General features: G+C 39.9%; 61 protein-coding genes, 2 long non-coding RNA genes, 5 other non-coding genes and 1 pseudogene across 138 annotated transcripts; 30 read left to right on the top strand and 39 right to left on the bottom strand.

Moving 5' to 3' along the window:
* Positions 1–512: 512 nt before the first annotated feature.
* Positions 513–5,836, bottom strand: LOC135653178 (hsp70-Hsp90 organizing protein-like). The gene is made up of 7 exons (XM_065174805.1): positions 4,635–5,836; positions 2,783–3,071; positions 1,748–1,833; positions 1,262–1,485; positions 1,096–1,162; positions 963–1,022; positions 513–890 (listed from the first exon to the last, which is right to left on the bottom strand). The coding sequence occupies exons 1-7, from the start codon at positions 5,523–5,525 to the stop codon at positions 777–779; spliced, it is 1,731 nt and encodes a 576-aa protein (XP_065030877.1). The 5' UTR covers positions 5,526–5,836; the 3' UTR covers positions 513–776.
* A 2,399-nt stretch (positions 5,837–8,235) lies between these two features.
* On the bottom strand, positions 8,236–10,023 carry LOC135653179 (protein GRAVITROPIC IN THE LIGHT 1-like). Its single transcript, XM_065174806.1, has one exon. The coding sequence runs from the start codon at positions 9,759–9,761 to the stop codon at positions 8,388–8,390; it is 1,374 nt and encodes a 457-aa protein (XP_065030878.1). The 5' UTR covers positions 9,762–10,023; the 3' UTR covers positions 8,236–8,387.
* A 349-nt stretch (positions 10,024–10,372) lies between these two features.
* On the bottom strand, positions 10,373–13,816 carry LOC135653181 (beta-fructofuranosidase 1-like). The gene is made up of 7 exons (XM_065174807.1): positions 13,412–13,816; positions 13,272–13,280; positions 12,316–13,187; positions 11,442–11,603; positions 11,131–11,366; positions 10,963–11,050; positions 10,373–10,871 (listed from the first exon to the last, which is right to left on the bottom strand). Exons 1-7 carry the CDS (start codon positions 13,764–13,766, stop codon positions 10,656–10,658), a joined length of 1,938 nt encoding a protein of 645 aa, XP_065030879.1. The 5' UTR covers positions 13,767–13,816; the 3' UTR covers positions 10,373–10,655.
* A 5,681-nt stretch (positions 13,817–19,497) lies between these two features.
* On the top strand, positions 19,498–23,314 carry LOC135653094 (beta-ureidopropionase-like). 2 transcript variants are annotated; one of them, XM_065174580.1, is made up of 7 exons: positions 19,498–19,707; positions 20,001–20,108; positions 21,304–21,492; positions 21,872–22,099; positions 22,202–22,426; positions 22,510–22,889; positions 23,020–23,314. In XM_065174580.1, exons 1-6 carry the CDS (start codon positions 19,570–19,572, stop codon positions 22,870–22,872), a joined length of 1,251 nt encoding a protein of 416 aa, XP_065030652.1. In that variant the 5' UTR covers positions 19,498–19,569; the 3' UTR covers positions 22,873–22,889; positions 23,020–23,314. The 2 variants fall into 2 exon arrangements, with proteins under 2 accessions (XP_065030652.1, XP_065030651.1); XM_065174579.1 differs by having other exon boundaries at positions 19,499–19,707; positions 22,975–23,314.
* An 861-nt stretch (positions 23,315–24,175) lies between these two features.
* Positions 24,176–43,209, bottom strand: LOC135653093 (uncharacterized). Its single transcript, XM_065174578.1, has 8 exons — positions 42,912–43,209; positions 41,448–41,639; positions 41,190–41,312; positions 38,711–38,748; positions 38,460–38,625; positions 33,985–37,554; positions 25,522–25,661; positions 24,176–24,632 (listed from the first exon to the last, which is right to left on the bottom strand). The coding sequence occupies exons 1-8, from the start codon at positions 42,990–42,992 to the stop codon at positions 24,419–24,421; spliced, it is 4,524 nt and encodes a 1,507-aa protein (XP_065030650.1). The 5' UTR covers positions 42,993–43,209; the 3' UTR covers positions 24,176–24,418.
* A 1,921-nt stretch (positions 43,210–45,130) lies between these two features.
* On the bottom strand, positions 45,131–49,171 carry LOC135652802 (probable pectate lyase 8). The gene is made up of 7 exons (XM_065174045.1): positions 48,968–49,171; positions 48,598–48,690; positions 47,935–48,000; positions 46,258–46,900; positions 46,078–46,181; positions 45,828–45,966; positions 45,131–45,744 (listed from the first exon to the last, which is right to left on the bottom strand). Exons 1-7 carry the CDS (start codon positions 49,072–49,074, stop codon positions 45,523–45,525), a joined length of 1,374 nt encoding a protein of 457 aa, XP_065030117.1. The 5' UTR covers positions 49,075–49,171; the 3' UTR covers positions 45,131–45,522.
* Positions 49,172–53,751: 4,580 nt separating this feature from the next.
* Positions 53,752–55,233, bottom strand: LOC135652586 (zinc finger protein ZAT5-like). Its single transcript, XM_065173620.1, has one exon. It carries the CDS (start codon positions 54,748–54,750, stop codon positions 53,887–53,889), a length of 864 nt encoding a protein of 287 aa, XP_065029692.1. The 5' UTR covers positions 54,751–55,233; the 3' UTR covers positions 53,752–53,886.
* Positions 55,234–60,686: 5,453 nt separating this feature from the next.
* On the top strand, positions 60,687–61,292 carry LOC135653015 (glycine-rich cell wall structural protein 2-like). Its single transcript, XM_065174423.1, has one exon. It carries the CDS (start codon positions 60,687–60,689, stop codon positions 61,290–61,292), a length of 606 nt encoding a protein of 201 aa, XP_065030495.1.
* Positions 61,293–66,272: 4,980 nt separating this feature from the next.
* LOC135652412 (expansin-A4-like) lies at positions 66,273–67,463 on the top strand. Its single transcript, XM_065173305.1, has 3 exons — positions 66,273–66,675; positions 66,760–67,078; positions 67,154–67,463. The coding sequence occupies exons 1-3, from the start codon at positions 66,336–66,338 to the stop codon at positions 67,461–67,463; spliced, it is 969 nt and encodes a 322-aa protein (XP_065029377.1). The 5' UTR covers positions 66,273–66,335.
* Positions 67,298–72,078, bottom strand: LOC135652411 (uncharacterized). Of its 4 annotated transcripts, none has more exons than XR_010502125.1 (3): positions 71,739–72,078; positions 69,004–70,981; positions 67,298–67,435 (listed from the first exon to the last, which is right to left on the bottom strand). XR_010502125.1 is itself a non-coding variant. In XM_065173303.1 (2 exons), exon 2 carries the CDS (start codon positions 70,812–70,814, stop codon positions 69,072–69,074), a length of 1,743 nt encoding a protein of 580 aa, XP_065029375.1. In that variant the 5' UTR covers positions 70,815–70,981; positions 71,739–72,078; the 3' UTR covers positions 68,821–69,071. The 4 variants fall into 4 exon arrangements, 2 of the variants coding, with proteins under 2 accessions (XP_065029375.1, XP_065029376.1); XR_010502124.1 differs by having other exon boundaries at positions 67,389–67,542; XM_065173303.1 differs by lacking the exon at positions 67,298–67,435 and having other exon boundaries at positions 68,821–70,981.
* A 1,368-nt stretch (positions 72,079–73,446) lies between these two features.
* LOC135652413 (ATG8-interacting protein 1-like) lies at positions 73,447–75,744 on the bottom strand. Of its 10 annotated transcripts, XM_065173315.1 has the most exons (6): positions 75,588–75,736; positions 75,420–75,453; positions 75,204–75,312; positions 74,714–75,087; positions 74,319–74,590; positions 73,447–73,757 (listed from the first exon to the last, which is right to left on the bottom strand). In XM_065173315.1, the coding sequence occupies exons 4-6, from the start codon at positions 75,066–75,068 to the stop codon at positions 73,674–73,676; spliced, it is 711 nt and encodes a 236-aa protein (XP_065029387.1). In that variant the 5' UTR covers positions 75,069–75,087; positions 75,204–75,312; positions 75,420–75,453; positions 75,588–75,736; the 3' UTR covers positions 73,447–73,673. The 10 variants fall into 10 exon arrangements, with proteins under 10 accessions (XP_065029387.1, XP_065029383.1, XP_065029378.1 ...); XM_065173311.1 differs by having other exon boundaries at positions 74,319–75,077; XM_065173306.1 differs by having other exon boundaries at positions 74,319–75,087.
* A 336-nt stretch (positions 75,745–76,080) lies between these two features.
* Positions 76,081–79,726, top strand: LOC135652474 (uncharacterized). The gene is made up of 9 exons (XM_065173422.1): positions 76,081–76,246; positions 76,338–76,418; positions 76,856–76,945; positions 77,063–77,229; positions 78,416–78,485; positions 78,806–78,885; positions 79,031–79,093; positions 79,315–79,391; positions 79,476–79,726. The coding sequence occupies exons 1-9, from the start codon at positions 76,166–76,168 to the stop codon at positions 79,574–79,576; spliced, it is 810 nt and encodes a 269-aa protein (XP_065029494.1). The 5' UTR covers positions 76,081–76,165; the 3' UTR covers positions 79,577–79,726.
* A 4,463-nt stretch (positions 79,727–84,189) lies between these two features.
* On the top strand, positions 84,190–87,097 carry LOC135652163 (uncharacterized). 2 transcript variants are annotated; one of them, XM_065172914.1, is made up of 8 exons: positions 84,191–84,434; positions 84,735–84,901; positions 85,247–85,458; positions 85,889–86,039; positions 86,238–86,371; positions 86,485–86,547; positions 86,649–86,717; positions 86,801–87,097. In XM_065172914.1, the coding sequence occupies exons 3-8, from the start codon at positions 85,261–85,263 to the stop codon at positions 86,909–86,911; spliced, it is 726 nt and encodes a 241-aa protein (XP_065028986.1). In that variant the 5' UTR covers positions 84,191–84,434; positions 84,735–84,901; positions 85,247–85,260; the 3' UTR covers positions 86,912–87,097. The 2 variants fall into 2 exon arrangements, with proteins under 2 accessions (XP_065028987.1, XP_065028986.1); XM_065172915.1 differs by lacking the exon at positions 84,735–84,901 and having other exon boundaries at positions 84,190–84,434.
* Positions 87,098–87,523: 426 nt separating this feature from the next.
* LOC135652164 (uncharacterized) lies at positions 87,524–90,914 on the bottom strand. Its single transcript, XR_010502080.1, has 4 exons — positions 89,605–90,914; positions 88,710–88,853; positions 88,040–88,243; positions 87,524–87,922 (listed from the first exon to the last, which is right to left on the bottom strand). It is a non-coding gene; the product is annotated as an uncharacterized LOC135652164 (long non-coding RNA).
* Positions 90,915–92,202: 1,288 nt separating this feature from the next.
* LOC103972622 (uncharacterized) lies at positions 92,203–94,054 on the top strand. The gene is made up of 3 exons (XM_009386970.3): positions 92,203–92,537; positions 93,032–93,156; positions 93,292–94,054. The coding sequence occupies exons 1-3, from the start codon at positions 92,319–92,321 to the stop codon at positions 93,926–93,928; spliced, it is 981 nt and encodes a 326-aa protein (XP_009385245.2). The 5' UTR covers positions 92,203–92,318; the 3' UTR covers positions 93,929–94,054.
* A 1,595-nt stretch (positions 94,055–95,649) lies between these two features.
* Positions 95,650–98,626, bottom strand: LOC135652257 (probable protein phosphatase 2C 68). Its single transcript, XM_065173082.1, has 4 exons — positions 97,995–98,626; positions 97,574–97,915; positions 97,227–97,332; positions 95,650–96,232 (listed from the first exon to the last, which is right to left on the bottom strand). Exons 1-4 carry the CDS (start codon positions 98,481–98,483, stop codon positions 95,892–95,894), a joined length of 1,278 nt encoding a protein of 425 aa, XP_065029154.1. The 5' UTR covers positions 98,484–98,626; the 3' UTR covers positions 95,650–95,891.
* Positions 98,627–104,920: 6,294 nt separating this feature from the next.
* TRNAG-GCC (transfer RNA glycine (anticodon GCC)) lies at positions 104,921–104,991 on the top strand. The gene has a single exon. It is a non-coding gene; the product is annotated as a tRNA-Gly (tRNA).
* Positions 104,992–106,459: 1,468 nt separating this feature from the next.
* LOC103972090 (AT-hook motif nuclear-localized protein 20) lies at positions 106,460–108,121 on the bottom strand. Of its 2 annotated transcripts, none has more exons than XM_009386291.3 (2): positions 107,699–108,121; positions 106,460–107,603 (listed from the first exon to the last, which is right to left on the bottom strand). In XM_009386291.3, exon 2 carries the CDS (start codon positions 107,463–107,465, stop codon positions 106,752–106,754), a length of 714 nt encoding a protein of 237 aa, XP_009384566.2. In that variant the 5' UTR covers positions 107,466–107,603; positions 107,699–108,121; the 3' UTR covers positions 106,460–106,751. The 2 variants fall into 2 exon arrangements, with proteins under 2 accessions (XP_009384566.2, XP_009384565.2); XM_009386290.3 differs by having other exon boundaries at positions 106,460–107,606.
* Positions 108,122–112,069: 3,948 nt separating this feature from the next.
* Positions 112,070–119,584, bottom strand: LOC135653145 (DNA repair protein RAD5B-like). 3 transcript variants are annotated; one of them, XM_065174704.1, is made up of 17 exons: positions 118,727–119,584; positions 118,490–118,615; positions 118,301–118,354; positions 117,927–118,079; positions 117,605–117,756; positions 117,429–117,513; positions 116,170–116,379; positions 115,816–115,959; positions 115,558–115,713; positions 115,034–115,101; positions 114,089–114,211; positions 113,881–113,980; positions 113,567–113,679; positions 112,895–113,450; positions 112,743–112,814; positions 112,569–112,667; positions 112,070–112,472 (listed from the first exon to the last, which is right to left on the bottom strand). In XM_065174704.1, exons 1-17 carry the CDS (start codon positions 119,279–119,281, stop codon positions 112,350–112,352), a joined length of 2,889 nt encoding a protein of 962 aa, XP_065030776.1. In that variant the 5' UTR covers positions 119,282–119,584; the 3' UTR covers positions 112,070–112,349. The 3 variants fall into 3 exon arrangements, with proteins under 3 accessions (XP_065030776.1, XP_065030777.1, XP_065030778.1); XM_065174705.1 differs by having other exon boundaries at positions 118,732–119,002; XM_065174706.1 differs by having other exon boundaries at positions 118,490–118,611; positions 118,727–118,865.
* Positions 119,585–119,714: 130 nt separating this feature from the next.
* LOC135653146 (uncharacterized) lies at positions 119,715–125,237 on the bottom strand. Its single transcript, XM_065174707.1, has 5 exons — positions 124,960–125,237; positions 120,761–120,875; positions 120,591–120,680; positions 120,151–120,249; positions 119,715–120,047 (listed from the first exon to the last, which is right to left on the bottom strand). The coding sequence occupies exons 1-5, from the start codon at positions 125,217–125,219 to the stop codon at positions 119,946–119,948; spliced, it is 666 nt and encodes a 221-aa protein (XP_065030779.1). The 5' UTR covers positions 125,220–125,237; the 3' UTR covers positions 119,715–119,945.
* A 4,209-nt stretch (positions 125,238–129,446) lies between these two features.
* On the top strand, positions 129,447–130,462 carry LOC103972093 (ethylene-response factor C3). The gene has a single exon (XM_009386295.3). It carries the CDS (start codon positions 129,531–129,533, stop codon positions 130,233–130,235), a length of 705 nt encoding a protein of 234 aa, XP_009384570.2. The 5' UTR covers positions 129,447–129,530; the 3' UTR covers positions 130,236–130,462.
* Positions 130,463–137,680: 7,218 nt separating this feature from the next.
* On the bottom strand, positions 137,681–139,340 carry LOC135652177 (lysM domain receptor-like kinase 3). Its single transcript, XM_065172941.1, has one exon. The coding sequence runs from the start codon at positions 139,310–139,312 to the stop codon at positions 137,939–137,941; it is 1,374 nt and encodes a 457-aa protein (XP_065029013.1). The 5' UTR covers positions 139,313–139,340; the 3' UTR covers positions 137,681–137,938.
* Positions 139,341–140,167: 827 nt separating this feature from the next.
* Positions 140,168–144,181, bottom strand: LOC135652175 (uncharacterized). Of its 5 annotated transcripts, none has more exons than XM_065172936.1 (10): positions 143,913–144,181; positions 143,789–143,839; positions 143,226–143,345; positions 142,629–143,078; positions 141,648–142,075; positions 141,271–141,370; positions 141,121–141,180; positions 140,941–141,024; positions 140,748–140,867; positions 140,168–140,593 (listed from the first exon to the last, which is right to left on the bottom strand). In XM_065172936.1, the coding sequence occupies exons 1-10, from the start codon at positions 143,958–143,960 to the stop codon at positions 140,285–140,287; spliced, it is 1,770 nt and encodes a 589-aa protein (XP_065029008.1). In that variant the 5' UTR covers positions 143,961–144,181; the 3' UTR covers positions 140,168–140,284. The 5 variants fall into 5 exon arrangements, with proteins under 5 accessions (XP_065029008.1, XP_065029010.1, XP_065029009.1 ...); XM_065172938.1 differs by having other exon boundaries at positions 141,271–141,355; positions 143,910–144,179; XM_065172937.1 differs by having other exon boundaries at positions 141,136–141,180; positions 143,910–144,179.
* A 146-nt stretch (positions 144,182–144,327) lies between these two features.
* On the top strand, positions 144,328–148,649 carry LOC135652176 (ruBisCO large subunit-binding protein subunit alpha). Its single transcript, XM_065172940.1, has 8 exons — positions 144,328–144,487; positions 144,610–144,784; positions 145,228–145,349; positions 145,470–145,677; positions 145,866–146,011; positions 146,124–146,430; positions 147,512–147,963; positions 148,088–148,649. Exons 1-8 carry the CDS (start codon positions 144,428–144,430, stop codon positions 148,376–148,378), a joined length of 1,761 nt encoding a protein of 586 aa, XP_065029012.1. The 5' UTR covers positions 144,328–144,427; the 3' UTR covers positions 148,379–148,649.
* Positions 148,650–152,892: 4,243 nt separating this feature from the next.
* Positions 152,893–158,950, top strand: LOC135653299 (putative alpha-L-fucosidase 1). 4 transcript variants are annotated; one of them, XR_010502388.1, is made up of 4 exons: positions 152,893–153,541; positions 154,238–154,471; positions 156,456–158,559; positions 158,652–158,950. XR_010502388.1 is itself a non-coding variant. In XM_065175133.1 (3 exons), exons 1-3 carry the CDS (start codon positions 152,973–152,975, stop codon positions 157,216–157,218), a joined length of 1,566 nt encoding a protein of 521 aa, XP_065031205.1. In that variant the 5' UTR covers positions 152,893–152,972; the 3' UTR covers positions 157,219–158,950. The 4 variants fall into 4 exon arrangements, 1 of the variants encoding a protein (XP_065031205.1); XR_010502389.1 differs by having other exon boundaries at positions 156,456–158,150; positions 158,416–158,950; XR_010502390.1 differs by having other exon boundaries at positions 156,456–158,150.
* A 2,478-nt stretch (positions 158,951–161,428) lies between these two features.
* LOC135652121 (very-long-chain aldehyde decarbonylase GL1-10-like) lies at positions 161,429–165,799 on the top strand. The gene is made up of 5 exons (XM_065172838.1): positions 161,429–161,937; positions 162,303–162,625; positions 164,969–165,116; positions 165,203–165,235; positions 165,433–165,799. The coding sequence occupies exons 1-5, from the start codon at positions 161,608–161,610 to the stop codon at positions 165,508–165,510; spliced, it is 912 nt and encodes a 303-aa protein (XP_065028910.1). The 5' UTR covers positions 161,429–161,607; the 3' UTR covers positions 165,511–165,799.
* A 2,534-nt stretch (positions 165,800–168,333) lies between these two features.
* LOC135653285 (wings apart-like protein 2) lies at positions 168,334–180,382 on the bottom strand. 3 transcript variants are annotated; one of them, XR_010502384.1, is made up of 14 exons: positions 179,728–180,381; positions 179,429–179,528; positions 178,217–178,553; positions 177,531–177,643; positions 176,594–176,716; positions 176,410–176,503; positions 176,192–176,284; positions 174,833–175,485; positions 172,713–172,990; positions 171,341–171,491; positions 170,476–170,573; positions 170,316–170,397; positions 169,245–169,413; positions 168,334–168,710 (listed from the first exon to the last, which is right to left on the bottom strand). XR_010502384.1 is itself a non-coding variant. In XM_065175097.1 (13 exons), exons 1-13 carry the CDS (start codon positions 180,270–180,272, stop codon positions 169,330–169,332), a joined length of 2,751 nt encoding a protein of 916 aa, XP_065031169.1. In that variant the 5' UTR covers positions 180,273–180,381; the 3' UTR covers positions 169,041–169,329. The 3 variants fall into 3 exon arrangements, 2 of the variants coding, with proteins under 2 accessions (XP_065031169.1, XP_065031170.1); XM_065175097.1 differs by lacking the exon at positions 168,334–168,710 and having other exon boundaries at positions 169,041–169,413; XM_065175098.1 differs by lacking the exons at positions 168,334–168,710; positions 169,245–169,413; positions 170,316–170,397 and having other exon boundaries at positions 171,301–171,491; positions 179,728–180,382.
* An 812-nt stretch (positions 180,383–181,194) lies between these two features.
* Positions 181,195–188,668, top strand: LOC135653151 (RNA polymerase II C-terminal domain phosphatase-like 1). 9 transcript variants are annotated; one of them, XR_010502339.1, is made up of 6 exons: positions 181,195–181,577; positions 181,666–181,706; positions 182,208–182,701; positions 183,172–183,375; positions 187,404–187,874; positions 188,000–188,668. XR_010502339.1 is itself a non-coding variant. In XM_065174725.1 (5 exons), the coding sequence occupies exons 3-5, from the start codon at positions 182,497–182,499 to the stop codon at positions 187,415–187,417; spliced, it is 423 nt and encodes a 140-aa protein (XP_065030797.1). In that variant the 5' UTR covers positions 181,195–181,577; positions 181,666–181,706; positions 182,208–182,496; the 3' UTR covers positions 187,418–188,668. The 9 variants fall into 9 exon arrangements, 6 of the variants coding, with proteins under 6 accessions (XP_065030797.1, XP_065030802.1, XP_065030799.1 ...); XR_010502338.1 differs by having other exon boundaries at positions 187,404–187,817; positions 187,907–188,668; XR_010502340.1 differs by having other exon boundaries at positions 187,404–187,817.
* On the bottom strand, positions 187,350–194,559 carry LOC103972623 (uncharacterized). Of its 2 annotated transcripts, XM_009386972.3 has the most exons (7): positions 193,161–194,559; positions 191,418–191,508; positions 191,169–191,326; positions 191,024–191,075; positions 190,841–190,923; positions 190,180–190,273; positions 187,350–189,641 (listed from the first exon to the last, which is right to left on the bottom strand). In XM_009386972.3, the coding sequence occupies exons 1-7, from the start codon at positions 194,523–194,525 to the stop codon at positions 189,085–189,087; spliced, it is 2,400 nt and encodes a 799-aa protein (XP_009385247.2). In that variant the 5' UTR covers positions 194,526–194,559; the 3' UTR covers positions 187,350–189,084. The 2 variants fall into 2 exon arrangements, with proteins under 2 accessions (XP_009385247.2, XP_065030796.1); XM_065174724.1 differs by lacking the exon at positions 190,180–190,273 and having other exon boundaries at positions 189,266–189,641.
* Positions 194,560–201,573: 7,014 nt separating this feature from the next.
* Positions 201,574–210,218, top strand: LOC103972101 (vacuolar-sorting protein BRO1). The gene is made up of 8 exons (XM_009386303.3): positions 201,574–202,372; positions 203,051–204,001; positions 204,394–204,483; positions 205,334–205,402; positions 206,361–206,501; positions 208,613–208,661; positions 209,348–209,451; positions 209,566–210,218. Exons 1-8 carry the CDS (start codon positions 201,701–201,703, stop codon positions 210,016–210,018), a joined length of 2,529 nt encoding a protein of 842 aa, XP_009384578.2. The 5' UTR covers positions 201,574–201,700; the 3' UTR covers positions 210,019–210,218.
* Positions 210,219–210,683: 465 nt separating this feature from the next.
* LOC135653256 (probable metal-nicotianamine transporter YSL12) lies at positions 210,684–213,621 on the bottom strand (annotated as a pseudogene).
* Positions 213,622–213,684: 63 nt separating this feature from the next.
* Positions 213,685–218,989, top strand: LOC103972625 (uncharacterized). Its single transcript, XM_009386973.3, has 7 exons — positions 213,685–214,727; positions 214,804–215,054; positions 215,235–215,871; positions 215,951–216,302; positions 216,943–217,037; positions 217,976–218,170; positions 218,236–218,989. Exons 1-7 carry the CDS (start codon positions 214,536–214,538, stop codon positions 218,899–218,901), a joined length of 2,388 nt encoding a protein of 795 aa, XP_009385248.2. The 5' UTR covers positions 213,685–214,535; the 3' UTR covers positions 218,902–218,989.
* A 60-nt stretch (positions 218,990–219,049) lies between these two features.
* On the bottom strand, positions 219,050–219,891 carry LOC103972102 (uncharacterized). Its single transcript, XM_009386304.3, has one exon. The coding sequence runs from the start codon at positions 219,852–219,854 to the stop codon at positions 219,189–219,191; it is 666 nt and encodes a 221-aa protein (XP_009384579.2). The 5' UTR covers positions 219,855–219,891; the 3' UTR covers positions 219,050–219,188.
* A 6,045-nt stretch (positions 219,892–225,936) lies between these two features.
* Positions 225,937–229,056, top strand: LOC103972103 (probable metal-nicotianamine transporter YSL12). Its single transcript, XM_065175045.1, has 6 exons — positions 225,937–226,729; positions 226,897–227,063; positions 227,139–227,236; positions 227,317–227,451; positions 227,536–227,725; positions 227,816–229,056. The coding sequence occupies exons 1-6, from the start codon at positions 226,375–226,377 to the stop codon at positions 228,872–228,874; spliced, it is 2,004 nt and encodes a 667-aa protein (XP_065031117.1). The 5' UTR covers positions 225,937–226,374; the 3' UTR covers positions 228,875–229,056.
* An 877-nt stretch (positions 229,057–229,933) lies between these two features.
* On the top strand, positions 229,934–233,369 carry LOC135653257 (probable metal-nicotianamine transporter YSL12). Its single transcript, XM_065175044.1, has 6 exons — positions 229,934–230,802; positions 231,054–231,217; positions 231,300–231,397; positions 231,474–231,608; positions 231,693–231,882; positions 231,953–233,369. The coding sequence occupies exons 1-6, from the start codon at positions 230,412–230,414 to the stop codon at positions 233,063–233,065; spliced, it is 2,091 nt and encodes a 696-aa protein (XP_065031116.1). The 5' UTR covers positions 229,934–230,411; the 3' UTR covers positions 233,066–233,369.
* A 590-nt stretch (positions 233,370–233,959) lies between these two features.
* Positions 233,960–236,754, bottom strand: LOC135653258 (large ribosomal RNA subunit accumulation protein YCED homolog 2, chloroplastic-like). Of its 4 annotated transcripts, XM_065175047.1 has the most exons (8): positions 236,535–236,754; positions 236,255–236,452; positions 235,534–235,623; positions 234,942–235,028; positions 234,754–234,834; positions 234,635–234,680; positions 234,404–234,501; positions 233,960–234,283 (listed from the first exon to the last, which is right to left on the bottom strand). In XM_065175047.1, the coding sequence occupies exons 1-7, from the start codon at positions 236,748–236,750 to the stop codon at positions 234,434–234,436; spliced, it is 786 nt and encodes a 261-aa protein (XP_065031119.1). In that variant the 5' UTR covers positions 236,751–236,754; the 3' UTR covers positions 233,960–234,283; positions 234,404–234,433. The 4 variants fall into 4 exon arrangements, 3 of the variants coding, with proteins under 3 accessions (XP_065031119.1, XP_065031118.1, XP_065031120.1); XM_065175046.1 differs by having other exon boundaries at positions 233,960–234,501; positions 236,535–236,753; XM_065175048.1 differs by having other exon boundaries at positions 233,960–234,501; positions 236,255–236,449; positions 236,535–236,751.
* A 2,260-nt stretch (positions 236,755–239,014) lies between these two features.
* LOC135652706 (anamorsin homolog) lies at positions 239,015–241,777 on the bottom strand. The gene is made up of 8 exons (XM_065173878.1): positions 241,619–241,777; positions 241,271–241,427; positions 240,830–240,990; positions 240,636–240,740; positions 239,738–239,897; positions 239,515–239,651; positions 239,346–239,420; positions 239,015–239,246 (listed from the first exon to the last, which is right to left on the bottom strand). Exons 2-8 carry the CDS (start codon positions 241,422–241,424, stop codon positions 239,208–239,210), a joined length of 831 nt encoding a protein of 276 aa, XP_065029950.1. The 5' UTR covers positions 241,425–241,427; positions 241,619–241,777; the 3' UTR covers positions 239,015–239,207.
* A 462-nt stretch (positions 241,778–242,239) lies between these two features.
* Positions 242,240–244,102, bottom strand: LOC135652431 (protein STRICTOSIDINE SYNTHASE-LIKE 13-like). Its single transcript, XM_065173358.1, has 4 exons — positions 243,487–244,102; positions 243,125–243,409; positions 242,886–243,053; positions 242,240–242,814 (listed from the first exon to the last, which is right to left on the bottom strand). The coding sequence occupies exons 1-4, from the start codon at positions 243,834–243,836 to the stop codon at positions 242,415–242,417; spliced, it is 1,203 nt and encodes a 400-aa protein (XP_065029430.1). The 5' UTR covers positions 243,837–244,102; the 3' UTR covers positions 242,240–242,414.
* Positions 244,103–244,250: 148 nt separating this feature from the next.
* Positions 244,251–249,508, bottom strand: LOC135652430 (rhodanese-like domain-containing protein 8, chloroplastic). 2 transcript variants are annotated; one of them, XM_065173355.1, is made up of 8 exons: positions 249,135–249,507; positions 248,787–248,840; positions 248,222–248,371; positions 247,262–247,436; positions 246,513–246,604; positions 245,167–245,270; positions 244,762–245,040; positions 244,251–244,624 (listed from the first exon to the last, which is right to left on the bottom strand). In XM_065173355.1, exons 1-8 carry the CDS (start codon positions 249,435–249,437, stop codon positions 244,492–244,494), a joined length of 1,290 nt encoding a protein of 429 aa, XP_065029427.1. In that variant the 5' UTR covers positions 249,438–249,507; the 3' UTR covers positions 244,251–244,491. The 2 variants fall into 2 exon arrangements, with proteins under 2 accessions (XP_065029427.1, XP_065029429.1); XM_065173357.1 differs by lacking the exon at positions 248,787–248,840 and having other exon boundaries at positions 249,135–249,508.
* Positions 249,509–252,047: 2,539 nt separating this feature from the next.
* On the top strand, positions 252,048–259,816 carry LOC135652893 (uncharacterized). 2 transcript variants are annotated; one of them, XM_065174212.1, is made up of 9 exons: positions 252,048–252,939; positions 253,172–253,779; positions 254,539–254,638; positions 255,941–256,006; positions 256,392–256,509; positions 257,067–257,155; positions 258,348–258,409; positions 258,523–258,619; positions 259,341–259,816. In XM_065174212.1, exons 2-9 carry the CDS (start codon positions 253,451–253,453, stop codon positions 259,389–259,391), a joined length of 912 nt encoding a protein of 303 aa, XP_065030284.1. In that variant the 5' UTR covers positions 252,048–252,939; positions 253,172–253,450; the 3' UTR covers positions 259,392–259,816. The 2 variants fall into 2 exon arrangements, with proteins under 2 accessions (XP_065030284.1, XP_065030285.1); XM_065174213.1 differs by having other exon boundaries at positions 252,049–252,939; positions 255,938–256,006.
* A 116-nt stretch (positions 259,817–259,932) lies between these two features.
* On the bottom strand, positions 259,933–268,921 carry LOC135652892 (uncharacterized). 4 transcript variants are annotated; one of them, XR_010502246.1, is made up of 13 exons: positions 268,505–268,921; positions 267,179–267,266; positions 265,706–265,797; positions 265,416–265,534; positions 263,892–264,007; positions 263,682–263,809; positions 263,484–263,570; positions 262,636–262,696; positions 262,499–262,539; positions 262,290–262,410; positions 261,829–261,907; positions 261,160–261,365; positions 259,933–261,039 (listed from the first exon to the last, which is right to left on the bottom strand). XR_010502246.1 is itself a non-coding variant. In XM_065174210.1 (12 exons), exons 1-11 carry the CDS (start codon positions 268,846–268,848, stop codon positions 261,848–261,850), a joined length of 1,257 nt encoding a protein of 418 aa, XP_065030282.1. In that variant the 5' UTR covers positions 268,849–268,921; the 3' UTR covers positions 261,049–261,365; positions 261,829–261,847. The 4 variants fall into 4 exon arrangements, 3 of the variants coding, with proteins under 3 accessions (XP_065030282.1, XP_065030283.1, XP_065030281.1); XM_065174210.1 differs by lacking the exon at positions 259,933–261,039 and having other exon boundaries at positions 261,049–261,365; XM_065174211.1 differs by lacking the exons at positions 259,933–261,039; positions 261,160–261,365 and adding an exon at positions 261,618–261,751.
* Positions 268,922–269,464: 543 nt separating this feature from the next.
* LOC103972112 (uncharacterized) lies at positions 269,465–274,287 on the top strand. Its single transcript, XM_009386318.3, has 4 exons — positions 269,465–270,092; positions 270,954–271,178; positions 271,358–271,741; positions 273,589–274,287. Exons 1-4 carry the CDS (start codon positions 269,544–269,546, stop codon positions 274,060–274,062), a joined length of 1,632 nt encoding a protein of 543 aa, XP_009384593.2. The 5' UTR covers positions 269,465–269,543; the 3' UTR covers positions 274,063–274,287.
* A 1,320-nt stretch (positions 274,288–275,607) lies between these two features.
* Positions 275,608–279,419, bottom strand: LOC135652551 (protein SET DOMAIN GROUP 40-like). Its single transcript, XM_065173554.1, has 6 exons — positions 279,177–279,419; positions 278,927–279,077; positions 277,494–277,625; positions 277,249–277,389; positions 276,863–277,156; positions 275,608–276,335 (listed from the first exon to the last, which is right to left on the bottom strand). The coding sequence occupies exons 1-6, from the start codon at positions 279,383–279,385 to the stop codon at positions 275,706–275,708; spliced, it is 1,557 nt and encodes a 518-aa protein (XP_065029626.1). The 5' UTR covers positions 279,386–279,419; the 3' UTR covers positions 275,608–275,705.
* Positions 279,420–280,634: 1,215 nt separating this feature from the next.
* On the bottom strand, positions 280,635–283,747 carry LOC135584733 (probable protein phosphatase 2C 27). 5 transcript variants are annotated; one of them, XM_065173044.1, is made up of 5 exons: positions 283,590–283,747; positions 282,827–283,191; positions 282,551–282,745; positions 281,934–282,139; positions 280,635–281,401 (listed from the first exon to the last, which is right to left on the bottom strand). In XM_065173044.1, the coding sequence occupies exons 2-5, from the start codon at positions 283,016–283,018 to the stop codon at positions 280,843–280,845; spliced, it is 1,152 nt and encodes a 383-aa protein (XP_065029116.1). In that variant the 5' UTR covers positions 283,019–283,191; positions 283,590–283,747; the 3' UTR covers positions 280,635–280,842. The 5 variants fall into 5 exon arrangements, with proteins under 5 accessions (XP_065029116.1, XP_065029114.1, XP_065029113.1 ...); XM_065173042.1 differs by having other exon boundaries at positions 282,827–283,494; positions 283,590–283,740; XM_065173041.1 differs by having other exon boundaries at positions 282,827–283,511; positions 283,590–283,730.
* A 607-nt stretch (positions 283,748–284,354) lies between these two features.
* Positions 284,355–285,947, bottom strand: LOC135586228 (uncharacterized). The gene is made up of 4 exons (XM_065175220.1): positions 285,575–285,947; positions 285,403–285,489; positions 284,881–284,965; positions 284,355–284,555 (listed from the first exon to the last, which is right to left on the bottom strand). Exons 1-3 carry the CDS (start codon positions 285,881–285,883, stop codon positions 284,888–284,890), a joined length of 474 nt encoding a protein of 157 aa, XP_065031292.1. The 5' UTR covers positions 285,884–285,947; the 3' UTR covers positions 284,355–284,555; positions 284,881–284,887.
* Positions 285,948–286,090: 143 nt separating this feature from the next.
* LOC135653338 (glyceraldehyde-3-phosphate dehydrogenase B, chloroplastic-like) lies at positions 286,091–288,576 on the bottom strand. 2 transcript variants are annotated; one of them, XM_065175219.1, is made up of 9 exons: positions 288,401–288,576; positions 288,138–288,251; positions 287,724–287,885; positions 287,467–287,634; positions 287,230–287,390; positions 287,087–287,148; positions 286,941–286,990; positions 286,460–286,866; positions 286,091–286,374 (listed from the first exon to the last, which is right to left on the bottom strand). In XM_065175219.1, the coding sequence occupies exons 1-9, from the start codon at positions 288,482–288,484 to the stop codon at positions 286,239–286,241; spliced, it is 1,344 nt and encodes a 447-aa protein (XP_065031291.1). In that variant the 5' UTR covers positions 288,485–288,576; the 3' UTR covers positions 286,091–286,238. The 2 variants fall into 2 exon arrangements, with proteins under 2 accessions (XP_065031291.1, XP_065031290.1); XM_065175218.1 differs by having other exon boundaries at positions 287,724–287,891; positions 288,401–288,575.
* A 3,421-nt stretch (positions 288,577–291,997) lies between these two features.
* On the top strand, positions 291,998–299,043 carry LOC135652098 (protein S-acyltransferase 21-like). Of its 3 annotated transcripts, none has more exons than XM_065172788.1 (10): positions 291,998–292,332; positions 293,217–293,330; positions 293,439–293,541; positions 293,638–293,840; positions 296,212–296,280; positions 296,376–296,447; positions 296,652–296,705; positions 297,388–297,468; positions 297,546–297,740; positions 297,823–299,043. In XM_065172788.1, exons 1-10 carry the CDS (start codon positions 292,288–292,290, stop codon positions 298,708–298,710), a joined length of 1,824 nt encoding a protein of 607 aa, XP_065028860.1. In that variant the 5' UTR covers positions 291,998–292,287; the 3' UTR covers positions 298,711–299,043. The 3 variants fall into 3 exon arrangements, with proteins under 3 accessions (XP_065028860.1, XP_065028859.1, XP_065028861.1); XM_065172787.1 differs by having other exon boundaries at positions 291,999–292,332; positions 296,577–296,705; XM_065172789.1 differs by lacking the exon at positions 291,998–292,332 and having other exon boundaries at positions 293,468–293,541; positions 296,577–296,705.
* Positions 299,044–300,290: 1,247 nt separating this feature from the next.
* LOC103972117 (MLO-like protein 9) lies at positions 300,291–310,549 on the top strand. 2 transcript variants are annotated; one of them, XM_009386328.3, is made up of 15 exons: positions 300,291–300,550; positions 302,230–302,287; positions 302,455–302,690; positions 303,627–303,743; positions 303,859–303,919; positions 305,540–305,628; positions 305,997–306,071; positions 306,145–306,233; positions 306,899–306,948; positions 307,024–307,064; positions 307,137–307,310; positions 308,224–308,259; positions 308,346–308,413; positions 309,361–309,421; positions 310,015–310,549. In XM_009386328.3, exons 1-15 carry the CDS (start codon positions 300,419–300,421, stop codon positions 310,414–310,416), a joined length of 1,689 nt encoding a protein of 562 aa, XP_009384603.3. In that variant the 5' UTR covers positions 300,291–300,418; the 3' UTR covers positions 310,417–310,549. The 2 variants fall into 2 exon arrangements, with proteins under 2 accessions (XP_009384603.3, XP_065030338.1); XM_065174266.1 differs by lacking the exon at positions 308,346–308,413 and having other exon boundaries at positions 310,015–310,171.
* Positions 310,550–313,715: 3,166 nt separating this feature from the next.
* Positions 313,716–314,609, top strand: LOC135652559 (probable E3 ubiquitin-protein ligase ATL44). The gene has a single exon (XM_065173572.1). The coding sequence runs from the start codon at positions 313,755–313,757 to the stop codon at positions 314,331–314,333; it is 579 nt and encodes a 192-aa protein (XP_065029644.1). The 5' UTR covers positions 313,716–313,754; the 3' UTR covers positions 314,334–314,609.
* A 6,814-nt stretch (positions 314,610–321,423) lies between these two features.
* On the top strand, positions 321,424–326,641 carry LOC135652732 (DNA polymerase delta small subunit-like). 3 transcript variants are annotated; one of them, XM_065173925.1, is made up of 15 exons: positions 321,424–321,576; positions 321,683–321,812; positions 322,943–323,049; positions 323,151–323,277; positions 323,401–323,508; positions 323,702–323,817; positions 323,892–323,975; positions 324,128–324,196; positions 324,390–324,461; positions 324,615–324,706; positions 324,783–324,910; positions 325,088–325,189; positions 325,263–325,330; positions 326,221–326,314; positions 326,414–326,641. In XM_065173925.1, exons 1-14 carry the CDS (start codon positions 321,502–321,504, stop codon positions 326,278–326,280), a joined length of 1,338 nt encoding a protein of 445 aa, XP_065029997.1. In that variant the 5' UTR covers positions 321,424–321,501; the 3' UTR covers positions 326,281–326,314; positions 326,414–326,641. The 3 variants fall into 3 exon arrangements, with proteins under 3 accessions (XP_065029997.1, XP_065029996.1, XP_065029998.1); XM_065173924.1 differs by having other exon boundaries at positions 326,221–326,521; XM_065173926.1 differs by having other exon boundaries at positions 323,705–323,817; positions 326,221–326,521.
* A 1,640-nt stretch (positions 326,642–328,281) lies between these two features.
* On the top strand, positions 328,282–329,277 carry LOC135652679 (uncharacterized). 2 transcript variants are annotated; one of them, XM_065173814.1, is made up of 3 exons: positions 328,282–328,518; positions 328,646–328,988; positions 329,139–329,277. In XM_065173814.1, the coding sequence occupies exons 2-3, from the start codon at positions 328,647–328,649 to the stop codon at positions 329,226–329,228; spliced, it is 432 nt and encodes a 143-aa protein (XP_065029886.1). In that variant the 5' UTR covers positions 328,282–328,518; position 328,646; the 3' UTR covers positions 329,229–329,277. The 2 variants fall into 2 exon arrangements, with proteins under 2 accessions (XP_065029886.1, XP_065029885.1); XM_065173813.1 differs by having other exon boundaries at positions 328,289–328,988.
* Positions 329,278–329,602: 325 nt separating this feature from the next.
* LOC135652678 (protein VACUOLELESS GAMETOPHYTES-like) lies at positions 329,603–333,786 on the top strand. Of its 2 annotated transcripts, none has more exons than XM_065173811.1 (5): positions 329,603–331,178; positions 331,274–331,400; positions 331,488–331,677; positions 332,736–332,919; positions 333,156–333,786. In XM_065173811.1, the coding sequence occupies exon 1, from the start codon at positions 329,604–329,606 to the stop codon at positions 330,294–330,296; it is 693 nt and encodes a 230-aa protein (XP_065029883.1). In that variant the 5' UTR covers position 329,603; the 3' UTR covers positions 330,297–331,178; positions 331,274–331,400; positions 331,488–331,677; positions 332,736–332,919; positions 333,156–333,786. The 2 variants fall into 2 exon arrangements, with proteins under 2 accessions (XP_065029883.1, XP_065029882.1); XM_065173810.1 differs by having other exon boundaries at positions 332,528–332,919; positions 333,156–333,785.
* On the top strand, positions 330,504–333,398 carry LOC135653016 (probable serine/threonine-protein kinase PBL21). Its single transcript, XM_065174424.1, has 6 exons — positions 330,504–330,508; positions 331,274–331,400; positions 331,488–331,677; positions 331,768–331,779; positions 332,672–332,919; positions 333,156–333,398. The coding sequence occupies exons 1-6, from the start codon at positions 330,504–330,506 to the stop codon at positions 333,396–333,398; spliced, it is 825 nt and encodes a 274-aa protein (XP_065030496.1).
* A 3,569-nt stretch (positions 333,787–337,355) lies between the features above and the next one.
* Positions 337,356–370,250, top strand: LOC103972124 (uncharacterized). 9 transcript variants are annotated; one of them, XM_065172795.1, is made up of 39 exons: positions 337,357–337,531; positions 339,980–340,026; positions 340,552–340,651; positions 340,750–340,857; positions 341,777–341,893; positions 342,150–342,303; positions 342,880–343,127; positions 345,295–345,477; positions 346,291–346,361; positions 346,457–346,574; positions 347,029–347,112; positions 348,949–349,044; positions 349,175–349,276; positions 350,785–350,853; positions 351,913–352,008; positions 352,075–352,182; positions 353,871–353,984; positions 354,091–354,174; positions 355,128–355,256; positions 356,486–356,684; positions 356,771–356,911; positions 357,040–357,083; positions 358,568–358,651; positions 360,915–360,983; positions 361,085–361,161; positions 361,257–361,326; positions 361,521–361,670; positions 362,731–362,796; positions 363,107–363,251; positions 363,345–363,409; positions 363,493–363,558; positions 364,680–364,773; positions 365,753–365,801; positions 365,898–365,955; positions 368,747–368,857; positions 369,116–369,183; positions 369,698–369,764; positions 369,852–369,920; positions 369,994–370,250. In XM_065172795.1, the coding sequence occupies exons 1-39, from the start codon at positions 337,481–337,483 to the stop codon at positions 370,048–370,050; spliced, it is 3,828 nt and encodes a 1,275-aa protein (XP_065028867.1). In that variant the 5' UTR covers positions 337,357–337,480; the 3' UTR covers positions 370,051–370,250. The 9 variants fall into 9 exon arrangements, 6 of the variants coding, with proteins under 6 accessions (XP_065028869.1, XP_065028868.1, XP_065028871.1 ...); XM_009386333.3 differs by having other exon boundaries at positions 365,765–365,801; XM_065172797.1 differs by lacking the exon at positions 355,128–355,256 and having other exon boundaries at positions 337,356–337,531.
* A 188-nt stretch (positions 370,251–370,438) lies between these two features.
* LOC135584758 (protein NLP1-like) lies at positions 370,439–376,718 on the bottom strand. The gene is made up of 6 exons (XM_065172801.1): positions 376,492–376,718; positions 376,043–376,402; positions 374,862–375,824; positions 374,357–374,404; positions 373,303–374,287; positions 370,439–372,057 (listed from the first exon to the last, which is right to left on the bottom strand). Exons 3-6 carry the CDS (start codon positions 375,768–375,770, stop codon positions 371,204–371,206), a joined length of 2,796 nt encoding a protein of 931 aa, XP_065028873.1. The 5' UTR covers positions 375,771–375,824; positions 376,043–376,402; positions 376,492–376,718; the 3' UTR covers positions 370,439–371,203.
* Positions 376,719–381,734: 5,016 nt separating this feature from the next.
* Positions 381,735–404,369, bottom strand: LOC103972126 (phosphoinositide phosphatase SAC6). Its single transcript, XM_065175159.1, has 21 exons — positions 404,075–404,369; positions 403,599–403,763; positions 401,935–402,018; positions 400,107–400,234; positions 399,937–400,028; positions 397,783–397,840; positions 395,151–395,207; positions 395,032–395,065; positions 394,858–394,938; positions 394,564–394,670; positions 393,843–393,929; positions 393,641–393,718; positions 392,343–392,413; positions 392,173–392,271; positions 390,649–390,748; positions 389,757–389,865; positions 389,588–389,660; positions 387,800–387,893; positions 385,597–385,689; positions 384,264–384,330; positions 381,735–382,078 (listed from the first exon to the last, which is right to left on the bottom strand). The coding sequence occupies exons 1-21, from the start codon at positions 404,283–404,285 to the stop codon at positions 381,948–381,950; spliced, it is 2,019 nt and encodes a 672-aa protein (XP_065031231.1). The 5' UTR covers positions 404,286–404,369; the 3' UTR covers positions 381,735–381,947.
* A 1,824-nt stretch (positions 404,370–406,193) lies between these two features.
* On the top strand, positions 406,194–409,318 carry LOC135652876 (G2/mitotic-specific cyclin-2-like). Of its 2 annotated transcripts, XM_065174178.1 has the most exons (12): positions 406,194–406,368; positions 406,458–406,522; positions 406,638–406,728; positions 406,814–406,870; positions 406,959–407,004; positions 407,076–407,243; positions 407,318–407,458; positions 407,732–407,821; positions 407,929–408,150; positions 408,451–408,549; positions 408,647–408,825; positions 408,921–409,318. In XM_065174178.1, the coding sequence occupies exons 2-12, from the start codon at positions 406,468–406,470 to the stop codon at positions 409,063–409,065; spliced, it is 1,293 nt and encodes a 430-aa protein (XP_065030250.1). In that variant the 5' UTR covers positions 406,194–406,368; positions 406,458–406,467; the 3' UTR covers positions 409,066–409,318. The 2 variants fall into 2 exon arrangements, with proteins under 2 accessions (XP_065030250.1, XP_065030251.1); XM_065174179.1 differs by lacking the exon at positions 406,458–406,522 and having other exon boundaries at positions 406,317–406,457; positions 408,921–409,244.
* A 1,530-nt stretch (positions 409,319–410,848) lies between these two features.
* LOC135653392 (serine/threonine-protein kinase BSK1-like) lies at positions 410,849–419,765 on the bottom strand. Its single transcript, XM_065175317.1, has 9 exons — positions 419,121–419,765; positions 418,899–419,034; positions 417,978–418,111; positions 417,065–417,170; positions 415,258–415,343; positions 414,130–414,318; positions 411,721–411,885; positions 411,495–411,608; positions 410,849–411,280 (listed from the first exon to the last, which is right to left on the bottom strand). Exons 1-9 carry the CDS (start codon positions 419,484–419,486, stop codon positions 411,026–411,028), a joined length of 1,551 nt encoding a protein of 516 aa, XP_065031389.1. The 5' UTR covers positions 419,487–419,765; the 3' UTR covers positions 410,849–411,025.
* Positions 419,766–423,524: 3,759 nt separating this feature from the next.
* On the bottom strand, positions 423,525–427,894 carry LOC135652776 (protein ALTERED PHOSPHATE STARVATION RESPONSE 1-like). The gene is made up of 4 exons (XM_065174012.1): positions 426,412–427,894; positions 426,158–426,306; positions 425,489–425,712; positions 423,525–424,786 (listed from the first exon to the last, which is right to left on the bottom strand). Exons 1-4 carry the CDS (start codon positions 427,631–427,633, stop codon positions 424,063–424,065), a joined length of 2,319 nt encoding a protein of 772 aa, XP_065030084.1. The 5' UTR covers positions 427,634–427,894; the 3' UTR covers positions 423,525–424,062.
* A 5,034-nt stretch (positions 427,895–432,928) lies between these two features.
* Positions 432,929–435,468, bottom strand: LOC103972131 (expansin-like A3). 2 transcript variants are annotated; one of them, XM_065174101.1, is made up of 5 exons: positions 434,311–435,468; positions 434,111–434,214; positions 433,836–434,014; positions 433,522–433,654; positions 432,929–433,406 (listed from the first exon to the last, which is right to left on the bottom strand). In XM_065174101.1, the coding sequence occupies exons 1-5, from the start codon at positions 434,474–434,476 to the stop codon at positions 433,173–433,175; spliced, it is 816 nt and encodes a 271-aa protein (XP_065030173.1). In that variant the 5' UTR covers positions 434,477–435,468; the 3' UTR covers positions 432,929–433,172. The 2 variants fall into 2 exon arrangements, with proteins under 2 accessions (XP_065030173.1, XP_009384618.2); XM_009386343.3 differs by having other exon boundaries at positions 434,111–434,220; positions 434,311–434,639.
* A 186-nt stretch (positions 435,469–435,654) lies between these two features.
* LOC135653017 (uncharacterized) lies at positions 435,655–441,348 on the bottom strand. Its single transcript, XM_065174425.1, has 2 exons — positions 440,638–441,348; positions 435,655–435,951 (listed from the first exon to the last, which is right to left on the bottom strand). The coding sequence occupies exons 1-2, from the start codon at positions 441,346–441,348 to the stop codon at positions 435,655–435,657; spliced, it is 1,008 nt and encodes a 335-aa protein (XP_065030497.1).
* A 649-nt stretch (positions 441,349–441,997) lies between these two features.
* LOC135653472 (U4 spliceosomal RNA) lies at positions 441,998–442,154 on the top strand. Its single transcript, XR_010502435.1, has one exon. It is a non-coding gene; the product is annotated as a U4 spliceosomal RNA (small nuclear RNA).
* On the top strand, positions 442,013–447,118 carry LOC103972630 (thiosulfate sulfurtransferase 16, chloroplastic-like). 5 transcript variants are annotated; one of them, XR_010502359.1, is made up of 10 exons: positions 442,013–442,146; positions 442,229–442,382; positions 442,467–442,803; positions 442,868–443,136; positions 443,236–443,343; positions 443,558–443,631; positions 445,268–445,321; positions 445,518–445,625; positions 445,925–445,974; positions 446,272–447,118. XR_010502359.1 is itself a non-coding variant. In XM_065174815.1 (9 exons), exons 5-8 carry the CDS (start codon positions 443,240–443,242, stop codon positions 445,601–445,603), a joined length of 318 nt encoding a protein of 105 aa, XP_065030887.1. In that variant the 5' UTR covers positions 442,013–442,146; positions 442,229–442,382; positions 442,467–442,803; positions 442,868–443,136; positions 443,236–443,239; the 3' UTR covers positions 445,604–445,625; positions 446,272–447,118. The 5 variants fall into 5 exon arrangements, 4 of the variants coding, with proteins under 4 accessions (XP_065030887.1, XP_065030888.1, XP_065030889.1 ...); XM_065174815.1 differs by lacking the exon at positions 445,925–445,974; XM_065174816.1 differs by having other exon boundaries at positions 442,868–442,969; positions 443,040–443,136; positions 445,518–447,118.
* Positions 447,119–447,956: 838 nt separating this feature from the next.
* On the bottom strand, positions 447,957–454,405 carry LOC103972132 (uncharacterized). Of its 2 annotated transcripts, XM_009386345.3 has the most exons (13): positions 453,800–454,106; positions 453,618–453,678; positions 452,336–452,442; positions 451,397–451,465; positions 451,234–451,288; positions 451,062–451,109; positions 450,772–450,929; positions 450,397–450,635; positions 450,053–450,143; positions 449,845–449,973; positions 449,563–449,716; positions 448,570–448,664; positions 447,957–448,470 (listed from the first exon to the last, which is right to left on the bottom strand). In XM_009386345.3, exons 1-13 carry the CDS (start codon positions 454,061–454,063, stop codon positions 448,288–448,290), a joined length of 1,653 nt encoding a protein of 550 aa, XP_009384620.2. In that variant the 5' UTR covers positions 454,064–454,106; the 3' UTR covers positions 447,957–448,287. The 2 variants fall into 2 exon arrangements, 1 of the variants encoding a protein (XP_009384620.2); XR_010502358.1 differs by lacking the exon at positions 447,957–448,470 and having other exon boundaries at positions 448,569–448,664; positions 449,563–449,646; positions 453,800–454,405.
* A 445-nt stretch (positions 454,406–454,850) lies between these two features.
* LOC103972133 (E3 ubiquitin-protein ligase ATL23-like) lies at positions 454,851–455,249 on the bottom strand. Its single transcript, XM_009386346.3, has one exon. It carries the CDS (start codon positions 455,247–455,249, stop codon positions 454,851–454,853), a length of 399 nt encoding a protein of 132 aa, XP_009384621.1.
* Positions 455,250–456,329: 1,080 nt separating this feature from the next.
* Positions 456,330–459,771, top strand: LOC135652365 (uncharacterized). Its single transcript, XR_010502110.1, has 2 exons — positions 456,330–456,557; positions 459,475–459,771. It is a non-coding gene; the product is annotated as an uncharacterized LOC135652365 (long non-coding RNA).
* A 1,316-nt stretch (positions 459,772–461,087) lies between these two features.
* On the bottom strand, positions 461,088–461,161 carry TRNAI-AAU (transfer RNA isoleucine (anticodon AAU)). The gene has a single exon. It is a non-coding gene; the product is annotated as a tRNA-Ile (tRNA).
* A 94-nt stretch (positions 461,162–461,255) lies between these two features.
* Positions 461,256–461,329, bottom strand: TRNAI-AAU (transfer RNA isoleucine (anticodon AAU)). Its single transcript has one exon. It is a non-coding gene; the product is annotated as a tRNA-Ile (tRNA).
* A 94-nt stretch (positions 461,330–461,423) lies between these two features.
* On the bottom strand, positions 461,424–461,497 carry TRNAI-AAU (transfer RNA isoleucine (anticodon AAU)). The gene has a single exon. It is a non-coding gene; the product is annotated as a tRNA-Ile (tRNA).
* Positions 461,498–467,388: the final 5,891 nt, after the last annotated feature.

Consider the following 467,388-nt stretch of genomic DNA (forward strand, 5'->3'; position numbering starts at 1 on the left):
TTCACTTTAATCCGAACCCTATAATTCTTTCCATCACATTCGTACCTTTGTGTAAGCTTCAACTTGCATGCTTGGATAGCATTGTAAGGTTGGAAATTACCATTGCTCATCTCGGAGCGGTGCTTATATGTTGTAAGATCATCTTTAGAACAATAATATTTCATTGTATTTGGGCTCAGCTGTATCGAGTTGCAGCTTCATGCACCCTTCTAAAATCCCCTATTCCGCCTCCCACTCCAACTACCATTTCTAGTAGAGTCATCCAATGAGAGTGACTAATAGACATGCAGATAGCAATACATGAGACGAGTGGAATAACAAAAATAATGAGCGTTTGCAGGCTTAGCAGACTAAAAAAAGATATATTCAGCATCATACAGTCCTGCTTATCTCAAGCTGCTGTTGTTAAGAAGAGAGATAAAAGAGGCCCTGAGATAAACAAGAATCACTCGTGAGATTTGAAGTTTGATGATGCCCTGCATACGAGAGATCTATTTCCGGTCCAACCAACATAAGAACACCAATATATCTTACATTTTTCAAGCTTGATTCATCTTATCATCGTTTTAAGGCAAAACATATGATTCTTAGTTCACCAAACAAACGCAAAAAGATTAAAGAAAAGAGTCAAGAAAGTACCACAGAAATGGATACTGAAACAATGAACTGAGGACATCATCATCATAGTACAGGTTTCATGTTCATATTTGGAACCAAACACAAATAGACCCTCAAAAAGGAGCACATCAAACAAATCCAAGCTTGGATTCCATCCTCTACCTCATCTGCACAATCCCTGCACCCACAAGTTTTTGTATCTTGTGCATAACCTGAGGGTTCTTGAGGTGCTCCTGTGCAGCCTTAGGGTTCTCTTGGAAATCGATCAACACCTGAAAAGGCACACACACGAGATCTGTAACCAAAGAGAAGACACAATATTGAAATGCCATTTAGATAATTACCTGTCGCATAACAGGATCTGTAAGGATATTTTGGATTTCAGGGTCGTGCATAGCCTTTGCCTGCAGAACAACAAAGTGAATAAACAATCCCAACATGACACTTAAGAGAGTACACATGAAGATGATTTGCTACCTGTCTCTCCTTCAATTCCTCTGGACTTATTTCCCCTCTGTTTGTCTTATTAATCTGTTCAACGCACCTGAAGTTGGAAAAATGAAATATATTTATCGTACCAAGCAACTCCAAGAGGCCAGAAATCAAACATAAGGTTTACGTGTTTGCAGAAAACCCAACTTACCTCTTGACACCATCCAACAACTCCTGATTGTTTGGATCGTGTTTCAAGCCCTCCTGATAAGTCTCTAAAGCTTTGTCATACTCTTTCATAAAGAACTGGATTGCACCTTTCCTTGTGTATCCTTTAGAAAAGGATGAATCCAACTCAATGCACTTCTCTGCATCTTTTAAACCTTCAGGCAAAGCACCCAGCTTTGTGTAGCATGCGGCTCTATTGCTGTAAACCTATGGAAGCAATTCGAGGGTCAACTGAAAGAACAAATACAAAGGATAAACAAGAACCATTTCAATTATAAGATGAATGAAACTTTCCAATTATCAAATAATTGATACAAACTACAAAAGTCTAGCTGCAGCTATTGCCACTGGATGTTAGAGATATGTAAAAGGTCTAAAAGTAAAATGCCATACAAGAAACCTAACCGCCGTACAATTTCAATGTACCCTATAAATCTTTAAGCAAGCAACATAAGCACGAGAAAATTACCTTTGGATCCTTTGGGTTCCTCCTTAGAGCTTCGGTATAGTGTTTAACTGCCTCCGGATACTTTTGCTGCTTGAAAAGCTCATTACCTGTACAGTCACATATTTAGCAATCCAACTGTTGTATTTTCCCAGAAAAAAAGGTTACATTTTGTTTTAATCAGCCATTGAACAATCATAAATACAATATAGTTAAAAACAAATTCAAGATATTTCTGCAACATTAATAATGCTAGACAGTTGCTAGCCAATCTCATCAGCACATAAGAAACTGTAACAATCATGGAGACAACTGAGGCTGAAGCACAGGTGGCGAATGATATGGAAGGACCATTGTGGATACAGAAATCTAAAGATGATAAAGGAATGGAAAGCAAAGAAAAAAAAAACAACAAAAGTATGGTTGGTCTGCATAGAAATGCACTTATGCAACGAGAGAAATGACTTAAATACTATCAACACTCCAACTTGAACTATTGTGATTTGCTTACACAAGCAGCTTTCTTGCTCGGTAAAGATAACTTGGGTCATTTTGTAACTCAGGTTTATAAAACAAGATGAGTAATACCATCTAGGAATTCCCCACTGGTCATTTTTTCAATTCAGATATGGCCAAGCAGACAAGACAATATTTCCAACAAATATAAGACAATTATGCAAGATGCTGGTCATTTTTCAATTTATAAATATCTAATATAAGTACAGTAATATTTACAACAAACATAGGGCAACTATGCAATGGGAAACCAACGGATCCATGGATGAGTGCCAAAGATAAAAATGTGTCAAAGATAACAGATGCACAAGAACTTTCGATAGATAAGTAATAAAGCCGGAAGAAATCTGCAGATGCAGAAATTACGCTAGTTTATTCTGTATTAACAAAATACTGTATCTAAATAATATAAGTACAAAGAAACCATGAGTGATGGAAGCTTCTGCATTCATGTCTTCACACTGACAACATAGCAAGGATGAACCAAAAGTTAACCCGAACACACATAAAGGGTTGATCATAAAGAAGAATGGTAAATGATACCTTTCTCACGTTCCTCATCAGCTATTTTTGGATCAAAGTATTCTTGTTGTTCTAATTCTTTCTTTGCCCTCTCAGCATCATTGAGCTTTTTCAAAGTGTCAGGGTTTCGGTGCTCAGTTAGCGCTTTCTGGAAAGTCTCAATAGCAATATCATAGTCCTTGGAGCTCTTGGAAAGCTTCACAAGAGCGGTCCCTTTCCTAGTCAATGCCTTTGCAATCATTTTAAAGTCAGAATGAAGCTCTCTGCCACGTTCAACAGCTTTATCACAATCCTTTATGCATTCTTCAAACTGCAAATCAGAGGTAAAATTCTCAAATGTTTCCCAATTGTCAAAATAACATGCAATTCAATCTACAAATTAAAAAATAAATTAAATAAGTGAAGACTTATATCATCTCCAATGATTAGAATAATCTCAGATGAATGGAGCATTGGGAAAAAAAAATACAAAAGTTGCAGGGGCTACCAATACCTCCTTAGACATGGGTATTATGCAAAAAAACACAATATTGAGATTATTCTTCAATTCAACTTATGGTAGAGAATAGGAAGAAATTTGATAAATTAATATTACAATTTGTTGCATGCTTTAATTGTAATCTCAAATAGTGAACGAGGTAGAGAAGGTAGAGAGAATAATAGGACACAGCAAGAATTATGACTAAAATATTATGCCTAGAACTTAAGCAGCAAGAAAATAAAGAGGGACTGCTAGTAATCCCAGTCAGCATCTAAAATATCTTTGGGGATTGGAATTCAGAGAAAAAAACAACAATTCATATATTTCAGGCTATATATTCAGTACTCTAGCAAAACTTAGATTGTTTGCTGCTGTTCATAAAGGTAAAAGGAGTGACTCCAAGAAAGCCAGAAACCAAAATTCAAGGCCAAAATTTTCCACTCCATATGATCCATCCAAATTGTTTAATCAAACCAAATATGAAGCCAGCCTTACAACAGCAACAATAGCACACCACCATATTCAGATCATTTAGAAAAGGATCCGCACCCTCAGCTAATTAATAATTTTTAATTAGTCAAAGAAAAAACAGAATTTTTAAAATCAAGCTCCCTAAATTTGTTGCATGAATCACAACATAACATTAAGCATATTGAGCAAAACCAGAAAGACACCAATGCTTGTGAATTAAAGAAGATCTCTTTTTTGATACAATTCCAATTAATTATTCCACAAAGAATGCAAACTACCTATAACTTTTTTCGTATCTTTTCTATTTGTTGATCAAACCTATTTTTCCTTCATGAAGGAAAGAGATGTATCGACTTCATCAGTAATTTAAAAAAATCAATAAATGATATACATGCAAATGTATATACATGGTTACATATGTACACAATCACACATGTGCACGTTTACATATGTATATATGTACAACCGGGCATGTATACAAATGCATATTTGTACATGTGGGCATGTGTACCAACATATGTATCATACACGTCTCATGAGCATGTGTAGATACTCATATACAGACGTGCACATCATGTGAACGATGTTGCTGCACTGTCTAGCTAGAGAGAACCTAAAACTCAATTGTTAATTGATATCAACCTATATCATGTCCTTTCAACTACAAAAATTCATAGATAACTCTAGCAATCTGACTTTAAAATGATTGCAAATTCATTGATAACTATAGAATGATCATGTAAAGCCAAATAGATAATCACTTAGACCACCAGCACATGACTGTAAAAAGAAAGAACAAAAAAGATGACGGCGTAAAGCCAAGGGAGAGACCACCATCTTTCGTATCACATTGACAGTACAAAAAATTAGAATGCCAAATAATCAACTGAACTAAGGAAATGAAAGGTCAAAAATTGTTACCTTTCCCATCTCCAAGAAAACAGCAGCTCGGTTGGTTATGTAGGAAATGTCCTGATCGTCAAGTTCCATTGCACGTGTGTAATGCTGAATCGCTGTCTCAAAATCCTTTTTCTTGTAAGCAGCATTCCCTGCTTCCTTCTTCTTTTGTGCCTCTGCTTTCTTTTCCTTAGACTCCTTTTGTTCTTCCGGCACCTCCATGGGCTCTGGCACTGGCTCCGGTTCCGATGCCTTCTTTACTGGCTCAGGCTGAGGCTTCACTTGCTCTGGCTCCATAAACTCCCTCTCCATCTCATCCGTGGGCGCCCTCATCTTCACATTGAGAAGAACCCCGATCACCTGCATCATCCTCGGATCCGAGAGGTACATATTGATATTGTTAGGGTTCTTCTGGATGTCCTGGATCATTTTTATGAAATCCGGCTGCTGGAGGTAGCCCCTGGTGGTAGTATCAGCCGTCAGCTTCGCCCAGAGCTCCGGCCCCTGGAACATCTTCCCGAATGGGGAGGCCCCCTGCGGCGGGATCGGGCCCCGGGACCGCGTGGCGGCAGCGCGAGCGTCGGCGAGGCCGGCCTGGAGCGCTTCGTTCGCCGGGTCGATCTCGAGGCCCTTCTCGTAGGCGGCGACGGCCTGGTTGGCGTCGCCGAGGCCGAGGTGGGCGGCGCCGAGGCGGCTGTAGCCCTTGGCCCAGCCGGGATTAAGTTCCACGGTCTTGCGAGCATCTGCGAGGGCGACGTCGTAGCGCTGGAGGGAGGCGTAGGCGGCGGAGCGGTTGGAGTAGAGGACGTGGTTAGCGGGGGCGAGGTCGATGGCCTCGGAGAAGTGGCGGATGGCGTCTTCGAAGCGGCCAGCAGCGAAGGCTGCGTTGCCCTTGGCTTTCGCGTCCTCTGACATGAAGGCGGGTGGGGCAAAGAGGGAATCGTTTTCTGATGTACGTATCGGATCGCTCGGCCTCCCGGAAGGAAGAAATGTTTATAGTCCCTGGAAGAGCGATCTCCATGCTTCGGGAATGTTCCAGAGCCGCAGGCCATAGGGCGAGCGCATGCGTCTTCGCTATTCACCCTTGGGCTAGGCCGTATCTGTGACCCCACAAGTCCCCCAACCCAAGCCCCGGGTGCCGGTTCACAAAAAAGGATGATGTCACGGTCCAGCCCATCTTATCCGGCCTGACTCCGGCCCATCGTTGCTTCCCTGCTGCCTTCGAATCAAAGGAACACAGAAAAACAAAACAAAAACATGAAAAATATGGGGACTAAAACATTACAAAACTATTCACCAATGCATTCTGAACTTGTCAAACATTGCAGGTTAAACCAGGGTCTAAGAAAAAGGCCCGTCACTTCAGTACAGCTTCCCAGTTTTCCTCATCTCATTTGAAGTTTCTTCGTCACAAAGATTCAAGATTCTCCTTTAGTACAAATAATGAGCAAAAAGGTGAACGGTTGATAGATGTCTTCAGATGATAAGCAAATTCGAACACTGAAAGAAAAGCCAAAAACAAGCCCAGAAAGCTCATGTTCTAGCATGAGCACAGATAGAAGTTAAGCATCGGGATGGCTTACCCATTGAAGATGATTCCTTTCGATTCAGGTGAATGGTTTGGAAAATAGAGAGCCAAAACTGCAGAAGGACAAGCAACAAAGCAAGTTATGTATGCTTCTTCACATTCCAGGAGATGCATCAGAAACTAAACAAAAGCGAGATTGCATTCTCGTCAAGAGTTAATGTAAAACAGAACCAAGCTCCATCTATTAATTTTCTATCTCTATCACGACTGATCTAATGCACGTCTCAGGATGGAAAGAATGACTAATGGCACACGAAGAAATGAACCTGTAATTTAATTTTGAACTGCTTGGACTTAAAACTAACATTGCCAATGAGCTTTTCATTTAAAGTCACCTACTGAAAATTCTGTGCATGGTTTTTGTCAATGTCAGACAATCATCATCTATAAATTTCTGCATAGACTCTCACTTGTAAGTATAAGATGAAACATGTGATCTAACTAAATAGCTAATTTGGAGCAGTAAATGCATGACTACTATAATTTAACCGACACAAGTTATTCAATGGATATTTTCATTAGGCCAATGTGATCTAGTACATAACAAAATGCAAATAATAAGACATGCCAGGTTCACATGGTAGGTTCCCTGAAAGACAAGGAACCCAGAATGGGCTTCAAAGAAGACAACAAAAAAGGGTTGAGATGTCTAGCCTAACTTTCCTGGAGAGCCTTAACTCCAAGCGCAATGGTTGTAAAAGAGAGATAGAGCTGTAAAGATACCTCCCACAGGTCAGAGTGAAGAGAAATCAAGAAAAAAGTATAAATGGCAAGCAACTGCTCCAAATTAATTCCCCTCATTATGAAATACTTCCATCAAATTCCCTAACAAGTTCATTCATCATCAGAGAAATTGTTAATGTTCTTGCAAGTAGTTGGTATGAGATAGATGTAAAGACAAATATCTAATTTCAAGCATAAAAGTCAAAAGGAAGCATCTCATGTTTTCGGCATTATACTACCAGCTTCAAGACTGGCATCTTACCAGAAATTATTTGGTAATGAATGTACCTGCTCCAGTGATATGCTGGCAGCAACATAATGAATGGTGGAAGGCTACCTTGACTCCAATCATGCCAAACTGTGTTGCACTACCTGCCCCAGATATGGACAACATAGCACATCAGAAAAGGTCAAAAACATCAGAGCCACATGGATGTGAGCTACACACACTTACAAAGTCCAACAATGAGTGATGATACTGCTTAGTCACTTCCCACAACTGCCAAGGGCTTAATCTTATCAATATCATATTCACCAACAAGTAAAATGCAAAAGACAACTTTCCAACAACTCTAATTTAGAAAATTTATACTAAGATTTACCATTTGTGTGATAAAACCAAAAACGTGGCAGATAAAAGAACTGACCACAAAAGCAGAAGCACATGTCAGTATTATGTTAATTCTTCCATATGAAACCACCAGAGTTTTAGCAATCAGGAATGCACGTGTAGCTGGATGAAAACATGAACATAGATTATCAAGGAGCTTTGGGATTAAACAGATCAAAACACCAAAGCTGTGTAAATATCATCAGCCATGAATATACCAATCTGCACAAACTTGTAGCAAATGCTTTTGGCAATTATTATCTTACTTGTTCCTTGAACATGCATAATCTACAAATGATCAAATAAGAATATTTTTCTGTGCAGTTAATAAAAAAATGTTATAAAATAGTATATTGAACCAAGCACAAGGTTTTTGCAAACCAATACCTTGCGTATCAACTCTGGGAATTTCTGGACCATAATATTTCAAGACCTTCAGTAATCAAACTTTACATTATTTCAAATATTTGCAATTAACAGCTTAATAATCCAATATAACTATGCTTGAGACTTGAGAGAAATAACTATTTCACCATATCATCTGTCTGCAAATATAATTTTTTTGTCACCGAAAAACAATTTGACTTTTGATTTAGATTGAACTCAAGGAATTTTTTACGAAGATTATGTTAGATATTATACAGAATGGCACACAAGTGATGTGCTCAATCATATAATATTTTTAGCTAAGAAAAGAACCAACATAATTCTGTCAAAAGAAAAATCAAAATGTATTTTCCAGCGGACTTTGTTGGTCCTTCAAGTTATCCATACAAACTTGTAAACGCTCTTTATGTTATCTCCTATACCCAAAGGATGTCTCTAAGTATCCCCATGTACACAAATGAATATATAGTTATAATGTCTGCTCTGAGTCATCTAGGTAAACTCTAGACTGGATAACTGTCTTGCCAACATGAAACCCTGGAACCACAGTAAACCCGACCTTTGGCCGTGAAGAACTCCCAGAGTCCATGTGCAACTTGTCGACCTTAGGAACAATGGTCTCCATGAAAACCATTGAGAATTCAGTCCCTGGGGCTACCTGAAAGATTTTCACCACGGGATTATATGCCCAGGCCAATTTGTGAAGCATCCATATGGAGCTGGCCATGCTCGCAAATGACTCATACAGGGGACTTGACGGTGTCAACGACCCCAACAAAGATTCTCTGGTGGAGGAATTCCTCAACAGAGAGGATTCGATGCCAGGGTGAATGAGCTTGGCATACTTCTTCTTGCAGAACTTCACAAAATCACTACTTGGAAAATCTCGCATAAGCTCCAATGGATCAAGAGCCGAGTGCTCGATGAATTGCTGCAAAGAATCGGTTCTCCGGATGGAAACATCAATCTCATCCATGTCAACTCCATCCCCATCGTCGTAGAAGTCGTACGAATCGAACCCTCCAAACATGCCCAAGCAAATGTACGAGAGGATGGCGTACCGGCAGTGTCCCGGCTTCGTGAAATTGACGTCCGGGTAAATGCAGTTCGCGGCCACACCCAAATTCCACCCGGACAAATTCATCAAGTCGATCAAGACCCTGGCGAACCGATGCGTCACCCGGCAGGTGTCCCTGAGCACCGAGTCGAAGACGCCGATCGTGAGCAGCGACTCCACCCTCTCCTCGGCCGGCATACAAGCACGCTCGAGCCGGTGGGCGAGCCGCACCCCGGCGCCGTCGAGGTCGGCGAGCGCCTTCTCGAGGGCGGCGGCCTCGGCATCCTTGCGGTCGATGTCGGACTGGAGGCGGTCGACGAGGGCCTCGAAGGTGCGGAGGAGGTCCTGATTATCCTGCACCTGCGCCTCCAGGAGGAAGGAGAGGGGGAGGGCGGAGGTGGGAGCAGGGCTAGGACCAGCAGGGCCGGCGCTAAGGTAGAGGCGCTTGACCTCGGAGAGGCGGCGAAGGTGGGAAACGGCGGCGCGGTCGGCGGAGAGGACGGCGTCAGAGAGGAAGGGCGAGTGGGCGGTTTGGAGGTGGAGGTATGCGGCCTGGAAGGATGAGAGCGCGGCAAGGGCGGCGGCGGTGAGGGTTTCGGGGTCAGGCCGGGGGGCGGGGTCGGGCCTCAGGACAACGACGCGCTGACCGGTGATGACTTCCTCCGGGGCAGGGCAAGCATCGGGATCATCGACGCCGACCGCCCGCTCCTCCTCCTCTTCTTCGTCCTCCTCGGCGAAGAACTCGATGGTCTTGGTCTTGACCGCTAACGCGAACTTCTGAAGCATCTTCCCGTCTTCCTCCGCAAAACCCGCTACGGTCTCAAACAAAAGCCATTGAAATGGAACGGAAATGGGAACAATTGCAGGTCTTCTTCCACTACTTCCTGCCGTGGGAATGAATTCTGGGCTTTGCCTCCTTTACAAGGCGTTCCCTCTGTCTCTCTTTCCCTCTCACCATGACTCGATCGAACCCCGCCGCACAAGCCATTAAAGAAGTGTTCCAATGATTGAGTCTTTATCCCAACCTCCGCCATTTGGAATGTGCTTACTTAACGTGATGAGAGACCAAATCTTGAAGCATAATCTCTGTTGTGAGATGCTTGTGGTGGGATTAATTAAGCTATGTGTATGTACCATCGATCGAGCATCCATGTGTTAAATACACGTCCGGACAATAATGTACTGCGGACAAGGAAGCATGACTCAGAATCAATGCATGTTTCTTCCTCGATGTAGATGTGTGACCAACTTTTAACCCCCTTATAAAACCTCATTATGTAGAACAAAATCTACTGCCTACATAATATTCACATCGATCCTCAGAAAAGGATAGCTGAAAGGCACTAAAGTTCAAATTAATTGGCACTGTAATCTTCCATTCGATTAAAAAGAATATATAAGAAAATGATGAGGTTGTTCCCATTAATCGAATGAATTTTGACTCGACACACACATTAATGCATGTATTTCTGAAGAAAATAATCAAAATGACATCCTCCCAAAAGAATTACATGGAAAGGCCTTCACACAAAAGCAAGTAGACAATCGAATCCATCTTGATAGACCTTTTCCGGTGAACTGATGAATGAATGCGATCGAAGCAGATTCCTTTTTCTACAGGAAGACGATGGAGTTTGACTCAACTTTGTCTGGTTGAAGTTTGGACGAAGCTGTTCGAGATCAGTGGAGTGAAACTGAGTCGTGCTCAGAGAACGGCCGAATGAACGCGGAACCCATCTGCCAGATCTTAAGCGACTTGGCCGTGACATCGACTCCGGTGGCGTTGTTGAAGAGGAAAAGCCGTCCCCCGCCGTAGGTTGCGCTGGTTGGGTATACACGTGATGTGATGCATGTCCTTCCTCCTTGTGCAAAGCTCTCTATGACAGAGTGATCCACCTGAAACCATTGTAGCAGTCATTCATAAGCTTAAGCTGATTCGTGAGACAGCATTTAATATATCTACGTGCCAACAAAGCAAATTACTTACTAGTATGCGTACTGATAAGGTTTCACCATCAAGCACCGGAACCAAGCTTCCATACACCCTCTTGACGATGTCAGCTGCCTCGGATGACCTGCGTTTCCGAGATTGCAAACTTAGCTTGTTGTTTGACTCAAGTGCGAGAGAACAAGAAGAGCAGGGTGGCGTGCATGCCTGAGCTCGTCATGGCAGAAGTGAGTGCTGATGCTGCCATCAGTGCTTCTCACGAAGTAGAAATAAACAGCAGTCTGCTCCGACAGATCGTCGTCGGCCAGCACGAGCAGGCCGAACGGGCCGAGCACGCCCCTTCCGGCGGCGCCGCCGCTCGTGCTACAGTTGTACCCCACCGCGGCGTCGACCGCGCCGGCCAAGGCCGACTTGTTGACCCCGAACTCGGCCACGATGTCCACCTGCATCATTCGTAAGATTACAATCATCCAATGGAAATAAGGAACCCGAAGCACGACCGATGGAGTTTAAGCTACCTGCGTGGCCGTGCCGACGTCCAAGGGAACGACGGAGCCGGCGGGGATGCTGATGTTGCTGAACTCTTGGCTGCCCGACCTCAGCGTCTCCACGTCGTCCACCGGCCACTGTAGGAGGTTGCTTTCTGTCTTCTGGTCGAAGAGAACCGTCCTCGGAATGGTCTGCAAACACATGTTGGGACCGTCATCACTACACGCTAAATGTGATTCGTGGACTGCGAATGGCCACGTTGCTTCCAGGAAGCACAAGAAGAAGCCACCAAAGATTAGAACAAGAAAGTTACTACGACGCGTTTGTCGACGAGGCTTCTGCTAGTCGGTGGCGGCAGCATTGACATATATTATAAATCATCGTATTATTCATGTGATTCAGAAAGTTGGAGGTCAGTCAGCGGGCTCATAATTACCTATTGTTGAGGAGTATCCAACCAATCAAGTCTGCGAGATCTCATACAGGATTCAGAATCTTAGCTACGTGTAACTTCCTTACTTCTATCTGATTTGGTTTAGCCACAATGGGCCTATATTCTCGCGCCACTTAAATCTCCTCCCTTTTCCCCCAACTTCTCTGCACAATTATTGGTGTACGTTAAGCTGTTATAGTTAGTCAAACTCATGTTGAATGGTCCAACATGTTGGCTCCACAGGCAGGCGTGGCAGAGCCACGAGATGACTTTACATGGGAAGGTCCGCCCACGTGAATAGGATTACGTATGAGAAGTCCATCTCACCATTCGAAACACTGATCCATGAATTGTTCTCCGTAGCTGTATCTTTCTGATGACTTCTCTTCCTTCCTTTTATTCCGAGTTAAAAATGAATTGTCTTTTCTTGTGGTAAATGGAAGATTAGGTGAGGTGACTCGATTGATTACCTGAAGGGAGGCCCAGCCCTTCCGGAGATCGGTGCGCTCGCTGTCGGTCTCCCCGATCCACCCCCACAGGACTCGGCGTTGCTTCACCGGGTCGTAGAACGTCTTGGACGCGTAGAACATGCCGTAGTCGTACCGCAGGCCGATCCCCACGTCCTTCTCGGGGTCGTCCGGCACCCACGCGTTGGTGGCCGCCTCGTAAGTGCCGATGGCGTAGTAGTCGTGCCTGTCGTCGTCCATGCTCGCCTTCAGCACGTGCTTCATCCCCGGCCCCGTCGCCGCCGACGTGTCCAGCCCCGTCGCTGACTCGGTCGACACCGGGTAGAAGTCCACGCACTCCCACATCCCGGTCCCGGCCACCGAGTGGAGCACGCCGGGGAGGAGCTCGTAGCTCAGGAAGTCGGACGTCCGGTACACCAGAGCGATCCCGGCGTGGCGCTGCGAGTCGTTCTTCGACCCGATGGCTATGCGCCAGGCCGACTCGGAGGGGACGTACCAGGCCGTGGTGGGGTCGCGGAAGTCCTTTGGGGCGATCCCCGGTGGGGGAACCAGCACCGGGTTTGACTCGGATTTGACCCACGTTAGCAGGAGCGGGTCATCCTGGTCGGCCGGGAAGGCGAGATTCTGCACCTGCACCAACTCGGCGGTCGACCCGGTGTAGAGCATGGCGAGGCGGCCGTCGGGGAGGATGGTGGCAGAGCCGGTCCAGACGCCGTTGGCGTCGTACCAATGGTCAGGAACCATGGCGATGGGAAGATAGAACCAGTGCACGAGATCGAGCGATACAGCGTGCCCCCACGTAATGTTGCCCCACACCGCCGAGGCCGGATTGTATTGGTAGAACAGGTGGTACCATCCCCTGTAGTACGTCGGCCCTGCCAGAGGAAGCCATGGTCAATCAACAGCAATCTCAAATGGATCAGAAAACACAAAGCTCTTATATGTCTCTGCTCACTCACCATTGGGATCTGTTGACAGTCACAACGAGTAGCCCATGAGAACCAATCCAGCAAGAAAGAGGCACAAGTCAGGAAAACATTCCGGGATAAAGAAGAAGATGATGACTATGCTGTATTAAGATGTAGGAGGAGATGTTGACCATTCATCCAATTCTTCTGAGGTTGGAAATGGAAGGCAGTGCGCTGCCAAAGGAGCATGGAGTTGGTCCAGGGGTAGGACGGCGAGGAGCCGAGGAGCCCCATGGAGGATTTCTCCGACACGCCCTCGGCGGGGCCTCTGGAGATTCGTCGGCTCGGTTCCGACGCTCCATTTCCAGGTAAATCGGTCCGGCGAGAGCCACTCGAGCTGTAGGACGCGAATGCGGCGACGCACAGAATCAGCGCCGCCGAGGCGGCAAACGCGAGCACCGGTAAGTATTTCTTCCTTGATGTCGGAGTCGCGGCGGGATGGTCAGGGTGGAGAAGAGGGGGATATGCGCAAGAATCGGCAGCCATGGCGGCGGCGGCGGCGGGGGGGAGGGGGAATAGAGGAAACGAAGCAGGGGAGATGAACGAGGGAAGAGACCGGGGGGTTGGTTGCGTATTTATAGCAAGAGATTGTTTCTATTCTTGTGCTGCATTTAATGTAAAGATATGCGAAAACTTGCGATTTGTATGTCGTAAGTGCACATGCTAAACACGTGGATAGGATTAGTGAAGCAAGGCTACTAACAGCACATTTTTCTTTAGGCGAATTATTTGAAAAAAAAAATTCTTTTTTGCTTTTTCAAAAAGTGTATTTTTTTTTTACAAATTCCTCGCATTTCAAATAATATAAAAAAAAAAACTAAAAATGGATATATTACAAATGTTTTTATCATTATAATAAAAATATTATAAAATTTATTTAAAAATATTATAAATGACATAAATTGACTCATTGTCTCAACCAAACCAATTTCAAGCGTAAGAATTTAATATTGTTAATGGTCTACTATAAAATAGACATATCATGCTGTTTATAGTATTTTCTTATAGTTTTATATTATTTTCAACATATCAATAAACACATTATAATGCTATTAAAAAAAAACCAAAATTAACCCAAGTGAAAGCACTATAATGATTCATCTATTTAGATCTAATGAAAATAATAAAAAAATAAGAATAATTATTAAAGAAGCTTTATTGAAGAAACCTTATTGAATAATTAAAAAGGTTTAAATACATTAACATGTCCCTCTCCTATTTATACAGATTAAGACGAAGGATTTTCCTCAACAGAATTGAGGATGGAGGATTTTCCTCAGAATAAAGATTTTCTCATATAATTGAGAAAATCTTATCTTCTATCAGGATCAACGTATCCATAAGGTATCTCCAAAACTAACAAAAAAATATATCATTAAGATTGATATAAGTATTTTCAGTATTATATGAAATAGGGGCATCACTCGAATAAAAACGAAATAAAAAATACCTTTTAGAAAAAAAAAATAAAAATAGACTTTTGTTCAGATAAATCACTCCATTTTTTTTAACTAGAAGTAAATAAAAAATAATAGAAAGTGATATCAGAAAATAAAAAAAATGCAATGAAGATAACAAAAGCATTTTGTCAACGTCTAATAAATTGTATAGCCTTGATTTAAACGATTTAAATATTAGGTTGTAAGAACGAAATGCTTAAAAGAAGAAGAAAAAGAGATTACGCCAACAACACACCAACCCAGGAAATGGAAGCTTCAAAGAAAGCTCTTGAAGTTTGACCAGTCATAAGAGCAGAGACCAAGTCAAGCAAATTAGTAACCTATAATAGAACATGGTTTCTTACTTGTTGAAATTTTCTTTAAATTATTTTGGTTTGAGTCAATCTATCTAAGATTGCTGTGTATGGAGATTCAAGACAATCCTACTCCAAAACCTTTTTATCTTATTAAATGATGAGACAAATATCCCTACATCTTATTATTATAATTTTCTTTAAGACTTGTTAGTACTTTCTTTGGCCAGTGTCTCATAAAGACAAAAAATCTTAGTATGAAAATGAACCCATATGAAAGAATAAAATTCTAAAAATATAAAAAAAAAATAGTTTGGATGATCTTAAGTTCTCTCTAGGATATCTAAAAAGACATTTTGTAGAATTTTTAGTGAAAGAAAATATATAAAAAGGAATCATACCTGAGAAAAATATATATTTTTTTCTATCACATTGATGACTTTTTAGTATAATTTATTATTATTAGTCTTTGAATAATATTATTGATTTAGAGTTTTTCTCCACATTCTCCCAATGCTAATTATATTTAAATTATATATATGTGTGTGTATATATATGTATTATATTCCTTCGCTGGAGTTATATGGCATCAAGCGGTGCTAAAAGCATCTTTGTCATTACCAACCTCACACCCACTTCGTGTTTCTGCTTTGTAGGACAGAATTATATCCGACATGAAACCCCTCCATGGACATTCCATGTGACAAGTCCTTGGCCTATCATCATGGTTCCTACCTGTGAAACTTGATACCGATGCATCGAGGCCATCCCATGCAATCATTAATTTACGATCCATTATTGCACAACACATGCATTTGGCATCCCTTCTGTTCATCAATCAGGGAGGAGAGAGCGGAGAGCGTGACTTGAGATGATTAAGGAATCAGAAAGAACTCTCTCTCTCTCTCTCTCTCTCTCTCTCTCTCTCTCTCTCTCTCTCTTTTTAGAGCAATGGCAGTAATAATCATCCTTGTATAATGCATGTCAGTATCTTAGCCTAGTCAGGGGTTACATAATGTATTAGGTGACAAAAGAAAAATCACATCATTAGCCTCTATTATTGTTGTTCCTGACGTGTCTATCTAATTCATTCAAATGAGAGACGAAAAGGATGTGGCAAACACAAGGCGTACGTATATGGATCGATGTTGTCAATGAGTTCTTCGGATGCACGCCAGTAATCACATACCACAAGCCAATGAGATGTTAGTAGCATCGAGTAGCACACCACATGTCACGTGCACTGACATACGAAGCCATAAACTATGGGCAATAATGCACCAATTTCCCAGACATCAAGGATGAAACACCAGGAAGAATGTTGGTGACTCACAACAATAGCATCAGTGGAGACCACGGTCGAGTATTCTGCATCTTTGAATTGAATCTGCTGAGAGAGAGAGAGAGAGAGAGAGAGAGAGAGAGAGGTGCACAGTTGAGGTGGAGGCCTGTCTCCCGTGGAGACATGAATCATTCAAGCAGCAGAGACGACAAGGGAGAGGGATAAGGTAAGGGAAGGGAGGCACCAAACACTCGTCTTGGCTTCCCACATGGCCACATGCACCAACCAGTCCTTGTGACAGTCGAAGAATCCATGCCACCATGCTATCCCTGCAAAGCTCCACCAATCTGACTCGCACCTCACATGCAACTGCAACAACATAGATATGACAACTCACACACACACACACGCTAGAAGCTCATTCAAATTTAACCTAATTTTTTTCGTAATCGATTAAGACGAATCTTACCAATAAAACCTCTCCGAAGCTTTAAGTCAATCCATAAGTCAGAATAAGTCGGACTTAAAATACTTAGTGTCTTGAGATATACTTGCATATCTTTTGTTAAAGCAAACAATTGGGACCATTATAATAATAAGATGATATAATCGTTCTCTACATGGCATGAGACTGTGTGACGATGCTGAGGTGACAATAGATGATCAACTAGATGGTTTTATTATATCAACTAGGTGGCTCCAATGTGTCAACCATGTCAAGTTGATATATTCCCCGTCTAGAGTCAATATGTCGATCGAGCAAAGCTTGTTGATTAATCACACGGAGCTGATGTGTCCTCCATATGGAGTAAACGTATCGACCAAATGGAATCGAGTTATCTTATTTTTCACACATATATATATATATATATATATATATATATATATATATATATGTCATATTTATATTTTAAAAAATAATAAAAAGGTTGAACATAAATTGATGTGAATGGCATTTGTGTGAAAACGACACAATATAGACATATTACCTAGCGAAAATACAACGCCAACGTAGGATGACCATTGATATCCTGTGGCCTCAGATTTCTTAACCTTACTCGTTTCGCCCACCTACATTTGCATGCCTAGTTGAGGACATGGCTTCCATCAAGTTGTACTTTTTTTTTCTTTCAAACAACTATGCATGATCAACCAAAATAAATTAGATTAAAATTCTCATTAATTAATTTTTACACCCCTTTGGTCACCGTAAGCAATCGGAACGAGTTTTTCAATTAAAGTGAGAATATCCAAAATATAATTGGTAAAACCCTCCTAAGTCATATATATATATATATATATATATATATATATATATATATATATATATATAATAAAGTTAAAATAATCAATCCTTCTGAGGAGATTTGGTCAGATTGGAAGATGGTCTGATAGTTAAAAGTTGATCATTATTATTTTTTAATGTTATCTCAATTTTGACTATTTATTTCTCTATTTCTCTCTCTCATTTTTATTCTACAATTGAAACTTTGTATCTTGTGAGGTGTCTGACTCGATAAAGGTCGCAATCGCTTTGGAAACATTATTGTCGCTAGTTTTTTATTCTTTTGAACTAAGTAGAAACAATGCCAAACACTATAACTACTCGGTCAAAGAGTTTTATCTTTCGCTTATGATAGCTACCATGCTTCTTCGCTAAACCATAAATGACATGGCTCATCGACCTTCCGATTTTAAGAAAATTATATATATTTTTTCTTGATCTCATACTAATTCTCATATTTTCTTAATTTGTAAACCAAGTTTTAACCTTCAATCAAATTGCTTTTTTTCGAAAAAACAAAAACAAACACACACACTAATCAATCGGATGTGACTGTGGTCGGGTCTCTTAAAGACATGCCAAACCATAGCAGTGTCTTCTGAACTGACCGAAGAAACCGAGTTGAGTTATAAGCTTAGTAGCCCCGACGGTATCTGACTGATTCGTATCTCCGCGTGTCAGCATAACATTGGAGCGAACTATGATTCCCATCTCAATAATGCAATACAATGATTGAAGCAACAATGACATCACAGTACTCTCGGCATGATGAAGATAAATCCAAACCGTCAATCCAAAGGGTGGCAACAAATCAAAATAATGTGAGCTCTCCGACAACCCTGCGACCAATCGGAAAAGCCGACGCAGGATAAGCCGACGGAACTGTGGAAGCGTGAACTCATCGATGATAATGAGGCTGCGACGCCGATGACGTGTAAAGGGTGGATGTGGCCCGTGGAGCCACCGATTACCTTGTGCGAGCGGGGAACACGTCTACGCTGGCGTGGATAAGCCTCGCTGGATTTCCTGTGGCCAGCTGAAGTGATCTGATCTCATGTGTCCTCCCTCCGATGGGACCCCCGTCGTTTCTCGAACCGACTCGTCGGCTTTTTTGTCCGCATCAATTATTGAGATTGCTGGGCCCCCCCGTGTTTCAAAGGAGTCTTGCTGCCGACGGACATTGAACGTCGCATACACTCGGTGATTCTGACGGTTCCATTTCGATTATTATTAGAATATGTAATCAGAATTGAAATATAATAAGAAGATTCGAATTCTTTGCACCAATAATTCGGTTTCTCAGAGTGACCAAATTCTTAGATCGCAACATGATGTGTCATTCAACGTGGTTACGGGTCGTTTCTCCACAGAACACATGTACTTGCATGTCAATTATTTGCATCAATAATTCGCATCAACCTCCATCAGTACAACAAATTATTGTGACAGGTCAATTGCTATGTACTGTTCCAATAGCCCACCATGTCTTCCAAACGCAATCTTTCTTCGGTTTTTCTCTGTTAAATATTGTAAACGCTATCCAATGAACTTATGAGCTTTCTCGTGAGGACGGGGACGATTGGGGGGTTCGTGCTGACTCGACCTTCTTGTCTTCTTGTGCTGACTCGACATTCGTTGCACTTACCTGATTGATTTCGTTGCGTGTCCGTCCATCAAAACCCAATTCGAGCTTGATCCAATTCACAGATCGAATACCCAATCCAAGCCCATGAAGGCCCATGAATCGACGTAATTACAGAATTGATTTGGGACATATTTATTATTCATTAGGAATTATTATTACTATGTATCTGATGGCACTTTTACCCGTGGCGGACTGTCACCCGCTCGTTTACCCTTGACGCAATTGAAGCCTTTGCGTCGAACGACGCGGGCCCCACCAGCAGACGGCTGTAGAAAACGTACCGAACTGCCGATCGCTTTCCCGACGGAGGACTTCCATCCGGCGATGGGAAGCCACCAGGAAAGAGAGGAGAACGGAGGGGCGGCGGCGGAGGGGCAAGAGATCTCGGCGGCAGGATCCATCCATGGCTTCGAGTCCCTCCATCGCCTCCTCGAGGCGAATCTGAAGCCCCCGATCTTCCAGGTTTCGCTCTTCCTCTCCTCCCTACTGATTAGTTGCCGATGATTCTTGGATGCGGCACCGATACGGGAAGGCACGTTATCTGTGGATCTGCCCTCGCCGTTCTTAAAGCGATTCGTGAAGTTATATGTTTGCGAAAAAGGAAAAAGAAAAAGGAGAACTCGATGCTTATGATTGCTGGGCTCTGCTTGTTTGTCTATCAAAAAGAGAATATGATCTTTACTTTTTCTTCGGTGAAGTCATGAGAGAATTGATCGGTTTTAACATGTGATGCACTTGTTGCAATTGCGTTACAGGAAGTGAGCCGCTTGCTGCTGGGACTGAACTGTGGGCGCCCTCTCCAGCGGATTTCTTTGCCCATGGCTGCGACCACTCTATCTGAAGCACATAATTTTGATTTGCAGGTACGATTGTTCTCCGTGGCCTTAGTTAATTTATCTTTTGCTTGGGTTTTTGTTACTAAAATCTGAACCTTTATTACTAATTTCTTGACTTTCATTAAATATTTAAATACATACCTTTTTTCTGGATATTTTCTGCAAAATCCGGTTAGTCCAAACTCATAAAGCAAGAAAGAACTACTGCACACATAGTCAACCTTTCTGCTTCGAGAAAGACTTGAAGTATGTAGGAGAGAATCTTTATTGCTAATTTCTTGACTTTCATTAAATATTTAAATTCATATCTTTTTTCTGGAAATTTTCTACAAAATCTGGTTAGTCCAAAATCATAAAACAAGAACCAACTGCTGCACATGTAGTCAATCTTTCTGGTTCGTGAAGTTGTATGGGAATGATACCGATGATGACTAGAACCTTCACCTGCAATAAAAAGTTAATTGTGATTTGGGATAAGCTTGTCAGCTTGACCATAGTTAATAAGAGTGCCATCCCAACACAGTTTCCTGTAACCCCTTTTTCTTCTTGTTGTTTCCCTTAGATATCTATGGCTTGTTGAATTCAGGACATGCAACATTGACTCGTTGGTTTTTTTAATTTTGACTACATGATATCTTCTTTTAGATTTTGTTTGAAGCCTCTGGATCTCCTTGGGTTGCATTAAGTTGTCAGATTGCAAGATAACTTGCAATTGCCAAATTTTGTATAGCATCTATTCTGCTATTCAACCAAGAGGGTAATATGCAAAGGGATGAACGAAGTTATAATGTACGAAGAAGCTTATTTCTGGCATTGACAGTAACCATGAAGTACACATTTTGTACTTATGAACTGATGCTACAGAGTGTTTTGTGGCACGTACAAGGGTCATATATTGAAAATATACCAAGTTTTCATTCTTACTCCACAGTCCACACTAGTGGTGCAATATATTATATTTCTAGTTATTACTTGGTCAAGAATGCACAGACAGTGGATTGGCATAGTCAAGAAAATTTAAGCAATGTTAACTATTCATTTGGTGTTATGCTGTCTGCTATAAGGTGTAATGGTCTGTTTGGTTCCCATTTTATTGGCTCTTAATTCTTTGAGTGCTTCAGGCAAGTACCCTGGACATTAGACTATCAAATTTGTCAATTGTATTGTATATCATCGTAAGCAGCCTCATGGTCTGATTCTTTTTGTGCATTGTTATTCGCAGGCTTTTTGCTTCCATGCTGATGCAGAGTATTTGAGGCAACCACAAATTGTACGTGTTGGCCTCATCCAGAATTCTATCGCTCTTCCAACTACTGCACACATTGCAGACCAAAAGAATGCTCTCATGCAAAAGGTGAAACCCATGATTGATGCAGCTGGAGCATCTGATGTCAATATATTATGCTTACAAGTAAGTTTTTTGTGCAGAAACTGATTGGATTAACTTTGGCATATTTAAGATAGAGGCTGTTTCATAAAATTAGACCACATATTGTTATGTACCTAGTTATTCTCATAACATCCTTTAGTAATGCTAACAATTTCTTTTAGTTAACCTCTAATCTAAAAAACAATCTATGGTCCTCCTCTTGTTTTGGATTCCATGTTTGGACGTTGTTTACACTAGGCTACTTATTTTTCTTGATCATGTTGTAATGTTATCCTTTCTTTAAGTTTGTGATTCATTTGACTAAATCTCTGACTTTTTTTCTGATTTTTCCTGTTGTTCATGCCAAATAATGTTTTTCTCTCGCTGCCATTCATTTTGAATGCTTGTCCTTTAAGTGCAGGAGGCTTGGATGATGCCATTTGCTTTCTGTACTAGGGAGAAGAAATGGTGTGAATTTGCAGAGCCTGTTAATGGAGAATCGACTCAGTTTCTCCAAAAACTTGCGAGGAAATATAATATGGTCATCGTGAATCCTATTCTTGAAAGGGATGTAAACCACGGGGAAACCATTTGGAACACTGCTATTGTAATTGGAAACCATGGCAATATCATTGGCATTCATAGAAAGGTTGGTTTCTTTGCTGCCATTAACATTGTTTATACTGTCAATTATATTCCTTTGTGCATTCTTATTATAGAAATATCACATATTTTTAATTTTTTTAATCAGAATCACATTCCTAGAGTTGGGGATTTTAACGAGAGCACGTATTATATGGAAGGAAACACTGGGCACCCTGTGTTTGAAACAGCTTATGGAAAGATTGCAATAAACATCTGTTACGGAAGGCACCATCCCTTAAATTGGTTAGCTTTTGGGCTTAATGGAGCTGAGATTGTCTTCAACCCTTCTGCAACTGTTGGGGAACTCAGTGAACCAATGTGGCCTATTGAGGTAGTTCCGAATATTTATTATTTTCTTGCTTTTTTGGTCTTGAATGTCTCTCATGATTCAACCACACTACAATTATGTTGCAGGCTCGGAATGCTGCCATCGCAAATAGTTATTTTGTTGGGTCAATTAATCGTGTTGGTACTGAAATATTTCCTAATGCATTCACTTCTGGTGATGGGAAGCCTGAACATTCGGATTTTGGTCATTTCTATGGTTCTAGCCATTTTTCAGCACCAGATGCTTCTTGCACCCCATCCCTTTCACGCTACAGAGATGGATTAATGGTTTCAGACATGGATCTGAACCTGTGCAGACAGTTAAAAGACAAATGGGGTTTCCGCATGACTGCACGATATGAACTATATGCTGAAATGCTTTCTAAGTACCTAAAGCCTGATTTCACTCCACAGGTCATCGTTGATCCCATGTTGCAGAAGAGAAAATAAATTTGACAAAAGAAATGGTAATCTGGCAGATTGTCTAAAATTTCATATATTGTCAATTTTACAGTTATTGCAACGAATTGATTTTTTTTTTCTTTTATGTAGATTTGGCTGCTTCAGAACAGTTATTCCTGCTGTTTCATTGATCAGGAAGGCTAAAGCAGATATCAAGTGGCACGGAAAATAAACATCGGCACTGAGGCTAGCGATCGGTGGCAAGGGCATTCATATTGTTCTTTGATGATGCCTAGTAAAGTGTAAACCGGAAACAATGTAAGTGGTTCATCTCCCAACCAAGGTGCTTGCAAGAGGACTTTGACTAACTTGAGTAATCACGAGTCATCTTACACATGCATGTGTTGTTCATCCAAATAAGTTATTCAAAGTATACGTTTAGAACTACATTATAATGAAAAAAATAAAATTGCATTGGCTTAGCAGTTCAGAGATTGGACAAGTGAGGTAGAAATTGAATGTTCAATCGCCTGATTGATATGCTTTGGAGCACCAAAGATTTGGGAATTTGACAGGAAATAGCCTTTCGAAACTGGGTGATACAGCTTGTGCTTGTGGCTTTAGCGGTTGCCTACGGGAGACCTGTTTCCTGAGACTATGACTTCCAAGGGCAAAGGCCTAGATCATTGAATAGATGTCAGTATCGCACTAATGTTTATGTCGAGAGTCCATATGAAGGAAGGACGAAAGTTGTTCCTATCGAGTAAAAGTGATATATATCAGAAGCAGGGCCTTCTCACTGGATCGTTCGTTGAGAGGATTGTCGGGTGGATATTCCTACGATATCATGCCCTCCTTCTAGCACTAAAATATTAAGGAAAATCATTGTTAATGTTAGAGTCATCTCGATTAGGTTCAAACGCGAAGGCATAAGAGTGTTCGAAGTAGCTCTGATGTGAGGGCATCGAGTTCCCGAGGCATAGCCACACTAAGATCGATGTCAAAAAAAGTGTCTCAACCCGACTTTTTATATCATACCGGACAACTTGTAACTACTTTAATATCCCCTTCTTGATATTTTATCCGCGTAAGCAACAAAGAGGGGACAACCTCGAACGATCTGTCATGAACTTTTGTGCACACTAACATGGGTGGGGTGATTTGAATCTCTTTCCTTTCACGATAGCTCTGTGTTAGTTCAATTTTCAGAAAAGTTCTTATCTCGTATATTTGTTGAGCAGATATACTCGTTACCATTAAGATTTTATTTAAAAAATGTGTGGGTGCAGAAGACCTTGATATCAATAATTGGTTCTCATTACTTACTAATAATTGCGCTATAACAAAACCATAAAGAAAACCAACTAAATATATATGACACTATTATTCACCGGATTATAACCAATTCTATATACATTTTAGATCTCGTAGGGCAGCAGGATGACTATTTATATATAATCTGCTAGAAATCAACAAAAGATTAGGTAAATTTTATGCCCGCAATGAATGACAATGAAGAACAAAAACTACAAGGAAAAAAGAATATGAACTAGTTCTAGGCAGGAGAAAGGACGTGGTTGGGGGAATTCCAGGTTCACGAGAACCACCTCTTTTCCTTCTTCACAGACTTAAGCTGCATTACCAGTTCTTCACGCTGAGCCTCCACTTCAGCATATTGAAGACTCATATGAAGGTACCGTTCTCTCATGTCTTTAAGCTCTGTCTCTAAAGATGAGATTTTATCTGCATTCTCCTTCAGAGTTTTCTTGAGGGCTTCAATGTTACCAGCTTGCTTCCGGGAGATGCCTCTGCATAAAGTTCATCATAGATAAGAAACAATTTGTTTCACAGAATTAAAAAGAAGAGGAAGAAGGGAGGCAGTTACGTCTTTCTTCGTCGGTCAGAACAGTTCACGGTACAAGTGATGACTTACAGATTAATGAAAAGAAGGATCTTACCTCTTGCTAAGATAAAACATAAATCTTTATTGGATAAATGACAAAAGCTATCGATATGTGGAGTCCAAATGATACAAACAATAAACAATCTAAGAAGCTAGTATTTGTAACAGGTGCACTTATGTGTCTCTATTGAGGCATCTGGATTGTTTAGTACATTGTTGCACAAGTGATAGTTCTTAGATTTGAGTCCATGTGTGAGCATCATGTACATTATTTGATGTCATATATATATATATATATATATATATATATATATATATATATATATATATATATATATATATATAAACGGTATACTTTTTGTCAGAATTATGATCCAACGTTTTAATGTTAAAAGAATAAGATGATATATAAAGTATCCATGGCATGTCTGCCTGTTATGGTGTCCATAGTTTATGCCGATGGTATGAGGCTTTTCAACGGTCAGTCCTTGGAAATTTCAATTACCTGAGCTGTATCTTAACATTTTCTGTTTTTTGGTCAAATTCTGTTATTAAGTGAGGATTGTCTTTATAAAAAATATGCAGTTGTTTTCTTAAGAAAAGCCCAACCACCACATTGAAGTGATTGCCTGCAGCAAATCAGGATCTTTGGAATCAAATTTGGCATTTATGTTAGCTAGTAAAGTAGAATGTCGATCATATTGTTTCTGGTATATAACTAATGAACTGCAACTTAAATCAAATAAAAGCGAGAACACAACAAGATACTCAGACAGAGTTCTGATATTGCTTACCTTTTAAGTTGTTCCTTGCGCATGTTATTTACCCCTCCAGCCTCAGTATGTTCTGTACCATGTAAAGGGATATCGGACTCATGATCAACTTCCTTACTGTCATCTGGAACCTCCGTATGGTCACATGAATTGCTATCATCCTAAAAAAAAGAAAAATCAATCATAGAAGCTACTATAATTTTAGTTAATTAGTTTTCTAACAATGAAAACTATATAATTTATCTACCCAGCAAGACTTCACCATCATTACTGGTGAAACACTGCAATAATTTTCTAACATTTTGTCCCCTGTCAGTTTTTAAAAGTTCTGTTTTGTACACTCCAATGGAAGGAAGATTAAGCAGAGATGTGCAATCACTGCACTTCTATGGGAACAAAGAACCTGTTGATAGCATAAGCTACAACAGAAAAGTAATTTGCAATATTAATAATATTACTGAATCAAAATTGATATCTAATCTTTGCTGGTCAACACTCTAGATTATGTACAACCTTTTGGAAATAAATAATTAAATGTCAAAACCAAGAATCATCACTGGTCTCTGATTGGAAATATGATACAATTAGAGACAGATTTTGCATATTTCTCTTGATTTACAGATACGTTCACATTAGATTAAATTTTTTAGCAAACTATTCAATCCAAACAAGAAAGAATTAGGTGAAAATTATTCGGAATAATACATTTACTGTCATCTTTTATGTATCTGACAATGCTTCTATATCTTGTTTGTGAAGGACTCATTGGAACACCATATTTATCTTGACTAGTTAAAATTTTATTTTTTCAACTTCCCCTCTCAATCAAATTAAACTACCATCTCACTTACCATGGTCTAGAAAAATGAGACTAAAGAATGATGTATTACATACCTAGTTAGGCTAGGGATTAAGTCTATGATTTTATGTCCAAGTTCAATTTTTTTTGTTAGCTTCATTATTTTTTTAGTATAATTTTAATAATGGTTATAGAATTCCATTGTGATTAAAATTAAAAAAATGAATTCCATCATAATTAGGGATGGGTTTGAGAGAATCACTAAAACATTGAGTTAGATTATGGAAGTCCTAGATGCCTTCCAGCTGTAATTTTGTGAAGACAATTTTAAGCAGACCTATCCTCCTAAACTATTTCTTTATGATCCTAATTTAGTAAGGATAGGCTTTTGAATGGGTTGGGTCGACCATGTTGGGTTGAGAAGGGATAATAATGGCACATAAGGCAAATCTTTATGGGTCAAGATTTCTCAATCCAGACCTGGGAAGGGGATGGGGTGAGGAGTGAGCTGAAACCATATCAACAAGGAAACTTATGCTTGACCCAGACCTGACAATAAAGCAGATAAAAATTTCTTAACCCAATGGTTCAACTTGAACATGAGTTCAAGTCAGGCTGATTGGAAGGGTTTGGAGTCTTTGGACTACTAAGTAAGGATTAAGGTGACGAGGTCTACAATAGGCCTCTTGGTTGAGGAAAATAGAGATTTATAATAGATTCTTGTGAGGCTCGAAGAGCTTCCCTTCGTTCGTTGTTAAGCCAAGGTCCCAGGTCTCCAAGTCAACCTGTGCTTTTCCAAAGAATCCTGCACCAATGTGTCACGAACGATCATCGCGCACCCGCAACAACTCCCTTCAACGAACCGTTCGTCGCTCTCGTCTACATGTACAGCTGCTTGGCAGCATGTTTTGGCTTGGTTTTAAGTCCTTTTGCTTGTAAAAATATAAGTTCGAACAAGTTGCAGTGCTACAGTGCGACCGCTCACCGAGCCGAGTAAAACAGCCCAAAACAGCTCCGTTTTTGCGTGCCACAGGCTGTTTTTTGTAGCCCGCTGCCGCACGCGAAATGTCAGCCATCTCAGCACCCTAGAACCACCCGGGTGGCACCATGGGGAATGGGGCTTCGATATAGTGTCAAGCATTGAACAACCTTTCGCAAGTTCGCACGTTACCTTGACGGGAACTTGTTGTCGCGCCCGGCACCCGGTGAGCAGATGTTTGTGGACTTGCAGCTGTTCGTTCAACCCTCTAAAGTCCTTGTTTTCCTCCTCTCCCTCTTTACTCTTGTGCACGCAAGGTGCTCGCTAAATTGCCTATAAAGCTTCCCCTTTTCGCGAGACGTCAGGACTTGTCTGTCGCTCGTTCTTCGAACTAATCAACTTTCTCTTTTACAGGTCCTTCGGGACCTGCGAGAGGTTGCAAGTGGGTTGATCTTTGCGAACGCAAATCGCAAAAGCGAAGTGCGACTTAGGCAACGCAAGCTAAGTTCGTGTCTTTGCCGCAAAGGTGCCTTGCGACTCAGGCAACGCAAGCTAAGTTCGCGTCTTTGCCGCAGGCCCGCAAGGGTGCCTCACGACTTAGACAATTCTAGCTAAGTCCGTGACATTGTGGTATCAGAGCGGGCAAGCACTTCGAGCGAGCAGCGAAGGAACTTCGTAACTTCGCCATGGCAAAGCATCGTGGCGAATCAAGCAAGACGGGGCAAGCCGGACCCTTGCCCCAAGCAGCCGCAGGTGGGCTGCAAGTGCACACTCGCTCTCATGCTATTGGAGCCGCTCAGGAGGAGCGCGGCAACGAACATGATGAGCGAGAAGTTGGCTGTTATCCGCGAGCGGAGGAGGCGCAATCTGGAGCGCCAACCGAGAAAAAGAGTCATAAGGAGAGACTCACAACGGTGGAAACCCGCTTGGATGTTCTTGAAGCGAGCTTGGAGGAATTCTACCGTGGCCAACGAAGGCTTGTTGGGGTAGAAAGCTCGCAAAAAGAAGCGGAGTCCAGGATCGACAAGGTTGAGGCCCTAGTCGACCGATTGTCAGATAACACCGAAGACTCTGTGCAACACCTACAGGAAGTTGTGGCGGAACTCACTTCAAGGGTCACCATGCTCATAAGAGCACTAAATGCGGGAGGAAGTAACACCCACATTACGCCGCCACAAAACTTGAGGGTACCCGAGCCTCATGGTTATGGAGGAGCCAGAGATGCCAAAAAGCTCGAGAATTTTCTATTCGACATGGAACAATACTTTCGAGCTACGAGGCCTGATTTCGAAGAAACCAAAGTTTCTATAGCAACAATGTATCTAAACGGAAATGCAAAACTTTAGTGGCGAACCCGTTGGGAGGAGATCCAACAAGGTCGATGTCGAGTTGACACATGGGAGAACCTGAAGCGGGAGTTGAGAACTTAGTTCCTACCGGAAAATACAGAGTTCGTCACAAGAAGGAAGTTGAGATAACTCCGCCAAAATACCTCCATTCAAGACTACGTGAAGCAATTTTCTGCGTTAATGTTGGACATACAGGACATATCCAAGAAGGATAAGCTGTTCAGCTTCCTCGATGGTTTGAAGCCATGGGCTCCATAAAAACTACATCGAAGGAATGTCGCCGATGTGATCGGGGCAATTGCTGTCGCAGAAAGGCTCAGCGACTTTGTTTCCTCCGAAGATCCAGGAAAAAGGAAACAATCTTCAAGCAATCACCCTCCAAAATATTCTCGAGGGAAGAAGCTCGGGGGCGAACAGAGGAAGAAGAGTTCCCACAAAGGGCCAAGCCCGAAAGGCAAGGCCCTGAAACCTGACGGATGCTTCTTGTGCGGAGGGTCGCACATGGTAAGGGGGTGCCCACAAAAACAAGCACTCAATGCTTTAACAGCTTCCATCCACCCCCCTAAATCGGACAAGGGCAAGGCTGTCGCTCTTAGTTCAAGTAGTTCTGAATCCAGCAATGACGGTGAGGAGTCGCAAGGACCCCGGATGGGAGCAATGCGTTTGTTGAACGCCATGCGGGGTCAAGTGGGGGAGAACACGAAGACAAGACTATAAAAAGCAGGAAGTGGCGAGCTGATATACGTAGACATTAAGCTCAATGGCCAAACGACCCGTGAAATGGTAAACACGGGTGCTACCCACAACTTTATCGCTGATCGAGAAGCAAAGCGACTTGGGTTGATCTTGGAGAAGAGCCTAAGTCGAATGAAGGCGGTGAACTCGGAGGCCAAGCAAATCTCCGGGTTGGCAAAGGGAGTCCCCATCAAAATCGGAACGTGGAGCGGGAGCATAAACATGATGGCGGTGCCACTGGATGACTTCCAAGTGATTCTTGGAATGGAATTTATGCACGCGGCCAAGTTGGTGCCAATATCGTTCCTTAACTCCCTATGTGTGATGGGAGGTGACGACCCCTGTGTGGTTCCCGTCTCTCGGAGAGGAGCAAGGGAACCCCAACATATATCGGCATTACAACTAAAGAAAGGGGTGCAAAAAGGTGAATTAACATTCGTGGCTGTTATGAAGCTATAGCCACTCGATGAGAAGGCAATTCATGAACCTGTTGTGGTGGTGAACATTCTGAAAGAGTTCACTGACGTTATGCCACCCGAGTTGCCGAAGACTCTTCCGTCATGCAGAGGCGTGGATCACAACATCGAGCTGGAGCCGGGAGTAAAGCCTCCAACGAGACCACCCTACTGCATGCCCCCACCAGAGTTGGCAGAACTTAGAAAGCAGTTAGGTGAACTACTAAGCGGTGGTCTCATCTGCAGCTCTAAAGCACCATTCGGAGCTCCAGTTCTCTTCCAGAAGAAATAAGATGGGAACCTCCGACTATGCATCAATTACCGAGCCATCAACAAAGTGACAGTAAAGAACAAGTATCCCATCCCGCTCATCGCGGACTTGTTCGACTAGTTGGGCAAAGCCAAGTATTTCTCAAAACTCGACCTTCGGTCGGGGTATTCGCAGGTGCGCATTGCTGAAGGCGACGAAGCGAAGACTACCTACGTGACCAGGTATGGAGCGTTTGAGTTCTTGGTGATGCCTTTCGGCTTAACCAACGCTCCGGCCACGTTCTGCACTCTCATGAACTAGCTATTTAATGAGTATTTGGATAAGTTCGTGGTCGTCTACTTAGACGATATCATCGTCTACAATCAAACACTCGAGGAGTATGTCAAGCATCTTCGGATAATCTTCAAGGTTCTCAGGGAGAACACTTTGTTCGTGAAAAGGGAGAAATGCTACTTTGCCCAAACGGAGATCTTATTCTTGGGGCATCGAATCGGTGATGGCTCCATTCGTATGGACAAATTGAAGTTGCAAGCGGTTGCGGAATGGCGAACTCCAAAGAAGGTGCCAGAGTTGAGATCCTTCCTTGGCTTTGTCAACTACCATCGATGCTTCATAGCAGGGTACTTGAAGTGTGCAACTCCATTGACGAAGTTGCTGAAGAAGGAGCAGCCTTGGAGGTGGTATGATAAATGTGAGATTGCATTCCAAGATCTAAAGGTTGCTGTATTAGAAGAACCGGTGCTTAAATTGTCGGACTATGGGGAGCCCTTTGAAGTCCATACAGATGCTTCAGACTTCGCTATTGGGGGAGTACTCATGCAGGAGGGTCATCCGATGGCCTACGAGAGCCGCAAACTCAATGAGACCGAGCGGAGGTATCCGGTGCACGAGAAAGAGATGACAGCGATGATCCATTGTCTACGAGTTTGGCGACACTACCTTCTTGGATCGCGATTTGTACTAAGGACGGACAACATCGCTTTGAGTTATTTCCAAACTCAGAAGAAACTCTCCCCAAAGCAGGCACGATGGCAGGACTTTCTAGCTGAGTTTGATATGGCAATGGAGTATAAGCTCGAAAAGGTGAATGTCGTGGCCGATGCATTGAGTCGGAAAGTGGAGTGTGTGAATGTCGTGCAATTGGAGGGCAGAGGCCAAGCAAGTCAGTTGCACTCCAACTTCCTTTCCAGGATCAGGGATGAACTGTACAGTGATCCCCAGGCAGAAGCCCTGATACAACTCATTAAAGAAGGCAAGACACGACAGTTTTGAGTCCAGGAGGGACTCGTTTACGCCAAAGGGAATAAGGTCTATATTCTTCGAGTGGACAATCTGAGACGTGAACTCTTAAGAGAGTGTCACGATTCCCTTTAGGTTGGATACTCAAGCATTCATAGAACCTTGGCTCTCGTGGAGAGAGCCTTCTATTGGCCGAAGATGAGGACTGATGTGGAGGAATATGTTCGAACGTGCGTCACTTGCCAACAAGACAAGGTGGAGCAACGAAAGCTGGTGGGACTTTTGGAGCCATTGCCCGTACCAGAAAGGCCATGGGAGAGCATTTCCTTGGACTTCATATCAAGCTTGCTCGTAGTAGGGAGACTCGGATCGATACTCGTGGTAGTCGATCGATTTTCTAAGTATGCAACTTTCATTGCTGCTCCCTTACACCGTTCAGCAGAGGAGGTGGCCAAGCTGATGATGAAGGATGTGGTAAAGTATTGGGGAGTCCCACACAATATCATCAATGATCAAGACGCTCGGTTCCTGGGACGATTCTGGACCGAGCTATTCAAATTGTTGGGGTCGAAGTTATACTTCTCCACAAGCCTCCACCCCCAGACGGATAGCCAGACTGAAAGGATAAACTTGCTCCTAGATCAATATCTTCGGCACTACGTGAGTGCCAACTAACGAGATTGGGTGAAGTTGTTGGATATTGCCCAATTCTCCTACAACTTGCAGCGGAGCTCTGCGTCCAACAAGAGCCCCTTCGAGATCATTACAAGGCAACAACCGTCAACTCCTCACACCATGGTAATTGGGTATATTGAGAGTAGTCCGTCAACCTACCACTTTGCAAGGGAGTGGCACTGGAATGCAGATATTGCGCGGGCTTGGAGAAGGCGGCAAAAAGAATGAAGAAGTGGGCAGACTTGGGAAGATGATCGCAAGAGTTCAAGATCGGCGATTTGGTGTTGGTCAAGCTCCAACCAGCATCACTCCAATTCTTTAGGAACAAAGTACATAAAGGATTAGTGCGCAAGTATGAAGGGTCATTCCCAATTATCAGTAGGGTGGGCAACGTCTCCTACAAGTTGCAGCTGCCGGCGTGGTTTAAAATTCACAATGTTCTTCATGCCAGCAACTTGAAAGCCTACCACTCGGATCCGCAATATGCTTCCCAAAGTGTTCCAACTCGGCTACCTCCCACCACAGCTTCCTACGAGAAGCGAGTTGAAACCATTTTAGCGGACCGCAAGATAAAGCTGCCTACTGAGCTGAGCAAACCGAGTACTTGGTGAAGTGGCAAAAGGTTCCCCGAGCTGAAGCCAGTTGGGAGCCTAAAGACGCCCTATGACATAAGAAGCAATCATCAACAACTATCAACAAGCGTCGACGAGGGCGTCGACAGTTTGAGTGGGGGAGAATGTCACGAACGGTCGTCGCACACCCGCAACAACTTCGTTCAACGAACCGTTCGTCGCTCTCGTCTACATGTACAGCTGCTTGGCAGCATGTTTTGACTTGGTTTTAAGTCCTTTTGCTTGTAAAAATGTAAGTTCGAATAAGTTGCAGCGCTACAGTGTGACCGCTCACTGAATCGAGCAAAACAACCCAAAAATAGCCCAAAACAGCTCCGTTTTCGCGTGCCACGGGCTGTTTTCTGCAACCCGCTGCCACACGTGAAACGTCAGCCATCTCAACACCCTGGAACCACCCGGGTGGCACCATTGGGGATGGGGCTTCGGTATAGTGTTGGGCGTTGAACAACCTTTCGCAAGTTCGCACGTTACCTTGACAGGAACTTGTTGTCGCGCCCGGCACCCGGTGAGCAACTATTTATGGACTTGTAGCTGTTCGTTCAACCCTCTAAAGTCCTTGTTTTCCTCCTCTCCCTCTTTTCTCTTGTGCACACAAGGTGCTCGCTGAATTGCTTATAAAGCTTCCCCTTTTTGCGAGACGTCGGGACTTGTCCATCGCTCGTTCTTCGAACTAATCAACTTTCTCTTTTATAGGTCCTTCGGGACCTGCGAGAGGTTGCAAGTGGGCTGATCTTTACGGACGCAAATCGCAAAGGCGAAGCGCGACTTAGGCAATGCAAGCTAAGTTCGCGTCTTTGCCGCAAGGGTGCCTCGTGACTTAGGCAACGCAAGCTAAGTTCGCGTCTTTGCCGCAAGGGTGCCTCGCGACTTAGGCAACGCAAGCTAAGTTCGTGTCTTTGCCGCAACGGTGCCTCACGACTTAGGCAATTCCAGCTAAGTTCGTGACAGGCATACCGCCTGGCAGGTCTTCCCTTTCCACCAGAAAGTACACGATGTATGGGAGACCTATTCTATGGTGCCCACCTTTTCTCAAACTTTTTGTTAGAGTGCCTGCTTGTTTTCTCATAGTGGTGCTGTTGTATATAATTTCTATTTTGCATTCTACAAAAGCTACAAAATCATATTAGAGCATAATTTTTGTTTACCAGCAACTTCATCTGCATCAAAGTGGGGCCATATGTGTGTATAAACTACTCTTTTTAGAAATATAAATTTGAAGGATAAATAATGCAGCTCCTTAAATTAACGAAAAGGGTTCTGTATGGTGTATATGTATTATATTGAAATGCTTTTATAATAAAAATGAAACATATACAAATATAATTTGACATTGGACTATTAAATGGTTACCTCACTGCTGATTTTCTCATCCTGGTGGGTTGTTTTCCTCAGCATGAGTTCCTCTTCCATGTTCTGCACTTTGTTCATTAACTCGACATTCTCCTGCTCAAGATTTTGAAACATTCTTTGGTACTCACTGTTTGTTCTTTTTATCCTACTAAGTTCATTCTTCAATTCTGCTTCATAGACATATGATGCTTCTTTTACTGAAAGGTCACTCTCCAGCCTCACAAGTTTTTCTTGCAAGGCGATTTTACTGCGCCTATCATCTTGACCATCACTTAAAGCTTTCTGCATAATGGAAACTTTCTCCATCAAGACTGTATTCTCTGCTTTCAATTCTTCACTCTCTTGTGTTACCGACTCCAACAACAACTCCAATTTTCGCTTTTCAAAGTCTGCCTCATCAAGAGAACCTTTAAGGTCCAAGACTGAATTTTGAAGATGAAAGAGTTTTTGCAATTGAACTTCCAATCCAGAAATCTCTTCCATTGCGTGCTGTTTTTCATAGTCAGAAGTTTTAAGCCTTAGTTCTAAATCGGTTGCCAATTTTCTGTATTTCTCTTCACTATATTTGACACCCTCCATTATTCGTTGCATATGCTCAATGTCAGCCATCAACATTTCCTCACTTTGTTTAGAAGCATTAAGCAAATCAACTAATCCTTGAATCTTATTCTTGGACTCTTGCTGGAGAGCTTGTAAATCAGTCTCATACAGCTCAACTTTTGAATTAACTTCCTGAAGACTACATTCAAATCTTGCTTTTTCTGAACGTAGGAGAGATGCTTCATGAATTGCATCTGATGCTACTTTTTCACGTTCGTCATAATTTAATGACATTTGTGCAGTAAGGTCAGCTATCTCTTTCTCAAGGTTCTCAACTTCAACTGTTATCTCTAATTCAATCCTATTTAACAAAATATGTACCTTCGCTATTTTATCTTCATGTTCCTTGTGATCTTGGAACATTTTCTCAAGTTGTGACAATAGTGACTTCTCCTTCGATCCAATGTCTTTTTGCAGCGAAGAAAGTTTCAGTTCTAAAAGATCAATTTGGTCACAGAAATCAAAATCCTTCTTTTTTGATTCATTCAAGTCAACTTCAAGACGTGTAATGCGTTCATGCAGTTCCAGTTTCTGCCTCTTCAAGTCTCCAGTTAGATTCTGGAGAGAGTTGCACTCTTCAATAAGATTTTCAATTGTAGCTTGCAGTTTCAAGTTTGATCTCCTTGAAATATCGGACTCCTCTAATGCTTCTGATAACCGCTTTTGTGTCTCTTGCAGTTTTTGTTTTAGTTCTGCTTTCTGCATCTCCATTTCATCTCTCTGTTGTTCAACTTCATCCTTCAATTCTTCAATAAGAGAAATGGTATCTTCGAGTTCCAATCGGTTGGACTCTTTCTCATTCGTTATGTATCTTAGTTGGGCTTCTAAACCAGATATGCGTTCTGATAATTTTACATTGTCTTGTTCAAGCTCAGATACATGCAACTCTAGTTCATTTTTGCAACTTTCAAGTTCCATTGACTTTCTTTCAAGAGCCTTATTAGAAGAAACATGATATTCAATTTGACCGGTAAGCACCATTAAATCATGCTCCACATGTTCCAAGTGTTTGGATGTGTCACTACTTTCTCTACGTAAAGAAGCAAAATCTTCCTCCAATTGACATTTCTCTTTCTGAAGATAGGAAATAAGATCTTCTAGCTCCTTGTTAGAATGTTTGAGTCTATCTATCTCTTGTTCCTTAAGCAATAAGTCAGACTGGAACTCATGCTCAAAAATTTCCTTGCTTCTGGTTTTATTTCCTGCATATTCAGGTTCTTGTTCCATAAAACCTTCATCTTTTAGCTGGTCTGGAGCTTCTGTATTATTTATTCTCTGGTTGATCCCAGAGCTTTCATGTTGAGACATAGAGTTGCATCTGAAAATGTTTTCTCTTAATAAAGTATTTAACTCATGCAAATTTTTAGTAATATCCTCTGCCAGATTTTTCTGCGAGATGGGATCTGTAGTTGGAAGTGTTGAATCAGTATCACTTCCACACACATTTTCAGCATCGATGCTATCATTAGCAAGCAAGTTTCTTGCTTGAGCTAAAGCAAGATGAGTTTGCTTATCCATTTCAAACAATACAGTTTGCATATTTGAGGAGCTGAATGACTCTTCATTTTCAAATCCTTTCATAGGAAAAGCATTTAAACCCTCCAAGTCAGTGTCAATGTTTAAGTTAAGTTTTTGCTGTAGATTGGATAACTCTATGTTCATTTCTTCGAATTCCTTATTGCTTTGGTGGAGCTTTGTCTCGAAAGAACTTGCTTCATCCTTATAATGTTGTAGTTCTTTCTCAAGATAAGCAGATGCTTTCTCAAGATCCTTGAGCTTAGCTGACAATGGTGGAGTCATGACTTCCTTCTTTACAAGCTCATCCTCAATTTCATAGATATGAGATGTAAGCAAACCATTTTCATACTCACAATTATTAGATAAATTATGATCATGATACTCTATAGACCTAGAACCATGTGATTGGCTTCCTTTATCAGTATCTTTGCTAAATTCCTTCAACTTAAATATGAGATCTAGGTTTTCTTCTGTAAGTTCAGCACAGTCCTGTTCTAGTTCATGCACTTTATTTTTAAGTACCTCAACTTCTTTTATCAGATCAGAATGATTTCCATCATATTCATATTGCCGCTCATTCTTGACAATGTTGGGTGACTCTAGCTTAACAGTTTCTTCTTCTTTCAGAGATACTTTTCTCTCCCATTCAGACTCATTTTCCAAAGACTTTTGACTCCTCTCTTGTTTTTCACGTTCATTTACACAGTTCTGCTGTGAAAGATTAGCTATTTCCAAACGCTGTTTCTCTGTAATTTCTTCTAATTCCTGAAGAATAGCAACAAGCTCAATGTTTGATTCTTGGGTTTTTCTCAGCTGTTGAGTTAAATTGGCATTGGAGTCGTTCTGAAACTTCAGCTCATCCTCCAGTTCCTTCTGAACATGAACCAAATCCTCATTTTTAAAATTGATAATATCTGTTTGTTTTGACGTTGATTCCTCTAATGCTGCTTTTAGCCGTTCAACTTCTAGCTTTAAAGAGTCACGTTCACTGGATGCAGCTGAAAGCTGCCTATCCAGATTTACCTGATGCTTGGATTTCTCAGAATTTTCCTTCTTTAAAAGCTCAAGATCCAGTTTCAACTGCTGAGAATGTCTCTCCCACATCTTAACTTCATCACGGAGTTCCTCTATCTCTTCAGCAGATTCAAGTAAATCCTTTGAAGAATCAGAGGGCCTTAACAATGGCACTGTTCCATGTTCTGAAGTCTGTGCGGCCATGTCTTGCCATTGATTGTTATGTACTGAAGAAACTGATGCCCTAGAGTTGAAAGATGATGGATTTGATCCTCCAGGACCTGTGCTATAAGTTGCACTTATGTGGGAACCAGATGAATCTTGTCTTCCAATGTATTGTCCCCCATTTAAGCTGTTTTTGGGTGAAAGTCCTGTCCTGCTTAAACTATCCCCTGAGTCAGAACTATGACGTGACCCTGATGCTGAGAAGCTTGTATCCTATCGAAAAGACATAAAAAAAATTGTTAATAAGCAAAAAAATATAAAGAAAAGACATTATCACTTCAACTTCAAATGTCTTGCATACGGTTTATTATTTTTTCTCTGATGATTTTTTTACAACTTGAGCTTGTAGAATCGGCTTTGCTACCTTTATTTATAATCTACCATCCAGGGTTCTAGACACTTGTGCTGATGTTGATGTTACAACCTTTGATTTCAGATGCTTTCTAACATCTCTCTTTTGAAGATTGGTTTGCATTGCTAGAGAGTATGAATTTTATAGCAATGCAGTCAAACAAAGTGGGTATTAGTTTCTTGCAAACATATAATAAAAGCAATTGATGGATGCTACTCTGATAAGAGGATCTAGACTCTTGATAGAATGAGAGGTGCGATGAGCGGCGCAATGTGTTAGGTCTAGAATCAAAAGAGTTGAGCATGAGAAAGTCATGGACATATCAAAGATCCTTATGCTTGCAAATGAAAAGGCCCAAACCGTATATGCAGGGTCTGACAAGGAAGATGGAAGGGTTTATAGCCAAGTAAAAGAAAAAGATCATGTTAGAAAATTAAGGTTTCTAGGTAGCACATAAATATTGGACTGATACCAGGCAATGCCAACATCTTGTAGCAATAGCAATTGCCACCAGTTATAAATTGGATTAAGTGATATATAAAACCTGATGTGATAACGTGCATATTTGCCTAAAACAGCTAAAGGATGTAACAGGAAAGTTGGATCATATTAACTAAATATCTCAAAATTTTGATTTATGATAGATATGCATACATGTACCTTCAACTAATGTTAATAAACCAAATGAAATAAATAAAGGAAAAGGAGAATGAAGCTAATTTTTCTAAGCAAATAACAGTGTTAATTTTGTGCATGAGAATCACACCCTATTTCCAGACTCATCTGGATAAGAATTATTGCCGAAATGATTACTTGAAGAAGATCCAACACTTTTATTAATTAAATTGTCAGATCCATCTGATTTGCTGTCCAGTTCATCATTATTAGTTTGATCATCGAGATGAGACGTTTCTTTCCAAGATTTTCCGACCCTGCAGCAAAATATACCATTAGCAACATCTATAGGTAACATCGGGATATAGAACACGATTTGTAACAACTTAAGATCCATCGAACCTGGATTTTGATATTGGGGTACAACACTGAATCTTGACCTGCACAGTAGTGGAAATGGAAAAAATTGTCATTTCAACACTTGAAAGACAGCCATTTTTCATGGCTCCAACTATTGATGCATGCAAAAGCCTGTGAGACAAATACAAGGGTTGTCTGCACAAAAGGGCTATAAGGCAACATGTGGTCTGGAAATAACATTAGCATGTAAACAGAAAGAAGAAGGAAATATATGAGGAATATTTAAGACAGCCCTAGGTTTAGACATCTACATTAATGTCATAAATCAACAAAATTTTTAATTCACCAACAACAGATCAACAATGGATATTCCAGAGGTAGTCCATCGTGTCTTCTCTTTCAAGCCATGATTTGTATGTCAAACCAGAAACATTTTCAGAGGAATGCTGTTTAATCTCCATGTTTGTGCAATTTCTCACAAAACCAAAAGACAATATGTTTAAGCAAAGGGTGCTCTTTCCAGCCTGTGTTTTCTCACAAATCTTCTGCAAATATGGACCTATATGTGGTATGCCATTCAGTTAATTTAATTCAACACAAGTGCCGATGAGTACAGGAGCTAAGTTAACTTCATTTACTAATCTATATCTAAATTATGTTTTTAAATAGTACTCTCCATCAAATTGGCAAGTAATGAAAATGTCAGCTAGCCTAGCTGGTAGAGAGTGACGAAGATGTCAGCCAACGAAGATGTCATTTAGATGAAACGAACAAAACTACCACCACCTTTCTTTTTTACTCACAAAAATCCATGGAATTTAGTGCTTGCCCGAGTAAGTCGAGGCTTCGATTAGGGAACAGCAAGGATATTTTAACTCTTTTGACTAATTTGACTCTTTTGCCTGACTTTTTTACTATTTTGACTCTTCGACGGATTGATTTCTGTTGTAACACATCTGGTTCAGTGAACCAGGTTCACCAGTTTCAAGGTGCCCCTTTTCTTGTTATTTTCGTTTCAGATTAGAAGAGAACTGATTGTTTAGATTTTGTCTAGCCTTCCAGTTTCAGATTCACCAAATGTTTAGAATCTTCCTTTTTTCTGATCTAGTTTTTAATCTTCAACTTGTTTGTTCCTTAATATATCTATTGCACAAAATCCTTGGTTCAAATCCCTCTCATTTTTCACATGTTTAATTCATTGGTTCTTTTGTCCTTGATTTACACAAGATGAATATTTTTAACACAATTGTCATGTTTTTATGTTCTTTTTACATCACTATAACTCAAAACTCCAGAGAAATATCAGTTTCTCAATTTTGACCTACGTGTCTTTTGATGTTCAACCTTCTCTGAAGTTAGTGCTTCACTATTGTTCGTAGTATCCATCTCAAGTCTGACGATTTTTAGTTTTCACTGAATCTTATGTACTTCACCTAATTCTTTTTTCAGGAAGTTCAACATACTTGTCTAGAGTTCATTTTTGCTTTTCATTGTCATAACTACTGGACCATTACTCTTTATTTTATCCATAATTTGCTTCCAACTCATATTTCTTTAATTAATTTCTACTTGAGAAACTAATATTTTGCTTTATCATTGGCAAATTTGTCATGTCAAAATGATTCTCTTTCCTCTGGAAAGCACTGGAGCTGAAGCAGCATCTACTATCTTTCAGGATTCTAGTTCCAACAATTTCGCATAGACCATCATGCTAGCCGTCCAACATATTTTTTGTTTCCTTTTTGTCTTTTTGATCCATTTAATTTCTTTTACAAGATTAGCCTAATAGAATAACAAACCAAAATTTCATAGTTCATCATCCACATATTCACCAAATTTTAAATCATTGTACAAATTGACTTCGGTGAATGAAGAAAGAGATGACAAACTGAGAAGTAATAAACCAATAAAAATTATGAGAACACTATTCTAAGCAAAGCATTGTTTACATAATATCAATCAATAGTAACAACTATAATATAAAAAATATCAATATTATTTAGGAGAATGCTTTGCATGATAACCGAACTATATATGCCAATTGAGGTACTAATGGGAACAGTAAAGTAAAGAAAATTGTCTTATATGATATGTGGCTACCAGATTGTACCTTATTGTAACAATTACATGGAACTCGACTGACACAATTATTGCTCATTTACACATCAAAAGAGAAGCAACATGATTCTGTGAAAATAATGCACTTAACATTTGTATCCTTCCACTGCATTAGATTCTGCCTTCAATAGAGCAGTCAAGAACCTGAAGCATTCAAATTTAGTAGCCCAACCTCATCTGATCACATTCAGGATGATAGAGTTTGTTATGTTTCTACTTTAGGAGAGAGTAACTACTGTCTAGGATTTTTGCCTTTGAACTCATTTGATGAAACAGAAGACTTGAATAAATTATCTTACGTGCTATGGGAGTGTAAAGAATCTTCACAACTTTAAGACATATAATAAAAACTATCGAAATCAAGTCAAACTAATTTTCTTTCGAGAGTCAGAGTAATTTTCACCTGTAAAGTTGTCCCAGAATCACACTTCTTTAATGGAAGAAGAAGAGGACCGATTTCTCCTGAACTCAGATAATCTGCTAGGTTCAAGGTAACCTCACCAATAACTACAGACCTAGAAGAAGCCTGCACAATAAATGGATTTGAGTAGATGTCTTCACTAACTTCTATCCAATGAAAACAGAGTGGAATGTGTTCATTATTAAGATGACAAGGACATTTAATTTAAGTAATACAAATAAACAAAGTTATGTGTCATACTGGGGAAACAACAATCTTAAATCGACATTCTTCAAGCTCTTTAGATGCATCATCTTGAGACACCCATATAGACTCTGTCTCAGTCCACTGACAATTTCCACTTCTCACTGTAGCTCTGCCGGTTCTTGCGATTGTTTTTCCAGACTCCACTGAGACAATAGAAAGAAGAAGTTTGTCCCATCCTCTAGGAACCTGTATGATCAAAGAAGAGAATGAAATGCGTGTTTTTCCGATTTGCTCATAATAAGCACATTCTAGATTTTATTTCAATTATCCTTGGAACAAAAAATTCCTACAAAGGTTACAAATACAAAAGGCAACAAAAAGAATAATCATGGATAAGCTATAAACCAGGCTTCAATACTAATACTGACATCCATCTGCAATTGTTTGATACCTCACATTTAAGGATCAACTAGGTTCATGTGATACATGCCTAGTTTTTCAGTGTCTTGGGTCAGTAAACTCAAGGTGTTAGTGGGTAAAATGTTATAGAGATTTATTCTTGCTATGAAGATCATAGAATGATGGAATATCATTATTTCAATTTGTAAATCTGACACTGTCGAAGAGCTTATTGATGTCTAAGTGAGAAATACTACTACAACTTCCCACAAAAAAAAGGAAAGGAACTATTGCAACAGGAAAAATGAAGACAATTGCGAAAAACAAATCCGAAAAGTTTAAGACAAAGTTCAGAAGCCTCGTGAAGAGCTCTAAAATAGAAGGTACCTCACTAATCTGCAGTTGCCACTCACAACCAGTTCGCCGTTTGTAATGTCTTCAACATCTCTAAATATTAAAAAAAAACTTACTGGCATTATTCTGTGTCACATGTGCTAGTAACAGGGTCAAAATTCTAGTTAAATTACCATTTTAATATGCACATGAAATAGGGGACCTCTTATCATTAGCTCAGCAAAAAAAGGCAGAAAATTTATTCTACAAACTGAGGTCATATTCAGGAATTGAAGTTGCCAAACCAATTTTTCTTCAAATCGATCCGTATGTCAATTCACGAATACTTTCAGCAACCACCCACTGCAACCTTTTCCCGCACAGTACTCTATTTTGTATCAAGAAATAGGATGTTAAAAGAGTAAGCTTCAAAGGCAGATTATTTTTATGCCTCATTGTAGTAAAAAGGCAATCGAATTATTCGTTCATCATCATATGCTTGAAATCTTGCGGTATTCCATTCTTTTTCTCCACCGTTCATAGAAAATGATTTCATCAAAGTCATAGTTCAAGCACATTTCTTTCTCGTAGACTCAACGTTGCCAACCATTGCATATAGAATCAAATTAGGGTCGGTAACATGCATTAGCGGAATCACACGATATATCGATGAAATCCTGAGAGCCAAAGCGTAAACCGAGGCACCTCCTGACCCCAGCGACGGCAAACAGATGGAACACCAGAATGACAATAATCAAACGAGATGAGATTGAGAGAAAAAGGCACCTTGACGGCCTGCAGATTGGAGAGCTTGAACTCGACCTTCTCCCCGAACCGGTCAGACCTGTACCGATGCAACTTGAACATCTCCTCCCCCTCTTTGATTCCCGACGCCTCTTCCTCCTCCTCTAGATCGAATACAAATGCCCTCTACTCGATCGAAAAGGAGAGGAATCTTCGCAAGAAAGCAAAAAAGAAGAGACGAATTCCCCTCGCCTCTCGTGGTGGGAGGTCGGAGATGAGAAAGAGAGGCGACCTCTTTTTTTTTTGTTTTTTTCCCTTCTCGTTTTATCCTCCTTTTTTACGCTCTGATGCGAATACTAAAATTATTCGTTGAGGCGGTCGCAAGGCGACGAATTTTTAATGCAGTTGGCAGCTTCAGGTGCGACGCGGTGGGCACACGACACTCCTGCCTTAGCTTTCCCTGCTGGGGATCCTCTCCAACAACTTAACGATACAACAACATAAACCGACCATCTCGAAAATGGACGGTCAGAACCAGCGGATGGTAGGGGAGCGGGAACGAGGTGGACGGTTAGCAGCGGAAGGACGATCGGGGAGGGGCCATGGCCTTGTATGCGATCCTCACCAACTCCCGTGCGACCCCATTTAACGAAAAGGTTTGCAACGATTCCGTTGACCGAGAAGCCCGGTGGTTTCGATCGGACGGCGGATGATTTGCAATCCGAAGATGACTCGTACAGCACGGGATAGCGACGTTGGTGTAGAGAGCGAGGTTTCTGCGCCATCGCTAGGATCTGCTCCACGAGATGCTCTAACCAAACTTCAAACGAAGCTATCAACGGCCATCGTAGCCCGATGGAAACCAGCAGGCGATCCACCAGGCAATCGATGCCCACGTGGCATTCTTCCAGAGGAGAGATCGTACCAGGCCCACTGGTTCATCGCTTAATATGATCTGCACTTAAAAAGTCCATTGCTGCCACGGAAATGCATGCCTTTCCATATCAATGTTCTATTTATTAATTTGGTAACCATAAGTGATTGATGTTTCATTAATACTCGATCTCTTATATTATTAGATGAGTCAAAATGTAGAAAACAGATTAGAGCATAATAAAGACGGAAATGTTACAGGGGAGCATGTAAGGTTTATTTAGTAAAGTTAACTATAAGATATTTGATTACGACTTAGATAATTTGAAGTTATTATAGATAAATCTACGTAATACAGTTAAAATTCATATATTGTCATCTGGTATGTGATATTACAGCCTATTCGTAATTTTTTTTTAAAAAGAAGGAGATGAGCTACACAAGGAAAATATTTATGAGGAGAAATGAAAAAGAAGATTAAAAGTAGTCCTACATTAGTTAAAAACTAAGTGCATCAGATTACAAATGATGCATGTCTTCTGATGCGACTTTTTTCTCCCTTGAGTGTTTCATCATGCGTCTTTTTTGTCTGATGCAATCCGGTTTTTACAATGCACGTGCACACAGCCCTTGCTCACAGGGCTTCCACCGGTGGTGTTCCTTAAAAACATTTGACTGTAAGTTTCCTGATGTATGTATGTTTCCTCTGGAAGTGCTAGAGCTAAGCAGATTGCTATAAAATAGCAATTATTTACTGGTCTTAGTTAAACAATGCCAATTATTTACTGGTCTCCTGTTGTGCATGAAATATGTGCATACGGACGTTAGTCTTAGGTTTTTTTCGTTGCTTGGCTAGTATAAAACCTGTGTACTGCTTTTGTCGTTGGTTACGCATATCATGTTTACCAAACATGTCGCTAGGAATATATAACTTCATACTAAGAATGGTTCAAAAGACGCTGCCCTGATTACATCGGTATTCATAATTAGACAATCAGGAAAATAAGCCATCGAGTTTTCTAATGGTTTCGTATATTGTAGTTTAGAATTTTCATATAGTCATGATTTTGTTTTAATTAATAAACATTTTTTTCAAGGTTCGGAAATCCCCGTGCATTAATGTTTGGATTCGCCACCATGAGGAGATCAGAAATCGCAGTTCCATCAGAAGGCATCGTCTTCTCGTGGTAGCTCGCTTACAGTTTTTGACTGGGAGAAATCGGCCGTGCTGCTGGACAACCGTGTAAGGATAACATCGCTAAACCAAGTTCCGAATAATAATTAATACTACCTGGACAACCCAAAGACGGAAGAGAGGGAAGAAGTTAAACAAGCAAATCTCAAGACGGAACAGCGAAGAAATTGGACGAGCAAATGTCAGTTGTTTCCTTCACTGCGAATGACCATGCATCTATTACGAACAAGCCACGACAACACACATCATGCAACCTTTGGAAATTGGAGAAGACTAATACATAAAGACCATAGTCTACTCAATCCCAAGGAATGGAGGAAGATTCGGATCTAAAGAAAGCCCTGTAGAGAAAACTGGCAATAAAAAAAAAATAAAGGAAAAGGAAAAATCAAAACACTCAGCAACGCTTCCGCCTACTCCACAGACCGAGTTACAGTGGAAGCAGGGGGAGGTTGAGAAAGGGTAAAGCGGCTTGAGTGACTGTGAGACAAAAGAAAAATGTGCAACACTGTCAAATGCGAGTTTCTTTCCCTTTTTCTTTGTCTTCTAAAAGAGAAGACTTGTTGCGGTGTTTGGTGAGATGCTTCAGCACTGCGAACGCTTGCGGCAGCCGAGGGCGCCCGCGTCGGAAGTGATGGATCCAACCATGGACGACGACTTGGCTCCGAGGCTGGAGGCCTTGGCATAACTCGCGGAGGCTCCGGCTCCGGAGGGGGTGAAGTAGGCACCGTTCAGCAGAAGGTCGCCCTCGGATCTCCAGTTCCAACTCTTCCACACGTTTGAGTCCGTTTCTACCCTTTTGGTCACCTGTTCAACGCAAGCGATCATATACAGGTCCAGTCAAGGAATGCGAGCGGTATCGACAGAGCGACTAGTAAGGATGTCATTACCTCCTTGGCAAATCGGTTGGTGGGAGCGAGGTATCTGTTACCCTGGCTATTGATGGTCGGGTCGGCACTTCCACCAATGGCGTACATCTCCCAGTGGGTGTAATCATTGTTCACCACGTGGAAATACCCATGCCTGCACCTGTATTTTACCGCAGTCGAAGACAATGGGTCAACTTGGAACTTCCAGAAGAACAGATCCGTCCTTCATTTGGGAGAAGCAGAAAGAGATATATGAGGTACATAAATATACCTGGGCATTCTCTGGATGAGACCTTCGCCAAAGTGGTTGAACGCAATGGTGACTTGCATGGCCTTGTCCCTGACATAGGAGTCGCTGTGGCCCAAGAGCATCACCTGCGTAAAGTAGACCCGGGTTTTACTGCGATGGAGACTGCGTGTACTAACTAGTACAGCAGATTGAGGAGTGTACCTCGTTGTGGTGGGTGAAGTAATTGTTGGAGATGGTGATGGCGGTGGATCCCATGACGGCATCGACGAGGCCATCGGCGCAGTTGGAGAGAGAATTGTGGTCGACCCAGATATGGCTGGCGCCGAAGATGGACACGCCGTCGCCGTCGGCCATCGTCCTCCAGCCGTAGTGGGAGGGGGAGCTGCGGACCATGGCGTTCCCGGTGGGTTTACAGTCGTGGATGTGGAGACCGTGGATGATGACGTTGGTGACGAACTGGATGGTGATGCAGGCGCCGTTTGCGATGTGGACGTTGGCGCCGCGGCCGTCGATGGTCTTGAAGCTGTTCATGATGAGTTCCTGCTTGAGGGTGATGACCATGTCGCGCTTGAACACGATCCAGAGGGGCTTGTCCTGGATGACCGCGTGGCGGAGGGTGCCCGACCGAGGGTTGACGGGGTCGTCGTCCCCCGGGTCACTCACCACGTAATAGCGGCCGTCGCGGCCGCCGATCGCGTTGCGCCCGAAGCCGATCCCGCAGTCCGCGAGCCGCTTGCGGTGGAGGTGCCATTCTGGGTCGCACCGCCAGCAGTCGTCGATGGGGTTCCCCGTCCCGCATGACAAGTAGCCGAGGGCCCGGCGAGCCGTGCTGTTGCTTATCGCCCTGTTTCAACATAATTACACACAACAAAAGGAAGCGGCAAAAAAAAAGATTAGCTTTGCTCGATGGTAATCTCAACGTTTAGCAGTTTCAAATGATTACTATAGGGCCCACTAGTCTTCACTTTATGGGGACTCAAAATGTGTGCCGACCGAAGTAAATACGAAAGAAGAGGTTGGCCGGGAAATATGTGAACAATGAATGATGGCATAACATCATATCAGGTCTTCAATTGCAGGAGAATGAGCGGAGCAGGCCATGTTACACCCATGCTGTTTAACGAGTACAAGATCTATCTGCGGTGCAAGTGGTCAATCAACGAGCAAAATAGGAAGAAGTACAAGAAGTGGAGGTCAGGAGGACAGTAGGTGTAGTAAATGGCATTAATATCTGGGATCGTGAATCGGGATGACGAGTCAATAAATGAAATGGTCTTCCGTTGGCACTGCTCTGATAGTCCCTTTTTTGTACTCGGCGCACAGCCAGTGGTCTCTTTACACAACAGTATGGCCGCCGGTCACATGAGCTCATGGAGGACAAGCGACAACGTAGTCAAAGACGGAGCAAATTTAAATTTTTTCTTTTCAGAAAGGTCGCATGCAAGCGGCATCCGAGGAGAAACCCAATTTAATAACTGGTATGGCAGATGGATCACATCAAAACAGACAACCCCATTGGAGGTGCAGTACCTCCGAACCTTTTTGTTTTTGGCACTGGAGCTTGATCAATGCATAATTTCTTAGAGAAAAAAAAATAGATCCCCCCAATAAAGACGTAGATTATTAGTTAACCATTACAAATTATGTACAAGTAAGTAAGAAGTCTAATCAGAACTATAAAGGCAATAAATGGGGATATAGCGGTAGAAATAATTGGATTGCAATTATTTTAACATGGACAAAAAGTCGCCTAATCTTGTAGGTTTTGGGGATCCGAAAAGAAGGTTTATGATACTAAATGACTTGCATACAGCTGAAACTATTAGATTTATGATAAGAAAATAAATCTGAAGGAAAGGTGCCATCAAAAGGACTTACATGTGAACCTCATTTGCAACCAGTTCCGGATCGTCGACCGCGCCCACTACCACTTCTCGCCCAAAGCTGCTCAAAAGAGGGCAAACGCCATCAGAGCCCAAATGACCAAATTGACCCTATGTGTACATATCGAACTATGAAAGAGGCCAGCCGATTCTTTGCATCTGGGAAGAGGTGATCGTCGCGGATCTCTGGGCAGAACCACACCGCTCGAGGCGGTCGGTCGGTGGGCTTCATTTGGAATAAATTTCGAGAAGAGAAAAAGAGGGGGTGAGGGAGATTGATGGAGAGAGAAGGCGCTTCTCCCGCGTCTTTTACCCGATTTGACAGGTGTTCTGCGGCGATGAGTCCTCCACCAACCAAATTTCTCAGAAAGGGGATTTGGTTTGATTACGCCTTTTTATTTTTCAGTGAATTAATCCTTCGCTTTTCTTCTTTTACTTTTCGTCAATGAAAGCGAAAGGAGTAAGAGCGCAAGGAACTAAAACGAGAGTAACGGCTTCAACGGCTTTGATTCGATGGAGATTGCGGTTAAGGCCCAAAGAGCCATCGGATCCATCGACATCGAGCGTCCAAACGTCGGATCTGATGGTTTATAGCTCTTCCCAGGCACATCGACGGCCCAGATCTATTAAACAAAAGAAGGGGTATTGCATCACCGACCTATCCGTCGTATACTCGTTGGCTGCCGCGGTTGCTCTCAAACTCCTCCTCGCCACGGCCGCCGACGCGGAAGCTGACGCCATTAATCCAACCCTAGAAGAGAAAACGATCCATCAAAATTGGCTCGAGCGGATCTTGAACGCTACTGAAAGAATTTGGAGGCCGCACTCGTTTCAGAGCAGAGGATCCAGGAAGAAGCCAAGATGACTCCCCTGCTCCAAGTACGTTGCCTCTAATCGACCCCAAAAAGACCAAGAAAACCCTCATCCTCCCAAAACACAGGCACATTTCATCGGATTCCTCCCACGGCCCATGTTCTTTAGAAAAAGAAGAGATACAATCCATAGAAGGAAAGGAAAACGTAATGTACCTCGAGGTGGAGATCGAGTCGCATCCCAACCACCCGAGGCCTCCGGCTACTAGCACCAAAAGTCCCAGGACCAGCAACCGCGACCACCTCATAGATTCCTCCACCATTGCCGCCGCTTCTCCTCTCTCTCAGTTCTCTTCTGCTCTCCCACACCCACTCGCTAAAAATCTCGGCGCCGAAGAGGGAGAAGTGTACAAAATAAAAAGTGGGAGAGAGACCCAAATGAGGCGGAAGGAACCGCCATTTATAGCGCGTTTGGCCGTCCGCGCTTTACCACTACCCCACGCCGAACTTAACCGCGGTTAAGTGTTTGTTATGATTCCATCACCGGCAACTCTAACCGCTACTAACGGCTTCGTTGACGGCGAAGAGCGGCACCGACGGGGACACGTGCGAGAGGTCTTCGTGATCACGTGTCAAGCACGCGCCTCCGTCTCCGTTGAGTCTCCCGCACCGACGTCTCCGATTAACTAACCTCAACGCATTATGAAGTTAGTCTATAGATAATGTTCGATAACAAGTCACGCCTCTCAAAGCATGACACGTCAGGAAGGGATTTGTTGAACTCAATTAGTTTATATAATTTTTATTATGTATATATATACATTAAAAAACACAGAAAAAATGGTATTAGGAAAAAAGGATCCACTAAAGTTGGGTGTAGTGCGAGTTCAAGTAAGGTGTTCGACAAAATGGGTAAGCTGCCGAATCGATTTGTCTTCTAAATCAACACATCTGACCCACTTGCGCAGCAGAGCCAAAGGCTCTTCATGGATCAACGACAAGAGGTCACAGGCACAGCACTTCCATCTCATAGACATTGTCGAGCAACGATTTTGTTTTGCACCTTTTATGGTGTGACCGAGGTGTCCACGGTCTATCCCAAGGGTGCAAGATCACCAGCACAATATTTTAGTTGGAGCGCATTAACCCTAGGTATGGTTGAGGGGGTGTAGGCTTTGTTCTCTCCGACGAAGACCGAAGATCTCTCCCTTAGTTCTCTGTTAGGTACCTGCACACAAGTCGAAATCGGGAGAGAGATCCCCGACTTGATCCCTCCGACGTTTAGGTTAGAAGGGTTTTACTATGTAGAGTTAGGGTGTGAGTATGTGTGTCCACCTCCCTAGCGTTATTCTTGAGGGTGGTTTTTATATATGTTTTCGTGTGTTTCCATACGATGTCTCCATACGTATGTGTTTAAAGGTCTCATCCTTATAGTTGTTTCTGAGGGTGACTTTTATACTCATTATCATGCATTGACGTACGTATGTGTTAATGATCGTCAGTGTTTCCGTAAGTAAATGTTTAAAGTCCCGACTCCCTGCACTATTTCGGGGGGGTGATTTCTATACCTATTATCGTTTGTTGATAAACGTATGTGATAATGATTGTCAGTGTCTCCTTACGTAAATATTTAAAAACTCAATTCCTAAGGATAGTTTCTGTACATGTTGTTATGTGTAGAGGTACGGATAGTAGATGACTGTTTTATTCAGAACCAGGATGTCAAAGTGGCTTGGTGCATAATGTTAGTTTTGGAACGACGTGCCAGATGGCATGACACCATGGGCCGGATGACAGAATATGTCATACCAGATTTGTTTGTGGCAACGTGAACCAAACATCGTGTACGTAGCAGCACGGAATGCCCGGTAGGTTTCTCTCATCCATGTCATGCAATGGATCGGATCTGAGGACGAGGAGAGCACTGTCTTCGTTCAGATGCAATCACTGGGCAAAAATTTGATGTGCCTCGCTGTATCTGCCGCCTGACCCTAATAAGACAGACTCCGATACCCTGTAATGTGTGCTTGCCACATCCTGAAACAGTGAAGACCCCGAGGTAGGCGAGTCTAATCCTTTGCGGGGAACACAAAAGCAAAGGGAAGCATGCCGGGGAAAAGGAAAAGGTGGTGGTGCTCATGTCGCTGTAATCATTGATTAGTGGAGAATTCTTCCCTTTGCTTGTTCAATCAGCATTCAGTGTTACTGTCGGGTGCTCGATCGCTTTAGCTCACACTGCTGCAGCGCACGTAGCATCTACGACATCTCATTTCACAGTGATGGTTCTTCTATTCCTAGCTAGTTTCAGTTACTGCTCCCAGTCCCGAGTTTAAAGGTTCTCAGCTGTAGCTACGACCAACTCTCGCCATGATTGGCGGGGCAAATAAATGCTTGATTACAGGCGAGTTTGGTGGAAGCTAAGTGATCTCGGAGCACTTTTCAGTGACGCGCGCACAGAAGGATTAGAATAATGCAAGCTCACATGGTTTGGTGGCGAGCATGAAGAACGGATTGACGCCCAGAACTGGCGACTTAATTCCTCTCCCCTTTCTCCTCCTCTCTTCATCCGATTTCTTCGTTGGATGCCTTTGGATTTTGTTTATCCGTCTCGGATGGACTTCGTTTAAAGAATCTGAAGGCCGCTGCCGAGTCTCTTTCTCTTGTTCTGCGCACCACATGGTACGGACCCCTTTTCGTTGCCATGCTACCTCAACCGAGCTGCCAACAACTTCACGCCATGCTTTTGATCCTTCTCTCTCTATCTCTCTCTCTCTCTCTTCCCATGTATGCTAGGATTGATTCCCTTGTTCGAGTTCTTTATCAGCCGACGGTTGTGTTCACTCTCTCACAAGCATCCACCTGTTTCGTTGTGGCTTGACATGCACATGGATCCATTTGCTCCGAAGAACACGGTTCATGTGGCTAACATCGGCATGCTCCTCCAGTGGGCTGTCTCAGCTTTAGATCTTCTCAATGCTGATTCCATCCGCATCTCTTATACTCTGATGAACTAGAACTGGCTAAAGCTTAACTTGCATCAGAAACTAGAAACCCATGTGATGAGCTTGACTTCATCTCCACGCGTAGCCTGTGCAATTGATCCAAAGGCACCTTGTGTGTCAGAGAAGATAAAGAATATGACATCTTGAGTAGTGATGTGCTTGGAAGAAAGAGCCGGTTCAGATTGTATCAATTCCTTCCATTAGGTTGTCTGACCCAGTTTGAGGCAGACAGCCACAAAATGACACTCCACTACCGGATCAAGATTACTTCTCCTTCACAGGCAAAGGATTTGGAGCAGAGTTAGGCATCGAAGGCAGCTGCTGATTCCTTCTTGGCATCATGCAGTGAATCAACCAAAAGCTTTGGTACCTCATGCTGTTTTATATGCCTGGTGACTGCAAGAGAGGCCTGCAAGTTGATACAGATGGAAAGGTATCTTCTAAGGCATCCAGGAGACTCTTGGCTCTGGAATGTGTTTGTCGAAAAGCTGCAAGTTGATAAAGGTGGCTGAGAGTGTCCTCCTTGGCTCACTGGGCTGTCATGTGCTTGGTCCAAGATCAATGTGGGAGGGATCTTGTCCCATATGATCTCTCTGTTTGTGTCAGTCTTTGATTTGCCACTTGAGAGGCTGTTGATATAGGAGTAATGAGATTAGAGTTACATCATACACACTCTCTTTCCCTTCTGCTTCCTCTGTCCTATTGTAGGCCAAGAAGAAGTGTAATGGCTTGTGTTAATGGAAGAAACAGCAGGTTTATAAGAAATGACAACGACCTATTACCAGCTTAATTACTTGATATATTGCATGCATGTTCATCATCGAACTTGGGCTCTTAAGAGAAGATGTTACGACCTAATATATATTGGTTTTTTTCTTAAATATTGGTAATGAAACACTTTGCCCAATTATCCTAAAACGTTTTTTTTTTAAATTTTTTTCTTTTCGGATGATGCCCCTTTTTCAATCGATATATTTTTTTCTCTAATGTCCTAATTGCCCATTAGTGGAGGTGACCAAGGTAGAGCAAAAGCAATATAGTCGAAGTGATGAGGCTTTATGGTGAGCGGAGCGAAAGCAATGAGACCTCGTGATAGGACAGAGGAGGCTATATGAGGACGGAAGCAATAAGATCTTCTGAGGCAAAAGTGATAGGGCCTCATAGTAGGGTGGAAGTGATAGAGTCTCACGGAGGAGAAGGAGATCATCATAATAGGATGGAAGCGATGGGACCTTATGGTGGCAATTAAACGACGACAAGAAACACTTAGGGTATTAAAGAAAAATGAGAGCACATGAGGAAAGGATTAAATTGAGAATCCGAGAAATACCCAAAAAAAGAGAACAATTTTTAGAAAATCGCCCGAACAATTTCACTTGATCTAATTTGCTCTACTAATTAATTTATCTTTCTCATTTACATCGATCGTCTACGTTTCTATTGGGTTTGGACATTTGAAGTATCGCTTTCTATTAGGCCCGACGAAAGAAAGATACCAACAGATGTTTCGGCCTGCGGCCTATCCACAAACACTTGTGCTATTTACTCGAAGACTTGTTGCATTTACTAATTGGATTGGAAATTCTTCTTCTTTTATCACTGTCGACACATATTACGATCGACAGATATGCTTTTAGGTTTATGATAATGTACGTTCATAAATATGCATGCAATGATCGGGTGGAACCCAATCTGTCAATTTAGCGAGAGAGAGAGAGAGAGAGAGGGGTAGATTGAGTGGGAAAAGTAGTACTGAGAGCATCTCCGGGCTACGAGCAATGAAGTAGTCACCGAGTGGTCTCATTGCCCTCTTTTTCGTCTTGCAAACGAAAGGTACTCATGGGAGGAGGAACCTAATGCACGGCCTGTTGCTGGTGGTGCAGAAATCGAACTCATCCAAAGAGAGCATCTGCCTTTACGTGAACGCAATGTCACTTCCCCTCCTCATATATATACAGACAACGAGGAATTCAAAGAATCATTTAATGGTTGATCAATGTTAAATTGCAATGAAATGGAATGAATTGCTCACATAAGCCACGGTGTATCACAAGTGGTAATGGATCGAAGGGAAGAGAAGCAGAGAAAGAATTGATGGACAGCTGATTGGCGTCCATTGGTTGAGAGGTGTTCTTAGTAATGGCAGTCGACCACCAAAGCCGACGCGGACGCGGACGCCGACACCGGGGCCGGGAAGATGAGCGACCGCTTGCTGGCTAACGTGAAGGAGGGCGAAGGCGGTCGGTGGAGCTCCTCGTCGGCCGGTGCGGGGAGGTTGAGATCTAGCGAGAGGAAGCTCTTATCCTTCTTGGCTTCTTGGGCATCCGCGGCGGCCAGCGGCCTGTGCCGCCTCATGTGGCCGCCGAGGGCCTGCCCGGAGCTGAATTCCGATCCGCATATGGAGCACTCGTGGATCTTGGGCTTCGTGTTGGACTGGCCGCTGCTCCCGATAGGCTTCGAGAACGAATTCATGCTTATCTGCAGCATATCGTCGTCGACCACGACCTTCTCCTCCGCGGCCGTCGTCGGCGGGGGGGCGAGCTTGGGCTTCTTGTGGCTGGTGCGGTGCCCGCCGAGGGCCTGGAACGACGGGAAGCACTTGTTGCACGTCTTGCACTCGTACACGTAGAACCCGGCCTTGCCGTTGGTGGTGGTGGCCGCCTCAGCGAACCTTCGGCTGGTGAACTTCTCGGCCCCACCGCCGCGGCCAGCGGCATCGTCCTTCCGCGCCTGAGCCGGCGGAGGCCTCGCGACCAGGGCGCGTCCCTGGGCCAGCAGGATGAGGCAGTTGGCCATGTCCTCCTCCTCCTCCGTGACAATCCCGGAGGCAGCCTCTGCCGAGGAGGCCGACGACGCGTCGGCGGCGACGACCACCGGCGGCGGTGGTTGGCTCCTCGGTCGCTTCGTGCGCTTACCCTTGACCAAAGCTTGAACCAATTCACCGTTGGAGATGCTGTCGCTGCTGTTGGAGCCCCGGGCTTCCTCCGGAGTCTCCATCCCCCTTGGGAAGAGAGCAAGAGGTGGAGAAAACAACAAGAGAGGGAGAGAGAGAGTGAGTGGAGGTGGTGTAAGACAAGAACAACGATACTCACACACAGGAGATGCAACACCGCTTGTCCCCACGTATATATTAATGAACCAAGAGAAGGGAGTCCATCAAATGCCGTGCTTTGCTATTATGAGAGGAGAGCTAAACCATGAATTAGCCTCCTCACTTGTATTTGGGGTGGGGTTGTGGGGGAATTAGGTGGAAATAGGAGAGGCGTGGAGTGAAGGGAGGAGTGGGAAGGATGAACAGCACAGGACAGAGGGGACGGACTCCACAACCCCAACCAAAATGCCTAATCCTGGACTCGCTGTCCACTCTTCTCACACTTATTGGCACAGAGACGAGTTGGCCACACAACCCGTCACAGGGTAGAGGGAGAGAGATGACGATGATGGTCCTGTGGTGACAATGCCAAGGAGATGCTTTCTGTGGCAAGCCTGGACACACGGAGACTGCACTCCTCCTCCTACCTTTTTATTTGCTTTGCTTGCTCACAGCTGCGTTTTAATTGGACTTGTTGGCTTCGCTAATAAATTCGGATTCATCGAGTCCCCAATTCTTCTTCTTCTTCTTCTTCTTCTTCTTCTTCTTCTTCTTTAACTTATCCATCAATCTGGACGAATGCTTCTTCTTTCGCTAAACTAGGAGGAAAAGATCTTACAACATGTGACTCGAATAATATGTTAGCTCTCCTTGATTCTCTGCATGTTGTTATTATAGACTGATCACAATAATGAGATGGACAAGGCCAAGTCAATGGCCGCCATGTCCATGTCGAGAAGTACGTGAGAGCCTGCGTTGGAGATCTGTGACATGACTCTCCAAGCACTTCAGTTAAGCTGTCGCACTCGTCGAGCACATGTACAAGAAATGAATGAGCCATGTCGTCTGGCCACAGGCACAAGATTCCGACAAGGTAAAAGAGGTGAATCCAAGCCTGGATGAGCATGCACAGATTGTGGTGTAAATGCTCCTACTATTTACGCATGCACAGATTACCACACCATCATGGCTTTTCTTATGGGCATGGAAAACTAGTCACTACTGATCATCTTAATATTGAATTTTAAGCCACTAGTTAATATTCTATGCACCCATGCATAGAATAAAGCAAAATTATGGTGCACAACATGCCGTCCACATGAAATACAACGCCTCCATGTTTGTCTCTCTTCCATCATTGAATGATTGGGTCGGAGGGTATGCATGATTTGGTGGCTTTGAATGAAGGGTTTGGCTTGCTATAATTTGTCGTTGTCGTTGCGTTCGAGACAATTAGACGGTTCGTTGGCAACGATGACACGGGTGTATTTTATGGTTGTTGTACATAGCTAGTCGATGTGCAATGCATGTTCTTGCCATGCAAGCAAGTTAATGGGAGGTGGTGATGAGCAAAGCAGAGGGAGTAGGCCGCATTGAATTCACTTATCGATTGTTTTCGGCTAAGCATGATAGTTTTATTACTACACACACGGATTAATACATTTCGAATATACGCGCGCACGCACGCGCACACACACACACACGCACACATGCACGAAAAAAATGTATTATTACACACATGATAAAAATCGAGATACATTTACATTTAGGGATTAATACATTTCGAATATGAATTAGTGTCTAATAATTTTTTAAAATCATTTTTTACAATTTAATATATATATATATATATATATATATATATATATATATATATATATATATATACTTTAAGATATTATCTAAAATTATAAAATTGTCAACATGATTTATGTATTCTATAAGGTGAAATTTCATTTGTTTTTAATTTTTTATATTATTTTACATTCATTTATATGATTATATATATATATATTTAATTAAATATATTTATTAAATTAAATTAAAAAAATATTTATTTATTTTTGAATAAATATTAAAAATTAGAAGAATAATTTTATCACATAATATTCAATGAATTTTTGAAATATAATTTTAGTAAACAACACTTACGTTAATGCATATTTAAAATATGATTTTCATATATTATATTCCAAACAATCAAAAGTATTTCATAACTATATATTCACTCAAACTTCTTTCTTCAAATACACATAAAAATAAATAAATATATTCTTTAAGACAGCTTTACTCTCTTAAAAATCTAAATCAGTAAGTATCGAACGTAAAAATATAAAAATAAAAACTAGGAAAAGATAATCTTTAAACTGAGTCAAAAGAGAGATGATGTTAGTAAAACATCCTCTAAATCATTGTTGATCCAAAGAACAATTTCCATTACTATTAAGGCTGCTCGAGTAATGACCCCCTCATTTTCATCATTTAGGTTATCCTTGTGGCTTTCGACAGTGAATGGGCACTTTCGCCCTTACTTATGTACATGCAAATATAGCCTCGTCGTTTGAAACCTTTAGTGATCGCTCCTTCTCTCTGTCGTCCTTTGGCCTTCCATGGGATGGATGCCTTTCGTCTTGGTTTGGTTTCCAAGTACTCGAAAGGCATGCAGTGGAGCCGAACACACAGACTGTTGGGACATCCGATTTGATCCTGTAAATTTTGGAGCACTGGATGATGGCCATTAATTTTGATTCATATAATTCGGATCACCACATGAACACATACATCTATGCAAAAGTACAGACATTGATATCAATATAATGTCCATTTCAGTGTTGAGCTTTGTTCTATGGACGTAGTGTTGAGCTTGCGTTTGCTACGACAATGTGCTCCAAGACGAAGCGACCGCCTACCCGACGCAGGCGATGACTCACTACCCGCAGCAACTCGTGTGGCAGACGCAATTTGATCCTAAATCGCCTTCATCACAAGCACGACAGGCGTTTGGATTAAGGTCGGGTGTGTCGAACTGGTGCCATAGATGAATGAAGAGTTAGTCTATCGACCTGCAAAACTAAGATGGAGAGGATTCGAAGACAATCGAAATCTTATTTTATATTTATTTTTTATTGGTGTCAGAAAATTATCAAAAAATTATTTGGAGTCTTGAATATTCTGAATTTGCAAAACTTTCATTAGAGGCATGACCGATAAGGTTTCTCTAACGTGTAAGTTAGTTCACAAAATGAGGTGTTATTATCGAGTCTTTTAGATCTAAATGCATAAGGAGTTTAAGAATGCTTTAGTGTGTTAAGAAACAACATACGAAGGACCTTTTATAGTGTGGCTTCAGGACCATTATATTCGATGATGCATATTGATGCAAAGGATGATTATGCGTTTCTCATTGTCTAAGTGGAATCGTGTCGCGTCGAACCTACTCTTATTCTTGATGACACCATATCAACCATATGATTTTGATAAACATGTGCCGATCATATATCGTGAGGATATCGACTAATGTATTCATAATAAAACATTGAGATATTAACTATAGTGTCAGAGTATCAATGACAAAGATACGCGATGGTCAGATCATTATTTTCCTATCCGACAATTATCTTATCGTCAATAGTTTCGACAAGACATCAAATATTATTATTGGAACGTTAAAAATGACCCTAACTATTAGAGGTTATCGTCGTCACGTCCTTTCAATACTGACTAACTCGACAATGTTCGGTGTCCACAAGCATTTCAACCTCGGAAGAAACGGCGTACAATTTCGACGTGCGATTTGGCCATTGGATTGTGGTGGGTGCGACAGTCCCCAAAAGTCAACGATGTGGATATATTAAAGAAACCGCAGTCGGCCAATCCATTGTGCTAAAAAAGATGGCACCCAAAGTCAAAGACGTGCATAAATAAAAGGAAAAAAAATGCCATGGAGAATCTTATCAGTAATTCTCTTTGGAATGGTTAAGCAAAAACTCATCATGATTAACTCAATAACACTTTTTATACTTTCTATTATTATTTCATGATGAGAATCTAATATACTTAACTTCTCTGTCTCTCTCTCTCTCTCCAAATCATGGTGCTCACACGGTTTCCTCGAGGGAGTCCCGTCTCAACTTATCTCTATTCATGGAGTAGACGTGGAAAGAGCTCGAAAAGGATTAATCAGTGCTTGATGCATCCATCAGCACGTTAACTCCAAAGTGACGATCGATCACCACTATGTAGTTTTGTTGAAGATTGCATTCCTGTACACAAATATTATTATCCCAAGTATTATAAGCCACTGACTTCATTGCGTAGCCACTCCAACCCACCACCAGTCTGCTTTGGTATTCCTGCGCACACACACACACATCATTATGGATCACGACCAGAATCAACATCGTGAGCATCGTAATGCACTGACGTTGTCGTATGGCCGCCACTCTAACGCCCACTACACTACTTTGTGGTGTAGTATTCATATTCCACAGCTATCCTTATCGTCGATGAGGAGAATCCATTGGCTTTACTCCAATTCTTTGAGTTGGTTGGTGGCCGCATGTGAAATGGATGCTAATAGGAAAGATAACGATGACGTTTGAATCAACTCGATTCGGTTTGAATTTATGTATAAGTCTAATAGATTGTCTATCGGATAGACGTAAATGTTCACTCGGGGAGTTGAAGGATGCTAAACACTTGTTTCATAGTTAGATTTGTACAAAAATTGAGATTGAATGAGTTTTTTTGATATGATTCTTTCGACGCCTATCGTAAGTAGCTTTCTATAGTGATTTAATCGAGGAGAATATTGTTAGAATTTTAATGATCATACATGTATAATTAAATATGTTAAGTCATTATTTTGATTAGTCAAAATTAAAATGATCTAATTAAAGTAAAGTTATTTGACGAAGGAATATAATTATTATGAAAATTAATTGTGTTGATACCATAAGTCATATTTCTAACTTAATGATGAGATAAGTTAGGAATATAAAACTTTGAGGCATAATTGTAGATTCATCAATCATGAATATAATTATAATTATAGATTCATTAGTTATGAATATAAATAGGGTTGTGGTCCTCGGTGTAGTATCTAATGAAGTTTCTTTTCGCCCATCAAAAGAGAAATCTAAAGTTCTTAAGGATAGGAAGGTCAAATAATCGATTAATTCAGAAAATACTTTAATGAATTCATTGTTAATATATTTCATAATTATTGTAGGATTTTATGTATATTATTGTGGATTTAATAAGTTTTATGGAAGCATTCTAAAATATTATTTTGGATCTATAAAGCATGTTTGAACCAAAATTTGATTTTGATTCTATAAAACAATTGTTTGATCAAATATGTTAAAATTCTAACGAATGAAATGTTTCATATCTTATCGTTCTTAGGGTATTCACCGAACATTTTTCGGATTATTATTATGGATTGATGTCCATGTAGTTTGATTATTGACACGCTCCGATAAGATTAACAGCTACAGTATAAGGAAATACTTCGATGCAGATGGTGGTTTAGTGATCTCTGCTAATTGCCTAACTCAATTCCCCCAAATGTGTGAACAGTGGAGCTTCTTAAGCCTTCGATTCGAATTAGGTTTGCACTCAGCCAATCATAACCCAAACGAGTGTTACAGTGACACGAAGAGCGCAAGCTTAAACTGTGTTCTGACACGCAAAATCTTATCTACCTACTGCGGAGAAAGTGACACCACGCTCGTCTGGAAGAAAGAAAAGGTTGGATGAGGTCGGCCATTAGCAGATGGGAAAGAATCCCACTAAGTGAACGTAAGGCTTCAGGAAGAAGGGAGAAAAAAGAAGCGAGCGACATGCCGAAACCTACTCGGTGTCAAAAGAAAGCCAGCCACCGGCTCCACTTTTCCTCCCGAGTCCTCGTTTCACACGCCGACTTTAATCTACGTGCATTATGGCCTCTGATTTGGACTGGTGGCCATGCAAAGAATGCCTATAAAAACCCTTGTGCTGCCACTCTTCGTGACCACACCTCATCCTCTCAGTTCTCTGCTTAGCTAGTAGTGTAGCTACGATGGCTGGCGTGACTCGAGTTAGGCTTTGGGCTCTTGCCTTCGTCGCTCTCCTTGGCCTCCAGGTAGCCTTGGCCACTAGATCCCTTCTTGGAACTAGCGGAGGAGGTGGCGGCGGTGGAGGAGGTGGTGGCGGAGGTGGTGGATCTGGTGCCGGTGGGTCTGGATATGGCTCCGGCTCCGGATCTGGATACGGAGAGGGTGTCGGCGGGGGGAGTGCTGGAGGGTACGGTAGAGGCGGTGGCGGAGGGGGTGGCGGTGGAGAGGGAGGCGGTGCAGGTGCTGGCTCTGGTTCCGGGCATGGCTACGGCTCCGGCTCCGGATACGGTGAGGGTGTTGGTGGCGGGAGTGCTGGAGGGTACGGTAAGGGAGGAGGCGGTGGCGGCGGTGGGGGAGAAGGAGGAGGGGCAGGAACTGGCTCTGGTGCCGGGCATGGCTATGGCTCCGGATACGGTGAGGGTGCTGGTGGTGGGAGTGCCGGAGGATACGGCCGTGGCGGCGGCGGCGGTGGCGGTGGCGGAGAAGGGGGTGGTGAAGGCGCCGGGGCTGCGCACGGGTATGGGTCTGGGTCTGGTTACGGCAGCGGAGGAGGAAATGGCCACTACTAGGTCAAGCAAGGTTCGGTGGCTTCAAGTAGTACGTGTAATAAGAGCTCTCATGCTGAACCTTTAAAGCCGCTGTAGGTTTAATTGGAGGTGGTGAAATCAGTGATGTTTGTGCGTGTGTGTAATGAATGCCAAATAAGTGAAAATGAAAGCTTATGTTCTCATGTTATAACGTAAGCGTACTCGTTGACACGAGGAATGCTTTTAAGTGAATGTGTGTTTCTGCTGTTGCTCTTCTTATCTTTGCATACAAATCCTCATGCGGTGTTGTTGCTAATCCAAAGATGGTGAGACCGAACAATTTCGTATGGAACTGCGAAATAATTAGAGAAATAAAAAAAGAGAGAGAGAGAATGAGTTCTTGTTAGAGGGTCGACGCTTCAGTTAACCGACATAGTCTAAACTCGAGAGCGTAGGAGTGTCCTAAGTGGTTTCAAAGGTGATTTTAAGATAACTCTGAGATGACTTCGAGGTAGAGGTATCGATCTCTCGGGGCACTACCTATATTAAGATTGATGTTGGAAGAATTTCTTTAACTCGATCCCTCCAACACTCCAATTAGTGAACGAGGTTTGTAGTGGGCAAGGATTTTTCTTGGGAATAGAACCTTCTGGTATAGCATAAGGGGTCAGCTTTTATACCTAGTCTCGGAGGGGATAATCTGTAACTACCCCCAAACGTATCCTTTTGATATTTTATTTATGTGGGCGATCAGAGGAAGACAGCCTCCTTGGACTGTTATCCACGGGGGTAGACAGGTAAAGGGTGACTTGGACCTTTTTTTCTACGACAACTTCCACGTGGCAATCAGATGACGAATGATGATTAGCCATTAATATATTTCCTATCATTTGTCTTCTATCCCTCTCCCACCCCTCCCTCCCCCCCCCCCCCTTTCTCTCCTATTAAAGGGGTCCAAAGTGTAACATTTAATTCATCTGACATACCTATTGCTAACCTATTCTTTTATAACATAAAGGAGACATACATTAGCATAGGCAGGTTTTCCCAACTCACGCGCCTCAAGCACATTTCACATTGTGACTCCTTATAGCAGATTTCTTTTCCCGCGAGTCAAGTTTTCCCGCCTCGTGCCTCGATCATAATGGATTCATCTTGGTGCGGGTCAGGTTTTCTTGGCTCACACGCCTTAGACACATTTCGCCCTACGTCTCCATTGTAACAGATTCCTTTTAGCGTGAGTTAAAAATTTCCAACTCACACACCTCGGGCATATTTCGCCTTACGCCTCTGCCATAGCGGATTCCACTTGGCGTAAGTCGGGTTTTCCCGACTCACACGCCTTTAGCACATTTTGCCTTGTGTCTTCATCGTAGAGGATTTTTCTTGGCATGGGTCGAGTTTTCTAAACTCATGCCTTGAGCACATTCCACCCTATGCCTTTGCTATAAAAGATTCATCTTGGCATAAGTTGGGTTTTTTCGACTCACATACTTCAGACGCATTTTGCCCTATTCTTTTATTGTAATGAATTTCTCTTAAAGCGGGTCGGGTTTTCCCTACTCACACGCTTGGGGCATATTCCGCCCGACACCTCTATCATAGCGGATTTCAAATCTTTTGTTTGTCATGGTGGTCCAAGTCCTCCCTCGGCCATGGTGGATTTTAGAGCATCTTCCTGTCGTGGCGAGCTTCAAAGTCCTTCCTCCACTATGACAAATTTCAAATTCTCTTACTATTGGTGTCTCGTAAGAATTGCTCTTGATCATGGGAGAAGAGAGATCGATATCCTTTTTATAAATCCTACCCCCCGTGGAGCAGGATTCATTCTTCCATTTGAGCCTCCAGAGTCTAGAGTCCCTAGAGCCTCGAGAGCTTTCAGCCTTACCCCCAGGGGCCTCCTTAGGAGCACCTCCCACCTTGCCCTAGTTCCTAATAAGGCAAGTCGATATTTGAGTCCCTCGCCCTAGCATTAGTTATGCTCTTTTGTCTTAGATCGGGATGTCTCTTCTTTCTTATACAAGTTCTTCCTGATCCTCTAGCTGCTAGTTGGTCGAGGTTTCTACTCCATCCTCAAATAGTTTAAGGGCGGAGGAGGATGAGTCCTCCTTTTCATCAGAGGAGGCATCTACCATAAACCAGAGGGTTCTTTAGGACTTGGAGTCCATGAGAAATTTGCATGACTATGGTTCAGTGATAAGCATACCTCTCTTAGATCGCCTGGGAACTAGATATTGTATAACAACCGAGTTCCATCTATAAGTTCCCAAACCTTATCAACACCCTTTTGATCTTGCTCTCAAGTCTTTCTACTTATCATGTGATGCATTTGAGGCAAGATTCCATTTTTCCCTCTACTTAGTGATAGTGTAATACCTCCAATGATGGGGGATATCACTTTCTCAAATAGTGCTCAACTCATTATGCTATCTAATAGTGTTCATCGAAGAATGTCGACGTGCTACTATACCCAGCACCCTCTTTGTCACTTATTTTCAATTGTGCAAGGGAAGAAGTAGCTACTACTTAGCTACTTGGGAGAGGGTTTCTAGGTCAGTGATGTACCTTCCAACAACAAAGTTAGAATGAGCGCTTCTTTCTCATGAGTTTAAGTCAAAAGACGAGGGATTCAACCTCGCATGATCAATACATTACATTAATAACACCCCTCCCTTCGTGTCTGATAAGGAGGTAGATTTAGAGTTTCGATTGAGGGATATACTTTCTTCCTTCGAGATAGTCCGAAAGATGGATAAGGACTAGTTGATCAATGCAGGTTTTAGCCCAACTCCTCAGGGTATGACCCAAACCTCCTATCACTTAACATTTTTTATTTTAACCTTCAGCTTTGTGATTTGCATAATCTATAGGCATAAAATCTGTACTACCTAAAAAGGAAGGTGCTTGGCTCCTCATTAACGTGACGGAGCCCTATTTGGCCCTAACAACCACTCATAAGCCATTAGTAAAGGTGTTGGATCCACCTCGACCTAGTCATCATGGCAACATTGACTAACTAAGAAAGAAACACAAGGTTATAGTGAGAAAGGCTTGATAATCTCAAAGGGACGACATACCCGAAGAGTCAACTTGGGAGATGGAGCCTCCCCTAGAGGTCGAAGTTATAGATCGTTCTTGAGGAAAAGGGGGAGCATGTCACAATCGATGATGGACCTATGCAAGGGAAGTCCCTACCCTTTACGGCCTTGCAGATGGTTGACCTATCAGACTCAACCCTAGATGCATCACTGCAGTTATAGTGGGAAGGTTTGAAAGAGATGCAAAAGGTGTGAGGTGAGAGCACGAGGGCTAGCCTCCCAAAAAGCTTAAGGAGGTTCGAGACTATAACTAGTACAATGGAGGATAAGTTGTTATAGCTAACTTGGGAGCTGGACGCGATGAATACACATAACTCAGAGCTCATCGAGGAAGTTATGATAGTTGTTGAGGAGACTCGCAAGCTAAAGGAAGTATTGGAGAGCGAGCAGAGCTAAATATTAGAGTATTAAGAGGAAGCAATTACTGACTATAATATGTTCATCAAGCTTCAAAGGGGGGGGTTTGGAGAGGATGATGTAGGTTTCACACCAATTCATGCACTAAGTCACTCTAACCCACTTCAAGGTGAGGTATCACAAGTTGAAGCTCGAGGAGGATCGGTTCATGGTTACCTTGAGGATCATAACATGTTGATGGTGATCAAGATACCCTTTGATGACAGCCCTAATTCATCGCCTAAACTACTATCTCTACTAGTCGTTCTCCCCTTTTTTGTATTTGGTTCATCTGGAATGTTTTAAGTGAATGAGGATTGACCTGAGATGGGATCAATTAGACTCTCCCCTCTAGAATCTTAGAACTCCCACTGCATCTTATCTAAGCGTCGGTCCATTTACTACAATTGGATCCTTAGGGAGTCATCTATCGAATCCGCTGATTAGGTCTCAAATTTGAGCAAAGCAAAGCGGTGGTGCTGTAGTGCGCTAAGTTCCACAATTGGGAAGCGGGGAGCTCCTTCGGCTAGTAGTTTTGCAGGCTTTGGGTGATCCTGAGATGTTGGCATTATGTTAGTTTGGGGGATCCTGACGGGTGCCGATGCCAATAGTGCTTGAGGTATCAATCGCGGTTGAGATAGTAGTATCGCTTATTAGGCTAGATGAGGCAAGAGCAATATGATAGCCTGCATCATGTCTGTTAACGTCTATACCTACTGAGTGAGGCCCAAGAACACATTGATAAAGACTAGTAAATGGCTCGAGTTCATCCCTAATGGTGAGAGACATGAGTCATTGAATAGATGCCAATACCACATTAGCGTTTGGGCTGAAGTTGGCACATCAACATGTAAGAAGGATGGAAATTGCCCCCTGAGTAAAAGTGCTATGGGTTGGAGGCAAAGCCTTCTCATTGGAGCATTCGTTGAGAGGATTGACGAGTGGATATTTTTGTGACATCAAGCTCTCCTTTTAACATGAAAATGTTAGGGGGATTTCATTGTTAAAATTTGACTTAACCCAACGTAATCCAAACCCGAGGGCACAATAGTATCCTAGATGGTTCCAAGGCGGCTTTGAGATGGCTCTGAGATGACTTTGAGATGGAGGTGTCGATCTCCTAGGGCACTACCTGCACTAAGATCAATGTCAGAAGAATTTTTTCAACTTGATCCCTCCGATGCTTAAGTTAGTAATCGAGGTTTATAGTAGATAAGAGTTTTTCTTGGGAAGAGAGCCCCATGATATAATATCAAGTATTAGCTTTTATACATGATCTTGGAGAGGAAAGCCTATAACTGTCCCAACGTTCTTTTTTGATATTTTGTTCATATGGACGTTTGGAAGGAGATAGCTCCAAATGGTCCACCTTGGATTGTTATCCTCAAAACAGATAAAGAGTGATTTGGATATTTTCTTTACATGCCAATTTCTATATGACAGTTAGATATTGATCGTTAATATAGGAGAACCTGAGGCCGTGAGAGAGAGAGAGAGAGAGAGGGAGGGGGGGGGGGGGGGGGGGAGAAGGTGTGTGGGGGTGGGGTTTGAGTGTGTGTTTTGGTGGGGAGAGAATGAGCGGCTCGGAGAGATGGACGCTGTGCACCTCTCCTGTATTCCCTGTGGACAACCTCTCCATATAAATGGCGTTTGCGACGGCAACAGAAGTCCCACAACTTTCTTCACGATTTGTGGCGCCATGTCTACTCTCTTGCGCGCCCTCGTAGCTGCAGCGCTGCTGCTCCTTGTGTTCCCCCGCGCCGGCGCCGGCGCCGACGCCAAGGCTGAGGATGACCACCATGGGAAAATTAGATACAAAAACCACGTCCACGGCAATCATCTGAAGGGCCACCACGGGACCTTCAAGTCCGGCAAGTGGGAATTCGCGCACGCCACCTTCTACGGAGGCAGCGATGGCTCCCAAACAAGAGGTCTGCCCTTCTCTCCCTTGCTTTCTACATGTTGCCTGTGTTTGCCTTCACGTACGTCACGCGCCGGAAACTCTACCCTTGCAGAGGGCGCATGCGGCTACGAGGACACGGTGACCGAAGGGTACGGGCTGCAGACGGCCGCCACGAGCACGGCTCTGTTCAACGACGGCCTCATCTGCGGCGCCTGCTTCGAGATCAAGTGCGTAAATGACAAGGAGTGGTGCAAGCCGGGCCACCCTTCCATCTTCGTCACCGGCACCAACCTTTGCCCACCCAACTACTACCAGTCCAGCGACAACGGAGGCTGGTGCAACCCTCCCCGTGTGCACTTCGATCTCACGCAGCCAGCCTACCTCCAGATCGCCCAGTACAAGGCCGGAATCGTGCCGGTGGCCTACCGCAGGTACTCGTCTTCTCGAACCCCCAACATCTTGTCAGAATCCTAACACCAGGACACGAATCACAATGCTGCATGCAGGGTCCCGTGCAAGAAGCGGGGAGGCATCAGGTTCACCACCTCCGGGAACCCCTACTTCCTCCTCGTCCTGGTGTGGAACGTGGCCGGCGCCGGGGACGTCCACAACATGCAGATCAAGGGGAACAAGGTGGGGTGGACTGCCATGTCCAGGAACTGGGGGCAGCGCTGGCAGACCAACGTAGACTTAACGGGGCAGTCGTTGTCGTTCCGGGTCACCGCCAGCGACGGCCGCCGCTCCACCTCTTGGCACATCACCCCCCGCAACTGGCAGATCGGGCAAACCTACGAAGGCAAGAACTTTAAGTTCTGAGCAACGCAGCAGAAGCTCCACCTAAACCCGTAGTTCGTCCTACGGATCATATCTCTGAGCTTGAGATTCATAGACTTCCCTGAAGACCGATCGAGCCGGGATGTAAGCATTTGTAATAGTATCTGAGACGGTGTTGCCTCCCACAGCAACACCATAAAGTATGTCAGTATGTATAATAGAAATTAAATTTACTACATCATTTGTCTTTAGTATTTTTTGCTATAACAATTACGTGGGATCGCTTATGTGACCTTTAACATCTAATTATAATATTAACAAACCATCCTAAATGAATCTTCTTTGTTTCATCGGATTGCATCTAACTGTTCACATATTTTTTTGGTAAATCCACAAATTTATCTCTGCCATTTCGACTACACAATATTATTTTTTGGCCGCTCTCATTGAGATTCCTAACGAATCATCATTCTACTATTCCATGGTAGAAATGGTACGAAAATGCTTTTATAATCTATTTAACCTTATTATGTGCTCAAATTTTGTATTACTAAAATGACATTTCATATATTCAATCTTAATTTTACTATCTATATTAGTTAACACTTTCTCTCCATAGCTCAATTTTAAATAATTCATCCTAACTCTCACTAAATATAATACTATTTTTTCCAACAAATCACATCCAATAAGTGCATCACATATCCGATTACTAATCAAAAAAATCAAAATCGATTCTTATTGTAACTATATAATTATAAGAACTCTCATAATTCTATTATTGGTCACAACACTGTGATGTAAACTCTTTTAATACTAATATAATTATTAGAAATGTTTTTCTTCTCCCAACTCTTACCGTGACAAGTCTCTAGATACTCTATTACAAAAAAATTTTAACTCAACTATAAAAAAATAAAAATCCTTTTCATGCTTATTGCATTTTAAGATAAAGATGCACGGAAAAATAAGAGAAAAAAAAGGAAAACCTAATGTTATAAAGGAAGACAAAAATGAGACAGAATATAGAATAACTAACAAGGATATATTAAATATTTAATTTTTCATAAATTTTAGCCCAAATTAGCTATTAATTGCCACAGTAATTAATGGTCGTCAGAGTTTTTTAGAATGCCAATGTGAATGACATGAGGAAGATCTTTTTTTTTTCGTTAACATGATGTACATGAGTACCATGAAAAAATTCACACCATGAAGACCAAATTTGACATCATAAGCCTTGAAAGAAATTTAACTCGATCATTGCAATGCTATTACTCTGGAAAAATCCACCTAGTCAGTGATGACAACCATAAGTTCAGCATTCACATAGTTTTTAGCACACTTGATCTTGTTTTGATGAGGGTTTAGTCCACCGAAAACTGTTTGCAGATACATATGACACTGATGATACACCATCGAAATTAGCCTATAAAATTAGTTTGTCTAAGCAATTGATTCCTAGTGAGAAAACTACTACAGGCAACTATGCAGAACGAACAAACCAAGAAACATTGAAAGGCATTCAAAAGCAATTTTAACTCCAAACAAGATAAAAATGTATGGCAAATTAAAGATTTACCTGATATGTTACATATGCCTCCAACAAAACTAATGGGATATACAGTTGGCCATCAAGATACCAACAGGTTATGTCTTCTGGATGATATCTGCTTTGCATGTTCTTTTGTAGTGTCCTGTTTGGCTGCACCGACTACAATGCACGGTATGTTTTTCACGATTGCTCACCTCCATGCAAAGCCGCTTCTTTTCAGGGCGTCCTGGAGGACGACGAAACTTCGGTGGACGAACCACTTGATTTTCATTGTGTGCCTGACCCTCGGTGGCTTTATTCCACTCGCTTCTGTCTGGAATTGGATACACTGGCTTAGAATATGTCTCCCGATACTTCGTGACAGTGAAGTACTTCTCTGTATATTCATAGATGTCTTTCTTACATGACAGGAGGGCTGCAACAGCGTGAGAACAGGGTATGCCATGCAACTGCCACTCACGACAAGAACAAGAGCGCATGCCAATATTTACAATACTGGAACAATCAGCTGACAGAACCTCAAATTCTACTTCATCAGAACGAAGCACTTGGTATCCAACAGCCCACTCAATGGCTTCCGAAATGTGTCTTTCAGCTGCAGGGGCAAGTCTAGACGTCCATTTTAAACCCTTTTCATGGCGTTCGCTAAATTCCTTCATCAATTTGCCATGGATGCTTTCGATAACTTGAATAACAGGTAGTTCACGAGCTTCAAGTATCCATCTATTGAACTCCTCAATGTTTGAAGAAAGATGTCCATAGCGTGGACCTTCAAGATAAACCACTGCCCAATGGTTAGCTGGAATTTGCTGAATCCTTTTGGCTGCTCCTGCACAGACTTCTTCAATTTCTGCCATCCTGTCCCTAAAGCCACTGGTGGTGACAGAATAAGCTGCCTTCCAAAGAAGATGAACAAGCCTTGAGTTCTTGAATTCTTTGTTCATGCTTTCTGTTAAGTGTCGCATGCATATTCCCTGGTATGCAGTAGCAAATTTTCTTCTCACAGCTTCAGTAACAACTGTCTGTCCATTGGATAGTACAATAAGCTGAGGTCTGGTTTCAGTGCTCGTATCTAGTAGTTTATGGAACTCTGACAAGAACCACATCCAACTCTCATCTGTCTCCATATCAACAATACCAAAAGCAACTGGAAACATTCCACCATTAGCATCAAATGATGTCACAGAAAGCAGCGTGCCAAGATACTTACTTCTGAGTTCAATTCCACCAAGGCTAATGATGGGCAAACAACCATTCAAAAAGCCATGAATTGATGCATTAAACGAAACAAAAATTTTCTGGAAACGATGGTCCGAACCTGTAGTAAATACTTGAGCAACACTTCCAGGGTTTCTTAGCTTTATCTGCTCACAGTATGCTGGAAGAAGACTGTAACCCTCTTCAGAGGATCCATATATGGCAGTCAGACCTCTTTCTTTCGCTCTCCAAGCTTGCTTGTATGGAATACTAATCCCATACTGTTTCTGAATGTCTTGAAGTATGTCCTTTGGCCTGTAATTAACATTGCTTCGTAGCCGCTCCTCTATGAGATTGACAATCCAGTCAACAGATGCCTGATTACGACTTAGCTGTGCATCTTTGCCACAAGTATGTGTCCCTTCAATGCTTCTTATGGTGAAAGTTGGTACATTTGGCAGCTTTACAGCACGAATTCGCCATGGACAACCTTCCTTGGCACACTTGGCAAAGTAGCGAATCAGATCACTCTTTATAATCTTAAGTTCAAAATGTTGTGCAATAGCAGCTTCTTTTATCGCCTTCCTAAAAGTTTTGACATCAGGGAATTGCCGCCCGACAGCAAAATTAAAATCTTCCATCCAGCATATGATGATGAACCAGTATGCAGGGATAAATTAGTTACTTCCTCTATGGTTACCCTTTATCATCTCTTTCTTCACGAACCATTTAACTTCCACAATAAGGCCAACAATCTCAAAAGTTCAATGATAATCACCTAGGAGGTGAGCGATATTACTCAAGTCTCCTGCACAAGAGTGACAACTCTAAACGAAGAGAATAATCTCTGTAAGATTAAACAATATGTGTACTGCATGCATGGTGATATTGATTTATTTCTCAACTTTGACACAACAAAACTCATTCTTTAATTTGGCAAGTCAACAAAAAAAAAACAACTTGCATTAATCTAACTCCAGCAAAAAGTGAATTCTACTAAAAGCACACAGTTAAAAAAAAGAAAAAAGATTATCATATTTTCTTTTGCACATAAACAAAAAGCAAAATCAATTTCCATTGTAATAGTTATATAAACTTCATCTGATTTGGCTTTTCTACTAGACAATAAATAAACAAAACATGCTATTAGTGGCAAAACATTCCAAGCAGCAGCAACATAACAAAATAATGCTTCACAGTCATTTTAACTCAGGTAAGTATCAAAGCTTCCATGTTGATCACACAAAAACCCAGTCCTTGCCGTCACACATGTTAAATGCTGACCGCCACATAAAGAGTCGCAGACAGGCGCACAATGCATTTGAAGAGATGTGTGCATCACATAATCTATTAATTTGTAATTTCGTCAATCATTCACAAGTTTTCCCCTTCGTAATTTGTGCCTCAAACAATCGCACCATAAACACGAAACGAAAATAATCTTATGTCATCGGCTTCCAAGAAAATTATTCTTCAAATTAATAGAAAAAGAAGCTCGAAGAGACCCAATTATAATGCAGTGAGAGTTCGGCGAGAAGGAGGCGGAACGGGCATGGCGGACTTACCCGAGGATTTCGAGAGGGCAGTGGACATCGTTCGCGACTGCGAAAGGAGCATCAACAGCACAAGACAGGCTTCGGCCGAAGCGATCGAAGGGAGGCCCCAGGCTTAGGAAGGGTTCGGGAGCGGATCACGGCAGCGGGGTGCGCAAGAGACTTAGATGAGACAGGAAGGCGTAGAGAGAAAACGCACGGCCGCGTAGGAGGTGAGATCGGGTGGTCCGGCTCCGAGAGGAGGAGGCGGTGGAGCCGTCGGCGAAGGGCAGATCGACGCCACTACGGTAGGGCTTCCTTGCGACTCTCCCTTGCAATTTTTCTTGATTTATGTTTTTTATGGCAACCGAGAAATCTTTGCTACGAATTCTATTTACGTATATTACCATTCAAAGTTCTGCCATATACATTTACATATTTATTTTTCTATATATATGTATTTGATAAATTCTTAAAAATCTTTATTTTTATTTGTCTAGATTAATATTTTTATTTTCTATATATATAAATTAAACAATGCTATTGTAAAGACTTTTTTATATTTATATGAATCAACGTATATTACCATTATATGAATTAAACAATGCTATGAATTCTATTTACGTATATTACCATTCAAAGTTGATTTATTTTTATTTATATATATATATATATATATATATATATATATATATATATATATAAAGTTTCCTCCAATATATGTAATATTTTCAATTATATTTTTAAAAATTTTACCAAAAAAATAAATAATATAAATTATGTTATTGATTTTTTTAAAAATAAATATCAACATTTTACAATGTGATGCATACGCCCTTTTCCTAAAATCATGTGGATAGTCTGTTTAATCATCATGATTGGACCAAAATGATTTGTCCTACTCTGGACCGGGTCTAGAACTCGGACCAATCAAAAGGTCACATTTATCCTTGTCTATTTTAACTCTACTTAGGTGGCAGAAAAGATCATGCATCCTTTCAACGGTTCACTTCCAGACTTGTTCCATACCACTTTATGAGTAATATAGCCTCAACACAGTCTAATCTTCATTGTCTTTATAGGAATGTATTCTATCTATACAGAACAAGACCATGCCAATAAACAAATACGATTATGTTCTTGACATTTATCAACGTGCTTTCGTGGGACATCTGATGCAATAGCATCCGAATTTATCAAGCCATTTGATGCATATATCATCTTAAGTCCTTTGTCAACAAAGGGCAACTTTAGACAATTGAATGAGTTTAAACCCTATTTCTCAGCTCTGTAATATCGCAAAAGCTTTCTACACTCGTGCAAGAGATCTTGTATGATAAAAAACAATAATAAATACCAAAAAATTAAAGATCTAAAATATCATCTGATATAAAATACTCGCTAAATTAGTTGGTAAAAACTTTGACTGATGTTATTTATTCCTTGTAAAAAATTAATAATAAATAATTCATAATATGTTCATCAAAGGCTTTAAAATCATCTAATTCAATTCATAAAACAGCCTTATTGCTAAAATCACATTCACCAATCATTCCCAAATATTTAAAGGTAGTAAAAACTTTGACAAATCATCATAATTTGATTTTCAAAACCTACCTTCGCCACTTATATTTTGTAAAAAAAAAAAAAATTGTACATTGAGACTCTCTTTTTCACTTGGGCAAATATCACACTTGAATCTATTACGTTGCAAATCAATATCAAAATGCTCTCATTCACATGAACCAATCATTTAGAACCTCATATATTTTAAACACGAAGTGTATGATATAAATAAAGAGACGAAGATTAACCAGAACACATTAGAACTTTTGAGTTTGCAAGTTTGCAAGACATACAGGCATCGAATCATGTTGCCAAACTTCGCGGTGATACATCTCACATGCATATGATTTTTATTCATCCGTGCCGCCATCAACAGCTCAAAAGCCGGGCTGACACACCGACTCAATGTATCAGTCGGTTAGGCTGGTGGCCGCCAACCATAACATCCTTAAATCGGCCGATTGGTCTCATCATCCTGCTCATCCTCTGTCAGAAGTAGAGTGTAGTTAGCTTATGAAACAAAAACCAAGTTCCAGGGCAGTGTGACCAACATATACTAAAGTAGCATGGTATGATCATCCATACCACGAAAAACATCTGGATCAGCTATGCTACCTCTAAAAGCATCATTAAATTGAAAAGCTATATTGCAAAACTGAGAAGATGTAGCTTTAAGATTTGAGTAACTGGAGCTATATCCAGGTCACACCAAGTTTCTCTCCATAGATCCAGTGTTGTCTCAACAAAAATGGGCAGCGAGCATTAAGATTTGACATTTTCCTTTACAAATAAGTCAATCAGGATGGTATCTGCTAAAACCTGCTGTCACTTAACTGTTGTTGCTAGTTATGAGTATGCATTAACTACTAAGTGAATCTAAATGGAGATGACAACTTCATTACCAAAGAGCAGTCTACCATCAGAGTTACAGATGAGCTGTAATTGAGAGAGAACTGGTACATCAGTACTGCAAAGCTACAGAAAATTTTCAACATTTGCTTGCTCAGTATAATAGCAATTTTCTTTTCATAACGGAAGCAAGCATACCTCATCGTTGATGCTAAATCTCCATTTGTCTTGATGCCATCTTTGCCTCACAATTATAATTCCCATGACGGCAGCAGCTACAACAACAGACCAAAAAGTACCGGCCTCCTTTGCCTGTTTATACAAAGATACTGCATGCCTCTTCCACCATGCTTGGCAAGGAAGGTTGGATCCATCAATCTCATCTCCACCTGGTTTTGCATGATCATGAGGAGATTCCATGTTCACATCAGAAGGTTCTTCAGCCTCAGATTTGGTGCTGCTTTTATGTGCTTCAGAGTGAATATCAACAGAACGAGGATCAGCAAATATATCCTGCTCAACTCCAACCAAGTTTAGCCTATGGGATCCCTTTCCCTCTTCAAATCCCATATCACGGAAGGAAATTCTATTACCTTCAGAAAACTCGATATCATACTGGAGATCATCAGATTCAGTCTGCAACTTTTCTCTATCAGAATCATCAATTCCATTATCACCACCAATCATTGTTGGCTCACCATGGATTTTGCTTGTGTCAGGTTCTATCGGGAGATTCTCATGCTCACTGGGTGGAAACACAAAATGACCGGACATGAATAATGCTGCAGAAGACTCACGTTCAGTCATGTTCTCCTTCTCTTTGCTCTCAGAGGTAGGGTCAAATTCCTGCGGACCAGGCTCTGAAGCATACGCGGATGCCGTGAGGGACACAACTTCCCAGTCAGCTCCCCGAGAAGAAACCTTTTCCTCTTTTCCATCGTCCGCCATATTGAAAACCTAATATTCACTAAAATTCGAAAAGATTAAAATTTTTTAGTGCGGACAATCCAAAAGGCGAGATTTTCTAATAAGATATAAATCAAACCAAGTTCTCAATTGCTACAGTTTCTCCTCCATTCTCACCACAGTTACTCTCTTGCTCTTAGCGATTCAATCCAGTTTCTTACAATCAAACTGATTGATCATGATTCAGCATGGAAAGAAGAAGAAATATGCCATAAGATCCAGTTCTCTGTGAAACATATCAAGTCCCATAGAAAGATTAATTCGTCCTCCAACCAACAGCAATTTACCACCATAAAACTACAAAGAGAAACAGAAACTGATACTACGTAATACCTCGTGGATAGAAACCGATGGTGAATCAATTTCTCTGAACCATCCCATCAAAGCCAAACATGAAAGAGATAGATCCACACAACAATAAATTGGCGCCCCGTAGTGGAGCAAAGTACGATACGATTGGCAGAGATCTCAAACATAACCTGAAAAGTTATCATGTTTTACCTGGAAGACCTTCGTGAAGGGGAAGAGGAGAAGACACCGGTGTCTGAGGAAGAGCCGGAGGCGAGAAAAAGGATTGAGGCGAATCAAATCCGACGAGATCTGGGACCGGTTTAGCCGGTGGTTCTCTTAAAGAACCGGACGTAGCCGGCGAGACGAAATAGAACACCGCCTCCAGAAACTAAAAGATCAGATCGACGGTTATCAACGTCCACGTGTCAATAGGTGCATTCAAAAAAAGAATCATGAGGATCGGACGGCTCAGCCGTCGACTCTTTTCAGCTCAACCGTAGAGACGGGTCAATTTGGCTCGACCCAATCGAGTTGACGCGATCCAATCTTTCTTTTCGAATGTTGGCGCTTAGTCCGAACCGGACAAGGCCGGAACTCACCTCAAATCGTACGTGCATCAAACGTGGCGTTATCCAATTGGATGGAGAACAACCGGGCGACGCAAAAGCAGTGGAAGAAACCGATAAAAGGAGCCCTCTCCCCAACCAACCGGAGAACCACCCAATCCTCGACTTCGCTTCCTCATCCTTCTCCTCCGTCGTCCGGCGGCGCGGCCGACAGATCGATCGATGGGAGGCGATCTCTACGCTCTGGACTTCGACGGCGTCCTCTGCGACAGCTGTGGCGAGAGTTCCCTCTCTGCCCTCAAGGCATCCAACTCGATTGCTTCTCACTTCTTCACGAACCCTACTCCGATCGCTTCTTACTCCTTTCTCTTCTGATCTTTGTGGTACGGTGTAGGCTGCTAAGATCAGATGGCCGTGGCTCTTCGGACAGGTGGACTCCGCCATGGAAACATGGATCATCGACCAAATGCACATCGTGAGTTTCCTGTCCTCCATTATGACCTTCCCCTGTCTTCTTCTTCTCCTCCTTCGATGCTGAAATTTATCTAGATTTGTTTGCTCATACGTACCACTATGAATGGGATTTGCTTGATGCGTATCATCCAAGGTTAAGAGTCTGAATCATCTTTCAACTTACATGCTTGTCATTACATAATTGATCTAATATTAGCTGCTCTTGTAGTTTAATTACGTCTGTTACTATATCTATATGCTGGTGTGTGTTAGGAGATAAAGATGTTCCTTAGAGGATCATTGTGAGGTTGCTTGTTACAATTGGCAATATTAGTTGGGTAAAGTTGTGTTTACTAATGACTAAATGGAAGGATGTTTTGTGGAATGAGAAAGGTGGGTGTTCAATATGAATGTGTCAAACCAAATTATCTGAGCTATTTTTCTATTTCATTGTGGCAGTTGCGTCCAGTGGTTGAAACAGGTTATGAGAATCTATTGCTTGTTAGGCTGTTAGTGGAGCTTCAGGTGCCCTCAGTGCGAAAATCATCGGTAATGCCTCTATTTGAAGATGGATTGGAAATTTTGAATTGTGATCAATGTTCACTATAGCAATTACGATAGTAATTGCAGTATTATGCTGATTTATGTTCTCATTTAATGTGGAAGGTTGCAGATGGGCTTACTGTTGAGGCAATATTGGAGAACTGGTCGCAGTTGAAACCTATAATTATGAAGGAGTGGGATGAAGAACGAGATGCTTTAATTGATCTTTTTGGAAGAGTAAGGGATGAATGGATAGATAATGATCTTTCAGGTTGGATTGGTGCCAACAGGTATGATATGTCCTGTATATTTCTTTCCTCTACATGCTAAAATTGATTTTACATACCAGGACTTCTGCATTGAACATAACAGTGTTACAGGCAGTTTAGTGTTTATGGGTTTCTACTTCCAAGTTCATGCAAATCTATGAATTATGTCTTTGTAGTGAAAATGAAGGTTGAATCTCATGGGATCTAGTCAAGATTTCTTGTAGAACAACAATCATCTCACTTGTTTCATGGCTCTGGCTTTTGCTCCTGCACTTGTGTCTCCTTCTTGGTGTATGTTTGACATCTTTTCCATGAAGTAAAATTCTTTGTTTAGAATTTTTGAGTAATTTTTTTTCCATGAAGTAAAGCTTCAATTTGCAAAAAAATTCTTTGTAATTATTTTGCTTTGGATTGATTCTCTCTCTTGCTTGAAAATGTTAAGTTCCACAGGATGTTCAAGTCCAGTATCTAGCGACTTGGAATTATCATATTCTATTAATAAATGCTAATTATAGAAAATAGCTTGGTATTACAGTAGATGAAACCACTGCTGCCACCTATTATTGAAATTTCTGATGAGATTTTGTGATCAATTTGCTTCATTTTTTGTGCACTTCGTATTACCCGCTACAAATTCTCCTGTGGTTTAGAAACATCTTTGACGATTGTTTGCCACATGAGTTGCCATGTGGTACTTGAGCATTGTCGCATTGATATCTTTCCAAAGCACACTAGGGTCCAACTCTCATGGATTCTGCATTTACTTTTCTTTGATAAGCAAATGAGAGCATTAACAGATAATCACTAATACCATCAGATTTAATTAAGCATCTATGCATGATAGTCTAAACCATGTTTTAATTGTATCTAAGCCAGTTTCACATTTTAATTATGGACCTTCTGTTAAATATGATACTGTACGGGTGTCATTTTTGTGTTTTTCCTAAGTTTATTTGCTGGCACTGAACTATTCATAAACTCTGTTAAAGTTGGAATTGGTGCAAATGCTTGCTCCAATAACTAAATGGTGTTTGCACCAAATGTGGTACAAATATGGAAAATATCAAGTGCTAAAATGAAGCTGTTTGTTATAAAATCTAGCTACTTAATCATGTTAATAGATCATATAGAACTGCTAAGCGAGCAATTTATTTTAGTCGCGAAGAGAATCTGGGAAATGTATACTAACCAGGAGATGACCCTGAAGATTTTACCCAGGTGTCGCAGATGCTCTGAGATTTGCAAGCTCTCAACTCTATATTGTCACCACAAAGCAGGTACCAGTAATTCCTTCTGAAAAAAAGATTTTTCTGCCTTCAAAATTTCTGAATATCCTGATGCATGGAAACGTTGGGAACTTGGACATTGTAGCATCCTTCAGCTCTCATTTGCAGTAATTTTGTCATACAGTTCCTGTTCCATTTGCATAGGACAATAACATTCTATGATGTCCAGATGCAGCTTCTGCGTTGATCAGCCTTCCATTAATTTGATATTCATTTAGTTACAGATTGACAAATGCTTTCATTACTTAAGTTTGATATTATTTTCTGCAAATATTTAGTCACAGCAACATTTTGCTATCTGTTAATTTTAGGCCAGATTTGCTGATGCATTATTGCGAGAACTCGCTGGAGTAACCATACCTGCTGAACGAATTTATGGTTTGGGGACTGGGTATGTATATTGAGCTGCTCTTGTAATTTCTCACCATCTATATATATATATATATATATATATATATATATATATATATATATATATATATATATATATATATATGTGCATAGCAGGTGATATGTGGTCTACTTTCTGATTCCAGGCCAAAAGTAAAAGTCCTAAAGCAGCTCCAAGAAATGCCAGAACATCAGGGTCTCTCTCTTCAGTAAGTTCTATTTCTATTATGGGAGATATGTAATTTGTGGAATAATACATCTGTCAGTTAATATGCTACTGGAGAAATCTTTTCAATTATTAGCAGGAAAATAAGAACGTCAATCCTAGTTGTTAATTGCATTGTTAGGATTTCTTGTAGTTTGTTTTTACCTAAGGTAATCATGACATCTGTAAACCAAAATCTTCATCACATTTCCTGTCTCTGGCCAGCTTTGTGGAAGACCGTCTTGCAACTTTGAAGAATGTTATCAAAGAGCCCGCATTAGCCGGATGGAATTTATACCTGGGTGACCTTCTTCCCCTAGTCAACTATATGATGGTTAGACTTTTTTTGTGGTGTTTGGTCTAACAGTACATTTTACTTTGAGCAGGTAGATGGGGTTATAATACTGAGAAAGAGAGGGCAGAAGCAGAAAGCATTCCGAGGATTCAGCTAATAGACCTATCGGACTTCAGCAAGAAACTTAAATAGATTTTCTTGGCTATTATTCTGAACATGTTGGTGAACACAACATTTTTTATAGTGATAACATACTTCAAGTGTTGATAATTTATTCAAGTTATATGTTCCCATGTTTAAACCAAATTTTAAATCTAATCTATCTCCTTCCTTTTTCTATTATGTTTGGGTGTTTTTGCCCATCTATAGTTCGTCCTGTCGATACAGTCATGTCAGGAGCATGCATCCTACTATGCATGTTGTTTCTTCTTGGACATGGACATTCATCTTACACTACGTGTTTAGGATTTCAGTCATGGAAATAGTTCTTTTAATATTAATCCTATGTTCGTAATAGTATTTGAAGTGATTTGCCTCTCATAGAGTCATAATTTTTGTGCTAGTTGCCGTGAGACTTGTTTGCTGCTGGTCTTTCTATCACCCATTGAAATAGTCCGAGCAACCACGAACATGTTTTGTTCGTTCAAGCATATTTTAGGTGGATGTGTCAGGTACTTGAAGTGAAATTCTCATTGAGGATTGTTTTAAGTCAAAATTTGATTATTTGCTCAAATGTTGATTCAGAATCAATCAAGATTTTATTATGTATTTATCTCTAAACAGTTTTAGGAAATATCGATCTCTCGAGGCATTGAGCCTTATAAAATTAGGGTATACTCGATAAAATCCCTTCGATCCCTATCTTAGTTTAGGGAATGAGGTGTTGGCTTAATGCCAAAGTTATTAGAGCCAAATGCACAAAAAGCTTTGGATTCTTCTCCCTTGAGACGACACATTGATGTTGAGAACAATTATGTGCATATCTTAAGGAAAGTCGTGCTATATCGGATTCCTAAGATATACAATAATTATTATATGACTGACAATGTTTGAACGATAATATCATGTTAATCGAATGTCATGTTAATCGTATATGATTAAAATATTTTGGATACAATGTTAATGTGTCGATCATGTGATTGATAACGTATCAATCATATTATTATTTTTCTATCAAGGATAAATATAGTTTCCATTATCAAACCCAAACAAGAAAGAAAGAAAGAAAATAAAAAAAAGTCAAGTAAGAGAAAGAGGAAGAACAAAATGGAAAGATATAAGAAGGAACAATATGAAAAGAAAAAAGGTGGTGGAGGACGATGAGTTTGGCGGTATATAGTGAGCAGTGACTGTGTTGTCGGCAATGGATGAGATGGGTGAAGGCCTTCTTGCATACGCTATTGTCAAGTAAGACTATTACAAAGCTAGAACATACTGAATTCGAGGAACAACCAGGCATGAAGATGGAAGAAACCAAATAGCTAAATCTCCTTCAATGAAAAAACTCAGTAGATCTGAGTTGCAATCAACTCGTTTGCTTTTAAGTATTCATGGACTGCCATCAGTCTCTGTGTTAAGTTAGTTTTTGACTGTGAAGGCTAATTTGGAGCCAACCAGGATATATCTTTTGTTTCTGTTCTAAAATTGACACCATTGATGATGTTCGAATCTAATCAGAGTCTAGTACTTACAAAATTATATTGGGGCACTCCCGATAATGTCCATTTGATACATAAATAAGGGTTCGAATGATTCGACTTATATTTTACAAAATGAAAAGATCTATGTTTAGAAATATAATGAGTTCTTTTATAATCGATTTTGAGTACTATTACTTCTGCAACATTGATTATAAAGAAGATGATGTATCTCTTCCAAAATTGACTATGATCATAATGCATTGAACATAGGATATGATAACATCTAGCTTACTTAGCTATTTATTAAGATGTCAATCATATGATGATGAGACGTTAATCACATGATACCAAAGTGTTGATCACATGACATTGATGTATTAACCACGTATATATTGAGGTGTTGATCATGTGGTGTCTTAAGTGTCGGTAATGTGACATTGAGATATCGATTGTACGATATTATCTACGTGATAGTGAAGTTTCGATCATACCATTATCATTATATTATCATTTGAGCAAATAATGTGAAGGATTAAAAAGGAAAATAAGCTTTATAATCTTTGCAAGCATGCAAATTGTTGGCTCCATTTCAAACTCTATCGATCTCCGATGGTGTAATCGGGAATCAGAGTTGTTGGAAATTAATTCACCAGTATAACTTCATTAAATTAGCAGTAAAATGCAATCATACAAATCAAAGTTCAGCCACTTGTTATGGAGACAATGCAACAGAGAACAACAAAGTGCTGTCTGTTGGTAAACAGCAATCTAGATTGCTCAACTGGCAGTATATGGAGACCTTATCAAAGCGATGTCCAATCAACAAGAAAATAGATAACATGAGGTCCATTGAAATCATTGGAAAGTAGGGAGCAAAAGGTCCTAATATTAATTATTCGACCCATGCATGATATAATAATCATGTTGACTTATTTATATCGAGCATATTCATCTTTAATGACTCGACACATATGACATTCATGTCAACGAAAAATAAAATTAAATCAAACTATCAAATATGTCAACGTCCAAATAGTTTTCACTGATCGTTAATCGTTTATGGTTATGAACGATCAATATAAAAGGTAGGCATGGGTACAATCAATGATATAATCATTCCTTTTTTTCTACTATTTAATTCAGAAGTCCGATGAATCTCATCGAAAACTCTCAATATGTATTATCCACCGGCGCTAAATTTTTACCGTTGATAATTGAACACAATAAATATGGATCAAACATGTTTTATAAATCCAAAATCAATTTTTAAAATATTTTTATAAAATTTATTAAATCCATAATAATATATATGAAATTCTATAATAATTACGAAACACATTAACACGAAAACATACATGATGAATCTATCGAAGTATTTTTCTGAATTAATGAGTATATTGATCTTCCAATTGCTGAATATCATTGAAAACCTTTTTTTTGAATGGGTGAAAAGAAAACTGAATTGATAGTGCAACCGGAGATCATAATCTTATTTATGTTTATAACTATATCTACAATTATACCTCATGATGTTTAATATTTCTAACTTATCTCGTCATCAAATTAGAAATATTACTGATCGTAATTAATTTTCATGAGAATTATATCCCTTAACCAAATAATTTTATATAATTATATCATTTTTAATTTTGATTAATTAAAATAATAACTTAACATGTTTAATTATACATGTGTTCCCCAAAATTCTAACATTCATCTCTATCTTTTTATTGATCTCAATATTGGTACCAAAATATGTCAAATAGAGTACTGTTCCAACAAAGATAGTGACCGGACGTGGCCCACATATGGATAAGGAGGACACCAAAACTCCATTAGGATGATAAAAATTGTAAGAATATCTATTTTTTTTAAGGTTTAAATTAAACTAATATTTATACTAATCTTTTCTTTTTGGATGTTTATGTATACCTATAGGGGCACATTTGCTCTCTCGATTTAAGATTGAATATTATAGTCATTCATCAACGTACAGTCGTTACAAATGGAATGAAAGAATTGGTTCTATGCGATTTCCTGCCGTCCTCCAAATCCAAACCCCTCAGCGGCCATCTTTAAAAGCGTGGGGGTGTACGGAGGATAAGTAGGCCTAAAGGTCGCAGTAAAGTAAATGCGACGCATGTGCCTCTCTCTCTCTCTCTCTCTCTCTCTCTCTCTCTCCCTCTTCCCCTTCTCCTCCTCTTGTCCTTCCACTTCGTTTAGGGTTTATTGTGGTTTGAAATCCAAGACCGGGAAATCTATCGGGGTCAATTTAGTGGCCGCCAACTGCCATCCGGACTCCAAATGCCCCCCAAAGTCCGGACTTGAAGACCGCCATAGAGAGAGAGAGAGCGCGAGTCCGGTGCTGTTGGTCCCATGCGAGCGCGCCTCACGGCGGAGTCGCGGAGCGGGCCCCCTCGTTGCAGCACGGGAGGGGGGCGTCGCGCATGGGGCCTACGCCGCGCAGGTCGTCTATCACGTAGCCTGGCGGGCCCGACCCCGACAGCTGGATGGCTACACGTGTCCTTGTCACTGTCCCCTCGGGCTCCGAGGAGCGTCCATCTTCGACTTGGCTTGGCTCGGCTCGGCTCGGCCTTTAGAGCCGGCGAAGAGGCTCCACCCGCGAGTCACGTGGCCTCTCTGCGTCCGTACGCCGAGCCCGCAAACTGTACGCGGTGGGGCCATCTATTTTGAATAAATATTTGATATAAAAATTGATGATTTTTTTTTATCAATTCCTTAATCCAGAAAAATATTCTATGATATATATATATAGAATTTTATATTAAACTAATATTTATGTGATTAAAAGGAGAAAAAATATTGGATGGATATTTTTTCTAGTATATATTTAATCAATCTAGCATATCAACAACATTCAATCAATCTTGTTTAGTTGGAGTGATTCTTCCATGTGATAGAGACAGTATTAGTAAGCTATGTGGAGGGAGATAGTAGGAGTCACGTGGGTTTCAGGAGAGCACGTGAGGTTTGTACCATCTGCGGTCCGTTACACTTCGTAACACCGATATGGTTTACGAGCCGAGCGCCGAAGCCGAGCCGAGGCCGCGAGACCGGCTTTGGACTGGAAGGTTCCTTGAGAGCCGGTGGGAAACGTTTTCTTGCTAATTTAGCAGTTGTAAGCCATTTACTCTTCTCTCTTCTTTTCTCCTTCTCTCTCCCCCCTCTCCTCTCTCTTGCTCTCCTCCTCCTCCCCCTCGCCTCCCCTCTTCCTCCCCCCAAGAATCCCCTCGCCGGTTCCAATTCTCGCAGATCCGCCGATTTCCCGGCCGATTAGGAGTCATTTTGCGTTCGTCGATTCAATAGAACCCTGGTTTCGTGTTCTTCGTCGCTAAACCCTCACATTTCGACGGCCGCGTCGGTCTCGGTTCTCTGCTCGCAGCATTGTGGTACGGCGTCTCGGATCGTAGAGCTTTGTCTTCGTTCCCTTTGGTTTCTTGCTGCTTCGTTCTGGTCTGTGATTGCATTTGTCTAACGACTGCAAAGAATTGAGATTATGGATTCTGAACTAAGTCATTAAATCGTATTGGAATTTTAATCGGTAGAAGAAACGTTCTTTCCTCGGTCGGATTCTCTTGTTTCTGATTCTGGATTCTGATTTGATGCATTTTCGCTTGCGATCAATCTAGCTTGCTCGCCTGTTCTACTCTGCCCCCCTTCCCTTTTTTTCTAAATTCGAAATCTTGCAGATATCAATATTATGATGTGGGTTAGCATAGAATGGAGTGATTTCTGATGCTAATACATATGCTACCTCCACCTGTTCTCGGATAAACTAGTCAGCGCGAGCTTACGCTTCTCCTTTCTTCTCTAATCTGAAATGGGGGAAGCATCCAGGAACATTCTGTAGAATCAGGTGAGTTTGTGGAATCTGTTGATCACCATGCACAGTTACATCGATCACAATGACTTGATCGGTAATTAGAAACGTTTGGCTTCGGAGACTAATTTTCTTGGATGTCGACCGGCATGTTGCCATAGTCACAAGCTTGCAGGATGCATTGATTTGTGTTGGTGCTGTCATGATCATACTAATTTCTAGCGTAAATTGAAACTGGCCAGCAAAAAAGGGGAGGCAGTTGGAATTGGGCGAATTCCCTGCTCCTCGTTTGATTCGATGCAGTATTTATTGGAGTTCCAAGGGTGAGTGGGTCTCTGTTCTACCAAAGAAATTTGATGGTTTCTTAACTGGTTGGATCAGGTGGCAAGAACTTGATGCGAATCATGGAGGCCGAGCTGTGTTCAGCCCGGACCCTATCTCCGTCGCGGGAGGAAAGTGGTGATGAAGAGCTCTCGGTGCTTCCCAGGCACACCAAGGTCATCGTAACTGGTAACAACAGAACAAAGTCTGTTCTAGTTGGGCTTCAAGGTGTTGTCAAGAAAGCTGTTGGTCTTGGTGGCTGGCACTGGCTGGTGAGTAATTGTTTCCTCTTGCCTAAGAACATTGTCCTTGGAATTCACACACTCTAGTTCTTTGCATCACAGGGTTCAAAATCATTGAATGTTACCAGAGAATGATTATTACCTATTCCTAGAATTCGAGTCTTTAGAAGAATTCTTGCAAGACAGACATCATTCTACTAAGCCAACCATTTCCAAAGTCACTTAAATCTCACTTATTTAGCCACCATCCACTCACTGGTTTCTGTACTTTCATCATCATTCCTCTGTGCATTTTGTCAATAGGTTTATAAATGAATGAAGGTGCAAGACACATTGTTTTGCTAGCTCACGGATCTGTCATTTCTAAAAGTTTTGACCGGATATGCTTGTCATTATCTGTATTTGAATGCCTTGGGAAAAAAAATTTATATGCTAAGACAATTTGCATACATGTGATCAGGTCCTAAAGAATGGGGTGGAGGTGAAACTTCAAAGAAACGCATTGAGCGTCTTAGAAGCTCCTACAGGAAATGAAGACGAGGACGATGAGATTGACTATGACAACTCGTTCTGCAGTAGTTCAGATGTGGGAGACAAAGACATCGATTACTGTAAGTTTTCACCGTTTACTAATTGTCAACTACTCTTTCTTTAACTCGCCACAAGTAAAGAGTACAACTTCTAGGTGGGGTATCCTTTTGTTTTGTGAGTGGTGTACAAGGTAGGGTAATATTTTTATTGTTTGGAAGTGAACTAAAACCAATAGTTACTTATTATTATTATTATTTCAAAATTACCTTGTTTGACAGCTTGCTTAGAGTTTCATAAGCCGACAAAGCCAAGGGTTAGGCACACCAGGCCATGGACATGTTCAGCAAAGTCAAATGGCCGAAGCAGCAACTATCGAGACACTACTCATTCTAATGGTCACAACTCTCAAACGGTGAGAAAATACATATTGCATTTGCATAGTTTGAATTCAGGAGTGGTCGAGAAAAATTAAGCATTTTTAGTGTGTTTGAGAACTTGTGCTTACACTTTGTAGACTATGAACAGAGGGTAAACTTGGCAAAGCTTGGAACACCAACCTTACTGAGATATTGGAGGCGCTTCAATCTTGTATGTTTCTTTTTTTTGCCCGAAAGAACTTGTGTGTTCATTAGATCTTCGGTTTGCTACCTGCGCAGCTTTCTAACATCAAATTCTCTACTGCTAAACAGGTGGGCATCAACCCCAAACCTACAAAGGAGCAGCTGCTCCACGTTGTGCAGAATCACTTCCTCTCGCAGGTACTTGTTCCACTCATTATTCTCCATGCATGCATGAAGAAACTAAAACGCCAGTCATCCACTTGCGCCCAAAAAAAAAAAAGCAAGTGGATGAGATGCAGGTCATCGTCGGCTTCATCCACGCCGCGAAGAGGTTGAAAACCCGCCATAGGAAAAAGAAGGAACAACAAGGTGGTGGGTTGAAGCAGGATTGATGTGAGTATTCACGATATGTAGAACTGGTGGTGGAGTCAGAGATCATGGTGCGAACGCCCAACCAGCTCAAGTGATGTGTCTGCTCACCTACTAATTGTAGTGTAATGATGCTAACCGTGGTGTGTGATGATTTTGTAGTCTTGTACTTAGGGACCTATGTATTAGTCTACTGGTGCCAATCTTCATCTCTGTGAGTCATGTGGGTTAGTTGCATCTTTTTCTTGGGGAAGGTGACGGTGGTGGGACAAGCTGCGTGCAGAGAGAGAGAAAGAGTTACGTACCCGTCTTGTTGTTGGCTGTTGGGCAGTGTGCAAGGCAGGCCGGGAGAATACAATATTCTCCGGGCCTCACGCTCCACTTGTCTTCTCCCACGACCACACCACTCACCATTGGATAAGGCCCGCCCTGCCTGCCTGCGCCACCACCAGCATCAGCAGAAGCAGATAAAAAGTGAGATCAAACTGGATTCTGCTTTTGTTTCGTCGCGCCATTGAATTGCTCAGTTGAGGACTTGATCTGATGTGATGTAGTGAGTGGTTCCATGGTCTATGTAAGCAGGAGGTACAACGGTAAATTGCAGGGACAAGCTTTTTACTTGTGAGCCTGTTGCAAAGTTGTCCTTCTCGTTGGAAACATAGGCAAAGAAATAAAAATCGTAAGCATCGGTTTGTACCTAAATCGAGATTCGGGCCATCCTTGGATGGTACCATATATTCTTTTAATCATACAATGGATGAATTCGTACCTGTCCGGTCATGAAACCGATAATTGAAATTGGATTCCTTGATTTGAGGTTCGAATTCTCGTGTTAAAATATAACTTCCATTGACTACCACTATGAGTCGTTACTCTTTCACCAAAGACATTAAATGTTTGCGTTTGCTACTGTACGACAAATAGGATAACTATTAAAAGCTTCGATACCTGCAGTTATCGCTGTCCCTGCATTCTCAAGTGAGGTGAAAAATTACTCCCCCTCGCGTGGTCTTCCCTCCTTGTATCGAGCGACACTGCAGCCACGAAGCAAAGATGTGCACCATTAAGACTCTTACCAAAAATTGCAGTTTCCCAGCACCAAGATTTTTACACCGATGGGCAGTAAAAAGATCTCATGAAAACTGACCGACCTTGGAACGCATGGCCGAGTCTACCAGAAGGCAGAATTCACCACCAAAATTTGAGTGCGCCACTCGATGCTTCATCTTTTCACCATGAGATGTATCGACAATTCTGATATGCTCCGTATCCCTCAGATGAAGTCTCACCAAGTTTCAAAGTAACCATTCTAATCTCTATCCCGAGGAAGATTATTTGAAGTCTCATGTGAGTGCCTTGAAGGAGCATCAAAATGCAAAAAAGTCATTCACATTTAAGGCGCAACGATCTAACATGAATGGCCTAATGTCCATCAAGAAAGAAAGAAGCTAAGTGGTAAGTGGTGTAACAATGACAAGAGATCAGGAAGCTTTGAGATATATTATTGCACAATAAGGCCATCAAGGGAATAAAATTACCTTGTGCAATAGAGTGAAGCTTCCTTCGTGACAAGTAGATTTTGCAAATTCTAGAACATAACATGTTGGTGTCACAATACCGTACAAAGGTGAGTATTTCGTGACAATCATTCATGAAACAACAAGCACAGGAACAAATAAACAACCAATATGCAAAATGATTAGTCGATTGCATGATCACAGGGATACTAACCCTTATGGAGTTATACATGGTGAATAGTAATTGTCGTGGATATTTACTTTGGCAGTAAAGTATGAGTTCATCTGAGATTTTCGAACTGACCTTGTTTTTGCAGCTTTAGGAGATGGGAGAAGGCAATCAACTCTGCTATTGCCAAAGTGGCCTATAACATCCATGCCTCTTTGAAAATATTCAAGAAAGAATCATAATAATCCTGGTTCCCGCCGACGAGATGCTGAGCCCGACCTGGATCATATGCATGCCACAAATTCAGGAGAAGTATATTATTTTTCCAAAAGGTTCTCTGGCCTGATTGATGATAAGTTTGATGAAAAACACAACCTGAGATCTGAAAGAAACAAAGAAAATATCCTCCAAAGGACGATAGAGAAGCACTACCATTTTTAACAAGATAATGGAAAAAAGAGCCAGAACAAGTCTAATATAAATAATTACTTAGATTGCTCAACAGGATTTTTGTTGTTGAGTTTGCGTAGAATAGCAACATCTATGCTACAACAAAAGGCAAGTGGCTATAGTATGCGACCGATGTCATGACAAAAATTAACCCTGAGCATTCATTTTAAAATGAATGATCTAACAAACATAGAACTTTGCAAGATTTACAGATCAGAAATCTCTTCATGTGTTGCAATGCAACTTCGAGTGGCAAAAGCTAGCGTAACATAAGCCAGTTACTACCTACTTCATGAACATGAAAACTGGCTACTGCACACATGGCTACCAAAAGAAGCTTCAAGAAAGCTTAGCTAACTTCTGAAGAAAAAAATGCAGCAACTGTAGTGGGATGAACCCAGAAAGCTTTGTTCAATGATATCATGCTCAACATTAAAGCAGAGATAACTGGAAAAAAATTAGCTCTAAATCAGTCCTGTAGCTCCTCATTCATGAATGCATTAAAATGTAACTTTCCATCTCCATTACGCAAATAATTCCCAACATGTATACAGTTATAGGGTTTGTAAATGTGACTTACAAACTGAGACAAATATGTGAACTGTGCTGCCAATCTCAATCCAACTAGAGCCTGGCATCTCGATGCCACAGATATACCTCATCCTCACCCTTTGCAAATCCTCCCAACAAGCTTCAGCTACATAGATTTTTGACAAGAGCATATAATTCACTGATTTGTTTTGCCTCCATACAGATATGATGCCTCCAAGAATATTTTCATCAGGCTGACACGGCATATTAGCTCTACCAAGTAGATCAGCTAGACAAAGCAGACTATTCTGATCTTGGATACATTTGATAATCCATTATCATCATAGAACTGAAATTGTGTGGTCATCTACAAGCCCAGCATGACTGCATGCAGCGAGGAAGCATGGATAATACAATTCTGTAGGGCTAACATGTTTGTTGTATGAATAGCTAATCCAATATAGGTGTAAGAATATCAGCGAAAACTAGTCCACCAAAACAGGTGTATATATCAAAGATATGCATGGGTGCATTGTGGATCCTCATAAGCAATAATAAAGAAATTTTCAATCCACACAGAAGCTTCAAACCTGCATTTTTACACCATAACCATGCACATCTATACCCTCACTGATTGCTGCCACAGCGGCACAGGAGCTGAGATAACTAGCAAGTGTTGATTCATCAAGTCTCATAACCTACATTATAACATTGTAACAGACAACGTCTCTAGCAACCATTCCATCGAAAACCTGGCGAGCATCATCTATCACAATGCATTCCAACTACATCAGTATCAAGAGCCAATTTCACAACCAGGCAATGAGGCTGCCTTCTAAATCCCAACAACACCAAGTCTTTCAAAATGATCCCATCAAAGTATCCTTTGAGGAAACGACATTTTGGATACATCGATAAGGGCAGCCAGACTTAACAGTCAGACAACCAATTGCTCCCCGAACAAGACAGGACATAATCCAAGAAAGCGTAGTGACGTTATGCAGTCAAGCTTTGACGAGACTAGTATTTCTCTGTTAGATAAGCACTGAAAAACCGAATCCATTCATAATGAATCACCAAAACCTAGTTTGCCAGAAGCTAGCAAACTGATTGGAGAACGACACAGCGTCGGAGACGTGAAATCGCCACACCAGTATATTCTAAAAGGAACAATGATTCTCTTGGACATACCATCGAACAAATGCCGTGCGGATGCAAGGAAACCAGAACCCACGCGCATGTCGCAGTCGCCGACGAGCAGCTCATGCGAAAACCCCACACGACGCTTAATTCTCAGCAGTGACAGCAACTCTTCTCTTATAAAAGCAAGAATCAACATTACCCCTTTTTTCATGTGGTAAGAAATGATCGGTATTTTGAATATTAGAAAACCTTAAAAATACGATGCTTTGCGACAAAACCTCATTTTCTTTTTCAGATTACGGTATAAAAAATAATAATAATGTGCAAATATTTAATTCTTATTCGAAAAAAAAACCATTTCATAAGAAAAACAAACGAATATCAAAGTGTAAATTATATCGAAAAATAATTTTGATAGCTTATTTTTGCAAAAAAAAAATCTTTTTTTTTTTCAATTTAACCACAAAGTATCCTAAAGCATAAATTAAGATTATATTTGCCCATTTGGTGGTTGGTAATTAGTTGCATACAGCATAGTTTATTTATGTTCTAATGTTTGTATAGAGAATATATATATATATATATATATATATATATATATATATATATATATATATATATATATATACACACATATGTACATGAAAGCAATAAATGTGATAAACAAAAATTTCCTCAAAAAATCTGCATTTGCAAATTACTTATTTACATATGTTTGGATCACCTCTGCCTAAACAAATAAATTATGTTAAATGATTTTTCTTACCTATAATTGTTATTTGACTGGTTAGTCATCGTCTTGATCAACTCTCGGACCGGTACGTATCATCCATTTCGGATTGTTTAGGAAAATACGATAATAATAATAAGTATTAGGTAGGTTAAAGGTGATATATATTAAATTCTTTCTTAATGTCTGAACTTTTTAGGATTTTTATCACCAAATCCAAACATTTATCATTCTATCTTATGTGGCCATGAGCTCTCACTTTGTCTCACCTGTTCGGTTGCAGGTGCCACCCAATCCAACTGAGGACACACACACGACTGATGGGCTGCTTTCCGGCCAACAATTACCGTCATACCATACGATGGGCCGACGAGCTCAGCACAAACCCATAAACTGGCGTCCTCGAGCCACCGCTACTAATGAACTCGCATATTGTACGGCATCCTACGATCCTATCTGGCATCGCGAGGAGGGAGGGAGGGCAATCTCGTAGTTTGAGACAAGTCCTGTGGGCATTCCGGTAAAGAAAACTTCCCTTCCATCATGCATTAGAAAATCTCTGCATCTGTCTGCACTTTACCCCACTTAGCCAGCACCCTAAAAAAGGATGACCTACGAATGGGTCCCGGTGCCGTAGTTCAATCAACAGACAGGTGTTTGCTTGGGTAAATATAGGGCAGGTGTCGGTCTAACAAATCATCGTTTGAGATGGAAAAGCCTAATAGATTAATAGTAAAAGAGAAGTATTCCAGGGATCGAGAGAGCGAGCGAGCGAGCGAGAGAGAGAGAGAGAGGGAAGGAAGCCATAACCACACCCGACTGCTTCCTGCCGCGCCGCCCAAATCCGTGCTCCCTCCTTCTGCAATCAGCTCGGCGGCTGTCGATCGGCCATGCGGATTCGGAAATGCGCCTCCCAGCTGTTGGGCACGCGGCGCGCCGGCTCTCCTTCTCGACTCACTGCCGGGCTCAACTCCTCGCCGCCGCCCCGGACGTTGTCGTGGGACTCCGAGGCGTCTTCTTCCTCCGCCGCCGCGGGCCTCCTCTGCGAGTTGAACCGGTCCCCATGGGATGATCCGATGTGCCTCGAGCTCATAGCTGCGTGTGATCCGGTAAGATCCACCCTTCCAACCTTCTTTGTCTCTTTCCTTTGGATTCAAAACCCCTTCCTTTCGGCTTCTGAATCAGCTTGGAAACCCTAAATTTCAATTATTTGCGGCCTATTGTCCTACTCCTCGCATTTTCTCGAGAAGGTGATGCTTCCTCCAACAGTTAGGGTTTTTTGTTCCTTCTTGCTCCCCGTCTCCACTAATGCTCGAAATAAATCCGGTTGCGAGTAGTGGAACAGTAGTCGATGTCGGGAGGCAATGCCAGTTGCCTTTCTGCATCTTCTGCTGGTATTTATTTGCGGAAGCTCCGCTTTCGATTCGAGAAAGAAGAGGACATTAATTCAGAGACATGGAAACCCTAGTTGCTCGATCGATCACAATAGAGCACTCCCAAGTCCTACGCAGTCGCTCCGATCAAGTTTTCGACTTTCTTTCTTTCTTTGTCTGCGGATTTTTGTTCCCGGTTCGACGGGGATTCGACCTGACACCGATGGCAGGAAGAAGAGGAGGACGACGGGGGCATTCTGGGAAATGGCGTGAAAGCTGAAGTGGGCGAGCCGAGGGGCAATCCTGGAAATCGAATCAAATATGATGCCGCTGCAGTATCCTGCGTTCTCAAGAGGTAAGCATCAAACCTAGCCCTTGTACTCTTCCTCCCCCTCGCCTTTCTCCTGTGCTCGGCTCCCCAAACCATTTGGAAAAGCGGCGCAGTGCAGCTGTAGATTCTCATGCCGGAAGCCGATGCTTCTTCTGGCAGGGAAGCAAGCATGAAGTGGTCGGGGGATAAGGTAGAAGAGAAAGCACGGAAGAAGGACGGGGCAAAGATGACGAAGAAGAAGAAGAAAGGCAATGTCCTCCAAACAAAAGGCGGAGTTGCGGCTACGGAGGCCTCTCTGAGCTGCAAGAAGAGCGACGGCAAAGGTTGGCACTGTAAGCGGCCGGCGCACCGCCCGCACTCGCTATGCAATTACCATCTCACCCAGCTCCGCTCCTACACCTGCAGCCCCGGTCATGGCAAGGCTGCGGAATCACCACCCAGCGAATGCCAAGGCGGCGTGAGCCGTAGACAGAAGAAGACCAACACGGCTGGAGCCGATTCCAACATGTACTATTACTATTCAGGCTTCGGCCCTTGGCGAGCAAAGACGAGAAGTCGTCAGGCTACCGATGATGATGATGATGAAGAAGAAGAAGAACAAGAAGACGGGAAGGAGATTTTGAAATCCGGCAACGGGTGCGATGCGGACGCCCCCGCAATGGCTGGCGAGAACGAGGAGAACAGTGACGAAGACAAGGGTGACAACAGCGGGAGGGATAGGGAGGGGAGCAAGAGGAGCCACAGGAAGAGAGGGAGGAAGAGGATGAAGGCTCGGTCTCTCAAGTCCTTACTTTGATATGTATCTTTTGGTTGCTGTTGTCGTAATGTGTTTGCTAAACACGGATATTGCATGGTTTGCACGTCTAAGAATTGCCATTTTGTTTGGTCGTGTTGCATGGGCCGGGCTTGGGTCTGGTTCGGCCCGTCATCACTTTTCGACGGATACCTGATGTGCTTCTTGATGACTGCGTCACACCCATCTTCTGTCGTGAAGGCATTCTTGACCCTCCTCGTCGTCAGCATCATCGTGGCTGCTGGTAGAAATTGGATTCTCTCTCGCATCTTCTTCTTCACTAGCCGCAACGGCGCCATTACAGCTGAGGAGAGGAGCTGGAGGAGGTGGTGGTGGCATGGCGAGTGCGGGTGGTGTGCCAACCTCTTTACAGAGCCAACCCTTACGGTCGCTCTTCTTGCATCGGTTGGACCTCTTCCTTCGCCTTCCTCGTCATCTTTTTTTGTCTGCTTTGCCTTCTCCTTCCCCTCGCTTATAAAATCGGATACGCTGCTGTAGAAACTTCTGCGGCAGAGTCGTGTTTTGAGCTTCCACGAGGTTGTTCCGGCGACAAGGGCTCGTCTTTGACCGAGATGCCACTTCCCGTGATGCCCTCCCTCACGCTCGTCGTCTTCCTCGACTTTGATGGCCTCTGCTGGGGTGCCGCATCTCCATCCTCCGCTTTCTGCAGCGGCAGGAACGTACAGAAGCCCCAGCCAGTAGCCAGTTCCCAGTAATGACGATTCGAGTCCCGAAAAAGAGAGTGTTAAGGTGCGAGGAGAGGAGGTAAAAAAGAATGGAACACGGAAGGACGGATATGACCCTTAAAACAAATGACAAGGTCGGATGGAGACCCCGATGGATCTAGGGTTTCCTCCCTCCATGATCCATGCTCCTCGGCCCTCGCCACAGCCCTAGAAACCATAACGATGCTCCATCACATCCCACTAATTAACAATAAAAATCATATCATAAATCCGTCAAATGGCCGGAAGGCGAAATCTGGAATCTACACGATTCAACATCTTCTGATTGATCGTGGATTCTTTCTAATCTTCAGATGACAAGAGGAACGAATGAAGTACAGAAACGGACGTGAAGAAAGGAGCAGCGGAATTAAGGAATCCCGCAGAGACGACGAGTAGATGTTTATTAGGTTGATACAGAGAAAAGCGGAGGCATTGTTCGAACCTGAGGAAGGTGGAGACCAGCCATCACATCCCACGGCGAGCAGTGGACCTGGCAGCCCACCACCCCGGCAGCCGCGGTGGGAGCCGACCCCTCCGTCTCCCACGTCTCCAGCGGCGGCGAACACCAATGCGGATACCAAGCAGCTACTGGAAGAGAAGGAAGTGGGGGTGGGGTTGACCTCTCGCCAATCCCAACAGCTTCGGAGCTAAAGGTCTTGTTCCTTCGTCTGATCAGAGTTGGGACCAATCTCTCTCTCTCTCTCTCCTGCCCTTCTTGAATTGTTTGTCCCATATCGAACCGATTAAACCAATGTGTGGCACAATTCAAGATCGGTTTTACAATAATAATAATAATAATAAATTTCAAGACAAATGCATAATACAAATATTATTATAATTAATAAGTTTTATATTTATTTTCTGTACAAAATCATACTAATAAATAAACACAAAATCCTACGTTAGAATGTAAAAATAAAATTATTTATCATTTTAAATAAATTTTGAAAGCGAATTTGATTTTGTATGACACCCCAATACCACACACACAAATCAGATAGAATAGATTTGCAAGATGTGGTTATATAAAAGCAAAATACAACACACTATCAAATTGGCAGAAACAAAGCATTGCTTGATGCCATTTGCCTTCGTACCCACATTGCCTGTACAACATCATATATCCCTACAACACATAGCTTAGCTTGTCGAGGGATCCCTTCAACACATCCCTTCCTTTCAGTCGTCACAACACTGTTCGTACAAACAAACAACAATGTCTGTAATCGGACTATCTTTCACTTCCTCCTCAAATCGATCACAATCACGCTTATGTTGTCCGCGCTTCTCCTCGCCAGTGCAAGCCTGGCTAACAGCACCGCCGCCAGAGAGCACCGCGCGTCGGATGCTTGTTCTTGCTCTCGTCCACCAGCAGTCGCGGCCCCGCCATCGACATCTTCGGCGCCACTTGATCGGTCTGCTTCTTCCAAGCACCGTCGAGCCACGTCACATGCTACGTCGTTGGGCAGCACGTCCCACAGCCCGTCGCTGGCCATGATTAGGCACTCGTCCTCGGCTGTTCTCTCCACCACGCATATCTCCGGTTCGGATATCACGAAGGGTTTCAAGTACTTGTCACCTGCGATGGTGCAGTCAAACAGCTATTGCTTCAATGGATACTACTCCTACAGAAATGTGCCTGGTGATCAATAGTACTGATCACAAATAGAACCTCAACACCTATAATTTACACTATATAACCCAAAAGGAGAGAAAAAAAGAAAGAAACTCTTGTTATAATTGATTAGAAGCTTTAGTGAAGCCAATCATTTCTTTCTCTGGAAATAGAAGGCCTAAAGATGCAACAAGTAACATGATTCAGTCAATAGTTGGCATTGTTGATTGCTCGTTCTTAACAGTAACATGTCGAGTGAAATGCATTATAAACCGTGAAAACTGCATGAAAAGCAAAAGGAATACAGATTATTGAGAGTAAATAATCTAAACACATATGGGGGTCACAGAAGGCTCAACCAGCACAAGCAACCTGAGAGAAAGTTAATATGAATTAATAGCAACTTTAATTTTTAATAGCCTGAATAAAAATTAAACATAAGACCTTCTGCTTGGATATTATTTTAAATTTTCGAATACCATTAATTCATCTAAAAACTTAGCCCAATAAAAGGGATATGATCTACAATTTAAAAAGTAACCTCACCATAGCTGACACCTGAAAGATGTCAGGAGAGAAGTTCACATAAATAGCATTTCCAATTTCTAGGGAATTCTCAAAAACGAAACTTTGATTAATTCTTCCAATCATGCATTAATTAGCAAACTCTCCCTCATGGCATGCGTTGCTGAAAACTTTAACACCAGCTACGACAAGCATATATGAAGATGACAAAGAAATCCAAATTGCAACAGCAATCTGCAATCCAGTAGTTCTTCCTTTTGTCGCATCAAGTTATACTCGCTAAAGTTGTTTGATTCATCAACGTTTGGAAGAGTTATAACAAGTTATCAGCAGATGGATCATGTCATACGAAAGCAATCAACCAAGATTTAGTGCAGACGTACTTAGTCTATTGGTTCAAGGTAAGAAGATGAGATCGCAGGAGAAATCAAACCTAACGCCCGTGACATGGCGAGCATGCCATGGACGCGAGCGCCATTCAAATATATCACCCGCCCGCCCGCCGCTTCTATTCTCGCCAGCTCATCAGGCCGGTCCGGCTGCCAAATAAATTAGTATTAGCCGTCTTTTAAGGTCGCCTAATACATCGTGTTAGCGTTGCAGTATCAAATTCTCGATTCGACACGCATACATCAAGACCACACGCGTCGCACCGAGAAGGGATCGGTTAGAGCACCGCTTCCCAATACCACCACCCTGATCACGTGCCACCGAGAATTGCACGGAAGGAAATGCCCCTTCGTAACCGTAAACAATTACAGGGGGTGCCACTAAACTGACCTTGTGGTCGGAGGAAAGCGGCACCGCTTGGCCGCCGCGGCTGAGCACCGCCCGCGAGTCCCCGCAGTTGGCCACAACGACCCGGTCCACACCGACAAGCGCCACCACCGCCGTCGAACCGACGATCTCCGACTCGATCCCCGACCGCTCGCAGCCGCAGGGCGGCAACCCTATCTTACCGCACGCGCAGGCCGCTAGCGCCAGCTCGTCCATCCGTGCGAAGCTCCGTCCCACCGCAGCCCTCGTCCGAGCCATGTCCTCCTCCTCCGTTGCTGCGGCCATCTCCCGGCCGAGCTCTTCCGCCAGCAGCACATGCATCCAGTCCTTACACAGTGCTGCGACCTGCGCCGCGAGAACGGTCAAGATCACCCGTAAATGACGATTAGAAGACGAAGAACCTATTTGGAGCTGCGAGATTTACGTGGTAGCCGCCGTGGCCGTCGAAGACGGCGAAGAAATGGAGCGGTCCGCTGCCTTGGGGCCGGAAAAAACCCGGCCAGACCGAGACGGCGTCCTCCATCTCCCTCGACCGTCCGGTCAGTGATATAATCCCGTACGCCACCGAGGGTTCCACAACCGCAGGCGCCGACCGAGAACTCGACGCGATCTCTGGAAGGCCAGGTTCTCCGCCGGATGCCGAGACTGTGGAAGGGGACGATGACGAGGTCGTGACCAAAGACGAGTTCGCCGGCGGGGTAGGAAGAGGGGCTTCGTTACCGGCGGTCTGTCCTTCGAGGGGCTCCGACTCCCGGAAGGCCTCCTGCCGCTTCCCCGTCCTCCTCGAACTAGGGGGGGAGGCGCCTTCGGCGGCAGACACGAATTGGCACATCTCGATCCGTCGGCGCCGCGCACCGCGGCATTTCTCGGGTGTGTCACCTTCGCCAGCCATCTCCAGGCAGGCGACGGCCATTAACCGCTGGGATCGGCGTGAGGGATGGAGGGCGGCGTCGAGATCTGAGCCCAGCCGTCGATCATCTCCCGTAGGTGGGTTGTCTCTGTTTGTAGGACTGGGAGGGGACGCACTTAGGCCAGAAGAAAGGAGGTCATCCTTAAATGCACGAGGTGATTAAATTCGCGAGAGAAAGCTGTTCGCTGTGCTTCTCGTCGCAGGAAGCTCGATGTGGCAGTCACCGATAGCGATGTACTGATACGTGTACCAGGTTAGGCGTAGTCGTCGTGACCTCTCAGAGGACCGTTCCGTTTACGACGTGTCCCACCAATATAACGCAATTCGTGTCGAGAACATTAACATCCCAAATTGTAGGAAAAACGTACGGCGTTATCCTAATTTATTTTAAGCTCACAAAACACCGTTACAGGATTCCATCAGGCTATCGTTTTAGTGACAGCATCAATTGGGTCGGACGCGGTGATCAGCGACGGATGGTTGTCGTAACGCGTGTCTCTGCCGTCGCCTTCTTCACACGATGCCGTTCCATGGCGCACGTAAGCGATAGAATAATACAGAGGAACGACATGCGTCGCGAGCATCTCAGAAGTCTCCGCAACTCGACAAAAGAAGCGGAGTTTCAACAAAACAAAAGAGGAAATAAAAGTTAAAAAGTAGTTCGTGCGGCCAACGGCGAGAGGACACTACGAGGGTCCGACTGCCGTCGGATGAGCGACGCGTGTGGTGCGAGCGCGGCGGTGTTCACACGAGGCGTCCAATGGCGGAGCTCCACGACGCGGGTCCGGCCGGCCCCGCGCCTCACTTTTCCAATCCCCCTCGCTTTCCTCCCGACCGCTTCCTTTAAAAGGTGTCGCGTTTCCCTGCGACCGGGACGGCCGGCCCCACGCAGGAGGACGTGGCGTATACGCGTCGAAAGAGATCGGGACGTACGTATTCTTGCTTTGTGTTTCCACCCTCTTTTAGTTTTCTGCTCTTTTAGCAAAAACACAGAAACAGTTGATGTCACACTCGAATACAGATGAGGATGCCAACGTGACGCTGACAGCAGTCACCCACGTAATCCCGATCTTATTAGCACACGCGTCCATGGCGCGTAATCACTCTAAAAGATCAATACTAATCCATTACATTACAGCATCGACTTCCGCTGGTCAAGCAAAAGAAAGGTTGGCCACTTACCTCGTTCTTTATGTTGAGGTGCCTATCGGCAGAACACGTGTACAACATCTGCTGATGGCAATGGCCACGGGATCTTTGAATCCAATGATTCGGTCCACATCAAAAAGGTTGAGTTGTCGGGTCGCCATCTGTCATGTCCACAATTGGGTAGCATCGAATTTGCCATCGCAAAGTCGTAAACGCCAAGTGTTGTTCAGATGTTGGGTGGCTTCGTGATCGCCACATCGTGGTGGCGCTCGAACTTATCACTCCTTTTTGTTACTTGATGATGAAGATTTAAAGAAGCCTCCGGTCAAAAGTGGATTTGTTTCCCTTAGAATATCTAATAAATTAATATTAATTTTGATCGAGAATACCGTCTAAATATCTTTTTCGAATCATGCATGCCAACAACCACGTCGAGGGTGGATGACGTGGCTTAAGCTGGCGGTTTCCGAGAACGGGCTTCGGTTTTATGGGCTCATTGAGTTCATTGTATCCGTGACATTGGACTCATTGGGTTTGATTTGCCATGGTTTTATTATAAATATATATATCTTTACACATCGTATAATTTTACGAATACAATACGTACATTCATAGTCTATAAATAATATTAATCGGAGAGTGGCTGACGTAACGCTGCCGGATCGTTTCTCCGGGCGTTACCGGTCGCTTCTTTCTTGATGTCAAAGCCATTGTTCCCTCCGTTACCATCGAAGACCTACCGTTCTTTCCTCCTCCTCATACTCGCCGTCAAGGGACAGCGCCGCCATTCGTTCGGGATTTGAGTTCTTCGAGGTTCGATTTTCCATCCCTACCTCGCCTTTTGAATCAATCAATATATAGTGTTATGGTGCTTTTCCACGTCGCAATCCTTGGGAATTTCCGGATGATGCTTCCTTGGACTCTTTCTCGGTCGTTTCTTGTATGATCGATCATCCATACGGGCGTCCACTATAGAGTCCATTTTCTTCATTGTGATCGTGCTTTTCGTTTCATTGAGTAACCCTAGCGACTGAAAAGTAAAAGGCGAACCAATAAGTGTAGCATCATCGACTTTATGCCTCTGGGAGAGTTAGCAACATAAAAGAGCGAAAAGGTGACCAGATAAGCACCGCAACTGCAGCTCCAAGGAGCAAAGAATCCCTAAATGCTTAGGGTTTGCCCAGTGCTGACCCATTCGCCTTTTGCAAGTATGTAAATTATTGTAGGAAATAATAGAAAATTTGTTAACCGAGGCCGTTATTGACTGTATTAATCATGGGATAGGGGGTAGCAATTTGGGCTATTCAGGTTCATTCGATGTGGAGTTCGAGGTTTATACTGGAGGTTATTGCCTTTTGTTAGAGGTGCAGACCATTCACAGGACTCAAATTCCCTATGTTTGATCGATCAATCCGATGTGTTTTAAGCTCAGGAAATGTTGTATACATATGTGTCCATTGTCTTGACCCCCTATCCTTCTGCAAATTGGCAAGTTATTGTAGGAAATAATAGAAAATCTGTTCCCTATACCTGTTCTTGACTTTAATCATGGGATAAAGAGTAGCATTTGGGCTATTAAGAGGTTCATTCGGTGTGGAGTTTTTAGGTTTATACAGCAGGGTATTTTCTTTTGTTAGAGGTGCAGATCATTCACAGGACTCAAATTCTCTGTTTGATCGTACAATTCAATGTGTTTTTGTCTTGTGAAGCTATGATTTTTTGTTCCATATTCTGTTGCTGACATCCTTAATTGGTTAGTGGACACGTCCCTATTTTCCTTCTTAAGCTAATCTAAAACAATACATTTTTGCATGAACGGTTGTAAGTTTATTAAGCTAATCTTTTTTGCTACCAAAACCTCCTTCTGTTGATTGAGGTCGCGGTTATGTCATGATACATAATGAGATATTTGGCACACTTGTGAGTATTGGGCACATCTCATGCTTGCCAGTATATAGAATCTTAACTGCAACAACACTTGCACATGACATGATTCAGCATATGACATGTAAATTATAGGTCTCTATGGCTAGGACCTTACTCCTTGTTTCTAATTAAACTTTTGGGGCTTAGGCATGTATTACTTTAATTCTAAGTAATGATCATTAGTTTGTAATTAGGGGCATTTGTTGGGAACTACAGTCATCATAGGAGGATTGTGATTTAAGAATTATGTTGTTTGTGTAGTAAACTCAACGCTATTGTATATATATATATATATATATATATATGTGTGTGTGTGTGTGTGTGTGTGTGTGTGTGTGTGTGTGTGTGTGTGTGTGTGTGTGTGTGTGTGTGTGTGTGTGTGTGTGTGTGTGTGTGTGTGTGTGTGTGTGTGTGTGTGTGTGTGTGTGTGTGTGTGTGTGTGTGTGTGTGTGTGTGTGTGTGTGTGTGTGTGTGTGTGTGTGTGTGTGTGTGTGTGTGTGTGTGTGTGTGTGCGCATTGTGTTTAAATTTTAGCATAATTTAGTCAGATTTGAAAAGCTCTAAGCCAGACTAGTTGATGTTGGATTCTTAGATGCCTTTGTGATGGCATCAAAGAACAAGCCTATATGATCTTGACCAAGTATAAATCTTCTAAACGCTTAACTTATTGGGAACTCAAGGTATCTTCTTTTATGCATTTCACTGTAGGATATTTTATGCTCTTTCAAACAATTCCCGTCAGCCATTTATTCCTATAGATCATGTTGCATAGACAGAGTTCTCTTATGGAGATGAAAATGTGCTAACGACAGACTGGTTTTGCCTGTTGATGTCTTGTCATTATGCTAGGTACTCTTAGTTGGCATTCGAACTGTGGAGTCAATGGTTCTAACACATGGAAAAATACAAAAGACAACTATCTCTAAAACAAATATAGCTAGTATGCTGATATGTGACCAGAATTATGTGGATGCAGTCCGGGAAATACTGTTCAGTTCTATCATTATCTTTTAGTTATAGTGATGTTCTCTTTTTCATCTTTTGTACCTTTGATGAGCCCATCACCTCTTCAAGTAGTGTTTTGTGAACAGAATCTAGCTATGAACTCATGTATCTTAATCCTATATTTCTTGTTTCAACTTTGGTTCTAGAGGTGCTTATATCTATTAGGATTCGCTGCTAGTGACTGAGGAGTTCCCGGTTTTTTATCATGAAAACATCTGTTTAGGAGGGGGGAGGATTATGCCAATTGATGGTCATCATCTTTAAAGATTAGTATTTTCTTAGATGTTCCTTCCGTTATTGCAACCCTACTGTATGCTTTTCCTTTTCAATGGCTTGATATCTAACAAATATGAGGTGATCAAAATGGGTTGTGTGGGCTTCCAGATGAAGGGCTCCACTAATTATTAGTTCTGGAGTTCCTTAGTCTGCTAGCTAACACCATATTACTCAAAGCTCTATAACTATTGAAAGAAAGGCATCAGCATTTGGCATCATCTAATAATTATCACAACATGAAAACTATTAAATTGAAACTACATCGAATATGCAAACTTTCAAATATTACATCATAAAATATTCACATTTTGAGTAATATAACTCGAGCATTTTTGCCAATGGTTAATTTCCTTGAATTGATTGATATCAGAAATATGTGATAATGTGAGTAAGTACATAAGATGAAATATTCTTCAATTAGGCTTTGTCATTTTCGGTCACTTTTTAGGTACATTCTATCCAGGTTTTTAGGCTAATGCTTAGTAGTTCAATTCACTTTAATTTTATACTATGTCTTTATGAAATTGTGAGCCTTGGTACAATGGTTACTCTTTTGTGACTTGAGAGACGAAGATTCAAGTCACGGAAATAATCTTTTTAAATATTTAAAAGTACAGTTACATACATTGATTCGTAGATCTGAAAACAATCTTTATTGACGGCAGCCTCGAGTATGCCCTTACATCCTTTTTGAAATGGCAAGTGCGTAAGATTTATTTCATGCAATATCTTTGATACTCATTTTCATGGCTAGTCGACAAAGAACAACTTATTAGTTTTGGAAATTTTTACCTTTGGTAGTTATGTGTAGTTGCTTGCCGAGATCCATGGTTCGACTTATTTGATGATATGATAAGGATAAAGCTCATTTCAGAATTAATGGAAGAGTCAAATAAACTATGTTTTATTTTATTATTCTGCTGTGTCGAGTAGGTCGATGCTTCTTGCACGTTTAAATTCACTAGTCAAAGGCAGGACTTTGAACCGTATGGTGATGGATCCAATTTATCTCTAGCACTAGCACTTCTCTTGATATAACTTTTGACTGACATTTTAAAAAGTTAATAAACATAGGTTCGATCGATTATTTCACCGAACTCTGAACTTAGAGAGGGGTCTTTTTTTTTCCTGATGGATATACTGGAGGTTGAAAGAGTACTGATGACTAAGCATTAATATATTTGCCTAAGAGGTGATTTTTCTGAAGGTATATTGATAAAGTGTGGCTTGTCATACATATATTTGCATAAGCTCACCCTTTTGAGTTGTCCATCATAAGTATGACATTCATCTTGGTGAACTTTTTCTTTCCATCATGCTGTAGTGTTGTCAAACAGATCCTTATTCAACTTTTGCTTGCCACACTGCAGATAATTTAGGATACTCCACATTCAGATAACTTTGGGTGCTTATAGATAAATTAAATTCCTGCTGATTTCTTTACCTTTTATATTGAGGATGAAATTTTATTCCTTGTGGTATTCATCTACAAACGTAAAGGTTGACCTTCCTCATTAATTCACTTACAGATGATGCATCGCATCTAATATTAACAGTGCATGCAGTGGGACGTCAACATTAATTTTCGGGTTCTATCTGAATCATGTCTAAGTTACAAGTAGTCATGGAATCAATGCTTTTTTTTTTTTTTTGTACTGACGAGGCCGTAGGCATTGTGGCACTGGTTGTGGTCACGTTTGCTTGCATTCTTTTCGCCGTACAAAGTGTAAATTTATTACTCTTAGAAAAGATGGTTGTTCGAGTGTGAAAGAGAACGGACATGACGACTAAACAACTCCCACCCACTCCTTTATTATAAGAATACTGGTGAATCATATCTTGTAGCATTCGATATTGATGAACGAACGGTTCAAAAAGACCGAAGCTAGCCCTCTTCTATGTAATTCTGAACACATTATGGATGGTTCTGAATACGATCACATCTCAATGATGATGTGATTGTCACATGTATATTCATCTAAATTCTAAGTCAAATATCTGCTTATGCTTAGAGCATAAGTGGTGGGTAGCTGATTTTTTTGATAAATAGATATTTAATTATTTGAGAGTGTGATGGTATATCGAGCACCAGTGGTCTAGTGGTAGAATAGTACCCTGCCACGGTACAGACCCGGGTTCGATTCCCGGCTGGTGCAATATGTGTTTTAAGATTTTGTTTTCAGATACTTTGTATATATATTACTATCGCAACATGTTTCAAGGATATCTTTCCAAGCTGTAGCAGATTCTGATGAGGGAAAGTGACACAAAGGTGTGGGGAATCATGTGTGTTACGGACGAAGAAGAGGTGTTTTTTTTGTTATCAGTGGATGCAATGATTCCACCAAGAGGGTGCATGGATTTGAAAATTCACCATTGGAATGTAATATCCAAGTTGCCTTTGATTAATGGCATATTGGATCGAATATAGTACTTCAATTGAATCCATGTGGGACAGCAATGATCATTCTATTGCATGTCTACAGTTCAATCGATGCATAAAGAAATATGAGGCAGCATCTTTCATGACATATTCTAGTGAATAAAGAACCAGTTTCATGAGGACCTGCTCATTTGTTTTTGTTGACTTGATGTAGGTGGGGCTTTCTGTGTGCATTGCAAATTCATGTGAGGGAAAAGAAAAGATGAAAAGATTAGCCTATCACTTGAGATGCATCACAACTTCGCCTACATTGAGAGACCATCATTTGCAGCATCATGAATTAAGAGGTTAGCCAATCTCTCTCTTACTTGTTCCTGATGTATGCTTCTGATTTTAATATGTCAGCTAATCTACCGGAACCATTCCAAATATAATAACGTACGTTAACAAGTACCATCAAAAGAAAGTGCTCGAGGCCTTTACAAGTCATGGAAAACACGTAGTTTCACCTAATGATGCACTGAAACTTTTGAGGCTGGTATACATTACCGGCTGATGTAATAAATTAGTCGAGCAGATAAATTTAGTCCACATCATTAGAATTAAAATCATTGTCATTAGCCTTCATTTGATTATCTTCATTTATATGGCATATAAATTTTTAGTGATCAAGAGAATTAGTTAATGAATCATCAATATGGATATATGTTTAGAGTATAGAAAAGGGAATAAGGTAGCTACTTAGCAATCAATCTTGATGGTCATTATGCAGAAATTTTTTTGCCCTCAACCTCTGGCTTTTCCTAATCTTCTTTTTCTGTGGCACTCTTCGTTTTGTTAAAGGATTTGATTTGCCTAAGGAATATAATTGTATCAATATCTTAGTTGGAGAAAGATCAGGTTTAAGACTTTTTTTTTATCAAAGAAAGCCTTTCCTTTGTTAGCATAACTATCTTATTATTACCAGTGAACAAACAAAATTTACTTCCACTGCAATGAATATCCACAGTTAATAATCAAAATTGTTTTCATGAAACTAAGAAGGAAAATTAGGTCTCCTTTTATATATCGTTGCATCCTTTTCAAGTGTATTCAACTTCATATACAATTGGGAGGAAGAGAAAAAAAAATATATAACTTGCAGTTTTCATGAGTCAGCCAAGTGGATATAAAAAAATATATGCAATGGGGGGGGTTAGGGTGACGCCACACTTTAATTGTCAGCCTAGCCATCATCTTCCTGGTAGCAACAACATAAGAAGAGAATTATAAGAATCAACAGAGTTTCATGTAGAACACTTCATGCAACACTCGCAGAAGCTTTGGAAGGTTCAGCTTTGCATATCTTGCTTGAGACAGCCTTGAAGCAGCTGCTTTCCCAAACTCAAAGTTTCTGATCTTTGATTATTGTGCAACATAATTGTATGCTATGTTAAGCTAAAAAAGGACACCGATAAGTGTTCACCAAAACCATGCATGGTAACACGGAGAAGGTTTTGCCTTCGTCCTCGTTTCGCATCGGTTTCTCTTTAACTAGTATGGCGGCCGGCGCGCATGCGCACGTGCGATCGCGTCGTGAGCAAGCTGCCCGCCGTCGGGTATTAGATTCGGCGGCAGGTTGTACATGCTCAGCAACGAGGGATCCAGTAATCCCCCGCCGCCTCCTGTTTCCTCCTCCTCGACCTCCTCTTCCCCCTCGAGTGGCAGCCTCTCGTAGGTGGCATTACCAAACGTCGTGGCGACTACCATGACGGGTCCCGTGGCGAGGAGCGACCCCACGACGCTGCCCCCCAACACCTGGCACTGTTCGCCGGCGAGGTAGACGGTCAGGCCGGTGGAACCCGGCAGGGCCGGACCGGGCAGGAACGTGCCAGTCAGCGACAGGATCTCGAAGCGGCCGTGCATGGTGACGACGGCGCCGGGTGCAGCTGGCTGTCGAAGGGTGACGTTGGCGACTGTACCGACGCCGCTGAGCACGCTGACGCCGCACTGCCGGCGGCGTGCGAACTGCGCGATGCACTCGGCTACGTCGGCGCCGCCCGCGACCTCCATCACGTGGCTCCGGAGCACGTTGGGGCTGTCGCGGGTGATGAAAATGGGGGGCTTTGGCTTGTTCTTCGATCCAGGGGGCCGCCCGCGAGGGCGACGGCTGCCGACCTCCACCGCTCCTTCTCTGGGGTCGTCGTCGTTGTGCCGGTCGTCTTCGTCGTCGGCTTGGGCGAAGACCTCGGGCGCCTTAGAGGGCATCCCATCACCAAGCTTCTTGGGGCCGGTGGATGCCGGTTCGGCTCCGGGAAGACCGAGGTTACCTGCCCACCAAGGGTTCGCCAGCTTCTCGGTCTAAAGCACTAGAGCTTCTGGCTTCAGGTCTCTCTCTTCCTTCTCCTACTGATGCCAGAAAAGAAACGAATAGGAAGAAGGTTCTCCTCTGGAGAAAATTGAGAGGAAAAGTCTAAGCTCGAGCAAGTCCTTTTACTTACCAAGCATATAGCATCGGAGACATATATGATTGAGGAAGCAGGAAACAAGTTTGACCTACATCGCGAAGAAGGAAGGATGCAAGAAGGACCTTAATGAACATCTACACGAAACAGAAGGAGCTCTCAGCTCCATCGCTCTTAAGCTGATCTATGCGCAGGAGAAGTCAGTAACGTGTGTCTGTACTTTTCCTCCTCTTTTGATTTACACGGAATGGGAGCAAGCAAATGTTGCCACTCACCAGGAGGAGAAAGAGAAGCCTGACCTGCTCTTGGAGGGACAGAGAGATGTGTGGCCGAGGAAAACATGGAGTAGTTTAATGTTGGTGGGGAGTTTCTTTAGATGTTTGTGTTGGTGCGAGCTGGGGTGGGTGGTATGTGCCTTGGCATGGGTTGCATCGAGAAGAGAAGAGAACATGGAAGAGGAGAGAGAGAGGGAGAGAGAGAGAGAGAGAGAGAGAGAGAAAAGAAGAAACGGCAGGAAAGGATGTGTTTTTTTTGTGCATATATGCTAGTGACTATATATCCACTTGATTGAAATAGCGACTTCGTCGGTCTCCAAAGCTGACTAATCTCTTATGAAACCATCTACGAATCCCTCACCGTAGATAGATCTTGCTGCAAGAACACTATTCTCTAGATTTGATAGCATCACTGGCCATATAGTCTGTAGTTGAATTAATGCTGGGAAAGATATGAGCAGCTCAAGCCCAAAGTGGAAGCAGGTTGATCCGAGTTAAGGTGTACGAAAGTTGAATTGCCGAAGTGGTATTGAAGTGTCGAAGTAGAACTCTCGATCTACCGAGGTGGAACTCTTGATGTAGTGCCTACGTAAGATTGATGTTGGATTCTTTCGTCTAGATCCCTTTGATACATAAGTGATATGATTTTATAGTACTAAAAAGAGTCCCGAAGAAAAAGAAATATATATTTATGGTCAAAACCTATCGGTCATAATTAATTAGTAAAATAATTAACAGAATAATACGTGGACAATTCGACATGTGCCACATCAGTATCTATATGAGTTACGGGAGTGAGTCGTTGACAGCCTAGTCAGTTTGATTTGGTTTGGCTTGGGGTTATCCAAAGTGCCTCTAAGCTCCCGAGATATCACCTATACAAAAATCTAGGTCAGAAAAGGTTTCCTAACCCGATCTCTCCGATGCATAAATTAATAGTTCGAGATATATGAGTGTGGATATGAGTGGTCAAAAAGGTGATCTCATTTTTATTGTGTTGAAAATAAGTTTTTATGTTTAGTGATAGTGAAATAAAATATTTCATAAAATAATATACGAGAAGGTAGTCTTTAATCGTCTCCAACAGCTTCCCTTTGGTCTCTTATCCATGTGAGCAACAAGGGGAGAGCAGACCATAATCGCCTATCTTATACTCATGCCCATGTGACTAGACGCATGGAGGGTGGCCTCCATCTTCTCCTTTTATCTTGAACACCACGTGGAGGCCACATGCTGGATGATAATTGGCTGATAGTTTTCTTTCTATCATTTGTCCCCCTCGCCCTTCAAGCATGCTTCAAGGGCTCTCATAAGAGGGATTATAAGTTTAAAGTCTAGTTCATTTGGCACGTTAAGCTTATGCTTATTTGATTGATCATCTAACTCCGCACATTAGGTAGATGCTGATAGGGTTAGCGGGCACTTGACTCATGTCTTGAATCGATGACCTTCGTCCATTAACAAGGTTGCTTCTTGCCAACAAGCCCTCTTCGATAACAGATCAATCCTTATCAACTTGAATCCGACCCTCCTTTGGGCATGGAGGTCAACAATGATGAGGTCGGTTTCTCAACCTCCATGGCTCGATAAAGACAACAAACGAGAGGTGCAAGCACTACTAGTGACAATCTATCACCGACTTACCCCTTCCATCACCAAAGGACCCACCTTAGGCAGAGGGGGCCCATTTCTTCCTGACCTCCATGTCTTGGGTGACGGTCTATTATTGACCTACCACTCTTTTTCTACTCACTGTCAAGATGAGCTATAAGTGGTGCGAGGTGGGTTCCTTTGCTCACTAGGGGGAAAGGGTTCTAGTTTCTCGACCTGGTGATGGTCCATCGCAAACCCGCCCCTCTTCTTCTGCTCATCGTCAAGGTAGGTTACGAGAGGAGTTGATGTGGGTCATAGGTGGTGTCGAGGTAGTCTCCTTCTCTGTTCGTCATGGAGTGAGTCAAGTTTCCTGACCTCCATACCTTGGGCTACGGGTGGTGTCAAGGTTGTCTCCTCCTCTATTCATCGCGAGGAGGGGGTCAGGTTTTCTAATTTCCATGCCTCAAGTGGAAGAGGGGGTTGTGTTTCCTGATCTAACGACAATCTATCATTGACCTGCCCCTCTTCTTTTGCTTGTCGTCAAGGTAGGCTGCATGAGGAGCTGAGATGGTTTCCTCCTCTATTCGTCACAGAGGAGGGGGTTAGGTTTCTTGATGCGGCGGTGGTCCATTATCGACCTGCCCTTCTTCTTCTACTCGTTATTGAGGCGGTCTCCTCCTCTGTTCATCGTAGAGGAGAATGTTGGATTTTCTGACCTCCACACCTCAGGTACATCTTGTCATATGCCTTTGACCGTAGTAAGTTTCTTATTACGTGGGTCAAGTTTTTTTGACTTACACTCATCGAGCACATTTTATTTTGTGCCTCCCGTTATAGTAGGTTTCTTCTTACAAGGGTCGGGTTTTCTAACTCGCATGCCTCAGACACATTTTATCTTATGCCTTCCACTATGACTCAGGATTTTTTTTTTATATCGGTCGGGTTTTCCTAACTCACACATCTCAATCACATTTTGTCATGCACCTCCCGTTGTAGTAGGTTTCTTCTTACACAGATCGAGTTTTCTAACTCACATGCCTCAGACATATTTTGTCTTGTGCGTCCCACTATGATGGGTTTTTTCTTACATCAATCGGGTTTTCTTGACTCATGCGCCTCAAACATATTTTATTTTGTGCTTCCCCTCCATGACAGATTTCTTATTACACAGCTTGAGTCTTTTTTACTCATATGCCTCGAGCATATTTTGTCTTATGTCTCTTGTTGTAATACGTTTCTTATTACATGGATCAATCACTCTCTCTCATTCTATAATCAAGACTAATGTCCTTTCAGAGGCAATTCCCAAAAAACATCGATAACAAAAGAATTTAAAATCTATCATGATGGAGGAATGTCTTCGAAATCCGCCATGATGGAAAGAGGACCCAAAATTTGCCATGATGGTTTAAGGACTCCGAAATCTGTCATAGTAGATGAAACATTTCAAAATCTACCATAAAGGAAAGAACTTCAAAATCTACCATAGTTGAGGAAGAACTTAAAAATCTACCATGATGAAAGATCCAAAATCTACTACGGTAAAGAGAAACCTCAAAGTCTGCCATGACGAAAGTGTAGAGCCAAATGTACTCGAGGCGTGTGAATTAGGAAATAAGACCCGCACCAAGATAAATCTACTTCGACATAGTAGGATCGAATGTGCCCAAGATGTGTGTCGAAAAACCTAACTTAAGCCAAGATAAAACTATTACAACCGGCTAAATATGCTCGAGACGCATGAGTTAAAAAAACTTGACTCACACTAAAATAAATTCATTACGACAAAGGCGTAGGGCCAAATATGCCCAAGGCATGTGATTCTAAAAACTCGACCCACAATAAGATAAATCTACTGCGATGGAGCCGAGCCAAATGTGCTCGAGTCATGAGTTAAAAAATCCAACCTGTAACAAGATAAATCCGCTACAGCAAAGCAGGTCCGAATGTGCTCGAGACGTGTGAATTGAGAAACCCATCCCGTGCCAAAATAAATCTACTATAGTAACATAGCAAGGTTAAATGTGCCCAAATTATGTGAGTTGGGAAACCTAACATACACCAAAATAAACCCACTACGATGAAAGCGTAGGGTGAAATATGTCCGAAGCATAAGAGTAAAAGAAAATCAACTTGCGCCTATAGATATCTCATTCATGCTATAGAGGAACAAGTTGACGATAACCCTATCATGAGCCCCTCTGACATGAGCCCCAAAGCTCGCCTTAGGCCAGGGAGAAAATAAATGATAAATAACATATTGATGACCAATCACCATAGATAATAACATAAGGATGGTGTGAAAAGAAAATATCACAATCACCCTCCACCTATCCACTACTATAGATAATAATATAAGAGAGTAGGTTTAAACCTATTTTACTCCCATGAACAAAACATCAAAAGGCGATGTCATGCATTACGTGCATACAAGAACCGTAATGGTACTTTGTCAGCCTAAATTCGGTAACAATGCAAGGCCAACTTTCCTATGAAACTAAAGAATTACTTCTCACTGAATGCAAAGACATTCTAGGCATAATAAACCACATTTAACTGCACATTTTAAATCCCCATTTCAAGATCCATATAAACACCCTTTCAACATAGTCCATCCAGACTTGTTACGGGCAGGAAAGACTTTACAAAAATGGCATTCTGAGTGCAACAATCTACAAAAGGAATGCCTCAAAACCTTGATGGAAACTCCCCTCGAAACGTGGAAATCAAAAAGAGGGTAGAAGCTATGGACTTCTTAGCTGCCTACTTTGTGAAACTGTGCGCTGCTTAGATATTGTTAGTGCAAATAGTGGCATTTCTTATCTAAATAACATCTTGAGCTCCTCAATCCGGGCACTTCTGACTTCCTCATCAGTTAGGGCACCAGCAATCATCCTCTGCTTCCTTGCCTGCACCTGCTGCATCCTCCCTTCCACAGAATCCTGCAGCAACAATCGTCATTAATCTCACTACTGCACCGTGAACCCACATCCTTCGAGTGGCAGATAGACGGCAGCAAGATTGTTCATCGCTCATACCTTGACGATGAACCTCCTCACTCGAACCTGCCGTTTCTGCCCGATTCGGTGAATTCTCATTATTGCTTGCTCTTCCACTGCAGGATTCCACCATGGATCCTATTTTGGACAAACAAAAGGAAATTGAACACACTTGCCACAAGTAGAATTCACCTTTAAGCGTGCAAGGATTACCATAAGGAAGACATTTGATGCTGCAGTCAGATTCAAGCCTACGCCTCCAGCCTTGAGTGACATAAGTAGTACCTTAGATCGTTGAACAGAAGAACATATTATCGAACAGTTGAAGCGTAATTATTCCCATCTAAGCATGGATGCTTCCTTACCATTTTGTCTCTGCTCTCACTGAACTCCTTCAGCACAATCTCCCTCTTCTTCCGGCTCAGCTTGCCATCGAGCCTCAGGAAGCCAATCCCTTTCCTCAAAGGTATCTCAAGCAAGTCCAAGAATGCAGTCCACTGGCTGAAGACAATGCTCTTCTCCCCTGACCTCTGAGCTCTCTTGAGGTATTTAATGAGCTTTGTCACCTTCGAGGACTCCTTCCAGTTCTTCTCCACATCGACCTGGAACCGGCTCTCGCTTGGGCATGTGATAAGGTCAGCTTTGCTGAGGGGGCTGCGGCAGATCGGGCATGGCCCGCCTGCTGGAGTTCGCCAGCTCGAGAGCAGGCACTCCCGGCACATCCGGTGGGCGCATGGAGTGAGCACCGGGTCATCGGAATCTGACTCCAGACAAATTGGGCACTCGGTCACCTCGCCTCTGCGGATGCCTTCGACGACCTCCTCGACGTAGGCTGGTGTGGGGAGAGGATTCAAATGCGAAGCTACAAGAAATCGGCGGGCAAGCTTATTGAGGTCTGCATACTCCTGGGTGTCTCCCCGGCTGACAGAATAGAAAATTCAAGTGTTGGTGAGAACTTTACATGCAAAGTTCGGCTACATCTCGAATTAAATTGCTTTTTGCCGTGGAAATAAAAAGAAGGGTAATATTAAGCTAACCTCATTACAAGAAAAGGATGGTTGCAGCACTGCCTTAATCGAAGCAGAAGCTCCAAAATGGAAGCATAATTGTGAAGAACTTTGCCTTGTGCAACAAATTGATCAAATCTAACCTGTTCAAGGTTTCATGGTTGCAAGCATATCAATCACAAATAACTAGAACAGGGTTTTATATGCCAAAATGGAGCCACCGCAATCAATTAAACATTAGATTGATTGCTCAATATTGGTAAATGCAATAACTTAAGGATACATATTAACAACCACATTAGGAAAGCTTGACACACAAAAAGTCAAACAGACACGGGACGAACCTTTGATCTCTCGAATAGAGCTTCATAGAAATCACGCTCAGCTTCAGATTGTTCACATTCTACAGTTCGGAAATTGGCAGGAGGAAGAACAAGAATAGGCCTGAATAATAAATAATTTATCAAGTAGTTCTAATTAAGCTAATGACAACATACCCCTCAGCAAAATTAGCTTTAATGGTATCTAGAAGAAATTATGCTGAAAACTCACTTTCCATTCCTATCTTTTGTGTCCTTTGTTCTCCTCAGCATTAACGGTCTTAGAATGGCCTTAACCAATTTTAATCCTCGTTCATCCCCATCCTCATAAGGTCTTTGAATCAACTTGTGCCACCTGAAATTTGAAGAATGAAGCATTAAACCAAGCCAAAAATTTTAGACAAAACAAGCATACCAGTTATCATATATGCTGGTAATGTACTTGATAGATGTACTAGGAAATGCAGCAACTCAAATGTTGTGCAAACAAGCCTACATTGGCTCAATTTGGTCTAGAATTTCACAAGAGTTCATTTGGAATGTTAGAGATTAAACAATCTGACTTGATTTCAGATTCAGGCTTCAAAGCCCATATAATCTGAACCTATATATATATATATATATATATATATATATATATATATATATATATATATATATATATGGCATTCCAATAGTCAAATACATTATATTGAAGAATAATATAATAGAAAAAACACAAAATACTTCATCCTCAAGAAGGTGGCATATTTTGATGCAAAATATAATATACAACATATTTTATAGTATGAATATGAAATACTCAAAATTCCAAATTTATTCATTTTATATATTTTGAATAAAACACAACATATTTTATATATTTCACAACTTATTCATATAGGCAAGGCTCAGTTAAATTCCAAATTTTGGAAACAACTGTTTTCCAGTTTCAATTTCCTAAAAAGAAAGATAAACTGAATGGTGTTACCATTAACATCGAAGTGTTGTTCTTGTTCAAGTAATTATCAGAAGGGTATCAAAACTATCATCTAACAGTTCACCTTAACCTCAAAGAGTTAGAATTTCTTAGGCAATTTTATTATCAGTATATCCTTTGATGAATCTTCAGTTTCTGTAATTTAGTTTGTTCATCATACACTATTCTCAATAAGTATTGAACAGTAATTTTTCATACCATGCCCAGTTGCACCACGGTTCAACATGTAAGAAGCAAAGAAGACTGTAGAGATCTTCCAAGCTATTCTGCAGTCGCAATAATATGAAACCATGTTAATAAGCCACACGTAACAACATTCACCATCTCAAAGTTGAGTTCTTTTTTTGTGCAAGCATAATGCTGAAGTTCTAATTGGAATTCGTTAAAATTCTATATGCAGCAATTAAAATTGTTAGACAGCCATAATGTGGGATGCTTGATAGTGTTCCTTCATTGGAATCGTGGGATGACTGAAATAACATTATCCACAACTGTTTTCTTTGAGGTTTTTGGCAATGGTATAACCTAGGCACACTCAAAAGACTGCTAATACCAAATTTAACACATGGAAAGAACAACTACTATAATTTGGTTGATTGATGCAGTTTGGCAGATCATGTTGCAAAGGATAATACATACTCTAAGCCTTCTGGACAATCAAACCTGAACCCTAAAAAAATAATCCGCAGAAGTCTAGGCAAGAAAATGAAATAATTACTGACCTGAAGAGGAGTACCCGTTAGGCACCACCTTGAGTATGCATTCAATGCGTAGGCTGATTGAGCAACTACTGTCTTTGACGATTTGATGCTGTGGGCTTCATCTAGCACCACTCTGTACCAATCTATTTCATGGAAGATGCTAATCTTTTCTGGGTCCTGGTTTGACAAAGGATATGGCCTTTCATTTATTGACATAAAAGAAAAGGACAAAGATTGTACGAAGAAAAGTTGGAAGAGAAGAACAATGATGATACATACAGATTTATAAGCTGATGCCAAGACTCCATATGTTGTTAAAACCACATCATGTTCTGATATCACTTTAAGGTCATTTATTCTGTCACCACCATAATAAACAAAGACAGACAATGACCCTGGCTTTGAATGGTTTTCCAGCTCATCCTGCAGTGGTTTTTGTTTATGAACGGTTGCTAGTTCCATTCAAGTAGGCATATTGAAGTAGGGACATATAATCTAGTGCATTTAAATATAATCTGATACCGGTGGTCTGTAGCCTAAAACATAATCACATATCAGGAAAAATAATTGAAATTTCTGAGTGGGCTAAAATTTCATAAACATTGATAGAAAGGGATGATGATGAGTTTTCACCTTCCATTGGCCCAACAATGCCATTGGACACACAATTAGGGTGCCACCTTTTACTTTGGAAAATTTTCTTTTGGCCTTTTGCACTTCCTTTGAGCCTTTACCACACTTCATAAAAGTGTCCTGGTCATCTGACCTTTCTCCACTGGGTCTTGCAAGTATTAAAGCAATTGTCATGACAGTCTTCCCTAGACCCATTGCATCTGCCAAGATCTACAAGGACTTCATCATTAGTTAACTATGCATTTTTCACCAGAAAGCAACTGCTACCATCAATATTTGTACATATTCCAAGAGCAACCTAGAATGTTAAAGTGGGCCAATTTTGGAAAAGAAATAAAACATTGACAACAAAAGCAGTTCCTGCATTCAGAGACCAATACATTAGGACAGATTAATCCTGGACCAATTCAAGAAAGTCATTTGATATGACGACCATCTAAACCAAAGAGTATGTTCAATGGGCCAGATATGTTGAATTACCTACAATTTTGTTGACTCCATTTTTGCTACTAGTCATGTAGTTCAAATAGGAACAACAGGGTGACAGACAGTCCAAATTAACATTGTTTTGATCTTTCACCAAACTAGGAGACTCTTCCTGATCAGAATGTTCTAAAGAAAACTTCATACAAATAAACAGTGATAGAAATGCTCAATCAGTAATAACTGTGTAGAAGTTCCACCATAAACTTTTCCATATATTCATTATTGGGATTTGCCTATAAAAACTGGGTTCTCCTTACTGAAATACAAACTGCCTCATTTATTACATATAATAATACTGGATCATTAAGTATGCTTGGTATTTTTCAAAGATGCAATTGAGTCAGCAATCTTTCAAGTAGAAAATTGCTAGCTTCTATGTAGGATATCAAATACCATCTTTTAATCTGCCTTTTTTTATGACATAAGCTATGGTTACTCCACAGGTCATATTATTCCCAAAATCTCAACCATCACACATACACAAGAGAATTATCTTCAGTATCAACTTATATTCAACAACAATCCAGGCTCTATTATTCTGATTTTAATCAAAATGGATATTTCAACAATTGAGATGGTGCACATCTCTGATACGATTGATACTGCTTTTCTCTTAGTTTGTTCCATTCTACAACTGAACATATATGCAATAGCCCAAAATAAAATAATATTTTGTTCATCAATGAAAATGATATGTTGTTTAAGGGTTTTGATGAGCTTCCATCCAAACCAAATCCCAAATTAAAATCCATTGAGCATGATAGCACACTTACTCCGCCTCTTGCCATCTGCATAGCACTTGGAAATTGAGTCGTAGCTTCGCCTGTGAAGACATTTACGTACACCGCAGATACTCTTCTGCCAAAATCATGCAGTAATAATGAATTAGCATTAACAATGGCAATAGATCTGGCATTGGTCCAACATAAGAATTCATAACTTTACATACTTGTCAAGAATGTTGTATGCGGACCAACATGGATGAAGAGTTTTGGATGCTTGCTCAACATCAATTCCTTTCTCCAATTCAGACATCCAGTAAAGAGCTTGTTTCTGGTACGGATGTAGATCAGAAACAAGGGTACATGGGGGCTCTGCTTCCTGTAGAATTTTGTCAAAGAAATGGCAAATTCATATTTCCACGTGATTACTTAAATTAAGGGCAATTGTCTTGTTATAATAAGATGCTGAATGTGCTTAAGCATGAGGAATCCAAATGCTACTTCTTCAGAAATGACCTCCGAATTTTTCTTTTATGTTGAAGAAAATACCTCTAAATCATAAATCTCAGCAGCCCCAACAAGTTTATTCAGAGATGATTCCGAGATTGCTTGCTCACCCTTGCTTCGTTCAGGATAAGTTTGGCCCCTTCTCTGTTGCTTTTTGAGGCCTGCTATTTGCATAGATTCATCTTCATCAGCACCCTAACACATGTTAAAATAGAATTCATGAGTTATACCATGATTAATACATGACATGAAACATTCTTGCACGATATTGAAATATGCAACAGCATCAGCCAGATAAAAGGAGGTTCACATATGTTTTAACATAGACCATTTCAAAAATAATGCAGTAACAAAGAAAAATTCATGCTCATGAATGAAACCGCACAAAGAAAATGCTACCAGGGTTAAATGTTTACTTCTAGGTTTAGAGATCTCTTTCGCTTCTTAAGTTCTTCAGGAGTAAAGTCAGCCTATTCATTAAGAGCAATTCAGACTGTCAGTTGTAATCTAGCAAACAATGTAAAGCTGAAAAAAAAAATAACAATAATAAAGAAGTTAATCAAACTTCTTAAAGGAAAACTGAGAAGCAAAGGTATGTTAGAAACCCTTTTAATCTCTTGCATTAAGCTAAGTTGCACGGTTGAGAATACGCATCGCCCACGAATCATCACTTTGGACGACCCCACAAGTGGAATGAGGCATTTACTCCACTCTGGTTTAAACCTCCCTATCTGACAGACATGGGATGATTTAGTACCAAGGTAAACATCCATGAAATCATTGCTGGAGTTCAATAATTGGAAGGGAAACATGAAAGGTGTGAGAGCAATGAGTCAACGAACCTCACCACCACGCTTGGTTGAGAAGCGCACGATCTGAGACACTGCCGCTTCCGTCTTTGAGCCCAGCCATCGCCTACCAATCGTATTGATCTTCTCGAAGGATGGAAAGGAGAAGTGTACAATCTCGTCGGCATCAAGCTGCTTCTTCCCTCTGCACGTTGACAGGCCGGCGACACAAGTCTTCGCCACAAGAAACCAAACAGGATCCACAGGAAGCTCTTCAAGCTCTGCTGTCTCCGGAGCAGAGAACGATTGAAGCCTCCGATAGGCGATATCAGGTCTTAAAGCTGAAATCGGGCGCGGATTGAGGTATGGGGTGAAATGGGCTCTTGCGGCGCCGGGGAAGCCATCATCACAGGATTCGAAAGGCAATGGATCGTCGGCAGCCAGCAGCATGGGGGTGTCGAAGAGAATGTTGATGGCGCGGTTTGTGTTCCATCCGGCAAGAGTCAGGGCTCGGAGGATGACGCGATCGGGGATTCCAGATCCCACAACGTATCGGATGTCCGCCATCTCAAATGCGAGGTCTCGAGGCTCATGTGAGTAGGTCGTCATTACATCCGCTACCAGCAGATCAACGAGTCCGGCGAGGGCGAGGAGGAAGCCGAAGAAGAGGCGAGGAGCAGTTGGGAGGAATCGAAGCGCGCAGGATTAAATAGATCGGGGACGCGTGTTCTTGGGTTCGCAGGCTTCCTTGATGCGACGCAAGATGGCGGGAGAAAGGGGCTGATATCTGCTTTCGAATCAGCTTCCTGGGGCGCGAAAGATGGGCATTGGTCAGCGTGGTAAAAAGTTGGCGGGTGATTTTAGCGGTAAAAGTAATTCTTTAATGTAAAAATTAACTTAATATATAAATAAATTAACTTCCTTGTTGAATTATTTGGCAAACAGCAATAACGACAGTGGCCAATCATGGCACATTTCCCGTTCCACCGAGATACCCTGCAAGGCAATGCTTATCATGCGATGAGCCATTCACAGTCACACGTAACACAAAGTTAAAATTCATAAGAACGACTGGCTTACAACTTCAATCCACAGGAGCTACTGCTATGGTTTTGTAAACCAAGACACAAGGACAAAATGATGGACCAAAAACACAATTCGTGATCGGCTGCCCTTTCCCCAAAAGAATGGAATGTTTGAACCATCGCTAGGTGAATAAACATGATAGCAAATTCTATAGCGTAGACGACCATATTGCACCTGGTATTCGACTTTAATTGGTCTTCGACTTGGAAGCCTTTTTCTTCGGCTGCCGCCTAAGGATTGAGTTCTTTATGCCGAGGAAAAAGAGTAGAGCGCCAAATAAAGCCAAGTTCTGCCATAGGAACATGCAAAGCAGTTAATTGTCTACTCCGACAAAGTTTCCAGATTATTTCAACAACATAAGTTTATGACATGTGGAAAGGAAAACACTTAACCTGAGCAAATTTGCTAAAAAGCTGAACAAATTCTGGCTTCTCTACATCGTAATTGTAGAAGTCGTACATAACGGGTGTTATTAAAGCAAGGTACAGAAGCTGCACAAGTATGGCACTTGATTACAAACTAAACAAACTTATCAGAGTATTCTTCAAGGAAACAACGCAGGTGACAAGGATGCATCTATTTTCGAGAAACGCCCTGTTGGTTCTACTATCTGTGTTTATAGTGTCAACTTAGGTGCATCTACTTTCAAGAACATTTAGTCGATGCTGTTTACGTGAATTATTTCGAGGTTCCTCTAGAAAGCAAAAAGGGCTACCTAAGTTAGTCAACGTGAGACTTGTCTGACTTAATCACATTATAATTGCAAAGGTACTCCGAGAGCAAAAAAGACAGTAAGCATCACAAACAAGAATAATTAAACAAAGGTATATACCAGAAGGTATGCACCAAAAGAACTGCTGAAGATGAACAAGATGCCACCAAAACCTTTCAGATATATGGTGCTTGCAACAACATGTTTCATCTGAAAAGCAACCAAAACAAAAAAAATATTTAGACTTATAAGGGAGAAGGGAGGAAAGAGGAGGGAAAGAGAGTTCTCACTTCAATATGTGGTACTACAATGCCAAGATGGGAAGAGACATGTTTCATGAAGACATTGTATTTTGGCCTGAGAGCCTCTGCTGCTGGTCCACCATCAACTCCAAATTCATTAAATCTGACAAAATCACAATATATCAGCTAAATGAATTTTAAATAAATTGACTAAATTTCTGATCACAAGGATGAAAATTATTCCTTAAGAGATTTAAGACAATTTATAAGCATGTTAGAGCACCAATGTCTCTCACCACAGCGGGAAAGTTAATTTCGAAGCTATATCATTTAAAAGCATGACATAACACAAACTCATCTTATTTGCCCCTTCATTAATAAAGAAATCAGGAAAGTCAAATGGTTTAACTCAGTACATACACCAAATATAATGGAAGATGATATCCCTTGCACCAAGTCAATTGCACACCAGACACTCTGAGACATTAAGATGTGGAGAAAATACATACAATAAAACAAAGAATAATAAAAAGACACTAGCTGAGAATTTTTATCATAGGAAAGTATATTACAAGCATTTACTGCAAACCAGAAGTCGTGGGAACTTCACAATATTTGCTCATGAATCAAAAACAGTGCAAATATCACTAGTAAACACAGTACAATCTAAAACTCCTCTGATATTATAGCCATTACTCTTAATACTCCATGTGCTGTCATTTAAGACATTATTTTGTAATCAACCAGTACTTGTGCATTAGCATAACAGTGCATTTCTTACAATAGATCATCAACGGTTAATTCCACATTCAAAACTGTGATTAAAAAATGAAGCCAGAGAAAATTGAAAAATAATTCAGGAGGAAGAGCACTACAAAATCTTATTCAACACAAAGAAAAAAAAAGTAAAACGCTACTAGATAGGAGCATGTTATAACTATCAAATCTTGTAAAAAGTCAAGAAAAGATATCAAAGGATCCTCCTAGGTGTCCTAGGTTGCTTAATAATAAGCTATCTCCCAAAATAGACGAATTCAAGAAGATTGAAGGCGTTACATTTTCTATTTCTTAATGATACCCCATAGACAAAGCCCGCCGCTCTGATGATTCATGATAACTCGATGGATCGCACGGCCCTCGTGCCGACGACACATCATTTAAATTTCTGCCCTATCAACTTTCGATGGTACGATAGGGGCCTACCATGGTGGTGACAGGTGACGGAGAATTAGGGTTCGATTCTGGAGAAGGAGTCTGAGAAACAGCTACCACATCCAAGTAAGGCAGCAGGCGTGCAAATTATCCAATCCTGACATGGGGAGGTAGTGACAATAAATAACAATACCAGGCTCTTCGAGTCTGGCAATTAGAATGAACACAATCTAAATCCCTTAACGAAAATCCATTGGAGGGCAAGTCTGGTGTCAACAGTCGCGGTAATTCCAACTCCAATAGCGTATATTTAAGTTATTACGATTAAAAAGCTCGTAGTTGGACTTTGGGATGGGTCGGCTGGTCCGCCTCGCGGTGTACACCGGCCGTCCCATCCCTTTTGTCGGCGATGCGTGCCTGACCTAAACTGGCCGGGTCATGCTTCCGACACTGTTGCTTTGAAGAAATTAGAGTGCTCAAAGCAAGCCCACGCTCTGGATCCAATAGCATGGGATAACACCATAGGATTTCGATCCTATTGTGTTGGCCTTCAGGATCGGAGTAATGATTAAGAGGGACAGTCGGGGCTTCCGTATTTCATGGTCAGAGGTGAAATTTCATCATACTCAATAAAATTCATGATGCAAGTCTAAAAGAACTTCCTCACTTTAGATAGACCAAAGGCACCTACAAATGTCTAACCGGAAAGGAAGTCACCAAAAAAAGTTTTCCACTCCATCTGTTTTTTAAAAACTATAAGTGTACTTATCAACAACTACATTGGAAATTGAACTCTGAAAGGTCAATATAGACTACTAACAAGGCATATTAGCACCTAATTAGATAGCTGCATAAGAAACTGAACAGCTTTGGTCTATGTTGCAGAAACAAATGAAACTAGATCAGTCTAAATCAAACTCAATTGTGCAACAGAAACCGACATTTTAAACCAAAATAGATTTTCTAACCAAAACTGATCTCTTGATGAGGAAACTGAAACTTAAATTCAAAATGTCAGACCTTTACTGACATCTTTCTGGGGTACAAAATTGCTTATTGTGCTGTTTAAACATATGAGAGAAATTATGCAAGCTACAGTAATTCTATTCACTGCATAGTCTGTAAGCTTTAGCTAGTTTCATTTAATCCTATTATATGTGACGATTGAACTTCAATCAAATAAACACATAAAAGAAGTTTAAAGCTTTCTTATTCCTCACCTACGGGTAAGTTACTCTCCTTCCATTGTAGACCTAAGATATTTCTAACAGTATTTATTTAAAATTTTTAATTATGATCAGCTTCTAGAATGGTCTACCCCTTTTTGCCCACTAAAGTGCAGCAAGCCAACTTCATTATTATAACCTTATGCAGCAAAGAACAAACAATTTACTACATAGTTTCATTTCCCAAGAAAGCTCAAACATCTCGGGTAGATATCTTGAAGTTAAAAGTTCACTAATTACAAGAAAATTCATGTCCAAACTAAACGATCCGTAATCCACTACTGATGTATCAATCTTTCAAGTTGAAGTTATTTTCATTCAAAAGGATGATACACCATCTTCAAGATTACTCAAGATAATGTCTTTCTTCACATGATAAAGATCTATAAAGTACAATTAATGACTTCAAACATATAACAGTACCATCAGAGTTGAGCAAACAGAAGAACCCACTAAACGTTCTACCAACACAAATAACAAATAACCATGATAGGCATATATTTTGTTGAACTTAGCTCTCAAATGGAAGTTCCCCGTTTCTGGTTTAACCAGAGTATACATATATGAAAGAGAAGGAAACTCTACAAAAAATTGCTTTTTTACGATTAAATATATAAACATATACCATGAACCACTTTAAGCACAATTGTGACAGAAATATCATGGTCAAATTTGCCAAAAATAGTTCAAAGCATGTCAAACAATGATCAGCAGCAAGCATCAGAAAACTAAATTCCAAGAAGAGATATTACAATTAGTGAGATGAGACATCTCATGATGCTCAAGAAATGTGCCCTGCTTGCTGCACCATAGTGATTCTGGGCCACAGACACTAGTGTTAATATTTTTAATCTAAATGACAGTATAAAAGGCAACACTAAGTAAAACAGCTTAAGTTGTCTAGAATTTATTCACAAACATCAAATTGCAATAACAATATCTAGGCTTTGTTGATTTAGCATTCTTTAAAAGATTGTAGGACTCATCACTGGGGCTGCCAATTTTAAAACAACATAAAGAAGACAGTTTCATATGCATCAGGAAGTAATAGAAACCAAGATATTGATGCTACATGCTTGGCAAAATAAAACACACAAAATTGAACTCTTTAAACTGTTCAAAGAATTGACCAAATCCAGACCATAAAACATTAATGGATGTTTTAACTGTTTATAACTAAATGCCCTTCAAGCTTTTAGTAAAAGAAGTTAATAGGACGAGTGTCACCATCGGAACTGTTCTCCTCATTTTTCACCAGTATCTGGTGATACCATAGATAATGCCAATCAAACAGTACCTTTTTACTTTTTTCTTTCTTTCCAGCACAACTGGTACAAAAGAAGCTAATGATAATTCCCCAGCACATTCTCAGACAACTATAATCATTAAAATTTGTCTCAACTCATCAACTCGATTTTACACTCTTGTTATGCCAACAAGAACACAGTTTCTACTATTACCTATATCTTTCAAAGAAGTAACAAGTTCAACATCTAGCTTTGTTCGGATCAGACTATTAAGGCTTAATTGACAAAACTTCGCCTAAGGTTTCAAAACAGTACAAGCAAAATAATCAAGAAACAGAAGAGCAATCGAAGAGCAACAAAAACACTGAACCCGTGGTCCAGCAGCGACACACGACCAAGGGACAAAGAATGACAGTTTTTGGGCACCGAATTATCGGGAAACGGAAGATCTAAAACCCTAGTCCACGTATCAAGAAGAACCTAAATCTGGAGACAGGAAAGAAAACGAAATGCTTGATTCATAAAAAGTAGATCGAATATAACAACAGATCTAGCAGGAACAAGCAATTAAGGAGAAAGGGGAACACTATAAGAGAGAGATAGAGAGTGGGAAGGTCACTACTCCTGGTAAGCGGAGAGAAGGAAAACAGAGGCGAAGAGCACTCTTCCGGCAAACGACACGAACCCCATCCCTCTCCGCGCGACAGAAGCGCCTCCGATCAGACGATTCTTGGTGCCTTGGTGGCTCAGGAGAGGATGGGACGAACCCTCCAAATCCCAAACCCAAAGAACCTCCTCCTCCCTCTGGTCTAATCTCAAAGCTCGCGCCGCGTAGAGAGAGAGGGAGATGAAGAGGTACGACCCCCCTCCGACCTGCTCCATATGGGAAACTGGTCCATGATGTCGATAAAACTTCAAGATTGCCACTCTTCCGGTTCGGCCTGCATTTCTCGCGAATCGAATCTGGGCCGGGTCAAAGTCAACAATTGTAAGCCTTTTGGTCAACAATTGATTTGGTTTGGATCTCTTAACAACAGCACAGTTGCTAATTGTGTAGATTGGTATATTATTTATGGTTTTAATTGCTGTCATTGTTATGATTGATTTGAATTTTCAGTCTTAGATGGGATGACATTTCACCATTAGATTATTATAATAAATATATAATTAATTAAATTTGAATAAGATAAATAAATTTATACATCTATGTAATGAGTTCTAATACAATAGCAATGATATCACAATCTCTCTTACCATAGTCAATATGAACAATATGAGCTATGAGAAATATCCTTTTGAAATCGGCTCCCGCACTAAATAAATTAGTTTTGTGACTCTATTTAATTTTTCAATTCCATATAATTAAATATAATTTATCGAATATATCAAAAGCATAAGAAGTATTTTGAAACATATCAAAGAATAAATATGAAACAAAATTTCAAACATATCGTATTTTGACATTGCATTCATTTCGTTCTTATCCAAAGTATACATAAAAACATATAATCAAAGCTTTGGATATCATACCAAACACATAAAATATGAAGTTGGATCACAATATAATATGGTCCATTTATTTCTGAATGACCACCAAACATAAGTCTTTCATGTCTGGGAGCTCCATCCACCCACGTTTGAGTAAAGTCATAGGTGACCGACAGAACATCGCGAGCTCTAAGTATAACTTCCTTTATCATTTCTAACAAAGTTTTACATTTATCCTATAAATACTATAGTACAAAAGGGTATTGTGAATAATGAAATCTTATGTTTGCACTGTTAAACAAAGACCTAAGGGTCATGTTCATTCTCTCCATCTCTTATTCAGTCCACTAAGAGCCCAAGTCCAGCTCTGATTCAGTCCATCAGTACATCTAATTTTATTTCATGATCCTGAAGAGAACTCAAGAGGGAGCAGATCTTCTACTCAACAAGAGGATGGAAGCCAATTAGTCTGAAAGGTGGCTTCACACTATCTGAACAATGCCCATGAAAGGGAGTTGCATCTAACACTCCTTTGGAAGTCACAGAGGTTGCCCACCAAAGCTTCATTCTTCACTGATCATAAACAACCTCTTTCACACATGAACCTGGTTGTGCAGAGCAGCAACCTCTTCTCATCCAGCTTCTTCCACTTCACCCTGCTAGACTCCAAACCACAAACAAGTTCAAAGAAAAAGTCTCTCAGATTCATGCACCTCCCCTGAGGAGGTGGACATGCAACCAAAGCACCCAAGTAGATCAATGGCCACTGTAGAAGTGCACGTTTCCTTCATCCATTTCCTCTTCCTCTGTCATATTTCTCACGTTCTTGCCCAACTCCCACTCGGTGGCTTTTCTGCAAAAATCGTTTAATAACACCAAGTTGTCTTATACTATGGAGGGTGACTCCTTATAGATCACACTCGGGAGTATTTTTGCATGCCACAGGGAGTGGGTGGATGCACTGAACCTGAATTATCCTGAGAAAAAGCTTGGTTGATGATGAGGGCTACTCTTCCTATTGCTTTCAGTTGGAAGATCAAGTCCAAAAGAGAATATTTGCTTTGGTCCAGTGAAGTATGTGCAAGTATTTATCTTGAAGGATTGCTAGACTACTGCAAGTATCTGTTCTAGAATGGGGATATAAGAGGAACAGGTCTTCACTGCATGATCGGTAGATGGTTTTGATTCTAGCAATTGTTAGAATGCCAGTTTACTTCTGTTAAGGCAATCAGTAAGCAAGGAAAAAGGATGTGTTTCATTTACTCACTTGTATTAACATAAGAGACCAAGATAAGTCCATCTACTTGGTTTTTTTGTGGAGGTTCTCTCAATAGATCAATCAATGATAGAATCCCCATACGCCACCACCAGTGGAGTTCAAGGGTTGTGTGGAGTATGTAGGTTGCAGTCCTCCTTTATTAAAGCTGGGCATTCTGATGGCTGCTGGTGTAATCCCCCATGACAAATTGAACCTGCAGCAGTTTTGATTGATAGCTCAGTGTTGCATAGCTCACTAAACAAAGTGCTTTAAACCCTAGCAGATGCAGTCTTGCAACTAAAGGAATTAAAGCTGGTCGGTCATTCATCAGCTACCCAAGACTGATGAACAACGAAGACCTGTTTGTTTCAGGTGGTAAATCTCACTTCAGAGTTTTTGAAGTGCTTGAATCATCTCTTTTTGCTAAGTGGTAAATCAAGTGAAGAGAATTTGCTTCTATGACTATGAATCCTGTGATAAGTCATATCTCCTCGTTATCAGCAGAATTTTATGAACTGATGATTCAACATACACAAAGAAGAGAGACAACAACTAAAAGATGATCTTTCTTTGATGGGGCACAAAAGGCTACAAGACAAAAGAAGCTATAAACCCAATCAGCTGCGTCCATGTATGACTGGCTGAATTCCCTCCTTGTTCCCACAAGTTTTGAGCTATGATTCCAGAAGGTCCAAGCGCCAACTTCACCTTCACCTTCGCCAATCACCATCATTAGGGGGGTGGGGAGGTCAGTGGGCCACAGATTGTGAGGTGGTGGCAATAAAGATGAGCATGGAAACATGTCCTTGTTCTCTGCATCTGGTACACATATAATAGTGAGGGGGATGTATGCTGCCTAACATTGAACCTTTGTGTTCAAAGAACCACCTGCTCCAAAAAGAGACATGCAAAGGACATCAGATCACTGGGACCACCTCATCTGCAGCCCCTCGTTGCCTTGTTATCATGCTCCTCAAGGAACCAACAGTTATGTGGCTTGGCTCAAACATGGTGGCAAGTCTAGCTACTCTCTTTTAAGCTAGAGGTGTACTAATAATGAGGCTACACCAACTGTAATCTGTACCATCTTTCTCTTATTAGACTGCGTACGAAGTTTGATTCAATGAACTGGGTTTATCTGCAGATAATGGGGTCATCATCTCAAGTATGATCTCAGATTATCCAACAGGGACATCATCATCAGACATGATTAGTTCGAAGACCTTCATTCTGTGCTAGATTCTCCCAGGCAGTAACTGGGGCTGCTTATATTTTAGCTACTCCAGATTAAATCATGGGTTATGCAGATGAAAACTAGATGATGCATCACCTTGATGGTCTAAAAGAGCAGTCCAAATTATCTTTCACCCTAAAGATAAATAAAGTAGACCTCTGTAATCTGATCCTGTCATTGTTGGCTTACAAGAACCACAGATAACATCAGTAGAAATTGCCAAGGGAGACTTTTTGACTGTGAAATTTCAGGAAAACCAAAGTAAAAGAGGTCAAGAATGTCAAAGGGCCGCTGGACCAGCTTTTCTGGGAATATTTTCGCTCTTCCTACCTCCTGAATTCAAGGGGATCTGTATGTGGACGACTTCTTCCAAAAGCATCTCATGTCCATTGCAAGAATTGACAGATCGGAACAAGTACTACTGGCATCCAAGGTTTGTTTCCATCCCACCAATCTAGAGATACTGACGCTGGACACTTGTCCCCAGCAGCAGTGAAAGATTTGGGTTATAGTTCACAAGAAGAAAGCTAAATCCACACTTCAGCTCTCCAGATTGCAGATCTCCTTCCCTCTGTGTTTTATTTCCTTCCTCCTCATGTGAACTTGAAGGAACAAGAATCTTCTTTCACTTTTATACACTGTAGTTTGTACATGTGGTCGATCCAGCAACTCCCAGCTTAGGTGTTCCTGATTCATCACTTTGTGAATGCAATGAGAGGGCCACCTGCCTGAGTTGTCACCCCACAGCCATGGAACACTGAACCGGGATACAAAGCTCTCTATTTGTCCTGCTCCCATAGAGAGAGAGAGTGAGAGAGAGAGAGAGAGAGCGCGACTGGTAGCTCCAAATCCAAGAAGATGGCATGCAAATCTGCCAACTTAAACTGTCATAACAGTGACGGCACCTACTCGAGATAAGGAGCCCTCCGACCCCTTTCCGGTGACGTCACCATGCCCATCTCACGGGTGCTGTGAAAGACCGCGCCGCCGTGCGTGACCGACACACGTGTCTCTTTTAGCCAATACCTCGGGCGGCCCCCACCACGAATCTTTTCCGCCAGCTCATACCTTGAACGTGGCCCCCAGTCAATCTATCCATCTAGTTCTAAGTATAAAAGGGTGCGGGTTGGAGGCGTCGAATTGGCAAAGCTCGAGAAGAACCAAGGAGGTGAGCGAAACCCTGCGCTCTGCCTCGGTCCTCCCTTTCCTCCCTATGGACTACTACCTCTTCGACTCCCTGAACCACGAACACTCGCCGGAATCCTCTACCGGTTCCCCCGAGCCCTTCCCATGGACCGGCGTTGGGCTGTTCTATCCGGACGTTCCTCTCCCTTTCAACATAGATGACTCCGAGGAGATGCTGCTGCTCGGAATGCTCGCGGAGGCCTCCGGAAAGGCGTCGTCCTCGTCGGAGGCCTGCGACCGGAGCGTGATCCGGGCCAAGGAAGAAGAGGTGGATTCGCGGAGCAAGGCGGCGGATGAGCCGAAGGAGAAGTCGTACCGGGGGGTGCGGAAGCGGCCGTGGGGGAAGTTCGCGGCGGAGATCAGGGACTCGACGCGGCACGGGATACGGGTGTGGCTGGGGACGTTCGACAGCGCGGAGGCCGCCGCCCTGGCGTACGACCAGGCCGCCTTCTCGATGAGGGGGTCGATGGCGGTGCTCAATTTCCCGGTGGAGCGGGTGCAGGAGTCGTTGAACGGCATCAAGTGCTGGAAGGAGGAGGAGAAGGTGTCGCCGGCGGTGGCGCTGAAGAGGAGGCACTCCATGAGGAGGAAGTGGATGAGCAAGAAAGCAAAGGAGAGTGAGACGAGCAGCAGCAGTAGCAGCAGCGTGGAGAGCGTGCTGGAGCTGGAGGACTTGGGAACAGAGTATTTGGAGGAGCTTCTGAGAACATCAGAAGTAGCCAACACTTGCTGACTTCTTCCAATCCTTCTCCACCGCCAGTCTTCCCTGTTCCTCCTTTTGTCCTGAGGGAAACCCCACACTTGTTCCTTGTATTCCTTTCTTGGTTTGTTCTTTCAGTTGTCCAAGTCAGGATGATCTTTTTTTACTTGGCTGTGCTTGGCATGGATGCCATACCAAGATATCTCGATATCTTATTTCCCTGCTGCAAATCAATATAGCTTTTGATCCTGTAAAACTGATATTTTTGTACAGGTCAAACACTAATCTTCAAGCAATAATTCTCTGCACTTACAAATCTGGCCCAACATGTCAATGACAACTACTATTACTTCTCCTACCCTTCTCTCCATTGAAATATGTATTTTGTTAAACAAAGAGACTGATACAACAACAAGAAAAAGACAGATCACCAGGCAATGGACTGACATCCAACACTTTGGATGCTGAATCAACTGAACTATGCACCAACTGTAAGAGGACATATTTATGTGCCATGACTGATGAGGTTTCGAAGCCTCGGGCAGGCGGGAATTCACTCTCTCCTCAGCAGCTGCCTCCCAGTTCTTCTCAAGAAGAATTCACCTGTAATACAAAAGAGTTCTATCATTGAAAGATCATGTCCCAAGTTGCAGAAATGCTTCACTATAAGCTAATCTGAATAACTTATTATAAATGCATGTCTCCTGCTCATAATGATATTTAGGCTTGCCTAACTTGGTGTATATGCATGGCTTAATGTGTCTTACATCTGCAGTTATATAATATATTGGTTCTTCATGAGATTATGTCTGAAGCAGAAACAGAACAAGATAAACACAGATGAATTCACAGAAGATCTCATGGATTATGGATTTTTAAGAGCTTTAATATCTAGTCGTCAAAGTTTTCTGTAAGACCTAAATGCCTGTGTTAAATACTACTCCACAGTGGATGAAGTTTGACTTAAGTAACACAATAATTCCGAAGTGCTATAGCATAGGAGTAGAATTCTAAGTTGCCATCATTCTATCCAAGACAATGTTGACTCCTCCAAGTAATACGGAGAAAATGATGCAATAGTTTTAGTTTTATCATGGTAACGTAACGTGATCTATTTATGCCATGTACTTGCCCTTATGTAAGAAGTTCTCACATTATGGTGATTGATAGGTACCTGGCAATGGCACCCATCACATTGATCATGTATCGTCAACAATAAGTGTTATTGGTCAAAGCTAGTTACAGTCATGATAAACTTTCTGCAAGCTTCATATAAGATCGCCTTTTTGGTCAAGGATTTCATGTATCATTTTGGTGTTCAAGTGAATCAAGCAAATTACATCACTGCCTAAAAACTCAGTACAAATACCAGGATGGTTTTTTTCCTTTTGAGGAAGCTAAATCATCATCTAGATAAATTTTTTACCATAAACAGAACATTTATCTGACCATGGAGAAAATTTTCACCTTTCGTCTTTACTTTTTAGCTTATTGCAACTGAAGTAGGAGACTGGTTGTCAAATTTGAAATGATCTCTTATGCAGTTCTTTCAAATGTGAGAATCCTAGTTTCCTACTCAAAAAGTTTGAGCAGCCATGGTGCAAGAACTAGTGTTGTCTTTTGTAATATCTTCAATGCCTCACATAGCATCTTGGAAACTTCTACAAGCAAAGATAAGCCTCATCATAAGATAGTACGCGGCAAGATATTCAATTTGACGTCTCTTCCTTGGTCATGCACAAAAACACAAGAACTTAGCATGGAATTTGGGAGATGATGCAAGAATCTTGGTGTCACTCGCAACAACAACCACAGGATTCAAATGCACCAAGAGTCAGATGAAAGCTCATGCTTATTTCTGACCATGCATAACCCAACATGCCATTAAGACACAACCACATTTTAAACATGCTGAAGGAAGATATCAATTCCCAAATTGTTGGAGAAACAGGACCATTATCTATAATTGTGTCATTTTCTGAGGGTGTTTCCTTCACACGAAGCTTCCTTTGGTCTTGGAAAGTTGATAACATGATTGTGCAGCAGAAAGCTTCTCTCAAAAGATTTTGGCCAGGATGACTATTCAGCAACATCATAGTCTCACTCAGACATTGACTCAAGACATTTTCTCTACCTTTGGTTTTTTTTTTCTAGCAAATAAGGGACATCTTTGATAACCATTATTCAATTAACGCATCTCCATCTCTCAGGATCTCTAAAGATTAATATAAGAGTATCTGTCCGTTGTCTTTTGACTATGCTTTTCAACCTTTAGGCCCCAACGTTTCAGCTTGAATGACACTTGTGGGGAAGCCCTACCATTTGAAGATCTAATTCTCATGAACTTTTGTTACTCAAGTTGACATTCTTGAATTTGCTTTTTCAAATACTAGCTTGTGTTAGTGTTTCACTCTAAGATGGAACATTCACGTACACATGTATTTTTCCATGGCATAATTTCAGCAGATCATTTAGCCCAGTTCATTTTGACATAAAAGTAAAAAGGTAATTATTATTTGAACAAATGCCTGATTGTTTCTACATCCTTAAGTCCGTGATTGAGTGGTCATCTAAGGTGCCTTATCAAAACTAATTGAACTCTTGGTGAATCAATTTTGGTTACTGAAATCAGCATTCTTGCATCTGTTTGTCCAAGCCAGTTGTGGATGTGCCTTGCTCGATGGTGGAAAACTTACCTTCTAATGTATTTATTCCATTCTATAATTTTAACAGATCGGTGTAATACCATTCATGTTGGACATAATAGTCCAAAAGTAACTAGTTCTAGACAAACTCATGACTGATTCTGCATCCCTGCATCCATCACTGAGTGGGTAGTTCGAAGTGTCTTGATCATGACCACATTGTTCGATATTTCAGTCCATTATTTTAAAATTTGTGCCTTTGCATTGGTGCTTCTTACATGAATTATCCTTTGGGCTTAACTATTATAGCATCGAGCACGAAGTGTAGGCAAAACTTCAAATAAGTTTTAATTTTCTCAAGGCCTTTCAAACACCCCTAATGTTATAACTCTTATTGAGAAACAAGAAAAATACCAAGTTGTCTTGCTGAACCAGAAAGCAGCATTTTATTTTCCAGGAGATCAAATAATTTTTTAGGAGATCTTCATTTCTTTCTTCTTCTTTCACAAAGGTAGTACGAATCAAGTGCAATGATTTTTTTTTCCTGCCTTGAAAAGCGACATATGAGTTCAATAACTTGGTATTGTAGTATCCATGAACCCTGTAACTAAGTATGATTTGTTCTCATTGTAGTACTGATTTTTTCTCTCTCTTTTCTTTTTCTTTGTTGTTCTCCAAGACATCACTTTTGGACTTAACTACAGTATTGTAATTCATATCAAAATTAGAAATAACAACTTAAAACTAAAACAAGTTGCATTGAAAGCCACCACATGTACCAAAAAGCTCTAGAATTCAGAATTCTATATGATTTTTGAAAAACGTTATGTAGATACATGGTGGTAAAAGGGGCTAATTCCAGATTACCCCTTGTATTTGGATCCTATTAATATCGCGGTCCTTGTACTTAAAATTTATAATGAGATCCTTATAGTTCTAAAAGTGAAACAAATGACCTCATTTTCCTTAACATCGTCGACTGCACTGACAGAAGATATTGCACGTGGCATCATGTGCTGGATTGACAAAAAATCAATAGGCAAAAAGGTAATTTCAATGTCTCTTTCATTTCCTTTTGTTTTGCCCAAATTAAAAGGTAATTTCAACATAACGACCAGTACTACCGGACCTTGCCATCTCTGTCTCCACCTACTCTGTTTTCTGTCCCAATAAGCAAAAAAGAGGCTCATTTCTCTTTATAGGATTCGGGCACAAGAGACAATTTTGTGTAATAACATGACTCAGAATGTTGTCTTCTCTTAAAAGCGATTATCCTAAAACCACATAAAGAATCTCCATATAAACCCAATATAATAACATGTCATGTAATCTATCACAACAAAGCATTTTCAAACCATCCTCATCAAGCAGATAAGTTGTGGCTACTGTTTGGACAGGAAAGGAGAGCATACTCTTGTTGGACATCGTAGTGGCAGCAATAGCGGTCACTGCATGGCAAATGAAGACACCGCGAGAGCTCACGAAAGTGACGGAACTGGAGGCGAGGACAAAGATGGAAAGAATCGTGAAGCATGGGAGAAGAGAAGGAGGGGACATGGAGGAGCGGAGGTAAGCTCCGGAAGGGGCTACGAGTGGACGGGGAGGCAAGCAGTGGAGGGTGACAGAGAGATGTTGAAATTACCTTTTTACCCATCGATTTCGCGCCAGTCCAATATGTGATGTCACGTGCTGTGTCTTTCGTTAGTGCAATCAACGACATTGGAGAAAATGAAATCATTTGTCTCACTTTCAGGACTATAGGGATCTTAATATAAATTTTTTAAGTACAGAGACCGTGATGCTAATTGGGTCCGAGTACAGAAAGTAGTATGCAATTAGCCCTAGTAAAAGATAACCTCTATACTAAAAGGTTCTTTGGATACATGCTCCATCAAGACCGGCATTGAGGATTCCCACCACCATGGTCTTATATCTTGGCTTAACTTAGAAAAGGGAGGAATGTTACGTAGCATACTCTCTCCACACAATAACTTAGCAGAAGAACCCATATCCGTAGTAGGCATATCCAGTGAAAGTTATATGTTGACCTTTAGAAAAGATGTCAATCTTAAGGATTTCACATGGTGACAAAGGCTTGTCAATACGATTGGTTCCTTTTTTTTAATATCGGGTGCCTTGATATCAAGAATCTAAACATGAGGTTTTAGTAGGACATCTACAATTAGACAATTAAATGAGGTTAGATACATAACAAAGACCCTATTTAGGATCCCTACTACAACAATAATTTGAGAAATTTACTATTATAGCTCAGCAAGCTTAAAGGTGATTTCCTAAATGTAGTAAGAAGTTTCCGACTGTTTCAAGGAATTATTACCAAGCTATTAAATACAATTAGGAACAGGACATCTCTAAATCCAGGAGATATTCAACTGATATTAGCATTACTTATAAAATTATTTTGTCCCCATGAAAGAGAACCAACAAAAATTAATATGTTTCGAATAAAACATACAAGCACCAGCTGATGATGAATAATGAGACCACGAATGTATACGGCAGCAATATTCAGATAGATAAAGTAACTCTGCAGTCTACAATACCTTTGAAAGGGTTAAAAATCAGCAGATCCATGGGCCATGCTGCTGTCTCATGTTTCTTGCAGGTTTCATTGCCTCAAAGAGCCATGATGCTGGACTCTTGGTTCTTGTAGTCCGAGATACTTGGTTAAATTTTAGTACATTCAATGCTGCAGAAAAAAGCTAAGTAATCAGACCATCGATGAATAATTTGGAAGACAACAACAATCCGCAGTTATGCTGATGAGGCAAAAGTATCAATCAAATAAAAGTATGCATTGTTGACGTTCATTTTGTGGAGACAGTATAAGCTATTGCAGACACAGTTTAATCATATATGCTCGAGGCCAAGAATGCAATCCAATTATGATGGTACACCAAAACACTCATGTACTGCAAAAACTGTATGAAGTTTCAATCATGAACAACAAGATCAGAACACGTACAATATCTAAATAACAAGATATCCAAAATGTACTGAAAGCATACCCAAATGTACAATTGAAATTCCAAGTGTATTAAACATATATTTATGTTTAAAGTTATCCAGCAATTACTTCTTTGATAAACCATTGTACAGAAAATTAGTAAACTCAAAACTTATCGCCTTACATAAAACTTTCAAGATATCTGATAAACACTAGTTATTTATGTACCTTGAACACTTAGAGAATTTCACCCTATGGATGCTTAGTATGCTTGTCCATTCAAGTAAAGTTACACACAACCATGCCTGTAAGTAGTCAAGTATTAGTGCGAAAGACAAATCAGTTCTAGTGCAGTAGTTTGATTCACAGCATGACTAAAATGGAGAAATAGAAAATTTTGGAACATTATTGAACAACAAAGATTTTGAAAAGACATATATCATGAGGCCCTGCCTTAATTTATTAGCGAAGAAAGGCGAAACCTTGATGGGAAAGGAGTGATGATCCTCGCAGAAACTCCAGGCTTTGAGCTACAGACTCTGCTGCCATCCTCTTAGAAAGGAGTGATTTATTCTACTTTCTCTACTTTATTTCTGAGTATTCTATTCATTGTGGTTCCGAGCCTCAATATCCTGACTTTTGCAAATTAGGCAATCTTCTATCCTATTTTCTAGTTTCAATGTGACTGGTTCCTGCTGATCCAATCTTGTTATTCTCAATTAAATTAGCCACCAGCCATATCTGCACTAACAATAGGTGTTCTCTTCATCAGCGATGGTGCCAAATATCCTGGCTAAGAAGGATTCTGGCTGAGTCTGCAAGTGGAAGCTTCACAGGTAAAGGACCTTAAACAGAAGCCTGATAATTGCATAAACTATCACAATAAAATGCAACAAGAGACTTTAGCTGGAAGCCAAAAGTATCATCGTTGGTGCAAATGCCATTAAGTGCGAACAATTTGGCAATTGATGATTCTAAAATGTCTCAGGAAGCCGACTATGCTGATGAAATAGAAGATGATGTCTGACCAAGCTGATGTGAAGATAGCTTTCAACAATTTAAGGAAGTCAGGAGAGACCGTTGCTATCTCAATTGTGGAAAGTGATACAATGCAGGAAGCATATGAGAATAGAAGAGAGCTTTGTGTTTCTGCAGATGACAATTTTGTTTGCTGAATTGTATAAAAACAAACAATCAATCATTATCCAGCCAGTGCTCATCTTCTTCGATGTGTAAGCTGTGAAAATGAAGGAAAAAGGAAACAAGAGCAAATTGCAGCATGTCAAGATAGCCCCATTTGTTTCTGTTTCGTAGTCCCTGCGAGGGGTTTGAAGTGATAGAAATAATAGAAGATAAGAACAATAATTGAAGAAGCTTTATTATAAAAATGAAATAGCTTTAGCTTGAATCTATTAACATGTTCCCTCTCCTATTTATACAAATTAGGAATATACAAATTAGGAAGGAGGATTTCCCTAACAGAATAGAGGATTTTCCTCAACAGAATAGAGAAATTTCCTCATATAGTTAGGAAAATCTTATCTTCTAGGATGAAGCTTCACTTTTCTCAGCGACGTTGGTCGCTGGCCGAAGGCAGATTACGACGGCTGCGACGTTAGAGAAGAAATCTACAGCAATGTTGCAGTGATGCTACTACAGCAAAGGAGGAAACTGCAACAGAGGAGAAAGCTGTAGCAGAAGAGGAAGCTGTAGCAGAAGAGGAAGCTGTAGCAGAAGAGGAAGGAAAATAGCTACAACGAGGAAGAAAGGTGGGGCAAGCGGCTCTAGGCAAGCGGGGAGGAAGAAAGGTGGGGCAAGCGGCTCTAGGCAAGCGGCTCTGATACCATGATAGAAATAATAGAAGATAAGAACAATAATTGAAGAAGCTTTATTGTAGAAATGAAATAGCTTTAGCTTGAATCTATTAACATGTTCCCTCTCCTATTTATACAAATTAGGAAGGAGGATTTCCCTAACAGAATAGAGGATTTTCCTCAACAGAATAGAGAAATTTCCTCATATAGTGAAAATCTTATCTTCTATCATGAAGCATAACCCAGCGAGTCACAGCGAGTCAGCCAGTTAAAGACCAGCGAACCGGCCGAGTTGACTCGCCCACTCGTTCATCTGGGGCCAACGGATGTCAGGTAGCGGGTGGGAGTTGTCTTCAGCCGGTCGTCCCACGCCTTGGCCTGGATTAGCAGCTTCGACAGCTTCCCCGCCACCCACACCATCTGCGGCCTCTCCGCCGCCTCCTCCGCCACGCACCTCAGCGCCACCCGCATCCCCTCCTCCGCACCATCCACCGGAAACGAGTCGCCCAACCTCCTGTCCACCCACCTCCTTATCCTTCCCCTCCTCCCCTCCTCCTCCTCCTCCTCCGCCTCGTCCTCTCCTTCCGGCCCCATCGCCGCCCTCGCCGTCTCGATCACCGACACCTTCTCGATGGCGTCTTTCTCTTGGCAGAACCGGTACCTCACCGGCTCCTCCCCTGAGAGAAGCTCCAGGAGCACCACCCCAAACGCGAACACGTCGGACCGACGCGACACCACACCGCCGGCGAGCACTTCCGGCGCCATGTATCCCCTCGTCCATTCGATCTTCTTCCCTCGGCTCCTCGACCTCGCCAGCTCCGCCGCCGCCGCGGCCGAGTCGTCCAATACCTTCCCATCAATGTCGTCATCGTTGGCAGGAACCTCGCCGGCCAGCTCTGCGGCGCCGAAGTGGCAAATCTTGGCGCGCAGGCCAGGCTCAGTGATGATGATGCCGGAGCTCTTCACCCAGTTGTGGACCGTCTCGGAGTGGTGGTGGATGTACTCGAGGCCCTGAGCGACGTCGGCGGCGACCTGAACGCGGGAGAACCAGGAAGCGAGCGGGGTGAAGCTGGGGTTTTGGGGGTTCCTGAGGCACCGGAAGAGGCTGGCGCCGGCGACGTAGCTATAGACGATGTAGATATAGTCATCTGCGAGGAAGGCGCCGAGGAGCTCCACGACGCTGCCATGATGGCTCCGGCAAAGGGCGGCGATGCGGGAGGGCAACACGGCGGTGTTGCCGAGGAAGGGGCGGCGGAACACAACGGCATCGCCGCCGCGTAGGCGGCAGCGCCATGAATCGGCAGAGGGGGACAGCGGCGGCGAGAGGAAGCGATCGGTGGCGGAGAGGATCTCGATGAAGGAGTAGTGGAAGGGGTGGCTTTCCTGGGAGAGGGAGAGCCGGAGGTTGGCAGCGACGGAGGCGGCGGAGGAGTCGAAGTCGGAGTCATAGAGGAGGCGGCGGGCGTGGCGGTCGCCGCCTGTACTGGCGGAGCTGGCAACGGGGGCGAAGTAGTAGGAGGGGCGGACTGCGTCGGAGGCGGCGGAAGCCGAGGGCGAGGATGTGGGCTTGGGTCGGGGACTGGCGGCGTCAACGTCCTTTCGGGTCTTGCACATATAGAGTTGGCTCCGAGGATCACGAGGCGAGTTTAGTCGGGACGAAGCCCGCCCTTGGCAGCCATTCATCTGCGTCCTCGATTGAGGTGCGGAGGTTTTCGTCCCTTCCGATGATATTAATATTAGGCGATCAGAGACAGTGCAGTCCAACTCAGGCTGACGCTGCCGTTGGATGGCGGGCATTGACATCGACGCAAGATTCCGGCAGGTTGCACATCGAGATTTAGTCAACGCCGTCTATTTGAGTGGTCAAAGTCAAAGCTCCCAAAGTGGTTGCACGCAAATTTTCTGCGGCCTTGTCTTGTTGGCCAATTTATGTGTTTTTATTTATGAGCGTCTTATTTATTTGGAACACCTCAATTTATAACAGCATGATTATGAGGTGACAAGCTATTTGCCCATCTGAGTTGAATCGGGAATAATGGCATTTGCCGAATAAATGTTGTGGTTGAAGGTTGACAACGATCCAATTTCTTGCAAGTTGCACTGTTGACTTGAGACGTGCGAATCAGGCTTTCTATTCTTTCAACTTTTTTTTGCGTTGACTTTGGCACTCATATGTTTCATGCAGATGCGGGCACTCTGTTGGTCAACTATGTCATGATCGATCAATAGGAACACAACATGACTGAGTCGTCGTTAAATCTCTTCAGCATATTTGAATTCTAACTTGTTACAGAGATCAGCTTAACATAACCATGATCAAGTGTCTCAAGAATCAAACCAGAGTGAAAACTGTGTTTCCGAGCCACAAATATCACGAAATTATTCCCTGTTAACATCAAATTATTAAGATGCCATTTCCGACTCCAAATTCCTTGCAAGTGCATGAGAAGTTTACCGGCAAATCTAGAGTAAGCAATAACCAGCCACTAATTGCAAAACCAAACTCAAGTTTTCGGTAGGAGAAGACAGAGATCACCATTGACAAAACCACCGATCGCAAAAATTTTCGACGTAAAAGGACACCATCAATACACAGATACACAATTTCGGTAAAACGTTTCAGATTTCACAAGAAAAAAAGAGAACATATGTAGTTCAGACGCGCAAAAGATATTGGAATTCAGAATCATTAGGAATGACATCCACCATATGAGATATCTTCCCATCTGTATGGCCTTTGAAGCACTCGAGCATGGATTTCCTTAGAGGCCAAAAAGTTGGAAGCTGTTTGATGATCCACTCAGCTAGAGAATCCAAGTCTGTGGCGAAGTCGTGCATCTTTGAGAACAGGAAATGTGGGATCATTACCCTTCTGTTAGCTGTGACTGCTATTGAAGCTTGCAGGTAGTCCAACTTTGATTTTTCCAGTTCACCTGTGACACCATCAGCTGTGTATATCCTGACCTAATCAAAGATTTAGGACAAATTTCATGTGAAGGCCATCAAGTACAATCATTTGTGCATTTGCCCATTAAGAAATTTGTTTGTTATGATTAAAAAAATGACATGATAACAATTTTCCAATGTTATAAGAACATCATTTAAAGGTTTTACTTACAGCAGGGGAAGATTTACACGCAGAGCATAATGCAAACACAATATTGGGGTCTGAGTGCTCCAATCCATAATTTCTCCTTATGACTTTCTTATAATCCTCTTGAACTTCTTTCCATTCAGTCTATTCAGTAATCAATGGAATACATATCAATATCTATATAGGTTCCATTTTTATTAGATTAAGCTTAACATACCTCATTATAGTTTAATGGTCGTCTTAGAATAAGGTGCTCTATAGCTCGAGCATTTAGTTTGCTACCTCCTACATCAAGCAGAACCTGCAAAGAAAGAAGAGAAACAGAACCTTGATGTCTTCAATCATCTCACAGATGACAAATGATCTATTAACACTATCATGCAAAGGATTTTTGTACCTTATCCTTGACTACCTGAACCATCTCTGGATTTGAGGGCATACCAAGTTCTAAAAAACCCTGTAAGTGGTATACACCGAATGTCAGGTAATTGTCTTTGAACAAAGATCAATAAGAATCTGAATGGAAGCGGACGTAATCATACTATACATGCATGATGCAAGTGTGGTAAACATTGATCCAAAAAGCTAATTTCTCTTGGTGCCTCAAAGATCTCAAGTCCACCTCATGAAGTCTGCTAATTAAGATCCTGTGACATTAGTTTGACCACTAAACAACATTACAATTTCCTAAAAAGAATAAAAAGGAAATTAAAGCATAACAAAAGATTATGGGTTAATGAGATAATAAAAACAGAAGTGTAATTCTAGGCAATAACTTCAGAAAAACATGATTATTTTAATAGGAATTATGCTTAGTATTTCCATCTACCGAGTATTTTTTTGATGCATTCATGTTTACAGAATCTACATGGCTAGATATACTAAACAAAGAAGCATCACAGACATTGATACTAAACAAATTACCTTAATTTCTTCAATAGAGGAAGAGAATAAGAAATGTCCTTATGGTCCAGTGAACTGGAGGTAAATTTGGCGAGGTTCTTGTAAGGGCCAATATCCCTTAAAATAGAGCCTTCAATTTCAAAAATTCCATAAGGATCATGGTGCCTTATCTCCCTTTGAGCTGGAATTCTTCCTTTCCTAATAGAACTGCCATCTATCTCAAAGCTTCCTGATCTTAGCAGTAAGTTGGCAGATTTTGACAGGTTGCTGGATTTTTCTAGATCCAATGCTCGCGATGTCCTTGATAATCTTAAGAAAATACAGATCAAGAAATTCAATATTTTCTCAGATAACTTGTTCGGATGGTACTTTCCAGCATTCTGGTCTGTTAAATTTATGGTTGAAGAAGGTTCTCTGAATAGCCTGAGTACATTTTCCACATCTGTGTTCTGGAGAAGGGAAAAAAAAAAACATAGTCATAAACTAAAATATTGACTCTATAAAATTGGAACACAGACATGTATTTCAAGCATTCCAGATTGCAATAGCAGAAAATTATTCAAAGAACAGTGAGAACCACTGTTACATGTAAGAATTTTCTTTTATCATGAATCTCTAAAAAAATACCATCAAGTAAACAAATTTTAAACTCTTTGTGACAGAATATTACAATTCTGTGATGATTTTTACGAAGGTAAGACTTGCCACCCACTTATTTAAATCAAGTTAACAGAAACTCTGACTGTTAGTGAGAATTATGGCTCAATTTCTGTTCTTATTTAGGAAATAGATAGAGCACGATAGTAAATATTGATCAACTAGCTTTATGTATATACAAGCATCCTTCTAAGTGTAAACCATAATTAAAACAATATAACATGTTCATGACAACAATCTTTTCCATATATTATGTTTCTCCTTTTTTGGTCATAAGATAGTAATATCATAGATCAAAAATTGAAACTAAAACAATACAGTGTAATGCAAAAAAACTAGACTTACTTGGTTTGTTGGATACTTTCCTGGCAACTTAATTGAGGATGCCTTCTCTGTCCTTCCATTTTTCCTTGAAGCCCTCTCTTTAATTTCCACCGTGCTTTGGTTTTCATTATGGTTGTCAGACCTATTTAAGCTTCCAACATTTCCTTTCTTGACGAAACCATTAACTAAATAGTCTCCTTTTATTGCCTGGTTTATAAAGAACAAAGGTTTGGTTTCTAGTGCTATCTTTCGTGATAATTTGTCATTAGGCACATCCAAATTGGTATCCGACATATTGCTTGGAGGTTCAATTACATTCCTGTTTGCATGCCTATATTCATAAACTTTAGGGGTCTCTTCTTCGTGAGCTTCTCGCATGTTTGATAGGCTTTCTTGAGCTTTACTTATTTCATGTTCAAGTCGAACTATCTCCTCTTCCACCATGACAACTTCTGCCAGAAGTTCCTTTGTCTGTGCAAAGTCAAATAAGGAGTTCTCAGCAGCCAAATAATTTGATATATTTATATTCCTCTTAAGTGGAAAAAGAATCAACAGCTTATAATTGCTATTTAAACAAGTTAACAGTAGTCAAATGTTGAGCTTGGAAGGAAGATGTACCCTTCTTGGAAGGAAACTTGGGATCTGAAGGGTTGATCGAGTTTTTGGTGGAAGCATAGCATGCTCCAAAACTTCGTGCATTTTCTCTTCATTTCGGAGCATCCTCTGCAGTTCAGCCACCTGGAAATCAAACCAGTCATCTTCAACACAATGAATCCCAAACTCTGAGCAAATCATTTTAATAGCACACTGTCTTACTGGTTGGACATATACTATAGTAGAGACAGCATCAGAGAAACTAAAGAAAAGAAGGGAAGAGCACACCAATTCCTTAGCCCCTTGGTTGGAACAGGGAGAAAATAAATATTTGATTTAAATTATCCCTCCTCTCTAATTTTTTCCAACTTAAGGGAGAAAGAAAAACATGATCTCAAGAAGAAAAAAAGACATTTTTTGTTTACTTTCCCACTCAATTCTTTGTCGTTTTATCCTCTGTTTCTTTTCTTTTTGCCCCAATGCTTGATATAGACAAAGTACAATAAGAACGGAGTCCTAAGTGTTGTTCTATTAGCTTCTACCCTAAAAGGACCTCTTTTTGTATGTGTGCGCTATTAGGAACTCACCTCCTTTTCAAGCTCTAACCTTCGATGTTGGATACTGTTGCTCTGCTTTCCCTGCATGTAGACGAAATGGACGAATCAAACAGTGCTTAGATTCGTGGCCACTGAACCACAGAACGCTTACCACGGCATGGGCAGCAAGGACTGCGACACGACCGTCGTCGCCGAACGCCATGAGGTGGTTGCAGCAGGGAGAGCCACAACTTGGGCCGAGTGCAGCATCCCGAACTGCCACTTAAAGAGGGCAGCGGGCGGTGGCGCTGTTGGTGGATGGTGTTCTGGTAGGAGGAGGCTTGTAGCTCAAGGAAGAAGAGTGGAGTCGGGCGTTCACTGGAAGATGGAAGGGAGCTTTCGAGGAGGTTGGCCTCCGAGGCTTCTTTGCTTCGCTTATAATGTCAGCTTTGCGGAGGTTTGGCTTCTCGTCACCATTCAGAGGCATGATTTTAATTGGGCTTTAATTGGGCTTTAGTTAGCGGATAAAAATCTTGGGTTCTCGAATGTTCTACGGACTCCGCCCCGTCTCTTCCCCCATGCCCTCAAAACCCCTCCCTATTAAACCTGAAACCCTCCTCTCTTCTCCCAACCTTATCCTAAGGGCTTCCTCTTTCTCAGCAAGCTTCGCTCTCCTATCTCCTCTTCGAAATGGCTTCCGCCAACGCTATCTCCACCGCCTCCATCCTCCGCTCCGCGTCCCCCCGCCAGGTTCCCAATCTTTCCCCTCGTCGTAGGGCGCAACGAACCCAGTCTCTTGGTGTTTCGGGGCTGATCTGGGGAGATGATTCTGTTCTTTTGACTGAGATTTATTTTGTTTTTTGGTGGAATAGGAGAGCCTGGGAAGGAGAGTAAGCCAGAGGCATGGGCATGGGTACGAAGGCCGCCGGAAGCTCGTCGTGCGGGCCATGGCTAAGGACATTGCCTTCGATCAGAATTCCAGGTCGTCGCTCCAGGCCGGCGTCGAGAAGCTCGCCAATGCTGTCGGTGTTACCCTCGGCCCTAGAGGTGCTCGGTGAACCTCCCTTTAATTCCTTTGCTATGGGTTCTTTGAGTTATTTGAGGTTTTGTGGTTATAATCCGTCGTGGTTTTTGCGTCTGACGCCCTGAGTGCTATGAGACTCGTCAGCTTGAGGAATTAAGTGTTATTGTTCGTTAATATATGTGTTTACCTGTATACGTTAGGGATTGGTCCTTTAAGGGAAAAAGGCTTCATTTTCTAGCTGTTACATGCATTTGCCATTATTTCTGACATGACTTTTAAAGCGCCATGTTTTCATAGTTCACTAGTTGTTTTACTGTGGCTTCTGATATCTGTTACTGAAATTTGTAGTAAAAAGAACAACTAAAAGTTTGAGGTTTTGTTTGTTGATTGCGTTTTTTTTTGCGGATACCTGTGTGGTTGGAGCTTTTCGGTTATATCTAAGTTTAACATCGGATAATGATTTCAGGGAGGAATGTCGTGTTGGATGAGTATGGGGCTCCAAAAGTGGTCAATGATGGGGTAACTATTGCTCGTGCCATTGAGCTCGCAGATCCAATGGAGAATGCTGGTGCAGCATTGATTCGTGAGGTATTCAAATTGTTATCTGGATGCATATCTTAGTATGTAAAATAGCTTCTTTGTGTACTTGAGATCCTTGTATAAAGACAGGGTATGGAATGTAAATTATGTTTTTCTTTTAAATGTAAGGTTGCTAGCAAGACAAATGACTCAGCTGGAGATGGCACCACAACTGCATCAGTTCTTGCACGTGAAATTATTAAGTTAGGTTTGTTGAGTGTTACTTCTGGTGCAAATCCTGTCTCCATCAAGAAAGGAATTGATAAGACTGTTAGTGGTCTGGTGGAAGAGCTTGAGAAGAAAGCCCGGCCTGTAAAAGGACGAAATGACATCAAAGGTCATATTTTTGCTTGTGTGCATCTTGTTTCTCAATGTTAATATTCTTTATTCTTTGCTTTTATCTACACCTTTGTGAAGCTGTTGCTCATATCAATTAGAAGGATTAAACACTGTTAAAGTTTTATAGATTCTCTCTTTTTTCTTTAGTATGATTGTTCATTGAAGATATATTATTTGCTGTTGTAGCCATTGCAACGATCTCTGCCGGTAACGATGAATTTATAGGAACCATGATTGCTGATGCTATTGATAAAGTCGGTCCAGATGGTGTTCTTTCTATTGAGTCGTCATCATCGTTTGAGACCACAGTTGATGTGGAAGAAGGGATGGAGGTTAGTTTAATTATTAAATATTGTGGACCTTCTTCTCTTCTTTTTGGTGTGTTGAGGCCTGAAGTTTTGTGCAAGATTTGAAGCCTTTAATTCCTGCTTTTGTTTTGTGCAGATTGACCGAGGCTACATCTCGCCGCAGTTTGTGACAAATCCTGAGAAGTTACTTGTTGAGTTTGAAGATGCAAAAGTTCTAGTGACTGATCAGAAGATTTCAACAATAAAGGAGATTATACCTTTGCTGGAGAAAACCACCCAACTGAGAACCCCTCTTCTCATTATTGCCGAAGATGTTACTGGTGAGGCTTTGGCAACTCTAGTTGTGAATAAGCTTCGAGGTATTCTGAATGTTGCTGCAATCAAAGCTCCTGGGTTTGGTGAAAGAAGGAAGGCTCTTCTTCAAGATATTGCCATTGTAACAGGTATTCTTTGAATTTGCTTACTTAATTGTGTGTTGATGTCCTGTACTTCGTTACTGTTACTACAATTGGGATTTAGCTGTCAACTTTGTTTAGCACCTGTCATATTCTCATTTATGAATTATTTAGAATCATTTGTTCTATAAAAAAAATTCTAAACCTAATGAGGGCCTGAGACAGTCTATGAATGGCATATGGTAACTTTAATGGATTTTCTTTTAGGGCACTTGGGTACTGAGCCAGCTATCACAGGGTCAGAAAATTTCTGTTGGATTTAAAGCTGATAATTTGTCTAAAACCAACTTTGTACACAAACTTTTATCCGTTGCCCATCTTATCTAGTTATTATATGCCATTAGCTTTGATTTGTTTACATTTCTATTTGTTGTTTGAAAACCCTCCTCTAGTATTGCCTTCAGGGCAAGCAAAATTATAATTGCATTCCTCAACTTGCATGTTACTTTTTCCCCCTCTTGAATTCATGGATTTGGATTATTGTGATTTCTGCATACTGGTCATATATGCCAAACTGATTTGGTATGCCTTACTTTGGTTTTGAGAGTATCTGGTTATTTAGGTAAATAAAATGACTTTCTAGTTGAGAGTTAATTAATTCATTTTTTTTTTAAATGATAGCTGTCTTGTATCCTTTGACTACTCAGTTCTTTATTTTTCTCCCAATAGAACTGAAAGTTTATATTCTCCTTTCATTGTCACCAAGAGACTGCTACATTTGATAATTTAATTGTTGTCTTTTTGAAGCATTCTTTTTTACATTTATCTCTGCTGTTCTATTTCTTATCCAAGTATCAAACTAGGACCATTTTCTAACCAGCATCTGAATATTACTTATTGCTTTTCCTGTTTGGTGTTTATTTTTCGATCATATGGCAAAAGGTAGTTGACAAGCTTAAACTGATACAACATTTGACAGACGATGCACTTAATACTTCTGTAATGATGATTTAACCATTAGTTGTACTATTTTCTTCTTTTGAGTTACCCGAAACTCAATGCTTTTGAAAATCGAAATGCTATTATTTTTTCTTATTTCTGGCCATCTATTGTGCTGTCTTTTGTTTAGGAGCTGAATTCCAAGCCAAAGATCTTGGCTTACTGATTGAAAACGTATCGGTTGAGCAACTGGGAACAGCAAGGAAGATCACAATTGCCCAGACTTCTACTACCATTATTGCTGATGCAGCATCCAAGGATGAGATTCAGGCCAGAATTGCCCAGTTGAAAAAGGAGCTTGCTGAGACAGACTCGGTGTATGATTCTGAGAAGCTAGCCGAGAGGATTGCTAAGCTCTCAGGTGGTGTGGCAGTTATAAAGGTCGGTGCTGCAACGGAGACAGAACTCGAAGACCGCAAGCTCAGAATTGAGGATGCCAAGAATGCCACTTTTGCTGCTATAGAGGAAGGCATAGTTCCTGGTGGAGGTGCTGCGCTGGTTCACCTCTCTACCACTGTACCTGCCATCAAAGACAAGATTGAAGATGCAGATGAGCGCATTGGAGCTGACATTGTGCAAAAAGTAAGTCATGGTATTATTACATTCAAGCTTCTTCTCCTACAGATTCATCAAACTCCAATCATCATCTGTGGACCAGACTTCAAGTATTTTCTTTCATAATTTAGACTAATTTGCGATTGTACAGGCACTGGTGGCACCTGCAGCTTTGATTGCAGACAATGCAGGTGTAGAAGGGGAAGTTGTGGTAGAGAAAATTAAGGACAGCGAATGGGAGATTGGTTACAATGCTATGACCGACAAGTACGAAAATCTAGTGGAAGCTGGAGTTATCGATCCAGCTAAAGTGACACGGTGTGCCCTGCAAAATGCTGCATCTGTTGCTGGAATGGTGTTGACGACACAGGCGATTGTCGTGGATAAGCCTAAGCCAAAGGCTCCTGTGGCTGGACCAGCTGAAGGAAGTCTCGCCATCTAATCATTCTTATGTGGCCTTGCAGAATTAGGTTACATGTTATATTTGGATGCCACTCTTGGAGCATTTTTTTCAAAGTTCGGTTATCGGTTCCATCATCGACATTTTTGTGCTGCCTTTTTACCTTTGATGTCATAACCTCTCGAGATTATGTTTGAAAAAGTAGGGAAAGGTCTATTGATGTTGTCTGGAAAAATATTTGATGTTTGTTATCTCAACAGCTGAAGCTTGAAATGTGAATGTGCAACGTCGTCTCATCGGCGAAGCTTACGGACACTACTCTATCAGATAGGAAGGTACCCATCTCCATATCAATAGGAAGGTACAATGAATAAGATCGTAAACATCAAAAAGTCAACTTCCTAGTAGTTATACCATGATACTCATGTCTTTAGAACTAACTATCATCATAGATACTGTTAGGCACATCAACACTTAACTCTTTTGTTGACAAGAGAAGAACCAATCAAATCTTGAAGAAGCCAACATGTATTGTCCGTTTCATCATACTGCAATGCATAATGGCAGTGTAGGCAAGTGTCTTGATCCAAAGTAATTAAGCTTTAAGCTAAGTCTTCTTTCATTTCCAATATGGACTTACCATAGATATTATAGTTTCTCTCACTTAAGGACCTGAATCAAATCTTAGCAACATATATATGAGACTTTGTCCAATGGTGACTGATGTATCTCTGACCTTATCTACCTGGTAACCTACTCTGCAAGGTATTGATTGCATTTGCTTGTATAAGAATTGTAACATATCCTATATATAATAGTTTCATGGTAATTAGCCTCTTTTGTTTTGTATGGCTAAGATAAGAGAGTTTACGTAACTATGATGGAGGTTATGTAATAGCAATCCCATAGTCACAAAAACTGTAAATTTGTGATGAAAATATTAGAACTATAATGATGGAGATGTGTCATATAGTAAAACTTAAGCTTTACATGCATTACTACTACCATGAACATGTAACAAATCTAAAAATTTTCACATAGTGAAGAATGCGTGTAATATGAATCACAAAATAAGTATAAGTTTGGTAATTTACTGTACAAATGATGGTGCATGTGGTGGTCAATCTATGTCAAGCCATTGTATATTTGTTAGAGCATTATAATCTTGATGTTAGTGGTGATAGAGAGCTTCTCAGAGTCTTGTCGTCGAGCTTCTCAGGGTCTTATCGTCGCTCTGATACCAATTGATAAGACCCTAAAGTCTTATCGTAAAATAAATAAAAAAAATGATAAGGCTCTGATACCAAATGATAATATCCTAAAGTCTTATCGTCGCTCCGATACCAATTGATAAGACCTTAAGGTCTTATCGTGGAAGAAAGAGGAGAAAATGATAATAATTATTTCGAGGGGGATCGACCTCCTTAATCACTTCGAGGGGATCGACTTTAGACACTTTTCAAGCAAGCAAGCATGCATGCATTTTGAAGAGTTCATCACATGTGATCTTCAAAAACTGAATTTATATCTTCAAAAACTTCAAGAAATAAGTGCGAAATTAATGGGTATTTGTCAGTGTGAACTAATGCATTTTAGTAAATCATCTGAGGAATCAGATGATGCAAATGTTCAGCAATTACTTCTGTGCAGAAGGACAGGAACTATTGCTGCACGCAAGAACAAGCAGTCGACTTGTTACTGTTTAGAAGTGCTAATTAGGATGTTTGCTCATTGTACATTTTAAGTCAGACTTGTTAAACCAAAAACCTATTGAATCAAGCAATGCTAAATACCAAGCCATTGTTGTCACATGTGTACTAACCTGTGTTATTGCAGATGTACCTGCAGGTCATGTGGGTTAGAGAGAGAGAGAGAGAGAGAGAGAGAGAGAGAGAAGGGTGCTTGAAGGCAATAAAGCATGAAGATTCAGCTTGTGCAAACCATTTATTGTACTTCAAATGGAGGAATGGAGTATATACCTTTGGAATATGTGTTGTGTAAATGTTAATCTACAAAATGGCTTGTGAGAGTCTGGTAGATTTCTAATAAGTGATCAGGAGTGATGTCAATTGCTGGACATCTCAGTAAATGATATCCCTGAGAGTTGTCCTCACTGAAGCTTACAACTTACCAGAGGAGGTTTGATATTAGATTCTGAAACTATGTTATCAGAGGAGGTTTGATGAAGCATCAAAATCAAAGGAAACAAGAACCATTCCAGAAAATATATTCTTCAGATCATATGGTAATTATCCTGCCATCTCCTCTGAATTATAAGGTTAATTAATGGCATTTTTCAGGGAACAATTAGTACCTGTGTTTGCATGCAATGTTGTGATCCGTTAGAACGGTAGATTGAGACGCAAACTGGAAAAGAGAAAGCAAATACAATGGCTGATTGCTTGTCATGGAGGCAAACATACTGTCCGCACTCCACGCAGCAGCCAGCCACAGCCTTTTCCTGGGATTAGTCGCTTATTGCCGATGCAGCATCATCAAGATTCTCATTTGGAATCATAGCTTGACGACGCAATTTATGTGAATCTTGAAGATGATGCACCCGCAAACATCGACTGCTCTCAACCATTAATGACCCTCAAACGCTCCAGAAAGCGAGGCGGACCCGAGAACGAAGACATTGTAGACAGAGAGGGAGAGAGGGGGTGTGAGGCGTGTGGATAGGACGGATTAATGGGTGAAAGCATCTCTGGATTTGGATCAAAACGATCCCATGAAAAACTAAGTACAGATCTTTGCACATGATTAAGACGTAGAGATCAATATTGGTTCTGGCCGCCACAAACATCTCGCTGGAGCAGATAAGAAGAAGAAAGAAGAGTGCAAAGATCAGATTGATCTTCCGGTTTGAAGTGGGTCTTACTGGTTAGAGAAAGACTGCGCATGTGAAAGGAACTATGTGCTGCCGGTCAACGCAGGAAGAAGACTAGAAGAACTTGATCGAGTAAACGCATTGCAGCCACAGAACCTGAAACCCGATCCCAGAGATGAGAGAGAGAGAGAGAGAGAGACTGGTTTATCTCTAGCTTTGGGGTGTGGCCTTCATTGCCATGGGAAGGAAAGATCTTAAGAATGAGGACTATGTTTCTACCAATTTTGTCCGACACCATCTAAGCTACCTGTCATATGATTGGAGAAAACTTCGGGACCCATCTTCGAATCCAATAACCATGCAGAAGGGAGATTCATGTAAATGATGTGAGTGATCTGATCGGAAGATTCACCCTTTGTCACCCCTGAAACATTGCAGGGTTGACGTCGCGTGATTCATATGCTTGTGTGAGGCGACGAACCCACGACAATTTTCGCTGATGATTCGATCAGCTAACTCAAAGTAACTGAAGAAGAAAAGAAGATGATGATGAAGATGGACGGCTGACCTCCCTAAATTGATCTCTCTCTCTCTCTCTCTCTCTCTCTCTCTCGAGTTTATATGAACTCCAGCGTGAGTAGGGTTTAAGGGAACAGCTGCACAGTGGCCATAGCTTTGGAAACATTAAACAGCATCAAGCCGAGCACCATCAATAACCCGTAAACTATCTCCATCTCTATCTTTCTTCAAGTGACGCACGATCTCCCTCGTCTTGCACTCATGAGCGAGGAAGAAGAAGATCCACCGGGCGTGTTGATGTTGGGTACTGAACATTCTGTGGCACTCTTTTCCATGTTGTAAGCAACACTAGTTCGCATCCGTGGCTCTCTCGTTAACTCCTTTGGACGTGGATTGGAGCTGGACCACGTAGAGTATAGTCTACCTTGGACCACGGACAATGCTCTACTGGCAGTGGTGCCAAACTGCGTTCTTGCCTGCAATTATCATTGTACTGAGTCGTAAGTCGCAAGTGAGATGCAGAGGAAGAGGAAGACCATCGGACTTGGCAGCTTTGACGTTTCTTGCACTCGCGTGTTCATCGATGACCTCGCAGAACACGCTCATACAGCGAACGAGCGAGAGAGAGAGAGAGAGAGAGAGAGAGAGAGAGAGAGAGAGATGGTGCCATTGCTGTGCAGCACGAAGCGTGTGCTCTGAGAGCACCATATATGATATCACGGGAATCACACCTCAGCTTACATATGTCCGTCATCAAGCATCCTATGACTCGAAATTTCGAACATTTCTTAAGAAGATACGGCAATCAATGGAGAAAACGTAGAATGTCGATCAACACAGGGAAAAGGATAGTTACTTTAATCGTCCAAAGACGGGCAGCTGCGGCTTGAGATGATTCGTATCAGCGCAGCGTACCGAAAGCCCAGCCTCGATCGTCGCAAGCCGGGCCGATGGGCCGAACACCATGAAATTTATCAGGGTGACGTTGCCCTCTCGCGTGGGGCCCATTCGTGAGATCGGGGATCGCTGACATCACCCCTTTGACGTGTCTCTTCTCTGATTTGCTTGTTAGAATTATCTTTTTTTAATATTAATTATATAATTCTTTCACAACTCTTTGGACATTATTAGAACTGTATCTTTTTTATTTTAATATATATTATTCTTTAATCGAAAAATCGGTGACTGATAGACTTGAGCTCTCTCCACAATAATAACCCCCAGCAGATCGCCTCTCCTATCTGTAAGTGCGAACTCTCTCTCTCTCTCTCTCTCTCTCCCTGAAAGATGACGCCGATCCATTCCCGCAATCCCTCGTTCCTCATCTCCCTCTCGTTCCTCAACTCCCTCCTCTGCCTTATCGATGTGTGTGTAAGTTTGGGTTCTTCCCATCCTACACCTCCCCCTCTTCCCATTGCGCCGCTGCCCTCCGCCGCGCAGCTCCGGTGGCAGCTGGGCGAGATGGCTCTCTTCCTCCACTTCGGCCCCAACACCTTCACCGACTCTGAGTGGGGCTCCGGCCACGCACCCCCCTCCGTCTTCCGCCCGGGCTCCCTCGACGCCCGCCAGTGGGCGCGGACCGCTGCCGCTGGCGGATTCGCCCGGGTGGTCCTCACCGCCAAGCACCACGATGGATTCTGTCTATGGCCCTCCGCCTATACTGACTACTCCGTCCGGTCGAGCCCCTGGCGCGCTGGCCGGGGCGACGTGGTGGCGGAGCTGGCGGCTGCCGCGAGGGAGTATGGGATCGGCATGGGCGTCTACCTCTCCCCGTGGGATCGGCACGATCCGTCCTATGGGAGCACGGTGAAGTACAATGAGTATTATCTGGGGCAGATGACCGAGTTGCTGACCAAGTATGGGAATTCCTGTTGCTTCTCTACCGTTTAATTGCTTCTCTTAACAAAGATCTTGGCTCAAGGTCGTAGCTTTCGCAAATTTGAGGTTCCTGATCAAAATTCATCTTTTTTCTGCGTTTCTTTTGTGTATTATGTCACTTTATGTCATATATACAAGATAATTTCCCTGCTTTCCTTCAAGGGAGTTTGGCACAAATTCTTGGCTTTTGGTAGCTTGAAACTCCTGTCTGGTATACATAAAAATTTTGAGATGTTCAAGTAGTACAATATGTCATTCAACTGACAAACGTTCTACAAGTAGAACTTCTATGATGAATACAAGATTACTAGATTAATCGAGACACCGTAGTTTTACTTTCTTCTACTTACTCGTTGTCAGAGACTTTCCTGAGTGTGCAGGACTCAATTGAAGTATCACGCCATGAGTACAGATTCAATCAATATCATTATCATGAGCCTTCTTGCTGTATACTTGTTTTGTCATCTTGTTTGTACATATCCAAAACTTTCTCTCTAATAAGTTAGTCTTCTTCACTCTGATATTGTTGAAGCAAAAAATCTGAAGAAAACCTAGTTTCAAAATGTAAATATATTTTCCATGAGTTCATAAATATCTTTTGGTTGTTTCCCTTTTTAATGAGTTTGGGATGAAGGATCTCATTCCTATTTGTGATGGTTAATTGTGTGGAACAGCTACGGTGATATTCGGGAGGTTTGGTTGGATGGTGCAAAGGGAGATGACAAGGAAATGGAGTACCACTTTGATTGCTGGTTTCAGCTTATCCATCAGCTCCAGCCAGGGGTTATGATATTCTCTGATGCTGGCCCGGACACTAGATGGATAGGAGATGAGTCTGGAGTTGCTGGTTCTACTTGCTGGTCTCTTTTCAACAGGAGTTCTGTCACAATTGGCCACATTGATGAACAGTGAGCACTTTTTTCTTTATTCCTTAGAAAAGCATCCGTTGTTTCTTGACCATTACAATTGTGTTATATGCACATTCCTTTTAGGTTATCTTTATAAATCTTCAGATAATGTGTCCTTGATGTCCTTATTTATAGTATTTCTTGATAATGTTGCCTTCTAGCCCCTTAGTGTATTGACTTCATCAACGTGCTACATTGACTAACTTGTTTGGGAATAAAAGCTATCACCTGTTATTTTTCATTCTCTTCCCATGACATTGTCTACTACTATATAATTTTTGTGAATTCTGTAACATACTCAACAGGGAGATCCTATTCCAAAACGAAATGTCCACAATTTTGTACATCATTCAACTTCTTTTACATGGTTTCAATTGTCTATAAAGTGCTTTCAATGAATTGATGCCCTTTGGTAGGAGAGATAATGTGGACACAAGTAAGGAGTTAGAAACATTGATCACATGTAAATATGTAAAAAAGTTGGTTCCCATTTCTGTCCCTATATTGTGCTAAATTGTTCTATGGATGTTTAGATATAGCTACAGGCTTTAGCTTTAATTGTGGTCATTTATCTAAGGGATCCAGGAGTTTGAGCTATATAATGCATTTGGGTGGCATTGATTGTTGATGTACATGCTTATACAGTTATCAGTCTGTTTAAAATATGAAATTAATGTTGATGCATTGTTTGTCATCTATGACCAGTTTTGTATTTCAGACGGCTGTCCAGTATTCTCTGCGAGGAATCAGATTGAATGAGAATATGTGGATGAAAGAAATAGGCACAGCTTGGATCCTAGGCTCTCAATGTTTCTAAGGTTTTAGGAATGGTAGTTCTATGGTTACAACCATATTTGGAACCTAGCGACCTCTAAATATTCTCACCTTTGCTTCCTTTGTCAAATGCCTTGTCTTTAGAGGATTCCCACCTTCAAATTTATTAAGGACAATTCGTCTGAGAGCATACCTTGCTCCTTGATTGTCAAAATTTTCATTCATCAGTTCCAGTTCCAGGTGGTATGAGATGTAGACAGTCTCATTCCTCTAACAAGAGAAGATGCATATGCATTCTTCATTTCAATGGACTTCTCAGTTGTTTAAAGATTAAAAATCACATAGGCAAAAACTGGTATCTTTCACAAAAATTTGGCCCTTTTTTTGGTATTTTGTTACACAAAGTCTAATGACCTAGTATTAAACTTCATTATCATTCTTTAGATCTTACATCAACAACATGTGATATTATATTTATTCAACTTCTCTGCACTAAGTTGCCATCATGACAGTATTAGGTTTTTGTCTAGTTGCAACTTTCTGCTATTAGATTTACAGCTATCTATCTGCAAACAGACAGATTAGAAGACCTTCATACCTATACTTACTGCAATGTGACATTGCTTAAAGATTGACTAGCATTGTGAATTATTGATGGATCACTAAATTGGTGCTTCTGTTTTGACTAATATATGGTGCAAACAACCTGATCTAGTAGTAGAAGAAGAGGGATTTCCCAAGGAAATGCTTGCTGAAAGAAAAAAAAAAAACTGCTAAAATTCTCTGAAAATAAAATGTGGCCAAGTATAAAAATGCATGGTTATTCTAGCCAACTCCATTAGCTGTTTATTGACTAACAATTGGTTAGCAAATGATCACTAAGAGCTGTGGGCCACCAGATTGTCCATGCTAGAGATCTGCCGAAGTAATCAATTCTTTCTGTAGGAATTCAGAACTACACCACATATGCTAACCAGAATCTAAATTCGTTCATAAAGGGAACATAAATCTGAAAGCTGACTAAAATTTGAAGTTTATAGCACAGATAATGCTTCTTATTACTCGTGTTAGCATTTGAATGCTTTTTTCAACTCTTGGATCAATGCATTAGTTCCTGTTTCAATTTGTGCATTTTGAACTCAAAATTAAAGCTTTGAGGAGTAGCTTGGAAGTTGGGTAGCCAATCATTGTCTCTTTTTTCACTTGCCAGAAGTTCTCGTCATGGAGATCCTCATGGAATTGATTGGGTTCCTGCTGAGTGTGATGTATCCATCAGGCCAGGATGGTTTTGGCACAGTTCAGAACATCCGAAGTCTGCAATGGAACTACTTGATATATATTACGAGTCTGTAGGCAGAAACTGTCTCTTGATCCTGAATGTTCCCCCTAATTCATCAGGCCTCATATCTGATGAAGACCTTCAGGTTCTTCAGGATTTTACTGCACTTCGGATCACCATATTCTCTCATAACTTAGCTTGGAATGCTACTGTCACTGCAAGCAGTGTGCGTGGAGGTGATAATGAAACTAGGTTTTCTCCCTCAAACGTACTCCAAAAAGGTATTAGTAGTTACTGGGCTCCCGATGAGAGTGAATCTGATTGGGCAATATTCCTTGATCTTGAGCAATTCATATCGTTCAATGTATTACAAATCCAGGAGCCAATCCAGATGGGTCAACGTATTATTGAGTTCCAAGTTGACATTCTGGCATCTGGAGAATGGAAGACCATAGCAAATGGCACAACTATTGGATACAAAAGGCTTCTCCGTTTTCCTATGGCAGAAACCCAGTTTTTGAGGTTTATCATCAACAAGTCCCGTGCCAGCCCATTGATATCTTACATTGGCATCCATGCTGACCCTTTCTCCATGGTTTATGATTCAGTCACTGCACGGTCTTCCTCTACCAAGAGATTTTCCTTCAAGCGAAGAAATAAAAGATTTGGCTATGCCCTCGAATCTGCGATCTAGGTTGAGAGTAACATTCCTCCTGATAAATGTGTTTGGGCAAGTTGCACTGAGAGAATTTGGTGTTTGGACAATTTCATCTCCAGCATAGTTCAATAAAAAGCTCAACGAGGGCAATAAAGGATGCCGCTTCCACCTGTGTTCAACTCCAGGGCCTTCCGCAGGTGTACATTTTTTTTCTCGTGTGTATATAAGACGAGCTTTGTTGAAGTCGCAATAAATATGCACATTCATATACTTGCCCTCTCTAAAGATGGCTAAAATAGTCATAGATATTGTTGCAAAGACAAGGGGTAAATTATTTGAGGTTTTCTGGAGGTAAATGGTTGGTAGATAATATGGTCAAGAAAATATTTGGATTAGACTAATTGCAGAAAAACTTTTGACTATTAGCTAAAGATGAGCTTGGATGAATCTATTAGATGGACTGACCACCAATCTCTTGCCAGTTCCGTTGTAGCAATAAGATAATAGAAGAAATATTTCTGGTGCAGCGGAGAAGACAATTGTTCTCGACTCTTGGTAGAAAAATTATTGCAAACAATAGCAGGTTGGTTTTCCATGAAGAGCATGTGCTACCAGCAAAAGTTGCTTGGAAACCTTTCTGAGATGGTTATCAATGCCTGACATGAAGTATGAGTTACAAAAGGAATCTCCTCCACAGATAAAAATAAAAAATAAAAAAATCATTTTTCCTGGGAATTTTCCAGTTGATGAAAATGTTAAGAGGCCAGCTGCAGAGCTCTGGTAAATATCAACTTCATCTTTCAGCAATAGTTAATTAACACCATTCATTGGCTGCCATTGACTACAGTGAACATGAGAAACAAATTTGGAGATCACACAGTGAATTAGTTCTTTCTTGCATCATAAAGCCATCGATGTCTCATATGCGAGTAAAATTCAGACAGCGGCCGATCCTGTAAAAGCACAAGGTATGGTATGTAGTTAAGCATATGAATCCTCATTATGGACTATTTTTAGATTTGCTTTAATGTTTGCTTCATCTTTTCTCCTTTTTTCTTTTCCTGTACATTTTTACTCCTGTGCTAGAAGATATGATTATTTTGTAAATGGTACGTGCACAGTGTTAAAGTGTCACCTTTAACAATCTGGATATTTCACAATCCAAAAGCATGTACATCACATACATCATCATGGAACATAGGACTAATTTGCAGCTTCTTTATGTCTCTCTAGACAATGCCCTGAGCCACAATTTCCATGAGAAAGCACTTCAACTACCATGAGATGGTAGTCAAAGGTCTCCTGCATGCACCTCACTTAACACCAGACGTATGTTTCACACAAATTTTGGTAGTCAAAGGTCTCCTGCAGATTTTGGTTTGTAGTTGCTTCCTTTTGTTGGTGATATAGAGCGAATAATATTTACAATTGCATATTATTATGGATTGATAGTTGCCCTTTTTTTGCAGACATGTGTTGAGCATGAAAGTTTTGGCTTTAGTTTTGCCCAAGTCAGTAGTCTTGTGCATCCCTAGTATGTAAACTTCCTTGTATCCAATTTACTTGTATGGCACTTCTTTTGGCATAATCTTGGAACCCAAAGCCCCCCCAACTCCTGCACTTGCATCACAAGGCTGTTTGGTATAGAGATCTGATAGAATAGTTCCATATGCAAATGTATGATATAAGATGAGAATTGATAGGACTTTTGAGGATTCCAGCATTGCAATTATGTAAGCTTTGTCATAAAGGTGACCAATGTTTTTTATTTTTCTGGCCTTGACTTAGAGGGAGAGCATACACCAAGCCAATTCTGCCATCCCCCTCAATAGCTGGCAATGTCCCCACTGTCAGAATAAGACACCAGCATACATGGTCTTAGCATAAAACAGACCATGTTTGAGGATCCAAGATGTTATTTATTACATGTGTAATAATAAATCAAAGTGAGTAGAGAAAAATAAAAGGAAAAAAACAACAGAGAAAATGACAAATGATTGATCATGAAGAAGATTGTATGCCACACAGTTTCTCCCTGCATACTGCCACCAGTGCTTCTTCCAAGTGAGGAAAAGAGGACAATCAGTACCTTATAAGATTCAGAGTTATCTCTATTCTCTTTTGGATTCATCCAAATTTATCTTAGCTTGATGAAACTATTGCTTGTTACTGTGTGACATGAGCTTCACCATCATCAACCTTTCTCATTCATCCACCAGTTGGAGAGCTTCATCGACCAGTTGGAGAGCTTCACCATCAACTTTTTCATTCATTGACCAGTCAGAGAGCTTTCCCATCAACTTTCTTTCCATGAAATATTTCTCATTCACCAATTGTTCAGAGAAGGTGGATCCATTGCCAGCAACCAAATAACCTGCATGGCACCTGCTAAAAATGTTTATCCGGCTTTCATCACTTATCATTTGCCAATGAATGTTTTATATATATAGCATCAATGCAATAAACCTAAGTTATCTACTACTCATAATTATCATTAAATTAAAGTTATTTAAAATTTTAAATGCCCAAAAAACCCTTTATGTATATATATATATATATATATATATATATATATATATATATATATATATATATATATAAAGTTGATGTGTGGATGTAAGAATGGTAATGATTTGTGAAAGACCATATGGTCTCATTGGCCATCATAGCTCTTCAGTAGCTTTTTGTAGGGATAATGAGAGTAGTCCGAAAAGAGCCACATTTTTCCAGATTATATCACATCTATCATTCAGTCAAATCTACAAAATATGGAGTGAAGATTACAGATTTTTAATTGAGCAATGAATTGCCAAATCATGAGCTTTAGATGTGAAATATCCACTCACTGCTGCATTGAGCCATTTATTGTGTGTGATCAGATATAAAACCAGAATTAGATCATATTAAAAACATATGAGACAACCTTAATGATCTATTTATCATAAAAAATAATTAAATTTTTTGTAGGATTTTTACTTCTTTTTTATAAAAATATACCATCGATTTAATAATAACTCAATTTATCCTTTAGATTGGAGACTGGAATTGGATCCAACTCAAACCATGTCATTTGATGCTAATGTTAGTTTTACAAGGACAAATATTTAAGTACTCACTAAAGTAGGATGTTACATTTCAATTTTCATTATTGTTATCGATAAGAGTATAACGAAAAAGAGATAATCTTAAAATTAAAATATACTAACAAACTATACAAAATGATAAGATTTTTTCTATACATAATATTTTTGACTCCTGTATATAATTATAACTTCCAACTAAAAGAAAAATACAAATATAACAAGTTCAAAGTCTATAACATTTTATATGTATAAATTTTGGATATATTATATTTATATTTTTTGTTAAAGGTTATAATTATGTATAAGAAAAATATTATAATCTCTTTTAATAAATTAGTATATTCTAATTTTAAGATGATCTAATTTTTGCTATACTTCTATTGATAACAGCAATGAAAATTGAAATGTGACATGTATAAATAAAATCAAAAATAGAGTGTGACATATATATATATATATATATATATATATATATATATATATATATATATATATATATATATATATATATATATATATATATATATATATATATATATATATATATTACTTGCTAGTTTAACTGTGTGTTGAGACTTTGTTAAACTCGTTTTATGGGACATAAACAAAAAATCAAAAGTGACCTTAACAATTATAATTAATCCAAGTGATTAGGAATATGTACAAGAGATCCTAATTTTTGGATTAATATATTCCACATGAGGCATCAATAAAATCTTAGAATTAAATATAATCTTCACCATTTAATATTGGTCGGAAATGTTGATTAGTTGTATCGTTGATGCAATCTCTTGAATCGTCTCCCACCTCACATAACACATATATACTATTTTCTTTAGTGCATCGAACTACATATCACTTGATTCTTTGATATGCTTATTAAAGTTCGTTGAATCGATCCAAAGAAGTTTATGGGTGATATGATCTTAGATAACATAAAAAAAACACCACGATATATTGTGAGATTGTCGATTAGGATTATTTGGATATTTTAGTGGTGCAAAAAATATCCAAATATATTTTGAACTAAACGCTTGGCCAGGTCACCCTGACATTTCCCCGGGTGACGCAGTCCTGTTTTATTGCTATTCGGGGTTTTTTTGGTATTTGAACTCGTATTCTTTGTCGTCGACGATTCCTTATAAACGGAAACCGATCACCGCATTCGACCTCCGCTTGCCTTCGCCACCACAAATACCGCCCGCTTCTATAGGTTTAGCAGGAGGAGGCTCCAAGGGCGAGAGGTTTCTGAGGGCCACAAAGATACTTCCGGGGAGCCCGGAGCTCCTTTAGCACATCTCCCTCTCGCCTCCTCTTCCTAACGTCCTTCGCTGCGCCGGAGATGCTGCCGTACGCGACATTGGAGGAGGCGGAGGCGGCGCTGGGGCGGAGCCTTACCGCTGCGGAGACCCTATGGTTCCGCTACTCCGCCCGGATGCCCGACTACCTCGTCTACTACCACAACATCATCTTCCTGTTCGTCATCTTCAGCCTCGCCCCCCTCCCGCTCGCATTGATCGAGCTCCGCCTCCCCGCCGCCGTCTCCCCCTTCAAGCTCCAGCCCAAGGTCCGCCACTCGGCGGCCTCCTTCTTCCGGTGTTATAAGGATGTCATGCGCGTCTTCATCTTCGTCGTCGGGCCGCTCCAACTCACCTCCTACCCCACCGTTAAGGTCCCGTTCTTGATGCTTCTCCTTCTCCTCTAGGGCTAGGGTTACATTGCATCTGATCTATTGTTGCGAAAGAAAATATGTCTTTTTTTGGGGTTTCCCCCTTTCCTAGTGCCAAAAAGAATCAACCTTTGTTAGTTCTTTCATCGTTCATTCTGTTCATTTGATGGTTTTGGCTCTTCAGAAATGCTATCTTTCTCATTGCATTGCTCGATCTAAAGACGTTTTCTTTTAATTTCTTTGGCTTTTTCCATCAATATGCTCCGTTTTCTTAAAAAAGGTTGTCTTTTTATTGCGTTGCTCAATTTTTAGCGTTGTTTTCCTCCATCAATATGTTCGATCTTTAGTAAAGTGCGACATTATGGCAGTTCGTGGGAATACGGACCGGGTTGCCCCTGCCTTCATTGTGGGAAGCAGCCGCGCAGCTGGCGGTGTACTTCTTGGTGGAGGACTACGGAAACTACTGGATCCACCGGCTGATGCACGGCAAGTGGGGGTACGAGAAGATCCACCACATCCACCACGAGTTCACAGCGCCCATAGGCTTCGCTGCCCCCTACGCTCACTGGGCAGAGGTGCTCCTCCTCGGGATCCCGTCCTTCGTTGGACCAGCTATCGCTCCCTGCCACATGATCATCTTCTGGCTCTGGATCGCCCTCCGCCAGCTTGAGGCCATCGAAACCCACAGCGGGTACGTTAATCACCCCGTCAGTCCCCTCTTCTAATTTGTTGACCGCTAGAAGTAGTCATTACCTGGCTTTGATCCGGTAGGACCGACAATGATTATTGCATGATTTCATAGTTTCTGAAAGATAGTTGGAGGGAGTTGATTTCTATGGATCTCTTGTTTAGATCTGAGTTTAATTTAAATTCCATTAATTCTTTGACTGTTCGTTGTTTAAGCATGTAGCAGTCATCTTCGATTTGGTATGATTATTAGTTAAATTCAAGTGATTCTAAAGTAGGTGACCTTATGAATTGGCATTTTTAATCTCTATTCTAAGTCACTAGTCAATTTTCCATTACTATTTTACATTTGCAGAAGAACCTTCTCCGGTACAAAAAATGACCTTGTCCTCAAGGTTAATGCCCCTGTTAAAAGCATGCTCATTTTGGAAATTTTTTTTCCTAAAGTGAGAAGAAGATATTCTCAATCTGTTTCATTTACAGATGACCACCACATTTTTAGTTGATCTAAGGATTCTGAATCTGTACACATCTCATTTCTCGATGGAACTGTATCTGCCAGCTTTCAACTTATTTTTTTGTTATGTCAAGGTTTTTGCTTGTCGAAGACTAATAACATAGTGATAGGTCAGGGCTTAGTTGCTAAGAAGTATTGGACACGGGGAATATCTAAGATGTATGTGAAAGAAATTAGAAATATGTAACAATAAAAATATAAGGTTACGAATGGATGGCAGGTGTTTAATCAATTTACTTAATGAGATCTTTGTGGAAGATTATGAGTTATACAACAAGCATGGGAACTTGTTTCTTATGTATCTAGTAGAATAATGAGATATTGCAGAATGGCTAAGTATATGATGGTTCTAAATTACTTTCTAGGCATTGGTCTCATGAAGAACAAGTTTAGAACCACCTTGTTCTAGACTAGAAAATAAAGTTTTGCCTCATGCAACAAATATGCAAATTGGGAAAATTATCTCAGGATTTGTGGAGAGGATGTCTTGGTGCAATAATGTGATTGCTCATCTGTGACTTGGATAAACAGGGTTTGAAATACCAACTTCCTGCTTGTAGGGTATGATAGTTTACATTGAGCCTTCATCAGACCTTGTATTGGTGGGAATTTTATGCAATGAGTCATCTTATTTTTTCTTTAACTAAGCATCTCTAGAGTTTGTTATGTCCTTGATTTCAATTTAAAATATTTTCATTCAGAGATTCTACTATAAGTGAGGTTGATATTTGTGACATGAGAGATCCAGATTCGAGTCATGGAAATAGCTTCTTTATATTTAGAGAGGCTGAGCCTCCTCGGATCCCACATTGGAGGGAGCCTTGCTCTGTTTTTATAGATTCTACTATAAGTGAAGTCTGTAAAATAAGAAGGTTTTAGTGACACATTTTCATAGGTTGTGTTTCTCACAAGGGATAGTATAAAATATAATTCTTGCATTAAAAGTTAACAGGCAAATTGGCTTTGTAGATATCTTGACTAAAAGGTTCTGTCAAAATAAGTGGATGTAGGGAGATTATAAACGGATGGTATTCACCCATGCCGAACAAATGTTTCTTAAAAGAACCTTGAATCAAAATTTACAAGTTCATAGATTCACTTGACATGCATTTAACTGCTCGAGAATTTTTTGGCGAAAGAAAACAGAGTAGGAGGTTAGAAATTAATAGCACTCACATATGATGGTCAATGTAAATTCATGTTATGTGAATCGGAGGAGAATACTGATTTGATTCCTCATGATAACCATGTGGGGTATATCGAGAGGGGTAACTTAGTAGCTAACAAAAAATCTTCAAATCATTCATTAGCATTAAGAGAACTTACATTGAAGTTAGTGGCACTCTTTTATTTGCCTGCATTTTTTTTTAATTATAGCTCTTCTCTTTTTTGTACCACTCTGGATGGGAATTTAAAGATCACAGGCGATAACTGACTCTTGATTCTTATTGAGTTTAAAGCATAAAAAGGAACATCCATTTCTTATAATGTGTGTTCTTTTTGGTTCAAGTGGTACTTGCAAGTTTCTTCCCGCTTTGCCTTTTTGGATGTAACATCATTCTGTACACGTGTTACTTCAAATACGTCAGTTTTAGGAAAAAGCAGTGACTGGTGTTTTTTCATTTAGTGATCAACCATTGCAGGTTTCAGCTTTTAGGCACATTTATTCAACATCATTGTCATGGTTTGTCTTATACTCCTAGGTTTGTTGATGGCAAGTCCATATTTAACCTCGTGTATATTGAATATTAATAGCAAGATATCTGACCTCCCATGAAAATGCATCGTACTTGCATATGCTTAGTTCATTTAGTTGTGCCTTCCGAACAGATTTGACTTCCCTTTTACTCCTACAAAATTCATTCCCTTCTACGGTGGAGCGGAGTACCATGATTATCATCACTATGTAGGAGGGCAGAGCCAAAGTAACTTTGCTTCTGTGTTTACCTACTGTGATTACTTATACGGAACTGATAAGGTCGGTGAAATCTTGGCTTCAAATTAATGAGATTATTTTGTTATCGAAAAACCTAGTGTTCATCCTGCAACTTGTTCTCATTTCAGGGGTACAGGTACCACAAGGCATGCTTAGCAAAGGTACTTTTCAGGCCTTTCTATTACAGTATCAGGATTATGCATGCCACAAGATTCAAGAATATTCTTGCTTCGTGCACCCAGTGCTTAGATGTCACTAGTTGCCTGTTATTTGACTATAGACATTACATGTTACAATATTAGTTGTAGCTAATAAATTGGGTTTCTTCGTCGACTGATCCTATTTTTATCCCCGACAGCTGAAGGAAGAGCAGTGGAGAAACGGTGACCGAAACGGGGAAGTTAATGGTTTCAGCTATAATAAGAAGTCGGAGTAGCCATTGATATCGTTCATCGTCCGTAATATCTAGGTGTTTATTAAGATAAATGGGGCTTTTCTAGTTCCTATTATTTCTGTCCACCTATCATCAGATTGAAAATCTTTTCATAAGAAATGGTTTTGAGACAGAGATGCTGTTTTTGAATGGGTAAACAATTTGCTAGGTCATGTTTGGTGCAGTGACCAGCTAAAATTGGATCTTGTTTGCATTTAGTGTTCCCTGAGCATACTTATGTCTTGTGAGAAACCTTCCTCTGCTATGGATAATAATAGTCTTCTTTCAAGTTTTTCTTGGCATTCTTGTGGCGTGAAATTGTTGGCTGATGTCGAACGATGACTAGCATATCGATCGTTTATTGCTGTGTTTAGTGGTTGGGCTTCGATTTCTTTGAAATCGTGTGTGATCTTATCAAGCTGAAGCTGATCATGACCATGGCAACGACGGCTGCGAATGTGAAACCCGACTCAAACCTGACCCGAAAACCTACGAACCGACCCGATCCATTAATGTTGTTGGGTCGGATGTGGATCATAGATCTAGAAGAGTATCGGGCTGCATCTGCATCGTCTATAGAGCTTCAGAGAAAGATGATGTTTTATTCGATCAACCTCAACATGTCGTCCATGATCTAATGTTATGTCATCATCAACATGACCAAACGATCAACCAGTTCTCGTCACATTGACCAAATGGTCAAGTAGATTAATATGACGCATGGTTGGAAGATCAAGTAATGCTCGTTGATCTTTGTGCCACTACCGCTTAAATTAAATGGTCATTTTCTATCGAACATTATAAAGAATAACTATAAAGCTCTCTCTCTCTCTCTCTCTCTCTCTCTCTCTCTCTCTCTCTCTTTCTTAAAAAAAGAAGAAGAAAAGCCTCTGAACCCCCATATCGATGGATGAATTTTATTGGATACATCTTCCATGTAGTTTTTCAATGACTTCAGATAGAGCTTCCGAGAAACAATAAGTAAGACCAGACATAGGGAACAGAAGCCAAGAACAAGACACATCCGAGTCGCGCTCACGGCGATACTTCTTCCTCCGAGAGTATAAGCTCGAGAAGGACTTGTTGGTCGTCTCATCGGGGTTGGTGAGGGCGGAGAAGAGGATCTGACGATACACACAGCCGAAGGCAAACAAATAAAAGACAAATAAAGAAAAATGTTAAGAGAGAACCAAATAGGAACGATTTGGTCGAACGAAGGGATCTTTTACGAGAAGCGGCAGTCGGATCCATGACCACATGAACACGCGTTCGCTCTCGTACTTGAAGAATCAAAATGTTAATAGCTTCGATCTTTATATCGTTACATTGATATTTTTTATAGTTATAAAAGTGAATTTATTTATCCCGACGACATCAGTTTTATCGATGAAAATATTAAAAAAAAAATAAAAAAGATAATTTTAATGTTCGGTGGTAAACGATGATGACATAGCTGGCGTCGGTGGTGGTGGATTATGACGTTGCTGGCATCGACATCGACGTAGTTGCCTAGCGCCTTCGATGACAATAAGGTCTACTCTCACTACGATGCCACTCGCCTCGAGCACAACGTCGATCTCATCGTCGCTTGCCCCCGCGCCACTCTATATCTACGTCAACAATGATATAGTTACCGAGCGGCAACTACGTTAGCTTCAATACATATGATGGTGGCCACCATAGTATCTATGGCGAAGATATGGCCGCCTTGCCATTGACCCGTCGGGCGGATCCTAGCCTCCCCCTTTGCATCTGCATCGACATCGACGCAGATGTCGAGTGGTCGTTGCAGTAGACGTCATGCTTGGAGATAGTGGAGGACGTGGCCAACGACCTCCTCTACCTTGACCAGAGCAACTTGTCAACCGTGCACACTAACCTTCAACCCTCCAATGTTATGCTTGGCCTAGACTTCAAGTCCTGCCTCGCTGACTATGCTCTCATCTCATCCCTCCTCCTCCTTCCCCCGGCCTCACCCCATGACCTCGTTGCCCTCTCCTCCTTCGTCGCATCCTCCGTCCTCTTTGACCATGCGCTCGAGCCCTACCTTCTCAAGCCCTCCTTCACCTCCCCTTCCGACATCTACAACTTTGGCGTCCTCCTCCTTGAGCTCCTCGCCGAGAAGACCCCCTTCCAGGACCTAGTGAAGGAGCACAGCATTAACATCCCTCGATGGATCCACTGTGCGGGAGGAGTGAAATGACTCCGACGAGGACCCTGGGTCGTCTGAGAATGAGGCATTCGAGAAGAAGCTGATGGCGCTATTGAACATTGCTGTGGCGTGTGTAGCGATCGAGGCGAAGAAGCGACCGTTGATGCGAGAGGTGCTACGAATGATTAGGAAGCCGCAAGCATAGGTGATGGTCTCATCTAATAGCAATGACCATTCGTCGAGGAGATGGTCGGACATGGAACAGAGCTTGCCGAGAGAGTATGGATCGAAGGGCGACGATTGCTCGACATCTGCGTCGATGCTGACGTAGATGCAAAAGAGGAGGGCAGCATGCTCCTCGTGGAGGAAAGTGACGTCACAATGAGAGCGAACCTCATCATTGTTGGAAGCGGCCAGGTAACTACGCCAGCATCGATGCTAGCTACGTCATCGTCTGTCATTGAACGTTAAAATTATATTTTTATCTTTTATTTTTATGTTTCTATCGATAAAACTAACATCGTTAAAATAAATGAAGTTAGATATTTCATTTTCATAACTATAGAAATGCTAATGTAATATTTTAAAGTATAGAGATCGAAACGCTAAAGAAATGCCAATATATAATTAACCCTACTTCGACAAAAACATGAGTCTATGATCACATACAAACATCATCACACAAATTTTAATATACATCATCACATAAATTTTAATATATAAATATACAGCACTTACATTTCTAATACCCATCATAATAATAGTTTTAACAGGCTCTTAAAGAGAACTAATATCAAATAAACGTGGTGTGTGCTTAGATTAATGATGAAACCAAGATCAATTGAAGTTAACAGCATAAACATACATGCTAAGTTTAGACTTGGGGCTAAGACAAATACACAAAGATCCAGTCCCTTGCATGCAAAGGCCATGGGTGAGGACAATATCGTCACTGCCGTGCCCTCTCATTCATCGCAGGTGTGTGACGAGAGAGAGACACCAATGGCAGACATGAAGCGAAGGAGAGGATATTTCACACAAGGAGAGGACTCTGCAAGAAATTTTTAAAAATTACGCTCTATGAGAATTTCTTACAAATATCTTTTAAAAAATGCACCATATATATATATATATATATATATATATATATATATAGAATAAACTCCTAAAATAACTTGAACCACAAAAAATGATAAGAAACGAAAAGCATCGTTAGAAAACCATTTCTTGTTACCACTTCATTTAATTAGTACATGTAGGCAAACTTAGTTGAGCCACATAACTCAAGGATCATGCACATACTACAACACTCGCAATGCATTCACCTCTTGGGATCAAATCTTTTGTACTCAGCTTATTTCCATCTTTTAATACTTGCATCGACAGGAACAGATATAACATTGCACCTTGTGATATTTATTATACAATCAGCAGGCACCTCGGGATATACGATACAGTGGTGATAGCATGAAAGGGGAGAAAAATCATATAAAACTCAAAAAAAAAAAAAAGCAAAGGAAAGGAAAGAAAATAGAAAGAAAAACTGGTAAAAAAAAATAAGGATACAAATGGCTGTTAGTCTTACGAGAGAGCCGAAAGCAGAGAGCAGCTTCCCCAAGACTCTTCCTCATCCTACTAGAGACCAATAGTTACTGTACAGTATCGTTCATCTATGGTCTTCTACAAGATTCGATTACTTTGACAACTGCTGAATGAGTGTCCGGTGATATCATGTTTAGCGACACATGAAATGCCTGGCAAACCAATTCAAACACACAATATTATGTGCTGACAGGAAGTAAGAAAATAAATATACCTTAGTTGAGGAATACTAATAATTGGAAGTGTTAACGTAAAATGCTGCACATCTGAAATCTATTTGTGTATATCATTGCAACATTAAAGTAGCATCAAGATCCTAAAAGAACAGAAATAACTTATTAAATGGTAGATTATACAGTGTGTAAAACAATGTCTACAGAAGGCAACCCAGATCACAAGTGCCAAGTGATTGTAGCATATCAAATTTAAGTGTGAGAAGTCACACAATAAAGCAGCTTATGCAACATGGAGTTACAGTGGTTGCGGATACACTCACAAACACATGAAGAGTTAAAATAAAATCCTATTAGAATGATTCTCATCCCCTCAAAATTAATGAAAGCTCCAAACTGAAAAACCGGTTCCATTGACCATGATTTATGACATATAAAACCTAAAAATAAAAATCGTATATACATTCTAAAATTTGCATCTAGTGAAGGAATAAGTAACAAATCAAGCAAAATTTTATACATTCATCTAACAATATTTAGATTAAAATTAATCATTCGATCATAAGTTAAAACAACTAAGATTTTAGAAGCAAACATGAATACTTTTATGCTGTCCCTTGCGTCTTGGTTTCGATGAACACAAAATATATACCAATCACTTAAACTTGGGTTCTATGTATTTTAAACGTTGTAATCATGTTTGTTGAAGACAATCTCCAATTTGGAGAATCCATGATTAATAATAAGGTGATAGATGAGGCCTCAAGTCCTCTCACAGCATTCTAGATCAACTTTATTTTGTATTGCAACATGAGAAGAACCACTTCCCCATGTAGGAAGATAGAGGTAAATAGGAAAAAAAGAACATTTTGTTGACTTACCACAAATCTTTCTAGAACAGGAACTAGAGCATGCAAGTTCCGATTTGGAAGGCAGTTGGCAATAGCTTGGCGAAGTTTAGAACTGATGGCAGAAAATTACCATTAGCATGAGTAAATTAAGTTATGATAAAAAATAAAAATACAGAAAGGTTATGCAGACCTTTCTGTTGACAGAAACCCGAGCAAAAGAGCTGCATAAGCTTCAATGATCATCATTTCAGCCTCCCGTGCTCCTTCCAACAATGACTCTTCATCATCCTGTTAACTCATTATAAAAACCAAAATCAGTAGGCTCATTGGCTAATGTGCATTCTTAACGAGGCATATAACATCATAGAGCGACATCACTGACTCAACAGTCTGTACATTTTAAGGGCTATTATAATGTAAAGAATATCAATGATCATGATCTTTCAAACTTCATAATCGGTTGAGTGGTGACTTTACAACAGTTAGATGCATCATTAAGAAATTCAAGGTGACAATTAAATTAGATTTGTTATTTGTGATAATATACTTGAACAAACAACAACGATGCAACCGCAAGTTTGTAACTTACTGTGTACTGTGCAAAATCATAATGCAAATAAAAATAACAAATCCTACAAAATGTTACAACTGCAAGTTTGTAACAATTACAAACTGCAAGTTTGTAATACTGTCAATGCCAATCCCAAGCCCGGATGAAAAAGGTGGAGGGTTGCATTAGATCACTGACAACGTAAAACTACGTTAGATCCCATAAACATGAATCTTAATCTTAACCGATTTTTGTTGAGACTTTGTGGTATTGTTGTTGCATAAAGTGTGCTTCGCATCACTTTTTTTAATGTTTTGCCATTGAACATAATAGAATTCAGAAAAGGAATCAAATACACATTTTGGTATTATAACAGAAACAAGCATAACTCTTGATGCAAGCATTATCTTGCTATATTAATCATTTCAGAAGTATCTTCAAGATAAATTTGTCATGTCAATATACCTAATCTAATAAATACCCATTATATGAAGCGTTAGCTTACACATAGAGAAGGTTTTTCGTCTTTAGCCTCCCCATTTCCTTGATTTTCCATAAATATGGAGCACAACAATGGAATTGCATCCCTTTGTGGCTCCACGTTTACTGATTTTCCTGGTCGACTTACTGAAACACGAGCTGCTGCAAGACGTGATCTGCAGAGTAGATATAATTAATGTAATAAATAATAAAAAAATTAGCCTAGCATATGTAAACTAATGCTCTAATATGAATCAAAGAAAATTAAAAATTATAAAAAACAGAAAAGTGAAAAATAAGAGAACAGGATAAATTTTGTATTGGTGAAATATAATAGGCTTTTGTGACAATGAAACTTGATCAATTGCCAAGAACCCTCACTCACTCTCTCTCTGTCTCTCTCATGTTCATGTGCACCTTTTATGCAGCGGAACTAAGGTTGATAGCCTAAAAAAGAAAAGGATTCATAATCATATCTACTACTTGTAACATCAAACAAGGCTATCTTTTTTCCATTTTGCCATCTCAGGCTCCTCCATGACTTGCCATCTAGGTTTTTGAATCATAAATATGTTCTACAATAACAATTTAGCACAGCCTTAGTCTCTTTCAGGCCATGCAAATATCAGAAGATTTTGTATTTGTTCGCTGACTCCAAAATCAGATCATAGTTCCTCCAACATTCAATGCACTTTTAAGCAGGCTTTACTCTTACCTCATAGCTTAATGGGCATTTGATTGAGTTGTAGATACATGCATATGTCTATTCAAGAATATATGCCTCTCTTATGAAATTCCTATTGCTCACATGTCATGGAATTTGCTGAAGTCCAAAATAAACTAATCAATTACTAGGACATCTAAGTTATTGAAACCAAACTTGCATGACTACATCATGCTTTCCATATTTTGGTGTTAATACGAGGACAAAAAGACATAACTTGATAATTGGTGTTGGCAAAGTAGTCCTGCCCAATTTATACCACAATTCTTATCATGTTGTTATGGCTGTGCTTGTTTGGTCGAACCAGGCGGTTGTATTTGCTTGCTATAGAAAACATTTGCAGTTGCTCCTTTTTTTATTTGGTTATGGGGGAGGAGGGTTAGTTTTTTGTATGAAAGCCATTGCAGATTTCAGATAATAGATTTCTCCAATAAGATTAAAAAATTATTCTTGCATCACTTGTGGTTGTTTAAACACCTTTTTCCACAGAATGCATGCTAAGATGACAGGTCCTTTATGCATAGTTTCATGCTTTCTTTTTGTTTTTCTTTCCTCTAAGTCTTCATTGGTTATTTATTCTCTCTGTAACTTCTTTGTTTTCTTCTCCAAACAAAGTACATATACTATTTAATTATTCTCCAAAAGTATATAATATTACGGAATAGAAGATGACCTGTTTTGACTATCCTTCTCCACTAGGTTCACAAGCAAGCCCAATATAGCTACCAATAAATCCAATTCATGATCACTGAGATGTCTGTTGTTCAGATGACAGTTACTGTTATGTTGGTTGGTAGATAAGGTGCTCTCGTTCACTTTGCTGTTTGTTTGAAACGAACAGTCAAATGATGGAAAATGGCTAACTATTAAAGAAACCATAGTATGCAGTCCACCACATGCAGCAATTTGCTGACACCCTACAGAGTTGTCATTTGTTAAGTTCATCAGAACCTGCAAGTTAAACACACAGCTCTAAATTATTACACAAGGACCAAAATGAATAACAATTCATAAAAATGACATGAAAATAATTTGACTGCATTTGTAAATTCATGCAGAGGCAGAGAGAGAAAGACACTTGTTTTTAGCAGGTAAAGTAATAAAAATAACAGTGGAAGCTTAGCAAACAATTTCTGGCAGCCAACATAGCAAATAAAAAACACTTCAGGTAAATCTTCACACATCTGAAAAGTGCATACTTTCCCACATCTGGATAAGTTTATCCTTTACCACATTTGGAAAAGTCATCTCTGGATTGTAACATTCATAGAATCAAATCATCAGTAACTTAAGAGGTCAGACCAACACTTGTTTAGATATCAAAATGAAAATCAGTTGGCCTACATATGCTCAAAGTTGCACTAAAGGGGAACCAAATGTTAGCAGTTCCAACAAAATCGATAAAACACACACCAAGATGGTTCCCGATAATTAGTCTAGTAGGACAACAAGATTATTTCCGTTCCCAATGAATGAACTTTCTGGGATCTGCATGCTCCTTTTGCAAGATATAATTTGGTTAGGAAATAACCATTTGAACCGATGGAAGGCTAGGGAACAACAAATTTATAAAAGAAAAGTATGAAAAATTGAAAACATGAAATCATTAAATCATAATTATGACCAAGCATCACTTCATGTCAATTTGTCTAGTAATTAAAGTAACTAAGTAGAGAAGTCTTGAAAAGCATTACTTAATATGCTAGCTAAGATAGCTTAACAAGTCCCACCCCAGTATGAAGTGACCATAAAAATCATGTTTGTGATACTTTAATCATTGGTATCATAATCCACCATTGTTCAACCCCAACAGGGGATGTCAATGACCTTCATTTTCTGTTCGACCATAGACCAATGCATCTCCAAAGAATAAAAGGACCCAGGAAAGTCATAGGCTTATTGGTTCATTCCTAACAAAATTCTAGTAAGCTGCAGTAATGTTAGATGGTAATGATTCAATTTTTTTCAGAGACTAGTGATTCTATTGGCAAAACAAATCTGATACTTAAAGTGAACTGATTTATAAGGGAACAACAAATAAAATAACATACAAAATAGGAAAAAGTATTTGTAATTGTATTATAACAAAATTGACTTATTGAAATAAATAATAAGCATATTTTAAGACAATAGAATCAAAATTGACCTACTGAAATTTATACATGCCCTATCCTTAACCATTCATGTACAACAGCTGCTCCAGTTTTTTGGGTATTTGAGTCTACCTGACATGCTTAGGCCAAAATAAGGTGCTCGTCACTATAGATGGGTACAGGAAAATAGGTATCCAGTTCAGATTCAATAAGGCAGGAAGAAATTCACAAGTAACTTTTCCTTTTCATAACCCAAGATTCTGACCTGGAAACCGTCAAACAAAAACCCCTAGACAAAAATGATACCAACTAATTATGTCTAAAGTAACATTTTACTAGTTACTCAGCAGTTTAAGATTGTTGGCCTGCTGGGTATGACCCTTGCAGGAAAAAAAATAATTGATTCATTTTGGCCTTTAAATATCTGTACTTAAACATTATAAACAACAAATGCATATTATGGTACACCATATCAGTATAACAATCATCTCAAAGATTTCAAATTTCCCATAAAAGAAACAAATGATATCAGTAAATTAGTACTAAAATGATTGCATATTTAGATAAGAATACAACTATTTTGCTTTCAGCATATAAGTAAATAAGCCAACCATATCATTTACTTGACATCATTTGCTGCATGTGTATGTTTGTTTGCTTACACAGGACAACAACAACTAAATACGGACCATTCAATTACCTTCACTGAAGTGAGGAGACAGTCTTCCGCAAGGCTTGAATCTTCATCAATTCCTGATGGATGAGACTTTGCACAATTCTTGTGATTTTCTTCATTTGTTAATTGACTCAAAACATCATCTGTAGTAATTATTGGGAGTTCACACCCATCCAAAAGTTCTTTATTTGGTAAATCACCTTCATGATCCTGAGTTTTCGTTTTCTTCTTTGCCAACAATTCCCATTTGGAAGGTTTTAAGTCACCTTCATCAAATGCAAAAGGATCATTTATGTCCATTTCACAATTGCCTTTATCATCTTTTGGCATATGAGGTCTTCTAGACATGCTATCAGAGCTCATTGTTGCACCATTGGATTTTATAGAGATCCATCGATTTGAAATCCTAAAAGAATTCATCTTCGAACCACTAGAATTAACTTTTGCCTTCAAAGTATTACCATTCATACAGCCACCTCCGATAGATCTATTAATTACATCATATGAAACAGAGGCGGAAAAATCAATTGCCATTTCTGAACCAGAATGAGAAACTTCTAATTGGGTATAAGATGATTTCTGTCGTTTATGACATATCTTTATGATGTTCACTTCAGACTCCCTGTCAACACCAGAACACCCAGCATAATAACTATCTGGTGGCTCATCACTGTTATCTGCCAAAATAGAAGAAAATATACTGACGATGACAAGCAACAATAATTTACAGACAAATTATAATAGCAAACGTAAGTAAAAGGTATCTAAAAGACATTTTGAGCAAGAAGTTTTGATTCACTAATAAAAAAGCAACCAGTATCCTGGAGTAATTACTGACAATGATGATTTACATACTCTACCAGCGGCCAAGCTTAATGACAATATATAAATTGCAATATACTTTAAAAATAATCTTACTAGGCATATTCATAATAACTTAAAACTAGAATATTAGAAACATCACCCCAAGGATCACGTACAAAATCAAGAACTGCTTTTCAAAACTTTGATAATAAATTATTTTCAATACATGCCCTTTTTTAAGGAAAAAATTTTCATCCCCACATAGATTTAATGTAGTAACAACAGATGACCAAGAAAATGCTAACACTACAATAATATCAAGAATCATCTTCCACATATTTGCAAAAGAGTAATATTCAGATCTTGAGCCAAATTAAGATCCAAGGAAATGAAAAAAAAAAAAAAAAGAATGACACAAATTTGATTGTTATATGATGAATAACAGTTTGCTCAAATATTATATAATCCCCCTATATAGTATCTTTGATAAAAATAAAAAAAAACCTTTCTATCAAATGAGAAAAAAAGCAGAAAAGGCTGCATAAGATTAGCTAAAAGAGATCCAGAAAATCCAAGTACCTTTCAGTTCTTGGTTCACTTGAAGACTCTGATATTCAGAAATTAACTTCTCTTTGTTTGAAATGCTGAATTTACCCTGGAGCAAAGAAAATTCTGTAGTGCAATACAAAATAAACCAACAGAAACATCAATAAGTACCAGTGCAATAATTTGTTTTTTCCAGTGAGATTGAACAAAAGCACATGAAAAGGTCTGATCAGTTAGCACATGACAGAGACCTGAAAATAACTTAATGGCACTGATGATGACCCCAACAAAAGAAAGTTGTACGCCACCATAGTTCGACTTGTGTTTCATCTCAAGTAAATGACTCTGTTAAAAAATAAAACAAAATGTGTACAGTTAGAAGATAATCATAGAAACAAAATACAAAATTAGTCACTTGTAAGGCTGATACAGTACCTGATTATCCTTACTTAAGAATGTTGCATTCTCCATAATTTTCAAACATTTTAAGAGAAGTAGCATACTTTGCAACACTGATTCATCTTTAGAATGTGACAACAATGATGAGCTGTGCCATGTCTACAACATCAAGCATGCCATAGTCAACACATTGCAAGGACACTAGAAAAAGTACGATGTCGATTCAATCATAGATATTTAGAAAAAGGATCTTGCTATGTAGTTATCTCAGGAAAACTCATGTTGATACTGATATTGACATTCCATGTGCTCATGTGAAAGTTAAGCCCATCCATGCATGTATGAACTAAAGTGGCTACGCTGCTACAATATACAATGACAACATAAACAGAATATATCTTTAATTAATCAAACTTCATATGGCTCATAAATAACACAGAAAATAACAACAACCCATCCAAAAAAGTAATAAGGTTTAGAAACAACAAAGCATATAGCTAGAAATTAAACATTAATGATCCAACAACAAATAATGCTAAAACTTTAAATACCACCACATAATTCAACTTCAAAAAATATTTTACCAACTTATAACACAATAAGCAAAACTCTATCAAGCAATAATGTCTCCAGCATTTCTATTGAACAGATTACTAATGTATATTAAGTAACAAAAGGAAGTTCTTAACAACACAAAAGAGTTGATGCTTGTCTGTGAGTCAGCATTATTAATTGTCATCACATGCTCGCATTTTCTCATCAATATGACACTAGCTATCATGTCCTCTTCTTTTGGAAATTGCTTATTGGCACCCTTCTATAATTCCAAAGCCAGATGCAGAATCGAAGCACAAATCACAACGATATAGAAGAATCAGATATGAACACTTGTTGAAATCATATTGCTCCCTATAGTCTAATACACATTTATTATAAAAAAAAATCAGTAAAGTAAATTCAAATCTCATCTCACCTCCAAGGTGGAGTGGCAACTAGCAAGAACATCAAAGATTGCATCAAGTCCACCAAGCTCTCTCAACTTTTCTTTAAATTCTCGCCCAGGCATTTTCACCATATCACACGTGTCTAAAAACAATATGTCAGCAGCAAATTAACGACAATGATATGCAAAAGAAAATGTACAGCAACAGTGAAACAGCATCTAAACCAATAACCATAATAGACCAATCAGAAAAAGTTAATTATCAGATGTGTAAACATTTATCCCAATATTTTTTTAATCTTATTTCTCCAAACAGTGCAACAGACTAATCTATTAAGCAATATGGTTGTTTGGTAAAATGTTGAGACCCTATTTTTGGAGCAAACGTAACACTATAATGGCTAAGCTCCTAGATAGTCATAAGTTTTTAAACACCAGCTGGACCTATATGTGTTGACCAGTATTTATCGATCTGCATATCAGCTCATATTTATTTTTTTAAATTATATTCAACAGTACTAGGTGGTACAGGTCAGTGTACCGCCTGGTTTACTGATATTTTATCAGTCCAAAAGGAAACTGAAATCGGTATTGAAATGGCAATTTGTGCAGACAGAATTTATGGATTGTAACAGACCACAAGAAAGCAGTCCACCTAATCAAGCATATAACAAAGCACAGCAACAATGTTAAGCATATATTGAAACTAACCCTACCTTCAAATGATACAGTAGATAAACATGCTTTTTCAATGGTCAATAATGCTATCCATTTGGGGCTCAGCTCTGGCCTCTCTGTTGCTTCATCATTCCCATGGCCTGCTTTTATCTCTTTACAACTTAAAAGAATTTCTGAAACTTTTGAAACGATGGCCTTCGCAGTGGAATCTAATCCTTTATATGAACTCCCTACAACTTGAGGCTTGCGTTTCCCAAGAAGTTTAGATCCAAAACTTGCGGCTTTGTCTCTGTTGACAGAAGGAACTGTTGGTTTCAATAACTTAAGAAGAAAGCCAATACAAGATGGTGTATCCAGCAAATTATCATCTTGAACCTGAAATACATTAAATAAAAAAGTTATTTAAGTTGATCAGCCAAACTATGATGCTGAGTATGAAGATACACAATTCAATTAGTAGGACATAAGCAAGTCAGCATTGAAGCATACAGATAAGCATGAGAAATGCATGAAGTGTAATCCACAGATGAAAGTCAATATTTATACACATCTTCACCTATACCAAATTTCAACACAAAACCCTTCCAAATTAAAATATAAATTGAAAGGAGCTGAGTACGTCTTAAACTGCTAAGAGATAACATGATAAGAGACAGATATATACTCTTTTAAGTGATAGATGAGTAATTGGATGAAAAACATCATTAAAAGTAACTATTAATGGAAGTGACTCTTTTAATTAAATCATCAACAACTTCCACCTACAGGACCAGGCTCAAAAGAGAAATGCAAATGTTGAATCATAAAGATAATATTAAGAGTGTGCTCTATATCAGTTTGAATAATTCAATATCTACTGGGTTTAAATATCTTATGCTTTAGAATATAATTGGTCTGTGATGCATTCAATTTAAAGTTCTCTTCAAGTCACTTTTCGTATATAGAGTTTACATCCTATGAGTGATGCCAATCTAGTGAGAAATAGGCAAGCAAGTAAAGGTGTAGGACCTAGTTGACAAATAGCAAATAACTTCTAGAAATTCACTTTACCATTATCTCTGGGACATCAATGTTGAATGACATGTAGCATGCAAGTCGACAAATAAACAAGAAACCTCAGGTAATAAATGATTTTCTAAAGTGAAAAACACATTGATAAAAGGCTTATTATTTTGTGTCATGTAGAACGGATGATAAAAAATCATAGGCACAATATGCTGAAAAACTACTAACGTATACAAGGAACTTACATCACTTGCCAAGACGTAGAACAGAGCAGCAGCAGCAACTGTACTTGGAGAATCATCTAAATTTAGACCCAAAATGGCATCAATTATTCTCTTGGCCATCCTGTAAGGCGTTCAAAAATCTAAGCATGTCAAACTATGCATGCTGCAAACAGATGATAGAGACGGAACCAACAAAGTTTTTTGAAGTTATTATAATGGCGACTGCGTCGATGTTCAACATTTCAATCCGAAAACTACTTTCTTGAAACACAACTAAAACGACAACGGGGTAAATATAAAAAGGCATCTCATTTACGCACCCCTGCACCCGGAGAAGTCGCCTTTGCTGCGCAGTCTCGCAGGCTGACAGCAATGACAGCAAGCTCGCACGCTGGACCCTCACCGGATGGCCTGGCCGCAAACCATCCAACGCGAAGTTCACCTCGTCGACGTGCTCCATCATCTCCCCGAACTCCTGCGCCTCCATCAGCGTCGCCGTCGTCACCGCCGACGCCAGATCCCTCTCTGCCCCGCGCCTTCCCGTCCTGGTACCGTCCGATCCGTGCGGCTCGTTCGGCGGTCCGAGGGACGGGGAAAAGAGGGAAGGGGCGAGGGTCGGGGGGTCGTCGGGGAGGTCGAAGGGGTTCAGGGACCAAGGGGAGGAGGAATCTTGAGAGGAGAATGCAGCGTGAGCGTGGGCGTGGCGGCCATGGGAGCTGTCCTGGGAGAAGGGAAGGTCGAGAAGCTCTCCGGCGGCGGAATCGGGTTCCCCGTCGGCGTCGGATGAGTCGAGGAGGATGGGGTCGGAGGAGGTGCGGCCGGCGCCGCAGCGGGCGGCTCTCCGGGCGTAAGTGCGCACGATCATCGCCTTCTTGCGGGGCTGCTTGAGAGACGGGGCTTCGAATCCCTTCTTGCTCTGACCGAGGAAGAATTAGGGTCGGGCGGTAACCGGAACCCGGATTCCACAGGAACGAGGAGTGGCATTAATATTGCAGTCACAAAGGATGCGTGGAAGATCTGGGGGTATAGTCACCGCCCGGTGCGAACGTCTTGCGTACGTCCAGCATACCAGATCTGTGACCCTGGGCCCGATTGTACGCGCAAATCTTGATGCCGCTACCAAGTCATCCATCAGATCAAATCGCATCAGACCAGCAACATCAAGCTGATTCGATTTCGAATCCGGCCCGTAATTACTTTCGAGAGCAAGCCGTCTTTCTAATTTGAGACCAGTCAACATGAGCCCAATAGATTTGATTCATCGGTTCGATCTCGATTCGAGATTCGGATCTGCTTTCATAAATCGAGTTCTTGAGCCACATGCGACTAATCTACTCGTATATGCATTGGATATCTACTGCTTGCTGTTTCCATGCGGTTTTGTCGACAGTTATAAGTGCTTTAAAGGATCTTAATATCGGAGAAATAATTATTATTATTATTTGAATGGAAAGCTTGGGCCCCACCTAGATCGAGACAGATAGGAAACCACAAGACGCAAGTCACAGAAAAGTAGTGAAATCATAAGGATAGGATGGTTTTATTTGATAAATAAATAAATAAAATCAAAATTCCCTTCTGATAAACCGTGGCATATGAATCTGCCGGTCGAGTCAGCCGCGGAACTTTGAGGGATGATGAAGTGGCATCCAAATGGGCAAAGGCAGAAAAGAAATTCACCGTTCACGTGGCTAAGGGTGAAGACATGGACGGCCAGGATCACTTAGTCCCTTTAGGAATCTTTAGATTCGTATATTATACTCACCCATGAAATTTTGCATGACTCGGTCCGCCAGTGTGCGGATCCCCGACCTCAATGGAGGTTCCCATTTTGGTCTAACAGCCATCGGTTTGCACCTGCACCTTTCATCGAGTGACGAGGTAGGGTTTCCGAGTTCCTCCTCGGTGGCATCCAAGAACGGAAAGGGAAGCGGGGAAGAACACCAAGGGAACCCTCGAACCGCCGGCGGCCCACCTTCGGAATCGCAATCGGTTTCGACATGGCCGAGGCAGTAAACCCCCATACACGAATCCGAGATGCTCGGGGGGCGACGGACAGAACCACCCGCCCCATCCACCTCTCGAAGTAACAGGAGGAGATGGAGAGAGATTAAAATCCTAAGAACAGATATTATCTTCCATTTATAACTGTTTTCAGCTACCTGGAGAGGTCTGTCTGGTGAATTTTGTGTAATGAACATTGCATCCTTAATGTGCATTGCCTTGTCTGAATCTGTTATTGCTCGTCTTGAATGTAGATTCATGAAGATTGCATAATATGGAACCAGAAAGGTGAATGGTATGCCAATATCTTTAATGGAAAATAAATTAAAAAATGATGTGCATGTCTTCATAGGTGAATATATCTGTTTGAACTCTTTTTTTACTTCAAAACTGACTAGTATCTATTATGCATAACATCTTCTTGTACCTATATACTGAGTTTGAACATCCAACATGTTCTGTTGTATGATTAATACTTGTTTGTGGTTCCTTCTGGTTTTCAAAAGAAAACTTACTTCACTGGTGTTCCCAATAATTAGATTATAATGTAAGCTGTTAATCTGTACATCAAGAAAGCATGGCCACTTAATGATCCTCTTGTTGGGCACGGCTGGATGTGCATAATTCATGTGTTGTTCTGCATTTATACTCGTATGTGTAAAGTTCTATCTTTATGTGCACCGCACACAACTTAGCTTAGGGTAAGCCTTACAGAGTTGACATTCATATGTTGTTAATTGCAATTTCTAGTTTACGTGTCTAATGTTTCATTTGTTCTGTTTTCATGCACTTGTAGACTGCTGTTATTCCGATTCGTGCAAAAGAGCTAGGTGAAAAAGGGCTGCACCTGGTGGCTATGGCTTCTAGAAAGAACCCTATGTCATGTGCCTGTTTATGGGGGTTTATTGTGCAGTCACGGTTGTACGAGTCTTCTGTTATGATGCTGAACCTGAGATGCCTTGGCATTGTGTTTGATCTTGATGAAACACTTACAGTTGCTAATACCATGTGGTCATTCAAGGACCAGGATCAGTGCTCTTCAATGAAAAATAAGTAATGAAACAGATCCTCCGCACATTACCAGCATGTTAGCAGAGATTAAACATTCCCAAGATGATAAATTGATCATGAAACAATATGCAGACAGTGACCAGGTTGTTGATAATGGTAAGGTGTTCAAGGTTCAGTCAGAGGTGGTCCTACCTTTGTCTGATAGCCATCAATTGATCACACGATCAGTAATAAGGTTACAAGCAAAATACCATCATTCTGACATGTGTAAATCCATCGGTATGTTGTTTGCCTTGTTTTTTGCTGCAAGTTATAACCAATAACCGGTGTGTTCCTTTCCCTTGTTTTCCCTGCATAGAAGCTTCATATCTCACTTCTATGCTATTTTTCTGCCAGATGTCTGGCAAGAACATGATTAAGATTACAAATAATTTATGGTAGCTACTAAAGTTCTGTGGAAGTGTAATTTGCTTTTGAAACATTTATAAATGCTTGTCAACTTTGGAGCTTTGTGATTATAAATGTCAACATGTCTACTCCACTAGGTTGTTAAATTTTGATGCTTTAGTTACTCTTAATTTCTATTGTTACTCTTAATTTCTATTACTTTACACCACAGAGAATTCAGTAATGCCATTTTTCTCTATACAAACTAAAATTCTTCTTCTGAATGAAGTTCCTTTCTTGTTTTGTCTTAATTATTATTAACAATATTGAATTAATGTGGATAAAATTTTATTCATCTTTAGATGCGAGATACAAGTGTTCTTGTACGATTAAGGTTTGCATGGGAGGACCTAAGGAGCTATCTAACAGCAAGAGGTTGCAAGAGGTATATGTTTGCGCAATGTCTGAAAGAGATTATGCCTTTGAAATGTGGAGGCTTTTGGATCTAGAGTCAAGCTTGATCAACTCGTTGAAACTTCTTGACCGCATAGTGTGTGTTAAATCAGGTATGTCATATATTTATCTTTCTGCTATATGTTGCATGATATAATTTATTGGTATGTTTTAAATATCTCGACAATGCTTCTCTAATGCTTAAGTCAATAAATGATCAGGATGATTCGAATAGTTTTTTTGGATAAAAACTTGTGTTGGAAACGTACTTGGGAAGCCTTTTTATAGTAGGCCTTGACTGTCATTACCTTCGCAAAAGACGTTGACCATAAAGCATGTGGTGAGCCTTTCTTGGACTTAATTCTAATTGTGGTGCGTTGAATCCAGGACATGGTAATGTTTGACCCATTATCCCATCCGATGCTAGTGGACGGTGGCGAGATGACAGTTACCTTGCGCTAAGATGCCAACCACCTGACGTTAAGGTGTCGGCCACCTGGCACCGAGGTGTTGGCCACCAGGCTCCTAGGTGTTAGGTGTTAGCCACATGGTGCTAAGGTGTCAGCCACCAAGCTCCTAGGTGTCGACTGCTTGATGCTGAGGTGTCGGCCATGTCACCATGCCTCTAACACTTGCCCCCCATTTCTTGGCTTGTTGAGCACAGTGAAGTCGGGTTAAGAAGTGTCCTTTGACAGGTTACCGACAATATGACATCGAGGTCGTATTGGATTCTGTATGTGTTCGATTGCTTCAGTTGTTTGCCACTTTGCCCTTTTATTACGCCTACAGATTGGTTTATCTGTGTAGGTCATCGAAATGTGCTATGAGCTGATTCGGCCTTATGTGTCGTCGAAGTGTGTTATAGGTCAATTCAGCCTCGTGTGTCATCAGATTGTGTTAGGGTTGATTTGGCCTCACGTGTCGTCGGAGTGTGCTATGGGTTGATTCAGTCTCGCACATTGTCATAGTGCACTATGGGCTGATTTGGCCTCATGTGTTGTCAAGCACATGCAACTGTACGTGTGAGGTCCCATTGTTGTGTCCATCGATGAGCATGTGACCTTGGTTGTTGCGTGTAACCTGGTAGGATCTATTTCTTAACATCCTGTCATAACGGGCCTAACACTAGGCTATGGCGCTCTATTGGCCACAAATGCTACGTGGGACCTCTATCACCCCCACTGCCTTCGAGTCAGCGTCGGAGAGGAGATGAGGTGACCACATCAATGGGTCAAGTTCCTCCTGTCCTAGCCATGGGGGAGCCCCTGAGGAGAGCCGAATATGATCGGTCCGAGGGGAGTCGGCATGAAGATCGTTTCCCCCAACAACGACAATAGCAACAGGCCCCACGATTCTCGCCATCGGCGGGCCCTTCGGCACCCCATGGCTATCTATTGGAGGTTTTAAGGGAGGCCGCCCAATGGAACCGAAGTATGTTGCACCCAGAGTTTGCCAAGGGCCTCTATGTAAAGCCAACTGAGGATCTAATGGTCGATGCGCACAAGCAGCTCATCATGTTAAGTGTTCAACCCGATGGCTTTTCTTTTTGTGTCCTTCTGATTCATTTCCTCTTACAAACTCATCACATCATGATGATGATGATCGATCAAGCTTGAGACTCAATTGCCATTGCTCATTTGATCAAGGAGAACGAAGAATTGAAGAAAGAGTCGGACGAGCTAAAGAATAAGGAAGCCGAGAGGGACCACTACTATGGCAAGTCGACCCAACTCTAGACTCGGGTTGATGAGCTCGGACACTAGATCGAGGCGATACGGGTCTTGGTCGTTGATCTCCGCAACCAAGTCGAAGTCTATAAGAGGTTGGTCGATGAGGTGAGGCTGACAGAGTCAGATTAGTGAGATGGCTTTGAAAGTCGAAGCTGAGGCTGATACACTAAAGGCTAAGGTCGGTGCCCTCCAACGTGTTGTGGAGGGGCTGACGAAGCAATTTGAGGAGGCTTGCTAATTGAAAATTGAGGCGAGAAGGGTTACTAAATACAAGGCCTCCCAGGGATTTGAGAAGGGGTTAACTCAAATTGGGGCTCAATGCATTTAACTTCGACTACAAACTCGTAATTTCCTGAGCGCGCTATGACCATCCTGATATTGCCCTCCCAAAAGACTCCATAGTTCCATGCCCAACAGATCATTAAGTATCCCTCATCGGTGCAGATGGAATTGGCGATCGTAGCTATGGATCTAGTGGAAGATGGTGATGTCGAGCCAGGTGAGGAGGTCGAGGGGGAACCTAGAGAGGCAGAGCCAATTGCTGAGGCTACTCCTCCCGACACTAAGGAGTCAACTGTGGAGCCTGAGGCTGCATCCCCACCCCTTGTCATGATCCCAATGGTCAATTGCCCCCCCCCCCCCCCCCCCCCCCCCCCCCGACTCCGAAATAAGACAGAGATCCTATCATAGGAGTCGAGCAGACTTGTTGTATGGTTTTGTTTCCTTTTGTTTTTGTTCATCTTTCTGTTAAGATGTTCCATTTTGATGCAAGGACTCCCAAGCATAATGTATATACTTTTATTAATTAAAGAAAACTTTTACAAAACCAGCTTGAATTTTCAATTGTGTGTACATTTGGACTTGTTCATGGATAACACTTCTTGAGATGGAAGGTATGCCAACTCCGAGGAACACCCAAGCCTCCCAAAGTTTATAGTCGGTAAGTCCCTGGTCGGACTTCTTCTAGGATGCAGTACGACTCTTTCGAGTTCGACGTGGGTTTCCTCCATCACTGACTTTCGTAGATCAAAGTCTCTTACTTTCAACCAACAATGTCGAACCTTTATATTGTATGACTTTGCCATGGACCATTTGTAAGCAAGGTTCTTCAAGTGGGACCTTGCTCTGACTTCATCGATCAGGTCTAGGTTTGTCTGAAGACCTAAGTCTGATAGCTCTCCATTGAAGGTTTGGGTTCGGACTATCAGCAGAATAAGCTTGGCTGAAACCACTGCTTTAGTTTTGTAGGCTAGGCCAAAAGGGGATTGTCCTGTTGAGACTTCTGGTGTGGTCCAATAGCTCCACAAGATACTCGAGAGTTTATCTACTCATGTGCCTTTAGCTTCGGTCACTCTCCTCTTTAGGCCCTCAAGAATGGCTCCATTAGTGACTTCAGTCTAGCTACCGAGCTAAATCTTAGCTTAATGCCAAAGGATTTGCAATATTCTTTGAACTTGGTGTTATTGAACTACATCCCTTTGTTGGTAATTATGATTCTTGGAACGTCAAATCGTAAGATTATGTTCTTCCAAATCAATCCTTCAACCATTTTTTTGAGATAGAGGCTAAGGGTTCGGTTTTGGCCCACGGTGAAATAACTAACTCCCATGATCAAAAACTTCCTTTGGCCTCAAGCTGGTGGGAATAGGCTCAAAATGTCCAACCCCCACTGGGCGAATGACCATGCCAAATCTGCAGGGGGTCAGAAATGTCACAGGGAGCCTATGGATTCAAGTATTACGCTGACATCTGTTGCAGCGTTACACATACTAAACAACATCTCATCTAAGGGTCGACTAGTAGTATCCCTATCGGAGGATTTTGAATGTGAGTAATCGGGCCCCAGTGTGTTCTCCATAGGTTCATGGATTTCAAAATGTACTCGAGCAACTTTTTCAGGGTGAAGACAGCGTAAAAGTGGTTGGGTTAACGATTGCCTATAAAGTACTCCATTTATTATACAATACCATGTTTGCTAGAGACCAAGGCCATTTGTTTCTTCAAGAAGTAATGTAGCCAAATCTGATTCAACTATCAAACGTGTGACTCTTATGTTGTGATGCCCACTGCATAAATTTTTTTCTGAATCCATAAATTGACTTAGTCTAGTTCTTCAAATTGTTTAAAACTCAATCCTGGAAGTTTCTGTAGATCAACCTTTAAAGCAATGTGATGCAATTTTTAGTGGATCTGTGTATTCAATATTCATAGTTTCTTCATTCTAAACAAAAAAAAATCGTGATCTCTAATAGTCTCTATTTTGGTTTCTACCCCATATTCTAAATTTCTAGACCTGTATTATGGTATAAACCTTTTGTTTGATACTATTTTGTTATTAAAATCACACAAACCAGTAATAAATAAAAACTGCAATTGCTTGATATCTTCGATTCCTTTTCTTTCATTCTCAGGTCACTATCGATAATGCCAAACAAGCATTTTAACAAAGAATTTTCATGGGTACCGAAGAGACTTCCATGAGGAGGATACTCCAAAACTGAAACTCCTGTGCCTTGATGACTACACTATAATCTGCCCTCCATGGTTCTGTTATGTATCAGAAGAGCAAGCCAGTTGGATTCTGGTAGGGAACTAAGAAAGATTGTTGACTCTTGATGCTGGAAAGGTTTTCAAAGGAGAAAGAGCTAAATCTTATCCATTTTCGGGCACAACCAGCAAATTATCTTCAGTAAATGAGCATTTGGTTGTACATATGTCATGGCACCACCTTGTTGCCTAATGATTGGGTGATTCCGTGAAGGAAATCAGTTACCTTCCCGGTCAAGAAGGTCATCTCCAATGCATTTGCCATTTGCTAAAAGCTGGTAAGTCGACTCGACTTGTCATTGCCAATTCCGTCACATGGCAGCTTCAGAAAGAAGGTAATAGCTTGAGTTGGTGCATGTTCTTGTAGTTCTTTGTGCGGTCAAGGATTACTCGACGTGATTGTGCTGTTGATCTTCACTCGAAGCAGCATGTTGATCTTCAATTGGCATGAAATTTTCAGGATGGATTGCTTCCTTTTGCTCCATAATCACCTTGGCGGACAGATGAACATTGTCTTGATATCTCGCAGTTGTGCATGGTTGAATATTAGATTCACTTGAAGCATCATGTCCATTTGCTCCATGATCAGTGTTGGGCACATCACTCTTGACATAACCTTACTGCTTATCATTCACTGCGAGGTAGCAACTCTGCAACCTGATCAACAAGGACAAATTGGCTCTGGTGGCTTCCGAGATGTGTAATCTGCTAGCCTGTGGCGGCTTTTCACCATCAGCAAACGATCAGCCTGTGGATTATAGATTTAAGTGATTACTTTTGCTGCTAAACTCACGGAGGGTTAGCTTTCTTTCGTCCTGTATAGAGACCATGGCAGGGCAATAGATGTTTAGCTGCTGGATATCTTATGCTGGAACAATTTGGTAGAAACATCAAAAGGTCAATGCAGCTGCATCCAAATCTCCCACCAAGCATTTATCACCAGTCAATCTACTTGTGGTTCACCCAAAGAAGGTCTCTTTTGTCTGTCAACTCATGGTTTATCGATGAGTCCTTCACAGGGACAGATCGACTGTGGCAGCTGCGGCCAGAGGAAGAATGAGGTGGTTGGCAATGCCGGCGATATGGCTTGTCCGATGTGGTGAGGTTTTGGACAACATGATCCACTCAGGTTCAGTGAGAAACAATGATCTTTATTGCTTTCCTAAATCTCCTTCCAGCGTCTGCTAATATGTGCAATTTTCTTGCAGCATTCACATTTTGTTTCTTTTGTACAGAATAAAATAAAAGAATGGTGGAGAGAGGTTTCACAAGAACACCGTAACCCTAAAACATGGTTGCGGTCATAAGAAAAAGGGAAAAAAAAGAAGAAGGAAGATTACCAAGGAGGACCGATCATCCACCATCTTTAGCTTCTGCTTTATTGTACACTTAAGAAGAATCCTTGCTGTGGTGAGATCTCTGAGTTGCTGGATTGGTACACTCTCTTGCCATTATATGTCACAGATCTCTGCCAAATATCCAACTATCTGTACACAAAACTACAGTGGAAGTAATGAGTATTGTTCCAAGGCTGCTGAACAAAAATCATGTCAGAAATTGAAAGCTGAAATTCTGGAAAGTTCTAATTTCGCCACATTGACTTGCAGTGACAATCACCAATCCCCAGGCTGATGTATTTTGCACCGGCATGCATCTGCCGAAAAGATCACCGTCACTCTGAGGGCTCTGCCTAAGGGTCATGAGCTCTTCGGGCCAAGTCGCAGAAACCCTATCAGAGGAGTGACTTGAATTTGGAGTGAGAATGTTGTTTTTCTGTTGACACCCAATGGTAAGGTAACCATGAGAAGATGAACGATGATGTCCATTGGCATCTGATTCCTCATTAAACACAAGCTGTTCACTGGAGTGAGCTCTGTTCATCCTTTCCGTTCCAGTGCTTGGCCAAGGAATAGCCATTGTGACACCCTGGCAGTGGAAATACTCGTAAGACCGCGTGACACTTGCAGGAGTTTTGCTGCGGCTTGGTTGCAACTGGTTATCATATCTCCATACATATACATGAGAATCCTCACTGGCACAGATAACATATTTGCCATTGGCAGTCCAGTAGGCTGAGATTTGGCTGCTTGTGTTGCGAAACCCTGAAAAAGAAAGAGAGGATATGATGAGTCTCTAATAACAATTTAAAGAGCAAAGGACAGATTTTTGCCAGTGGCAGTCAATAGAAATAGAGCATTGTCTAGATCAAATTGGAATTAATTTACTCCTGTATGCACAAAATGAACTCCTTGGATCACTGCTGTCTTTACCATACTGGACGAAGCCTATAATCGACAAATTTCAATGAGGTATGCAATTATGCACAAATTACAGAAACGAAAGCACCTGGATTTGGTTGCTAGTAATTTGATCTATGGATAATGTCATTGGAAAACAGAAAGAAAAGTTCTTCTGTGCTCTAGTGCAAGTGCATCCAAAGGACAAGGGATTAAGAATGTATGATCTTATCCATTTACGGTGTTCTTGCCTTAGAAGCAGGTGAAGCAGTAAAACGATCCTACAGAGCGATAATTGTTGTGCACATAAGTTCCACTCTCCAAAGTTGATAAAAATAGAATGCTGTGATATAAATGTAGGCCATACATGCTTCTAAAAGGGTCATAATTTGGAAATATCTACCTTTAAATTTGTGGATAAGTTCCTCATTAGCGATTATCCGGACTCGTGAATCCGCAGATGTAACTAGCACCTTTGAGGAGCCCCCTGGAGCAAACTGTTAATCAAGCTGGTGAGCTTAACAGTATCGATTACAATGGCATTTAAAAAGAAAGATGAGATGGGGGAGCTCATTACTATGGGAGCTCCAACCAAGGTGTTCAAAGAGGTTTGAAATGAATAATTATATATGTGTGTATGTATATGTGTATGTGTATGTGTATGTATATGTATACATATATATATATACATTTTATGATGAGGATATGCAGTGATGTGTATAAATTAATGAAGAAATTTATACAAATCAATAAAAGGATTGTTAATTAATGATAAAAAAACAGATTTATACTTGATATGATAGAACAAGGCTAAGCAAGGGGTGAGGATAAAGAGCCATGGTGACGAAGGAAGAGTGATAAACATAAGTTGATATTTTTTAAATTAAAGAAGAATACCCTCCTAAATTGGAATAATTATAATCCTAAAAACTAAATTATTGATGAAATGGTTCGATTTAGGTTCATTTCGAGTTCGGTTCTATTTTTCCATTCGATTTGAATAACGATACTCAAACTTAACACCTTAGAAGTAAAAAAAGAAAAAAAAAGGATAATGCAAATACCTGGAACCCAGTAATTTTCTTGTGTGCGGCCTTCTTTTTCTTGTTTTCTAGGTCGATTCGTCTTTTTTCGATAAGTCTGTTATCTGAACAAAAGAGATTTATATAAATAATAAGACCATCAAAAGGATTAAATACAAGAGATAGGGCAATCTTAAATAGGGTGTGATGTTGTGTGCTCCATACCAGATGTATCATACAAGTAGCAACTCCCCTTATGTGAACCAACCAGAGCAGCCTTCATGAATAACAAATAACACAATGAAATCTAAGTCGTCAACTCATCCACACTCATACAACAAGGTGGAACCTTTAGTGTCAAGTATGTTACCTGTCCATCAGGAGAGAAACAAGCAGCAGTGACCATCTCATGCAAATCATTCCAATCAACAACTTGAGGGTCAGGAATACTCCATATCCGGACCTTCTCATCCAGGGATCCACTGATGAAATACCTGTCATCAATAGGATTGAACTGGATGCAAGTCACTGCATCAACACAATTTAAGAAGAATCATGAAGACATTAGGTAGTCCAGGAAGCAAGCATACCCAAAAAAAAAAAGAAAAACCAAAGTTACCATAGTCACTATGTGTGAATATTTTCAAACAGGAATTGCTAGACATGTGCCATAGTCGAACAGTCTTGTCCATTGAAGATGACAGAAGATACTGCAAAGCAAACAATTTAAAATAATGACATGATCAACACTTTAAAACTTTTTACTGAATGTAACCTCCCTAGTCAACATTAAAGCTATCTAGGTGATAAGTTCTGCAAGACTGTAAATTTCAAAACAGTCCTAAGTACAGCAAAAGTTTCCATATGATTCAAAAACTATAAATCCTATCAAAAGCACTACCGAGGGCAGGCTTGGTATAATGATAAAATTACTTCTTTATGGGTTTAGGAGACCCACGGAAACAACCTCTTGATGTTTAGAAATACCTACTGGCTATTAAAATATTGGTATGAGCTAGAAAAAAAACTTTTAATTCTTCCTATAGAGTGTGCAATTCTCAGCATAATATGACATTCCAGATAGCAAGAATGCTCTATACTTTTAGCTAATTCTTTGTTGTTGTGTATCTTCTACAAGAACTGTTTTAGAAATCTTAAAATGGTTGTGCAAGCAGATCTTAGCCCACAAAGAGAAAAAAGATAGTGCTAAGACAGGAAGAAGGAAGTGGCAAAGAGAAAACAAAAGATGACGACGAAGAACTGATTAGTAGAGGACATAAAAAAGAGACGAAAGAAGGAAAAGGACTAAGAAAAATTCAACCACGATAGGCATAGATGCAATGAAAAAGTAGGAAAATAAAATATTTTCCATGAAAATAAGTTTCTTGGACTATAAGCATAAAGAAAGATATTGAAGTAACATATGTTGTCTGTATAAAGATATGTTGAAAAGACACATAAAAGTGAAGACATTCTCGTTTAATATTTCTTTAGAAAAAATAAAAAGGAAAAGTTCACTTCTTGTAAATACATAAAACAAGCACAGTAAAAAGAATTTTCAAGAAAAAGATTTTTTTTGTAAAATATTTGGTGCAGCAAAAAACAGCCTCATTGCTTTGTTGTACCAAAAATTGAAAATGCATCAGTTGTATGAAAAAGATAACACCATGTTGTTCCATATATCCGCATACGGAAGAATTTTAATGGGTCTTGAAAGAGCACAGTTAACTTGAACTAGAAGGCCATAACCCTTTTGCCTGTGATTGCACACTAAAAAGCCAACCTATAATAATACCATTCAAGCTTAATGTGAAAGCTAAATTTGTTTAGCTGAAAGCATTTTGCTATTGTAGAAATCTAGCATAATTACGCAGCCGAAAGAAACAAATCACATCTGTTCCTAGCAATTTGTTGAAGTCTGTTAGGATGATTCCTCTCAGCTATACATCGCTTTGATGCTTAAAATTCTGACCTGCACAATAGTACATGCTTGAAATATCCTAATTTTCTGAGAGAAACTTCATGGGTATATATATGCATTTCCCTCTAACTTTTCATTGTTTTCTAATTCCTAATGGTTCCATCAAGTTTCATGTTCTCATTCCATCAAACATAAACCCCTCAAAGTCCAGATATTGTTTCTTTTGCCACCAAAGCCAATTATTCGGAGCACCGATATCCATTTTTAACGATTTAGGTTCAATTCCATTTCTTAACTCCATTTAGGTTGCATGTATCCAGAAAGACAGGACAGTATGATTTGATTCTTCATATTGCTCAAATCTAAGAATTGCAACTTTTGCTTCTATCATGGCATTTAAATACTGGAAATCACTCAAAATTATAGCATAACTATATTTACCTGTGATTTTGACCAAGAGAGATCAAGGACATCATCAGCATGGCCTCGGAAAGAACACACTGGTTTCTCCGACAAAGCAAACACAAGCTCCGGCATCATAACAGGGTCGGAGCTAACCGATTTCCGACCACCATGGAACTTTGCTATTATCTTCTTATCCCATTGGCTCCCTTCAGCACCGGGCAACACTGATGTTGGATCTGGTGGACGATTACAGATTGACAAAGCAAAGGGTTTAGAATTCCCATTCTCCTCTGCCACTCTCAACGAGTCCCCCTTTGTATTGATCTCAGAAACTCCCCACACATGGATGGCACAGTCCTCTCCTGCACTAGCCAAGTACCGGCCATCCAAGCTGAACTTGATGCTCCAGATGGAACCATTATGCGCCTGAATCGCCTGACTCATGTACAGACCGCTGAGCTCCTTGTGGGACTTCCCGTACTGCCAAACCTTGACACGAAGGTCGAGACCATGCGAACCGTCCTGGCTGTGATCGGTAGCAGAGCTCGACCTTCTCCCTCCATTCTCAGACGATGTATCCTTCTCGTCGCCACTCCGACGGTCCTGATGGTGCCTTCTGGCAATCGTAGCTCCTGCCACGTTGCTGATGCGCCTGAGCCAACTTGCTATTTTCTTCGACCGCGTCCGTCCCTTGGAGGGTCCATCGGCTCGCGGCCCGCCGCCAGACCCACCTTGCTGCGCGGTCGCCTCAACCTTCTGCCGCCTCATCAGTTCTTGAACGATGGGCGATCCTTCGACGCACATCTCAAACTCCTCCATCGTGAGCTGCCGGCCCGTCCCGACCTCCCTCAACTTGTTCCACATCCCATCCTGCCCGAACTCCTCCACCACGAACTCCCTCCCGTTGTCAAGATTCTTGATCAAGCACCTGTGGTCGTCGCCGCCGGAGAGCCTGACATTCACGGCGGGCAAGGGCCGAGATCTCGAGGAGAGGGGGAGCTTGCGGGAGGCCAGCAGATTGATCGATCTCTGATGCTGCTGTTGGCGGGGGAAGTGCGGAGGGTCGGGTGTATCAACAGAGGAAGAGTGTCCGCGGCCGTCGGAGCCGGCGGCGGGGCGGGCGAGGGCGGCGTCGCCGGCGAGGCCGAGGCGCTGGAGGAGGAGGCGGCGGCGTTCCGCGACTGAAGCGGGCTCGGAGGTCCAGACGTCGAGCGAGGGTAACAAGGACGGCGGGGGAGGGGAGGGACGGCGGGAACGGACTTCGTCAGCGTCGTCGTCGGAGGCGGAGGTGGAGGAGCAGGACGAGGAAAGGATCCGGTCCAAGGACTCGTAGAACTCCTCTTCTTCCTCTTCCTCTTCCTCTTCCTCTACCTCCTCCGCCACCGCGTGGTTGTCCGTCATACCGGCATTCCAGGTGGCGATAACGCCGCGACGCTCCAAGCGGTTTGGCCTCCGCGGAGTTATATAGAGAAGAGCAACGGGTCGACGTCGTCGCCAAATATATTAGTATTTAATATTAGATCATTTTGAAATAAATCAATTAAAAAATGTTTTAATATTATTACAATTTTAAATAAGTTAATTAAACGAATCGTATATACAATTATAAATCCTAATATTTTCCTTGGAATTTTACTAATGTCATAAATAATTTTTTTCGGATTGTTCGGATAGGTTTCGATATGTCAAAATTTTAAGTGATATATTTATTATATGTATCCTCTAAAAAATAAATTATGACATAGTAAGAGTGTTGTATATTTTTTTATTATTTTAAATATTTATTTAGATGTTAAATAAAAAAACACAAATAATGCCAAAGAAATGTGGCCACCTCTCTGTTTCTCATCATCTCCACCTACAATGTTGCTGATATTTTATAGAGACAAAGAAAAAAAAGAACAGTGATAACCCATGTTATAAGATTGGATTTGCTTGATTTAACCTATTAATATGACAACTACTAAACGCTCATGGATTGATCTTGCCGGATTTGGTGGTACATTTGCTCTGGTTGATGGCTTTGCACAAACTCCTCGGATCGAACTATCTTATTCACAGAACAGAGTTTTCACTATAGATAAAGAGTTAAACCATGACAAACACTTATGATTGATCAATTAGCATCTTGTAAAGTTGAGGAAGGTGTGAGTAACTTTAATAGAAAAGTGAAGGCAGAGACAAAAAAAGGTTTACAGTACAAAGAATCAAAATTTGTGAGATGTGATATCAGAGTTGATTACATGATGATGGTCTCTGATCATGAGGGATATGTCCATCATACTTCTTCAATCATTTAGTCTTGTCATGATCAACATGAGCATGAACAATGTGATTTATTATTATTGCTTTTATTATCATAGGTTGAAATTTCACAAAGTGTTGTTGTATTTAGTTGGTTTATTATGTTAAGTTGGACTGATACATGAAAATGCTCTGTTTTTATTGTTCTCTTGAGTGTCTGCAGTAAAATGATGCCACTTGCATTCCATTGCTTGTCAAACAAGTAAGCATGACAAGAAGCTAAACTTGGGTTGTAAATTGCACCAAAAAGCCTATAAATTTGTGTTGGAATTTGACCTCACTGCATTAGGTAGCTATCTCTTCCTTGCAGCCGATAAGAGTGGGGCAAAGCTTACAAGGAGGAAGACAACTAATTTAGTAGTGTGATACTGCAGCTACCACTGACCAGCATTTATGTTCATTGGCAGAGGCAAAGAGGCTACTGTTCCTAGTTGTGAGATCGAGTGTGGCACAGTGGGGGGAAGAAGACAAGAAGCAAAAGCGTTTTTGATCCATGGTTACTTCAGATCTTAATGAATATAAATATATTCGATTGTGAAATTAGATGCTACTCAGGAATACTCAGTGGGACCTTTCTTTTGCTGATGAATAGAAAGCAATCACAAATGCAACTCATCATTCTTCCTTGTTCCTCCCAAAAGTTGGTGCTGCATGTGGTGCCCAAGCTGCATGATGAGAAAAAAGAGGGAAAAGAGACTTGTGCTTGGGAACAGAGGAGAGAACAGAGGTCATCCACTGCAGACCACAGTTTCTAGGTGTCCCTCCACCGTGCACCACCACCTCCACTGTTCTTTCTTGGAGTGACAGAACAGCATCCAGCTGGATTTAAAGAGAAAAGAAGGAAGATGAAGGCATTCCATGATGAAAAGGTGATCATGGAGTGTGGAGCTTCTTTTTGTAATCATGCAAAATGGTTCGAGGAAGTGAAACATGGAAAGAGAGACGCACTTGTTGAACTCAAAACCTCACAAGCTGATCTTGTTATGCCCCGGTAATAGGTTTATGTTCATGAGTTAGCATTGGTAAATGGATCGATACATGTTGTTCCTATGAACATGGGCCAGTGCATGACATTGTGACAGTCGATGGCCAGAACTACCTCACCTGATCTATGCCAAGCTGTTGATGGTGAGGTTTCATAGTTGTCTTTTTTTAGTGTACAGAAAAAAGTAGTACAGAGGTCAGAGGTGAACTTTGCAGGGAGAGATGTATGAAAATAGTTGGAAACCTAGGAAGATATGAATGCTACTGAGTTGGCTGAACCATTTCCACTGAGCTGCTGGTGAATGGCAGCTTCTAGCTTCTGCTGGGATCCATTATGGATCTCATGTGGAGCCACATGATCTGATATTTGTATAGAAACTCATGTTTAAACCGAGACAGATGTTGCAGAGAGAATCTATAGTTGGTATATTAATGTCCAGTGACAATCAAAATTAACCTTCAGAGATTTTGACCAGTGTTCCTCATTTTTCCACCAGTTTCAGAAGCTATTGGTGCCTTTGTTGGAAATGATGTGGATTGATGAGTTTGTTCTCTGTTGTTTGTCCCTTCACTGCAAGCTTGAGCCCACATCTTGCTGCAGCAAAGCTTGCATGCATCATTTTTTACAGGACAGAGAGTCACCATCTCCATCCATGTTCTTGAGGGTGCCAGCCAACTCCTGCATCTGACCTGCACTCATCATTCCTGTGCCACCTACCTGCAAGTTAGAGAAAGCATGTCAACTTCCTTGACTTCCTCACTTTGGCCATGTCTTTGACTTGCTTGACTTCTTCTTTTACATGGTCCTCGGTGAGAGATAATTCCCATAAACCAAAAAAAGCACTAAGAGCATTAGTCAGAAGAGTCAGCTCCACCATTCTCAGCATCCAAATCTCCAACAGAGATGTGGAATTACTTGATAATTTGGTTTTATCTGCATAAACCTGACTGCAACCAGATTCATAAGGCCCGCAGGAACATTGTTTTCTGAAGTCAGTTCTTTAGCTGTTGCTTCCTACAATCTTTCCAGCATTTTACTGTGAAGAAACGATGCTGGAGAAAATCTCATCTCTTGGTTGGAAAAAAAGAGCAAAAAGAAAAGGATTCGATGCTAGATATATATATATATATATATATATATATATATAGTTTCTAGAAGGAAAGTCTAAAATAAGTAATTAAGGAAGCCATTCTAGTTAAGATATCTCTCAAGAAATTTTATTATGAATGGACTTTTGTTTTATTGGCTGATACGGATGATCAGAATCTAATCAGATCTATAATATATTATATCTAAATTATATTAATATTCATGTCTAATATTTTAAGTTTTACAATCATATTAGGAATGTAATATTGAATCCCTCGAGTGCTATCATACTAATATGTCAGTCAATGATTTGTATACTCAAACTTATTTTTAATAATAATAAATAATAATTATTGAATATTAATCAACATAAAAGAAAACTCGTATAATGACTCTAATCATGATAAAATATAAATCATATATTTTTATAAAAAAATAAATATTATTTTATAATTGTAAATATGTGATTCTATATAAATATCTAAAACAATAATTAAATTGAAGTATCGTAAATAAAATTTTACCAATATATCATACGAGAAAACAATGAAAGAAATACAATAATTTATATTTTTAATTTTATAAATAACCTAAATTGGTCGATTCAAATTGGACTAGACTAATTAGTCTAGATTAGACACAATAGCCAAACCAATTAAACTAATAAAAGTTAGACTCAATCAAAATCTAATTTAGAAATAAATTGATAAAAAAAATGGCTAAAATTGGGCTTGAATCAAAATTTGATTAAAGTATGTCAAATAAGTCAAAAATATTTATTTTTAAAAAATTATAATTTTATCAGAATATATATTAAAATATCTAATTTGTAAAGGATAAAATTATCAAAAGAGATATTGACTAGAATTAATATGTTTGAAGAGCGCCTTTTATTTTATTGGGTTAAAAACCCTAATCCCTTGTTCATCATCGTTATATTGGCAGCCACTCAATCACCTCATCTAGGAAATAGGTGAGTAGAAACCCGAGAATGATAATGCATATGATCAACTTTACAAGATAGGGAAACTATCTAGATGGATTGTCTAAGCATCATACAATCAAAATCAGATAATAATTTTTTTGCAAGCTAATGATACTAATAAATATATTTAAATATAAAAAAAATATAATATATTATGATCTAAGGTATTTGATTTCAAAATAGTAAGCGATACCGTGAGCATAAAAACTATAATCATATTATATTACGTAGAAAAGTCTTTAATGTCAAGAATTAAAATCTAATAAGTTTAGATCGAAGATTATATATGTGTACCTTAAACTATTATTTCAAAAATATTTCTTTGATCAAAAATATATTTCGTAATCCGATCCATAATATACTATTAGCGATGAAATATGAACTAAAGGAAGATGAGAATAAATTATAATCGACTATAAATAATTTTTTTTATGTTTATAGATAACTGTAATCATATTCTAATAAGATCTATGATATATCTTATCTAATTAAATAAGACCATAATCTAAATCTAACAACTTGAGCCAAACTCTTAAAAAAAAAAAAAACTTTGATCATTTGGATTATTTCTCTAAAAAATATTTGAATATATGTGTATATATTTTTTAGCTTAGGAGTTCATCTGTTCTCAGGAATCAGTTTGAGAGAAAAGAAAGCTGCATCCATGTTATCACCATCTTTTCATCCATGCTTTTGTTGGAAGATCCATGGAAAAAGAGAGATGGATTGTTTACACCTCAACAGGTTTGTGGTTTCTTTATGTGATCAAACATTTAGCTTTCCATCCCTAATTATTGTCCAAATGCTCCTATGAAAGCAGAAAATGCCTGAACAAGAGGCATCTTCTTTGTTCTCCTTGTTTTTAGGAAACTGTTCTCCTGCACCTCAGCATCTTCCCCACAGCATTTCAATTCTGTCCAAAACCAAACAGAGCATAACTTCCTTTCCAAACCCCAATCATCGATAGCACAGAACTTTAGTTAACAGTACAGACTCTGTTCTCAGCTGGACATGTGATGAGCATTGTTTTCATGAGAACAGACAAGTCTACTCCTCGGACAATCCAAGGCAGAATGGGGTGATGTGGGTTGCGTTGATTGGAAATAAATGATTGATGAAGGCCTGCAAAAGATGAATCAGAATGATCCAGGACAAAGGTGTGCTGGTGAACCAGAAAGATGATACTGATGGGTAGCTCGATCTGTCCTCCAAAGTTCCATCTTTGGAGGCCATTGTGTGCTTCCACAAGTCCTATCAGAGGTGTTCATGTAGGAGGGCTGCTCTGTCTGTTCATCTGTGATGAAGAAACTGGAGATTAATGGCTACTTGGGGCAGTGGAATTGCCATGGTGTTTATAGACAGGCAACCATATAATATTAGTGTTTGTTCACCAATCAAATAAACTACTCCAGAAAGCAAATCATTTGTTTTGGTCGAGAGAGACTAATGAAAATTATAGATGGCTAGCATATAGAATTTATTATGATTTTTAATCAGATGAGTCCTAATCAATAGTGTATTCAAGTCTTGAAAGCAAAATAGAATCAAACTAATCTACAACTAATTCGGTCTAAATTAGTTCATCAATAGCTCAGTTAATCAATTTGGATCGAAATAAATCGATTTTTAATTTAAAATATTAATCCGTACACTATCTTATGTTCTTAATCAGGATAATTTTTTTAATCACTATCTTGATTTCCATTCTCCTCAATCAATATGAGATTAAATTATCTTATCAGTGCTCCCGAAGTGTAGATCTCGAGCCCTCTTTCTAGTGCTAATCTGATAAAGGATCGTATTATCACGGACTTAACTGATTTTGCTTAAGTCGTGCGGCACCTTTGTGTGTTCCTCCGCAAAGATCAGCCTCCCCAAAGCCTCCCATGATTCTTTAGGACCTATAAAAGAAAAAACGGGTTAGATAAAACGTCTCACTAGGGATTCACAAGCAAACATTTCAAAAAACACTTTATAGACAATATCTTTTACAACAAAGGGTTAAAATGGTCCACTATAGACTGAATATCTCTCATAATCGAATATCTATCACAAGTACATATATGATACGACCTTTATTTACAAGCCTAAGAAGACCACAAAACCTAACTAAAATGAAGTTGTTAAGCCTTCAACCATTCTTCTACATGCTGTGCACAGTATAAACAAACAGAAACACACGAATATACATAAGTACTACATCAAACATCATGTTTAGAACTTTGTCCGTGATAATATTACCGATCGACCAAATGGTTCGATGTAAAGAAGCCAATCCAATAGACTTATTGAACGTTCCCATCGGTATGCATCCAAGCAGGAATTGAACCTACGAATTTGCCAATTATGAATTGGGCCCCTTTAACCATTCGGCCATGGATGCTTAACAGAGATCATCGTATATCGTAAATAATATCGTAAATAAGTATATCGTATAAATAAGTATATCGTAAATAAGTATATCGTATAAATAAGTGAGGCTGTGGAATGAATCTTAGACCAATTCATATTATTTATAAAAATATAAATATTAAAATTAACTTGATTGGATTGAAATTTTTTAAATTAAAATTAATTTAATTCCATCCGAATCAATTAATTGAATAAAAAATCCCTCAAATCAAAACTATTTATAGCCTTTCATTCAGATGACCGATTCAAATCGAATGGATTTATGTTGCGTCAGTTTAAAGAACCATAAAATTCTTACATGACAGCTGCAAATTGTTGGTTTAAACTTACGTTATGAAAATATCTCTATAAAAAATTATTAGATTTAGAGTTCATTCATTGTCTTTTCATGAACTCATTAAAAGAACAAATATTCTAAATTATGCTAACAGCTTAATTTATATTAGGCATTTTGGTTAGAAAAGAAACAGACTCATATCGGACGTGTAAAACAAATTGAATGGATTTATAGTCGTTAGATACGTAAACTATGGTTACTTAGAATTTAAGTAATAAATGAGTTAATTATCATACAGTATATATTTATTTTAATTTATATCATTTATTAATTTATTTTAGGAAATGTAAAAATAAGTGAGTAAGTACGGATCACATCTGTCCGCGTTAATGTCAACCTCGAACCCCCAAATCCTCGATCTCATCCTCCATTCTGCGTCGTCTTCTTCTTCTTCGTCGCGAAGTAAACTCCAAGTACGACGCGATCGGTGAGAGAGAGAGAGAGAGAGAGAGGCGAGCGCAACGATGTCGTACGCGACGGGGGTGAACGTGATGCTGGCGGTGCAGGAGAAGAAGACGGTCGCCGTCGACCTATACAGGCCGCTCCGCCAGTACATCGCCGTCACCTACGGCGAGCAGGAGGCGCAAGCGGTGGAGGATGACCTCGACGCGGTGCGCCAGCTCCACCTCGATCTCGAGAAGCCCCCCAACGCCGCAGCATCTCCCAGCCTCCGCCGTGACAATCTCCTGTCCTACTACCGCGCCCTCGCCGTCATCGAGCCCCGTTTCCCTATCTCCCCCGATCGTGGCCACGTCCATACCCTCACCTTCACCTGGTTCGACGCCTTCAAGCCCGCCAAGAAGGCCGCCCAAACGTCCATCCACCTCGAGAAGGCCGCTGTCCTCTTCAACCTTGGAGCCGTACACAGCCAGATCGCCCTCTCCGCCGACCGCGCCGACGCCGCAGGCCTCAAGCAGGCCTGCAACGCCTTCCAGACCGCTGCCGGGGCGTTTGCCTACCTCCGGGATAATGCTGCTGGCAGGGCTACTACTGCCGGCGGAGCCACCGTCGATCTCTCTGTCGAGTGTGCCGGGATGCTGGAGAAGCTCATGCTGGCGCAGGCCCAAGAGTGCTTCTTCGAGAAGGTCATCGGGGATGCGAAGCCCCCTGCTCTCTGCTCCAAGGTCGCCCGCCAGGTGATTGAAACCTTTGGGTTTCCCTGTGCTTTGATCTCGAGTTCATATACTTTGGATTCTTCTTTGATGATGCCTTCTTTAGTTGATCCTGTAGGTGTAGCTTTTTTCCTAAACTTCAAGACTCACCTTGTAGGAAATTCTTTATGCTGAATTTGGAATTTAATCTAATATTGGAAACACACTATGACTCGTTGTTTGCTTTTCTTAATTGCGTTTCACTCTAATTCATGTAGGTAAAGCTTTATAGAGATTAAATTTACTGAAATAGGATGATATTGTCGAGTTCTTGATTTTCATGAAGATGTTCAAAGATGGTTAATGTGATGTTTGTAGAAGTTGGTTTTTTAAAACTAAATTTTGAATATTATAAGCTAGTGTGCAAATTATGATGATATTTTTTGTAAATTAAGGTCACCAGACGCCATTGTAGGCAAATCAAGAATGTACCATGGGAGTTAAGTTATTTGGGCTTTTCTTAGTGGCACTCAAAGGTTGGATTCTGTGGCCGTGTTCATTATTACTTGTGGCTCTTTTTCAGCAAGATTTATATCTATCCTTCTGTGTTAAAAATATTGTTTTATTTATTACCCTAAAATAATTCTGGTCTTGTCTGTGATACCATTGATTTTTAGAAATTTCAATAAACTCTAATTTCGTAGAAACTTTTCCACGCTGCAGGTTGGCCTCTACTATGAGGAAGCCTATGCAGTTCTGAATGCTCCACCACTCAACCAGCACTTTGAACGTACTTGGATATCTCATGTGCAACTTAAGGCAGCCCAATTTTATGCAGAGGCTTGCTATAGATACTCCTTGGATCTTCATGAGAAGGAGGAAATTGCCGAAGAGATTTGTAGGCTGAGGATTGGGATAAGTGCCCTTGCCGATGCAAAGAAATCTGCCAGGGGTGTTGCTCAACCTCTGCTTGATGCTGTTAACAAACTAGAAACTAATATGAACCAGAACCTGGAGACAGCTACGAAGGAAAATGATCGGGTCTATCTCATGCGGATTCCAGCAGCAAGTTCTTTGACTGCTCTGCCTGCAGCCTCTCTTGTGAAGCCTACATCAATGGCTGAAGTTCTAGATGCTAGCAAGGAGAGTCTGTTCTCAAGGCTTGTTCCAGACAGCAGCACAAAGGCTCTATCCAGATATACAGATATGGTCGACGACATCATTCGTACACAAGCAGAAAAGTTGCAGCAAGGAAGTGAGATAACAAGAGTTAAGCTCAAAGAGATGGACCTACCTGATTCTATCTTAGCATTGGAAGGTAACTTTAGTTTGCCCTTGGATCTCAAGGAGGATGTTGAAGTGGTCCAGATAAGTGGTGGCCCTTCTGGGCTGGAACCTGAGCTTCAGCAACTCAAAGACTTAAGGAGAGTCAATCAGGAGCTCTTGGTCCAGACCGAAGAGTTACTAAAGAAGGAAGCAGATGAGGATGCACAATTCCGAACTCAATTTGGGACAAGGTGGACCAGAACTCAGTCGAGCGTGCTGACAAAGAACCTGCAGGATAGATTGAATAAGTTTGCTGCAAATCTTAAACAAGCTGCTGATAGTGATGCAAGGATAGAACGGGCTATGAGAGACAATTTCAACCTGATGGCAATGCTTGATCACAGGCCGGTAGGTTTGTCATTCTAAAAATGTGTATCATTTTTTGTTCAAAACTTGTTTACTTTTAAATCAATGAATTATAGGCATGGGCAAGATCTTTTCAACAGACAGAACCAAAATGATGACCTTCTACTGTTTTTATTGTGATTGCCATTACTTAAAAGTTAAACATTGGTTGCTCCGGATGCAATTTCATCATAACAGCTTGACAAAAATGAACCTTTCCTTTTCTTTCTTTTTGATGTTGGGTCCAGTTTTAATTATTTCACTAAGACTGTACAAGACAATAATACGTTAAGGCTTCTGGTGTTTACAAGCTTTCTTTAATTTTTTTCTTCATTGTGTGTAATTGTTTTTGTGCTTCCAGCCTCTTTGGTCTAACTTAAAAACATATGTCACAGATCGAATCAGCACTTCCAAGTCTTTCAAGGCCTATTATGTCTTTGGATGGAAATGAAGATGCCATAGTGGGAGCACTTAAACAGAGCTTGGTACTTTAATCACTAAACCTCCTTTATGTTCTTTCCAGTCATTGCGGAACCATAAGTTGTGTACTTGAATTTTCAGGAGTTGGTTGTTCCTATTTTCTTAATGTCTGAGCCCCATTTATCTTGTATCCGTTCTTTTGTTATTTTGATTTGTTTTTCTCAGGGGTAGCTTTCTGAAGGTTTTTAACCACCTGCATCTATTTAAAGTGAATTATAGATTTAGGTTGATAGGTCGCAATGTGAAATTATAGGGGAGATTCAAATTTTTTTTTTCTGATTGCATTCTGATGCTTATCTGTTTGTATCACTGTCAATTTGTATATAATTGAATAGCTTTTCAGATATTGAAAGGACACAAATATGAGTAATATACATATTTTTAGTGTCATTTCTTGATGAGTATTCACTAAAAGTAATTTCACCTGCATGCAGTTTATCTGCAACATGTGAATTACACTAACTAGCTCTAATATGATAAAAAGTAAATTGGCATTTCATTTTTCATCTTTATTGTTTTAATTAAATCATTGAATACTAGGGAATAAATTATTAAATCAACACACTTCAAGCTGCAAGGGCTGCATAATAAAAAATCAGGAAAAGACCATGACACTGAACATTTGTCCTTAATTTTGACTAGTGTTGTTCAGATTGTATATACTCTTGCTGATTTTTTGCCTTGGATTTATTTCTGGCTGAATTGGTATTTGAGATATTCTTTTTGACATCCAATATGAGGCCTATGAGAAAAAGTAGTATTGTGTATGATTCTGAAGATTTCCTTAATGGTTTTCTTTTCTTGATTGGTATCCATTCTTTGTCTAACAAGTTACTTAAAACCTTATCCTACCAGAGGCAATTGGAGAATCTAGGTGCACAGAGGGCAGGTCTTGAAGACATATTAAAAGAGATGAAGAGAAAGGTGAGAAATATTTATATCTTTCATCCACAACATATTTGCAAAATGCTCATTTTATGGGCAAACATAGGCTGGATCCATGGATCATCATTTTTTCAGAATCACCTCATGGAGGTTTTAATTTAGTTAGGTTATTGTCATATAATTACTATTTAAAACTGTGTCACAGCATGTATCATCTGGTGCATGGAGGACCACTGTATTTTCTTTTTTCTGAGGAGTTAAACAAGGTTTCACCTAATCATGGAAGTAAGGCAACAAGGAAAAAGGTGGAGGTCATTATTCTGCACAGACTGCTTCACAATAATGTGCTTTTTGATTAGTTAATAATAATTTTATGGCAATAGTTGTTTTTAGTTTTTCTGGGGTGCCCGCTTAATTTTCAACATGGTGCAGTTCCTTCCATTTCTTTTCATGCTTGTGAATTAGGGCTCTAATTAGAGGTTTGTTCCTCATAAAGATAATCAGATTCGAATTGTATCAATTTGACTTGAGACCTTATTCTGCTTGGAACTGTATATTAGACTTTCATGTTCTTTTGACTAGTTGTTCCATGTTTGTTTTGTTGTTGTCCTGATTTTGGAAAATCATTGTTAGTAGAATCAACTAAGATATTGCCTTGATAACAACTTCAAGGTCATGGGAGCAGAACCGACCAACATTTTTCCTTGAGAATGAAACTAAATGTCAGTTCATATAAACATGGTTATGTCTTATTATCATTGTGTTACTGTACACATACTCTATAAAGTCATAATGGGACTGCACATATTTGTCCTATTAAAGTTGATGCCAAACAAAGCAGGAGATAACATTTAGGCTAAGGTGCCAATGATACTCTGATGAATTGTACATGTGGAGAATTCTCTCCGATGTCTACCACTACTTCCTTTATTGACAGGTAATGACAAGTTCAGTAGGAATTTCTCATCTAACTAATCTTATATATCTTTCGTTGCAGGATGATATACTACCAAAGTTGATGGCAAGCACTGGATCGCAAGAAGATCTCTTTAAGAAGGAGATATCTAAGTATGATCAGATATGTGAAGAAATTGCCCAAAATATTGAGGCACAGGAGCAGTTGCTGCTTCAGATTCAGGTACAATGTTCTGGAATCAGGAGGGTTGATTATTTTCGAATGACCATGAACTAAGGGGCTCTTTAGTTCTTCACGGCCTTGCTGTGTGGTTTTTTGATATGACAGAGCCATATCAATTGTCATTCATTGACTTTATTTTTCTTATTCAAACAATCCTTTTTTTAGTTTATCTTAGCACTGTAGATAAAGGTAGATTGATGTTCAGATTTGTGCATTTATTATATGCCTTCAGTTGATACCATGAAGCAGGTGCAGCCTGGTTGAGTGCAAAAGACATTTTGACCAACCGGTACTTGCCACCGATCTATAACCATTTTATTTATTAGATTTGACTATTGAGAATTTAGCTAGATTCACTCATGCTCCTTAGAACCAAGGTTCACTGTGCCGCAGCATATCACTTGGTGTAGGTGGTACATACCAGTCCGACAGGGGGCTAGTACGGGTGGTACGTACCAATCTGTTGGTATGTCCCATCGTACCATGTGTTAGTACATTGGTATACTCGGTTCATACTATATCGATGGCCAATCGGCAAACCGATAAAACGAATCATGCTTAGAACATTTATATAATATCTATTTCACATCGGTGCTAACTGCAAACCCATCTGGGAGGGGTGCTGATAAAGTTAACTAGTGCAAATGCTTTTTTCCAATATTTGACATGAGAAGGAAACAACATAAAATTAGACCAACTTATCCAAGTTTATAAGGACTTAACCAAGGTGGCTGGGTTGATCAGATTTTCTCGCAAATTGAGATACAGTACAATTGAGGGTGAGCCTTGGTGTCATAGTAAGATTGCTTCTCAGTAACTTAGATGACCATGATTCTAAACATGGATATAGCATCTCTGCTTGTGAGGGTAAAGACTATGTGTTGACTCTTCTTAGACCCTACATTGACAAGAATCTTGTGCACTGGGCCATCTTTCAGATATCATGCAACTAAATAATCTAATGAAAAGGCCAGATTAACTTCTGATTATGAAGAATTTTAAATAAACATGGATCACCACTTATGCCATGTGATTTACCAACCTAAAGTTTGTAAAAGTCAAATTGAAGAGTTTTCATCCGTAAGAACATTGAAAACAGAAAATAAGAGGAAGTCTGAGAAAAATTAGGGAGGTTCCAGTAAATCCTGATATGATCCATGAGCTGAGAATGATGTGAGCAATGTGTTACTCTTAGGATTTTATTTCTGTGGCAAAATTGCAAAGCTTTTAAATGTTCTTTTTATCTAGCTTAGATGTGATGCTATAACCCAAGGATCAATTGATTATTCTGTTTTTTTAAACCAAAATTGTATAATAAATACTATGATTGCGGCTTGAAAGCAAAGTACCTGCTCCTCTGAGTGTCCACTTGGCTGTTATGATGATATAACAATTCCTATTATATTGACACGAAATGACAGGGAATTTGCATTTTCTGCTGTTTTGCTGCAATATTGTTTGCGTATTTACGTAATTTTACAGTGTCATGCAGTAATAAAAAGGAGAGAACAACAGTATCTTTTCCCCTCCGTGTTTGAATACTTGTGTTGCAAGTGAACTTCTATCACAAGTATGCATGATGACATGACTGAATGCTAATGTTTCACAAGCTGTTGCAGGCATGAATAATATATTTCCACTTAAAAATTTGGTTTTTTATAAAAGCTAAATTTTAAGTGGAAAAGGGAAAATTATATTATTCATGCCTACAACAGCATGCTTTTTTCCCCTTAAAAATTTGGTTTATTTTAAAAAGCCAAGAAAACTATATTATTGATACCTGCAACAACATGTGAAAAGGCTTATCATCCAGATGTGGTAGTCAGAAGAAATAAAGTGATTAATGTTAGTGACACAAGAAGAGATAAACGAAGACCCAAAAAGACTTGAAAAGAAATTATAAATAAATATTTAAATATTCTGAACTTAGCTAAACATATGACTTTTTACATATGTTAATGGCGATTTAAGAAACCTCAAATAGTTGAGACTTATAGCTTTGGTGTTGTTATTGTTGTAAAAATTTAGATTTTTTTAATAATTATTCTCACTTTTGTGCAAATTATGTATATAACTAAGGGTAATTGTTTTCTTTTCTCTTCTTTCCACAGGCACAAAATGATGACTTTTCTTCTGTGTTCAATCTGGAAGACTACAAAGGTATCCGTTCTTTGTTTTCTTTTATTGGATTGCTTGAATTCCTCAACTTCTTTGCTAGTGGATCCTTTATTCTCAGCTAAACTCTTGACATGCTATGGAACTTCTGTGTAATTTGTCGTCAAAATTTATTATCTTTTCACATCACTTTAATTTATTCAATGACTCGTATGCACTACATGGCTTTATCTTAGTTCATTGGTTGGAAATTATGGGTTCAAATTATGAAAATATAGAAATAGCCTCTCCACATACTAAGGCAAGGCTGTATAAGTTTGATCCTCCATAAAAGCAAGATTTGTGGGAGCCTGTCCTTTTTCTCCCCTTAAAACATGAATCTACCTACATTGTCAAACAACACTATAGCATTTGAATTTTGTGGGTTATATTTCTGTTGAACCAAGGCAATCATGGATATCATGTGTTTTGTTTGGCATTCAAGTTGTTATTATAAGTTTTAGTGGTCAGATTACATTCTGACAAAACCTGTGATAAGATATTTATCCGCTCGACCTTTTTATATTTTGTTTCTGGCCAAATTCTTTTCTTGGAGTTTAAGCTTAATGTTAGAAAGATATGCACATTTGATACTTTGTTAGGTTTGTTTATTTTCTGCTCTCAGAATTTCGAAGACATAAAAATCTGTTTATAATAACCTTTCTTACATTGGGTTAAAATATTCTTGGCAGTTGCTCGTGAGAAGAGTTACAAGCAGATCTCTGCCGCAATAGCAAAATATCGAGAAATCAAGGATAACATCAATGAGGGATTGAAGTTTTATGTCATTCTTCAGGTACAAGTGTTGCTTTTGTTGGATCGGATTGAAGTTTTGTATTATGTGGCTATATTTCTTGCATTTGTTGCATTAAAATGACTGAAGTAATCCTCCACTGTATTCTTTGAACAGGATGCAATAACAAATGTAAAGCAGCAATGTAGCGACTTTGCAATGACCAGAAACATTCAGTGCCGTGAAATGATTGAGGATGTCCAGAGGCAGATTGCTGGTCTCAACTTTCCCGATGGAAGGGCGGGTTATAATCATCCTTCTGTTGGGCAGTCCAACCTGCAGCGAAATGCTTCTCAGCAACCTGATCCTCAGAGTGCTCAACCATATCCACAACCAACTTACCATCACCTTCCAGGAGAGCACCCGAGACCTGGATATTCTCATCCTTACCCTGCATATGCAACACCGCCGCAGGTCCCTTTCCAAGCACCAACCAGCCAGTATCCAGGATATCGTGGACCTTACTACAATGCACCTCAACAGCAACCAGGTTCACATCCTCAACCGCCATATACCATCCCATCGCCTTATCCTCCATCTCATCAGGGAGGCTACCATAGGCCTCAATGACGTGATGCGCTGATCCAGGTTATCCAACTTTGCTTTCTCCCAATGTGTTGCGATTACTTATAAAGAGAGGTATACTGTATTTATCCACATAAGATCATTACCTTGAAAAACATAATTGTTTATATTATCCTTATATATATACTATCGGCATGTTTAAGTCTTGCTATAGTTATTGAAACATTTCTTTGGGGATTGCATCAGTTGTATTCTATTATTACATTATTCTAGTTGGACAAGTCTGATATCAAGGTTATATACTGACAGATAGCAAAAAAAAGTTAATTGTTAGGTTAAAGTTTATTATTACATTGTTTTAGTTGGACCTCTTAAGATTTTATAGTTTTTATTTATGTCTAAAATAATTTTTATATTTTAAAAAATATTACATATAAATTTTTTTCGTCAAGTCTGAGTTAATAGATGTTATAATTTATTTACGTGAATTGTTGATTCATAATAAATTATTAATATAATGATGCATATAATTTAAATTTAAAAAATAATAAAAGATATTATCTTTTTATTCTCTTCGGTGATCTCGTAGCACAAGAGGGAGAAGAGGAGATGGATATTTTGTAAGTCGTCGATGTAAGAGCGGTAGCAACAAGTGCATCGAGGCTGCTCTCAAACGAGAAAGAGCGCTCTCATCAATGACCAAAATTACAAGGATAAAAATGAACCTTAACCCTTAATTCATCAATAAAAGTGGTAAATGTTATCTTGTAAGTCCACCAATAATACTTCTGCAGATGGATGTGAAATTTCTCTTTAAAGACTGATAATTCTGCTGCTCTACCTTCGCATGCTGTGAAGGGTCAGTCATGCTGCATTTGTGCAACGACACTGCTTCCATAGTAACAACACTTAAACATTCCAATACTTGTGAGGTTCACTATCCATACTTGTGATGATGTTCAATTCTTTGGTATGGATGGGTAGCAAAGAGAATGTTTGTTCTGTTGTCTCACACTTGCCATCCATCATGTAAGCATCTACCTTATCATTCATTCTCCAGGGCCAAACTTCATGCACATTGGAGGACTCACCTGAGCCAGTGCAAGCACTCCCTGAGGTAGACTCCACATTCCATCGCCGCAGATCAAACCGGAGGCCACTGCAGGACCAAATGCACCTGCCTTGGCCTTGTTCATCTTTGTCCATACATACAGTATCACGCTTCCGATGCACATGTCGATGGCGAAGGATCCTCCGATGTAGAAAGGTATAGCCATCGCCACCGGGATTGGTATGAACCTCGCCACCTCGCCGGGAGACGCATCTTTTGCCAAGTTGATGGCGATCCCAAGTGCGAAGAAAAAGTAGCAAAGAGCGAGGCAGTGTTTTGGAAGGGAGGAGAAGCCATCCACTCCGACGATTGCCATGTTCCGGTACATGAGAGCATAAGGTGCTGGGTATTGACTGCCAGGGATGCCGATGTCATCGAACGCCTTGTAGAAAAGCCAGAAGACACAGGGAGCAATCACACAACCCATGGCAGTGCCGATAACTTGGCTCACGAGCATCGATCTGGGAGACGTTAGTGTCAAGTATCCGGTCCGGAAGCTCTGCATGAGAACTGAAGCAGTGGCTGCAATGCTCATCACGACGCCACTGGCAGCAAGGCCCGCGAGCACACCACCATGGGAGGCGCCTGCCCAAGCTCCAAAGATGAAGATGGCAAGCTTCCCATAGGTGGAGGCCGTATTCCAATCTGTAAGGCCGCAGCCATAGGCGTTGCAGAAAGCTAGTACTGGGGCTAAGACATGGGCGACCAAGACATGGTACCACTCGAGCGGAGGAAAGATGCGAGGAATCGTAGCAATGGAGAGGGTGGCGATCACACCGTAGCATCCATATGCTACCCACAGAGGTATGTGATCCTTGACGAACACCGCGGTTCGCTTTTCATCATCAAATGAGATGGCAAGATTTGTTAGCGCACGTTCGTCATCCGAGATGGGAAGGTCGCTCTCGGGGCCGCTCAGCACAGCAGAAATGAAGGAGGATGTGGTTTGACGTAGGATCTTGAGAAGGTTGTAGAGGCCATCACCGAGAATTAAGGCAACGGCTGTGAAGACCTGCACAGAGAAGACCCGTGATACTAAAGCCTCTCTTCTTGAAGCAGCAGGAATGAGAGAGAGTTTACCCTGTAACCCTGCAACCCATGGAGGCTGTCTGGTGGAGCATCTGCTGGATACCAGTGGCCCTTTTGATTGCTTATAAGAGGCCACATGATTCCCCATGAAAGGATGGCTCCCAGGAACAGAGATAGGTTCACAATATATGGACAGATCATTCCAACTCCAACATAGGTTGCAGAAAAATCGAAGTAAAACCTGAGAGAATTCGCCAAGACAAAACGGTCATCCTCTTAATCTTCGAAAATGACAAAGCGCAGAGTTCAGGCTAATCCATGTTACTTGTTCCCATAAGCTTTGAGACCGAACGTAGGGAATGCTCTGAATCCGCAGTCTTTCCCAGCCGTATAAAGCCACTGAAAGAATCCCCATAGGAAGCTACAGCCAAAGGACTTGCACAATGTCCCTACTTGTTCCCTGAGAAGGATCAAAGGTTCATGGGATCAGTGGAATTGTAAGAGAGAAGCTACATAAAAAGGTTCTTGAGATCTCTTTACCCGGCCAGCTTTTCACCCTGAGGAGTATGGAAGCTATTGATGAGGTACGCAGTTGCAGTGCCACTTGGATAGATCAGCTTGTAGTCAATAATCATTATCTAAAGCAAGCTTAAAGTAAGCACTCCAAACAAGCATCGTAAGCTTGACAGGTTCATCGTTAGATTTGGACTCACCTTTCTGAGGGGAACGAGAGAAAAGAGCCCAAGAAAGCTGATGGCAAACATGAACCCGATCATCCATCCTAAATCTGGGTCCTTTGTGTTCTGTGAATCATTTGCTTCTGTCGCTTGATTGGCGATCCTTGAACTCATTCCAAAGAGGCCCTTTCCGAAGCCGCCTGTTCACAAGGGAATATATATAGCCCGGTCAGGGATGAAGATAAACTGTAAGAACCATGCGGTTGAAGGGGAGCTGACCGCTGAAGGCGAGGCCGTAGGCGGCGACGACGGATGTCTGGATGATGGTGTTCTCCTGGCGGGTGAAGGGGGTGCGGAGGAGGCCGGCGTGCTCCAGGCCCTTGGTCCAGAGCTTGACGAAGAAGAAGCCTAGAAGGCCGGCGGTGGCGTTGAGGGAGGGGACGATGCCGGCGGTCAGGTTCAGCCTCATCGCGACCACGCTGAGCATCACCGACAGTACGAAGCTCACCACCAGTGCTCGCGCCGTCAGCTGCTCCTGCAACGGCGGCACCCGTTGCCCCTCGAACGCCCTCTCCACCGCTACCCCCTGTCCTCCCTCTCCTTCCTCCTCGTGGTTTTCCATCATCAGCTATTTCGCTGCGGTTTCCCTTGACGGAGGAGGAAGGAGTGTCTCGTGCTGCGTTGTGCTGTGCGAGTGTCGTCTTCCACGTTAGCAAGGACGAATCCCCTGCGGAACACGTTCACCTCTGAGTGCTCAAAAGCCACACAGGAATGACCACAAAGCTCCCCCTTTCAAGGTTACCTTCCAAGGCTGCAATCTGAACCTGAACCTGAACCTGAGAGGGTTTAGAAGACTGCCAATATGAACGGGAGTGGATATGTTGAATTGATGAGAGGGTGCAAGCATTAATCAAATGATGAGATCGATGGCTTGCATAAAAGTCCGGCTGTTTTGAAGCGACAGCTTCTGCAAGCTCTGACGAAGGAGGCGGGTGAAGAAGACAACAGATTCGAACTCGGACTTCAGCAACGCTAAGAGATGATATGTTGTCTTCTTCTGACTGCTGAAAATTCTACATATGGAACTACTGCTCTATGGTTGACTCGAGGGAAGGCCACCATTTCGTTAGATTGCAAAATCCGAGGAGCTCAAATCACTGAGAGGTATAATTCAACTCAATTAGTTCGATTGCGACCAGAGCCGTCCACACTTTGGACATAGGGAGACCGGCGCACTGGTCACGGAACTGGCGAAGTCAACCCATGCATCTGAATCAGCCCATCTGTGAGGCATTTGATCAAACGGCTTCTCTGCCTCACCAACTGAAACGATACCTTCCCGATCTCGGGCGTCTTTATCGGCCGTCCCGACTGACAGCGGCTGGTCAAGATCGAGCGTTCACGACCGGCTCTCGAGTCGGCCGGTTCAGTCCTCGGCCCGACCGCTCCGGTTTTGGGAACACTTGCAGCGGGGGAATTTGCGGGGAAAGCAGTTGCAGAAGATTGGAAGCAAGATTTGGAGCAGTTCATCCTCTCTCTCTCTCTCTCTCTCTCTCTCTCTCTCTCTCTCTTTCTTTGGTTCAGATTCATATCGATCCAAAGTTCAATCTTCGTCGTCGATCACAATAAGAACGAGTGGATGCCAGTCAGACTGCACCAACAAATCAACGTGCTCCTCCTCCTTGCTTTCTTCTTCTTCTTCCTGCCTGCCTTCCCGTTCTACGGTTTGCTTCTGCCGTCACGCCATGTCTCATGCCCTCGTTTTTGGCGTCTTCATAGGCGCCATTGCTCTCCTCGCTGTAGAGCTCCTCTTCTCTCTTCTCTTATACTACTGGATCTCGGGCCGCCGAGGACGAGCTCCTGCGTCGCCAAGGCGCTACAACTGCTGTCATGATTCCGACGACGAGCGCTCGCTCCCTGCCGAATGCAACAAGCAGGTCAGCTTGATGTCATTCGCGTCAAAGTTGTTTCCGTACGAGCATCATTCTGTGACATCTCTCGTTGATGACTCAGGGAATAGTTTGGGTGTTGGAAGCGGCAAAAGCTGCAGAGGTTGGCGGTGATGGTGGATCGCAAGCAAATGGGACCAAGGAGGAGGCGGATGTCGTTGAGATCGTGGAGGTCTATCCCGTCCTCAAGCACGCAAAGATTAAGAACCACAAGCTGATCCTGACTGATCCCGACGATTCTCGCACGGCCACCATCGAGCTCTTGGATTGTGCTGTCTTCGCGGTCTCTGCTTCAGACCGAGAGACGCGCAAGTGGTGAGTCACATCCTGTTCCATGCATTTCCTTCATTGCTTCCTGGTTTCTTACATGGCCTCTCGAATTCATTCCTGAGATGTGGAACATGAACAGTCTCTTTCACTGCTCGCTGAATTATTGTGGATATTGGATTAGAACAAAAAGAGATTTTTTTTCTTCTTTTCTTTTGTTTGTTTCAGGGCTAACAGATATCCAATCAAACTGGAGAGCATGAACGCAGACATCTACCAGGGAAGCAGAACATGTTACGTATATCTTGATACTTCCTGGGAGAAGGAATCATGGTGTAAAGCACTTCGTTTTGCCTCCTGCCCTGACAAGCAGAAACTCAAGACTTACGCAAAATTACGTGAAGATTTCCAGCGATATGTTGCATCCGTGCCAGAACACCTTTCACCCCAGAAGCCATTGAAGCCACATTGTGATCCTTCGATCAAGACGACCAAGTTTCAGAAAACCACACGAATCCGACACTTACTGAACAGGTTTTCGAAAGGGGTGTCGAAGAACAATGGTATCATTACACCCTCTCTCGGAAAGAAGAAGGTAGATGACAGGGTGATCGCCAGGAATGGGGTCATTCTGATGAACGAGTTTCTAAACGCTTCATCCCCAGAGAAATCTTCTAGTTGTTCATCAGACCTGGTTCGATCTGGTTCACTGCCTCCTCTTTATTCTGGTCTTCATAATGCAGCCTCTGATGATAAGATTAACCGTAATGATACTGCCTTGTTCTGGAACTTAGTCCTTTCAAGATTGTTTTTTGATGTCAAAAGAAGTGCAGTGGTTAACAACTGCATAAAGACTCAGTTTCAGGTAAAACTGATATGATCGTCCCTTTGCTCACCTTTCATTGTTACAATGCTTATACTCATCTCTTTTCTTGTTTGATCAGAGGACATTATCAAACATGAGGTTCCCAAGCTTTTTGGGTAGAGTGGAATGTTCTGGCCTAGACATCGGAGATCTTCCACCTTACATCCATAATGTAAAAGTTGTGAGCAAGGACATGAACGAGGTCTTGACAGCTGAGATTGATACTGAATACTCTGGTGGTATAACATTTGCATTTGAAGTTGGTCAGTTAGGATGCAGAGGAAGCAGCATGGACTCAAATCTGGAGCTGGAGTCTGGCTCAGAGATGGCTTTACTTCATTCTGAAGGACTTCAAAATAATGTAGAGCAAGTGTCTGTCCTGGATAGTTCAGGTGATGGAGAAGAAAGGGAAGAAAAGGAAAAGAAAATTGGTGAGATTCAATGCATGACATGCTTAGTTCTTTGTTCTGTCTGATCACCATGAGGTAACTCAGCATTTTCTAATTGCTTTTGACATGCACTAGTAACATGAACACCATTGGAGCTGAAGTTTGACAAGATGATCACATGTCGACATTGTGTGCTTTCCACCATTCTAAGCGTAGTATCATTTTGCTTAAGACTTTGAAGGTTGATGTTCTTTTTCTTTCCGCACAATGTATTGGATAATTGTATGTATTTTCTTCTCTTTCATTTAGATGGATTGCCGACTGTCATCTCCTCAACCAATTGCTAGTAGACCTTAGCATGTAGAAAGACTTACAAAGCTTCGGTCTTCCTTTCTCTGTCTCTTTTATGGATCACTTTCAAAACCAGATGTAATTTTTCTAGGCCATAAGTCTCCAATCTTAAAAAATGCTTATTGATTATTTTTGACTTTTTTTCCACATAATATTCATTTTGAAACACAACCCATTTATTCTTTGCAAAGACATGTGAATGCACTTACTGGTGTTTACATGATGTGGATGGTTCTATTGCCTAACAGTGAGACAAGTAGATATGTAGTTATACAGACATAATATCCATCCTTTTTTTCCATTTTACTATGTTTCTGCATACTTAATTCAGATGAACCTGAGCAGCCGCAGAGCAGTAACTGGAGAAGTGTATGGTTGTCAACATGGAATTCCGTAAAAAATTCCGTTGCTGATCAGGTTTCTCAGGTGTGTGTATATTTTGTGTGCTGCATTTTTCTTTGATATTGAAAATTTCTGGATGATCGTCTTGAAGCCATTTCTTTCCGAATATCCTCTGTCTTCTATTAAATGTATCTGTTAATGTTTACTTTCTTAATAGCTAACTTAGAAAAATTGTAAACAACAGTTGCTTCCATTTCCATCCACCTTTAGCATAGCAATGTGTAATTTTGGTGAATAACTGAGTTACCAACCATTTCATAATGCCCTGTTTCTTTTGGTACAGAAATATTTCACAATGTAAACAAGTCCCTTAGTTTGAAGATCGGAATTTATCTTTTTTTCCAGACTATCCATGTTTTGTCGATACAGTGCTGCTATCGAGTATGAATACTAATAACAAGGAAATCTAATATGATCCTTCTTATCAATTGTTGCATTTCTGTTGACAGGTGCCAATTATATTACACAGTAATTAGAGAGTTATTCTGTAGTCACCAGATTACCTGAGAAAACATCAAACTTGAAACATGTATATATATATATAGCTTTGTCTGCCAATCTAGTTGGATCTTCTGACCTCCTCTCTGTTTACTGATTTAAGCATGAGAATCTACCCGCTCTAACTAGTGAAAGTTTGAACTGCATATAACTCTGATGATTATAATCCATATAATTTTTGGTTAGCTTAAATCCATTAAGAAGAATCTTCTCTACCATTTAGCATAAATTGCTTTATTCTTTGCGATCATTTTCGCATGGTCATTTGATTTTTGGGTTGCATTCCGGTACTTAGCACCTCTCGACTGAGGTGAGAGCAACAAATTATTCTGTATCTTGTGGTTTTTGTTCGAGGTGATGCATGTCAAGAGTGAAGAACACTGTAAAGATTATACAGAAATTTAAAGTTCATGTCTTTGCCGGGATGAAGAGTGTGAAATTGAACTGTGGCTTCTCGTTTGAAGGTTCCCCTGTCACTGTCAGTGAGGATTTCATCACTCAGTGGAACAATTCGCTTGCACATAAAACCCTCACCTTCCGATCAGCTGTGGTTTGGGTTCACATCCATGCCTGAGATGGACTGGAGCTTCGAATCCACTGTTGGGGAGCAGAGGATCAACATTGGAGCATTTACTTCCATGTTCAAGAACCTCTTTGAGGTATCCTCCATCATCGCACTTCTCTGTGATCGTCCATCTTTCATATCTCACTTGTCCTCCTGCAGAATGCGATTCGTGGAAGTCTGGTGTTCCCAAACTGCGAATGCTTGTGCGTTCCATGGATGCTGGACGAGAAGGACAACTGGATTCCGGTGACAGAAGGACCATTTAAATGGATTAACCAAGAGACGCTTGCGGACGTGGTGGAGCTCAACCAAGAGACGCCTGTGTGTGCAGCAAAGCTTGAAGAAGAAGAAGAAGAAGAAGAAGAAGAAGTATTCATGGACACGATAGAGCTCAAAGCATCAGAGCCGGATCAGCTGCATGAGGCCACTGCCTCTTCACAAGCAAGTCCGTCCATCTCATCAGGTCTATTGTGCCTCACCCCCACCATAGGGAAGGAGGCGGAGATGCCAAAATCCGAAGAGTCACAGGAGAGCTGCGGTTCCACTCCGGTGATCACCCCGGGGGAGATTGTGCTGTGGGAGAAAACCGCAGCAGCAGCAGCATCAGCATCAGCATCAGCATCAACGACCTCCGAGGCCGAAGAGGATGCGAGCACAAGGAAGAAGCTAAACGTCAAAGGGCTGAAGAAGATGGTGGGGGAGACGTTCGAAGGGCAGAAGCGCAGCATCGGGAACATGGTGGGTGTGTCTTTGAAGAAGTACGAGAAGGTCAAGATGCACAACATCTTTGGCCGCCATGCATCGACTGTAAGAAGCTTGCAGTGATGGCCGCCATTTCCTTTCCTTCCCTTTTCCTTTGGACCCTTAAAGCACTCGGATATTGCATGGTTTCCTTAATAATCGTTTTAAACCAGCTTGCGTGAGGAGAGGAAGAGATGTCGACTCCCCAAAATTATGGAGTTAAAGTCAAATGTAGTCCCAATAGTGAAAAGTCTTTATTGGAAATTGAGAGAGTACATGTCGTCGTCTATACTCAATAGTGACGACGGAGGACACACAAACCTTTATTTGCGGATATCTATCTATTTATGGAGGCGCCTGTGTGGAGGAGCTCAGCCGCCGTACTTGGCCTTGTAGTCGCTCCAAAGCTGGTCCACAGTCTTCCCCAAGAGGTCGACGAAGAAGTCGTCGCTGTATCCGTCCTTCATCTTGGCGTTCAGCTGCGCCACGAAGCCGCTCTTGAGATCGTTGCAGTAGTCGAGGAACCGCGCCGTGACGTCGTAGCCCTGGTCCCACCGGTCGCCGCCGCCGGGCTGAACCCAGTGGCTGGGGGCGTACCCGGCCTTCAGCCTCACGTAGTCGGCGATGCCCTCGATGAGGCCCCCGTTGGCGGTGCCGCGGCCGTCCCACTGCCACACGTGCGTGTCCTCGTGGTACAGCACCCCCACGACCTCGGTCCGTACGTCGCCGCTGTATCCGGCGACGTAGTCGGCGCTGAGGTGGATGGTGTCGCTGCTGGTGTAGGCGACGCCGTCCATGGTCTCGACGATGAGGGTGATGAGCGAGACGTCCTTGCGGTCGGCCTCCGACTGCTGGTCGAAGGTGGTCCAGATGAAGGAGGAGGCGGTGGCCAGCACCTGCTTGCTGTACTCCAGCCCGATCTCGTTGTCGAAGCGGGTGCCGCCGGGGGTGCCCGCCGCGTTGTTGGTGGCCTCGTACTGAACGGCGCCGGCCGCCGAGACCAACAGAAAAGCCACTGCCAACGCTACTGCTTCCATGTCGATAATCCAACACACTTGGTATCAAAATGCGGCAGAGGATGCATGATATTTATACGGAGGGAAGGGGAGAGCAAGAGAGACTCGTTCTCCGATGAATCGTTCAAAGTCGTCGAAGGTGAAGCTGTCCGACTCTAGAAATCCATCGATTGCGTTAAACTCTATAATTAGATAGATCATAAGATTTTGGTGCTTACGTTCCTACCCGACGGCATCATTGTCCAAATCAAAGAAACGCAGTCAAGTCTTCCGTTGAAGAGTGAAGTTTAAGCAGTCTTTGGCGCACCACTTGTCGTCGACCTCAAAGAACTTAATGACTCTGCCGGCCAAAAACCCGTCCTTGCCGTGGAAAAATCTTCTTCGAACGCTTGTCGTGTGACGAGAAACGAAACAGATCGATCTCAAGTTGATTGTGATTGTGATTGTAATTTGACCGCCCAAGAAATGTTGATGATGCTAAGATTAGACGAGCATAGAACGTTCTCACGTTGGTATGAATATTGAATTGGAATGATATATGTTAATTATAATCGATTTAACTTCTTAGATGCATTGATTTCTAATAATACTTCAATAATAAAAACAAATTAGAGATCAGAGATTTCTAGTAATAGAAATATCATCGGAAGAACCGTAGGTCGTCCAAAGTGCTTGTGGAAAACTTGTACAGAGTGGTTTTTGACCCGGAAGAAACCTACCATTCTTATGGAAAAAAATCGTTTTTGACCTCAGTTCTTGAAGAAAAAAAAAAATATCCTTCTCCTCGTGGAAAAAGAAAATTGTTTGATGTGAATCCGAGATGTATATTGAGGATCGGAAACCTCTTCACTGAGTGTTTTTCTTTCTTAAAAGAAAATTTATTTGATCAAATCGAGTTTGGGAGGCACAAAGTTTTCCTTCACGATTATATATATATATATTTGAAAAAGAGTGTAATAATGTTATGCTATCAATGCATGCATGCATGTGTAATAATGTCCGCTGGAATGCAATCGCAGTGAATAATGATAGACGAGCAAAGCCATCTGCTAAAGCTTTAGTTGTGGCCTAAACGATGAAACGTAAATTAGGAGCACGTCAACTCCGATCGGGCATCTCTTCTCAGTCTTGGTTGTATTGAAACGATGAGCTTTTCTGCAGCAACCCAGCGAAGAGCCACCAAATTTGCTTCCGCTTGAAATCCCTCCTCGTTCCCATTGTAGTAATTGCTACCGTTTGTCATGTCATCTTCATGGCTAAACACGCAATGAGAGATAGGAAAACGGTTGAGAAAAATTATTATAGCGAAACAATTTTTTTCTCTCGTATATCAAATGAGTTTTTTTATTAAAATATTAACTTATTATTAAAAGTAAATATTAACTGCAGCAACATAAACATTATATCAATAAATGAACTTTTACGTGAAATGTCCAATGTAAAAAAAATCACGGGACTACGGTCCATCTCAAACTTTCACTTTCACCAATAATAATAATAGATTTACAATAAATCTTCTCAAAAATAACCAGAGAATATATCATCGTCATCACGGATAGATTTCATAAAAGAAAATTTTTAGATTTGATAAAGTATAGTAGGAAAGCATCTTAGAGAGGATAAATTGTAGATCAATATCGTGAAGATCGTAGAGCTTGTTGTATGAATTTTTTACATAAAATTTAAGTCAAAACCAATGAAGTTTAGTCGTTCTATCATCTAGCAAAAAACCTAACTTTTTTTCTCCTTTTTTTTCTCTCTTCGTTCCTTTTCTTAGTGTCGTCTCTGTTTGCTGCATGCACGCCTTACTGCTCTCCACACGTCGCGCATTCCACTTTCTTTTTCTTTTCAATACATCAGATTTGGGTTGAGTGTCCAAATCATCCAGTTCAATCCCACATATGGGTTGGACCCAACAATTCTCCCTCTCCAACTTATATAGTGGGTTGTACTAAGCCCACTCTTCGTTTATATATTTTAAGCTTCTTCTTAGGTTAAGACTTTATCAACATATCTGATCCATTCTCATTGATATGTATCTTTTCCAAGTACAATTTTTTCATCTCAAACATATCACAAATCTAGTGATATCTAACATCAATATGCTTGGATCTAGAATGATATGTTAAATTCTTGGATAGGTGAATAACACATTGACTATCATAGTAAATAGTATATCCTTCGTATTTCAAGTCTAATTCTTATAGAAATTTTTTCATCAATAAAGCTTTCTTGTAAGCTTTAGTAATTAATAGAGCAATACAATTATATAACTTAGACCGTCAATAGACAACTCCCCCTGCAAATGTCATTAAGAATCTCGAAGTAGACTTATTGGAATCAGTATCGGTAGTCATGTTTGTATCTGTATACCCCTATAGCATGAGTTCATCATTGTCAAAACATAAACACGAAAATACTTTTTAGATATCTTAATATCTATTATTTTACTGTTGTCCAATGTTCCTTATAGAAAAATCGATTGACAATTTTAACTGCATAAATTATATATGATCTAGTACAAACAAACAATAGCAAAAGATACATTATAAATATAGGGAGGTAAGAGAGAGCAAGAGAGACTCGTTACTCATTCCATGATAAATTGTTCAATGCTGTCGAAGTCTTTTCAGTATTATTAAGTCCTCATTTCGTATTCCTTCTCTTCGAAGGTGAAAAGCTGTACGACTCTAGAAATCCATCGATTACGTTAAACTCTATAATTAGATTGATCATAAGGTTTTGATGCTTATGTTTCTACCCGCAGGAATCAATTATTTGTTGGCTTCACCATTCTATACTAACAAGAAGGGGTTTGCGTGTCCAAACGAAAGAAGGCGCAGTCAAGTCTTCCGTGGAAGAGTGAAGTTTAAGCATAGTCTTTGACGCACCAAAAACCCGTCAAAGAAACTTAATTACTCTGCCGACCAATATTAATTTTTGGATCTAAGTGCATATAAACTCTAATAGATTTTACTCCGTATTAGAAAGTCCTTGTGACAATTTTGTAAGAAAAAAAAATTATTAAGTATGAAAGAATTTTATTTTCTATTTGCGATAAGGTGAACATAATTGAAGTGTGACATTTCAGAATAATTTAATAAAATGGGCTATTTACTAAATGATATGTTGATTAATATTCCTAGTTTAGTCCTTTTAATAAAAAATAATAATTAAAGACTTAGATTGATTGTTTAGATGAGTACATTATTTTTTACTTAAATATTTTAAATTAATAATTTAATGAATTAATTCTGTGAATCAAAATAAATAATATTAAAATCGATTAGTATTAATAGTACTGACTAAACAACCTAGTGTCGACAACGATTCGATTCAAATCGAAATCGAGTCAATCCGAGGATTTATCGATTCTAAATCGATTAAATACTATAAAAAAAAAACTTATGGTATAATGGTTAAATTGTCAAGTTTAAATCTTAAGAAAGGCATTTAGTTTGAATTTTAGAATTTTATTTTTTATATTAGCTTTACTCATTATAATTATACATCTATTTTTAATTTTAAAAATAAAATTATATTTTTTTTTAAATTAATAATAATTAAAAAAAAAATACTGTTCTAATCGAAACCGAAATCGCTCGAACCGAAGCTGGAGTCGAAACCAAAACGGTGGTTCCAGTTTAGTTCCAGAATCAAAATATGGACAATTCAATTTCAATTCCCAAAATCAAAATCGATTTCGAAACCGGAATACCAAGTTAGCATCAAAACAGAGTTGGCAATCTTTAGCCCTCGAGGCTGAGCAACGCCGCAGCTTTCCCCTGTCCGCCCGCCGGAAACCAATCGCAGTGAATAATGACGGGGCGGGCGTGGATCTCTACGAGCAAAGCCCAAAGTTGCACAAAGCCATAGATCCTGTGAATCCATCTGATAAGGCGTCACTCGTAGCCTCCTAAACGATGACACGTTAATTAGGAGCACGTCAACTCCGATCGGGCATCTCTTCCCAATCTTGGTTGTACTGAAAGGACGAGCTTTTCTGCAGCAATTGCTACCGTTTGTCATGTCATCTTCATGGCTAAACACGCGATGAGAGAGAAGAAACCAAGAGATAAAAGCATGCGACAGGAGACTGTAGCATCGGAAAACGTCTGTCTACACGTTGAGATAGTTGATCTGTCCATACATATATATATATAACACATAGACACACAAAACTTGATCGGTTATTTCCACCTATCTCATTCTTTCTACCCTTTTATACATGAATTATACCTATTAATTGGATTCTTCCTGCAAAGGAAGGCTGATGGATCGAATCGTGAAAAATGATATCAAAGCCAATCTATTCCTCCGCAAGCAGAATCTGTTGTTGTTTGCATTGACAAGCAGATCATGCATCTTGCTTGCTTATTGGGTCGACATCTCATAGGTTTAGTTCATAATGGGCTTTAACGGTCCACGCAATCTATCCCCTTTCAAGTAAAATCCTATTAGATAGGGAGGGGTGTGGTGGTTGTGAAAATTGAGAGAAAACTGTAGGGAGAAAATTGTAACAGCATCTTGATTCAACAAAAGAGGAGAAAATGATAGAAAAACAAAAGAAGAAAAGGAAAGAAAGACAAGAACAACATAGAGACTGTTCTCAATTATTTAGGCAGTATTCTCATATCAGGTTAGATCAGATCTACAATAGATTCTTACTGTAATTATTTACAGAGAATTTGAATATTATGCTATCCCAATTATTCTCTTATGATTATTGCTAGAATTTTGGATAAAAGATTGATATTTATATATTTATTATTTTTATAGTGGATTATCTCTAGTTTATCCCGTGATTTTTACTCTTCACGTTGGAGGAATTTTTCACGTAAATTTTAATATTTTATTTGATTATGATTTTATTTAATTCAGTTACATATTATAACATGTTAGTATTTGTTTATATACATAAATTTATTTCTCTTTATCGTTACTAACTGACACTAAAAAAAAAACATTAGCCAGCAACAGCTTCATAGGTTGGGCCAATAATGGAGTTGAGTTCTTTCTGTTTTCACTTTCATCTGCTAAGATTTGATTCCACTGCCAGAGTGTATGACTAAAGAATTTATCCAATTGTAATCCCGACAACCAAGTCTTTTCAATCACTGCTTGTCTATTCTTACGAGAGAAATATCTGCTTGACATAAGATTCTGAACTCTCCATGTTGCTACGGTTGGCTTTCTGCAGCTCCCCTGTCATAATCTTTATTCAATATCTGCAGTTCTCTTTCTGGGAGGGACAAAGGAGTGTCATTTTTTGCCTTTGCTGACCTTTCTAAGCTGAATAAAAGAGACAAATATAGAACAAGTATTGATATTTTTGTTTGATGTCTTAATGTAATGTTCAGATGTTTTTGCTTGCTCCATTAATGGGGAATATAACAGTTAGAAAGGTGTAGAGGAAGGAGTTGTGGCATCAAATTTAGAGCAGAGGAATCTTGTGTTAGATTTTGGCTGCTACAAGTTCATCTAAAAGATTGATCTATAGATACAGCAGAATTATAATTGATATTTTCTGCCCATATTCAATCCATTATAATTGATACTCTTTCTAGACTCGAATCATATGATCTAATCTACAATCTACCATCTTTTCATGGTAAGAAAAATCCTCCCATGTCAATTACCGACGAAACTGAAGCTATCATCCATCCTTGCATATTGTCGATGCAAGGATGTGTCGCTTCTCTGTGACAGAGAAATGAAAACAAAGAAAGAAGTGGCATCGAGCCATCCAATCACATCCTCTCCACTCACTCTTCTGTGACAGAGAAAAAGGAGACAAAGAAAGAAATGGCTTTGAGCGATCCAATCACATCCTCTCCACCCTATTCTTTAATCTTTCCATCTGTCCGGTGAAATCAACTTTCATGTTCTTCATGCTTTCTTCATTAAATCGAAGGGGATAGTTGCGACGAAAGGAAGGAGAGTGATGGCTGGTGTGACAAGCTCTTCAGCCTTCGTAATCAAACAAAAACGGTTGACCTGCTTCGAGTCTCCCTCTTTGGTTTCTCTGCTAGTAATTAAGAGACTTGTGTATTCCACGAGCATTCATGCACACAAGATCATGCCTTTGATGAATTCAGCTGTCAGCAGAAGACAAGTTCAACTTCTTCAAGCAAGTCGTCTCTTAGCATTCTAAAACCTGAGTTCCAATCTGTCTTCTTCACTCTCGTCCTTCGTGATCGAGTAAATATGGAGCTGCTTTATGTTGGCAAAGTCCTTCGCTCGAATATAACAGGATTATCATCAACATAATAGTCCTATTTCGAACTGCACAAGGAAAAGTCTTTATGGTGTCAACTTGATCAGTGTGGAATCCATGGAATCTGAGACTACGACAGATCCGTAGCCAAATTTCCAAAGTTCAGCAATCCAATCACTCTCAGTGCAGCTCTCCCAGTCATCGCATAGTTAATTCATTGATTCGAGACACCTTCCTCTCCTCCTCCTCCTATATCGAGATTCAGTTATCAGTTGGTCTGCGCCCCAACGTACTCTCGAGGGAAACGGCGGGGAAGAGCTGACGATGGACAACTACGAGAAGGGAGTGGCAGAGCAGGAGGAGGGAGGAGAGGCGGTGTCGGTGGAGCGGACGTTCGAGTGGCAGCGGGTGCCGCCGTTGCGGGAGCAGCTGACGGCGCGGGCGCTGGCGGTGAGCTTCCTGCTCTCGGTCATGTTCAGCGTGATCGTGATGAAGCTGAACCTGACCACCGGCATCATCCCCTCCCTCAACGTCGCCGCCGGCCTACTCGGCTTCTTCTTCGTCAAGCTCTGGACCAAGGCCCTGCAGCGCGCCGGCCTCCTCCGCACCCCTTTCACCCGCCAGGAGAACACCGTCATCCAGGCCTCCGTCACCGCCGCCTACGGCCTCGCCTTCAGCGGTGAGCTCGCCGGATTCTTTTTCTCTTCCTTTCCTCTGTATCACTATCTTCTGTCGTTTGAAGAAGATCGTTCCAAAGTAAGCAAACTACGGTTTCGCTCGACTGCTATAGTGCAGTGGATAATCTAGAGTTGGATAGCTTTCACCATGTTAAATTCTTGTGAACAGGCGGCTTTGGAAGCTACCTGTTCGGCATGAGTTCAGTGATCGCCAAGCAAGCAACAGAAGCAAATGATTCACGGAATAATATAAAGGACCCAAATTTAGGATGGATGATCGGGTTCATGTTTGTCGTCAGCTTTCTTGGGCTCTTTACTCTCGTTCCCCTCAGAAAGGTGAGTCCAAATCTAACGATGAACCTGTCAAGCTTACGATGCTTGTTTGGAGTGCTTACTTTAAGCTTGCTTTAGATAATGATTATTGACTACAAGCTGATATATCCAAGTGGCACTGCAACTGCGTACCTCATCAATAGCTTCCATACTCCTCAGGGTGAAAAGCTGGCCGGGTAAAGAGATCTCAAGAACATTTTTATGTAGCTTCTCTCTTACAATTCCACTGATCCCATGAACCTTTGATCCTTCTCAGGGAACAAGTAGGGACGTTATGCAAGTCCTTTGCCTGTAGCTTCCTATGGGGATTCTTTCAGTGGTTTTATTCGGCTGGGAAAGACTGCGGATTCAGAGCATTCCCTACGTTCGGTCTTAAAGCTTATGAGAACAGGTAACGTGGATTAGCCTGAACTCTGCGCTTTGTCATTTTTGAAGATTAAGAGGATGACGGTTTTGTCTTGACGAATTCTCTCAGGTTTTACTTCGATTTTTCTGCAACCTATGTTGGAGTTGGAATGATCTGCCCACATATTGTGAACCTATCTCTGCTCCTGGGAGCCATCCTTTCATGGGGAATCATGTGGCCTCTTATAAGCAATCAAAAGGGCCACTGGTATCCAGCAGATGCTCGACCAGACGACCTCCATGGGTTGCAGGGTTACAGGGTAAACTCTCTCTCTCTCTCTCTCTCTCTCTCTCTCGTTCCTGCTGCTTCAAGAAGATAGGCTTTAGTATCATGGGTCTTCTTTGTGCAGGTCTTCACAGCCGTTGCCTTAATTCTAGGAGATGGCCTCTACAACTTCCTCAAGGTCTTACGTCGAACCACATCCTCCATTTCTGCTGTGCTCAAAGGCCTACCCATCTCGGATGATGAACGTGCCCCGAAAAATCTTGCCATCTCATTTGATGATGAAAGGCGAACCGAGGTGTTCGTCAGAGATCGCATACCTCCGTGGGTAGCATATGGATGCTACGTCGTAATCGCCACCCTCTCAATTTCTACGGTTCCTCTCATCTTTCCTCCGCTCAAGTGGTACCATATCTTGGTCGCCCATGTCTTCGCCCCAGTAGCTGCTTTCTGCAATGCCTATGGCTTCGGCCTCACAGATTGGAGTCTGATATCCACCTATGGGAAGCTTGCCATTTTCGTGTTTGGAGCTTGGGCAGGCGCCGACCATGGCGGTGTGCTTGCAGGCCTTGCGGCCTGCGGCCTCATGATGATTGTCGTCGCCACTGCTTCAGATCTCATGCAGAACTTCAAGACCGGATACCTAACACTAGCTTCTCCCAGGTCGATGTTCGCGAGCCACGTCATCGGCACTGCTATGGGTTGCGTGATCGCTCCCTGTGTTTTCTGGCTTTTCTACAAGGCCTTCGATGACATCGGCATTTCCGGCAGTCAATACCCAGCACCTAATGCTCCCATCTACCGCGACATGGCGATCCTCGGAATTGATGGCTTCTCGTCACTTCCAAAACACTGCCTCTCTCTCTTCTACTTTTTCTTCGCGCTCGCTATCGCCGTCAACTTGGCGAAGGATGTGTCGCCCTACAGGATAGCAAGGTTTATCCCAATCCCAATGGCGATGGCTATACCTTTCTACATCGGAGCATCCTTCGCCATCGACATGTGCATCGGAAGCGTGATACTGTACGTGTGGACAAAGATGAACAAGGGCAAGGCGTCTGCATTTGGTCCTGCCGTGGCCTCCGGTTTGATCTGCGGCGATGGGATGTGGGGTGTCCCTCAAGGAGTGCTTGCTCTGGCTCAGGTGAATCCGCCAATGTGCATGAAGTTTGTCCATGGAGAATGAATGGCCAAGAAGATGTTCGCATCTGTCACCTTATCCTACTTCCCTCCTCGGTGGCAAACGAGAACGAAACAGGACAGACACTGGATTTCCATCCCATCCATATATCCACTGAATTGGCCTGTGTTCATCAGTCTCATGTATATATTATATATCACATATGGTTTTGAACTTTCAGTATTTGATATACAGGTGTGACATATCACTATTAGATGAATATAAATATTTACCTCTTATTAGAAAGAACAATACAAATCAAGGTATGAAATATCATATCGTATCGACGTTTCGACGATCATTACGTATATCGTGATGATATTATTTAAAATTATATAAATAACATGTCTATTGGCTTCAGAAATAATAAATAATGGTGGCAAACACATATACAGGATATCCTGACAAAACAAAGTTCATCATCCTCTGCATTGGAATCATCCATCTATTTTAGCCGATCAAACTCCTATAATCTAAACTTTAGGCTTGCGGATTTTTGTGCCCAGCGACTTGTTCTTCACGGCACCGGTCTATTCATTCGATGTATGCCTTTGAATGACCTATGCTCCTCACATTTTGTCGTCAATCAAATCAGAAGACTCGCTTCAAGTCAGTCTACCTTTTGTCTTGATACCACCACGAATGTAGATTGATAGATCATGTCTCATCTACCAAGCAAGGGTATAGGATGTTCTGCCTTGGAATCCATGGATTCATCTTCAGATAAAGATTCTTGCTGAACCGACACTTCATCTTCATCGTTCCCACACCGGAGAAGTTCTCGGTCATGTGAACTGGTCGCTTCAGTTCCACACTCAGATCCGTCAGCCGTCAGCAGAAGACCTTTCCTTGATTCCTTCGTGCGAGGCATCTCCAATCTTTCATTCAGAAAATATACTTTGGGATGTGAACTGTGATCGTCAAAGTTAATATGCAACAAATGAGATTAATAGTGGGAGTGGACCGATGGGGACAACCAGTGGAAATGGCCATCGATTTGCGAGTGGAATATGAGGAATCCTCAGTCCATGAAAGAAGCATTATCGTTTTTCCAAGGCTTTTGGAGGCCAGTCACTCTCAGGGCAGCTCAGCCAGTCACATAGCTCCAGTAATGTTTGCACTCTTCCGTTTCCTCATCCGGTGTGAACAACAGCTCGTGATTCCTTCCAAAGGATGGCTTTGGAAGTAGATCCGATCACTGTTCTTTGAAAATGAACTCAAATCAATAAAAAATTAGAACTGAACAAGATCAACGATTCCATAGTTCTGAAAGGAATCCATGATTGATCCAACAGCATCTCGTCATGTTGGATGCAGATATGAAACTGTTGAAAGGTGGAAGAGGAAGAACTTGTGGGCAGGAACGAGATCCAAGCCAGATTCCAAGGAGATGGTGCTGATGCGTTGACCGTGAGTTGTCTTCGTCTCTTCGTCCCTCGATTCTCCGTCACTTTCATGGTTCAGTTACCAGTTGTTCTTGAAGCCACCACCACCGTCTAGATATAGTCTATTGCGCACAGCACAGTACAGCAAGGGGAACGGCATGGAGAACGAAGAGAACGGGGTGGAGGGGCGGCCGGCGATGGAGAACCCAAAGAAGGAAGAGGAGGAGGGGAAGGGGGGAGAGGCGGTGTCGGTGGAACGGACGTTCGAGCGGCAGCGGGTGCCGCCGTGGCGGGAGCAACTGACGGCGCGGGCGCTGGCAGTGAGCTTCCTGCTCTCGGTCATGTTCAACGTGATCGTGATGAAGCTGAACCTGACCACCGGCATCATCCCCTCCCTCAACGTCGCCGCCGGCCTCCTCGGCTTCTTCTTCGTCAAGCTCTGGACCAAGACCCTGGAGCACGCCGGCCTCCTCCGCACCCCCTTCACCCGCCAGGAGAACACCGTCATCCAGACCTCCGTCGTCGCCGCCTACGGCCTCGCCTTCAGCGGTCAGCTCCCTTCTCTTAACCTGTTATCCTGTTGATGTTCGGAGACAAACAGGTTAGCGAAGTCAACAACAATCAAACCGAATCAATGGAATCTGATTCCCTGAATCAAACCATGAACATAAATCTCCATGCTTCTTCATATGATCTTCATGTTCCTCTGCTACCTTTCTAGACTTCGATGCTTGAGTTGCATACAGAGGACCATCATTGCGATACGCATCTGAAGCTTTTTGCTTGTCTTATATGAACAGGTGGTTTTGGAAGTTACCTTTTTGGGATGAGCTCAAAGATCGCCAACCAGACAACAGAAGCAAATGATTCACAGAACATAAAGGACCCAAAATTAGGGTGGATGATCGGATTCATGTTTGTTGTTAGCTTTCTTGGACTGTTTTCTCTTGTGCCACTCAGAGAGGTGAGTCCAAATCCAGCAATAAACTGTGTTTAACGAGCTCTTCCATGCTGTTTGTAATGCTGCTGCTTGAATCTTGTCGTAGATAATGATCATCGACTACAAGCTGATCTATCCGAGTGGCACCGCAACTGCGTACCTCATCAATGGCTTCCATACTCCTCAGGGTGAAAAGCTGGCCAAGTAACCATCTCGAGAACATCTAAATCTTCCCAATTCCTCTGCTGAACACACAACTGATTGATCCTTTGATTCTTAGGAAACAGGTGCGGACATTGGGCAAGTTCTTTGTCTACAGCTTCCTGTGGGGATTCTTCCAGTGGTTCTACACGGCTGGTGATGACTGCGGATTCGAAGCTTTTCCTACCTTCGGCCTCAAAGCTTATGCGAACAAGTAACATCCTGTGCCACTGCTCAAGTGCTTGAGATAACTGGATGCAATGCGTGACTGCGTTGTGTACTCGATGAATTCTCTCAGGTTTTACTTCGATTTCTCTGCTACTTACGTTGGAGTTGGAATGATCTGCCCGTATATAGTGAACGTATCTCTGCTTCTGGGAGCGATCCTTTCATGGGGACTCATGTGGCCTCTCATAAACAACCAGAAGGGCCACTGGTATTCTGCGGATATCCCACCGAGCAGCCTCCATAGCTTGCAAGGTTACAGGGTAAGGTCTCAATTGGGTGCCACCAATCTTCTACCGTCTCTCCTGTTCATCGTTGCCTCCATCGATGCAGGTGTTCTTAGCCGTCGCCTTGATTCTTGGAGATGGCCTCTACAACATCCTCAAGGTCCTGCATCGAACTATATACTCGTTTGTTTCCGCTGCGCGGAAACGCCCAACGAGCTCTCTTCCCATCTCGGACGGTGGCCGTGCTGTAACGAGTCCGGCAGCTTCGTTCGACGACAAGAGGCGAACCGAGATGTTCGTTAAAGATCAGATCCCGAAGTGGGTAGCATTTGTAGGCTACATCGCCATTGCCATCGTCTCCATAGTTACGATTCCTCACCTCTTTCCTCCGCTCAAGTGGTACCATATCTTGGTCGCCTATGTGTTCGCCCCATTGCTGGCTTTCTGCAACGCCTATGGCTGCGGCCTCACCGATTGGAATCTGGCGTCCACCTACGGCAAGCTTGCCATATTCGTGTTTGGAGCTTGGGCAGGAGCTCACCATGGCGGCGTGCTTGCAGGCCTTGCGGCCTGCGGCGTCATGATGAGCATCGTTGCCACTGCCTCAGATCTCATGCAGGACTTCAAGACCGGATACCTGACACTAGCTTCTCCCAGGTCGATGTTCGTGAGCCAAGTCATCGGCACCGCCATGGGCTGTGTGATCGCGCCCTGTGTTTTCTGGCTCTTCTACAAGGCGTTCGACGACATCGGCATCTCCGGCAGTCAATACCCGGCGCCTTACGCTCTCATCTACCGCAACATGGCGATACTTGGAGTTGATGGCTTCTCCTCGCTCCCGAAACACTGTCTCACCCTCTGCTACACATTCTTCGCGCTCGCCATTGTCATCAACTTGGCAAGAGATACGTGCCCAAAGAAGGTAGCGAGGTTTATACCGATCCCGATGGCCATGGCTATACCGTTCTACATCGGCACATCCTTCGCCATCGACATGTGCTTGGGAAGCGCAATACTGTATGTGTGGGGAAGGATCAACAAGGCCAAAGCAGATGCATTTGGTCCTGCAGTGGCATCTGGCTTGATCTGTGGCGATGGAATATGGAGTCTGCCTCAGGGAGTGCTTGCGCTGGCTCGAGTGAAGCCACCAATATGCATGAAGTTTCTCTCAAGGAAAATGAATAACAAGGTAGACGCTTACATCGAAACCTTGTCATAGTTCTCTTGTAGATGGGAGATGATGCAAAGCATTCTATCAGGAATATATATCCACATCATAGAAGTAAAAGGTTACCATGTCTTGAGCTACTTTTATTTGATGGCTTGTGTTTCTTTGTCTAGTGGAAGTGCTGAGTAGCTCTGTAATTATAGTATGAACAACCTACATGTGATGAGAACTTGAGAATGAGCTGTGGTGGTTGCCAGTGCAAAGCTGAAGTTTTCTTTGCCTTGTTGATAAGTTGAGACATATGTATTGGACTTCTTGATAAGCATGGAAAGTTCTCACTAAGAGATTTTATGGATGAACAGAAGAATCACTCACTGTGAAGAAAGTTCATCTAGTTTGGACTTCACATATTCCCCACAAGAAGATTGCAAGCACTACTTCAGCCTTCTAAACCTCAAGTTTGTTTCTGCAGAAGATCAAAGATTGCAAGTACAACAAATCTATCTCTCTCTCATGCCAATTTCATTAGCAAAGATTAAAGAATAGTCTCTTATCCCTAGCTTTCCTGATAAACACAGTTTGAATCAAACACAGAACTGGTCCATGGAAATATGGCATGGCATAAATTAGTCAACCTGCATTGTAGATGAGTCATAGATGGGATCAGACTTGGTGTCAACTTAAAACATTTAGCGTTTCTTTTATCAATATTCAAGAGATTAATTTATGTAGACATTTAGTACCTTCTCTTGTAATTTTTCCTCATAAAAAAAATCAGATAATCTGGCAGCAGTTTGCTAATGATACAATCTAAGATGTTCAGAAGGTTAAGTTTTCTTTATGCTACTGTATTTAAACTAAAGCTTATTTCTAAGTTATCAGTCATGGCTTTGTATCTGAATAAGAAGTAAATCTAAAATAAGCAACAACCACAAGGTTCAAAAATGATGCAAAAATATATATGTATTTTCTAAAGTAGTGATATTTGGACCCTCATATGAAGTAAAAGTTTGGCTTAATTAACCAAGAACAGGAAGCCAAAACAAATCTTGATCACAAGTAGATATAACATATTTACCTTCCTACCTACCTAAGAGTAACCTGTTGTGCAGTTATCTTTGTGCCAAAAAACTCTTCAAACTATGAGAACCGCGGCATCCACCACTTTCTTATTCATCACTCTTTTCTTGATATTAATGCACATTGGCAACAGTCTTTTTGATTATCCTTGCCTTTGAAATATGATCAACGACATGTCTTCAAATGAAACTGCAAAATCATATACGAAGGACCTCATTCTGAACTCTGCTGATTAAAAATGCTAACGTTCTCACAATTCATCTATCATATTATCTTGAAGAAAACCATCTATTCTTTGTATTAACAAACCACTTATAGACTGATAAACTTGAGCATGCTCTACATTGCATCCCTTATTTCGAGAAGCCTATGCCACCTTCGGTCATACTCGTTCTTCTCATCAGTAGCTGCAAATTGAACAAAGACAGAGTTAATGAGTGTGATCATCAACTTTCACATCAAATGCATGAAGCTAGTTGGCATGATGATCATTTATGTATCTGAGACATGATACTTGTTTTTCTGAGAACTCAAACTTACATTGCCATATGATTGTAGTCTTCGCACATGATTCTGAGCAGGTGTCCTGCAGTATGTCTCTGTTATTAATGTCATTCATTTCAGGAGATAGGCATTCCAGATTAAATAGACCACATTACCTTTGCCGAGGCTGTCAAACGTATGGTATCTTGGATTATTGAATCAAGATCAGCTTCCGAGCCAGGTTTCACATATATCACCTGGTAAACCATTTTCATCAGAATGGATTAGACATAGTGAAACATATAAACATGTATCATACCTAATGCCACACAAATGTGTATAAGAGAAAGGGATCAGAGCACACCGAAGGATCGTTTCCACCAATTTCAGGAAGTTCAAACTTGCTGTTCTTGCTTGAAGGTAGTACCCAAACATCAAATGTGGTATCGATCTGTAAAACGCAATATTATATCTTCTACACGGATTAAATTAATAAAAACTTGTGGCCACCATTGGTAGGTGAGTGTCAATATTGTATTATGGGAGATGTCATAAATTTTATTTTTAGTACTCATTATGTATGCTAGAAATTTTAACTAGCTTAGTGAAACACATGTTTAAGTTCTTTTTACTCTTTATCTTATCCAAGGGAGTTGCATCTTTAATATTCAATATGATATTAAATGATCAAATGCAGCTTATTAAATTTGTTATTTTATAAATGGTATATCTTATTATATATATATGTCATGTCACTAATAAGTTTGTTCTGTAAATATTGGAGGTTATGACCCAAAAAGAAAGTGATATTTTCCTCTCAGAATAAAGGCATTGTTTTCATCTTTGGGTCATATATGAGTTTGGTAGATCGCCAAAAATCAAATTGTAGTAACCTAGACATTTCTTTTGATATCTTTAAACAATGGTGATGAAGTCGAAAGAAATTTAACTGATACCTCTCTGCAATAGGATGTCAAGCAGCAACTGCATTTTCTGTTGAAGGATGTCATAATTCTTCCAACAATGGAGAAGCCAAAGCTCGCATGCTGAAGCCAAAGATTTGAGAGTTAAAATGCATATAATGGAGATATTATGAACAAAGATACTGGAGTGCCAGCTGAGATGACACTGCCGCAAACGATTAAGCTGGCCAAACATTCCATTATCTCATTCAAGAGAATGCGACCAAGATAATTAGTATATCAACTAAGGTTGGTAAAAAGGTTGACCAGTGCATGAGGCTCCTCCCTACAAGTAAATAGATTGTTTCTGTAATCCGATACTTGTTCACCAAAGTTAGATAAACTTGTCATGGTGCCAAGCTCTGTGCAAGCTAAGATCGATGAACAATTTTTCATCATCAATTGAAGTGTCGATAGCTTGAAAATCCAATTGAATCATCAAAGTTCACATCTCATGGATATGGAAATCTATCGTCATCTCGTTCATACAGCTGGTTGTCATCTTTGCATTACCCTTCAATGTAGGACCATTAGGAATAAAATGATTGCACATAGATGCCAAAGGAAATCGATTTGGCCGAGTTGTACATGCTAGTTGCTGGGGCAACAAGGTTATCCACCTGTTGATACTGCAGATTTGGTTGAACGCAATCTAATATTGGATGATCTATCGATTCTTAGACATGTCAGACACAATTGTGGGCAAATATTTTACCTTTTGAATGGTAAGCCTAACAAAGACGTCCGCGTCGTCGTGCCCCTCTTCTGCAATGTCCGCCAGCTGAAGCTCTCTGAGCGTGAACATGTACTCGCAGCTCCACTGCCCCTGCCACCTCCCACCCGACGTCGAGATGGTGATCAATCGCCGTGGTGCTCGCGGCGCCGCCTGCGCGTCCCTATTCCTCGAGTTCTGCTGAGGGCAAGGATGACAACCGGATAAATAGACACTCGGTCATATACGCTTCGACTGATGACTGGTAAGAGGTGTTGTTCACCTGGCGAGCTTCGTTTCCACGGGAAGCAGCAGCTGCAGATGCTAGAGAAGCTCCTCTATGGAAGTGGGAACGGATGGCGAATCGAGTGCTGGGGCAAAGACTTCTGGTGTTGAGGTCAGTGGAGATGGGACGGAGGAGCTGTGAGATGGAGCTGTATGGCTTCGCCATTGAGCAGAGCTTGGTTTGCCGTAACTCAGCAGTGTGAACAAAAGGCATTTGGCTACCCTTATCTCTTGGCATAAGAGTTCGGGTGGTGCGGAATTACGTCTTCTAATTAGATCTTTTAGCATTTCCATCCTTTAATTAAAAATTCTATATTGATTTTTTTTAATATAATTATTAAAATAAAATATTTAATTTTATTTATCCTAATATTATCGATTTTATTAACGAAATATACAATACACAATAGCACAAAAATGATTAGTAAAAAAATAATTTTAACGTCTTAGGTATGTTTTTTTATTATATTTTAATTAAAAAAAATTTATCGACTATTATGGTGGTAGTGGACGATGATGCCATGTCATCGCCCCAAGGTCCAAGAGATGTTCCCCACGCTGGTGTACTCTAAGGTTAAAGGGTTGAAGGTAGGGAAGGGAGCGCTCGAGTGTGTGGTGTGTCTCAGCAAATTTGAGGACAACGAGAAGCTCCACCTCCTCTCTCGTTACAACCATGTCTTTTATTTCTATTGTATTGACACCTAGCTTACCTCCCACGTAACTTATCTTGTCTATCGCACCAACCTCGCGGAACAAACTGTTGATGAAAATATTGACCTACTACATGTAGCCACCCTTGCTACAAATATGGTGGATCTTCAGCTTAAAACTGTTGCCCCACCATAAAATCATGTCACCATCATCGTGGACCCATAGTGGTGCCAGCGGAGGAGGAGGAGGAACAAAAGGAGGTAGCCATGGAATTGGTGCAGATTGGAAACCAGAGGTGGGCAACTCGATGGCGATCCGGGCATGATCGACAAAGCTCTCATGGTCTCATTCAATGGGACATTTTCAGGTCCGATCGGTGGACAACATCAATCGGTACACTCTTCGTTTGCCACTCTCCCGCCTCTTCCTCCTTTGGCACTACTATGTATCTATATTGGTAGGAGGTGAGGCATCTGCGTGGGCGTCGCCCAAATTGTGGGAGCTCCTCCAGTTGCCACCTAGATTGTGATCATGCCACTTGCCTTTGGCTTCTAATCCTTGCTAATTCCATGATTGTCTCCTTTCACTCCTCTTTCGTCATCATTGTTGTGGGTCCAAGATGACGGTGACATGATCCTATAGCGGGGCAGCGATTTTGTGCTAAAGACTCGTTGCGTCTATAGTAGGGCGGGCTATAGGTAGTAGGTCGATGTTGTCATCGATGGCTTACTCGGCAAGATTGGTGTGACATATGGGGCAAATTACATGGGAGGTGATCCATGTGTAAATGCAATCCAAGTGGAAGATGTGGTTGCAACAAGAGAGGAGGCGGAGCTCATCGTCATCTTCAAACTCTTTGACACACATCGCATACTCGAGTGCCGCCTTCCTCACTTTCAATCTCTTAACCTTATAGTACATCAGCATGGGGAACATCTCGAAGACCTCGGGGCTCAACCCTTGTTATCACCGAGAGCGGGTTACATCGCTCACGAAGCAACCACATCACTGTCCACCACCACAACAACAGTTGACTAAAAAGTTTTAATTATAATATTAAAATTATATTTTTACCTATCATTTTCATGTCATTCCTATATATGCTATCACATGTTGTATTTTTTACCGATAAAACTAATGACGTTAGGATAAATGAGATTAAATACTTTATTTTTATAATTATAGATCTTTTAATATAAAATTTTAAGTCTAACAATCGAAATAACTATAAAGAATAATATGTAATTAATCTTATGGTATGTATCATGTCAACGTGTGTGTACGTGTGTGGGCGTGCGTGCGAGAGAGAGAGAGAGTGTCTGTGCAAGTGTCTGTGCGAGTGCTTGAAGATGAGAAAGGAAAAATAAGCTGCTTGGATGGACGTCATAATACATGTGCAGTGGAAGGTTCTTACTGGGATAAGCCTACTCAGATCCACCTGAACCCATGCATCATCAGCACCAAGACGTGACAAATTTCTCACTTATTTCCCTGTTTTCAGATTAATTCATCTGCTCATCATTCCTCCTATATTATCTTTCCAGTCTAATATTAAACTTCTAATTCATCCACAGAAACAAGTACAAAAGAACTGATGTCAGTAAATATACTTGGAACACAAGAACAAGCAACAAGAAGCCTACTTAAAATGACCATCAGATCTGTCTAACCTGCAGCTTAAAATACTCGTCTCCACGATAACGGTCATCAATCTTAGAAAGAAGCAGCGATCAAATGTATCCATTCATGAAGGGACAGAATAGAATAACTTTGCCTCAAACCCATCACTGACCTAAAATCTGGCTCAACAAGTTGAACAAATTGACATGCAAAATTATTCTTTCATTTAGAATGCAATCTATCACCAACTACGCAGCAGAATTTGCAATCCAATAAGTATTTCATCATTGGTCACAAACCATCAGTTTACATGTAGGTTGGGAGTGTTCAAATGAATGATTTTTGAAGTTCCACTACAGACTCTTGAAACCTATGAAAGCTGGACCATGCTTCTAACAACTCAAATATCAGCCGCAAGGAAATTTGCAGATAGAGATACCTGAAAATAATGAGTACACAACAGCGAGTCTCTAATTAAAAATGGCTGAAAACTTTTCCGCTATTTTAAGCAACAAGTTCGTGAAAATGTGGTGTCTACCTTTTCACCAAGTTTGAATGGAGGGAGACCTTTATATGGGCATGTACTACAACGGAATGCATCACCAAGACCACACTGCAAGATTTGGCAAAAGATTAACAACCATCAAAAAGAAAACAGAAAACTCTAGGAATAACCCTATTTTAAGAATGTGAACTTTGTTACTTACGTTGCCACATGCTGATTGAGGATTGTTTATCTGCTCAGAAGTCAGACCCAGCTTCAGCACCTTTGCTTCTTCCTCTGCCCGACCACACGTGCAGTTCCTGCAGGCTTTCTTTGCCTTTCCAACTTCACAATCTCCTACTGCATTAAGTTCATGAATCACAGATCAATATTTAGCTACTGTTGTGTAGCAAAGGGCAATGCCCATAATGTAAAGCATATCTAACCCAGTGGTAACTGTGGTTTCTTCAAGTCCTCCTCAGTTAAAAGACTGTCCTCATCAATTAAATCTGATTCATCATCGATTTGGATCTTTGGAACAGTTTTGGTTGCCTTTTTCAGAGAGAACGATGACCCCATTGTCCAAGAAGCCTTTTTGCCCTTGATCTGAATCAAATTGTCACAACTTAATAGCAACAACAAACACAACATAAATGCAAGCTGAAGACACCCGGCCAGTCATTTCCCAACTCAATGCTGAACTTTTTCAAGATGTGGTTAGAGACTTAGAGATAATACTATTTTAATCTGTTTGAATTGTGTTAAAAGAATCCATCTTCCCGTGGCTTCATGCAGATTACACAGTGATGAGATTCTACAATTGGCATGTCATTTAATAACACTCTAAAACAGTGATCTTAAACTTTTGACTTCAAAAAATCCAGATAAATTGCAATTCAGCAAAGGCATTCGATGCAGGGGAATATGTGGCGTAGGGTATCTTAAGGTTAGGCCTTAAATGAATCTTGATTTAATCAAGCATGGCATTAACTCTATTCAGATGGTAGTTTCTAATTTTTGCCTCAGTTGGGTGAACCATAATCCCTTTTGAACAGCTACTCGAGGGAAATCCCACTTTGGGTTGCATTCATGAGAGTCATTCTAGTAAGTATAAATTGACTGAAAAATAATGAAATTCATCCAAGCATGGATGTACAATAGCATCTATGTGTATCCATATGTATACATCATATCCATAAGTTATACATCATTATTACAATAAACAAGGATATATGCAAGTTCTTGTCCATGTTGGTATCCATAGTTAACAGGACAAAAAGGATATGATTTTCCAAAATACATGAGTGGCTTTCAAGATAAGAAGTGGTGAAAATTCAAACTCACCGTGCAAATGTGTACTTGTTCAAGTGAGAGAAAAGGTTTTGCATCCAAGGATTGTACTTCTAAGAATCCCGCCATTAGCAACTTGCGTTCAAGCATCGAGCTTGGCTGCAACAAGAGCAACAACATAAATCTTCTTGCAAGGGTTTTAACATCCAGAAAGATGCACACTTCCAATCATTTAAAATAATTCTTACCTTACTTCCAGTCTGCTCAGCAGAAGCCTGTATCACAATAGCTCCACCAGGTTTAAGCACTCTGCTGAACTCCTCAATCGATTGCTCGCCAACAAGTTCTGGTGCTTTGGACACGGAAACAACTAGATCTACTGAGGAAGACTCAATAGGCAACTTCCCCTCTGTAACACCATTAAACTACCATCATTTACTGTACACTGATCGATATAACTGATCTATGAGTATGGCGTTCTACAGTGCGGTTCAGATCTGGACCAAGCCTCAAATTACGTGAAACAGAGAGGACACGAACAAAAATTCAGTCGATTTCAGATAGATCTATTTAAAGAGCGACAAATTTCCCATGTCATTCATATGTTTCACTCACATTTAAATTCCTTGTCCTATGGATACCAAATTCAAAGTTTTGACAAGGAAAAGGGGGAAACGAGAAGAAGTTACCCAGAGAAGCCGCTTGGGTTATAACACGCACGTCGTGGTCTCGAGCAACCAAATCCATCCCCAAATCCAAGCCACTAAACGCAGACAACACCGCATTGAGAGGGATGGAGACGTCATCCGCCAGCAGAAGCGCACGCTTCCCCGTCGCCGCCATGCCCTGCAATCAAAAACCAAGGTTCAGAAGCCATTAAAATCTAGATCCGTAAGCGAAGAATGCAACGACGCCCTTCAATCAAACCCAGAAAGAAAAAAAAGAAACAAAGATCTGTCGAAGCCAACTTTTAGGGGCAAATCGAGGAGAAATGACTCCGCGATCGACCGCGGAGGGGCGAGAGGGGAAGAACGTACCGTCGAAATCGAAACCCTAAGGGAAATCTCCGAGAGGAATCGACCAGGCGTGCTTCGATCCGGGAATCGAAGATTCAAACTCTGGGAAGACGGGATCGCGTTGGACGGAGACGGCCACAACCAATCGCGTTATTTTCGAATCGAGTTTTGCTTCGACGCCAATTTATTTACTTTGATGGTGGCGAAGGCGGTGACCCCTTTTGACCAATCCTGGAGGACACGTCACCGGATCCGACGGCTCAGGTCTGACCTAATTAGAGGAGGCACTGATCGGGCCGCCGTTTGGATTTGTATCAAACGGTGGTCGGCTTTTCTCCCTTATTTGGCTTATTTATTCGACGCTGACGATGTCGGTGATGTCGCACGGGATGCACGCGGCAGCCTTCGACGACCATCAGATGGAAGGTCAACAGATCCGACGGTCCAGATTCCATCTCTAATCGATCTCTTCACTTGTGTGGGTTGTGATGCAATTCCCTGTTGCCCACCACACAGCTTTACCTCTTTGTGCGTGTTTAGCTATTGATCTCACATAAATGAACATTTAGTGCATTTCCTACTCACAAATCCTACGTGTTGCTTTAATGGCAGCTTCTGCTGCTACTTTAGCAAAGGTGACCGACACACAAGTGCTCCCCTCCATTACCGTTCTGCTCAAAGGTGATCACAAGCTCTGTAGTTGCTAACAGAAGGTGGTCGGATGACAGGGCCACCGGAATTTGAATGCTTATACGCAGCATATGCTACCGTAAGGTAGAAGAGGGAGAGAGGGAGAGTGTTTTGAGGATAATATAGCTTATGGATAAGGAAGAGTAGCAATACTGTTATGGGCTACTGTTCCAACCCACAACTTCCCCTGGACTTGCCTAACTTCGCTGACCAGCTTCATCACCTCGCCGCCTCTGTCCTCGAGCACCTCGACGACGTTGCCCTCCTCGTCGAAGAGCGAGATCATGGTGAACATCTTCATCCCCGTCATCCCCGCGAGGAAGCTCAGCCTCAGCGGCAGTCTGAAGTATACGCTTCTCAGCCATGGATTGCGGGAGAAGACCTCCTGCGCCCGCGTGCGGCAGCAGTCGATCGCCGCCCAAAACTGCCCCTTCTCCGTGATCCTTATGTTGTCCGGGAACCCTGGCAAGTCCGCAAACACCTCCAACTTGCCAGCTTTGGGTCCTTCTATCCAAAGCCTCATTATCCTGCACCACATGCAGGTGTATATAAGCTCATGCAGGTATGCCATGGGCAATCGCATGAGAGAGGGACTTGCCTGCAATTGGTGGTCTCGGTGAAGAGAAGAAAGGTTTGATCCTTGGATAGCTGCACCCCATTAGGAAATGCTAAGCCTCTCAAAACGACATGAGAAGCTCCAGAAGCTGGGTCGTACCTCAGAAGCCTTCCTGTGGCTTCTCCTTCCAGTAATATGAAGAAGTGATCACTGCATGCCGACGTATCCCACCAGTGAGAGCGTTGCAAACAAGGGGAAGACGAAGGCCAAACACCCCTCACCTTCTGCTGTATCTCGAGCTGGTGTCGGTGAAGAAGATGGACCCGTTGCGGTGGACATCCAAGTCGTTGGCAAAGAGAACAGGTCTCCCTTGCACATGAGTCGATAGAAGAGTGGCAACGCCTCCATGGTGGCCAACGGCGGCGAGCCCAAAGTAAGCGTCGGCGATATAGAGCTTCCCGGACGTCTCGTCGAACCGCAGACCGAGTGGTCGACCGCAGAGCTTCTCGTGCTTGTTCTGCTTCGCCGTCGTCGACTCCACACCATTAGCGCACACTTTCTCCGACCTTTCGTGCGTACGTATGGCGTTCGGTGTTACTGTGAGGCTCGATTCAAGCAGCTAAAAGGAGCAGAGAAGGTATACCAGTTAGGGCTAACGAGAGCAAAGGTCTTCCACCGGATGGACTCGCCCATCCACCGGACGACGCGGCCGTCGGCCAAGCCGGCGTACGGGCCTCGTCCCTGGGGATCGAACTCGAGCGACTCAGGGCCGAACACCTCGTCGACGAACTCCAGCTTCCCGAACCGGAGTCTGCTTCGACAATCTCGAGGCCAGCGCTGCATGACCTGGTCGTAGGGCGCGATGTTGTGCTTCACCGGCCGGTAGTCGTGCCCCCCCAGCGGACCCAAATGGAAGGGGTCCATGAAGACGAGGCCGAATGCCAAGGCCAGGAGGGAGAGCCATGGGCGCGGCAGCAGGCCTTTCTTCTCCATTTAAGCTGAGCCGACAGTGAGAGAGAAAGAGACGGAGGATTATAAAGCAGTGGACCGAGTGCGGATGCATGCATGGCTTTGTTTGAGCATGAGGTTTGTGTGAATAGGTGATTGTTTGGGGTTTGGTTGTGCATGCTTTTGACCTGCTACCATTTCCTCCATCAGTAATGCATAGATTGAGCTTCAAAATATGTGCAATTTTCTCTTGATTAAAGACCATGTAATGAAAGTTTTGCAAAGTCCAAAAGATAAAATGATCATAAAAGTTGTAATAATACAAACTCCTAATAAGAGGAGCAAAAATTGAGTTGCATTGTGGTCACCTGAATTCCCCTCCCTTGATCATTTGATGCCTTTTGTCTACACTTTCCACAAACACAATTTAAGCTTCTATCACTCGTGGACACTTTGGGATCTTGAAACAGCCATTCCTGAGAAGCATGCAATTATGGTGCAACAAATGGCCATGGTAATACAAACCTTCCAAATTACAACCCCAAAAAAAGCCATCTTTTGCTCATTTTAGGACTGAAAGGATATGATAATTATGGTGCCTTTGTCATAATTAATGACCTGGTCTTCACTTCTTTGATCAAGGTATGGATTTGAACAGCTTAACACTGCAAAATGCAGACAAGCTATTTGAATTCCTCTGCTACTCCCCATCACGATACATGTGCCATTTCTGGTATCTCTGATGACCACGTAGTACAGGTCTAAGTCGAGGAGCGGATGTGCAGTGCAAACAACAGCACCCGCTTAATTGTGTCACACAAGAGCTACATGACCTGAGAAGAGGAAGGAAAAAGAAAAAAAGAATTGAATCAACTTTGGATGTCGAATTGGTTGGGACTGAAACAACTATGCGGTGCTTTAAAAAAAAAAATTTAACCGAACAAGATATAAGGTAGTAGCAGGTGCTTACAAAAAGAGCCGGTTGCAATCAATATTTGCACAGTTGCGATGCCTGAATTCAAGAAACTCTGATCCACATATGTAGCATCTTGCAAATGTATTGTTTTTGTGCACCATATTAGGTCTTGCAGCGGCATTGGTGTTGGCTCCTGGTTTGTAGGTAGAAGGTGGTAAGGACAGACGCCCATCAAAAACAAACAGGTTCCCAACCCATTCAGCTGAACCTTCATTCTTGAGATAATTAGAGACACCCCCGCTTAATGTGTACAAGTTTTGGAAACCCTTTTGTCTGGCATGTAAAAATTTTGGAAAGTCAGTTAAGAAAATTAAGATATTTTATACTAGAGTGAATCTGATAACAAAGGTAAGGCTTATTCCCATGAATAAGCTAAAATTTTCAGGAAAAGAAAACAACCTAAGAATTGTGGAATACACATCACATCTTATGCCACCTGTGCAGTACATCAGTATATCAGTATGTTCCTTGTCAATTCCAGCTAAAGGATCTGAAGAGGCTACCTGGATTTCGAAGACCAGATGGCGCAAAGTGAGTTAGAAAAAAAGTGTAGATTTATCAACAGGACAAAAATCAGTAGTCATGTAAGATTCATTCCTACACATCTCACAGAAAGCAAACTGGTTAAAACAGCAAAAGAGGTTCATTACCATAACAGGATAATTAAATAGGCTAGAACACAAGCACAGTTTACCAACTATGCTAGAAAGTGTGCAACTTAGATGCAATGGATGGTTGTGAATATCTTTTACATGGATATTTTGTCTGAAGACGGTGTAAATCCATCTGACATATCAAAATGGTAAAATTGCTACTTACGTAGTGATCAAACCTGGTTCTCTATCAAGGCCAAATTCTGATTAAATTGTTTTAAGGTGCACTTGACTAGAGGCAAATTTGTATCTCCAAATCATATGCCCACTTTGGAGGCAGATTTTAGAAATTTCATCAAATAAGTTATTCAGTGACAGTAATTCTCTATGAAACTAGCTGGCAACTAGAGAAAGTAGATTTGTTGAGCTAGAAGAAACATATATAGCATGTCTATCAGTGGAGCCCATGAGTAGTGTATTTTAATATAATGTGTATTGAGATAACACAAGATTGAAAGTAGATTCAGATAATAACACAACAATCAAATTATAACAAAATACAAAATTAAAGGAACCACCAGGGCCATTAAATGCTAAAAGGCACTTACTGCCAAGGTGAGAAAATGAGAAAGGGCGAAAAAAATCATCAGGAATCTTTTTTACTTTTCTCAAAGAGGCCATGAATTACTAAAATATAGCTAAAGTTTGTGGAGAAGATAACTAGCTAAAAAATTTCAGTAATAGGATTTCTTAAAATGTCCTAGTTCATAGAAAGAGAAACTCTTTATTTTCTTTTCCTTTCATTTACTTTCAATTTTCTCTTGCCCTAGAATCTAGATAGAGACCTAGACTGGAAGATTAAAAGGCCAGTTATCAAGGTAATAATAATAATTATATTTAATAAGAAGACGCGGGGATTCTCATTATCCAATTTGCATTGTTCTTGGGTACTGATGGTGCAACTAGCAAAGCAAGTTCAAGATTTGAAAATGTTCAAGCTAGAAGATAAGGCAACGAATAGTCATAAACAATGAGCTAGATGAGATGATTCATGTAAGCAATCTTGAGTTGAACTAGTATAAAATTTCTCCTACATGTAAATTGAAGAACTATAAAGTAAGAAGAGAAGTTTTAGCTGAATGGTAATGAAACCTCTTGTTCTGAAAGCCCAAAGGAGGTGCTCCTAAAACAATCCACGTTAGGTCTTTGTGCTCCTTGAAAATGTCCAACATCCCATTCATAGCCTGCAAAAAGAGAATATGAAGTAGTATTTTACTTTTGTGCAACATACAAAAAGTTTGAATTATATATATATAAATAAGACTCATCCTGAAAATTCAAGTATTAAATGTACATAGAAGAAAATAAACTTTTTAATGGTTTAGGCCCTCTCTACAAGATGTTCACATCTCAAGAAGTTGTTGTCTAAATAATGGCTAGGCTATTTCTAGTAGGCAGCGTATGCCTCTAACAACTCTCCCAAAACTAAAAGAGTGAGAGAGAGAGAGAGAGAGAGAGAGAGAGAGAGAGAGAGAGAGAGAAGAAGAAGAAGAAGAAGAAAAGAAGAAGAAGAAGAAGAAGAAGATACTAAAGCCTAAAACCAATGGTTTTATTTACATATTGGTGCTAAATAATTTGTGTTTGGATCTACCATAGGTGAACATTGTTAGGTTGCAGATAGGGACTCCCACCATATTGGTATGTTGCAAGAAGCAACTATAAACTCTTCCATACCTTTCACTGTTTAGGATAAGCATGTGGAAATTGTTTACTCAATATCACACTTCACTTAGGCCCTCATACTTTGGAACTCACATTTTTTGTGAAAAGAAACATGACGTCCATTTACATCGACACATAATCAAATTATTCGAAGTTAGCAGAACTAGGAATAAAATTACCATTTCTCACATCCAGCAGTAGACATTTCCTATCAGAGACCTGCCCGTCTGACTCACGTGTTGGTCTGCTGACATTGTTCACGGATAGCAATCTTTTTCTCCAATCAGATGGAGTCAGTGGGTAAGCTCGCATAGAAGGATCTACCAAAGGAAGGTGAGAAACACCTCCTTCCAACTGAAGAAAATATTAGAGCAAAGAAAAAGTGGTCAATTCCATACATAATATGGCATGAAAGACAGCCTACTACAATCACAATTTGAACTTCTATAACATCACTGTAGGAGTTTTTGTACAAAAACAAGCAGAGATTTCATTCATTAGGTGGTGGCTACATGAAGAAGTTGGCTCTGCAAATTTAATATGCAGAGCAACGAGATACTCATTCTTGATGTTTAAATAGTCAAGTTACTCAGAATAATGAACGGTGCAGTCAAATTGCCTAGTAGTACAAATTTAACCATAACATAAAGCAATAATTTTTTACTTTGATAACAGGAAAATGGAGGTACATGACATACTTTTACATCAAGGGTTTACATTTTAGCAGAACGCTTATCGGCAGTTTGCATGCTACAACATAGGGCATGCTGAGACAAGTGTCCCTCAGGGAAAACAAAAACAGAAAAAGAGAAGAAAGAAAGCAGAAGCTATATTTTACGTACATATAAGTTGACTATCACATCTAAATCAAACATGAGGCTCCAAATTGAAGATTAACTCTGTTTGCAGACATCCAAAATAATCGGAAACCAAACATTCATGTGATTTGGATATATTCTGTGTCTTCATAAAAGCAACACAAAATGCAGGTCTCAAAAATTCAAGAGCATACGGCTCAACCCCAGACACAGAGGACACATATATATCTTTTCTGTATAACAATTTAAATTTACATGCAAAAGCCAGAACTGCACTATAGCAAATAAGGCCATAGCATGATAATAGTAAATATGGCTTGCCTGTACAAGTGAGGGTTTATACCGCAGTTTCAACCGTGGAAAAGCATGCCCATGAGAAGCTGCTGAAACCTGGACCAGAATATCTGAAAACCTCTGATCCTCCTTAACCCAATCTGCATAGGCCAGAGCATCTTCATTTGGACCACTATACTGAAATAATAACAATAAAAACCAAGTATTATTATTGTTAAGCGAAAAAATCCAATATTCATAAAGCTATGTCATTAATATATGCCTTAATACTCTTCCTCGTATAACAAATATCATCTGAAATTACAACGCTCCCAACAACTTGTATGCACGACAATGGTAAAAGCATTGCTTAACATCAGATCTCCTTCTTTAGATCAACAATGCATCAGACACATTTAATCGATTACAAGAGTAAAACCTTTTTTATAGGTCTTAAAATTGTTACAGGAGTGAATATTAAATTTTAAGAAAGTAAAGACTGGAGAATGTGCACAAAACTAATATTTTTTGTTAATCACTCTTTCAAAATTAAAGGATAAAAAATGTCCCGTAATTACATCTCAAGCTGTCAAAAAATCTAAGATAATTGCACCTGTGCATTAATCCCTTGCTCATTGACGTATATGCGACCATGAATATCCCGTCCCTAGTACCATAAACATCAACATAAATTAGGATCATTGTTCAAGTCGTTTAAATGCATAACGTAGCAAGTGATCTCTCTACATAATGATAGAATCAACACAAAATAAGTCATGTCAAGGCAAATTCTTTGCCATATAACAAGATGATACATGGCTAATATTGGAACAAAACCCTTAAAAGACTTTACTTTATTGTGGGCAAATACCATGCTAATTCCTCAAAAATGGAAAGCAGAAACAAAAATCAGTGTAACGCAAAGATAAAACGATCAAGTAGTATTGATAATGACCTAGACCTGGAGGAAGGCGAGGTGCCTGGCGACCTCAGCCTGAGGGTTTTCGATGACGACGAACTTATAGAAGCTGACGACCACGAAATCGTCCCCTCTTCCGGCGTCTGGCTCCTGATCGGGGCTACGGCGGGAGGCGACGACCCCCTTGGCTCTTGATGCCGGTCGTATAGGAAAGAAGCGAGGGAAGGAGAAAGAAGAGAAGGAGGAGGAAGAAGAGCAAAAGAAGGGAGACACAAACGGCAGGCGGCGGAGGGGCCGCACGGGGCACGGAAGGAGCGGCGCGACGCGGCCGCATGCCATCGCCATTCCTCTCGACCCTCGTTTCCGTTGGTCGAAAGGGCAAAGAACGCGTGCCTTATCTACGACGGTCACACAACATTCCTTTAAACTTTGTGCGGACATTTCCTCGAACACCTTTGCCACTTACAATTCTACTGTACTGTTTCCGTTGCTTAGCGGGCAGCGCTTTTTGTTACCCGTTATACCCGACCCGTTAATACAGGATCCGCTCCAAATAAAAGAGAGGAGCTAGAATTAATAAGTCCCAATATTAGCTCTTAAGTAGTTAGTCTAATTTAAATATCCTAAAATGTCACATAATAATAATAATAATAATAATAATAATGGATTGATTCATCAAGTGATCTTTTCTCCCTCATTGTTTTTAAATTATATTTTATCATCCAAATATTAAAAAAAATTCCTACTAATTTTAGGCTCATAATCAAAATATTCAAAAAAAAAAATCTTTAGTAGTTGCCAATACCTTAATTATATATTTAGTTGGTTTACATTTTCAATCTTTTTTAAAAAATATTTTTGGATGAAAATTATGTTTGGATGTTTAGATGTGTTTCTTTCATTGATTTAATCCTCCAGTGTTCTCCAAACATTATTTTGTGATACTAACTCTCAAGTTTTTTCATCCTTTTGAGTTCAGCCCATCAGGAGCCTTTCTACATGAGCTTTTTCTTTCATATTTATTTGAATTGGATCCAACATACAAGAAGATATTTTTTTTCCTTTTTGTACAATAAAAGGATCTTGATTGTCACCTTAATATAATCATCCATGTGTGGGATTTCATCATTGGATAATTAGGTATAGGGCAACTTGTGAGCTATATTTTTTTATCAGATTCCCTCAAAATATTAGTGTTCTTTGTTTCTAGCATGTTTGATGTAATTTGGTGGATTTTTCACCTATATAAAATTTATTGCAGATCTGACTACTGTATGGTTTCCAGACTACACTGTTAGTGCACAGATGCACACAGTTCCTTCTTGCATTCCAGCACAATGAATGGAATCTCTTTTTGTTGGTTGCCACTTTCATGTTCCTTTTCTGAGAGTGTCTGCAGATTTGTGTTCTCACTCTTTTAGCAGCTTGCAACATCTGAGTGCACATTGTTGGATAGCAATGTCCGATATGGTACTGCACGAGTGCACTCGGAAGACTTCCTGTGAGCTTTTGCAAGAAGAAGCAAACACAGTATCTTTTCTGAAAAGAATACGATTGTTTACATGAAAATTTACCAATTGTTTCGATTTATGTGTCAGAGAGAGCCAAGACCAGTTGACTTCAGTGCTTTGTCGATGTGACTCCGCAGCATGGGATGGCGGCTAAGCTTGGGAGTCACATGCAGCAATGACTGATGATGGTGATTGCCCATCAATGGCAGATATGTACTGAACAAAGTGTCTTGTTCTGTGCGTCAAGAGCTGAGTTATTACATGGTGGTCCTATCAAATTGGTGCCTCCTTTCGACTGATGATCCATGGAAGACCAAGAAAACCATGATGCCTGTAACCCTAAACTGGAGAGTCATGGCCCTTTTGTTTTGCAATGGTCACTTCTGCTGCTGCTGCCTTCTATGCTATTCTTTTCCCTCTTGCGGTCTTCCTTCTTGATGTGGCACACTAAACTGGTATCTTAAACCCACTCAGAAAGCTTTTTCCTGATGGGGTTTCCACATTCCATGCTTTTCTTCCTCCTGCTTCTTGTTTTTTTCTATGGACAGGGAAAAGTTACTGTCTACGTGATGTTGTAGCACAAACAGCTCTTTCCACTGCCGGCCAAAGCATCAGCCGAGCAATTACAATGATATGAAAAGGAATGAGCTCACCACTACAGACTTCTTTTAGAGAACCAATGAGCAGATTCGGTAGCATGCATCGTAAATGCATGAGCGCAGACAGATGACTGATAGCATCCGTTCGATGTAGAATAAAGTGATGGAAAGAAAATATTAATAATTAATTAGAATATAAAAAGATAAAGTAAAAAAATGATGATGGATTGTAATCAGAAGCACGATTGAGATCATACATTTATTTTGTCTTGCAGAAAAGCTGGGTGTATTATGAATCATACAATATACGGTCATGTTGGTCCACACGGCACGTTAACATATACTGCAATTGGGTGAGCCCGGTAGATTGCCTCGATCTACTCACCAAACCACGTGTCCTTTTCCGCCCTTTTAACCGCTCGGCGCCGCCCCGTTCGCCCAATCCTCATTGAAAACGTGGTCGACGATGGCCGGGGCGCCGCGCGGTCCCCATCGACGAAGCGGGCACGTTTTCCGCGGCACGGAGAGCCGCGGACGAGATCCGGTAAAGATTTATCGATCGTCGACGTGGACGCACCACATGTCGACACGTAACCCAATTGCCGATAAGCATGTATTAGAGCCGTCAACCTCTTGCCACACGAGTCGCGTTGTGTATCATCGAATTCCCCGGCCGGATCTGCTGCAAGGGAGGTTGAACGAGTTCGAAATTTTTATTAGAGGAATTGAACGCAATAAAAGAGATGATGATGACTAAGTTACCAAAGAGCAACGCAAAATCTAGATAAGATATGGGGTTTGTGATGGTAACCTTTTGCCTTGCAATTTTGTTATGATATACGTCCGCAAGATCTGCAGATCGGTTTGGATCCAAGTTGCAGAAATCATTTCTATTGAGGTGTCGCATCACACTTTGAGGTCTTTGTTCCTTTAACAATGAGTGCCTTTTTGTTGTTTTGGACTTTGTATGAGTTCTGTCTTATCAGACAAAGCATTGATCTTGAAATGACCACAGACTCTTCTGCAGATGATCAAAGAAAGCTGCTATTCTTAATTCTCATATAAAGTTAAAACCAGCATGGTCATGGTGACATGATCAATTGAACTTTTTTTCTCTCTCTAAAAAGTAGATTAGAGGTTTTGTTTTCTTGGAGATTTTGGGGCGTCATTAATGCAATGTTTGTTGGTCAGGAGGGGAGGGAGAGGGGATGGGCAGTGAAGCAGATGCAGAAGGAAACAAGCAACTAAAGCAGCAGCAGAAAAGAAAGGTATCAAGAAAGAAAGAGATGGTGAGAATGGCAATGCATGATTAAAAAGCAAGGCAACCAAGTAAGCAGGGTAAAAGGTTCGTTCACACAAGGTGAAGAGCTTTAGAAGAGCAACAAACCAAGAGGGGTGCAATAAAGAAGACAAAAAGGGGTTGGGTGGAGAGAGAGGAGCAGGCAGGGGGGGGGAGGAGAGAAAGGTGGGAGAAAGAGAGCAGGAAAGGAAGGCTCCACAATAATTGGCTCCAATACATGCATCCAATTCCATGCCCGCATCGGGACGCCCACTGCCTCTTTCCTGAATCCCAAGACATCACTTTGTTGCTGTTATTATTGCGCAATTATATGCTGCAAAAGGGGCTTCCTTTCTTCGCCTTGGCATTGGAGAGAGGAGCGCCGGAGGCCGTATCTTCTTAGGGTGCCTCTTCCCTCTCTGGAGAAGCATAGCACGAAGAGTGCACAGATTGGCGAGGTTCTTGCTCTTTCTCTGTTCTAGGTTTTTGTCTTCCTAGGTTTTCCTTTTGATTTAAGGAGCGTGTGTGATGGAAATTAGGGTTTTCTGTTGCTCAATTTGGCGTCCGGATTTCTTTGAACTATAAAAGATTGTTTCTTGAACCGAGTTTCGTGGGGTTTTGGATGATTATTATTTTGACTCCATTACGGACTGTAATTGCGTATTGCGCTAATTTATTGGCTTCACCCAGGAAAGAAAGACGAGATCTTCATGGTGGAAGGATCGAATAATTATCAATTTCTAAGCAGTTTCAGCTGTTCTTGAGATGAGCCCAGTGTTCTGCGCAGACTCTGGCTATCAAATTACTCTGGGTTTCCCACTGTTTCACTGTAATGTATTATATTTTTCGTGGTAGAAACAGTTTGAGGATGTTGAACTTTTGTGTTTGAGGGGGCAATTTCAAAGGTTCTGGCTTTGCACTAGTTGAGTGTTTTTGATAGATTAGTGCTTCAGAGAGAGCTTCGGTATAATGAGAATGGCGGCAGATAATAACATCAATTTCCCTTATGAGGCAGTGCTTCAACAATCTTTTCGCAATCATCATGTTTCTTTTCAGCCAGGTTCCGAAAACAGTGCAACTGGGTTTTCTCCCGGTGGCATGGACAGCTCAGGTGGAATAAATGGATCAACAAGGATGATAGTGACTGGGAACTCCCCAGTGTTGAACAATACTTCTGTCATGTTTTCGACCGGCAGTTCTCCAGCAAATGTCTTCCTTGAACCAGTTAAGCATTCTACGGAGTTCTCGGTCGATTGGACGTTTGAGGAATTGGAAGTGTTGAAGCAAGGCCTTGTCACGTAAGTCATCTGTTGGGAGTTCCTTTCAAAATTTAGGCCAGAACTAGTTTTGTTGAGAATTACTCCTTCTTGTCGAGGGCTCATTTTCACTGACTGTGTCTATGTTCATGGTTCGTTTTACTGGTCCATACCGATATACCGACCAACCGTTGGTATGGTACGTACCGATATACCGACACACAGTATAGTGGGGCGTACTGACAGATCAGTATGTATCGCCTATATTGGGATCTGTATCTACCACCCGTACCGAGCAGTATGCCATGGTATGGTGAACCTTGACGTAGATCTTTTGTAGATTATGAGACATTAACTGATGCACTTGAATAAACACCACTTATCACATGTTGCTTCCAGATATTGGTTGATGTGAACCTCTGTTTTCCACCTTGTAATTGTTCTTTATATCTTACATAACTGATTGAGGGTTTTAATGATCCAGAAGATATCATGTCTGAGAAAATTGAACCTATATTTTGCTATTTCATTTGCATGACGTAGCTGTTGCAAATAATTCTTTCTACTCATGTTTCACTCAAACCGAATATGTCTCTGGTTTCTATCAAACTAAATTGATCATGATCTGTATTCTGTAAAATAAGATAACTGAAACAATATTCAAATGGAATCTTATTATATCATTGGTTGTCTTTCTCCTCTACAATACTTGAGTTCTTGTCCTTCACTCTGTTTTGGGCAACAGAAACAATCGGCTGTAATTAATTTTTTGTGTTAACATGTTACATGTTAAACTTTCAGATATTCTAGTGAACCTAATATGATGAGGTATATCAAGATAGCAGCCAAGCTTCCTGACAAGACTGTCAGGGATGTTGCAATGAGGTGCCGCTGGATGACTGTGAGTATTTTTTTGCATGTTTTAATCATGAAATACAAGATTCTCTTCTTTTTTTCTTTCTTTTCAATGTATCTCCTTTGGCAGTCGAAGTGCATGACCGCTATATTTTGTTCACTTATTTGTTTTCAATGCTAGTAGTTTTTTTGTTTCTTAGTTTTTGTTGTGTATTATATTGGGAGAAACTGCATATCTAAATGCACCAATTTGTTGAGTTTGGATTTGCCAAGTCTTCTTTAGGCATCTTGTTCTTTTCCTTTTTTTTATTTGTTTGTAAAAGTCTTGAATGGCTGCATACTTTATTGCAGCTATTTAGATCATTTGGTCTTATGATGGTTTACGGCACTGTTTTTTGAAGGTGAGGCTATGGCCCTAATTCCTGCTTTGATAAATTAAGTTGGAAAATCTTAAGGTCATCCATATCATATCTTGTTTTGGTCTGCATTCCTCTTTGGAAAACTCTAAACTAACTCCTTAGTTGCAAGTTCCTTGACTGTGTCAGATTTCTGTAGCTCTTCAAGTTCAAACTATCAACTAATCATCATTTCAGAACACAAAACAAGAATGCAACAATAAAAAAAGGTGCTTAAAGGGGACTAATAGCATTTTTCCTGTACATATAGGTATATGTGCATGATCTTAACTCTCCTTCAGTCTTTTATGTGATATGTGACAGTAAGATCCTTTGTTATTTAGAGCACATTGGATAGCAGAACCTTGAAGGTAAGTGTCTCTACCCGCAAGAAATTGCATTAATCTTCCCAAAAAAATGATGACTACATAATATTTCTTTCAATATGGAAAAATTACTTCATATCATTTCTTCAAAGATTGTATCCACTTTTCAAACTGTTATGGTTCGGGCACCTTTGAACTTATTAAGTAGAGAGGGATTCCTATCACAAAAATTGAACTTTTGGAATGCATTTTGTTTGCCCACCCCATTTTTTTCCTTGTGAGCTCCCTCGCAGAATCTTGATATCTAACTGATGAAAAACAACATGAATAGACAATATCTTGCATTCCTACCTTTCAGTTATGAAAAACAACATAACTTATTTGGTTTGTTTTGTTCATAAAAATTATTTTGATTGTTCATCAATTAAAGACCTCAACATTATGTTCTTTTTTTTCTCAACATTATGTTTTAATTCTCCATCTTTATAACATGTTGTTGCTTTTTTGAACAGTATATAGAATATTTGATTTGTAGATTTTATCAACTGTCTAAATTATCTAAGAATAAGCTTTTACCTGTTTTAGAAAATTTTGATTATGCTAATATTTTTGTCATATTTGTAGAAGAAGGAGAAAGGTAAACGGCGTAAGCCTGAAGACTCTTATGCTGGAAAGAAAATTAAAGACATGAAGGCAAGTTTTACCCCAGTCTAATGAATTCAAATATGTTGATGATTCTATGCTTAACATTAGTACCATATTCTTCAATGATCTAACCTTAATGGATGAGAATATCAGATTATTCTAAGATCTTTATGGTCTGTTTGTAATAGTGCATCATATGGCTCTTTAAACTCAACAGACTAAATACGAAACTGTTTCATGTTCTTTTGTTTTTTGTTTTTCTTTTAATCCACGGTGAAACCATAATGAAATAACAATGGTATATTTTGGTCAAAGGAGAATAGGTAAATGGAACTCTTGTATGTTAGAAATGTAATTTCGTTTTATTGCAAGATCCAACTTCCAGGAATTTTTTTTCATGGTTTTGATGACTATCATATAACATTTTGTTCAGGAGAAGATGATAGGTTCTTCCTCGATGGCTAATGCACACTGTAATCAACCAGAGATTGCAGATGCCTATTCATTCAGAATGCACGATGGGAACCACATTACTCAGTTCTTATGTGAAGGTCGGTAGGTGCTACCATTGAGACACTTAGGTCAACCTTAGTTGCTGATTAAACTTGTCTGAAGTGTTCATGCCAAATTCGTTCTTGTTATTGTTGAGAATCTCAGCATAAGTGACGATTATGTGGAAAATACTAAAGAATTTACAGAATTGCTCTGACTTGCTTTTGAAAAGAAAGATGGGATGATTGTTTTATCACGTGACAATTTTAAACTACAAACACATGCTGTTAAAGATAGCATAGGAAGGAGTAGCTTCTTGTGCTTAAAGTTTGATTTTGTTAAGATTATCATGGATACCTTTTCTTTATAAAAGATGTCAACATGATTAGTTAAAATTCTTAATGTAATTTAGGTCCTTGTATAATGTGCTTCCGTTGCATGTTATCATGGAATAGAAAACATTTGGTGATAGCTTCATCCTGTAGCTTGCATTGCCAGTTCTGTTGGTAAAATGCTGCATGAGTCTATTATCCTTAACCTTTCTTCTTTAGTACATAGTTTGTTAATTTTGATATTTCTTTTTCTGATCTCAATTCTAAATCTGTTTCTTCAACAGCACCTGTGATTGACAACAGAACACAGCAACTTCTGGATGACAATGCCAAACTTTTTCATCAGATTGCAATTAATCTTGAAAATAATGAGGTACCTAGTTTGGTTCTCTTTTGCTATGAGCTGTGGTACATTTTGTTCTCATAGAGTGCTTGGAGTCAGGTCATGCCATTTGCAACTTCTAGATGGAAAAATTGACTTATAACTCTGTTGATGTGTAGAGTGGAGTGATTGCTACCATTTTATTGTCTGTTCTCATATAATATTTGGAATCAGGTTCTTCTTTGAGCTAGTTCATAAAATGTGCCACTAAAAAATTGTCATTTACTTCCTTTTGGATGCGTGATATATTTTTCTGCATCGGCTTGTCCTTTGCTCCTCTGTTCAACACAGTATAATTTGTTGAACAAGCACAAGTAAGAAGTTTATTGCTATCATTGTTCATCATAGGACAAACCTTTCATGAAGAACTAGTAGAAGAATTAATTCTTGTAGGGATTAATGATCAGTGCATTGTCATCAGTGCTTTATCTTTCTTTAAACATCTGTCACTATTCTGCCTCCAGACCGAATGCCCTGAAATCGGGAATTCTTTCTCGATCTAAAAAATATGTGGATTGTATGTGCACTTTATAAGTTCCTTGTCAGAAAAATTATCTTCTTTAATTGAATGAGGTTGCATGTGTCTAGAAAAATGATCAACCAAGGAGACACAGAACTGTAGCACTATAAATCTGGCATGAGGTATGTATCGTTTGTGAAAATACTAGTATCCAGCAAGTATAGGAGCAACTGCAGACTTATCTTTTCCAGAACTGGCCTACACAAATATTTCTAATTTCATGATCTGTTTATTCATTGACTTTGTGTTATGGCCTTTCCTGTTCATTTCTATCACTTCTCGTAACTACAAATCCATCTACACCGGAATGAAGCGGGGATGTAGTCTTGACTTTTGTATTGTTTCTTGCTACTTTATTAGCCCAGTAATCAATATCTAAAGGATAATGATGAATCTGAGAAAAAAGGAAACTCAGTTAATCTGCAACAACAGTTAACATTGTTGACATGAAAAAGATTATTTGGTTGTCTGTCATATGGCTCTTTCATCGTATATTCTGATTTACTACAAACATGTTGATGAACAGTAAAGTACAAGGGAATACTGCTAGTAATAGGTATTCATTGTGCTATCCTTTTGGCTTGTGTCCTCTGCTTGCTACTATCTACATGCAGAAGTAGAAATATATCTCTTGGTTGGTCATGTCTTTTTATTTGTTTGCAGATACAAAATAATATTGATCTCTTGTATCACTCAAGTGAGAACCTAAGAGCCATTTTGAATAGGTACTTTCGTCATTCAAGAATTCCAATTGAAATCTTTCATTTGAGACTCATGCAAGTGGATTTCATGTTTTTATAATGTTAGTTCATGAACCTGGTATTTTCTCTTTTAACAGCATGAGTGGAATGCCCGGTATCATGAGTCAGATGCCTCCAATGCCTGTGCATGTCAATGAGAACCTTATGCATTCCATATTGCCCGGTACCAGCCAGGTATGGTTCCACTTGCCGGTTAATTTTTTTTCTCCGATCTTTTAAATTCTAGTTATTTGCTATCATGGTTGCTTAAGATTAGATACTTCTACAGTTTGGATATTTAAATTATTATTTGGTTGACCTGAGGCGATCTTTGGACTGTAATTAATGTAATTAGTGTTTGTAGTTTATTTTTGATGATCTGTGTGATCTTCGGTCACTGTAATTGGTTCTTGTGATGCTTTTTCGAACAATGGCTTCAAGGATGCTGACACTTTCCCATTCAAATCTCAGTTTTAGTACCTCTATAGATTGGTGGACAATGCTAAACTGGAATTGTTTTGTGAAGGTATAAAAAAGAAACAATTAGAAATAATGAGAGAGAGAGAAACTCGTACAAGATCAGTTTTCATGGCAAACTAGCAACCCGTTGTGATTGTTTCAATGAATCATGTGTAGCAGTCAGCGAAAACTTAGGAAGATAACTCTAGAGTTATTTTGGATTTTTCCGAGGGAAAGTATCTTGCACTTGTCCCGACCGTCCATAGTATTGTATGTGAACAACTCTGAAATGGCCATTTGTGATATCTATATACAAGTGAATTGTATGCCACTTACATAGCATCGAGCCATTTTGACCTTCAGTTTTGCATTAACTAGTAACAATACCCTATCAAAAATGTGGATTCCTCTCTCCCTTCTCCATCTTGATCACAATTTGTTGTTCTATTTTTGAAAGGCGCATGCACCTGGCAACAGTCATTTTCGGGAGGAGCCGAGATGCTGGTAATTCTCCGTCCCAAAGTGACCATGTTTCTGAAGTCCACAATCTTCTCATGTAAACCCAAGATTGGTGGTTGAAGCCGTCTCGTCTGCGTACCACATTCCTTTCAAGCAAAGTTCTCGAAGATCTCATGCCATAATCAGGCCAATCAGAACTGTATCTCGAACTTCAACTTTGGTTGAGGTTGCCTGCTTTGCATATGCTTGATAGAGGGGAAGTTTGGCGCATGTCAACGCTATCAGGCGCTCGTAGCTTAGTGATTCTTTTGCTTTGCTACCATGTCCTTTTCCTCGGGAGCATTTTGTAATGACAAGTTTTAGTGGTAAGAGAGAATAAATTGGTCTTTGTAGTGTTGTATTAAATGTACATTTAAAGGAAGAGACCGAGTTAGATGTATCACTATTCACTGATGAAGTTATTTGATCCTTCCACTGCTGCTGGTTCTTATTTTGTTCTGAAGAATCATCCTTGGTGACATGATCTTTTCATCATGTCTTTTATTCCTTAGTCGATGTTGTTTACAGAGCTTACAAGCTTCTTCTACCTTTGCTCACTTGATTTCGTTTTTTTGTTTTGTGTTGCTTGTTTCTAAAAACAAAAACTCAGAGCCGTTTCACAGGCGAGCAATCAAGCGCGCACGAATCTCGAAGTTGACATGCTCTATGGAGTGACGGATTAGGATGAACTCGAACTCTGGATTATGATCGGTGGAAGTCGCTGTTCCGCATCCGCCCCTACACAGGATGATGAAACGTCGGCTCGGTCCGGCCGGCGTAAACCGGGCGGTTCGTTGATTTTAATTCCCGAATCCGCGGTTTAATTTGACCTTCGCCTCCTCCACCGCAAGCAGCAGCGGCGAGGGCGGCGGCAGTTCACCCCCCTTCCTTCACCCTCGGATAGGTAGCTCGTCTACTCCCTGGTGTACGGTCTCACCAATCTCCATTGCTATTCCTCTCGAGTGGCCATCGTTTCTGAGCTTACGAGAACAGAGATAAAGAGTAATAAATAGAGATACGAGAGAGAGAGGGAGAGTACCTGCAAAAGAAGTTGCATTCGATTACGTCCACGTAAACTCGAATGGAGGGTAGATGCATGGGACAGCTGGACTTTGAGGGTCGTGCCAGTGCCATGCAAAAGCCTCGGAACGCTTTAAGAATCGGTCTCAGCGTCGGAGACGGCTCCTCTTTGCCCGCTTCTTAAGACCTCCTCCTCCTCCTCGGTTGGATCGAGAGAGGGGAGAAGAGGAGACATGAGAGAGCTGCGGATGGGGAACGCGGAGGAGGCGGCGATGGAGCGGCAGATGATCCGGCGGGGGGTGGAGGACTGCCCGCGGCTGGCGCAGGACGAGAAGGAGCGGATCGACAAGGTGGCTCGGTTCGTGGCCAGGGACGGCGACCTGACCGAGACCATCCTCCTGAGGCTGCTCAAGATCACCAAGAACCAACGCCGCTGGGGGTTCATCTCGCCGGACCACCCCCACCACGGCTACTACCTGCGGCGCAAGATCTCGGAGCAGTGCCGGGCCATCCGGCCTCCCCGGTAGCTCCTCATCCTTCCGTAGCTTTTAATGATTTCTTCCGTATCCACCGTCATATACTTGCAAGCTTCTCGTTCTAAAGAGAGCTACACTCCTCGGACAGGCATATGGTGATCACTGCAAGAGAGAGATGACGGGTTTCACGTCACTGTGACAGACAGTTACCTAATTAGCTACTCGTTCTTCGTCTCAAACTATTGTTCATCTGGAAGGAAATGAATGAATACTTCTGCTTGCCTTTGCTGGCCTCGATTGCTGCAAATGATCGATTTAAGACACTGACGAGAATAGGTTTCTTGAGCTTCTTCTCGGCATTGGGTACTGCTACTCTGTTGCTGAGCATGGTCTTGTTTTATGCTCTTCTTCTTTAGTTATAGATGGGCATAAGCTGAGCAATTCCGATGTACTGCTCTTGACATCTGCCTGATCTTGAATGATATTTCCTGGTCCAAACATATTTGGAGAAGTCAAATCTTTTGGTCTATGAAATATGTGAAGTGATCCAAATTTTTGTCATGCATCTTTCACATTAGAAGCATCAATGTCGCAAACTGACATGCAGAAAGAAGCATTGACCGATCGAAGCATTCTGATATCAACAAATAATCGAAGATTAACATTTCCAGGCATATGCACTTGTAATCTGTAACGACGTTGGATTTGACCGTAAAGAGTTGAGTATTATCTTTCAAGACTGAAAAGCATAAACCATGGACGCGGTAATTAAACTCTTCAGATTAAATACAGTATCGCTAATAACAGTCTCGTCCACCCAAATTGGAAAATTTTACATCCAATGAAATCAACAAGAATCCACAAAGTTGAGTTTCTAATAAAGAGTACAAGTATTGTCAGGGATCGATCAGCCAAAATGTAGTTTGAATGTAGTTCGAACTGCAAGCTTACCTTGTTTGCTCTTCGCGCCTCACTTGTACCATCCAGCAAGAACATGCCTCAGCCAGAAACACAAGAGGCATGACAAAGCCTGTAAAGGAAAAATATACACATTGCATTCATAAGCGTACAAGCATCTGAAACAATGAATTTTAGTTTGTAACAATAACATAAAAGGCTGTTCTTCACCATCAGCATTCCACACAAAAATAACATCTACAAAATGGCCTTTGAGTTGTGCGGTGATCAGTATATTGTGTTTGAGAAGTTGGAACACAGGAAACAGTTGTTGGGTGACTGGGTTTTAATTATGACATAATCACAAGTTAGGAGTCTAACCAATATAAGATGCCCTAGTTAAATACTAATTTATTGTAAATCAGATGTCAGGCACTCAACTGAAGTACACTGGAGCCAATATTATTTCAATTGCACATGTAAAAAAGCACAAATTGTTGTATGAATCGAGTAACCTGGAAAATGAGAAGCCTGATGCATAGCATCTGTTCTGTGCACCGACCAAACAATCTAAGGAATAGGTTTACAAGGGTCCCATCCTTTGTCCCCGTCAAGAGTCCTGTTTGAGGATCAAATCTAAAAGAACAGAAGACTGCCAATGTCAGGAAACTAGTTAAAATTAAATACTTTTAAGTTTTTGCGGGAAAGAATACAGTCAAGATACCTTGGTAGGCGATGCCGTGGACAAGGAATTATCTTAAAAAGCTACAGGGAAATAAGAGATAATAAATAATGAGATAATCATATAATAGAAATTAACATAGTTCAGAGTGCAAATGAATATTAAGAGCTTGAACAAACCTGAGGGCATGAATAAAGAAAATTCAAAACTTGAGGCAAGAAGAAAAGCAGAAGTGTCTCGCTGTAGATAGAAGAAACTTTAGGTTAGCATGAATTAGATGTATATACAACTTCATAATCATGTGCAATTGTGCATGCACAATAGACACAATGCAAACATATGCTTATTATCATATACAGTATACCAGGAACAAGCCGTGAACTTTACTGAACCAGCAGAAACGAGCAAATTAACTAAGTAGAATAAACAGATGGATAAACAGGAAACAGTTCAAGAAATGCATTAGATGACCATTGGTCACCTCTTAATTGGTCCAATTAGGGCATAGAAGCACAGAAAATCACCAAGAGCATGGTTTTGACATCTTGTCAAACTAGTATGGTACTGATATACCTAACAGTGTACTAACATATATAGTCCAATCATAAAAAAAATGAATACACTGAACATACTGAATTATATGGTCTCGCACCAGCCATTGGTCAGACCAATGTAGATACTTGTCCAATAGGATCTGAAACCTTGATCAAGAGTTTTTGCCTCAAAAGAAAAAAAAAACAAATTTGTGTTATCATAGAAATATTGCCTATTTCCTTTGTCATGCTCCGAACAATCATCAAGGACCATAAACATAAGGTAGATTTATTTTAGAGTACAACTAGATTCAGTTATGATGGTGACCATTTAGTTTTAAAGTTTCTTTTTGCAGATATCCTTCATCCACTTTACAGGAACCATTAACATATTCTACTGTTCAAAGAGCAATGGTCTACAGAGGATTAACTAGAGCTTACCTATCCTAGCTACATGATAAAACTGAAAGCAAATAAGAAAGATTGCAGGTTACCTGTAATGGCCAAGAATTCCAACTACAGCCAAAGCCATTCCAGCAAAGTAAGTGTAGGTATCGCCAACAAAGACTGATGAAGGATACCTGGCATTTAAATTGAACCAGTGGCATCCAGCTTTATTCAGATGAACTTTGTGGATACCGAGCTATGTAAAGACACAAACATGAGACCCATAATAAAGTAATTATAACTACCAATTGTATGAAAGTAAAGCCAATGAAGTGGTCAGCAGAGGAAGGACAAGGTAAATAGAAAATGCATGAGCCTGCTGATATTCCGGGTCTGTAGATGCACCAATTTGCATGACATTATGAATTAAGACCTGAAATTGAACAATTCACCATTAGTTCCATCTCAGAAATAAAAGGGAAGAAGATATGTGATGTTTCATACGCTCTACTAACCGCGGCTGAAATTACAACAGTCTGCCCAGCTTCCAGGCCATTTAAACCAGCATGTATGTTGATGGAGTTTGTGCAAAAAACAGCTAACATACCCATATATAGCTTGTATATCCAACCTGTGCTTCCCACCCACACACACACAAGAGGGAGAAAAAAGGAGCAAAACGTTGTCATAACTCAAACATAATTTAGAAAATTGCCACACAGAAGTGGTAGCTACATATTATCCAGCAAACAGAGTCTCTACAACCACTTTGAAATGATAACTATTGTGCAAGAATATCTTCCTACAAAAAGTTCAATATTAGAAAATAATTTATTGGAATCAACTAATTTCTTATCAGGACAGCATGAACCATGTATATATTAGACTAATTAAGAATATTCAAAACTTGCATCCTTACAACTTCATTCCAACATAAAGGAACATGAAGTGGATACTCAGACTTCTGCATGTTCTTCATATGTCACTTTGCTTGATACTGTGTCATGATTTGAGGTAGAGTAATTCCTGCAGGCTAGGTTGGGGCCTATGATATAACAAGTTAAAAGTAGGAATTGGACTTAATATTCATTTCTAGAATCAAATTTGTCCATGTAATTTTAGCTTAAATCTGTTAAGCTAAAATTAGTACATTTGGCATCTAATTTGTGAAATTTAGTACTAAAATACTAGGAGAGGGTGGGCATCAGTACATCGGTAAAGTTGCTCACTTTGTGACCTAGGAGATCAGGGTTCGAGTTATGGAAATAGTCTCTTTAAATATTTAAGGGTAAGGCCGTGTACATTAACCCTCCCTAGACCGCATATTAGCGGGAGCCTCGTGTACTGAGTATGCCCCCTTTTAGTACTAGAATACTAGGAATCAATTTGCGAAAAAGAAAGCTGTAACCTACTCATGATAAACTTAGTATATTTCTGCCTATTATTTCTATTGATAAAGTAATACAAATATTCAAAATCCTCGAGAAATTAAAGTGTATGGCTGAGGCGTCATGCACATGGTTTGTGTAGTTAGTAAAGTTTTCTTTCAAATTATTTTAAGTCATTTTATTAGGGAAACTCCCTCAAAAAAGAAAACTGCTTTAGGAAAGGAAAGTGTTCATTAGTCCTTATCTAGAAGCACGTTGCATGCACCTTTTCTTTCCCAACATCCTTTTCTTTATCTATAATCAAATGCAACGAGGAAATATGAAAACTGTTGAAATCATATTTGAATCGTTTTGGATTTGACACAGAAATGACCTCTGGATTCAAGCCTCAACAAACATTAACACTAAAACTTGATGGCATGATAGTTTAGTTCCAATATTTCCTTAATGGCTTCTTGGCATTTCAGTCACTAAAAAATTATATGGACAACTGGCACATGCAAATAATTAATGTTAAAAGCTTCAATTATCAATTCCATAGAAAATTAATAATATGCCTTATGAATGCAAAAGTAATATTTATTGAACACCAAAGTGACAGATGGTGAAGTAAAGCTCTAAAACATCTTGACTATCCAACTAGAAGAGTACCTAAATCCAGAACAGCTGCTCCAACATATTGAATGAGGGGCTTCGGTATGATGATGGTAGTATGCCCAGCATATGCCATCAACAAGGGAAGAGCTGCAAATGAGGGCAGCACCAATTTTCTGCTCATCAGAAGAGAAAAGAAAATTAGCTTGCATATAAAAACTTGAGAATTGCAGAGACAACCAACTTCCAAGCACAAAAGAGACAGTCAAGTGGATGAGGACAGTTAAAATAAAATATGCAAATCCTGGATGAATAAACTATGATTATGCTGCTCAAGTGGATCATACGCTCTCCATGGGACATCAAGAACATCATCCACAAATCCTAGAAGAATCATGAAGCAGATAGATGCTAGTGCCGCATTGTATTCGACGAGCCACTGCATTGAATAAAGGCAGCTCAGCAAAGAATATACTCAAATTCACTATTGTCAAGAATATAAAATATTAGGCATTTTTTGAAAGACTTGCAATAAGATAGCTTCTCCTATGAGGATGAAAACTAGATTGTCACATAATAATCGAAGTTTGACTTGAGCACCAGTATCATCTGAACTAGAGTTGTCCACATCAAAATATGCACTAAACATTTCCAAATGGCTGACAGATCATATTTGGCATAACACACCAAAACATCATCACTGAATCAGAATATGAAGGTCACATGAACACCTTGAAATTTTTTAGCACCTCTATATAGGATGGGGAAACATTTAAAGTTCCAAATTATTTGACTTCCACTTGACTAATCCTTCCAATATCAAATACAATAGAATGATGAAATATAGGAGTGCAACCATAAATGTCCATGCTTGACCTCTATCATTAAGAAGCTGATAAGGTGACATGTAATGAGAATTAGATGTACCACTCGTCCAAGTGCAACAAAGACCTGGCATGGACGGATAAAGTAAGCATAGGGCAACATTAACTGTAAGTTACTGCTATGCCCTGGCATATGATTATAATTCACTATGAGAACCTAAGCAGGCTAACAAGCAATCATACTATCTGACCACATTTTTCCCCAAACCCGCTTACACATCTACTACTCATTTCCTATCTAACACCCTGAAAAACTCAACACACCACATTGAACAAACTCCTTTTGTCTCAATTGCTTGTAGAAATCTGGTATTTCTCAACAGCAAAGCTAACAAACTTGAAGGCAATCTCCCCTTAAAGAACAGAATGAGGCTGCAGTATATTGGAAGCATTAGAACCTTTTGTCCTTCATCTTCGGATTTCAAGATATCCAATTTGAACTGTCTTTTATTTACTTTCTGGATACTAATTCCTAATATTAAATCCATTAGATCATTTATTTGATTTCTTCAAACCTTTTTATTAAGTCCAATTAAATATCTTGCATGCACACTTAATCAGGCCCTACTTTTCATGCTTGAGCTTTAGTATTGTTAGGTAATCCATGTCAATGGTGGCAAAGAACATCCTTTTTTCATACCAAAATTCAGGTTAAAGATGACATAGTTTCAAAATTATAGTTTTTCCTATGCTTCTGATAAAACTATTTTATAATTATGAATGTATGTGCCAACAGTAGTTATAACACAGTAATTTCATATCACAACAGAAATATAACAAAGAGTCTCCAGATTAATTTTGTTGATAATTTTTTGTACTTGTCCAGAAAATTCATTTCAAGGAAAAATTAAACCGAAGGTACATAATTCATATCTAAGAAGCAATGCTGTCCAACAGAAACTATGATTGCAGGTTTCATCGAATAAATATACATACATTGGAGTCTGAAGTGAAGTTGAAATGCTGGAACAGTATAGCAATAACCAAGTAGACAATTCCAATAACAATACCCAAAGATTCAGGCCTGGAAGTCCATACAAGAAATTATTAGATTTTTTATGCATAAAACAAGGGAACAAGAACAATAAGCTAACCTACAAATCCAAAAATATCAAAAGAATATACATGTCCATATTAATTTCAGATGCTGCATCGATAAGCTCATGTAAGAAAAAACATTATTTTTCTCCCTACAAGCTCAGGGTTACATATTCTGTACAATGTTCAATGCTGATAATTCAGCTAACATTAGCAATGATGTTAAATCTATGAGAGATTTAATATTTTACTGGCAAAATTAATTAGTTCTGAAGTAGAAAAACAAATATATAGACACCACATATATTTTATGGATGTGTTTGACAAAAGAAGCAAATATTAACTGATTTCCAATCAACCAAAATTGCCATGTAGCCATTTTCAAATTATAACTTAAAATTAAATAAAGATGACAAAAGGTAATAATAACGTCAGCAGTGCTGAATCACAAAATAACACTTGTAGTGATAAAAAAAGTGACTTCATGTGTAACTAGGTATAGACAAGAAATCACTAGGTATAGAGTTATATCCAAAAGTTGAAAAACCTTTTTCGTTTTAAGTTGTATGCAGAAAACTCCATGTGTAACTATTAGTAAACTAGTTATTAGAAAGGATCAAAGTGCAGTTGGAGCAAATAGTAGCATCCAAATCAAAAATTTAGCAAGGTCATACTATGCTCCTGGTTTGAAAACGACATCAACTTGGAAAAGAAAATTTGTACTTTTAAATTTCAAAAGACATGAAAATTGATGGCCTAGCTCATGTCACCTTATGCTCAGGTGTGGTTTCTTGGTGACATCCCACAGAGTTTGCAGATCAAGTTTAATCATTCTCCATTTTTAGATTCTTCTTTAATCAAACATTCAGGAATATAAGGAAAGTGGAAATTTGTTTGTAAATGAACGTACATTATCAACCTAACAGTCACATCGTTGCAAAGATTTTGCAAGTTTTACTCAAACCATCCGTGGAATATACAAACCTATCTTAGTAGTAATGAAAACAAGATAAAGTTGAGTACAAATATTCATATATTTGCGAGATAATTAATTAATTTTATGCAATTAACTCTTGGAAATAACAAATTAAACCATTAATAGATAGGAAACCAGCGTGATATATACACCATAGATTAGCACGTAACATCCGGTTTCACAGAAGCAAACCAAAATCTACGTAGGAGTTTAAGAAATCGACAGGGTTAGAGAAGGAAAAAACCGACACTTTGATGGTGCCCTGCGGTGTGCCCTTCTTGTTGATGTCGAACCCGTAGAGATTGCGTCGCAACACGTAGCGTGCCGCCACGGGGATCATCCGGACGGCCAAGACGAAGGCGCCGAAGCTCATAGCGGCGTTGATAGCGATGGATCGGCGCAGGTCGGGCTCGATCCGGTACTTGACGAATACGAGGTAGAAGAAAGAGAGGAAGAACGCGGCAGCGACGGGGATGATGAGACCAAACTTCGGAGGGGCCAGAGGATCCGCATGCGGGGGCTTCGCCTCCACGGACCGCACCTCCGGCGGGATCTCCGAGGGTTTCGAGGACGGCTTCCGGCGAGTCGCCATGGCGGCGGCGCAGAGACGACGTGGTGACTCGCGGGTACGGGTTTGGAACAAAAGGAGGCGCCTCGACGTCAGATCTAACGGTAGGATCCGACCCCTTGATAAGGGAGGGAGACCTTCCTACGTGCTTGGCGGTGATTGGATACGCGACGTATCAACGTACGTGGCAATTTGGCGGGGGCCATGCCAACTCAATTGGCCAATAAAATCGAAACACGTCATACTTTCATCCGGTTTTGGGGGTGAATTTTTAATTCAAAAAAATCAATTTTAGCTATCTAATCCTAATTAAATTTAATATTATATATCAATATATTAATCCGGCCAGTTTGAAGGTCGACATCGACTTAACGAGCTAATGGATCATATGGAATTCAAGATATAGCGGATCGTGTTTTCTCGAGTACATGTAGATCCGCTTGAATAGGGTGTTGAATGTCGATACCTTTTAATGAGGTTCAAAACGGATTTGATGACGAAATAGATATCTTGGTCGTTTATCGGGTTCGGATATAATTATAAGACATCCGACCCGTTATTATTTCCACCTATTGCTTCGAAGCCCACGAGCCCATCTTGTCTCGATTTCTATAAAGCCCATAATGTGTTCGAGGAAAAGCCGCCTGTTTTGCTGCTGCGATTTTGGAGCAACGCAAAACCCTTTCCCTCTTTCCCTCTCTCGTCTCCTTCGCTTCATCATGTCTTCTTCGTCGCTTCCCGACGAAGTCGTCAAGAACCGGTGGCTTGGGTTTCTGATCTGGCAGTCCATCACGTCTGCCGTCATCCACCTCTCCTCCTCCCTCCTCCTCCACCGCCTCGGCCGCGGCTCCTCCTCCTCCGCCGCCGCGACTCTCTTTGCTTTCCTCGCCTTCCACCTCTCGCTCCTCCTCCTCTCCCTCGCCATCTTTCTTCTCTCCACTCCCCATCCCGACCCCTCCGCCTCCCTCCCCGACCTTGCCGCTGCCACCCTACGCGCTTCCCTCAAGTCCCTCGTCGGCGGCTTCTCCCGTCCATCCTTCACCGCCGACTTCGCCCACCGGGCTCGGCGCTCGCTCGCTTCCGGTGTTTTCCTGTTGGTTTGTGGCGTTGCGGGATTCCTCTCGGTGGTGGCCGTCTGCGGGAATGCTGAGGTGGTGGACGGGGCGAGCCTGGTTGGCGTGGGGTTGAGAGGGTTGGTTTTTGGGCTGGTTTATGGTCTCCATTATGTTTACAGGAGGAGGTGGATCCTAAAATTTCCGATCATTCAGGCAAGTGAGAGGAAAAGTTTATTATTTAGCCTGCGTTGTCTACTTGGACTTTACTTATGTTCTCTAGTTGATCTTGCTCCCCCATGCTTAATCACTTGAAAGTGATACCCGTGCAGGAAAAGAAGGATTGGAGTTTCTAAATGGGTGCATGTACATAATCTATATAGCACAATTATTTTTTGAAAAAACTTTCTTTTCGGGGATCAGATGTGAACTTTGCATGATTTGGGAGTCTTTGCACTTGGAGGTGTGGGTGATGGATGTATCAATGACGACGAGGCTAAAGTTTTTGTTAATGGCCTCATAATTTTTTCAGTCTTTTTGTCTGGTTTGAAGTTTGCAGTTTGATTCCACTATGGCTCAAGTATGTACATAGGTTTTTGCATGTGAGTAGCACAATTGAGTGGCTACAATCTTTGTCCTAAAGTAGATTCTGCTTGCATATATGCAAGTGACAGACTTGTGTAGAAATTAGACCTGAACAGATTTGGTGCTTATTTTATTCAATGATATTTTTTTCGGCAAATGATATGCCTTGCTTAACAATGCATGCATAGCTTTATCCTTTTAGCTCTGTGTTTAAACTTTTAAGTTGAAATTGCAAGAAGGCTGACAAAGGACAGGAAGATAACTAATCCAAACATATAAAAAGGTTAAACAGAGCCAAAACAGACCTTCACATAATTTTTGCTAAATTATAAGTGCCTTGTGTAAAAATATAATTCTTTAATGTATTGTCATTTACCATGCCCATTGAATATCTTATAAGGTGAGTTCCATATTGTTTTCTTCGTATAGCGATTATGTTATATCAATTTCATTAACAGAATCTGTTGTTTTCTTGATTGGTTTGATCTGCAGCGTCCTTTTTTCTACAGCTTCAAGATTGGTCTGTCTCAATCATTGAAAAGAGCTCTTAAGTTATCAGTTCAGGCTTATGTCTCTTCAGTCATACTAATTTTCTTTTTGCCTGATCAATTAAAGAACCAGAATATGATAGGAAAATTCATTATTCAACAGCTCAGATTTTACATTGGGATACTTACTGTTTCTATCTGCTGGGAACTAAGCCATCATCTACTTCAGGTTGGTTAACTTAGTTTCTAATTTATTATTGACTTTTTATTATTTTATGACATTTTCTCCTTCATATTGGGGCTCGGGGATATTTGTAACCCTTTTGCACATGCTTCTCTTCCAACCAATCTTTTATATTGCCAATCATGTTGCTTTTATTCACTATCTACTTCTCTATATTTATCTAGGATGTACATACTAGGAGGTGCATTTTTGCACCACCACAGGGATCAGCTGCAGCAGAAACAAATCCTAGTGAAATTCTGCTAGATACTTTGGAACAAAGCAATCCAAGATCCCTCATACAGTATCTTGCATATCTTGATCTGTGTATTGTTACAGAGAGCAATGCAGAACCTTGGCGTCGAGCTGCCTTTTTTGAAGAAACTGGTGAAACTTACCAAAGAACTATAAATGTATGCTTAAGGCCTATCGAACAGCTTGCCTCTGGGCTTGCTGAAGGTCTTGAAGGTTTTTCCATAAATAGATCTGATCTCTTGTCCAAGCAATTAAATTCACCTGTAGACATTCAAGTGGACTCAAGGCTTCATGAAGCTCTCAATGATTTTCAGGTACTATGTTCAATTAGGATTATGGAAATATTTTTCATTTCTGTGAACACCCCATACTTTGTTCTAAAATTGATGTATGTTAGACAAATCCTCTTTCATGAAATATTTTTGTTGACCTCTCAAATAAATTATATCTGACTTAATAATGTTTAATGTATTTTGCCATCAATGTTGAATCAAGGATTTATTTTTGTCACTTGGTAGGTAATTGAGGAAACAATGTAGTGTATGTTACCATATGTCATTGAATAAAAAACAAGCACCATGGAACAAGAAGCAGAAAGACACTAACAGATTAAAGATAAATTCTTGTAGATATTTATTCAACATTAATTTGAAACTTGATTCGGCTGATGTTGACTGGGCTACGGATTTAGTGCTTGATCAGGCTAAATTTAGCAGTCACAGCTCTAGAAACAAAGAAGTAAAATGTGAAGAAAATTGGTTTTATGGGTGATTGACCATGCACTTATGTGGAAACCATTGATGTCATGTGTGATTGTCCACGCGCTTGGCTAAGCACCTTAGGCTGTTTCCTAGACCAACATGTGCCTATTACCTCCGCACCTATGAAAATGTGGACAAGAATTTAGAAAATAAAAGAACCTCTTCTCATAGTTTGCGGTACCAACAAATAATCAAAAGCAATAGCTTTGTGGCAGTGGCTGTTGGCAGCTGTGATGTGGAAGGTGTGGGATATTGGTAGTGTTTATGATGATTGTAGCAATAGTGATATCCATAGCGGTGGCCACTTTGTGTTCAATGGTGGTGATGTCAGGTGTGGTAGCAAAACTGGACATGACAGTGATATTGCATCTTTTATCTATAATTGATATGTTAATGTTAAAAAGCTAATTTGTTTATGGGAAGGGGGTAATTGGTGTTGTTCAAAAACTGAACAATGTGTGTTTGACAAAAATCTCACTATAAGAAAGATTTCAAGGCTTTTATGTTCACATCCTTTAAAGAATCTAAATTTATTAGTGTTTCGAATATGAGTGGGCAAATGGTCATATTGATTACTGATACTGACGATCATCTTCGTATATATATGTTCTCCATTACTTTATAATTATCTTTAGATTTGAATCAGTAGTTATGCTAAAGCAAGAGTAACATGCATATTAGCTGGTGGACTTCATCTGGAATATTAAAAATGGATTGATGAGGATGTGTTGTTACAAGGTTAAGGAGGCTCCTCTGAGACCTGGGTGACTATGTTCGCCTTTTTTATATCAACAAGCGTATCTTTGATGTGTCACATTGAATACTTGATGGCAGAATTTTGAAATATTAGGGTCATAGTTGTTGTCACTGGCAGAATTTTAAATATTATAACTGTAATATGTATTTGTAACAAGTCTATGTCAAGAAGCTTGTAGGCAAGAAAATAGGAAAGAAACCTTTTGGTGTGTGCTCTATCCTGGTTTAAGTGATCCTGGGATTGACATCCTTATTTCATGTTAGTCTATTTGGTACTGGATGATCGCTGAAAAAATTTCAGGGTATCAGTTTCTTCCAATATATCTGTTGCTTGTCTGTTTTTCACACATCAGGATTTGGGAGGCCACATCTGATTTAGTCTTCCCAAGGATATCTTTTGTTCTGCGATTGTTGATTTGATTTTCTTTGAGCAGTCGTAGCTATCAGTTACCATTTCTTGAAATACTATCAGTTACCTTTTTTCTTTTTCTTTTCCTGTTCTTTGAGCTGTTGTAGCTATTCCTATGTTATCCTTCTGTTACCAACGAGATTTGGTTCATTTGATCCATTGATTATCAACCTAAAGGATAACATGTTTCTTGCCTTCAATTTTTCTCTATTAATACTTTTGTTATATTGTGTAGATTTGCTCGTGGTGTGCAAGAGCTCTGGGAGCATTGACGGCACGGTCTCACCTAGAGGATAGGTATGGAGTTGCTCAACTTACTGGCTGCAACAAAGCAGTCGTTTCGACATTGTTATCTTGCCTGCTGGCTGTGGAGGCTTGTGTGGGTAAAAAAACCAGCGTACAGCTGGCACACATGCTGGGCCCTGCCAACATCAGATGGGCGACAGTCAACACTGGGAAAAGAGACGCTGTGCCTGCACTGACTACCAAAAAAAGAGGCGCCGCACTGCATGCTAAAGCTTATGCCATGGCCGATGTTCTCAAAACATCCATATACCAAGTCGTGTCTGCTTTCCAAACGGATATGCAGGCAAATGCAAAAGCTTCGGTCTTGGAGAAGAATTGGATTGCCGAGGGAAAACCTATATATGGTACACGTGAGATCCTTATACAAAAGTTGCATCTCTTTTTGGATTATCGCGCCGTCTGAAGTTCTGATTTATTCAATTCCAATATTTGTTTAAAAGTGTGGAGATTTTGGCTTGGGTTTGGCTTTTGATGAGGCGATATAAATTTTTCTCGTCAAGAAGAAGAGATCACGTTTAACAAGGCTTTGTAACCTGCTCCGACTTTAATTTGGAAGAAGCTCCTTGAGGTTAAATTGTAATGAGACCAGATTCCATGTTATAAAGCACTAATCCTTGTTGTTGCATTACAGAGGAAAATGTCTTTGGATTTGGTGGCTTTCTTGCATTTGGAAATAAATACAATGTCTGTCTTGTTCTTAATAGCATCCCAGTAAGATCTGTAACAAGGGGAAATCTGCACAATTTGATAAGTAATCTGTTGCAAATATTTTCATTACACTCGCAATAATTTTATTAACTATTGATGAGCTTCTCATCTTCTATAGAAGAATTCGATTGGATTTCTTGTTTAGCACAGTATGATGAGTTGGCTTCATGCCATCAAACAAAACCAGTGACGAAATCTAACATGATGAACTTTGCATCCTCCGCAAATAAACAACTAGATTTACTAGGTAGATCGTTTAAGTATTATGAATCAAAATCAAATAATATATTTTCGAAAGCAAAGGATGCTAATAAACATATATAAGATATTTGATTTTAAAAACATAACTCTAATAACAATCGTAAGAATAAAAACCATGATTATGCTATTTTTATACTAAAAACTTTAATATTAGAAATTGAAATCAAATAACGATTGATCGAATTTATAATATGTACCTTTCGATATCATTCAAAATGTTTTTATTTTATCTATAGACGCATCATTATCGAGTTCAAAAGGTATAATGATTTTGATCCGTAAGGAGAATTAAGCTCACCTTATTCTTTTTTCCTATCATTCACAAGTCCATTATAAGCGATAAATTATGAAGTATAAGAGATTTAGAATAGACACACTTATTTCATTCCTATAGAAAATCTAAGATGATAATTATGAGAGTTCTTCTCATAAGAAATTATACTATAATTATTATTATTTATTTATAATTATAATCAAAATTTAATCAAATTATAAATTATAATATATTAGATAAGGTTCGGGAATCTAACCTACCGTGCCACGTGTAGCGTAGTTTGCTGACCTTTTGCCTGCATCACCAGCGGTAGATCACCTTTTGTCTTGATGAAATCTTTCTCACCTTTCCACACCACCACCTCTCCTTCGTGGTTCACGACATCTTGTAGACCAAGGCATCCATGAATGGCCACCAGTTGCACCTGACGGTGGTCCACCGATGGTCGCCCACCCTTGTCCGCATCATCTTCATCCTCCTCCATAGAAAGAAATTGTTCATATAGAGAGGAGGAAGAAGCCTCCTCGTTGGAGCGGCAATGGAATCCGAAATGTAGTTGGTCGAGCGCAGCAGCCCATCTCATCTGTGCTACTCGTGGAGTTCAAGTCCTGCTCGATCACAAGCTCCTGTTTCCCTTGTAGATATCTTTTAGATCACAAACCCCTTAAACAATGCAGTGGATACAGACAGATTACACTTTACACAGTCAAAAAAATTACAGTTTAATGGTCTAAATATCAGCTCATCGATCATACATGTAGGTTGGATAACTGTTACATCACAAAATGCTCTACTCTTGTCTCTCAAACATGCTGCGAAGACAGGCAGCAAATTAAATTTTCACAGTAAAAAACACAACCCTGCAACATCTTCTTATAGGCCAATCTCCATTGTATAGCCAATTTCCATCTCTCCAGGGATCTCCTGGCCTTTACCGGCATTCCAATGTAATCAGCAACTTCCATTGTGAGGCCATGAGCTTCGAAGAACTCCCTGAGCTCACTCATATGAGGTAGCACCACTGTTAAACTCAGACAGGAAGGATGGTCTATCGTTTTGTCGACTGTACTCGATAACATGCTGTCTTCACCTATTGTGGTCTTCAATCTCGCCAATATGTCAGTGCAGTGTTTAGCCAACCATTTCATGATCAACACCTCGTTCTCCACTGACACTATAGATCCGCTATAAACTCGATTCCCAACTGTTCTACGAAGGTTCATAGGTGTAGCCCACAAGCGTAGAGCACATAGCAAGGCGAATGAAGGGACTCCATCGTGTTGGATGTACAGAGAATCTCTGGGCCAACTACTTGATGTGCATACTTCAGCCTTTAACTCGATGAATGCCTTGTTGTTTGGATTTTCTTTCAGTACAAAACCATAATGCTCCAAGAGTTCTAAGTTAGTGTATGTTCCATAACCAAGAAGAACCTGTGAGGAACAGTGTATCAGATAAAACGGTCAACTTAGATGCTATGAGCAGTCCCTGTAAAATTTGAGTCTAAACCAACAGAAGACAAACCAAAGTTGAAATTCACAACTCCATTAAGAGCATATTTAAATTAAGGTTCTCTCATATGCATATATTGTGTCAATATAGGCATCGAAATCATAAGGTGTAGAATATTCAAAGCATTTACAGGCCCCAAGTACCAGTTCCTATAGGAGTATTTTATATGAATGCTCCTAAATATGAAGTTCTAGACCATAAGAAAGTAGTTGCTGTGGTATTGACTGTTCTCACAATAGTGAGCATTTACTAGTTGCTGCTGAACACTATTATACTTAACTTTTTTTTTTGTGCAAGTACATTGCCTCAAATACAAATTAAGTTGCTACTTCGAAGTTTAAAAGATAGTTTCCCACGTAAGATATAACTAAGCAAGACTCAGATTCAAAAATTATGTTCAGCACTAAAATGAACCACTATATCTGATTCAAATATTTTAGAAACGCACCTGCTCCCCCTTTTTATATCTTTTCCTTGCATAAAAGCAATACGAATTCATATTTTCCTCGTATCCACCATCTGTCAACCTTTGCATGAAACCATCAGGCTGGTCAGCATCATGAACCGTCCCCTCCCGACTGCTATGCTCGAGCAGTTGAATACTCAAGCTAGTAGTTTCTTGCTTACTGTCAGACATTTCATGGGAACTGTCCTCATCAGGTGCAGCATAATTAAACAAATCACCAACAGGGCATAAGCAACCAGCACTATCCCATGGTATATGTAATGTACGAGAAGATACCTTCAAGCAGAAACAGAAAAAAGGCTGGTAGTGAATATTCAAGTGACCAAAAGAAAACGACAAAGCGCTAAATTCACTAATCCATAACTCACAGTGGCTGAAGCCCAAAGCCATGACCTAAAAGTTAAGAGTTGAGGTTTAAGGTCCAGGTCCTGCATCAAGCCAACAGCTTCTTTCCACTCTGACCTTGCCATGGCAACAGCCTTCTCAGAAACCCAAATAGCATCTTCAACCTGGTAATCAGATGAATGATTTTGTCAAATGGCTCATAAGCAAGCAAAGCTTGACAAAAAATGAACCAAACTGTATCTAGGGAAACATCTTTACCAAACATTACTTGAAAAGACTGAACTTCAAATCTGGTGAAATTTGCTAATGTATTATAACTGCGAGGCAACTGCACCAGGTAAGGGTACCATCGAGAGCGTCTTCCCTTTTCCACCTCAGCCAATAGACATACAATTAGCATCTGCAAAACCATATTAATTGTCATAAATATACAAAAAGGATCATTGAGAAGGACAGTAAGAGTGGCTAAGAAATGAACTATAACCATATGAAGTAAGCAAAATGTCTGAATTTTCTCAAAGATAGAATTAAACTTGGATGAAGATGGTTAGCATGTTTTAGTTATCTAGAAAATGATTTATTTAAACTCTCTTTAGAACTCTCATCTTTAACTTAGACCAACAAGGGTTTAACAGATACTTCAAAGCCTACAGACTTACCAAAAACCAACTACAACAATAATATCCCTGCTTTCCAAGTGCACTGAGGATTTAAAAGAATGAAAGGTAAACAGTTTTTCACAATGAACTACTTGCATGAAGTTTACTTTTAAATTCTAGATCTTGTGCATGATTAGAAATAGCAATGTAACTAATATTCAGATTTAAAATTCTGATGCATGATGAACTCAACAATTGTCTTATACAACCAAGAACACTTTATGCCATAAAACATTCTCCATATATTCAATGTGATTAGCTCCTTATAACTGTCTTACCAAACTTTCTAATGTGCTAAATTGGCAGATTACATTTGCTCGATCCTGAGTACTCTATTATCCTCTTTTCATATAATGCCAATTTAATAGCCATGATGTTGTGTATATAATTTACCACAACCATCTTTGACTTTGTCTGATGCATGGCAAAGAGAAAACAAAAGACTTAACAAAGATAATATTCAAAGCCCTATGATTTCTGCAAACATATTGATAAAGTGTTCACAAGATTATTGGATTTCCTACATAAGTACAATATACAAAAAGGCTGTCCTGTATCAACATCTTTGAGGATTCAGCAAGTCTTCTACGACTCTAAAATTCAAAATCTTAAGTATCAATTCATAGAAAATAACATCAGAATCAAATGGAAAGTCCCACAAAGTAGACTTATATTTTATATTATCTTATTGGCCATATTTTGTGTTTGTGCTTCCTTAATTGCGACATTCTGATTTCTCTTAGAATTTAAGAATTGTAATTCTCAGAAAAACCATGATTTCTAGTCTCCCAACCAGCAGCTCAACACACGACTCTCCACAAAGTACTTGTTATCAGATTTCAGTTTTTATCTCTTTGGACAGAGAATCATAGACCAATACCTCAATAAGCCCATCATAATCCCGAAGCTAAATCTTCGGTATTTTGCTTAAACCGCGCAATAGTAGACATATCATAGATGTCACATCGAACGATAACCACGGAAATTAAAATCTGAGCATATCCTAATCAGCAAAAGACAATCAATGAGAGACTAGAAAGACCTGAGTGGGAGCGAGACGATGCTGGTGCCTCTTGACGCAAGATGCAAACTTTTCATCAGCCATCGCGCTGTCAGTCGTAAAAAGAGCCTTCCTTGGAACTCTTAGTATCAACTCCCCCTTCACAAGGTCACGGGCGGCAGCCAGTCCTCGCCTGAAGAAGACCAAGACGAAACAACAGCAAAGGAGGACAATTCTCAGAAGAAGAAGGCTAAGAAGTAGAAGAGAGAAGAGAAGAGGATGGAAGGATCACCCGCCGGCTTCAGAGAAGTAGGAGACGAAGAGGGTACGCCCCAGACAAGAAGAAGAAGAAGAAGAAGAAGACGGCTCCACGGGGAAGGAGATAGAAGGCGTGGGAGGAGGCCACGGCAAGTCTGACATGCCCATATGCGCCGCCCACTTGAGGAGGGCGGCCATGCCTTCATCTCCTCTGCCGCCGCCCTCTTCGGCCGCTTCACCCATCTTCTCCACCGTTTGATTCGACTTCCCTTCTTCTTCCCCCATCTTATAGTAATAATAATACAAATAAATAGACTTTTGGTTGGACAGTTATGCCAAAATGGGCCGGGCTGAGAACTCAGGAAAGGCCCATCTTAATAGAGCAGGCTTTTAATTTCATCATTTATTATCTTTTGCAAACATAAATATATATGTATTTATGTGACCCACTTTTAATTCCATCATTTATCTTTTGCAAATATAAATATATATATATATATATATATATGTATTTATGTTTGTTAATGGTTAAGCAATTGCCCATGTCCTCTGTTGATAATTGTGGCATTATCAAGGACATGCTTTTGTTATCAAAGGAGATAACATATTTACCCTCTCAATATTCATCTCCTCCAAATCAAGTATCTTTTTTTTTTTTGTCTTTGATCCAGAGGATGAAGATTAATAATTATGTCCATTAACTTACTTAATACAAATATAGAGGGACAATTATGAAAATTAAATATTATGTCAGTTTGGTCATTGCTGAATGATTGGAGATTCCTACACTGTACCACATGGTTCACAAAGTCATATAGAGAGAGAGAGAGAGCTATCCTGCTATGGAAGAACAAGAGCAGCAGACTCAATGCTATACTGTGGTAGAGGTTGTGCTTAAGGCTCTGGTTACCCAAACACTAAACCTTTCTTGATACTTCACATTGCACTTTCATAGCTAAAACAACTGATCTAGGCACATTCACAAGCAAGCTTTGAGGTGAAATCCATCAAATGATTTAGCTACCAATTTTAGGTTTAATCCATCAAATGCAGTAGAGCTTAAAGTGCATTAAGACCTGGTCAGAGTAGTTTAACCCAGATAATCCAAGATAATATAGTTCCTCTGAATGAGTGCACTAGTCTTCAAACAAACAACTATACCAAATTAGTCAGGTTAGGCCAATCTAAGCCTATTATTTAACACATCAAGCTCAAATCTCAATGGCTCCAAAGAAAAGCCAGTTAGTTGATCACAGTATGGAATGAACTGGCCAGTTGTGCTTTAGTTGGCCATTTATGTGCCAGGACAAAATATGCTGTCATTGTACTCCCAAGACAGCAAAGGTTAAATGATGGATGCAAAGTAGGCAAAATGATGGGAAGATGGGGTCTCCTTTTATTTGTTGTGTGCTACCAAGAAGCATTGACATCACAGTTCAGCTGCCAAAAGAGACGTGACCTGAGAGATTGGGCATGAATCTACAGCCAACTCTGGACAATATCCAAACTCTAATGAATTATCTGAAAATTTAAGGCACAACAATCAGATGTCTCACACAATGTCAAATAATTTTACCTCAGATGTACACAACTAAACTACAGCCTCATCAAACAAAAACACTAGCCTACATGATTTATTTCTCATAGGAGGCCAAATTGCCGAGAGCCTCCTTTCTTTATAGGTTACACAACTTCTATAATCAGACATCACTGTCTAAAGCACCCTTTAGGATATGCAAACCTTCCAAGGAAATACTCCGGCGGACTCTAGATCTTGAGAGCTCAATGCGAGGGGGTGGATCTGGTGAGAAGCAGACAACCACGACCGTCAGATTATCACAAGTATTTCGTTGAAGTGCCTCTCGGACAAGCTCTCTGGAGCATCGATCTGGATCGTTGTGAATCATGAGCTCCTTCCTAGCTATCGTCACAGCACACTGACTGCTCATGACATCCCATAAGCCATCACACCCCAGTATCAGAAACTCATCTTCCTCCGTGAGGACTGTCACCTGCAGCTCGGGTTCAGCGCTCAAGGGGCAGGCAGAACCTTTTGGGCCTTTCATGTGCCAGTTGCCAAGTGCCCTTGCAACAGAGAGCTGGCCATTCAGATATCCATCATAGATTTTGCCGCCTAGCTTCTCAATTCTTAGCCTTTCGTTATTGCAGCTAGGTTTATGGTCTCTGGAAAGTTCTATTGCTCGTCCACGCTTCCCTAACACAGCTCGGCAATCACCAGCATTTGCAATGAGCAAAGACCTACAAGGTACAAATTCTATAGTTAAGACCCAAGTACTAAGAACATTAAGCAATATTAGTGAATGTCAATAAGCAAATGCAAAGTCTAAACCACAAGGCACATGCATGCTCTGCCTTCACATTATGAATTCTCACCTGTCAGTTCTTTGACCCTAATTAGACCATGGTAAAACACAGAAACTACAACAATCACATTAACTTCCATGTTTCTAGTCTAAAGGCTTGTTCTAGATGATTTCTTAGCTTTCATCAAACAAGAAATCCAACCCATGACACTCATCTTCAGCAAAACAATGTAGTGACGTAAAAGAAAGAACGAAGGTTGCTTCAAAAGCATATATGCAAACAATCTGATGATGAGCTGCTAAAAAATAAATGCCATCCAAGACCAACATGAACTTTTTTCCTTTTTTTAATGAACAGTAGAAGCTACATAAAACATTAAGACCATTCATAAATTTAACTCTTTATACAATTCTATGTATATCAGAGACTAAAACAAAAAGTTCACAGACGTTAACAGCAAATTTACCTTCCAAAAACAAGGGCTGTAAGTGCTGTGGTTCCAGACGTGCGATCAAGTGAATGGGAATCAGCAAACGCATGATCAGTTTTTATGAATGCACTCTTTATGGCCTTGTCAACAGAAGCTGGAAAATGACTATCTTCAAGTATGAATTTGAGAATATTCTTCTGAACAAAAGATGCTGCATCTGTGCCACCATGGCCATCAAACACCTGCCATATGAACTGCTTCATTTCAGCAACTTCTCAATGGTTGTTTGCTATGACAAGGTCCAAACATTGATACGACAAACTTTATGTTCAAAGAGACATTGGGGATTTATTGTCCCACCTAACGATAAAGGCAATTTAAAACACCAATTATTTAGAATTCATTGACATCAGAGTATCTATGAGATAACTGAGACAAACATGATTTCATGATTGAGAAACATATTGGGACGTCCATTGCCTAATCTATGAACAATAAAAGCTATATCACACAACATGTTTAGAAACATCTTAAAACCTTGACATTAAAAAATGAACAAGATATAACTAACACAAACAACACATCAAGTTTATTAAAGAACTATTTATGTTGGATACAAAAAAAAAACGAATTCCACATAAAGGGAGGCACACCCCATAGAAGGCACCCGGTGATGAAAATTTCACAGAAGCTCCAAGATACTCAATTAGATTATCTATGCACACATGTTCATCCTCCATATACGGCTTCGGCCCCATTTCAGAGCAGCTTCCCGAGCGAAACACAGGCAGAAACCCAATCTGTTCTTCCGGTGGAGATATAAGTGCTAGACTCGCAAAATCGAATTCCTAGAAAGCTTTCAAAAACATAATCAGCAGATTGGAATAGATATCATCATCAAGAGAAAAACAGAAGGCAAATGAACAAACCAGGCAAGCGGTGTTCACAGAACGTCGAATAACCGACAGATGTCGAGGAGGTTTCCCAACTTTACTTTCTTTCCTGTTTTCTGGAGTCCTGGGATCTTCACTGCCAGAACTGAGTGAAGATCCATTATCCACGTCCCGATTCCTACCGTCTAACATGGCCAATGTGGAGGATAATCCCGTAGCAGCTGCCATAATCCTAAGCAAACCATGCTGACAACCCTTTGCGAGCACAATAATTGCTTCGAACCCACCTATATCACAATATCGCCGTTCTTCTGATTTTTCAGGTATCCCAATGGATCCAATCAAAACTTCCAAAAAGTTGAGACACCCAAGATTCCAAAAAGTGAACTTCTTTTTGGCCCCTAGAGCTATCCAAGCCAGGAGAATTAGTCATGCTCCTTATGGGTATTGAATCCAGATTTCTACAACATCCATATATAGAACTAAAAACGCCAATAGATCCTCCAACATCCTAAAACTATCCCCACAAACAACAAATATTGCATCATCCAAGAAACAAAAAAACCTGATCTTTATCGCCAAACGATCAAATGATTTCAAGTGCAAACTGCTGCCCCAAAGGCCATCCACATGCCCTTAACAAGACATCAGGAAAATTCACCAAAATCCCACCTTTAGCGCAAAAAGCTGAAGAACCAAGCGATCTAAAGCGTAACAACAGCTAGAACAGATCAAACCCTCAGAATGAAGAAAAAAACACCCCGGAGTACCAAAAGATTCAAAACAAAAAAACCATTACCACCAAGTTCATCGAACGGCAGCACTTCCCTTCTCCTTCCCTCCCGTGAAGACCTTCATTTTTCTGAGAAGAGGAGCAGAAATTGCTCAAAATAACAGGTGAAATGAGAGAACGAAAACACCATAGCTTTGGAGGAGCGGTAGGGCGAGGGCCCTCTTATAGTTGGAAGACACGGCGACCGGCGATTGGAGGTCACCCGGTCGCGCCACCAACATCGGAATCATCGGGTGGAATGAACGGCGGCGGACACCTGTCGGGATCACGGTTCCGAGGGAAGTCTCGGGGTGGGATGCCCTGTCGCTCCCCAGCCGTACGATCCGCAGCCTTGGACGGCTGAGATTGTCCCGATGGAGTGGTTGGATCCGGTGGTGGATTGACATGTCACACAGTAAATCTATGGGATTTCAGCAATTTGGATTTTGGCTTTTAGTTCTGCTTGGTTGCGAGGCACACTCTTGTGTTCTTCCTGCTCCAGTAAAGCTTATGACAACTTGCTCTGGAATTGCTTCTTCTATGGCTTTCATGTTCAAGAATCAAAAAGCTTACCTTTTCCACTCACAATATTGCAGATAGTTTAGGCTATAGAAAAGTGCTTGCATTGTATTACTAGAATATTTGAGTTGAAGCAACAACACTAATCTGGCAAAGTTGAAGTTGATGCCAAGAATGTATCCATCATGACTCCATGATGATCATTATTAAAGCCAGAAATTTTTCTACAGGAAAATGCAATCAAGAATCTGCACGGTTGACTTGGGAGCACAATTTGTCTACCCAATTCTCACTACCTTCACCAAGAGTTATTTGGAAAAGCTCCAAATCAGGTACCAGTACATAGTGATGCAACAATGTAGTGAATACCAAAGACACTTATGAGATATTGATTTCAAAATCATCAGTAATTTCCTTGGCTAATCTGATATCGCTTCTTCTTCTTGTTCTTCTTGTTCTTCTTGTTCTTCTGGCCTGTACATAATGTAGACACAATGTTAATATGGGGAAGAGAAGCTTTGAACAAGTAACCAACCCTCTTTTTAGTGGCACCAGAGGGAGGTTGGATTGTATAAGGCACAAGATATGTCTTCTTTAATGTAGGTATGGAAGTTACTGTTAATAATCCAGAATTTTGATTATTTTTTTTATAATTAAGGATTAGGGATCTAAATAAAATTTCTAATTCAAATGAAGCACAGATAAAAGTTGCTGTCTTTTGACACATCTTATGGCGTCAGTCTCTGCTTATGATTGTTCAGATGAGAGGGGGAAAGGAAGGTCCATCTTTTTCTCATACCTTCATTTCAGCTCGGAGGTGATGAGCTGCTTGCCTTCCCCTTTTTCCTAGATTCAACCATGGTAAGCAATGTCTTCAGCTGGTGCTGCAGCAAGTTTCAGATAAGCATGCAGATCATGAGAAACTAGCATTTAGAAGGCAAAATGACAAGCAAGTACAGGGTGTTCCAAGATTATTGGCCAACAGATTGCAAACTCCATTGCTCATGGATCTCTTTTCCACATCAAATAATTATTTCCTTAAATCTCTCCCTTGATCTACATAGGCTCAGAAATATGAAATCATAACATTGTCTAACCATTCTAGCAGAAGCTTGATGAAGACATTGATACTGGAAGGGTCATGATATGGTTCGACCACAGTATTATGGAAACAGAGATCTTTATAGAAGAAAGAAGCAAGAAAGAGAAGCAGAGGGCAAAAAAAAAGGCAAACAGTACAACTACATTAGAGACGAAACCCAGAGATCAGCTTCAGAGAAACCAGCAAACATATCGTAGTTGCACAAGAAAGATCTTGTACCATCGATTCGCAATCTTGATACTCTTTCGACAGCCTCTCGCGATCATGTTCCATCTGGGCTTTACGGCCGGCGCACTCCTTGATTTCCTGTCGGAACACGAGAAGCAGATAGGAAAACAAGCAAGGCAGGAGAAGAGCTCGGGCGACACGGGAGGGGAGGAAGAACACGGACCTGTTGCCAAGACGGACCCTTTCTGACTCGCCGCAGGGTCTCTAGGATGGGGACGATCCGTTCTCGGAGGCCGCGGCATTCTGCTACGCAAGACTGGATCTGGCCGTCCAACTGGTCCTCCATGCTCACCTCGTCGGGGAAGCCGAGACCAGACGAGGAGGAAGATGACGCGTAGGGGCCGTGGGCAGATTCTAAATCCGGCATCTGTTCGTCTTCCAGTGGACTCGTTGGGTTGCCCGCTTCCAAATCGGGCATCTGCTCGTCTTCCGTCGGACCCATTAACCATGACCAGACCCTAGAAAGCCACATCGCGACGGCTGAGAGAAGCGAGAGAGAGAGTATGTAAAGAGGCGGGTTTCACAGTTCTTGAAACTGAAGGAGATGAGTCGGTTGCGGTTCGTTGCAATGGAGATCGCTCAAAGGTCGTTAAGCTACGTTGGTTGTTTCAGTTGCCTGTTATATGTTCCATATACTCGTCTCATACAGTGGAAGAAGCAAAATTATACAGTCTATATGTGAATACTAAATCCACAAGGCAATCATTCTCTTCAAGCATCATTGTTGTAGAAGAAACACTTTGATCTGCCGATCACAAAAATGTCATACGCATGTCCGCGAGTTTTACATCCATCAGAAATGATTCGATACACATCAAGCAATCAGTTTATGCTTCGTATACTTTGCATTCCTTGGTCTCTGGGTTTGTCTGGCAGAAGTCTTCCAGGGGATCTCCACTCCCCTGCGCAGGCACGCCAGGCCACTTGCTTGCCACCAGATGTGCCAAATCCACCACCCTTTGGCTATCCAAAGAAATCAAACAGTGTCAGTGTTTTCCAATGTGATCTGTTCTTCCCTGTCTTGAAGGCTCGGAGAAGCAAATCTCACCTGTAACCCCATTCATTGTCGTACCAAGCAACCACCTTGACCATGTCGTCGCCCATCACCATGGTCAGCGATGAATCGATGGTGGAAGACACGTCGCTGCAGCGGAAGTCGACGGACACCAGAGGCACGTCACACACCGCAAGGATGCCCTTCAATGGCCCCTGGGCCGCCTTCCTGAAGGCGTTGTTCACGTCCTCAGCCGTCATCCCTTTCTTCGCCACGTTCACCACTAGGTCCACCACCGACACGTTCGGCGTCGGCACCCGGAGGGCGATCCCGTTCAGTTTGCCTTTGAGTTGGGGCAGCACCAGCGACACCGCTTTCGCTGCTCCGGTGCTCGTCGGGACGATGTTAAGTGCTGCAGCCCTCGCACGTCTCAGGTCCCGGTGTGATGCATCCAGCAACCTCTGCAGTCGCACACATGAACATAAAGATACCGGGAGAAGGAGATGAACAACGGAGACTGTATCCAAAGGAGAACCTGATCCCCTGTGTAAGAGTGAGTTGTTGTCATGGTTCCCTTCACAATGCCTGCAAGGATTAGAAAAGGCAACGAACGAGCTCAGTAAAATGCAGGGCAATCTTTGCTTTTCGGTAGATTGCAGTGCAGATACAAGCAATTCATACCAAATTCTTCATCCATGACCTTCACAAAAGGAGCAAGGCAATTCGTCGTGCAAGATGCATTGCTGCAAGTAGGAATCGAACCAGTAAATATCATGATATTAATGGAACTACAAGGAAATTAAAGATCATCTTTGCCACCCAACCTGACTATGTTTGACGCCTCGTGATGGTAGTCGCCTTCGTTCACGCCGACAACGTAGGTTGGGATATCGGCTCCTTTCGCCGGAGCCGTGATGATAACCTTCTTCGCGCCGGCTTGTATGTGTTTTCCAGCTCCTGGGCCATCAACGAAGACTCCTGTCCCCTGTTTTCGGTGAACCTTGCATGAGGTTCGTAAGCTCAGACAAGTGAATCCTTTGAATCAAACTCTGTAACAGTACCTCGATGACGATGTCGATTCCTAGCTCGGCCCATGGCAGCTTCAGAGGGTCACGATTGGAGACGACCTTGATGGGCTTGCCATCAACACTTATTGTCTCGTTGTCCACAATCTTCACGTCAGCTTTGAAGGTGCCAAGCATGGAGTCGTATTTGAGAAGGTGAGAAGCCTATGGGAGAAGGCCTTGTCAGAAACTTGGAACGGCAGTAATAACACAAGCATGAAGTGCAGGAGCAGAAGAGGAGAGATGTATCGTACATTCTTGACACCGCCACTGTCATTTACGACCAGCACTTCGAGTGGGGAGTCCTTCCGGCCGTGCCAGCAGCGGAGGAAGTTCCGGCCAATCCTCCCAAAGCCATTGATCGCAACCTTCAGCTTCGCGACGGTCTCCCCCCTAACAGGAACAGCCCTCGCAGTCTGAAGCTATGAACAGAACCAAGAACAAAACCATCAACTGACACAGAATCATGATTCCACAAACAGAACACCAGCTCACGATTTGCAAAGCAAAAAACCATGACAATTGCAGGAAATAATCGATCACAAGATCGAATTTGACCAGATTAATAACATCTTGGTAATCATTATAAAATCATTAGTACAGATGAAGCAGAGCAACATGCTTCCTGAAATATAGACTAGGAAGTTTGCTGCTGTCATAGAACTTGCCTTGGTAGACAACTGGGAGGCCAATACATCGGAGAAGGATGCCTCTCTTCCATGGGTGGCAAAGGTGAGGGATGTGCTCGATCTCAGCCCTGAGAATTCAGCAACCTCTAGCCTCTACATGTATGAAATTTGAATCATTCAACAAAAGTTTGCTACCATATCAGTCTTCAGAAACGAACACCATGTGATTCTAAGTTAATACTAGTAGTACTAATACTGTTTCCAGCTGAAGTAGAGAGATAGAGAGAGAGAGAGAGAGAGACCTTGCTGAAGGAGGTGTTGGCCTTGCAATGGAACCTGGTGTTGGATGGGATTCTTGAGGAGGCAAGAGCTGCATGGCTGGCCATTACTGCAACCGAGAAGCAGAAGGATTCCTAATGGGAGATTTATATGTCAAGTGTCTCAAATATCATCAGTCACTGGCATCACTCATTTCCTGTGTGGTGATGGGCTGAGGTGCATGAAGAAGGTCTCAGGGTGGGTGTGTATTTGTGGCTGCAGAAGGCAATCTTTTGGGGATAAGGAAATTGTGTCTGATATCACTTCTCAAACTGGGAGCCACTCATTTCCGCTGGATCGCTAACACCACAAACCCAGAACCGAGGGCAGCTAAATCCACCACATTCCTCTACTGGATCTTCTCCTCCAGGCCCAGACTTTCTCTCTCATCACGCGGTTGAACCATTAATGAATCAATCCAATGCGAGGCCAATCGATCATGTTTTGACATCTGAAAACCCAGTCAATAATCTAACAGTAGTCAAAGACAAGCAGAGAGGGACATCTAATTGATGCAGAGTTAAGATTTTGATGATAAGTGATGCACGCATGAAGGACACGTGATTCGTCTACTCCCTGCATGGCCCATGCAATATGGGCTGAAACCTTGACGCAGTTCATGCAGCTCTCGTCAGCTTCGGCTTCGCACTCCTTTCGGAGCTAATGGCCGGCGAACTCTTCTAATATCTCAGAAGAGAAAGTCCATGTAAATCAAATCGGTGGTTGGCGATTCCCCAACGAGTCATCCAATTACGCGTTAAATCTCTCTTCTTCTTATAAACTAAGCCATGACTGCAGCTGCAGGAGAGCCCACCACTCGGAGTAGATTAAGAAGGTAAGCTGCAGGGAAAGCCGGTGGCGTTCGTGTGCGCAGTGTTTCATGTTCTTGACAGTGTTCTCACCATGGCTCTCGCCCTAGCAAAAGTAGTCTAAGCATCGAAACTGTCGATTTTTATTCTCTGAGAAATTGGAATATAATGATTGATAGTTTTTAACTTCACATATTAATTACTAAGATCCATCAATTCTGATATAACTGACAGATGAAGAAATGGAAAGCCCAGTTCTGTAATGGTAGGTCTTGATCTCAAGTTGCTAGGAAATCTAAACCTCAAAGAGAACATGTTCTTGCAATCACAGAGGAGTTCTTGTTCTGCAGATCCTTTAAGGTTCAGATTCACTCACCAGACATCTGTTGTGAAGCGGCATTTGGGACTTCCAAGAACCATTGGCATCAGATGGATAGTCAGATATTAATATGAAGAAGATATTAGGCAGTTCTTTGGATCAGTGACAAAAGTGGACTAGTTGACCATAAGCCATGGCTTTATCAAATAATATCTTAATATTCCAAGTTTCTCTTTTGGCTCTCTTCCTCTGTAGCTTCTCATTGCTGAACATTATAACACTGATTTATGTTGGATTTGTTGAACTACTATAACAATGTATTGAATGCTATAAAGATATATAGGCACATTTGTCTCCATACAGTAACTTTGATTTCCACAAGTACATAAAATGATCCTTGGAGGATGACTTCAAAGTGGTTGTGTGCATCAGGTTTCCCTATCTTACACTAAAATCTCTCTGTATTATTTCTTTGGTAAGAAATTTCTCTCTTTCTCTGTTTCTCACTTAACATGTCCATTTGTCAGTCAGTCCATTGTGGTTCATTGCCATCATCAGTCTACTTCTTGACATCAATGGCAATTACTTTTAATTGTATGTATATTACCAATTCTTCTTGGCTTTGATCCAGGATATTATATGTACCCTTGCATTGCATCAGTTTCTTTTGTCCCACTCATGGTGAGATTACAGTCCATGAGCTCTTTCCCTTTCTATTGTTGTTGGGGAGCAAGTCAGCATGATATGATGCAATGGTTTTGCAGGTATTTGGCTTGAAACTAGAACTTGTCATCATGGAGATGGCTCAAGAGATCCAGAACAGAACTACCAAGCAACAAAGAACTTCTGGTTCAACAGGATTCAGTGGATTGTTTTCCTGATACATTTGACTTTGTTTGAGGTAAATGCAATGATCTCAGTTGTCAATGCTTCCATATAAACCTGCAATGATGGCATTCAACAGATTGTGTTCATCAAAAGATTTCTTCTAACTTCTATTTGACCTTCAGACTTGTGATTACAGAATGCATTCCAGATGGCTCATTTTCTGTGGACATGGCTAATAGTTTTCCTTTTATTATCAGTACCATCATGATGAACTTTTTGAAGCATTTGATTGGCATTTTACTGAAACAGCCTGAATCATGTTTGCAGTATGCATTCAACCTGAGATCATGCTTTTATGAGAGCTCTTGTGCAGATACATCACTCTTCCATTAATGGCATCATATCTACACATCAAGAACAATTTTTGCTAGAAATGAAATTCTATGGAGACCCATCAATCTTCTTTTCTTTGAAAGAGTAAAACACTTTGAAAGACTAATTAAATTAGACCAATTTTATCACATCATAATCAAATATGAGGATGATTAGAGTTTTTGTCATGGTACTAGCATGTTACAACTAAGAATAGCTGCCTAAATAAAAATGATCCAGGAATCAAAAGGAATAGGTCTGCAACCCATTTCCCAAGCCATCAGTCAAACATTGGATCAAACTCACAGTTTCTTTTTGTCTTCATCTCTGTATAATTAATGAAAGTTCATTAAACTAGTGATGGCCTCAGACATCCCCCACCTGTCAACTTGCAGCAATCAGGCCATGAGAAATATTTATTTAAGATACTTCCTCCTTGGAATATGTATTATTGGCCTACTTATTTATCCCAATTCTTTAATCCAAGATTCCACTTTTCCACCTCACAGAGCTAACACTTGACAAAGCAAAAAAGGGCAACCTACAAAAGATGAGTCCCCTCTTGCAATTGAAAACTCACAAGACATTAAACAAGCATGTTCTTCCATGCACATCCTCCCCAAATCCATCTATGGACACTCTCTTAACTCTCCTAACCCAGCAATCACTGATTAATTAAGATCATGTGTCACAAACATAGAAGTTCCACAATCATCATCACCCATTGTAGGAAAACAATTTTGCTATGGAAATTGATTGTGATTTGGGGTTGTAAATATATATAGTGTGTTGCCCATATGGTATTTACATGATAAGACTACCAAGTCATATTGTGTGACCTAATATGAGGAAATAGTCTAACCATTCTTAGCCTTTTCAAGTATATAGCCTGAATTCTAGGCCAGAATAGTATGTAGTCATATTTGTGTGTGTTGCCTTATCTTCTTTTATGTTTTGAAATACATCATATTTGATAATAAAAAAATAGTATATTTACATTTGTGTCATCTATAGAGTCTTTTTATTGCTAAAGATATCTGAGTCAAACTATTTTTAAATTAATTTTGAATTTAATTTAAGTTCAGTGTTTGTGTTGCATTTCTTTAAGGTATATGTGAAAATACAAGCTAGTTAGGGGTTTGAATAGAAATAGTCTTGTGAAGGACAGTACTAAAATTATAAATATAAGCTCTTAAGGGCTGTTTTCAGAAAATTACACAGTGGGTAATAAGTGCAGAAGGAGCTGTAAAAGAGTGATAAAACCCTTCGGCTCTGTTTCCATTTCCGCGGCCTCCGCCGCCACGACGGGCACGTTCGAGAGCCGTCCCCAGAACCCGCGGGAGGAGCGACGCCCCATCTCGACGAGGGCTTAGCGCCGCATGTCGGAGGCCGCAAGAGAGGCGGAACCCACTTGGATCGCGCCGTTTGTCGCCGGGGCCAAGAACCAGCGGTAGCACGCGGAGATTTCCGGGCGAGTGGATCGGCTTTGGTTTCCGCTTCCGCTTTGAGGTCTCGGGGGGGTGATGCTGTTGCGTCCGAAGCCATGGCGAGACGGCACGGGTGGCAGCTCCCAGCCCACACTTTTCAGGTGGAAAGCGGAGCCTTTTATCGTCTCTTGGTCCAAATCTTAATTTTTGGCGGTTGTCATGTTGGTTTTCTGCGAAATTGCTGTGAGATTTTGTAGCTTTATTCTTCTGCGTTGGATTTGTGGGGCTTTGCAGGGGTGCTGTTGGCAGTTCTTGCAATGTGGGCAGTTTAAATCCACAGGAGTAGGTCATTGATGTGTGTGTTGCATATTCTTATTTTCTCGGTAGTTGGTGCGACAAGACAGCACCTTTAAAGCTGCTCATTCTGCTATACGAAATTGCAAACTAGATTTTCAGTTCATGATTTTACTTGGATAGTTATGCCCTGTGGATTTTGGGAGTATATAAGCATTTTGGAACTCAACCACTTGTTTCTTGGTAATTATTCGTAGATCGCTGTTGCATGAGTTACTAGTTGCAATTGTTCTGATAGTTATAAAAGGGCATCCCAGTAAATAAAGTCCTCCGTCAATGCGGGATCTGAGGGAGGGAGGATCGAATGTGCATAGCCTTACCCTTGGAAGCAGTGAAGTTGTTTCTGCTTGTGTATTGGTAGTTATTGCTAGGATTAATCGATTGTCAAAGCAAACATCTCCTGTGGCCTTCGTTTGATATTTGTTTAACCCCAATTCAAATATAGAAAAAAACTATTTAATTATTGTACATAGGACCAGGAAATTCTTGTTTAATCCTTAAGTAGAAGGGTAAAAAGAAGAACAATGAGAGTAGATACTGGTTTTTTTTTGTGGCTCATGAAGGCCTTTGGCTGGAAGGACAAAGTTGATTTAAATTTACTGCAAAAAGGCCTGCTGTTTATTTTAATAAAGTGTATATCTAGTTCTTCTATTTGACAACATCATTTGATGGAAGTTCTTTTGGTTCGCAGGTTATTGCAATCACAGTATTCTTCTTGCTATCGATAGCATTTTATGCCTTTTTTGCCCCATTTCTTGGAAAAGACTTATATGAATATGTGGCAATTGGAGTATATAGTTTTCTTGTAAGTATGCTCCCTTGCTAGCTAGCTAGATGTTATTCTCAAGCATATTGAATGAAGTATTTCTTGTTATTTTTATGACCATATTATTCATGGATCATGTTGCTTCAGGCGCTATGTGTGTTTATACTTTATGTTAGATGCACTGCCATTGATCCTGCTGATCCTGGAATTTTGCTTGCTTATAATGAAGCATCAACTTATATGCCACAACGTAAGATCCAACTATCTAGTCCTTGGTTGGTAAAGAGATGTATCAAGCACTATTGACAAGCCATTCATGGTAACTGAGTTCCTTGTTTCGACATAGGGGATAGAGGTTCCTTGGAAGAACCTACCAAGTTAGGAGTTAACACTGAAGAAGAAACTGTCAAGCACAAAACAGCAAGCTTCTCCATTGGTTGTTTCTTCTGTGCTCTTTTGTCTAAAGAAGATTGTCGCAAAGATGAGGACAATGCTGAGCAGCAGACGAGCATTGATGAAGCATTATTTTGCACACTATGCAATGCGGAGGTAAAAGCTTCATGCTTATCAAGTTTTTTTAGATGCTATGCTATGGTGATTGTCTGCCATTATCTTTCACTTTAGAAATTGTTGACCTTTGTCCTATCCGAGTCTTGAAATAGTTCACACTTGTATGATCATTTCCAACATCACAAACCTTATATATATTTATTAGATGCTTCTTTTCTTCCCCTGACTTTCTATTAAATATGAACTAGAACGTCCAGTACATAAGTTTAAGTTCCCTTAGACTTAAATAGATGAGAAAACTTTGATGCATCTCCAACAAGGATATTTATATTGTTTTACATTCCAATCTTGTAACAAAATCTTGATCGTAGGTATTTCTTGGTGATTGGCTCTTGTTTGTCTCAAGCAAATGTTGCTCTACCAACGTTTTCTAGTGCTCATTCCGAGATTGACTGATATCATTTAGTATTTATCATAGACAGATGTTCTGGACCAACTGTACAATTCACAACTATGAAAAGTTGCAAAAGTGTCACCATTAGATCTTTTTTATTTTTCACAATTGAGAGGCTATTTAGTCAAACTACTTCTAAATTCTTAAATTGCAAATCATTTTGTTTTGGGGTCTGCTCCAGCAAGGATCCTGCGTGGGGCTGTTTTTCAAACCAGCCTTTTGCATCCCTTCTCATCCTGTCCTCTTAGTGCAAAGCGTAGGAGCAAGGGAACCAAGACCTAGTGGCTCTGTCGACTATTGACAAAGACAATGACCACGGTGAGGACCAGCATTGCTTACTACGTTTTCTTTCTCCCATGAGCATACCTGTGTTGGAATGGTGGCATGCGATAACTTGCCATCATTAAGTTAATCCATGTTTATAGGATTGATATTGTCTTTCTTTGAAGTGACCTCTTAAATGTCCTTAAGCAACCTTGAGAATCTTAATTCACCTTTCTTCTTAGTGAAAAAAATCTTAATGATCCACTGAATTCATTCTGTATGCCATATAATGAGAACCAGTAATTAGTTTTCCTCTCACCAGATGTCCTCCAGGAAAGAAATAATTCTTTGGAATCCAACAAAAGTCGACCAAAAATGTGTTTGGTTGATCTAAAATTCAATAAAAAAGATATCTGCCTTAAGATTGTGAATACATGAATAAACAGAAGTCATTCAACTGTTTTATGCTCCAATTCCACATTGCTTTCCTGAATATGCATGAATCATATTTCCAGTCTGATTTCCTTTTTTTTAAATGTGAACATATGATGGAAGGATTGCTGTTTCGGGTAGACCCGTTTCAGAGACCTGTCAGATTGGTATATATTGGTCAGTACCAGTATACCGATACATGGTACACCGGTGTGTACCGGTGTTTTGGTGAGTAAGAAAAGGAGGGGACGGTGGAGGAGCAGAGGAGGAAGGAAGAAGGAAGAAGAAGGAAAAAGAGGAGGAAGTGGAGAAGCAGCGGTAGTGTACCTGGGAAGCAGCGGCGGCGGCGGCTGTGACGTTGAACGCGAGAAGAGGGCTCATGACTATGAGCCCTAATTTTTTATTGTTTTATCAATTTTTTTCAACTGGACTGGGTTGCCCAAAACGGGGGTGGTCCACGTATCGGCCCATGCCCAAACCAATACATACCGCCTGTTTCATACCGAAATTTGGGTGGTCTAGCAGTCCATGATATAATGGATGGATCAAAAAGGCAAAAAATTCTCATTTCTTAAACTTATTTTCTTTACATTCTTGTAATTCATCATTTTAGCTATCTGCTTAAAATTTGGGACTAATTTTGTCTTATGCTCTACTTTTTAGTGACCACCCTCATCTTTCTTTCCTTTTTATTACTCTAGCTCTTTCCAATTGCCATAAGCAAGGCTGTTATTTGTCTCTTGGTTGTTCTGTGTCTCTTCACCTTCAACTCTGATGGAGAATGTAAATGCTTAGGATAACCATTTATTTGCTACTCTTTGTTAGTAAGAAGACAATCAGAGCAAGGAGGTCTAATGTAATCTAGCATTATATGACATAAAAGTGCATGTGGGATTCTATAATCTTTTTTTTAAATTTAAATTGGGATGGCTTCAAGGAGGCAACTGTTCTAGCATGGAGTATTGGTTCCACGTTGCTAGGAGTTTCATATTGGTTGCAACTGATAAATAGTGTAATATTTTGCTCTTGCAGTTAATAGTCAAATGAAAGATATTTTCTACATAAATATGTAATTCTTTTTCTTGATCTTGTTAAACTTCACCTTTTAGCCTATGGAAGTGTACGTATTTAACTTTTTTTTGTTTTTGGTTGTTATGTATAGAATGACAGATACTTCAATTATTCTTAGGACACTTGAACAATTAAAACAAAACCATTTGATAAGTTGATGAAATTTGTTCTTGCAACTGCTTTGTCTAGGTTCGCAAATTCAGCAAACACTGCAGGAGTTGTGACAAATGTGTAGATGGGTTTGATCATCATTGCCGGGTTTGTAAACTAAGTCCATGTTGCTTGCCTACATATCTATAACAATCTGCATATATTAATCTAGGTGCTTGGACTTTATTATCCTTTCTGTGCAGTGGTTAAACAATTGTGTTGGGAGGAAAAACTATATTACATTTTTGTCCCTTATGTCAATGAGCCTTGCCTGGGTAAGTAGATGCATTTCAGAAAAAATGCTTCTTTTCCAGTTCATGAAGTTTGTACTTATAAAATAATTATTCACGTAAAATATTTGGCTTTCCCTGATGCAAATCATTTGGCCCTATCTTCTACATAAGCTTGCTGTTGAAAGTGGAATTGGTATCGCTGTTCTTGTCCGATCCTTCACTGATAAGAAGCAAATTGAATCTCAGATAGTTGAAAGGCTAGGAGATGGCTTCTCCCATGCTCCCTTTGTCACAATTGTGGTATGCATCAATTTTATACACTATTCTTTCTCATTTTTTGAATCTAGTATATGTGGAGTAGCATTGGTTAATCCAGATAGATGTCTTTTTCATGAGTTACTCATTGGGCAAGATGGTTTGTAGTAATTTATGACTGTTCATAATTAGAACCCTCTACCAGTATTTTTGGCACTTGCAATTTATGAATTTTAAATCCATCAATATGTTTTATTCTTGTTTCTAGATTATGCTAACAGTTTTATGTCTGTATTTGGAGGAACAAACAATGGTTATCAAGGAAGCCCCAAGGCTAAATTTTCTAGGTCATCAAGCTGCAATTAGTGCAGCTATTGGAATTACCAAACTTGTTACCATGACCTCAAGTGGTAGTGTGTGTGTCAAATAAGACCAATCAAACGAAACATAAGGCTGTAGTTTCAAAATCTGATACAGAATCTTGTCCATATCATACTTGAAAATTTCAGATTATCCAAGTTTCTTTAGCTTGCACCTGATCACTGTCTTATTAGTTCTGGAAGCATTGGGTTCTAGTTGATCTCTGTGAAAATGTGGCAAACCCAATACTTTTACTGATCTAGCAAATAAGTTATGAATAAACATAAAGAAAGCGAGTGTAACTTGGACTTTTCTGCACCAGAGAAAGAGTGCTTCTTGCAGACTAATAATAAGATTTTTATTTCAGGCCTTGTGTACTGCTCTATCGTTGCTGGCTTCTGTACCATTGGGTGAATTATTTTTTTTCCACATGATACTAATTCGAAAGGTTTGATACTTCTGCTCATATGCTTATTTTTGCAACAACTCTGCAATCATTGTGAAATAAGATAAAATTTCTTCCAGGGCATCACAACGTACGAGTATGTGGTGGCAATGAGAGCCCAGACTGAACCTCCTGGTCCTTCTGTTAATGAGGATCAGCAAAGTCTTCCATCCTCGCCAATGAGTTCAGCACCAACTGCCATAAGTGGAAGTTCTTTGGGCTTGCAGTATAGAGGTGCATGGTGTACTCCTCCAAGAATTTTTGTTGACCAGCAGGTATGCTTGTCTGTGATTGCTAAACACAGCTTTTTCTAAGCCCTATTCTGTGGTTGATATTCTCTTTGTTTTCCAATAAAAGGATGAAATAATCCCTCATTTAGAACCAGGACGTGTTCCTTCAACTATTGATCCTGATGCTATTGATCCATCTGGACAAGTGAAAAAGCTACCCAAGCATCCAGTCCCAATCAGTGCCTGGAAGCTCGCAAAATTAGACAAGAATGAGGCCAAGAGAGCTGCAGCTAAAGCCAGAGCCTCTTCGTCTGTCTTAAAACCTATCGGTTCGCACATGCAGTATGACATTGATCGCTGCTCGAGTGGGAATATCAGCAGCAGAAGTAGCACTGTCAGTGCTGACTTCGGGCATCGGGATCATCGTGCGGTTGCTGCAAGATCTTCGCCTCTGAAGAGTTCTTACCCTCCCAGCAGAGCTAGTAGGGAGGACCTTGAAACATGTCCTCGAACTCCTAGCAGTTTCAGTAGCCCTCATCACCCTAACTCGTTGAGCCTCACTCCAGCCTTGGAGCAGCAACCTTCAAACACTAGACACTTTAATCCAATATATCAGTCATCAGCAAATCGATCTCCATGGTCTGTCCAGTCTAGCGATGCCAAGGAAAGCATGGCTGGGCATCTCTCAGAGCATGGGCAAGCAAGGAGAACCGGCACAAATCCTCTAGGGAGCTCCGAACCCTCTGTTTACTGGGATCAGGAAGCTGGTCGATTTGTCTCCTCTCAGAGTATTGCTGGGCCTTCTTCTCGGGGCAGTCATACTGAGCTGTTGTACACCGAACCATCTATATTCTTTGGTGGTCCTATGCTGAATGAAGGCCCTCCGAGGAGCTTCAGAAATGCTGGTACATCTAATCAGAGGCAAGGTGGTACTGAGAGGGGGAGGGGGCTGAGCCAGTTGCCTATCTTTGTCCCCAGAGACTATCCGAAAGATCAGTTATCTAGATTTCCCTGATGGAGGTAGTATTTGAGTACGAAGTTCAGATTGATCGGCAGAATTGTTTCGTCATTTAGCGCCTTATTTCTAACTCTAGAACTCCTTGTAAATTTTAACTCTTGCAGATGTGTTATGGAACCGACTTCCTACTTTTTTTTTCTCCTAGCAAGCTGTAGACTGTTTCTAAACAGATCTAGTTTATTACTGATCTAGCTTTTTCTCGATTGAAGTTGAATCACAAAGAATGTGATTTAAGCTGTATTGCATGTGTAAACAATCTCTGAACCAGGAACTCTCACATGTTATTTCTGAATCAGGGTTGTTTTATAAACACCTTAAATTGGCACTCCAGCTGTGTCTTGGCCATTGTGATTCATGGTTCATCCACAAAGAACATAGAGATATTTTGTTTGTCTTTTTTGTTTAAAGAGTCCTATCAGTGCCTTTAGTAATGGATCAATAATCGCTTAGGATCCGAATATGTTGATTGCCTTCAATGATCCCCCCCCCACCCCCACAGATGCAGCAATCTACAGCAGAGAAAGCTGAGAGGACTCTATCACATCACATGATCTAGGTTTTTATAACATTAGATTGATCTATTATTATTATTATTTCATATCAGTGATTAAATATAATCAAGTTAATGTGTGGATCAGTCTGTCTATGAACTCCAAAGTTAAAATATTAGGGTCATTAATTATAATAAAATGAAAAGTGAACCCCACAACCTCATCCACAAGAATAAAAATGAAAAGTCAACGCCACAAGGTGCCGTGGACTTGTTAACAGCAAAAACTAAAAGTCAACACCCACAGATCCATGAGCAGGTGCTAAAATGGCACTTCAATACCACCACACCATGGGCTAACATCAAAGGATTATTAATACGAGACTCGCAATCGAGAACTTGGTCAACCCTCTTCCTCTGTTCCTAGGATCAATCAATAAGAAGATGTTGACCCAATCAATTAGTTAATCGAGAGGGCGTTCATCGTTGGGATTCGGTGGGCGTCAACTTGAATCCCCACCTCTCGACAGAACTATTTTGATGCGGCGTGAAGGCACGTCGAGTCCACGTCGCAGTCTTTGGAATCCGATGAACAATACAAGACATGCATACGTATGCGTGCGAGGATGACATCTTTGACTCGTAATAGGAAGTCAATGGAAATTTCAATTTAATTCCACTCCCGTTCTTATTGATGACTTTAAGATTCGTGCGGGAGACGTGGACGGTGCTTTGTGTGTATTTAAGAGGCCCGGACCACTGAAACGTGGATGTATCGACGAGTGGGAGCTTGACACATCAGCAAAAAGAGCTGTATCCTGCCTGACCGACGACACCTGGGCCTGACCTCGCCACCAGCTGCCGACGAATGGGCGCTTGATTGGCTTGCCATCTCACCTCAAGGGAGCTGTTTCCTGTGCAACCCCCAACTCGACTTCACCAGCCGCGGGCCCACTAGTGGGGGCCATGCGAGATTCGTGTGGGTGAAAACGGGGTTTGCTTGTCGTACGCCGCGTCCCAAACCCCGAAGGGAACAGAAAAGGGAGCTCAAATCGCTGTCCTCGTAAAACCTCCCTCGAACGTTCTCCTTCCGAAAGCTCGCGTTTTGGTAGAGGAAGCGATCGAAAGCCGCGAAGTTGGCTTTTGTTGCCTCCATTTAGACCGCGGAGTGGAAAGGAAGTTTGCGGTGGGGGAGGTTTAAGGCTTTGTCTCGGGATGGCGGGAGGTGGAGGTGGCGGCGACTCGAGAGAGCTCGACCAGACCGCGACGTGGGCTGTCGCGGCTGTTTGCGCGGTCATCGTTTTGATCTCCATACTGCTGGAGAAGGGTCTTCATCACTTCGGAGAGGTAAACGGGAAAGAAATCTTGCTTCTTTTCTTTTCTTCTTTCTTTCTTTTCCTTTCGTTTGAATTGTTTTGGGTTTGAGATATGGTTTCATGTGCAAGAAGCGAACTTGGTTGCTCTTTTGGCTTGTTTTGAGGTGTTGGAGTGGATTACGGATCAAAAGGTGGTATCTTGAAGCCGTATCCAAAAATAGACGGATTCCGCTCCTTTTGTTTCTTCCTTTGTGATCTTTTCTTGATTATTTTAGCGTTTCCGTTTAGCTCTGCGAGATTAGTAATCGTGTGAAGGCTGCGGACACGGTTTCCTTGTCTCTAAAACTTGGGGTTTGGAAAGGAAAATTCATTAGCAGAATTTTTAGCTGTTCTCGTTTATTCTTCTTTAAGGGCGAGTTTATTTTCAAAAAAGAAAACCAAATAAGGCCATACACGCTCTGTAATTGCTTTTCTTTTTGGACATTTGGAGATGGAAATGTTTGAAAGATGAAATCTTTCCTTGTGGCTTAACATAATTATTTTTTTTTCTCATTAACTTGGTTTTTGCTAGATATATCGTTGGAAGATTTCTTATGTTAATCCCTGACATATTCCCTCACTTTTTATTTACATATTAAATAAAATATCAAACTATAGTGCATATTAGTAATCTTTGTTTATTTTGCTGCAAGGACAAAATTTTCTTTTATCGACTGCACTTTCTTTACAACCTTTCCATTTCTTCTTTTTTTATTTTCAGAGCCATATGCGGCAGTTCAGAAGAAACATTCTGCACTCTAATCCTTATTATGTCTATTTTTCACTTCTTGATTACTTTGATATTTTCTTGTTTTACTTCTATTCTGAATAGGATCTTTGAAAACATATATGGTGTAATGTTACTACAAAATGTTCGACCTTTTTTCTCTCGATTGACAGACATGTTGTGTATGATTATTTTGGTGTATGACTGATGGTTCATTGACAATTAGATATGTACTTGTTTAAATAAAAATGATTTGGGACAATTTCATATGCATCCTTCAGAATATGTATAAATTTTATATACGCCCATGTAAGTTGTATTTTTCAAGTTCTTTTTATATGCCAAAAATTTCATATAAGCCCATGCTTTTTAAAATTTTGGAAGTTTGTTAACTTTAGAAGGGTATCTGATATTTTTGAAGGTATTCATAAGCCTAGTAAACTTTAGAAAGGTACTATTATCGTTTCCAATTCTGCATGGTTTCATGTGAAGTTACAAGTACTTGAATCAGCACATATGAAATTGTTCCAAAAAATATATATATTTTTCTGTGGTCAGAAATATTTGCATTCGACAAGACGACCAATTTATGACTTTATACATCACTCTTGTTGATTCTTAAGTTTTTTTCTATTTTTCTATAATGCCGTAATTTTTTTTACTTGGATATTCTGATTCATAAGTGCCTATTAATTAAGTTGAGTTGTGTATTTAAACTTTCCCTCCAATATGATAAATGCTTTTTGCTGAACTTGGCAACCGTCCCTCTTTTCACATTCTCTCTTTCTTATATGCATTTGTTCCATGGTCATTCCCTGAGTCCAGTGATGTTCATTCTCTGTGCCTATCAAGTGCTGATTTTGCATTCCATCTCAAAGTTTGTTCTTGTCTACTCGCATGAAGAAATCAAATTCTTATGTACTATTGTGAACTTTGTTTTTCAGTGGCTTAATGAGAAGCACAAAAAGGCTCTTTATGAAGCTCTTGAGAAGGTTAAAGATGGTAAAACCAAAATGTTCATTTCTTTGTTTGAATGATCATTGAATCTTGTTACATTTAACTTTGCCCATTGTTGTAATCTCTGTTGTCTTGTGGCACATGCATGGTTGGACTGGTATCGACTTTCAACTGAAGTGACTGACAATAATTTTACTTTATTGGTTTTGCAGAGTTGATGATTCTTGGCTTCATTTCCCTACTACTGACTTTTGGACAGAGTTACATTGCTAAAATCTGCATACCGGATACATTGTCAAATACCATGTTGCCATGCCCAATCAAAACAGATACTGGGACAGCAGGGGCAGGTGGAGGACACCGTAGGAAACTGTTAACAAATGCGCTTATATATGGGAATATACAGCATAGGATACTAGCTGCAGGATCAATTGTTTCATGTCCCTTAGTAAGTATATCTATTAACAGCTTTGGAACTGCAATTAAATTGCTTTTAGTTGTTCCTCTATTTGTTTCTTTGAATATGGGAAATAGAATGTCGTGTTATAAACACATCATGCTTAGTTCTAAAAAAGGTCAGTAATGTTCTCTATATCTTTTGCAATAATTCTCTTGATTCTTGGATGAATATCATAGCTGAACGGTTCAGCCGAACCTACTTATTCTCTTCATTCATGGATAAATACTATAACTGAATGGTTCAGCCTGAACCTACTTATTCTCTTGATTCTGGATGAATATCATAGCCGAATGGTTCAGCCTTGTTCCTATCATTCTTGCTATGGCAACTCTTGTTCCTATCATTCATGATGGACATATTGCGGTATTTTATTGTCTACATTATAAATGGACAATTATATTAATACTAAATTTATTAGTGTTTATGAATTTGAAAATTTGCTCAAAATGTTTTGAAAAATCATCCAAAGTGAACATGCAGTTAGGAAATCCTGTGCCAATTTGTTGATATGGAATAGATGTAAAATAGGATAGTTTCACACAAAGCAATAACTAAAGAGACCAAGAAATTACATCTGGGCACTTGCAACTTATCTACCCAATTCTAGATTTTCTTTTTCACAAAATCTTCATTCTGTTTATTTTTGGCAAGCAGATATCTCTTTAAAAAATCATAAACACGAATGGGAACAAAATTGTGGTTCCCAAATGTAGAAATGGTATAATTATAAGTTGGCAGGTTGACCTTTAAGTTTCCTAATGCCAATTTGGCTGGTCACTGAGCAACTTGGTTATTGCAGATGATTTGTCATTCATTTATATTACTTTCTAGATCCATTTTAGATGATACTCAAATAACCCTTTTCCTACAGTGTAAAAGGCCAATTTTGAGCTCTTTCTGACTTCCACATTATCCTACTTACAGGGCAAGGGGCCACTTATTTCAATGAATGGACTACATCAGTTGCACATCTTCATATTCTTTCTGGCAGTGTTTCACGTAGCAAGTGGTGCTCTCACAATGACTCTTGGAAGAGCAAAGGTTGTAGGAACTTAGCAATCGATCAAGTACTTTTCTGAATTTTATGCAAAATCTACATTGATTAACCATTAATATGAATGATATCATCTGTTTTTCACTGAACTCTTGCATGCAGATGCGTAGATGGAAGGAGTGGGAAACTGAGACTTCATCCATTGAATATGAGTTCTCCAATGGTATTTTACTGCTCTCATAAGTTTTTTTTAAAATTTTCTACCATCATATCTCAAGTTAATCCTCCATAAGATAGAGACACTGCCAGGAATAATATAGAATCACTAATTTCAAACTGAGGTCATATGTTACTGCTCAATTGACCAGTTTTCTGTATTCAATTATTTTAGAATGTACTTTCAGACCCCTTACTCTGTTAAGATTTCTCATTTATATGGTATTTCTTTAGATATTATTCTTTCAGAGACAAATATAAAGTTCACTGATGGAAACCATGCAATTATGAGGAGATATTGGCTTCCAGGTAGGCAAAAGGCATGACACTGTAGATGACATATTTCTATATATAAATAAAGGTTACGTGTGATAATATTAAACCTATTATGAGTCATGATGTAGGAAAAGGGTGGAAGTGGGCTTCTATGGGGACCTATGCTTGCTATATAAGTTTAGCAATAGAAATAATTATATCTGGAATTTTACAATCTGCGCCTGTATGTCAGAATTTACAGGACTGTAGAATTGCAAAACTCAATGAACATAGAATGGAAATTTACAGTTGCAGATGTAGTGATGTTTGGGTTGAACTTTTGTGATAATGATAGAAATGACGAATTTGGGAGAATAGAACTGCTGGCCTGATGTGTTGTTCTCAGTGTAAAATTAGCATTGTTTTGTAGTGTACTGAAGCTGATTCTGATGGAGTTGGTAAGAACAGAAATATAATATTTGTGGAACTTGAGGACTTTCTAGATATTTTCAGGTGTGTGTAACAGCAGGTTTCAAAGTTTCGAATAAGATAAAAAGGAAACAGATTCACTCCATGATGGCCTCATGCTATGACAAGGAAGAGATGGATGCCCTCACACCATTTTGGGAAGACCTTTCTCTAAAATAAGAATTGTTTAAGAACTGTCCCAACCATCTTACACCTAAAATAAACCATGAAGTAGAAATGCAATTCAATTAGGACACACCTATTACCCATATCAGTAAATTTGGCTTAACCAATTGTATACATTTGTCTTATGTCCCAAGTTCATGTTTCCCTACCGATATCAGAAACTCAATAATTGTAATGATGATCGTGGTATTAATTGGCAGCTATATAAATTTATTTGCCTCTATGTAAATCTTTTCATAATAGTCATGAAAAAAAATATTTGCCTTTCTGTCTCTCCGTCTCATGGTGCATGTATCTTCTAAAAATATTTTGAACTAGAACATGATATCAGTGTCTTGGGTCTATCTTTTCCCATTTAAACTTTTGCGGGCCTTGTTAAAATTAAAAACTTATCTATGATACAGTGTCAGTTTTTGCTCATCGAATGTACAGAATTTGATTGTTGTTTCCTTCTTAGTAATTGATCTTGCTTCTAGCATTGGTTTGTGTTTATCTTGTAACCTTGTTAACTGTTGTCAGATCTTTCATTACATAATTGATGTTTGTGTATCTTTTAGTTCGATAACCTAACATGAAAAATCATCATAGTACGGAGATCTATGTCAGTATAATTCATATATTAGTCTATTTTTATGCAATTGGAATAATATTTACTTTGAAACTTTTTTGTTGGTATGTAGTTCATTATATTTAAACCATATGTTTGTAAACAATACAGATCCCTCAAGATTCAGATTTGCACATGAGACATCATTCGTGAGAAGACACACAAATTTCTGGAACAGAATCACAATCCTGTTCTACTTTGTAAGTAGACAACCGTAGTCAAAAACTATTTTACTCTGTTTGTGATCAAGTATTTACTTGCTTGTGGACATATGTTTGAATAATTTAGACTACAGTATCACATTAAAATATGACCATTGTTCCCCTTCTTCTAGAGAAAATCCATTTACCAAAATGATAGTTTTGTTGAACAGTGAATATGAAGTTAATATTGATATTTATCAATATTGAGGAACTCCATTTAGCAAATGTTGAGAAGTCATTAATAGTTTTTTCATCATCAAATGAAGTTAATATTGATTCTTGGGCTTTTTGTACCAGGAAATTTTTCCTACCTTTTCATCATTATCTATTGACTGGCCATCTTTTTTCATTTTTGTCTTTTATAGGTAAGCTTTTTAAAGCAATTTTTCAGCTCTGTTTGTAAAGCAGATTACTTGGCATTGCGCCATGGTTTTATCAATGTAAGTTTGACCAACAGATAGATACCTGATAATTTGTTCATCTTGTAATTTGTCAATAGTTTAATGTTTATAGGCTCACCTGGCTCCAGGAAGTAAGTTTAATTTTCAAAAATATATAAAAAGAACATTGGAGGATGACTTTAAGGCAGTAGTGGGGATCAGGTACCATAATTACTGAACTTACTTTACTATAATTTCTATTACAGTCAATGCTATACTTACTAGGATTACGAATTGAACATTCAACTGAGGCATTTGATTTTTGAAGTGTATTCAGTTGTGTAATTCCTGCTAATACAGTATCTGCTTATCTAATAATAGAAGTTTTATGTTTGACGTCAAAGTATCAGGAAGTTGTATATCATTAAGAAGAGAAAAACATCATAAAAAGAGAAGCATTAATAAGATGGAATTTTCTTGATCCTAATCTTCTTAGTTGGGTTTAGGAATCCAATGAACCTAGTCATTGCTTTTGCAAATGATGAATAATCTGAGAATTTCCATGGAAATTGGCACTCTTTTGATATTTAACATAGCGTTGTTACAATTTGCAGTAGCATAATCATAGAGAATTGATCCTGTTAAATATGATTGCATGTCTTCCCAAGTATAGTGTATTTCATGTTAATCATAACATGTTTTCTTAATTAGAACTTTCCAAAAATGCTTCGTTACTATTAATAAAGAAATTGATAAGAACAACTTTCTGTAGTGATGTTTTAGCTTAGGTCCTCTTTTTCCTTCCCTTTGAAGTTCTTTTGGTTGACAAAATTTTCTTTACTCACCATTATTGAAGTTCTTCACGTGTTCCTTCTTTGGATGAGCAGTCCCGTATTATGGGCTTCAGCTGTGATGGTTTTGCTTCTTAATGTTAATGGTGAGAGTACATCCGATGTTGCAAAATATTTTCCCACACAGAGGTTTGGAATTTGACTCTCTTTACTTCCTTCAGGATGGGAGGAATTGTTTTGGGCATCAATACTTCCTCTAGTTGTAAGTACTCGAGCGTGAGATATGGACCTTTTTCATATAATCAAATTGGTAACTTTTTCATCTATAATGTAGATAATTCTAGCAATTGGGATGAAGCTACAGGCAATAATAGCAAGGATGGCCATTGAAATTCAAGAGAGACATGTAGTGGTTCAAGGAATTCCGCTGGTGCAACTCAGTGACCAACATTTTTGGTTTAAAAATCCACAGTTTGCTTTATTTCTCATCCATTTTGCATTATTCCAGGTTGTGATGTTGTTTCCTCTGTCTATGCATAGGATTTTTTAAATTGGACAAACTTCATTGGTTCAGTTGATAGTCCCTTTTTTAAAAAAATTTTAATTATGCATATACTATAAATTGGGTGAAATATGAAAAAAGCTCATAACTTCGGGTTTTTCCCATAAAGCACCCCAAGTCTAAAAAAATTTTTAAGAGCGCCCCTTTTTTCAAAAATGACCATTCGCCTAACCCTTGTCGATCATTGCCCTCCGCTGTGCCACCACCCCATCAGCTGCCCCCCTTCGTCCCGCACTTAGCAGCCCCGCCTGCCAAGCCTTGCTAGCTCGTTGGCCCTCGCCATGGTCGATCACGGCCCTCATGCGAGGAAAGAGGGGTCGACCCCCGCCCTTGTGCGAGGAAGGAGGGGTCACGTGTCGGCCCTCGTGCTGTCATCGCACTGGTGACCATTGGCGAGGGAGGAGGGAGAGGAGTCCGGAGAGAGAGAAAGTGGGGATGGGTCCGACGAAGAGTGAGAAGGCTAGCAGGGCCTGTGGAGGTGGCCACGGCCCTTGCGTTCTCTCCTACCTAGCTTGAGGGCCAACAGGCTAGATTGTCAGGCGTGAGCGGAGGCACAGCTAGGGTTGGAGCCATAGGAGAGAATTTTTAATATTATGGGGGGTAAAATAGTCTTTTCACATAATCAGGGGCACTATGTGGGAATTCCTTAAACTTGGGCAACTCTATAGGAAAAACTCAAAGTTAGGGGCTTTTTCCAGGAATTTGCCCCTACAAAATTTTAGTTAAATATTGAGTTTTGAAAAAAAAATCAAATATGTCTAGAAATGAAAGTTCTTATTGGAAACATTTGACTGTCTCAGCAGTTATATAAGTGTTTGAAGCTAACTTAGCTATCCCTCTTTTTTCACATTCTCTGCAGAACGCATTTCAGATCACATACTTCTTTTGGATATGGGTAAGTTTCTGTATCCAGCTTATTTGCCGTGACGATCACATTCTTTTCTAGCATCCTAAGTCATTCTTTTTTTCTTCTTTTGGCAGTATGAGTTTGGATTGAAGTCCTGTTTTCATGATAATTTTGATTTCATCATTGCAAGAGTTAGTGTTGGGTAAGCTTCAAAAAAATGCTACCATTTTGTGATTCAAGAATATGCTATCTAATTTTTTCTTACCGATGTTCCTGGGCTGAAAAAGAGAGTAACTGGTGTGGCAATTAGTCCTGAGCCCCTTCTAAATTGGTGTTGATATGGTTGATAATCTACTACCTGTACAAATTTTTGGCCAGAGTTATATAATTCCCTGGACTGAAATTTTCTATGGATCATTAGATACATGGTGATTTTGTTTTTTCATATTTTTATGACTCGAGTCACTAGGACACCCATACTGATCCACAAAAATTATATTTTGAAAATGCTGATAACATAACAAAAATAGAAAGAAGGTTAAATTTAGACTTTGCTGAATATAGCCAAGAGGGTAATCAGACTGAAGCTGGACTCATCTACACCAATGCTGCATTACATGTAAATACTAGGATGCTGTCCTCTGTACAAGCAGCATTTATTTCAACCGTTATTTCTTTTAGACATCTCATCATGTATTAACTGAGTTTCCCATGCTCACTCACATTGCATTTTCTTGTGTTATAGGGACCTCATTGGTAAGTGAATAGTAATCTAATGGACCTTACAACTCTTATAAAGCAAAGCAAATTAGCATTGGATGGGAAAAGGGAGAAAAGAGATTGCTAATAGTTTTCTTTTAAGAATGACAGCCATTGTGAAATTACATATGATCACATTCTTAATATCACTGAGATCAGCGTTTCATTGCAATTCTTGGTCCAAATAGGTGATTTCTTCTTCAGCTGTCATTGTTCACATTCAAAATTTCGATTTTCTTTGGATAAAATTTTGAGATGTTGTGTTGAATGAATGTTGTAATCTATTTGTCAAATTCATTTGCATATCACACTCTTCTTATAATGCAACAATGCTTAACTAGTTCTTTCGGTCTTATGGACTTATACTTCTGTTTCATCGATTATATGCAGAGTTGGAGTCCAATTCTTGTGTTCGTACATTACACTTCCGCTTTATGCACTTGTATCTCAGGTACAGGCTTTTCTAATTTCTTATTGATATCATTACTATTAGATGTCATCTAAATAGATAATATTGACTTTGAAATTATTTTATCCAACTAAAATAAAATGTTGAATATGATTACTAATGGAGGTGAATATGTTCTGTGGATACATGCCAGTGATTTATGGTTGTCGAAGTTAATAGCATCATATCTTAACTCATCCTTGCTAACTAGTCAGCAAAACTACATCCATGGTTAATAGTTATGGCATCGTTATCCTTGCTTTGTGGAGAATTCCAACTTTATCGTTCTTTCATAAACTGCTGAAACTAAATTAAGATAGTTATCAAACCGGCAAGTGTACAACATGGATCTTTAAGCTGCTTCCAGTCATCCACCCTAAAACATTTCTACCTCGATATCCAATGGCACATGTAGGGTTTCTTGATGGTGGTAAAATTTGTACTTGATGAACTTCAACCCGCAAACAAGCAGAGTAATTGCTCTTTGAATTTGGATGCCAGGATAGTAGAATGCATTCTTACTGACAATCAAGTTTGCATATTACAAATTATAATATATTTATTAATTCTTTTGAAATTGTGTCATTTGTTCACAGATGGGTTCACACATGAAGAGGTCCATCTTTGATGAGCAGACTTCGAAGGCTCTCAAGAAGTGGCATCAAGCTGTGAAGAAAAAACATGAGAAAGGAACCTCACATGCTTCCTCGGTCCATGAAACAAGCCCCAGGGCAAGCTCGCCGGCATCTCCTCTGCGTCCTCTGCAGAGGTATAGAACTATTGGGCATACAAGAGAATTATCCAACTCTTCAACAGGAAATGCTTTGGATCATTACAATTCGGATACAGAAATTGAGATGTTATCCTCATCAAAAAACAACAACCAAGAGTCTAGACCAACCGAACGTCACCTACGCATAGGAGAGCACCGAAACAACGAAGATCAATTCTCGTTCGAAAAGCTTTCTGCTCAGAATGGAGGACAACCACAATCTTGACATTTCTCGTCTCATGTCGCTTGAATCAATTACCGTAACATTTGTTATTATCGTTTTCATAAAATTTGACATCGTGCTTCCTGGAAAGGGATGTCTATTAGTTTGGAGGGTCTTCCTTAGCTAGCAGGGAATTATGATTTGTGTGCAGTAGTTCAAATGTTGACAATTTTTATTGTTCACCATTCAGCCAGCTGCTTGCTTGGATTAGGATCAAAACATCTGTTTGGTTTTAGTACATATATGTATTGGAGAATTAATTGTAGAAAAAAGAACATGGGAGAAGATTATCTTTTTTCCTCATCCAACTTGTTCTGAGGTTTTATGATCTGTGAAATGGATACCGAGTAACCTACAAAGAAATGATTGCTAAGAACATGAACTCTTTATTGAGTGACCAGTAAAGTAGTTCATGGATTCTGTCAGTGCAAGTCTAAATAGTTCCAAGTAGAGATGGGAATCTGAAGGTAATATAACAAAGCCAATTACCTCTCATGGAGTTCATCTTTCAAGGTCCACTAGTGGATGGATTCATGGATCTATAGACAACACGAGATGGAATGATTGCACAAGTGGAGCCTAACAATTTGATCCCTTCCATTTCATGTCACATCTCATTCTGATAGATTGAGCACCACTGCCATGGCATTGTGGCCTACCAAGAAGGCCATGTGGTGTGACTCAAAGAATCCATCCATCATCATGTGAGAGAACTGGTGATCCTGGCAAAAGCTCAGTTAGGTGACTCGTTCACTACTTTAAGACGTGTGTGAGAGGTCAATGTGATCCACTATCTCATGCTCTCTATCTCTCTCTCTCTCTCTCTCTCTCTCTTCCCAGCTGAAAAGCTACCTTGATGAACATGGTGGTCTTCCTACTTCTTCTTCACATGCATCCTCTTCTTTCGTTTTCTTCCAGAATCGGGAAGTGATGCCGAAGATGCATGCGCTCGACATAATGCCTGCAGATTTGGCGAGGAGCGACCATCATGCATGCATCTAATGAACTCCATGATTTCTCTGTCTACTTATGGTTATAAGCCAAGGTTTGAACGCACATAAATGTCGATCAAAACAAGCCACTCTTGAGTTGTGTATCCTTCATGGATGAGCAGCCTAATATTCTTGAAGTTAGTGAGGTAGTAATGCATCCTTGAAATTACAATCGTTTGGTTGCAGCAGATACGGATGTGATGCCAAGAAGCTTCTCCATACGTAAATGATTAGTCGCGAAGAAGCTTGCGGATGGAAGGACAAGACTGCGAGCTTGTGCTGAGTGGAGTTGGTGGCTTATCATTCCCATGGTCTGGAAAGTGATCATAGCACATGTGGACGCAGTGCCAATGGGAGGAAGAAAGGCTATCCCTCTCTAACTGATCTTGGAGCAAAGGAGAGAGGATGTGTCAAACAGATAAAGATGGAGAGCAACACTCTCTTGTTTCTTTCCGCAGATGCATGCATGCTGTTCTTTCCATGAATCATCTTTTTGCCAGTTAACTGCTGCCATTGATGAACAGGAGAAAGTCCTTCAAAGTCCTGTTGAATCTGTCTCATGGTCGAAGCAAAGTGAGAGAGAGAGAGAGAGAGAGAGAGTTGCTGTCATCACACTAAGAGATTTCAGCTGCAAGAATGGCACTGCCACTGCACAAAGGAATGGTCTCTCACTTTGCCGGTAGAGTAGCTGAGGATTCCTTCTTTTTGCTTGTCTGATACTGGATTTTTTGTGCTCCAATCAGAGTGGCAGTGTCTTTCAACAAAATCTGATCTGATCGATTGGGTTGGGAGAGGAAAGAACTTTCCATCAGCATGATATGTTGAGGATCTTCCACTTGTTTTTGGTATCAAGGGCCTACTTATACACAACATGCAGCATAGACAAAAAGCTTTCATGAGTGGTAGGGCACTTGCCCCAGATGGATGCCAATCACCATGTTGGTGGAACAGTATACTTGTTGATCAAAAAGTTTATGATGTTAGCTTGGTCCAACATAGAAATCCTTGTCCAAGTTGCATCATGTTCTAAGGAATCCAGTCCTACTATTTCCACACAATTCTCATGTGGAGGAGGAGACGAGACGATGGAAGAGAGAAGCAAGTCATGATGACGACTTGCAGGTGAAATAGTTGAGTTGCACCCATTACAATATCTCCATCATACTGAAACATGGAGGGAGAAAGAATCCAAGTTCCACAGTGACACAGCTCCCACTCCCAGATATGCCTTCTTTTCTCTCCTTGGAGCTCTGAGTCTTGGATTGCCAAGTCATGCACCAAAGCGAAGAACAGAAACAGTGTTTGATGTCTGACTAAATGCAGAATTGTCGACCAGTTTTGGCACCCTTTGCTCAATCTCTGGCTCCTTGTAGACAGGTGTGTGTCTGTATGAGGAAGCCGAATGCAGGATTAAAGGGATGTTTTTTGCATCCTTTTCTCAGAGTTTGGCTCCTTCCAAGGATCAGTGTTAGATACCCTACACTCTTGTGTTCTAAGTCACATACATCTTTCCCGAGAAGAAGACCAGTGTTTGGATACCCTACCAAATGCATCCTTCTCTCAGTGTCTGATTCCTTGTGAGGCTTCGTGCATATGATATAACTCCAGGAGTTTGCATGGCACATACATCCTGGCTTTCTCAGCACACAGAGAGAGAGAGAGAGAGAGAGAGAGAGAGAGAGGTGCAGACTTGAAGAGAAGCTCTGGCAATCTTTTTTCTGACACAGCTTTCTAACAATTAATTATCCTTACTGTGTCATAAATTCCATATATTGGATAATTTTTTTATATGTATATGCACATATTAATTTAGTGACTAAGATATTTGTTTTAATATTCAAATATAATTCTCTAAAACTCTGGAATTATGTGTTTTTGTGACACAGCTTTCTCAGCACAAAGAGAGAGAGAGAGAGAGAGAGAGAGAGAGAGAGAGGGAGAAGCTCTGGCAATCTTTTTTCTGACACAACTTTCTAACAATTAATTGTCATAAATTTCATATAATGGATAATTTTTTATATGTATATGCACATATTAATTTAGTGACTAAGATATTTGTTTTAATATTCAAATATAATTCTCTAAAACTATAGAATTATATATTTTTTGTGATGTGTGTCATTTGCCAATGACATTTCCGTCATTAAATAGTGGTTTTAAGGGTCTTTCCGTCCTACAAATTTTGGGTTGTACCAATGTGTGTTTCTTCCACAAAAGAAGGGGCCTTTTAGTCAATTGATATTTAATATTTTCTTATTTATTAATCTTTCTTAAACCTTTATATATTGATGCGAGAGGTCGCAAGGCTTCTCGATCCCTCCTATAACCCCTTCTCCGTTCGATGAGTCGATGCCACGGGCGGCGAGAATTCTGCAGGCGAACTCCGGCCTCTTGCCGGCGGCTGAGCCTCCGGAGCCGCTCTCGGTGGACTCTGACATGGTGGTGATCCTGGCGGCGCTGCTCTGCGCCCTGATCTGCGTCGTGGGGCTCGCCCTCGTGGCTCGCTGCGCCTGGATTCGGCGGTCGGCCGGAGCCCCGCCCGCGCCGAAGAGCAAGGGGCTCAAGAAGAAGGCGCTCAGGGCGCTGCCCAAGGTGTCGTACGACGCCGCGGCGGCGGGCGGCGGGGGGCTCGCGGACTGCCCGATCTGCCTCGCGGACTTCGTGGAGGGGGACGAGATCCGCATCCTGCCGCAGTGCGGGCACGGGTTCCACGTCGGGTGCGTCGACACGTGGCTCGTTTCCCGCTCCAGCTGCCCGTTCTGCCGCCGCGAGCTCGTATTCGCTGCCGCGGCCGCAGCCTCCCAGCCATCGCGATGCCAGACGTGCGGAGCACGCTCCGGCGATGCTGCTGCGCCCTCCGCCGCGGCAGCAGCAGAGGAATTGGCGAAGGCCAGAGAGGACGGCGATGCCAGTAGGTTCCTCACCTGAGTCCTCCTCTCTTTTCTGCACTTATTTAAGTGAAAAAGATGTAATTTTTTCCCTCTCTGTTTAGGGTTTGTGCTGGTGATGGCTTAGAACGCCATGTGTTTGTAAATTGATGCCTTAGGATTGTACAATATGTAGAAATCAAACCAAAAGATGGAAACAAGAATTCACTTTCTGAAGTGAAGCATCTTGGATAAATCTCCCCTTGTAAATGCCCATTGTAGCTAAAAGAATGTGTCTTTTAGTCCAATAAACAGAAAGAAAGAGCTTTTCTAGCCATTTGATGCCTTCTTTGAGTTTGAGTAAGAAAAGCTCTTCCTCCATTGTACATGGATGCTGGACATTTATCAAAGAATAAATGTAAAGAAAAATACATTGGAATTTTCACAATGAAGCCAACGGAGGTGGGGTTGTGTGACTATTTCCTTTCTCTTTACTTTCCTCTTTTCCTTTTGATGATTGCCTATTTAAGGGGACTAAATTGAGGTGGGAGCATAGATTAGAGGAGGAGGGGGCAGTTGAAGGGGAGGCATCATTCATCAGTTGAGGAACGTGAATTCTACAAATTTGGTGCCAGTAGTAATTGCAGTAGGGCAGTTTTTGGGACCTACTTGTGGATCATTTGACTGAAATTATTGTGATTGGGTGTAGGGGGCACACTTCAAAATGCATTCTTTTTTGGTTGGAGGGAGATTAGAATGAAGCCTGACCCTTAGTTATTTGTTTGGTTATATCTTATCAACTCAAAGTTTTGATATGCTAGTATTATATCTTTCAATCAAGTACCTTTATCTTGACATGGCAATTTTTTTGGCTGCCTGTTTCTGTATTCTCTATCTATCCAATTTTCTACATTAAAATTCACAGGGAGTTGTGGAACTAATTTATTGGGCTGAAGTAGCTTGAAAGAGATAAACTAGTTTGAGCCTGATCATACTCACGGTTGTAGAAGGAAGCAATGGTATGAAAATGTCATTTTGGAATGTGATATTAACCCAGCAAAATGGGATGATCTTGCTTGTGGTTGTGGTTGTTGGATCATGAGTTAATATAATTCATGATGTTCATCTTGTATGAGGTGAATTTGTTACTAACACCAGCCAACCAATAAAAGGTCTGGCATCCAAATGTGTCTGGTTGTATATGGAGGAATGCCAGATAATCTTGTTTGTGCCTGTGGTTGTTGGATAATGGGTTAATATAATTTGTGTGATCATCTTCTGTGAGGTGAATTTGTTACTAACACACAAGCCAACAGAAAAAAGGTTTGACATCAGATACATGGGTGCAAGAGAAAGAGTCTCCTTGTTAGAGTACAGGCTTCTCTTCTTATGAAACAAAGAATTGATATTTCAATATGGTTCCAAGAGCCAAAAGATGAGGTGAAATGACTAGAACAATATTAGACAAAATTATCTGCCTGCTCTTCTATCAATTATCTAAACTTTGATATCTCAGTGACAATACCTTACAACATGTTCTTACTAATTTTACGGATCTTATATTGGAGATACAGCAGTATTTTGAATGATTGAAATACCATTAGACTAAGATATGGCGGACTAAATGTTGGGATTAAGTGAAATCAATGTGTCGAACCTGAAAACAATACCTTGATTTTTTGATGGTAAGACATACTCTTCTAGTTATAAATAAAAAAGATTCAAGTAAATAATCTCTGTTGTTTATGCTTGCTATTGTTTGTGAGTCTCTGGGCCTAATAAATACTCGAGGAAACAATACTTGTTTGGCTATTTGTCATGCAACTGGTGCTGCAAGCTTTCTTCACCAATACACTTGTTTCCATCTTGCTATATTGGAGCACAAATCATCCAAATTAGTAAACTAAGGTTCAAAGCTTCATAAGAAAAGCAAGAATCTATTTTCTGACCTCATCAATTCCAAGAAAGTTATATTGAAGTTTTACAATATATTCTCAGATGCAGTATGAGCAACTGGTGCAATCGAATTGGTAAGACCACATTAGAATTTATGTGGGCAACTTGGTTTATATAGACTAAGTTTAACACATTTAATGCATGGCTGATACTGGTGACAAAAGCTTTCCTTATGTGTTTTGATTAGAACATGTTAGTCCTTATATTTACTCATGTCTATTGAAATAACCCACCTTTTGCATTTGCTTGTTTGCACAGTTTGAATGAACACACAAGCTACCTTGACTCCATGAAAGCATGACAAGGCTTTATAGTGTGATAACACTAAAAGCCTGCCTGGCCTTTCCAAAGATTTTGGTTGCAACCATCCCATTCATGGTTCAACCATTCTTCTGAATTTATTGGTGGCTTGCCAAGGTGTGGAATTAAAATAAATCCACTGGATAGAAGGTCAGGTAGAAAGCATGGGATTAGGATTAATTTATAATACTGTTAGACCCATGTAATCAATCAAGCTTTCTATGGTAAGCGTCACTAGTGTCCTTGTGGCATGTGGTAATGATCAATGAGTTTTTTAAGGAAAATTTTCATATGTACCCTTGCCAAACACCAAAATATCAAATTTTTTCCTCAAAACTTTAAGATGTCATGCATTGCACCCTTTAGAAGGCAATGAACTTTCAAAGTGTATCTGCCATCAGAGACTATTAATGTCTATTAGAAAAGCAAGGTTAAATGAGCTAGTTAAGTTGTAACTGGGGTCAAAGATGACATTTTTCTTAAACAGAATTCATTAATGTCAACCTCAATCACTCTCAGGTAACATAACCTTTCTATTTGCTGAAGTCTATGCCTTTTATCAGCAACTAGTGAGCCTTCCCAATCTTAAGAAATATTTATAAAGAAAAAAATCAAAGACACATGAGAAACAAACTTTATAATTGTTAGTTTTAGGGATTTCTTATAAAAAGAAAACGGGTAAATTTTTTCACAAATCATCAACTGTCATAAGGTCTAAGGATCTATCTAAAAAGAAAATGGTTAAAATTGTTCAACTATCAACTGCAGGGTTACCCGAAAACACTAAATAACTTGTTATGAGAAATAAATATAATATTTTCGTATTGGTATCGATTCTTATGATTTTTTTTTGCTTGCATATATATTTATATATAATTGACTGAAAGTGAAAAAGATGAGAGCAGAAGAAAAAGTGCACTCCTTGGCATGAACTAAGTAACCCCTTTTTTTCCCAGTACAACTAAGAAATAGTTTTATTCGAATAGGATAACTAAGAATAAGTTTGAAATGAAGGTAACAAGAGAATGCAGTGGTTAATGCGAGTAAATACTGTTTACATGATGCTTTGTGCATTACTTTTTTTTCCTTGAAATATTTATCAAGATGCTTTGAAGAGAACAACATATTTGATTTTGCTTTGTATCCTGATAACTTCAAATGACTTTTCTTTCCTGTCATTAGGTATATATATCCTCAAAATGCTGGGTAAGCAGCGATTACTGTTGTTACTTTTGTTGTCAGTTTTGTAACTCACATAACTGCAAAAGCTTATTAGATAAAGCATGAACAGTGACATGTATTCCCTTTATATTTTATCATGTTAGATTGTTAAATGAAGCTCTAGTATCTCCTTGGCTCCACCCTGCAACACCCTGCAATAGCACTCTGAGTGGTCCACTTTTAGCGGTCTGCAGCTGTTTAGTCCATATACTTTAATTCCTGTGGAGGGTCCTTACCTAAGTTGGCATTATGAGCTTCCTTTTTGTCTGGTCCTCCTTGTTCATCTTAATATTCGTTACTTCATTTCCAATCCGTTGAGATATATCTTGGCAAATCCCTCTTGGTATCTTGACTGGTTCTCCAACTTTGTATATGGACATTGACAAGGGTGTAAAATGGATTCGTTGGGACTAGAAAATTAAAGTGGAAGTTAAGGACAAACTAGTACTTTTCAGTATACAGACCTTCATGGTAATCTTGCCAGAACTGCATTAGGTGACCCATAAATTCTGAGGATTTAAATTGATTTAAACACTGTTAAGAAATGGAGTGTTGCCAAGAAGAATATTATTAAAGATATGATCAGAACCAAAAACATGGGTAAGATGAGTTTTTTTTTTAATATTCTGAAACCAAAAAACTAAGTCAGTTACTTGATAGATGAGTTGTATAAGAACAAATTTTTTTTTTTTTTATAGCATCAAAGGAGAGGATGGAAGAACAATTTTTTTTTATCTTTGGGTAAGATTTAAGGGCTAACTATATATTACCCGATGTAATTAGACCTTCGTAGTATTTTGGTTTCTAAATTATAAAATTTAATATTGGAATTCATATAGTTATGAAAGGAAAACATCTAACTTCATTTACCCTAGTGTCGTCAGTTTTACATATTAAGTACAAAAATGATAGACAAAAAAATAATTTCAATGTCTCAATTACGTTTTCAATGATAACGGACGATGGCACTGCTTTACATCTGCATCGATGTCGATGCAGTTGTCCAGCAACATCGATGCTTATGCATCTACATCGTCCTCCTTCTCCTCTCCCTTTATCTCATCTCTTGTCATCGTTCTTTCTCCTCATCCATAATAATTAATCGCGATCCTCTAGTGATATCATCGTTTGTCGCCATTATGAAATGTTAATTTTTTTTTTTTCATCGTTTTTGTGTTTCTGTTAGTAAAATAGATAGACGTTAAGATAAATAGAGTCAGATGTTTCACTTTCATAACTATAGAGATTTTTATATAAATTTTTTGTCTAAATATCGGAATATTAAAGAGATATAATAACATAGGATAATATGTAATTAGCTCAAGATTTTATAAACTTAAATCCTTGCTCAAGTCCCTACCTTTTGTCAAACTCTAGTTGTCCTGATAAATGTCCTTGCATGTTCTTATTGATCTCCAAATGTTCCACTGGGTGTACACCCATTATCTTGAGTTATATTATCACATTTACTGCATCATTTCATGTGCCGCAGTAATGTCATGATTTTTTAGTATAATCATACCTGATCTAGTGGCCATTTGTTCCATTAGAGTATGAGGGGAATGTTCCAATGTACCAAATCTTGTGGGGTTTGCATGCCTGACTTAGTGAACATCTTAATTCCAACCATCAAACCTCAATGCTTCAACCACTGTTGTCATGTTATTGGTGGCTTTCTCAGTGGTGGTGAGGAATAAGAATCAGAATCAAGAATACATGGTCAAACCTGTAAAGGAGTGGCCATAATCAATATTCTTCTGCTGTTATGCCAAAGCAGGCAATTAATTGAGCATATAAAGCCAAAAGGCTACAGGTCTAGGTAAATCTAACTCTCATCATCTCTCAAGTATGAGTGGGGAAGGTGAGAGCTGAGAATGGAATAACAGAACACTCAAGTTTAGGCTTTGACCATCATCATCTCCTGTATGACAGCTGAGTATATAATATACATGGCAGCTTAATCACAAAGCTAGCATATTATATACATACAATGTTGCTGCTTGTCTCCTAGTCTTAGCTGTGACCAACTTTCTGCATTAAACCATCCTCTCCAAGATTAATATTCACTTCCCTTAATGAATTCTCCCTAAAGACTTAGTGGGTTGGTGAGTTGGCTTGATGTCCAGTCCCACCTTCCCAACTCCTTGAGACATCCATATCTTGTCCTCTGCATGACCTCCTCCTCATCTTGCCTCCTCCTAGGGATGTCCTTCACTATCTCGTTGGCATCTCTTTTATGTGTAATTTGATTAGTCTTCCTTGTTCTTCTGTAGTAACTTAAAGTTAGCATCTGTTCTGGTCATCCTGATGTATGACTTGAGGAGGATGAAGATTTTTTTTTTCTTTTGCTTAATCAATCTTCAAATATATGTTGGGGGTTACGATTTTGTTGTTGTTGTTGTTGACTCTTCAAATATGTGCATTATCTACTAATGGGTTTATGATCAGTAACAGGCATTCAGCCTCTGAAAGATTGACCTCAAAATTGCATGAAGGAGAAGTCTGCAACAATGAAAGCTACAAGACCATCTTAAACTGATGTTTGCCTACAGAAACAGACTCATCATCTGTGAGTTCTACAGCAAGCAAGAGGAGACAACAGTAAGCCACAAAGATCAAGTTAAATGGTACGTCAGTTCATGAGCAAAGATCAAGTTCAGCTGTCTGTGTACTGAACTTGAGAAGTCAAACGCATGGCCAAAAAGTTCCACTTATAGAACAGAGAATACAGTAGTCCACATTCTCTCAGATTTCAGTCCCCGTCTTACTCTCGAGGAACAAGGAACTGAAACAGGATTCCTATTAGAACATTCTCTCAGATCAAGCACTCACTGAAACATATCCTGTCACACAACAATATAATTGGCCATGATGATCTGAGAGGAGCGAACTGTTGTGCATTCATGGTGAACAGTAACATGAAAATTTCTAGTGTCCTTAGACTATAATCATGATGGGTTAGTAATTATCTCTTTTAATTAATGATCATTAGTATTTTGTTTTTTTCTTTTTAAAAATTATATTAAAAATTTTTATTTACGAAAGTAAAATATTGAAATCTTTATCAAAAGTCAAAAAGATAGTTTTATAAGATTAAAAATTAAAAGAAAAAAATAATTTTGTTGAAATAACGAATCAAATATTTCACTTTCGTAAGTATAAAAATTAGGGATAATTAATTACAATGGATAATATGTTTCACTTTCATATTTTATATGTATTTTACAATATTCATATGATTTGAGGATGAATTTGGTGATGAGATTTATTTTAATGGTGTATCATGACCGTTTATCTCTACCATCGGTGGTGATGAGATGGATTTGATGATAGATCACGACCGTTTATCTGGTCTGAAGGCCGATCGAAGCCGTTAGATTTATTTTAATGGCATATTTATTGTTTCATTATGATCTGATGATAGATACTAATCATCCATTAGTTTTCAAGGACAAATGCACAATACAATTCTGATCGTTCAGCAATGATAGATGCCGATCTCGACCGTTCATTTTTCAACTCAGCGGATCGGGTACGAGTCGGGAAGTCCCAACCCGGTAACGTCAGAGTGATGATCGTGTCGCTTGGGCCCAGCTTATTCATTCCACGCGTCGATCGACTACAAACAGATCACAGTGTATTGTGATTTTGATTATGGAGTCGATCCGCTTCCCTCTGCCCATAGCAAGTAAAGGGGGCGGGAGTGGCGGTCGCAATTCTGAAACCCTTCCCCTCTCCTTCGTTTTCCCGCCATGAAAGTAGACGTCGAGATGGGCGGAGGAAGCCCGAAGCTCTTGGAGAGGAAGCAAGCCGTCTACAGGAATCTGGTATTCTCGGATCCTTACGTCTCCCGCGTCTTCTGATCCTTGTGTGGAACTTTGGCGATTTTTCCCCTTTTTTTTTCCTTTTTGATCTCTTGGGGTTTGATCGCAGGATGAGAGGTATGAGATCCACGGTGAGACGTACAAGGGGCAGCAGTACAGCCACATCTACTTTACTCGGCTACACTACATGAGGAATCTCCTTTATTCGCTCGTCCCTAAGTGGAAGCCCAACCTCCCTGGTGAGTCCATACAGCTCTCTGATGACTTGCTGTGTGTGGAAGTTTAGGTTTTGTCTTGAAATCCCTTTACATATATCTCGATATCATGTTGTTGATATTAGATAGCGGATTTAGCTTGGTTGTCCTGTCATTCTTTTTTAATGGAGGTGACTGTTTATTGGATCATGCAAGTTCCAAATTATGTTGTGCACATATTGAGGCACTAAGATGAAGAAATGGAAAATGCTTCACTAGGTATTTTTCAATATGTAAGTTTTCTGATTGGGCTGGTCAAGCTTGATCACATACCAATCATCTTTAAGGTTCTTGTTGTAAAATTGTGTTTTTTGAATTAGAAAAAGTTTCTCCAGGTTATCTCTCTGAGTGCATTTTAAAAGACAAATAATCTGAGTGCCTGCTACACAGCAAAAATTTCAATTAGTTCACAAGAAAAATGGGCTTAATGGAAAAAGTTGTATTCTTTCTGCTATATGTTGGCACTTGGAAGAACTCAGACCTTCCTCACACTACCTATCTAAGGGTATATATTTGGTTTCAGTTAAAATATTTGATATAGTGATATCACTACAAATCAATGATGTATGAAAAAAGAAATTCAGCACTGCTATTCATTCCTCTCTTGAGAAACCTGATGTGATTGTCTAGTTCAGACTAGTTAAGGGCCATATTTAGTAGTTCAAATTAGAGACCTCATTGTAGCGGTTGCTGTATCAATCAAATATTCAAATACTGTGAATCTACTTAAAAGCCTAGGCGAAAAGAACAGAGTATGGCTAAATTGTGTTTTTAGTTTGTTTGGTGTCATTAGGTAGATGAATGCCCGCTTCAAGGCCTTTCACATATTCATTGAAACATTCCTCATGTCACAAATTGCCTCTGCAAACATGAGATATATAGAAGGAGTAAGGTTCTACCATATGTGCTTTATGGATCTCTTAGGGTGGTCAGATGTGAAGCTATCATACTGGCTGCTAGGTGACTTCACGATAATATGGTTGTAAAATTACCTTACCGATACACTTTTATAAGTATTTGCTAGGATGTATTTGTTACAAATCTGAAATTATTGTCTAATCACTTTGTGCAGATTTTTTTTTCAGTCTCAGCTTTCGCTTTTCTTTTTTTTGCAGTTAATACAGTTTTGGGGCTTGAAGAAGAGAAAGAATGCATCATCGTGGGCACAATATACAAGCACATGAAACTCAAGCCTTCTATTCTTGATGAATACTCTAAGGAGGTGAAATTACATCAGCGATACCATTTTGGTTGAAAACCATAATAAATGCCTACTTATTCTCTTGGAATATACTTCCCTTTTGACCTTGTTTGTGTATTCAGAGATCTAAAGTTCCTCTGGCGAAGCCTCATAACTTTGTGCACCCTGATGATCATCTTATTTTGGAAGATGAAAGTGGAAGGGTTAAACTAGCTGGAAGTTTGCTCGATCCTTCAGCTTTTGTAACAGGTTCCACATTAAATAGCTTATTATTTAAGGTTTTATATAGATCTTATGGTGTAAGAAAATTCTTTGTAATGTATGTATAGAAACGATTTCCCTTGTTCATGTAAGGTGTTCCCTCTCTGGCAGGAATTGTAGTTGCCCTACATGGAAAGGAAACTAGTGAAGGCAAGTTTTTTGTTCTTGATATGCTGGAAGCTGGTCTACCCCCACAGATCGATCAGCCACCTAGCTCGAGTATTGTACCATTTGACCTTTTCTCAACACTGTAAATGATGAGTATCTGAACTAATATTTATGTGATGTCTTTGTTGGGAATGCAATTATACTCACTGGCAAGTTAGAAAGTAAAGCTTTAGCCTTAAAGGCCACAGTTCTGTTTGATTTGTGTACTTCTTTTTTGATGTCTAATATCTCAATTTTGCTGCAGCAGAAGACAAATATGTTGTCTTCGTGTCAGGATTGAGTATTGGGAGCAGCACTTTCAATCCTCTTCAGTTCCAACTTCTTGTTGACCATATCACTGGGCATTTAGGTGATGAAAATGTATGCTCGACCTATGTATTATATATTTTCCTGAAATCAGTATATGGAATAACTTATGAAATATTATACAACAGGAACAAACCTTTGCATCTCAAATAGTTCATTTTATAATTGCTGGGAATTCCGTACAAATTCTACAGGGACTTCTTAATGGTCAGGTAGTACTCAAAATCTTCATGCCCATATATATATACTTTTGAGGATATGGTATTTCATTTAACTTTTATCTTTCTATAACCTGGTGCATGAGATTCTTTTGTGAGGTTTCTGATGATTTTTAGCTTGCCTCTTGCGAGCATTTTGGTATCAGACAATTGCTCCGAGGGATCAGTCTACCTTAACTGAACCAATTAAGGAGCTCGATATTTTATTAAATCAGGTATGGATTCTTAAAATACAAAGTTACCAATCCATTTCCTAGAGGAGCATTTTAAGATCACCTTTCAGAACAGAAATTTTTTCATAGTGTAGAATCTTATTGGAATTTGTAATTCATCTTTTTTCTTGTCATGGTCTAGAGAGTTTAAACGAAAACATTGTCTTCGTCCGACTTACCTATTATGTGTTTGCAGCTTGCAGCAGCTATGCCTGTTGATATAATGCCAGGACCTAGTGATCCAGCAAACTTTTCCTTACCTCAGCAGGTCTATCTACTTTTCCATTTTGGTGAAAGCAAACATCTTGTGCTAACATTCACCGATATATATTATTGTCTTTGTGGATGTGTGGATAGAAAAATATGCATTGTTATGTATTAATTACTTGGTTCATGTATTGATTTATGTTATTTTTATCAGCCCTTAAACAGATGTTTATTTCCTGGAGCATCTGCCTATAATACATTTATTTCATGCACTAATCCTCATCAATTTGAGCTGGATGATATTCAGTAAGCAGCGAGAATCTCTTGTAGTCAACTATGTCCATGTGCAAAACAGGAGCTTAACAGCGGTGGTGATGTTTAGGTTCCTAGGAACATCTGGACAAAATATTGATGATCTTTTCAAGTATTCTGAGGCAAAAAACAAGCTTGAATTTATGGAGAGGACATTAAGATGGAGGCACCTGGTACCAACAGCTCCAAACACCCTTGGTAATATTACTCTAGCAAATCCCTTTTTTTAATTACCTAAGTGGAACTGGACATGCTTACAGCCTTGAATGAGAAGTTAGCCATTTGTTTCTTCTGCTGAAGACTGATGACAGTTATAATTTCATTTGCTACACAATTTTAATGATTCTGTTAGTCTTCCCATGTTTTTGTATGTAGGATGTTATCCCTTCACCGATAAAGACCCTTTCCTCGTTGAGAGCTGTCCACATGTTTATTTTGTTGGTAATCAAGATAAGTATGAAACCACGTTATTACAAGGTAATTTCATCGGGTCTTTTTCATGTTAGGTTTCTGTCTCTGGATTGATATAAACTATTCTGCTTCCATGCAGGGTCTGACAACCAATCTGTGAGGCTTATCTGCATTCCAAAATTTTGTGAGACCGGAGTTGCTGTCATGGTATGTTCCTGTGTGCTGGTTCATGGCTTCAAAATTTCTCATGTCAATTGAGGTTCAAAAACCTGTTTAGTATGTGAAAGAGAATCATAATTTTTTTTTTCCTTCTGCTAAAATGGTTTTATGTTGAGAAGACTAATTTAAAACATCACGAATGATGATATTTAGAGTATTATTACTTGCATGTTTTAATGCTTAGGTTGTCTGACACTTTACTGTTCAATAGCTATGCTAATATTTTACGGCCCGTTCCCACAAACCATGTGCACAGTTCTCATTGCAGCCAATCTTTTTTTCAAACTATACATAAGACTAAAGTTCTTAGTTGGACTTTCAGTAGCAAAAAGGTTGTCATAGGACTTTATTGCAAAATATGGTGACAAACAAAACCAAAATTCAAAAGGCTCCTTTGTTGCATATTGGTTCTAATGGTTCTAGTGATTCTGGGATGAACAAAACCAAAATTCAAAAGACTTCTGAAATCCACATATACCAACAGTTGACTCATGCTTCATTCTACTCCAGTTGGGGGTTACATTCATCCCAAAATCACTTTTAACATAATGATGCATATAAATAAAATCTTGAGAAGGCAATCAAAGTGCACATGCGGCTCAATTTTTAGCCTAGTTGACTCATTCCTAACACCATAAAAATCAACTAACCCTAGGTTGCAGCATCAGCGTCGGGCACACCTATCTCCTAAAAGGTTCTTCGATTCCAATTTGCCATCAACTGAATGAATGAGATTTCATGTATTCCTCTTTGTTAGGTCCATCTCTGCTGCAACACTTTTTTAATTGATTGATGTGCTTTACTCTTTGATCGGTATATGCATCCAGTATTTTCATTGGTATCCTTTCATCTGTTAACTTTTTTTGTTTTGCATACAGCTAAATCTGAGGAATCTTGAATGTCATTCTCTCAGTTTCTCAACAGGCTTGAATGTGTAATCTATTCTGGCACATACAATATGACAAAGAACTGGTTGTCTTCCATCATCTTGCTGATTGATTAATTATAACTGGTGGTTAATTGTAATGCTTGTCCTTCTCGTGTAACAAAAACGTCTAAATCTTGTACCAGGTTTTGGCTTCCAGCAACCCAGTTTCATATTGTTCTTCTAACTTATGCCAGGCCAACCTTCTTTCGTTGGTGTGGCAACAAAGTGCAACAAGCCATTTGTCTTCTGCATGCTGTGATCAGCGTCTGAAATGTATTTTTGATATTTCTGATGATACTGTAGAACCAACATTTATCATCTATCTAACAGTATATGTTGGAAGGCTAATGTTGGAAGGCCAAGGTTAATTATATATTATTTTTTGTAGTTAGATCTTTTTAGTATTTTGATCTTTAAATTTAAAAAATTTATGTTAAAATTTGTATAGTTATAAAAGTAAAATATTTAATCTTATTTATCATAATATCGTTGGTTTTATTAGCGAAAGATATGATAGATGTAAAATTAGTTTAAAAATAATGAGTAAAAAACTAAATTTAATATTTTAGTTTTTTTTATATCTTAATTAAAATTTCTTAGTTGATTTTTGTGATGGACGGTGGTGTAATTGAGATTCTTGAGATATTCACTATGTTAGTGTTTTATGAGGTTAAGGGGTTGAAGGTGGGGAAGGGGGTGCTCGAGTGTACAATGTTCCTTTGCGAGTTCGAGGATGATGAGGAGCTTTATCTCCTTTGTTGTAGTTATAATTTTTTCTTGAATTGCATTGATGATGCTTAGACTCATCTCTCACGTAACTTATATATCTATCATGTTAGCCTTACCAAGCAAGACGATGATAACAAACTTAGCCTACTATCTACAGTCACCCTTGCTACAAACATAATGAGTCTTCAACGGAAAATTATTGCCTAATCATAGGATCATGTCATCGTTGTTGTGGACCCACGATAGTGGCGACAAAAGAGGAGAGGAAGAAAGCAGTCACAAAATTGGCACCGATTAGAAGCTAGAGGCAACAACCCAGTCGTAATTCGAGTGGCGATCGATGAAGCTCTTACAATCTCATTCAATCGAACATTCCGAGGTCTAACCGATGGGGGATGTAGATTGGTACACCCTTTGCTTATCAATCTCCTTTCTCTTCCTCCTCTAACATTGCTCTGCATCGACGGGAGGGACATTTGCGTCAACACTGTTCAGACTGTTGGAGCTTCGTTGGTCACCTACCTCTTCCAATCCGTGCCAATTCCGTGACTACGCCCTTTTACTCATTTTCTACAATGGGTCCATTACGATGGCAACATGATCTTGTGGTGAGGCAGTGGTTTCGAGCTGAAGATCCGTTGCATCTATAGGAGGAGTGGCTACAGATAGTAAGTCGAGGTTGTCATTAGCGACTTGCTCGACGAGGTTGGCATGGCAGACGAGACAAATTATGTGAGAGACGAGCTACGCGTCAATGTAGTCCAAGTGAAAAATATGATTGCAACAAGGGGAGAGGTGGAGCTCATCGTCGTCCTCGAACTCGCTAAGACACATCATACACTCAAGCACCCTCTTCTCTACTTTCAGCCCCTTAACCTCATAATACATCAACACGAAAAATGTCACGATGATTTCAAGGCTCACGTCATGTTGTTACCGAGGGTGGGCTACGCCGCCCCTACACGGTGGTCATAGTTAATTATAATATAATAAAAAAATATATAACTGACATATTAAAATTATTATTATTATTATTTTTTACATCTCAGGGTGCCATAGTTTTCGCAGATCCTACGGCAGCAGGAAAAGCCGATGGCGGCTCGGATGTTGCAGGTGGCCCTCCACTCCCTACCATCTTGGCTGGTGTTGTAGTCTTCCTGCTTCTCTGCTGAGTTGTTGGTTTCACTGTAAGCCCACCTTCCTAAGATCATTTGATTCTGTCTCCGTTCCTTTCTGTAACATCTTCTACAACTTGTACTGCCGCTGTTTTCCTGCAAAGTAATTGCAACTTATGGAGCTTCTTCTCAGGTTTTGTTTGAAGTCGAGTGAACATGGGAACGTCGACTGACCGAGCAAAGCACCACAAACCTCGCGACTCAAGTTACGACTTGAACAGCGACCGGATTCAAGCTGCCTCCCAACGGCTATATTCCCGCATTGACGAAGCGACTCCTCCCCCGCTATGAAGGCTACCATCGAGACCACCGCCATCACCACCGCAGCGCACGCTCTCCCAACGGTCACTCCTCCCTCCCTCTTCTTTGCCGCTTTGAGCACCGCACTTTCTCTTCCTCTGTCCTAAACGGTTCTTTCTCTCTGTTCGATTCCATCTGCTCCGCCTCATTCATTTGCGAGATCTAAGACAGGATGGAGACGGCGAAGGTGCAGCACGTGAGCAAGGCGTCGTCCGACGATCTCCTCCGCAAGTTCGCCGAGCTCGACGACGGAACCCCGGCCGGCCCCTCCGCCCTCCTCCGCCACGCCTCTCCTCTCGTCACCAGGAAGAGATCCAGGCGCACCGTCTCCGCCGGCGACGAGGCCGTTAGGGCAAGGAGGCGGAGGAAGAGCAAGGGCGGGCTGGCGGAGCGGAAGTCCCTCCTCCCCATCTCCAATCGCACGCCCGCTTCTCTGCTCCTCAAGATAGGGATCCGTCGGCCCGAGGACGGCGCCCCTGGAATCGGACTCGTCCTCGCCATTGCTCTTGAGAAGGTGACGCGGCCGGCCCATAAAATTGGAAACATTTTCACTTACATCCGTATCAGATTTATAATTTCGTACATACATATATATATATATATATATATAGTTTTTCCAATAATACTTGTCGTTAATTTCGTGTTTTCCTTTTTCCTTTTACAGACGTGGCGTAAGACTGTGGAAGGTGCATCGAAGGTGTTTGTAGAAAAGCACCACCAGAAACATGTTCGTCTTATCAGTGACATGGTCTGAATCGACCATAGCACTCTCTCTCTCTCTCTCGCTTGGGAGCAGCAACGACCATGAGATTTCTTCAAGGAGTGCTTTAGCATGGCTAGAAAAGTCAACCTATGCTTGGAAGGAAGAGAAACCTACCGATTGACAGATCAATCCGATCGCGCTTGCTGCAAGCTCAAGGTCAAGAAACTTTTCTATTTGCGCCAGCTGTTCTAAATCGTTGACATTTGGACCATTCATCTCTCAGAGCATGTGCACCGGCCACCAGATCCAGCTAATATATGTTCTTCTCTCTCAACTTTGATTGCTCCTCGCATTAGCAGTAACGTTATATAGAGATCGATGCATGATCGCTGTAGCTCCATCTCACTCTGAGATAGCAACAAAGCCATGGGCAGGCTCGGCCATGAGCTGGTCATCGCCCATTTCAGTCACCCCCACCCTTTGGAGCTCACCTCCCTTCATCGGCAACCGGCGACCTCCTGCGCCGGCTGCTCTCGCGATCTCTCCGACCGCGCCTACTCGTGCAAGACATGCGGGTTCGCGCTCGACGTATCCTGCGCCCAGATGCCGCAGCGCGTCCGCCACCCGGCCGACGCCAGCCACAGTCTCACCCTCCTCACCGCCGGTGGCTCCTTCCGCTGCAACGCGTGCGGCGCCGACGGCTCCGCGTTCTTCTACCACTGCGGCGAGTGCAACCTCAACCTGCACTGCTCCTGCGCCGCCATGCCGCTGTCTGTGGTCCACGCCGCCCACCTCCACCCTCTCACCCTCTTCTTCTTTCCTCACTACGAGAACAGGGGCTTCTCCTGCGACATCTGCGGGCACCCCGGCTCGTACCAGTGGGTTTACAGCTGCGCCATGTGCGGGTTCGACGCGCACGTCGGGTGCGCGGCGGCGGAGGAGGCGCAAGCGAATCCCCCATGGCACGATTCCGAAGGCGGCGGCAGCGCCCCACATTTAGCTCTGCAGAAGATGGAAACCGGCGTGGGTGTTCGTAAGATCGACAAACGCAAAGCAAAGAGGATAGCGAAGAGAGTTGCCGTAACAGTGGGGACGAGCTTAATCTGCACTATCCTATAGAATAATGTGCTTGCGTTTACTTCAACGATCTCAAACCTGCAGCAGTCACAGAGAATTCCTCCTCCCTCCGAATTCCAACAGATCGCTTGTATGTGTTTGCTTCGATGCCACTGACCTATAAGACTTGCTTGTTGTTGGTCGATATCTTTTCCGGCCTGAGAAGGCGAGCTCTTTCAAGTTGAAGTGGAACATGTTGCAGAATGGTTTATGCGGTCAGTGATCATGATGTGCTTCTTTGTGACTTTCCATGTGTTTCCTGTTGCACGTCGCGCAGCAAAATCTCACCCAAAAAAGAGCTTCTTTTTCTTCTCGCCTACGTGCCCCGTCCACGCCGAAGTCTTCGATTCGCATACCAGTGATTGGCGCGGTGAGACACGGCGATGTAAGCCGACCTCATGTGGAGAAGTTACCATCCTCCGTTCGTTTCCCTTGCCGCAGTAGTTTCTTCTCTCTCCCTGCCTTCTTTTTGTGGAATTGTTGCTCGAATCTTTTTCGATATGCATATATCTTAATGGGGGGAAGTTGTCACGGGGTGTGGAACCGATCGCTGCTGTGGCCTGCAATCCTACCAGATTCCTTGTTTGGTATTTGGTACCCAATCGTTGCTTTCCTTTTGATCTTTTCACCGATAAAAAGGTGGTCTTTCGTTGGCTTCCTGGGAGGGGAGTGAGAGGCGAGGGGAAGAGGGAATCAGGGCCTTTGGGAATGTAGGTGGTGCGGACTGGGGTCGCTTTTGGCTTTGGGTCGGGTAGTGGGTACTGAGATCGCTGCTGTAGATGAGCTGCTTTCCTTGTTTCGGCCCTCGCCGGAGGGAAGCGAGCGGTAGAATCAATGACAGCGGTGGCTCCCGATCCGCTTCGACATTCGTCGTCGATTCTTCCTGTGGGTACACTCCTCAAAACTAGATTTTATCATTATTTTGCCCTTTCCTTTTGTTGATTCTAACCTTTTGTTTCGCATTCTGGTGATGGCGACAGGAGTACATCTGCAAGAAAATTCACCTTTAGGGATCTCGCAATAGCCACCCAGAACTTTAAGGAAACCAATTTGATCGGGGAAGGAGGCTTCGGAAGGGTTTTCAAAGGGCGGCTTGATTCGGGCCAGGCAAGTTATCTCTATCTTTTCTGGTACTTTAGATTTTTGATCTATCAAGATCATTTGCTCATCAAAAAATTGGACATTGGAGTGCAGGTGGTGGCCATCAAGCAGCTTAAGCACGATGGACCTCAGGGGAGTAAAGAATTCTTGGTGGAGGTTCTCATGCTGATCATGTTGCGGCATCCTAATCTTGCGAGTTTGATTGGATACTCTGCCGAGGGAGATGAGAGGCTGCTAGTTTACGAGTACATGCCCGAGGGCAGCTTGGAAGATCACTTGTTTGGTAAAGCTTATTCTTTATCTTCTTATATTGTTGATCCAATCTCTATTAGATTTGCTTAACTCTAGCATTTGATCGGCAATCATGTTTTAGGATCTGATACTGGTTTGTGTTGGCTGTAGTGGAAGATACTGATAGTCTACTACTAAGCACAGGGGCAGTGCATCAAATAACATTTGCCCCCTTCACATGTTGTGGCCTTGATTGATTCAATGCTCTGGCATATGGTAATGGACTTTCTCCGGGATCTGTACTAAATTATCTGTTGGAAATGACCATAATTTGGAAGGTGGAGCAAAGGGGAATCTTTGGGGGCCAACGTAGTTTCTTCCTAATAATTTCTTAAGCTGGTGGGGCAACCTATCTGCCTCCTTTTGCCTCTCCTTTTGAGAGTTTGACCTTCCCTATTGAGCAACATTATCTCTGCCCTCGGTTTGGTTTAGCGATAAAAGGACAGACTTAGATAAAAAGAAATTACAACCCTTGTTCGAGAGGAATAAAAAATAATGAGATCAAGAAAATGGTTTCATTTTCTTTAGAGTGGACTATTATAGTGATTCAAATGATAGTGTTCTAATAGATCTTGAACTATAGTATACTATCAATGCCCAGAATAACATAGTAAAAAAAGAATCTGGTCTGTATCAAATATTTGACTTTCCTTTTAACAGCCTCATATCATTTGTTGGACACGCATAGATGTTACAAGTTTGATGGATTAGATGACTCTCTCTGCATTATTTCTTGTTAGTATATGCCACTTTTTGATTGTTTTATTAATTAACTGTTTGAGTTCTTTAAGTTGACTGTTCTCGTTATGTTCTTCACAAATTACCGGTGCTTGTTCATTCAGATCTATCTCCCAACAAACCACCTCTTGATTGGAACAGATGAGTAAATATTGCTCTTGGTGCTGCAAAAGGGCTTATGTACTTGCACAATGTTGCAAGCCCGCCAGTTATTTTTCGGGACATGAAGTCTGCAAACATATTATTAGATGACGACTTCAACCCTAAGCTCTCTGATTTTGGACTCGCTAAACTTGGTCCTATCGGTGACAGGACACATGTTTCAACGACAGTGATGGGCACATATGGCTACTGTGCTCCTGATTACGCGATGAGTGGTAAGCTAACCCTGAAGTCTGATGTAGACAGTTTCGGTGTGCTGCTTTTGGAGCTGATAACTGGACGACGAGCTTTTGATCCTTCAAGGGCTCGTGCAGAGCGGAATTTAACAATATGGGTATGTCATGTCACTTCATTATATTCTGATTTGCTTTGCATTTTATTTCTTGTTGGTATGTCAATTCAATTTATGGTTCCTTCCATGTATCTACACTGTTCAAAGAACATGTTGGTATTGCAATATATGTTGGCAAGTTTGAGGCTTCCTCTTGTTGGAATGCTGACAAAGTCCAATTCCCTTTTCCATCTCTAGAATTGTTGCTAATGACTTACTTGCCTATGTCTTTCTTTCAGTTTCGTCCTTTTCTCAATGATCGGAGGAAGTTTTCGCAGTTAGTCGATCCATCTCTAGAAGGACGATATCCACCACGAGCCTTTCATCAGTTGGTTGTCATCGCCTCAATGTGTCTTCAGGAGCAGGCGCATGTTCGGCCTATCGTAGCTGATGTCGTCTTTGCTCTAGACCATGTGGCATCTCAGCCCTATGTCCAAGGATCCGACTCCAAGATCATCAAATCCTCTCCATCCCCCTCTTGAGAACAAGGAAAGGGTACAGCCTCGAGAGGAGTTTGGCCCGACAATTCACCAAGTTGTGGCGTGGCAAGTCTACAGAACCAACAATATGGATCAAGGGATTGGGTATGGTACATTGCTCATATAACCAACCACATGTAACTGCTGTTTGAACCTTCTCAGGCAATGATCATTAGATACCGGTATCACCTCGTCAAGGATAATTAGCCGATGTAAGAAGCCTTACGACATCGGTTTTGTACAGGTTAAACATGCTTCGTGTTCTCAAATCTGATGCTTATGTAGAAAGAACTATGGTATCAGTTGAGATTTGCGATAATCCGCTGAGATCCATGGATGTTGACATCAAGATCTGTATGCATCTGGTTTTTGTCGATAACTAGTGTGTACATATACATTGTTTTGATTAAGTCTTATAATATGTTGTCGTTCGTCAAAACTCTATAATTTCCTTTTAGAAACAATCATAAAACACCTACAAATGCTTATTAAAATTGTACACAAATAAGAAAATTAAGAGCCAAGGAAGAATTAAGTCGAAATTGGTCCATGTACAGAACAGGAGACCTATTTGATCCAATGCTAAAAGATCATCAAACCCCGTAGGTTGAATAAAAGTAATGAGAGTTGAAAGAGTGGCCGTTGACTTAACATGATCGACATCTAAGGGTCAACGGGCAGGCATCATACCAATGTTAGTGAAGGAAGCAAGCACTTCTTCCTACACAAATGAAGTCTTTGAATTAGTTGAGTTGACTTCTGTTTCTTGGAATTGCAGTCCGAAGTCCATTTTCTTGGAAGGTAGTCACACCCCAGCTGAGGGCTACTTGGATAAGAGTTGAGGGTGTAAATTAGCCCGCAAAATCCAATCAAAATAGGTTACTATATATCGTAGGGAACAAATATGTCATAATTGTTATATACATACATATAACTCAAAAAAATTATAATTTATCATAGTTTTGTAGATGGATTTTGACCAAAAGATGACTTAATATTTTGAGGGATGACGAAAAATACACTAATAAATGATTAGTTTATTCTATAATTTATAATTTGATAGCTAATTTTTTGATTGGGCTTAACTAAGTCTACTAACTGATAGGGTATATTTTGGTAAACAAACCCATCGACAGTAGCCCATGTCAATGACAACATTAACGAGGATTTTGGAGGCCACCGTAGTGAACCACGATGGATCGAAAAACTCGGGATGACGTCGTTGAGTACAAGATCATTTCGGGAAACTCGGGACGGAGTCGTCGGGTAGGAAACCATCCCAAGAAACTCGAGACAATACCGCGCAGCATCATCCCACACCATAAAACCGACTCCCATGTAGGTATAAATGTCCGGGAAACTCGGGACGGAGTCGTCGGGTACGAAACCACCCCAAGAAACTCGAGACGACACCGCGCAGCATCATCCCACACCATACAATCGACTCCCATGTATAGGTATAAATGTCCACTGCCCGACCAGCGAGAGGGGGGGGGAGAGACTCGCTCTTATTCTACACTCCTATTCCATTTAATTTTAACTTTAGTTTTGGAGGGGTCAAGTCGGAAAAAACTCTTCCCGATCTTGGCCTGAGTACATGGGCTGGCGACGCGACAGCAGGTGGCTATTCATGTGACCCTTCTCGACTCAACGTCTATCTTCGTTTTAAAAGTTCTTACATGTGCACCCTTGGACATTCGAAGTTGATCTGAACCGTGTTGACTCGTCGGTCACAACATAAAAAAGATGTAAGAACACTAACCATAATAGACCTCCTTAAACTAAATATGATCTAAAGTGATTGATTGGATCCACAAAGACTCCATTAATCTCAACGATTACTTCATTAACAACTCTTCTCATGTACTAAAATAACAACGCTTAGTAACATAATTAGATATCATTCTAAAATATATCATATTTGAATTATTCTAAATGCATTATTAAAGATAAATCTCGATGTCACGATAAGATTTAGAATCGATTAACGTTGCTATCGAATAACAGCGGATAGCGAGATAAAAAATACACAGACTCGTTCACCGAATCATCCAAAAAGAACGGAGTAATTCCCGTGCTTTTCTTTTTGGGCTTTGTTTGGATTAATGTGGCATGTCGTTGAGGGTAACAATCAAAGCGGTTGACTGTCTCTTGCCGGACATTCATTCGACATCAACCGCTGAGACAACTGCCAGAGTGCCGAATGGGAAGGAAACTAAAATGTCCGTACGAAATGTGAAAAGTCAACGTTCTTGGAGGATGTCTCCATCCTAATTAAAGAGGAAGGTTTGATGATGTGTTGCGTTTAACTTGTTCTTTTAATCGTCCCAATACACTTGTCATTCTACTAATCCCATCATCCAATAGCATAGAAAACGACTTCCTAGAAAAATTGATTCGTGACTTATGACTGATAAGACTGTATATATATATATATATATATTGACCTCTTTCTCGATCAGATTATATATTATTTGTCTATTTTGTTATAGATTTTATAGATTTTAGTCATTATCAAAAGATGTGAAGTGTCTGTTGATAATACATGATAAAACAAATCAATAATTTGTATTATATTTTTCCTCTTCATAACTTGATAAGTCGATTTCAAGCCCATAATAATAATAATAATAATAATAATAATAATAATAATAATAATAATAATAATAATAATAATAATAATAATAACTCCTATTTATGCATTTGGCTTGTGCAATTAAATTGTATCGAATTCATTGGATGAATTTTTGTTTGTAATAATTTGCAAAGTAATTCTGAGAATAACTAATTTTTATTGTATTACCAAAAAGAATAATATCTTGAAAATTTCCTCACCCATATGATTAAAATAAAATTAGATATCTAATTTAATAAAATTTGAGGAATAAAATAGATTAAGTCTCTGCATCTTATCTTAATACAATTTAAATTGATTGGATAAGCATGGATCCTCGAGAAACACAACATGTTATCATCTAGACAAAAAAGAAAAGAGGATGAAAGAAAGACAACTAACAGTCTATAAATAATTCTTTTATGATTCGTATAGGCCGAGACATAAATGATCTTATTGTCAATCGATCGATAAGCCCATAAGATAATGAGTGATGATAGAAGCTCGTATAGATTATTTATCGAAATGCCATTCGATTCCAACAAGCTAACTACTATTTGTAATGCACAACATTAATAGTTGCCTTTCTATGCGTCCAACCTAATTTCCTAATTAGTAGACCGATAATAGCAATTACTCTCTACCTGATCACGGGGATCAGAAGGGCCCAACGCCCTTTAAGATTCGTGCTGCGCGGGTTCCCTCTCTCGACGGCGTTGGTGTGGGGCCCGGAGATCGTGGAGTCGAGGAGAGCGGCGGTTGCGTGTCGTTGCGGCTCGCAGTTATGGTTGCCAGCCGAGAAAGGGAATGAGATGTGACGTCTGCGTACGGCCACCGCCAATCACCTCTCTCTGACGTGGCAATGTGCGGCTTTAGAGTTCGATTAAGACGTCCTAGAAATCGATGGAGCCCAATATATTAAAGATTATTCCAATTATGTTGACCCATATATTATTCATCAAACTTAATTAAATTTTGAATAAGATTATTCTAAGAAACATATTTTGAATACAAATGAGTTACTTATGGTTTATCTATTTAAATGTAAAGGATCTCAACATTTGAGGGCTGAATACACTATATGAAAATTTACAAGGACGGATATGTAAAAACGCCGGTCTTCTTTGGAAACGAAGGGTGTTAATAGTGTTTGTTGGGGGGCAATTGTGCAAAAGTTTGTGAGGGTATATATGCTATTTCTAGATTTACAAGGAAATTTACGTAAAAGTACCTCCTTATTTTAATGCCTCCGGTATTCACACCCCGCGGTAACATTCACGTGAAGGAAGCGGTGATCGTCGGGTGACGTCACTCCGCTTCGTGAGTATATAAGTAGCGGGGACCCCCACCCCAGCTCCCCCCACTTCGCCTGTGCTTCCATACTGCGTTCTCCCGCTCGTTGCGTCGTCTTGAGAGGTGAGCGATCCGTTCGCGCGTCGGGCGCCCCACGGCCACGCCGAGGGTAGGCGGAATGGAGCTTCGTCGGTGGGGTTTCCTCCTCCTCGTCGCCTCCTCGATCCAGGTATACATCGTGTCTTTCGGGGCCAAAAGAGAGAGAGAGAGAGAGAGAGAGAGAGAGAGAGAGGGGAGGCGGTGGTTTTTTCTCTTCTTGTTCTCTACTTTATCGGAAGGGCTGTTCGAGTTATTGGCAGTCGGGTTTGAACATTCGGATGCATCAAGATAAAGAAAAAAAGGAGGTAGACCAGGCGGTGATCTTTTGATCTTCATTAGATTTTTTGAACTCTTAACGAGGAACGTACTTGTTCGCTCGTGTGAGTAGAATGTCCTTGCGCTATTGATGCTTTTTCACCCTAAATCAGCGAGTTAATTGGTAACATGTCGGGGGGGAGTTTCAGAATTTCCCAATTCCGGCAAAATTTGGTCCTTTGGGACTACAAGAAGGAGAGGAGGTGGTGATTTTGGAGCTTCTCAACGCAAGAAATGGTCCTTTGGCTTGTGATTCTGTACTTTAGTTGGTTTCGATTTCGGGGGGCGTTCAAATTTGTAGTTGGTTTTAGTTTTATGGACGCTGGAAAGATTTTGCCTCTTTTTTTTTTTTATTCCTTCGACGTTGTAAAGCGCATGAGCCGGAGATTTTACACATTGAATTGAACCTGGAAACGTAATAAATTGTTCCATATGTGGTGGTTGAATGTGGTAGCCCAGATTTAATGTTTCTGACATGAGGTCCGGTAGTGCCTGCGCTTTACATTGAGAAAATCGATGGCACGGATATAAATGCACTCGATCAAGTTTGGGATGTCTAAAGGTCATGGACGTATATGTACTCATATAATTCTGGTATGGGTGATGTTTGGTTTGTTTTTCACGTTCTTATTGTCGTGCTACTGAATTTAATGCTGAATTTTAGGCGAGGAATGTTGTGTGTCGGATCTGGCCGGAATTTTCGGCCAATGGCATGAACATGACTTTTATGGTCGTCTTTCTTTTACATGCTTATTCTGCGGGAGCTACTGTTAGGATTATGTGAAACCTTAGTAACTGAGTTGAACCGTTTTCTGGAAGTGGGGGGATCTTTGAATGGCTTGTTCCCTTTCTTCATCGAGAAGTACTCTGGTCTATTTTGAGGTATCCAAATTAGGAAAACTTGCTACAGCCTGGGTTTTATGTTCATTTTAGGTATGAAATTCCTGAGGTTCTTGTTTAAGAGTGTGAGAGTTGGACAAGCATGTGTTACAGAATACAAATTGCTTTGGCTTCGTATACCTTTGCACCTTCAGTTGGACTTTCTTATCTTAGTTAGCCACGTGTACTTTTCATTTTTGTGCTTTTGCGAACAATGGACTAAAGCCATTTCTGCCGACTGTGGACATCATAAATCAAGTATTTTCATGCGAAATTTACAGATGTTCACAGCAAAGTTCTATGGTGAACAATTTGTTTGATGTGCAGCAGAGCCATTCTGTTGTCATAATATGATTTTGTTCATGCCATTTTGAAGGAATGTTTCTCTCTACAATATAGATCGTTTTTTCTTTCAAAGATTTTCTTCTATATAGCAGAACTTAGGAGTTATGTACTCCGATTGCCCATGCTATCATGTAACATATTTGGATTAACATTTTCTGAGTTGTCAGGCAAGCCCCTATCCTGTTCATCCATTAGGAATTTGACACCAACCCACTGAGGCTCCAATTTATATTAACAGTTGTTGTAACTGCTTTGTATTCTTGATTTAGAGTAACTAATATTTGGAAGCAAGGTTTGAAATTTCGTACCGTACCGGAGTTTCGATGATCTCTCGGTACGGTACGGAACGGTATACCGCTCGGTATACCGAGCGGTATATCGAGTGATATATGTATATATATATATATAATATATATATTTTTTTTATTGGCCGACGTCGCATCGCCTCGGCGACGTCGCCTTTTCCTTCCCCACACGGGGCGACGTCGCCGAGGCGATGCGACGTCATGTCGCCTCGGCGACGTCGCCGAGAAAGGCGCTGCGTCGCCTCGGTGACGTCGCCGAGAAAGGAGACGTCGTGTCGCCTCGGTGACATCGCCGAGGCGACGCGACGTCGCCTCGATTTTATTTTAAATTATTAATATATATATATATATATTATTTTATTATTATTATTCGTTCGTCTGCGTACCGATATCCCATCGGACCGGTACGTACCGCTCGTACCGAGCGGTACGGGTCGGTATGGCAAACCTTGTTTGGAAGTGCCTCCTTATAGATTGGAAAAGAAAAAAATTTGCACAATGTTGATTTTTTCACTAAGATTGATTTTTTTTTTAAAAGGAAAATTTTATTTTATATTTCTGGTGTACTGGCTTTAGTGTATATCATTCTCTCAGATATGCTGCATGGGTCTTGTGTGCACACAATGACTTCTGTTGAAGATAACTTAATATTATGAATTTCCCATTTGTAGTGAATTATTCCTGTAGTTAGTTAATGGATTTCAACCTAATTTGCAACAATCTCATATTTGCAGTTCATTTCCATCTCGTTTCCAGCACGTGGGCAGCCGTCCAATTCACAGTAAGATAGAGTTATTGTTCATCTTGAAAGATAGCCGGATGGTTTATTTAATTATGTAGAACATATAGTAATAAGAAACAAGAAAAAAGATATTGTGAAGGAGAATGTCAATGTCTTTTGTGATGGTGGCTTAATTTAATGACTAAAGGCCCAATAATTAATTTTCATGTATGCCATCAAATAAGAAATTCTTAGCAAGGTTCTTATGCCGATCGAACCAATGTGTACTTATCAATATTTACCAATTTGACCAAGTACTAGCATTGAAGTATATAACTTGATATAGCACATATTGGTTTAATTTTATTTTTTATTATTCTATTTAATGTTATCGGATGGAATAGGTCAGTAAACTGCCTGTTGTATCGGTTTGATAGGTTATCAAAATATGTATTAAAATTTTTGACTCCTTGTGCCATCTAGCGAAGAAACTGTTGGTTATCTTTTAGGAATTTGATAACATGGTGGTGAATATCTTCCATATTTTATGTATATATTCTTTATTTTCCTCTTTTTACTTTTTAGAGAGGTACGTGGAGAAGGGTATTGTTCCATGTATGGTATCTGTGGACAACGTAGTGATGGGAAGGTTTTGAGTTGTCCCAACCGTACACACTCTGTGAAGGTAAATTAGTAACACAATCTGGTAATCGTTTTGTACTTTTGTGCACATCATACTAAGTTCTTTTAATTGGATTATCATGGTTGTTCATTCAATTACAGCCAGACAAGGTGCTTTCTTCAAAGATCCAGAGTTTGTGCCCAACAATCAGTGGCAACGTGTGTTGTTCTCCGGATCAGTTTGACATATTACGTGGCCAAGTCCAGCAAGTAAGATGTCGAATGCAAAGCTTGACCATTGTTATTACTGATGAGGGATAGCATGCACTCTAGGCAGTTGCTAATTCTATGCCAATCTATTCATTAATTATAGGTTCTATGAATTCCATTATTCTTTTTATTGTTAGCCGTGCATATATGCTGGTTCAGTTATCTGCAATGTTGAATTGGAAAATATCTTTCAGAAAACTAATCTATCCCATTGCTCCAGGTGTTGGATTGGTTATTGAAAAGGATACTTTTGTGTCAAATATATAGTACAAATTATGGTCATTAACTGAGCACTGATCATTAGACCATTCATTTGCTACAGCTTGTTGTTGATGTGTGAACGGTTAGTAAATATGATAAATGAAAATCAACAAAGGAGTGAAGAGAACAGGAATATATTTCACCCAAAAGTTAGAAAAGCAAAAAAAAAAAGTGTTTGATCCAAGACTACACCGGATCCAATCTGAAATTCAAAAATGACTCCATAGTGCACTCGGCTTGGTCTGCTGCTATTTCAGGAAAACTGTGGATGGAACAAGTAATCCTTGAAAACATGAGACAGAATTTGTTTAGTCAATAGGCCATTTCTCAAGTAGATTTCACTAGTATGATGCCAAGCCCCTAGATGCATATAGATAAAACCCTTAGTTACCTTTCAATAAATCCATGAACATTGAAGATGACTGTTTGGATGGTATATTTTGGCCAAATATGTTGACAAATTTGCACCCCATCTAGGAGGAGGGACATGAAGCATTTATTGAAAATTTCAGTTTTTTAGTTGATTCATTGTGTTAGCTGGGGATTCTGCAGCTTGTTGTTTTTCTCAAATTTCTTTTATTAAGTACTTCAGTGTTTTTATGTTCTACAATTTGTTCTCTTAATACTTTGATTATTCTTGTATAAATATCTATTGCAGGTAATTCCCCTTCTTGTGGGTTGCCCAGCTTGCTTGAGAAACTTTTTGAATCTCTTTTGTGAGCTTGTTTGCTCTCCCAATCAAAGCCTATTTACTAATGTGACATCAGTCAAGAAGGTGCATTCTTCCTTTCCTTGTATGGAGAATTTAAGTGCGTGCAAGTTGGTTTGCGCCTTTCTTATGTCTGCTTCAACTGCTTGGTAAATTTTTTTAGTTTTTACTGTAATTTGTGATTCATTTTAGTTGAGTGATGTGATATACTGCATTTCATTTTCCTGTTTCTTTGATGTGCATGTAATATATATGTGAATTTTTTTTTGGTGAGAGTTTAAGCTGCAATATATCATAATCTTTAGTAATTTTACATTTACAGGTGAATGGTAATAGGATGGCTGTTGATGCAATAGATTTTTATGTAACTCATTACTTTGGAGAGCAATTATTTAACTCATGCAAGGATGTGAAGTTTGGTACTATGAATACTCGTGCAATGGATTTTATTGGTGCTGGCGCCAAAAATTATCCTGGTGAGAGTTGTCTGCCTACACATTTATTTTAATAAAATGAGATATATATTAAATTGAAAGAGCTAATTGTGCTGAGAAATAATTAGACTTATGTGTATGAGACAGAAATACTCCCTCTATAGTAAACCAAATGAGCTAATCATGCTGAGAAATGACCAAATTATGTGACATAGAGATGCTCTTTGTATCCTAAATATATGTTTAGTAAGTCTAACAATGCTAATCCAGCAAAGTATAATGATTTCTGGAAACACCGGAGCATAACTTGGTTAGTATCATCTCATCTCTTCCTTGCCCGGGTCATGAGTACCTTATCTTGATTTTACTCAGTTTGATTTTCTAATTTTGAATCACTTGCATGCCTGTCGTTGTAGTATAGGATCCTATTTATATAGTTCTGTTATAATAATTATGTTGTGATCAAAGTGTTCTTGCAGCAATCGCATCAGGACATGCAGAGTATTCTACTTTTTGTGATGAAATTGCTTTCTTTTCTTTTAATTGCACTTGCAACTTGCAATATCCATCTAAACTTCAGTTGTAATAACTCTTATTGTGTTTTAATTCTGCTTCCAGAGTGGTTTGCATATCTTGGTCATCAAGCAAATTCTAATGAACCTGGCTCACCCTATGCAATTACTTTTCGATCAAAGTCTAATGACTCATCTGGAATGATGCCTATGAATGTAACTGCTTATTCATGTGTTGACTCTTCTTTGGGCTGTTCTTGTGGTGATTGTCCTTCATCTTCTGTATGCTTTGATTCTTTGCCACCAGCTCCACATGTGAAACAATTTTGTTCAATCAAAATTGTTTCTTTAAAGGTAATACATTTTGGTTATAATTATTTGTAATTACTTATTCTGCTGCTGCCATGAAAAAAGTTGATTTATATGAGATAGCATAAATGCATAAGTATCCTAATTTAACTTAGAAATTGCATTGGTCAGTCTTCATAGATGATTTTATCACATTCATCAGTCTATGAAGCTGATTGTCTTCTCTATTCTTGAAGAGCTCTTGGCTGTAATTATATTCTTAGAATAATTCATGAAAAAACATGAAACTGGTACACGAGGTTTTAGCCAATGCAGGTCTGGGGCTTTCACTAATGTGAGATTTGGGGAGGGTCAATATACATAACCTTACATAGAGGCTGTTTTCGAGACTCAAACGTTGGTCTCTGTAGAGGAGCAACCTTACCAATGCTCATCCTCTTTTAAATCTTATTATTTGTAATTAATATTTCCATGTTCCCCTAGGCACCTGCCTCGATTGTGGCAGGCTACATGTTGTTCTGTTTACCTCATAAGCATTGTTTTGTGTCATTGGGCTAGATGGTCATTAATTTGAATTGTCTAGACAACTACTAGTGAGCCCATCTGTGCGGGCCTCAACTGTTGAGAGGAGATATGAATTATGATTTGTTAATGGACTTTGCTACCCATTGCCATAAATTTTTTAAGTTGTCTTCACTTCCACGCTTTCAACAAATGTGTCAATTTTCAAGAGATGCCAATTGGATGACCAAAATCATATTGTAGCGTCTCTCAAATACCAAGGAGCTCAATGCTTTTTACTTCTTGATTTTCTCAAGTCTTTTGTTTGAAAATGCTTTTCTGATTGTTTACAGTTGATCAACAACTTTAATCAGTGGGTAGAGCTGCTTAGACAATTATTTGCCACCTGGACAGTCAAAGGGGAACCCTCACAAAAATGTTAGTGATTTAGTGCTTGAAATTTCTGAGAATATTTTCAGTGGGAAGCTTCTACATATGATACAAATGTTATTTGGAGTAGGATTGACAGCTAGCCAACACAAAAATTGACAAAATTTGTGGTGGAATGCCACAATGAAGAAAAGATGACACTTTGCTTGTGGTGACCTTTTTCCTCCTCTCATAGTGGGAGGTATTGGATGCCTATGAATGAAAGGATAACCTTTCATCGAGCTATGGAGGCTTCTTATGTTTTAAAATTACAATTAGAGAACTTTTAGAGTTGAAAAGTTTTTTTTGGTGGGCCATGAATCATCTCAAATTTATGATACTTCACGTTAAATGTTTTTTCCTTGAGATTTGATTATGATCAAGCTAAAAAGTCAGTGAAAATGTTGTGTGTGGTGATATGTTTTCTGTTTCTAAGGAACTAAAGAGATTCTAGTTTATGATCTCTCCCTCTTTTGTGCGGCGATATGTTTTCTGATTCCATCGATTGAAGGATGCAGTGAATTCCTCAGAGGATAGTATGTGCGAGATGTATGGTAACAGTGAGATGCACAGCTGCTCTGCTTGTATTCCTGTATGCAAAGTGAAATTTAAATCTTAGATAAATGAAATTCAACTAGTCAACTCTTCTGTCCAAGAGGAAATTATATCCCAGTCTAAGTGCAAATATGATAAATTACATTAATGAAAATTCTCAAATATGAGTACTGCAAGCTATATAATTAATAGCTTATATTGATTTCCATAACATTAGCTTTCCATGTTGGTCTTGTGCTGATCCTCACAGAATGTATTGAATATAGTGGAATTGGGGATTTAAGAAATCATGCATATGCAAGCTTTACATAATGAAATTTTAACAAATGAACAAATACCATGAGATTTGTCCTTGGTTCCATTTTAGCAATGATTTTTGCTGTTTGAAGTTATTGAACTGCACCAATAAAACTTGGGTATATATATATTTTTTCTAACAGGCAAGTTATACTGAAAATATATAGTCCCAGACTCCCTCTCGTGTGTATTCCACATGCATAACATTAGTACTACACAATTTAGTGGTGGTGCAGTCTGCGTTGTTTATATCAGTCAATAATTTTGAATAACTGTGACATTGGTGATTTGTTCGATGTTTAATCATTAGATACCTTTTCAATTTGATACATTTAATAGTTTGAAGTTTGAACAATTTCAGCAGATGCATGTTCCACTATCAATGATGTTTTCTCATTTTTTTTATTTATTTGATTCTCATTTTATGCAGGTCAAATGTTTGGATTTGTCATTAGCAATTGGGTACCTTTTCTTAATTTCTGCTTTTCTACTATGGGGTTTTGTATACAGAAAAGAAAGAACTGATACCTTAAGAACAAAACCTTCAATCAATGTGAATGAAGAGAGCAAGCTCAATTCTGATGAAAAGCAGGAAATTCTTTGCATTTCACAGGTGCTTTGTTATTGTCTGATGTTTTAGCATGTGCCTTTTTATGATGTGGTGACAATTTCAATGCATCTTATCATTCCACTTATGTTTTCCTGAAGTTATTTTCTTTTTGGAACTTCCAAAAAGTTATTTTCTTATCATTCCACTTATGTTTTCCTGAAGTTATTTTCTTTTTGGAACTTCCAAAAAAATATTGCTATTGTTTTCTTTGGAATTTTACCTTAAAATATATTCTTGTATACCTGCTATCAAATAAAACAATAATTTTTTGTTGTAGTTAGTCTAACTATAATATTTTTTATAACATTAATGCTTATGTAATACCTGTTCATTATTTTAACATTTTGATGCCCGCTTTTTGTAACAAATTTATCTGAGTTAATCAATTTTTTATTTATGAATATGTAGCTCAGATATCATTTTGTTACTTCAAAGATTCAATATCTGGACTGATGGCTTTTCAGCTAACTGTTTTGATGTATCTGGAAGGCTGCATAAATAGCTGTTATTTGTACATTTACTTATCTCATTTCTTTTTAGCATTACCAATGACCAGATTTTGGCTGTGTCCATGATGTGATCATCTGCTGTAAGAAGAAGGAAAGAATTAATTGTATTACTTGTAGATAAAGTTTGTTCTCTTACTTCTTAAATATGCAGACATTGTATGTAGGACTCCTATTGAACCTTGATGAGGTGCCCTTCAGTCATATCTATTATATGTTATTGTTAAAAAAAAAACTGTTTTCAGCAAATTTTGGCATTGGATTTTGTTGTCATGATCAATTTTGTTTACAGAGTGTTTTTCATCTATAGATATCTGAAGCACCTCCAGTAGTTAAGGCACAGCAACCTGTTGCTCAACGTTATATGTCAAACTTCTTCAGGTGGTCATCTGATGTAATGTGAAAATTTGTAATGTCGAATATTGAAATATTGGTTCTTTTTTAGTGTTTTCAACAAGTTTCTCTTGCATTTGTAGGAAGTATGGAAGTTTTGTTTCCAAACATCCAACTCTTGTTTTGTGCTTATCATTGGCTGTTCCTCTTCTTCTATGCCTAGGACTTATCCATTTCGAGGTGGAAACTCGTCCTGAGAAGGTATCTTGTATGACATTCTTGAAATGTTAGTTGTGGAATCTGAGTTCGTTTGTATATGGAATTAGATGAAATGATTGGAAACAATATTTGTGTATCACCTACACTATTAATTCTAGTACTTAAAGTATCCTTGATTATGCAGGTGTGTGTAAATTTGTGTGCATTTATGTGGAAAATTGTACATGTATACTGATTTTGCATTCTGAAGGAAAGATGTGTCATTTGTTCTTGATACCATTTCAAGAATCAGCTTTGCCACCCAGAACAATTTGTTAATGTTGTTCTATGAATTACTTCTTTGTCACGATTCTGATGTAGACTTACTTATTTTAAGATTTCATGTATAATTCTTGCATGTTTTATTTCTTTGTCCTGACTTTGAATATTGTGTTTGTTTATTTATATTTCGTGCTGCTTATTACTATTTTTATAAATAATCTTTGTTGTTGTACAGCTATGGGTTGGTCCTGGAAGTAAGACTGCAAAAGAAAAACAATTTTTTGATAGCACCCTTGCTCCTTTCTACAGAATTGAACAGGTATTTATGATAACGTTGTCTTGCTAATTTGTTGTTAGGTCACAAATTGCACTTTTCCATGCCAGTAGATGAAATTTGTGTTGCAGCTATTGAAGAAAGATTAAAGAAACGGTCATAAGGTATTGACTATCATAATGTTGACAATCGATATCCAACCACAGAGGCCGGTACTGATTTTATTTATTTTTTGAAGTATTTTCAATCAGGGTTTTGAATACCAGTCCGTATCGGCATACTGAGTTTTGCTCGATACGATATGTACCAGTATATATCGACGGTATGCTAGAGCGTACCGATGGTACATCTAAAACCTTAAAAATACCTTTACCTACCACGCCAGGGCATACCGATCGGTATGCCTTGGTAATGGTCAAAATCTGGGACGATACTGGTCGGTACGCCTCGGTACCGGTCAAAACACTGGTATTGTCCGGTAGAAGACGATCCACGTACCGGTATCCTCTCGGACCATAATGTACCGCCCGTATCGGGCGGTACACATTGAAATTGAGAATCCTGTTTTCAATTATACTAGGTGGTATGGATCAGTATTCCACCTGATAAAACATGAATGTATTAGTTCGACAGGTTGCCAAAACCACTATCAGACCAATATACAAAAATACCAATTGTACGAAGTTTGCCACTCAATGCCTTGGTTGATGTTTCCATGCCCCAATCCTTGATAATGGCGTATGTCAGCATCAGTGACCTGTTAGTTATGTACAACTTGAAGTTTCTTTCTTTCTCATTGTTGGTACTGAATTTTGGTTGTGCTGCTCCTTGCAAGTGTTCAACTTGCTGAGACTTTCACCTATATTGTAATTCATGGCACATTGGTGGTATAAGAGCTTAACTTTCTTCATTCTTGAAGCATGTTTAAAGACAGTATTTTGATGGTGAGTTTAACTCTCAAAAGCATCAAAGGAGGAAGTTTAGGGTTTTATAATATAGTATAATGTGTAAGCAGATTTTTGAAGATCATGCTAGTATGTCATTTTGTTCTGGGAAACAAGCTACATATATGCCTACCATGGTAGTATCTACAACAAATGGATCTTTTTGTAGGACAAAGTATGATTTTAGTTTGTGTTGGCATGCCCTATGCTGATAACCTTGTGGGATGGTCTAAACACTATGACTCAGGTTCATGTTATACCGCTTGATATCGACAGTACATAATGATACAGGCTCAGACTATTTAGCAGATTGCCTGTACTGGGATGTCAAATTGTGATTCTTGCAACGAGTGAAAATATTATTTATAAATAGTCAACAAAGATAGAGAATTTGCGGAAGGCCCCTTTAATGTGCAAAAAAAATGTCGTTAGAAACTTATTACCTTCCAATTACTTTCTCTCTTTCTATCCTCTTCCGCCTCAAGAATGCTGCACTCATGAGGCTTGCCCTCATTGACTCAGTGAGTTCTACCTCATTGTCGGTGGCCAGGAAGAAATCCTGGTTGTATCTCTTATAAAAATGTAATTTCTCTTCTTGCTCCCTTGTACAGGGGTGCATTAGCAAATACTGATTCAAACAACTTTGTTTTATTTACCACGGTTGATAAATCACATAACTTGGTGGCTTGTTTTAGATTAAAATTATAAACTTATTTGCAAGGATTAATATTTTGAGGCAAGTAGGTATAGCACAGTATTATGTCATTCTAATTGGTACTCACATCTACAGTCACAAGAAAGAATTTTGTCTTAACATGTATTACTCGTGCTTTTTAACTGGAAATTGCATTCTAACCCAAAGTTCAATTTAATACCTTTGTTTATTTCGTTAATTGTGCCCTGATGTTTCCTTTCTTGAAAAATGGTCTTGTTGCAGCTTATATTAGCAAGTATTCTGGATTCAAATGGTGAGAGAGCACCAAGTATTGTGACTGACAAAAACCTAAAGTTACTTTTTGAATTACAAAAGAAGGTATTTTGAATTCAAACTTAAGGATGTGCACTGATATGTATCCCTCAGAATTTTAAGTTTTCAAATATCCCTAGAGCTTTTAAATCCAACCTTACAGATATGTAAGTGTAACAATTTTAAATAATTAAAGGTTGATGGGCTTCGTGCAAATTATTCTGGATCCATGGTTTCCCTAACTGATATCTGCTTGAAGCCACTTGGTAGAAATTGCGCCACTCAGAGTGTTCTGCAGGTGCATTTTTTTCTGTATTATCTTATTTTGTGATTTCAACTTTCAAGAACTTAAGCATGTTTCATTCTGTCAAAAGGTGTGTGTTTTATCCTTTGTCTTCATGTGTTGGTTTGTGTCACCTTGTTTGCATGTTGATGTTCCATCGATCCTGGCACAAAATTGTAATTCTTAGATATATTCATAAATTCCTGCCTTATTGAAAATGTTTTCAAAAGGCTGCAATGTGAATACACAATTTATTCATTCTGTTCAAAGTAGAATGGGAAGTTGTCGGCATTGAATGGAACTTTCTTAAGGCAAGAAACATCAATGGAAAATGACTGTGTTTTGTGATTAAATATTATTAAAAACTGAAGATAAAAATGGAGAACTTTGCAGGGCGGGACCTAGATCAATAATATACAGTAAAGGAAGATTACTAAGGTCATAAGAACTTGTCTAAACAAAATGGACCTGGATAATTCTTTTCTTAAATTTCCTACTGCAAGAACTATTTGATATTTGGGCTGAACACATCCATTTTTTTTATCTAACTAAACATCATTGTGGAAAAAATATTATATAAGAGGAGAGCAAATTTGTGTTGGAATTTATAAAAATGAAAATCCTACCACATTGTCATATACGGATTTTAGAATTCGGAAAATAAAGATTTGACTGATATTTCATACACTGCCTGAGGAACATACTGGCCAGAAAAGTTAATACCTTTGTTCTTGCTCTACACAAGAATTGTTGTGCCAAACCACGGCATGGGAAAAAGACAAGTATCTTGTCAAGCTATGCCAACAAATACTGCTATGCTGACATATGTCTGGGCTAAATTTTGACTTACATTGTTCAACACAAGGGATGTGCTTGGCAGCATCACACAATAAATTCCATGTCAGGACTTTCATCAGCATTCTACTGAGCCCCAAACCATCAATCCTTCTATGTTGACTGTGTGATCTGGTTATTTTTTGGTCATATGCAATGGTTGTTTCCTGATTCCATCTCTATTAACGAACATAATTGAGATTATATTTTCATCCAACTCTTTGTGAATGAAAAGATCCAGTGACTATCATGGAGATCTATAGAACAATTATATGGGTGATTAACATGCCAAAGTTTTGATGTATCAGCCATGTTTAAGGTGTATGCTAGCACTTCTCTAATCCGGTGATAATGTTGTTACATTACGTTATGTCATTTTATATATCTATGTTTGCTCAAGATATGTCAGTCTGAATATATTATAAGGGATTTTGTTAAGCATTCACGTAGGAACTATAAAAAGAAACAAAGAAACAAAGAAACAAATATAAACCATTCATAAACATTCATATTGTCATTGACAGCATTACCTGTTAGGTGTTTTTCTGTTTTTAATGGTTATTCCCTGTCACTTTCTTTCGACTCTTGTTATAATTGTACAAGAAAAATCATTATGTTAGATGTTTTATATGCTTTCATCAATTAGGAGCATTTTTTTACTTAATAATTAATATGATTCTTTTTCCCAGTATTTCAAAATGGATCCCCAAAACTATGATGCATATGGAGGTTTAGACCATGTTCAATACTGTTTTCAGGTAAGCACCTTTGAACTTTACATGTACATTCTATTTGTGTCGTATGGATATACACTTCTGATGTGGCAATGACTTGGGGTCAATCTAATCTTAGATCATCTGACCTCATCTGTATGGATCTAATTTGATAATCTGATTAGTCATCTTATTTATTGTGCAATTAATATAAGAACCAGGTAAAGATCCACCTCGATATGATCTATTTATGATCAGATCCAATTATCTTATATTTAAATTATTAGTGTGTCTGTTATTCTATTAGTTTAGAGCTTTGGTCTAATGATGTTTAGCCTGGATGAAAGCACAAAACTTAAAATCTAGTTCTTAAGTTTTAGTTGGAACTGCAAACCTGATTTTGTACTAGTGATTCAAATACCGATTGGATCGATATGTGTGGACAGGTAAATAGCCGGGCCGGTACCTTTTGACCAAGATTTACCAATCTAATCGTTAACCTTTACTAGATCATATAACTTGGGCACCAGTTGGTATTTAATATTTTGTTTATTTTCTGGGTATTACTAGGCGGTATAAGTCGATATGCTGCTTGTATACCCAGTACCATATCACTCTGAGTGGTTGCATAAACTAGTATATGATGGGCATCTGAAACCTTGCTTTGGACTACCATAAAATATAATGTTATCTTTTCTTTATACAATATTTCCAGAACATTTTTCTGAAATATTTTTATTACTGTTCAATGGTTTGAGCTCAAAGGTTCTGTTCTCCTTACAGCAAGCCATATAACTCACACTATTTGGCATCAGATGCAGTGATCTTGTTCTGAAATAAGCTATATTGAGGATTGAGGGCAATAGCAAATCATCAAATTCATTAATGCCTTCAAATTTTTTATGTTATTGCAATATGCTCATCATGGTAGTTATGCGAATACTGAATACAATCCTCTAGCATCTAATGAACTGATTCTATTTAATATATAGATGGTAGTCTTTTGTTTCTCTTTATATATTCCATCTAACTTTGTTTGTCTATTTGGGCTGATTAAAACATCTGTTGCCATAACTTTTCTTATGAACCTTGAATGGCTATCAGCATTTCTCTTCTGCCGAAAAATGCTTGAGTGAGTTTCAAGCTCCTCTTGATCCCAGCACAGCATTAGGGGGATTTTCAGGAAGTAATTACTCAGAGGTGGTTCTTTAGCTTCTAAGTGCCTTACAAACAAGTATATCATTGTTCTAACTCTTGAATGGGCAGGCCTTGGCTTTTGTAATAACTTATCCCGTGAACAATGAGCTTGATAAAAAAAGCACTGAATATGCAAAGTCTGTTGCCTGGGAGAAGGCTTTCATTCGCTTAATGCAGGTTCCTCTTCCTTGCCTTAGCACTCCCTTATGATGCTTTATAGTTTTTTATTGCACAAGTTTCTTTGATATACTTGCTTTGCTGGCAACTTCAGTTTCAAGTCTGAAATTATTTATATTTATTCATGAATGCTGAGAGTAATGATGCTAAGTGCTATTTTCTTACACTGGATTTGTCATCATTTTGAATGCAGATATTGATTATTTTTCTTGTAGCCTTGGCTTTCCAGGTGTTAAAACAATAAAAAGATAGTCATGGTTCTTCTTTATAGTAATATAGTCATGTATCCTCTTTTATGGTTCTTGTATGGGACTAAATTTTCATGTTCTTCTACCATGTAGCTGTTTTTATTCTACAATGACTAAGTCTACAGGGGCTACAGGGGCCTTATCATATATAAAATGCAACAATAAATTTGCTCTGCCATTATTGGAAATAATCAAATGTTCTATCGATATTGTTTCAGTGTGGCTTAAAATGCTTAGAACTGTTGTTATTAGCACTTTGGTAGTACTTCATTCGTATTTAGATGACTGACAGATCTAAGGTCAACATAAGTTGTTGGCACCATCACATTCATCAAGCTAGTAGCTGAAATTATCATATTGTTTTGAGAAATAGATACAAGTCCAAAAGAAAATAATTGATATGATCATAATCTATATGCATAAAAAAATGTATATAAGGATATGTTGTTGCTACTTTCATCTCTCTTCTTTGAAATAAAGGAGTTCCTTAATGCTAATTTATGAATTTAAATAAAAGTATGTCTCCAAAGTACTAGTCATTGTATAATACCTATATTTGGAAGACATGCCATTTTTTAGTCATGATGCTCACATAAGAACTGTCCAAATTTCTTTATGGCTTTTATTTAGTCAAGTTCTTCAATGGACACATAATAGTTTACTGCTAGCGTCAATCAATACATGCAACATGGTCTTGCTTGTGGCCTTTTTAATGCAGGGGGTGCTTGGAGAAACTGAAGAAGAAAGGAGAAAGGAAAAGAAGATCAAAATGGAAAGAGAAAAGAAAAGAAAACTATAGATTAATTACTCTAATGACGTATCACGTATGTTCCTCTGGTGATCGGTTTTGTTCCCTTTGATGGTGTAAGCAAGTCTTGAGCCTGTGGAATGATTGAAACCCTAACCCAAGGTTGGACTATGCTGTAAAGGTTTTGGAAAAACTTTAATGTCTCCTAATCCACAACAGGGCTGAAAGTTGATCTAATCACTGAAGCTTGGATAAATCACAGATAACTGATACTGATGGCACTATGCTTGTTGGACACGCTATAGATACTGCCTGCTACATGGTGCAGTAGATTTTCATTATTGATATAACCATTTCAGAAACGTAAAGCTTGAATTTTCCTGTGTCAGAGAAAAAGGGTAGTCTGGTGCATGAATCTCCTGCCACTGCAGGGTTTGACAGATCAATGTACTTAGCTGGCATTGCATATAAGAAGAGAGGTTATTCATAATCTTATATTTTAAGACTTAAAGGGGCAACTTCAGAGTTCAGATGGTGTTCTATAAGCAATTCTCTCTTATTGGTTCATATTGTTTTGTTTTATATATTCTTTATATTTTTCTGTATTATCTGGGATAAAATTGGAATTTAATACTGATATTTTTTTTATATTCTTTGGTAAATTTTGATTATATGTGTTACAATTGCAACAGGATGAGCTTGTACCAATGGTGCAGCCACAGAATCTTACACTTTCTTTTTCATCAGAAAGCTCTATTGAGGAAGAATTAAAAAGAGAAAGTACTGCTGATGTGATAACTATATTGGTAATTATACTGTCACTAAAATTAGAAAGTTACTACGGCTACTAGAAAGATCCTTGTAATACTTAAAAAAGGTTTTTTTGCTCTATCTTTTATGAATTTGATTCAGGTGAGCTATCTTGTAATGTTTGCTTACATATCCATCACACTGGGAGACAGATGTCAATTGTCATCTTCCTTTGTTTCTTCTAAGGTATTATAATTTTCACTCTTTTCTTTTTTGTCCCTCTTTATATGTTTTAAGTTCTTTGTTTAAGTTGTATATATTGCATTTTACATGAAATTTAGCATTTTATATAGTAACATACTTGCTAGGAAAATTATGTATTTAGTGCTTAACTTATATGCTTTTTAAAGAAAATGATGCAGCAACTGAGGAGTCTGACTAAGTTCCTGTGTTGTAACTTGGCGATCAAAATGACCTCATTTTTTAACTCCTCCAAACCTTGCCCAGATCCTCTGACAAGTCTTTTGACAGCAATTTCTTGTCCTCCTGATAGCTTGCCCTGTCCAATGATTTTGCGCTTTGGTATCAAATTTCATTATGTATATAATATATTTCATAGGAAGAAAAGACCATCTAGAATTCGACATTTGGGTAGTTGTCCTTTACCTTGTAAACTATGCCGAAACCTCCTTTTCCCAGCTTATTTGACTCGGAGAAATTGTTTGTGGCAAGGAGTAGGTTTCCGAAGTTGATTTGTGGAAGTTCTTACTACATGTTTTAAACACATTCTAACCCCATTAGAGTACTCACCGACCATGGTAACTTGGAAATTGTATCCATTTTTCACGTATATCATGCCTAGTTTGTTGTTTTGTTTGGATTCTTAGAGCACAAGCACAGCCATATAAATTAAGATCGCTAGTGCATTATGAGGCATGAATGTTAGGCTATTCCATTCTATTCATTGTGGGCTTGGTTTCTTAGTATGCACCCTGTTACCAGTTATTTATGCCTATAAGAATTGCACCTGCCCAGTATCGTGTGCAGGTTGGCATGTGTAATTGGTGCTTTTGAAATTCTTGTGGCAATAGACATAGCTACTGAGTGTGGTGTGGGAGGGCAACATCTGTATTTCTAATCAATCTAATATCTTCTTGTTCCCTCTTTCTCTGTTGTCTATATAATATTTTTTTTTATAGGTGCTTCTTGGCCTGTCTGGAGTAGTTCTGGTTATGCTTTCTGTTCTTGGATCAGTTGGGTTCTATAGTATCATTGGAGTTAAGTCGACACTCATCATAATGGAAGTGATACCTTTTCTTGTTTTGGCTGTAAGTTCTTGTTTCTTATAATTTTATTTTCTATTACCATTTTAATTCTATTGACTGACTTTTAATTTGCAAATTTTCAAGGTACTGTTGAGTGTTGACAAACGTTAAACAAGTAGAGTAAATTCAAGCATAAAAATAAAAGTATACATTGTTGATCAAAGCAGTGTCTGCCATACCGAATCGTACCGCCCAGTACGGGCGGTATGTACCGGTCCGACAGGCCAGCGGTACGCGGACCGCCCGGTATTGGTTCACACTGTAGCAGTGCTACAGTGCTCGGTACACCGTACCGTACCGGTACCGAGCCCAGGTCGAAATATCGGTACGGTACGGTATTGCGAACCTTGGATCAAAGTATAATACATGAATCTTTTAGTAGGAATATCTGGGTTCCATGAATCCTCTTGTCAGGCTCCAATTATAGTCTGATATGCTATTGCATTCTTTGATTGAACTAAGATGAATTACCCTAATTGCTCCTCTTAAATATTTTCTTGTACATGTAACTCTATGTTTTGTGGAACCTCAACACCCCCATTCCATATGTTCTGCTTCTTAGGCTACCTCGATGTTGAGCACTCAAATTTTTTTGTAGTCTGCATCATTTACACGAATCAGAATTAATTGTCCAATAATGCCTTTTTGTTACGATATACAATGATGGAAGTGTAAATGACCTAGCTTATACCTATTGTTATATATAGTTTCTTTTGTTCAAACATTAAGTACTTTGAAAATAGCCTCTTGGTCAACAGACCTACTGACCTAGGTTGATATTTCTTTCTCTAGTCTCTCTTGCAATTGCTTTTGTTTAGACATGAATAATTTGGACTTCTGTGGCAGTCATCAATGAAGCTAGTATCATCTCATATATTTAAATAAGGACCCAAGTATGCTATTTAATTGCTATTGTTGGATCCATCAAGAGGGTTATCACTGAATTCACTTTCTGAGATGGTATATTTTCTTTTTGAATTTATCTTATTTCTTTAAACAGTAAAAATTGTTAAAATGAGGTTCCAGGTCAAAATGTTAGAGTTTATGTATATACACATTCTTTATAATTTCATATTACAGCTTTTTCCTTAGCAATATCAGTTGTCAATTTTCATAGTAGCAATTGTTGTGCCAGTTAAACATTTAATGCTTATTTAAATTTTCGCACTTCTTATAAGTTGCTGCCTCTGGACTATCATTAGCTGATTTTTTGTTTATTTGATATATACCAGGTTGGAGTGGATAACATGTGTATTCTTGTACATGCTGTTAAACGCCAACCATTAGAGTTGGTTTTAGAAGAACGGATAAGTAATGCACTCGTGGAAGTTGGGCCATCTATCACCCTTGCTAGTTTGTCTGAAGTTATGGCCTTTGCTGTGGGTAGTTTTATACCAATGCCTGCATGTCGTGTTTTCTCCATGTTTGCTGGTTGGATCTTTGTGTCTCCTTTCCATGTTCTTTCATGTGAAGTTTAATTCCTATCCAGATTATCAACTAAACCTTTTTTGTGTCAGCATTGGCTGTTCTACTGGATTTCATTTTGCAAGTTACAGCTTTTGTTTCTCTGATAATCTTTGACTTCTTAAGAGCTGAAGATGACAGAGTTGATTGTGTTCCATGTATTAGACTTGCATCAAGCAGCAGCGCAGATGAAGGTGCGTGGTAATTGGTGTTGTGTGTCAATCTATTGACATCAGCTCTGAATTATTATGTAACCATAAAAGAATTCCTCCTGCCAAATATACATAAACTCATGAAATGTTGTCAACTTATGCATGATTAGGTATTGTCAAACAGGATCTTGGGTTGCTCACACGCTATATGAAGGTGTAGTCTAACACTTTCCTTTTTATTTGTCCAATACATTAGTTGCATTTTGTGTAAATTTAAATCTAATTTTAAATTTTTAAATGTTCTCCCATAAGGTTTCACAAAATCCAAAATACTCTTTTATGAGGATAAACGTCAACCAAATGTTGAGTTCTGTACTGGAAAAATCTGTTACTTAGGTGTGGCAAACATGATGGTTTTGTTAATTGTTCCACTTGTTCATGCCAAATAGCTTTGGAGTAGGAGTTTTCCAGTAAATATCTTAGCATTTGCACAATTCTACAACATACTAAATTAGGTAATTTATTTATCTCTCAATAATGCAGGCATTTTTTTGGTTAACTAACTCTGCATATGCTTGTCTTTTGTTATATCTTTTTCACGACAGATCCTTACCCTAAAAAGTGAGGAGGCAGCTGATAAATGATGTAAAACTTTATAAGATGTTGCATGCTTGGATCCTCTAATGATCTACTAGAGCTAGGCCATCGCCAAAACTGACACGTTTTTCACCACCTGGATACCTTAAAGAGCAAAGTAGGTTAAGTTGCCTGGGATTCTTTTTCTACTACTGGATATGATCAGTTGCAGAGTCTGATCTTAAGGTTGTTTTCTTTAACATAATTTAGAATGATCCTTCGTTACTATGATACTGCTAAACCACATGCAGGAAGGGTTGCATGTGACTTCTATGGTGGTTTATGTTGGATATAGCTGCGCAACATTGGCTTGGTAGCGAAATGTCATGCTACCCCATGTTGGTTGAAATGTAGTATGCTGTTGACTGGAGCATGCCAACTCAAAACCTTGCTGATATTACATAATTATGGTGCTAGTATATTGTGCATGCCAACAATATCTTGTTTCTCTGTGTCCTCCTATGGTGCTTGGATATAATCGGGCAGAGTTCTAAAGGTTAAATTGTAATTTCTTGGTTTTTACATACCACTCCTCTTGTTTTCAAGAATGAAAATAAATTAGAATTGGTATTCAGAGTTGCAAAAGCTTACATAATATGTTTCTTAATTTCTACAGTGTTGTTGACTCCTTTGGTGTAAAGATTTTTAGTAAGTCCATTCTTGTATGTTCATGCCTATATATCTCAGGATGAATCTACTAACAGTTCCATTTAATATTTAGAAATTTTTACCTTTCTGTGGTTCAGATTCTGATAGAGTTTGAATTGAATGGATGGAGATTTACAGGAAAGTACTTGAGTAACTCTTTTTTGTAATTTTTGTGGTTCAAATCACCTCTGTTTCAATGTTTATTAAAAGTTTTGTTTCATCATCATTTTTGCTGTTGTACAAACAGCCAGTTCAAGAATTCATATGAACATCACATTATTTAACTATTAATCAATCTTGATTGGATTATCCTCGGCATGGATTTACATTTATTTTGTTTTATTTTTTAATATTAAACTATTATATTCTGATTTCAGTGACCATATCTTTGGATTTTTCATGACAATGTTGCAGGATGTCCATGCACCTCTTCTTAGCCTTCAAGGAGTCAAGATTGTTGTAGTTGCTGTATTCTTTGGCTTTGCTTTTGCAAGCATTGTGAGTCACTCTATAATTTGTTTGTTAATTATCAATTTAAATACTTGGGATCTTTCAAAGAATCTCATCACTAGAATCATAATATACCTTCTTGAAAGATAGATTTCTTTGAGCTAGCACTGTTTCATAATTTAAACCCTAAAACACTTGGATTGAGAGCTTCCACTAAATTAGGGATTATGGATTGATGTAAACTATGCAGCTGAACACTGCAATATAGAGGTTGACACCTTTATACCATGTATGCCAATATTTGCAGATGCTTATCATTTTGTCAGGACTTGGTGCTCACTATATGCTCTGCCATGCATCAAAATTCCTCTCAGATTCTTTATAGCTGCATTATTTTGCATGCGCCCTTCTGGACTAAACATAATATTTTCGTGATAATATGTGAGATTCAATAATTTCTTATATAAAGTTATAAACTATATTTTTTATTGAAATATCCATCAATAATCTCAGAATTATTGAGGAATACCTTTGGTTTTTACATCGAGAAAAAGAAGCCATGTAGATAATTGAAAGTGTTCATTATATATGTGCTATGTAAGATGATTTTCTTAGGTTATTATTAAGCATTAATTTAGATCTTGATCATACCAGTTGGTATAAACTGGTTTTTATCAGTCTGATGGCTGATCGATACATGGACAGCGAACTTCTCCCAGTCTAGTCTGAAAGTGGGTTTACTGCCTGTAAGCCAACCGCACCAGCTTTACTAGGTGGTAAGCTAACTAATACTTAGCTTTTAGGGTGGTAAGCCTATCTCTTAGTACCCTTACCCATCATCTGGCCCCCTTCTTTTTTGTTTCTCTTTTTCGTCCTATTATTGCTACTTTGCTTCTCCTCTTCGCCATATTAATGCTTCCTTGCCACTGTTCCTCCTTCACTACAGGTTTGTGATGTGCTGCACTTTCTTTGCCTTAAGATATCTCTCTTCGTCCTCATCCCCCTTCACCTCCTCCTGCTCCTCTCTCCAGCTGATACTGATATCGATATCAGATCAAGATTTTAATCCATGGTTATGAGACAAATTAAAATTGAACTTGATGGTAAGAGAGTATTAGCACAGTGAGCCATTGGCCTTGTGGCTATTAGTTTCTTGGTATGATGATGTACAATGATCTTTTAAATTTTTATTTAGATTTTGAAGCAAAACAAAAGCAACTTTTTTATTTTTGTTCTGAACTAGGATATATAAACAGTTCAAAAGGCTGTCTTTACAAATGTTTAAATTAAAACCACAATTTCCTCATTGGCTATATGCCTTGTATTGTCTGACGAACACATGCCACTAGCATAGTAGATTTGTTTTTATATTGACAATGGCATCTGGTGGGGTAAAAAGGGAGTAACAAAAGAGACGAGAAGAAAGAGGAAGCTCTATAGATAAAGCATAAATTTTAGAAAATGACCTCTCCTTGCCAAAGTTATTGCCATAAAAGATGATAGGGGGGCAGAGAAGGTGGCAAATAAAAAGACAGAATAATGAAGTAATGCAAGGGTTTAATGCCAATTGGATTTGTGCATGCTAATCAATATCTACTGCTCTGACCAAGGACTGGTGTCAATATATGTCAATCCTGATTAAGACTTTATTTCTTATTACTTTTTTAGTGATACCAACTACCAAGAAGGATTAATTGGTATAATGCCTAGTATACAGAAACCATATCAGTCTGACCAGTGTCGAAACTGTCATTAGATTGCTTTGTAGTAAACAATCTCCTAGTCAACTTAAGCCTCCAGCAAGCTTGTTGGAGTTGGGTTTATCTATTGTGAAATCTCATATTCTCAATCGTCAATTTCAACTTGATTTAACTAGATATGATCTTGCACAGAGATCAGAGATTGGAAAAGATTCATGCAACTGACCTGAGAAAATGGGACATTATGGTTGCTTGTTGTTGTGGATATGCTGAATTTTCCAATGCTATTTTCGGTTTCATGCCTTTGTTTTTAGTTTTTCTTATCAATTTATCATTACATTTCATATTATGTTTTAATCTATCTTTTGTGCAAAATTTTCAAATTTCCAAATTCGTGATTGCAAACTACAGTTGTCTTTATACCATTTCCTTTGATGTATGTGACAATTACTATGCTATTGCCATAAGCAAAAAAGAATCAATGAATTTACTAATGCAAAACTTTTATTGTTGCCTCTATTTTATCAGGATCAAAATTCTTTTATTTGGCTATTCACATATGAAAATTTGTTTCTCCTTATGTGCTTACTTATCCTTTTCTGTTCTGTAAGGCTCTATGTACCCGAGTTCAACCTGGTCTGGAGCAGAAAGTTGTCCTTCCCCGTGATTCATATCTGCAGGTGAACTTAAAGATGATTATCAATTTACTTAATGTTGATGATGCAAAATACATCCTCGTTTTTTCATTTTGGTTACATGATTACATTTGTGCTATTTTCAGAGTTATTTTGATGATATTGCAAAGTATCTCAGAGTGGGACCACCATTATACTTTGTTCTAAAGGACTTCAACTACAGGTACTATGACATGATAGTTCTCGATGGCTTCAATTAGCAGATACATGGGATAGTCATCCATGTTTAATCTTAATTGCTTAACTTGCTTTTTCTAGCTTGGAATCAAGAAATACAAACCAAATATGTTCGATCAGCCAGTGTGATCCAAACTCTTTCTTGAATGAGGTTAATTGCTTTGATCATCATTTTATTTCAGTAAAAAATAGTGTGTAGATTGCTCTATAGGGTGCAATTCCACATGAAGTATGTTTCAGATTATCATGTATGTCTTTTTCTAGGGATCAGTGTAAATTTTACTGTTGGTCTTGGTTAATTATTACTGTCTAATTAAGTTTCTGTTTATGTTTTTTTCAAAGCAGATTACAAAAGCATCATTGGTGCCATCATCAAGTTATATCGCTAAACCTGCTGCTTCATGGCTAGATGATTTTCTTATTTGGTTATCCCCTGAAGCATTTAGCTGCTGTCGGGAGTTTTTGAATGGGAGCTATTGCCCCCCAGATGATCAGGTCAAATGATTTTCTGTTTTGCCTGATCATGCAATAAACATCTTCTGAACTCTTGGTGAAAGTGCTTCCAAATCTTAGTACATTTTTTGGTAATCTGACTAGGTCTTCTGGCAAATTCATTGGTTCCCTATTTAGTTCTTAAAACCTGTTGGCCATTAGTTGTGCCTACTTCTGAAGTTCTTCTATGCATACATGTAAATGAACTATGTATTTTATCATGTGGCATAGCTCATTACATTTATCATTTATTTGAACCATCACAACACTATGGCAGAACTTGAGATTCATTTATGATACATCCATAGGTGATAGGCCTCCAGGTATATTGACCAGGGCATAAGACCATGACATCAAGCATTTTGCAGTACCTTTTTTCTTTATAAGCCAATTGTTTTTCTTTTGAACATGCCAACTCATGAGGAGTGGCGGTGCTTCTACCAACTGAAAAAACCAGCAATTACATGCATTTTCGAATACTTCAGGTTGACATGAGTACAACAATTACCTCTTATCGCTGGCATAAATTTGATCATATAAACAAATTTTCACTCAGTTCAGAAAGCACAAATAGCCCTTGTGAAGCACTATGAGACTTGATATAATCTATCTAAATATCTCAGCTTTGACTTTAATCAGTAAATTTACCCCAGATTTACTTGTGAATGACACTTTGCCAATTAGGTACATCCATGTTATGCAATATTTCTTATTGCTCTAAATTTGCGAACAGAATTACTATGCAGAGAAAAGGATAACTATTGATATGTTTTCTCTTTGAATCTCGTTGTGACTAACACAATCTGTAGCAGTTGAATGTGCTTATATTGACTGAATACTGAACTTTTCCTCAGAATCAGATTAAGCTGCTCTCTTACTTGGTCATTTAGCAAGGGAACTAGTTCAAAAGTAAAATTGTGGATAATTACTTCATCTTTTGGTGTTGGTTGTTTTTTGTAATTTATAAGTGTTTACTTATTGAATAAACTGTTATAAGTTGATATTGTTCTAAGGCTAGTTTTAATTTGCAAATGATATGCTTACCTGTATCTATTGGTTCCAGCCTCCTTGTTGCCAACCAAATGATGGATTATGTACAACTGGTGTTGAATGCAAAGACTGTACAACGGTATAATATCTTTGTAAGCTTTTATTCATGACTGTATTAACTAATAAGTAACACTTTTTTTATGAAAGGGTAATCAGATTATCATAATCCAATTACTTTAATCATTAAGTGGTGGCACTTCGCATTGTTTGATAGTGAGCAAGTATTGATAAGAAATTTCGAGACACGAGGGTTGTTTATTTCCTCTGCTCAAATTATAATGTCAAGCAATTATTGCTTGTAGATGAAGCTCAAATTTTGTAAAATTGTAATTATGTTAATTTGTGTGATGTGATAATTGGAAGTTCTCACGATGGTTTTATGCTTTTAGTGCTTCCTCTATTCAGATTTGCATGATGGCCGACCATCAACAGTGCAATTCATGGAAAAGCTTCCATGGTTTCTCAGTGCTCTGCCATCTTCTAATTGTGCCAAGGGTGGTAAAGGAGCTTACACAAACAGTGTGAATATCTCCGGTCTGTACCATGTTCTCTGCCTTCTTTGTTATTGGACAAAAGTTCCTGAATGATTTAATAAAGAAAAATATGTCTTCATCATATTTATGTCAGGCTATGAGAGTGGTATAATTCAAGCATCAGCTTTCCGTACTTATCATACACCACTTAGTAAACAAGTAACACTACCTCATGAATCTTATTGTAGCTTTGCTAAAGGTCATTTCTTGGAGCTTACTTAATATGCTGTTTCTCACTTCAGAGTGACTATGTGAACTCGATGAAATCTGCACGGGATTTTAGCTCTAAGTTGTCTGATTCACTGAAGGTACAGTTTTTCTATTCCTGCAACTGCTGGTAATGTTCTAAGACTGACTACAACATGCACATCTTATGGAGCTAGAGAAAGGTTGCAACTGTATATATGTGCATGCACATACTCTATCCAAATGCCTATATGTCCATCTTATGATATTCTGTAGATTATTAGAAAAAAGGTTAAAAAGGAACTCATGACATATTTTGTAGATTACGATTAAATTTGGATGTTGATTAACATCCAAGTATAAACCCAGGCTATGGGTTGTTGATAAACATGATTAAACTTGGTAGTCTTATTGTAGTTTTTATATAAATGCCTTGCCATGAAGGTACACAATTTTAATATCTGTCGGTAGAGTATTAATATGCTGTGCATGCATCTACATGTAGTGCTTGATAAGAAGTTAAGAACTAAATCAGACATTTATACAAAGTTAAGTGTTCATGTACCAAGTACCAACCATATATAATCAGCTAAAAGGATTTTTTACTTACCATAGAGCTGTGTGTAGGGCAATTTCCTTAGGGAGGGTCATTGTGTGCTGCCTTATTCGTGCACTATAAATTGAGAGGCTTTTTGAGTGATTTTAACCATGGTAACTCAGGTCATAAAGGAGTAACCTTACTATGTTTCAAGGGTCACCCACCAATTATGAACAACTAAATCATAAAATAACATCTACAGAATTAATATGGCTCATACTTGATATAACATTTATAGATCCAATTAAAATTATTCAATGTCACCTTTATTCAAGTAACTAATCCAAACTCAAATATCCCTTGCATCCTTTATCTCACACCAACTCAAGAAAATTCAATTTAGGGATGGTCATGTTGTTCCCAACTAACTGATGTAGGTTACATGGTTCTTTCCTCGGTCATTGTGCTTTAGAAATGGTGGAATCATTAGTACATTTAAGAGCCAGTAAACCCTTTTTAGTTTTCTTATTATAATTGAAATTTGATTTCATCTTTGTCTACTTCTCATAATTTTTTCAATGTAACACCATGATAAACATTTATGGTTTCTTTAATATCTATTTTTTCTCATATTTAAAACAGCAGCAAATTTTTATGTAAAGAACAATATTTTTTACTAACCACTAATGCAACTATCTAATGCAGATGGAAATCTTTCCCTATTCAGTGTTCTACATATTTTTTGAGCAATATTTAGATATATGGAGGACCGCTTTGATCAACATCTCAATCGGCCTAGGTAAGGTTTCTCATACCAGTGCCATGGAGCCTCGTGCTCTTGGCTGCCCTTTTTATAATGTTATGGTTATATATCTTGTACTTGTAATAGAACAATTATAGCTTATAGTGACCTAAGACATTCTAACAGATAAACTTAGAGCTATTATTTTGGGATAGATATATGCTTGATTAAAGTTCAGGCATTATCTTCCTCTTTTAACTTTGTACTCACAACTCACAAGAGCAGGGTTTACGGACAATCTCCACGAAGAGTTGGTTATGGAGCCAACAAACAGCAAGATTAGCTCTTGTCTAGCTCAGAATAGCTTAGTTTTGCCCTACTCTATGTTGGTATGGGCTATGGTTTACCTTACTGGTCCGTACCGATGTACCAACCAACTATCGGTATGGTACGTACCAAACTATATCGAGTCATACCAAGCATATCAACATATGGTACATGGGGGCATGCCGATGTGCTGCCCATACTGGTCTCCTATTGGACTCGTACATATTGCCCATATCAAGCGGTATGTTGCGGTATGATAAACCTTAGTATGGGCAATGTTGGCACCGATTTGTTTGTAATGAATCAATACCTTTAATGGTTGATGACTTGTCAACAACTTACTGGTATCACTTGGTTTGCCTAATCCACATATGATAACTGGATGGATGTATAGCTACTTGAATTATTGGTTCAAATCATCTTCACAATTAAAGTTGATTCATTCAATTACTCCACAAATTCACTAGATGTTAAATATCTATCTTATTTATTCCTTGACTCTAAGAAATCAACGGTTACTAATTTGGCATTAATTTTAAAATATGGTTAATTTTTTGGTAAAACTTAAAGTCACTATTCATACTATGAATGTTTAAATGTGATTGTCCAAAACAGATAAATGCTTTTCAGAAGGTACTCGATTAATGACAATTACCATAGTTAGCTGATCTTTCTTAGTAATTGAGATATAAATTCTAACTGTTACTAGATTTGTTGATAGGTGCTGTATTTATTGTTTGCCTGATTCTCACTAGCAGGTATGGAATCATATTTCTATCATTTCACAAATTCACTTAGGTAATTTCTTGGATAAATTTCATGTTAATCCTCAAAGCCTTCACTTTTATTTGCAGCATATGGATCACAGCGATAATATTATTGGTCTTGACAATGATTATTATTGATATGCTGGTAACTTTACTTATCTGTTTAAAGTATGGTCATCCCTGTGAGGTGTGATTATATTTGATACATTTTCTGCTCTACAATTGCATACAAGTGGTGTGTTTTCAAATTTTCCCAATCTGAGGCCTATTACAGCCATGAGTACTGAAACTGCTACTTTATCCTATGCTTATAATTTTTCTAGATTTTCATCTGTTGAATTTTTATGACATTTGTGTGAAATCTGTTGCACATGTGATATGTAAATTTATAACTGATCAACGAAATTGATTTAAATATGAGGGTATGCCATATATGTTTTAAGTTAATAATATCACATAATTGAATGAAATACAATTACTAATAAATAAATTATAAACTACATTTGGTTGAAAGAAACTTTTGTAGTTAAAGCTAAGAAATTTAATTTCACCTGGCCTGGTCCGAGCATGAACTGATACACATCCCAGCCCATTTTGATGGTCTAATTTGGTTGTTCTTTCTTTTTTTACAGCAGTGTTGATGTTTCTAAAAGGGAACAAGTTTCTTTTAAGAATTCTAACAGTCTTTTGCCCTAAAACACTCATGACTCCTCATGAGCCCATCTCCCCTCCACATCATCGCCTGCCTGCTGTCGCCTATCCACCAGTTGTCCACTGCTTGTCGTATTCAACACCTTAGTACTCCTCTCCACCTCTTTACTTCTTCTTCCTCCTTCCTTCCCTCCACCACTCCACCCCGCCTCTTAGAATAGTACCATGGTACATGCTGCATACCATGTGCCAGAACATCAGCATGAATCACACCCATACTGATCCAGCAATCTATCAGCATGGTCTGGTATCTGAAATTTCATTCCTTGATTATAACAATGAATTTTTTCATTATACAGTTTAGCCAGTCATATCTAATGATAGATTTGAACTCTAAAAGTAATGAACTTATAAAAAGAAGCAAGAATAACTCTCCTGAAAATGTCAACCTACACAAAATCATATCCTCTTGACTTGTAACATTAATGTCTTTGATGTGATCCAAAGTGGGTAGCCCAGTGGCTTGTGAAGAATCAAGAGGATAATTAATTTGGCCATTAATGAAACTCCGAAAAGTTTGTAGACGGTAAAGGCAATAGCCGAGAATTATGATTATTGGTGAGTATCTCCAAATTAGGAATTTAACCAAATTTATCTGTAAAAGATAGTGCTTATATTGGTATCTTGAATTCTTTAAATCAGGGTTTGCTATATCGATGCGTATTGCTTGGTATGGGCAGTACGTATCAGTCCGATAGGATACTGATACGCAGACTGCCTTCTACCTAGCTGTACCATATGGTAACGATCGAAATCCGACTATTATTGACTTGTACTAGTCAATTTGACCGTTTAAGACTTAGAAGAGGATTTTTGAACCCTTTTCCTCCCCTCTTTTTCAACTCATTTCACTCACTCAATCTCTTGAATTCTTTCAAACTCTTTTTCACTCACATCTTTCTTTTATTCTTACATTTTCACTCTTAATATACTGATACAGTGTATCAGTGTACTATATTTTGGGATCAATTTTAGGATTGGATTCGACAAACATATCATATTGATATACAGATACATAGGATTGAGGATCTTGATCCATTGCTCGTAGGGTCTCATCGTTCTTTTTGGTAGTAGGACCAGGTATATCCATCGATTAATTACTTAATTTATTTAAATCTTAAAGTTTAAGTTGTATAAAAAATAATCTAACAATTCAAATAATTTCTTTGTAGATAATTCAATGTTAATGAAAGGATGATCCAGAATATATCATAAAGCTACTCCTCAAAGTTCAAAAAAGATATATGACACTATTCTTTCCTAATTTATATTATTTTTGCTAAGATTATACTAAATTTATATTTATTTCTAACTTAAAAATCTTAATCTAACTTTTTTTTTTTCTATTTTTGAGATATTTTTGGATTTTTTTTAATGATTTTGAGCATACTATCGGTACGCCTCGGTATATCGGTATAGGCCGAAATTGCAATCCTTGCTTTAAATTGTCTACGTAAGAAAATTCTGATCTCACAAAAGTGCTAACTCCTATGGTCCTACCTGAATTCATGGGTTAAAAGAAGCACACTGTTCATAGTAAAACTGTCATATTGTTAACTTATTACCAAGGCTGGAGTTGGTCAACATATTAGGGTGTAAAGTTCAATGAAAATAATATCCAATTTATTTGTTGAAGTTCTGATGTCATATAGGCATGAATGATGATACTGATGCAAATAGCCATAGAACATTGATTCATCATGGTATTGCATGTTAAGAAGCATAATGCGAAATTCTGACAAACGTCTTTGACATCAAAATGTTATGCGAGAATAAGATGAGATATATTTATCCAAGAAACATGATCAATTATTAAAAGTATGTCACATCAAGTGTCTAGAAAAGTACTTGACGGATCAGTTATTTGGGTGTTTAGCATTCTTTAAGATTCATTATTAATTTACACACAACCTTTTTAGGTTTAAACCAACAAGGACCATGAATCAGTGGGTCAGAAAATTTCATTACTGAGACTTATGAGGAAAAAATTATCTGCAAGTTTATCAATGAATGTTAGGATTAGTCTCATGATTATTTCTATATATGTTTGCTCTTTCTAGTTCATGTACTGTATGCATATGAGCTGTGATTTAATGCAATCATGTGGCACAATTTTCAGGATTTATCAAATACTTCGATATTAAATGAGGATTCTTACTGTGCCTGTTATGTCAGTATTTGCTTAAATACTCGCTTCCACTTTTCTGACCAAACATATCTGGCAGGGAGTCATGGCTATCCTGGACATTCAATTGAATGCAATTTCTGTTGTAAACCTTGTGATGTCAATAGGAATTGCTGTCGAGTTTTGTGTTCACGTAATGCATGCCTTCTTGGTAAGTGCCAAATATTTTTGTCACAAGTCCAGGAACTTTAATTTGTGAAGCAGTTTTGTTTTGCTATGAACAAATTTAGGTTTCTTTCATGCTTTGGAATTCAAAAGTATGCGTCAAATGTTGTTCGGAAATCCTCTATTCATGTATTTGAGAAAGACGTTCCAAGAACTTGCTATGAACAAATTTATTACGCTTCAACAATTTTATTTTGATTTTTGGTTTCTGAACATTAACTAAAATGTAGTCTGCTGGTAACAGGTAAACAGTGGGGATAGAGGATCTCGAACCAAAGTGGCTGTGTCTACCATGGGTGCTTCAGTATTCAGGTCAGAGTTTTCTTTTCTCCTTTCTCCTTTATTGTAGTTATAAATGGTGAAAGCCATAAGTAACTTGAAGCCACTGCCACGGTCACCAGTGGGAGGTTCTGTATTTTAAACTTATAATGTGAAAAGAAAAAAACTGGATTGTTCTTAGTGGCTTATATTTGCCACACTAGATTGATTGACTGCTGATTTAGACCCACATATAAAGTGCAGTCCAAAAGAATCTGGTAGTCATCTTAGGCCTGTTACATTTCCCTCACTGCTATAGCCTTTTGGCTTAGTAATGCCCATTTCTTATTGAAGATTGACTGGGCCTAACTGAGCATTAAACAAGAATTCAAAAGCTAATGCCTTCATTACATTTCATTGTTTGTGGAGTTGCCAGCTGCACTAGCTCATGTGGTTGAATACGTGTTAATGAGATTTGTTGATTTTTAGTTCACTTGTCATTTTTATCTTGCATTCAAATCATTGTAATCGAAGATTTATAACATATGTTTTTGTCTGTCTCTTGCAGTGGGATTACCCTTACGAAGCTAGTCGGAGTTATTGTCTTGCGTTTCTCAAAATCTGAAGTTTTTGTGGTCTCTAATAAAATCTTGCACTTCTCCTTTTCTAATTTCGTTCATAAAATCATTGTTATTATTTCATGTTTCTGTGGTGTCTTTCAGGTTTACTTCTTCCAAATGTATATGGCATTGATCCTCATCGGATTCTTGCATGGACTAGTGTTTCTCCCGGTAAGACTGAAACCAATTGTTTGCCAAAGATTTTGTTGAAAGCTGCTTCTGATTACTGGTAGTGTATTTCCAGGTGATCTTGAGCATCTGTGGTCCTCCTCCAAGGTCTACGTTGGACAACTCAGACTAGCTGATCGATTGCCGGTCTGAGAACCGACGATGGTTATTTCTAATTACACTATTATATACATTTCTGATGGCATTTTCTATAGTTTCTGTTTAGTTGAAGTATCTGGTAACATTTGAATTTTTCAATGCCACCCCTATGGACTTTTGTCTTCATGCATACATAAACCAGAGAAGGAAATGGAAGATTTGGCTTCATACTGAGTTTGATTAAATTGTTTGCTTATCGGCATTTAACTGTAGTATCAATTGCATCTGCTGCTCTCTCTATTTCTCTCTCTCTCTCTCTGTGTGTTCATGATCTGATATGCAAAGTGGTGCAATCCAAGAAAGCAGCAGCAACAAATTTCAGGTTTTGCTCAGTTATTTTTGCAGTCATTTTCTTGGGACAATCAAGCAAAAGAGGGCTTCTAATGGAAGCATCTTAACATGATCATCCTTACATGAAAGCACCATCTGGCTCAAGGTTTCAATTACAGTATGTGATATAAGCTCGGAAGTTGCAAATAAACATGAGCATCACTATACAAATTTGTATACAAAGCCAACTGTGGAAATTCCCCACTGAAATCCATATGATACAGACAAACAACAGAATCTCTGGATCTGCTAAAAAATCATGGCAAATACCATCTATAGAACTCCTGTACATGATCGCATACTTCAAACTGTCAACAAGGTGTCATTTGTCTGCAGAATGTTATCATAGGTTAGTTCAAAGTGACAATTTTTGTACTTTTTGGACCATTTTTCTTTCCCTTTGTGCTGGCCGAAAAAGGTGTTCGGCCTCACCCATTTGATAGGCATCATACTGGTATATGCAACCTTAATACCACCATGAAGGAAAACTCAAGCAGCAGAGAACCATGCTTTTGCATCAGTGTCAGTCATCACTGGTGCACAGACAGAGACCACATTTCCACACAAGTCACCAGTTTTGGCACTATCCATTTCAAATGCTCCTTCAACGATCGCCCTAGTTGTTGGTTTCTCAGTCCCTCAGATACAGCGTAAAGCCGTGGAAATGCACCATACCCAGGCCATTCTTCTTCATGGATTTGTGTTGTTTGGCCCTCACTATGAGCATTTTCACATGCTTTGTATGACCAATCCATTATTGAGATTGTTCGCCATTCCAAATGATTAACCTGAAACGGTCAAGATAATGCTGTGCTGCCCAATGAGGACCTAGCGGTTGGTTGAACATGATGCACACATAGTTTGATTGTCTGTGCTTGTGTTGATCTGTACACATCGATGCATTCCTTCAGGTCTTCATCACATGTTATTAGGATCCACTCGGAGTCTTCGTCCAGATACTTGATATCCACTAAAGTAGTATCATATATAACGAACCGCCTTCGGATCTCTTGCTTCAAATCTTGGAAGCCCCAAGTTGGCTGTAGTCTGAATATAACTTTTTCTTCCCCATAAATTGCTTTTACTTTAAGAAAATCACATCTAGAAGGATGATGTTCGATCTGAGGTCTCTGACTTTGCAATCTAACCACAGATTTTGGAGTCACCTCAAGTGGACAATGCAGTTCTACATGTATTTGTACTTTATTAAGCACGTCACTCCGATTCTCCTCCACCAAAGTAGCTTGTCTAAATTCAAATTCATGAGTCTGATTACACTGCCTTTGCTCACTAGAACAGCCCTGACTGGAATTAGAGTTTTGACTACATGAAGAAGAAGAAAGAGAGTTTGTTCCAGATGTGTGTGAAGTAAATCTACATTCTAGCTGTTGCTTTGCATTTGAGGATTCCGGGTGATCAGTTTGCTTCAACAATGAAAATGTGGTACTAGTTGCTAAGTTACTATCTGACCGAGTGTTCTTTATGAAGCTTTCATACAGGGAACTGAACTGGAATGCTTCTCCAGGACCATGGACAGAGTCTATAACTACTTGCAGTTTCCTTAAGGAGCGACCGACCTTCTTGATCTTTCGTGAAGGCCAACGAGTAATTCCGTGTTGCCTACATATTCTTTTGAGAGTAGTAGGGCACACTGAAAAGAAGCCAAAAATATCGGTCTTAACAACATCAGACACCTTATATTCAAGGCAGGTAATCCTATTATCACTGAAAAGAATATTTTCATGATGCCATGGTGGAACCAATCAATTCTAAATAATCTGTTTTGTGATATTCTTAATATGAATTAAAAGGCTAGAAGTGCAATTCGCTTATAGTTGGACAAGGTAAAAGAAGAGAAGGAAACCATGTAATATTTAAAAGCATTTGAAAATGACGAGAGGAATCAAGAAGTGGCAAATGCAAGTTCATAGGTAGGAATAGTCGTAGATATCTGCATGTTCTACAGGAATACTTCATAACAAGATTAAATTTCATTATCTTATTCTTTTGTGTTAAAGCAAATAATGACGTCCTCAAAATTTATTAACACCTATGTAGGCAATAAGTTAGCCAATCACATTTATGCATATAAATGCATAAACAGAGACTGTTTGAATATCTACATTTATTTAAACATAATTGGAAATAGAACAAAAAAAGAAATGCTGCACTTACAAATTGCAATGCAGTTATTTTTATTTGACCCACATGATTAATCAGCTTATAAAGATTATATAAAGCATATTCAAAACTGTCATCATAAGAGGAAACATGATAGCAAACCTATAGTTTAAGCAATTGAAGCATATTGAAGAATCATGATTCCATTGACTTAGCTATAGTTCTGTCTAAAACTATAGTTTGAGCAACCAAAACTAGACAATTCCAATGAACACACACACACACACACTATGTAAATTTTCTGTGTATTCTTATTGAACAAGAGTTCAAAATAAATAATGTATCACTTCCAGGGATACCCAAGTCTCCCTCTGTTAGTTATTCAGCTGGGAGCACCAATATGTATATTCTACAGAGAGTGGTCAATAGAAACCCAGTCTCTTTTGGAGTGTGAATTAGCTGCCATCTGATGATACTATGAATGGAGTTTAGCTAATTATCTATTTTGGCATCCAGAATTTCTTTTTTTCAATTTATTGTCATCTTCTCTTGGTCTTAGGACAAAATCAATCAAGATCATCTTGCTAGTCATGGTAGCAGTCTCGTATTAAGACACTGTTCTTTAACTGTTTATCCTGTTAGTTATGGAATTGCCTTTTGAACAAAACCAGGTTCAAATAATTTAGTTTGCCGGAAACATATCATGTTTGCAAGTAGATCCAAAGTGACTAATTCACTTCCGAAAGATAGAACAAAGAAGTCGCGATAATATTACCTCCAAGGCTTCTGGCTGCATCTTTTAGGCTGCCGGCAAAATATTTCTGAAGCTCTTGCAAACTGACAGTCCTTTCAGTTTTTGCACGCCTCTTTTCTGTTGCCTTCTCCGCATTTGAAACATTAGTTTCAGCAGAGAAAGAAAATATATAGTCACTGTTGGACTCTCCATGGTGCTGCTTGACCTCGGAGAATATATTTCCAGTCGGTAATACCACATCTGAGGGAACCCAGTGTGTTGAAACACTGAATCCCTCAAATTCCTTTGTACGTTCCGTTGGCACAGAAGCAGGAAGAACAACGTTCTTTGGAATACCTACAGCAGGTGTTCCCGATGGGAGAAGTTCGTCGACAATATATCTTTGACCAATCTCAGAAACGGAGTTATCAGAAAACATATCTGAAGGGATTTGCTCATTATTTTCCCACATTGTCTCATCTTCTAATTCCCTAGTTGTCACAACTCTAAGTGTCTGGCACACTTGCTGTATCGTAACGGACAAAGAATTCAGCATCAGTTTCTGTTCTTCACCTTCTATGCAGTGGATGGGTAAGAAGAACTCCAGCACAAAGTCCACATTTCCAGAATGAACACATCGCAATCGGATAGCCACTGCAGCCCTTAAGTGGAACAACTGAGCATGGTGTGACAGTGGATATTCAATCTTGCTAAACTCCGTAACATCGGACGAGAAGCATGGTTGATTCGTCATAAATGCCTTACCGACTACACCTTGACCTCTAAACAAATGATGCTCAGAGCAAGCTTGCTGAAAACCCAACATGCTAGGATCTTGTATGTAACAAGCTTCATCAATAGTAGAAACACATTCGCTGAAGCTTTCATCAGAATGCCGGCTGCCCTCTCTGCCTTGTTGAATGCACGAAATCCATGTTTGAGCTAATGGCAGCCTATGGGTCTCGCAAGCAGTTCTCAATACCATTTGGATCTCTGGTATGGCAGCAAGGTAAGAATCGCCCGTCATCTGACAACAGAAAATATGTGTCACTACAAGTTGAACCAGAATTTATTTTCAGGAGTTCCTGTGGCTCACCTTTAAACGGGGAACACTTAGAACTTGAGAACTCCTGAGATCCACTGCCTGCAACAAGTATCATAAGAAAATATCTTGAGGATGAAAGGAGATAAACAAATAAGATAACTTTCTTTTCCATTCAACGGTGAGGGGTAGATTGCCATTTATCATCTTTCTCAGCATGTTCAATGTTCCTTATATATGACACCAAAACAAATAAGAAGGGAGTCAACAGTCCAGTAGATTTTTCTCAAAGTATCACAGTGAAAAATTGGACTTTGTAATACAACTCTTCATGAAATTAAACTGATTCGCAAGAACAGAAATCCTTGCAACTTGAAAAAATAAAAAGCTTGTAAGAACAATCATGAAACTGCAGAAAACCATTAAGTATCAAAAGTGCATGATGCAAAAACCCCTAAGAGAAACTATTAACTATCAAGCAGAGAGGGCGAAAAGTAAGTAAAACATTATCAGATAGAGGATTCAGATGACACAGCAAAATTTGAAGATGAGGACTCACCTGAAGAGCATTACAAATGTTCTCAATATCATAACTGTAGTTGACCTTCTGTGTGGTCATCACAACCTCGACAACCCCTAAACAGGATGGACTATTTCTCTCGAAAATTGGCAGAGCGATTGTTCCACGAACATCATAACGCTGAGCATCACCCACACGAGGGTACTCAAAGCTGCTGAAGTAGCGGACATCTGGAGTCCATTCCGGCAACCTTCCCAGAAACACCCGGCCAGGCAAGCCCACCGCCTCATGGGAGCTCTCATCGGCCAAGAACTGGTACCTCGTCGAGACCGACCTGTAATTTACAAGCCTCTGACAGTTGAAATCTAGCAAGAAAGGTTGGCCACAAGTCGTAACAACTTGCTGGTTTCCTCTCATGGCAGGCACCCACATCTGAACAAGGACATCACCTTCTCTTTGTGACTCCTTGATGTACTTGAGGACATACCTCAGTCTTTGTTCCACACTACCTGTTTCACCCTTGGGCTGGATCTGCCGACTCATGCCTGGTTCATAACTGGGATCCTCTGCTTCCAATCCATCTGATCGTACGCGACACTTGGTTTCTCCGACAGGATTCAGACTGATGGGTCGTTGTCCACCATCAAGCATTTGCATCTGAGCTTCATCCGAAGCTAACTCCACAGAGAAAACTGATCTCTCTGCATCGACTTGGTAATCAATTCCTGCAAGGGTTGGGTTGGAACTAGTGCTGCTGATCCCAAGAACAGGCGAAAAGCAGGCAGAGCTGAGGGGGCCTGTGGTTGCAGAGGTACCCGTTTGCAGGAGATCAGAGCAATCGAAGACTGATCCTGATAACAACTCATCCATGAGGTCCAAATCATCAACAGCAGCATCCGAGAGGGTCTGACCCGACAAGCTTCCCTTGGGAGGAACGGAGTCGTCCATCGGCAGATACCTTCAGAACCCCATAACAGGAACCTTACTGCAATATGATGATCCCTGGGAACCCATCACAAGGATATGTAACATGGCATTCACAAAGAGAACAAGCAGGCGCCTAACAAAATCTTGAAAGAGGAACTAGTAACAACAAACAAGAACAGAAGCAAGCATTCCCAGGCGTGCAGAGAGGACTCATGGATCATTGAATAGCTATGGACTCACAGCTACAAAAGATTCCAACTTGCTAAAGAACAAAAAGGGGAGAAAGCTCTCACCTCCAGAGGACTGCTCCAAGATGGAACTTTTAAACTCTTCTCCTGCAGATTACTGCATCAGACGCCAGAATCCACAGCCAGTGGCTTTTGGAGAGAGGTACATGCGACAAGAGAACAGAGAGCAGTCTGTGCCTATGCCCTGAAACCACCGAGAATCTTTGGGTCATCTGTCGTCTGCTGCCCACAGAACCGCCCCCCCCCCCCACCCACTGCCTTCTTTTCCCAAAGCATCTCAGCTGAATCCTGCTGCAGGATGGAATTTGATGCAGTGACGGATTCTCAATCCTATTTCTCCTCCTTCAGGGGGACCCACCGGCCATGGAAATGCCAGCCATCCCCATCTGATGCCCGAAGTCATACCTGCACGCCAGAGTGCCGGTGAGAGGGACCTCCAAGGAGAGAAGAGGAGGCTCATGGAAGGGGCAAAAGGGGGAAAGCCCATAGCTTACCAGGACAAATGTTGACCTTGGAGGCCGGAGAGGGGGATCTACAAGTCCAGATTCTGGCATGGGGATCTGCAAAGAAGCGTGAGATGGAGACATGGAGAGTGGCGATCGCTCTCCGATCTTGGGGTTGTGGATTTCATCTGAGGAAGGGATGAGGCTCCACCAACACATGGTGGTCCAGGGTTTCACCAAGAATCTTGGAATCCACTGCACCATCCCCTCTTCTTTCTGTGAAGGGAAACAGAGGTTGGTTTGGTGGGAGTGGAACCGTTCATGCCGTATATATTATAGCCTACAGTAAGGCCATAATAATATATTCAAAGGTCGGTATGAACTATTAATGCTAATTTAAGTTCTTGCTTGTTCACCTTATTCATGCTTAGGGAGAGGGGTTAAAAAATAGACACATATGATTAATATTTAAGATAATTTTCTTAAAAAATCTTTTATTTTGAGAAATTCCCCATTAATATTTTTTTTTACTTCTCGTATTTTTTTTTTCTAAAAGATGATTTTATTCCTTACCTCTGTCCCGTCGATCGTCACCTTCACCTTTGATTATTTTTACTCTTATCCTTCACCTTCGTTCCATCGATTATTGTTGTCTCTGCCTGTGGTCGCCAGCACCTCTACCCCCATGTTTGGTCACCTTTGCCTCTTTAATCCCATCCCCATTGCTCATCGTTCTTACCCTATAATCCCTATCATTTTTATCTTTATCGAGCAGAGGGAGTTACAGGTGAGAGTAAGGGCTGTGACACCTCCCCATCATCCTTTTGCTACAATTGTTTGCTCTTGGTCGTCTTCACCCCACTACTCACACAATTTACATCGTCATCATCACCTCTCCTCTCCTCATTCTTTATTATCATTTATCATCTTCGCTCGTAACCCCTTACGTTAAGGTCAACAATGAGGACAATGAAAACAAGAGGTTGAGAGTGAGGGTATTGTGCAAATGAGGACAATGACACAAACGGTCAAATATGACAATCGACGGGACAAAGATCAAAGAACAAGAAAGAGTAAAAAAAAAATGTTATTAAAAAAATAAAATAAAAAATTCTCAAAATATGAGGTTTTTTTTTCAAAAAAATTTGCCCTAAAATTTATCTTAATATTTTATAGCAAACTACACAAATTAGATATGAAGCATGATACTGGGAGATTTGACACCAAGATGCAGAATTGTACAACCTCTTAAGTTCTTGGAATGCATATTTTGTGTCCACTGATATCTTTTATTAAACTATATTCGTCACTTCTCTTTATTCATTTGATATTAACATATGCAGATTCGAGTTACAGGATTGGCTTAAGATGTTTACATGAACAAAGATTGACCCCAAAAAAGAGAAAAATGTTTCAACCTTGAAGAATAAATAGTAATAAACCCTCAAAGAACGAGACACAAGTTTTGGATTTTTCCTTCAACCTGATTCATGTACTCCATAGTACGTGGGAGGCCTAAGCGTCCCTGCACATTACTATCCACAGCCATCGTCACCACATACCATCGTCGCTTCCTTGACGTCTGAAAACATTGGAGGCTCAATGAATGGATCGAGTTGGCCACCAAAAGATGATGACAAAAGCCGCAGGATTTGACTTGGAACTTCTAGCTATAAAGTTGCTAGTGGCAGGCGATAGAAGACAAAACAACAAGAGATGTGGTCTACAGCTCCGTCATTTATCTTATGGGATTAGGAGAGGTCATCAACAAGCCATAATTAATGTAGGATAATCCACAGCTTCTCCCTGCAAAAGCCTCATATTCTGAACACATCATTACTCCTATCTTGGTATTTGAAGCTTAGTTTAACGAACATAACATGCCCTTCACTAAGAAAGCCAGGAGACGAGGGAAAGGAGTCAGGCTCAGGACGTTGGTGTGCGTGTGCTGCTCTCGCACAAGCTGTAATCTACACGGAAGACAACCATCTGTGGAATCTTGGATTAGGTAAACGGATCAAGGCCAGTGCAAAAGCTAACTTGCTGCAGCAGGAGACTTGTTTAAGACTGATGCAGAGCTTATATTTACTGTGCAATGCCTGCCTGCCCATGCCCATCTCCAAAAGCTCAGATCCCTGGGCTATTAATTTCTCCACTTTGATGCGCATCTAAATACGTTTGGCTCTGCTGTTCTTCATGCATCGGATGAGCACCTTCTGACAGCTGCAGATAATTTATGTATGTGTGAGCTAATAATGTGAGGAACACTGCCTTTCTTCTGATTACTTTGTGCTGTCTCAGCTGAAATGTATGGTTTAACTACAAGTTGATGGTAAACAGAAGGGGCCAGAAAACAATACCATCTGATACTAAAACCAAGGAATAAGATTTCGAGGACACTGGAGCTATCTTCATGCACAATAGTGGGAATGGGAATGCTCCTTTGATCATTGACCTGAATGCCAACTTGCATTTGAGGTTAAACAATCTGACTTCTTTGATTTCAGTAGAGCATGTTAAGCAACTGCTATTGGTAGAAGCTAAATAACTAGTAGTGGTCTGAGTCCATACTCACATACCAATCCATTTAAAATCCAACTCGAGAAAGCTGATGCAGATCATACAGCTTGACCTGTAAATGTTTACAGCTGCTCCTATTGAAGGAATGAGAACTTCTCTCAGCACTTATATCCATGGACCAATTCTCAAACTATATGATACTGTCATTAGACGAGACATGTTCTATTTTCTTAATGCTAATCACCCTGGAAACATTTGATTGCCAGATGTTTGATGATCACATTTCAGTCACTTCAAATCAAAGTTCCCTATGCTTGCATGATTTTTGTTTATCTTTTCCTTACACTCACACTCTAAAAAATGGTTTTGTTTATCCATGCGATCTCTGTCATACAACTATCTCACCACAAGTCTTTATTTGTGGAAGCCGCCCATCGAAGCCTGACTTTATACTGTTATCAGTTCCGATCATTATCTTCTCCCCTCCGAAGAAATGATTCAGACGTACGTATTTGCCTTCGACTATATCTTCTCGTTTACGTGGACTCCGAGTTGGATGTTATCCATGTCGTTGACCTACATCATGCGTATAATATTCACACGCGTGACTCAGTGGGGAATACGTGGGGGCATCAAATACTGCTGATATTAAAGATGGTGCAGCGTCGCCATCATGGGAGGAGATGTTGGTGTGCTCCCCAATCGGAGGCCAAACTATTCCACGGTTGGGTGTCAATGATAGAAGCACATCGATGCAGCCATGTTTGAAGACGAAGATTAGCCAACCAATCTCCTCCACATTGTTCGCAGAATAAGCATCGAAAGGCATCCTAGCTATTACTTCTACTTAGATGTATAGTTCCATCAAGCTTGGGTGGTTTGCATGTATTTTAATCCATGATGTGAAGTCGTAGTAAGCTGAAAGGAAATAAGAGTTATCGTCATCCATGACTCGGTGTGGTTTAGGGTTTCAGATATGAATTACCTGTAAAAGGATGAGTCTTCGAAGGCAAGGCGGTATAGGAATGGTGGTGGAAACTCTTTAGCAAGGCTGGAGAACTCCTGGATCTTATTGAGCTGATTTAAGTTGCTGTTTCTTGAGGCAGACGAACTGCTGCGAACTCATGCAAAAGGTGTAACTATGGATGGATACAGAGAAGACGGTAACATGAGAAAGTGTGGAGGATGATGCAGTCTGTTGTGGGAAGGACGAAGTCAGGGGTGGACAATGCACGTGTGCCTCATCTATCAAGCAACCATAGAACTACTGTCTCTCACTTGCCTGAGGACAACTGAGCTAAATCTTCTCATCGAAGTGTGATTGATGAACACGGTTGAATTGATGTACTGGAAATGGTACCAACATAACCTTTCCATCTTCCATGCATGGAAGAGGGATTCTTTTCATGGTTCATAGGATTTATTGTATGTCAAACTTTGCTATTGAAGTGTCATGTGCATCAGCCACCCCTGTGGCGATTGGGATGTGGCGGCGCCGCCGTCACTATCCTCCTCCGCTCTCGACGATGCCATTGGCAGGGAGGACGGAGGCGAATGGGCGGGCGCTGTCGCCGATATGGGTGCAATGGAGGTGGAAGAGGAAAGCCTGGAGGAGAAGGGAGCGGCGAGTGGCGCAAGAAGACGGAGACGGAGTAGTCGATGAGAAGTAGCGCCATGGGAGAGGAAGAGGATGGAGGCGAGGGTGGGTGGGGCGGCGGCGTTCAGGGGGCGATGGTCCGTATCCTATCGTCTTTCCTCTGTTCCGCTCACCGTCCGTGAGAATAAGATAACTGAACAACGAAGGATTTTTAGGACAAATATTTTTTTTTGGACCCTTCGTCGTTCGAGTGGCTCGCGGTAATTTGACCGGATGGTCTAGTGTTTCTTCTGCCGAATCCGCTCACTACCAGTGAAAATAAGATGACGGAAGACCAAAGGATTTAACAATATGAAATATTTTCTTGGGCTGTTTTGACATCGGGAACATGGGGTAAGCATACCCAAAGGTCCGTCTACCTGCCGGTCACGCTAACCAGGTGATGATAAGATGGGCTCAAATATATCTTTTTGCACATCCGGCTTCATGCGGTAAATACACAGGATGCTCCTTGTATCCTATCGATTCCGCTCACCATCGGTGAGGGCAACATAGCGCGAAACGGAGGATAGGAGGCCAAAAATTTTTTTTTTGGGGCGTTTTGGCATCAGGCTGGCATGCGGTAAGTTAACCGGATGTGTTCCATATCTATTGTTTCCTCCATTGATTCCGCTCACCGAGGGTCATAACAATCTCAACCCAAATATTCTGTATAGGGATATTTTGATGCCAGACTGGCTGCCGGTAAGTTTACCAGATGTTCCTCGTACTCTCTCTCTCTCTCTCTCTCAAAAGCAAACGAGCCAAGTCATGGTTGGCAGCCCGAAGGCGGAGGAGGAGCGACGACGAGTCGGCGGCGAGACGGCGTTAGGCCAGTAGAGAGGAAAAGCGAAGGATAGGAGGCTGGAATGCTCTCTCTATATCTCCTTCCTTCCTTCACTCCCTCCCTCCCGTTGGCATTGATCCGCTTCAAATTCCAGATTTGGAGATCGATTTCGCCTATGTATAAGATTATTTATGATATCACATGTTATGATGTCATAACATGTACATATACAAAGCAACAGTCCAGAGAAAACCAGCCACTTCGTTGCGAGATTGGTTGAATCAAATTTATTTTCTAATTATTTCTCAAGTAAAAGAATTTGAAACAAAGTTGAATGGATTTTACAGAATCTGCAAAACACAACACGGATGATGATTTTATTGTCATGCAAAATTCGCAAAGGCAAACACGGGGTTGGCACTTACATCAGTGTTTCAAGATTTCAAGCAAACCAAATAAAATCCCACTCGATGGAAAGGAGGATAATAATCGCTGTTCGATCCATAAGAATGAAACACTGTGGTACAATGAAATAAGTCGAGTCTCGCCCAGAAATAATCCCTATCAATGCCTTGATCTGAAAAGGCGAGGCCTGTTGGTGAACAACCGACCCTTGGCTCGCACCAACACTGCTATGCCCAGACTCAGGCCCGCCCAAACAAGCGCTAGTAATAAGTGGCGTCCATCATTTGGAGCTGCAAAAGAAGATACGCAGCGTCAGATGGTTTGAGGATTTGGTCATGTCTCCACGGAAGATATATATATATAACCAATATCATGTCCACTGATCATGAAACTCCACTAGAATTTGGTCAAAGCTAATGAAAATTGCAAGAGAACAAGTACCTATCATTTCCCAAACATTGCAACCACAAGGCACAGTGTCAAGTTAAAATGCTACAATGAGGCATACAAGCAAGAATCCACCATTAGGGCAAAAATTAATTAGCAAAGATGCTATCAAGTAATTCACATGGTTTCCTTTTCAGATGGCTACATTTAATTAAATGTATTCACAATTGTGAAGGAATTCAACTTCATCACAATTTTTATATCTACATAGGCCAAAGATTATTTAATTTTCAAAAACAAATTTGTCCCACCGTTTGTATAAAACCATGCACAGAATGGAGTGATTGATGGTTAGTTAAACCTTCAGATTGGTTGTAACTCCATTGACGATAGTTTCAACAAGGTTTGACAAGCCTATTATTATCCCTAAGATTAAATAAGAATTTCATTTAACTCCATAACTATTGATAGTACCATTTTTAGTGATAGATCCATTTATATAAATAAGTAATATTTGTAACATCCCGTTTAGTCCTACATTAGAAGTTGACAATATTAAAATTGACTTATAAGGATCTGATGAGTGTACTAAAATCAATTTAATCTTAAGCATTTTGATTAATGATTTGAGCTCAACGAAGTTGACAGGCCAACTATTTGATCAAATCAGATCGTGACATTTGTTATCCGAATCAACCTAGAATTGAGATATGGTGAGCGGACTCGAGTAAGAAAAGACTTCTCGTGGATGGAGTCAGATGACTCGTCACGACATGGAGTCACTACTGGGCTACACCTCATATGTATCATGCTAAGGTTTGATCTGGGCTATGTTGGGCTTTGACGAGGACGTCAAACTCTTAAGTAGGAGAGTTTGTAACATCCCGATTAATCCCATATCAGAAGTGCACAAAACTAAGATTAACTTGTAAAGGTCTGATGAGTGTACTATTATTAAATTCAACTTAAGCATTTCGATCGGTGGTTTAGGCTCAACGATGTTGATAGATTAGTTAACCTGTCAAGTTGGATCGTGACATTAATAAAGTTCTAAGTGCATTGTCCAATGTGCAACCACATGTGCCAACCAACATAGATTGATGCATAAGCAATCATTGACCTAGCTAAGATAGAACCATGTCTAGATGCCTGCATCAAAATGTGAAACCCCATCCTGGTAATCTGGTGAAAAAGAATAGCATACATAAATAGATACTATTTTAATTTAGAGTTGTACATCCAGTCTAATTATTTATCTTGATGAAATAATTTTAGCAAAAGGGGAAAACCTTTTATCCTTATTGGCTGGTTAGTATTGCATCCAAATGATAAGGAACTATCAATGGGTACACGAAGGATTGAATTTATAGTGGTTATCCTTGATTCTTGTTTTGGACAAGGTTGTTCACCTTGACGTCACCAATTTTTCAGAGGTGAGGGAGCCACTTAAAGAACAGCATTCAGTGAATTTTATGGTTTGAGGTGTATAAATATAGACTAATACTAATAACTCTACAAGGTCACCTTTAGGCACTGCCACATTGCAATTTGTTGCATAACTATCTAAAAGAATTAAGTTTATCCTGCAATGGTTCAGAATGATTAGATAAAGAATACAAAATGATTAGATAAAGAATACAAAAGACGAAGTTATGATCCTTATCCTTATGTTCTCCTAAACCAATTGTTTGCCAATCAACTGCTTCTTAAAAGTACAAAGAAAAAAGAAGAGATACTAAAACATTGAATAAAACCAAGGATAACTATCTAAAAGAATTAAGTTTACCCTGAAATGACATGATTTCAGGGTAAACTTAATTCTCACGAAATTGACATGATTTTACTAAACATTATCAGACAATACTGTAAGTAGCTTAAAATAAGCACCATGAGTAGTTATTTATAATATTTTGCTCCAGAAACATGATGAATATTTTTAATACTTGAGATAAAGAAAATAACATTAAAGCAATAGATTGGGAAAAGAATATACCATTAAAGTCTTCATCATTGTTATAAGTACTGATCAACTACTAAATGGTTAACTCTACTGGAAGTACCAATTAATTAAAATCGCATGCATCTTACCTTGTCTAAGAGACATCAATGCAAACATAAGCCCACTCAAGACCATTGTTAATGCCAGTCGAAAAGACTGAAAAATGAAACAAAAAAAAAATTAGAGAACCAATTGACATGCAAGATAAAGTATAAGTCATATGCATGGAGAAACACTGACTCCACCACCTGCAGCAACCTGATGCAAAATATCTAAAATCAATAACCTTATAAAGAACATTTCAAGAATGGATACTACTTCAGGCACACTAATCCCTATGTCAGATTCCCATGGGTTCTTGCATGCAACCACAGGAGGTGAAGAAAAGATGGGCTGCCAATCACCATTGCATAAGTAATGACTAGAAACAAAGATAGTAATTGGAAATTTGGAAAGAGATATTTCAATTTAATGCTTTCTTTTCCGCTTGTGATCATATGCTAATCCAGGTCCAGTTGTGATAGAGCGAGAGAACAGCAGGTCAGGTACCCACAAAAGTTCATCCAAACCCAAATAGATATCTGATTTCCTGAACTTGAAACCAACTAGGGTACCTAATTTCCTATCAAAACCCATTCCAAACCAAATTAAAGAGTAGGTCACCTAAACCTTAATACCTGAAAAAACTCAACCCCCTATCATCCGTGCCTAACAAAAAGAAAAAGAAAGGATACCCAAACCCGACTGAACCCACAAGAAAACAATTAAAGGGTGCCCAAAGAACAATCTTTTTTTTTGTTAATTTAACAGTGAATATAGATAGATACACTTGCTAAGATCTCTTCAATCTTGATTATTTTAACAATTTTTATAAGTGCTGCAAGTATTTCAGCAATTTACTGATGTTTCTATTTTCTAATTTACTATGCAGGAAAATGTAAGTCAGTAATGAGCAAAAAGGTTGAATACAGTCCATACACAATATGTAAAGTTCTCTTTTTAAATACATGTAAGGGTGAGTTCAGCAATTCAGTGCATCTTAATCATTTCTTTTCCTGTTCTAGAATAGCACTATCCCATCTAGATACAAGGGTCATTTATGAGATGATAGAACTAAAACTACTTCTTCCAAATTCAGATTGCACATAGAGATCTTTTGTCATGTTCTGTTAGCATACATTCACATTTGAAGGTCAATTCAACAAAGAACAAATGTATATTCATTCAATGTCTTCAAAAATTCAACTTCAATAACTTCAATATATACTGAAGAAAAGGCATAATGAATTCTTTTATATATGTGTGTGTGTGTGTGTGTGTGTTAAGGTGCAAACAAACAATTTAACAGATTAAGAAAAGTAACTCAGAATTTATTTTAAAGCCCCAGAAACTACCGATCAACATTGACTAGCATAAACCTACCGCATATGTCTCCAAGGCTCCAGCTTTAGCTGGAGAACTCATATCTCGACTAAGAGAGACAATATAATGCCCTTGTAGCAAATCAATTGCATCCTTGTAAGCCACAAAACAAGAGAAAGTAAAGTAAGTATTATGTCTAATGAAAAATGTTGAAAGAAATAAAACCTAGAGTGAAGACCACCATAGAACATATTCTACAAACTAAAGAAAGTTTCTCGGTATGTAAGTAATTCCATTGTCACAAAAATATGTAAACAATCCCGAAAGTTAACCAAATTCCTGTCAATGGAGAATAATCCAGTCCTCTCATTGAAGAGACAGAAAAAGATATCTAATTAAAATATAGTATATAAAACATTCAGTGATATGAAAAATGCATTACATGCCATCATGTAAAACCAAGGGTTACAATATCATGCATGCCAGCTAATGCTTGTCTACATACTGCTCCTATGAATTGCTGGACCACGCTAATTTGTTGTGCCTTACTGTCATGGGAAAAAGATCAAATGCCCTTTACGATTCAAAATCTATCCCACAAAGTCACAAATGATCGACACTGAACCAAAACCAAATTCAGTTGACTAAAACATGACAGGGACATTAACAAAAGTTTAAAGGTCATGGCCCAATTTCATTACTCTTGCTAACAGTCACTGCAGTGGAGCATTCAGCATAGAACCTACTACCACCATGCATAAAAAATGGGGAGGTTGGACCGTTGGTGTAATGCCCTGAAAAAGACTCTGAATTTTGACACTTGTTCTTGGTTCAAAGACATGGAATGATATACAATGAATGACTTTTACCTTTTTCCTATTTCACTTTCTACTCATTCAATTTCTTGATGAAATGAGTAGGATAGGTTTTTGCTTAATGTTTGCTTCAAAAATGGAAAAGATGGGTTAGCTGCAACTATTATGCAAGGACGGTCTCATAAACCTGATGTCTATCTATAACTGCCATTGGTCATATATTATCTGTTTTACCATAAAAATGTATAAAGAATTGACTTAATAATAGCCCCATATTTTACAGGATAAAGACAAAAAGATAGATACGAACAAAAAACCTTTTGGTCTCACATATTTAACAGTTTAATTAAAACCTGTGTCCCTGTAGAAGTGCAAAAAGATCGAATTTATCCTTGACAGTGCAAAATCAATATCAATGTCCCTTGTCAAGAATTTTCTGAAGGATTTGGCATAATCTTTTATGTCCACATATTTAATAGGTTAGTTTCCTTGTGTCCTTGTAAAAGATTGGAATGAACAGATACATCCTTAAAAATTAGTGACTCATCGCATTACCCCTAAATAATTGAGAATTTAATATCAATGTTGCCGGATAGTGACATTTATAAAAGGTGATCTCTAGCGAGGGACATGAAGTTAATTTTGCACTTCTTCTGAAGAAAAACCAAGTTTCAAGTTTTTGAGAGATCATTCCATTATGGGGCAAGTGATATGCATGTAATTGTGTGTATTCATCAGTTGGGGTAAATCCACTCTACTTGTGAAGTGTCCAATTATAGATTGGCCTTAAGGGTTAATTTTTTCCCTTCGGTTTTGATCCTATCCATGACAGGGATCAACTTCTAGCTACAATTATAAACAAGAAAACTTAAACTTGAAGAAAGGATTTCATTTCTCATGTTCACCATAGTAACAATCTTTTTCCTAATCCTCTTCCTGAAACCACTCTGCCCTTCCGACAGCTCTCTCCATTATTATCTGATATTGGTAACTGTAATGTAGAACCACTTAAGTGTCAAAGATCATGGCTTACATGGACACTCCAGGTATATTGGTTGGTACAAGCATAATCACTCAAGTAAATCAAGTAGAGGACCATCATCCTTCAATAGATTGGCTATGTTCATATGTATTCTTTGAATCACCATATGCCTTTCTGAAGATCCTTTGCCTGTAAACTCACCTTCTTTTATATCCCATTGTTCCATATGGTAGACCCATACCAATGTTAATATATGATAATTACTAGCAAGCAAAATCTTAAAGACTTAAACATCAATGTTTCTCACACATGGGAACTACTTTGCAGGTATGTGCTACATAACTCTTAGGAAATTTTGAATATGGAACTAGAGGGTTTCAATCAAAGGATGTTCAAGATAGGTCATTAATTTAAACTTCTAGACACCATACAGACTAAAAAAATTAAATTACAATCAGCCAAAAACCTGTTTTGTTCCATCAATGAAGTTGTTCAAGTAATAACGAGCTAGAGCATTCCATCCATCTTTCAGAATTCCCTGCACTGTTCGTTTTCCATGCCTGGAAAACGAGATAACATTAAGAAGTTAAGAAAAGAATATACCATTAAGGTTACACCCAAAATAACTGAGGAAAAAAGTGTATCTTATTGGTTCATAAATCTACTTTAGACCTAATTTATTTAAGGGAAAAAATAAACAGATAATAGATAGACACAAGAAACATGATAACATGTCATTCGGAAGACTAAAGATAGATGAAAAAAGATATGCTTCAGAGTTCAGATACCAATATCATCAAGAAGGTAGAGAAGTTGAATAATGGCATCCAACCTTAAAAGACTATCTTCAACAATTGTTAATTCAAATAATTCAGTTAAGACAAGCTTTTTGAGGCAGCATCTAATACCAAAGTTAATGTACTTCAGACAGTGTTCCCCAACCGACAAACATGGTAGAAAAGAAATCCATTACCATCCATAAGACACCTTATATAATTAATTGTGACTAACAAGCATCCAAATTACGTTCAGCTCAGTTAGTCAAGAATCACATAAAAATTTTAAATCTCAATCAGAAGTGTCTTCAGTCTACACACATCTTGGCACATAAATTCTATAAACACTGTTCATTTATTTTCTCTTGTGCATAGGAAAACTTCAGAACATAGTAGAACTTGAGAACGCATTTTAATAGTTATAGATCATGTCTAAACTATAAGATTTAGAGTGAATAAGATGCCTCACAACTAAATTGCAAGTTGTAAAAATAGAATTGAAGTTTTCACTATCGGCTGTCTTGTGATCAGGGTTTTAAGCACCAAAATGTCAGTGCTTGTAACTGTTTTGACACCTTTACAGGGCTCTTTATCATAACAAATAAAGGATTTTAATGCCTATGTGAATGTAATGGACCAAGCCACGCAATATTAATGTATGATAGAATAAATTTAGGCCAATATCGGCTTAAAGGGGATATGCCAACCAGCAAGGCAAGTTATATACTCAGCCAGAAGTCCATAACGGTCTCGACACTCCTCTGTGCCATAAAACAGTCCTTGTGAAAAGCAACAGCATCAAAGATTTCATCAGCAAGAGACTAGAATGACCATGACTTCAGGTAATATGGCCCAGAATCTGATGCAGTGCCAAAGCAGGGCATCATTCTTAGCTTCTCTGATAAATATGGCATCACAACAAAACCCTTCATTTTCAGGTATGTTCACAAATCACAACTATCATTTAGTTCTTCAAATAATTTTCCATTTTCTTGTTTCTTAAAAATGTTTTCCTTCTCTCCCTTCGTGTTCTTAGTGTCACTAACATGCTGAGCCAGGATGATGAGCTTTGGTACAACTTTAGAAAAATTAATTACAAGATAGAAAGTACATATGTTGACTCTATATAGATACTTCATTTCTCCTGAAAATTCACCAAAAAAGTTATCGAGCCATTCCGAGGGAGACATAAATTGAGTCATACATGCCTGCAAATTACCCAGCACAATATGCACGGAAATCTTGTAATGTCTATGAATATATGCCCATAATTAAAAGGATGCAGCAAATGATATTCCAAAGTGGGTTCGCACATATGTGGCATACAGTGTGCTAATTCTTGCAATGCTGCTGATGATTAAGAATGATGCACAAGGCAGAATCATTCAGAACTACTTCAAAAAATCTCCAAACATTTTTCTAAATACCTGTGTTCATAGAAAGGTTGAAAAAGATAGACTACTATTCATAGGAGTTACCTAACAAAATCTCCTTTCAGTGCTGGAGTTCCAGAATACTGTATGCTAATTTCATCTCCATGATTAGCCCACACTGAAACAAGGAAAGTCACAAGATTAACCCTGATGGTAAGGATATCATATAATTGCAAAAGGTGGATCGCAATGAAAATGCAAAATATATACTCACAAATTTTGAAGTTTGCATCAAAAAATGGATATGCAGTAATTAGGTCATCAGAACCAAAAAATCCAATTCGCTTAAGTTGGCTTTCCAGCATCTTTCTCCCAATCATGCTCTGGGGACCACAAGATAGATATATATGAAAAGTATGTCTAATAACAGTGATTCAAGCCCTTTATAGATCAATTTAAATTAAAAATTACTTGCCAAACACAGAAAATAACTGGAAAATTTGGGAACATGGATAGAGCAGGGCAAGTCAAAGTGTGTCATACACAGCACATATTTGCAAACTAACATTAAAGTATGCACCACAAAGAAGCAAATGACAAAGATTTTCATTTTCAAGAAACAAGAAAAATACTTATTGCCTACAGAAAAAGAACAAATGAGAGATAGATCTTAATAATTGAAGAGTTAAATATTTAATACAACATAGAAGTTGGACTACTGTACACAGATTGAAAAGTTATTTTCTAATTCAAATTTATTTACTGATATCACTTAATGTCTTCAACTCTTCATACAAATGAAATTCAGTTTTTGACATTTCTACCGATAGATGTTTTTTTTTTCAAGTTCCACTGATAGATGTTACTAGGGTTTCATTGCCAACTAATTTTCTGATAAATAAATTCCAACAGATTATTTATTATCAAAGTAAAAGAAGCATGGACTTTAGATGGATTAACTACAAAGACAAAAGCTAAAACACATTCATCATTCCAATAATTGACTATAAACTTTGTCACCATATCAACAAAAATTCAGAAGCAACAGATGAGTGAGATGACTTTACACCAATTCTTTTGCTTTTTTACAAATCCAGCCTAATAAAATGGTCTCACGTGAGCCCATAATACAATTAGAATAATCTAACTAGAATATTAGCATTCACCTGTGTAACATTTGTTCGATCTAAGCAGTCAATACAATTTGTTCTCACAACTCCTGTCTGACCTGCAACTTTCTCGCCTTTCTCATTCAACAGAAAGTATCTAAAAAACCAATAAATAATAACGTTAACCATTCAGATATTACCAAAAGTACACTTGAAGTGAGCACCATAGTAGTGCTGCATGGTACCACGATTACCATAAATGTGAAAAATAGATCATAGTAATTCTCGCCTTTCTCATATTTTTTCCTTTGTAAGAAAAAATAGATCATAAATGTGAAAGAAAAAATTTGGAAGGCAAAAAGTAGTGCCGCATGGTACCACGAATACCATAATATAAGAAAAAGTGTAATGGTCTTACGGTAGAAAGGTTTGAAGTTGAAGCAGAGAAAAATAATTTGGCATATAGACTTGCTGCCTCCCAAATTTATTATATGGTGTTTCTAATTATGTCATATAACTAATTCTGTTGCCAAACTTAAGTTTAAGCATTATACGCCATACTTAAGTTTAAGCACTGCTACAGTGTAATACTGTAGCACTATAGCGGTACCGGACGATCCGCGTACCGGTATGCCATCGGACTGGTATGTACCACCCATACCAGGCAGTACCATTCGGTACTGCATACCATGGCCTCAATAGACAAAAGGCATTAAAGGTTAATAATCCATGCATAAAACAAAACTGATTGTCAGAAATTCTTGTTTCAAATTTTATTCTACCTTCAATTCAAAGTTCCACTACATGACTCGTTAGCTTATTTCTTTCTAGAATTTTCACGATAGGATGGATAATTAATATTTAAATAGATTGATTTGCCTATATATCATGGGATTGAAGCTAGTTATATGGCTGATTTTGACTTACATTAATCTAAACCACAAGCCTAACCGTGAGAACAAAACCTGTCATACTTACTCATCAAGCTCACAATGACACTAGGTCCATTAGTTTCAAAATTCTTCATGCAAGAACTGCAATTTCATACTGAGGGTGCATATCGGTCCATGGCTGCAATTTTGATACTAAAATTATAATAAAGACTTCTTATGCTATGTTGCAAGAAATAACTGTGACTATTAATTTATTCAAAATAGTCAATTTTAAGCAATTACAAATAGTTCATAACTATAGTAGTTTTAAAAGAATGACTTTAATAATCAACTATGTTACAAAGTACAAGAAAAGAAAAGATGATTCACCTTCAACTCACAGTGTAAGTATGCTTAAGCAATTTGCAGGATACAGCCTGACTGTGAATCCTATCAAGCCACATATAATTTATAGCCATATAAATTGATAAAATGATAATCCTGTCAAATGTTAACTAACAGTGCAGGTGTTGATAAATTGATATTCGTATAATTTAGCTACTGTATGTTTATAAAGAAAGACATCTCATACACATGTTCATAGTAAATGTAAAAATTCAAAGTTGATTCATCTATACAAACGTCAAATAAACCAAGCTCGATAGATTAACTAATGTATCAATCGAAGATAGCAAGGCAAACTGCATACCCATGCTTATTCAGGTAGTCCTCGATTTGATTATAAAGGAGAGAGAGGCGCTCAAAATGTATATGGCCACAGATTTGATGGAAGTCAAAATGTACATACCTAGAACAGGAAGTAGATTTGAGCTAAAGAAATAATACAAAAATATTGTTTTCCTATGCATGCCATATTACCTAATATCATCATTTTGAATGGTCTGCATTGCTTTTGCAAATCTTTCACTCAGACGTCCCTCACTTCCATGCTGATTATTGTGCAAAAATAAGAAAGAATTGACAAAATTTATACAGTACTCAGATTTCAGAAAATACATATAATGAAGATATATGCTAAAAGGAATTCTGTAGTCAATTACATCCACAAAACTGACTGTTAAACAAGCACTGTCACAAACCCATCATATCTTAGCATGCATGGACTATAAATTAAAGCAGTAATGCCAATTACAAGATTAAAAATAAAATCTAATTTAAACTCCCATTTAGATCCTAAAATGGAAACTTCCAATTTCCTTATGTTGTCTCTAAATGCTCAGCAAAGAACGCCATTAATCTTCTACAGACAAACGACACACACAACCCAAAACTTTACCTTCTATATTTGAACATTTAAGTTTGTTACCATAACTAATCATGTAAATCCAACCTGTGTTTGTGTTAGCTTAGAATACTTTATTTACTACATCATAAATGCTTATCACTGCCTTTGTTTGTGATTAACATTTACTTGTCGCGATCCAAGTGTTCCAGGGAAACATTAGCTTATCATTGTCAGAGATCAGAGAGACTTGGATCAATCCCACCAGAAATCTAACCCTTGACCAATTCAATACCACAAAAGATGGAAGCCAACCACATAACCAATCAAGTATTTTCTTGGTTCCTTTAGCTGCATTATCTTTTTAGTTCAATTCATCAAAACTCCTCAATACTTCAACATTATACAATCAATTTTTTTTCTAAGAGGATTTTGGTGACCACTAAGCTAGATACATGTGATCCAAATATAGCTGCTATAATGAAGGATATAAGAAAACAAGGATGGTCTGATACCGATTTTGGTACTGCATCCTACAAATGTGAGACCTGTATACTGGATAATATACTGACTCATACGATCTAATTTTATTTGATAAGATAATATAAAATGAACAAATATGCACCTATCGAGTAACACATTTCAATACCAGTATCAGGTTGGTCTGACCAATCAATATATATCGGACTGACCATTATTTAAAACTTCATAAGCAACACTATCAAGAAAATTTTGCTCAACCTGAAAATAAACTACTATAATAACAAAAACCTTTTAAGAGAAAGGAAGGTCATAATGTTATATTTAACCACAAAAGCAAACTGTTTAAGTGCACATGATAAAATTTCCTATGTTTAAACTACATTTGCAGATTTATAATATAAGATTTATTAACGATAATATTATAGGATAACTATGTTGTTGTAGGAATTACCTTATTGACAAGGTCAACGGCTAAGACTGAACCATATTTTTTACTCAGATCCAAGAAATGACGTTCGGCTACACGAGACTGTCAAACAAAAAGAAATAAGGAAGTTAGTGCAGCCTGCACTCTAGAAGCAGCATAACATGATAACATTATCTAAGAGCACCAAATGCAAAACAAACTGAAAAATGAAAATATCAGTTCTTACCGCCTCCTCAGGCCTAACAATCTCAAAGTTAGGTTTATATGTCAAGTCAACAATCTGCTCCCACAGAAATGGCATAGACCCACGAACCTACAAGCACTTAATTTAATTAAATGTTCTTTCAAAATGCAACTTAATATACATATCTTAAAAAGGATAAAAGATTATCAAAAGATATAGGATAAAGAACAAACAAAAAAGAAAGACATACTAGACATATGCAGTAAACAGATAGTTAAAATCAAGATGCTCACCATGAAGAATTCTGCCAATTGATTAGGCACAAATCAAAAAGACTTATTTTTGGAAGATTCTTGGCCAATAAACCATGAATGATCCAAAACCCTATCTTACATTAGGAAGAGAAATTCCCTTGTATATAGTGGATTGTTTCTCTTGCTTTAAATTGAAAATCTAAGCACTCTATGAACATGCATTTAGACCATCAATAACAAATTGCAGAAAGTCAAATGGACAATTACAAAAGACAAACAAATATGCATCCACATCTTCTGCATTGTGATTTACAGAGAAATTAAAGCACAAGACAATTTAAGATATTGTTGAACAATTCAAATTCAGATAAGCTATAATGCATGCTGGGAGAAGTGCAAGGCCATCTCTAAAAGCGATCTATCTGTACTCAAGCATATTCTCCTTGAATTTAACTGGCCAAATCAATTTCACAATAGAGCAACTCAGACAAAAAGAAACCTCAACCTACTTGAACAAAGGATGCTGTAAAACCATTTGATTGCAATATCTGTTCACTTTCAACAAAATTTGCAACGTATCCCTCAGTATCAGCTCCTCTTCTCCACATCCGAGTACCTTCAAACAAAGAATAGTTTCAACAGCACATCATTTTATTGCAAGATAAATGTACTAAAAACTGGAAAAAGTTAAAGATAGATCTGTGATATGATTATCATGTTTTAGTATCAAATTGATACAGTTCAAATGAAAATCCCATTCTATGGACCATTAACAGTGGCACTTTTTGATAAACAACATAAACCTGTTCTCCTCGTGCATCTACGTGCAATTAAAGTAACATTAACAACTTTTGGACCAATAGCTGCTTGAAAATTTTGGTAACCTGATGAGCAGTTAAGGATATTGAAAAGATTGCCTTAAGCATACAGTAAAAATTAAAGGAATGATGACCAAGCAAAGAACTTTATCAGGATACATCCTTGAATGATAGGTATAATGTATGAATCCAGCTGCAGAAAAATTGTCAACACATTAACATAGGATTCCTGAAAGGACTTTGGTAAACCATTGAAGTACTCGAGAATCACATCTCACTTTGTTATCAGTAAGTGCTTCCAACATGTAGCTATTCCAAAGAAATCTAGGTTCTGCCTGCAAGACAAATTCGGTAAGCGATAGAAATAAAAGCATTGCTCTTCTGCAACAAAGAACACTAACTAGGAACTGTATAGGATCAAGTTTCTAATGATAGATAGTTAACTAGAACAAGTAATTGTCAGCCTAGAAAGCAACATAGAATACAGATACAGAAGACTAGACAGATATTATAAAACATAAATCTGTTACCATAAGGATTTATCACCTAATCCATTGCTTCTGCTCACATGAGGACAAAAAAGATCACAATGAAGATGCAGTAGCCCATGATTTAAAAGTCAATCAGGTCAATTATGTGACTGTTTAAGCTAAGGTTTGACTTACCAGTCCGAGCCGATGTGCTGGCTAGTCGACCGATGGCACAGCACGTGTAGCTTCGTACCAGTGTATCGACACACGGTATGCTGATACATACCGATGTTTTGACGAGGAAGAAAAAGAGGTTGAAGAGGAAGGTCCGATGGACAAACAGAGGAGAAAGGAGAAAGGAAGAAGAAGAAAGAAAAGGAAGAGAAGAAGTGCAATGATACTTGGGAAGTAGCAACAGTAGCGACAGCATAGAAGGGAAGCAGTAACATCATAGCGGCAAAGAGGTGGTGCCGCTGCAGCATCGCAACGGCAAAGCGGCGAAGAGGCAGTGGCGAAGCAACGAATAGGCAATGCCGCTACAGAATCGCAGTGGTGAATCAGTGAAGAGGTAGCGTTGCTGCAGCAGCAAAGAGGCAGCACTGTTGCAACATCATAGCGGTGAAGAGGCAGTGCCGCGGCTTCGTATGCGAGAAGAGCCCTAATATGCATTTTTTAACGCTGAAATGGATTGGGGCCCACCACTTTTTGATTTTTTTTATTATTCTAATGTAGACCACCCGAAACGGGGTGGTCCACATATTGGTCCATGCTCGGACCAGTATGTACCGCCCAAACCGTACCATTTCGGGCGGTATAGCAATCCGTGGACTTTAAGCCAAACATGGACCTTAAAAAAAAAAAAAAAAAAAAAATTTTGGATGGGATTTTATGGTCTACTGTCTACTGGCCCAGTTCAACATCAGTGGTACACACTGCCATAGCAGGCAGGACACAGATTTAGTTCACAATCTCAGTTTTGCAGTGACATACTGAATCTTCCAGGGCTCCATCAGTTCATACCACTTGATGAAAAATTCACAGTTTGACACCCATTCGTGGAAACTGCTGAAATTCAATTGGCCTCTAAACTCAAGAACATCTATCTTTGTCTTCCTAGGACTTTTCAATCAGGTCTTTCCGAGAAAAAGGGAAGCCAAATTCTAATTCAATGACTCCTTACATTTCTTCCACGTCTGATATTTCCATCAATTCTTTGTTGCTTCTACTGTTGAGGCAATTATATAATCAACTACTTGAGAAATTGCACCAAATTGTCACTTTTGTTATTGTTGAAGAAAAATCAATCGTGAAAGTTTCTTTATTTTATTTTGATGGTCTTTCATGGTGATCAAGGTGCTTGTCATGGCCTGCATTCGTCATCATCTTCCATGTTCTATTCTGATACAATTGATGAGAGAATGGGACAATATATGAAGAAAATGATTCACCATGGTCCCTAGCAGCAGATATGTATATCTTATCTTATTTGCTTCAGAAATAAGCAAGATTGGCAGTTCAATGTTGTTCTTTCCAATTCCACAGATCTGGATGACAAACAAATGTTGTAGATCATGGAACAGATCAGTTCAGATCTTGCCTATATATAGCTTGTAGACCTGCGGTCTGGGTAGAATGGAGATATTAAGAGAAGCTTCTTTGGTTGTTGATATGTGTACCACTGTCAAGATCTAGTATTCTATTTGGGACAAGAAAGCAGAGTCTACATAGCCTAACTAAAAAAGGTGATGAAACTAAAAGACTAATAGACAAGGAAAGAAGAGAAAAAAGGATTAGGCAAAGAGAGAATGTAGAGGTCCCTCTCAATGGGAAGAAGGAAAGGCTTATTCCTGTTGAATCAATATGAACAACAAAAAACAAAAAAACCAAAAAAGAATCACTGGATATGATAAATATGTTTATGGTTCGCCTTAACGGTCTATACCAGTGTACTAATCGACTGTCGGTATAGTACGTATCGACATACCGACACATGGTACAATGGGGCATACCAATAGACTGGTATGTACCACCCATATCGATCCCTTATTGAACCGATATATAACACCCATACCGGTCAGACTATACATCATTGTTTGGTGAACCTTGAATACGTTTACAGGACTTTAATAGATTAACCAACCAACAAGCATCCATTCTCAATCAGAACATAAGACGAAATATACTTCAAACTCATTCATTATTCCTTAAGCTAATTAAGTTAAATAGAAAAGTTCTAGTACAATTCAACTCTTATAGGAAACAGCTTATAGATGATCTTTGCCAATGCAAGAAAATCAATCTGCAATAACAACTATGCACTAAACCAAATCGAAAAATATATACTAAAGGTTGAAGAATGAATTAAATGTAAAACTATATGATCTAAAAACATTGACATTGCAATGTTATTAACTTGTTATCAGGATTCAAATATCCAAACCTGTCTCCAAAGAGGAAGCAGCTTTGACTCATTTCCTAGCTCATGTAACCTCTGTAAGCTGCAACATAAATTATGACTTGCATCAGGAGATATTATATCAAGATCATGTGTAGCTTCATTGGTTAAATTGCAGGATTTTGGAAAGTTAAATTTACTATAATAGATTTACCAAGATTTGCAAAATTGCCTGGTACAATTCAGTACAGACAGTATTTATCCACCCAAGAGGTTATCGGTACACCAACAAGGTAATCTGGACTTTATGCCCACAACGGATCTGTAACAGGTGATACCACCTGCTATGCTCAATACAAGGTCAATGCTACCTAGTAGAGGGCTGGTACCGCTCGATTCAAGTTGGTACAGGCTCTATACCAGACAATTTCCTTTTTTATTTTGCAGTCCTTTTAAGTTATTATTTCTAAGGTTTTTTTTAAGTGTTTTTTTTTAACTTGGTAGGTACCGGTAATATCAGGTGTTAATACACTGGTATGGACCGATAAGACATCAGTCCGAACACTGACCAATACAGTACCAATAAACGAAAATACAAACCTTGAATATACTAGTCAGCTCATACCAGTTCTAGTTAAGACTAATACCAGTATACTAATTAATAAGATTCAATCTTGACTATTTTTAGTGTCTTGTATTGTTTTAAAAAACTTGCAACCAACAGAAATGGTCAACCAACAATTGGCTCATAACCCAGTGACTCCTCACTCTTACTTTCACATGATGAGCAAAGAAAGAGAAACACAAAATACGAAAGACCATTTAAGAAAATTGACAGTTGTCTCGGAAGATCTCCTTACTACAGACAAGTTTATTATTAGCAATCAATGTGTTTCGACTATCAATAGCAAAATGGACAGTTGTCTCGGAAGATCTCCTTACTACAGACAAGTTTATTATTAGCAATCAATGTGTTTCGACTATCAATAGCCCATCCATCCTAATAAACAAGTGAATGACCACAGAAAAAAGCATAATACAAGGAAAAGGCAAACAAATGTGGGGTCATGTTTATCCCTTTAGTAATATGATATTGGATAAATAGTCAATATAGAGAATAGTGTCTATATCATATAGTGTCTCACATCAATTAACATTGATTATCCTCCGCACTCCAAAATGTAACTTTAGCTTCAATCTCCTCTATACCATAGAATCTATCTCTTTTGTCTAGCAACTTAACTTGCTGTCGTACTTTAAAGTTTAAACAAATAAGACCATCCAAACATTTACTACCATCTAGTTAAAATCAAAACAAAATTGATGCATAAGCACATGGAGACAAGAAATTTTCTTCTTCAACGGTTGTGAGGCCAAATATCAAATCAAACTTGGGTTCTTCTCACATGATTGGAGCAAAATTTATTTGGTTAGGCTATGTAGGATTAAGGCAAGAAGACAAGCCTTGTGCCACAGAAAGATGGCTCTATTTTGACCCAGATAACCAATGTTCTAGTCACGAAACAACTTCTCCATTACTAGGAGTAAGATTGTGTACATTGATTCTTTCAAAACCCAACATTAGCAAGAACCTAAAGCCCTAAGTCGTGCCTTCGTTTATGGTGAGGACCTAGGTTTGAGGAGTGCAATAATGACCACCATAACCTATGGTTAAGTATAAGGAGTTCAAGAAACCGAAGACAACTTTGGAAGGCCAGCCTAGCTTCATAACTGCCTCTTCACTTTCTCATTGTTACATAAAAAACGAGAAGAAACTAGGAAGAGATACAATAAGCTTCCCATTTTCTTATTACTTCCAACTCCAAAAAAATCCCACTTCAAGTACATGAAAAACTAAAACGAATAGAAGAGAACTAAATTTTAAAAAATCAAGATAACTCTGAAGTCTGAACCTGGTTAAACACAAATCAATATAGAAGAGATGTCACTCATGTATACTCAATTACAAAGTGAGATAGTTTTACATGTTCTATTTTCAATGTCACCAGAAATACCATAATAAAACACATCTAATCAGGAGATTGATTTATCAAGTAATTAATAAGTGTGCATTAAACACCAGCTCTTAAGTAGAAACAAGATAGAAGAAATTAACATGACAACCACATGGCCGGTGGACCTTTTTTATCAGCCTAAATGGAAGAACAATTCGAAAAGGACAAGATTAAAATAACTCACCAGAGTGTTAAATTAACATCATAGGAGAAGTACAGACCAGAAGTCCCTTCTGCAGCATTTAGAAGTTCAGAGAACTGAGCTTCCATCTTTTTCTGTCAACATATATTCTGACTGCATAAGTTAATATATATAGTCTAAATAAATCAAAGAAACTAATAATGCTTTCCAACCTGCTCAGCTGAGGAACTCTTGAGAGAATGATTGCATGGGAGAATTTGCATGCCTGAGACCTTGTAAATAGGATGCCCTAAGTAAGATCCAACACATTCACGCTCTGTTATAACCAACAGATATGCTCCTGCAGCATGCAATTGTAAGTAAATAGGTTAGCAGCTAGAAATATATTAAAATTGACTTCTGCACTTAAATTATCAAAATAAATCCAAAATAAAACGTTATCCTAATTAATTTATGTTAATCCTTCAAGCAGAATATGACCAAACTTACAACTGCCAGAATGAGGCAGAAAAAAAGATATGCAAGCAGCATGTGATCAACACTAAACTGACTCTTAACAGAATGAAGAGAATATAATCAGCAAGGACATGATAAGCCAAAGAATTCCTATGAAAAGGGAGGAATTCCACACTCCACAGAATCATGAATTTTATCACCTCCTCTTGTTACATGGTCATCATGTCCTTCAAAGATTTATGAGCCGCTTGTGTTGAAAACAAAATTTAAAAAAATGGAAAATGAGCAACTGATGCTCAAGTAACGGGCATGATTTGGATTAGTTACAACTGTGTTCCACGTCAATAGCCAATAATCAGTTAGCAAGTCAATGTAGCAAGTCCAAAAAACAATCTGAATAGAGGCAGGTTTTTCAAACCACATGCCTATCAATGAGTCACCAACTAAAAGACATGACACAAATCAGTCAAACAACCACCAGGAAAATTATTGGTGTTCGGCAACAGCTACTCTGCTAGCCTAATTTGCCTTTGGATGACATTAACAATTACTGAATATGGTAGTGCTGGCATGACTATCGAAACCAAGCCTTGCATAAAACTTGGTAATCATAAGCCTAAATAATCCATATTTGAAGTTAAATAGTGAGTGCCACAAAAAAGAGAGGAGTTGATGATGCAAGTCATATGGATGATCTATCAGATAGCATGAACCAAGGCTATATGCAAGTCATATTGTTGATCCTAATGCTGAAACAGTCCTTGGAACCAAGGTTTGCTGTACCATACCATACCGGTGTTTCGACCCGGGCTCGGTACGGTACGGTACCGGTGTACCGGGCAGTACATCAGGGCATATTGTAGCACTGTAGCGGTACCGGGCGGTCCGCGTACCGGTAATCTGTTGGACCAATACGTACCGCCCGATATGGGCGGTACACTTCGGTACGGCAGACTTTGCTTGGAACAATTATTTACTCAAAATTCAAGTATTTGGAGTCACATAAAAGGCCAAGTGAAACATGCTACACAGAAAAGCCTTGCAATCATAGGCACATTTTAGACCTTTGCGGCACTTGACTTACTTCCACGTTAAAAACAATGCTCATTACCACACGACAGCAAAAACTAAAAACACTAATTGCACGGCTTTATATAGATAGTAAAACAATGCTCATTACCATGCAACTGCAGAATAGAGAGTAAAACATTCTTTATGTAGTAAAGAAGTCTTGCAAATCACAGGCAATTATTTGGAACAATTATTTACTCAAAACTCAGGGATTTGGAGCCACATAAAAGGCCAAGTGAAACATGCTACACAGAAAGCCTGGGAATCATAGGCACATTTTAAACCGTTGTGGCACTTGACTTGCTTCCAAGTTAAAACAATGCTCATTACCATGCAACAGCAAAAACGAAAAACACTAATTGCACGGCTTCCTGAAGCTAACATTAAAATTTAAAGTTTACAATTGTTCTGAAATGGTTAGACAAGCTACCTACATTAAAGAGAATATTATAACAGTAAGAAAACACAAAACATATTGAAAATAGTCACTGCCAGTGATGGCAATGCACATACCTACTAAAAGCTTAAGAATTCCAATCACACCAAAAATGGTACGAATGTTTGGAGATTGTGTAGTGCTGCATTCCGGAAGCTCACCTGTTCACAGTACAACCAGATGAACCTTTTGTGTAATAGCTTAAACATAGTAACTCGTTTAATACTCATACCCAAGAGCAATTGAACAAGTAAACTAGAATAGTAAAGAAAATTGCTTCAAGATATATAATAAAATAAAGCAACTTCAATTCTGATTTGTAGAAAGTTACAGCTTGATAGGAGACAGTCAATATAAAACAATCTTTAATAGATATTTCTTACCAAGGTCCGCAATTTCATGTATCAGTACTGTACCACCATACCAAGTATTGGTACACCAGTACGGACTAAGTTTCAGAAAAAGAATGAAAATTACTAAAATAAAAATAAAAAGAAAGTGTTAGTACACTGGGCAGTATACACCCTGTACCAGACAGTATGGCCCCCGTACTAGACATACCGTCTGATTCATCCTAGTATGCATACCAGTGAGGGACCAGTAAATACTGCTCGTACCTTTTGATACCAGGCGATAACGCAAACCTTACCTCTTATGATCATTTTGTCCTAATGAAATTATATAGGCAGACAAATAGAGAGGATAGTATTCAACACCCATACAAATAGAGAGGACTAAACGGTAAAAGACTTAAACAATTGATTCAATTGCAATAAGTTTAGACAATAAGGGATCTAATTGCACTTCAGATGGGAATAGCTAGCTTGACATATTGTCACAAAAAATAAATATTTAGTAAACAAAATGCCTACATAAGCCATTTTATGTGTTCCATCCTGAATAGCTAAGGAACAGGTACAAGAAGTCAATAACACACTAAATTACTTAGAAAGTAGAGAGTACCAATCGCAAATTAATACATTCGAGCCTGTTATGAAATATCCCATTCTGTGCTATTCAGGACGGAACTGTTTAGCCCTTTATTCGAATGGCAACTATAATTGGCATCACCTAAATAGTTAAACTAACAAAGTGTTGAATCAATTGTTTACTCAAAGGGCAAAATCAGACAGCTTTTGGGTTCTGATTCTAGGTTGTATCTGAAAAGGCTGCCTGTGAATTTCCAGTCCTCTCTTCTATTTTACTTCAAGCCTGTTATGAAGTAGAGAGTACCAATCGCAAATTAATACATTCAAGCCTGTTATGAAATATCCCATTCTGTGCTATTCAGGATGGAACTGTTTAGCCCTTTATTCGAATGGCAACTATAATTGGCATCACCTAAATAGTTAAACTAACAAAGTGTTGAATCAATTGTTTACTCAAAGGGCAAAATCAGACAGCCTTTGGGTTCTGATTCTAGGTTGTATCTGAAAAGGCTGCCTGTGAATTTCCAGTCCTCTCTTCTATTTTACTTCAATTATCCTCTCTTTCTGATCGATCTCTTATCCTTTAGCAGTTTTTAATCTGTCTGCTATCCACTGTTCATTTTCTATTATGGTAAAGAGAAATGTTATGTAAATCATATAAGGATCAACCATAATTGCTTCTCATGGTGATTTCGGCATTGTTGGTTCACAACTTATTCAAGCGAAAGCCCTTAGTTTATGTCTACAATATTTCAGCAATCTTCCGGAATATAAATAAGAGAATAAGCAGAACAAAGAAATAAGGAACATACCTACTAAGTTGATTGATCCATCAGAACGACTGATTGATAAATATGAATCAGCAAAACCATCAATGGGCTCAAGGATATACTTGTCTGGGAATTGCCATAACCTCAACCGTGTGTGAAGCTTCTTCTCGGAATCCCTCTTATCTGTATCATCCATATCTGGAAATGCTGGAAAAAAAAGTAAAAGACAAAACAATAACATCTCATACTTAATCCAACAAATATAACGGATTAGGTAGCCCTAGAATAGCAGCTCAATTCTGCATAAGAATCTACATCTAACTGCAACCACAACGACCTGATCAGAGCAAACTACAAAATTCCAACCCAAATGCTAAAATTATCTCAATCTGTAAATACCATTTAATGCGCTCACGCATATCAATGAGAAGAATGTTAACCAAAGCCTCCAATTTGTCCTCGCGGCATATCATGACTAAAGAGAAAACAGAACAACGGGCCTTTGTTCTTTCTTTTACCTCGAGGGCGAGAAGAAGCGGGGCCGATGGGGCGGCGGGGGCTGCACAAGAGGAGGCCGGGGAAGCGAGCGGTGTGGCGGGGGAAGAAGGGGGTATAAATAGGGGCGGGGGAGGCGGAACGGGAGGGCGCGGTGGAGGTGGAGATGGAGGGAGGAATCTGAGTGCGCGGGCTTCGCGATGGGCACGGCCAGCGAACCGCGACGGAGAGCATGCACCGCTTCAACGGTCTTCCTTGTTCGATCCTTATACGGAGACGATGGCAATCAAGAAGATGAACAGGTCACACACAGGAAGACGACTGAATTGGGTGTGAAAATTATATCGACCCCCCTACGTAGACCGTCCATCTCATGTTTTTCATTTAATCTCGACCGTCCACCTGATTTGATCGAATCGTTTTATGTCATCTCTTTTATCAATCAATCGGACGGCTGAGATTAAAAAAAATGGATGGACGGTATCAAAGAAATATATTAGCCTTGTAATTAAATGACCCAAATACCCCTATCACCTTCCCAGAATTCCAGTTAACATTGGTTTAATAAATGGCTTAACTTATTACCAAAATCAAAATATAAAGGTCAGAATGTTCTGAGATCAAAACTGGTATTCATTATTTATTCTTTACAGAAAAGAAAATAAAGCCCATCAATAATTGAAGTGATGGATCAATTAGTCAAATCATATATTTTAAAAAATATATATATAAGATATAACATAAGATTAATATAAGAAATACCAAAGAATGTCTTTAGCAATCAATAAGATATGCTTTGATTGAGTTGTATATCATATCACATTATTAAACCAGAACTGCTATAAATGTAGTCAGATGTGTCTTAAATGCTACAATTAACTGCAGTCTTGTCCAAACTACATTGGAAACAAAGAAGCGCAGAGAAAAGTAGCAAGTCCTCAGTCAAATTACAAGATCACTAGTCAAGTCAGTAAGGGAAGGGAAGCAGAGTTCATCATCATGTGAAATATTTGACAGGCTTAAAATGCATCATGGAGGTGGCTGTGGTGAGCACACTTGGGAGCATTTACGTAGTAGTCTGAAGAAGCTTACCATCTGAAGGCAAGTTAAGCTAAGCTGATCATGTTCAGCAAAAAAGATATCAGATATATTCTTCTCTTTCTCTGAATCAAGTGAGCAACTCCTTGCTTGGTTTTGCAGATGCTGGGTGGGTGAGAAGACGGGGGAAGAAGACAAAGTAAAGTGGATGAACAGAAGAATCATATGCTTCGTGCTTGTAAAAGTTATCATGCAAAGTAAAGTGGATGAACAGAGAGAACAGCATGTGTCTGTGCACAGTGAGTCATCATAAACATTGCTAGAGAGAAAAGCTATGTACTCTGTGCAGGGAACATAGGCTCCTCACGCTGCTACTTTCTGAACATTCGAAAGCGTCTTTCCGTTCTCTCACACTTCGTTAATGTGAACATTTAACGAAGGTGTGCACATCCGTAGATTGCTAGCTGAGTTCACTCGTCGAACACCTACCATGCACTCCAGAACCAGATTTATTGTTCTTGAAAGTACCTCCATCTTCAGTGCATTTTCGAAGAGAAGCAAAGCAAGTCTGTCAACTCTCATTTATTATTAGCTCTCCAACGTACGCGAAGGACCGAGACATTCAAATCACACCATCATCTTGTTCCATTAGTCAAAGCTCTGAAGCAAAGATGCCGCTGCAAACGCCTGCTGCTGATCCCTCGGCTTTCATGCTAATATAGAATTCACAGAATTCAGTGAGTGACAGCCTCTCACTGTCTCACGCCAGCGATCACGTGGCATCCTTCGTCACCCGATCGGAGGATCCGACGGCTATCAGATCGCTATCCGACGGGACCACCGAGGACGACCGTCGGATGGACCCGCGATTTCCCCTGTCGGAACGAATTGAAGAAACGCCGAGTGGGACGAACCCGAGAGAATTCGAAACCGAGGGTGACCGTTGGGCTCGGCTTCGTCGGTCCTCGTCGTCCAGATAGGATCCGACGGTCATGATTCACTAGCCGTTGGTTTGGACGTCACGGGTGAAGCGTCTACGGACACCGACCCGTTATTACCGTGCGAAAAATACTTTTCTTTTCCTTCCTCTTTTTTCTTCTCATCCCCTCTCTTTAATCCCTTCCAAACCCCACCGAAGAGAGAGAATCATTAAATCCGCATCGATCTGCTTGATTCACGGGGGAACGCAGCTTGATTCATGCCCACGCCCCCCGATCGCAACTCGCGGGGAGCTGAGGGTGGCATTTGGAAAAGTCGAATTCTAATCCACCCAGCGGCGGTAGGAGGGGAATTTGGAGGGTGTCGAAACGTTTATTGGTGTTGATTTTGCTGGTTCTTGGAAGATCAATTTTTAACTTTGATTTCTAGGTGAGGGGCAATGGAAAGAGTCGATGAGAACAGCTGGGGCACGATGAAACCAGCGACTTTCCGAGGTTCTTCCAAGAAATAAACTTGGATTCTTTGGATCGATCAGCTCGATATTCTGATGCTGGGTTTCGAAATTTTAGCCGAAGAAGACTGAATTCTCCCTTTTCCCTGTCGTCGCAGATATGGGCGATCGAAGAGCATTGAGGGATATTAGGAATTTGGTGGGAGCGCCGCCATATGCTTGCGCCGTCAAAAAGACGGGATTGACAGAGTAATGCATAAAAAATTGGTCTTTTCTTTGGATGATTGTTATCCCCTCCTGACCTAATTTCTCCTACGATCTTTTCCTTGAACAGCAATGGTAGTTCAGATGACAAGAATCCAACGTTCGTAGCTCCACTGCCGGTGACGAGGTTGGTCTGAAACCAATCTTCATTTTCCTTTTCCATCCTCTTGTGGTTCTTTGTCTAGGTCTAACTGGTTGATCGGTCGATTCTATAGAAACTTTGCAGCTACCGTCGCCAGCAAATCACAGCCCGATCAGCAGGTATTATTCATGAAATTACATCGTCAAGTAATCCATGATTGCTCTTTTACTGAGGTCTTAGTCTTGTTTAGGGATCCAGCGCACAGCATGATCGATTTGGGAATGAGAGCCATTGCAAGCCGCCGGCACCATCGATGTCGAGTTCAAGCTGTCCGGATAGTTCTTCTGCGGTCGATGTGGATGATTATAGTTTGAGTAATGACATAGCGTCGCCCATGGTAGAAGAGAAGGAAGAAATGGTCTGTTCGAGTTATAATGCAGTTGGTAGATTTCCTTCATTTATGTGACATTCTAATTGTCATGAATGTTGCAGAACAACTCTAATCTCAGGGAAGTTGAAATGGAGGATCTTGTCATCGAGACCATTCCGGATATTGATGGCTGTGATTTGGATAACCCACTTGCAGTCGTGGAATATGTAGAAGATATATACACATTCTATAGAAAAACTGAGGTGAGCATTTACCATTCGATAATAAAAGATTTACTTGCATTGCTTATTTGATCTTGTTCATCCGTCCTATATATCATACATCTTCTATAGCTGGATTAAGACAGAAAATTCTAGCTTTTCTCACACAAAAAAAAAAAACTAATTGAAGGAGTATTTGCTACAGGAGGATTGTAACACCATTCTAGGTTATTGCTTAAAATGAAGAAACATGTAATGCTCCTTCATCAGCTTGTTTGCCTTCACCTGAAATGTAATGGATGAATCATTGTGCAGGTTACAAGTTGCGTAAGGCCTGATTACATGCCCCACCAATTTGATATCAACGAAAAAATGAGAGCTATTCTCATTGACTGGCTTATAGAGGTGGCCATGACTTTCCAGCCATATGTTAATCTTCAGGAATAATTATCATTCATCTTCCATTTTTTTCGTGCATTGTGCATGATTACTTTTGAAACTTTCCCTTTCAGGTGCACTACAAATTCGAGTTGATGGATGAGACTCTTTTTCTAACTGCAAACATCATAGATAGATTCTTGGCAAGCCAAACGGTGGTGAGGAAGAAGCTTCAGTTGGTTGGAGTTACAGCCATGTTTCTTGCTTGCAAGTACGAGGAAGTATCTGTTCCCGTGGTAGAGGATCTAATCCTCATTTGTGACCGAGCATACACCAAGGAAGAACTTCTTGAAATGGTAAGCCCTTTGTGTTTCTGAGGCTGATTGCTGAAGAAAATTTCTTGATTTATTTGTGATTAAAAGGTTGTCTAGACAAAACTCAACGAAAAGATGAGCTGCTTGGGGTTTCCTAGCAAGTTAGGCCCTTTAGATGATTCACTCCACAATCTGAAAACATAGTGTCCGGTTACATTCCAAACTTGTGAGCTGTTCTTACTAACCATACGATTACTGTTATTGTTCTCATGGAAATTCCTGTTCTTCCTTCATCTTGTTTCTTATATATGATGTTTAATGCAATTTAATCTTTGCAAGCAGGAAAGGCTAATCATCAACACTTTGCAATTTAACATGTCTGTGGCAACTCCTTATGTTTTCATGAGAAGGTTTCTCAAGGCAGCTGACTCTGATAAAAAGGTGAAATCTCTCTTTTATTTTAGGACTAAAGAAATATAGAAGCATAGGAATGACATAGTTCTGATGGGAATATAAACTGCCTGCTGTACAAAACCAGCTAGAGCTTCTTTCATTTTTCATCATTGAGCTTTGTCTGGTTGAGTACAAAATGCTGGAGTTCCGCCCTTCTTTGCTGGCTGCTGCTGCGATCTATACCGCCCAATGTTCGCTCAGAGGGTTCAGATACTGGACGAAAACTTGCGAGTTGCACACTACCTACTCAGAGGACCAGCTCCTGTGAGTCCCCCCCATCTGTTCCTTGATCTCTCAGAAACAATGATATGATTCGAGTACTAACATGCTTATTGCATATGTTGATGATTGTGTCCCAGTGAGTGCTCGAGGTTGATGGTGGATTTCCACCACAAGGCTGGAGTTGGGAAGCTGACAGGGGTACATCGAAAATACAGCACTTTCAAATATGGCTGCGCGGCAAAAGCAGAACCAGCACACTTTTTGTTGAACGCTAGTCTCTAGTGCCAATTTCGAGGGACCGAATCTAGAAGCAAATCCTGACTTCAAAATGGCCAGATTCTATATTGGGTGTATGAGGAATCGATCCAGTATTGGGTGCAACAGAAGTTGCAGAAATTGGAACAATAATAATTGTGTTGTTCTTGGTGTGTGGTTTATCCAATGAATTTCTTCTTTTTTAACTGACAACTTTGTATTAATTGCTTCAATCTATTTGCCGAGTGGCAAAATAAGATAGCTGAATGCTCTTGACAGAGGTTTGTCCATTTGGAGTTGAGACCCAAACTCACTGATCATCACTGGAGCACTTAAGCATATGAATTCTTCCAATCCTACCAAGTAGGGGTGAAAGACAGAATTTAGTAGTGGCACATTTCATCCATTCAAATTACTCATGTTTTATTATTATTCTCTCTTTAAACAAATTAGTAGTGACACAATTATTATTATTCACTCTTTAAACAAATTACTCATGTTTTATTGAATAAGGGAGAGTTAAAGGTCCTCTTGATGGATGTCATACTTATCCTTAAACCACTTAGATTCCATAAGAGAACAAAGATGAGGCTCTTCAAACATCAAGAAATCCTATTTTATATATGTTAGTTTAATTAACAACACAACAAAATAATACTTATTGGATGATTAAATATTTTTTTATTTTTATTAGTTTTATCTGAGTCTTTACTTTTTTTTCTAAAAAATATTTTTAAGTGATATTGTTTACCTAAAAAAGGAAAAGGAAATTAATGTTCTTGTTTTTTCCTCTTAGACTTATTTAACATCATAACAAAGGCACAAAATGAAAAAAGAAGTTTTTCTAATAATAAATGTCCAATTTTGAGGGGTGTATTCAAAAACAGTATCTTTATTAAAAAGATTTGAATATTACAATCTTTATTAAAAATCTTAAAATTTCATTTGTAGATAAAAGTCTATCGATCAATAATATCATTTAAAAACTAGTTTTTGATCTTACTAGTTGATATTTTTTTCTAGTTCTTTGTTGTCCATAGAATCCCAAGTTGAGCATGGCGAATAAGAATGAAGCAGAGGGTGAGGAAGACATGTTTCCAGGTACAGATGTAGAAGCATCGCCTATGATAAATCTCTGTTAATTTTGTGATTCGTTGTTTCCCATATAATATAATAGAAAAGACAATTTTTACAGAAACACTTTAATTCTTGGAAGAATATTTGACATCCAAACTTTTAACACCCGATTTTTTATAGTAATATTTTATTTCAAAAATTAAGTTTCATGATAATATTTTCATTAAAGAGTTTCATAGATTTAGTGTTAATATTTTAATTTTAAAAATTATCCTTAAAGATAATATCTCCAATAGGCTAAGAGGTAGCTTTTCTCAATATTTTATGTATTTAATAGTTTTTATATTGTATTATATGAATTATTCCAAACTTTTGTATTCATGATTTTTTTTTAAAGGTATCCCGTAAGAGATTCATATTTTAATGATATCAAAAATTTTCTGTTGATTTTCGAATTTATAATAACAAGTAATTAAACTTAGGGTTGAATGTTAATCCTATTATATTTGTTTATTTTTTATATTTGGTTTATTGACCCAATATCTTTTAACCTATAATTTGGTTGACTTAGGTCATTTTTTAACCTAATACCACGTAAATCTTTGATTCATGTCGATCTTCCACATGCGACGCGATAGGATATTTCAGGATCATGCCATAGAGAAAACATGCTCACAAGCTGCAATGAAACATCTTTGAGGTAATTCCCATGATAGAACAAACAGAAACTGCCTAAAACAAACATTGCAGTCTACTTTAGCTGAATCCGCATGTACATTGTGCCAAAAGATACAAGAGAAATGGCACACCAAATGGATCGATGTCATCAGAGAGCGAAACTTGGGATAATACATTGACGCAACAACTCTCGTCGACAAAAAGGTCAGTGGAAGAGATGGAACTGTCGTTCTTAGGGACCTTTCCCACCTTTTTGCCTCTTCTCTTCGAGCATCGTGGCTTCATGCAGCATGTCGGCGGCGTCGCTCTGCATGTCTAGCTTGGCCAGAGCAACTGCTTGCATGTAGAATGCTGTCGGCCAATCTGGATAGACACATTGTGCTTGCATTGCATCCCTCAGTGCAGCATCAGGTTGATCGCACATGAGATGACACAGGCTTCGTCTTGCATATATCGTAGGTGAGACCATAGTTCCAACATCTAAGAACTGCACAAGCAAAACAGGGAGGTACGACAATGATTGCTAACTCTCATCAATGACATGCAAAATGCCATGTCAATAGCACATTACAGTTTCGGCAGGTCAAATGTTTGGTGTTGGGTAAAGACTTGAAGCATTAGTGATCCAAGAATGAGATTCAAAACTTTTATGAACCACATATGACACAGCTGAACAATCTTTTTATAGTCACGTACGGTACCTGAGAGTAACACTCAATAGCCGTCTTAAAATCTTTATCACGAAAGGCAAAGTCCCCCCTCTTTCTGGCATCCAGTATATCCCTCATCTGTTGCGTCCACTCTTGGAATGATAACTGATGCAAAAGAAATAGAAAATATATTTTCTGAATTTGAAGCACACTACGCTGTCAACAGTGGGAAAATTCAACCAGAGAGCACATCTAATTAAAAGAGCCACGTATATACCTCATTGGTTCCTTCATCATCTCTGTAGTGTGTCATTACTAAAATCTGATGGATGGCAGTGAGGTCCATTCTGGAGCAAGCTTCTCCCATAGGGGAAAGTGGGTGCGGTGGTGTGGCAGGTGCTTCCTCAGGCTTTTGTATTCCCAGCATAACATAAGACGGCTCCTGTAATTGGACAATATCACTGGATGCAAAAGATGCACATGAAGAGCATGACTACAATATGTCCACTTCATGGTGACGAAAGTAGAAATGTATGCATATACACTAAGAAATAGTTGTTAATTAAGAAAAATGACAAATAATAGAGCATCTCAAGCATATTTTCTAAATTTTGAAAACTATAATGCCATAATTCAAGATAGTAAATAATGATGCAGCTGAAGACCGTTTTAGTAATGCCGTACTATAAATTCTTGTTTTTGTCAAAAGGACACGGGACCAATACAACATGGGGATCTCCCCCACCCATGAGGGAGAAAGATTCACTGCCATCCAAGATGAGGGGCACTGACGTTGATATTTTGTATCTGTTAGCTACAGATAGATGTCTAGAGGACCATCAGCTGGAATATACTTAGACTCTTTCATTCATGACTTCTAATAAACCCTTGTAACAGATCGAACACAGGGCACTGTTCCACCAATGTTGAAAAAATTAAAAAGCAATATCATTCAAGCAATTCTATCAAGTATTACCATAGGTAGCATAAAATTATAGGTAGTATAAGGTATAAACATTTGGTAGTCAGATCAAGCACAGTAGTTCCTTTAATGACAATCACAGTTGGTGTCATAACTTCGATATTGTTTCACTTTATTTATTGATGACTGCACTGATCATAAAATTGTCTACCAAATTTTAGGGGATAATCACACTATAAGTTTGTATTTGAAATTAAAATTTTAACATGAACAACTATTTAAATTATCAACTTAAACAACACTAGAGGAAAAATTAGGACAAGAAGATTAACACGCAATTTTCACCAGTTTGTATACTTCATATGTTTCCAGTAAGATCACTTAGTTAACATTTACAGGAACCTAAGAACAAAGCACTTCTAACCCTGTGACCAATGAAATTTATTTTCAGTGACAGTTATAACACCGGCTGTGGAAATCTTGTCTGTATATTAAGTTAGTGCTGAACAAATGTCTTAGACTACATATTCAGAAAAAATAGAGAGAAAACCGATATTACAGATTCACCATACACTTATCATTCTTCAATTTACTATTGAAAGGAGAAAGAAAAAGAACCTGAACAAGATTAACCCAATGGAAAGCCAATCATATCAAAATGTTCACCTGATAAAGGACAACGTGACTTGGAACAGGGTGCTTACATGTCTAATACAGACACATTGCCAGTTGATCATGAAATGAGATTTCATGCCCTATGAATCAAGTGATAATTATTAGCAATAAAATGTCAAAACCTGTTTTTCCTCTTAGAAATTGCCTCCTTGTTGCAACTGGTGAACAAGAGCAAGGAGGTTCACGTTTGCACTATGGAATGAGTTTGTTAAGTTACTATTTTCAAGGCCTGAAATTGCACAAAAGGACCACAAACTCTCGTGGATTGAACCACCCTGACATATATGGTGTTAAGAGTTACTATGCCTAAACATATGTATAATGTGTACATGTATATATGTATAGGATTCACAGATACTAGGGCTTCCTATTCTAATTGTATAGAGGGGAACTTGCCCCACTCACTGAATACAACTCAATATTTTCTCATCTTTTCCTCGAGTTTCATAATTCAAGGGAGAATATAGTATTCAGTGATGCCTACAATTCTTACTGTAACTGCAAACTTCAATGATTTGTGCTTACAAGAGAATGTCGAAGATGTTAAAGTAGTTTCATTTCTGCAAATTTGATGAGAGAACTACTTGTCTGATATCTGCAAACTTGGTAAAACTAGTACTAACTTGTCTACAAGGGTTATTAATAACATACAAAGCTTTGAATAGATTCACCAAAATGCAAGCATTATAGCCACGTATTGATATGATGGGTAAAATGATGCACGTCTAATGCCAACCCCAAGAAAATTACTTGACTCATAAGAAAGTCAATATCCAGAGATCCATCTGGTAACCACGCAAAGGCATATTTGACTTAATGCCTTTTTAACACAATATCTTACCCCCTTTAGTTGAATATTAAAATAATTGTCATGATGGTATCTGCATCCTTGTTAATGTAATTTTCCAATAACAATTACTAGACAGCAAACTAAATAATGGAATCTCACGCCATGCTTAATCAAAATTTTAGTTTACACTTACTAGACAAAAGATAAACAGTGGCATCTCAGTCACTCTTACCAGGCAGCAAATTATGTTTCCTAAGTCATATACAGGGAATCTACAAATAGCCAAATCAATGGATTACCTCTAATTTGATTTGCAATGATGCAAGAGTAGCAACCAGCTTCTTTGTGTTGGGCCGATCCCTAGGTTCATATTGCAAGCACTGAGAAGCAAGGTCAACTAGTGTAGTTGCCTCTTCTGTAGAGAAATTCCCCTCCAGGTGTGAATCCATCAATACCAAACTATTTTTCCCTCTTATCATGTCAAGAGCCTGCAAGCAAGAAATGAATGTTGGTAAATGATTAGGAGTGACTGCTGTGTGAAATAAAATGAATGTTGATAAAAGCAAATGAGAACATATTGCCAAAGGTAGTTCAGCTTAGTGGCATGACCTTGTACAGATAACAACTCAGTACAGTGTGCCAATTGGCAAGAGAACCATACAATCCAAGTGCTATGTTGGCACGCACATGAATCGTTGCATGTCCTATATGTAAGTATCATAGGATCAGCATGGTTACTAAATGTACTACCTCTGCCTCAAGGATTTTCCCATTTGTCCAAATGTTCCCTTATAGTTTCTCAAAGCTTGAGGGAACTTTAATACATTAATTTAATTATCATGGTGCCATAAATAACATGCAAAGTTCAGGAACAACCAAGTTCTCTCTGGTTTAGTTACATGAGTTTCTTATTATAGCCCATTGTATACGGTGGACTCCTTGTCAACCTTGGATCTTTAATTTCTAACTCTGGTGGCCAACCAAGCCATAAACTCAACAAAACTAAAGCTGGCCAGTTTTTTTAGGTTTATTGTAATATTTCACAAAATGCAATATCTATGGATTTCTAATTATATCTCCACTATTATATTCACGATGCAAATCAAGAATAACTGAAGGCCTAAGGATATTTTGCTGACAAAAGGCCCTATTTTCAGAATGACCAAAAAGGGAACCAAATTCTCAGAAAATAACAGAGTGCCACATTATGAGTGATCTTCCGATGCTACGCTTGTTTTACTTTTTTCGTGTTTCTTAATTGGTTACCTGCAATTCTCTTTAGTCTTTTCCTCTTTCCTTGATATGACTCAAAAGAGCAAGGGTAAATATGAGATTGAACAAAACAAACGTTTAAAACTGGAAGCCTGTTTTTCATTTCTGAAAACAAGGGCTTTTTCTTCATAAATTTCCTTAGTCAGAATACTTACATGAGTTGGGGGAATGCGCTTTCCACTGAGAAGATCCAAGAGGACAGTACCAAAGCTAAATATCACACTTTCTGGTGTCACCCTCCCTGTAGAACCAAAATATTGATTGTTTACGGATTGACATTGCGATATTCAATTCAGTATTTGACAAAAAATTCTTCAGTATTAAATACCAGTAAGTTCCAAACAATACCATAAAACAACCTGTTCGCTGGATTAAACAGATGTAAAAACATATTTGATATTGTTGAATACTATAATACTAACTGTGTTCGAAGAGCATGTAAATATTAAACTGCTAATTCATACAAATTCTGGTTCTTCAGGATTTACTTAAAGGGGTTGAGTTTAGTAGCTGGAAGCATGTTCTTGGCCAAGAATGATACAGAAATAAAAACCTGTTGGTGTTGTGATTCCTGCCATGTTGAGTCACAAATCATGGTATCTCCAACAATGCACTTGGTGGGAGAAAAAGAAGAGCAGTGGTAACAGGCACAACAAGAGAAGGAGACTGCGGTGAGGACTACAAGCTATCAGAAAACCGTTAGCCTTCTGATGTGCCACAGTCCATGTCAGTCCAGTCACCTGCTGCTGCTGTGGCATGCCACCATTGTTGCCACTGCACCATAAGTGATACAGACACACAGATATGTGTGTGTGTGTGTGTGTGTGTGTGTGTGTGTGTGTGTGTGTGTGTGTGTGTGTGTGTGTGTGTGTGTGTGTGTGTGTGTGTGTGTGTGTGTGTTAAGAGAGAGAGATGCTAAGGGATCTAACAAGGTCGGAAATCGGAAACTTGCAGTTAAGGATCCTATCTAAGCCATATTTTAACTGATGATAACATCCATCCACTAAGAGAAGAAGACTAGAAGTAAAAAGGATAAGATAAGAGGAAAAATAGAAGAAAAGGAGAGGAGAAAGGAGAAGAAGAAAACTCTACCTAGGCACTTCTTACCTTTATATTTTTGAACACTAACACTTCTTTTAAGACACACCTACAACCATATTCATATCTGCTTAATTTATCTTATTCCAAAATGCCTCAATGTATGTTGAATTAGTTGTACTTTTAACAGAAAATCAAAGTTTTGCCATGCATTTTTAGATCTTCTTGAACAAGATCAAAATTAAGGTTCTGATACTTCATGATTCTTAGCAATCTAGTCAACTTTTTAACAATTTTGCATGCATTATAGAGCTTTTCTGTATGTGAAGATTTGAGTTCTGGTCTCTTTTCAGTAATCCCAGCAACATAGTTTACTTACCCTATAACTATAAAATAATCTTAAACTTGATTTGGTCAGTCTCATCCATCTCCAGTTTACTAGGATCTCTAACCTTATTACTAAAATATCAAAGAAACACACAAGTGAAGATCTATGGTCGTCTTGTCTTAAAGTTTCTTAGCATCTTGACCCTCATGAGATTACTTCAAGATCATTAGGACTCATGAATATGTTTTCCTAGTCTTATTAATTGATACAGAACTCTCTTATTCTCCCACACCCATTAGTACCAGAAGTCTAATTTCCTTTTCCTCTCGACTTTTAAATTGCATCACCTTCCAACATATCGATTGGCAGTTAGTAAATTCCAACATATGTAACAATATTTCTCTGAGTGCATGAACTTTCTTAAGGCAATTACACACTAATGATTCTTTATGGGGCAGAAGCCATGAGAAGCAGCAAGCATAACTGCAGCAAAATTTTCACCATGCACAGATATATACACTTCAATTAAACTGATATGCTAAATACCCAAAACTCAAAAGAAACAAATAATTCTCTTTAGCAACATAAGAAGATACCATTTCTCAAATACTCTGGTGGTGTATAAGCTAGGTTTGTGCTATAACTTTTTCCATCCCGACTGTTTTTCATTAGACCAAAACAAGAAAGACGTGGATCACCATCCTGCAAACACACAGAAAAACTTGAGCAGCATTTTGATATAAGAAAAGTCATCATTGCATAGTTATGTTGACAAAATAGACATGTTTCCCAGAAAAATACTGGAAATCAACATTTCTTATTAAAGCTCTAGAAAAATAATGAACTTTCATAACTCAAATTAAGGTAATTGTTCTAAGGCATGCACTTTCTGACACCCATATTACAGTGCATATCACCGTTCCCAAATATTTTCAACCGAAGAACCAACAGATAGATCAATTCAGTGGAAGGTATATCTGTTTTTTGAGGATACTATTAGCTAGTATGAAAAAAGTAAAGAAAAGACAAGACAGAAATAGTAGGAAAGAAATGCACATAAAATCTGTGTGGATAGGCTCACAAACCTACATCCACAAGCAAAGATGGAAATGATTCACTATGTTGAGCATATGTAGAGGACAAGAGGCTCAGTACAATTGTAACTCCAGAATCACCAGTACCCTTGGACCAAATAGAGAGGACCCTAACCAAAAAACAGAAGAAAAAGAACGGAGCAAATACAAAACCTAAGTTATTGCAGGATTACAAAAACTGAACCTAGTCCATACAAGAAAATATTTCAAGTCAATTTTTTTGTCACAAACGTTAATTACAATGCATATACAAGATGTGACAGTAAGTAGTAAACTATACACATATTCTTGTAATTACTGCATATAACACAAACATGTAAACATAATCATTGAACTATGATAGCATGATGTGGAGAAATATCTGAAGACACTTAGGAATAATTAATTATGAAATGGGGAAAAACAGATATGACACCTCATCAAAAAGGACTCTATATGCGTTGAGATCATGATACAATGGGCGTCCCTCGTTACTACAATATTCCAAAGCTTCCGCGATATAGAATGCAACCCTGAGACGCATAGCCCATTCGATTGTCTGATTTTCCCCTGTTTAAGCAAAATGATTGAAAGAAACATCAACTTCCAAACATAACACACGCCTTAAAAGTACAGCACAAGGAACACAAAAAATAATCACATGTAAAACATTCCACGGCAAACACGTGGCATGGAAAATTCACATGGTCCTGTTGAGGCAGGAGATTACTCATCGTAATCTCTACCAAAGCTTTCACAGTTGTATCTGTCAGGACAAAATAAAAAATATTTCCCACGATAACTAAAACAAAGAAAAATGGATAATAACAAGCAAATCAAATTTTGCATTAAACAAAAACATGTCTCCACCATAAAAACAACATTTCCTTGATGGTGATTCCTATTTCAAAGAGGGTCATTCCTAGCAACTTCAATGTACCACTGCTGATGGCTATTTCTGCTTATCACAGCTTGTTATAGTAAGCTCACACTTGAGGTTGGTTAATAATTATGTGTGAACTAATTCAGGGAAAGAAGGAATCTTGAATGAAACTCCAATGAGCCGAAGCAAGGGTTGCTTGCCAGCTAAGGCCACACTCGATTGGTAACATCTACGATGTACAATTAGGTATAAACCGACAATCTAAGATCAGCCGACAAACAAGGGTTTGGCAACTTTGGATATAATAAAGGCAGGAATCTGAAACCTTCAGCTTTCTTGATATAAAGCAAATCTCCATTTCTAAATATGTCTACTGTCTACTTGGGTAATCAATGTACAACCATTCCACACAGAGGTTACAGAAGAAACAGAGCTTGAGATCGACAAGGAAAAGAAAGGCCCGAGCAAACATACAGTGGAAAAGATGTTTGGCAAGGGTGTCATTGGGCATATACTCAGCAACAAGAAGCCTCTCGTCGCCTTCGCAGCAGTACCCGATCAAATTTGCCAGCCTCCGGTGCCTCAATTTACCGACGCCCCAAGCCTCCTCCTGCAAAACCCAATCAAAAGTTCCTCTTTTTTCAGCATCAACAACATGAATCCAACGAAGCAGAAGCCAAAGAGAAGGAATCGAACAGCGAACTGCTTGGGATCAGGCCAGGCCGTCCGGGAGAACTTCTTGACGGCGATCCACCGGCGGTTCTTCAGTCGGCCCTTGTAGACGAGGTTGGGAGCCTTGTCACCGCTCTCGGAGACGATATTCCCGGCGTCGAACCCGTTCGTCGCCGCCTTGAGCTCGGCCAGCGAGAACTCGGCGAAGGCCGGTACCTCCCCACCTCCCCCGCTGCCACCGCTTTCCCCCATCCCAACCGAGAAGGACCGCCGCTGTTGCTGCTGCTGGTGGTGGTTCAAATGGAGGTGATTGTTCTGCTCCACCGCCGCCGCCAGCCCTGCCCTGGGGTGGTGCTTCTCCGGCAGCAGGGACGAGCAACAAGACCCCATCGCCCCACCCACTTTGTCCAAGGGGAAAAGAAAAAAAAGGCTCTTTTTTTTCCCCTCTGCTTCTCTCTCTCTCCTCTCTCTCTCTCTCACTCTATTTATAAGACATCAAATACTACATATAATAACAAAGATAATAAAAATATGCTGGAGGAGTTGAAGGTGTCAGTGAGTTATGGAGATGACACTCGTGTGCTTGTGGGGAAGAAATAAGTAGACAGGAAAGGTAAGAGAACTCCATTGATTGCTTTCTTTTGTGTTCCTTCCCCTCACATCTCTCTCTCTCTCTCTCTCTGCATCTCTTCCTCTTTGCCTCTCTTATCTATTATTTTAATTTCTTTCTTTGGAGTTTGCACAGATGAGCACGGCACCCTCCTCAGTCCTCCATTGTCTTTATTATTCCTCACCTTTTCTTTTTAGGCTGATTAATTATGAAGAAAACAGTGGCAGTACACAATTGGCTGCAGTGAGCTATTGACAGATAAAAAGAGGAGAATATTATCATTTTAAATGTCTATGTGGACTGCTGCACTAATGAGAGAGAGAGAGAGAGAGAGAGAGAGAGAGATGAGCAGTGAAGCCAATTCATTGTATCTTTCAGACAATAGACAGAGAGGACACCAAGTCTTCCAGAATCTAAGAAGCAGCTTTGTACTTTTTAGGTTTTGGCAAGGAAACTTCACCAACATTTTGCAGCTTCATGACCATAAATTTACTATTTTCATTCTAATGATTTTTTTGTTCTGTCCAGAACATAATATTCATGTGATCAATCCCCAGTTATTTGCCAAACTGTGCACAGGGGTGAAGAGAAATCAAAGACAGAACCTAATAACAGCCATTGATGATGTGATTTGATCAATAACATCAGCTCCTTCTCTCTTCTCCTATGTGAGCATTTCATCATTTATTTATTCTCTGAACAGTAAAAGCAAGGCGAGTGATGATGAGCAAAGGTTGCATTGCATGTCTTCTGAGTCTCCTGGAAGGACCTCATTCTGTGTCTTCCTTCATGTGGAGCAGCTTCCAGGTCTTCCTCAGTCTACACACTTTGGCTTTGCAATAAATATAGACTGCAGTCATCTATCTTTGCCTTTGGAAGATTATCCTTTAATGAGTAGTAGTGTGGAACCTGACAATTGGCATCAGAAAGGTAGATTTCAGCAAGGGAAAGGATGAATGATGATGCTGTTGTCTTCTGGTGTGAGTGAAGAAAGATTGGGGGGGGGGAGAGGAGCAGCAGAAGTTGGGCAAAGGAAGAGAAGCTTTATGCTTTATTTAACAGGATTGGCATAGCCCATAGATGGGTTCAATCATTGGTTTCACTGTGTGGCCATGCACAGCATGAGATTTTGCAGTACTTGATGGTGGGGTAATCTGCAGCTTTTTCTGCAGAGACTGTGTGGATACATGAGGAGGTGATGTCTCTCTACTGCACATCCATATATATACTGATGCTGTCTTCACTGTTTTCACCCTAAGATTCTTGTTCACCTTAAGATCTTGCAACAATGTTTTCTGGATCAACAACAATCATAAAGTAAGCTGATCTTGAAATAACACTCACCAAATATTAAAGGCTTTTCCTTCTGTGTCTGTCTAACTCTGTATCTTCATCTTCATCTTCATCTTGATTTGACAGTATAACCAAAGTTTTTTGTTTTTTCTACTTGCATGAAGCATTTATGGTACAGTATTTGTTTTAGATGATGGAAAAAGAATGAACCTACACATGTGCAGTGTCAGCATGAAATCATATTGGAGTTGCTCTTTTCTCAAGGTGAGGCTTTGGGATTGGCATTTACTGATATGACTTGTGATCTCAACCACATGTCAGTGTCCACACAAACCAAACTTTGAGCTCAGTAGTGACTGCAAATTAAAGGCTCCACATGAAGAGCTGAGTGAGAGAGGGGCAAATGGGTGTCAGCAGCATTCAGATGCATTTAATCAGACACCACCTCATGAGATCTTCCATCACTCCATGCTATGGTAATTGTGATGTTGTCACAGAGAGAGAGAGAGAGAGAGAGAGAGAGAGAGAGAGGAAGATTGTGATAGGGCCACAGGAAAAGCAGGTGCAGTAAAAGACCACCTTACACTTTCTTGCCTCTTTGCCTGTTTTTTAATCTGCTTTCTACTGGTAGAGTGTACTGCGCAGTCCATCAGCTGCAGGCCTACAGCTACCAACAATTCACCATGAACAATTCACACTGCCACTCTTATGCAACTTTTGCCATCAAGAAAGGGCACTTTTTAAGAAAAAATTATTTAATTTCTGAGAAATAAACATTTTTATAAAACACTTATTTTTATATAAAAAATATTTTATCTCTATCCCTATTTAACTAGTTATCACCTCTATATCATCACCGTCGTCACTCGTAACCTCACTCGTTAAGGAGGTATAGGACTCTACATGCTTGTTGTTGTTGTCTTTAAACTCTTCTTATTATCGATTACATAATGAAGAAAAGGGGAGTGTAACTCGTGTGCCCTCAACGTCATTTTTATCATCTCCATCACGTGTGGGCTACGGGCAAAGGTAACAAGCAACGTCGTTCGATAAATACTATCATGATGATGATAATAAAATTATTATTTTTTAAAAAATACTCTAAAGAAAATTATCAAAACTTAGAGGTTTTTTTTTTTTTTTGAATTCGTCGACCAATGAATTCTTAAGTATGATTTATACGGATAATTTGCTTACTTGCAAAAAAAAATAAAATAAAATAAAAATTACAACATATGTTATTATTATTACATTTTATTATAAAATAATAAGTTTAAGACAGAAACAGTTTACCTTACATCTTGGTAAAAAAAAAGAAACATTAATTTTGGAGCAATACATATAATATAACGTAATATATATATATATATATATATATATATCATTCTAAATATTAAGATCCTCCACAATATCCATCTAAAATATTTAAAGTATCCTTAATATTTATGTCTTCATAATAAATCCAAAAAAATACTGATGTAAATCAATTTTCAGCTAACTATCAAATGATAGTCTACCGTTAAAGATTAATCATAGTGACATTATAAATAAATAAATAAATATATATATATATATATATATATATATATATAATTTTGGTTTCATAAGAAAAGTCTGAAGTCGAATAAGTAAACAACACAACACTGCCCATGGAACTCATATTAATAATCTAATGGAACAACAGTTTTGGACCATCCAATGGTCACTGTAGAGCTGCAGCGATGGCCTTTCAGAAGTAAAAGCGAACTTGTTATCTTAATAGGCGCAGTGAACTCATCAATGGAAAGGTGGTGATGACAAAAGGCTGCATTGGATTCACGTGTGTGTGGCCTCTTCCAAAGCTACAGTCACCGCCACAATGGGCTTCTCGGTATCCGCCATATGAGCACACGAAAGCTGATGTCACATGTTTGCTTTGGACAGAGGATGAATGCCTTCGACGCCGGCGGAAATAGTGGTTGGCATTTGGCTCGATCACAGGTTCAGATTGATTCAAGGTGTTAGTGTGTCAAGGAATGCTGCCGCAAGAGCAGTTTTCAGGTTCAGATTGATTGCAGGTTTCAGTGTCTCAAGGTTGAAGCAGTTCTCGCTTCCATTAATTGCGGCCAAATTTTGATCAGGAAAGATAGATGATGTAGCTGAGAACTTACAGGTTTTGCTTCTGCCAATCTAAAAGGAATCACTGTGTAACATCGACACATGGCTCATTTCTGTAGGGTTTGAGAGATTGCAATCAGGAGATCTAGCAATGGATGTCATATTAAAAACTCTTGCCACATCAACCTTGAAATTTTCCATAGATCTTCCACTGGATTTGGCAGCCATGTGATTTATTACGCTGACATAGCCTTTATGAATGAAATTACTGATTACTTCCAGCCTCTAATTGTGTTGATCTCATATGGCTGTGGAATGTCATTAGAAATCTTAGCCTCACAATGTGATGAATCTGCAAAACCTTCCCACATGCATAAGAAGATACAACAGGATTCACTAGCTGTTCATAGGAGAACAAGAAAAGGATGTGCTCAGAAGATGCAAAATCCACATTTATATCTTTGCAAAACTCAAAGTGACAATTTACAGGAAGCTTGGCTACTGTCTAGTAGGCAAACCCTATCTACATAGAAACCAAATACATTGTTCAAAAATGACTTTCCTTGCTGCTTCTGTAATCCAAAGATAATGGCTGCAGTGCAGCAATTACTAATAGTAATTTTAAGCACATATATATTAGACTAAACCGAGAAGAGCTTGTATTGACAAACCTGTATTGAAATCCTTACAGCTCCCCATGGGGAGAAACTTGCATGCTTCCCTGCTATTCCATTGTGCAGTGGCAATACATAACTTGAGATTGTCTCTAGTCTTGTCGGAGCTTGGCTCAACTAATAGTCGACCATAGAAGCATCCTCGATCACCAAAATACTCGGTTATGATCAAGAAAGAATGCAACTTCAAAGAAGATATTGTCAAGCTCAACTTCGCTGGGCAGCTCGGAAACATGACGTTATGCCATCCGTGCCAGGTTGCTGGAACTGGCATGAAAGAATTTTTTGCATTCTATCCAGACATCCTCTGTTCCTCGCAATGCTCAAGTAATTTGTCATAAGCTTTCACCGAGCTAGCCGTGAAGTCTTGCATGGCCTCAAAGATCTTTTCCAAGCCTAACTGTGTGCCGGTTATTTCCGCAGTATGGCCTTCAAAAACTGGTTGATAAATGCGGACACCAATCTGGCCAGGTACTAGAGCCAATTTCTTGTTCAGAGAATCCACTTCCTTGTGAATATCTTTTATATTCTTCTCCAGGGTTTTAAGCCATCTGTCCATGTCTCTAATTGCTATCATCCGTTCGTGATGATCGATGTTCTGCTGCTCCCACAGACGGCGCACAGCAGTAGCAAAAGCCTGCATGGACTCGAGCACATTTCTCTCAGAAGTCATGTCCATGGCTTGTGACCAGCAATTGCAGATAATAAAAACAGGCGGAGCACCAATCCTCCTTGGAGAATAGGGCGGGACCCCATCAGCTGTTTCTTGAGGTTCATAACGAAGACAAAGGACAAGCCATCCATTCAAAGCTTTGACATAGTTTCTCTGAGCATTAATCCAAGCAGCAAAATTGCTAGTCCACTTGAGAATCTCCAATTCCAACTGCATTATTTCATCAGCATGACTACTACTAATTTTTCCAACAGAGATGACTGAATCGAGTTTTTTAACTTCCGATAGTGCTCGATGCTGCATCTGATGGCACTCGAGCATAGTATTCCACATCCTCACCAACCTGCAAAAGATGTTGTCCTTCCTATGTTGGTCATATTCAACATATATGAAAGATTGGCATCATTGGTCAACAATAAATTGAAGTGCATAATGATTTATGCACAGAAACTGTGATTTGGGCTCTGCAGATTCTTTTTCCTTAACTGCAATCTAAAATTACATAAATTACACAACTTCCTGCAGAAGTTCACATAGGGGAATTCATTCTCAAGAAATGAAACAGATTGAAGATTTGGCATTTGGAAAGATCAAATAAGTAATTTTAGAAAAACGAAATATAAATAGAACTCCATAATGTTAAAAGTTCATGTAGAGAAAACAACATGAATAGACTATGGAATATTTTATTGAATAAGGAAACAGGACTCATCATGTCACTCGTAGTTATACTCATCTCTCAAAAGAAAAAAAAAATCACACTATTGGAAATTAAGGCAATTATTCAGAAACATGCATCGGAGCGAAAGATAACAATCAAAATGCCTACGGAGTGGTAAAATAACCAAAACCTCCTTGATAATACATTCTGCTACAAGCAAACTGCGAGGACTGTTGACATTGATGAATTAGATGATAAATATAAATAGACTTGACCGATCAAGATGCTTATGGGAAAATATATAAACACATGAATTTGAATAGCTATAGTCAACAAGACAAATCTGCTGACGAGCATGCACAAAGAGAGTAACACAAACCATACCCTAGAACAAGTTCAGTCATCCGCGGCCACAGTTCTTCATCTCTCAGTCTATTTATCTTTTTTGAAATCGAGTCAACAACCTGAATCGCAATTCTTATTTTTGTAGATAACTTATCAATCAAACTTCTAGTGGAATTGATCTTGTGAGCCTCAGCACCCCTTTCAATCATGCGTCTCAGCTCCTTATGGCTCCTTCTAAGAAGTAATCTCATTTTCTCCTCAGCCTGAAACATCATATAATCATTAGTCGACGATAGAGTAGCAATTCTAAATCACGATTCTGTCAGTCGAAAGGCCAGAAACAGTAAGATTTGCCGAACAGAGATGAGATGACCAAGATAACATGACTGATGAAAATAAAGAAAATGGCAAGAGAAGTTTAAAGAAAATGGTATACTGTGAGATCCAAAGTGTTGGATGCCATCAATCAATGCCTAAAATAGGAAAAATCAAACGATTGAATGACTGTAACATGTCCAATTTACTTTCAAGCAGCATTAGATAAGACTAACATACAATTGAACAAGTCAAAGGCAATAACTTTGGCTTCATGAGATCATCTTTACCTCAACATATAGAAGCATTTCAAATCACCACCATTTTCAAATTGACCAACAACAAAGTATCAACACCAAGAAACACAATAACGAAAATACTACAGGAGCATACCCTCACTTCATGGTAAAGCTTCCTCTCCCAAGCATACATCTTCTGTAGTGTCGAAGCAAGACTCTTGGAACTCATTTCCTTATCACCTTCAAAGCCCAAAGAAACAGAACTTGAAGGAGGAGTCATCACGGTGATCATCCTTGCCGAAACTGATATTTGGAACAAGTCATTGGAAGGTTATGCAATTTCTTTTGGCTGAATTTTCTGTAATATTAAAGACAAAAGAGTCAGGAAAAGGCAGAGAAAACTTTTACCTTCAAACAGAGACTGTTTCGGTTGATGGTGGCGCTTCCCCACCTCCAGCAATTCTGAGAGCTCTCTGGTGCACTGAGATGCCCTTTCGAACTGGGTCTTAATTTCATCAGCGAAATCAGAAGCATCCAAAATCTTCTTCGGATCTGCCACATTCTGCGGTTGAACCTGTGATCTTTGAACCCCATGCGTCACCGCATTCTTATCGACCACCTCCGGTTCATAACTCGAATTCCTACCGGCTGCCGACGACCGGGATTGGTAGAAATATGAACCTCGAAGGCTGCTAGTTCCATCCGTTCTTCTAGTTGACGCACCCATAGAGGAGGAGTGCTCTCCGGTGGCTGCAGAGGAGAAAGACGCAAACTTTTGGTGACCATAACTCACCTTCGCTATGTCGTGATCCTCCTCTTCGAGGTCCGGGATCCCTTCCTCCTCCCTCACTTCTCTTGAGCTCCAGCTAGGAGTGTAGCGATGGTGATAGTTCTCATAAGTCTCGAAAGGGTTCAAGAAGTCCCAAGTGGACGTACTCGGGGGCGGGGGAGGAGGAGGTGGCGGCCTCGAGGAGGAAGATCCTCTCAATGCCGATGCCGTTGTCCATGTAGGCGGCTGCATTGCCTGCGGAGGCGAAGACGGACCAAAGAATCCACCCATTGAACCATAATTGCCTGGAAAATAGGAGTAAGGATAGCCGTGAGAAGTTGAAGCGGCGTAAGGCTCAAAGTAGCCAACTTGGACGGTCTCGTAGCTCTGTGGCGGCTGCCCGAGGGCGACGGAAGGCGGCGGCGGCTGGCTGCGGGCGTAGTAGATGTTGCCAAAACCGGGGCCGCGGGGAACTGTTCCATAGTGGTCGAGGTGGTGGATAGGGGAAGAGTCGCCGCTGTGGAACGGGGAATCGTCGTCATCGTCGTCTGAGTCTGAAGGAAGGAAATGGATGTGGGAGCCGGCACTGGAGTGCCGAGCGGAGGAAACGAGCTGAGGAGGAGGGGAAGGCTCGGACTTGCGGTGGGTAGGGAGGGGAAGGACAGGGGAGGAGGAGGTGGACGGTTGGAGGAGGAGGACACGATGGAGGGCGACGGAGACGGAGAGGAGGGAGTCGGAGTAGGCGGCGTGGGCTGCAGCGAGGGCGTACCGGTGGCGGATGGCGGCGGCGAGGAGGTCGACCCGGCCGCGGCAGACGGCCACGGCCTTCTGCTGCTCCACTTTCGACGACGAGCAACCCATATAGCTACCGCTTCTTCTTCTATCACTACCACTACTTATTCTTCTCCTTCGTCCGCCACTGGTACCACTGTCATGGCATTTACAACCAATGCGCAATATATAATTCGAAAAGGACAAAGAAACAAAGAGAGATTGACAGAATCTTTGAATAAGATTAGCTTTTTGGACTAAAGATAAGAGAGTGGAGAGAGTGTGGATGGGCTGCTTTGAAGAAGAGGGGAGCAGGAAACCAGAGAAGGGAAAAGAAACAAGTAAAGAGGAGGGTAGGGGAATCGAGTAAATGCTTACAGTGAACAGAGGATGCGAGTAAATGCACGAAGTGAAGGCGATTCCTAATTCACAGACACCTGTCGGAGTCCTCCGGAAGGGTCTTCATCACTTGCTTTTAACTCTGATGAAAGGAATGGCTGCAGGGAAACTTCGACATCATAAGCTTTCAAGCCCCGAGGAAAATGATGTCAAGAACAGTGGATTTCTTTTGTTGTTCCTGTAATGGTGGTGGTGGCGTTCGGGTCATTCAGATGGGCCATAGCACTGTTCATCTACAAGATGATGAACAGAAAGCATTGGGTCGTGGGACATCAGAGACGCTGGAAACAGCATTGTTGCATGTCTCGAAGCACCTGCACGCTGCAGCAAGAGATTTCAATGAACGTCTTCCTCAAACCTCGAGCAGATTATGCGCAGAGGGGTATGCACAAGAGAAGAAACGATTTGCTCGGGGTGTTGACTTTTGATTCAAGAAATGGATCACACTAATCGTGCGCTACCACAAAGATGTGAGGTTGGTCAACTTCTCTTCGCTTCTTCTATTTTAAGCCTTGACAGTATCCTAAAGGCAACGACGTGCAGTAATCTGACTCGTAAAGCTGTAGTTCTTTTCTTTTTTTTCTCTTTCTGGGCTTTTGCTTTTCTCTCTCTTTTCTTCAGCTGCTACAGAAGTGGTAACATAGCATTAAATAAGTCAGTGTCTGAAATGACAACCACTAAATGATCTTGTGAGGGAGAGTAATGATCTTTTTCCTTGAACAGAAAACCTTCCATGTAGTTTCTCACTTGGTAAATTTTGTAGAATTACTCTCTCTTTAAGAAGAAGATCTCTAATTACTTTGATGAGAGAGAGAGAGAGAGAGAGAAGCAAATGCATATAAGCCACACCTTTTGTTGATTTCTTGAGAAGTCAGTCAGAGTCACATATTTTAGAGTACTGCCAGTTTAACTTTCACACCATTATCAAGTATCAGAATCCCCTAAGAACCCAACAGATGTAGGGCCATCCCATGCTGCATGTAACCAATAATATTAGAACTTCTTCTTATGATTAATGGACATTGGGGTAGGGATGCAACTTTATCATGCACCACCATGGACCACAGCCAGTGCCTTGGAGTGAGGGAAAGAAAGGAGGACAAAGTAGATCAGAGTTGCAGAGTCCTGGGAAGGCTCACAAACCCTTTGCCTCTCATTGAGAAGACTGACAAGAACAATTGAGCACTTACAACCTGTTCCTCTGTTCTTCAATCATTTACCTCTGCCACTGAAGTTTCTCTTCCTGTAGTATGCTGATCTTGGTTTTCACTGTGTGAGAAAAGACTACCGGGCAACCAACAGAATGGATACCAAAATACAACAAGCCTTGTTACAATACCATGCATGCATCAGTATGTATACATCATCACTTTCTTCTCCAAGCACTCAAATCTTTACTATGTATATTTTCCACCTTCATGGGTGGCTTGTGGCCTTGGAGACAGCTACAGATGGATACCATTTGGGTTGATCTGGATTCATGAGGTCAGTAAAAAGCTGAAGGAAAAGCAAAGCATGTAAACTTTTCTTGTTTATGTTTGCATGTCAGCTTAATCTTTCTTCTTTATTATTTTGTACAGTGTTCCACTTGCGCACACGAACACAAGTGTTGCTTTATTTTTCCCTCCAAATCAATCAAAGAACAGCAAGAAAAAAAAGGGCATCAAATGACATGTCAAAAGGATGTCTTTTACAAACAGTCATCAAATCTGCTCAGCTTTTCTGAACTTTCTAAGCCTGACACCTGAGTTGAACTAACAGCTATGTCATCAACGATCATAGGCTCTATTTCCTTCCATTGTTGGGCATTCATCTTGTTTCGGTCATGTGTAATCTCTCACTGAAGTGTTCGAAGGACTGTAGCTGATAAAAGAGAGGTGCTCTCTTGCTGCTTCACTCTACAAGATGACAGTACAGTTCACATTAGATTCTTCATCTTCTTAGGCACAGGTCTTCAGGATATTCTAATAAATTCACTGTGGATCGATAGCTTGAGAACATGGCCAGCGCCACATTAGCCAGGCTCAGAAGGGATCTACCACAACCAATGGCAACCATCAGCTGCTCTTTTGTTTGTTTGTTTGCTTGTGATCAAGTGCCTGTAAGGATGCACTTTTCTCTTTCACTTCTTTAGAGAGATGTAAAAGGAGACACAACTCATCACACAAAGCAAAAGAAACAGCAATCGAGGAAGACCATGATGAACCAATGCCATAAAGATGGTTGGTTATATATATTATGACCCGGGTTAGATAGGCTAATTAGTCTATCAACTTCGTTTGGTCTAAACCACTGACCAAAATGCTTAAGCAATCTTAATCTTGTCCACTTCCACTTTCGATGTGGGACTAATCAGGGGTTGACTCCGTCTACGGGTAGTCCTTTCCTACTCGAGCCCCCTCACCATGCCCAAATACTAGGTTGGCTCTGATACCAAATATTATGATCAGGGCCTGATAGGCTAACTGGCCTATAAACTTCGTTTGGTCTAAACCATTGACCAAAATGTTTAAGCTGAAGTTAATAGTAGTACACTCATCAGACCCTTATAAGTCAATCTTAATCTTGTCCACTTTCGATGTGGGACTAATCAGGGGTGTTATAATATACTCCAGGAAGATACAAACTGATGAATTAGGGATTGGATACCGGAGAAGCACTCATATTTGTATCCACTTATATTTGATGTGATCATGAACAGAATGGGATCAGATCGTACAAATGCAGAATCTAGTCGAGTTGATCCTGGATAAAGATTATGTTCAAGAAAGTAGTCAAGTAGCTTTACAATTGTATAAAGAAGTCAGTAGTGCTGAAGTAGCTGCTATTTAGATATTTCTCATGCACTTCAAGAGAACCCAGTCAAGTTGCTTCTCAATCCCTGCAATTTAACTTCATCCCATGAAATAGAAGTCATTGAATACAAATAGATAGATCAATGTAGTGGTAAATTTGGCCTTGGGGACAGCTAATATATTTGTTGTTTATGCATGTGTATATTATTTCAAATGTGTGCATGAACATAGAGAATCAAGTTGTGCCCTCTGTTGACTGCCTCTTGGAAGGTTCCCACCAACACAGCAGAACTAAATAAAACTAAGATGGTGTCAGGATGATAGAAAGAAAAATGTGATAAGATTTTCTTTTATGAAAGATGGGACTGATATCTCAAGAAATGTTCCTGTTTCATGGAGCAGGTGTCAGTGGAGCTTATCTCTTTCAGTGACTATCTAAAGTATAGAGGTCAATAAACTGATGCAACAAAGTTCAAAGCCAGGGTGGCCAATGAGGATGATTTGGAGAATTTTGCAGTATATTTAGGTCATGGATTTCTTCCTGTTTAAAGCTGCTGTGGAGACTTTGAGAGGCCAGTGAATGGAGGATGGGTGCAGTGTCTTTTTGTAGCAAGGCCAGCGACATAGTAGCTAGGAGTATCCCACCTGCTTTGGTGAAATGGTCACTGCCATGTGCCACCTTTGTCTTCTGTGAGGTGGAGCAATGCTCTTGTCTCTTCTCACTTCTTTAGGGAGATGAAAAGAACTCTGTGTGTGTGTGAGAGAGAGAGAGAGAGAGAGAGAGATGAAGAAGAAGTCTCATTTCATTTGAAGTACCACAGCAAGTTGATTGTTATGTTGTCCACAAAAGACATTATATATGGAACTGGAACTGGAAATTCTGGTCATTTGATCATGTAATTTGTGTGTGCCACACATTTTTTTACAACAAATTTTCTTGGCTGTATGTTTATTAGCTGAAGTTTCTATTCTATAAGCTGCATACAGACCACTGGAGTGACATTTCTGATAACCATTGGAAGAAGAAGCATAAGCATTCACAAATCATTGTTTCTGAGTTTCTAATTATGCCAAATTATTGTTTTTGGGTCACCAAGTTATCATGTGCCATTATGAGTTCTGCAGGCAGTGCAGGAATGGTGGTAACAGCATGTGAAGTGAGAAGAGGACCATATGGCACCATGTGAAACAGACTTGTTTCCACTAGCATTCTTCAACTGCACTATGCAGTGGAGTCAGTGAACTTGGAATTGTTGGTCTCATTTGATTCATTCTTCAGAAATAAGTATAATAATTGTTTGATCTTCTTTCATTCAGAATATGATCTGAGAGATTTTGCTGGTTGTTTTTAGCTGAATATTTTGATCCATCATCAGTCCTGCCAATTTCTTCTGCCAGATAAAACTGTAGTCTGGGAGAAGAAAGAGATCATCCTGCACCATCTGAAACAAGAGGCAGATGCATCTTTCTTCTTTGTTTTGTTTTGATTGAAGCATGGATTATTTCAGATACAGGGGACTCCAAGAGGACCTCAGGATGATTCAACTCAATTCATGGTTGAGTTTAATGTGGCCATAAAATTTCACAAGTGATCCTCTTATTAGCTCACAGATCTCTTTCAAAGAAAGGCATACTTGAGCCTTAGTGATTGATCCATATGATCTAATCACATTAAATTGGAGAAGGCATACTTGAGCCATTCATTTAGAACCATTTGGAATACTATAAACTCATTTCTCCGTAAACTCTTATTAATGCGGGATCTGAAGAGTGTCAATGTATGCCACGTTGATGTCGAGACGAATTCTAAAATCTATCTAAGATAGATTACATCTGATTTGGTTGAATCAATCCAAAAGACTCCATCATTTGGAAGCTGCTAAACTGGCAAAAGGTTGGTGAGTGACCCTAAGCAAATATGCCTTTTGTAATCCATGCTATTAATCACATCAAGGACCAACAATAACACCTACTAGTAATTTTTATCATACAGAGAGAGACATGACAAGCTAATGTGTCCAAAAATCATGTTCTAAACCTATCTAGCTAACCCACAACCAGGTCTTCACATGTCTAATGGTGACCAAATTTGATGAAGTAAGAACACAACTCAGGAACAAAGTTGGAACATGTTGACTACAAAGTATAATCCAAGAGAGACCAGCAGGTGGGAAGTCATTTTCCAACCAGGTTTTCTTATGAGGAATCTTGGCACTTTGTTTGTATCTTGACATCAAGCACATGAACCTGTACAAAGGAACAAGGATTCCAATTACCAAGTAGGTTGGCCCCTCATTTCTGCTTCAGAGACAAGTATAGGATGAAGAATTCTTGTGTTACTTCTATTCAGAGACGAGTATATGAACAAGGATTCCAATCCCCTCATTTCTGCTTCAGAGACAACAATTACAGGATGAAGAATTCCTGTGTTACTTCTATTCTTCGATGCGACAGCCCTCCCGGGCAATGTCAGTGATCTGAACACCCAAGTCGTAGACTGAGCCGGTTGTCCACTCCGCCGGCAGGACCGCCTTCTGAGCCCACACCCACCTGCCGCCGTAGCCGCCGGTCACCACCATCCGCAATTGCAGTGGCCCAACCGGCGCCCGGCTGATGCTCCAGACTGGACCATAATCCCGGCGCAAGAACCGCCAATTCGGTGACCCGACCTGCCGTTTAGAACAATGCATCGCAATAGTAAATACGAGACTTGTGTCAATATGATTGTACGTGAACAATCATGAATTGCAGCGAAGAGAAGCCGAATCTGTTGTGGTTTAGTACCTGAGCTACATCAACTGCTACCATGTCAGTCTGACCTCCCTGGTACAGGAACTTGATGGCCAGGTGACTGGGGCTTCTGCTACTCTCTTCCACTCTGACAGATAGGTTCCGGTTCTTATATTCGCAAGGGATCCTGCTCAATCATGAAAAGTGATGCAGTGGGTTACTACATGGTGAGATGTGAAGATGACAACTTGCCCATGACTCTGTGTGCAGTTGCTAGAATTTATGGCAGGGCGGGGAATGATCTGTTTAGAAAGCTGTCATTGGGCAACAAGAGGGAAGAAAGGTAGGTCCAGATTGTTTTCTTGTACCTCTTGTATTCCACATCCAGAATGCCAAGTTTCTTGAGCTCTTGCTCCTTGCCATTTCGTGCCATGGCCGTGAAAGCAGGGTCACCGAGCACGAAATCAGTGTGGTTGCTCTTGTTAAGGTCCGTCAGGATCACGCTTACCCCTTCTGTGCTGCAAACACTTGTGTTCTTGCATCTTATCTGAATGGTGATAGAAAAGTTCGATCATATGTAACTATTAGAAGATCATTAAATCCACATCAGTGAGTGGTATTGATCCAGATCTTCGTCTCTAACCTGGAAGCATGCTCCACAACCAACGCCCCCTCTGTGAAGCGTAGAGCTCCCAGCTGCTGTATAACCTCCATTGAAGCCCAAAGCCATGGAGCCATACCCACAAGCTGCAACTACATATATGGGATCACAGAAGAATTCAATCAAATGTAAACCATTCTTCAGTTTATGGAAGCAGAGACTCTGTTAATGACAGAACATACCAAAGAGGCCGGAAGAGGAGGAGTAGGCCGCCTTGGACTGATGCACACACCTATCACGAGCAGTAGCATAAGAGAGAAACAGGAAGAGGATAAAAAACGTGAAGACAGTGTCACCACCCATGTGTGGAGCAAGATGGAGCAGCAAGGAAGGGAAAGGAAACAGCATCCTTCAACTGATATATTGGGCAGGAGGGAAACAAACCCTGTGGCCTACAAAGATCAATGGCAACAACACCACCAGCCTCCTGCACAAACCCATCTGCTACTACATTCATAGACACAATGTCAAAATAGTTCACCATGGAATTTAATGGGGATGTGGGTAGTTTGGGGTTGGGGAGAATAGGGAAAGCAACAGGGCTGATAAAAGAAATACACTGAGCTTGGGTTCACAGAGTAATAGCAGAGGATCGAGACAGGGCCAAAGGACAGCCGGCCTAATGAATTCGGCCGAGTAAAGTGGTAAGAACAAAGACGGTGCATGATTTTAATGCTTGCTCCATATTTTTCTTTGAAGCATGGCTTTTGATGCATCATCAACGATGGTTTGCGTAGAAGCCGGAGCTGTTGCGTGCGTAGTGGGGCATGAATACTGTGCAAAGGCCTTTTCTGTGGAGAGGACCGGTGCTGGGAATTGACTCTGACCTTTGAGCGGTCGAGTTGCAGAGTCTTATAAATAGAACGCTATGCCTATAGTTAGCATCTCTTCTTGGCTTCGTCGGCCGACATTAACTTCTGCAAGACCTACACAGCGGCCATTACTGCGTGGGTCACCGGTGTCCTGTTTGAATCACAACTTCTACTGTCATCGCTATTAATTCTCCATAACATCCACACTTATTGCATCAGCTTCTCGCATGAAGCAAGTAGTCAATGGTTATGCGTGTTCAGCGTCAAGGCTGGGTTGCTGTCGGCATTCGTTGTCGAAGCCGTCGTCCTCTCACCGGCCAAGCAGCAACAGCGGCTGTAGATAGATCTCAGTTCCTACTGCTCGATCTGGGCCTTCCCCGCTCTTAGATCCCTCCATATCTACGGTCAGATCTACAAGTATCCATATAGCGTCAGTTACTGTGATCGGGTTCGGGATTCTGTACATGTTCTCTGTTCTACCATGTTCGAAGCATGTCGAAGTGGTATGTTTGCAAGCTTTAGAATGTTCTCTGTTCTACCAAGCAGTGAAACCAAATAAGCTTTGAATCTATTAGACTGATGCCAAAAGATGATAACATATAAGTATCTCATCTGTCCTCTAAAAGAAATTTCACCGCAATAGTAACCTTTGATCGAGGAAGCTTATCACTAGCCACCACCAGTTCAATTCGAATCACCCCATCCTTGCCGCCCTCACCCGTCACCGTACTGGCAGTCGTCGGCGAGGTCGAGGGGCTCGCCGAGGCGTTCCTCGCGGAGGGCGAGGGAGCACCGAACATGGCGGTAGAACTCGGACGTGACCAGGTGACCGAGGAGGTGCGCCCGTGACCGGACCGTGAAGGATAGCTCCAGCGGCACCACCGTGGGGGCGCCGCCTTCCTCGGCCTGGCTTTCCAGGCTCGAGCCCCCGCCATAGAGCGGCATCTGTCTGCCGCCTACCGCCACGACCACCACGCGCCCGCGCTTTCGGGACAGATTGAACTCCTCCATCTGTATGCACAAGAGAATGCTCCGTCAACGAATCCTCTCCAAAAATCTACCGGTCAGAATATATATATATATAACAAATATTTTAAATCATACTTTAATTCAAAAATATCCAAATTACCCCTCCACCACTGCTCTTCCATTAGCTTCCTCCTTGCTATCGTCACCGGAACTCATAGTCACCTCTTCCTTCCTGCATAATCATTCTATGTCACTTTCATCATTGACTCTACGTCCTTGCCCTCGCTCCCCTCTGGCCCACTAGAGTCATCGCCCAAAGCACTCGTGTGAGAAAACAAAGGGCATGAGGGTCGCTAGTGGCCCTTTGCTTCATTGTCACCCTTTATTCCACTAAAACCATCATTTGTAGCCTTTGCACGAGGAAGGATGAGATGCGAGGGCTGTCATTGATCCTTTGGTCCACCTTTATCATTTATCTCATTAAATTCATTATAATGTCATAGGTTTAGTTGATTTTATATATGTAAAATTTTTTTACTAGATAAATAAGAGAACCGAGATACTCGATTTTGTCTATTCTTTTAAGAGTTTAGAAGACAAAGATTACTTGACTTCACTAGCATTCTCAAGAGTTATATTTTATGCATTAAGCTAGTTAATAGTCTTCACTTAATCTTTCCTCATACTTCTAAAGCATTTTAAATATATGCACTCATTGCATTGAGTTAGTTATTCCAATTTGCCTCCGCATTACAATCGAATTTCTAAAATACAAGAAGTTTTATCTTAAAAAAGTAAAATTTTACCTCGATTCGGAGTAAGTCTTTGATAGTTTTGGTCACCTCTAAGATTGTACTATCTTTTTTTATCATTTTTATTATCTACTCCTCCAAGTAGAAAAGATACAACATCATGTATTGCCCACTTCGTTCTTTAGTCGAGTACTCTTTCATTGACCCGAAGTCCCCTACTTTTAGCTATCTTGATGAGAAGCCCATCAACACCAATAGTATAAAGTTCTATAACCTTTGTCCTTCTGTCATATCTTAGTGCTTAGAGGTTGCATATATATTCTCTATCTTCTTGACCACTTTTACGAGTATGCACTTACCCTCTATAAGAGTAAATGATTAATGACTTAATGTAAGTTCTGCCTCTATGGTACTATGACGCTACCATATATATGATCCTATTGTTTGTCACCTTGCATTTGCATTTCTTTCTTTGCAATCGATAGATCTATCTTTGCGATACTATAGTACTCTTTTGCGTCCATATCCATCCTAACAAATACTTAGTTTTGGATAGCTAAGTCTTTTTGTATTTATTGTCATTTCCTCGCCCCTTTTGACTATATGTTTTAACATATTTGTATTCTAAAAGTAGTTCCCCTTGGTTAATGAAAAGATCGACTATAATTCTCATACATGACCTCTACCATCATGTTGTAAGGCTCATATCAATTTTGTTTTCCTTTGTAGCCTTCAATTTATCAAGCTCACTCAAGCGAATATGAGCTCTAAAATGTTCCAACTCTCCGATCGTTAATAAGACTCATTAGTAATTATATTTAGAATCTTCATTAATGGTAAACGACTCTCATATACTAATGACCAAGGCCTTTATTTGATACAAAATTCGATACATATAAGAAAGACCTACCTCTACAATATCATAATATTCACTTATTGAATCCATAGTCCTTCTTGTCATCATGTCACTCACTAAAGTGGAGCTTCCAATAGCTCTCGATCATACCTCTATGTATCACATTGCCTTGAATTATTCTACTATAATTCGTTACACCACATCATCTCTTAGTGACATTTTAATTACATTCTTATCTTTGTGAGATGAACTTTGATTGAAATCTCTCCATGTGTGGCATCTACCAATACATCGTAGGGCCTCCATCACTTACGATTGTGTTTACTTCTTAGGTAATCGATCTTCATCCATCTACTCTCAAGTCATACACAGATGAAACATAGCTTTAGAATAATCCATCACCAAACAACTCTTGAAGTCCACCGACTCCACTAAATTGGTGTGTCATTATTTAGATCCTAGGCTCCTGCTCCTAGCACAATTTCCACTATACACAACTTCTTTTAGAACAACTTGAATGATAACATTATGATATATTCTTCGAGAGTACTCATTTTTATTTTCTCTTCGTCAATGATAAGGCCTTTTGACACTAAATTCACCTCTATAAATTGAGTTATCTTAGTCTCTCCATCATTTGCTTCGCTAAAATAAGATGCATGTGTCTTGAAGCTCTCTTCGACCTTGGTACTATGCAAGATGAGTCCACTCTATTAGAAAAAGAGACTTATGGAATGATTGAACTCGTAAACTTTTATTTTAAAAAAAAACTATCTTAACTATATATTCTATCTTTTATATCAACTCCCAACTTACGTACTTCATTAAGTTTAATCAAAGTTGCTTTGCTCTTTTGTTTATATTGAGTTAATGGTCATTTTCATACCCATCATTCTACCGGTCAACCTTTCATTAAGTTTAATCTCCATATCGACTCAGCCTTCAATTAGTATTATCAAGGGTCACTCATTCACTTAATCTCACAATAGATCCACCAACATATTATCTCATGTAAGATCATATGACAATTTCTCATCGCTCACATAATCTATTGAGCTTTATGAAACTATCAATTTGAGGTATCTCCCTCAATATGTGTAATTCATTGTATATGATTCTACCTCTAAAGATTATCCCTCTTGGATATATGTCACATTGAAGTTTTTTTTTTCTTCACATCCTTCCCTTTCAAAGTTTTATAGACTACTATCTCCTTAGACTACTTTGTCTTACCGAACAAACTATGCACTATTTCACCACCATGAATGCACTTGCTAGATTATGACTTTTCGCCAATATAACCCATGTTGCACCCCTCAAGGCTTAGCAATACACTTTAGCTTCCTATAGATGTATTCTTTCCATGCCGAAGGAAAAGTTTTCATACTACATAGTATCGAGCTTTAATCGCCTTGAGATGAACATGGACAGTTCATTGTCCATATTTAAGTTCTTATATAGTATCGAATTCTTCGAGTTAGTAATTCTCCTCATCTTTGTGAGTTTTGTATAACTCTTTCAGTTGTCGAGCAATCTATCCCTCATTGTGTGGTCTCATTCTTTGTCAACCGCCCTCGATTGCTTTAAGCACTATCAAGTTTGGTTGCCAATATCAATCCATAACTTGAATTCAACCATCCCAATCTTTATGCACTATTGATTCTTCCCAGCTCACTTATTCTTGTGGTGTCTCTCGCGCAAAAGATCAAAGGGTTGGCTATTTTTCTAAATGATAATCTTGGAAGCTCACTTGTTTGAGCAACTCCTTTCTCTGTCTTTTTTACATTGGTTTTCCTCAAACAATCGTATAGCCAACATAGCCTCACTAAGTTCCTTATATTTATATGACAAGTATTTTTCAGTGTACCTATCCCATTATGACACCATATATCATAGACTTAGCTAGTTTTGCCTAAGTCATATGATACTCTTACGTGTCCATCCGCAAAGGACTATGAATTCTAAAACCTCTAATAGTCCCTTAATAACATATATATATATATATATATATATATATATATATATATATATATATATATATATATATATATATATATATATATATATATATATATATATATATATATATATATATATATATATATATATATATATTAGATAAAACGTTTAACTCGGTATCCCACAATACAAATTATAAATATAGATTTTTCAAGTTCTAAACGATCGCACGATAAAAGGTCTAAGATAGTCCATCATAGTCAAAAGTTTCCACAAGTGCTTACATAATATTACTATAAAACAAGACAGCGAACTAACCATATATAATACCCTAATGACTTATCCAACTATATGTCATCTGAATAACTCTAGGGTGTTATATTAGTTGGTACTTCATACTACTTTAAGAGCTATAAAACTTTCAAAATGACTACCTTAATAATTTATTTTGGCTAGTTTTGCCTGTATGCGATTATTGTATACAACTTATGTTTACAAGACTAAAATAATCACAAAAGCTAACCAAATTAGTGTTGTCAAACCTATTACAAGCTCTTTATATGTTGTATAAAACATATACAAAATCGAAAGATACAAGCATACATAAATATTATATTGAACACCCTTTGTGTAGATTTATCTGTGATATCATGTAGCCCTTGCATCAGGAAGGAGGATGCAACGATGACTCTCATACCGTCTACTTCCTCCTGTGAGGGTTGCAAGCAATAAGTCGAATGGGACAGATAGCAATAGTGGAGCAAATGGTTGACAACAACCCTCGCTCCCCCTCCTCCCTCGTGTGAGAGTTATGAACGATGACTCTGATGAGGCAAAGGGCAACAACAAAATATAAGGCCACCAATGGCTCTCATATCTCTTTCTTCCTCATGTGAGGAATGTTGGCGACGATATCAACAAGACAAAGGGGAGAGGAGGTGGTGTATGATGCAAAGGCCATGGTAGAGATGACATATGCCGATTGAAGGAGGGGTAATTTGGATATTTTTTAAATTATGATGTATGATTTGAAAAAAATGTTTGGGAAATATCCAAAAAATATATTTTTAGAAAATCGTGTATATATATATATATATATTTATTTATAAACAAGCAATACTAAAAGAGAGGATGGGTGATACGGTATCAGGAAAAGCTTACGTATCCGGAGGCGATCTTGAGCTCCGAATAGTACATCACCAGGGGCGTGGATGACGTGTGGACGCTAAAGAACGTGGCCTGATTACGAAACGCAATGCTGACCGTCGAGTTGATGGAGAGCATCTTGGTGGACACCCCGGTGACGTCCGTTCCCGCTTGGAGATGGTAGCTCTGGAACACCACGCCCTGCAAAACGGAGAAGAAGACAGTGTGTAGTGACGGGGCGAAGTGTTCCGATGCGACTAGGGATTGACTCGGGGTGGTTCGGACCTTGACGAAAACCGCGGGCTTGTAGGACTTGCTGGCGCCCCAGAGTACGAGGGAGAAGAGGGTAAAGAGGAGGATGGATCCCAGGGCGAACCAGGCCGCGTAGCAGTGAACCGGTAGGGGGTCTCCGCCTCCGCCGACGCCGCCGTCTCCGTCATCGTCGTCGTCATCTGACTCGGAGCAATCGGAGGAGGCGGCACCGTGGTGATAGTGTGCGTGCTGATGGTGGTTGTGGATCTTGCGCCAAGAGGAGGCGGAGGAATCGCGGAAATGTTGGATAGGGGAGCTAGCGTAGCGGTGGTGGTGGTAGTTGGGGTGCAAAGGGGATGCGCCAGGGGAGGATCCGACGATGGAAACCCCGTCGGCGTCGTGGTGGGAGTGGGTGGGGCTCATCGTGTAGAGTGAAGGCGATTGCGGAGGGGACGACGCCGCCAGGCTCGTCATGGCCGAGTCGCTCTTCGTGTGCATCTCTCTCTCTCTCTCTCTCTCTCTGTTCTCCTGCTTCCTTTTTCATACGTTTGTTACTCGAGCGGGAGAGCCGTTTGTAAGCCAATTAATGAATCCAGATTTGATGGAATTTGACAGAATGGCGGATCAAATATGGTGAACAGAGGTTACTTTTTCAGTGGAGGGACGGATGCAAATCGGAGGTTTCGAAGCGGTGTTGCCTATTCTTACTGTTTGACGGTGGGGTCCGCCTGCTACTGAAGCGGGCGAGCGAGTTTGTGAACGATTTAAACTTCGATAACGTATCGTTTAATCGGTCAACCACTGGTACGTGGATCAACGTCGGCAAAACTCTGCCTCCGAGGGGCCCATTTACCCCTCCATTCTCCCAACCGTGATGTGTGGGAGCCACAAAGATGGACCCCACCGATCATATCACATGATCCAACGCCCCAAATCTACCATTATCAGACGCTCGATCAAATCTCCAGACTCGAATCGTCATTTTTTTTAATTAAATAAACAAGTTATTCAATTCAAAAGCCACGACAGAGCGACTGGGATGCTTTAGTCCCACATCGACAGGCACGGAAGCATGAGCGGAGGCACGCACTTGATAAGGACGCGCTCGTCAGAAGCCAAACTCATCTTTGCGCTTGGGGCAATGACGCAGCTAGTGAGGTTATAACCGAGGCGCGTCAATTGCTGGTTGAAAACTATTTCCAAACCCCCTCTTTGGCCGGGGTTTGACCCTGCGCCATCGAGAATTTCTTGAAGGGCTCCCTCTAACCCAGGGTAAAGCCCTACAATCCTCAATTCTAAATTACTTACTTACAATGAGTGCTGTCTCTCAGTAGCTTCATTGATTGGGCTGCAGAGACGGTTTTCTTGGTCTAAGCTAGAGGTTCGTGGGACGGCGTTATTTCAGTGGGCGGAAACGGTGGGTCTTCTTCATAGGAGACCGGATTTCGCCGAATTCCGACGTTGTTTATGTTACAGAACACGTCAGATTTACTCCATTGTTTCTGAAGGTTAGGTATTGTTTAGGCGTTTTTGACGGAGTAGGAGACGCGATTAGTCTTCCATAAACTCTCCAACTTGCTCTCCTGTGTTAGCTGAAACAGGGAACGCCGGTGCCCCCGTCACAATGCGGTGGTCAGGTGATGGAAGGGAAGCGAAGCGTGTTCCCTGTCTTGTTTGATTCAGGCGACCCGTCAACCATTTACTTTCCAAAGTTCCGATCTCACTATATGGTAATGTGCATTCATCTCATCTCTCTTGACGGAGCGAGGGCGAAGCGTCGGGTCTCACGTCGAACCGGCGCAGCTTTGGTCACCTCCCCCGCGAGGGCCTCGCATCTCTCATTTCGAAGCCTCAGAAATCGTCACTCATGTCTTCTTCTTGCTTATTGCGCTCGTACCTTCGTCTCCGCCTCTTCTCGCTCCTCAGGAGGTAGATGATACGATCGATTGCTGTTTCTACGCTTACGACCTTTAATCAAACACCTTCCTTGCAGGAGTGGACCGACGACGGCTGCTGTCCATCCTTTCGCGCCTCACCGGTCTGCGCGCCCGCATGTGCCATATGCCGCCGTGCGTCAGCTGCCAATTCTGTTTCGGTGCGGTCGATTTCGATTGCAGCATGCTATTGCCGCCTCTTCTCTAATCTTTGACATGCGTTGTATATAGATATTATGTTTGCATCGTTGAAGTAGCTGCAGAGCCGATATCAGTGGCCGCCCTTCACAGTCATCCATGAGCGCCGTCAGCGATCGATTCTTTTGAGGTGATGCGGACAAACGGGCCGTTTTTAGTCCAAAATGTTATTGCCTTCTCTTCTCTTTTCTCTGACATGCGTTGTGTATGGGTTGTATAATTGCATTAGGTCAATGTCATCGAACGCGAATGCTGAAGAAGCTGTAATGCCGAGATCAGTGGCCGTCACCGTCGCCCATGAACTCCTTACAGCTGGACATCGTTACCTTGATGTCAGGTTGGGCCTTTTTGTGCCAATGATGATATTGTTCTTGCAAAGTGTGTAAAAACAAATCTTTTGTTGGATTCCTTGCTTGGATTTTGAGTCTAATAAGGTGCTCGAGTAACAATGTCGTACTAGCCAGCAGGACACTGTGCTAACTCATTTTCCATTAGTCAGAAAATTTTGACTAGTCTACTGAATATCTTTTCTAAATTGAATGGGTTTGTAGGACTGTGAAGGAGTTCAGTGGTGGGCATGCTGTTGGAGCTGTAAACATTCCTTACATGTTGGAGTCTGTCTCTGGTAATGCATAATTATTTTCAGGTTTTGATCCTCTTGATTAATGCATGGGTCATGTTCTGTTCATTTTTTGGTTATTAAGTGAAACTTTGTAGCTAATATGTCATTTGTGATGTGGGAATTTAGAAGTATATTGCTAATGATGAGTCACTAAGTTTTCCAATGGTCAACAACTAAATTCATCATATTCACATTACCTGTTGTTTGCATCCATCACAAACTAATCACTTCATGCTGTCTTTTTATGTGCTCACTTACCTATTAGTATTTTGGAATTGGAACTTCTGAATCTTCCAGGCATTTTCTGGTCTATTGTGCGAGTCAACGAGCTATTTTGTCCTCAAGACCGAGGACATCTTACCATGGATATGTAGCTTTCTTTTAGCCTAATATTGTTTTTTATTTTCTATGTGAGCTATATAGGTGATGCTAAAATGCTAGTTCCTTTTTGAACTTCTAGCTGGTGGTAGTCGCTCAATCTAATCCACTGAATGTATCACAAATCACATGAGTGATTATTAGAATTTCAATTTATTGCTTGTTTTCCTGTTGTTTTAATATATGTTTGTTACAAGTATTCTCATGACTGATCTGCTTAAGTATTTTAAACATTTATTTATGATAGTCCTTTCTTGACTCCTATATGTGATACACAAAGTCTGAACCTATTGATGCAAAAATTATATGACAATATTAGAAAGATCATCCGAGGAGTTGATGGCCACATCAGATAATAAGTAACAATCATGACTTCATCTTCAAGTGTGAAGATCACAAAAATACCTATATTCTTAGAATCTTTGTTCCTGCAATATCTTAACCACAGAAGTTGGAGTTGCAGCACAATTTAGATCGAGGCCCAAGTGAATAGATCAGGTAATGTTGGCACTTTCATTGGAAACTTCAAATTTAATAGATGCAGGTTCACGTCTGTTTCAATTAAAATTCACAAAGTCACAAAAAGGTTTTTAACATGGCACGTTAAGCAGTTGATTTTGCTTGAAAGGAACATCTCCCAGCTGAAACTGTAGCCTTTTGCTGGACTCGTTGAAGTTTTTTGTGATTTTGTCTACTACCATAAATCTTACGAGCTAGACTTTTATATCCTTGGACCAATCTGTTAGTTGATCTCTATGTTTACTAACAAAAAGACTTGTAGTTTCCTATATTATCATTACCTTGTTCTTAAAATTAACATTGTTGGTGAACCATTCTATCATTATTTTTCGATTCTTACATATTCATGAGACCAGCTTCTTGTTTTTTGCACTGGGAGCCAAATTCAAATTTTAATCTCGATTAGGAAATATAGCAAACTCTTTTATCAGTTTTACTTTGCTTGTAAGTCTTAATTTCTTATAGGTTATCGTCTTTCTTATTAAATAGTAGTTGATTCATTATTTGTTCAATTCTTTAGTTGAAAGCTTGGGATTCTTCTCCACTTTGAACCATAAAAGCACTTGTTAGAAGTGCCACTTCCAACAGAGTAGGAAATGTGTTCGAGGATTTATTGTAGTAGCATGATGGACATAATCATTGTATGTTATTCAAAACCTCAAGTTCCTTCAGATATTAGAGTTCAATTTTCTCTCAAACTTCTATTCTTCAAGTCTGGATAAATTCTTCTCCTTTCTAACAGGGTTGTTTAAGCGGAAAACGGTCACTGATGGCTGCATCAGAGCTTTCAAATGCTGTAAGTAGTTCATGATGTGCTTTTGAATCTATATGACGAACTCGACCTAGTTCTGTTGTTGGATGTACAAATTAGAAGAGTATGTCAGATGGGCTTATATTTGTGCACAAACTTCCAGTTGATATTTAATGGAAAAGCATTAACTCTATGTCTAAATAAAACATAGATTAAGTCATGTAGCTTTCCTTTCCTGCAGGGTTTTACAGGCATCACAGATGTTGCAGGTGGTTTTTCAGCATGGGTGGAGAATGGACTTCCGACAGAGCAGAAAGAGCCTGTTAGACAATCCACATGCTTTCTTTAGGTCTGAATGGTACTCTTTTCCTTTCTGATCCAGTGTTGTTTGGTAGCATCGCAAAGGCGAGCAGGGTAATAAATGAGGTCTAGCCAGTGATGATTAAACAAAAATGAACAAATAAATGCGTATATGTGAAAAATTCATCATCATCAAATTCATTCAAGCTTGTAAATGTGCCAAGCACCCTCATCAACTTTAGATGTATTTGTTGTGCTTGTTATAGTTGTTTGGATTGTTTTAAGATTCTGCATGATTGACAAGTTCACTATGCTCAGTTACATGTTGGTAATCTTGCAATGTTTCAGAAGTTGATTCGAGGTGCAGATCGAATACCGGTATCATAACATATAGCTTGGTACAGTTCAACCTCATTTACTTCTTTTGGTTATTGTATTCAATCATATCATATGCAACAAGTTGATACTCTCAGGTGTATTAGTATCTGATGGTTGATCACATTAGATGGTTGCTTTATGTTATAGAAAATGGAAGGAAAACAATATATCGATATGGGAATCTTTTGCCGACTACCTTTACATGCTTCAATGCCATGCTTTGATGTTTACCTGCTTTTATTTGTGTTCACTTGATCCTCTTCAACCATTTCTTGTGATCTGTTTCTTGCATCACATTTGATAGTTTTCTCGTACAGAAATTTGGATGGCATAAGACCTCCTGCAGCAAGTCGAGGAGGAGGCGTTGATCAATGGAGCTGCAGCTTTCACTTTGGCTGATAACCAGTAAAGCTTCCTACAATAACCATGAGGATAGATGAGGTTACATTTGGAGAAGAAGAAGAAGAAACTAAGCAGTTGTAGCAGCAACTCGCTCGAGTGGAAGAAAGCTGAAGGGATGAAAGAGTACTAAGATATTGGCACGGCTCAATCAGAGAACAAAGCATGAGGACTTTGCATTGCTTGAGTCGTGCATGCACTCTGAGTGAGCCGGGCCGACATCATAGTAACTATCTCAAGGTGATGTTATCCTCATCCATTGTTACTGCACAAGCATGCCTTCTCTTCTGTCCCTACCGGGAGAGCTGGAAGAAGAAAAAGGAGGAAGTTTCTCTTCTCTGCAGAGAAGATGGAGGCTTTAGACATGGAGAGCATGCAGAGGAAGAGAGAGAGAGGGAGAGGGGGGCGAGAGGTGGTGGAGGAAAGGACTCATGCGTCGGAATTTAAGGAGGTTGAAGGGGTGGGGGTGGCATTTAAGTCTCCCGACAACCCGAGGAGGAAGACAGGCTGCAGCATTAATAGTAAACCTCTCTCTCTCTCTCTCTCTCTCATATATGCATCCAAATGGTACATGAAGTTCTCACTTCAACAGCTTTTGAGATTTAGCTTCTTCAGAAACCAAGTGCTGCCGTCTGATCAGCGAAGGCCACTACAAATACAAATATTATGGTGAAAATGAGGGACAAAGAGCATGTAATGATGTTGATGCTACTGAATGATGAAATTAAAATTGATGCCATTACCTCGTGCATTAATTACTTCGAATTTATACGAATGCACGTATAGTTCATTAGCTTTATTCAACCTGCTAAAACATCTTAACATGTTGGAATGTGGTGCAGTCGACATACAAGTCATAGCTCTGACATATGTGGCAATGAAGAACTTTCAGTACAATCCTTTATGATGCATGTGAAGTGAATGACTCATTGATGTCAATCCTAAGTTTGCCAACCTCATTCATTGTGACTCATGGAGGAAATCCCATATATATATATATATATATATATATATAGAGAGAGAGAGAGAGAGAGAGCACATCTTCTGTATCACATTGTGTTGGATGTGTGCAGATGATTAGAAGGATTGGAGTACCTGTGGGAGGAAGAAAGATGAAATATCAAACTGTAATAAACGCATGTTTCTAACTCTCGACAGGAAATAGTAGAGGAGCAGAAAACAAAGGTTTGGAATGGCAGCGGATGGAGTAGATACGGCATGGGGATTGGAAGAGGAATAAATGAGGGGGAATCTTTGTCTGACGCACCACGCTATCGAACACACTGAGATGTGAGAGAGAGAGAGAGAGAGAGAGAATGGGCAGCTCAGTGTCGCTTGTGATCTGTTTGACTCGGAGAAATTAAAGTCCAACTACTACGATTGTCTCTATCTGCTGCAATAATGAAAGACTGCCATCTCAGTGAAGACGAAGACCTCGACTACATGCACGATACGATCACTGCGAATCGTCACCGGTTCTTATTCCGATTTTGATCGATTCGATTTCCGATACAAAACGAACTATGATCACCTTAAGTGACATCAATTCGATCCAACCAATGTCGGGAAATAAACGTGAAACACGAAATCTGTTACCACATCATCGTTAAATCAAAATCTTCACTGATTTATGCATCAACAACAGTGTGTTAGTGTATCAATACACAAATTTCATCAATCTTCTCTCTTAATTACCACCATTACTGTGGCTTAAGAATACTCTCTCTACACAACCTTCTGGTGTACTGCAATCACATACAATAAAAATGGTGCACTATATTTTCTCCACTGTTGTGGCTTTTCAGTGTGATTTCTGAGGTACAAGACATGGTCCAAGACATGTCATAACAACCAATACTATGTTCTTTCCTAGTATCTTTTCTAACTTGTAGAATCTTAAGCAGTAAATATTCTCGAGTTCTTGATACTTACTACTAGAGAAAGAAATCAAATGAGGGAATCTGGGTCCTTATCTCATTCACTCTTCGGTTGAGGCTACGCAGTGTTTGGATGTGAGGTTCATCCTCCTCGACTGCTATTATCTTGGCGAATTCTCCCTCCCCAAGATAGTCCACCACTCTGTTTGCGGCTTCTAATCCGGTCACATATGCTTTCTCCTGCCATGAGCCACCGGATGGTCATGTCGTTTTGATTTTCATTTTGTCTTTGTTTTCTCAATGTATTTTTCTCTTCTTGCAGTAAGTTACAACACTTACCTTCGACCATGATCCGTGTCGGGTGACTATCCAGTCTCCAGCCATAAACAAGTTTGGAAACGTAGTCGAGCCACGCAGCATGTGCTTGTAGGAACCTGCATATCAATTTGGCTTAAATGGGTTGCTCTAATGATCTAACAGAAATGAAAAAAAACAAAAACAAAAGGACAATAGCAATAACATTTATGGGTTGAAAGACTTGGAGGTGGTAAACTTGACCTGCTGGGATAAAAATATGCGTCGTATGGGGCGTCAACAATTCTCCTAGTTCTTATTATCTCATTGCTATATAAACAGATAAGGCAGGTTCGAAAAGAAAAGTTACAAAGAAACACTCGATTGGAGTCGCCAGAAATTAGATGTCAATAATATCAAAATTAAGTTTCATCAGACATTAGATATCTTACAGGAATACTCAAAACTTATCAGAGTATTAATGACAAGTTATTAATTAACACCACCCTAAACATAAACAACTGACCAAATGACCACAGGCTAAATTCCAATGTAACAAGTCCAAGGCCATCCAGATGATACACAGCTTGGGTGATGAAATCGCTTCATCAGTTGTAATTAGGCTTGCCAAGGTTTCATAAATCTGTTAAGGTTCGCAGTGAAGGATCATATATTCAAAATACTGCTTTAAATATCCACCGAGAACTGGGGGGGGGTGGATTCGGTTTGTTATCTTAATACTGCATGACATAGCTGGTATGCCCCTGTGCCAGGCAAAAATTGGCCTGACCAGAGAAAAATTGCTGACACCGCTAAAACATGTCATGGCAACACTCCTCATAGAACTCATAGAACAAAGCGAGTAGTGGAGCATATTAAGGAAGAGGAATTTGTCATAACCTGAATTGTTACTTAGAGAACCTGAAAGGGTAGAGTATGGCTATTGGTACAATATCTTGCAGCATTTTTATCCTTCCAGAGTATAGCATAGACAATATGCATCACAAAAATTCCAGAATTTCGGTATCACAACAGTACCTGGAAAGAAGTGAGTAGCAGATTTGGCATGTCTGACTACATTTTGCTGCATCACAATGGCTTCTTTAAATTCTTGCACACAACCTGAAAGATATGCCACCACTTTTTTAACAATTTGTTCATCTTTTAATGGCAACAGCTGGTTGGCATAATACTGCAGTGAACAAAACAAGCAGAGGTAAAATTTTTGGAAATTCAAGAACTCCAAATATTTAGAAATAGCAGTTAGGTTATTGCATTCTCACTGCCAACCAAAGATGATATTTGCAATTTGGAACTCACAATTTCAGCCTCCAAAACTGTTGCCAGTTCATCTTGATATTCATCATATATTGAGTTCAAATCAAAGAAAGTCCAGCTGATTGAATCATCAGATCCAAAGCAAATGTTGACTGCATTTGGAACTTTGACCTAGTAACTATTGAATCAGTGCATCTTCAAAATTCAAATATATATGCTAAATTAGAAACAAATAGGCATCATTGTTCACCTTCCTATCGAACCATAATTTAACAGAGATCACATCGATGGCAGCCAGGTTAAGAACACTTAGGAATTCCTGCCGTGATTGTAGCACAGGACTACATGAAAATAAACAGTCAAGAAAAGAAAGGAACGATGACTGCCGTTTTGCTTTTGATAGAGCATTATGCAACGAAGAGTATAATTGTGCTGGAATTTAAAATGCTGACATTGAAGGTTCAAAATACCACAGAGATTTGCTTACATGATAACACAGGACAACCACTAACTAAATGATAAGAAACCCAACAATCATTCTTTTTTCCTTTTTCTCCCTATTGTCTGGTGATGACATGGTAATATCTTCCGTACCTGCTCAGAATAGTGGACTGGATAGTGGAGATACCAACTGCTAGGACAAATGCATCAGCCTTATATACTTCTTGTCCGCATACTAGTCCAGAGATGCAACCGGTATCTTCATTTATGATAAAATCCGTCACCCTTTTGTTTTCCCAAAACTTTAAGCCATTTAATCTCATTGACTCGAGCCATGGCAACAAAATTTTTTCTTCAACAGCACCATGGCACCATGCAACGTCAAAATTTTTCTGTACAAGGGAAAAGAGTATAAGATCTCTCAGAATCTTGTACGAGATTGTCATGAAAGATCTCACTTGTCGAGGCAATAATAACTTATGTACACTGTAGAAAGAAAACCTTGACATTTTCTCGACATAAATTCACCTGATGAGAAAGAATGTAGTAATAAAGCATTCCTAAGGTTGCAGCTGCACTACATTGCTCTGCAGGAGCAAACAAGCCAGCATGAAGGAATGGCTCGAAAACCTCCTGGAAGAGCTTTTCTGAGCACCCATATTGTTTAAAAAGTTCCCTTGAAGTCACTGTCATTTAAAATTCCTTGATCAAACTCTAGAATGTTTGATCCTCGGTACTTCATCAGATATTAACAAAAAAATTCTCATAGCACAATTTGTAGCTCTCTATGTCACATGGGATATAGATGTTTCCCTCACTTGTGTCATATCTTCTCCAAGCAGTATCAGTGTTGTCAAAGTCAATAACTGCATCGTGAAGAAAACATTAGATGGTTGATAATCGTCAATGATGAAAACAAAAGCATAACACCAATTCTGTCCTTTATGACAAGATCGACCTTCATTAAAACGTAAAGGACTCAATAAGTACCTGCAGATATAAGAGGAACTGAAGTTAATCGGTCCACCAAGGGAAGATTAAGAAACTGTATAAATATAAAAGTCAGTTTTAACAAGGAGATTATCAATAAAAAGATCTACATTGGTAATATTACTAGATCCCAGCAGCAAACTTGAGCTTATTCAAGGCATACTTCTGGGTATAATAGGGCTCCAAAGGGAGTTGGTAGCCAAGGAAGATCTTGAAATACAGGAAATTTGACCTGCATATTGGTGATCACAGACAAAGCTGTTGAATAAGTATTAACTCTAGCACTATCTAATTGAAAACACATTCTATAAAATCAAACCTACTTGTCTAACATGCCAACGTGAGAGTATATAATACTTGTTCACAGTAATGATATAGGTATACTAATAGGAAAATATCATATTCATAATAAATGGTCAGATAATGTATGTGCAAAGGCATCAATATATGTTCATCTTGATCAATAGTGACATAGGTGAAAATAATATGGCATAAAATAAGTCACACTTTATATTGGTAAATAGCAAAAATATATATTGTCATTGAAACAAAAGCTAGAGTTTCAATTGCTAAGTAAACTGAATGAGTCAAGATGTTATACTTGAGAAGATATGATAATATGGTTTGATGTTCTGGTCAAAAGGATGAAATCATACTAGTCGGTATTAGGAAAAAACTACAACTGGTATTCGCACCAATATTCTGAAGAACAAATTTGGGAATATGCTAAAAAATCTCCAAATAAGACAAGGATTCTTTCTCAAAACTGGGTGTTTAACCAGATATCAGATATCATTCCATGAGCAGTAATGTTACACAAAGGTCCTCACTACTATAAGTTATTCTAATAAAACATCAAGGACCTTAAATGTCTGAGGACTTCCCTGACTAATAAAGAGAGACATAATATGTATAACCAGAAATGATGAACTAAAATATAAATATCACATTAAGTTTAGTTTCTGTTTAACATATTCAGAGTTTGAGAAGACAAAAGAACACTAGAGACTTCTAAATGCAACTCAAAAATAAATGAGACAAAAGGAACATGTTGACTCCAACAGATTTGGCATTATTAAGGTAGTACATGACTAAAGAGTACCTCCATGCCTGCTGGGGAGTAAAGGGCAGACTTCATCCAATTGGTAAAACACTGGATTCCTAGTTCATCGATAACAGAGAATATGTTACGGTATGGACGCCAAAATCCTGCATGTTGGCATGTCAGTTTTCTCTTATGATAAGTGAAAAATCAACAAAAAATGTAAATATTGTATGCCTTTCATTTAGAAGGAAGGTATCTGGGATTATAAAAGTTGGATATCACTGAACACAATATATTCCATGATAATTTGATAGAAACTAATTATTTTACAGTATACCGGCAACAACCAGCTGCCAGCAAAAATTGCTGAAGATGCTAGGTGAGCTGTTGAATCAAGCAAGAGAGACTGAAAGAGAATGAATAAAAATAGCACTAGAAAGTAGACGCAGAATCTCTTCTTAAAAAAAAATGCTGTATTTGTTAAAAGTAGAAATATAAAATGCATGGGTGAAGTAGAAAGTAGAAACCATCATCATTCAACAATCTTACCAATAAACATGGGTCCAGTTAATAACATAACTCAGATAGGATGGAGAAGGCTCCATGGAAGTTGTGACAGATTCTGTATGATCAGTTGTTACTCTAGTGGACAAGCTAATGTTGGTGCAACTTGAGGTCAAGGCAAGTCTAATCAAGATAGGATCAATAGGAATTGACCATAAAACACGAATTCAAGGATTTTAATGTTGGGTGAAGCAACCAACACTATCTTGGCTTGGATCAGTAGAACTCATGGGATTGATGTGGCATGAGCACTATCCCAATCAATGCATACTAATCTCATTTGGAAGTGCTGTAAGCACATCCTTGACATAATTACAGGATACCACACTAATACCCAGGTTGGCTAGCACAAAACAGTTGATGCCTCTCCAGATTAGCATTTTTTGGATGAAAGTGTATAAGGATTATACCCAGGATAACTAGTCGACAAGAACATTCAAGGATTATACCTATCCTTGAGCTCCCTCGCTAATTCGAAGTGCACAAGATATAAACACCAGTAAGCTATATCTTTGTGGACAGCCCTTAAGATCCAAAAATTTGTGCACATGTGTTCTTAATCCATTCTGTCAGTCCTTGCACATAAGAGATATATTCGGAAATATATCTATATTTAGGCCATTACATATGAGATGATTTTTTTTTACAGAAAAGATGCACCTCAGAGTTTGCAGATAGAGTAACACAATTATACAAGATGGAATTGGATGGATGGAACGATTGGAAAGAAGCGGCTACGTTTTCGTGAAACGTGAAGCATCAAGGCAAAGCGTACCTCTGATGCCGATTTCTTCAGCGGGGCCGCTTCCGGATTCGAGGAGGGTGACATCAAATCCCTGGCGCCAAGAAACGAAGAGAAGTGACGCCAAAATAAGATCCAACACAAAGATGTCTCCGTGGCTTCTTCTTGAGGTCCCACAGAGAAGAACCCGCTGGAGGGAAGGAGTAACTACGAACCTGCTTGCAGAGGTGGTGAGCGGAGGCGAGGCCGGCCCAGCCGGCGCCGACGACCACCACCTTCTTCCGGCTGTCGGCGTGCGGAGCGGGGCCGGAGGAGGGGGCGGAAACCTCAGCTCGAGTGCGGCGGTAGCCGTGCCTTGGCCTCCGGACGGGGGCCAGAAAGCGAGCAGCTGTGAAGAAAGTAGAACCAGAGGCCCACATATCGCTCGACGCTCGCTCCCTCTCGCTTCTACCGCCCTCTCGGTTTTCGTTCATACTCATTCGTCTCTCTCTCTCTCTTCGTTTATGGGCATCAAGCCCATACGAGCGACCGGTGGCGACGACCCTACCACGTCGAACGATGATACGATTTTGAATGAACGGGTGTCGATGCGACACGTAGAAGCAAATCATGGATGGAGCACCGCATATCGAAACAGAATGTGTTCGGTAATTTTAGTGTTCTTTATATATTTATGCGCACTAAATGATCTCAGTTACCAAAAACTTGGAAGTTTAGCTGAAACCTTATACTATCTAATGGTGTTAGAGAGCTTTGTTTGTGTACAAAAGGATACGCTCACGTTGAACTCATTGCTAACAGTGCTTTATGAGCTTGTAGTCATAGGAAGGGTTGCCATTAGTACCTGCATTGAAGTCCACCACCTTCATTTCCCTTTCTTCCAAACCACTGGCGACGCTATTGTTCCTCGGGATGGTATGCATTCAGTTGGTGCTTATTTGCTGTCATCATTACTACATATGATCTTCACATAATAATTCTATATTTCACTTGCTTTCGCATAAATCATATTGCCTTGTGGTCTAAACATATTACTGTCTCACACACACACACACACACACACACAAAGATATATACATATATATAGATAAAAAGAGAGAACATAATCGATGAATAGAACTAAATAACGTATTTGATTACCTGTAGCTCAATCACAAGACCTACGGAATCAAATTGAAGAAGAAAAGGAATTATGCTAGAATGGTGTATTCCTATTAAAAGAACAGGCAAAGAGGAGGGGAGAGAGAGAGCAAAACTGCAGCGTTATCAAGCAGACAAGACCACCTGTAGGGGGACCGAAGGCGGAGGAGGAGGAGGGTGGAGGTAAGCGCGGCAGAGGGGGCAGTCCGGGTGGGCCGAGAGCCAGCGGTCGGCGCAGGGCCGGTGGAAGGCGTGGCGGCAATCGGGCAGCACCCGGGCCGCCTGCCCTGCCTCGATGTCCTCCAGGCACACCGCGCACTCCTGGCCGGCCACCGCACCGCCGTCCGCCGCCCCGCCGAGGCGCTCCAGTTCCGCCGTCGACAACCCCTTCCCGCCCTTCTCCCCCTCCCCGTTCTGCAGAATCGACGACCACAGAATGCACATGTACACCATGAACACCACGCCGATCCCGAAGCACATCAGAAACATTGCAACGAACAGAAACAACAGCGCCATCATCTCCATCCCCCCTCTCTCTCTCTCTCTCTCTCTCTCTCTCAAAGACACACACACACAGAGAAGAGACTCTAAAAAGGTGGAAACAGGGAAACGGCGAAGAATGGTCAGACTGACGGGAACGGAAGAGGCAGGAGAGATCGCACGGCCTGGATCGACAGATGGATGACTTCGGGATGGCACTAGCTCAGAGGAAGAGGAGGAGAAGGTGGAGGAACGGGAAGTGTAGATCGGCAGGCGAAGCCGATTCGTCGTGGGAAGGCTTGAGGAGGGGTGAAACCTGCGGGGTGGGGCTGCTGCGTCCCTCTCGCCCCTCTCGTGTACCGTTTGCCCCACAGCCGGCTCACGTTCCTCACGAGGAAGGAAGAAACGACATGGGCGTGGACTCGGCCGAGAAATGTTACGTGTCGCGTGATGCGGTGCGCGTTATGACGCTTCCGTATTCTGATGGAGGCGAGAGGTGGGTCCTGTAGGTGGAGACATTCCTAATCCTGTGCCTTCTCTTGGACTCGCGTTGTTTGATCGAGGACCGACGCCGTTGCCGCAAGGGTGTGGAGCCACGCGTCTCCCTCAAGACAGGAAGCACGTATGACGTAATCCATGACATCGACGGAGACGTGTGGGTCCCCTGTCATTATGACCAGTAAAACCGTAGTTGACCTGTGGGCAAAGCACTTTTCAGAGTAGCTGAACAATCCTTCACCTCTGTTGTGGATTCATAAATTATTTCTTATATCAAATTAATCTTTCAATTAATTGTTTCATGATAATCAAATTATTCTATCATATATCATCAGAGATCACCTCAACGATTTCCTGTTTTCACTATAAAATTATCGTAGGCTGGATAGTAATAAACATAATATTAATACCTCTTTACTCATATTAATACCTCTTTACTCATAATATTAATAAACATAATATTAATACCTCTTTACTCACAATATTAATACCTCTTTAGGACCCAAATCGCATCTCGGCCCGTCTTGGTAGGGTCCTCAGGTAGCCACGTCGGTCGAGAGGAGGGTATAAAAGACGGGCAATATTTAGATGAAAGGGATTTCTCGGAAAGTGATCCAGAAAGTTCCATTCAATTCCTTGATAGTATTCTCGTGGGGTGGTTAGATGGTTGCAACGCGCCTCGATCGAGAGAGAGGGAGAGAGGGAGAGAGAGAGAGCTCCCGTATCCTCGTCAAGGTCATCGATCATCGGAACTAGGAAGTCCTTGCCGATTCCGACGACGCTGACTCCGACGCGAGCCCTCGGACGCCGCGTTCGTCGAAGTCGACCGAGCCACTCTCTACGACACGCATCTTGGTTCGGCACTCTCCCTTTTCACGCCCCTCTGAACTTGGCCTTTAGATGCGTTCGTCTATGGCGTTTTTTGACGATCGGCAGTGGTTCTTGAGATGCTGGTTCTTTTTCTTTCTACTTCTTGACTTAGCGATAGGTCTCGGTTCCTTTATCTTTATGCTTCTTGACTGGGGCGTTAGATGATTCGATTCAACTTGGTACTTGTCGGTTCTTTCTCCTTATGCTCCTTGATTCTGCAATAGGTTGTTCTGCTTGATATGTTGATATGTTGGTTCTTTTTCATAGTGCTTCTTGGTAATAGATGCTGGTTCTTTTTCGATTCGCATGTTATGACAGTCTTTAGTTTGTATTCCGATTGATTTTTTTTTTTATTTAGTGCCTATATCGATGTTGGTTGATTAGTTGCAAGCCTTTATGACACTCATCTTTAGCTGCATTCCTCTGTGGCGTTCTTTCTCAGTTCGCTCGGAAGTGGTTCTTGATATCTTAGTTCTTTTCTTTGTATTTAATGGCTTTGTGATAGGTTGTGGTTTCTGTTTTTATGCTTCTTGATCTTCCGTCGGTATGGTTCTTCGATTCGAGTTTTGGCCGATCCGTGGATTTGTTCGGTTCCTCCTGAGTTTCTCCCGATCTTTGTGGATACTTGTAGCATACTTGCTGTCTTGTCTAAATTCATGACCAACGATAGGTGGAATATAGATAAGTTGTACTCCTCTTTCTCTTGCTTCTGCTCGATTCTGCAACAGGTTGTTCTGCTTTATATGTTGGTTCTTTTTCTTTACGCTTCTTGATTTCCAGATTTTTGGTTTATATTCCGATTGATTCTTTTTCGAATGCCTATACCAATGTTGGTTGATTGTCTGCTAGTGTGATAATCCAGGATGTAGTTTATACGAGTTCGTAATCGAGTTACTTCCTACGACGCGTCAGATAAGAAACTTTTGGTTGATTAGCTGCTAGTGTGATAATTCGGGATGTGATTTGAATCGGATCGAGAAATATGGAAAATATAGTTAGGCTTTAACCCAAATCAATCCGATTGGATGGTTTGGTCCTGTGCGTACTTGGCATCATTGCACCCGAATCACTTTAGTGCTTGGTGTTTAAATTGATGGGTATTGATAAGGGTAAAAATGACGATGTGACACGCCATGACGTCAGCCATGTCTGGATAACACACTGCCCGAGGAAGTCGACATTAACACCTAACTCAGGCTTGGTTCTTCACGCCACGCTAACCCCATGTCAGACGCTATCAGCCTACCTCCTGCAAGCAGCCACATCAGGTAACATCAAACTCATCTATAAATACCCTAGAGTTCTAAACGAACGGGGAGAGGAACACAAGCACAACGCACTCGGAGGCATCTCGTCCTCCAAAACCCTCTCCACATCGCAAACTTGATCGTCGGAGGGGTCGGGTCGAGCTCCCAGCCCGACCTGTGTGCAGGTGCGAGACGGTGTTGCCTCTTCCCGACGCTGCGGCAGAGCTTCCTCCCGACCCGACCTCCCAACCCGAACCACTATGCTCGGCCGCCGAGAGACCCCGAGGGACGTCGCTCGAGATCCCCGACATCCGGACCCCCGAACCGAGCCGTGACGGCCCCGAGGCCACGGCTTAAATAGATGCCCCCCGCATTAGGTATATAAAGTGGAATAATCTTTGTATATGAACAAATACTAACAGGCCAAAGCAAAATTAAATGAAATCACAATTAAATAGGACACCAAGATATATGTGAAAAAACTTAAAATCACATGGTAAACTAGAGATAATCCACTATGAAAATAATGAATATATAAATCTCAATCTCTCGCCCAAAACTAATAATCATAAGAGAATAACTAGGATATAAGGATCACGTCACTGTTCACAATATCTAAAATCTCCTCAAGTAATCATAGCAAGAGTTTACTGTAGATTTAATTTAATCAAGAACACTGCTAGATGATTGAGAACATTCTCTTGTGTTGTCTTTGGTTTTTTCTCTTTTTTTCTTTTTTTTTCTATCTTTCTTTCTGTATTGCTATAGTTTTCTCTCAAAAATATAGTCACCTGAATCCCAAAACGTGGTCACCACACCCTTCTTATATTAATCTTGGTTATGTTAAGAGATTTAAGAAATTTCCATTCAGGAGTTCTCCATAGTCTGTTTAGTTAGTACATGGGACTCCGCTCCTCTTTATAGATGTAGTGGTAGTAGTAGCTGTTTAGTTGGCTGCGATCATCGAGAGCGAGTGGACGGTAGGAGTTCGGGCATGAGGCGACGGGAGCCATGGAATCGCGGACCATGGCCACTTTTCGAGAATGACTGCGCCGGAAGCGGATTCCCCCCTCCACAACGATCACTACACAACTACTTCATCCCCCTCTGACTCCAGCGATGACGTCCCCGAGTCCTCGGTCACGCGTTCACCGACCCACGCTCTACCACCTTATCTTGGTTCGGCTCTCTCCCTTTTTATGCCCATTTGAGATTGGTCTTTTAGTTTTTGTTCCTCGTGGCGTTTTTTCGCTGTTTGATAGACAGTGCTTCTTGAAATTGTGGTTCTTTAATCTTTTTAGTTCTTGGTTTTGCGACAGGTTTTGGTTCCTCTACTTCTGGCGATAGGTCTTGTATATTTTTCTTTGTGCATCTCGATTTTTCAAAGTTGGCTTGATTATTCATATTGATGCTTTGTACTCTCTTTATCCTCCTTGATTTTGTATTAAGCTATTATGATTGCTTGATACGTTCGTTTCATGCTTTTTGAGATGCTGGATGCTGCTTCTTTTTCCTTTTCAGTTGTTGATTTTGCGATCGGTTTTGGGTCCTTTCCTTCGTGCTTCTTGATCTGGCGATAGGTCTTCTTTTTTCTTTTCTTAGTACTTGAACTTTCATAGATGGTTCGATTAATGTCGATGCTTTTGCGCTCATAGGATTTTGCCCTTCTAGGCTTGCTACAGATTGACGTAAAAAACAAAGAAGTAGCACAGGCATTACAAGTCACGCGGGTGATCACATATTTGGGCACATCCCTTCCTGTCAATATATCGGAGAAGTGAGTGGATGATAGAGCATTCTATGGTATAGCAGTTAAGTCTCCATTGACTCCCGTTGTGAAGTAACATATACTTGACTGGTTGTGGGAAAAAAATTTGTGCTGTAGAGTTTTTGTGCTATGATAACATAACATTTGGAGGTATGAGAATTAGTTGAATAACATTTGGAACCAATCAACCATGGAAGAGATTTTTGTGCTGTAGAGTTTCAAATAATATATCCAATTCTGCTGGTATTCCAGTCAATGATCCCATCTTATGTTACGTACCACCTGATCCTTACTCGTGCAACTTTTCAAAGAGATGGGCTGCCATCAGGCTGATTTCCTCGGCTTTGCTGAACCATATGCAATACTTCCCCGGGTCAACAAATATGATAGCTGAAAATGGACACCGAAACGCTTGCTTTAGAGCTGGATCCAGTGCTACTAAATGTACACAATGACATTTTCAACAAAGTTTGAACCTTCAAACGAACACCAAAAATTAAAAAAGTTGACAATATAATCTAAAACGAAAAAATAATTGACACCATTTGAAAGTGTCATTCTAAAACTCAAGGCTGCTTCGTTCTCCATCGTTTATGAAATCAGAACATATATTGATTTTTTCTTGTCATTCTAAAACTTGTCCTCGGGTAAATTTTTTCTCTTCATAATTTTGTGAAGGTCTTTTTTTCTCATGGTTTTACTTTGGTAACGTGATCAACAATTTACATAGCGAAGAAGTGAAATGAATCTATGATTGAAGCAGTACCAGTCACTTTCTCTCTCTCTCGCTCTCTCTCTCTCCCTCTCTCTCTCAACGTTCAATGCAGCCGGCCGTACAGGTGTGGGATCAGTAAAATCCCATATTGTCAAAACGTGAATAACTTGGCCGAAACACTAAAAACAATAATAATCCCATGAACACATTCCACTGAACGCGTCAGAATGCCAAATGTGTTTTTATTTTTAATAGGCAGAAAAGCTATAAAAACCACGCAAATTTTTGTTAAAATCATTAGGTGCCCCGATTGGTTTTTGGAGCTCATGAACAAATGAATCAATTATTTCTAATATTCTTAATTTTAATATTCTCTTTTGAAAAAATTCTGATACCTAAGTATAATTTGAATTATTTTGAAATCAAACTATTTTTTATGCATATAAATCAAACTATTTTTTATGCATATAAATGAAATTTCAAGAAGTGACTTACCGGATAATTAAGTTATAACTACGGTATTTAAACCCTCGGACACAAAAAGCTTCTCAATTGGTTAGATATGCAAATTTGAAATTAGAAACACTACAATTAGAAACGTGAGTGCTATAATTAAAATTAGAAACACTAAAATTAAAATCACACTAAGTTAAACACTATTTCAATTACATTAATTTAAATAAAAATAAATTTTCAAAAAGATTAATGTAATAACAATTAAAAATAAAAATATTCAAAGAAAAAACATGACAATTTTCAAAAAGATTAATGTAATAACAATTAAATGGCCCATGCAGGTTTCGAACCTGCGACCTTCGCGTTATTAGCACGACGCTCTAACCAACTGAGCTAATAGGCCAATATATTTAATTTCACATGACAATAAAATTGAGTAATATATTCAAAGAAAAAACATGACAATTTTCAAAAAGATTAATGTAATAACAATTAAATGGCCCATACAGGTTTCGAACCTGCGACCTTCGCGTTATTAGCACGACGCTCTAACCAACTGAGCTAATAGGCCAATATGTTTAATTTCACATGACAATAAAATTGAGTAAAATATTCAAAGAAAAAACATGACAATTTTCAAAAAGATTAATGTAATAACAATTAAATGGCCCATGCAGGTTTCGAACCTGCGACCTTCGCGTTATTAGCACGACGCTCTAACCAACTGAGCTAATAGGCCAATATATTTATTTTGACATAAAAATAATTTTAGATATATAATTTAAAGAAAAAAAATGAAAATCTTTTTTTTTTTTTTGACGAGTTTGTCTTCCATCTGCTTCATACAAAAAGATGCAGCATTTTTCTACTTCTCCCTTCATTTTTCTGACCATATCTTCCACTGTAACTTTCCCTGACCCACCCTCATATTTCTTCCACCATGTCTCTCCCAGGACTGAGAACCATCTCTATGCATTTCATTTCTTTGAAAATATCAATCTCCCCCTTTTGTCATTCCAAAAATATAGCATCGACTATTTCACTCTCATCAAAAGTTTAATTATCAGTGGCTCTACAACTGTAGCTTCGACCACCATAACCAGCACTGCTACATTCATCATGCTGCATAGATAGCCTTGATTGCTATATAGATTTACTTAATCGAAGGAATGGGTCCAAACAAGGATGCAGCTACACAAGGAGGAAAATGGATTTTTATGCGATGAACTATACAAGTAGGACCAACAACATCAAACCATAATGAGATGCACGTTCCTTTTCCTCCCACCGCTTTTCTGGCAAAAACATATTTAGATCGTATGCAACATCTGATTTGAGGACTGAGACAGTGCTAGAATAAATTTTTAATAGAAACATAAGAAAAGTCACCCTCAGACACAAAAAAGCTTCTCAAGTAGTTATAACTACTTGAGAAGAATCAACTAAACATACTGAATACCAATTAAAAAAATAATAATAATCAAACAATTAAAGATAGATATGTAAATGCAAACCATTGCCAAATTAAACGTGAGGCTACGATATTGCACAATAGCAGAACCTGTGGCACAAAGTATCACTTCGGACAAATATTCAACAAATCAACCCTAGAAACTTTTATTAAAAGTGAGGTTGGTTTGTGCAATATATCGAAAAAAATTAGGATAACTAATACAAAACAGCAGGTTGGTCACGAAAATTATCTTCTGCAAAAATTAAATCATCACACGTTTGTGTGGAGAGCAGCCCTAGAAATTTTATATAGTGTGATTGTCTACGGTGATGTTAGCTTTTTCATGAATCCTGTCAAACGTCTATTCGTCATCGAGACAAGTTAATAGTTCTTACCATTTCCTGATATGTGTGTCAGCCATCAAAAAAGTGTCTGTTCTTTGGGCAACCCGTAAATGTAACCGAGAGATCAGGCATCATACTATTTCAAATACAGCTTAAAGTAGCCTTTGCCAGGAAACCTGGAAGAGCAAGTTTGGAAATTGCAAGACATACAAGTTATCTTACTCAAAGATACATGAAAAGATCCAATATTAAACAACAAAACGCTCGAGTCATAAATAATATGCACATGCATATGTAGAAGGAAGAGCAGAAGAAAATATGATCAGTGTTACAGAGTAACAAAAGATTTATGAAACCAATTTACTGATCATCAGAATGACTATCAGTGTTATTTTCTCAAATCAAATCAATTAAAGAAAAGTTGTCAAGAAATTTGGAACTATAATGAAGCATCCTCAGCTTCTACGATTCTCATCTTGTTAACCGAGTATTAGCTTTTGCTGTAAATGTATCATAAAATGGCGGCACCGAATCATAATAAAAGAAGCAACGAGAGGTACATAAATTACAGAATATTTAGTATCGAAGAACATTAATCCGTTCCGAGGAAAAATTAATGTCTCTTTAAATGTTGAAGGTGTTTGACATGACATGTCAAGTCATGTCATTTTCTAAAGATAAAGAAGACAGGAAAAAGGACTGAAAACCGTCGTGTCACTAATGATGTAAAAAAGATAGACAGTAATGAACGAAGATATAGCATGACATATCATAATTCATGAACACGACCCTTGAACAGAGGAAACTTGTGAAAACGACGCATACCCAATCGCTTAGAGAAACACGACAATAACCCCGCTGTGGGCTCAAGCTTAGTCGGAAAGGACGATAACAGATACGGACATCTAAACATTATCTAGAATACCCCCGCACCATTTCACCTGAGCGTCAATGTGGATACGAGTTATCGAATGAAAGAAGGTAACGTTTTCGGCCAAAAGCCTCCTTCAACCATAGCAGCAATCTCTGCTAAGTGATGGCATGTACAGCCTCTGGTTTTTAAACTTACCTTACAGTCTCTTTTGCAATCAATTCTTTTCGGAATCTCATTACATAATGCGTGAAGTTTCATTGCGTTACATCTCTCTCTCTCTCTCTCTCTCTCTCTCTCTCTCTCTCTCTCTCTCTCTCTCTCTCTATTTTCTTTTCTTGAAGAACAATTATGTTCTCTGTAAATGTTTTTTATCTTAACGTACTCTTTACCAATCAATTTTTGGGAATCTAATAAGATAATGAATGAAGTTTCAATCGTACTCTCTCTCCCCGAACAGATTTCTGACGCTGTCAAACTTTCTGACAATTTTTTTGGAGAACAACTATGCTCTGTGTAAATCTTTAATTCTTAAAGCACAAAGGACATCAAGAACCAGAACAGCAGTGAGATAGTAGAACCTAATGCAATACATCTGAATACAAAAGAATTTACGTATTCACAATTATTGAAAAAGATAAAGAGAGAAAAGAAAAAGATCATCCGACCGACAACCCTGATTAGAATATTCATCCATGACAATTGGAGCATGAAGCATACGATTATTGGAATATTGAGGAAGCCTATGGTTCCATTAGAAGACAACTGGATTATCAGTTCGCAATCAAAGATGACCGAAAGATGAACCACAGATCTATGGATCAATGATCCCTCTAAAAGAAACGAAACGATTCGACCTAAACGGAAGAGATCAGAAAACTTAAGATCTCACCACCGAAGAATTAGTTCCCGAAGACGACGACTCGGAGAATGCCATCAAAGATCACCGAAAGACGAACTACTAATCTACGGATCTAATGATCTCTCCGAAGAAAAACCCCTGGATTGTGGACCTAAAGGAGAGGAACAGATCAAGAATAGAATCCTAAGATCTCAGCGACACCTCTTCGTCTACCTTGGAATGGGATCTTGAAGATGCACGATCTTTCTTTACGATGAGACTCGATCATCAGATCACCAAAACAAGAACCACTAATCTGCGAAAGTAACGATCCCTAGAAACTAAACGAGAGGGAGAGAGATCAAGAACCTGGGAACCCTGCGTCGTCATGTCACCGTTTCGCTCCATAGAGGGACACTCCACAGAGGAACAGCGATGGACAAAAAGGCGCTCGCCGCCCTTGCACGGTATTTATAGACCTCATCTACATTCAATTGCAACCGTCCGATCTGACATTCCTCCGCGTGGCGCGACCGGCTGATCCAGCGTCACTGATGCGCGCAGAAGAATCGAGAATGTTCCAGGCGCACGGTCGGTTCTGCGAATTGGATCACCGTGAGCGGATCCTCTGTGACAAGCAGACGCCCAGGATAAGAGAGGATCCGAATTCGAAAAGGAAGGGTGTAGTGTAACACAGGATCCGAACCCGATTGAATCGCACTGATTACTTACTTTTGTGGCCGACGGTCCAAAGGAGGCTAATTTAATATTAAGGATACGACGGCACGATTAATCTTGATCGAGTTGGCCGTCGGCATCGTGTCATTTCAAACTTGGGTTAAGATTACATGATTTCGTGCAAGTAACGTTTTAAGACAAGATCTTAAAATATAAGACAAAGCCCATCAAACGACGCGAGAATACAAATATTTGAGGTGCGTTTTTGGACGCGATGGATGCGGACGTAAGTTGACGTCATAAAGGCGGTCGGCGCCCACCGACCCAAAGACGCGAGCATAAGTCTTCCGATGAAAGCGCTTCGAAATGGGGAGACACAGCAGAAAAGAGAGAGGCCCATCAATAAAGCTGTAGGTATAAAGACTTCCTTTTGGTAGTTGTACACGTAAGGGCGGTGCTTCTCGCTTTATTATCTCTGCCAACTAATAATAACTGTCAGTGTATTTATCATACATGTATGAGTGATAAAAATATGGACGAATTCACCAAAAAAAAATTATTTTTTTCTTCCATTCTATCTTTTTTTTTTTTTATGAATCGATCCATATAGGATGAATGAATTTGGTTATGATATTGTATACTATATTATTATTTTTTTGAATAAATAATAAAATATAGTAATATATAAAAACTAATATATTGTTTCTAGTATTGCTGAAAATATTATTATAACATGAAAAATCTAAAAATATGATCATTTACTGAAAAATAAAATAAAATCTAAAAATATTTTTTTTTATAAATTCATCCTAAAATTATTATTATTTGATTAATAAATCTAAGTTGAACAAAACAAAATTGCAGGGATACATGGATCTGTATCGGATGGTCCACATCCAAAGGTGGGTTGCCGCCCCCCTAAGCTACGTGAGTAGGAGAGATATGTCATCATAACTCCACCTCGTTCAACCATTCCTTGTCCTACCCACCATAACTTGGTCTTCTCTCACGCTCTTCTATAAATGAGGGGCTGCGGTGTCTCAGTATGGTGGCCCAAAGGAGAGGAGAGAAAGGGGGTGGCCTTCTTCGTTGTTCCTTCCTGCTCCGGTAACTGATACACTCTCTGATTGATAATAAGACCGAGGGGGCTCACAAATGATCTCAAGCGTTTCCACGGACGGCATCCTCATAGATCAATCGCAGTCGAGTCCAAGAAAAGTTACACTGGCTGTCAACGACGTTACCGGTACCGGAGGAGGATCTGTGAGGAGATCCAGACGTGGTTATCTGAACTCTCTTCCTTCTTTGATTTCCGTTGATGAAAGAGTCGTTCTTCCTCCTCCTCATCATTCCCTTCCAGTCCTTCAACCCCCTCTTCTGCCCCTTCCCCCAACCAGGTCTGCTACGCTCCCGCCAGCCACCAAGGCCGTCATGTTTAGGTCGAGGGGTCGCAGGATGAAGCCGAAGCCTGGTTTAAACTCGAGAAAGGAGACGCTTAACTTTCCAAAAGCCGCTCAGTGTGGATCCCGTGAGCTCGAAGAAGAGCCTAAAAGGAGAGTAGAGAAGGTGACGTTGTTAAACGAGGAAGGAGAAGAGCTGACGACGGAGTTGATCTACTCGCTCTCTCCGCCTCCCTGCAGCCTTCCTCTGCCTAGTTTTATTCTTACTAAGCACAGGGCCACAGCTGCATGCCTCTTGCATCGCTGAAGCAAGAGGAACACTCCAGCTTCGAAGACCATGTCATATACACCTTTCGTTTCTTCTCTTCATCATGTGAGATAGCTCAACAGCATGTTATATAGACGAGTCACATATCAATGAGAGTGTCACTCAACAGCATGTTACATACGGTTAATGAGATCATAAGCAATGGCTATAAACAGCAAAGAGGAAAATATTAGAACACAACCAAAAGTCCAACAAAAATCTTTTTAAAGTTCAAACAAAGGGATTACAATTGACCATGTAGTCGATATCTCGATACTATATTATCTATATTTTAGCATTATATGCTTGGTATATAGTCAAACAAACATTCGACGTCTTAGTGTGACACGTGATTGACATATGCCCAATACTTCAGTGTCACATTGATGATATCACGATATTATGTAGATGTGTTAATTGAATCATTATCATATCTCAGAGTTGGTACGAGAGAAACGTCCAATTGCCCCTTGTGAGAGTAATGCTCCCACGAGCCTCTTATAAAAGCGCCCCCTAAGTATATTTCTTGGACACACTTAATTTGTCTGAATTCTTCGAACCTTAAATTGAGTATCGGATGATATTTGATAAAAATACTCTCGACGTAATTTTATAGGATTTGTTGTATCAAAGTCAAACAGATAAATCATTAAACAAGATTAAAGTGAGACATGCCTAAGAAATCCTTGATAGACTCCAAATCTAACATCCACCTAGAATTAAAAACTTAACATCA

Source organism: Musa acuminata, chromosome BXJ3-11 (genome assembly GCF_036884655.1).
Source record: "Musa acuminata AAA Group cultivar baxijiao chromosome BXJ3-11, Cavendish_Baxijiao_AAA, whole genome shotgun sequence".
Lineage (NCBI taxonomy): Eukaryota > Viridiplantae > Streptophyta > Magnoliopsida > Zingiberales > Musaceae > Musa > Musa acuminata.

Coding starts and splice junctions, on each gene's coding strand:
- LOC135653178 (XM_065174805.1), bottom strand. CDS start 5,525: ATGTCAGAGGACGCGAAAGCCAAGGGCAACGCAGCCTTCGCTGCTGGC. Junction 3,072..4,634: donor TTTTCTTGGAGATGGGAAAG/GTAACAATTTTT, acceptor TCTGATTTGCAG/TTTGAAGAATGCATAAAGGA. Junction 891..962: donor CAGATCCTGTTATGCGACAG/GTAATTATCTAA, acceptor GTGCCTTTTCAG/GTGTTGATCGATTTCCAAGA.
- LOC135653179 (XM_065174806.1), bottom strand. CDS start 9,761: ATGCTTCAGAAGTTCGCGTTAGCGGTCAAGACCAAGACCATCGAGTTC.
- LOC135653181 (XM_065174807.1), bottom strand. CDS start 13,766: ATGGCTGCCGATTCTTGCGCATATCCCCCTCTTCTCCACCCTGACCAT. Junction 11,604..12,315: donor AGGGCTGGGCCTCCCTTCAG/GTAATCAATCGA, acceptor ATGTGTTTGCAG/ACCATTCCGAGGACGGTTCT. Junction 10,872..10,962: donor CCTTATCAGTACGCATACTA/GTAAGTAATTTG, acceptor CAATGGTTTCAG/GTGGATCACTCTGTCATAGA.
- LOC135653094 (XM_065174580.1), top strand. CDS start 19,570: ATGGGAAGCCACCAGGAAAGAGAGGAGAACGGAGGGGCGGCGGCGGAG. Junction 21,493..21,871: donor TCAATATATTATGCTTACAA/GTAAGTTTTTTG, acceptor CTTTAAGTGCAG/GAGGCTTGGATGATGCCATT. Junction 22,427..22,509: donor AACCAATGTGGCCTATTGAG/GTAGTTCCGAAT, acceptor ATTATGTTGCAG/GCTCGGAATGCTGCCATCGC.
- LOC135653093 (XM_065174578.1), bottom strand. CDS start 42,992: ATGTTCAAGTTGCATCGGTACAGGTCTGACCGGTTCGGGGAGAAGGTC. Junction 41,313..41,447: donor TTAAGATTGTTGTTTCCCCA/GTATGACACATA, acceptor TTTATTGTGCAG/GCTTCTTCTAGGTCTGTAGT. Junction 38,626..38,710: donor ACCCCAATATCAAAATCCAG/GTTCGATGGATC, acceptor ATTTTGCTGCAG/GGTCGGAAAATCTTGGAAAG.
- LOC135652802 (XM_065174045.1), bottom strand. CDS start 49,074: ATGGTGGAGGAATCTATGAGGTGGTCGCGGTTGCTGGTCCTGGGACTT. Junction 48,691..48,967: donor GACTCGATCTCCACCTCGAG/GTACATTACGTT, acceptor TTTCTCTTCTAG/GGTTGGATTAATGGCGTCAG. Junction 46,901..47,934: donor GTTGCAAATGAGGTTCACAT/GTAAGTCCTTTT, acceptor ATGTTGAAACAG/GGCGATAAGCAACAGCACGG.
- LOC135652586 (XM_065173620.1), bottom strand. CDS start 54,750: ATGGAGACTCCGGAGGAAGCCCGGGGCTCCAACAGCAGCGACAGCATC.
- LOC135653015 (XM_065174423.1), top strand. CDS start 60,687: ATGGCTGGCGTGACTCGAGTTAGGCTTTGGGCTCTTGCCTTCGTCGCT.
- LOC135652412 (XM_065173305.1), top strand. CDS start 66,336: ATGGACGCTGTGCACCTCTCCTGTATTCCCTGTGGACAACCTCTCCAT. Junction 66,676..66,759: donor CGATGGCTCCCAAACAAGAG/GTCTGCCCTTCT, acceptor CTACCCTTGCAG/AGGGCGCATGCGGCTACGAG. Junction 67,079..67,153: donor GTGCCGGTGGCCTACCGCAG/GTACTCGTCTTC, acceptor TGCTGCATGCAG/GGTCCCGTGCAAGAAGCGGG.
- LOC135652411 (XM_065173303.1), bottom strand. CDS start 70,814: ATGGAAGATTTTAATTTTGCTGTCGGGCGGCAATTCCCTGATGTCAAA.
- LOC135652413 (XM_065173312.1), bottom strand. CDS start 75,068: ATGGCGGACGATGGAAAAGAGGAAAAGGTTTCTTCTCGGGGAGCTGAC. Junction 73,758..74,318: donor GATTTAGCATCAACGATGAG/GTATGCTTGCTT, acceptor TACTTCTGACAG/AGGATGAGCAGGATGATGAG.
- LOC135652474 (XM_065173422.1), top strand. CDS start 76,166: ATGGGAGGCGATCTCTACGCTCTGGACTTCGACGGCGTCCTCTGCGAC. Junction 76,247..76,337: donor GTTCCCTCTCTGCCCTCAAG/GCATCCAACTCG, acceptor GGTACGGTGTAG/GCTGCTAAGATCAGATGGCC. Junction 78,486..78,805: donor ATATTGTCACCACAAAGCAG/GTACCAGTAATT, acceptor TGTTAATTTTAG/GCCAGATTTGCTGATGCATT.
- LOC135652163 (XM_065172915.1), top strand. CDS start 85,261: ATGCGAATCATGGAGGCCGAGCTGTGTTCAGCCCGGACCCTATCTCCG. Junction 86,372..86,484: donor ATGGTCACAACTCTCAAACG/GTGAGAAAATAC, acceptor GACTATGAACAG/AGGGTAAACTTGGCAAAGCT. Junction 86,548..86,648: donor ATTGGAGGCGCTTCAATCTT/GTATGTTTCTTT, acceptor ACTGCTAAACAG/GTGGGCATCAACCCCAAACC.
- LOC103972622 (XM_009386970.3), top strand. CDS start 92,319: ATGCGGATTCGGAAATGCGCCTCCCAGCTGTTGGGCACGCGGCGCGCC. Junction 92,538..93,031: donor TCATAGCTGCGTGTGATCCG/GTAAGATCCACC, acceptor CACCGATGGCAG/GAAGAAGAGGAGGACGACGG. Junction 93,157..93,291: donor GTATCCTGCGTTCTCAAGAG/GTAAGCATCAAA, acceptor TTCTTCTGGCAG/GGAAGCAAGCATGAAGTGGT.
- LOC135652257 (XM_065173082.1), bottom strand. CDS start 98,483: ATGGCCGTCGCCTGCCTGGAGATGGCTGGCGAAGGTGACACACCCGAG. Junction 97,916..97,994: donor ACGGCCACGGCGGCTACCAC/GTAAATCTCGCA, acceptor CTCGCGGCGCAG/GTCGCAGCACTGTGTAAGGA. Junction 96,233..97,226: donor CGCCATGTCACGGGCGTTAG/GTTTGATTTCTC, acceptor GCACCATCGCAG/GTGACAAGTACTTGAAACCC.
- LOC103972090 (XM_009386291.3), bottom strand. CDS start 107,465: ATGCCCTCTAAGGCGCCCGAGGTCTTCGCCCAAGCCGACGACGAAGAC.
- LOC135653145 (XM_065174704.1), bottom strand. CDS start 119,281: ATGACGACCTACTCACATGAGCCTCGAGACCTCGCATTTGAGATGGCG. Junction 117,514..117,604: donor GCATACAACATTCTTGACAA/GTATGTAAAGTT, acceptor TGATTTTGGCAG/AAGAGTATCTGCGGTGTACG. Junction 113,981..114,088: donor ACAAAAGATAGGAATGGAAA/GTGAGTTTTCAG, acceptor TTTATTATTCAG/GCCTATTCTTGTTCTTCCTC.
- LOC135653146 (XM_065174707.1), bottom strand. CDS start 125,219: ATGGAGCAGGTCGGAGGGGGGTCGTACCTCTTCATCTCCCTCTCTCTC. Junction 120,681..120,760: donor TTGTAGTACCACATATTGAA/GTGAGAACTCTC, acceptor GTTGCTTTTCAG/ATGAAACATGTTGTTGCAAG. Junction 120,048..120,150: donor TTTTTAGCAAATTTGCTCAG/GTTAAGTGTTTT, acceptor TTCCTATGGCAG/AACTTGGCTTTATTTGGCGC.
- LOC103972093 (XM_009386295.3), top strand. CDS start 129,531: ATGGACTACTACCTCTTCGACTCCCTGAACCACGAACACTCGCCGGAA.
- LOC135652177 (XM_065172941.1), bottom strand. CDS start 139,312: ATGAATGGCTGCCAAGGGCGGGCTTCGTCCCGACTAAACTCGCCTCGT.
- LOC135652175 (XM_065172935.1), bottom strand. CDS start 143,960: ATGGCGTTCGGCGACGACGGTCGTGTCGCAGTCCTTGCTGCCCATGCC. Junction 143,346..143,788: donor GGTTAGAGCTTGAAAAGGAG/GTGAGTTCCTAA, acceptor TTTGATTTCCAG/GTGGCTGAACTGCAGAGGAT. Junction 141,371..141,647: donor CCTCTATTGAAGAAATTAAG/GTAATTTGTTTA, acceptor CTAATGTCACAG/GATCTTAATTAGCAGACTTC.
- LOC135652176 (XM_065172940.1), top strand. CDS start 144,428: ATGGCTTCCGCCAACGCTATCTCCACCGCCTCCATCCTCCGCTCCGCG. Junction 144,785..145,227: donor TGTTACCCTCGGCCCTAGAG/GTGCTCGGTGAA, acceptor TAATGATTTCAG/GGAGGAATGTCGTGTTGGAT. Junction 145,678..145,865: donor AGGACGAAATGACATCAAAG/GTCATATTTTTG, acceptor TTGCTGTTGTAG/CCATTGCAACGATCTCTGCC.
- LOC135653299 (XM_065175133.1), top strand. CDS start 152,973: ATGACGCCGATCCATTCCCGCAATCCCTCGTTCCTCATCTCCCTCTCG. Junction 153,542..154,237: donor ATGACCGAGTTGCTGACCAA/GTATGGGAATTC, acceptor TGTGTGGAACAG/CTACGGTGATATTCGGGAGG. Junction 154,472..156,455: donor ATTGGCCACATTGATGAACA/GTGAGCACTTTT, acceptor TTCACTTGCCAG/AAGTTCTCGTCATGGAGATC.
- LOC135652121 (XM_065172838.1), top strand. CDS start 161,608: ATGCTGCCGTACGCGACATTGGAGGAGGCGGAGGCGGCGCTGGGGCGG. Junction 161,938..162,302: donor CCTCCTACCCCACCGTTAAG/GTCCCGTTCTTG, acceptor ACATTATGGCAG/TTCGTGGGAATACGGACCGG. Junction 162,626..164,968: donor GCCATCGAAACCCACAGCGG/GTACGTTAATCA, acceptor CCTTCCGAACAG/ATTTGACTTCCCTTTTACTC.
- LOC135653285 (XM_065175097.1), bottom strand. CDS start 180,272: ATGATCGTGCGCACTTACGCCCGGAGAGCCGCCCGCTGCGGCGCCGGC. Junction 179,529..179,727: donor CGACTTCTCCGGGTGCAGGG/GTGCGTAAATGA, acceptor AACGCCTTACAG/GATGGCCAAGAGAATAATTG. Junction 177,644..178,216: donor ATCTACTGTATCATTTGAAG/GTAGGGTTAGTT, acceptor TATTGTTTTTAG/ACACGTGTGATATGGTGAAA.
- LOC135653151 (XM_065174729.1), top strand. CDS start 182,497: ATGTTAGCAGAGATTAAACATTCCCAAGATGATAAATTGATCATGAAA. Junction 182,702..183,171: donor TGACATGTGTAAATCCATCG/GTATGTTGTTTG, acceptor ATTCATCTTTAG/ATGCGAGATACAAGTGTTCT.
- LOC103972623 (XM_009386972.3), bottom strand. CDS start 194,525: ATGACGGACAACCACGCGGTGGCGGAGGAGGTAGAGGAAGAGGAAGAG. Junction 190,274..190,840: donor AGAAAATTACTGGGTTCCAG/GTATTTGCATTA, acceptor CTTGATTAACAG/TTTGCTCCAGGGGGCTCCTC. Junction 189,642..190,179: donor ACTTATCCACAAATTTAAAG/GTAGATATTTCC, acceptor TTTCTTTTTCAG/GGTTTCGCAACACAAGCAGC.
- LOC103972101 (XM_009386303.3), top strand. CDS start 201,701: ATGTCGTACGCGACGGGGGTGAACGTGATGCTGGCGGTGCAGGAGAAG. Junction 205,403..206,360: donor TAAAAGAGATGAAGAGAAAG/GTGAGAAATATT, acceptor CTTTCGTTGCAG/GATGATATACTACCAAAGTT. Junction 209,452..209,565: donor AGTTTTATGTCATTCTTCAG/GTACAAGTGTTG, acceptor TTCTTTGAACAG/GATGCAATAACAAATGTAAA.
- LOC103972625 (XM_009386973.3), top strand. CDS start 214,536: ATGTCTCATGCCCTCGTTTTTGGCGTCTTCATAGGCGCCATTGCTCTC. Junction 215,872..215,950: donor GCATAAAGACTCAGTTTCAG/GTAAAACTGATA, acceptor TTGTTTGATCAG/AGGACATTATCAAACATGAG. Junction 218,171..218,235: donor TGTTCAAGAACCTCTTTGAG/GTATCCTCCATC, acceptor GTCCTCCTGCAG/AATGCGATTCGTGGAAGTCT.
- LOC103972102 (XM_009386304.3), bottom strand. CDS start 219,854: ATGGAAGCAGTAGCGTTGGCAGTGGCTTTTCTGTTGGTCTCGGCGGCC.
- LOC103972103 (XM_065175045.1), top strand. CDS start 226,375: ATGGACAACTACGAGAAGGGAGTGGCAGAGCAGGAGGAGGGAGGAGAG. Junction 227,237..227,316: donor CAGGGTGAAAAGCTGGCCGG/GTAAAGAGATCT, acceptor GATCCTTCTCAG/GGAACAAGTAGGGACGTTAT. Junction 227,452..227,535: donor CTTAAAGCTTATGAGAACAG/GTAACGTGGATT, acceptor GAATTCTCTCAG/GTTTTACTTCGATTTTTCTG.
- LOC135653257 (XM_065175044.1), top strand. CDS start 230,412: ATGGAGAACGAAGAGAACGGGGTGGAGGGGCGGCCGGCGATGGAGAAC. Junction 231,218..231,299: donor CTCTTGTGCCACTCAGAGAG/GTGAGTCCAAAT, acceptor ATCTTGTCGTAG/ATAATGATCATCGACTACAA. Junction 231,398..231,473: donor CAGGGTGAAAAGCTGGCCAA/GTAACCATCTCG, acceptor TTTGATTCTTAG/GAAACAGGTGCGGACATTGG.
- LOC135653258 (XM_065175047.1), bottom strand. CDS start 236,750: ATGCCTTTTGTTCACACTGCTGAGTTACGGCAAACCAAGCTCTGCTCA. Junction 235,624..236,254: donor TTAGGCTTACCATTCAAAAG/GTAAAATATTTG, acceptor CTTTGGCTTCAG/CATGCGAGCTTTGGCTTCTC. Junction 235,029..235,533: donor TGACATCCTATTGCAGAGAG/GTATCAGTTAAA, acceptor TGCGTTTTACAG/ATCGATACCACATTTGATGT.
- LOC135652706 (XM_065173878.1), bottom strand. CDS start 241,424: ATGGCGGCGACGGGGAAGCGTGCGCTTCTGCTGGCGGATGACGTCTCC. Junction 240,741..240,829: donor CTGAGCAGACTGGAAGTAAG/GTAAGAATTATT, acceptor CTCTTGTTGCAG/CCAAGCTCGATGCTTGAACG. Junction 239,898..240,635: donor AACAAGTACACATTTGCACG/GTGAGTTTGAAT, acceptor AATTTGATTCAG/ATCAAGGGCAAAAAGGCTTC.
- LOC135652431 (XM_065173358.1), bottom strand. CDS start 243,836: ATGGAGAAGAAAGGCCTGCTGCCGCGCCCATGGCTCTCCCTCCTGGCC. Junction 243,410..243,486: donor GCTCTCGTTAGCCCTAACTG/GTATACCTTCTC, acceptor TACGCACGAAAG/GTCGGAGAAAGTGTGCGCTA. Junction 242,815..242,885: donor ACCGAGACCACCAATTGCAG/GCAAGTCCCTCT, acceptor CATGTGGTGCAG/GATAATGAGGCTTTGGATAG.
- LOC135652430 (XM_065173355.1), bottom strand. CDS start 249,437: ATGGCGATGGCATGCGGCCGCGTCGCGCCGCTCCTTCCGTGCCCCGTG. Junction 247,437..248,221: donor ATAAACCCTCACTTGTACAG/GCAAGCCATATT, acceptor TATTTTCTTCAG/TTGGAAGGAGGTGTTTCTCA. Junction 245,271..246,512: donor TTGGGCTTTCAGAACAAGAG/GTTTCATTACCA, acceptor TTCGAAATCCAG/GTAGCCTCTTCAGATCCTTT.
- LOC135652893 (XM_065174213.1), top strand. CDS start 253,451: ATGAGAATGGCGGCAGATAATAACATCAATTTCCCTTATGAGGCAGTG. Junction 256,510..257,066: donor TACTCAGTTCTTATGTGAAG/GTCGGTAGGTGC, acceptor TTTCTTCAACAG/CACCTGTGATTGACAACAGA. Junction 257,156..258,347: donor TTAATCTTGAAAATAATGAG/GTACCTAGTTTG, acceptor ATTTGTTTGCAG/ATACAAAATAATATTGATCT.
- LOC135652892 (XM_065174210.1), bottom strand. CDS start 268,848: ATGGCGACTCGCCGGAAGCCGTCCTCGAAACCCTCGGAGATCCCGCCG. Junction 265,798..267,178: donor ACTTCACTTCAGACTCCAAT/GTATGTATATTT, acceptor TATTCAATGCAG/TGGCTCGTCGAATACAATGC. Junction 262,411..262,498: donor CCACGGCATCGCCTACCAAG/GTATCTTGACTG, acceptor CTGTTCTTTTAG/ATTTGATCCTCAAACAGGAC.
- LOC103972112 (XM_009386318.3), top strand. CDS start 269,544: ATGTCTTCTTCGTCGCTTCCCGACGAAGTCGTCAAGAACCGGTGGCTT. Junction 270,093..270,953: donor TAAAATTTCCGATCATTCAG/GCAAGTGAGAGG, acceptor TTTGATCTGCAG/CGTCCTTTTTTCTACAGCTT. Junction 271,742..273,588: donor AAGCTCTCAATGATTTTCAG/GTACTATGTTCA, acceptor TATATTGTGTAG/ATTTGCTCGTGGTGTGCAAG.
- LOC135652551 (XM_065173554.1), bottom strand. CDS start 279,385: ATGGGTGAAGCGGCCGAAGAGGGCGGCGGCAGAGGAGATGAAGGCATG. Junction 277,626..278,926: donor ATCGTCTCGCTCCCACTCAG/GTCTTTCTAGTC, acceptor ATGGTTTTGCAG/ATGCTAATTGTATGTCTATT. Junction 277,390..277,493: donor TTGAAGTTCAGTCTTTTCAA/GTAATGTTTGGT, acceptor TCTGATTACCAG/GTTGAAGATGCTATTTGGGT.
- LOC135584733 (XM_065173044.1), bottom strand. CDS start 283,018: ATGGCAGCTGCTACGGGATTATCCTCCACATTGGCCATGTTAGACGGT. Junction 282,746..282,826: donor CTGTGAACACCGCTTGCCTG/GTTTGTTCATTT, acceptor AAAGCTTTCTAG/GAATTCGATTTTGCGAGTCT. Junction 282,140..282,550: donor CACCGGGTGCCTTCTATGGG/GTGTGCCTCCCT, acceptor TTCATATGGCAG/GTGTTTGATGGCCATGGTGG.
- LOC135586228 (XM_065175220.1), bottom strand. CDS start 285,883: ATGTGGCTTTCTAGGGTCTGGTCATGGTTAATGGGTCCGACGGAAGAC. Junction 285,490..285,574: donor AGGGTCCGTCTTGGCAACAG/GTCCGTGTTCTT, acceptor GTGTTCCGACAG/GAAATCAAGGAGTGCGCCGG. Junction 284,966..285,402: donor ATCAAGATTGCGAATCGATG/GTACAAGATCTT, acceptor AACTTGCTGCAG/CACCAGCTGAAGACATTGCT.
- LOC135653338 (XM_065175218.1), bottom strand. CDS start 288,484: ATGGCCAGCCATGCAGCTCTTGCCTCCTCAAGAATCCCATCCAACACC. Junction 287,149..287,229: donor GAGGCGTCAAACATAGTCAG/GTTGGGTGGCAA, acceptor TCCTACTTGCAG/CAATGCATCTTGCACGACGA. Junction 286,867..286,940: donor ACTCTTACACAGGGGATCAG/GTTCTCCTTTGG, acceptor GTGCGACTGCAG/AGGTTGCTGGATGCATCACA.
- LOC135652098 (XM_065172787.1), top strand. CDS start 292,288: ATGGCGAGACGGCACGGGTGGCAGCTCCCAGCCCACACTTTTCAG. Junction 296,706..297,387: donor CTCCCTTTGTCACAATTGTG/GTATGCATCAAT, acceptor TTTTTATTTCAG/GCCTTGTGTACTGCTCTATC. Junction 297,741..297,822: donor GAATTTTTGTTGACCAGCAG/GTATGCTTGTCT, acceptor TTCCAATAAAAG/GATGAAATAATCCCTCATTT.
- LOC103972117 (XM_009386328.3), top strand. CDS start 300,419: ATGGCGGGAGGTGGAGGTGGCGGCGACTCGAGAGAGCTCGACCAGACC. Junction 303,744..303,858: donor TGACTCTTGGAAGAGCAAAG/GTTGTAGGAACT, acceptor TCTTGCATGCAG/ATGCGTAGATGGAAGGAGTG. Junction 308,414..309,360: donor ATTGCAAGAGTTAGTGTTGG/GTAAGCTTCAAA, acceptor GATTATATGCAG/AGTTGGAGTCCAATTCTTGT.
- LOC135652559 (XM_065173572.1), top strand. CDS start 313,755: ATGCCACGGGCGGCGAGAATTCTGCAGGCGAACTCCGGCCTCTTGCCG.
- LOC135652732 (XM_065173925.1), top strand. CDS start 321,502: ATGAAAGTAGACGTCGAGATGGGCGGAGGAAGCCCGAAGCTCTTGGAG. Junction 321,813..322,942: donor GTGGAAGCCCAACCTCCCTG/GTGAGTCCATAC, acceptor TTTTTTTTGCAG/TTAATACAGTTTTGGGGCTT. Junction 323,818..323,891: donor GGCATTTAGGTGATGAAAAT/GTATGCTCGACC, acceptor ATTATACAACAG/GAACAAACCTTTGCATCTCA.
- LOC135652679 (XM_065173814.1), top strand. CDS start 328,647: ATGGAGACGGCGAAGGTGCAGCACGTGAGCAAGGCGTCGTCCGACGAT. Junction 328,989..329,138: donor TCGCCATTGCTCTTGAGAAG/GTGACGCGGCCG, acceptor TTCCTTTTACAG/ACGTGGCGTAAGACTGTGGA.
- LOC135652678 (XM_065173811.1), top strand. CDS start 329,604: ATGGGCAGGCTCGGCCATGAGCTGGTCATCGCCCATTTCAGTCACCCC.
- LOC135653016 (XM_065174424.1), top strand. Junction 331,401..331,487: donor GGCGGCTTGATTCGGGCCAG/GCAAGTTATCTC, acceptor ATTGGAGTGCAG/GTGGTGGCCATCAAGCAGCT. Junction 332,920..333,155: donor AGCGGAATTTAACAATATGG/GTATGTCATGTC, acceptor TCTTTCTTTCAG/TTTCGTCCTTTTCTCAATGA.
- LOC103972124 (XM_065172795.1), top strand. CDS start 337,481: ATGGAGCTTCGTCGGTGGGGTTTCCTCCTCCTCGTCGCCTCCTCGATC. Junction 357,084..358,567: donor TGCTCACACGCTATATGAAG/GTGTAGTCTAAC, acceptor ACAATGTTGCAG/GATGTCCATGCACCTCTTCT. Junction 365,956..368,746: donor TGATTATTATTGATATGCTG/GTAACTTTACTT, acceptor CATATCTGGCAG/GGAGTCATGGCTATCCTGGA.
- LOC135584758 (XM_065172801.1), bottom strand. CDS start 375,770: ATGGACGACTCCGTTCCTCCCAAGGGAAGCTTGTCGGGTCAGACCCTC. Junction 374,405..374,861: donor ACATTTGTAATGCTCTTCAG/GTGAGTCCTCAT, acceptor TACTTGTTGCAG/GCAGTGGATCTCAGGAGTTC. Junction 374,288..374,356: donor TAAGTGTTCCCCGTTTAAAG/GTGAGCCACAGG, acceptor TTCTGTTGTCAG/ATGACGGGCGATTCTTACCT.
- LOC103972126 (XM_065175159.1), bottom strand. CDS start 404,285: ATGCTCTCCGTCGCGGTTCGCTGGCCGTGCCCATCGCGAAGCCCGCGC. Junction 397,841..399,936: donor GATGTTAATTTAACACTCTG/GTGAGTTATTTT, acceptor TTTATGTTGCAG/CTTACAGAGGTTACATGAGC. Junction 382,079..384,263: donor ATTGATGTCTCTTAGACAAG/GTAAGATGCATG, acceptor CTTCTTTTGCAG/CTCCAAATGATGGACGCCAC.
- LOC135652876 (XM_065174178.1), top strand. CDS start 406,468: ATGGAAAGAGTCGATGAGAACAGCTGGGGCACGATGAAACCAGCGACT. Junction 407,005..407,075: donor AATCACAGCCCGATCAGCAG/GTATTATTCATG, acceptor AGTCTTGTTTAG/GGATCCAGCGCACAGCATGA. Junction 408,550..408,646: donor CAGCTGACTCTGATAAAAAG/GTGAAATCTCTC, acceptor GTACAAAACCAG/CTAGAGCTTCTTTCATTTTT.
- LOC135653392 (XM_065175317.1), bottom strand. CDS start 419,486: ATGGGGTCTTGTTGCTCGTCCCTGCTGCCGGAGAAGCACCACCCCAGG. Junction 415,344..417,064: donor ACCAGAGTATTTGAGAAATG/GTATCTTCTTAT, acceptor TTGGTTCTACAG/GGAGGGTGACACCAGAAAGT. Junction 411,886..414,129: donor CATTGCAAATCAAATTAGAG/GTAATCCATTGA, acceptor GTCCAATTACAG/GAGCCGTCTTATGTTATGCT.
- LOC135652776 (XM_065174012.1), bottom strand. CDS start 427,633: ATGGGTTGCTCGTCGTCGAAAGTGGAGCAGCAGAAGGCCGTGGCCGTC. Junction 426,307..426,411: donor GAAACAGTCTCTGTTTGAAG/GTAAAAGTTTTC, acceptor TCCAAATATCAG/TTTCGGCAAGGATGATCACC. Junction 424,787..425,488: donor ATGACTGAACTTGTTCTAGG/GTATGGTTTGTG, acceptor CATCTTTTGCAG/GTTGGTGAGGATGTGGAATA.
- LOC103972131 (XM_009386343.3), bottom strand. CDS start 434,476: ATGCTGTTTCCTTTCCCTTCCTTGCTGCTCCATCTTGCTCCACACATG. Junction 434,221..434,310: donor CTCCTCTTCCGGCCTCTTTG/GTATGTTCTGTC, acceptor CCATATATGTAG/TTGCAGCTTGTGGGTATGGC. Junction 433,407..433,521: donor TAGCAGTTGATGTAGCTCAG/GTACTAAACCAC, acceptor TCTAAACGGCAG/GTCGGGTCACCGAATTGGCG.
- LOC135653017 (XM_065174425.1), bottom strand. CDS start 441,348: ATGACGAGCCTGGCGGCGTCGTCCCCTCCGCAATCGCCTTCACTCTAC. Junction 435,952..440,637: donor TCAAGATCGCCTCCGGATAC/GTAAGCTTTTCC, acceptor TTGTGCATACAG/ATGGAGGAGTTCAATCTGTC.
- LOC103972630 (XM_065174813.1), top strand. CDS start 443,240: ATGTCATCGAACGCGAATGCTGAAGAAGCTGTAATGCCGAGATCAGTG. Junction 443,344..443,557: donor CATCGTTACCTTGATGTCAG/GTTGGGCCTTTT, acceptor ATGGGTTTGTAG/GACTGTGAAGGAGTTCAGTG. Junction 445,322..445,517: donor CATCAGAGCTTTCAAATGCT/GTAAGTAGTTCA, acceptor CCTTTCCTGCAG/GGTTTTACAGGCATCACAGA.
- LOC103972132 (XM_009386345.3), bottom strand. CDS start 454,063: ATGAGTATGAACGAAAACCGAGAGGGCGGTAGAAGCGAGAGGGAGCGA. Junction 450,930..451,061: donor TTGGAGAAGATATGACACAA/GTGAGGGAAACA, acceptor TTTAAATGACAG/TGACTTCAAGGGAACTTTTT. Junction 448,665..449,562: donor TGCTACTCACTTCTTTCCAG/GTACTGTTGTGA, acceptor ATTGATATGCAG/GTTCCTACAAGCACATGCTG.
- LOC103972133 (XM_009386346.3), bottom strand. CDS start 455,249: ATGGAGATGATGGCGCTGTTGTTTCTGTTCGTTGCAATGTTTCTGATG.